This window comes from Salmo salar, chromosome ssa20, assembly GCF_905237065.1.
Source record: "Salmo salar chromosome ssa20, Ssal_v3.1, whole genome shotgun sequence".
In the NCBI taxonomy this organism is placed as follows: Eukaryota; Metazoa; Chordata; class Actinopteri; order Salmoniformes; family Salmonidae; genus Salmo; species Salmo salar.
The window spans coordinates 32,793,569-33,358,330 of NC_059461.1; the positions used below are offsets into that span (position 1 = coordinate 32,793,569).

The 564,762-nt window shown below is 44.4% G+C and overlaps 2 protein-coding genes across 13 annotated transcripts; both read left to right on the forward strand.

Moving 5' to 3' along the window:
* Positions 1 to 36,557: 36,557 nt before the first annotated feature.
* Positions 36,558 to 470,053, forward strand: LOC106580457 (autism susceptibility gene 2 protein). 10 transcript variants are annotated; one of them, XM_045703229.1, is made up of 21 exons: positions 36,558 to 37,951; positions 140,751 to 141,020; positions 221,361 to 221,462; positions 221,809 to 221,832; positions 229,818 to 229,853; positions 325,643 to 325,720; positions 335,065 to 335,094; positions 415,259 to 415,307; positions 444,715 to 445,132; positions 448,342 to 448,601; positions 455,594 to 455,832; positions 459,640 to 459,690; positions 459,905 to 460,000; positions 461,159 to 461,230; positions 461,366 to 461,395; positions 461,548 to 461,619; positions 462,261 to 462,393; positions 464,067 to 464,144; positions 466,147 to 466,230; positions 467,007 to 467,289; positions 467,476 to 470,053. In XM_045703229.1, exons 1-21 carry the CDS (start codon positions 37,658 to 37,660, stop codon positions 468,830 to 468,832), a joined length of 4,056 nt encoding a protein of 1,351 aa, XP_045559185.1. In that variant the 5' UTR covers positions 36,558 to 37,657; the 3' UTR covers positions 468,833 to 470,053. The 10 variants fall into 10 exon arrangements, with proteins under 10 accessions (XP_045559185.1, XP_045559187.1, XP_045559184.1 ...); XM_045703231.1 differs by lacking the exon at positions 325,643 to 325,720 and adding an exon at positions 289,166 to 289,210 and having other exon boundaries at positions 36,559 to 37,951; positions 455,594 to 455,853; XM_045703228.1 differs by having other exon boundaries at positions 36,559 to 37,951; positions 455,594 to 455,853.
* A 70,860-nt stretch (positions 470,054 to 540,913) lies between these two features.
* Positions 540,914 to 562,227, forward strand: LOC106580459 (E3 ubiquitin-protein ligase CHFR). Of its 3 annotated transcripts, none has more exons than XM_014161557.2 (18): positions 540,914 to 541,284; positions 541,776 to 541,908; positions 542,962 to 543,061; positions 544,358 to 544,467; positions 546,576 to 546,635; positions 546,770 to 546,973; positions 547,353 to 547,457; positions 547,550 to 547,739; positions 547,975 to 548,129; positions 548,315 to 548,477; positions 548,609 to 548,820; positions 549,088 to 549,204; positions 549,303 to 549,386; positions 549,792 to 549,862; positions 550,182 to 550,269; positions 550,587 to 550,694; positions 557,382 to 557,454; positions 557,903 to 562,227. In XM_014161557.2, the coding sequence occupies exons 2-18, from the start codon at positions 541,800 to 541,802 to the stop codon at positions 557,943 to 557,945; spliced, it is 1,992 nt and encodes a 663-aa protein (XP_014017032.1). In that variant the 5' UTR covers positions 540,914 to 541,284; positions 541,776 to 541,799; the 3' UTR covers positions 557,946 to 562,227. The 3 variants fall into 3 exon arrangements, with proteins under 3 accessions (XP_014017032.1, XP_014017031.1, XP_045559194.1); XM_014161556.2 differs by having other exon boundaries at positions 540,915 to 541,262; XM_045703238.1 differs by lacking the exons at positions 540,914 to 541,284; positions 544,358 to 544,467.
* The last annotated feature ends 2,535 nt before the right edge of the window (positions 562,228 to 564,762 follow it).

Below are 564,762 nucleotides of genomic sequence, written 5' to 3' on the forward strand. Positions count from 1 at the left end.
GGGTCAAACACATATCAAATATTTGAGATGCACTTTCAGTTAATTTGCCTGGTACAATAGAACCAATGGAATAGTGTAAAAAGAAATACAACTCCAAGCTTAATTAAGCGCACTTCAAATACTTTCAAATATGTGTCGTAATGTATCTGACCCAGCTCTGCTGTACATATTCTGAGAAGTACACCCTAGAAAAGTCCACATCCTGCCCCTAGGGTATAACTCCTAAGGAATAATGTAGTGGAGTGAAACTCCAAAGATAGTCAGACATCCGGGGGCAGTCTATCTAAACACCATTAATCAACATCCTATACAGCTAGCCAGACAACCACAGCCAGGCAGCCACTTAGTCCTTTATATAGGAGGCAGGGAGAACCACTTGAGTGGGATGGGGATGCACCCATTGTTGTGAAAAGGAGTAAAGAGTGACGGCTCACCCCAACAACATCACACAATTCACTGAGAAGAATGGCCTGGGGCCACATGTGATGTCAGAGGCTTGCAAGGAAGAGAGACAGAGACAGAGACAGGGTGCGGGACCCCTTAAAGGAAACCCTGTCAATGAACAGGGGAGAGAGGAGCAGTCAGAGCAGAGCCTAAAGCCAGCAGAGACTGGTGTCATTCACAGCCAGATTAGAGAAACCTGTAGCCAGACCTTTGTGTTTCAACAAGGGTAATTTATTAATCAGTCTGTTTGCACGGTAGGGAGGCACTAGTTGGGATGTCATGAGAGGATGGCAGTTGCTAAGGCCTTCTGATATTTATTGCCATACTAGGAGGTCATGAGGGAATGTGAAACCGCTGGAATGTGAATCATGATACTGTTTTGTTTCCTTTTGATAGTGCCTGATGGGTACGGTAAAGTAGTATAGATCTCACTACATTAGACCTCTATTTATTTCCTTGTTTTACACAGTCCCTTCCTAGAGCTCGTTGACTGTAGGTTTGTGGGTGCTGTTTATTGAACACTTATTGGACAGTCATGGAAGGCCAGCCACAGCCACTGTTTCAAACGAAGCCATCAGATTTGTTATTCTTACAGTGGCTCATCCAGCTGTAGTTTACAACAATGACTGTGCAGCCAGCCGGGCTGAATAATTCTGTGCATACAGTTACAGTACACAAGAGCTAGCTGGGCGAGTTTATCTTTATTGCACCGGAATGCTGACCTCCTCAGATAATTGAATATCTGGGTGAGAGAGTGAGAGATACAAGATTAACAGCCCTCCCAGCTCCTCTCCTCTCTTCTCCCAGCCACTCTGGAACCACTGAGGAGATTCTGTTTCTCTGTGACCCACTTCCCTCTACTCAGCCTGGAGAAAGACACTCTTGTTTCTCCCAGTAAGAGGTGGACGTATGGAAGGGAGATAAGGCAGAGGGATTTTTCAGATGCCCTAGGGGGAACATTGTCTCCCTAAAATTAACAATCTAATGCTGGGTGGCATTTAATTCCACTGTCCATAAAATGCAACTTTAGGCCTAGACACTGTCATTGGGTAATTCCTCAGCTCTGCACTGGGTAAAAAGTGAGTGGTCCTCACCATATCTGTCAACGGTTTCAACCATTTCAAACCATAGTTATCTATATAAACTGAATTTACCAAGCCAACAAGAGTACAAGTTTGTGTGTATGTGTGCATGCGTGTGTGTGCATGGGTGTGTGTGTGCGTGTGAAATATGAAAGAAAGAGCTGCCTCTATCTCACACTCCTCATATCTAATTACAAGTGGTGTCTGGTGGAGTGGAGTGCTGGAGAGAGAAAACAGCTCTCTACTGTCAGACAGCCATGTTCCTTTGTTCCATTCCAGAAGCCATTTACAAAACAGCTCTGCTCTGTCTCACACACACACACACACACACACACACACACACACACACACACACACACACACACACACACACACACACACACACACACACACACACACACACACACACACACACACACACACACACACACACACACACAAACACATATCCACTGTTTAGGCACTTGGCCATTCATACAGTGTGTCGAGAGCTAAATCCAGTCCTCAAAGTACAGGGAGATAGCACCCAAGCACATGCCTGTACCATTAAAATATCTTAAGTTTACCTTTTAAAAGCTGATTTTATGGTTGAAGTGCTTACCCCATTCTCAAAACAACACAATATTCATCATCAAACGTATTATATTCAGCCTTGTTAAATTGAGCTGTTTGATTTTCAATCGATACATTTCCTGCAACTAGGCATTTACTAAATAACTGGGTAAATACTACATGGATATTTGTTCTTCTTCGACTATGCACCGGGAAATAAATCCAACGTATGGTAACGTTTACCCCCATCAGTTAACCTGGTTAAGAAAATGGCGCCGACAGATAGGGCTGCCGTGCTTCTAGCGCGTAGTAAACTTTGCAGTATTTAGTTATTTTATGTGTTATTTCTTACATTATTAATCCAGAATTGTTTTTGTGTTATTACATACAGCAGGGAAAAACGTTTGGATATCAGAGCGCCGGTAACTCACCAGCATTACGACCAGGAATACGACTTTCCCGCATCAGATCCTTTGTTCGTACCCCCCAGGGCAATTGAACTGATTCCAGAGGCTGACCCAAAACACCTCCGGCGGAGGAGAGGTACTCGGAGGGGACTTCTAGTCCAACTCAGGAGGCGCGCACACCACCCACCGCTTCTGAGTATATTACTCACTAATGTTCAGTCTCTGGATAATAAAGATGACGATCTCAGGGGACGAGGATTTCCTTCCAGAGAGACGTCAGGGATTGTAACATACTCTGTTTCACGGAAGCATGGCTGTTACGGATACAGGTATCCTGTGTGTGTGTTTCTTTTCTCTCCTTCTCACCTCACAGGTGACAATCATCATTCCCCAATCAGTCATCAATCAGTCACCAACCAAGACACCTGCTCCTTTCCCCTCAATAAATCACATCCCTTTCCCTTGGTTTAAAAACCCAGCCAGTTGTTTTCTCTTTAGTTCAATCTCTCTCTGTAAGATCAATCTCTTAGTGCTCAATCTCTCTCTCCGTATCGCTCTCAATACAGATCTCTCTTTTGTTTTGCAACTACATGTCACTTTGTCCGTCAGCCTGTGAGTATTGTTGTTTCTTTCCTTGGGTCCAGCTCAGCCCCTTTTCTCACACCCCTTTACCGTGTGTTTAAAAATAAACCTTTAGTGTTTGACGGTAAATTTCAGTTGTCTGTGGTTTTTGTTCTCACTGTTACTTTTTCACTATTATAATTTGCATGATTTATGTTACGGGTCTCGTTGCCATCCCCCCTAGACTGCAGGGCCAAAGAGTATTCGTAACATAAGTGGGCCGGGATCTGTCTTTACTGACACCCATACCGCTCATGCAGATTGTTATAGTGCTTAGTTCAGTGTTGAGCGTCATAGCTGATATAACATTAGTGTTTGCTATTTGTTGGCTCTTGTGTAGTAGTTCAAAATGGCTACTTTTGATTTGAAATCCTTTTTGGATAACCCTTCGTGGGAGGTTTTTGACAAATGTCGTAGAGTTGATTTAATGACCTTGGCTGACCATTATTCATTGTCTATTTCACACAGTTTAGTTAAGGCAGAGGTTAAGCAACTGGTGTTAAATGTTAGTATTACCGCTGCCTGAGCCTACTACCCCTGTAGGGGATGTTACTTCTCCTGTAAGCCCCTCGGTGTCTGAGACCGAGGGCGAGGCTAAAGCTCCAGCCACATTGTCCCGTTTTGATCCACTCTCCCCACTGTCAACCAGTGATGCCAGGAGGGATGTCCGTTCGATACAGTTCCAACTGGAGGCGGAAGAGAGAGCCCAAATTAGGCGAGAAAATCTCCAGTTGGAAATGTGTAAACTTGAGGCAGAAAAAGAAAGAGAACAGCGGCATTTGGAGTTCAAAATGCACAAGATGGAACTGGAGACAGCGAGGCTAGCCTTCGTTCCTGCTAGTGAGGCATCCTCACCAGCTCTAGCTTCCAACATGTTTGACATTAGTAGGCAGATTGCCTTAGTACCTTTGTTTAGAGAGTCAGAGGTTGACTCCTATTTTTGTGTGTTTGAGCGAATAGCCGTAGAATTGAAATGGCCTGAACAGGTGTGGTGCTTATTACTTCAGTGTAAACTAACTGGTAAAGCCCAAGAGGTTTTGTCAGCGCTACCTCTGGAAGACAGTTTGAATTATGAAGTGGTCAAAGCTACTGTTTTTCGCGCCTATGAGCTTGTGCCTGAGGCATACTGACAGAGATTTAGGTCTCATAGAAAGTCTTCTAGTAAGACTTATGTGGAATTTGCTAGAGACAAGGGAAATCTGTTTGATAAATGACATGCTGCTAGTAAGGTAACTGATTTCAGCTCTCTCCGGGAGTTAATCTTGTTGGAAGAGTTTAAAAATTGCGTCCCCGAACGCATTGTAGTTTACTTAAACGAACAGAAAGTATCCTCCTTGTCAGAAGCGTCTGTTGGCAGACGAGTTTATGTTGACGCACAAGAGCGTTTTTTCGGCTCATACTGAGAGTAGAGCCACTGAGTTGCCTACTTTTAGCTCTAGTCAGCCAGTAGTATATCAAGCACGCCAGAAAAATTAGTGTCCCTGTTTTTGTCATGAAGTGGGACATATGATTAATAATTGCTTCCTGCTAAAACGCAAACAAGGGAGCAGGTGTCTTGGTTGGTGACTGATTGATGACTGATTGGGGAATGATGATTGTCACCTGTGAGGTGAGAAGGAGAGAAAAGAAACACACACACAGGATACATACACAGGATACCTGTATCCGTAACACTCCCACCCTTAAAAGAGCAACCCTAGAGGGGATTGCGAACAAAGTTTTTACAATGACTACTCACAAGATCAAACAAAGTCAACCTCACGAAACATACAAAAATCATTTTTACACACACGAGACAAAGCATCTGCGAACACATTATCAGAACCCTTTTTGTGGCGGATCTCCAAATTATAATTCTGCACAATAAGAGCCCAACGCATAAGGCGCTGGTTCTGGTTGTACATCCGGTGGAGAAACACTAAGGGGTTATGGTCAGTATATACAATCACAGGTAGGGCACTAGAACCAATATACACTTCAAAATATTGCAGAGCTAACAACAAAGCTAGAGCTTCTTGCTCGATGGTTGCATATTTGGTCTGACATTTGTTAAGTTTCCATGAAAAATAACACACAGGATGATTCACTCCACTCTTGTCCTGCTGCAGTAGAACAGCACCAGCACCTCTGGCACTAGCATCTACCTCAAGTTTAAACGGTTGAGGTAGATGTCTCGTTGCCATCCCCCCTAGACTGCAGGGCCAAAGGGATTCGTAACAATGGCTCTCTCGGGATATACTGTCTGAGTCCGTACAGCGAGTTGGGTTCTCAGTCCATCACGCAGACAGGAATAAATATCACTCCGCGAAGAAGAAGGGCGGGGGTGTATGTTTCATGATTAACTACTCATGGTGTGATTGTGATAACATACAGGAACTGAAGTCCTTTTGTTCACCCGACTTAGAATACCTCACAATCAAATGTCAACCGTAATACCTCCCAAGATAATTATCTTCGGTTAAAGTCACAGCCATGTATATACCATGACGGCCCTCAAAGAACTTCACTGGACTTTATGCAAACTGGAAACCACATATCCTGAGGCTGCATATATTGTAGCTGGGGATTTTAACAAGCAAATCTGAGAAAAACGTTACTGAAGTTCTATCAACACATTGACTGTAGTACTTGCGCTGCTAAATGTCACGACTTCCGCCGAGGTCCTCAATAAAGGGCTCAACAGCGCCTCTTCAACCTCAGGAGGCTGAAGATAAAACCCTCACAAACTTTTACAGATGCACAATTGAGAGCATCCTGTCGGGCTGTATCATCGCCTGGTACAGCAACTGTACCGCCCGCAGGGCTCTTCAGAGGGTGGTGCGGTCTGCCCAACCGGGGGCAAACTACCTGCCCTCCAGGACACCTACAGCACCCGAAGTCACAGGAAGGCCAAAAAGATCAAAGACAACAATCACCCTAGCCCCTGCCTGTTCACCTCGCTATCATCCAGAAGGCGAGGTCAGTACAGGTGCATCAAAGCTGGGACAGAGAGACTGAAAAACAGTTTCTCTCTCAAGGCCATCAGACTGTTAAATAGCCATCACTAGCACATTAGAGGCTGCTGCCCTATATCGACTTGAAATCATCAATGCCCACTTTAATAATGGAACACTAGTCGCTTTATTAATGTTTACATGTTTTGCATTACTCATCTCATATGTATATACTGTATTCTATAATATTCTACTGTATCTTAGTCTATGCCGCTCTGACATTGCTCACCCAAATATTTAGATATTCTTATTTCCATTCCTTTAGATTTGTGTGTTGTTGTGAAATTGTTAGATACATTTTACATTAGATTTTAGTCATTTGGCAGAAGCTCTTATCCAGAGCAACTTACAGTAGAGTGCATACATTTTATTACATTTTTAAATACTGGTCCCCTGTGGGAATCGAACCCACAACCCTGGCATTGCAAGCACCATGCTCTACCAACTGAGCTAGATAGGGTACTATAATATATTATTTACAATTATGGCCTAGGAACAGTGGGTTTAACTACCTTGTTCAGGGGCAGAACAACAGATTTTTACCTTGTCAGCTCAGGGATTTGATCTAGTAACCTTTTGTTTACAGGACCAACACTCTAACCACTAGGCTACCTGCACTCGCAAGATATTACTTGTTAGATATTACTGCACTGTTGGAGCTAGAAACACAAGCATTTCGCCACACCCGCAATAACATCTGCTTAACATGTGTATGTGACAAATAACCTTTGATTTGGTTTGGGGGAGAATGACTTCTTGTACTCAATAATTCTCTCACTTCAAGGTTCAACGATTACACATTTTCTTTTTGCTGGAGAATTTAACTGTGGAGGGAGAAAGTGTCAACCGCACTCTGGCCCGGGCTATTGAAGTTATAATGGATATCACAGGCTTCATACTTTACTTTTCATAACACCAATTAAATCATGCAAGGCCTGAATAATGGGCGTGCTGAGCTGAGGCAGTGGGAAAAGGCATGTTCAGTATTGATGGAAATCCGACTCAGTTCCCGCCTTGTGCAAAGGGGGGATATGCTTCACTGCGACAAGCTAAACATATGTTCTCATTTTGCAAGGAATAAAAAGAGGTGGGGCTGCTGGAGCTAGCAGGATAGGACTGACCACATATAACGGTTCTAAAGCTTCTGTCTCATATAGTTTGTAGGCAATAGGCCTGGTGAGGGAGGGTAGAATGCACAGTTAGGATGCATCCCAAATGGCACCCTATTTAGTGCATTACTTATGAGCCCAAAGTAGTGCACTGTATAGGGAATAGGGGGCCATTTGGGGTGCAAGCTTAAACTCCTTGTCACATCTGCTCATGCCATGCCCTCTAATGCTCATCCAGTGTCTCCTTGACCTGCCGCCACTCCCCCAGTGCTCTCTCCCTCTCCCTCTTTCTCTGTGTGTGTGTGTGTGGGTGGAGACAGGTGTGCTGGAGTCAGAGCAGATCTCCACCAGCTGCAACCTGTTCCATAATCAAGACCTCTACAAATACTCAGTCCTGCCGCTTCCACACTGCCAGATCGTAATCTCTGCCCAGTCAGTCCATGTTTCTAGCCGTTTGTTCATGTTGTGCCTGTTTTCCCTTGCCTGACGCTGTTTTCCTCTCCACTACAGTTCTGCCTGCTCTGACTCTGGTCCCTGTCTCCCTGACTTCTCGTCAGTCCTGCTACTCTGCCCTGGATTCCCCACTCTATGCTCCCTTCAATTCCCCTCCGGACCTGCTTACCCTGTCCCAACACCTCTCGCTCCAGCCTCAGCCTCCGCACCTGGTTTCCGGCAACCCGCCCGAGCTTCCCCTGGCCCGCACTCAATCTTCCCCCCGTGCTTCAATAAATACCTTGGTTACCTCATCCCAGTCTCCTCGTGTGAGTCTGCTCTTGGGTTCAGCTGTTCCGCTCCGTGTGACACTCCTATAAGTGCAGAGGAGGCGGAGAGGGCCCTGTCTGAGCATGTGTATATTAAGATGTATATTATGGGCATGATTAAAATCGGTTTATTTCTCAGAACATTGTTTTACCGTCATTCATGCAGGGCTACAACTGCTTATGTACACTTTGCAGAAAGCTAGTAAGGTAGGGAGGGCAGCAGAAATGGACTGGCCATTGGGCCGTTCGGGAAAAGGTCAGATGGGCTGGTCCATATGTAGCTCAGTGGGCCTGTCTAAATTGTTGTTTTGTGTGTGTATCAGACCTGGGATAACTACAGATTTTAATATGCTTCGTGAGAAGTAACTTTTTTTTGGGGGGGCGGGGGGGACGACAAATAGCTACTTTGGAGGTCACTATTACAACAAAAAGTTACTACATTTTGAAAATATTTAAATATAGATCTCAGGAAGTGACTCCTTTTCAGAAACTACTGAATTGAATAACTTCCAAGTTAATTGAAATCCTAATTGTATCTCTCTAGGCCATTCATAAATGGGGGTTCTATCTGAGAGAAAATAATCCATATACTAAGACAGTAATAAACCAAACAAAAAAGTCAGATTAAGGTAAGGACCCGGGCAGGGGGACAAAATGGATTTATTCCCTATGAATCTCATCTGAGAGGCTCGGTTTAAAACTCTCCTGGTTAAGTTTGCTCTGTGTTTCAATGCTCAAAGATCTGTTAAAGTGATCCTTACAAGAGTAATATCCACTATAAAACTATCTGGCTTATGACCCGTTTAGTGGCTGAGGCACTTTAGAGCCTTCAGACTGAGATTTTGTGTTCTGTTAGGTTTAGATGTGAAATTCCATCAGTGAAACCTTGCTGGAGCTTACCAGATCTTACTTAGATGTGTAATTTGAGACTCAGTCAAGGAGAAGTCACAAGCATAGTTGTGCTCTGACTGCACTGGCTCTCTACCCTGTCCATCTCTCTCTCTCTCTCTCTCTCTCTCTCTCTCTCTCTCTCTCTCTCTCTCTCTCTCTCTCTCTCTCTCTCTCTCTCTCTCTCTCTCTCTCTCTCTCTCTCTCTCTCCACCCCATCCATCTCTCTCCTCTGGCACAGATAGATTAGAGAAGACAGACCCAGAAGCCACAACACAGCAGGTACACGCTTGCTTGTCAAGGTTCACCTGGCCTGTGCCCAGTCACACTGTGAGACACAAAATGCGGCTGGCTAGCTGTAACTTAAGCAAGCAACTCCATTACTTGCAAGTGTTTTACACTTCTTTAATTGCTCAACTCTGTTTCAACCCGGCCTCTGCCGCCTGGCAGTATTTTAATCAGATATGAGGTTGTTAAAAGCAGGGCTCCCCGCATGGCATGGAGCGGGCTGAACACTGAGAATTCCTTTGATTAATAATCCTGACAAGTCATCCCATTATTATAAATTCAACTGGCACAACTGCAGTATGTGTTGTATTATCTTCCATTTCATAAAAGGCATGAAATGGATGCTGTTGTTTAAGCCCATGCAGCTGATTAGGCAGCACAAACACTTTTCTCCTCCTGCTGTGAGCTATATGTGTAGTTAGTCGCTCCCTCTCTGTTTTTCCACAGTTTCCACATGTCACTGGGTAAACTATTTTCTGCATCTGTGATTGCATGTGAATTCAATCTATGCCTAATTTGAAACCCAAACAGTGATACACACACGAATGAACACACAGATGCATGTGCATACACGCAGACACACGCACGCATACACACACAATCACTCACTCAACTACTCACACACCACAACAACAACAAAACAAGTACACAAGAAAGCACATCCAATGATCCATCAACTCCAGTCGCACACATGTTACATGTGACCAGGGGGTTTTATTATACGGCTGGCAGTGCAAATTCACTGTCGACAACATAACCCGGGAGCAGTGTGCTGGAGTGCTGTTGTGCCAGGTCAATCCACATCATTCCCCAGTAGCAGGGCTGTTTGTGATGAGCCGTGCGGCTCAGTGCTCAGTGTGGTGCTCTGGTGGCTGGGGACCTGTTATTATGGCTGCTTCCTGTGGCCTGGCTGCCTGGCTAACTGTCGCCCTGACGGGTTTCACAGCCACAGAGCGAGAGAGGTCTCTCTTATGATGACAACTGGCTGGTTGGTTCACCTACAGCTGCAGCACCATCATGGATAATCAGGTTTAGGTTAGGGTCTGGGACAGGGACAGGGTGGATAGGATAGCAATTTACAACTGAAGGGAAGACTGTTCTTTATGAATGAGGTTAATATAATAGCCTAACAACAATAATATTAACACATTCATAATACAGTAAAATGTAACAAAAAAATTACAGTTTTACTGATAAACAGTCAATTACTCTCAATCGCATGGCACTTTTGAGTGGTTTTGGGTCTTGCTTGAAAAAATACAGTAATGTACACTGAGTATACAAAACATTAAGGATACCTGCTATATCCATGACATAGACTGACCAGGTGAATGCAGGTAAAAGCTATGATCCCTTATTGATGTCACTTGTTAAATCCATTCCAATCAGTGTAAATGAAGGGGAGGAGACAGGTTAAAGAAGGACTTTAAGCCTTGAGACAACTGAGACATTGTGTATGTGTGTCATTCAGAGGGTAAATGGGTAAGACAAAATATTTAAGTGCCTTTGAACAGGGTTGGGGGGTGCAACCCAATATTAGGATGGTGTTCCAAATGTTTGGTATACTCAGTGTACACTTTTCTACAGTAAAAATGTTAAGCACACAGCATTGTGGGGACCATGCAGATGTCGACATTGCATTTTTATAGCAAGCTGGTGGAACACGTTTTTAAGCAAAATTCACGTTCGGATACGAGCTTGGATAGTGACAGTTTAACAAAATCTCTAGTCAGCTTCCAATTTAAGGGAATTTAGTTTTATGAATTAACCTGATTTCACGTGTACCTTGTGGGATAACGTGTTGTGTATGGTGGATAGCTGGCTAATGTTAGGAGGGCGCGGGCATAACGCCACTGCTAGAGCAAGCTACCAGCACAGACAGAACAAAAAGCACGAACGCAGTGTTGCCAACTAAGCGACTTTGTCGCTAGATTTAGCGAGTTTTCAGACCCCTTCAGCGACTTTTATCTGTAAAAGAGTATAGTGACAAATGTAGCTACTTTTTAAGGCTGCCCCAGTGACTTTTGGTTGATTTAGCGACTTCCTTGTTTGTGTCTGCCCGCTCAGATGTACTGCTCTGTAGTTCAATCCCTGTCGGTGGTTCTGCCGGCTGCTGCGTGTCTGCATGAGTCACTTGAGCCCCTTCCCCTGCCTCTCTCCTCTGCCACTCCACTCTAGCCTCAGTCCTCTCCCCGCTGCTGCAACAGCTGGTGAAGTTAATTTATTCTTTCCAAATCTCTCGGTGACAAACACACTTTTTTCCTTCTATCCATCAGTCCACATGGCTACTGGCTGCGCTTTGCTACCTGTGAAAATCATTTTAAAATGTGCCTCTTTTGTAAGTACCCCAAAAAACGGAGACAGTGGGAGAACCTACTCAATTAAGTAAAAACATTTTTAAATGTTAAAAAACAATGTATTATTAGCTAGCTATCTAGTTGGCTACAGTAGGCCACTTTGCAGGCTAACTCAACTAAGCTGCTAGCTAGCTAACTTTACACACTGTTTAGCTAAGTGTATTAAATGTTAGCTAGCTATCTTGATGTAATCATTGTAAATTAAAAACTCCCTAAATGCTTTTGTAAATAACAGGGTGAAATTGCAGCGCCAGCTGTCATGGGAGAGTGTAGGCTACTGGATAGTGCAGGTCATTTTGTGGGAGGACATTATGAAAAGATTCACAAGTTCCAGTCCCTAGAAGGGAAAACTTTGAGGACAGAGAGATAGTAGCAACATAATAGTGCTGTCTAATTTGAGTATAACGAAGTCTGTTTCTTTGTGATGTTTTCGTCCTCAGATATGGAAACCTGTGAAAGCAAGTTCGCAGATGTAGAGAGAGGTCCCAATGAATGTCTCAAGAGACTAAGCACATGGTCCCTTTCAGACAATTTTTGTGAATAACTTTTTGTGCAGTGTGAACACTCCAATGGAACTTAGACCCCTCGAACTGAGACCATCTCGAGAGGTGGTCTGAGTTCAGTTTGCTTGAATTCCGCAGGCCGGTTCCCTTTTTAAGGACAATGTGAATGCAAAGCTCCCCAGGTTCGCTTATTCCCACACCACACACTAGACTACTGCAACACTGTTTTCCCTGCCATAAACCCTCACATTGATGCCACAAAAGAGAGAAGATGAGGTGTTTTTTATTTAACTAGGCAAGTCAGTTAAGAGCAAATTCTTATTTTCAATGATGGTCTAGGAACAGTGGGTTAACTGCCTTGTTCAGGGGCAGAACAACAGATGTTTACCTTGTCAGCTCAGGGATTCAATCTTGCATTCGGTTGCAAGTCTGACGCTCTAACCACTAGGCTACCTGCCACCAAGATGATCAAGTACACACAGAAATTCCAAAATGTGTGGAGTTTTTAGTTCAGATTATTTGTTTGCAATATGTGATCTATAGGCTAAGAGCTTCATAAGCTGTTTATTGATTGTGGGGTTTTAATAGAGAAGACAATAGAAGAAGACAATATATTTGGTGGGAATCACAACATAGGGTACAAAATCTATTCTAGCTCTTAAAGGGCAGTAGCCTACATTGGGTGTATAATTTATAATTACAGCATTATCATTATTTATTCTGCAGTTATTCTATTGCTATTTATTTCATTATCAATCAAATGTACATATTAATAATATCTTAGTATCTTCTGATTACAATTATTATGTCTCATATTTTAACTAAATGCAATCTATTAGCTTCCGAAATATAAGTAGGTATATCTATTTTTTATTTTTTTATTTTCACCTTTATTTAACCAGGTAGGCTAGTTGAGAACATGTTCTCATTTGCAACTGCGACCTGGCCAAGATAAAGCGTAGCAATTCGACACATACAACAACACAGAGTTACACATGGAATAAACAAAACAGATAGTCAAAAATACAGTAGAACAAAATAAAACAAAAAGTCTATATACAGTGAGTGCAAATGAGGTAAGTTAAGGCAATAAATAGGCCATGGTGGCGAAGTAATTACAATATAGCAATTAAACACTGGAATGGTAGATGTGCAGAAGATGAATGTGCAAGTAGAGATAGTGGGGTGCAAAACGGCAAGATAAATAAATAAATACAGTATGGGGATGAGGTAGGTAGATAGATGGGCTGTTTACAGATGGGCTATGTACAGGTGCAGTGATCTGTGAGCTGCTCTGACAGCTGGTGCTTAAATCTATTGAGGGAGATATGAGTCTCCAGCTTCAGAGATTTTTGCAGTTCGTTCCAGTCATTGGCAGCAGAGAACTGGAAGGAAAGACGACCAAAGGAGGAATTGGCTTTGGGGGTGACCAGTGAGATATACCTGCTGGAGCGCGTGCTGCGGGTGGTGCTGCTATGGTGACCAGTGAACTGAGATAAGGCGGGGCTTTACCTAGCAGAGACTTGTAGATAACCTGTAGCCAGTGGGTTTGGCGACGAGTATGAAGCGAGGGCCAACCAACGAAAGCGTACAGGTCGCAATGGTGGGTAGTGTGTATGAGTCTTTGGTGACAAAACGGATGGCACTGTGATAGACTGCAGCCAGTTTGTTGAGTAGAGTGTTGGAGGCTATTTTATAGATGACATCACCGAAGTCGAGGATTGGTAGGATGGTCAGTTTTAAGAGGGTGTGTTTGGCAGCATGAGTGAAGGCTGCTTTGTTGCGATATAGGAAGCCGATTCTAGATTTTCATTTTGGATTGGAGATGCTTAATGTGAGTCTGGAAGGAGAGTTTGCATTGAAGCTCGTCTGGAGGTTAGTTAACACAGTGTCCAAAAAATGGCCAGAAGTATACAGAATGGTGTCGTCTGCGTAGAGGTGGATCAGAGAATCACCAGCAGCAAGAGCAACATCATTGATGTATACAGAGAAGAGAGTCGGCCAGAGAATTGAACCCTGTGGCACACCCATAGAGACTGCCAGAGGTCCGGACAACAGGCCCTCCGATTTGACACACTGAACTCTGTCAGAGAAGTAGTTGGTAAACCAGGCGAGGCAATCATTTGAGAAACCAAGGCTGTCGAGTCTGCCAATAAGAATGTGGGGATTGACAGAGTCGAAAACCTTGGCCAGGTCGATGAATACAGCTGCACAGTATTTTCTCTTATCGATGGTGGTTATGATATCGTTTAGGACCTTGAGTGTGGCTGAGGTGTACCCGTGACCAGCTCGGAAACCAGATTGCATAGTGGAGAAGGTACGGTGGGATTCGAAATGGTCGGTGATCTGTTTGTTAACTTGGCTTTCGAAGACCTTAGAAAGACAGGGTAGGATAGATATAGGTCTGTAGCAGTTTGGGTCTAGAGTGTCACCCCCTTTGAAGAGGGGGATGACCACGGCAGCTTTCCAATCTTTGGGAATCTCAGACGATATGAAAGAGAGATTGAACAGGCTAGTAATAGGGGTTGCAACAATTTCGGCAGATAATTTTAGAAAGAGAGGGTCCAGATTGTCTACCTCGGCTGATTTGTATGGGTCCAGATTTTGCAGCTCTTTCAGAACATCAGCTATCTGGATTTGGGCGAAGGAGAAATGGTGGGGGCTTTGGAGGGTTGCTGTGGAGGGTGCCGGGCAGTTGACCGGGGTAGGGGTAGCCAGGTGAAAAGCATGGCCAGCCGGAGAGAAATGCTTATTGAAATTCTCAATTATAGTGGATTTATCGGTGGTAACAGTGTTTCCTAGCCTCAGAGCAGTGGGCAGCTGGGAGAAGGTGCTCTTATTCTCCATGGACTTTCCAATGTCCCAGAACTTTTTTGAGTTAGTACTACAGGATGCAAATTTCTGTTTGAAAAAGCTAGCCTGATAAGTTGCATGTCACGGGGGCTATTCGATGCTAATGCAGAACGCCACAGGATCTAGCTATCCGATAACACATTCTGATGGAATGGCTTGTCCTGTACTTTGTGTAAACCCAGAGTGCATGGAGTGAATGTTGGAAAAATATCTTGGTTCCTTTCTAAACAGCAATGTGAATGCATAGAGGACTCGGTCCACAAAATAGGTGAAGTGAATTGTCTAAAGAGTTGAGGCCTCATTAAAAGGCAAGGGCAGTGTGAATAGAAAGATAACTGAGTTCTTTGCTTTTATTTACCCTTGAGTTAACTTTAAAGAGGACTGAGATCGGTTCTTTTAAAGAGGACTATATGTGAAAACACCCTAAGGGTATATCGTATATGCCATGGGTTAAATGTACAGGCTTACCTATGTTAGCAAATGTTGTATGTAAAAATACTGTTAAACATCACACACTGTATAAACCTATTACAATTGAAGTAGGCCAATCCCGCTGGAGGTCTGCTGGGTGTGCAGGTTTCTGTTTCAGCCCAGCAATAACCCACCTGATTCAACATCATAATCAAGTGTGCTATTGCTGGGTTGGAATAGAAGTCTGCTCACCCAGTAGATCAGGGATCAGTGGAGCAAGGTTGGCCACTGCTGGTTTGCAGTTTATTTTGTTCACGTGTAATGGTGCTTTAGTAACAATAGCCTACTTGTTACTCAATTATTTATTGTTGTTTAGACTGAGATGTCTAATCTTTACATACGAGTTAGCTTATTTGAACTTTCTTTGAATTCTTTGAAGTGAAGGGTTTAAACTTGTTTTAATAGTTAAACTATTATTTAAAATTAACTAGTGTCAATGTTAATTAATCACATATCACAATCCTGCAATAAAGAGGGGAAGGGGTTCTGTGTCTGTGTTTCTGTGTTATATTCGTAAATGAACATTTACATTTTGTGTGGATCTCCAATCTGATGTATGTGATTGTCACTCTCTCTCAGTATAACAGTTATGCAAATCCATTTAGCAGCTTATCATATGACATGCATCGCCAATGTAGCCATTTTACCCAGTATGTCCCTACTAAGAAAACTGTTTCTGCACTTTTTGCATTTGTTTCATTAGGCCTTTGTTGATATAGTCTCAAAATGTTTTGCATGTCACCAATCAAGTTTTTTCAAGGTATACAACTTTCAGAATACAGAAATAATTTTGCCAAAATGCATCATACCAGCTGTATTTCTGTATTTTGAAAGTTGTATACAGTTGAAGTCGGAAGTTTACATACACCTTAGCCAAATACATTTCAACTCAGTTTTTCACAATTCCTGACATTTAGTCCAAGTAAAAATTCCCTGTCTTAGGTCAGTTAGGATCACCACTTTATTTTAAGAATGTGAAATGTCAGAATAATAGTAGAGAGAATTATTTATTTCAGCTTGTATTTCTTTCATCACATTCCCAGTGGGTCAGAAGTTTACATACACTCAAGTAGTATTTGGTAGCATTGCCTTGAAATTGTTTAACTTGGGTCAAACGTTTCGGGTAGCCTTCCACAAGCTTCCCACAATAAGTTGGGTGAATTTTGGCCCATTCCTCCTGACAGAGCTGGTATAACTGAGTCAGGTTTGTAGGCCTCCTTGCTCGCACACACTTTTTCAGTTCTGCCCACACATTTTCTATAGGATTGAGGTCAGGGCTTTGTGATGGCCACTCCAATACCTTGGCTTTGATGTCCTTAAGCCATTTTGCCACAACTTTACTTGGGGTCATTGTCCATTTGGAAGACGCATTTGCAAGCAAGCTTTAACTTCCTGACTGATGTCTTGAGATGTTGCTTCAATGTATCCAGATAATTTTCCTCCTCATGGTACCATCTATTTAGTGAAGGGCACCAGTCCCTCCTGCAGCAAAGCACCCCTACAACATGATGCTGCCACCCCCGTCCTTCACGGTTGGGATGGTGTCCTTCGGCTTGCCAGCCTCCCCCTTTTCCCTCCAAACATAACGATGGTCGTTATGGCCAAACAGTTCTATTTTTGTTTCATCAGACCAGAGGACATTTCTCCAAAAAGAATAATCTTTGTCCCCATGTGCAGTTGCAAACAGTAGTCTGGCTTTTTTATGGCAGTAGTCTGGCTGACATTTCGCCTCATAATCGGTCAAACATTGGTCACATGTAGCTTGTTCTTCTCTGTATGCAACAAGACTTCAAATCTTTTGGACAGGAATTGGTTTTTGGCTCTCTGATCAAAGGCCTGAATGATTTGGAAGAGAATGGCATCATTTTGGAGGACGGGTGAGTTCTTAAAGGTGGTTTGTTTGCAACTTCTGGTGATCCTCTCGGTTCCCATAATATTGGAGGCTTTCTGGACAATTTTAGTCGCAGCATTCATTTCTGTTGCTATTCTGAAGTAGAAAGAGCATCATTTCCAACCTCACCACAAATGTATGTCACAAAAAGAACTGTACAGTCCTATAAAAATGATGTTCAGGTTCTAACAACCAGTGGTGCCGATTCTGTGTGTGGTATCAAATGAAATTAGTATTTTAATCAGCTAAGGTTCTTTCATCTTTGTCAGCCTGGATTGCCGCAATGCCACCGTGCCTTAGAAATTATCTTTTTGAAGGTATTGTGTCTTTCGATCTAGCTTTGTTCATTATTCTCTTGGTTCAAGTTAAACATTTGACTTACTCAGAAGTCAGTAGTGAATCGATTCAAAGACCAATTCAAGTATCTAGGAAGTGATGCTCTTGACAAACCTGCAGATGTGTATTCAAGGAGTGGAAAGCTAAGTGGTCACTGCGCAAAATTTGTGCTTTTTGAGGTAACTTCCTCAGTTATTTGAAGACAGGATCAAAGATCCTGAAGATTGTGAAGTATGGCAACTTGTATTATAGCTGAGGGAAATTGTGGAATTTATCTGTGCACCATCGATATCAGCAGACCAGATTGCGTGTATTAAAGTGTTCATCGAGGAGCACATACAGTGCCTTCGGAAAGTATCCAGACCCCTTGACTTTTCCCACATTTTGTTATGTTACAGCCTTATTCTAAAATGGATTCAGTTGTTTTTGTTCCTCGTCAATCTACACACAATAGCCCATAATAACAAAGCAAAAATAAAAAATATATATCTCATTTACATAAGTATTCAGACCCTTTACTCATTACTTTGTTGAAGCACCTTTGGCAGCGATTACCACCTTGAGTCATCTTGGGTTTGATGCTACAAGCTTGGCACACCTGTATTTGGGGAGTTTCTCCCATTCTTCTCTGCAGATCCTCTCAAGCTCTGTTAGGTTGGATGGGGAGCGTTGCTGCACAGCTATTTTCAGGTCTCTCCAGAGATGTTTGATTGGGTTCAAGTCCAGGCTCTAGCTGGGCCACTCAAGGACATTCAGAGACTTGTCCCGAAGCCACTCCTGCGTTGTCTTGGCTGTGTGCTCAGGGTTGTTGTCCTGTTGGAAGGTGAACCTTCGCCCCAGTCTGAGATCCTGGGCACTCTGGAGCAGTTTTTCATCAAGGATCTCACTGTACTTTGCTCAGTTTTTCCCTCGATCCTGACTGGTCTCCCAGTCCCTGCTGCTGAAAAACATCCCCACAGCATGATGCTGCCACCACCATGCTTCACCATAGAGATGATGCCAGGTTTCCTCCAGATGTGACACTTGGCATTCAGGCCAAAGAGTTCAATCTTGGTTTCATCTGACCAGAGAATCTTGTTTATCATGGTCTGAGAGTCCTTTAGGTGCATTTTGGCATACTCCAAGGCTTTCATGTATGTGCCTTTTACTGAGGAGTGGTTTCTGTCTGGCCATTCTACCATAAAGGCCTGATTGGTGGAGTGCTGCAGAGATGATTGTCCTTCTGGAAGGTTCTCCCATCACCACAGAGGAACTCTGGAGCTCTGTCAGAGTGACCATCGGGTTCTTAGTCACCTCCCTGACCAAGGCCCTTCTCCCCCAATTACTCAGTTTGGCCGGCTGGCCAGCTCTAGGAAGAGTATTGGTGCTTCCAAACTGTGTTATTGGAGACCTTCAATGCTGCAGAAATATTTTGGAAACCTTCCCCAGATCTGTGCCTCGACACAATCCTGTCTCAGAGCTTTACGGACAATTCCTTCAACCTCATGGCTTGATTTTTGCTCTGACATCACTGTCAACTGTGGGACCTTATATAGACAGGTGTGAGCCTTTCCAAATCATGTCCAATCAATTGAATTTATCACAGGTGCACTCCAATCAAGTTGTAGAAACATCTCAAGGATGATCAACGGAAACGGGATGCACCTGAGCTCAATTTCGAGTCTCATAGCAAAGGGTCTGAATACTTATGTAAATAAGGTATTTCTGATTTAATTTTTAATAAATTAGCAAACATTTCGAAAAACCTGTTTTCACTTTGACATTATGGGGTATTGTGTTTTTTTTGTAACCATTTTAGAATAAGGCTGTAACGTAACAAAATGTGGTAAAAGTCAAGGGGTCTGAATACTTTCCGAATGCACTGTAGACTCAAGGATTGTGCTTTTCATAGGAAATCCTTCAAAACATCATTATTTTTTCCACTACCCAGATCTTATTACTCAATTTGGTCCACTTATTTGTCTCTGAAGATTGAGATTAGAAAGCAAACATACCTTTTTTTAAGCAATGTGCAAGAAAATTACACAACTTTAAATACCTGTGTAAGACATTAGCTGAGAGACACAAGCTACCTCAGGCATATTTGAGTGCAGGACACTTGCTCTCTCCGCATACACAAGTGGAGAAGGGGACAGAGTTCTCATCAAATTACTATAATGGCAATATCAGGGATTCTGTAGCAAATTTTGATTTTCAACCTGAGATCACAGTGGCTTGCTGCTAATGAAATTACAGTGAAGGGCACCAAGTATAAGAAAGGCATGTGTGTTTTATTTGGAAAGAAGATGAGAGATTACAGGTTGGGAGGCTAAAGTAGATTTTGGCTCATCGAGATTTCTGTTTATTTTGTCTCTAAAAAACACTTTTTGGAGAAGTTGAGCGATTTTGAGGTTTATTGCCAGGGAGCAACAGAAGAGAAATGTTTGCATAAAGCAAGAGGATCTGTTAGACTATTATCCTCTTCCAGATTGCAAAGGTTTTGGCATGTCACTAATAGCCCTTCACCAGTCTTTTGCAGAGAAATTATCTGAGTATGTCAGAGCAATGTCTAATGTAGAGGAGATCAGGGAGGCCATTTTGTCAGCTGTGCTAGGTCTCCCCAAGGAGAATGTAAATCCACTACTCGATAGGCTGTTACTAGTTGGCATGGAGAGTACGTTGGACCTGCACTATGTTAAAGAAGAGGGCCTAGCTGAACATGTCAGGCTTATCCAGTATTGATTGCCTGGAAACCTGAAGGTATATCATTAAAAAGGATAATTATATGAATATTTATTTTAAAAATCTGAATATTTTTGATAAGTACAGAATTACTTAGTACATAATGTGTACAGAATTACTGTAATTGAGAAGACAGGCAGTGGCAGACATTATTCTATTTATAACTCATCTAAGTGCATTGATTGTAAAAGTAAAGTGAAACTCTATTTTCAGATCGACCAAGAACAATAACTCGTAATGAATCTCCACAGAGTCATGCCACCAGTACTACAAATGGTTCTCCACAGAGTCATGCCACCAGTACTACAAATGGATCATCACAGCCTACTTGCTCAATCATTAGACATTAGACAATTCCATCTCCTCCTTTCCGGTCTAGAGAATGTACATGGGCTGACAACTTCACTGTGCCATGGGGTAGTATAGCAAGTGGTATTAGGTCATCCAACGTCAGAGGTCCATCACCTGGGGATCGCAGAGAGATTATTAGGGTGCTGGTCGATGACATGCGCTGCTATGATGTTAACCTTTAAGAAAAAAGTGTGAAAGAATTGCACAAAACAAAGTGAAGCAAGTTTTGCTGATGTGCTACAAGGTGGAGGTGTCATTGGATATGGACACACCTCCGTTCTCTACCAAATCAAGACAAGGGTATATCATGTAAACCAGTACAAACCTACAACACGTTGCCGAAAACCGAGGCATGTGCAGTCTGCATCAGCAGATTCCATCCCATCCAGAGGCCCCGCTGACCAGTACAGATGTGTGAAATGGCAACTTGAGACCTTCCCTCAGGGGAGACACCGCCGAACCTAGAGGTAATGCGGCAGCAAATTAAAGATGTGCACTCTGAGCAGGGCATCACTGGGCAGAACGTGAAATGGTGCAGCAGTGTCTGAGCAAAACATACTACCTCCAACGACTTGAGATAAACAATAAGCTAGCACCCCCCATTGCTGATGTGCCAGACAAATGGCTTTACATTTTCACAATGAACTATTTCTTCACTCATTTCCATCTTCTCACTGACATTCCAATCCTTACCAAGATTAATTTGGAAGGCACAAATATCCTCAACTTCTTAATGGAGAAGACTCTATCACAACCGCTGTATCACAACCGGCCATGATTGGGAGTCCCATAGGGCAGTGCACAATTGGCCCAGCATCGTCTGGGTTTGGCCGGTGTAGGCCGTCATTGTAAATAAGAATTTGTTCTTATCTGACTTGCCTAGTTAAATAAAAGTTACACAAGACAACAAATCCTGAATTGGAGAACGCCTTGTCCATGTTTGGAGAAAAGGAAAACTGCATCCCCTGCATCATACATACTGTTGCTTGTTGCGCACGTCAAGGAGAAGAGAGATGCCATCATCATTCAGGTCGATGTGAGTGTCTTAAGTCTTCAGTTCATTTTTTTACTTGAGATTTTCCAAAATCCAACAGCTGTTCTTTAATACATCAGTAATTTAAGGAATTCCAGCCTGTATAGAGTCTGTATGCAGTTATGATGTGAAGTCTAGCTCCAGGATTTTAACCTTTCAGTTACTGGCCCATTGGATAAGTAAGTTTGTTGGATATTTGCAGTTTGTATATTCTATTCTACAGTATGTATTTCAGCAGAGGCACTGATGGCTACAGGCCGCTGTATGCTGTCAGTGGAAGGAATAGAGGTGAACTTTACATCTGCCTTGGTGGCGCTCTTCTCCAGCTTTTACAACTTCAACCTGCAGTACCCGGAGGAGGCAGCCTGCACCCTTGAGTTCATCCAAAGGGAAAAGCAATGGAAGACAGATGGAAGACAGAGGTGACCACCTGTGCTAATTAGCTATGTAGCGTGCTCCGAACACCTGTGTGTAACAAAAGAAGGCTGCCAGAAACGTGTGGTTACTGAAAAATAGTGTTGGCTGCAAATGTGTTAAAACTGGTGTACAGTAAGTGCATATTTTGCATTTGGGAAATTATTGATGTGCTATTTTTATTTTTTATTTAACCTTTATTTAACTAGGCAAGTCAGTTAAGAACAAATTATTATTTCCAATGCCGGCCTATGAAAGTAAAGGGCTTTATGTTTCTAGAATTGTATCAGAATTGAGAATAGATTCATGTTTAGATGGAGTATTTGGCTGTTTTGGTTGCCAGAGCCTGTCTACCTCTGAAAATAACATGTCCTTGGACGTTTAGGAGAAACGGTAAACTCACCTACACTCTTTAACAGTACATTTTGTGCTACCTCTATCCCAGCTCAGAAACAAAACTTTTGCCAACAAACAAAACTGTCACCTTACTTGTAATATCACGTACTAGCAAAATCGTAGAGAAATATGTGGTACTTTTCAAAGTTGTCAGAGATTCCTCCAGAGAAAGAATGGAGAGAAACCACAACAAACTAGGCACAAGCTCACACACACATTGCTTTGTGTACATTAAACAGAAACTAAAATGGTGTGCAATCAATTGAAAGATAATGTAACGAGGGTCGTATGAAGGGGACAAAGGCGCGGCGTGTAGAGTGCTCATATTTACTTTAATGGTAACACTTAAACAAAAACAACAAAACGACAGCCAACAGTTCCGTCAGGTGATACTCACAAAACAGAAAACAACTACCCACAAAACCCCATTGACAAACCCCAACTTAAATATGATCTCCAATTAGAGACAACACGAACCAGCTGCCTCTAATTGGAGATCATCCAAAACTTAACCTAGAAATAGAAAAACAAGAACAAAACCTAGAAACAAAAAACATAGACTGCCCACCCATATCACACCCTGACCTAACTAACCAGAGAAAAAACAGCTCTCATAGGTCAGAGCGTGACAGATAAAGTATAAGTGTATTTCAAGATCTCTTTATAGAGATCATTTGAAAAAACTATGATGAGTCTTTTACCTCTAAACATGTTTCAAAATTGCACGGCTGAGTCATCCATCAGTCTATGGTTCTCATTCATTCCCAAGACATTCAGAATTAACCCTAAGATTGAATTAACCCACAGAAATCAAATTAGCATAATACATATATCCACGTAAAAATCTGTCAGTTTAAGATAAAGAATCTTTATTCCATTGTCTGCGTTTCAATCCACTGCATCCGCCTATGTCGCACTTCCACATCTGCGGTGAAAGCTGACAGAGCGGTGTTTGTCAGACCATGTGAAAATTGATCTTCTCACAAAATCGTATGTAGCGACGGAACGATTTGGCCCCCATAAGCATCATGGGACCCGTCTGAAGTCGGGACACAGCCGATCTGCCAACTTCTGTCTGTAGCTTCCAAACAGTTTGGGCTAAACATAATATGATGAAGGTGGGACACTCACAGGTGAGACTCTCACAGACACGTACATGTCAGTTGTTTTGCTCTAGGACGCCCACAGGCCTCACAAGACCCCCGGTACCAGTTTAAAAAAAAATTATGAAAGTGTATATGGAAACTGTTCAGTGCCAGAAATAAGGAATTAAATACATCGCTCAGATATAGGTCAGACACTTCATAACAGAGTTCCTTTAGATTTTTTGGGGGGACTATCTGTTGTTCCATGTAGTGAATCTGTTATTCAATGTGTTTGTAGCAGTAAGGCCCAAATCCCCCCCCCCCCCCCTCTTATGGGTTTTAAAGTCCATCAGTTTTTTAAGGAGAGTACACACGTGGATTTATTGCTTGGCATCTTTTCTTCAACTTTGATCCCTCTGATAGGTTGATGCCAACAAAGCCTCTGTAAAAACAATGCAATGCAAAAAAAAATGTATTGTTAGATATTTAGGAAACTTTTAACTTTATATTGTAAGCATATTCTTAGGCACAAGAGGCACAACATTCTACAAATTCAAACTTCTGGCTTCTTTTGGTCCCATTTCGACTTTGACTTAAAATGTGATCTGTGTTTACATTTCACAAGATTTGATTAAAGTTGCAATATGTCACTTTTTGGGCATCATGACAAAGTTCACATAGAAATGTGAGTTATAGATCTGTCAATCTCATTGAACGCAAGTCTAAGAAGCGGTAAATCTGCTTATCTGCGCTATTTCTATGCGTTCCATTTTTCTGTTTCGTTTTTTACATCTTTTACTTTCGGTTTTGTACACCAGTTTCAATCAGCTGAAAATATGGAAAATAGCGGATATGGAAAATAGCGGTTTAGATAGTACAGGATATCCTGCGCCAGCTCTACGCACTCTGTCGCCAGTGCGCATTCACAGCCCAGTTCGTCCTGTGCCAGCGCCCCGCACTTGCCGGGCTAAAGTGAGCGTTCAGCCAGGAAGGGTTGTGCCATCTCTATGCTCCAGACATCCAGTGCGCCTCCACGGTCCAGTATATCCTGCACCGGTTCTACGCACCAGGTCTCCAGTGCGCCTCCACAGCCCAGTACGTCCTGTGTCTCCTCCTCGCACTCTTCCTGAAGTGCGTGTCCTCAGTCCAGTACGTCCTGTGCCTGCTCCTCGCACTAGCCCTGAAGTGCGTGTCAACAGTCTGGTGCCACCTGTCCCGGCTCCACGCACTAGGCCTCCAGTGCGCCTTCCCAGCCCCGTGTGTCCTGTGCCTGCTCTCCACACTCGCCCTGAGGTGCGTGTTACCAGTCTGGTGCCGGCCCCACGCATCAGGCCTCCAGTGCGCCTTCCCGTTCAAGAGCTTCCGGCGACGGTTCCCAGTCCAGAGCTTCCGGCGACAGTTCCCAGTCCAGAGCTTCCAGCGACAGTTTCCAGTCCAGAGCTTCCGGCGACGTTTCACAGTCCGGAACCTCCAACGACGGTCCCCGGTTCGGAGCCTCCGGCGACGGTCCCCGGTCCGGAGCCTGCGGCGGTGGTCTGCGGTCCGGTTCCTCCGGCGACGATCCTCGGTCCGGAGATTTCGGCGACGACCCCCGAAAGAGAGCCGCCTCCAATGTTGGAGGATCTGCAGGATGAGAGGGTTCTTCGCCCTGCACCAGAGCCGCCACCAACACTAGACACCCCACCTAACCCTCCCTTTTGATTTCAGGTTTTGAATGTTTTGAATGTTGAAGAGTTGAATGTTCATCTTGTCATTATTGTACTGCCAAATATTATTACTGTGGCCTGTCTTTGAGTTTAGCTCCGAGAGCTATTTAAATTAAACTTTAACTGTACTTAAGAAGTTACTGGTGCCTCATTTATAGTAATTTACTGGCAATTAAGTTTCAAATAAAGTATTGTAATATTTATGATTTACAGTAAGTTACTGGTGTTCATTTACAGTACTATAATATACAGTACCAGTCAAAAGTTTGCACACAACTAGTCATTCAATTTTTTTTACTATTTTCTACATTGTAGAATAATAGTGAAGACATCAAAACTATGAAATAACACATATGGAATCACCCTTTGCCTTGATGACAGCTTTGCACACTCTTGGAATTCTCTCAACCAACTTAATGAGGTAGTCACCTGGAATGCATTTCAATTAACATGTGTGCCTTGTTAAAAGTTAATTTGTGAATTTCTTTCCTTCTTAATGCGTTTGAGCCAATCGGTTATGTTGTGACAAGGTAGGGATGGTATACAGAAGATAGCCCTATTTGGTAAAATACCATGTCCATATTATGGCAAGAAGAGCTCAAATAAGCAAAGAGAAACGACAGTCCATCATTACTTTAAGACATGAAGGTCAGTCAATCTCAAGATCTTTGAAAGTTTCTTCAAGTGCATTTGCAAAAACCATCAAGCGCTATGATGAAACTCGTTCTCATGAGGACCACCACAGGAATGGAAGACCCTGTGTTCATTTACAGTAATATAATTATCAGGGCACAAGGCGAGACCCAAATGCAGACACAGGAGGTAGATGGTTGAGCTCCGATATTTATTATAACAAAAGGGGTAGGCAAAAGGCAGGTCGGGTACAGGCGGGAGTTCATAAACCAGGTCAGAGTCCAAACAGTACCAGGCGATAGGCAGGGTCGAGGTCAGGACAGGCAGAGTGGTCAGGCAGGCGGGCTCAGTCAGGACAGGCAAGGGTGAAAACCAGGAGGCGAGAAAAGAGAGACTGGGTAAAGCAGGAACTGAGACACAAAAACGCTGGTTGACTTGACAAACAAGGCGAACTGGCACAGAGAGACAGGAAACACAGGGATATATACACCGGGGCTAATAAGCGACACCTGGAGGGGGTGGAAACAAGCACAAGGACAGGTGAAACAGATCAGGGCGTGACAATAATATATATTTACTGTAAGTTACCGGTGCCTCATTTACAGTAATTTAATGGCAAAAAAGATTCACAGTACTTCATTGCCAGTAATTTACTGTAAAATGTACAATAACTTTTTTACAGTCAATAAACCACCCTTAATTGGGTTATAATATGTCACAGATTACTAGCTATTAACTTGGCATTTACAATTTGTAAGTAACGCATACAGCTGAGTAGACCCATTATCATACTGCAGTGAAGTAATCTTACATAATCCTATTCCAGAATCTCTGTTGTTGTGATCAGGCAGTATACAGCTAATTTCCTCACTTCATTTGGTTGTTTTCACATTCATTGCTTTTATACATTGTCCTCTCAGCCTTATGTTCCCTACCTGAGGCTGGAAGCCTAGATATTGAGAGATGAAATTGCTGATGGCAGCACTAATGGGTCTGTGCTGTGCAGCTATAGCCAGCCGGCTATCCAGCCAGCCCACACTTGCACTGAGCTGAGAAGGCCTAATTGGGCTTTTAGATAGGGTTGACTCAGATACTGTACACTCTAGTCCATGGCTGATTCAGTGAGCTGGGCTATAGGCTATAGGAGCCTTTAGCCATCCACACTCAAGGCCTTCTTCATGGGAGATAAACCAATCAATGCAGCCCCCCCATCCACACTGATGGATCTATAATTAACGAGAGCACTGGACTAAATTTAGTGCATAAACTCCACTTGGAGAGGTGGAACGGGGGATCGATGGGAGGTAAAAGGGACCCGGCCAAAGCACCATTGGCCGTTTGGAAACATATGTTGTTGCAGCCAGGGCTAGCCCTAAAGTGCAACTCTGGCTCAGTGTGTGTGAGAGAGAGAGGAAGCGAGAGAGAGAGAGTGAGGTCAAGACAATAAAAGGGGAATTTCTCTGGGTCATTAAATTGTTAGCTTGTAATTAATCTATATGAGATGGGAAGACATTAGCAGTGCAAGGTATGCCTTAATTATACATCACATTTCTTCAACATTACATTTGTTTCCTATTCAGCATCACATTTGTTTCCTGTTCAGCATCACGTTTGTTTCCTATTCAGCATCACATCTATTTCCTATTCAGCATCACATTTATTTCCTATTCAGCATCACATGTGTTACCTATTCAGCATCACATGTGTTTCTTATTCAGCATCCCATTAGTCTCCTATTCAGCATCACATTTCTCTCCTATTCAGCATCACATTTCTCTCTTATTCAGCATCACATTTGTTTCCTGTTCAGCATGGCATTTGTTTCCTGTTCAGCATCACATTAGTCTCCTATTCAGCATCACATTGGTATCCTATTCAGCATCACATTTGTTTCCCATGTATCACGGAATGATGTATCATGATTTGTTATCCCATTGACAGCAACTCTGCTTGTCTGTTTTATTGTTGTGTCCCTAGTGTGATTATTCTACCGCTGCTGCACAGTTCAATAATTTAATAATATACAGTACAGACTCAATAGTACAGACACAATGAATTACTCACACATAATTCCCTTCCCAGACACAGAATGATGAATCTGGCTTCTCCACCACCCCCGAACATGACTCAAAACACAACTCTTAGAATAGACTTCTCTCTTTGTGTCTCTCTTTTTTGCTCTCTCTCCTCTCTCTCTCCTCTCTCTATCTTCTCTCTCTCTGTCTCTCTCTATCTCTTTTTCCATACCTTTATCTCTTTCTCTCTCTAAGCAAAACAAGTGCCTGAGAACACAAATGAATACTCCAAATAACACTTAATGTGACGTCTAGACCCAGGGTAATTTGAGGCCGCCTTGCAAACTGCTTCAATTTGTTGTTTCCTCTTTCAAGAGCATTGAGATTACCACAGACTCACATCATGCATGTTCAAGGCTTTCATCACTGTGAAGTTGTCAAAGTAATCCATTTTTATCCATGAAAGTGTGTTAAAGCACCATGTGAAAAACACATCAATAAATGTAAACACATGTTCTGGCTTGTTTTCATGCCATGGGTCTCTGTTGTTGAACATGAATGTTGACTTGAACACAGTTTGCCATTTGAGAGTAAAAGGCAGCAATACGAGTCTGACTACGACTGCATTAAGAACCATGTCGAAGGGGACAGACAGTACAGAGTGCAGTGACATGATGGCAGAGCTCCCTCAGCCCCAGACGAGCTCATGTGAAGTGTCTGAAAACCAATCTGCCGTCCACCCACGGGGTCTGGCTAATTAGAATTGCAAACGCATCTCTCACCTTTAGCTCAGGCCAAAGGAAACTGCAAAAGCTGAAAGTCAACCTGAGAGAAGGGAACAGGAGGGAGAGGAGGAGGAGAACAAGGAGGGAGAGGAGGGACTCATTACCAGAAGTTTTTTTCTAAAAGACACCACAGTGCTAAGACTGATAGTGAATGAAATATCAAAGCCAAACAGTTTGCAGTAAGGATCTTGGAAGTGACTGGCTGCTCGGCTGTTTGATCCGACAGAGCCTGCTTGTTTTTACTAAAAGCTTTGGAGAAACCTGGGTGTGAGGGAGAGGAGTGAAGTGAGATGGAGAATGCATCCCTCTCTCTTTCCCCCTCTTTCTCTCAGCCTGTCATCTTGGGCAAATTGTAAGAACTCCTTTGGGCACAGCAGGATGAATGAGGTGTGTGTGTGTGTCTGTGTGTGTGTGTGTGTGTGTGTGTGTGTGTGTGTGTGTGTGTGTGTGTGTGTGTGTGTGTGTGTGTGTGTGTGTGTGTGTGTGTGTGTGTGTGTGTGTGTGTGTGTGTGTGTGTGTGTGTGTGTGTGTGTGTAGTTGGACAACATTTTGATCCTCTCTGTGCCTCAGGTATAAAAACAGTTTTTTTGGAAGCGAAAGCTGTTTCTCCTTCATCACTGGCTCTCTCTCGTGTTCAGAGGTTGGCTGCATCTCTAGGGGGGGAAATCAGTGAAAGAAGCCTGGAGCAAACCAAGTCTGCTGACTGAAAGGAGAACAACTGGAACTCTCCCAAGAAGAGAGCGAGAGAGAAAAAAGAGACAAGCAAGTGTCCTTGCTCTGTATTGTGTTGAAACATTGTTTCTGAAGAGTTCCTTACCTTCTATATTCCCATAAAGTCAACACCTGCCATATTTCAGTATCAAAGGGGATGCTGTTGCACCTACTGACCTCAGAGCTAATCATGCTCATGTATCAAGAGATGGAATGTAGAAATGGTGCACCGTCAAACACACACACACACACACACACACACACACACACACACACACACACACACACACACACACACACACACACACACACACACACACACACAACAAATGTTTCTCTGTTTTTCCTATTTGCAGGAACTAGTGTAGTCTAACATGAGCTTGTCTCTATTCCCTCCTTGGGTTTGTAACATGTATACCAAGGCAGATCTAATGATGAAATAGCATCCTCAGACACAAGGATATATAGATATTGAAATGTCAAAAGCTAGAGTGAGTATACAGTATATCAGCAAACACTGAGACGAGTTTTGGTCATTTGAGCGCAGGGATTCTTTTGGAGTGAGTGTGTGAGTGTGTCTGTGTATGTGTGTGTACCGTAAAACTTCAATTAAACGCTAAGTCTCAAATACCCGGCACTACCTTTTAATAGCCGGCTATCGGCACACATTTCAGCAAATAAATGCCTGATTAAAATAAATGCCGGATCTAAATGAATTTGTTTACGAGTAAACTTCAGTGAGTACCGTAAAGATTGTGCAAAATAAGATAAAGGAGAGCAACATCATTGCCATGGATGAGACAGCATTGTGGTCTGACATGGTCGACTCAACTACGGGGGATACAAGGCGCAATGAGATGCAAATCGGTCTGTATCGGGTGAAATCGGGGGTGTATGATAGGCAGCTTAGTTTTAGCAAGCCTGTTATGTGATGAATTCATTCTCCTCCTTCATAGTGATTACTTGTCCCAAGTCATCTCTTTTGACAGGGCCCTTGTCAATATCAATACAGTAGCAATACGGGGGAAAATTGTCTGTCATGATTCCTCTGAAGTCCATTTAGAGATTAGTGAATACAAACCCACAAAATATCCAAGCTAATAAAAGGGGGTTTTGTGTATTGGACTAGCTGACATTTCCAACCACATAATCCTGGCTTGGGTTTCACTGCAGACTGCAGAGTGGATATCATTCTTTGTGTTCAGTGGAAAATGTCATTGACATGTCAGCAGGTTTCCATCGGGAGGAAATAGATTTTTCACAGTGTGCCTACACCCAGCCACCACCTCCAAAATCTGAAAAAACATGAAAATGGTTTGGGGTGAGGGAAAGTTAAACCGGCATTAAAAATGGAAATATAGCCCAACACATTCATTCACTCCCTTGTCTGAAAACCAAGAGGTGTTTTGTAGGGCTATCCAATGTATATTCATAGCTGAATAAGCAGATATGAATATTTTTACTGCATGTAGTGGGTTGTAAATTACAGCAACAACATCAAACTGCACCCTATTACAGTGCTGCCTTAATAAAGTTACATCAATTTAACCCAACATGAAAGAAAAACACACAGCATAGTCATGATTGTAAATCTGTTACAATTGTAATGATGATGTAGTCATAGATATTACATTTCTGTCTTACATACTTCATCAGGAATTCAGTGAATAACTTATGAAAGTAATATCTACTACTGATTTTAGTGAAGTCATTACTAGATATGATCACGTGAATTGAGAGTTCTAAAGAAGCGACTATTTCTATTTTGAAAGAGATGTTTGGATGTCTCTCTTTACTTAATTTAACAGAAATATCTCTGTATAATCTATTACAGTAAACCCTCACATTTTGTCTCAGTTTATGAAATCACTCACAGATGCTGTCCATTCAAAAGACATGCAAAAGGTTGAAATGTATCAGTGTGCATTCTGATGAGTGTAAATGGACCTGAGTGGCAGGTGATGACATACAACGTGACCTATATCACAGGCTGTCAATATCACATTTCTATGGCTCTGTCCCAAATGGCACGCTGTTCCCTATACAGTGCACTGCTTTTGACCAGGGCCAATAGGGTTCTGTTAAAAAGTAGTGCACTATATAGGGGATAGGGTGTCATTTGTGACGCAACCTTTATCATATTTAAACAGCTTAGAGCGACCAAGACAACCGACCACACATACAGTACACTACTGTATCTACACAGCGTGAGGCCCTCAGTCAGTCTGTGCATTGCTAACCACAGAAAGCCACATTGCACATTGTCTCCCTGTGTGGATCAACCGTTTTTCCTATAAAGGTGAGGAAAATGTTTAGTACAGCATGTGCCGTCGTTCATCTATAAGCATGAAAAGCCTCTTGACATGCAAATGGAGACGAGAGGGCTAGGAGTGCATTTTATCTCCATGCTTGTGTTTGCTAATCAAGTGCTTGTGAAAGCCTGCAGGGGGACCATTATAAGGAGGAGGAGAGTATGATGTGGCTGCTCAAAGCCCTCTGTTTGAACACAGACTAATTTTACAGGCTTTTAACTTTCAATCGGCTGCTGCTACTGTTTATTTGAATCCGTTGATTCATTTCCCTACATTCCTATAAGCCAGTATGGTAGAAAAGCTTGCAACTCAAACCTAACTGTGAGTTCAAACTCAAATGTAGTTTTGTGTCAACACAGCCCCAGGGGTAGGAGAACAGATAAAGGATTAGTAATGTTTTAGAAGATAAATCCTTGAGAATTGCTCTGGGGATAAGGAGGGTAATGTACGTCTCAGGTTCACCTGGATTTATTATCATTAGATAGAGCAGAAAAGCAGCCGAAGACTTTCCAACAACTAGGTTAATGTTTCTCGGTTTTACTCACAAATAGGCACTAAAGTGGAAAGGTGGATGTGGTAAAATGGAAGATCTTGATCTCATATGTATGAGCAAACGTTTCATAGATTTAGAATGTTTGTGTAGACAAGGAGGCATTAGTTCCCTCATGGGCTGAAATCGAACAAACAGAACTCTCTCTGGTGCCAGTTGCAAGCCTGACACCAACGCTTCAAGTGTTTACCCTCTGTATTGACTTTTTACTTGTCATAATACTCTGCAGATGTACGTGTGGAAACCACACACATAAACAGAGAGAGAAACACACTTCAATCTCTCTCTCTCTCTCTCTCTCTCCTTCTCTTTTGTTCTCTCTCTCTCTCTCTCTCTCTCTCTCTCTCTCTCTCTCTCTCTCTTCCTCTCCACTCTCTCTCTCTCTCTCTGTCACACTGCACTCATAACAAAACAACAAAGAAAGACAAACCTTTGGGAGGGTGAAATACCATGTGACAGTTTGTGATAACGTGTCAGTCTGCTGAGTGTCATAGTGTAAATATCACCCCTGCTAATGTTCCCTTCGCTTCATGTTGTTTGAGGTGGAGGAATCTGCCACTTGTGAACAATTACAAGGTACATCACCACCACATTACTCATGCGCTACAGTGCCCAAGTCCGACATATCAAAGTAAGAGGAAGGAAAACAGTACACACAGTGAGTGCTGTGGTCCCCCATGCAGCCAGACTCGCTCTGTGTTTGGGGACTTGGGTGAAGGCTACAGTTTATGGGGTTTCTAATCTCAGGTGTTAATTGCAGAGTGACTGGTGGGTATACTGTTCATCTCAGCCACTCAGACTGACACAGTGAGGAACTCTTCCCACTGACACAGTGAGGAAGGAAAAGGAAATAGCGTGTTATGAAAAGAGCAGTTAAGCAGTTACATAAGATCAGCCATATAATGCTGGGGTAATCTCATGACTTTTCATTTGCTGATGTCAAATAAAGATTAACTTTAGATCCAATAACATATTCACCCTTAGTGGTTGATTTATAGTAGGTATATGACATAGATATAATATACTGTTGGGATGTCTGTAGAGCTGTAGTGTTGTAATGCCCAGGAGGTTGGTAGCACCTTAGTTGGGGAGGTTGGGCTCGTGGTAATGGCTGGAGTGGAATAGGTGGAATAGTATCAGATACATTCCATTTGCTCTATTGTGCATTGAATACTCTTCCCAGTGTGTGCTGGCCTTTAATGCAGTCAATGACCAAAAGCGCCCTCTTTGGTCTCATGGCTGGTATGTTATTCATATTTTCCATAATTTCCTAATTAGTAAAGTTTTTTCTTTTTTTACGATGAAAATCTGTTGTTTCTGCATCAAACAGTTTTGCTATTTTTCAGTGATGTATATAAAGTGTAAATGTAATACATTTCAACTCTATATCTGACATGGTACAGGTGTCTTCTTTTTTAAGCCCATAACAATGTGTGTGAGGTGTATACTTTTGTTTCATAGTAGATTTGTTTAAGACTACCAAGGATCACTCTGTGTGACCCTGATTTAGCCCACTGCAGTGAAATGTTAACAGGATCACTCATGTGCACAAATGAGGTCGTCAGTTTATCCCCCACTGAAGTAAATCTATACGGTGTGCTGGAGAAATATTGATCGCTTTAGGTATCTTCTATGAGAAGCTGTGCTGACATCTCTTGATGTGATTTGGAGAGGGAGAGTGTTGTTACTAATAGTGTCGTAGGCAGACCAGACAGTCAAGATCAATAAAACCTATTACACAACTTCCCCAAAATGTTGAGCAATGCATTGGACAAATATCTAAAATGGGGGATTTTTGGACTGAAGTCTACGCTCTATCTAGAAAAACGTGCTATCGAGAATCAAAAAAGGTTATTCGGTTGTCCCCATAGGAGAACCCTTTGAATAACCCTTTTTGGGTTCCATGTAGAACCCTTTGCACAGAGGAACCTTTTTTCTAAGAGTGTACTTCCAGCAGTAAGAAAAACAAAAGAAAGAGTAAAAAACTGTTTATATTTCTTACCAGCTGTACTTTTTTATTATGACATTTATCGTGACATTTATCCACGTCAATCTCTTAACTCTATTTATTTCACTAAAATAGCAGGTCAGATGACTTATTTCACCCTGAATGATGCCTGTAATAAAAACTAAATTGGCATTTCATGGGCTGCCAATAAATTCTGCTCCTTTCTTTCTTTTCATACACACCTCTCCCAGGTCAATCTTTCTGTTTGATTAAACTTTGTTCCTCCATGGTATGAAATATACAAAGGCTCTTAGATTTATAACCAGTTCATTCAGTTATTGACTGCTGCTTTCACTATCAGCCTTGGAGAATAAGGATAATCTATTATTTATTTTATCCAACTTGATTGTCCTTGGACAGGCATGAAACCTTTACAGCAACATACAGATGATGTCTTTGAAGCAAGCTGGGGCAGCAGTAGCAGTATCATTCTAATATTACAGTATTATAGCGTTATTGTAGCATTTTTATTAGAAGATACAAAGGAATACCACAGTATTTCAATACAATGTAACCATAGACAGTATAAAAGAACAGAACAGTGTTTAATCAAAAGAAACAGACATGAATGTGCTCAAATTAGGCTGGAAGAGCACTTGTGATGTGATAGCCTACAGTCACAGAGAAAGACAACATGGAGAGGGAGAATTGAATAAGAGAGAGTTTCTAGCGACTGGGAGAATGGAAGCTCTGGTTGTGTATAGCTAAGAGGTTAATATTTTATATCATGGAATACTGGGCCTACCCCTCTCCAGACAGGGGGTTTCTCTAACTTCTATAGGTTGCAGCCCCTAGGCACTTTCATGTTGAGTATTTTTCCAGCAGAAGACTGAATTACTCTATGATATGTCATACAGTCAACTAAAAACCCCATAGTTATTAAACATGGGCTTGTGTTTTTCTTCCGCAGTCATTCCTCAGAGGCAACTAGGCCACAGATTGGGATGTCTAATTTATGCCACCAGACACTCAATCTTCAAATCGAGCATATATAGTACAGCTGGTTTAAATTACTATGGGGATTTTCAATGGATTAAATAAACAAACAAATTCGATAAACATGTTGCCTCTGTGTAATCACCACAAACAATTCTGACTTTTCCAAGCATTTTACCCCCAATTGAGTGTAACTAAATCCTGACTCCTGATGTGCTTTTTGTGTGGAAATGTACTTTATGCCTCTTATCAAGAGAGCTTAAACAAATGAAAAACATGTCTACCATCTAACATTATAAAATCTTGACAGCACTCTTATGTGCTTCTACAGAAGAATGGTAAATCATTTCAAAGAGAGTTATGTATTCATTTGAATGAGAGCAATGTGAGGCTCAGTCAGTGTATATGTTACCAGGAAATACAGTGGCATTAGGAAAACAGACGTAATCTCACCTCTAATCCAGAGGCTCTGCTCCTCTCCTCCATACCTGTCCCTTCTCTAATCTGTTTACTGAATTATTTCATACAAAGCAGTTCAACAGAGAGAGAATATCACTCCACAACGCCAGAGGATGCACTAGCATGAGTATAATAATGCACTAAGTCTTCAGAGACTTTATTGCCATACTAAATGATTAGGGTTCTCTTTGCTTAACATTTACTACAATTTCCTACTGAATTGGTGATAATTACTATATCCTGTAAATACCCATTTCCTGCACTAATTGTGATATTTCTTTCAGTTTTTGATAGTCCTGCACCAGTAATACTTATCATGACATACTGTTAGCCTTATTCAAGCACTAAACAGGCCTACACATCAATAATACTGTAGGCCTATGTAATAACTTTGCACCAGGGATGGGCTTGAGGTTGAGCCTCATGCTATGTGATTTTATATAGTAGGCTGTCTCTTCTCTTACAATTTGACTGTGTGCACTAAATGGTGGTGGCTGGTAGTAAACCGAGCCTGAAATGCAAAAACCATACTCTTGTGTCCCAGGCAAATATCTGATGAGGTGAAGTGCAGAAAGTCTACTTCACTGAAGCTTATCTATCTGCAACAGAGCGCTTGGTAACAGAGATGTAGACTACAGAACATATGACATGTCATGATTCATCAGTAGTGGTGGAGAATGGACACCACTGGAGACTGCCACACAATTCATTTTGGCAAGTATCCAAATAGATCAAATAGGCTGGAATGATGAAAGAGATGAATATCGCCAAACAAGTCAAATCACGAATCATAGTTGGAAAGGTTTTCTAGACTAAAGTGTTGGGCTGCATTTCTATTCGCTGACAGTAGGACGTCAGAGTGGGGCGACTTCATGGACCGTAGGCTGCGACAGACATACTGTAGGACTACGTGTAGCCAGCCGCATTACACTACAGTAATGCCAATATTGTAGCCTATGCCTCATGACAAAGTTACTGTGCGTGATTTAGAAGTATAAACTAGCTCTCTTCCTTCTGGTAATTTGCAGAGGTGGCGGAAGTGCGTCAGTTATCTCGGCTCTCTGAGGCTTTTACTGCACACTAATTTCAGATGTAGGGAAAAGAGGGGAGAGAAGATTTTAATCACTCTGCCGCTTTAAGGACACTTATCAAAGCTTTGCATTATGTGAAAACGAAAAATACGACGAGACACGAGTAACTGAGCAACCAAGGACGGAATTCAAGAGTGGATCTATAACTTACGTGGGCCTGGAATAGCCGATGGCTTTGGCTTATGGGGTTTGATCATATGCAGTGGATGGTCGTATGTTGAAGTAGCTAAACGGAGGATCATTTTGAAAATATTGCGCATAAGTAGCGAAAGACGTGGAAATCCCTGCCCTCGTAGCTTTTATCGCGCAAAGGTTTACCCTACGGCGGAACTTGTCAGAGGAATATGGTTAACCGTTGAAACTCGCCAATGCAGAGAGGATTATCCACTTATGTATTATCTCATACATAATTGTTAAGCACCTAATACGCATTTTGACGGATGTTATCCATAGTCCTTTTTTGACAGTGGATTATGGATTGGGTGGTGGAAAACAACGGGCAGCGACATTATTTCTCTGCGCTGTCTGTGGTATGCAGCTATTAACATTGTTTTTCCAATGCAACAAAGTTGCAAAGCAAGTGGAATGCATACATTTGAAGTATTTCGCCATTTTACACCTGCTTATGTAAAGAACGCGTCGACCTTATAGTATCGGATCGCTTCAAATACGTGAGGATTTGCGTTCCTTCTTCCTCGCCTGCATGGAATATTTTAACATCTGTTTATTGTATTCGGGAGGAATATTCAAGGTCATTCCGTGAATCTTATTATATATATGTATTATTTATACATGCGTATCTCCTCGTGATAGCACAATAGTATCTTATTTCGCACAGGGAATCCGCTTTACGTTAGGCGCTCTAGAGTGATTTTGTCATTGCAACATTTTTAAAATGGATGGAAAATTGAAGCAGAGCCGGAGATCCCGTTCCAAACGTGAGAGGGTACGGAGACGGGAGGCAGTGGGCAGGGATGCCCGCAGTCCAAACCCTTCATCTTGTTCAGATAGGGAGCAAAGTCCTGGGAGGGATCTCGCCTCCCAGAATGGTAAAAAGGTTCCACACTTGACACCTTCTTCCAGAGCCTCACGTCCCCCTCGTCGAAAGAGACGAGAATCCAGTTCTCAAGAAGAGGATATCATTGATGGATTTGCCATAGCCAGTTTCGTCAGCCTGGACTGTCTGGAGGTAAGGGGATTGGTTTATAATTACACATGTCAAACACGTCAGAATTTGCATAAGAGCATAACTTTTCAGCTTGACTAATGCGGTGCTATTCATGACATGCTCTGACATAACGGTTTGTTTGACAGCATATAAACATGTGCTGTTTTCTCTGCGTGTTGAGGGGAATGAATTGTAGATCTTTGGCTTGTCCTTGAAGTTATGCCTTTTGTTGTTCTATGCAACATGGGTCTGCAGCCCCTTTAGACTTCTTACTCTTTACTACACAATTTCCATAATTGTATGCCTCTATAACCATATGCCCATATGGAGTGTGCATATTCATTGGATGGTCCAACATGTGCAATGTGACTTTGATTATATGTTTGTATTTGCTTTGAAGGTGATTAAACCTCAGGTGAAGTTGAAGTCTACAAATGAGATTGTGAATTTGATACAAGTAACCACTGTCCTTAGACCTCGTTATGATCTATTCTAATTACATGGAACATAGATTTAGCCAGTGGTAACTTGTGGAATAGACACCGACTGGAATGCGGTTTTAACCAATCAGCATTCAGGATTAGACCCACCCGTTGTATAAATGAATATGAAACATCTTTCCAAGTACAGTTGAAGTCTTCAAAGTTGACATTTGTATTGGTAATACCTGTGTACCTACTTACATAGTATCTGCAATAACTTCTTAGCCTGTTAGTGGCTGACTGTGGCTGCAAAGGTCAGGAAGTAAACCCATAGACACCTGCTACTACTCTACTCAGTTGAGTGTAAGCAACACAGTCAGTTGTAATTGCTGCTTGTTTCCCACAGAGACAATACCACCAGCATAGTACAATAGACTGCATTACATAGCTTGACCTATTGGCTTATTACTAGATTTGAGTGCATACATAAGTATGAAATATTGTCCATGATATGTTATTTTTTGTTGTGGACATAAATGTCCAAAGGAGTGCTCACTCACTGGGAGCTTGTCATTGATTTGTCACCTCCCCTCTGTTAACAAGTTTAACCTGTCAGGGTCCTCAGTAATTACATTGCTCTTCCATTAACTTAGGCCTTCCATGCCACTTACTAGAGTTTTGTGTGAGCGAAGATAGTGTTTAAGAGGAGGGGCAGAGGGTGAACTGCATGGAAGTGTGTAGGAAAGGGTGATGGAGAGAGGTGTGTGTGTGTGTGTGTGTGTGTGTGTGTGTGTGTGTGTGTGTGTGTGTGTGTGCATTATATGCTCTGATGTGAAAGGTATGTGTACGCGTGCCTCCGGTGCTCGCTGCTTATGGCAGTCTGACAGGTGCTGACTATGAAAGGCCTCTGGGACGTCTGAGCGAAGTGCTTCTCAGATAGGATCGGATCCCACCAGGAGAGCAGTGGCTGTCTGTAGGGTCACTTCCTTCAGTGACATCTACAAGTGAATGAATGATGTACTCAGCCAGACAGCTAATCAGGGTAGGCCGTCATTGTAAACAATAATTTGTTCTTAACTGACTTGCCTAGTTAAATATATATATATATATATACTGCTCAAAAAAATAAAGGGAACACTTAAACAACACATCCTAGATCTGAATGAAAGAAATAATCTTATTAAATACTTTTTTCTTTAATGTGCTGACAACAAAATCACACAAAAATAATCAATGGAAATCCAATTTATCAACCCATGGAGGTCTGGATTTGGAGTCACACTCAAAATTAAAGTGGAAAACCACACTACAAGCTGATCCAACTTTGATGTATTGTCCTTAAAACAAGTCAAAATGAGGCTCAGTAGTGTGTGTGGCCTCCACGTGCCTGTATGACCTCCATACAACGCCTGGGCATGCTCCTGATGAGGTGGTGGATGGTCTCCTGACCTGGACTAAAGCATCCGCCAACTCCTGGACAGTCTGTAGTGCAACGTGGCGTTGGTGGATGGAGCGAGACATGATGTCCCAGATGTGCTCAATTGGATTCAGGTCTGGGGAACGGGCGGGCCAGTCCATAGCATCAATGCCTTCCTCTTGCAGGAACTGCTGACACACTCCAGCCACATGAGGTCTAGCATTGTCTTGCATTAGGAGGAACCCAGGGCCAACCGCACCAGCATATGGTCTCACAAGGGGTCTGAGGATCTCATCTCGGTACCTAATGGCAGTCAGGCTACCTCTGGTGAGCACATGGAGGGCTGTGCGGCCCCCCAAAGAAATGCCACCCCACACCATGACTGACCCACCGCCATACCGGTCATGCTGGAGGATGTTGCAGGCAGCAGAACGTTCTCCACGGCGTCTCCAGACTCTGTCACGTCTGTCACGTGCTCAGAGTGAACCTGCTTTCATCTGTGAAGAGCACAGGGCGCCAGTGGCGAATTTGCCAATCTTGGTGTTCTCTGGCAAATGCCAAACGTCCTGCACGGTGTTGGGCTGTATGCACAACCCCCACCTGTGGACGTCGGGCCCTCATACCACCCTCATGGAGTCTGTTTCTGACCGTTTGAGCAGACACATGCACATTTGTGGCCTGCTGGAGGTCATTTTGCAGGGCTCTGGCAGTGCTTCTCCTGCTCCTCCTTGCACAAAGGCGGAGGTAGCGGTCCTGCTGCTGGGTTGTTGCCCTCCTACGGCCTCCTCCACGTCTCCTGATGTACTGGCCTGTCTCCTGGTAGCGCCTCCATGCTCTGGACACTACGCTGACAGACACAGCAAACCTTCTTGCCACAGCTCGCATTGATGTGCCATCCTGGATGAGCTGCACTACCTGAGCCACTTGTGTGGGTTGTAGACTTCGTCTCATGCTACCACTAGAGTGAAAGCACCGCCAGCATTCAAAAGTGACCAAAACATCAGCCAGGAAGCATAGGAACTGAGAAGTGGTCTGTGGTCCCCACCTGCAGAACCACTCCTTTATTGGGGGTGTCGTGCTAATTGCCTATAATTTCCACCTGTTGTCTATTCCATTTGCACAACAGCATGTGACATGTATTGTCAATCAGTGTTTGCTTCCTAAGTGGACAGTTTGATTTCACAGAAGTGTGATTGACTTGGAGTTACATTGTGTTGTTTAAGTGTTCCCTTTATTTTTTTGAGCAGTGTATATATATTTAATCTGGCATGATAAAGCTTTCATAAATCAATTCCATTAAAATGGTTGGAAATGGAGTAAAACAAGCCTCTAAACAGTAGTTGTTAGATTTGCATGACAATGGGCTGATGGTAGTTAGTTATACTTTGTATAGAGCTAAGTGTGGGTTGGGCACGCATCTGGAAAGCCTATGTGATAGGGCCAAGCAGGAATGTTAAATGCTAATTTCCTATCAATTATCCAACTGACACGGCACCATTAGCCATTCAATAACACACTGACCTATTGCATCATTCTCTAATAAACACAGTGCCGTTGAAAGAGTGTTCTTAACCTCGTATAATTCACTGATGGTCAGTACAGGCCTCCCTGTTCATGACAGGCCAGTGAGACGGATTAGACTGGGCACTTTCACAGTATATTGAGATCAATCTCACATTTTCTCTGGGTTTATTGAACCTCTATAGCTTGCTGCTCAACAGTACTGTACACCATGTTTATGTGAATGTGAGTGTTTTGCTTTCACGTTAAACATGTTTCAGTAGTGGGTAATATTGCAGCCTTGGATTGAAAGAATAAAGCTGCCTGCTGCTCTTGGAGCTTATGTTGTGTGTAATGTATGCAGCAACCTGCTCTGCTCCCATAGCCTAGTTCATTATGCTAGAAACCAATCCACGACTTGATTATCATTTCTTTATTTGTTTTGAGTCCAGATTTCACCTGGAAAGTCACTAACCTGTGTAAATTAACAGTACAAACAAGACATGCCTACTTTGTCAAACTGGGCTATGCTATAGTGACTAGAAATGTCAGTGAGGAGATGAGGCATGTAGAATAAAAAGCCCTCTCTCAAATGCCTATTAAGACAATTATACAATACTGTTAAAGCCCCTCAAAAGTCCCCCCGTGGGTAATGTACTAACAGAAACAATAAGAAAATATTGCAATTATCCACCTTCCATAATAGAAGTGAGATGTGATATTTCCCTCCTCTCTTTGTGTGACGTTGATGCTAGAGTGGCAAATCCCCCTCGCTAATCCACACAGAGTTGATCCTTATGTTTGTCTGTTTAGGCTTGATTTGACTTTTTTCTCTGTAACCGTCAGCAGTCATTTGTAATGGGGGGGATTTTGACCTGTTTATTGTCACATTAACACAGATTATGTGTTAACATGTGTTATTACACTGTCTTACATTATATCCCTTAAAATAGTATATTATTCTCTCTTGTCATAAACAATCAGCCTACTCTACTCTTACGATTCGAACACACCGATGGCGTCATTGCATTTTGGTACACCAGAATTACATTCATTTCCAATGAAACGCTGCGTTTGCTGTGCAGCATTGTGTTGCAGAGGCAGTTGCAGTGCGTTCGGTGTGGTGCAGATGTTGGATTTATTGAACGTATGTGTCAAACTGTATGTGTAGACGGCTTGACAGAAATGGTAGCAGAAGGTGAATGTTGAACTTTTGTTGCACACATGTCCAGATGATGCTGCATACTATTTTGCGCAATGACGCTGTCGGTGTGTTTGAAGCGTTATAGCAGGTGTAAATGAAGCTGCATCTGTAACAATTCAGCAGTGTGTTGGATGAACAAACCGTACAAGCCGTACATCAACAGTATAGTATTTGGTCTAGAGACTTGGAACTTGTTCAGTGTTGGGATGTTGCTAAAAGCTGTAGTTATAACAACTCAACACTTGTGTTGAACTACAAGCCATAAATTAACATTATAAACTGGGTGGTTCGAGGCATGAATGCTGATTGGCTGACAGCCGTGGTATATCAGACCGTGTACCACAGGTATGACAAAACATTTATTTTTGCTGCTCTAATTATGTTGGTAATAGCAATAAAGTACCTCTGGGGTTTGTGCTATATGGCCAATATAAAATGGCTAAGGGCTGTGTCCAGGCACTCCGCGATACATCGTGCCTAATAACAGCCATTAAATGTGGTATATTGGCCATATACCACACCCCCTCTGCCTTATTGCTGAAGTATACCATTTGGTCTCTGGATCCAGAGGCCTGTTAAACTGTTTTGTATGGTCATCATGTTGCAATACCGCTCAGTGTTTTCGTTACTCTCATAGTGATGGCTGTAGTGCATCATACTGTATGCTGCCAGCCGGTGACAAACAACAACTCCCCTTTTAATTAACAGGCAGGCCCCCGGAGGCGTCGGTGCTCAGAGCCTGACACGTCCCATGAAGAAATGCTTCTTAAGACCCATGGGACCCATCTCTCCCGTGGCGGAGAGAGAGTAAGAGAGATAAACATTTTGGCTGTGCTGTGTGTGTGTGTGTGTGTGTGTGTGTGTGTGTGTGTGTGTGTGTGTGTGTGTGTGTGTGTGTGTGTGTGTGTGTGTGTGTGTGTGTGTGTGTGTGTGTGTACTGTCATGCCCGATAGTGGAGAGATAGCATCCTTTTGGCTGTGCTGCTGAGGCTGTGTGCCCAATATATTGACAAATGATCTAAATATCCTCCCTAGAAAGAGCTTGTTCTCTCCAGAGGGTGTGTGGGGCGGAGGTTACATACAGCCCTTATGGTCCCCCTGCGGAACAGTCTTCATTGTCCGTTATGAGAAGTAATGAATAGCTTGGTTGCTGTGACTGTCACTGTAGTGGATGTGGTGTGTGCTGCTGCTGGCTTTTCCTTTTGTTTCCCTCTTCATTTGGTCGTTGTTTCCCTATGAGAGGTATTGAACAGTCTGGCTAATGTCACTGTCAGTGTTCTAGATGTGTTGTGCTGCTGGGTTGTATCTTCCTCCTTTCTCTCTCGGTCTGCTTTGTGTGGCGTGTGACAGGATGCAATTATCAAGTGATTAAGATGTTGTCTTGAAGCCTGGTGAGAAGGATTAGACTTCTGACTGGTTAAAGTTGCCTGTTCATCCACTGGCTGCTTTGCCTTCTGTTTATGGGATTTCTTGAGTCTGACCAGGCTCTGCTTTGCTCTCTGCTCTTTCACTCATAATCAATGAAACAGTGTTGAATAAGAAAGGTTGTTATTGAAATAATACGTGTCTCCCTGTTTACCACCCCTGCAATTTAGGATCACATATTGTGGCATTTGGCTGCGGAAATGTTTAAATGACTGGCTGGCAATGAGGCCTGAGAAAGATTTACAATACAAATAATGAAACATAAGTAGAAAGAACACTAAGTGCCTCATTAAGTGTGTTTTCCTTTTGGCCTAGTCCACTCATTGACTGAGAGAGCAGTAGAACAGGCAGTGAATGTCTTGCTTGTTCATACTTGTACAGTTACATCAACATCTCTCAAGTGAATCCCTTTAAAAATTTGCTTGTATGCAAAAATTCTTCATTTTCCAGGGACCTGGGCCCATCAAGTTCAACTGGTCTATTGGTTGGCTTTGCTGAGTAGGGCCTTAACGAAATCCCCCCCAAATCATCTCCTAAGCTCACAACACAAGATTTAGTCTAATGCTCGCTTTCAGAATGAAGTAGTAAATACAGAGGCAGTTTGACATTTTATTTACCATTGGCACATTCAGTGCAGTTGTTACGGATGTCGTAGAGAGGGGACCAAAGCGCAGCGTGGTAAGTGTTCATTATCTTTATTTAACAATGAAAACACTAGAACAAAGAAACCAACCGAAAAGCCAAACAGTTCCGTCAGGTAACGAATACAAAACAGAAAAGAACTACCCACAAAACACAGGTGGGAAAAGGATGCCTAAATATGATTCCTAATCAGAGACAACGATAGACAGCTGCCTCTGATTAGGAACCATACTCGGCCCAACAAAGAAATACAAAACATAGAATGCCACCCCACACCCTGACCTTACAAAATAGAGAAATAAGCCGTCTCTCTCAGGTCAGGGCGTTACAGTACCCCCCCCCAAAGGTGCGGGCCGGGACCTATAGGGGAGGGCCCGGGTGGGCATCTATACTTGGCAGCGGCTCTGGTTCAGGGCGTAGCCCCCACACCACCCGCTGATCCCCCTGCTTCTGTGTCGCCAGAGGAACCAGACCGTGGATCATCGCCGGAGGCTCTGAACTGCCGACCGCTGCTGAAGACTCTGGGCTGCAGGCCGCCGCTGAAGACTCTGGGCTGCAGACCGCCGCTGAAGACTCTGGGCTGCAGACCGCCGCTGAAGACTGGGCTGCAGACCGCCGCTGAAGACTCTGGGCTGCAGACAGCCGCTGAAGACTCTGGGCTGCAGACCGCCGCTGAAGACTCTGGGCTGCAGACCGCCGCTGAAGACTCTGGGCTGCAGACCGTCGCTGAAGACTCTGGGCTGCAGACCGTCGCTGAAGACTCCGGGCTGCAGGCCGTCTCAGGAGGTTCCGAGCTGCAGGCCGTCTCAGGAGGTTCCGGGCTGCAGGCCGTCTCAGGAGGCTCCGTACTGGGGAGCGTCGCTGGAGGCTCCGGACTGGGGAGCGTTGCTGGAGGCTCCGGACTGGGGAGTGTCGCTGGAGACTCCGGACTGGGGAGCGTCGCTGGAGGCTCCGGACTGGGGAGCGTCGCTGAAGGTTCCGGACTGGAGAGCGTCGCTGTAGGTCGCTGCAGGCTCCGTGCCATGGATTATCACTGGAGGCTTTGTGCCATGGATAATCACTGGAGGCTCCGGGCCATGGATTATCACTGGAGGCTTCGTGCCATGGATCATTTCTACAGGCTCCGGGCCATGGATCATCACTGGAGGCTTCGTGCCATGGATCATCCCTATAGGCTCCGGGCCATGGATCATCACTGGAGGCTTCGTGCCATGGATCATCCCTACAGGCTTCTTGCCATGGATTATCCCTACAGGCTCCGGGCCATGGATTATCACTGGAGGCTTCGTGCCATGGATCATCCCTACAGGCTCCGGGCCATGGATCATCACTGAAGGCTTCGTGCCATGGATCATCCCTATAGGCTCCGGGCCATGGATCATCACATGAGGCTTCGTGCCATGGATCATCACTGGAGGCTCCGGACCATGGATTATCACTGGAGGCTTCGTGCCATGGATCATCACTACAGGCTCCGGGCCATGGATCATCACTACAGGCTCCGGGCCATGGATTATCACTGGAGGCTCCGGGCCATGGATTATCACTGGAGGCTTCGTGCCATGGATCATCTCTATAGGCTCCGGGCCATGGATCATCCCTACAGGCTTCTTGCCATGGATTATCCCTACAGGCTCCGAGCCATGGATTATCACTGGAGGCTTCGTGCCATGGATTATCACTGGAGGCTTCGTGCCATGGATCATCACTGGATGCTTCGTGCCATGGATTATCACTGGAGGCTTCGGACCATAGATCATCACTGGAGGCTTCCTACGTGGAGCTGGAACCGGTCTCATCGGACTGGGGAGACGCACAGGAGACTGGGTGCGCAGAGCAGGCACAGGGTATAGTGGGCCGTGGAGGCGCACTGGTGGTCTGGAGCTTAGGGCTGGCACAAGACGAACTGGTTTGTGCTGGTGAACGGGGGGTACCGTGTGTAGAGCTGGCGCAGGATAACCTGGGCCGAAGAGACGCACTGGAGACCAGGAACGCTGAGCCGGCACACTTCTTCCTGGCTGACTGCCAACTCTAGCAAGGCAACTGTGAGGAGCTTGCACCGAGCGTACCGGGCTGTGAGTGTGCACTGGCGACACAGTGCGCATCACCACATAACACGGTGCTTGCTCGGTCACTCGCTCCCCACGGTAAGCACGGGGAGTTGGCTCAGGTCTCAACCCCGACTTCGCCAATCTCCCCATGTGCCCCCCCCAATTTGTTTTGTTGCCGCTGCCTCTCGGGCTTCCGTTGTTGCCGTGCTTGTTCCTCATAGTATTGCTGTTTCGCTTTCGCTGCCTCGATCTCCTCTTGCGGACGGCGATACTCCCCAGGCCTTGTCCAGGGTCCTGCCCCATCCAGGATTTCCTCCCAGGTCCAGTCCTCCTGACCACTCTGCTTGGTCCTTTGGTAGTGGGTAGTTCTGTTACGACCGTCGCAATGAGGGGACCAAGGTGCAGCGTGGTAAGTGTTCATCTTGATATTTATTTTTACTCAGAACACTTAAAACAAAATAATAAACAATGGAAATGAAAGCGCACAGTTCTGTCAGGTAAAACACTAAACAGAAAATAACTACCCACAAAACACAGGTGGGAAAAGGATGCCTAAGTATGATTCCTAATCAGAGACAACGATAGACAGCTGCCTCTGATTAGGAACCATACTCGGCCCAACAAAGAAATACAAAACATAGAATGCCCACCCCACACCCTGACCTAACAAAATAGAGAAATAAACCGTCTCTCTCTCAGGTCAGGGCGTGACAGCAGTGCAGTAGAGAGGACCCAATAATAGTCAATGTTTTGCTAATGCATACTGTCACCATGCTACCTAGACCGTCTTGCAGGTCAACCAAACATCCACTATTTCTCACAACATATTAGTATCGGCATGATCATGTGATCACCAACATCTTATGTTAATAGCTAATTATGTATGCCTATATGAGTGAGCGGAGAACGATAAAGGAGTGTTTATTTCGCTAGCATCAACGTCCACTTAGTTTTTGTTTTGCCATGACATCATGAACGACAAAACCTGTTATTTTGATTGGGTGGAAATCAAAGCAGATCGGCCTCTAGTCTTTCTCATGATTTCTGGGTTAGAGCATTTATTCTGAGAGATGCCGTGACTTGCTAAAGCTCCATAGAGGGTCTCAGAGCATGTTTTCTTTATAAATGACTAGCTGTGAAAGCAATTAGTGTAACAGTTGTCAACATGCTCCTTGCTACAAATGTGAGATAGGAACATTAGCTCTGAGGGGAATAGTCTTTCTGGTTGGAGTGATACTAACAATAATCACTGCAGAGCTCTATTCCCAGCCTGAAATAAGATATTGAGACGGCTGCTACTTGCCAGTGCTGCTGCCTCGCTTGGTCTCCCTCCGTGGATCAGCCTCTTTCTGCCTCCCTTGGTCTCCCTCCGTGGATCAGCCTCTTTCCTTCTCCCTTGGTCTCCCTCCGTGGATCAGCCTCTTTCTGCCTCCCTTGGTCTCCCTCTGGATCAGCCTCTTTCTGCCTCCCTTGGGCTCCCTCCGTGGACCAGCCTCTTCTGCCTCCCTTGGTCTCCCTCTGGATCAGCCTCTTTCTGCCTCCCTTGGGCTCCCTCTGTGGATCAGCCTCTTTCTGCAATTCAGAAGTCAATGACAGGCCTCAGCCGCCGATCATATCTCGGAAGGTTTCTTCAGAGCTGTCTGTCTGTCAAATATGAGCTTTCGTGTGAGAAGAAATCCAAATAAGGACTTGGACTGTTGTTGTTTGAGTTTTGGCAGCAGACTAATAAGCAGTAGCTGGCCAAGATCATAGAGTTTAGATAAGAGTTGGTTACGCAACGCTAGGGGATCGCTCTCTCATTTACATTTCTACTTTTACCGCGCGTACATTGTCAGCTGCAGTATTTTCTCATGTGGAAGCAAAGCGCTTGTTCCATTCCTTGAGTAATGGCTATATACACTGAGTATACAAAAAATGTCCATGACATAGACTGACCAGGTGAATCCAGGTGAAAGCTATGATCCTTTATTGATGTCAATTGTTAAATCCACTTCGATCTGTTTAGAGGAAGGGGAGGAGACAGGTTAAAGAAGGATTTAAGGGGGTGCAAATCAATCTTAGGAAGGTGGTCCTAATGTTTGGTATACTCTGTGTATATACAGTTGAAGTCGGAAGTTTACATACACCGTAGCCAAATACATTTAAACTCAGTTTTTCACAATTCCTGACATTTAATCCAATTAAATGTCTTAGGTCAGTTAGGATCACCACTTTATTTTAAGAATGTGAAATGTCAGAGTAATAGTAGAGAGAATGATTTATTTCACCTTGTATTTCTTTCATCACATTCCCAGTGGGTTAGATGTTTACATACACTCAATTAGTATTTGGTAGCATTGCCTTTAAATTGTTTAACTTGGTTCAAATGTTTCGGGTAGCCTTCCACAAGCTTCCCACAATAAGTTGGGTGAATTTTGACCCATTCCTTCTGACAGAGCTGGTGTAACTGAGTCAGGTTTGTCGGCCTCCTTGCTCGCACAAACCTTTTCAGTTCTGCCCACACATTTTCTATAGGATTGAGGTCAGGGCTTTGTGATGGCCACTCCAATACCTTGACTGTGTTGTCCTTAAGCCATTTTGCCACAACTTTGGAAGTATGCTTGGAGTCATTGTCCATTTGGAAGACCCATTTGCGACCAAGCTTTCACTTCCTGACTGATGTCTTGAGATGTTGCTTCAATATATCCACATAATTGTCCATCCTCACGATGCCATCTATTTAGTGAAGTGCACCAGTCCCTCCTGCAGCAAAGCACCCCCACAACATGACACTGCCACCCCCGTGCTTCACGGTTGGGATGGTGTTCTTCGGCTTGCAAGCCTCCCCCTTTTTCCTCCAAACATAACGATGGTCATTATGGCCAAACAGTTGTATTTTTCTTTCATCAAACCAGAGGACATTTCTCCAAAAGGTACGATCTTTGTCCCCATATGCAGTTGCAAACCGTAATCTGGCTTTTTTATGGCGGTTTTGGAGCAGTGGCTTCTTCCTTGTTGAGCGGCCTTTCAGATTATGTCGATATAGGACTCGTTGTACTGTGGATACAGATACTTTTGTACCTGTTTCCTCCAGCATTTTCACAAGGTCATTTGCTGTTGTTCTGGGATTGATTTGCACTTTTCGCACCAAAGTACGTTCATCTCCAGGAGACAGAATGCGTCTCCTTCCTGAGCGGTATGACGGCTGCGTGGTACCATGGTGTTTATACTTGCGTGCTATTGTTTGTACAGATGAACGTCGTCCCTTCAGGCGTTTGGAAATTGCTCCCAAGGATGAACCAGACTTGTGGAGGTCTACAATGTTTTTTCTGAGGTCTTGGCTAATTTCTTTTGATTTTCCCATGATGTCAAGCAAAGAGGCACTGAGTTTGAAGGTAGGCCTTGAAATACGTCCACAGGCACACCTCCAATTGACTCAAATGATGTCAATTAGCCTATCAGAAACTTCTAAAGCCATGACATCATTTTCTGGAATTTTCCAAGCTGTTTAAAGGCACAGTCAACTTAGTGTATGTAAACTTCTGACCCACTGGAATTGTGATACAGTGAATTATAAGTGAAATAATCTGTCTGTAAACAATTGTTGGAAAAATTACTTGTGTCATGCACAAAGTAGATGTCCTAACCGACTTTCCAAAACTATGGTTTGTTAACAAGAAATTTGTGGAGTGGTTGAAAAACGAGTTTTAATGACTCCAACCTAAGTGTTTGTAAACTTCCGACTTCAACTGTAGATATACTATGCATGTAAATCAAGCAGTTCCTGAATTCAATGTTAACTGACTGCGTCTGTAGAAACACTACGGAAGTGTTCTTGATATATTCAATCTTAAACAATATTTTGTGTGAAGATAAATACATATGTGAGATATGTAGTTAGTACATTATGGACTTCTGCAACCAATTTGTCTGGAACAGTGAGAAAGAGATCTAACACATATGACTCATTTTGTCAGAAATACCATGTTATTGGGTATCTCTCGCTCTGTCTGTCTGTCCCTCTCTCTGTCTGTCCCTCTCTCAACTTCTGTATTATGGGGGTTATATACACATCTATGTGTTCGCTCCTTTCAGACAGACCACTTTGTTACGTTTTACAAAACGAGGACACACACACACACACACACACACACACACACACACACACACACACACACACACACACACACACACACACACACACACACACACAGAAAGCCAACAGGAGCACTCTCTTTACACAAGGCGTGGAATGAGACCACAATTACACACACAAACCCTGGCACACACACAAACACAGCGCAATGAAAATCTTCAAGTCAATATGGATGAAAAGACTTGCTGGTGAGAGAGAGGGAGAATACAAATAATATCACAGAACTCTCTCCCACAAACGCTGTTTGCATTTGGTATCGCCTTGATCTTTTTACCCAACTGTTCTCTGTGTGTCGGTGAAAATATCACTGCTGTAGTTGTCACTGCTGTAGAATAAAACAGACAGTGCTGAAGAACAGTTAACACTAGAAAAGCCTGGCCTCGAGGGACTCCCCTTTGAGCCAATGACAGTCTAATAAATACATTTTGTGTATGGTATTGCAAAATAATTATTTTGTTGTGTTTATGAAGGTCTTAGGCAACATTATAATACAAAATAAAATGTATTTCAAAGAACACAATAGCGTTTTCATGTAGCATACAAACGAAAAGTCACTGAAACACCACAATTCAAGTGTTAAAATCCATTTAATAAACACCATCACAAAGATCATTCATTATTCATTTGTTAAGGGCATATCTTGAGAAACATTATGAATTTAAGATGATTTAATTTCAATAGAACAGAATTGCATATTTTGAGTTCAAATATACAGTATTACTGTGCTTTGAGTGTTGCAAATGATGGGCAGTGGGGAAAAAATGACATGTCTAAATTTCTTATAACACAAATTCTGTTTGTGATATTACTATTTAACAACGAGGGGGGACATGACTTTAAAAATGCCAGAGTAATAAAATAAAGTACATTTGTTTTGAGTCAACATGACGCTCTCGGCTCTCCTAGTGTTAAAAGCAACGGGTGGCCGTTCCAACGCCTCTTACCAGAACATGGACCATCGTTTCTGTTTATGGCCTGACAGGTCTTAATGTTGAATTGCCACTGTTCGCCAACACCCAGCTGGTGACCCCTAACACACAGTGGCCACCCGCTGCTTTTAACAGTTCACCAGCACAACGTGTTTGGTTCTTTACAAAAATACATATTGCCTACTGCCTTCCTGTTCTGTCTGTCCGTCCATCTGTCTGTCTGTTGAGGAGGTACGTATTACTAGGCTCCATGAGAGGATGAGAAAGAAAGAGCGAGAGAGAGTGAACAGAGAGAGAGAACAGAGCGAGAGTGAACAGAGAGGGAGAAAGCTAGACTGAAATCCTACTATAACTGTAGTGGCAGCCTGTATTCATCCAGACTCCTGGTTAGTTACCTCCTGCCTGACAGGCAGCAAAGAGAGAGAACCCTCCAGCCTTGCAGGCAGCAGAGAGAGAGGGAACCCTCCATCCTGGCAGGCAACCGAGAGAGAACCCTCCAGCCTGGCAGGCAGCCGAGAGAGAACCCTCCAACCTGGCAGGCAACCGAGAGAGAACCTTCCAGCCTGGCAGGCAGCAGAGAGAGAACCCTCCAGCCTGGCAGGCAGCAGAGAGAGAGAACCCTCCAGCCTGGCAGGAAGCAGAGAGAGAGAACCCTCCAGCCTGGCAGGCAACCGAGAGAGAACCTTCCAGCCTGGCAGGCAGCCGAGAGAGAACCCTCCAGCCTGGCAGGCAACCGAGAGAGAACCCTCCAGCTTGGCAGGCAACCGAGAGAGAACCTTCCAGCCTGGCAGGCAGCAGAGAGAGAACCCTCCAGCCTGGCAGGCAGCAGAGAGAGAGAACCCTCCAGCCTGGCAGGCAGCAGAGAGAGAGAGAACCCTCCAGCCTGGCAGGCAACCGAGAGAGAACCTTCCAGCCTGGCAGGCAACCGAGAGAGAACCCTCCAGCCTGGCAGGCAACCGAGAGAGAAACCTCCAGCCTGGCAGGCAGCAGAGAGAGAACCCTCCAGCCTGGCAGGCAGCAGAGAGAGAGAACCCTCCAGCGTGGCAGGCAGCAGAGAGAAAGAACCCTCCAGCCTGGCAGGCAGCCGAGAGAGAACCCTCCAGCCTGGCAGGCCACAGAGAGAGAACCCTCCAGCCTGGCAGGCAACCGAGAAAGAACCCTCCAGCCTGGCAGGCAACCGAGAGAGAACCCTCCAGCCTGGCAGGCAACCGAGAGAGAACCCTCCAGCCTGGCAGGCAGCAGAGAGAAAGAACCCTCCAGCCTGGCAGGCAACCGAGAGAGAACCCTCCAGCCTGGCAGGCAACCGAGAGAGAACCCTCCAGCCTGGCAGGCAACCGAGAGAGAACCTTCCAGCCTGGCAGGCAGCAGAGACAGAACCCTCCAGCCTGACAGAGAGCAGAGAGAGAGAACCCTCCAGCCTGGCAGGAAGCAGAGCGAGAGAACCCTTCAGCGTGGCAGGAAGCAGAGCGAGAAAACCCTCCAGCCTGGCAGGAAGCAGAGCGAGAGAACCCTTCAGCGTGCCAGGCCGCAGAGACAGAACCCTCCAGCCTGACAGAGAGCAGAGAGAGAGAACCCTCCAGCCTGGCAGGAAGCAGAGCGAGAGAACCCTTCAGCCTGGCAGGAAGCAGAGCGAGAGAACCCTTCAGCCTGGCAGGCAGCAGAGAGAGAGAACCCTCCAGCCTGGCAGGCAGCAGAGAGAGAGAACCCTCCAGCCTGGCAGGAAGCAGAGAGAGAGAACCCTCCAGCCTGGCAGGAAGCAGAGAGAGAGAACCCTCCAGCCTGGCAGGAAGCAGAGAGAGAACCCTCCAGCCTGGCAGGCAGCAGAGAGAGAGAACCCTCCAGCCTGGCAGGCAGCAGAGAGAGAGAACCCTCCAGCCTGGCAGGCAGCAGAGAGAGAACAACCCTGTGTACATCCTCACACAGCACAGTACATAAACACCCCTATTTTCATGATCAGCTCCAGGTGTTGATGAAACATTTCCCCTGCTGGATAATCATATTCCCCCTCCCGCCTGCCAAGAAAGGCACTGAAAGAGAGGGAGGGAGGGAAGGAGAGAGAAAGGGAGTCCCGATCTGCATCTGTCTGAATGACTAGACTCTCTCCCTGGTGTTTCAATTTGCACAATAATACGAGGGGAGGAAAGGGGGCAGGAAACAGGGAGGCTGCAGACACTGACAGGCAGAGCTGGGGAGGGAGGGATGGATGGAGGAGGAAGGGAGGGGTGTGTGTGTGTGGTGGGGTAGGGTAGAGTGTTTCAGCAGGGTGACGCCACAATGGTACACCAAGATGTCATTCGGAGCAGGGGCAGTTTGTGTGTGTGGGATGACAGCTGACAGTGAGTGACAGAACTGTGGCCGTCATCGTGTGTACTCAGAGCCAGATCCTCCAGAGGACTGCAGCATAGTCGTCACAGCAGCACAGCCGTCACAGCAGCACAGCTGTCACAGGCAACGAGTGACACTAAACTGAGAAACAGGCAGGCGGGTGACGGATGAACGGGGCAACCGAGCCCAGCCCTGCTCTGCTGTGACTTCCATGTTGGGAATGCAGTCGCCTGAGCTGATGATTGTCAACAAATTTAGCTGGGTTGCTTCATTGAAAGACATTTATCAGTACAGGTAATTTACTTTACAAACATACAGACATCTGAGATACAGTTGAAATCAGAAGTTTACATACACCTTAGCTAAATACATTTAAACTCAGTTTTTCACAATTCATGACATTTAATCCGAGTAAAAATCCCGTTTTAGGTCAGGTAGGATCACCACTTTATTTTAAGAATGTGAAATGTCAGAATAATAGTAGAGAGAATGATTTATTTCAGCTTGTATTTCTTTCATCACATTCCCAGTGGGTCAGAAGTTTACATACACTCAATTAGTATTTGGTAGCATTGCCTTTAAATTGTTGAACCTGGGTCAAACGTTTCAGGTAGCCTTCCACAAGCTTCCCACAATAAGTTGGGTGAATTTTGGCCCATTCCTCCTGACAGAGCTGGTGTAACTGAGTCAGGTTTAAAGGCCTCCTTGCTCGCACACACTTTTTCAGTTCTGCCCACACATTTTCTATAGGTTTGAGGTCAGGGCTTTGTTATGGTCACTCCAATACCTTGACTTTGTTGTCCTTAAGCCATTTTGCCACAACTTTGGAAGTATGCTTGGGGTCATTGTCCATTTGGATGACCCATTTGCGACCAAGCTTTAACTTCCTGACTGATGTCTTGAGATGTTGCTTCAATATATCCACATAATTTTCCTGCCTCATGATGCCATCTATTTAGTGAAGTGCACCAGTCCCTCCTGCAGCAAAGCACCCCCACAACATGATGCTGCCACCCCCGTGCTTCACGGTTGGGATGGTGTTCTTCGGCTTGCTAGGCTCCCCCTTTTTCCTCCAAACATAATGGTCATTATGGCCAAACAGTTCTATTTTTATTTCATCAGACCAGAGGACATTTCTCTAAAAGTACGATCTTTGTCTCCATGTGTAGCTGCAAACCGTAGTCTAGCTTTTTTATGGCGGTTTTGGAGCAGTGGCTTCTTCCTTGCTGAGCGGCCTTTCAGGTTATGTCGCTATAGGACTCGTTTTACTGTGGATATAGATACTTTTGTACCTGTTTCCTCCAGCATTTTCACAGGGTCCTTTGCTGTTGTTCTGGGATTGATTTGAACTTTTCGCACCAAAGTACGTTCATCTCCAGGAGACTTGTGGAAGTCGACAATTTTTTTTCTGAGGTCTTGGCTGATTTCTTTTGATTTTCCCATGATGTCAAGCAAAGAGGCACTGAGTTTGAAGGTAGGCCTTGTTCAAATTGACTCAAATTATTTAAATTAAGCTATCAGAAGCTTCTAAAGCCATGACATCATTCTCTGGAATTTTCCAAGCTGTTTAAAGGCACAGTCAACTTAGTGTATGTAAACGTCTGACCCACTGAAATTGTGATACAGTGAATTATAAGTGAAATAATCTGTCCGTAAAATAATCTGTCCAAAACTGTAGTTTGTTAACAAGAAAGTTGTGGAATGGTTGAAAAACGAATTTTAATGACTGCAACCTAAGTGTATGTAAACATCCGACTTCAACTGTATGTTCTCTTGGTAGAGTGATTTGTTTACATATACCTACATTTGTAGTAGTCAGCTACAGATCGCTACATTTGCAGTAGTTTTTGTAAGTCATTGCGTGGTACTGCTATCTCCTGTCCTACAGGACACAGTGAATCTGCTGTGTTCTATCCTACAGGCATAGGCCTACCCTACACAGTGAATCTGCTGTGTTCTATCCTACAGGCATAGGCCTACCCTACACAGTGAATCTGCTGTGTTCTATCCTACAGGCATAGGTCTACCCTACACAGTGAATCTGCTGTGTTCTATCCTACAGGCATAGGCCTACCCTACACAGTGAATCTGCTGTGTTCTATCCTACAGGCATAGGTCTACCCTACACAGTGAATCTGCTGTGTTCAATCCTACAGGCATAGGCCTACCCTACACAGTGAATCTGCTGTGTTCTATCCTACAGACACGGCAAAGAATATGCCTGTCTGACTGAATCTGTTTGTTTTTTTATTTGTTTTGTTACTAGATACATGGCAGGAATCCATGGCAGACTAGGAGTAAGTGAGCTAATGTGTATTTGGGGCCCGGAGGCCAAAAACACACGCCATTGTTCAGTGCAGCAGAATGCACAATGGTTTTTCTGTTTAATCACTGCAGCCCTATAAAGCCCTTCCGAGGAGGGAGGGAGGGAGGGAGAGAGAGAGAGAGAGAAAGAGAGAGAGAGAGAGTTGTTTCCCTAACCTGAAGTCATGGGAGAAGGACAGCCCCCATTCTCATTGACTGGGCTGTAGTGGAGCAGGTTGAGAGTTTCACGTTCCTTGGTGTCCACATCACCAACAAACTAATATGGTCCAAGCACACCAAGACAGTCATGAAGAGGGTACGACAAAACCTATTCACCCTCAGGAGACTGAAAAGATTTGGCATGGGTCCTCAGATCCTCAAAAGGTTCTACAGCTGCACCAATCCTGACTGGTTGCATCACTCCCTGGTATGGCAACTGCTCGGCCTCTGACCACAAGGCACTACAGAGCTTAGTGCGAACGGTCCAGTACATCACTGGGGCCATGCTTCCTGCCATCCAGGACCTCTATACCAGGCGGTGTCAGAGGAAGGCCCTAAAAATTGTCATAGACTGTTCGCTGTGCTTCCGCACGGCAAGCGATACCGGAGTGCCAAGTCTAGGTCCAAGAGGCTTCTAAACAGCTTCTACCCCCAAGCCATAAGACTCCTGAACATCTAATCAAATGGCTTCCCAGACTATTTGCATTGCCCCCCCACCCCTCTTTTATGCTGCTGCTACTCTCTGTTATTATCTATGCATAAGTCACTTTAATAACTCTACCTACATGTATATATTACCTCAATTACCTCGAATAACCGGTGCCTCCGCACATTGACTCTGTACCGGTACCCCCTGTATATAGCTTCACTGTTGTTATTTTACTGCTGGTCTTTAATTATTTGTTACTTTTATTTCTTATTTTTCTTTAGGTATTTTTCTTAAAACTGCATTGTTGGTTAAAACCTCTTAGTGATCCCTTAACGCGCCAATCCCGTTTACGGGATAGATTTGACAACATCCGGTGAAATTGCAGAACGCCAAATTCAAACTACAAAAATATCAATATTCAACATTCACGAAAATATAAGTGTAATACATCAAAATAAAGCTTAACTTCTTGTTAATCCAGCCACAGTCACAGATTTCAAAAAGGCTTTACGGCGAAAGCACACCATGCGATTATCTGAGGACAGCGCCCCGCATACAAACACATGAAAATAATTTTTCTTCCAGGCAGGTGCAACACAAAAGTCAGAAATTATAATATAATAAATGCCTTACCTTTGAAGATCTTCTTCTTTTTGCAATCCTAAATGTCTCAGTGACACAATGAATGGTAGTTTTGTTCTATAAATTCCTTCTTTATATCCCCAAAATGTCCATTTATTTGGCATGTTTGATTCAGAAATACACCGGTTCCAACTTGCCCAACATGACTACAAAGTATCTAATAAGTTACCTGTAAACTTGGTCCAAACATTTCAAACAATGTTCCTAATCCAACCTCAGTTATCCTAAAATGTAAATAATCGATAAAATTTAAGATGGGATAATCTGTTTCCAATACCGAAGAAAAATAACACGGAGCGCGCTCCTGTTCACGCGCAACAAAAGACTTGGGACCTTCAGAGTTACACGTACAAAGAACAACACTACTTCTTAATTTCTCAAAAGAAAAACATTGACCAATTTCTAAAGACTGTTGACATCGAGTGGAAGCCATAGGAACGGCAACTATGTTCCTAATCAATAGGGTTTCCCATAGAAAACTATTTGAAAATCCTATGACCAAAATTATTTTCCCCATGGATGGTTTGTCCTCGGGGTTTCGCCTGGCAAATCAGTTCTGTTATACTCACAGACATTATTTTAACAGTTTTAGAAACTTTAGAGTGTTCTCTATCCAGATCTACCAATTATATGCATATCCTAGCTTCTGGGCCTGAGTAACAGGCAGTTTACTTTGTGCACGCTTTTCATCCAGACGCCAAAATACTGCCCCCTAGCCTTAAGAGGTTTTAAGGGCTTGTAAGTAAGCATTTCACGATAAGGTCTACACCTGTTGTATTCAGCGCATGTGACAAATACAATTTGATTTGATTTGAATAAGATGGTTGTGTTCCCATAGTAACCCAAGCTTCTTTATCCTAGTAAAGCTACAGTCCTGGGCTGGGGCTCGGCCTGGGAGCTGAGCTGCTTGCCTGATCGTTTTTAGGAGTTTGGCCTCAGCCTCCATATCGCCACAATTAGATTACATGAATGGGCTGGTAGCCGAAAGCTGGTAGCTGGTAACTGGAAGCTGGAAGTTGGTAGCTGGAAGCTGGTAGCTGGTAGCTGTTAGCCGGTAGCTGTTAGCTGGTAGCTGCTGATCTGTACACCATCTTATCAGTGACAGCAGCACATTCCAGCAGCACATGTGCTGGGGAAGGGAAGGAAGGCTGGGCTGGGCTGCTCTCTCTCTGCTCTGCTCTGCCAAGCCTCAGGTCTCAGCTACCTTCCTCACCATGCAAACCAACCAACCCCCACAGGACAGTAGCAAGCAAAATAGCAATCATACGCTGGTTATCCACACATGAGCTGTGAAGTGAACACATGAACTGTACAGTTACAGGAACACCACTGAATGCTGTTATCATAGGGGCCAGGTAGGAATAGGGTAGTGGAGAGGGAGAGGCAAAATGGAGAAAGAGAGAGACAAAGTAGTGAGAAAAGTGGAAAGAGAGAGAGGCACAATCTCCCCCTCTGGAAGTAAGCTATTCATTTTCAGTGTTTTGAAGGCATGTTATTATTCTCCAGTGAGATGTTTGTTGTTTCTGTTGCATTTCTTTATCTCACAGGAGACATCTTGTTCTCCACTGACTGTTCTCTTACAGATACAGTACTTATCATAAAGCAGAGTTCACAACATCAGATACAGTACTTATCAGAAAGCAGAGTTCACAACATCAGATACAGTAGATGCTACAGTATAGTCTGTTTAAATACACCTCCATTACTTTACAAGAAGAAATACAACAAGGCATGATACAACAAAGACAGTGTTATTACTGTCTATCTAGTTAATATGGAGTACTTTGTAACAGTTTGGCTATGTGTTCGTCCATGACGTGTGTATTGAAAAAGCATTAGAGAGACGATATTCTTTGGAGCCTTCTGTGAATAAAACCAACAGAACCAGTCATGCCACAGCAGCAGTCCCTTTTGTAGCCTGACCCTATCCCTCTCCCTCTCGACCCCCCCCCCGCCTTGTCGTTGCTGTACTGTTGATATATGTGGTGGGTCTAAGAGACAGCCTGTCAAAGTTAATCCGAATGCGTTGTGCAGCTAGAAACAGCCGTCCTGACTGGCTGACTCAACACACACTGTTGAGTCAACACACACTGTTGAGGCTGTTCTGAGGGCAAAAGCGGGTGGGGGGTTCACCTCAATATGAGGAAGATGTCCTTAATGTTTTGTACATGTTCAACATTAATCATGCATTTGACCTGTAATGGACCAAGCAGTAGGCCTTACGTGATTATAATTCAAGTAGGTATTTTAGAGGGGAAGACAGAGAATGGTTCCAAATGACTGGATATGGGCCTCTCTATGTAGCCTCTATCTGCTGATGGCCCTGTCTGGCTGTTGTTGTTACATATGTCACTGACTGTAAATTGCTATGAAGCCTGAACAATAACTAGCTGTGACCCAAGGTGTATGCACTGCCCTCACCCTCTCCTGCTTTGCTGATGGGGCCTTTTCATCAGGTATCTCTCTCCACCTCCCTCCTTTCCAGAGGATGACCTTCCCTCCAACGTCCTGTTCCTATTCGTCAGACTAGCCGTGTAATTGGTATGCAGAGAGACTCTGGAATGAGTCCACTCCGTGCTAGCTTGTGAATTCACCCTTGTAATGCCACGTTTATGGATAACAGAGATAAAACAACGCATGAAGGAAAAAAAGCAAACAAATGCCAAGGCTTGGGCTGCTTGCCTGCCTGACATCGCCTTTGTGAATCACAGATATACAGCCAAGGGCAAGGGAGAAGGGGAGTGAGAAAGGACTAAACAGATTATGCTTTACAATGTCCACCATTTGCATCGTATCTACTCTTGCCACTGCCAGCTGATTAACCTTTTCCCAGCCAAATGCTGCCTGACTGGATATAGAATCACTGGGGTTGTGTCTGAAATGGCACCCTATTCCCTATATTGTGAACTACTTTTGACAAGAGCTCTGGTCAAAAGTAGTGCTCTATATAGGGAATATGGTGCCATTTGGGACGACCCACTGGTTCTCATGGTCAGAACTTCTGGCCAGAGGAGTGTTTAGTCACCAGGGCATTGCTCATCTCATTGAGGCTGGATGTCTGGCTGGAGAGATGGACCTGGGCCTGAGGCTTGGGCTAATAACCTGACTGACTGAGCTCTGTGGGCTTGTGGTTCTGGCTCAGTTGCTGACTGGTTTACTGTATGGTTTACAGTTCCTTACAGCTCTATGCCCTCAGGTTGCTTATTATTGGATCGTCTTCATGACTAGCAGTTTTGTTTTGCTGATGGTGGAGCATCATTTTATATGTTAGCATAAATGGGGCATATTTCTAGTCCACGTTTCTCGTACGTATAATCTGTATTGGCTGAAAGGTCAGTCAAGTATGTGCCTTAATATATTTTGACATGGTAGCATGTTGTTTCAGTATGTTTTAGCGTGTGTTGCAAATGATCTGCCACCACAAACTTCAGAACTATAAGAATGTGTACATTTGTATAATTGCAATCCAGAACTCCCACACAGTCCATATAATACATCAACTGGAGTGAGTTACGGTTCCAAAGCACATAGTGATCCTTGTTCTCCCTAAAGTAACATCACTCAGGTCTCGTACAACATAAATATTTTCATATAAACAGTCTCCTGCTGAAACGATTCCAAGGCTTTCGCCTGAAGCCAACAGCGTAAAGGCGAAAGGCTGGAGGGTGCTCTCTTTTTCTCTTCTCTATCTTTCTCTTTCTGTCTCTCTCTCTCTCTCTCTATTGCTTTCTCTCACATTCTCTCTCTCTATTTCTCTATCCCTTTCTCTCCCTCGCTCTCCCTCCCCCTTTCTCTCTCCCCTTCCTCTCTCGCCCTCTTTCTTTTGCTCTCTCTGTCCCTCTCTCTTCCTTCCTTTTTCTCTCTCTCTCTCTGTCTCTCTCTTTCTTTCTCTCTCTCTCTCTGTCTCTCATTCCCTCGAGTGTCCTTGTCAATGTCAGATGCAGCTGCTGCGTTGTAGTTGAAAAAGAGGCGAGGTCAATAGTTTGTCTGCCTAGCTTATAAATAATGTGACTCAGCGCCTGACAGAATGTGTCTCGATTGTAGCAACGGGGAAGAAATGGCAGGAGTATTTTCTTAACCCTCGGCTCGGCTACTGAGGCACTTGTTTATTCTCACTAACAATTGCTTGTCTGACCTTAGTAACCAGCCAGCGATGTTAGATAGAAAATGTTTTTGTCTCTTTTTAGTGTTTTTACTTTGTCACTACTGGTATTTCATCTATAGTTCTCATGATCAACTATGAATTGTTCTGTTGATTCAATTCAATTTAAGGGGCTTTATTGGCATGGGAATCATATGTTTACATTGTCAATGCAAGTGAAAAAGATCATTAACAGAAGTGAAATAAACAATAAAAAAGAACTATTGTCTAATGCCTTTTAACACATTCCCCCCCCCCCCCCCCCTTAGATGTTATATGTGACTTTTCATTTATTGTGTAACGTATGTGGTGTTCTGAGCAGTTTTGACATTGGTTCTTTCAACTGTAAGTGTGTGTGTTTGTGTGTGTGTGTTTGCGTGTGTGTGCGTTCATGCATTTGCGTGTGCTGCATGTGATGTAACTGTGTGTGCATGCATGAACATGTCTCTGTGAGTGTTTACAGAGGCCACAGGATACATGGTCCGTTGAGAGTTGGCCGTTGCTGCCTGCGGGACACATGGGAGATGTCCTAGGCCCTGTAGGCCTGTAGCTGTGCCTTTGGAAGTGAGCAGCCCATGGGAGTGAAATGGGAATTGGAGGCAGGGCGAAGAGGTGTGTGTTTCCTGTGTGTGTTTGCCCGTGCAGCTCGCTCAGGGTGAGCGCCAGAGTAAAGTGTTGGGTTACACAGCTCAGTGTTCAGCGTAGCGTACGCCACAGCACACCCTCAACGCCACGCTGCTGACATTACCCACTAGGGGATAATCTCTCAGCTGGTGTGCTCTGAGCCTGTGAACCCGTCCGTCCGCCATCCCCTAAACTCTGTCACCAACCCCATGTCTGCTCTCACGTTTAACAATTGGCCTTTTATACAGAGTATCAGTTTTCTAAAGGGAGATTTGTTCTCCTGTAATGCGTGTGGAGACTAGAGTTCTCGTGTTCAGTGTTGAAGGGGATTGAATGGAAAGTGTTGAGCTTTTACCCCCTAGCTAGGTTTTAGCAGTTGGAAATGTCTCTCTAACTCCAAATTGAGTCGTCAGGGTTTCTCCACTTTCCGATCTGTCATTCAATATTAGGCTGGGGAGCATAACGCAACAGCTGTACTGCTAGCCACACCCAGCCATCTGGATTATACAATCCTAACAGTTTGAGAGGAATACCTTATTTTTCTTTGTCTGTGAAAATGTAGAGTTACTGATTGGGTATCCACTTGATTTGATATCTCTCAGTAAATCTTTTGTTTTTAACGGAGACAGTAATTAGTCGATTGGTATTACCAAAATGATAACTTTCCTGAAACATGATCTTCTCTTTATAAACCACCTTCATTACATGACAGTTCTTGTAAAAAGCCATTTGTTACAGATCATCAACATTAGGTCTGACGCACCACAAGACATTTATGCAAAATGTCCGTCACAGGTGACAAATAGATTAGACCAAACGCTTTGATGCTCCCAACATTATGTTTAATAGGCTTAACGTGGCATTCACATCGCACTCACGGTTATACATTGATGCTTCCGCAGTCACCGTCTAGCCTTCGCCTTGATTTCCAGCGAGACTCAAGTCGCTGTACTAACGCTGTCAAGAGGCACTCTCTCTTCTCTCAATATCTTATGCTTATTGGTGTAGCAGGCAGGTGGGAGATCAGACTGATGCTAATATACCATCCTGCTGCTGCTGACAGAACAGAATAGAAAATAACATCAGCTCACAGGTGGTCAAGTCTCAGGGAATCCCAACATGTATGGGAGATAATATCTATACACTGGTGGAGTCTGTCTGCAACACACACACACACACACTCACACACACACACACACACACACACACACACACACACACACACACACACACACACACACATTCTTATTGTTGTAGCATTGTCGAGAAGGAACTTGCAAGTAAGCATTTTGTTGGATGTGTATACAATGTGTATCCCGTACATAAAACTAATAAAAACATGAAACTTGAAACACAAACACACTTCACATTTGGGCCTGAAGACTCAATGATTTCAGACTGTTTTTTGTCTTAATCTAACTCCAGACAGTTTGCATTAACTGTCAGTGTTGTTTAATTCTTCTACAGTATGCTGTTTGCCTTGTACAGTAATAAGTCATACTATACAGTTATATAGCTTTATATAGTATATCATGTACAACTGTGGCTCAGTTGGTAGAGCATGGTGTTTGCAACGCCAGCATGGTGTGTGCAACGCCAGGGTTGTGGGTTTGATTCCCACGGGGGGCCAGTGCATGAAATGTATGAAATGTATGCATTCACTACTGTAGTAAGTTGCTCTGGATAAGAGCGTCTGCTAAATTACTAAAATGTCAAATGTAAATGTAATATGATTGGATTCCAGTCGCCTGAGAGAAAGATCAGCTGAATATGTGATGAAGAGTCTACAGTACAGAGTAGAGTACTAGTTAGCCCTAACACAGTTCTATAGTGCTGAATCTCTACTGCTGTCCTTACTCAATCAGAATGATGAATGGTTTCAACCATGATAGAATTATAACAGGCTCGCTCCGTTTGGTTAATGACTCCCTTCGTGTAGAATTATCCCTTCCACAACGCTGTGCTTGAAGCTTCACACTAGCATCAGCTTTTACCACCGTGTTGCTGCTTTAGCATGTTCCTGTTTACTTAGCTTTCAGCAACAAGGGGAAGAGGCACACCAAAATATTTCCTCGCATTTTAATTAGATGCAAATAATACACACACTCTGATTGGCTTGCTGTGTGTGTGTGTGTGTGTGTGTGTGTGTGTGTGTGTGTGTGTGTGTGTGTGTGTGTGTGTGTGTGTGTGTGTGTGTGTGTGTGTGTGTGTGTGTGTGTGTGTGTGTGTGTGTGTGTGCATTCGTGTGTGCTCATGCAAGCCACATGCATGATGTGTGTTTGTGAGTCTGATCTGTGGACATGGATGAATGGTCTTGGAAAACATTGTTGATTGCCAGTGGGCTCCTTGGAGGCTGGTCCAGCCAGCAGAGTGTTATTAATGGACTGATTTACCTACTGCTTCTGTCTACTACTCCCTCATTCCTGCTCCACGTGTGTGTGTGTGTGTGTGTGTGTGTGTGTGTGTGTGTGTGTGCGTGCGTGCGTGTGTGTGTGTGTGCATGCGTGCTCCCTCCCCATTGTTCCAGTGAACAAAGCAAAGCCTGGCATCCTCCTCCCCTGTAGCCCAGACACACAGCCAACAACGAGAGCAGGTGTCACAGGAAAGTGCCACTTCTGTCACTTTGTGTCACACTCAAGAAAAACAATGGGAGGGAATCGTCCATTGTTGAATTTACATTGTGTCATTCTTTAGAATGGATTGCTCTGCGGGCATACTGATAATAAATGTGATGTTATTAGTCATTACTTAGTATTAAAATGTTGTTTGATTCTTCTACTGTACAAAGACCAATTACATCACTTGATGACGTTAGCCTTTTAGATTGCGGTTGATTGAAAATAAAGGGTTTTATCTCAAGTTTCTAGATGCCTGCCAATGCTCTTAATATCCTTGCCAGAGTGTACCTTTCTCCAGCTGAAGTGTTGCACTTCGGGTGATATTTGTTCTCAGATTAATTTAAGCCTGGCATTGAAGCACACAGATCGTTTGTACTCAGTGTGACATGTACTCTCAGCGGACAGAGAAAAGCACACGTCTTCATTTCTCATTCTGAGCCAACACAGAGCTCAATCAAAGCAGTTAGTAGAAGTCGTGTGTGTGTGTGTGTGTGTGTTTCTTTGCGTGCGTGTGTGCGTACGTGAATCTGTGTGTGTGTGTATTTCTTTGCGTGTGTGTGCTGACTGCATCAATTAATCTAACAGATCTGATGATCTTCCCACCTAAGAGCATAATGGACGAGGCAGTTTAGATTTGAAATAAGTATTAAATTGTCAGCCATTGTTAAATCATCATCTGCTTAATCTTAATGCAGGAACAGAGGTACATAAGAGCTCTGTGAGACCTGGAAGAGATGCCACAGAACTGATTTTCAGAAATTGTGTGGAAGAACGTGACTGGCTCATTCTCGAGTCATATTAGGTCCCTTTGAAATATTACCACTTCTCGGTCCAGGTTTCCCCAATCGCTTGACTAGGTACATTTTGGCGGCAGGTAAACGAAAGGTCACTGGTTCGAATCCCCGAGCCGACTAGGTGGAAAATCTGCCGATGTGTCCTTGATCGAAGCACATAACCCTAATGCTCCTTCCTGTAAGTCGCTCTGGATAAGAGCATCTGCTAAATTATTAAACCGTAAAAAGAATTGAGAATCATGGAGTGGATTTTCATAGCTGATCACTGTTCCATACAGTCAAGACTCACGGGCTTTGATGGTGGGTGTGAATGTGGGAGTGGATGGGTGGCTGTATTCCTGTCTGTCAGGTTATGTCAGAATAGTCATTGTATTTGTTCCCCCAGACATTAACTTGCATATTTTCCATTCCTCTTTAAAAACATGGAAATGCATGTAACTTAAACTCACAGAGATGTGACTTTAATAATGGGGGCATATACTGTACCAGTCAACAGTTTAGAACACGCCTACTCATTCAAGGGGTTTTCTTTATTTTACTATTTTCTACATTGTAGAATAAGAGTGAAGCCATCAAATCTATGAAATAACACATGGAATCATGAGGTACCCACAAATATGTTATATTTGAGATTCTTCAAAGTAGCCATCCTTTGCCTTGATGACAGCTTTGCACACTCTTGGCATTCTCTCAACCAGCTTCATGAGGAATGCTTTTCCAACAGTCTTGAAGGAGTTCCCACACATGCTGAGCACTTGTTGGCTGCTTTCCCTTCACTCTGCTGTCCAACTCATCCCAAACCATCTCAATTGGGTTGAGGTCATGTGATTGTGGAGGCCAGGTCATCTGATGCAGCACTCCATCATTCTCCTTCTTGGTCAAATAGCCCTTACACAGCCTGGAGGTGTGTTGGGTCATTGTCCTGTGGAAAAACAAATGATAGTCCCACTAAACGCAAACCAGATGGGATGGCGTATCGCTGCAGAATGCTGTGGTAACCATGCTGGTTAAGTGTGCCTTGAATTCTAAATAAATCACAGACAGTGTCACCAGCAAAGCAACATCACACCTCCTCGTCCATGTTTCACAGTGGGAACCACACATGCAGAGATAATCCGTTCACCTACTCTGCGTCTCACAAAGACACGGCGGTTGGAACCAAAAATCTCAAATTTGGACTCATCAGACCAAAGGACAGATTTCCACCGGTCTAATGTCCGTTGCTCGTGTTTCTTGGCCCATGCAAGTCTCTTCTTATTATTGGTATCCTTTAGTAGTGGTTTCTTTGCAGCAATTCGACCATGAAGGCCTGATTCACGCAGTCCCCTCTGAACACTTGATGTTGAGATGTGTCTGTTACTTGAACTCTGTGAAGCATTTATTTGGGCTGCAATCTGAGATGCAGTTAACTCTAATGAACTTATCCTCTGCAGCAGAGGTAACTTTGAGTCTTCCTTTCCTGTGGTGGTCCTCATGAGAGCCAGTTTCATAATAGAGCTTGATGGTTTTTGCGACTACACTTGAAGAAACTTTCAAAGTTCATGACATTTTCCAAATTGATTGACCTACATTTCTTAAAGTAATGATGGACTGTCGTTTCTCTTTGCTTGTTTGAGCTGTTCTTCCCATAATATGGACTTGGTCTTTTACCAAATAGGGCTATCTTCTGTATACCACCCCTACCTTGTCACAACATAACTGATTGGCTCAAACGCATTAAGAAGGAAAGAAATATCACAAATTAACTTTTAACAAGGCACACCTGTTCATTAAAATGCATTCCAGGTGACTACCTCATGAAGCTGGTTGAGAGAATACCAAGAGTGTGCAAAGCTGTCATCAAGGCAAAGGGTGGCTACTTTGAAGAATCTCAAATATAAAATATATTTTGATGTTTAATACTTTTTTGGTTACTACTTGATTCCATATGTGTTATTTCATAGTTTTGATGTCTTCACTATTATTCTACAATGTAGAAAATTGTAAAAAAAAATGTAAAAAAAATAAACATTGAATGAGTAGGTGTGTCCAAACTTTTGACTGGTACTGTACGTTTCATTCGAAGTCTCCGTCCCACATGGCACCCTATTCCCGATGGGCCCTGGTCAAAGTAGTACACTAAATAGGGAATAGGTTGCCATTTGGGCTGAACGATGCATGTAATAGACTTGATAACAAGAGTCTGACCTTTGACCTCCAGTGGTTCTATAACCACTTCCTCAAGCCACCCAATTTCTTCTCCAAAGCCAGCATCATGCCGAGGGAGAGGGAGGCAGCAGGTAACATAATGATATACAATAGACTAACTAGATAGCCAATTGAAAACATAGATAAATCTTAGTTAGCTACCTCACCCACCTTAGCCATTTGATCCCTGGTTCACTGAATTATTTTATAAAGACATCAAAAGTATTTGGTTGTAATTTTAATGCTGCAGGGTGGCCAACCATCCTCCAGGACAGCTACTGGGGGTGTAGGCTTTTTCTCCAGTCCCGCTCGAACACACCACATTGTAAAAAAGCAACTGCTCAGCAGGACCTTGATAAGCTGACTCTAGTGTGTTTGAACAGGGTTGGATCAAATGCTTGCACACCCAGTACCTCTCCAGATGGAGGGTTGACGGACCACATGTGTTTTATACAGTAGCCTATCGGTGCAGTATTTTACTTTGTTGGGGGTTAAGTGCTTTGCTAAAGGCCACAACAGCAGGTGATACTGTATAAAACATGGGATCAGAGAGCAGCAGCCTTCCATTGTCAATACCAGTGATAATAATTAATGTTATTTTGTGAAGTAGTTATTTGCATCATACAACCCAATTTTCAGTCACCTTTTTGGCCCATGGTGTTATAGACCATTTTTGGGGGGGACAAGTGACTTGAGCTTTCAGACAAGTAAACAATCTGTCTTAAGTGGCTAAAAAAGTGAATGTCAAGCCTTGTCATGTAATGCACAATGAGCCCTGATCTGTGTGTTTACTGTGGAGGAAGCCCTGATCTGCGTGTGTACTGTGGAGGAAGCCCTGATCTGTGTGTGTACTGTGGAGGGAGCCCTGATCTCTGTGTGTACTGTGGAGGGAGCCCTGATCTGTGTGTGTACTGTGGAGGGAGCCCTGATCTCTGTGTGTACTGTGGAGGAAGCCCTGATCTCTGTGTGTACTGTGGAGGAAGCCCTGATCTGTGTGTGTACTGTGGAGGAAGCCCTGATCTGTGTGTGTACTGTGGAGGGAGCCCTGATCTGTGTGTGTACTGTGGAGGGAGCCCTGATCTCTGTGTGTACTGTGGAGGGAGCCCTGATCTGTGTGTGTACTGTGGAGGGAGCCCTGATCTGTGTGTGTACTGTGGAGGGAGCCCTGATCTGTGTGTGTACTGTGGAGGGAGCCCTGATCTCTGTGTGTGCTGTGGAGGGAGCCCTGATCTGTGTGTGTACTGTGGAGGGAGCCCTGATCTGTGTGTGTACTGTGGAGGGAGCCCTGATCTGTGTGTGTACTGTGGAGGAAGCCCTGATCTCTGTGTGTACTGTGGAGGGAGCCCTGATCTGTGTGTGTACTGTGGAGGGAGCCCTGATCTCTGTGTGTACTGTGGAGGAAGCCCTGATCTCTGTGTGTACTGTGGAGGGAGCCCTGATCTGTGTGTGTACTGTGGAGGAAGCCCTGATCTCTGTGTGTACTGTGGAGGGAGCCCTGATCTGTGTGTTTACTGTGGAGGAAGCCCTGATCTCTGTGTGTGTACTGTAGAGGAAGCCCTGATCTCTGTGTGTACTGTGGAGGGAGCCCTGATCTCTGTGTGTACTGTGGAGGGAGCCCTGATCTCTGTGTGTGTACTGTGGAGGGAGCCCTGATCTCTGTGTGTGTACTGTGGAGGAAGCCCTGATCTCTGTGTGTACTGTGGAGGGAGCCCTGATCTGTGTGTGTACTGTGGAGGGAGCCCTGATCTGCCTTGTGTGCCAAATGGCACCATATTCCCTATTTTGTATGGGCCCTGATCATAATTAGTGCACCAAATAGGGAATAGGGTGCCGTTTGCGATACAACCATCTACTCTGTAGTGAAGAAGGAGCCCTGGCTGCTGCTCGGCTGCCTGCCTGCCTGCCTGCCTGCCTGCCTGCCTGCCTGCCTGCCTGCCTGCCTGCCTGCCTGCCTGCCTGCCTGCCTGCCTGCCTGCCTGCCTGCCTGCCTGCTCTGCCCTGCAGCCCAACATCTGTTGAGAGAGAGCAGGAAGCATTGGAAGGATAATTAAAAGGACTGGCTTTCAACTCATCTACCTCCCACCCGCCTCCTATCCCATGGCTAAGCAACATGCGGCTCCTTCCACAGCTCCAAAGCAGAGCAGCAATTATTTCTGGAATTTAAAGGGGGACTGCAGTATACTAATAACACATCTGAGGAGAAACAAGAGGCGGAGGTCTCTTTTGTTTTGACCATGTTGTTATCTGGTGTCCACTACTGTAGTGAAATAGTAGTGGGTTGGGTTAGTTGTTTGATTCTGGTCTCCTTTATCTCCTGGGGATGGTTATGGCTGGTCCAATACAGACAGGTCAACATAAAAACTTTCTTATGGTTTATGACGCTTGGGGAAAAGCTGTCTAGCTAACTAGCTATCATGAACCCAATCCACACACCAATTGATCCTGCTTGATTAGCCTAGTGGACTCAGTAGTCTATGTGTTGAAAGGTCAATAGAGTGGGAGGTAATGATGTGCTCTCTCTCTCTCTCTCTCTCTCTCTCTCAATTCAAAACATATGTTAACATTGCCAAAGCAAGTGAAGTAGACAATAAACAAAAGTGAAACAATAAAAAATTAACAGTAAACATTACACTAACAGAAGTTCCAAAACAATAAAGACATTTCAAATGCCATATTATGTTTATATACAGTGTTGTAACGAAGTGCAAATAGTTAAAGTACAAAAGGGTATGTCAATGCTTCACACGTCAGCTGGGATACTAACTCAATAACCCCCTCAAATCACATTAGAGACATTGTTAAAGAGCTTGTTTTAAACTGGTGTTTCATTAAGTTAAATGCCATGCACTTTGTCTGAAGGGACTGTGCGTGTGTGTCAGGGTTGCCGTTAGCAAGGAAAAATGACCGGGAGAAAAAAAATCCCATTGCAAAATAATGCTTTTTATTCATTGATGGAAATGCTTGTGACTGTCATGCTTATCGGTCTATAGGAATTTGCATAATATAGTGAAATTAAATTGGTGAGTGTGTATTTTCGTCATCAAGTAGGCTATCTTATTTATCCAACACAACTATCACATGCGAACAGCATACCAAGCCTATTTATAGCGGAATTTCCCCAGAAGATCCTCAGCTGGTTGCTGCCGAACTAAATGTGGTTTTATAAGACCAGCCCATTCATTGCGCGACAACTTTAAATGTAATCAGGTGTTAAACTGTTTTGGTGCACGGTTAAAAAGAGCTAGGGCTACTATTTTTTCTCAACTGGTAGCCTAATTGAAGCACGCCTCCCATTCAACATTCAAGTGCAGGCAAGATGCTATCAGCGCGTCACCACCACTTTACAAAGTGAGCTGGAGGCAGTATGCGTTTTGAAAACAGGCATACTTAATTGTTTGAAACCTGAATGTTTTACTTTATATTATGACGCATGGCTTACATTTCTTGAAAGTAGCCTATAGGCAAATCCGACCATGGAAACGTGGAGGCAATTATTTTTTATAAAGACTTCATAGGCAGCGTGAGTTTCGAGTTTCGTAAAGCTTACAATTTACCCTACCAGTTCTACTGTTCTGCATGAGTGTTAGGATTTTCATATGCGCATTTTCGTGGAACCGTTTCATTTCAATAATAACCTTTTTGTTTATCAATCTTTGTCACGTGGTTAATCATAAAATCTGAATTAAAATGGTACAAATCTAAAAGTTAAAATGAAACTATTGTGAGGAACTCATAGCCTATAGGTCAATGCAACAGTAGGCCTATAACTTCCATTGGCACCTATGTCAAAGTACATTAAGCCGACAAAATAAAAACAGTCGAAAATATGATCAAATCAAGTTCTTTCAATTGCATTAATCTCTACTCAGCCTGTCTGCCTCCCTTTCTATATGAATAGAGCTACTCTATTGATCAATTCCCCATTACATACTGTATGTTTACTACTGGCGACATATGTAATGGGGAATTGATCAAAATAAATCATCAAAGGGCAAACAATTTACACAATGAAACAATGAATGTGCAAGAATTGGTGTGAGACAGCTGAGCCATTCTGGAGAGAGACTCGCCTATATCTTCACCACACACCCCTCCCCTTGTCTCAATATTTTAGATTATACTCAAGATGCATTATCTTCACACATTTTATATGCTTTTCACTGACAGCCGCAACTCAACAATCAGCCACGCTCACTGCCCAAATTGCGGGCTTCCCAAATAGGCATAGGCCTACAAGCTTGTGATTTGAAACAGTACACAACTATTTAAAAATTCTGTATAGACAGGAGTAATTATATAATTGTGGCAAATGCATTTCAATTTACTTCCCTAGCCTATTCGACGCACCGCTTATGAAAGACATCATCATATGCCATTTCTCTCCTGTTCTTTCTTTCGTTGTCCAGAAGCCAAAGACACAATCCTAGTCATATCAGCAACCCATCCTAGTTGTTGCATCTTTAGATTCCCCCTCTTTCTAAGTTTCAAATGGAGATTTTAATCTCTGTCACATATGAACCTGCTCTCATTAGCTGCGCTCTTTAGTTTTCCTGCAAATTGCATTTCGGCAAATGTTTGAAAATGTGTTTTATTGGCTGCTTCATTACAGGTGTTGCGTGGTATGTTAAAATGAATTACCATAATGTAAATGTGATTGTCATTCTGAGCACCGTGGGTGGACACCCAGGTGTATATTGATCCGGTAAATAAAAAATATTCCCGGTCACGCTGTTCAGCTCCACACACCAGAAACCCTGGGTGTAAATGATTAGGGGGATAGAAGGGGTTGAGTTCCTAAGCACTTGTTCTTTCTCATTGAGGGATTGTTAAAAAATGTTCAGGGCTTTATGTTCTCTGCTGCTGCGCCTCGCTAAGAAATAACCAAATGGCCTTCTTTTACAGTATGCTGCAGATTACTTTATCAACATTTTGTATTATATTTTTCCGTCCCTGGAGAACATGAATAGCCTAACACTCATATGTTTTATCTGAATAGAGCAGTGTGGTAGAGGATTATGAAGTAGAGAAAAGCACCATTGCGTTTTGTAAATGACTTGATAACTGTCTGACTCTGGAATCCTTGAAATTCTCTGCTTTTTCGAGTGTGAATTTGTAGGACTTTCTTATCTATCTTGTTCATTCATGAATTAATATATGTGTGTGACAGTCCCAGAGCCCCACAGCCTCCCAGTCCCACAGTCTCCCAGCCCTACAGCCCCACAGCTTCCTATCCTTACAGTCTCCCAGTCCCACAGTCTCCCAGCCCTACAGTCCCACAGCTTCCTATCCTTACAGTCTCCCAGTCCCACAGTCTCCCAGCCCTACAGTCCCACAGTCTCCCAGCCCTACAGTCCCACAGTCCCACAGCTTCCTATCCTTACAGCCTCCCAGTCCCACAGTCTCCCAGCCCTACAGCCCCACAGCTTCCTATCCTTACAGTCTCCCAGTCCCACAGTCTCCCAGCCCTACAGTCCCACAGTCTCTCAGCCCTACAGTCCCACAGCTTCCTATCCTTACAGCCTCCCAGTCCCACAGTCTCCCAGCCCTACAGTCCCACAGCTTCCTATCCCTACAGCCTCCCAGTTCCACAGTCTCCCAGCCCTACAGTCCCACAGTCTCCCAGCCCTACAGTCCCCCAGCTTCCTATCCTTACAGCCTCCCAGTCCCACAGTCCCACAGTCTCCCAGCCCTACAGTCCCACAGCTTCCTATCCTTACAGCCTCCCAGTCCCACAGTCTCCCAGCCCTACAGTCCCACAGCTTCCTATCCTTACAGTCTCCCAGCCCTACAGTCCCACAGTCTCCCAGCCCTACAGTCCCACAGCTTCTTATCCTTACAGCCTCCCAGTCCCACAGTCTTCCAGCCCTACAGTCCCACAGCCTCCCAGCCCTACAGTCCCACAGCCTCCCAGCCCTACAGTCCCACAGCTTCCTATCCTTACAGCCTCCCAGTCCCACAGCCTCCCAGCCCTACAGTCCCATAGCTTCCTATCCTTACAGCCTCCCAGTCCCACAGTCTCCCAGCTCTACAGTCCCACAGCTTCCTATCCTTACAGCCTCCCAGTCCCACAGCCTCCTAGTCCCACAGCCTCCCAGTCCCACAGTCTCCCAGCCCTACAGCCCCACAGCTTCCTATCCTTACGGCCTCCCAGTCCCACAGCCTCCCAGCCCCACAGTCTCTCAGCCCTACAGTCAAACAGTCTCCCAGCCCTACAGTCCCACAGCTTCCTATCCTTACAGCCTCCCAGTCCCACAGTCTCCCAGCCCTACAGTCCCACAGCTTCCTATCCTTACAGCCTCCCAGTCCCACAGCCTCCCAGCCCCACAACCTCCTATCCCTACAGCCTCCCAGTCCCACAGCCTCCCAGTCCCACAGCCTCCCAGCCCCACAGCCTCCTATTCCAACAGCCTCCCAGTCACACAGCCTCCCAGCCCCACAGCCCACAGCTTCCTATCCCCACAGCCTCCCAGCCCTACAGCCTCCAAGCCCCACAACCCCACAGCCTCCCAGCCCCACAGCCTCCCACCACCACAGCCCCACAGCCTCACAGCTTCCTATCCCTACAGCCTCCCAGATTCACAGCCTCCTAGCCCCACAGCCTCCTATCCCCACAGCCTCCCAGTCACACAGCCCTACAGTTCTACAGCCTCCAAGCCCCACAACCCCACAGCCTCCCAGCCCCACAGCCTCCCAGCACCACAGCCCCACAGCCTCACAGCTTCCTATCCCTACAGCCTCCCAGATTCACAGCCTCCTAGCCCCACAGCTTCCTATCCCCACAGCCTCCCAGCCCTACAGCCTCCAAGCCCCACAACCCCACAGCCTCCCAGCCCCACAGCCTCCCAGCACCACAGCCCCACAGCCTCACAGCTTCCTATCCCTACAGCCTCCCAGATTCACAGCCTCCTAGCCCCACAGCCTCCTATCCTCACAGCCTCCTAGCCCCACAGACCCAAAGCCTCCCAGCGTTACAGCCCACAGCCTCCAAGCCCCACAGCCTCCTAGCCCAACAGACCCAAAGCCTCCCAGCGTTACAGCCCACAACCTCCAAGCCCCACAGACCAAAAGCCTCCTAGCGTTACAGCCCACAGCCTCCAAGCCCCACAGACCCAAAGCCTCCCAGCGTTACAGCCCACAGCCTCCAAGCCCCACAGACCCAAAGCCTCCCAGCGTTACAGCCTCCAAGCCCCACAGCCTCCTAGCCCCACAGACCCAAAGCCTCCCAGCGTTACAGCCCACAGCCTCCAAGCCCCACAGCCTCCTAGCCCCACAGACCCAAAGCCTCCCAGCATTACAGCCCACAGCCTCCTAGCCCCACAGACCCAAAGCCTCCCAGCGTTACAGCCCACAGCCTCCAAGCCCCACAGCCTCCTAGCCCCACAGACCCAAAGCCTCCCAGCATTACAGCCCACAGCCTCCTAGCCCCACAGACCCAAAGCCTCCCAGCGTTACAGCCCACAGCCTCCAAGCCCCACAGCCTGGCCCTTTTGTCAGCCACCAGTCACGTGAATAAAGCCCAGAATGGAGCGCCAGCTGGCATTTTCCTGCCAAGTCATGTGCAAGTCACAAAGCAGCAATGCCACTTAAAAGAGAAAGCAATAATACATTTTGCAGAGTTAGACAGAGGGAGGGCTCTGGGGGGGGGTGCACAGTGGCGTTTGTCATTTTAATAGAATACACTGTGCTCCTTTGTTTGAGACAGCATGCCCTCTCCTTAGAAAATGTCAAGTTTTCGCTTCCAATGAAATCAGGGGTTCATCTTTGAACTCTAGGCACATAATAATAATTATCTCCCTCACAGATTTTGGAATGCTGATTAAATTAAACAATTTGTTTTCAGTCCAGTCAGTACTATTTGCTTAATTAATAAGTCATTGCAAAGAAACATTTAATATGAATAATAATTTGGTTGACTCTCCTATTACCACAAGGACAGAGACCCAAACTGATTTTGTCAAGCTGGTATCTGTATTCTCTCCCTTATGGTTGGCAGCCTGGCACAATTGGCTTTTGTTGGCGAACACGAGGATGAAATGGCATCCTACTCCCTTTAAAAGGGCACACATTTTGACTGACCAGAGCCCTATAGGCCCTATAGGCCCTGGTCAAAAGTTGTGCAGTATATAGTGAATAGGGTGCCTTTTAGGATACAGTCCAGACCAGTGGTGCTGGGCTGGCTTCCTAGAGACAGGAGGGGCAGAACACACATGTTGCTTTCACTGTGACAGTGTGACATGGTGCTGTGTGTGGGCACGCTGTATGGGAGCTGAGAGCAACTGAAATATAAGACACTCAGACTGGTGAGTGGTGGTACAGTGGTTAAACTTGAGCACAATGGCTTTCCTTTCCAAACATCCCTCATGTCTGGCTGTCTGTATGTCTGTAAGTCAAGACCATGTGTTATTATGAAGACCAGTTTCCACTAGAAAGCTGTTGATTACTTTTACAGAGCAATAATTCACTGCTACCGCTTCTACCACAGCCTCTAGGTTTAGTCTGCTGCTACCACAGCCTCTAGGTTTAGTCTGCTGCTACCACAGCCTCTAGGTTTAGTTTGCTGCTACCACAGCCTCTAGGTTTAGTCTGCTGCTACCACAGCCTCTAGGTTTAGTCTGCTTCTACCACAGCCTCTAGGTTTAGTCTGCTGCTACCACAGCCTCTAGGTTTAGTCTGCTGCTACCACAGCCTCTAGGTTTAGTCTGCTGCTACCACAGCCTCTAGGTTTAGTCTTCTGCGACCACAGGCTCCAGGCTTTGTCTGCTGCTACCACAGCCTCTAGGTTTAGTCTGCTTCTACCACAGCCTCTAGGTTTAGTCTTCTGCTACCACAGCCTCTAGGTTTAGTCTGCTTCTACCACAGCCTCTAGGTTTAGTCTTCTGCTACCACAGCCTCTAGGTTTAGTCTGCTGCTACCACAGCCTCTAGGTTTAGTCTGCTGCTACCACAGCCTCTAGGTTTATTCTGCTTCTACCACAGCCTCTAGGTTTAGTCTGCTGCTACCACAGCCTCAAGGTTTAGTCTGCTTCTACCACAGCCTCTAGGTTTAGTCTGCTGCTACCACAGCCTCTAGGCTTTGTCTGCTGCTACCACAGCCTCTAGGTTTAGTCTGCTACTACCACAGCTTTCTAGGCTTTGTCTCCTGCTACCACAGCCTCTAGGTTTATTCTGCTGCTACCACAGCTTACTAGGCTTTGTCTTCTGCTACCACAGCCTCTAGGTTTAGACTGCTGCTACCACAGCCTCTAGGCTTTGTCTGCTGCTACCACAGTCTCTAGGTTTAGTCTGCTGCTACCACAGCCTCTAGGCTTTGTCTGCTGCTACCACAGCCTCTAGGCTTTGTCTGCTGCTACCACAGCCTCTAGGTTTAGTCTGCTACTACCACAGCCTCTAGGTTTAGTCTGCTACTACCACAGCCTCTAGGTTTTGTCTCCTGCTACCACAGCCTCTAGGTTTAGTCTTCTGCTACCACAGCCTCTAGGTTTATTCTGCTGCTACCACAGCTTACTAGGCTTTGTCTTCTGCTACCACAGCCTCTAGGTTTAGACTGCTGCTACCACAGCCTCTAGGCTTTGTCTGCTGCTACCACAGTCTCTAGGTTTAGTCTTCTGCTACCACAGCCTCTAGGCTTTGTCTGCTGCTACCACAGCCTCTAGGCTTTGTCTGCTGCTACCACAGCCTCTAGGTTTAGTCTGCTACTACCACAGCCTCTAGGTTTTGTCTGCTGCTACCACAGCATCTAGGTTTAGTCTGCTTCTACCACAGCGTCTAGGTTTAGTCTGCTGCTACCACAGCCTCTAGGCTTTGTCTGCTGCTACCACAGCCTCAAGGTTTAGTCTGCTTCTACCACAGCGTCTAGGTTTAGTCTGCTGCTACCACAGCCTCTAGGCTTTGTCTGCTGCTACCACAGCCTCTAGGTTTAGTCTGCTACTACCACAGCCTCTAGGTTTTGTCTGCTGCTACAACAGCATCTAGGTTTAGTCTGCTTCTACCACAGCCTCTAGGTTTAGTCTGCTACTACCACAGCCTCTAGGTTTATTCTGCTTCTACCACAGCCTCTAGGTTTAGTCTTCAGCGACCACAGCCTCTTGGTTTAGTCTGCTTCTACCACAGGCTCTAGGTTTAGTCTGCTTCTACCACAGCCTCTAGGTTTAGTCTGCTGCTACCACAGCCTCTAGGCTTTGTCTGCTGCTACCACAGCCTCTAGGTTTATTCTAGTGCTACCACAGCTTTCTAGGCTTTGTCTCCTGCTACCACAGCCTCTAGGTTTAGTCTCCTGCTACCACAGCCTCTAGGTTTATTCTGCTGCTACCACAGCTTACTAGGCTTTGTCTGCTGCTACCACAGCCTCTAGGTTTAGTCTGCTGCTACCACAGCCTCTAGGCTTTGTCTGCTGCTACCACAGTCTCTAGGTTTAGTCTGCTGCTACCACAGCCTCTAGGCTTTGTCTGCTGCTACCACAGCCTCTAGGTTTAGTCTGCTGCTACCACAGCCTCTAGGCTTTGTCTGTTGCTACCACAGCCTCTAGGCTTTGTCTGCTGCTACCACAGCCTCTAGGTTTAGTCTGCTACTACCACAGCCTCTAGGTTTTGTCTGCTGCTACCACAGCCTCTAGGTTTAGTCTGCTTCTACCACAGCCTCTAGGTTTAGTCTGCTACTACCACAGCCTCTAGGTTTATTCTGCTTCTACCACAGCCTCTAGGTTTAGTCTTCTGCTACCACAGCCTCTAGGTTTAGTCTGCTTCTACCACAGCCTCTAGGTTTAGTCTGCTTCTACCACAGCCTCTAGGTTTAGTCTGCTGCTACCACAGCCTCTAGGTTTAGTCTGCTTCTACCACAGCCTCTAGGTTTAGTCTGCTGCTACCACAGCCTCTAGGTTTATTCTGCTGCTACCACAGCGTCTAGGTTTATTCTAGTGCTTCCACAGCTTTCTAGGCTTTGTCTCCTGCTACCACAGCCTCTAGGTTTAGTCTTCTTCTACCACAGCCTCTAGGTTTATTCTGCTGCTACCACAGCTTTCTAGGCTTTGTCTGCTGCTACCACAGCCTCTAGGTTTATTCTTCTGCTACCACAGCCTCTAGGCTTTGTCTGCTGCTACCACAGCCTCTAGGTTTAGTCTTCTGCTACCACAGCCTCTAGGTTTAGTCTGCTGCTACCACAGCCTCTAGGCTTTGTCTGTTGCTACCACAGCCTCTAGGCTTTGTCTGCTGCTAACACAGCCTATAGGTTTAGTCTTATGCTACCACAGCCTCTAGGTTTAGTCTGCTGCTACCACAGCCTCTAGGCTTTGTCTTCTGCTACCACAGCCTCTAGGCTTAGTCTGCTTCTACCACAGTCTCTAGGCTTTGTCTTCTGCTACCACAGCCTCTAGGTTTAGTCTGCTGCTACCACAGCCTCTAGGTTTAGTCTTCTGCTACCACAGCCTCTAGGTTTAGTCTGCTGCTACCACAGCCTCTAGGTTTAGTCTTCTGCTACCACAGCCTCTAGGTTGAGTCTGCTACTACCACAGCCTCTAAGTTTAGTCTGCTACTACCACAGCCTCTAGGTTTAGTCTGCTACTACCACAGCCTCTAGGTTTAGTCTTCTGCTACCACATCCTCTAGGTTTAGTCTGCTGCTACCACAGCCTCTAGGTTTAGTCTGCTTCTACCACAGCCTCTAGGTTTAGTCTGCTGCTACCACAGCCTCTAGGTTTAGTCTTCTGCTACCACAGCCTCTAAGTTTAGTCTGCTACTAACACAGCCTCTAGGTTTAGTCTGCTACTACCACAGCCTCTAGGGTTAGTCTTCTGCTACCACATCCTCTAGGTTTAGTCTGCTGCTACCACAGCCTCTAGGCTTTGTCTTCTGCTACCACAGCCTCTAGGTTTAGTCTGCTTCTACCACAGGCTCTAGGTTTAGTCTGCTGCTACCACAGCCTCTAGGTTTAGTCTGCTGCTACCACAGCCTCTAGGTTTAGTCTTCTGCTACCACAGCCTCTAAGTTTAGTCTGCTACTACCACAGGCTCTAGGTTTAGTCTGCTGCTACCACAGCCTCTAGGTTTAGTCTTCTGCTACCACATCCTCTAGGTTTAGTCTGCTGCTACCACAGCCTCTAGGTTTAGTCTGCTTCTACCACAGGCTCTAGGTTTAGTCTGCTGCTACCACAGCCTCTAGGTTTAGTCTGCTGCTACCACAGCCTCTAGGTTTAGTCTGCTGCTACCACAGCCTCTAGGTTTAGTCTGCTGCTACCACAGCCTCTCAGTTTAGTCTACTACTACCACAGCCTCTAGGTTTAGTCTTCTACTACCACAGCCTCTAGGTTTAGTCTGCTTCTACCACAGCCTCTAGGTTTAGTCTGCTGCTACCAAAGCCTCTAGGTTTAGTCTGCTTCTACCACAGCCTCTAGGTTTAGTCTTCTGCTACCACAGCCTCTAGGTTTAGTCTGCTTCTACCACAGCCTCTAGGCTTTGTCTGCTGCTACCACAGCCTCTAGGTTTAGTCTGCTGCCACAGCCTCTAGGTTTAATCTTCTGCTACCACAGCCTCTAGGTTTTGTCTGCTGCTACCACAGCCTCTAGGTTTTGTCTGCTACTACCACAGCCTCTAGGCTTTGTCTGCTGCTACCACATTCTCTAGGTTTAGTCTGCTGCTACCACAACCTCTAGGTTTAGTCTTCTGCTACCACAGCCTCTAGGTTTAGTCTGCTTCTACCACAGCCTCTAGGCTTTATCTTCTGCTACCACAGCCTCTAGGTTTAGTCTGCTGCTACCACAGCCTATAGGTTTAGTCTGCTGCTACCACAGGCTCTAGGTTTAGTCTGCTACTACCACAGTCTCTAGGTTTAGTCTTCTGCGACCACAGCCTCTAGGTTTAGTCTGCTTCTACCACATCCTCTAGGTTTAGTCTGCTTCTACCACAGCCTCTAGGTTTAGTCTGCTGCTACCACAGCCTCTAGGCTTTGTCTGCTGCTACCACAGCCTCTAGGTTTATTCTGCTGCTACCACAGCCTCTAGGTTTATTCTACTGCTACCACAGCTTTCTAGGCTTTGTCTCCTGCTACCACAGCCTCTAGGTTTATTCTCCTGCTACCACAGCTTACTAGGCTTTGTCTGCTTCTACCACAGCCTCTAGGTTTAGTCTGCTGCTACCACAGCCTCTAGGCTTTGTCTGCTGCTACCACAGTGTCTAGGTTTAGTCTGCTGCTACCACAGCCTCTAGGCTTTGTCTGCTGCTACCACAGCCTCTAGGTTTAGTCTGCTGCTACCACAGTCTCGGTTTAGTCTGCTGCTACCACAGGCTCTAGGTTTAGTCTGCTACTACCACAGCCTCTAGGTTTTGTCTGCTGCTACCACAGCATCTAGGTTTAGTCTGCTTCTACCACAGCCTCTAGGTTTAGTCTGCTACTACCACAGCCTCTAGGTTTATTCTGCTTCTACCATAGCCTCTAGGTTTAGTCTTCTGCGACCACATCCTCTAGGTTTAGTCTGCTGCTACCACAGCCTCTAGGTTTAGTCTGCTTCTACCACAGGCTCTAGGCTTAGTCTGCTGCTACCATAGCCTCTAGGTTTAGTCTGCTGCTACCATAGCCTCTAGGTTTAGTCTGCTGCTACCACAGCCTCTAGGTTTAGTCTGCTGCTACCACAGCCTCTAGGTTTAGTCTTCTGCTACCACAGCTTCTAGGTTTAGTCTGTTACTAACACAGCCTCTAGGTTTAGTCTTCTGCTACCACATCCTCTAGGTTTAGTCTGCTGCTACCACAGCCTCTAGGCTTTGTCTTCTGCTACCACAGCCTCTAGGTTTAGTCTGCTTCTACCACAGGCTCTAGGTTTAGTCTGCTGCTACCACAGCCTCTAGGTTTAGTCTGCTGCTACCACAGCCTCTAGGTTTAGTCTTCTGCTACCACAGCCTCTATGTTTAGTCTGCTACTACCACAGCCTCTAGGTTTAGTCTGCTGCTACCACAGCCTCTAGGTTTAGTCTTCTGCTACCACATCCTCTAGGTTTAGTCTGCTTCTACCACAGCCTCTAGGTTTAGTCTGCTTCTACCACAGGCTCTAGGTTTAGTCTGCTGCTACCACAGCCTCTAGGTTTAGTCTGCTTCTACCACAGCCTCTAGGTTTAGTCTGCTGCTACCACAGCCTCTAGGTTTAGTCTGCTGCTACCACAGCCTCTAGGTTTAGTCTGCTGCTACCACAGCCTCTAGGTTTAGTCTGCTTCTACCACAGCCTCTAGGTTTAGTCTTCTGCTACCAAAGCCTCTAGGCTTTGTCTGCTGCTACCACAGCCTCTAGGTTTAGTCTGCTGCCACAGCCTCTAGGTTTAGTCTTCTGCTACCACAGCCTCTAGGTTTTGTCTGCTGCTACCACAGCCTCTAGGTTTAGTCTGCTGCCACAGCCTCTAGGTTTAGTCTGCTACTACAACAGCCTCTAAGTTTAGTCTGCTACTACCACAGCCTCTAGGTTTAGTCTCCTGCTACCACAGCTTCTAGGTTTAGTCTTCTGCTACCACATCCTCTAGGTTTAGTCTGCTGCTACCACAGCCTCTAGGTTTAGTCTGCTTCTACCACAGGCTCTAGGTTTAGTCTGCTGCTACCACAGCCTCTATGTTTAGTCTGCTGCTACCATAGCCTCTAGGTTTAGTCTGCTGCTACCACAGCCTCTAGGTTTAGTCTTCTACTACCACAGCCTCTAGGTTTAGTCTTCTGCTACCACATCCTCTAGGTTTAGTCTGCTGCTACCACAGCCTCTAGGCTTTGTCTTCTGCTACCACAGCCTCTAGGTTTAGTCTGCTTCTACCACAGGCTCTAGGTTTAGTCTGCTGCTACCACAGCCTCTAGGTTTAGTCTGCTGCTACCACAGCCTCTAGGTTTAGTCTGCTGCTACCACAGCCTCTAGGTTTAGTCTGCTGCTACCACAGACTCTCAGTTTAGTCTACTACTACCACAGCCTCTAGGTTTAGTCTTCTACTACCACAGCCTCTAGGTTTAGTCTGCTGCTACCACAGCCTCTAGGTTTAGTCTTCTGCTACCAAAGTCTCTAGGCTTTGTCTGCTGCTACCACAGCCTCTAGGTTTAGTCTGCTGCCACAGCCTCTAGGTTTAGTCTGCTGCTACCACAGCCTCTAGGTTTTGTCTGCTGCTACCACAGCCTCTAGGTTTAGTCTTCTACTACCACAGACTCTAGGCTTTGTCTGCTGCTACCACAGCCTCTAGGTTTAGTCTGCTGCTACCACAGCCTCTAGGTTTAGTCTTCTACTACTACAGCCTCTAGGTTTAGTCTTCTGCTACCACAGCCTCTAGGTTTAGTCTTCTGCTACCACAGCCTCTAGGTTTAGTCTGCTGCTACCACAGCCTCTAGGTTTAGTCTGCTGCTACCACAGCCTCTAGGTTTAGTCTGCTACTACCACAGCCTCTAGGTTTAGTCTTCTGCTACCACAGCCTCTAGGTTTAGTCTGCTGCTACCACATCCTCTAGGTTTAGTCTACTACTACCACAGCCTCTAGGCTTTGTCTGCTGCTACCTCATCCTCTAGGTTTAGTCTGCTGCTACCACAGCTTCTAGGTTTAGGCTTCTACTACCACAGCCTCTAGGTTTAGTCTTCTGCTACCACAGCCTCTAGGTTTAGTCTGCTTCTACCACAGCCTCTAGGCTTTGTCTGCTGCTACCACAGCCTCTAGGTTTAGTCTGCTGCCACAGCCTCTAGGTTTAATCTGCTTCTACCACAGCCTCTAGGTTTTGTCTGCTGCTACCACAGCCTCTAGGCTTTGTCTGCTGCTACCACAGCCTCTAGGTTTAGTCTGCTGCTACCACAGCCTCTAGGTTTAGTCTTCTGGTACCACAGCCTCTAGGTTTAGTCTGCTTCTACCACAGCCTCTAGGCTTTATCTGCTGCTACCACAGCCTCTAGGTTCAGTCTGCTGCTACCACAGCCTATAGGTTTAGTCTGCTGCTACCACAGGCTCTAGGTTTAGTCTGCTGCTACCACAGCCTCTAGGTTTAGTCTCCTGCTACCACAGCCTCTAGGCTTTGTCTGGTGCTACCACAGCCTCTAGGTTTAGTCTGCTGCTACACAGCCTCTAGGTTTAGTCTGCTGCTACCACAGCCTCTAGGCTTTGTCTGCTGCTACCACACCCTCTAGGTTTAGTCTGCTGCTACCACAGCCTCTAGGCTTTGTCTGCTGCTACCACAGCCTCTAGGCTTTGTCTGCTGCTACCACACCCTCTAGGTTTAGTCTGCTGCTACCACAGCCTCTAGGCTTTGTCTGCTGCTACCACAGCGTCTAGGTTTAGTCTGCTGCTACCACAGCCTCTAGGTTTAGTCTGCTGCAACCACAGCCTATAGGCTTTGTTTGCTGCTACCACAGCCTCTAGGTTTAGTCTGCTGCTACCACAGCGTCTAGGTTTAGTCTGCTGCTACCACAGCCTCTAGGTTTAGTCTGCTGCTACCACAGCCTCTAAGTTTAGTCTGCTACTACCACAGCCTCTAGGTTTAGTGTGCTGCTACCACAGCCTCTAGGTTTAGTCTGCTACTACCACAGCCTCTAGGTTTAGTCTGCTGCTACCACAGATTCTAGGTTTAGTCTGCTGCTACCACAGCCTCTAGGTTTAGTCTGTTGCTACCACAGCCTCTAGGCTTTGTCTGCGATATTATCTTTACAAGAACGAATGATGTTGTCCAGGCTACAAGCTCTGTGGTTTGAAACACCTGTTATTCCCAAACGTTATACGTTTGGAGTTAGAGCAATTACTTATTTATAGCAGCAAATATGACATTTACATTGCATTCCATGTCTTAGAAAACATACATATATGTTAAAGGTAGGCAACATTTTACAGCAGGCACATTCTCTTACTAGCCTTAGGCAGGAATCTGTGGATGGGCTCTGTCTGCAGGATATTATAATGTGGCTGTGTAATTGCCTTTGTTAAGTATATGTTAATTATGTTTTAATTGTTCTGCAGTCTCACTCTAGTCTGGGTCCAGAGGAGGAGGCTGTGTGTGAAGCATCCATTGACCCACAACCAATTGGCTCTGTTTAATTACTGTGATTACATATGCGCTGTCTGTGGCTTCTTGACAGGGAACTCCCTAAAGAGTGTGAACAGGATCATTTAGGTCAGTGCCTTGTAAAAGCTCCTCTTACCCAGACCTAGACTCCTGTCCCAGCTCTTTTCACAGATCCACCTCTGCGGCATGAAGCTCACCAAGATTACTATCAAATAACATTTTTATTGGTCACATACACGTGATTAGCAGATGTTATTGGTCACATACACGTGATTAGCAGATGTTATTGGTAACATACACATGGTTAGCAGATGTTATTGGTCACATACACGTGATTAGCAGATGTTATTGGTAACATACACATGTTTAGCAGATGTTGTTGCGGGTTTAGCGAAATGCTTGTGCTGCTAGCTCCAACAGTGCAGTAATATCTAACAAGTAATATCTAACAAATTACACTACATATACCCAATACACAAATCTAAGTAGGAATGAATTAAGACTATATACATATGGACGAGCAATGTCAGTGCGGAACAGACTAAGATACAGTAGAATAGTACAGTGTAGTATATACATATGAGATAAGTAATGCAAGATATGTAAACATTATTAAGTGAATGCGGTACCGTAGAATAGTATAGAAAACAGTATATACTCATGAGATGAGTAATGCCTGGTATATAAACATTAAGTGAATGAGGTATCGTAGAATAGTATAGAAAACAGTATATACACATGAGATCAGTAATCCCTGGTATATAAACATTAAGTGAATGAGGTATCGTAGAATAGTATAGAAAACAGTATATACACATGAGATCAGTAATGCCTGGTATATAAACATTAAGTGAATGAGGTATCGTAGAATAGTATAGAAAACAGTATATACACATGAGATCAGTAATGCCAGGTATATAAACATTAAGTGACTAAGATACCGTAGAATAGTATAGAAAACAGTATATACACATGAGATCAGTAATGCCAGGTATATAAACATTAAGTGAATGAGGTATCGTAGAATAGTATAGAAAACAGTATATACACATGAGATCAGTAATGCCTGGTATATAAACATTAAGTGAATGAGGTATCGTAGAATAGTATAGAAAACAGTATATACACATGAGATCAGTAATGCCAGGTATATAAACATTAAGTGACTAAGATACCGTAGAATAGTATAGAAAACAGTATATACATATGAGATGAGTGAGTGATCTCCACTACCCCAGTATCCCCACTACCACTCCCTCCCTTTATCTCCCATACTTCCCCCTACTCCCTCCCCTATCCTCCCCTCTCCTTCTCTCTCTCCTCCCTCAATAACACTTGCAACGGGTTCAATTAACACATGACTCGACCCCGCCGACCTGTGAAGTCCCCTCGAGATAGCTGAGGATTGTGCTCGCTTGGCTCGGCTCTGAAGATATCCTCTTGGAGCCAGGAGAGGAAGGAGAATGTTCTCTGCAGCAGACAATGGCTCCGTTCCAGAACGTGCCGTATACAATAGACCTCGGTCTAATGTGATGTGCTCCGACGACACCTCTCCAAAAGGAATGTAGCAATTGAAGGAAAAATGGAAGCAGAAATATTGAGAAATAAGTGAGACATGTTTTCCAGTGGTGTACAAGGCGTTTGAAAAATGGATCTGTACCAGGAGAACAGAGCAGGGAATCTCGGGCCCTAATGTTTTTTTCGGGCTCTATCAGACAACGAGCCCAGGTATTTTATTTTCAAAAGCAATTGAGAGAAACCGCCAGGCCCCCTACTACCCCCTCCTTACCTCATCTTCAGTCGTCTTCTACTCTGTCCTAGTATCCTTTTCATTAACCAGACTATTTTGAAAAACGACAGGAGCGCTGTACTCGGCATGTAGGCGGATGTCTTTATATTGAATTACAGCTCAGATCACTTCCATCCTGCCTAAATGTAATTTAGCCTTGCATTGCAGAGTCAGACAGCTGTTTTCCTTTCCTGCAGATAGACACACACACACACACACACACACACACACACACACACACACACACACACACACACACACACACACACACACACACACACACACACACACACACACACACACACACACACACACACAGCGATGCCTGCCTGCCCGTGGCTTTCCCTCAGGACTCTGAAGTCTACATTTCATCATCAAGTCTAAATATTGAGAACAAGAGAGAGAGAGGGAGGGAGGGATAGATAGAGAGAGAGAGAGAGAGGGATAGAGAGAGAGAGATCTTTTTCTGACTGGAGTTGCTGTTTGAGTGAAAAGCATATTTCATGTGGGTTGGGTACTAAACGTGTTAGCCGTTAGCCGTCCCTCATCGCAGCGGTTGGTCGGTTCAGAGGCTCAGCTGGTCACGCTCGCTTGATTCCCATAATCCCCCAGCTATCTGCTGACGCAACCTTTCTCACCAAAGGCAGCTTGACATGCTCTCATTGTTTATACAGGCCTCTATTCATTTTATATACTGGCCCTTTGAGGGGAACAGAGTAGCTTTAACACTCCTGTTGCTCTGAGGTCCATAGTCAAAGGAACCGACAAGTTGTGTTGTCTAACCATTTTCTCTCCATTGAAAGGAGTGTGAGGGTTAAGTACCGTAGGTTACAAGGTGTCATATTGGTACCCAGCTCACAGGTTTCTGTTTGCTGAGATCATGCTGAAGGCCAGGGTCCTGTTGATGCGTTGTATGTAGCCATCTGGATGCTTCCTCTGACATGGGGTTTTATACATGTTGTAAGTTAAAGCATTGATTCTCGTGCAGATTTACTCTATCTCGTGTACTGTACCTAAACAGATACTCTTAAAGAACGTCTCAATTCCCCTGTTAAGTCATCAGTTGTTTGTCTTTCTTCCCCCTCCACTCACTACATTCTCTTAAAGGATAATAAAAACATTGTTTGCACAGGGAGGCTGACCCACCCACCCAGGCCTGCATCAGCTTGAGGGAAATGCATTAAATGCTCCCTCGCAGGCTGTTAAGCACAGGTTGTCACACACTGCCTCTCTCTTTCTCCCTCTCTCTCTCTTTCTCCCTCTCTCTCTCTTTATCTCTCTCTCTTTCCCTTTCTGTCTCTCTCCCAGCCAGTCAAGGTGCTGTACTATCGCTAAGTGAGGGTTTTAAGGAATTGGTGAGCTCTACCTACTGTATCTTCTCTGTGGCTCAGTTGGTAGAGCATGGTGTTTGCAACGCCAGCATGGTGTGTGCCACACCAGGGTTGTGGGTTTGATTCCCACGGGGGGCCAGTACAATTTAAAAAATAAAAATAATAATAAATAAAAAAAATGCATGAAATGTATGCATTCACTACTGTAAGTTGCTCTGGATAAGAGCGTCTGCTAAAAATGAGTAAAATGTAAAAGAAAAAATGTATCAATTTCATGCAAATGTTTGAGTCATTTCTCCTCGGTCGGTAGAGATGGCAGGCATCCTGTCAGCCAGAGAGAAGGGTAGGAAATTGTCCACAGCCCCGTTACGTTCAGTTCTGTCCTCCTCTGAATATATTCAGCCAACTGTGTGTTTGGTTTATGTTACGCTGTCTCAGCTCTGGTACGTCTGTATTTCCACTGGGTTTGTTGTATCAATTTGTATCATCCTGGGTCAAGAGACAATGCCACAAATGCATGCTGTGGTGGGAGATGTGTCAGTCAGACTCCCAGGAGTGTGGGGAGTGCAGTTTGCCATGTGTTTAGATGGAAACTAATCTGTTTGTGCTTCAACATTGTAATCATTTGTGGTGACTGACGTCAGTGTGCTTCTGTGTAGACGTTGTTGCCCAATTTTTTTCTTTCCTTCACAGACCTTTTTGTTCTATTGTGTTGGAAGTACTGTATGTAAGCTTTTTGAAAACCTCCTGCACCTGACATGCACTAAAATAATGGGATATGTGTAGTTTACAGAAATATACCTTCAGATTTTGTATTAGCCACAGTGCCTTTTAAATGGTTGAGAGACAACCTGTACTTATGCATAACTCAATAGAGGTTTCTTATTACACAGTGCATACAGTGGGGGAAAAAAGTATTTGATCCCCTGCTGATTTTGTACGTTTGCCCACTGACAAAGAAATGATCAGTCTATAATTTTAATGGTAGGTTTATTTGAACAGTGAGAGACAGAATAACAACAAAAAAATCCAGAAAAATGCATGTCAAAAATTTTATAAATTGATTTGCATTTTAATGAGGGAAATAAGTACTTGACCCCCTCTCAATCAGAAAGATTTCTGGCTCCCAGGTGTCTTTTATGCAGGTAACGAGCTGAGATTAGGAGCACACTCTTAAAGGGATATTTTTACGTGCAACAGGCTTCAGCCTTCGGCGGTCCCGTTCTGTGAGCTTGTGTGGCCTACCACTTCGTGGCTGAGCCCTTGGTGCTCCTAGATCTTTCCACTTCACAATAAGAGCACTTACAGTTGACCTGGGCAGCTCTAGCAGAACAGATGAACTGTCTGAGTTTGATGAACTGACTTGTTGGAAAGGTGGCATCCTATGACGGTGCCATGTTGAAAGTCACTGAGCTCTTCAGTAAGGCCATTCTACTGCCATTTGTTTTCTATGGAGATTGCTTGGCTTTGTGCTCGATTTTATACACCTGTCAGCAACGGGTGTGGTTAAAATAGCCGTGTCCACATACACTATACTGTATATACAGAAATATCTTAAGTGGTTAACCGGGTCACAGACAATTTCTCTGCTGTCACAAGTGTTTGACTTGAACTGGACATTGAGTCAGAAGATAGAGACAGCACAAAGCACACAGCCAGGGCTGTTGTCAAAGTGAAGAGGAGGAAAGAGGAAAGCTCTTCCCTTTGAGCTCAGCCAGCGATCAGATCAGTCCTCTCTCTGTGTGGCGTCTGTTCTTATCTAAGCCACCCTGTAAGAGAAAAAACAGGATCCCATTTTCCTTTATTGATGTGGTCCAATGATGGGAAGAAAGAGAAAGCGATAGAGAGAGCACAGAGATTGCCATCTGTTAAAGCTGCAAGTCCTGGAAAGCCCTAGACACTGAGAGTGGCGGCGCTTGCCTTTCTAGTTGTGTGGTAGTGGAGGATGTTCGCCACCTCTCATGGGAGCCGAGGGGATTTGCTGTTTGTTTCAGTTAGATATTTTCAGATCGAATTACGGATGCGCTTTTTGATTTTTAATATGTCTGGAAAATCTCAGGCTGGGGGCCAAAAGGGGAGGGCCCTGATAAAGAAAGGTCCTGATAAAAAAGACAGCTGTTTGGTGGAAAGTGTGAAGTAGTATGTCACTTTCAATGTGGTGGGTGGGGAGAGAGCAAGCAAGGGAGGGTGCTAGCTGGGTGATCCATCCCTGGAGGTTTCCTCTTCTTCATTTCACAGCAGCTCAGATATTGTCTTGATTCGGCCTGAGATGTGATAATAAAAGCTTTAACTGCCGTTAACTCAGCGAGTCACATTGAGCACTGTCTAATGATCCCTATCCCCCATCCCAGGCCCTCTCAGAACTGACATGATGGACTGACTGGGCTGCTGTCTGGCAGTGTGAGGCCCCGTCTGTGTCCCAAATGTCACCCAGTTCCCTAGTGTACTACAAAAGTAGTGCACTATGTAGGGAATAGGCTGCCATTTGGGATGCATAGTAGTGTATCCCTCCTTGCTGAGGCCCTATCTGTCACTCAGAGTGATGACTCCTGACCTATTGATCCCCATTGCTCTGTTGTTGTGTCTGCTGGCTGACTGGACAGCTGCATGGCATTGGTCTTTGAAAAGCGCTGAGTACGGGAAATTGTAACAACCCTATAGCAGTTACACATCTAAGTTAGTGGTGTGGAAATGGGAAAATCATTACCCATGTTAGCCTTTAAATCTCCAATGCAGCCATTTTTATCTCAACATCAATTCATTTCTGGGTAACAATTTAGTACCTTACTGTGATTGTTTTCAATTGAAATTGTCCCCAAAAATCTCCATATCACCAAAACAGGCTGAAATTTCAGGTGTTTTTTTTCAAATAGCTCTTACACTAAAAGGGTTTTATCACAATTGTCACAATTTTGCTCTATTATTCCTACCTCATAGTGTGGAAATATATATAAAACACAGGGAAAGCACGTTTTTGACTGCACTGGGCCTTTGCATTATAGTGTGAACATTCTTTGAGACCACTAAATGATTTTCAGTGAATAAATCATCAAACTTCTAGCTTGGTGTCACCATGCATCATTTTACACTGTTGATAATTTTTATCATTTCAGTTATATAATGATTGCTTTCAGAGAGCTATTTAACACACGTTGTAATGTATCCTAGATTCTTGGAATTCAAGGAATTCCCCTGTGATGAGAGCCAAATGAGTACGGTATGAAAGCACCCACAGAAGCACATGTTATAATTAAGTGATAATGCCAGAGAAGGAGGATATATTAGCACGCGTGTTGTTAGTCCAGAGACAAAATCGAGGCTTTGAGGGCATTATCACTTTTATGCAACGGGTTACCAACATATTCAAATAACGATTGACATATTTTCATTAAAATGTTATTTTGATGAATTTATTCATACTATTTCATCCTTCCACAAGATATAGTCCCAACACAAATCTAGGGTTGCTATCCAAGCCGGCTGGTCGTTCGTTCTATCAGTTTGGTTGCCAGAGACGTGACCCAGTCGTTCAGTATTTTTGTTCTGCATCTATGGACGCGAGCCGTTGGTTCTAAATGTTCCATTGCCATACTGGCTGGCAACGTTCTTATCCCTTGCTTGCTAGCTAGCCAACTACAGCTAACTTACAGTCACATCAAAAAGTGCAGCCAGAATAACAGCAAAGTAGGTGCATTTGCATTTTCTAGTAATGTTTATTTGGTACATCCATAACAATGAGCTAATGAGGGGAGATTTCGACTGGCATAGAAAATGTGCTCACTCATCAGGACACTGTTGTTCAGAGGAGCTAGCCAACAACACAGCTAACACAATCACTTCAAACTGAAGCTGGAAAGACTGCAAACTAGCTGAACTTCGTTTTGTTTTACCTTTTTTCAGTTGACATTTATTTATTTTATATATATCCATTAAAATGATGCCAGCTGACTCATGATTTCGACTGGCTGAGAAATGCTGCCTGCCTTTCTGTCACGTCCCGACTACCGGAACTTTCATAACTATGTGACAGCTGAAGATCGAATTTGAATATTGAAACAATGTTGCAAATGTCGGAGAGACAGACAGCAATGTTTAAATAAATCTCTGTTGTTGAAAACTAAATGTTAGTCTAAAAGAAATGTAAGATAATGTCTAGATGGTTTTTATTGTGGAGATCAAGTTTATAAATTGCCTGGCTGGGCTGATGAGACAGTGGATTGCATAGTCAGATGGAACAGAGTAAATAGGCATTTTAACATCATAGATTTAGCCGGTGGTAACTTGTTGAACAAACACCGGCTGGAATGTGCCTTTAAACAATCAGCATTCAGGATTAGACCCACCCGTTGTATAAAGATGTTATACTGTCATCATGACATGATTATCTTATCTCCATCAGTCTCATTTCAGCTGATAAGTGTCAGCTCTGTCATAAAGAGTTCTGTCACTACATGCCTGCAGGCAAAACATTACTGCTCCTAGAACAAAAACATGTATTATATTATAGGCGCTTATATTGGGTGTTAAACAGAGCTGTTATTAAAGCTGAGCGCAGGGTAGAACGACTGCCCCCCTCTCATTGAAGCCACGGGAGTTCAAGGCTAATCGCAGTACTGCAGGCATTGCTCGCAGAAAACAGGATCCCCGTTATAGTGAATGGAGAAATTGAGATATCTGTGGTCAATCTTCATATAATAAAAAAAAAATTCTAAGACATTCTAATACACCAGATGTATGTCCTTGAACCGATCATTTAAAAATCGCACACAGAAGTAATAAGGATGATTTAGTTGATAATGGCACCCTGCAGTACCCCGGTCGGCCTTCAACTTGAGTTACTCAATGAGAGGGGGCAGCACTGAGCTAGCATGCAACGTCACTTCCTGGAGTAGCTCAAACATGTTATATCTCAATAAGATGCCATCTTAACCGACTTTCATTTGGCTTCAATGCACTATTGAACCTTCACATAGGAATGAATGGATCACGTGATAAATGGTGTTACGTGGTCCTTTGTAGCTCAGTTAGTAGAGCATGGTGCCTGTAACACCAGTGTAGTGGGTTTGCTTCTCAGGACCACCAATACATAAAATGTATGCACACATGACTGTAAGTCACTTTGGAAAAGTGTTTGGTAAATGGTATATTTATATTATCAATGGCTTTGTCCATTTATATATACAGTGCCTTCAGAAAATATTCACAGCCCTTGACTTTTTCCACATTTTGTTGTGTTACTTCAAATTGATTACATTGAGATTTTTTGTAACTGGTCTACACACAATACCCCATAATGCCAAAGTGGAATTATTTAATTTTTTTACAAATTATTTAAAAATGAAAAGATAAAATGTATTGAGTCAATAAGTATTCAACCCCTTTGTTATGGCAAGCCTAAATAAGTTCAGGAGTAAAAATGTGTAATATAACAAATTGCATGGACTCACTCTGTGTGCAATAATAGTGTTTAACATGATGTTTAACACGATTTTTTAATGACTACCTCATCTCTGTACCCCACACATACAATTTTCTGTAAGGCCCCTCAGCCGAGCAGTGAATTTCAAACACAGATTGAACCGCAAAGACGAGAGGTTTTTCAGTGCCTCGCAAAGAAGGACACATATTGGTAGATGGGTAAAAATAAAAAAAGTAGACATTGGATATACCTTTGAGCATGGTGAAGTTATTAATTACACATTGGATGGTGTATCAGTACACCCAGTCACTAACTCAGATTCCTAACTCAGTTGCCGGAGAGGAAGGAAACCACTGAGGGATTTCACCATCAGGCCAATGGTGACTTTAAAACAGTTACTGAGTTTAATGGTTGTGATAGGAGAAAACTGAGGATTGCTCAACAACATTGTAGTTACTCCACAGTACCTAAATGACAGAGTGAAAAGAAGGAAGCCTGTATCGATATTCAAAACATTCATCCTGTTTGCAATAAGGCACTAAAGTAAAACTGAAATAATGTGGCAAAGAAATTAACTTCATGTCCTGAATACAAAGAGTTATGTTTTGGGAAAATCCAACACATCACTAACTACCACTCTTCATAATCAAACATGGTGGTGGCTGCATCATGTTATGAGTATGCTTGTCATTGGCAAGGACTAGGGAGCTTTTTTTTTAAATAAAAAGAAACGGAATAGTGCTAAGCACAGATACCGGGAGACAAATTCACATTTCAGCAGGACAGTAACCTAAAACACAAGGCCAAATAAACACTGGAATTGCTTACCAAGACAACATTGAATGTTACTAAGTGGCATAGTTACAATTTTGACTTATAATGGCTTGAAAATCTATGGCAAGACTTGAAAATGACTGTCTAGCAATGATCAACAACCAACTTGACCAGAGCTTGAAGAATTTAAAAAATAATAAATATTGTACAATCCAGGTGTGCAAAGCTCTTAGAGACTTACCCAGAACGACTAACAGCTGTAATTGCTTCCAAAGGGGATTTGAATATGTATTGACTCAGGGGTGGGAATACTTATGTAAATTAAATATTTCTGTATTTCATTTTCAATACATTTGCAAAAATTTCTAAAACATGTTTTCACTTTGTCATTATGGGGTTTTGTTTGTAGATGGGTGAGAATATATATATATTTTTTTATCCATTTTGAATTCAGGCTGTAACACAACAACATGGAATAAGTCAAGGGGTATGAATACTTTCATTGGCTGAGAGACACAGGAGACAGTTTGATTTGGGTTGTCAGAAGTAACTTGTTAAGGCCTCAGTATTGAGTTAGGTGAGCCAAAGCACACACTTACTTGACTTAGCTCTAGTCTGTACACAAAACCAACAGAAGTGTGCTGCTATAGCAATGACTGTATACTGTATATATGAATGGACAAAGCCACCGATCATGTGACTACACATTTTAAAATAATCGGTTCAAGGACATATATCTGGTGTATTAGAAGCAATTATCAGTAACATGATTGTCTTGAAATATTTTTTAACATTTATACGAACATTGACCACGAAGATGGACATTTTTCTATTCACTATAATTGGGGATCCTGTTTTCTGCAAATAATGCCTTTAGTAGCATGGTCAGCTTTCTGTTTTTAGGAACCAAAAATGATGGGGCAACATACAAACTTTTTGAGAAAGTTTGAAAACTAAAATTGTATTGAGTAAATGTATTTATTGGTTTATTTCATTTTGATAAGAGTGAGGAAAATGTAATGAATTAAAGATTATTTAATGTAAAAATCGAAATGTACCAGTTTTAAGGCTTGGGGTGTGGTGGGGCCGCCAGAAAATCAGGCAAAAAGAATTGTCCTCAGAAATTCTGGCTAAATAAATGGGGTTCCTGCTGAAAAAGTTAGAGAATCACTGACCTAGCAGACATCTCACCCCTTTGATATGAATTATATATGATCATAGGGCACAGACTGGTGTCATATCCTAATGGAGATAAAACAGGAAGGGTTTAGTATGTAACTTGGCATGTAGTCAGGAAATGGGCTTCGGTATGACAGGGAGAAATACAAGGTAGTTGGAGAAAAAGTTGTAAAAAAATGCCACCGTCAGCATGAATATCTTAAGATGGTGTTAAATCTACATTATATCTGCAAGTTTATTAGACAGAGAGAGAGAGAGGAAGTGGCTGAGGTCTCTTTGGAAGAGGTGTCAGGCTTGTGAAGTAATTCTCACCTGGGAGACTGTGGAGCCATGGTGGATATACCCTCTCTTCCTAATCCAGGTTTGATGAATAACTGAGCCAGACTCGAGAGTCTGAGGCTTACAGGTAATAACATGCTTATCTATACATATCCTTTTGGGTTGTTTTCAATGTTGCCTATTTGATGTAAATATTCAATGTATGCTTAGTAAGGACAGTTCAGGTGACAGAGTTTTTCTGACCTTCGGATGTGTTTCTTTTGGATGTTATTGTTTATTCACAAAGCGGGGTCCAGGCTTTAGAACTGACAACTTTTGTTTGCCTCAACTGGGAATCATACCCCAACCATGCCCAATCCCAATTGCAGCCCCAGCCCAGTCCCATTCCCAGCCCAAGTTGTCTACCCCCAGCCCAAGTTGTCTACACCCAGCCCCAGTTGTCCAGCCCCAGTTGTCTACCCCCAGCCCCAGTTGTCTACCCCCAGCCCCAGTTGTCTACCCCCAGCCCCAGTTGTCTACCACCAGCCCCAGTTGTCTACCCCCAGCCCCAGTTGTCTACCCCCAGCCCCAGTTGTCTACCCCCAGCCCCAGTTGTCTACCCCCAGCCCCAGTTGTCTACCCCCAGCCCCAGTTGTCTACCCCCAGCCCCAGTTGTCTACCCCCAGCCCCAGTCATATTATATCCATGGGTGACAGAGCCCACAGGAAGCCTCTGTCAGGTGCCTCATGTGGTTGAGTAAGCAGGCCAGGAAATGGTAATAAATCCCTTGTCATTTCCCCTGCTCTGCCTCTGCTTCTGCCTCCACAAACGCCTGGCTTTTAGCATGGAGCCTTCCACAGCCTATCGCCATCAATACACACTAATGATAGGAATTAGCCATGAGCCACTGGACACTGACATTAAGCAGATCAACAGCATGTTTGTTCCCTTTTTAATGGTACATGGGAAATCGGTAGGACATAAATATATATATATATTTTTTTTATTTAACCTTTTTTAACTCGGCAAGTAAGTTAAGAACAAATTCTTATTTACAATGAGGGTCTAGGAACAGTGGGTTAATTGCCTTGTTCAGGGGCAGAACGACAGATTTTTAACTTGTCAGCTCGGGGATTCAATCTAGCAACCTTTCGATTACTGGCCCAGAATGTATTCAGCCTCAGATGGAATTAGTTGTGGCTGGATAAGTTTTTTGCGATATTTTGAGGTTTTAAAGGGATTCGTTTTGACTGTTTGTCTGTGGGCCCTCAAAGAGTAAATTATTAAGAGGATGTTGTCCCAAACAACGGGTAAAAGGAAGTTGAGTCCTATACACACAGTGCATTTAAAGTCCCTAGTGGCCTATAAAATACTTTTCCCATGACCACTTTCTTGTCCTGTCTGCACTAACAGTTTTACAATAACAAAAATTCCAGTTCTATCTAAAGAAGTCGAAAGCAAAGAGGACCACTCCAATTCAAAGTGATCATGTCAAGTGTGAAGTCTCTGATAGACAAGAGTCAATCAGGTTTGACTCTCTCACTGACCTTTGAGGCTGAAGACAACTACTGAGAACACATTACATTCTCTGGTATGTATCTCTATTTGCTTAGTTTGCTGGGAATGTTTTGCAGGTTGTCTGTAAGAACCACTATGATTCCTACCTTAGAACCCCAGGTGATAACCATCCAGATGTAAGCAGCAGTCTAAGCTCTGCTACCTGACCAACCATCCCTAGGCTTTTTTTTTTACCAGCATGTTTGTTCCCTATTTAATGTTACATGGGAAATCGGTAGGACATAAATATAATTTTTAACTAGACAAGTCAGTTAAGAACAAATACTTATTTTCAATGACAGCCTAGGAACAGTGGGTTAACTGCCTTGTTCAAAGGCAGAACAACAGATTTGTACCTTGTCAGCTCATGGATTCAATCTTGCTACCTTTGGGTTACTAGTCCAACGCTCTAACCACTAGGCTACCTCCTGCCCCGGCTTAAACCCTAGCTCTCTCTCTCTTGTCTGTCTGTCAGTCAGTCAGTCTGTCTTTGTGTCAGACACATACTGACTGACAGACACAGATGGACAGACATGTCTGTCTGTCTGTCTGTCTGTCTGTCTGTCTGTCTGTCTGTCTGTCTGTCTGTCTGTCTGTCTGTCTGTCTGTCTGTCTGTCTGTCTGTCTGTCTGTCTGTCTGTCTGTCTGTCTGTCTGTCTGTATTCCCTGGCTCATTGTTTTATAGGAGGACAACCTCTCAGCCTTTGTACTTCAGAGGCTGAGTATAAGGGTCATAGAGTCAACAACATCCCTTGTTAACAAGCTGGATTTGTCCAGAGCAGACCCCTACCCGGCCCCTTTTCAGTCCCCTTTCCTCTGAAAAGTTGCCATTTTGAAGTAACTGCCTCCTTGGCTGTTGGCAGGGAATGACTCTCTCACGTCATACGTATTGCAGGCTTTTTCCAGCCAAGGCCAAATGTTGGTTGTTAGGATATTGCTTTTAGCAGCAGAAGGACTTCCGCCGCGCTCCTCTTTGAAAAGGAGGCACAGGAGAGAAGAGGGCGTAATTACCAGGGTGGAATGTGCCGCACTGCAATTAATGGCAACCTCCTTCTGAAAGACAGTATTGTAGGGGTGGGGATGACTTTCCTCAGCCATTGTTAGCGCCTGATTGAGGTTTCTTTCAGAGTGGGACGCAGCAGGCTGTAGTGAAACATCTGAATGTACCGCTGCACTGAGAGCGCTGGAAGCTGGTTGGATTGAAAAAGAAGATAGATTCATCTAGGGATGTGCAGGTTTTTAAACGTTCATTGTGTTTTTGTAGATGAATAGAAAATAATAAGTTACAGAGATCATTGTAGACACAGGGTTTGAATCAAATATATTCTCATGTGACATCTCTTAGTCATCCCTTAGTCATAGAAAAACATTTGCAATGGCGACTGTATATTTAGCCCTTTACAATGAGTCTTCAAGTCTGACTCAGTGCCTCCATATGTCCCCCACACACATGACCTCACCCCAGAGCTGTATGCAGTGTGTCACAGAGTAGTGAAGAAGGTATGGCCTTGTCAGATCTTTCGCCTGTGGTAACCACAGAATCCCACACAGCCCACGTGAAAGATGGAGCGGGTTAGATAGCCGGTCATACAGAATACGCGTGGGCAACATTGGTGATGACATGACTGACTGCAACACGTGCACATACAGTGTTTGTTTCCCCAGGGTATACCCACAGAATCCCACCCAGAAAAGAGATGGTGGGATAACAGAACATATGTGGGCAACATGACTGACTGATACAGTGAATTCATGTTTAGTTTCCTTCGATATGGTAGATTTTTTGTTGTTGCAGTTGATCTCCGTCCTTTTGCTGCTTTGGTCTGAGGTTCAACTCACTTCCTATTTGTCTGTTTTATGTCATTTTATAAAGACTTAAGGACTCTCAATCTCATTACTTTAACTTTACTGTAAATATATGGTCTTTTATGCCTTTCACTGGGTCATCAGTGGGGATATTACAGAGTAGCCTGATGCTAGACCTAGAAACCCATTTACATTCCCTCGGATGAAATGACGTACTGTACTGTATGTAATCTGTGTGGCGCCCTTGTAGGGTTTAGTTTAATAGCACATGTTCCTGTTTTTGTGAGCGGATGGCCAACATGTGGCTGAACATATGAAAAAACTCCTAGGCAATCCCCTCTCTGGCACACTGCTGTGTGAGTGAGGGGAGAGTTAGTAAGAGGAATGCTTGAACCTTAAACTACCTGTACCCCGTTGTGTAATGGCTTTTCATTACCCAGCATGCTCGGGGAAAGGAGAATAGAAAGCCGTGTTCAGGAAACTCAGCCGAAACAACACGAACATGACAGAAAGCCTCTTGGTAGCATAGTAAAGAACGGTGGCTAATGGTGCTGTTTGTAAGGCAGTTTGTCTGAACCTCCCTGCACCACCACAGTGTTACAGTATGACACACTGTGGCTTAAAGCGTTGACTAGGTGATACACCTGTAAATATGGTTTAAGGTTTTTGTCTTAAGATCTCCAAGGGTGTGTGTGTTTAACTTATTTCCATTCCGTTATTATGGTGAATGGCGTTTTTCCCCCTGTCAAAGCTGCAATGAAATGCTAACCCAAGGCTTTTATGCTCTTGGAAGAGGCAAGGGAAGGTTACATTGTGGTCAATATTTCATATGTGATATGATACAACGTTATATTTTCTGGTGACAATATGGATCAGGTTCTTTTCTCCAGGGCTCGGTCAATATGTAAATATTACAAGATCAACATTGTGCAGCCAGCCAGATATTTCCAATCCATTCATAAAGACTTCAAAGTGCGTTCAAGGTGGAACTGTGAAACGGAATTAAACAGTGGAAAAGTGTAAAGGCACGCACTGTTAGGAAGAGACGCCGGGACTGCTTGCTACACATTGAGAGGTACAAGTACAAACTGACAGAGGTGAGGCTGACTTAAAAGCTGCAGTGGCAAGCAGGCAGGCAGGCGGTGTCTAGTCTACATTCTTACAGCCTAGCTCAGGCAGGCAGCAAGCACTCTGAGCCACTGGCTTCTGGAGACAGGAACATGTCAAACAGCCCTGCTACAGAAAATCAAAGGAAAAATTTGAATGAAGACATAAATATTTAGAGAGCGGGCTCCACTGTGTGTGATATGCTGCTGCCTTGTCATGAGCATGCTGCAGAATCCCTTGGTGTGACGACATACAGTACCAGTCAAAAGTTTAGACACACCTACTCATTCAATGGTTTTTCCTTATTTTACTAATTTCTACATTGTAGAATAATAGTGCAGATGTCAAAACTATGAAATAACACATATGGAATCATGTAGTAACCAAAAAAGTGCTAAACAAATCAAAATATATTTTATATTTGAGATTCTTCAAAGTAGACTCCCTTTGACTTGATGACAGCATTGCACACTCTTTGCATTCTCTCAACCAGCTTCACGAGGAATGCTTTTCCAACAGTCTTAAAGGAGTTTCCACATATGCTGAGCACTTGTTGGCTGCTTTTCCTTCACTCTGCGGTCCAACTCATCCCAAACCATCTCAATTGAGTACAGGTCGGGGGATTGTAGGTCATCTGATGCAGCACTCCATCACTCTCCTTCTTGGTCAAATAGCCCTTACACAGCCTGGAGGTTTGTTTTGGGTCATTGTCCTGTTGATAACAAATGATAGTCCCTTGAAGCGTAAACCAGATGGGATGGTGTATCGCTGCAGAATGCTGTGGTAGCCAAGTGTGCCTTGAATTCTAAATAAATCCCGACAGTGTCGCCAGCAAAGCACCATCACACCTCCTCTTCCATGCTTCACAGTGATCATCCGTTCACCTACTCTGTGTCTCACAAAGACGATTGGAACCAAAATCTCAAATTTGGACTCATCAGACCAAAGGACAGATTTCCACCGGTCTAATGTCCATTGCTCGTGTTTCTTGGCCCAATCAAGTCTCTTCTTCTTATTGGTGTCATTTAGTAGTGGTTTCTTTGCAGCAATTAGACCATGAAGGCCTGATTCACGCAGTCTCCTCTGAACAGTTGATGTTGAGATTAGGGATGCACGATATATCGGTGAACATATCATAATCGGCCGATATTAGCTAAAAATGCCAACATCGATATCGGCCCAATGTCTAGTTTAACGGCGATGTTAAAAACCAATGTCAAAGTTAGCATGCATACACATATAACGTAGGTACATGATGTAATGACGCCACGTAAAATGTTGCGCTACACGTGCAACACAGCATTCCTAACCTAGCCCACACAATGTCTGCTGTGTGGATCGAGTAGCCAACAAGTCGAGCAGTCATTTGAAAGAGTAAAAAAATTTCAGCGAGACAACTCCAGTGTGAAATTCATTAAAGCCAAGATAATGGAATTCATTGCCCTTGACAATCAACCGTTCTCTGTCGTGGGTGATGTTTGCTTTTGCTACCAAGTGCGCTATTTTTCAGATGTTACCCTACTGGAGTTACACAGTAATAGCGTCACTGCTATTAGCTTCACGACATACATACTATGGAACGCCATTTGGGTCTTTGTGTGTCAAAAAAGATACAGTAGCACTGTCAAAGCTGTACCAAAAAGTCTGCAAACAAGCAAACACCGGCCACAAACCATACTGCATTGGTAATAAAGCATAATTTGTTCGATGTCAACTTCTGGGGTACCTAGCTAGTACCAATACAACCAGCCTGAAAACAATGACCAGTAAACAATGACCAAACTGCAGTCATTTTCATTATTCTTAGCAATGATTTAGGAATCCTTGTGAGTAAGTATTAGCTAGGTTGCCACTTGTTGTTCGCCTATTGAAATTGAACTTCAGTTAATGAAAATTAATAGCTAGCCAGCTACTTAACCCTGTTGCCCAAAGCCAACGTTATAAGCAGACAGCTAGCTTCATCTGGCTAGTGAGGCTCGACCGGACCGGGTTATGTGTTTTGAAGGTAGCCACAATAAGGATTAGGCACAATAGTGGAATTTGCGGTTTGCCTTCAAAATAAAAGTATGTCATTGACAGTGATGCAATTGAATACAAATCGTAGAATTATGCAATTTTTTTATTTTGACGGCTAACCGCAAAGTCCACTATTGTGGCTAATCCTTATTGTGGCTAGCTTCACATAGATGGGTCCGACCACCATTAATCAAATGAGAACTTTCTCATAAATTAGGGTTATTTTAGATGATGACACCTAGCTATATAGTTATCTAGCTAACTATAGCTACTGAAACAGACTATGTTGTGTTATTTGACATGTCAAATGGTGTTATTTGACGTGTATATTTTTTGTCACGCAAAGACCCAAACGACATTCCATAGAAATCCGGGTTGAGAATGAAATGACTGAACAAATGAACAACGAAACAGCACAGCAAGTAAGTGAAAGAAATGGGTTTTTATTATGTTTTACTGGTAATGGGGACATGCGTAAATACCAACAAAATAGCTTTTTGGTCAGTGTGGTCAGTGTGTGTGTGTGTGTGTGTGTGTGTGTGTGTGTGTGTGTGTGTGTGTGTGTAACCTTTACTTAACGAGGCAAGTCAGTTAAGAACAAATTCTTATTTATAATGACGGCCCGGACGACGCTGGGCCAATTGTGCGCGTCCCTATGGGACTCCCAATCACGGCCGAATGTGATACAGCCTGGATTCAAACCAGGGACTGTAGTGACACCTCTTGCACTGAGATGCAGTGCCTTAGACTGCTGTGTCCGTGTGTGTGTTAATTATTTAACTGTACTAAAATGCTTAAAAGGCCGCAAACATTATAAATATCGGTTATCTGTATGTTTTTTTTTTTTTGGCAAGGAAAATATCGTATATCGGTATCGGCCAAAAATGTCATATCGGTGCATCACTAGTTGAGATGTGTCTGTTACTTGAAATCTGTGAAGCATTTATTTGGGCTCAATTTGAATTTGAATGTTTTATTTTATTTTATTTCACCTTTATTTAACCAGGTAGGCCAGTTGAGAACACGTTCTCATTTACAACTGCAACCTGGCCAAGATAAAGCAAAGCAGTGTGACAAAAACAACAACACAGAGTTACACATAAACAAACGTACAGTCAATAACACAATAGAACAATCTGTATACAGTGGGTGCAAATGAAGTAAGGAGGTAAGGCAATAAATAGGCCAATAGTGGCGAAGTAATTATAATTTAGCAATTTACACTGGAGTGAAATATGTGCAGATGAGGATGTGCAAGTAGAAATACTGGCATGCAAAGAGCAGAAAAACAAAAACAAATATGGGGATGAGGTAGGTAGTTGGTTGGATGGGCTATTTACAGATGGGCTGTGTACAGCTGCAGCGATCGGTAAGCTGCTCTGACAGCTGACGCTTAAAGACCAGTGAGCTGAGATAAGGCGGAGCTATACCTAGCAAAGACTTATAGATGACCTGGAGCCAGTGGGTTTGGCGACGAATATGTAGCGAGGCCAGCCAACGAGAGCATACAGGTCACAGTGGTGGGCAGTATATGGGGCTTTGGTGACAAAACGGATGGCACTGTGATAGACTGCATCCAATTTGCTGAGTAGAGTGTTGGAGGCTAATTTGTAAATGACATCGCCGAAGTCAAGGATCGGTCGGATAGTCCGTTTTAATGAACTTATCCTCTGCAGCAGAGGTAACTCTGGGTCTTCCTTTCCTGTGGCGGTCCTCATGAGAGCCAGTTTCATCATAACGCTTGATGGTTTTTGCGACTGCACAAATTTTCCAGATTGACTGACCTTCATGTCTTAAAGTAATGATGGGCTGTAGTTTCTCTTTGCTTAAAGTAATGATGGACTGTCGTTTCTCTTTGCTTAAAGTAATGATGGACTGTCGTTTCTCTTATGCCTGACAGTTGTGGCATATCAAGAAGCTGATTAAACAGCATGATCATTACACAGGTGCACCTTGTGCTGGGGATAATAAAAGGCCCCTCTAAATGTGCAGTTTTGTCACACAACACAATGCCACAGATGTCTCAAGTTTTGAGGGAGCATGCAATTTGCATGCTGACTGCGGGAATATCCACCAGAGTTGTTGCCAGGGAATTTTAGGTTAATTTCTCTACCATAAGCCAGTAATGTGAAATCCATACATTAGGGCCTAATGAATTTATTTCAATTGACTGGTTTCTTTATGAACTGTAAACTTGCGTTTATATTTTTGTTCAGTATAGTTTGAGGGGGAGGGACAGGTGGAGAGTTTTGCTCCATTTTATATTACTGTAGCACTAATACTCTTTCCCTTCTACCATGAGAAAAGGTATTTAGTCACAGGAGAACACAACATGATAGATTCATGAAAGTAGATCAGAAAAAGTACCACAGGTTTATTTGATTAGGTCTACACCAGGTTGGCTTGAGAGAGAGATGGCCTGAAGACATTGAAAGACAGAAGTACTTCCTACAGTACATAGCTGCCTCTGCTAGCTAGGCTATAGCCAGTTATTCAATCTTGCAATATGACTGCAGGATGACAGGCGGTGTTTCTATATGGAAATTGGAAGCAAAGCCCCCCAATTAATCACATTAAGCTACTGTCTGAATTGCCAAGACAAGGAGATCTCATGCCAGCTCTGTCTGTCTCTGTTCTGGCACCCCTCTAATTAAATTATATGAAACCCAAATGCAAAGCTTTTTAAATTGTTTCTATTAAAGCTGCTCAATGGTCCTGTGTGACTCTAATGAAGTAGAAGCAATGCTGCTGATTAGAGAGCATTTAGAAATGGAGCTGTGCTTTGTTGATTTCTTTTGTACGACAATAAAGGCTTTATTATCATTGCCTAGCTGCTGAAAGAAGAGAAGGAGAGAATATATATATATTTGTCTCTTTTTATTCAAAGGAAATAAATGCCTGAAGTGTATTTTTTAACTAATGCACTTCCCAGTGCGGACTACTGCGTTTTTATAGCAACAGATGTTTGTAAAATAATTACAATGCTAGGCTCTATTGATGCGTTGTCTGTTATTGAGTGGTGTCATTTGAAAACTTTCTTTGTTTCAGACCTGTCCTATTTTCACCACAGACTGAGTTGTTGTTTGCGGTACCGATCGACCCTATTACATAATGAGTTCTCAAGTGAAATGAATCATCACGCTTGACGTCCGTGGGAATTATTTTGCCATGATATACAGTAGTAACCTATAGAAGAGTGAAAACCCATAATTATTAATGTACTCAGCTCCTCACATGTCACTTTCTAACACATCAGCTAATGTATTGCTCTCTCTCACCTTCATTTGACTAATTTGTGCTTGACCTGTGTCACTGCCCAAGTGAAGTTAGCTTTTGAAACACGTAAGAGCCCTGCCGATGGATAAGAGAAGCATCATAAACTGGATTTAAGTGGATTCACAGTTCCTCATTTGTAGAGCACTGAACGAAAAGAAGAAAAACATGAATCACCAAATTCATTTAATTATCTAGTCAGTGGTAAAACAGATTATGCTTTATGTTGCATGAATATTATAGTCTCATGCTGATGCAATAAGAAACATTTGAGATGTATGATGCTTCTAACAATAATGCTTTGCTGCAGCGTGTCCAGTCTACAAATTGCAGTTCAAAGTTTCAGAAAGTGATTGTGGAGTGCCATTGTATAATTGCTCCTGTGGTGACCATAAACACTGACATTAGGGGCATTACCAGTGGTCACGCTAAATTACTTAGCCACTAAGTTAAGCTGTTTTATCCGGATACCAACATATTTAGCAGTCTAAGAATTGAGAATCCCTCATACAGTTTATCATACATGCACACAATAATACAATTATTGTGAATATTCAGATTAATATAATAGTTTGATTTAAATGTTTACATGCTTTAATCCTGTTTACATGGACACATCTGAAATCAGGTTACTGAAGAGACTTTGATCAATGCAGAAAATCGTAGGGCTGTGACGGTCATGGAATTTGGATGACGTTAATTGGTCAACCAAATGACCACGGTCACAGTAATAACCATTTGAATAGCACCCCCCAAAAACCCCTTCAAATTAGTGGACTCCGCAATTTTTGCCACAACCATTGCTGACAGGTGTATAAAATCGAGCACACAACAGCCTCCCTGTAGCTCAGTTGGTAGAGCATGGTGTTTGCAACGCCAGGGTTGTGGGTTTGATTCCCACGGGGGGCCAGTACGAGGAAAAAAGAAAAAAAGGTATGAAATGAATTGAAATGTATGCATTCACTACTGTAAGTCGCTCTGGATAAGAGCGTCTGCTAAATGACGTAAATGTAATGTAAATGTAACGATGCAATCTCCATAGACAAACATTGGCAGTAGAATGGCCTTACTGAAGAGATCAGTGACTTTCAACGTGGCACTGTCACAGGATGCCACCTTTCCAACAAGTCAGTTATTCAAATTTCTGTCCAGCTAGCGCTGCCCCAGTCAACAGTAAGTGCTGTTATTGGGAAATGGAAACATCTAGGAGCAACAGCGGCTCAACGTTGATTGGCTCTGCCTGGCTCCCCAGTGGTTGGGCCATGTCTGCACCCCTGCCCAGTCATGTCAAATCCATAGATTAGAACCTAATGAATTTATTTCAATTGACTGATTTCCTTCTATGAACTGTAACTCAATAAAATCTTTGAATAAGTTGCATGTTGTGTTTATATTTTTATTCAGTATATATATGGTGGTTGGATCCACACATGGTCTGATCCGAGTGAGGGAAGTAGCAGAAAAGCCAATTTCTAAGATACTTTATTTTCCGGAGCTGAGCGAGGGAGAGAGGAATGGAGCAACTAGCAGCAGGCGGTGGAGGGGCCGTGTGGTGGGTGTGTGTGAGTGAGTGAGTATGGGTGATTGAGTGAGTAAGTGACACGGTGTGCAGAGAGCAGAGGGAGAGACGGACAGCAGCAACCACGCCAACTCACACTAGTTAGATAAACTTCTAGCTTCCATATGTTTTTTTAACATCCCATCTGATTACATAGTGTCACGATCTTGGAAATGAGCGGACCAAGGTGCAGCGTGAGTATAGTTCCACATATTTATTTCAGTGAAACTAACAAAACAAAATAACATACTTACAAAGACCGTGAGGACGTAGTGCCCAAACACACTAACAAATAATCAATATCCCACAAAACACAGGTGGGGAAATAGCTACCTAAATATGATCCCCAATCAGAGGCAACGATAAACAGCTTCCTCTAATTGGGAACCATATTAGCACCAACATAGAAATAGATATACTAGATCACCCCCTAGTCACGCCCTGACCTACTACACCATAGAGAACCAAGGGCTCTCTATGGTCAGGGCGTGACACATAGTACCTGTCTTCTTGACTGCATCAAACCGAGTAGAGAAGCTAGCTTGTTAGCAAGCTAGCTAGGCTAATTGAGGCAACGTGTTTCCACGTCCTTCTAATTACATATAACAAGACAACTACTCCATTCAGTTTATTAAGTAGCAGCCTAACGTTACTTGTTGGTTATTGGTTGTTGTAGCATATCCTTCTCATTTAACTTTTAATTTCATCATTTTATTTCCATCTTCCATTGATTAGATAATCTCCCAACTTGCTCTGCCACACACGGAGGCTCTATGACTGTAGTGCCGGTTTGATGACGCAAGAGCTGCTACGTGGATTATATCATTTTCTCTACTGGGTCTGCACTGGTCCTTACTAGCAAATCAGTTCTAATTACACATACCAGAGACCCATGACAATCATATCAGATCCGTAAAAATCATATCAGATCCGGTTATTTTATTTTAATTTAACGTTTATACGGTAATTGTGCCAGCCCACATGTGCAGATCAAATACACAGCTGGAACGGGACTACTATTAAGGTATTGTCACGGGTGTCGTAAGGATTAGACCAAAACGCAGCGGGAATGTGTATACTCATCTTCTTTTTAATAGGCAGAAAGAAGGAAAACCGAAACAAAACACACGTATACAAAAACAACGACGATAACAGTCTTGTCAGGCACACAGCTAAACAAGAAACAACTACCCACAAAATCCCATAGAAAAACACTCCTCTTAAATAGGACCTTCAATTAGAAGCAACTAGGAGCAGCTGCTTCCAATTGAAGGTCAACCCAACAACCACCACATAGAAATAGACATACTAGAACATAGCCCAACAAACCCCGAAACACTCTAAACAAACACACCCCTGCCACGTCCTGACCAAACTACAATAACAAATAACCCTTATACTGGTCAGGACATGACAGGTATTTACATGTCCTAATAATTTGAAAGATTGCTCAGAAAACCAGATATCTTAATCAGCGTATGTTTACTTCGATTTTGACCTTACACCAATTAAGATAAGCAGAGTAAGCTGTTTACATGACTAATGCCATACTCGGCCTACTGCCATAATCAGTTTAATATCGAAATGTTAGTGTGTATGTAAACATACTAACTGTCATGGTAAGTTGCTGAGCAGAACAGATTGCTCTCTATGCTACGCTATGTAGTCTATCACTTGGATGTATATCTATCTATTTATGCCTTCTGCATAGCAGCAGCTCACAGATTGAAAAAAATGACATTTGAAATATGATTAATGGTTGATGAAGTGGACCATTTAACTTCAAGGATGCGTCCGAAATGGCACCCTATTCCCTTTATAGCCCCATGGGCCATGGTCAAAAGTTGTGCACTATATAGGAAGTATGGTACAATTTCTGCCGCACCCCATGCATGTGACTGGGCCCAGGACTTGGCCCGTACAGTATAGAGTGTGATGGTGGTACTGTAGCTAGTGGACCTAGAGCTGGTGTTATTCTAGGGGCAGCTGCCAGGTTAATGAGCTCAGTAATAGGGCTTCAGGCTGCCACTCACAGCTTATTCATCTGAGACCTCTGTTTGTCCACGCAGCTCAATGGGCACCTTTATAGGCTATCAGGGCTAGCCTAAACACTGACAGACATACGCTGTGCTATGAACACCAGGCAGGCCAGAGCACCAGGGATAGAGAGTTTAGGAGCAGCAGTGACTGAGTATGTTTACATGCACAGTAATAATTCAATATTAAACTGATTATGGCAGTAGGCCGAGTATGCAATAGTCATATAAACAACTTCCTCTGCTTATCTTAATCGGCATGAGGTCAAAATTGAAATAAAGGTCCACCGATTAAAACACCTAGTTTTGAGCAATCTTTTGAATTACTAGGGCATGTAAACACCTTTAACCGAGTTCTAGCTGTGTGTTTGATCTGCACATGCGCCAGAACCAGCAGCGCAATCCGTCCTCTTATGTGCGAGTGAAGTGAATTCAGAAATACTGAAAGTATGCATCTTAGAAATAGTTTTCACATACAAAATGTATATATCTGAACTCAGAATCAAATAGGCTTCCCAAAAATAACATGGTGGCTGTAGTAGAAGGTTTAATTGGATTTGAAGATGTTCTGCATTGATCAGAGTCCCATCAGGAAGCCTGATTTCAGATGTGTCCATGTGAACAGGATTATTAGGGAAATAGTTATTCTCGCAAAGCATGTAAACATTTAAATCAAACTATTATATTAATCTGACTTCATGTAACCGTACTTGGTGTGAATGGCATGCGTGCCCCGTAACCTCATAAAATATACTCTATATGCTACTTACCATATTCTATATGCTGTTTGAACCAGGTAATTATATTATATTATTCAGCCGAAGAGCAGAGGAGCATTTCTGCACTGCTAGTTTAAGCGCTGGTGTTGAGCTCTAACAAAGAGGCTTTTGTCCCAGATAAAGGCTGCGTGGAGACAGCACTCATCAGTGTGTATAATATAAGGGCTCTCTCTGCCTGGTATCTGCTCAAGCACACAGCACCGAACAGTCATGCCCCAGGGCTTCTTATCACTTCACAGCCAATCACAAATACCCATAGCCATTGATAGATAGGCTTCCTTATAGACTAGCTTTCTCTCTCTGTAACCTTTGAACACATATCCCCATGCTACACTGCTATTGTGGAAATGCTCTCCCTTTCTCTCTCTCTCTCTCTCTCTCTCTCCCTTCCTCTCATTGACTGTAAATTATATTTTTCTTGGAGGCAGGAATGGCATTTTTGGAGCAAGGTTTTTTGGCTAAGAATCAGGATACGCAAGTCAGTGTGTGTTGTTTTATTTAACACTAATCCGTAACTGCTTTCTCAACAAATTCTCAAATCTGCCAGTGTTAACGTTTGTCATTATGACAAACACTGTACTTCTCCTACAAAGGGACCTTAGTCCTGCAGACAAGTAGCACATTCATGTGCTGTGATGGCACAAAGACCAGGCTAGAATGAGCTATGCTCTGGGGGACGGGAGCCACAACCTGCTGTGGTTTAAAGCTGAGACTGACTGGCTACAAGGTGTCAAACACTCCTACACTCCAACACACGCTTACAGTGTAGTGCACTAGTAAGGATCCACCTAACTTGAGGAGATACTGGAATAGAGAGAGGGCACATTTGTAACTAAGTAGTATAACATGGTATTTTTCTTATGTAGGCCTAACTAACATGCAACATGTAACACTGAGTGTAAAATCATTTCAATTACAGCCTGACCAGATAAATCCAGGTGAAAGCTATGATCCCTTATTGATGTCACTTGTTAAACCCACTTCAATCAGTGTAGATGAAGGGGAGGAGATGGGTTAAAGCCTTGATACAATTGAGACATGGATTGTGTATGTGTGCCATTCAGTGGGTGAATGGGAAAGACAAAATATTTAAGTGCCTTTGAACGGGATATGGTAGTAGGTGCCAGGCGCACTGGTTTGTGTCAAGAACTGCAACGCTGCTGGGTTTTTCACAGCCAAAAGTTTCCCATGTGTATCAAGAATGGTCTACCACCAAAAGGACATCCAGCCAACTTGACACAACTGTGGGACGCATTGGAGTCAACATGGGCCAGCATCCCTGTGGAACACTTTCAACACCATGCCCTGACAAATTGAGGCTGTTCTGAGGAGGGGAGGTGCAACTCAATATTAGGTGCTCTTAATGTTTTGTACCCTCAGTGTATTTTGTGTAATCAGTGGTTGGGTCCTTAGGGACAGACGTTTCTTCTAAGTCACTTGTCAAATTCATTCCACAGAGGGCCGAGTGTCTGCGGGTTTTCGCTCCTCCCTTGTACTTGATTGATTAATTATGGTCACTACTTAGTAAAGAACATCCCTCATCTGGTTGTCTAGGTCTTAAAATTCAACCTGCAGACACTGGGCCTTCCATGGAATGAATTTGACACCCCTAGCCTAAATGTCAACGATTCAATCCAAACAGGAGTATTGTTGTCATCATAATGTGATTGTAAGAGTCAAATCATATTGATTGGATGACTAACGACAAGGATCCTCCACACACAGTAGCCCCAGACAGTGGTGTGTGTCTAAACTAAACTATTTCTGATTGGTTAGACAAGGTCATGCTGACCTCTGACCTTTCATCACCTCTGACCCCACTGTCTCCGTCCTCATTATGTCTTTAAGCGCAGCAGAAAAACTATAACCTGGCTGGGTGACTTACATGTACTGTACAGTATGTCCCCTCTGGACTGGTGCTTTACTGTAGCCTGGTCTGTCTGTCTGTCTGTCTGTCTGTCTGTCTGTCTGTCTGTCTGTCTGTCTGTCTGTCTGTCTGTCTGTCTGTCTGTCTGTCTGTCTGTCTGTCTGTCTGTCTGTCTGTCTGTCTGTCTGTCTGTCCCCTCTGAACTGGAACTTTACTGCTTTAGGGTTGTGTCACAAAGTGCACTACTTTTGACCATAGCCTAACCAGAGCCTGGTCAAAAATAGTGCAGTATTTAAGGAATATGGTGCCATTTGGTCTCCTCTTAGGTGTGGCTGGGTATCTCTGTCTCAGCTCGGATAGACATGTCTCCCTTCTCTCTGTTAGCATATCATCCTGACTAACACACATAGGGACAGGGGACAAAAGAACGGTATCAGTGGAGAGTGTGCTTAAAGGATAGTGAGAGGACGTGTGTTTGGACTTGTAATAAATGCTACAGTAATGTCGGACATTCACTAATCATAAAATAAGGGAGGAAGGTTAGTGTTTTTTGGGGGAATATAGAGGTTATGGGTTCATTCATTTTTTGGTATAGTTGTATTATTACCATACTCACGATTTAGTGGAAATAGTGATTAAACATGCTAAGACCTGGTCAGAGAGCAATGTTACCATGGTGTTGGTGCATAGGAGAGAATTAAATGATTGCAAAGAAAATGATGCATAGGGGAGCTTTCCACTGGCCATATCTGTGAATTGTGTAATATACCTTGTTCAGAGCTTGCATGTACCACCTGTAACAGGTTTTACATACTGTAAATGAATCTATAGAACTGGAGTGTGGTCCATGTGTGTAGCAGTGTTGTGATGTGAGGGATAAAGCAGCACTGGGCTGCTCTGTGCTGGCCTGGCAGGGATGTTGTGCAGGTGTTTGGATTAGGATGTATGGGAGGAGCAGGTCGTAAGAAGTATGGTGACCCTCCCCACCTCTAACTCGCTTCTAAGGAATGTGATGGGAATGAAATGAGGTGCTATTCCACTGAGCGATATGGATGGGAATGGCATTAGTGCTTTTATATGACTGAGTAATAAGATGTTGAGAGAGAGAGTTGTGTAAAGAAACCCTGCTAATTCGGGTCGCTGGGTGGCCATGACACCCTCACTGGCAGACCCATATACACTACTTGCTGCCATGCCAACCAACCCCATCAAAATATCGTCACCACGACAACTAGAACACTGATCAATGGCCTTTTAATGCCTGCATAGCGTCGCTGAGAAAATATTGAACTAAAATCTTGGCTGTATGTGTAATTAGAGTAACAGTCACGACTGCTGTGAGTTACTGTGTGTGGAGTGTTTTAACGGGCAGGCAGCACAGTGCATCAAACCCCTGGCTGGCTAGCCTGGCCCAATGGGCAGCAGGGTTGTTGATTGAAAGGCTGGGTGGCGTTGTGTGCCGTGCTGTGCCGTGGTGGGAGGGAGGGGTGGAGGGAGGGTTTGGTTAGATGCCATCTCATTCAGCACCCCGGTGGGTCTGACTCTTGGCTGGGTGGGTGGAGAGGGCTGGCGGCCTGGTGCTGGCAGGGCCGGGTTAGGAGCTGGAGCTGGGGCCTATCTGGAGCTGAATACATGCGTTACTCAGATCTGGGCTTGGCTCAGCTCACTGTGATCTGGGACCAGGAGGCAGATGGAGGGAGAAGACTAACTCTCTCCTCTCTGTGGTTTGATTTGGAACATTTGGACGACTGAATCATTAGGGATCCCAACCAGTGGCAGGTTTGATCTATTAGTGTTGCTTTTTAACCCTGTCAGTCCCGAGACCCCAGCAAAAATCTGCTTTTCATTTACAGTATCTGACTTCCATTCATCTACATGTCCGGCCCTTATATTTAGCCTCACAATTAAGTGTTTTACCAACCAGGACTACAAGTAGAACACAAATTGACATAATCATTTAAACTCAGCAAAAAAAGAAATGTCCCTTTTCAAGACCCTGTCTTTCAAAGATAATTCGTAAAAATCCAAATAATTTCACGGATCTTCCTTGTAAAGGGTTTAAACACTGTTTCCCATGCTTGTTCAATGAACCATAAACAATTAATGAACATGCACCTGTGGAACGGTCATTAAGACACTAACAGCTTACAGACGGTAGGCAATTAAGGTCACAGTTATGAAAACATAGGACACTAAAGAGGCCTTTCTACTGACTCTGAAAAACACCAAAAGAAAGATGCCCAGGGTCCCTGCTCATCTGCGTGAACGTGCCTTAGGCATGCTGCAAGGAGGCATGAGGACTGCAGATGTGGCCAGGGCAATAAATTGCAATGTCCGTACTGTGAGACGCCGAAGACACCTCTACAGGGAGACAGGATGAACAGCTGATTGTCCTTGCAGTGGCAGACCACATGTAACAACACCTGCACAGGACTGGTACATCCGAACATCACACCTGCGGGACAGGTACAGGATGGCAACAACAACTGCCCGAGTTACACCAGGAACGCACAATCCCTCCATCAGTGCTCAGACTGTCCGCAATAGGCTGAGAGAGGCTGGACTGAGGGCTTGTAGGCCTGTTGTAAGGCAGGTCCTCATCAGACATCACCAGCAACAATGTCGCCTATGGGCACAAACCCACCATCTCTGGACCAGACAGGACTGGCAAAAAGTGCTCTTCACTGACAAGTCACGGTTTTGTCTCACCAGAGGTGATGGTCGGATTCGCGTTTATCGTCGAAGGAATGAGCGTTACACCGAGACCTGTACTCTGGAGCGGGATCAATTTGGAGGTGGAGGGTCAGTCATGGTCTGGGGTGGTGTGTCACTGCATCATCGGACTGAGCTTGTTGTCATTGCAGGCAAACTCAACGCTGTGCGTTACAGGGAAGACATCCTCCTCCCTCATGTGGTACCCTTCTTGCAGGTTCATCCTGACATGACCCTCCAGTATGACAGTGCCACCAGCCATACTGCTCATTCTGTGTGTGATTTCCTGCAAGACAGGAATGTCAGTGTTCTGCCATGGCCAGCAAAGAGCCCGGATCTCAACCCCATTGAGCACTTCTGGGACCTGTTGGATCGGAGGGTGAGGGCTAGGGCCAATCTGGTGCAGTCCATGAGGAGGAGATGCACTGCAGTAATTAGTGCAGCTGGTGGGCACACCAGATACTGACTGTTACTTTAGATCCCCCCCCCCTTTGTTCAGGGACACGTTATTCCATTTATGTTAGTCACATGTCTGTGGAACTTGTTCAGTTTATGTCTCAGTTGTTGAATCTTGTTATGTTCATACAAATATTTATGTTAAGTTTGCTGAAAATTCATGCAGTTGAGAGGACGTTTCTTTTTTTGCTGAGTTTTATTAACAAATGTCAATTAAAAAAAAATAAGGTCAGCCAAAACAAAAACCTGATAAATGTATTTGAATGCTATAAGTACAGAAATTGTTTGCTCACTTGAAAATGAATATCCAACTAGTCAATGCCAACTGTGTGGAATTTGGAGTTTGTGATAGCAACTATGTGAGCTTATTACAGTATTGCCAGTGTGGCCTGGGATTTCCTATGATCTTCTAATCTTGAAGAACCAAGAACCCCTTACCTTCTAATGACTTTTGTGTAGCTTGTGAGTGTCAAAACGTGTTACATGTGCGTGTAGCTCAAACCATGCGGACTCTACTGACATTTTTGTAATAAAAAGTCTGTAGCTCAAACACTCAATGTTTAAAAGGTGTTAGAAGTCCAAAATGCTCCGGCAGTGAGATTGTGTTTTTGTTGTTTTGTGTCAGTAAGTATCTTGTCACAATGTGGGTGGCTTTGCCTTCGCTGAGTTGTCGGGGTAGTGAGAAACACAAATGAATTATTCTCAGCATTGAAGAGCTCATGGATGTTTGTTTAAACTGATTGCAGCCGACACTGGTCATTCTGTTGGTCTTATGATGTGGCCAGTAGTACCCTATGGTTGTCATCATTACTGTTTAAAAAAACAAACCAAATCCTATTATAGTAACATTTCTGTAGATACAACTGTAATTTCCACTGTGTTGTACTGTGGAAAGAGAGAGAGGTGCCATTGTGGGTGTATTAGCCAGCCAGCCAGTGTGACAGCTGGCTGGAGGCAGCAACAGGGAGATGGATCTGTTTCTGTGACCAGTTGGTCAGCAATATATCCTCTGCCAGGTACCTCACTTTTGGCTGTGACACATCCTCTGTCCACAAGCCTCTTCCCCTCTCTTACCCTACTCCCTCTCCTCCCCCTTTCTCCCCCCTCGCTCTATTCCTCCTCGTCTCTCCATCTCCTGGAGCAGTGTGGTTTATCAGTGGATGAGAAAATAGCCTCATGGCCAGCACAGAGAACCCAGTTGGCTTTATTATGTTATCCCTTCTAAAGGCCGTGGCACAGCGCTCGCTGGCTCCCGCCATTCAGCCTGGGCTCTGCCAGCAGGTGGCCTAAATCCCCCTCCCTGCTCGCGTTACCCAAGTACTGCTCCTCGCCTCCAGCAAAAAGGCTCCCTAATGCCTCACTCTGCTTGAGAGCCTATTCACTACAATTATTTCATCATCCTAGCATGCAGCCGGCCACATTGCGATGGAGAGGGAGAGAGAGGGAGAGAAAGAAGGAGAGACAGGGTCTGTCTCTCTGGGAAGCCTGCTCCTGATTCCCTCTTTATTTGCGCAGTGGGCCCCTCTAATGAATCACTCCTACAAACCCACTTCCCCGGCAAGCATACTTCCTCGACAGGCAGGGCCATGGGGGCTGCGGGGCCAGGCACTGGAGCTGCCTGGTGCCTTAACAGCTGCTTCATCTCTCCTGTTAGTGAGGCTGGGGAGCCTGCGTTATTCAGGAGAGACGCCGTTTAGCGGCACACGCCGCTGCCTGACTGCGTGGCATATAAGCGAGGCGAGCAGGTGGTCTTGTAATACTGCTAAAATAATGTTGCTTGTTCTGAAGTGATTAAATGTTCTGCCTGAATGTATTACATCAACAGTAAATAAACACTTGTTCCTAGCGAAGGGAAAGGAAGAGGGAGGAGGATGAGGAGGGGTGGAGATGGGATGAGATGAGATATATTGTGTTTTAATTTTCCAGGAAGGCTGAATGAATGGCGATTGATTCCAAGGCAACAGGAAATGCCTAAAGAAGAGCGAGGGAATGGACCAGGGGTTAGTTTTGAGCCGGTTCCTAGCCATTAGCCACCCGTTCACAGTTCACCCTCTGGGCTGTGTGCGTTTGAGGTTTTTTCTCCATGGAGCTGTGCTGACATTTGACCGGAGTGGTTCTGTAATCTGCTTTCTCTGGTAGTTGCTTCAGAGCAAGAGCTGTATAAACATGTCCTTCCTCTGCAGGAAGCCAATGGATCACTCCTCATTACAGCTGAGGGAGGGAGGGAGGGAGGGAGGGAGGGAGGGAGGGAGGGAGGGAGGGAGGGAGGGAGGGAGGGAGGGAGGGAGAGTGGAAAGAGAGCAAAGAAGGCAAGGATAGAGAGGGAGGGAGGGAGGGATTGATGACGATGGAATGTAGGGATGAGAGAGGGAAGGAGGGAGGAGAGAGAGAGAGAGAGACAGAGACACTCGTCACTGGCTGTTTGATCCTGAGTGGAACCAGGCCCCGGATAGAGAGAGACACAAGCACAGTATATGGTCCAACCAACAGGTGGAAATACAGTTCCCATTCTGATATGAACAGGGTAGAGGATTTACAGCTGAAGCCTAACTTGAGATCCGTGGGTGTAACTTCATCTCCCATTGACCTCAATACTGTATCTGATCAACAGGAAAGTGTGAGTTACACTGGCATATCTAGTATTTACATTGCATAGTGGCATATTAAGTATGGGTTTTACTGCCATATCAAATTAGTACCCAGCCTGTCAGTCTTAACCTGAACGGGTGAAGAAGAGTATTGAGGAACTTAAGGTCCAGATGAGTAGTTCTGATTGGTTAACATCTAGTGGGTCATGGCCCATCAGATAAGCTGCATTGTTGTGGTTCAGAATAAAGTTACCACCTTTTTCCTGCCTGGCCTTAGCTATAGCACACAGTTCTGTTCAGCAGGGCCAATAGCACCACTAGGACCTGTAAAACACCTCTTCTATGGTCCATTACTCTAAAAGGCTGGTGCCATAAAAGCTCACGACTCATCATTCACCCTGTGTGGTGTTTGCTACACACGTTTTTTATCCTATTTTCTTTTTTCTATGGATTACTTTCTCATAACAATGTGTTTTGAACAATCATTTTATAATAATTATCTTCCCATCACACATTTCTACTGTCTTACCGCATGGCCACAGTAATGAAAACAATTTCTCACTATCTCTTATCATCTAATTCTTTCAGAAAGACACTGTAAAGTTACAGTGAGTTATCACGGTGGAGTACTGTCAGACTCTGAGTGGTCTGTAGAGATTTAAAAAATATATAAAAATGATTTAAGTCAGTTAAGAACAAATTCTTATGGGCCTACCCCAGCCCATACGACGCTGGGCCAATTGTGCGCCACCCTGGACTCCCAATCACGGCCGGTTGTGATACAGCCTGGAATCAAACCAGGGTCTGTAGTGACTGAGATGCAGTGCCTTAGACCCCTGCGCCACTTGGGAGATCACTTTCTCTTCTGCCCGAGAGGCTGACATCTAGCACTCATACAGACAGGCAGGCAGGCAAACATTGACAATACACTGATGCGCATTGATTGATCTCTAAGTATTCTGTATTTATTGTATACATAATTCATTAAGTTGAGTTACCAAACTGTGTTTAAACATAAATAGAGGATGGGCTGCAGCCTGGGCTGACCTATGCTGAGTCTTAGACCTCAGAGGTACTTGTCTTTTTGTATATAATTTCCTCCGCTCTCGCTGTGTTCTTCTAGGTCAGGGTGTTGTATAATATGCCTTCCTGGGGTGGACACAGCACCATGTTGTTTAGTTAGTGCTAGAACCCATGGGGTGATGGTACGGTTGCATAGCAGTCTTCACCTGACTGATTCTCAGGTTTAATTTAAAACTAACAATGATGTTCTGTAGTGTAGGCTGTACCGAGGAGGTTGCCCTCTGCCCAGGCCTGTCTGTGATTAAACAGACACTCTGGAAGTAAACTGAGAACATAGTGGAGTGAAAAGACATCTGTACTATAGAGAGCTGCATGCCTGCCTGCCCTTTAAAAACAAGGTTAACCCAGATATCTGGGTGAAAGCCTGAAGTTATGAGAGATAGAAAGTGGTAGCTTTGTGTGTGTGCGTGCGTGCGTGGGTGTGTGGGAGATCAGCATTGTGGAGGCGGGGTCCAAGGGAGCACACTACTTTCACAGATGAGCGGGGCCTCTGTTGGCGCCACAGATGAGCGGGGCCTCTTTTGGCGCCACAGATGAGCGGGGCCTCTGCCGGCGCCACAGATGAGCGGGGCCTCTGCCGGCGCCACAGATGAGCGGGGCCTCTGCCGGCGCCACAGATGAGCGGGGCCTCTGCCGGCGCCACAGATGAGCGGGGCCTCTGCCGGCACCACAGATGAGCGGGGCCTCTGTTGGCGCCACAGATGAGCGGGGCCTCTGTTGGCGCCACAGATGAGCGGGGCCTCTGCCGGCATCACAGATGAGCGGGGCCTCTGTTGGCGCCACAGATGAGCGGGGCCTCTGTCGGCGTCACAGATGAGCGGGGCCTCTGCCGGCGTCACAGATGAGCGGGGCCTCTGCCGGCGTCACAGATGAGTGGGGCCTCTGCCGGCGTCACAGATGAGCGGGGCCTCTGCCGGCGTCACAGATGAGCGGGGCCTCTGATGGGGTGGGTCCTAGAAGGCGTGTTTCTTTAAGAACCCTTTTCCTCTCCCTTCTCTCCATGTGACGCAGAGCAGGCACCTGCGTGCAGTTACATAAACACACTCGTCCTTCTCGCCAGCCCTGATTTTGGGCAGCTCCATGGTAAGAAATATGACCATTCCTGGTGCAAAAACAATGTCCTATCCCGGAGCTGGAGTAAATGACATTACTAAGCTGCTCCCGAATGTACTACGCCAGGACATGGACATAGATTCTATCATAGTCCATGTGGGATTTAATGACATTATGAAGGGCAGCTCTGAACAGTTGAAATTGGATTTTAAAGAGCTGATTGACTGACTCTCTGCTAGACACTAGCAGACCCATCATATCTGGCCCTGTGCCCTCTCTGAATTGTGGCATTGAACACAGGATTCTTTTCTCTTCACAACTGGCTATGTGATTACTGCAGTTCAATGGGTGTAACTTTTGTTGACAATTTTGATACCTTTTGGAAACAAAACACGTTTTATAAGGAGGATGGGATCCACCCAAATCATTTGGGTTCTTGGATCCTTTCACAGCATTATAAGGCTGCGTTGAGACAATGACTTATCAATGACCCAAGCCCAGCTCAGCTAATCCCTACCATTGTGTCGCTGAGTTGTCATAATGCTTCAGCAAATGTACATTATCCCAGGGGTGTTGGAAGACACAATGTAAGTAAACCTAATGTATGTCCCTTTTAGTGCCCTGAATGCCTCTGCTAATCATGTGCCTATGAACCAGAGTTATACTGTTAGCACTGAGGCGGTGTGCCCTAGGAGGAAGTCCACTGTGTGCAGCTCACCCTGCACTAACATAAATAATATGAGTATATCTACTTCTGCTAAGCTTCCCAGTAAAGCAATGGAAACAAGTTAGCATCCAAGAAGAAAAGTGCTCAAAATAGCCCACGTTGACGTATGTAGCTTAAGAAACAAGGTTCATGAAATGAATAATTCGCTGGTATCTCTGAAACTCACTTAGATAATACCTTTGATGATCCTGTGTTAACAATACAGGGTTATAACATTTACAGAAAATATAGAAATGCAAATGGTGGAGGTGTTGCTGTTTATTTTCAGAACCACATTCCTGTAAAGATTAGAGAGGATCTCATGTTAAATACTGTTGAAGTAATATGGCTACAGGCTCCTCTGCCTCACCTAAAGCCCATTCTGGTGGGAAGCTGCTATAAACCACCAAGTGCTAACAGTCAGTATCTGGATAATATGTGTAAAATCCTTGATAATGTATGTGATATCAATAGGGAGATATCACAAGTATGAAAGACAAGCATTGTAATTTTGAATTCCGTAAAGTGAGTGTAGAAGAGGTGAAAAATGATTGTTGTCTATCAACAATGACAAGCCACCGAGGTCTGACAACTCAGATGGAAAATTACTGAGGATAATAGCGGACGATATTGCCACTCCTATTTGCCATATTTTCAATTTAAGCCCACTAGAAAGTGTGTGCCCCCAGGCTTGGAGGGAAGCAAAAGTCATTCCGCTACCTAAGAATAGTAAAGCCCCCCTTTACTGGCTAAAAATTGTGTTTGACCAGATACAATGCTAATTTAGTAAACAAATTGACAACAAACTTTCAACATGTGTATAGGGAATGAAATTCAACAAGCACAGCACTTACACAAATGACAGATTTTTGGCTGAGAGAAACTGATGATAAAAAGATTTTGGGGGCTGTTTTGTTAGACTTCAGTGTGGCTTTTGACATTACCGATCATAGTCTGCTGATGGAAAAACGTATGTGTTATCGTTTAACACCCCCTGCTATATTGTGGACAAAGAGTTACCTGTCTTATAGAACACAGAGGGTGTTCTTTAATGGAAGCCTCTCCAACATATTCCAGGTAGAATCAGGAATTCCCCAGGGCAGCTGTGTAGGACCCTTACTTTTTTCAATCTTTACTAATGACATGCCACTGGCTTTAAGTATAGCCAGTGTGTCTATGTATGCGGATGACTCAACACTATACATGTCAGCTACTACAGTGACTGAAATGTTTGCAACACTTAACAAAGAGCTGCAATTAGTTTCAGAATGGGTAGCAAGGAATAGGTTAACCCTAAATATTTGAAAAACTGAAAGCATTGTATTTGGGACAAATCATTCACTAACCCCTAAATCTTGAGAGCTTATAAGTAAGCATTTCACTGTAAGGTCTACACCTGTTGTATTCGGCGAGAATGTCTCACCCCATGTTCAAGAATTGCCTTTTTCTCGCTCACTCTAGGTTAAATGAAAATTAAATCTCCAAAATACTGTTACTTTTTAAACAAAGCGATTATTATTATTATTGTAATTCATTTAGAATTATATTAAAGCCCCTTAGATATTCTCACAGATCCCAGCGGAAAATGCCCCTTAGATAGTAATATAGAGTCCTCCAATCCTCTAAATGTAATTAATGACGGAGAATCACGTCATTCAAAAAAATATTTTGCGATATACTGTAGGTCTACCATAGGTGAAATGAGTCTCACTAGTGTTGCGTAATGTGCTGTTAAAAATGGTGTAGATCTTATTTATCAAATCAAATTTTATCGCCGCCTCTCTTCGCGTTCTCAGAAAACTATGCAGTATTTAGTTTTTTTATGTATTATTTCTTACATTGTTACCCCAGGAAATCTTAAGTGTTATTACATACAGCCGGGAGGAACTATTGGATATAAGAGAAACGTCAACTGACCAACATTATTTGGCTAGGGGTTCTGCTAGCGGAACGTTTCGACAACATCCGGTGAAATTGCAGAGCGCGAAATACAAAATGTTTTATTAGAAATATTTAACTTTCATACATTTACAAGTGCAATACACCAAATTAAAGCTTAACTTCTTGTTAATCTAGCCACCGTGTCAAATTTAAAAAAGGCTTTACGGCGAAGCAAACCATGCTATTATCCGAGGACAGCACCCCATCAAACAAACACATGACAATCATAATTCAACCCGCCAGGTGCGACACAAAACTCAGAAATAATGATATAATTCATGCTTTACCTTTGAAGAGCTTCTTCTGTTGGCACTCCAATATGTCCCATAAACATCACAAATGGTCCTTTTGTTCGATTAATTCCGTCGTTATATCTCCAAAATGTCAATTTATTTGGTGCGTTTGATTCAGAAAAACACCGGTTCCAACTCGCCCAACATGACTAGAAAATATCTAATAAGTTACCTGTAAACTTTGTCCAAACATTTCAAACAACTTTCCTAGTCCAACTTTAGATATTTTAAAACGTAAATAATCAATCAAATTTAAGACGGGATAAACTGTGTTCAATAGTGGATAAAATGAAAGTGGAGCGAGCTTCAGGTCACTCGCCCCAAACAAAACAGTCCACTTGTCACGTCCTGGCCAGTATATAAGGTTAATTGTTTTGTAGTTTGGTCAGGGCGTGGCAGGGGGTATTTGTTTTATGTGGTTCGGGGTGGTGTGTTTGTGTAAAGGGTGTTTGATTTAGTATTTCCGGGTTTTGGTTTATGTTTAGTTAATTTTATGGTTAGTCTAGTGTGTGTGTTTCTATGTTTGGTTGATTGGGGTTGGGACTCTCAGTTGAAGGCAGGTGTTGTCTATCTGCCTTTGATTGAGAGTCCCATATATTAGGGTGTGTTTGTATGTGTTATTTGTGGGTGATTGTTCTGTGTGTAAGCCGTATGCTTTACCAGACTGTTTGTAGTTGTTCGTTCGTTTCGTTTTGTTATTTTGTATGTTCATTTTTGTAGTTAATAAAAATCAAGATGAGCATACACGTACCTGCTGCGTATTGGTCCTCCTTCACCGACAACAACCGTGACACCACTTGGCTATACACCCAGAAAGGAAAGGGCTACTTCTTAATTTCTCAAAGGAAAAACATAAACCAATTTCTAAAGACTGTTGACATCTAGTGGAAGCCATATGAACTGCAACCAGATGCCTCAGAAATCTAGATTCACATAGAAAACCGTCACCTCAACAACAAAAAATTTGCTGGATGGTTTGTCCTCGGGGTTTCGCCCTGCCAAATAAGTTCTGTTATACTCACAGACATAATTTGAACAGTTTTAGAAACTTTAGAGTATTTTCCATCCAAATCTACCAATTATATGCATATCCTAGCTTCTGGGCCTGAGTAGCAGGCAGTTTACTTTGAGCACGCTTTTCATCCAGACGTGAAAATACCGCCCCCTAGCCCAAAGAGGTTAACATTATTTAAAGAGCATATTGAAGCAAAAGCCTACAACTATTTTAGCACCGTTTCGCGCTGCTCTGAGGCAAGCATGGACTGGTCTTGATAAATCAATGAGATTTATATTTTCACTTAATCTCCGTTTGGGTATTGTTAGACAATAATTTGAAAATTAGGGTACAGAAATATTATGCTCTTAGTGTAGCCTTTATTTAAGGTTAAGAACAAGTCAGTTAAGAAAAAAATCTTATTTAGAAGGACAGCCTACTCCTTCCTACTGTTGTACAGCGCCATATTTTCCATTCCATCCTAACGGAAACCCTGAGATTTTCATTTTTCGTTTTTCTCTGAATAGAAACACCATAATATTAATCAAATGAATTAAACCAAATTGCTTAAAATCAATCCCATATACTATGTTATTACAAAAAAGTTTTTAAATTCTCTGTTAATGCCAATACGGAAGACTATCAAATGCTTCTTAAAGATGCCCTCTGGTGGTCTAACTAGCAATAACTTGCATTAACAGAAATAATGGCTGATAAATAGATAATGTGCCACAAAATGCTGCAGCAGCACGCAAGGTGTGCCGCAGTATAATGCAATTTTTAAAGGAGGAACCACTGTAATGGGGATCCATAATAAATACAAATACAAAACGCATCACTTCACTGTGCTGGCTGACTCAGACACAGATCTGGGACCTGCGCTTGTTTTGGTTGTTTAATAAAGCTATTTTTGTGCTTGAATACTTTTCTTCAGTGCTCTGAGGTTTTGTTACTTTTCAGGATTTTGTTACTTTATTCTAAAATGATCAACAATAGTTATTAAAAGGTATGCTCTACAACATTCGCAGAGTACGACCCTGCCTCACACAGGAAGCGGCGCAGGTCCTAATCCAGGCACTTGTCATCTCCCGTCTAGATTACTGCAACTCGCTGTTGGCTGGGCTCCCTGCCTGTGCCATTAAACCCCTACAACTCATCCAGAACGCCGCAGCCCGTCTGGTATTCAACCTTCCCAAGTTCTCTCACGTCACCCCGCTCCTCCGCTCTCTCCACTGGCTTCCAGTTGAAGCTCGCATCCGCTACAAGACCATGGTGATTGCCTACGGAGCTGTGAAGGGAACGGCACCTCCATACCTTCAGGCTCTGATCAGGCCCTACACCCAAACAAGGGCACTGCGTTCATCCACCTCTGGCCTGCTGGCCCCCCTACCTCTGAGGAAGCACAGTTCCCGCTCAGCCCAGTCAAAACTGTTCGCTGCTCTGGCACCCCAATGGTGGAACAAGCTCCCTCACGACGCCAGGACAGCGGAGTCAGTCACCACCTTCCGGAGACACCTGAAACCCCACCTCTTTAAGGAATACCTAGGATAGGATAAAGTAATCCTTCTAACCCCCCCCTTAAAAGATTTAGATGCACTATTGTAAAGTTGTTGTTCCACTGGATATCATAAGGTGAATGCACCAATTTGTAAGTCGCTCTGGATAAGAGCGTCTGCTAAATGACTTAAATGTAAATGTAAATGTATGCGTCAATGAACATACATGTACACATGGAATATATACATGTATTTGATGTAATTTATTAAATGGTGATCTGATAACAACTGACATATGAAAACTTGACACCAATAGACTCTATGCTTAAATCTATTTCCTCCACCAACAAAAGCCGCCAGCTGGATATGATTTATAGGTTCTAGAAACTCACAATATGAAGTGGCCACCTGTAATCTGGCCCAGTGTAGCATGCAGCCAGGTTCTCTCCTGATGTACTCTCCTGAGTCTGATCAGAGGGATCGGTTAACAGGCCCAAAACACACCTCCCTTAGGAGTGGGGAGCTACAGTGTGTGTTACTCAGCAGCCAGTCACCAGTCTCTACAGAAAGCCCTGATAGAGTTTGAGGTTATGGCAGGAGGCTATTGTATTGTGTATCACATTCACATCACACAAAGTTTTTGTTCCTGGGCTGGAAACAGTCTGGTGGCTACTGGAGTGGCAAGCTACAGAGAAGAAGGGATGGTAAAATATCTGCTATAGAGGAGAGGCGGAGTATAAGCAGACCTGAGTGCCAGATGAGAGTTGACTTTACAGATTCCATTGCACCAGGCAAGCTCAATCAAGTGCAGCTAAAGTATTTTCAATAAAACTAATTACATTTGAACCCAGGTCTGGTGTGTACCTTCCCTCCCTTGTTCCACAGCACAGTCTCTCTCTCTCTACTCCAGTGTGAGTAAAGCTCATTCCACACTGTCATTCACCTCACAGCAGGACAGAGTGAGTGTCTACCTTGGTACCAGGCAACAAGCAACAGGCAACACGGACAGCGGTATCCAAGCATGTCTCTGTCTGCTCAGTCTCTCCAGAGCAGTAGTGAGAATCCACTCAACTTTTCATTGTCGCTCTGATGGATTTGGGGAGAAACTGACAAAACTGTTGAGCTTTCAATAGAGTGTGAAAAGAATGTTCTTTTTTAACTAACATCCAATCTTTAAGAGGCAGTTTGAGTGTTTCTTCAGAGTTTGTCTCAAGGGGCTAGGCATATGTCTTTCAATAAGAGCCCAATAATATTAAACAGCTTCTCTGATGATATTATGTCTATTTGACAGTGGGGGAGAACTTATACCAGATTGATTTGTTGGTCATCGTACAGTTAACATGATGAATTTAGCCTCTACACCTGGTTATTTGTTATGTTACTGCAAAGTCATTTGAGGAGAGTAGGAGCAGGAAGGAGGTGTTGCAGAGGTGGCAGCCATACAGGAAAGTGGACTTCTCACTTCCTCTCCTCCGCAGAGAAAGAGAGAGAGAAAGAAAGAGAGAGAGAGAGAGACCCAGTGGAATGTGTCACTGACACCACAATGTATTTTTGGGCCAGTGTGTGGGCCTGGGCCGAGGAGGGGAATGCAATTGCAGGAAGCTTCCTGTGACTGTGGGCGGAAAGTTTGCAAGCCATATTGGCTGCCGTGCAGAAACCAGGGAAGCATCATGTCAGCCGCCATCCAGCCAGCCAGCCAATCAGTCAGCCAGCCAGCCAATCAGTCAGCCAGCCAGCCAGCCAGCCAATCAGCCAGCCAGCCAGCCAGCCAATCAGTCAGCCGGCCAGCCAGCCAATCAGTCAGCCAGCCAGCCAATCAGTCAGCCAGCCTGCCAACCAGCCAATCAGCCAGCCAGCCAGCCAATCAGTCAGCCAGCCAGCCAGCCAGTCAGCCAATCAGTCAGCCAGCCAGCCAGTCAGCCAATCAGTCAGCCAGCCAGCCAGTCAGCCAATCAGTCAGCCAGCCAGCCAGCCAATCAGTCAGCCAGCCAGCCAGTCAGCCAATCAGTCAGCCAGCCAGTCAGTCCTATTTCTCTCTGCCGTTCACTTTCACAAGTCCTCTTTCATTCAGTGATGTTACACATGTAGCCCCTGCTAGGCATCACTTGTTTCCTGGGCACTTGTCAGAGCAGATTCATTAAAGAGATTTACAGTGAGGTTTATTGTTGTACTGCATCACCCCATTGTCACCATGTCCCTCATGCTTCACCCCTCTCCCCTCACCCTGGGACCCAGCCAGGCCAGATGGTGTCAGTCCATCTGGGACCCTTTCCAGCACTCACGCCTCTCTAAATAAAGACAGGCAGGCAAAGAGAGAGAGTGAAATGAGAGAGAGTAAGCAGAGGAGAAGAATGGGGAGTGGAGCTGCTAGTTTGCTGGGGTTTACAGATAAAATGACAGGGCCTGGACATGGAGGTGAAAATCCTGAGACCTGCTGCCTGGAGAGTTCCCCTTTGATGGAGGAGGAGAGGGGGGAGAGAGGGAGCGGCTGCTTCAGTCTCCCCGGGAACCCTCTCAGGGGCCTGGCTACTAATGAGAGCCTTGGCTGGCTGGATGGACGGCTGGCTCATTGGCTGGATGGATGGCTTGCCGGATGTTTTAAATGACTTCGAACAAGCTCCCCCCTGTTGGGTAGATGACTGAGAAAGAGAGTTCGGGGGGGGTTAGGGAGGAAATAGACCTCCTACTATGTGTAGTGGTGCTGGGCCAGTGGCTAGCAAAGTAACTGAATGACCTGGAGTAGATTAACACCTCTGAGCGGTTGGCCCTTTCTCAGCTGAGACCTAGACCACGGCTGGCAAACAGACTTTTATACAGACCAGAATGACTGATGAACTTCTGTGGAGTAGGGATTAGTCTAGAGAGGAAGTACATGAAAGGAAAAAGGCACACGATAAGTTAACAAAAGAGAACGGATCTTGTTCATTTAATCCTATTGGTGGGACAATTTATGACATTGATCAATGTAGACGTGTGTGTTTTTCTCTGGTTTGTTATGTTCAAATACGGATTATCTGTTTGGCTCAGAGCAGTCTGTGCTTTTTAGAAAGCGATTTAGCCTGCTGATTCTGCTTGCAGAAGGTGTGCCAGAGTAAATTAAAGGGTATACTACCACTTCTGTTGAGGTGTGTTCGCATGTGTGTGTTCACGTGTGCATGTTCGTATGTGTGTGTCTGTGCGTGTGAATGCATGCCTGTGCATGTTCGTATGTGTGTGTCTGTGCGTGTGAATGCATGCCTGTGCATGTTCGTATGTGTGTGTCTGTGCGTGTGAATGCATGCCTGTGCATGTTCGTATGTGTGTGTCTGTGCGTGTGAATGCATGCCTGTGCATGTTCGTATGTGTGTGTCTGTGCGTGTGAATGCATGCCTGTGCATGTTCGTATGTGTGTGTCTGTGCGTGTGAATGCATGCCTGTGCATGTTCGTATGTGTGTGTCTGTGCGTGTGAATGCATGCCTGTGCATGTTCGTATGTGTGTGTCTGTGCGTGTGAATGCATGCCTGTGCATGTTCGTATGTGCGTGTCTGCGTGTGAATACATGCCTGTGCATGTGCGTGCACACATACATCCATGTGTGTTTGAGCTGACAGCAGCATTAGATCAGGGGGCAGTGCCTCTACACTGCAGATGTTATACTATAAAGGCGGCTAGGCGGTGCTCAGCTAAATCAATGCGATCTAAATCACACTGATTTACCGGTGGCTAATGTGTGCAGAAATAATCCACCATTTAAGCACTAATCCACACCCTGAACGGACGTGAGGAGAGCTAAATATTTTTGAAGCTTTGTTACAAATCTCTCTGTTTTGTGTAGTTTAGCAATCCTCCAACCAGGATTTTTGGAAAACCAGGGAATTTATTGATAGTTTCCTGAATTTTGCAACACTAGTTTTGTGGGAGCAAGGTGGTCGGTTGGACGGGTGGTGGGCGGCGGCAGGTGCTGATAATTTACAACAGGGATGAAGGGGAACACAGTCAGGGTCTCAACTTAATGTTGAGCATTAGAATAGTAGAATACACAAGGTGCAATTTCAAAATTTTACTTAGAACCTCCAAAAGGCTGCATGTGTGGGTATCGATGTCGGTACGCAGACCAGCAAGCCACTGCGGCACCTAATGACGAGTTCAGACTTTTTGTGGCCCCCAATCCATTCAAAGTTGCCCATCCCTGATTTACACCATAAATAGAGACAGAGAGCAGGCGATCTGATGTGATGGCTGTCACGGCTGTTTGAAGGAGCGGACCAAGATGCAGCGTTTTCGTAGTTCCACATCTTTATTTAATAGTGAAACGTGATGCAATACATAAATACTTAAACTAACCAGAAAACAACAAACCGTGACGCAGAGAGGGAAAAAACACACTACTCAAAATTTTATCACCCACAAACAACATGCAGAAACACCCCTACTAAATATGACCTCCAATTAGAGGCGACGAGGACCAGCTGCCTCCAATTGAAGGTCAAGCCAATAAACCCCAACCTAGAAATAGACAAACTAGAACTACAACATAGAAATAGAAAACATAGAACAAACACAAGAACACCCCCTGTCACGCCCTGACCACTCTACCATAGAAAATAACAACTTATATTGGTCAGGACGTGACAATGGCTGCCTGTCTGAGGGGGGACAAGGACCACGCAGGCTGCAGGATGGCATGTTTAATGGAGCTGAGTGGGCTGCTGGGCTGGCGGTCCAGACACTTCTACACCTCTACACCTCGCCCTGCTGACACAGCCAAACACAGATCAAGACCTCTGCTCCAAAATGTTGTTCAAAGGCGTTTGTGAGACTATTTGTGACCGACCAGCTCGATTCGGTTTTATGAATCAAAATTTGAAATGGTGTTTTTTACATTGGATAAAAGTGGAGACTCAGAGTTAGAAAATGATATACACCACAGTTGAGAAACAATGGGAAAGTAATTCTGCTTGGAAAGTTTTAACCACACTTTTGAGAAAATGACCCTTGAATATTTTGGTAAACCTACTGGAAAGCTCTTCTTTGTCTACATCCATTCAGCATCATTCACACCATCTTAAGCCTTAGCCCCACCCATCTCTATGGCCGTTTGTGATACAGCCTGTCTGTAGTGACGCCAGAAGCACTGAGATGCAGCGCCTTAAACTGCTGCACCACTCGAGAGCCCATGCATTAGCCCACCCATCTCTTTGAGGATTCACATGCATTACATCAGTAACCTGATGGTCCAAAATAGCATAACTGGTGTATTTTAACACCATCCTTTTAAAAATGTAGTATATGTCAATCAAACCAGGCAACTAAAAGCAACTTTCTAAACAATGTTTAGGTTCGTTTCTAGCTTGTTAGCTAGCTAGCTAACGTTAAGTTAGCTGGCTAGCCAGTTCAAATAATTACCATATAATATTGTTGACAACGTCTTAACTTTAGCTAATTTGTATTCATAATTACAGGAAAATAAACTCCCAACAAGGTCAATATTTACAAGTTAATGGCAAGATAATTACAGAATATAGCTTACGTTTGTGAGTATGATGAAAATAAAGTAGGGCATTCTACCAGAGTATTTTAGAATTTGTCACTGAGATACTGTCTCGTTGGCCAAATGTTATATCCTATTTTGACTTTGGTGCAGGTCATGTTGTTCTTCAGATGACTGTCTCTGGTAAACACACGCTATATCAAATAAAATCTACAGTGGCTTGCGAAAGTATTCACTCCTTTGTCATTTTTCCTATTTTGTTGCCTTACAACCTGGAATTAAAGTGGATTTTTGGCGGGTTTGTATCATTTGATTTACACAACATGCCTACCACTTTGAAGATGCAAAAATAGTTTATTGTGAAACAAACAAGAAATAAGACAAAAAAAACTGAAAACTTGAGCGTGCATAACTATTCACCCACCTAAGTCAATACTTTGTAGAGCCACCTTTTGCAGCAATTACAGCTGTAAGTCAATTGGGTATGTCTCTATAACAGAAATCAGCATCCTGTAGCTCTAACTCCAAAAGGTTTTGGGACACTGTAAAGTCCATGGAGAACAAGAGCACCTCCTCCCAGCTGCCCACTGCACTGAGGCTAGGCGACACAGTCACCACCGATAAATCCATGATAATCGAAAATTTCAATAAGCATTTCTCTATGGCTGGCCATGCTTTCCTCCTGGCTACCCCAACCCCGGCCAACAGCTCCGTACCCCTCACAGCTACTTGTCCGAGCCTCCCCAGCTTCTCCTTCACCCAAATCCAGATCGCAGATGTTCTGAAAGAGTTGCAAAACCTGGACCCGTACAAATCAGCTGGGCTAGACAATCTGGACCCTCTCTTTCTAAAATTATCCACCGCCATTGTTGCAACCCCTATTACCAGTCTGTTCAACCTCTCTTTCATTTCGTCCGAGATCCCTAAAGATTGGAAAGCTGCCGCGGTCATCCCCCTCTTCTAAGGGGGTGACACTCTAGACCCAAACTGTTACAGACCTATATCCATCCTGCCCTGCCTTTCTAAAGTCTTTGAAAGCCAAGTTAATAAACAGATTACTGACCATTTTGAATCCCACCGTACCTTCTCCGCTGTACAATCTGATTTCCGAGCTGGTCACGGGTGCACTTCAGTAACGCTCAAGGTACTAAACGATATCATAACCGCCATCGATAAGAGACATTACTGTGCAGCTGTATTCATCGACCTGGCCAAGGCTTTCGACTCTGTCAATCACCACATTCTTATTGGCAGACTCAACAACCTTGGTTTCTCAAATGATTGCCTCGCCTGGTTCACCAACTACTTCTCTGATAGAGTTCAGTGTGTCAAATCGGAGGGCCTGTTGTCCAGACCTATGGGGGTGCCACAGTGTTCAATTCTCGGGCCGACTCTCTTCTCTGTATACATCAATGATGTCGCTCTTGCTGCTGGTGATTCTCTGATCCACCTCTACGCAGACGACACCATTCTGTATACTTCTGGCCCTTTGTTGGACACTGTGTTAACTAACCTCCAGATGAGCTTCAATGCCATACAACTCTCCTTCCGTGGCCTCCAACTGCTCTTAAATGCAAGTAAAACTAAATGCATGCTCTTCAACCGATCACTGCCCACACCCGCACGCCTGTCCAGCATCACTACTCTGGACGGTTCTGACTTAGAATATGTGGATAACTACAAATACCTAGGTGTCTGGTTAGACTGTAAACTCTCCTTCCAGACTCACATTAAGCATCTCCAATCCAAAATTAATTCTAGAATCGTCTTCATCTAGAATCGTCTTCCTATTTCACAACAAAGCATCCTTCACTCATGCTGCCAAACATACACTCGTAAAACTGACCATCCTACCGATCCTTGACTTCGCCGATGTCATTTATAAAATAGCCTCCAACATTCTACTCAACAAATTGGATGCAGTCTATCACAGTGCCATCCGTTTTGTCGCCAAAGCTCCATATACAACCCACCACTGCGACCTGTATGCTCTCGTTGGCTGGCCCTCGCTTCACTCTCGTCGCCAAACCCACTGGCTCCAGGTCATCTACAAGTCTCTGCTAGGTAAAGCCCCGCCTTATCTCAGCTCACTGGTCACCATAGCAGCACCCACTGGTAGCATGCGCTCCAGCAGGTATATCTCACTGGTCACCCCCAAAGCCAATTGATTCTTTGGCCGCCTTTCCTTCCAATTCTCTGCTGCCAATGACTGGAACAAACTGCAAAAATCACTGAAGCTGGAGACTCATATCTCCCTCAATAGCTTTAAGCACCAGCTGTCAGAGCAGCTCACAGATCACTGCACCTGTACATAGCCAATCTGTAAACAGCCTATCCAACTACCTCATCCCCATACTAAATTTATTTATTTATCTTGCTCCTTTGCACCCCAGTATCTCTACTTGCACATTCATCTTCTGCACATCTACCATTTCAGTGTTTAATTGCTATATTGTAATTACTTCGCCACCATGGCCTACTTATTGCCTTAACTCCCTTACCTCATTTGCATTTACTGTATATAGACTTTTAGTTTTATTTTTTTCTACTGTATTATTGACTGTATGTTTGTTTATTCCATGTGTAACTCTGTGTTGTTGTATGTGTCGAACTGCTATGCTTTATCTTGGCCAGGTCGCAGTTGCAAATGAGAACTTGTTTTCAACTCGCCTACCTGCTTAAATAAAGGTGAAATAAAAAAATGCATAGTGACAACTGTAAAGTTTGGTGGAGGAGGAATAATGGTCTGGGGCTGTTTTTCATGGGTTCGGTTTAGGCCCATTCGTTCCAGTGAAGGGAAATAATAACGCTACAGCGTACCATGACATTCTAGACGATTCTGTGCTTCTAACTTTGTGACAACAGTTTGGGGAAGGCTTTTTCCTGTTTCAGCATTACAATGCTCCCGTGCACAAAGCGAGGTCCATACAGAAATGGTTTGTCGAGATCAGTGTGGAAGAACTTGACTGGCTTGCACAGAACCCTGACCTAAACCACATTGAACACCTTTGGGATGAATTGGGACGCCAACTGTGAGCCAGGCCTAATCGCCCAACATCAGTACCCAACCTCACTAATGCTCTTGTGGCTGAATGGAAGCAACTCTCCGCAGCAATGTTTCAACATCTAGTGGAAAGCCTTCCCAGAAGTGTGGAGGCTGTTATAGCAGCAAAGGGGGGACCAACTCCATATTAATGCCCATGATTTTGGAATGAGATGTTTGACAAGCAGGTGTCCAAATGCTTTTGGTCATGTAGTGTATTATATAGTAAGCATTAATCAGTTAAATTAGATTGAACTTAAACCCTGTAAGAATCCTGGATCTAGGTATCGGACAGTTTTTTGTATAGAGATCTCAGAAATGCAGATTAAGTACGTAACGTTTCTTATCTCCTCATGTTACGGGAGGAAAACAGTTTTCATGGGCACACAAATCCCAAATGATTTATGCGATTGCAACTGAATGAGTCACCTTACCTTGATACTTAAAACATAAATTGATACTGTAAAACATGGTTCTTCAATAATTATGCATAATACTTGTTGGATGCGCATTTAATGTCCAGCTGTTTTGTTACGCTGTGATATTTTCACACATCATCATCTCATCCAGGAAGGAATTTTATGAATGATTGTCAAGTGACGAACAGCTGTTGTGACAGCGCATGCGATGCAAAACAGTCCAAGTGCTCGAGAAAAGGTGTTTGCGAGGAATGTCAAGAATATTTTACTGTCACCTACGTTACGCTGGTGAAGACACTTTTTGCATGTCTTTTTTTTAGGGGGGGTGGGTGGTCTATAGTTGGCCCTATATGTACAATTATATAAATCTTGCAATTGTATAACATTAAGGTCCTTTGACAATTACAATTAAGTGCTTGAAAAAGTCCCTGAAAGTCCTTGAATTTGACATGCCAATGTCTGTATAAATCCTGCTTAAAGGATGTATAGTCCTAGACCTATGTTGTAATATAGGTGGAGTTATGGGTACATTTTCATATATTTACTTTTATTCCTCTGAGTACGCATGTGGAACTGCATAAAAAACATTTTTGTTGATGCCAATGTCACACATTGGCCCCATTATTTATAGAATAACCCATGTCTGTTTCTGTGTGTGGGTGTGTGACAGGAGTTAGTGTATGTTGGTTTACATTTGTGTGTAGCAGGAGTGTGTGTGGTGTACTTTTGCAGGTGGGGCCCCTGTGGGGGTCTGGGGGCCCCAGTTCCATCAGTGTAGTGAGAAGCTGCTCAGCTGTAGTGGATTGAAGTTACCCAACCGTATGAATGTGGCACAGAGAGGTGGTGCTATCATTGAGTTGTGACAGGAAAACCATTGGGACCATGCAGAAGTAGTCCATAGTTTACTCTCAGTGGGTTATGATAGAATGACTCCCTGCCTACACATGCATACACATGCATACACACACACACACACACACACACACACACACACACACACACACACACACACACACACACACACACACACACACACACACACACACACACACACACACACACACACACACACACACACACACACACACACACACACACACGTACACACACAATTTTGATCAGTGCTGTGATGTTTTTGTAGTCTGTTTATAGACATTGCTATTGAGAGAAATTATGGATTTACTTCAATAAACCGTCAGAGCTTTGATCATGTATTCAAGCTCACAGACTCCCTCCCAAGGGATTAATTAAAACACAATGAACATATTTAACAACAGATGACTGAAACACAAACAGCAGAAACAGGTTACATCATTCTAGAAATCCATTCAGATGCCATTAGAAACAACTGCAGGATAACTGTTGTCTAAGTAGTGTGGTTCTGTAAGTCAGCACACCATGGGTGGCATAGTGTATCTCATTGTTTAAAAATGCCCCTGTAACCTCTGTTGCCTCTAATGTAGAAGAAGTGATCCCCAGCTGAGCTCTTTGTGTCTCCTAAATAATTACTGCGGATGGAGAGAGAAGTGCCAGTGAAATGTGATGATGTGCATTAGACACCACAGGCAGGCGGCCCCCTCTCTTGCTCTCTTGCTACCTATTCATTCTCTCTCTCTCTTTCTCTTTCTCTCTGACTTTCTATCTCCGACTCTCTCTCTTGCTCTTCTACTCTATCTCTATCTCTCTCATTCGCTGTCTCACAGAGGCTGAGGACTCCATTTGAGAACTTCCCTGCTCTCAGTCCGGTGCCTCGTGGTTTATGCATGTCCTGGGAAAAGCACCCCAGGAAACAACCAGACCAGGGGTAGAGGATGCTGACTAGCTGTACTACCCTCCCGATGGGGGCCTGTCTGCAGTGTGCTTCCACAACCCAGAGCATGTCCCTGGTCCATGATCAGACGCATGCCGTTTACCATACTGTAGCTGCCTGCCTGGGACGACTGTGTGGGTTTTATACAGGCCTTTCCCACCCTCCCTTACCCCTCTCCTCCCTTGCTCTCCCTCCTAGTGCAATCTGGAAAGGCAACAAAGCTCGCTCTCCCCACATGCTGTTGCCACGGCAACGCGCCAGGGTCAGGAAAGTCTAGCGGTCTCTCCGGTTACTGTGCCTGTATGTGCAGACTAGCAGAGCCATTTCCCATTCCAATCCATTCCCTCTCCCTGTGTGTGTGTGTGCGTGTGCACCTGCATGTGTATGTTTCCCAGTTTGGAAGCTGGTTGAGTCTTCCAAGCAGAAGTTCATATTTACAGTAGGCAATCATGGAGGTTACAGTGTGAACGTTAGAATGATAATGGGTTGTGTGTTCCTCCTGCCATGAAACATACTCATGCATGCACGGACGCACACACACACACAAATCAGGACCACAAGACAGAATATCAATGAGATTCCACAGTTCTGTGAGTGTAATTCTAATTGATCCCATAGCTCAACCACCAAGTGTGTTTACTAGACATGCCTATATTAATAATAACCCAGGAGGTGGGGTCTCGCATGCAAATTGAATGACTTTGAACTGCCAATCTCCTCTTTCAGATGATGAATATTGATGGGTGGCGTGTGAAGGTTCAGATCACTTAAAGAGGGAAAATACCTGGGGCCGGATTCACAAAACTTTCTTAACTGCCATTTTTTCCTTAACTATAGACTTAAAAAGAAAGTTAAGCAAAGTTGCTATTCCTCAATAAAGTTATTGGAAATGTTCTTACTTTTTTCCCCTATGTTTCTTCCTAAGAAAAAAGTTAAGAAGAAATAGGATTCTTGGGAAAGAATGTTTCTCCTTGGAAATGTACTTAACTTCAGGACAGCTAAACCCTGGTCTTGTGACAAATGGATACTTTTGTAACCATTAACATGTTCTTGCGCCACTGCCATTTGGCTACCGGACATTTAAATATAGCAAGAAAACGAATTAAACACGCATTATCTAGCTAGCTACTAATTATCAATATATTACAATATTCTAGAAGTGTTAAATAGCTCGCATTAGCTCGTAAATTTGCAAAGAAGAACTTGGCTAACTTAGCTAACATTAGCATTGTTTGCTGTGTTGGCTATAATGTCGTTACATGTTAGCTAGTTAATGTAGCTACTAAACTTACTGGTCGCACAGTCCCTCTACCACCATCTCTCCTATCATGGACAACACCTTCTCGTCCAGCTGGTCCACATGAATGGTCTCTCAGGTCCCTTCTTCTTAGCATCCGACTTGATGTCAAACCACATCAAGTCAAACCACTTTGACTTGATGTCAAACCACTGTCCCTTGCCATACCCCCGATGGCAGAGGCAGACTTGGCCACTCTCGCCCATCCACTCTTTTTGGTCTCTGCAGTGACCCCGCAGTTTAGAGTCTCCCCAACAGCAACCTTTTCCTGGCTGCTATTTCCTCCACCATCTTCAAGCTCTTGTTTGCTGTAGTGTTTATTGCACTTTCCTTGGTTATCCATTTTTGTTTTTGATATAGCTAGTCTGATGGCTATAATATGTGAAAAAATAAAGTTTGTTTTTGTGCATAAAGGGTTCACAAGCCAACAATTAAAAACATCTTGAGAAATAAAGCAGATAAATAAATGTAATCAAATGGAAATATCAACACTTTATTATAGTGGGACAAATCGTATCATCCCTGTCACATAGGCTTATTTATTGGTTTCAAGCACATCACTAATGTCAATTCCACATAAGAAGATATTTACGAAGTTCTTAGGAAAACTATGAATTCCTAAGAACATTTTGAAGAATTGCACTTAGGAACTATCTTCTGAACTTCTTATTTTTTCCCTTAAGAAACTTCTTATGTTTTTTTCATAAGTAATGTTTTATGAATCTGGCCCCTGGGTCTAGATTCAAAAACCTTCTTAAGAAGAAATGTTCTTAACTGCCATTTTTTCCTTAACTATACACTCAAGAAGAAAGTTAAGGAAAGTTGCTATTCCTCAAAAATATTATTGTAAATTTAATTTCTTATGTTTCTCCTTAAGCAAAAAGTTAAGAATAAATTAGATTCTTGAAAATAATTCTAAGATAACTAAACTCTTGTCTTAATCTCAGGGCAGTGAGAGAAAAAGCTCATGAAAGCAATTGAACATGTTTAATTCACTCACAAACATCATCTGAAAGTTTCAGTTGTCATGGGCATCGTAAGGATTGGACCAAGGCGCAGCGGGTAAAGTGCTCATCTTCTTAATTTATTTAAAGAAAACACTTAAACAAAATAAACAAATGATGAAAAACAGTTCCATAAGGCTCCCAGGATATATCCCGTGTGGCTCAGTTGGTAGAGCATGGTGTTTGCAACGCCAGGGTTGTGGGTTCGATTCCCATGAGGGACCAGTACGGGGAAAAAATGTATGAAATGTATGCATTCACTACTGTAAGTGGCTCTGGATAAGAGCGTCTGCTAAATGACTAAAATGTAAAATGTAACCACTCACAAAACACAAGTGAAACAAACACAACTAAATATGGCCTCCAATTAGACAATGACAACCACCTGCCTCTAATTGGAGGTCATTGCCAAAAACATAGAAATCGAAAACTAGATATAGAAATAGAGAACATAGAACCTAAACCCCGAAACACACAAAACAAACACCCCTGCCACGCCCTGACCAAACTACAATGACAAATAACCCCTTTTACTGGTCAGGACGTGACATCAGTATTGATTATTTTAAACCCAAGAAAATGTTTTAGCACAGTAATCTCAGTAAGAAATATGCTAACATGATTGCCATTGCTAGCTAGAGAGCTAGCTAAAACAGTTGCCTGGAAGATTTGTAAGAAGATATTTGACAAGTTCGTAAGAAAATCATTCAATCTTAAGATATTGTTGAGGAATTGCACACCAGGGCCCAGATTCACAAAACACTTATTAAGTAAAACAAAGCTTATTAAGTAAAAAAATAAGAAGTTCATAAGATTAACTATCTTATGAACTTCTTTTTTTTCTTAAGCAGGCCCTGGTAGCAATTTTCATGTCCTTTGTTGTCAGTTTGTCTCGCTTTGTCACGGCAAGCATTTCAAATGTGGCTGTCAGGGTAATGAATGTCATGACAAGTAGCCCGGTTTGGCTGTCTCTCTGGCCTCATGAGACATTAATGTGCTGCCTTAGAGGAGGTGAAGAGCACTTTTCAGGGCCTGGATATCAGTATATACGGAAGGCTTTGCTTATGCACCTTTGTAAATGTATCAGTGTTGTTGTGTTAGCGCTAATGTGATAGCCATCTGCTGCGCCCTCAGAGCCAATTATTTTACTATTCAGATGGAGTTGCGCTCTCTCTCACTCCCTCTCTCTCTCTGTCTCCCTCTATCTCTCTCTCCCCCACTTTACTTCTCTCTCTCTCTCTCTCTCTCTCTCTCTCTCTCTCTCCCCTCTCTCGGTCTCCCTCTATCTCTCTCTCCCACACTTTCCTTCTCTCTCTCGCTCTCTCCCTCTCTCTGTCTCCCTCTATCTCTCTCCCCCACCTTGCTTCTCTCTCTCTCTCCTCCCTCTCTCTCTGTCTCCCTCTATCTCTCTCCCCACTTTCCTTCTCTCTCGCTCTCTCTCTGTCTCTCCCTCTCTCTCTGTCTCCCTCTATCTCTCTCCCCCACTTTCCTTCTCTCTCTCTCTCTCCCTCTCTCTCTGTCTCCCTCTATCTCTCTCCCCACTTTCCTTCTCTCTCTCGCTCTCTCCCTCTCTCTCTGTCTTCCTCTATCTCTCTCTCCCCCACTTTCCTTCTCTCTCTCTCTCCCTCTCTCTCTGTCTCCCTCTCTCTCCCCCACTTTCCTTCTCTCTCTCTCTCTCTCTCTCTCCCCCACTTTCCTTCTCTCTCTCCCTCTCTCTCTGTCTCCCTCTATCTCTCTCTCCCCCACTTTCCTTCTCTCTCTCCTACCTCTCTCTGTCTCTCTCTTTTTCACTCACTTCACTACTCATCACGGTAGGGGTGTCTGTAATGTAGCCAGTAGAGCCATGCAGCGGAGAACAGATGTTGCTCTGTGAACTAACAGCCCTGTGCAGGGCCCTGTGTGTGGCTTCAAGCAGTGGTATGTCTCCAACGCCAGTCAAACAGTCTTTCCCCTACCCTCTTCTGTGAATTATTCACTTTACATATCAGCCTTCATCATCGCTTCGAAGACTTTGTTTGTTTACCAATAGCTATGCCATGATGTAACTGTAGCCATAGTTATCAGTTTTCTGGCTGCAACGTTATCCCCTGGTTATTTGCAGGCCGCCCCCGCAGAAGAGGTTGCTAACCTCAAAGCTCTTTCCTGATTAAGTAAAGGTTCAATAAGTAATATGGTTATACATTAGCCAGAGTTTAGTCAAGCAGACAACCAGAATGAGGAAGTAGCCTGGTCATGATGTAACAGTAGCCAGAGCCATATATTTTATATTTTGATCTAAATGTATGGCTCTGACAGTAGCTATCAGACTGTGATTAAGCTAAACAAGGGGACATTTTTACCAGATTGTACAATATGCACCAGACTCTACTATGTTACTGTTGTATTTACTGTATAGTCAAGAACATTTTCCTATCACCATAAGCTTATTAAAGACAAACCCTTAATATGATTAGGGAGTTCTGTAAGTTATTGTGCTTCTGTTGACTGGATTAAACATGTCTTGACAGTCTACGACTGACTGTGTTTTTGTACATAGTCTTTCTGCTTTGAATAATCCAACATGGCTACTGTGCACTTGGCTGTTCCCCAACATCAACCCCCATATCATATTCATCCTGACACTAATATCCTGCTTTTCTCCTCTCTTTTCTTCTCTTTTTCTCTCTCTCTTTTCTCCTATCTATTTATTTTCTCCTCTCTCGCTTTTTTCTCCTCTTCTAGAAGAAGACTGGGGCCCTGAAGTCTCAGGAGGATAAGAAGAAGGAGAAGGAGAGGTGGAGAGAGGAGAAGAAGAAGGAGAGGTGGAGAGAGGAGAAACAGCAGCAGGAGACGGTGGTAAAGAGACAGAAGGAGGAGAATGAGGAGGAGGAGAATGTCATGCCCCTGTCCCTAGACCCCCTGGAGAACGGCTTCATCAACCATGCCCAGAGAGAGCAGGAGAGAATGAATGACAGGCTGCTGAAGAAAACCTACTCCAAGAAGAATAAACAGGTCTATTTTATTTCACCTTTATTTATTCAGGAAGTCCCATTGAGGTCAGAAGACCTCTTTTACAAGGGAGACCTGAGTGCTGTGTGCTGTTGGTCTATTGCAGTTGATTCATCCGTTGAGTTGATCATTTGAATGCATATTCTGAAGGCTTATTATTCTATTGTGGTCCTGTTAGTGTTGTTTCTCTTTCTGTATGTACCGGGGCAGTGCTGTGCAATGATTCACTCTCTGTGTTGGGAAGTTCCTCCCTGCCCAGACTGAATGATGCCAGTACTGATGGCACGAGGGCAGCTTGTACTGCTAGGCCATTTGAGTCAGAGTTTGGCACAGGGAGATATATTCCTACCACATCTATGTATTAGCAGTTTGCTGCTCTCGCTCACAATGCCTCTCCACCATGTGACCTACTTGTGTGAATGTACTGACATGTATGTCTAACTGATAGATATACACACACACACACACACACACACACACACACACACACACACACACACACACACACACACACACTACATTTTCATGTTTTTAAATGTATGTAAATTGTAGTCTTTTGTCTGTTATATGTCAGACCCCAGTAAGACTTGCTGTTGCCATTGGAGTCAGGTTAATGGGGATCCTAATAAATCCCCATCTTCCTCTGTCCATACCTATCTATCTCCCCCCTCCCTCCCTCCCTCCCTACCCCTCCTCCCCCTCTCTTCTTTCTCCTCCAGTTGTGCTATCTGCATCGACCTGCTTTTACTCATCACATATGCGTCTGCTACTGTTTATTATCTATCAATTCTAGTCACTTTACCCCTACCTATGTACAGTTGAAGTCAGAAGTTTACATACACTTAGGTTGGAGTCATTAAAACTAGTTTTTCAACCACTCCACAAATTTCTTGTTAACAAACTATAGTTTTACAAGTCGGTTAGGACATCTACTTTGTGCATGACACAAGTCATTTTTCCAACAATTGTTTACAGTCAGATTATTTCACTTATAATTCACTGTACCACAATTCCAGTGGGTCAGAAGTTTACATACACTAAGTTGACTGTGCCTTTAAACAGCTTGGAAAATTCCAGAAAATGATGTCATGGCTTTAGAAGCTTCTGATAGGCTAATTGACACAATTTGAGTCAATTGGAGGTGTACCTGTGGATGTATTTCAAGGCCTACCTTCAAAGTCAGTGCCTCTATGCTTGACATCATGGGAAAATCAAAAGAAATCAGCCAAGACCTCAGAAAGAAATTGTAGACCTCCACAAGTCTAGTTCATCCTTGGGAGCAATTTCCAAACGCACGTTCATCTGTACAAACAATAGTACGCAAGTATAAACATGCAGCCGTCATACCGCTCAGGAAGGAGACGTGTTCTGTCTCCTAGAGATGAACGTACTTTAGTGCGAAAAGCGCAAATCAATCCCAGAACAACTGCAAAGGACCTTGTGAAGATGCTGGAGGAAACAGGTACAAAAGTATCTATAACCACAGTAAAACGAGTCCTATATCGACATAACCTGAAAGGCCGCTCAGCAAGGAAGAAGCCACTGCTCCAAAACCTCCATAATAAAGCCAGACTATGGTTTGCAACTGCACATGGGGACAAAGATCGTACTTTTTGGAGAAATGTCCTCTGGTATGATGAAACAAAAGTAGAACTGTTTGGTCATAATGACCATCTTTATGTTTGGAGGAAAAGGGGAGAGGCTTGCAAGCTGAAGAACTCCATCTCAACCGTGAAGCACGGGGGTGGCAGCATCATGTTGTAGGGGTGCTTTGCTGCAGGAGGGACTGGTGCACTTCACAAAATAGATGGCATCATGAGGATGGAAAATTATGTGGATATATTGAAGCAACATCTCAAGACATCAGTCAAGAAGTTAAAGCTTGGTCGTAAATGGGTCTTCCAAAGGGACAATGACCCTAAACATACACTGACCTCATCCGATAGAAAATATGTGGGCAGAACTGAAAAAGTGTGTGCGAGCAAGGAAGCCTACAAACCTGACTCAGTTACACCAGCTCTGCCAGGAGGAATGGGCCAAAATTCACCCAACTTATTGTGGAAAGCTTGTGGAAGGCTACCTGAAATATTTGACCCAAGTTAAACAATTTAAAGGCAGTGCTACCAAATACTAGTCGAGTGTATGTAAACTTCTAACCCACTGGGAATGTGATGAAAGAAATAAACGCTGAAATAAATCATTCTCTCTGCTATTATTCTGACATTTCACGTTCTTAAAATAAAGCAATCCTAACTGACCTAAGACAGAGAATTTTTACCCGGATTAAATGTCAGGAAAAACAAAGTTTAAATGTAGTTGGCTAAGATGTATGTAAACTTCCGACTTCAACTGTACATACTGCATCTACCTCAATTACCTCATACCTCTGCACATCCACTCAGTACTGGTACCCCATGTATGTAGTCAAGTTATCGTTATTCATTGTGCATTTATTCTTTGTTTTTATTAATCTCCCCTCAAAGTCACAGATCTCTTCTAGCCATGGTAATCAAAATAATAGGCAACTGGGCGTTTTTACACATGACCCTAAGCATGATGGGATGTTAATTGCTTACTTAACTCAGGAACCACACCTGTGTGGAAGAACTTGCTTTTAATATACTTTGTATCCCCCATTTACTCAAGTGTTTCCTTTATTTTGGCAGTTACAGTGCATTCAGAAAGTGTTCAGACCCCTTGACTTATTACACTGTTACATTACAGCCTTACTCTAAAATGGATCAACTTGTTTTTTGCCCCCCATCAATCTACACACAATACCCCATAATGACAAAGCAAAAACAGGTTTAGACATTTTTGCAAATGTATATATAGAGAGAATAGGGCTTCAGTTTTTATTATTATATTGTTTAACATTTTTGTCTCTGTATTGTTGGGAAGGGCCCGTAAGTAAGCATTTCATTGTTAGTCTACACCTGTTGTTTACGAAGCGTGTGACAAATACAATTTGATTTGGTTTGGTTATCAGGCTCTCCCATTGCAGCACCAAAGCACCTGTGGAATCCAGTGCTTATAAAACAAGGTGCTCCAGATGGGAATGGGGTTTGATTAGAGCCTTTGTGTTTTATCTCCAACTGAATATGTCCTCGGCACCAGTGTAAACTGACGATATTATAGGCCGTGTGGCTGTTTATCGTCCTCGCTTCTCCCCACTGGTAACTTAGTTCTTTCCTCCCTGATAACACGCACACATACGCATACGTAGGCACTCACGCACGGACACGCACACGTGCGTGAACACATGCGTGTGCAGCTGCAAACACGCATACACACACGCACTTCTTTCATACTGTGGTAATTGTAGTGGGGAAGGAAGCCTCAACAAAGCAGCCATCTGGATATAAAAGTGTTTATGTGCGTGTACGTGTGTGTAGTTTCCGTATAGCTGCTTTGATATGAAGGAGAAGTGAGAGGGTCATTATAAAAGCCTTCAAAGACCCTCTGATAATGCTGCTTATTAAAGGAACTTGAATAGAGAGCTTTCTGCTTGATGTTGAAGGGTCAATACAGTCAACAGATTTTTCACAGTAACACCCTGGGGTCAAAAGAGGAAAATTTTTTCAAATGGCACCCTATTCCCTTTATAGTACACAACTTTTGATCAGGGGCCGGATTCACAAGGCTTTCTTAAGAATAAATGTCTTCTTAACTGCCATGTTTTCCTTAACTATAGGCTTAAGAAGAAAGTTAAGCAAATTGCTATTCCTCAAAAAGGTTCTTGGAAATCATCTCTTTCTTATGTTTCTCCTTAAAGTTAAGAAAAATTAGAATCTTCAAAATAAAGTTCTTAGAAATGTTCTTAAATTCCAAGATGGTTAAACCCTCAGGGTTTAGAGAAAAAGCTCATGAAAGAAAAAGCTCATGAAAACAATTGAACATGTTTAATTCACTCACAAACTTCATTGGAAAGTTTCAGTATTTATTTTAAACCCAAGAACATGTTTTAGAACAGCAATCTCAGTTGGAAATTTGCTAACATGATTGCCATTGCTAGCTAGATAGTTAGCTAAATTGGTTGCCTAGCAACAAACACATCTTAATCTTAAGAAGAAACGTAAGAAGATATTTCTGGAGTTCGTAAGAAAATCATTCAATCTTAAGACATTGTTGAGGAATTACACTTATGAAATATCTTATGAACTGGGCCCAGGGCTCTGCAATTTGTCCTTAGAGTATGGCTCTATCATGTCTGTACGTCTGTACTATCATGTCTGTACGTAAGAGATTAACTGGGTTTGATGTCAGTGTTTGGCCCTTGTGAATTTGGAGGAGCTCCGTGTGCCTTTTATTTCCCCCTCACTGAACCAGCCGATATCAGAAAGAGTGCACTTAGCTAAGACTGTTTACTCGACTGCATCAATTACTGTAGGACCTTGTGTCCTTTCTCCTCTCTCCTCCTGTTTTGCCTGACTCGCTCTCACGTCAGTCAGTGAAGAGATGTCCCTCCTGTCCCCACTGTGTTGTTTTGTAGCTGCCTCTCACTAAAGCGAGACAACATCACAGTTGTTTGATAAAATCTTTGACATGACATCGACGTCTTGCTCCCAGACAAATTAAACAACTTCTTTGCTTGCTTTGATGACAATACAGTGCCACTGACACGGCGCGCTACCAAAGCCTGTGGGCTCTCCTTCTCCGTGGCCAACGTGAGTAAAACATTTAAACTTGTTAACCCTCGCAAGGCTGCCGGCCCAGACGGCATCCCGAGCTGCATCCTCAGAGCATGCGCAGACCAGCTGGCTGGTGTGTTTATGGACATATTCAATCAATCCCTATCCCAGTCTGTTGTCCCCACATGCTTTAAGATGGCCACCATTGTTCCTGTTCCCAAGAAAGTTAACGTAACTGAACTAAATAACTATTGCCCCGTTGCACTCACTTCTGTCATCATGAAGTTCTTTGAGAGACTAGTTAAGGAGCATATCATCTCCACCCTACCTGATACCCAAGACCCACTCCAATTTGCTTACCGCCCCAATACATCCACTGACGATGCAATCGCCATCACACTGCCCTATCCCATCTGGACAAGAGGAATACGTATGTGAGAATGCTGTTCATTGACTACAGCGCAGCATTTAATACCATAGTACCCTCCAAACTCGTCATTAAGCTCGAGACCCTGGGTCTCAACCCCGCCCTGTGCAACTGGGTCCTGGACTTTCTGATGGGATGCCCCCAGGTGGTGAAGGTAGGAAACATCTCCACGGCGCTGATCCTCAACACGGGGACCCCACAAGGGTGCGTTCTCAGCCCTCTCCTGTACTCCCTGTTCACCCATGACTGCGTGGCCATGCATGCTTCCAACTGAATCAAGTTTGCAGACGACACTACAATGGTAGGCTTGATTACCAACAACAATGAGACGGTCTACAGGGAGGAGGTGAGGGCCCTCGGAATGTGGTGTCAGGAAAATAACCTCTCACTCAACGTCAACAAAACAAAGGAGATGATCGTCGACTTCAGGAAACAGCAGAGGGAGCAGCCCCCTATCCACATCGACGGGACAGTAGTGGAGAAAGTGGAACGTTTTAAGTTCCTCAGCGTACACATCATTGACAAACTGAAATGGTCCACCCACACAGACAGCGTGGTGAAGAAGGCGCAACAGCGCCTCTTCAACATCAGGAGGCTGAAGAAATTTGGCTTGTCACCTAAAACACACAAACTTTTACAGATGCACAATCGAGAGCATCCTGTCGGGCTGTATCACAGCCTGTTACGGCAACTGCACCGCCCTCAACCGCAAGCCTCTCCTGCCCTCTGTGACATCTACAGCACCCGATGTCACAGGAAGGACAAAAAGATCATCAATGACAACAACCACCCGAGCCACTGCCTGTTCACCCCGCTATCATCCAGAAGGCGAGGTCAGTACAGGTCCATCAAAGCTGGGACTGAGAGACTGAAAACAGCTTCTCTCATGGACATCAGACTGTTAAACAGCCATCACTAACATAGAGAGGCTGCTGCCGACATACAGACTCAAATCTCTGGCTACTTTAATAAATGGACTTAAAGATATCACTAGTCACCTTAACCTCTCTGGGCTAGGCGGGAAGAATTCGTCCCACCTACGTAACAGCCAGTTGAATCCTGTGGTGCGATTTTCAAAACCTTTGAAATGCTATTACTTCAATTTCTCAAACATATGACTATTTTACAGCTATTTAAAGACAAGACTCTCGTTAATCTAACCACACTGTCCGATTTCAAAAAGGCTTTACAACGAAAGCAAAACATTAGATTATGTCAGCAGAGTACCAAGCCAGAAATAATCAGACACCCATTTTTCAAGCTAGCATATAATGTCACAAAAACCCAGAAGACAGCTAAATGCAGCACTAACCTTTGAGGATCTTCATCAGATGACAACCCTAGGACATTATGTTATACAATACATGCATGTTTTGTTCAATCAAGTTCATATTTATATCAAAAACCAGCTTTTTACATTAGCATGTGACGTTCAGAACTAGCATACCCCCCGCAAACTTCCGGCGAATTCACTAACAATTTACTAAATTACTCACGATAAACGTTCACAAAAAGCATAACAATTATTTTAAGAATTATAGATACAGAACTCCTCTATGCACTCGATATGTCCGATTTTAAAATAGCTTTTTGGTGAAAGCACATTTTGCAATATTGTAAGTACATAGCCCAGGCATCACGGGCTAGCTATTTAGACACCCGGCAAGTTTAGCACTCACCAATATCAGGTTTACTATTGTAAAACTTTGATTACCTTTTGTTGTCTTCGTCAGAATGCACTCCCAGGACTGCTACTTCTATAACAAATGTTGGTTTGGTCCAAAATAATCCATCGTTATATCCGAATAGCGGCGTTTTGTTCGTGCGTCCCAGACACTATCTGAAATGGTAAATCAGGGTCGCGCGCATGGCGCAATTCGTGACAAAAAAAATCTAAATATTCCATTACCGTACTTCGAAGCATGTCAACCGCTGTTTAAAATCCATTTTTATGCCATTTTTCTCGTAAAAAAGCGATAATATTCCGACCGGGAATGTCCATTTAGCTAAACAGAGGAAAGTAAACAAAGCTTTCGGTCGACGCGGGCACGAGCCTGAGTCTCACAGTACTGTAACCAGCCACTACCCAAACGCGCTACTTTTTTTCAGCCAGAGCCTGCAAAGCCACGATTCAGCTTTTTACCGCCTTCTGAGACCCTATGGCAGCCGTAGGAAGTGTCACGGGACAGCTAAGATCCTCACTCTTCAATAAACAGAGACAAGAAGAACGACACCTTGTCAGACAGGCCACTTCCTGCATGAAACCTTCTCAGTTTTTTGCCTGCCAAATGAGTTCTGTTATACTCACAGACACCATTCAAACAGTTTTAGAAACTTTAGGGTGTTTTCTATCCATATGTAATACGTATATGTATATTCTAGTTACTGGGTAGGAGTGGTAACCAGATTAAATTGGGTACGTTTTTTATCCGGCGGTGTAAATACTGCCCCCTAGCCCAAACAGGTTAAATAACGGCACTTTAATAATGTTTACATATCCTACATTACTCATCTCATATGTATATACTGCTCTATACCATCTACTGCATCTCGCCAATTCCACACGGCCATCGCTCATTCATATATACATTGTCACGAACCGGCTTGAAGCCCGTAACAAAAAGGGAGACAGACAACGTGGCGATAAAGAATAACAAAATATATTTATTAACTGGAGTAAAGTAAATACAATTAACAATGGTGTGTGTTTAGTCAGTAGTGTAAGTGAGTGGTCACATTTATACATGTGATAATGAGGGGTGTTGAAAGGTGCCAACGCAAACAAACCAAATAGCCACAAAAATGCCACAACCAAAATCTGTCTGTCTGCATGGAGAGAGTCTCCTCAATGAATGGGGAAGAGGTGCATTCATCCTGGGACACACCCGGGCCCAGGTGTGTCCCATTTCACTGACGACCCTCCCGGCTCCGCCCACCGACATCCTATTAAGGAAAACAAGAGCAAAGAGAAAGAATTCGGCAGACAGAGTGGGAGGGTCGTCACAACACATTCTTATTCATCCCTTATGTATGTGTGTATAATGTAGTTGTTGTGAATTTGTTAGATTACTTGTTAGATATTACTGCGATGTCGGAACTAGAAGCACAAGCATTTTGCTAAACTCGCATTAACATCTGCTAACAATGTGTATGTGACCAATAAAATTTGATTTGATGATGAATTGAGACAACTAAGGGTGTTGTGATCTTCAATAACCTCACAACTGGTTATGAAAACACAAGAAAATGCTGACTGTAGTGAAAGAACAGCCCTGCCCACTTCCCAGCCATACACACACAATATCATCCTCTTCTCTCCCAGCCTGCTGCTTGGCCTAGCATCTTATTAGTGTTGTTCTCTGGCCCACTGAGTAGTAAACCCCCCTCTCACTAATGTGATATGGTAATGTCTAAATCAGGCGTTAAAACCGGTTCAGGGAACAGAACTGAAAACTGGAAAATAACAACATTTTTCAAGGAACAGAATCAGAACCGGGAACTAAAATGATTTTAGGTTTCGGGCATTCTTTTTCAGTCCCACAAAAAACACAACAAAGTGCCTATGCAAAGCTCTCCCTCTGTCAATCAGGATCCTCTTGTCTGCCTGCCAGCTGAAAATCTTTGCCAGTGAGTGTGCTGTAGGCTACCTGCCCCTCCCCGCCGAAGAATAGCAGTAGCCTCCTGATGTTACAAGCAGGATTCAGAAGATAAGGATACAGATTTTTTTTGTTGAGAACAATGGATTCATTTCATTGCTAGTTAGGGATACTATAGTTATCACATTTCCCATAGGATTTATTAACTACAAAAAGGTAAGATGTTTTTAATTCTGGTTCACACACAAACATGTTTGCTAACTAGCTAGTTCAAAGACATTTAAAGTTTCTCCATAGAAGCCGCTCCTCCGTAGGTATAATTCTGTGGGGCTAATTTCAGATAATGCATGTCATCACAACATGCCCAGCATTTCAAGCCAAGCCTCCTCCACCCTCTCTCATTCTCTCCCCACCCAATACATTTAATTTGCATCTTGCGCTCTACATTTGTCTTTCCATTACGCATGTAAACAACTCACTGAGACATCGCTTGCCCGCTTCATAGCAAGTTGCTCTATCCGCACTGCATGATTGGTGAAGTAATTTAATGTAAAAAAAGGGGGTTTAAAAAGGAACAGATAGGAACCGGTATAAACCGGTACTTTTTGGGGGTTCGAACCGGTTAAGAACTTTATTTTGCTGGTTGGAACAGTGGAACGGAAAAAAATAATGGTTCTGTTCAGAACCAAACGATTGGGAAATAATTTTGGTTTCAACACCTGTTCTGAACCGACCTTGGCCTATTAGTAACACTATAAACCCTTTGGACGTCAGGACAGACCCAGAGCCACACTATCATTCTATGAACCTCTGTGTGTATCAGGCTGTACCATGTACAGTTGAAGTCGGAAGTTTACATACACCTTAGCCAAATACATTTAAACTCAGTTTTTCACAATTCCTGACATTTAATCCTAGTAAAAAATCCCTTTCTTAGGTCAGTTAGAATCACCACTTTATTTTAAGAATGTGAAATGTCAGAATAATTGTAGAGAGAATGATTTATTTCAGCTTTTATTTCTTTCATCACATTCCCAGTGGGTCAGAAGTTTACATACACTCAATTACTATTTGGTAGCATTGCCTTTAAATTGTTTAACTTGGGTCAAACATTTCAAAGTAGCCTTCCACAAGCTTCCCACAATAAGTTGGGTGAATTTTGGCCCATTCCTCCTGGCAGAGCTGGTGTAACTGAGTCAGGTTTGTAGGCTTCCTTGGTCGCACACGCTTTTTCAGTTCTGCCCACACATTTTCTATAGGATGAGGTCAGGGCTTTGTGATGGCCACTCCAATACCTTGACTTTGTTGTCCTTAGGCCATTTTGCCATAACTTTGGAAGTATGCTTGGGGTCATTGTCCGTTTGGAAGACCCATTTGCGATCAAGCTTTAACTTCTTGACTGATGTCTTGAGATGTTGCTTCAATATATCCACATAATTTTCCAACCTCATGGTGCCATCTATTTTGTGATGTGCACCAGTCCCTCCTGTAGCAAAGCACCACAACTACATGATGCTGCCGCCCCCGTGCCTCACGGTTGGGATGGTGTTCTTCGGCTTGCAAGCCTCTCCCTTTTTCCTCCGAACATAACGATGGTCATTATGGCCAAACAGTTCTATTATTGTTTCATCATACCAGAGGACATTTCTCCAGAAAGTACGATCTTTGTCCCCATGTGCAGTTGCACACCGCAGTCTGGCTTTTTTATGGCAGTTTTGGAGCAGTGGCTTCTTCCTTGCTGAGTGGCCTTTCAGGTTATGTCGATATAGGACTCGTTTTACTGTGGATACAGATAGTTTTGTACCTGTTTCCTCCAGCATCTTCACAAGGTCCTTTGCTGTTGTTCTGGGATTGATTTGCACTTTTCGCACCAAAGTACGTTCATCTCTAGGAGACAGAACACGTCTCCTTCCTGAGCGGCATGACGGCTGCGTGGTCCCATGGTGTTTATACGTGCGTACTATTGTTTGTACAGATGAACGTGGTACCTTCAGGCGTTTGGAAATTGCTCCCAAGGATGAACCAGACTTGTGGAGGTCTATAATTCTTGGCTGATTTCTTTTGATTTTTCCATGATGTCAAGCAAAGAGGCACTGAGTTTGAAGGTAGGCCTTGAAATACATCCACAGGTACACCTCCAATTGACTCAAATGATGTCAATTAGCCTACCAGAAGCTTCTAGAGCCATGACATCATTTTCAAAGCTGTGTAAAGACACAGTCAACTTAATATATGTAAACTTCTAACCCACTGGAATTGTGATACACTGAATTATAAGTAAAATAATCTGTCTGTAAACAATTGTTGGAAAAATGACTTATGTCATGCACAAAGTAGATGTCCTAACCGACTTGCCAAAACTATGGTTTGTTGACAAGAAATTTGTGGAGTGGTTGAAAAACGAGTTTTAATGATTCCAACCTAAGTGTTTGTAAACTTCTGACTTCAACTGTATACCCTGTACACCCCTGTCTGTCTGTCTGTCTGTCTGTCTGTCTGTCTGTCTGTCTGTCTGTCTGTCTGTCTGTCTGTCTGTCTGTCTGTCTGTCTGTCTGTCTGTCTGTCTGTCTGTCTGTCTGTCTGTCTGTCTGTCTGTCTGTTCAGTGGAGCAGAGTTAACGGTTGTGTTCACTGTCACTCTGCTGCTACTGAGTGGGCGGGGTAACTGTTGTGTTCACTGTCACTCTGCTGCTACTGAGTAGGCGGGGTAACTGTTGTGTTCACTGTCACTCTGCTGCTACTGAGTAGGGGGGTAATGAAGGTGGCTGGAGGCTGTAACGCCTGATGGGGGGAAAACTGTACAGGCTGTTATTTTGTCAAGTAATAATGACCAAGGCCCAGGTTGTCTGCTCTGTGTTGAACGTCTTCATCCTCCTCCTCCTCCAGCTCCTCCCCGCTCCGCCTCCTCTTCCTCCCCCTCCTCCTACTCCTACTCAGCAGCAGAGCACACAGTCTTTCTCTAAATGACCCTCATGAGCACCCCACCAGTGTGTCAGCCATCAGTGTTGTGCACTCCTCCACTAGTCTCTGGGTCTGTAATGTTGCCATTTAGAGCGCTTTGTGATTGTGTGTTATGTAATTGGTTGATGGCTGTACATGGTGCTGTGTTAAGAGGGCCTTGGCCCCAGTGATTCAGGTTAACAATGGGACTCAAACAAGGGCATTATTAACAGAGCTGGGAATGAAAGGCTACGTGGAGCTGGAGCTAGGTTATGTTCAGTAGGTACAAAACAGAAGAAACGTTTTTGAAGTTGAGTTTAAAAGGGAGATACTGGTACTACCTGAACTCGTTTTCCATTGCAACACGTTTTGCCCTAATGAACACATTCCAGGTGAGGTGTCAGTACTAAACTCTGCAGGGTAGTCTAGACACACTGAGGAAGAGTGTGGAAACAGTCAGAGAGCGATGAGCAGAGGAGGGCGAGTGCTAATAGAAGTTGACAGACCAATTAGTGGGCTGCTTGTAACACGTACATATGCATGATGCTGGGGATAATTGTCTTTTGCAGCTGCATCAAAGAGAAGAGAAGCGAGAAGAGTGCTTAGCTGGCAGGGGCACTCTGCTCTCACTGCCTCCCTCTCTGTGTTGTCGGATGAGTTGAAGTAGAATAGCAACTGTTAGCTCAGCATAAAGAAACAAGCAATATTTAATACTGACATTATGTTATATTATCTAATATTCTGTATTGATGTAGCTCATACAAGACTGTGCAGATCATTTTAGAAGAGGATGTCATTTAACTATTAAAGTGTATAATGGTCTAAACATAATCTAAAGTAATATGAGGAACAGGCTAGACTTTGTAGACATTTTCTAACTGAAATTTCTATGTAAAATCTTACTTTAGCTACTCTGACTGGTGTGAATCCATTGGCTGAAAGTGTTTCTAGAGTAATCTAAATGATGTTTATTTTCTGCTCTGAGAGGCTTTCCGACCACACTCCGGAGTTTGTCTAAGGACTCCAGCCTTCCCAGCAAGCTCTAGTGTGGCCCGCCGTGTTTACTTTTGGACGGCAGCCTCTTGCCCAAGGTGCCAAGGGATGTCTGGGGAGCAGGGGGAAAATGTACTTTAGTCCCAGCCTCAGCTCTAGCCCTAACCCCTAGTCCTTTGTCCTTAGCCCTAACCCCTATCCCTAACCCCTAGCCCTAACCTCTAGTCCTTAGCCCTAACCCCTAGCCCTAACCCCTAGCCCTAACCCCTAGCCCCATTGGAGTTACATTTCTAAATGATTCTGCGTTTAGTAGTGGGGCTCTGATACCAAACCTACTCCAACTCTTAACACCAGCCCCCAGCCTTATACCCCAACCCCAGTCCCTAGACCCAGGTCTACTGTACTCCGGAACTACTGAACCAATCAGGACTCTCACAGGTACACATCAAACTCTCAGCACTACACGGTTCTCAGCAAAAAAGAGAGCGAGGAAAAAACAGGCCAAATCTAATCACTCACACACCCAGCTCCAACAACCTCTTGCCCGCCACGCTTAGATCAGGTGAATATTGCATGGGGCGGTAAGTCTTGATTAATGCCGGGACATGTTAGGAATTTAGCCAGGGCGTAGCGGGAGCAGTGCAGGGCCCATACACACACACACACACACACACACACACACACACACACACACACACACACACACACACACACACACACACACCATCCCACCACTCCTCTCCTCAAGCAGGATGTTGAAAACCCAGCAGTAGCACTCAGGGACAGTTAAGGCAGGGAACATTGAATTAGCAAGGTTGAAGAGACTTGGCCTTTATGTAATGTCTGATGCAGTAATGGTCTGAGTGACTAGACCAGCCTGAAGAGGCAACAGCCTGCTGTAGAGGGAGACCTGCTCTTAGATCTTACATTTGACTGACGTTGCTTTTATGTTTTGATTGATCTATAGTGGTGGTAGGCAGGCATAATGCTTTTTAGTGGCATGATGGAAGTGATTATATGCAGTCATTTTGGTTTCAGCTATTTTTGTAGCACTGTGATAATAAATGTATACGTACATTGGATGGTATAGTTATTCAATATAAGTATAAATGTGAATAGAATAGAGCTGGGCAATATGGACAAAAATCCATATCACAAATATTGACAAAATTATAACGATAAATAGAACGATACGTTTATAACATTCATGTGCACCTCAGTTACGCTTTTATATTACCCTAAAAACGACTACTGCTACTTTGAATGTTGTAGCTACTGTATCAATTGGCCCGTTAACCATCAGCCATAGTAGCAGACTTATTTCATTTAAAATATTGCATTTCTGTAGTATAGGCAACTTATCGTGATTATTGATATCAATAAAATGTTCTGGTTAAGAGGTTGGTCTGGTTATCACCATCATGTTGTATTTATCGTCCCAGCTCCTGAACAGATCCTCAGTTATTGCCACAGCATTGTTTCAGGTGCAAAATAAGAACGTCAACAGAGAAGCTGCTAAACTAGAGCAAATAAAATCTTTCAAGATATTCTTAGAAAATGTACTCAGTTCAAGAAAAGCGCAGTTCATCTGCATCATTTTCAGTAAACTGTGTATCACTGTATGTCATCTCCATATAGTATATGATTAGACGTTTGTCAGTTCATTAGTATTTGAAGTCTTTAAAGCATCATACTTGTACTGTTTGTGTTTATGCACAGGAAGTTTGTGGTCTCGCATTTGACCACAAGCTGAGCACATACACACAACATCAGACACACACACACACACACACACACACACACACACACACACACACACACACACACACACACACACACACACACACACACACACACACACACACACAACACCATGTTCACTATTCTGGGAAACTGGGTTACAAAGTGTATGTAAATTAGGCCATTTGATTCCATTAAGGATCACGTTTTATAGCCTTTCATGTCGATGAAGAGAACTCTGCACCTTAGTGTTGGGTTTCTGGACACTTCTGTCCTCAGGCAAGTAAAACTGAACCATGCGTGAGAGCACCAACTGTTCTGGACAACTGTGTGGTCACGCAGTCCGTAGCCGATGTGAGTTAGACCTTTAAACAAGTTAACATTCAGATGTATTAACAGGACGTGTACTCAGAGCATGCGCTGACCAGCTGGCAAGTGTCTTCATTGACATTTTCAACCGCTCCCTGACCCAGTCTGTAATACCTACATGTTTCAAGCAGACCACCATAGTCCCTGTGCCCAGGAACGCCAAGGTAACCTGTCTAAATGACTATCGCGTTAACACCATCATCCCAGACACCCTGGACCCACTCCAATTTGCATACCGCCCCACCAGATCCACAGATGACGCAATCTCTATTGCACTCCACACTGCCTTCTCCCACCTGGACAAGAGGAACACCTATAGTGAGGGAAAAAAGTATTTGATCCCCTGCTGATTTTGTACGTTTGCCCACTGACAAGAAATGATCAGTCTATCATTTTAATGGTAGGTTTATTTGAACAGTGAGAGACAGAATAACAACAAAAAAATCCAGAAAAACGCATGTCAAAAATGTTATAAATTGATTTGAATTTTAATGAGGGAAATAAGTATTTGACCCCCTCTCAATCAGAAAGATTTCTGGCTCCCAGGTGTCTTTTATACAGGTAACGAGCTGAGATGAGGAGAACACTTTTAAAGGGACTGCTGGTGTTCGTTGACTACAGCTCAGCGTTCAACACCATGTGCCCTCGAAGCTCATCATTATGCTAAGGACACTGGGATTTGGGACTATTTCAGCTTTTATGTCTTTCGTCACATTCCCAGTGGGTCAGAAGTTTACATACACTCAATTAGTATTTGGTAGCATTGCCTTTAAAATGTTTAACTTGGGTCAAATGTTTCAGGTAGCCTTCCACAAGCTTCCCACAATAAGTTGGGTGAATTTTGGCCCATTCCTCCTGACAGATCTGGTGTAAAGGAGTCAGGTTTGTAGGCCTCTTTTCTCGCACACGCTTTTTCAGTTCCGCCCACAAATGTTCTATAGGATGAGGTCAGGGCTTTGTGATGGCCACTTCAATACCTTGACTTTGTTGTCCTTAAGCCATTTTGCCACAAATTTGTAAATATGCTTGGGGTCATTGTCCATTTAGAAGACCCATTTGCGACCAAGCTTTAACTTCCTGACTGATGTCTTAAGATGTTGCTTCAATATATCCACATAATTTTCCAACCTCATGATGCCATCTATTTTGTGATGTGCACCAGTCCCTCCTGCAGCAAAGCACCCCCACAACATGATGCTGCCAGCCCCGTGCTTCACGGTTGGGATGGGTTCTTCGGCTTGCAACCCTCCCCCTTTTTCCTCCAAACATAACAATGGTCATTATGGCCAAACAGTTCTATTTTTGTTTCATCATACCAGAGGACATTTCTCCAAAAAGTACAATTTTTGTCCCCATGTGCAGTTGCAAACCGTAGTCCTGCTTTTCTATGGCAGTTTTTGGAGCAGTTGCTTCTTCCTTGCTGAGCGGCCTTTCAGGTTATGTCGATATAGGACTTGTTTTACTGTGGACATAGATACTTTTGTACCTGTTTCCTCCAGCATCTTCACAAGGTCCTTTGCTGTTGTTCTGGGATTGATTTGCACTTTTCGCACCAAAGTACGTTCATCTCTAGGAGACAAAACGCGTCTCCTTCCTGAGCGGTATGAAATCTGCGTGGTCCCATGGTGTTTATACTTGCGTACTATTGTTTGTACAGATGAACATGGTACCTTCAGGCGTTTGGAAATTGCTCCCAAGGATGAACCAGACTTGTGGAGGTCTCCAATCTTTTTTCTGAGATCTTGGCTGATTTCTTTTGATTTTCCCATGATGTCAAGCAAAGAGGCACTGAGTTTGAAGGTAGCCTTGAAATACATCCACAGGTACACTTCCAATTGACTCAAATTATGTAAATTAGGCTATCAGAAGCTTCTAAAGCCATGACATCATTTTCTGGAATTTTCCAAGCTGTTTAACCTCTCTGTGGTATTTGGGGCGCTAGCGTCCCACCTGCGGGACACACTCGCCAACAGCCAGTGAAATAGCAGGGCGCCAAATTCAAAACAACAAAAATCTCATAATTCAAATTTCTCAAACATACAACTATTATATCCCATTTTAAAGATACACTTCTCGTTAACCTCTATGGGACCGGCGGGACGAATTCGTCCCACCTACGTAACAGCCACTGCCAGCCTGTGGCGCGATTTTCAAAATCTTCAAAATCCTATTACTTCAATTTCTCAAACATATGACTATTTTACAGCCATTTAAAGATAAGACTCTCGTTAATCTAACCACACTGTCCGATTTCAAAAAGGCTTTACAACGAAAGCAAAACATTAGATTATGTCAGCAGAGTACCAAGCCAGAAATAATCAGACACCCATTTTTCAAGCCAGCATATAATGTCACCAAAACCCAGAAGACAGCTAAATGCAGCACTCACCTTTGATGATCTTCATCAGATGACAACCCTAGGACATTATGTTATACAATACATGCATGTTTTGTTCAATCAAGTTCATATTTATATCAAAAACCAGCTTTTTACATTAGCATGTGACGTTCAGAACTAGCATACCCCCGCAAACTTACGGGGAATTCGCTAACATTTTACTAAATTACTCACGATAAACGTTCACAAAAAGCATAACAATTATTTTAAGAATTATAGATACAGACCTCCTCTATGCACTCGATATGTCCGATTTTAAAATAGCTTTTTGGTGAAAGCACATTTTGCAATATTCTAAGTACATAGCCCAGGCATCACGGGCTCGCTATTTAGACACCCGGCAAGTTTAGCACTCACCATAATCATATTTACTATTATAAAAATGTCATTACCTTTTGTTGTCTTCGTCAGAATGCACACCCAGGACGTCTACTTCAATAACAAATGTTGGTTTGGTCCAAAATAATCCATCGTTATATCCGAATAGCGGCGTTTTGTTCGTGCGTTCCAGACACTATCCGAAATAGTAAAGAAGTGTCGCGCTTGGCGCAATTCCTGACAATAAAATTCAAAGTATTCCATTGCCGTACGTCGAAGCATGTCAACCGCTGTTTAAAATCAATTTTTACGTCATTTTTCTCGTAGAAAAGCGCTAATATTCCGACAGGGAATCTCCTTTTCGGCAAACAGAGGAAAAAAATCCCAAAGGCGGGGGCGGTCGGGGTCACGCGCATAAGCTAGTGTCTCTTGATGGGCCACTTGAGAAAGGCGATAATGTGTTTCAGCCTGGGGCTGGAATGACGACATTCTCTTTTTCCCGGGCTATGAGAGCCTATGGAAGACGTGGGAAGTGTCACGTTAGAGCAGAGATCCTTAGTAAATGATAGAGATGGCAAAGAAGTTCCAGAAATGGTCAGACAGGCCACTTCCTGTAAAGGAATCTCTCAGGTTTTGACCTGCCATTTGAGTTCTGTTATACTCACAGACACCATTCAAACAGTTTTAGAAAATTTAGGGTGTTTTCTATCCATATGTAATAAGTATATGCATATTCTAGTTACTGAGTAGGAGTGGTAACCAGATTAAATCGGGTATGTTTTTTATCCAGCCGTGTCAATGCTGCCCCCTAGCCCTAACAGGTTAATCCAACCACATTGTCCGATTTCAAAAAGGCTTTACGGCGAAAGCATAACATTAGATTATGTTAGGACAGCACCTAGAGAAGAAAAACCACACAGCCATTTTCCAAGCAAGGAGAGGCGTCACAACAACCATAAATACAGCTAAAATGAATCACTAACCTTTGAGGATCTTCATCAGATGGCACTCATAGGACTTCATGTTACACAATACATGTATGTTTTGCTCGATAAAGTTGATATTTATATCCAAAAACCCCATTTTACATTGGCGTGTAATGTTCAGAAATGTTTTGCCTCCCAAAACTACCGGTGAATGAGCACATCAATTTACAGAAATACTCATCATAAACGTTGATAAAATATACAACTGTTATTCAAAGAATTATAGATACACTTCTCCTTAACCTCTTGGGGCTAGGTGGGACGCTAGCGTGCCACCTGTGGTGCACTCCATCAACAGCAGGTGCATTTCAAGAGCGGCAAATTTGAATCCAAATAAATGTCAAAATTCAAATTTTTCAAAAATACAACTATGTTACACCATTTGAAAGATAAACATCTCCTTAATCTAACCACGTTTTACGATTTCAAAAAGGTTTTACGGCGAAAGCATAAATTTAGAGTATGTTAGGACAGTACATTTACAAGAGTTGTGTGTAATGTTTTGTCAAGTCAAAGACAGGGTCACCAAAACCATAAAACCAGCTAAAATGATACACTAACCTTTTACAATCTCCATCAGATGACACTCCTAGGACATTATGTTAGACAATGCATGCATTTTTAGTTCTATCAAGTTCATATTTATATACAAAAACAGCGTTTTACTATGGCATTGATGTTGAGGAAATCGTTTCCCTCCAATAACCGGCAGTCAAGTCAGCGTCAGAAATTAAATAATTAAAATTAGAAAACATTGGTAAAATATTATATTGTCATTTAAAGAATTATAGATTTACATCTTTTGAACGCAATCAACTTGCCAGATTTAAAAATAACCTTACTGGGAAATCACACTTTGCAATAATCTGAGCACTGTGCCCAGAAAAATACGCGTTGCGATACAGACTAGACGTCATGTTGGGGAGATCTAAAATCGAAAATACTATGTAAATAATCCATTACCTTTGATTCTCTTCATCAGATGTCACTTCCAGGTATCACAGGTCCATAACGAATGTAGTTTTGTTCAAAAAAGCTCATCATTTATGTCCAAAAATCTCCGTCTCGTTAGCACATGATGTAAGCCAGCCGGACTTCTCGTCATGAACGAGGGGAAAAAATATATTTCCGTTCGTTCAAACATGTCAAACGTTGTATAGCATAAATCATTAGGGCCTTTTTTAACCAGAACATGAATAATATTCAAGGTGGACGAATGCATAGCCTTTTATAACGTATTGGAACGAGGGTACCCAACATGAAGTAGCGCGCCAGGTGTCTAATGGGACATCACCGTTCCATGGCTCTTGTTCGGTCAGATCTCCCTCCAGAAGACTCAAAACACTTTGTAAAGGCTGGTGACATCTAGTGGAAGCAATAGGAAGTGCCAAAATATTCCTAAACCCCTGTGTTTTTCAATGGGAGAGGTTTAAAGTCAATACAACACATCAGGTATCCACTTCCTGTCAGAAAATGTCTCAGGGTTTTGCCTGCCAAATGAGTTCTGTTATACTCACAGACACCATTCAAACAGTTTTGGAAACTTTAGAGTGTTTTCTATCCATATATAATAAGTATATGCATATTCTAGTTACTGGGTAGGATTAGTAACCAGATTAAATCGGGTACATTTTTTTTATCCAGACGTGCAAATGCTGCCCCCTAGACCCAACAGGTTAATGCAACCACTGTGTCAGATTTCAAAAAAGCTTTACTGCGAAAGCAAACTTTGCAATAATCTGAGTACAGCGCTCAGACATCAAAACAAGCCACACACATACCCTCCATTTTGGAGTCAACAGAAGTCACAAATAACATTATAAATATTCAATTACCTTTGATGATCTTCATCGGAATGCACTCCCAGGAATCCCAGTTCCAGAATAAATGTTTGTTTTGTTCGATAAAGTTCATCTTTATGTCCAAATACCTCCGTTTTGTTCACGCGTTCAGTCGAGTAATCCAAATCCACTGTGCTCGCGCAGTAAGTTCAGACGAAAAGTCGAAAAAGTTATATTAAAGTTCGTAGAAACATGTCAAACGATGTATAGAATCAATCTTTAGGATGTTTTTATCATAAATCTTCCATAATATTCCAACTGGACGATTCCTTTGTCTTCAGAAATGAAAAGGAACACACCTAACTCTCACGGGAGCGTGCGCGATTGAGCTAATGTCATTTTCTCAGTCATCTGACTCCAATGGCTCTTATTCTCTCCCCATTCACAGTAGAAGCATGAAACAACGTTCTAAAGACTGTTGACATCTAGTGGAAGCCTTAGGAAGTGCAATATGACTCCACAGACACTGTATACTGGATAGGCAATCACTTGAAAAACTACAAACCTCAGATTTCCCACTTCCTGGTTGGATTTGTCTCAGGTTTTTGCCTGCCATATGAGTTCTGTTATACTCACAGACATCAGTCAAACAGTTTTAGAAACCTTAGAGTGTTTTCTATCCAAATCTACTAATAATATGCATATCCTCGCTTCTGGGCTTGAGTAGCAGGCAGTTTACTCTGGGCACGCTTTTCATCCGGACGTGAAGATACTGCCCCCTACCCCAAAGAAGTTAAAGGCACAGTCAACTTAGTGTATGTCAACTTCTGACCCACTGGAATGATGATACAGTGAATTAATTATAAGTGAAATAATCTGTCTGCAAACAATTTTTGGAAAAATAACTTGTGTCATGCACGAAGTAGATGTCTTAACCGACTTGCCAAAACTATAATTTGTTAACAAGAAATTTGTGGAGTGGTTGAAAAACGAGTTTTAATGACTCCAACTTAAGTGTATGTAAACTTCTGACTTCATCTTTACATATCTACCTAAATTACCTTGTACCCCTGCACATCAACTACTTCGTACCACTTGTATATAGCCAAGTTATCTTTCTGTATTTATTATTACGTGTTGTTACTTTTCTATTTTTCTTTCTGCATTGTTGGGAAGGGCCCGTAAATAAGTATTTCACTGTTAGTTTACGAAGCATGTGACAAATAAGATTTGATTTGAACTAGAGTAGGCAGGCAGACAGGTAGGCAGGCCAGTTTAGCAGGTAGTCAAATCAAATCAAATTGTATTTGTCACATGTGCCGAATACAGTGAAATGCTTACTTACAAGCCCTTAACCAACACAATGCACTTTTAAGAAAATACAAAAAAAAGAAGATTAAAGTAACAAACAAAAAAATAACAATATCAAGGCTATATATAGGGGGTACGGATACAGAGTCAATGTGCGGGGACACCGGTGTCGAGGTAATTGAGGTAATGCAAGTAGTCAGGGTAGCCATTTAGATGTTCAGGAGTCTTATGGCTTGGGGGTAGAAGCTGTTTAGAAGCCTCTTGAATCTAGACTTGGCACTCCGGGTACCGCTTGCCGTGCGGTAGCAGTGAGAACAGTCTATGACTAGGGTGGCTGGAGTCTTTGACAATTTTTAGGGCCTTCCTCTGACACCATCTGGTATGGAGGTTCTGGATGGCAGGAAGCTTGGCCCAGTGATGTACTTGGCCCGGTGATGTCTTGATCATGTTGAGGGAGAGACAGGCAGTAAGGCAGAGCAGGCTGGCAGACAGCCAGGCATACAGACAGGCAGTCAGGTTGGCTAGGTGAGCAGACGGGCAGGAAAACCGACAGTACGGTAAGCAGACAGGCCAGGTAAGCAGTCGTTTAGACAGAGCAGGCAGGCAGACAGGCACTTGTGTGAGTTACTCTATTACAGCGTATTATTTCTGCCTGGGAGAGAGCTAGGCATTAGTGTTTGTTATAGTGGGAGAAGGGGACTACTGTGTGCCTGCTGAAAGGGGAACCCATTATGACTTTAAGAGCTCTTTTGTCAGAACCCTGTCTGTTGTGACAGGCCCAGAGGCCCACTCTTTTCACTGGGTGTCCTTACCCAAGGAGGAATTTAAGGAGAGTGATTGAACACCACATTATTCATCTGACTTGCAAGGTTTGCAAGAAAATATGTAATGTTATGTTACACAGTAATATTCCATGGTTAACAGATTAAGATTATGTTTTGAGTACTACACAAAAAAAGTGAGGTCACGGGGTTTTTATAATGTTTGTTCCATTTTACACATCTTTGATGGTGTTTTCCTCACGGAATATCTCCCCCAACATATTTGAAAGAATTGTATTTTTTATTTAACTTCTAAAATGTATTTAACTAGGCAAGTCAGTTAAGAACAAATTCTTAATTACAATGATGGCCTACCAAAAGGCATCTTGCGGGGATGGCGGCTGGGATGAAATTATTTTTTATTTTTTTAAATATAGGACAAAACACATCACGACACCACAACACTACATAAAGAGAGACCTAAGACAACATCAAAGCATGGCAGCAACACATGAAAACTCTCCATGGTAGCAACACAGCATGACAACAACATGTTAGCAACACAACATGGCAGCAGCACAACATATTACAAACATTATTGGGCACAGACAACAGCACAAAGGGCAAGAAGGTAGAGACAACAATACATTACGCGAAGCGGCCACAACTGTCAGTGGTAGTGTCCATGATTTAGTCTTTGAATGAAGAGATGGAGATAAAATGGTCCAGTTTGAGTGTTTTTTGAAGAGGTGGTATGGATTATCATCAAGTACTACTTAGAGACTTTGAGAGAGAGATCATGAGCAGATGGGCTCCTGCATTTTTCCACATGTTTTTACAAGCCAAGAAGAAATATAAATTACAATTATATATTTTACTTAATAAGAACTGAATGCTAAGTTATGGCTACCAAGCTTACTAGGATAGAACAGATCCGGTTGCAACAATTAGCACTGAGGTGAGAAGTGTAAAAGCCCTTCAGCCTAACAATGGCAAGAGAGTTTCACAGCCTCCCCCAACCAAATGCAGAGGCCTTTGAAGCCCTCTGGATTCATCTCTATTTTGAACTGATATGCAGCCAGGACACTTCAATTGTAAACAGTATTGTTGTTTTGATCACATCAGAAGATATCCTCCTCGCAATCTCCAAAATACAACAGCCACAGGACAACTTTGAACATTTGCCGAAACTGAAGAGATACAGCTAGCTAACGACCTCCTTTTCCACGTGGAAAAAAACGGTGGACAGAGACTTTCTAGCTACATTAGCCAGCTAGCTAGCTCCTAAGTGGGTGTGACACCTACTCCTATTACCTGCTGCACTGCTGCTTGGATTCCACCTGGCGATCTGTTCACCATCTGCCCAGGCCTGTCTCCCCCGTCTGGTTCCCTCGCCACCAGCACACACACACTGTTGGGGCGAGTGACTCTGAACTTTCAATGTGCTTTATGCAATTTGCATTGTGCTTTGTTGACTATGAACTTGCTTGTTTACCCGACAGTGGGACAGACGATGTTTGTTCCAACACTCGGGACTCTGACTCTCTATTGGTTATACGGACTGTTGGCCTCCCATCCTATTCTAACCACCTCTCGCCGGCTTTGTATTCATGTTACCTGATGAAATTGCTGTACAATATGATCTTGTTGCTATCCGATGCACATTCAAATATCATAAAAAAATCAACACTGCAGAGCTCTCCCTGTCCTCTGCTGTGTCCTGATTGTATTACTGCTGATGATATCTGGACATTTGCATGGACACACTGGCCCATCTACTGTTGCTAGCCCCGATTCTGACTTGACGTGCTCTGATATCTGCTTCACTGATTTCTGCATCTTGTAAAAGCCTGGGTTGTCTGCACGTTAACACTAGAAGCTTAATAACTAAAATTGATCAATTTAAACTTTCAAATAGCTCTTTGTTGACTGTTGCTGGGTGCTATCGTCCACCGTCAGCACCGGCCTGTACCCTAAATGCCCTAAACCCTCTCCTGGCCTCTTACACTAAGTTTGAATTTGTCCTGCTTGGTGACCTAAACTGGGACATGCTTAAACCACCTGACCAAGTCCTAAAGCAATGGAACTCCCTAAATCTTTCTCAGATTATTACCAATCCCACAAGGTATGACTCCAAACACCCATAAAAGGCTACTCTCCTTGATGCTATCCTAACAAATAATCCTGATAGGTATCAGTCTGGTGTTTTCTGTAATGACCTTAGTGATCACTGTTTTACAGCCTTGTGTTCGTAATGGCTGCTCAGTGAAACGACCTGTCGTGATTTGTCATAGACGCTTGCTAAAAAACTTCCTTCATGACCTGGCCTCTGTAAATTGGTATAGAATCAGCTTGTTCCACTCTGTCGAAGACGCTTGGACCTTCTTTTTTTATATTTCCAGTGGTATTGTTAACAAACACGCTCCCGTAAAGAACATTTGAATTAAGAACAGGTTCAGCCCCAGGTTCAACCGTGATCTGGCAGAGTTACTCCACCTCAAAAATTCCATTAGGCGAAAGGCTTGGCACACGCATACTCAGGCTGACTGGCTCTTGTTCAGGCAAATAAGAAATAAGTGCACTCAGGCTATGGGGAAGGCCAAAGTTAGTTACTAAAACCTCACTAGGGTAGGGGGCACTATTTTCACCTCCGGATGAAAAGCATGCCCAAAGTAAAATGCCTGCTACTCAGGCCCAGAAGCAAGGATATGCATATTCTTGGTATCATTTGAAAGGAAACACTCTGAATTTTGTGGAAATGTGAATTGAATGTAGGAGAATATAACACAATAGATCTGGTAGAAGATAATACAAGGACAAAACATACGTTTTCTGTTTTTTATTGTTGTTGCATCATCTTTCAAATGAACAAGAACAGCCAGACATTCAGATAGGATGCTGGGAATAATTTGAATGAAGAACATAAGAGGGCAACAATAGTTGAGCAAAGTTTCAGACAGATAACTTCAAGAATGAGCGAGCTACATGACATTGAGCATGAAGTCACCCAGGTGTCCCACACAAATATACCCAAATATACCCACGTGGCCGAATTTGTACAGTGATACATTTTGAAGCAAATAACAATATACAAAATACATAAATGCTATTCTAACCCCCCCCCACACACACACACACACACTTTCTATTTACAATATTGTGAAGACCCTCAGTCCTCTACAAAAAATTGGGCTGCTGATGCCACGGCCCATAGCAGTCTCTTTCTGCTGTAAAGCAGAGGGTTACTGAACAAGTGGTGCAGGTGATGGGGCATTTCCTGTGACAAAGCGCACAACGACGCCTCCCTACTGTGCCCTTTTTGCCCTGAGGCACATTCATGCCTGCAGAGATGAATTTGGGCAGGTGAACACCACCGGTTGAAGGAGCAGAAGGGACAGAGGTAGAGGGGACAGAAGGTGCTGCAGTGGACTTGCTGTAGCTAGCAAGCTCCTGGATGAGCAGCTCCCTGAAGGCTAGCTGTGAGATAGGGGGCTGTCCACAGCTCTTAGCCATTTCCTTCTGGAGGATGAAGGAATTCACCACAGCAATGTTGATGAAATGATAGAAAAATGTCTTGTACCATTCATTGTTTTGTGGAGAACATTGTAGTATCCTATCTGTGCGTCTGACAGGTCCACACCTCCCATGCCCTTGTTGTAGTCCTTTACAGCAGCTGGAATGGGGACATTTTTTGTGGTCCATGCCCCGGTACCGTCCTTCACACGCCTGACGACGTGATCGCCTGACGACGTGATCGCCACTGAAGGACTTGTGGATAGTTGTGCACATGACCACCACTCTGGTATCCATCTACTTTACAAAGAGCAGGCCATCTTCACGAATCCTTCGCATGGTACCCCGCTCAGCCCGCTTAGGCATGTCGTTCACCTTTGTTTTTGGAAAGCCCACTCTGTTGGTCCGAATGGTTCCACAAGCCCACACATCCCGCTTCCTCAGGTCTGTGAACAGGGTAGGGCTTGTGTAGAAGTTGTCCACAAACAGTTTGTAGCCCTTCCCCAGCAGTTGAAATTCCAATAGCTCCATAACAGAATCATAACTCAGTCCATTACCGGTAGCAAAACAGTTTTTCCCCTCATAAACAAAACAATAGTAAGTGTAGGCACACACAGGATCACCCAAAACAAACAGTTTGTAACCGCATTTTGTGGTTTGTTACGCATGTATTGTTTGAGGCTAATTCTGGCCTTTGAGGCTACCATCCTCTCATCTATGGACAGGTTCTGGGAGGGCTGAAAATAGGTCTTGCAGGCCTCAACGATGTTGGTGTAGAGAGGTTTGATTTTGCAGAGCCTATCAAACCTTGGTGTGCCTCTCTTCTTGTCATTCTCTCCATCAGCTTCTGGGTCACTATTGTGAAGCGCCCGTGAGATAGCCAGAAATCTTTTACAAGACATCACAGTCATGGGGAAAGGCAGTTGATAGAGAGCTGACGTTTTTCAGTAGTCCCTCAGAGTTTTCAACTTCACCAGCCCCATGTAAATGACCAGTGAAAGGTAGCAGAAAAGGTCTGACATGGAAATGGTCTTCCATACCTCTTTCTTTCCTGCCTGCATCTTAGCAACATACTTATTTGTGTTAGACACTAGGGAATCAATAACAGACAAGGTGAAAAACAGTTGAAGAAGTTGAAGGGGGCTGTACTTTGCAGTCATGTCTAGTTGAGGTCCTGGCTGTCTTTTTGGTCGAAATACTGGTGGAATTGGTTCCGCATCATCTTCTAGCACAGAGTGCCAACGACCCTCTGCCCCTCTGTCTGATTCTCTCTTCCCCACCTCCGCTTCTTTGTTAGTGTCTTCCCACCTCTAGAGGGCCGGGCGGGGGTAGGAGTGGAGCCGGAGATAGCAGGGGTCTGGCTGGATGAATCAGCTTCAGAGGGGATGGACACCTAGACATTGGGGGCTCGTAATCAGAGTCACTGCCACTGTGAAAGAAAAAAAAATTCAGTAACAATACTTTCACGTATGAGCCCTGTATCAACACGTAAAATAAACAGATATGTATTACAGTGAGGGAAAAAAGTATTTGATCCCCTTCTGATTTTGTATGTTTACCCACTGACAAAGAAATGATCAGTCTATCATTTTAATGGTAGGTTTATTTCAACAGTGAGAGACAGAATAACAACAAAAGAATCCAGAAAAACGCATGTCAAAAATGTTATAAATGGATTTGCATTTTAATGAGGGAAATAAGTATTTGACCCCTCTGCAAAACATGGCTTAGTACTTGAAGGCAAAAACCTTGTTGGCAATCACAGAGGTCAGACGTTTCTTGTAGTTGGCCACCAGGTTTGCACACATCTCAGGAGGGATTTTGTCCCACTCCTCTTTGCAGATCTTCTCCAAGTCATTAAGGTTTCGAGGCTGACGTTTGGCAACTCGAACCTTCAGCTCCCTCCACAGATTTTCTATGGGATTAAGGTCTGGAGACTGGCAAGGCCACTCCAGGACCTTAATGTGCTTCTTCTTGAGCCACTCCTTTGTTGCCTTGGCCATGTGTTTTGGGTCATTGTCATGTTGGAATACCCATCCACATCCCAGTCCTTAACGGCGTAGTGTGTTACCAATTGTTTTCTTGGTGACTATGGTCCCAGCTGCCTTGAGATCATTGACAAGATCCTCCCGTGTAGTTCTGGGCTGATTCCTCACCGTTCTCATGATCATTGCAACTCCACAAGGTGAGATCTTGCATGGAGCCCCAGGCCGAGGGAGATTGACAGTACTTTTGTGTTTCCTCCATTTCCTCCAATAATCGCACCAACTGTTGTCACCTTCTCACCAAGCTGCTTGGCGATGGTCTTGTAGCCCATTCCAGCCTTGTGTAGGTCTCTAATCTTGTCCCTGACATCCTTGGAGAGCTCTTTGGTCTTGGCCATGGTGGAGAGTTTGGAATCTGATTGGTTGATTGCTTCTGTGGACAGGTGTCTTTTATACAGGTAACAAGCTGAAATTAGGAGCACTCCCTTTAAGAGTGTGCTCCTAATCTCAACTCGTTACCTGTATAAAAGACACCTGGGAGCCAGAAATCTTTCTGATTGAGAGTGGGTCAAATACTTATTTCCCTCATTAAAATGCAAATCAATTTATAACATTTTTGACATGTGTTTTTCTGGATTTTTTTGTTGTTATTCTGTCTCACTGTTTAAATAAACCTACCATTAAAATTATTCACTGATCATTTCTTTGTCAGTGGGCAAACATACAAAATCAGCAGGGGATGAAATACTTTTTTCCCTCACTGTATATAGAGTACAGGGAACATAATCACTATGGTGAAGTGCTGTTCCATTCCATGTTTATATAAAATACATAAAAAATATATATCACACACACACACACACACACACACACACACACACACACACACACACACACACACACACACACACACACACACACACAATGTATAGCCAATGTGTACTTTACACATTTCATTACTGATATTTTTATATATTGCAAATAAAATAAGAAAATCCCCCCAAAAAATCTCAAATGAATAATATTTGATATTATTAATTTCAAACAACGACATTAGCATGAAAATAACTCTTATCAGTCCAAAATAGCATCCTCTCCATGGAGAAACATGTCTTCTGCCTGTGAGTCAAAACTAGCCTCGCTGAAAGATTCATCTTCCTGAAGCAACTCGGTCTCATTTTCTCTATCAATTTCCTCTATAATTTGGGTTAAATCTGTATACCTAGACTTTGTTTTAGGTTTTTCTGATTTATTCGCCATAATTTAAATATACTGCTCAAAAAAATAAAGGGAAATAATCTTATTAAATACTTTTTTCTTTACATAGTTGAATGTGCTGACAACAAAATCACTGGAAATCCAATTTATCAACCCATGGAGGTCTGGATTTGGAGTCACACTCAAAATTATAGTGGAAAACCACACTACAGGCTGATCCATCTTTGATGTAATGTCCTTAAAACAAGTCAAAATGAGGCTCAGTAGTGTGTGTGGCCTCCGCGTGCCTGTATGACCTCCCTACAATGCCTGGGCATGCTCCTGATGAGGTGGCGGATGGTCTCCTGAGGGATCTCCTCCCAGAACTGGACTAAAGCATCCGCCAACTCCTGGACAGTCTGTGGTTCAACGTGGCGTTGGTGGATGGAGCGAGACATGATGTCCCAGATGTGCTCAATTGGATTCAGGTCTGGGGAACGGGCGGGCCAGTCCATAGCATCAATGCCTTCCTCTTACAGGAACTGCTGACACACTCCAGCCACATGAGGTCTAGCATTGTCTTGCATTAGGAGGAACCCAGGGCCAACCGCACCAGCATATGGTCTCACAAGGGGTCTAAGGATCTCATCTCGGTACCTAATGGCAGTCAGGCTACCTCTGGCGAGCACATGGAGGGCTGTGCGGCCCCCCAAAGAAATGCCACTCCACACCATGACTGACCCACCACCAAACCGGTCATGCTGGAGGATGTTGCAGGCAGCAGAACGTTCTCCACGGCGTCTCCAGACTGTCACATGTGCTCAGTGTGAACCTGCTTTAATCTGTGAAGAGCACAGGGCGCCAGTGGTGAATTTGCCAATCTTGGTGTTCTCTGGCAAATGCCAAACGTCCTGCACGACGTTGAGCTGTAAGCACAACCCCCACCTGTGGACGTTGGGCCCTCATACCACCCTCATGGAGTCAGTTTCTGACCGTTTGAGCAGACACATGCACATTTGTGGCCTGCTGGAGGTCATTTTGCAGGGCTCTGGCAGTGCTCCTCCTGCTCCTCCTTGCACAAAGGTGGAGGTAGCGGTCCTGCTGCTGGGTTGTTGCCCTCCTACGGCCTCCTCCACGTCTCCTGATGTACTGGCCTGTCTCCTAGTAGCGCCTCCATGCTCTGGACACTACGCTGACAGACACAGCAAACCTTCTTGCCACAGCTCGCATTGATGTGCCATCCTGGATGAGCTGCACTACCTGAGCCACTTGTGTGGGTTGTAGACTTCGTCTCATGCTACCACTAGAGTGAAAGCACCGCCAGCATTCAAAAGTGACCAAAACATCAGCCAGGAAGCATAGGAACTGAGAAGTGGTCTGTGGTTACCACCTGCAGAACCACTCCTTTATTGGGGGTGTCTTACTAATTGCCTATAATTTCCACCTGTTGTCTATTCCATTTGCACAACAGCATGTGAAATTTATTGTCAATCAGTGTTGCTTCCTAAGTGGACAGTTTGATTTCACAGAAGTGTGATTGACTTGGAGTTACATTGTGTTGTTTAAGTGTTCCCTTTATTTTTTTGAGCAGTGTATATAAAATTGCTGAAAATGCTCTGGACTATGTACTGCTATGCGTAACACTCGTGGCTCCGTCAAGTAGGATTTGCAATGGCGAATGATCCTCTTTTACGCCAGAGTTTACAACAACGACTGGTCTTCTAACGTATAACCATTACATATTGCCGTTTACCTCAGCTCATTGGCTATCTTCCAAGCTAGATTTCATGATGATCAGTGGTCATTGGGCCAAAATACAGTCAATCAACGATAGACCGGTTATTTCTGACTTTCGTGACGTTAATGCTTGGTTGGAAAATGCTTGTAATACTTTTGTGTGCTGAGCGCTGTCCTCAGATAATCGCATGGTATGCTTTCGCCGTAAAGCCTTTTTTAAATCTGACACAGCGGCTGGATTAACAAGAAGTTAAGCTTTTAAAGGATGTAAGATACATGTATTTACAAGAATGTTTAATATTACGAATGGTGTATTTAGAATTTTAGCGCTCTGCAATTTCACCGGATGTTAGCCAGGTGGGATGCTACCGTCCCACCTACCCTAGAGAAGTTAAGGAACAGTTCTCTCTCTGTGGGTCTAACCCCAAGAAGTTCTGTAAAACATTTAAAGACCTGGAGAATAAACCCTCCTCCTCACAGCTGCCCATGTCCCTTAATGTTGATGATGTGGTTGTTACTGACAAGGATCACATGGCTGAGCTCTTTAATCACCACTTCATTAAGTCAGGATTCCTATTTGACTCAGCCATGCCTCCTTGCCCATCCAACATTTCTTCATCTCCCACCCCTTGTAATGCGACTAGCCCTGATGCTCCTCCCTCTTTTCTCCATGCCCCGCTACACAGTTTCTCCCTGCATGCGGTCACTGAGTCTGAGGTGCTAAAGGAGCTCCTTAAACTTGACCCCCCTAAAAACATCTGGGTCAGATGGTTTAGACCCTTTCTTCTTTAAGGTTGCAGCTCCTATCATCGCCAACCCTATCTCTGACCTTTTTAACCTCTTGAGGATACATTCCCGATAACGGGATTGGTTGGACAACAACCAGTGAGATAGCACGGCGCGATATTCAAAACAAAATAATCTCAAAATTAAAATTCAAGTATGATACGGCATTTTAAAGATACTCTACTCGTTAATCCAATCACATTGTCCGATTTCAAAAAGGCTTTACGGTGAAAGCAAAACATTAGATTATTTTAGCATAGCACCTCAGCAAAAAAATAGGCACATTTAATTTACAGAAGAACTCATAAACGTTGAAAAAATGTATAACAATTATTTAAAGAATTAGAGATAATCTACTCCTTTATGCAACCACTTTGTCAGATTTCAAAATAACGTTACGGAAAAAGCACATTGTTCAATATTCTGAGTACAGAACTTAGCCTTCAATGCTAAGCTATACAGTTAGCCTACAACCACGGCGTCGACAAATCTCTAACAATATGTTCGAAATATTTACGTACCTTTGCTGATCTTCGGCGGAATGCACTCGGATGGGCACCCACTTCCACAAGAAATGTTCATTTGTTCTGCAAAGTCCATCATTTATGTCCAAATACGTCCGTTTTGTTGACCCATCCAGAACACTTTACAATGCCATGTGGCGTGGACGCAAATCCATAGACGAAATGTTCGAAGTTCCATTACCGTTTGTAGAAACACGTCAAACGATGTTTACAATCAATCCTTTAGGGTATTTTTTTATGTAAAATTGCGATAATTATCCAACCGGGCAATAGCTATTCATCCCAGAAGAAAAATATAAAAACGATGACGTCACGTGCACGTGCATCATAAGACACCTCTCCTCAGACTGGCCAATGATTGACTGAGCCAAAATGATCTGCCCGGTAACAGCTGACAGTTGAAACCAGTTCCTAAAGATTGTTGACAGCCAATGGAAGAGTTAGGAGGTGTAACGTAAATCCTATGTCACTGTAGTTTTTCAAGGGATTCAAAACAAAAACTACATTTCTAATTTCTCCCACTTCCTAATTCAATTTTTCTCAGGTTTTTTGCCTGTCATATGAGTTCTGTTATACTCACAGACACCATTCAAAAAGTTTTAGAAACTTCAGATTGTTTTCTATTCACATCTACTAATAATATGCATATTCTATTTTCTGGGCCAGAGTAGTAACCTGTTTAAATTGGGTACGTTTTTCATCCGGCCGTGAAAATACTGCCCCTTTGCCCCTAGAGGTTAACCTGTCTCTCTTCTCTGGGGAAGTTCCCATTGCTTGGAAGGCAGCCATGGTGCGTCCTTTATTTAAGGGGAGATCAAGCTGATGCTAACTGTTACAGGCCAATTTCTATTTTGCCCTGTTTATCAAAAGTGTTGGGAAAACTTGTCAATAATCAACTGACTGGCTTTCTTGATGTCTGTAGTATTCTCTCTGGTAGTGTATAAAATCAGAACATCTACTGTCTCAGCCACTGCCTATCACCAAGGGAGTACCCAAAGGCTCGATCCTAGGCCCCACACTCTTCTCAATATACATCGTCAACATAGCTCAGGCAGTAGGAAGCTCTCTCATCTGTTTATATGCAGATGATACAGTCTTATACCCAGCTGGCCCCTCCCCGGATGTTGTGTTAAACGCTCTACAACAAAGCTTTCTTAGTGTCCAATAAGCTTTCTCTGCCCTTAACCTTGTTCCGAACACCTCCAAAACAAAGGTCATCTGGTTTGGTAAGAAGAATGCCCCTCTCCCCACAGGTGTGATTACTACCTCTGAGGGTTTAGAGCTTGAGGTAGTCACCTCATACAAGTACTTGGGAGAATGGCTAGACGGTACTCAGTCCTTCTCAGCACATATCAAAGCTGCATGCTAAGGTTAAATCTAGACTAGGAGACCTCTATCGTAATCGCTCCTCTTTCACCCCAGCTGCCAAACTAACCCTGATTTAGATGACCATCCTACCCATGCTAGATTACTGAGACATCATTTATAGATCGGCAGGTAATGGTGCTCTCGAGCGGCTAGACGTTCTTTACCATTTGGCCGTCAGATTTGCCACCAATGCTCCTTATAGGACACATCACTGCACTGTATACTCCTTTGTAAACTGGTCCTCTGTATACCCGTCGCAAGACCCACTGGTTGATGCTTATTTATAAAACCCTCTTAGGCCTCGCTCCACCCTATACAACACCCGTTCTGCCAGTCGCATTCTGTTAAAGGTCCCCAAAGCGCACACATCCCTGGGTCGCTCCTCTTTTCAGTTCGCTGCAGCTAGCGACTGGAATGAGCTGCAAAAAACACTCAAACTGGACAGTTTATCTCTATCTCTTCATTCAAAGACTCAATCATGGACACTTACGGACAGTTGTGGCTGCTTCGTGTGATGTATTGTAGTCTAAACCTTCTTGCCCTTTGTGCTGTTGTCTGTGCCCAATAATGTTCGTACCTGTCACGGATCCCTCTGGAACTTTCATTACGCACACCTGGCCCCTATTCCCAGTGATTAGTAATTGTATAAGTGTGCCCTTGGTTTACCAGTGTCCTGTCGATTATTGTTACTATGTCTGTTGATGCGTGTGAGTACCTGTGCTGTGTGTTTTGGGCTTTCGTGCCATTGTGGATTGTGCAGATGATTACGGTTCTCGTCCCATGTGATAATCATTGTGCGTGTGTGTCATTTATTCAAGGTATTCCTCACTCTTTTGTTTGGGTTTCAACCCTGTGTTTTGTATAGTTTTGTTTGGTCTTCGTCCCCGTGCCTTTACACGGCACGCCGTAATTTGGGTGTAATAAAAAAAACTATTACGCATTCCTGCGCCTGTCTCCCAACCATTTATGCCCACATGACAGTATGCTAACTAACTAGTGCTAACTAGTATGCTTTTGTGCTGCTACCATTTTGTGCTGCTACCATGTTGTGCTGCTGCCATGTTATGTTGCTACCATGTTGTCATGTTGTGTTGCTGCCACGCTATGTTGTCGTCTTAGGTCTCTCTTTCTGTTGTGTTGTGGTGTCTCTCTTGTCGTGATGTGTGTTTTGTCCTATATTTTATTTACATTTTTTAATCCCGAGTTCCCGCAGGATGCCTTTTGCCTTTTGGTATGCCGTCATTGTAAATAATAATTTGTTCATAACTGACTTGCCTAGTTAAATAAAGGTTAAATGAATAAAAAACCAATAAGAGGAAAGACAACAGACAGGCTTGGTCCTTCATTGGGAGAAAAAACACTGAGGTGCATTGATAAGCTGTTATGTACTTGACATGCTGTTATACTGTAACTGTACATTGATTTCAGATAGTCTTCTTCATACAGTGGTTAGGAACATTATTATGTCTATAATGTATACAATGACATACTGCTTCTTCATAGGATTCCATTAATCATTATTTGGCTTAAAGAGTAATGTGCTTGCTTTTGCATGTGTGGCTGTGTGTCTGACTGTGTGTGTGTGTGTGCGTGCGTGCGTGCGTAAGGGTGGGTGTATGAGTGTCCGTGCGTGCGTGCTTGTCTGTATGCTCTTCAACTGATCGCTGCCCGTACCTGCCGGCCCGTCCAGTATCACTACTCTGGACGGTTCTTACTTAGAATATGTGGACAACTACAAATACCTAGGTGTCTGGTTAGACTGTAAACTCTCCCTCCAGACTCACATTAAACATCTCCAATCCAAAGTTAAATCTAGAATTGGCTTCCTATTTCGCAACAAAGCATCCTTCACTCATGCTGCCAAACATACCCTCGTAAAACTGACCATCCTACCGATCCTCGACTTCGGCGATGTCATTTACAAAATAGCCTCCAATACCCTACTCAATAAACTGGATGCAGTCTATCACAGTGCCATCCGTTTTGTCACCAAAGCCCCATATACTACCCACCACTGCGACCTGTACACTCTCGTTGGCTGGCCCTCGCTTCATACTCCTCGCCAAACCCACTGACTCCAGGTCATCTACAAGACCCTGCTAGGTAAAGTCCCCCCTTATCTCAGCTCACTGGTCACCATAGCAGCACCCACCTGTAGCACGCGCTCCAGCAGGTATATCTCACTGGTCACCCCCAAAGCCAATTCCTCCTTTGGCCGTCTCTCCTTCCAGTTCTCTGCTGCCAATGACTGGAACGAACTACAAAAATCTCTGAAACTGGAAACACTTATCTCCCTCACCAGCTTTAAGCACCAGCTGTCAGAGCAGCTCACAGATTACTGCACCTGTACATAGCCCATCTATAATTAGCCCAAACAACTACCTCTTCCCCTACTGTATTTATTTATTTATTTATTTTGCTCCTTTGCACCCCATTATTTCTATTTCTACTTTGCACTTTCTTCCACTACAAATCTACCATTCCAGTGCTTTACTTGGTATATTGTATTTACTTTGCCACTATGGCCTTTTTTGCCTTTACCTCCCTTATCTCACCTCATTTGCTCACATTGTATGTAGACTTATTTTTCTACTGTATTATTGACTGTATGTTTGTTTTACTCCATGTGTAACTCTGTGTTGTTGTATGTGTCGAACTGCTTTGCTTTATCTTGGCCAGGTCGCAATTGTAAATGAGAACTTGTTCTCAACTTGCCTACCTGGTTAAATAAAGGTAAATAATAAATAAATAAATATGTGTGCATGTTTGTGACTGTTTGTCTATGTGGTTGGGTGGATGTTTGGGTGTGTGAGTGAGTGTCCATGCGTGCCTGTATGTTTGCTTTTGTGCATATGTGTGTGTGTATGTGTGTGTGCCTGCGTGTGTGTTTAAGCCCCATTGTGGTCCAAATTAGACCATTAGGGTCAATACATTCATGGGATTTGTGAGGCCCCTGGCCTGTTTTCATAGCCTGTGTTTGGGGGCCAGCGAAGATGGATATGAACTCAGATGGATTAAATGGGATTAATGGTGTCACTGAAACAGATGTGATTTTATCAACTGAGCTGAGCTGAGCTGCACAGCACGGTTAGTGCCCCTTTTAGCCCCACTGCAGAGGCCTGGTTATACTGTGGTACAACACTGACCCCTGCTGTATATGGGAGGCACTGCAGGTACCAGTTGGGGGAGGGTAAACCAAAGCTGGAGATATTAAAACCCTTTCATGGGGATTTTCAAGATCTAGCCGTCCATTGGGGGTCACTGTTCCCATTTGAAAGACAGAGAAGTAGAAGAAGCTGTGCTTCCATCTTGCAAAGCCACATGCGATGCAAGGCGTCTTGATTTGTTTCATTTGGTAAAGCAGGTGCAGCATGTCCAGTGCCGTGATGCAGGTGTCGTGGTGATGTGTCCTGTGGTGTGTTGTAATGGATACCTAATGTGGCCATGAAATGTTGCCTTGAAACCATTGTCAGAGACAATAAAATGCCAATGTGAAACAGTGGTTCATATGGGGATGCTGTGTATTATAGTACAGTCCAGCGCTGCAGCTCAGATTACCTAGATAACAACACCATGGTGTACTTACTGTACCTTTCTTGTCATCCAAGGTCAAATTATTCCATCTATTGTATGTTGTTCAGCCTTTTTCTATAAACAAGTATAATTAAGGATTAGTGAAAGATGAAATACTATGGGAATAGTATGAAATATGTAATCTAATATGTTTAGTTGGATATGTTTTAGTATTCAAATTCAAGTATATATTCAAAGTATAAGATGACACGTTTCAAAATCAGTCTATCATCATCTGTATTGGCTTGCATTTGAATAGAAAATCATATGCCTGTGAGCTAGTACTCAGGTTCCATGTATTTTACAGTTTAACAACAATCCTCATCATCTCACATTTGTATGTATTATGGATCCTACTGCCAAGGCAGCAGCTACTCTTCCTGGGGTCTGGCAAAATGAAGGCAGCTCTACAATTTTAAAAACATTACAATACATTCGTTACAGAATTCACAACACACTGAGTGTGTGCCCTCTGGCCCAAACTCCACTACCACATATCTTCAACACAAAATCCATGTGTACGTGTGTGTGTATTATGCGTATGTTATCATGTGTGTGAACATGTGTCTGTGCCTATGTTTGTGTTGCATCACAGTCCCCGCTGTTTCCTAAGGTGTATTTCTATCCATAAAAAAAAGGACCTGATGTGGAATAGAGTTCCATGTAGTCAAGGCTCTATGTAGTACTGTGCGCCTCCCATAGTTTGTTCTGGACTTGTGGATTGTGAAGAGCCCTCTGGTGGCATGTCTTGTGGGGTATGCATGGGTGTCTGAGCTGTGTGCTAGTTGTTTAAACAGACAGCTCAGTGCTTTCAACATGTCAATACTTCTCACTAATACAAGAAGTGATGAAGTCAAACTCTCCTCTACTTTGAGCCAGGAGAGATTGAATTGCAAATTATTAATATTAGCTCACTATGTACATCCAAGGGCCAGTCGTGCTGTCCTGTTCTGAGCCAATTGCAATTTAGCTAAGTCCCTCTTTGTGGCACATGACCACACGACTGAACAGTAGTCCAGGTGTGACAAGTGCGACAGAGCCTGTAGGACCTGCCTTGTTGATAGTGTTGTTAAGAAGGCAGAGCAGAGCTTTATTATGGACAGACTTCTCCCCATCTTAGCTACTGTTGCATCAACATGTTTCGACTATGACTGTTTACAATCCAGGGTTACTCCAAGCAGTTTAGTCACCTCAACTTGCTCAGTTTCCACATGATTTATTACAAGATTTAGTTGAGGTTTAGGGTTTAGTGAATGATTTGTCCCAAATACAATGCTTTTAGTTTTTGAAATATTTAGGACTAACCTATTCCTTGCCACCCACTCTGAAACTAACTGCAGCTCTTTGTTAAGTGTTGCAGTCATTTCAGTCGCTGTAGCAGCAGACGTGTACAGTGTTGAGTCATCCGCATACATAGACACATGACACTGGCTTTACTCAAAGCGACATTCACAGGCTGTAATTGTATTTTTATGTGCTGTACATCATGCCATTTACATAATATGCCCCAGGTTTGAAGGCAGTAGTAGGATGACAGCTAACAAAGGGGTGGGCTAACAGAACCAGTGTTCCTTTGAAAGGTGCCTGATCATAGGGTCACACACACAAAGCAACAAACAGTAGTTCCTGTCCTGTTGGTCCCTAGTGCTCAGAGCAACACACAGTAGTTCCTGTCCTGTTGGTCCCTAGTGCTCAGAGCAACACACAGTAGTTCCTGTCTGGTTGGTCCCTAGTGCTCAGAGCAACACAGTAGTTCCTGTCTGGTTGGTCCCTAGAGCTCAGAGCAACACACAGTAGTTCCTGTCCTGTTGGTCTCTAGTGCTCAGAGCAACACACAGTAGTTCCTGTCCTGTTGGTCCCTAGTGCTCAGAGCAACACACAGTAGTCCCTGTCTGGTTGGTCCCTAGTGCTCAGAGCAACACAGTAGTTCCTGTCTGGTTGGTCCCTAGTGCTCAGAGCCACGAGTGTCTATGTAAAATGATGTGGGAAACCCCATTTTCAAACAAAGAGGGTAGGAATAATCGCCTGCAAACAATGGCTGGATTGCCCTGGGGGATAGAGGGGTTGGAGGGGTGTGAGAGGCAGACAAGAGTGGACACGCCCTCCTTCTCCCAGTAGAATTGGCCCCCAGATGGGGCAGGGTTCCTCTCATTGACCCACAGGAGGAGGGCGGGTCCGGGTGGGTCCCCAGGGCACAGGGGGTGGACCCGGCCCTGAAAGGGGGTGCCCCTCTGTTCCTCTGAGGGGTTGAGGGGCTGCTGAGGAGCTGGCCAGTCTGTCCAATATGAGCAGCCAGCCAAACCACCAGGCCAGCAATGCTAAGCTGATTAGCCCTGGACCAGTAGGCACTGTGTGTGTGCGTCTGCGTCTGCGTCTGCCAGGGCTGGCAAACAGTGCCGAGTGGACATAACTGTTAATTTGGCACTAGTTTTGTTTTAACTCCGAAGTGTGGAATATGATATGTTAATTTATGAAAAGTCTCAAAAGCTGCTTACGGTATGATTTTTCGCTGTGTAGGTAAACTGTACTTTTCTTCCACTCAATTTCATGTGAATTGTGTTTCATTTTTGCGAAGTGGGTGTCGTGGAAATTCTCACACGGGGACACTCGAAGTCATTCTTAAATGAATCATCCTTTATTCGTCAGCGCGCTGCAGAGGTTCCAAACAACTCAATGCACCATAGTACACATGTCAATCAGAAGCTCTGCCTGGGCAGTCCCAGCAGTTGTCTTATATAGGGCTATACACAGACAAGTTATATTTGCATGATTTAGCATAATTAATGAATCATTACCGTTTTGTTTCATTCATGTCACAGACTAATATCTCACGAGGTTTCTTCTCTCTAAGCTGAGATCTTGAAACTGAGATATCTTTTGTTCGTTCTCAAAACAAAGTCTGGGCGTACTGCCAAATTGCAGCTACTGATAGTGGGGATTTGTACAGTCAGCCACTTGCATGAACACAGAAATTGGTTTATAGAACAGCACATGAATAGAATACAGAAATTAGTTATAAGAAAAGCACAAACATAAAATGTTCATTACATGGGTTTCAGTGGGCTCTTGTTATGCACTTCCCTATGTCTACCCCTTCTGCATTGGACAGTATTTCTTACACAAAGTTAGGCTGTCCAGCTCGCTTCATTATACTGAGCAGTGAGCAGAAAGTTCATTCTCTCTCTCTCCCTCTCTCAGTTGAATGAATGGCCGGGTAGCTGTAACATAGCTGGTCCTCAGAGTGTAGACTGGTACTCTAACACCAGTAGAGATCCTCATATCACAGCACCACTAATCTCTCTCTATTTAACCACCACTGTCGTCTCCCCCTTGTCTCCCCCTCATCCTCTCTGAGATCTTACCCCTCACCTCACCTTGGCCTCCACAGCGCTCCACAGAGCTCCCCTCTGTCTGCTGCGGAGTCATACCAAACGCATGAAATATTCAGCAGCAATTTCCCCTTTTGAAATAATACCTTGAAATGTTAATGCGCTCCCACTGCTTGTTTTAAGTGGAAAGCATCCCCGGGTGCTGGTGTTTGCACAGTGTTGGTGTGGGCCGCACTTAAACTACTGTCAGAGTGAAAGTAATACAGCGCCGGCTGCTCTGGAGGATTATGGTGAGAGAGCGGAAGAGAGAGACGCCGAGGTCAGGAGGAGAATGCTATTCTTAGAGCCCACCGGCGTACTGTGTGTGCGGAGTCACAAAATGGCTGTTGCTGTAATATAATATCACTGATACAGTAGAAGGAGCCAGATGTCTCACCGGATGTATAAATATGAAGCATGCATTTAGAACTTCTTCCCAGTGGTGGGAAGTGGGAGAAGATGGAGCTAGATGAAACTTGGCTGACATTCAGCTCATTTTTCTCATCTATGAAACATTTGGGGCTCTGTTTTAACAAACCGAACTCAAGGGGAAATCTATGTGCTGGTGGAAGCACTATAGGTCCGGGGTGTGTCAAAAATATTTTTGGATGAGTAAACAAGTTGTAGGCGTGACGAGGGCTTGGCCACTCACTGGCCAATCAAAGCGTTTCATGACTTAATACTGCATGTGCTTGTCTCAAGTTCTCTAGGTTATTGACGGTCTTTGCGTGTCATCAACTCGAATTCGGCCGGGGGCACGGAATATGTTTGGAGTGTTGATAGTCAACATTGTTGTAATTGGCTTCAACGAATGTAGGCCTTTAAGCATCATACTTTTCCTTAAATAAAAAATACTAGGCTCCCATAAATTGTGTTGTATGTGTGAGGTACATTCTCAGTAAGCAATATATAGCCTAGGCCTACTGTTGATATGGTGTTATGAGACTGAAAAATATGAGTATGTTTGGAGGAGCGCGTCTTTGCTAACTTAATCGGACAAGAGGCACTCTTTGGAAATGGGGATAGCAAAAGCTTCATGAGTAGATAATTTATAAACCTTTTAATGGATAGGCTACTTGGCTAATGAATGGCCAGGATAAGAAGGACACCAGATGCATTGCTGTTGAACTAGCTTTCGTTATATAGTAGTAGGGTAAGGGTAGCCTACTAAGGGCTTGTTTTTTAATTAAACGAAACAGAAAACAAGCAATTGTTACTGGAAAATAACTTAAATGTTTCTAAATACGAGGATCACTGGATTATCTTGTCTCTTCACGATGGGTATAGTCTACATGGAGGGGTTTTTACACAAATAATAACAGGAGCTGGCTAAAATACAAGTAGATTAAAAGGGAATGTCCGCTTACTGTTTTGATGATCCCAAACTTGATATTTGAGTAAAGCTTTGGTGATTATTTAAAAGCGGTTTCACGAGCAAAACCCTTCATCGATAGTCTTGGCTTGGTAAATGCATTGGGCAGGACCAAACAAACAGCCTTCATTGAGAGGAAGGGAGGCTATGCTTGGTTTTTAATCAAATGAAACGAAATGGGTGGAGAAAAAAAACTCTTGTTCCATGTGCATATGGGCACTGTGCATCACAACTGGATAGGCTGCGCTTCCATTGTAAAAATTCATACCATAACCAACAGCTAAGACCAGCTTTCGGTTGGTCTTAAATATCCATGACAGCGAATACTGAAATTGGCACTTTGGCGCATGTTTTTAAGGACTTGCTCCCACCTCAGCGCAAGCGATCTCATATAAGGCATGTAAATTACTAATCTTAGCGCTAGGATTAGAAAATAGAAGAGCGCAGGCTTTAAAAGATCGAAATTGCAGACAAGCGTGCGTTTGACAATAGCGCTGGCTTAATGCCAGATGAAAATGTAGCACTCGATCTCAGTACAGTTTTCTTTTCCCAGAACTGTTATGATCAGAGTGCACACATTTTTGTAGACTTGACTCTTTCTAAAAAAAATGTAAATGACATTGTTTAGGAGTGCAAAGGTGAATTCAGTTATTGCACATGCACACTTCACAGAGTAGGTATTCCTTAACGGAAATATGCAAATACATGCTAGAATGCACCAATAGGATCTTACTAATTGTGCTTGGCTCTGCCCACCTCCTTGCTTCTGCCCACTATGCTTAATTTGCTCCCAATTGGAAACAACACCGGTAGTGGATCTTGGGTTATTTACTAGTATCTTTGATAATGTTGTTTCATATTCTATGTCCCCCACATTGACTTTTCATTCGATCCAAAATGGCCACCGTCACCGATTTCTAGTTTCTTAGTTTCCCAGTTTCATCACTGGAGCCTTTTCCGGAACTTATATTTCCTTACCCTTTTATAAGCCATCGGAAGCTTATACAGTGGCAGCCCATAAGGATGTAGTGTATCTGTCATCATCCACCCACAGACTGCTGCTATCATGAGTCTGGTCTCAACACAGCAGGCGCCATTCCATCTGATCCAGCTAGAACCAGTCTGATGTTATCTGACATGAAGCTCTCTTTCAATTCAATTCAATCCAAAGGGCTTTATTGGCACGGAAAACATATGTTTACATTGCAAAAGCAAGTGGAATAGATAATAAACAAAAGTGAAATAAACAATAAAAAATGAACAGTAAACATTCCACAAAAGTTTCAAAGGAATAGAGACATTTCAAATCTCTCTCGCTCTCTCTCTCTCCTGATGTGGATGGATTAGCTTGTGGCTTGCAATGAGTCTGTGTTGGAGAATAGCAGCATTGCAGGGTGAATGAGAAAGGAAGGAAGTTGATTTCACAAGGCTCAGCAGTATTGTTGTTATGAATCTTAAAAGGGTCAGGTGATAAGGTCCGCTACAGCTGAGCAGATTCAGGAGTATAGGAATCAGGTTTGCTATTGGTCAGCTGCATAGTGAAGTCAGAGGCACACACATGCTCACACACACACACACACACACACACACACACACACACACACACACACACACACACACACACACACACACACACACACTCTGATTTTCCACTCACAGTCAAATGCACAGCCCCTTGCACACAAGCACAGTTGAGTGCACAGTTCCACTGTCTGCACAGGCCCCTCGGTCTTGACAGCAAGGCATTAAATATTAATGGCGTTTATGGCGGGTTTGTAACATGGTTATTCCGGTGAGTGGGCTTGCCTTTACAGCATCACTGACCATGGTGCTGTTTTTACAGACAGAGTGGTGGTGGAGATATACCCTGGGGGACTGCAACCTGCCTGGGAGGGCCCGAGCAACACACATATACACACACATGTTCATACACACATGCTCACACACGCTCACACACGCTCACACATGCTCACACACACACACACACACACACACACACACACACACACACACACACACACACACACACACACACACACACACACACACACACACACACACACACACACACACACACACATCAGAGCAAATTGTATTTGTCACATGCAGGTGTAGACTAACAGTGAAATGCTTACTTACGGGTCCTTTTCCAACAATGCCGAGTTAAAGACAAATATAAAAAAAAATAGAAATACACAGAATAATGAATAACAATAAAAAGTAAAAATAACATGGCTATATAGAGGGAGTACCAGTACCGAGTCAATGTGCAGGGGTACGAAGTAATTGAGGTAGCTATGTACAGTTGAAGTCAGAAGTTTACATACACTTAGGTTGGAGTCATTAAAATTCATTTTTCAACCACTCCCCAAATTTCTTGTTAACAAACTATAGTTTTGGCAAGTCAGTTAGGACATCTGCTTTGTGCATGACACAAGTAATTTTTCCCAAAATTGTTTGCAGACAGATTATTTCACTTATAATTAATTCAGTGTATCACAATTCCAGTGAGTCAGAAGTTTACATACACTAAGTTGACTGTGCCTTTAAATAGCTTGGAAAATTCCAGAAAATGATGTCATGGCTTTAGAAGCTTCTGATAAGCTAATTGACATAATTTGTGTCAATTGGAGGTGTACCTGTGGATGTATTTCAAGGCCTACCTTCAAACTCAGTGCCTCTTTGCTTGACATCATGGGAAAATCAAAAGAAATCAGCCAAGACCTCAGAAAAAATGTGTAGACCTCCTTGTAGACCTAGTCTGGTTCATCCTTGGGAGCAATTTCCAAACACCTGAAGGTACCACGTTCATCTGTACAAACAATAGTACACAAGTATAAACACCATGGGACCACGCAGCCATCATACCGCTCAGGAAGGAGACATGTTCCGTTTCCTAGAGATGAACGTACTTTGGTGCAAAAAGTGCAAATCAATCCCAGAACAACAGCAAAGGACCTTGTGAAGATTCTGGAGGAAACAGGTTCGAAAGCATCTATCCACAGTAAAACGAGTTCTATATCAACATAACCTGAAAGGCCGTTCACCGTGGAAGAAGCCACTGCTCCAAAACCGCCATAATAAAGCCAGACTACGGTTTGCAACTGCACATGGGGACAAAGATCGTACTTTTTGGAGAAATGTCCTCTGGTCTGATGAAACAAAAATAGAACTGTTTGGCCATAATGACCATCGTTATGTTTGGAGGAAAAGGGGGGAGTGTTGCAAGCCCTAGAACACCATCCCAACCGTGAAGCATGGGGGTGGCAGCATCATGTTGTGGGGGTGCTTTGCTGCAGGAGGGACTGGTGCACTTCACAAAATAGATGGCATCATGAGGAAAGAAAATTATGTGGCTATATTGAAGCAACATCTCAAAACATCAGTCAGGAAGTTAAAGCTTGGTTGCAAATGGGTCTTCCAAATGGACTTTGACCCCAAGCATACTTCCAAAGTTGTGGCAACATGGCTTAAGGACAACACAGTCAAGGTATTGGAGTGGCCATCACAAAGCCCTGACCTCAATCGTATAGACAATTTGTGGGCAGAACTGAAAAAGCGTGTACGAGCAAGGAGGCCTACAAACCTGACTCAGTTACACCAGCTCTGTCAGGAGGAATGGGCCAAAATTCACCCAACTTATTGTGGGAAGCTTGTGGAAGGTCTACCCGAAACGTTTGACCCAAGTTAAACAAAGGAAATGCTATGCTACCAAATACTAATTGAGTGTATGTAAACTTCTGACCCACTGGGAATGTGATGAAAGAAATAGAAGCTGAAATAAATCATTCTCTCTACTATTATTGTGACATTTTACATTCTTAAATAAAGTGGTGATCCTAACTGACTGAAAATAGGGAATCTTTACTAGGACTAAATGTCAGGAATTTTGAAAAACGGAGTTTAAATGTATTTGGCTAAGGTGTATGTAAACGTCTGATTTCAACTGTTCGTATAGGTAGAGGTAAAGTGACCAGGCAACAGGAGAGATGTGTGTGTGTGGCATCAGTATGCATGTTTGCACATGTTATGCATGTGTGGGCATATGTAGTGTGTGTGTGTGTGTGTTATGTGTGTTGGGATGTCAGTGTAAGTATGTATGTGTGTGTGTGGGGGGGGGGGTAGAGTCAGTGCAAGAGAGTTAGTGCAAAAAAAGGTCAATGTCTTATGTCTTGGGGGTAGAAGCTGTTCAGGGTAGTGTTGGTTCCAGACTTGGTGCACTGGTACCGCTTGCCGTGCAGTAGCAGAGAGAACAGTCTATGGCTTGGGTGCCTGGAGTCTCACGACCCTCTCTTGAGGCTTGCGGTCAGGTGCCTTGCTGTTGCAGCTAGTCAAGATGCTCTCAATGGTGCAGCTGTAAAGCTTTTTGAGGGTCTGAGGGCCCATGTTCACATACAGACACACCCACACACACACATAAACAATACTGCAGTAGATGCATTGCTCAATCTGTGTGTGTTTTAGTTGGTGGAACAGTGTGGAGATTCATAGTAACAGGCATTCAGGTCAAGTGTCTTTGCTCTCATTGTTTGAGCACCAGCAATTTCAGAGGCCTACCATCAATCAGGGCTGAGGCCCAATCATCCTGAGAAGGTATGTTGTGATCTCACATGGTTTAGATTAGTTTGGTCAACACTTGGTGAGAGAAGCTATGTTTTCGTACTTCAAGTGTCAAGGTATGGCCTCTTGAGTGGCGAAGCGGTCTAAGGCTCTGCATCTCAGTACTACAGGCGTCACTACAGATCCGGGTTCGATCTCGGGCTGTGTCACAACTGGCCGAGACCGGGACACCCATGAGGTGGCGCACAATTAGCTCAGCGTCGTCCAGGTTAGGGGAGGGTTTGGCTGGCCGGGATATCCTTGTCCCATCGCACTCTAGCGACTCCTGTGGTGGGCCGGGCACATGCACGCTGACATTGGTGCGGCTGGCTTCTGGGTTAAGCGAGCAGTGTGTCAAGAAGCAGTGCGGCTTGGCAGGGTTGTGTTTTGGTAGTTCCCACGGGGGGCCAGTACAAAAAAAAAAATGCATGAAATGTATGCATTCACTACTGTAAGTCGCTCTGGATAAGAGCATCTGCTAAATGACTAAAATGTAAAAATGTCAAAAATGTAGTTGCAGCAATGGGACAAGGCAATAGGTGTCAAGGTATTGCTACTTTGGTTTATATCGATCACGTCGGTTGATCACAATGTTTTTGTTGTTGCTCTCACTTCGAACGGCTCATGATGATTTTTGGTTTCTGTAAAGTCTTGGATGGCTTATCTGGAAATGAATAGGGTGCTATCATTTTGGGGCTAACAGGAATACTAACTAACTTGTGAAATACTTTGCATCTAAGTATGCCTACTATAACCTCTCAACAACCCAGCTTTTCAAGAAAATGTTTCATTGTCTAGCTTACAGTCCTCGTCTAGCCGTATTTCCTTTAAAACGTTATCATTCACTGTTCTTGCCTTACCCCCTGCTAAAATATCATTCTCCAGCGGCCTCTACTCAACTGTACCACAGAGCTTCATCATTCAGCTCCTGTGTCAGCATAGTCTTTAAACACTGGATGTACGGTAATCCTATGGGCACTTAATAGTCATTACCAGCCAGGAGATGAGGTGACCAATCAGGCTAGGCCCGGTCATGTCCAGGGGAGAGAAGGGAGCGTAGTGACAGCTGAGGTGCTGGTGTGTGTGGGGCCCGGTCCGCTGCAGACGTTTTTCAATTAACACCGACTCTGGAGAGAGAGAGGGGTTGTTCCGAGCAGGGGCTGCTGGGAGGCCAGGCCTCGTTTCTATTCATCAGGGTCAGTCCCTCTGCTCTTCGCAGGCAGCCTGACAGCGGTGACACGTCTGGCCTTTCTGTGGAGGCTTGCAGGGGTTTGCTGACGCTCCCTCTACAAATGGCAGTGACACCGCCTGCACTCCCTGGGCTCTCGCTGAAATTGATTAGCAATAATTGGAGGGAGTCAGAAGCTGAGAAGTGTCACTAAATAAATTTGGCTCCGGTTAATTGCAGATTCCTCTGAATGTGGGGAGAGAAACACTTAGCCGCCGGCTGACAATAGCGGATTAATTGGACCCTTTCAAATAACGTAATTAGGCTGATTGTTGCGAGATAAAGCAAAGGTTTTACAAGTGCCGCTGCTGGCGCGCTGTCAGAGCCAAGAACATCATCCCTCCTCCTCCCCACTCTCCTCCCCCCTGTCCTCCCCCTCCTCTCCCCTCATTCTCTTTGATTTGAGCTGGAACAGATGGACCATGGCCTTTCATAATTGAGGTGTATTCTCTTACACTCAGTTGATCCTCCCTGCCTGGCTGCCACAATGTTTTAACCTCTGTCCTGTAGATGGTAGTGGACCAAGAGATCATCACTCCTACAGGGTCCCCCACGGATAACATCAGGGGCAACATTTCAATCAATCAGCTACTGATCTATAGTTCACTATCTTTTCCTTAAGCAGACAGACAGTGCCTTTGATAACATTGCGTTGCAGGCATACCCGACGGGGAAGCTACTGTGCATGGATGAAGACCGAAGGGATTCTTGTCAGCCTTCCAGAGCATATGAATTCAATTTAAGCCGGGTTCCTTCCTGGTCCAAGTGGAAATGGTTTCAGAGCCCCAGAGCATTAGTCAAGCTTGACCCTTACTGGGGGCCGGGGCCGTGGAGTCCTGCCTCCTCTCCGCTCTGCACCAAGGGCCCCTCGCTATGTGGAGGCTGGTGCTTCAGCAGGCTGGACTCTTCTTGGACGATGCCCAGGTCTCAAACAGAGAGGAGGCCTCCACAGACCAGGCTTCAAAGGAGAAGGCTGTAAGAGAAGAACAATGCACCTGACAGATACATCAGTAGAGGTTAACCACTACCGGCTGGTGCCACTACAAAAAATATAAAATGAAAATATAAAATGAAGAACATCAAAAGGCTGAATCAAATAACATCTCTGAAGTCTTTCACTCAGAGGGATCTAAGTCTGAAAAGGCTGGAGTTGAGGTTCTGCTGAAAGATGTCATAAAATTCTTCTGATTCATTGGCTAATATACAAACCGTATGGTCTCAAAGTATGTACACGACTTCCTCAATGTGAAATTTAACTCGGCAAGATGGTGCTGTTATGGTATTAATTTTCACACCATTTTCCAAAAGAGAGCGAACGTGATTTAGACTTTTCAACAAAATGTTTGACTTGAACCATCGTTAATATAAAATATTGCATCTCTAGAACGATCATGTTGATAACCATTCAAATTAATTAGGCATAAAAATTCCATTGTACTGGACAGTTTGTCTGTTTTGGTTTGATAAGACATGTTGCTGGTCCACTGTGTAGGAATTGTACACTATGTCCTTCTCTATATACACAATGTTGCTCTCCTCTCTGCTGTGCTAAAGTCATGTTAAAGGGGACCAAACTGCCCTTACTTGTAAATAACCCCCCATCATTTATCTCAGTGCTCTCCTCCAGGCCTAGCAGGCCAGGGTAATGCTGTGTTACTCCAGTCATCACCACGTGTTGGAACATCTCAGAATAGTGGAAACATCTGTGACAGAACAATTGTTTCTGATATAGCCCCAGTGTTTCCATGAACACCTGTTTTGTCCCCCCCTTACTTTGACTCTGAAAACAATGTGCATACAGTACAGTTCCTGACCTGAGCGGAGAGAGTAAAAGCCAGAGCAGAGCTTTCTATTCTGACAGCCAGGGAGGCTGGGGGAGAACAGAGCAGAGCAGGGTGAGGAGACCAGTGTTGTGGGTTTGAAGGCCTTGACTCCTGCCTCCTCCTGCCTCCTGCACCGACAGACCGATGGGTTGATGGAGAGACTTGGCCTTCCAGCAGAAATGAGATGGAAGTCTCTGTTCGGAGCAGAGGTACCTCTGGGAGACGTTTTGATGCATGATGGGTGGAATAACATCGACCCCTGCCTTGCCTTGCCGCTGTTAGGCAGTTATGGGTGGAGGAGAGGTACTGCCCTCTGGCTGTGTATTCTGAACCCAGGACCAGGGCTCCTTCCTGGTGTGGTGGACGTGAAACTCCCACTGGCACCATGAGAGAAACATCGGTCTGCATTAATACACACTATACACGCTCTTGTGTGTATAGTGTGTTTTGTGGGGAAGTACACACTGACCTTGGCAGAATAATAAAGAGTACAGCTGGATCCTGTATTTCCTATATGGGCTTGTTTCTGTTGGGATACCACAGGGTAATGCAAATAACAGCATGATAAAAATATAATGCTTGGCCTTAACTAATATGAGTAATATTAAACACACATGCCGTGTTTATTCTGTAGCACCATGCAGAACAATGCATGTTGCATGTAACACGTAAAACGATAGCTGAAAGTGAAACATTGAATGAAAGACCTCTGAGGGCCTACTGACTGATCTGTTTACCTTCGTTGATGCTTCATGAACTTGCTCTATCTGATGAAGTAGAGCACCAGTGAATCAACTGCCTTCTCTAGAGCTCCGTCATTTATTCCAGTGCTCTCCCTCCAGGCCTAGCAGGTTTAGCAGGCCAGGGTAGTGGGGTTGAGGCACGTCCTTCCTCTGCTGTGCTGTGTTACTCCAGTCATCATCAGAGCTAGAAGGCCATTTAATCTCTGGCACTGCTGTTACCTTGGCCGTGGGTCCCACCTGGCCCCGCTGGAGCGCTGACGGCTGGGGGGGGGTCGCACATCAGCCAGGGGTGGCGGGTGAGGGGCTGGGGGTGTGCCGGAGTCACAGCCACAGATTAACTCTAGTATTTATGACCCGACCCGTCTAATGGGAGCGGGAGAGATTGGAAATATTGCTCACTTAGCAGGATTACTGGGTGCCGTAACGCCCCAAAGGCCTGCTTTATGGAGGGTCATAAATGTTCCCAGAGAGAGACTGCTAGCTGGGGATTGATTAGCGCTCAGAGCAAAGTCGATCCGTTACCCACGCCCCACCGGGGCCCGCCATGATGGATGCTTCCGGGAGGCGGGGATTCTGGGGCTGGTGGAGGGGGGTGGACGCACTTTTCTCTTCTCTCAGTGCCGTGCCACTCCCAGACATCCTGTGTGACACAAGATGGAGGACCCCCATCGCTCAGGGGCCACGGGAGGTTGTCAGGAGGAAGCTGAGCTATGGCCCGCTGCCTCCCGACCCCTCGTCTCCGCTCGCCTCCAGCCAGCAGACAGATGGAGGGCCAACCTTGCCACGTGCTGCCATTTAACAAAGTCCCCAAACCACCTGACGTCCCTTGACATCACTCATTTCTAATGGTACAACTCTCCCCTCCCAAACCCCAGGCCCTAGGGCAATCATTCTGTACCAGTCTGGATAAAGCCACAGGAGCCATTTTACCATCATCTACTGTCATCACGATCATTGTCCAGATTTAAAGCATTGTCATATAGTTCCACATTATGGATTAGTTTCATAGTTGAGGGATGGAGGTCTATCTGTATTATCACACGATGATAGTTATGTTTCAGTTGAGTGTTTTTGTCTTTCTTGAGCGGTTTGTTGATAATATTGCTGAGACCAAGGGCCAAATATAATATTTTGGCATACAGAAGGATAACACATTCTCTGTAGCTTGCCGGTTCAATAACCACAGGGAACCAGTATGTGAAAATGTATGCACGCACTACTGTAAGTCTCTGGATAAGAGCGTCTGCTAAATGACTCAAATGTGTGTAAATGTTGGTGATGAGAATTTTGAGCAGATTCAGGAGCAGATTACAGTTAGCTAACGCGTCTGCGTTCTTGCTCCATGCTGCTATATCCAGTACTGACAGTGTCATTTCTTTATGTAAAATGTGTGTCTGAAGTGAACGGTATCATGGCCTGCTGAAGTGTGTGGATCAGATAAAGCTCCCAGTCTGTGATTGCAATCAACTGATACTGCTGTCCTGTCTGCCTCTGCAGCAACGTGGCTGCCTGGCTAGGGCGGGGGCCAGATTGAAACTAAAGTAAGTGGAAGTAGGAGAGTTGTTCAGGGGCCTTGCCCAATACTGTAATGTCATTCACAGGCCTTTTGTCCTCATGTTGTATTGATTTCAACCAACATGGAGTGTTGTGGTGGGGTGCTGTGAGAACTCGAGCCCTCATCCTCGTCCGCCCCCTCCATGCAGTTCTGGAAATGCCTGCTTGGTGTTGGACTGTGGCTGCCGTCATGCAGGGCTTTTAGTAGTGCAGATATTTTCCAGATGCTTGGCTCGGGACACTGAGTGCCTGTGTGTGTGTGTGTGTGTACGTGCGAGCTAGTGTGTGTACGTGCCTGTGCGTATGTAATATCTGCGAGCCACCATCTCCAGTTTTATTGCCCGTCGCAGGGAGAGTGATGAAAGCGCTCCTCAAAATGGCCTACCTGCCGCTCCCAGGATTTATTGGAATTTTTATCTCGGGTTTCAACAAAAGCAAAACTGTTTTCTGTTATTTAGGAGTTCAGCTGCTCCGGGAGGGAGCTCACCTTTCAGTTTGATGCAGCCTTTACTTACATTTGCTATTGGATTACCACCCCAACCACATCAACAGGGGGTTTTGTTTTAGTTACAGAACCGTTGCTGCCTGGGCCAGGTGTCCATCCACTCAGGTTTTGTGAATTCATATCTTATCCTACTGCCTCTCCCTCACTCTTAGGCATGTTTAAATAAGGTAACTATCACCACAGGACAGTGTCTATTGTCCTTGTAATTAGCCAAGTGGAGGAGAGGAGGCTGCAGAGTAGACCTGCAGGCCGCTGTTCTAGTTCCCCTTGTTGAACGAGGAGAGGAGGCAGTCATCAGATAAGACTGATTACAAAGCTTATCAGATACATGGAGATAATGATGGTAGCAATGTAAATGGAAAAGCAGTCTAGGCAGAGATAACAGTTCTCCACTCGTTAATGCACTGCACTGCGGGCGATGGTGCGATAACAATGCACCGCAAACCAGACGGACAGTAGAACAATCCGGCTCAACAGTAAATGAAATCTGAATGTCTTATCTGTAGCACAGATCTAGTCAGCGTCATAATAATATGTCTTTATCAAAGCCTCATGTTTAGACACTGTAAGGCAAACTACTGTGATAGTGTCGTTAAACACGGCAGCCATGAAATGTGTGCTTTATCTTATCTGGCGAGTTGACTTATCAGCGGTGGAAAAAGAAAGGGCATTCCTTTTGGAATGTATAAGAGAGAACGAGATGGTTTTTTTGTTACTTGACCATACATTTTTAAAGGCGATTGAGTACACACACACACACACACACACACACACACACACACACACACACACACACACACACACACACACACACACACACACACACACACACACACACACACACACACACACACACACACACACAGAGGCAGGCTGAGATGTAGGGCTGACTCCATTTGATCAACTGGTTGAATGTTTGGTTGATATGCTGTTGGTCGAAGGAGATTTCTTTAGTCGAGCAGTCGCTTTTTAAAAATGTTATGGCGCACAAAACACCTGTCTGATTCGCGCCTGTCTCAGTGGACTAATCCATTGTGAAGCCACGGGGATGGCACAGTCCATCTCTCTAAGACAGGTATTCCCAAACTGGGGTATGCCGTCGGGGATACGCCAAATAAAAATGTGATTCACATTTCGAACAGTCCATTTATATTTTCCAACGGGGCGATACATTTGGGTGAGGTTTTTTTCTCGCCTGAGTAGCCTCGTTTCACTACCAAAAATAAAATGTAACCATATAGTGTTCAGCAAAATAACAACACAATGTCAAATACAGGTAGCCATAAAATGTAAGGCCCGCGTCCATAGAGACACATTCCAGCTCTACCAGCAGTACTGCTACTACCAGCAGTACTACACCTGCACCTGTCGACGACACAAGTTGTTCTACTTCCACGAGCACATCCAATGCTAGCATCAGTAATTCCACATGTTGTTAGCCCAGCTAGCATGGCCACTGACAGTTGTGAATCTAATGCAGCCGAAGAGCTACTGCCGCCTTACCTGGGAAAGCACTGAACAACAGACCGGGACGTTGGACCATCAAAGAGGCACAAATATGATGAGAACTACATTGATTTGGGGTTCATTTATATTTGGAGTAGTGCCTTTCCTCAGCCACAGTGTGTTATATGTGCAAAAGTACTATCTCACAACTCGATGAAACCTTCACTCTTGCGCAAACATTTAGAAACAAAATATGCCAATTTGAAAAATAAGCCACGGGAGTTTTTTGATCGAGAATAAAGAAGACTTTCGAGTAGTAAGACATGTATAAAAGCAACAGATAGCATTAATAAGAAGGGTCTAGAAGCGTCTTATATGGTGAGCTACCGAGTGGCTAGAACAGGCAAGCCCCATACTATTGTGGAGGACTTCATTCTTCCTGCTGCCGTGGATATGGCTGGGACAATACTGGGGGAAAAGTCCCAAAAAACTATACAGATAATGCCTTCATCAAACAACACTGTTTCACCACGCATCACTGACATGGCAGGAGATGTTTTGAAACAATTACTGCTTCGCACACAAGCCAGTGAATTATGTGTTACAGCTGGATGAGTCAGACGTGGGGGGCCTGACACAGCTCCTGGTATATGTCCATTACGTTTATGGGGGTCAATTAAGGAAGACATCCTCTTCTGCAAACCACTGGAAACCAGGACAACAGGAGAGGATATTTTTAAAGTACTGGACAGCTTTGTGACATCAAATGGACTTGTGATCAAGATGTGTTGGTATCTGTACTGATGGCACAAAAGCCATGAAAGTGAGACATAGTGGAGTGGTAACGCGCGTGGAAGCAGTTGCTCCCGACACCACTTGGGTACACTGCAGCATCCACCGAGAGGCTGTTGCTGCCAAGGGAATGCCTGACATCTTGAAAGAAGTTTTGGACACTACAGTGAAAATGGTTAACTTTGTTAATAGGGATAGCCCCCTTTTTTCCAATTTTCGCCTAAATGACATACCCAAATCTAACTGCCTGTAGCTCAGGCCCTGAAGCAAGGATATGCATATTCTTGGTACCATTTGAAAGGAAACACTTTGAAGTTTGTGGAAATGGGTATTGAATGTAGCAGAATACAACACAATAGATCTGGTAGAAGAAAATACAAACAAAAAAAACTATCCGTTTTTATCTACCACCATCTTTGAAATGCAAGAGAAAGGTCCTAGTTCCAGCCATCACTCTGGGTGTAATTCCGATGGTGTCCACAAGATGGCAGTAGTGTATGTGCAACGTTTCAGACGGATAACTTGAAGTATGAGCGAACTACATGACATTTAGTGTGAAGTCACCCAGGTACATTTGGGCAAATCGTGAAGGAGACATTTGCATTCATATTACATTTTTCTGCAAGAATATCGTCAAATCTGTATACTTTGATTTAGCTTTCCCAGTATTAGTAGCCATATTATAAGTTCAACATTTGCAAAACAACCAGTTTTCATAACTTCATAACTCTGAATATTCTTAGAATTTCTGTCCAAAAGGAAAAGGCATGCTGTCGTACAAGGTTAGTATCACAACCGGCCGTGATTGGGAGTTCCATAGGGCGGCGCACAATTGGCCCAGTGTCGTCCGGGTTAGGGTTTGGCCGGGATAGGCCGTCATTGTAAATAAGAATTTGTTCTTAACTGACTTGCCTAGTTAAAAAATGGTTAAATAAAATAAAAAACATTTACCAACTTTCACAGTGAATGCTTTTGTTCATATGTCTTGTGCATATTAACGGGTTATTTCCGTCACAACTGTCAATTTATTGGAAAAAAAATCTGAATTACAGGGGGCAGTTTGGAAAAAATGAATCCTGTCCGAATCGTCCTCTGGAATGACGAACATTCTGGGGTAATAATTACATTGCCAACATTCTCTAGTAATAGTAGTCCCGTGCGAATAGGGCTAAGCCTAATTGTCTAAGAAAATTGAGGAGAGCGTCAACCCCAACTTAATTAGGTCTATAATCAATAGCCTAACTGTTAAATGTACCTGTCTTTATAAATAATCCATATAAAGTATATCTACAGAAATAAGACAGATCTTGCTTCTGTTGCCTGTTTGAGTGTTTGTTTAATAGCCTACTGGGCACCATGAGCACCAAGTCTCATGCAACAGCAAAATGTCGGATAAAGCAATTTCACAGATTTGGCTGTTTTTAATCTTTGCTATGCTGTAATAAAGGCTTCACCATTTATGTATCGTTTAGGCTAATTATTCAAAGCTCCCTTTGTTATTTAATGCTCCTATACCCTCCTTTTTCTAAGTCAAATGTCTTCCACAGATCTGACTTCCTCTTTCCCTCCTGAGCAACCTGTAATATTCACTTGTTTCCAGTTTCTTTTTCATGTCCTCCGCATCCATTTTGCTGTCAACATTACTGTGTTCGAAGTTAATTTCCAATTTATTGATGTGATAATAAAAGTCTATATAGGTCACATTATATAGACATTATATCGATTGGTCGAAAGAACAGGACGACTTAGTCGGGGACAGGCCTACTAAGATATAACCTAGGTAGTCTGCCACCCACCCACCACACGGCAGACCAGACCAGAACAGGGCAAGCCAGTGGAGGATGTAATCAGAAAGGCTGGATACCAGCTCCTGTCTGTGGGGAGAGCAAGAAGGATCGACCCCGGATCCTGGGGGTACTGGGTCATTAGAGACTTTTATCCTCCCCCCAGGCATCATTACGGGGCACTCTGGTGCTCTCCCCTCCCCCTGGATCTGCAGTCTAGCCTCATCAGTCATCAGTGGGCTCTCTAGAACAACTACACCCCCAGCTAATATAAAAACCCAACCACTGGAGAGAGTGGAGAGGGCACTCCTGACACTGTACTGTACCTCCCAGCTTAGTGCTAGGCTAGTGGGCCTCATACAGCCCTCACTGAGATGTTGACCCGTGCGTCCGGGTGTTCGTATTCCTGTAAAAACACGCTGGAATGGAGCTTTAGCACAACATGCCATGTAGTGTTTGCTTTGAGAGACTTCCAGCTCGCCAAGTCTGGCCTGCTTGCTCCATTTATCACGAGTGTTTGCACAAGGGTGTAATTTGTAACATTCGCTGAGCTGAGGGGGAGAGCGGGGGCAAGGTCTGGGACGGGGATATACTGTAGCGTAGCACTGACTGACTGGGAGTACTCAGTCATGGATTGGAAGGTTATTTTCTAAAGATACATTGCAGTGTGTGCATTTTCAAACTCTACAGTTTAGCCTACTGTTGTATATGTCATGAGACATACAATGGCATTTATGGTTTTGAATACACTCCTGCTAGTCCAGTGTATAATGGGACTCATGCCTTTTGTTTACTGTTCATAACTGACATTCTACACAGATGTGAATATAACTGACATTCTACACAGATGTGAATATAACTGACATTCTACACAGATGTGAATATAACTGACATTCTACACAGATGGGACTATAACTGACATTCTACACAGATGGGACTATAACATCACACTGTAGTGATAATGAATCACCATCCACAGCCACGCAACACAAGTATTCCAGTGAAGAAATGATCAGTGGAAAATAAATCTCGTTTTGTTGTCCCCAAACATGACAAAACACAGGCGTTTATGTCCCCATACGGAGGTCTGAACAGTTCTGTCTGCCGATCGACAGCCTTGATCGCAGCAGGACGTCGTGTTCAAAGTAACTTTGCTCACAAAGATGCGCCAGGCTGACAGGCTCCCTGGCCTTGCTACTGCAGCTGACACACATAAAAGAAGCAGCCAAAGAAAGGAGGTAAAGTAGGGGTAAATCTTTCCATTTCTGGAAGGTCAACCAAACAGCCACTTTTTGCTGTCTTCCAGCTCGGTGTGATGGTTCTAGCAGAAAGAGATACCCTCAATGCCAACAGAATGAATTGTGAAGGAGGTAATGGTGGAGAGACAGAGGGAGTTCTTATGGTACTGTTTGTTCTCTCCTCCTTCTCTCCACTACTGTAGTGTGCACATCCATGGAACAATGTTATTTGGCTCTCTCCTTCTGATGAAATTCAGTAGACCAACATAACGTGTGCTAAACTGGAGTGAATTGCGTGATGCCCCAAAGTGGATTATTGTGAAATGGCAGGGAAAACCAAGGGACACCCTTGATGTCACATTTATATGAAGTCCCTATGTGTTGTACACCATAATTGTTCTGTGTGGAAGACGTTACTGTATAACCATTACATCTAACACAGAAAATCATTTGGCTACAGTGATTGTCAGCAATATTCTACATCTGGAAAAAAATGGAATAACATTTCCAAAACGTGCTTGTTTGTGTGCACGTCCGTCTGTGTGTGTTTCTGTGTCTGTGCACGTCCGTCTGTGTGTGTGTGTGTGTTTCTGTGTCTGTGCACGTCCGTCTGCGTGAGTGTGTGTTTCTGTGTCTGTGCACGTTCGTCTGTGTGTGTGTGTGTGTGTGTGTGTGTGTGTGTGTGTGTGTGTGTGTGTGTGTGTGTGTGTGTGTGTGTGTGTCCTGTAGCAGCAGGAGTGTTGGTTGATGAGTGTCTGGTGTTTACAGAGGCCTAATCCTGGGTAGATTTGATTGTCGACACGGTAGCGAGTGGAGCGCAGCTTGACGGATGTAAATGTCACCTCGAGACGGGGTCCCTGTTCCCCCGCTCTCTCTCTCTCTCTCTCTCTCTCTCTCTCTCTCTCTCTCTCTCTCTCTCTCTCTCTCTCGCTCACCCACCAGCCGCCGCTGCTGCTCTGGAATTGATTGAGGTTCCTGTGTGATCCCTGTTGGTAGAGAGCTGGCTGGCTACTAATCAAATCAAATTTTATTTGTCACATACAAATGGTTAGCAGATGTTAATGCGAGTGTAGCGAAATGCTTGTGCTTCTAGTTCCGACCATGCAGTAATATCTAACAAGTAATCTAACCTAACAATTTCACAACAACTACCTTATACACATAAGTGTAAAGGAATGAATAAGAATATGTACATAAAAATATATGAATGAGCGATGGCTGAACGGCATAGGCAGGATGCAGTAGATGGTATAGAGTACAGTATATACATATGAGATGAGTAATGTAGGGTATGTAAACATATAAAGTGACATTGTTTAAAGTGGCTAGTGATACATTTATTACATACATTTTTTCATTATTAAAGTGGCTAGAGATGAGTCAGTATGTTGGCAGCAGCCACTCAATGTTAGTGATGGCTGTTTAACAGTCTGATGGCCTTGAGATAGAAGCTGTTTTTCAGTCTCTCGGTCCCCGCTTTGATGCACCTGTACTGACCTCGCCTTCTGGATGATAGCGGGGTGAACAGGCAGTGGCTCGGGTGGTTGTTGTCCTTGATGATCTTTTTGGCCTTCCTGTGACATCGGGTGGTGTAGGTGTCCTGGAGGGCAGGCAGTTTGCCATCAATGTTATTGTCCAACGCTATGCGGAACATATCCCAGCCCACGTGATCGAAGCAATCTTGAAGTGTGGAATCCGATTGGTCGGACCAGCGTGACCAACAAGAGGAGAGAGAGACAGAAAGAAGCAGGGATAGGTATTCAGACACGGCATCCCATGCAGGTGGAAGAGTAGCAGGAGAGTGTGGAGAACGACAGCATACTAGCTGCTACTCTGGAATTGATTGAGGTTCCTGTGTGATCCCTGTAGGTAGAGAGCTGGCTGGCTACTAGCTGCTACTCTGCTTCTCTCTACCTGCCCTGTCATTTAAATAAAGAAAGCCCTGTCTCAAATGGCAGCAGACAGACCCCAGGGCGGATCACGACACCGCCAACGCTCACCGCCAACGCTTGTAGCCTCAAACACGTTCTCAAAGGGCACCTGGGAGCTCAACCACAGCATACAGCCAACTGCTGACTAGATGCCCCTTTTATCAATCCCAGACTCACCTGGTTTCAATGGCTCTGTCAGACAGCCTGGTGCTAGGCTATATCTGAGGACAAAGACTTTTCTTTTTATATCAAATAAAGAGGAAGGACAAAGGGTTTGTTGTCACATCGTGTCATAGAAAGGACCCCTGCTGAATGTGACTGTCGTTCTCCTCACTCTCCTGCTACTCTTCCACCTGCATGGGATGCCGTGTCTGAATACCTATCCCTGCTTCTTTCTGTCTCTCTCTCCTCTTGTTCATTCCTAACAGGCTTTGTTTAAATAGGTCCCCTGTTCCTCCACTCCCATGCAGTGTTTAGCTTCCCTGAGACCTCCATTAGCAGTGAACAGTGCCAAGGCCAGGAGGGGCCAGCAGAAGTTGGGAGGAGTCAGGAGGAGTGGGGCTAGTTTGTTAGTGCTGCTGGAAGACGAGATGCCTTTTGCCCCTATGGCCCACACACACACACACACACACACACACACACACACACACACACACACACACACACACACACACACACACACACACAGCCAGGCCCAGTCGACAGCCCCCCCCACCGACATGGAGGATGAAATGTTGAGATTCCACAGACACTCCTTCTGAGCGCTGACATCTTTAGTCACCCAGCCGCTTTCTGTTTCCACTGGAGAGCAGTGGTGTGACTTAGGGTCAAGATCACGGAACAATTACCCCCGACCCCTGGGCCGTTACCATACTCCTCCATCCCGCCACCCCGCCTGGCCTTATGCCCGCCAAGGTCGCCCCCTCACTGCTCCTGGAGAAAATTAGCCCCCAGAATATCCTGCTGTCATTTTCACTGTTCTGTTGATTCCTCCTTCTCCTCCTCCTCCTCCTCCTCCTCCTCCACTTCCTCCTTCTCCCTCTGTATCTCACACACAGCTCTGTGGGTCCTGACCTCCACTGTACATGCTGCATTCAGACTCCCTCTGTGTCCTCTCTCTCTCTGTCTCTCTCTCAATCTCTCTGTCTGTTTGTCCTCTCTCTCTCTCTCTCTCTCTCTCTCTCTCTCTCTCTCTCTCTCTCTCTCTCTCTCTCTCTCTCTCTCTCTCTCTGTCTGTGTTCTCTCTCTCTCTGTCCCTCTGTCTCTCTCTCTCTCTCTCTCTTTGTCTGTGTTCTCTCTCTCTCTGTCCCTCTGTCTCTCTCTCTCCCTCTCTGTCTGTGTGTGTCTCTCTCTCTCCCTCTGTCTCTCTCTCTCTCTGTCTGTGTCCTCTCTCTGTCTCTCTCTCTCTGTGTCTGTGTGTCCTCTCTCTCTCTCTCTCCCTCTGTCTCTCTCTCTCTCCCTCTGTCTCTCTCTCTCTCTCTGTCTGTGTTCTCTCTCTCTCTCTGTCCCTCTGTCTCTCTCTCTCCCTCTCTGTCTGTGTGTGTCTCTCTCTCTCCCTCTGTCTCTCTCTCTCTCTGTCTGTGTCCTCTCTGTCTCTCTCTCCCTCTCTGTCTGTGTGTCCTCTCTCTCTCTCCCTCTGTCTCTCTCTCCCTCTGTCTCTCTCTCTCTCTGTCTGTGTTCTCTCTCTCTCTGTCCCTCTGTCTCTCTCTCTCCCTCTCTGTCTGTGTGTGTCTCTCTCTCTCCCTCTCTGTCTGTGTGTGTCTCTCTCTCTCTCCCTCTGTCTCTCTCTCTCTCTGTCTGTGTCCTCTCTCTGTCTCTCTCTCCCTCTCTGTCTGTGTGTGTCTCTCTCTCTCCCTCTGTCTCTCTCTCTCTCTGTCTGTTACTGCCATCAAGTGGTGCACCTGAGGCACCTCCTCACCCACACAAACACAGTGTGTGTGTGTGTGTGTGTGTGTGTGTGTGTGTGTGTGTGTGTGTGTGTGTGTGTGTGTGTGTGTGTGTGTGTGTGTGTGTGTGTGTGTGTGTGTGTGTGTGTGTGTGTGTGTGTGTGTGTGTGTGTACACCAGTATGTTCAGGTATGTGTAGTTATATATCTCTGCATTACATCTCAGTTCTCATAGTGACATGCTGTCAGTTTGCATTCATGTGTTTGTTTGTCTATTTGTTATTGGGGGGGAATGTATAGTGTAAACATGTCAGGATTCTTCAGGACGCTGCTGGCTCTTGTATGCCGTAAATGTGACACTTAGATAATGTCATCCATGTGACCTGGCAATGGCCTATAGGCCTACCTCTCTTAACTGTCTACTACCACCATAACTAGTCTGGAAAGCTTTACATCTGGGATGGGCAACTGGGCCCCCTTCTGTAGGCCCGTGGATCAACCCCTTCAGTTAGGATAGTAGAATACACAAGGTGCAATTTCGAAATTGTGTTTTTGCATCAGCAGTTTTCCTGTTGTTATGTCAGTCACTGACAGTCACTCAATTAGCCCATGTCAGTTAACATTTTATAGATTGGTAAGTTAGTCAAGCTGCCAGCTATCTAAACTTGTAGTAAGCATGGTCGAATTACTGACCGGGGGTGGACCTCGTTGACCATCATATATCATATTAAAAACTGCCAACATTTATCTCCACCCTATGGCAAAATGTGTAGGATTGCAGGAAATTAGCTGTAAAACTGTTCATTTTTATCTCCGCCCCATGGCAAAATGAGTTAAATTGCATGAAATGAGTTATGAAATTGCAAAATCTTCACTCCACCCCATGGCAAAATGTGTACAATTGCAGCAAACTTGCTTTAAAACTGTAACATTTTCTTTATGCCTCATGGCAAAATGGGTAGATTTGCAGGAAATTAATTGTAAAATACATTTTCTCTACACTATTACAATTTCATTTACGGCCCCCAAAAGTCTAGGGCCAGTTCTGACTGCATGTGTGGGTATGGATGTGGGTATGTAGACCCGCGAACCACTACGACCCCTCATGATGAGTTCAGATTGTTTGTGGCCACCACCCCGCTATCAAAGTTGCCCATCCCTGCTCTAAATATAGTATTATTATTAAATAGACATACTTGAGAGGCCTAAAAAGGTAGCATGCCTGGTTCAGTCCAGTCATTCTTAGCATCAGGATGGTGGCTGCCTGTCTGATTTTGTCCTATACAGTACCTCTATACAACTTCAAGAGGGGGTTGTAATGATATCATTATTAAGTGAAGCCCTATGGGATGCCTAGTTAAATAAAGGTTAATGAAGGTTAAACATGTCTCAGGAATGGTAAGTATCTTGCTCAGTCCAGCCATTGTTATCATCAGCATCAAGTCTACATCTCAGAGAGAGAGAGAGAGAGAGAGAGAGAGAGAGAGAGAGAGAGAGAGGTGTACAGAACAGTAGGAGACAGCTCCATCTAAGGACTCTCCTGCCTGGCCATTAGGATACTCAGTCAAATCCCCAGTGAGCCTATTACCTCCCCATCACCCCTATTAACACAATCGAGCTGATCCTATTGCACGGGCCTAATCATTACTCTATAGTGCATCACATCATGACAAGCCACTCCTGTCAGAAAGTTAATATCTCACACACGCGCGCATACTCACACACACTTGCGCGCTAGCATGCACACAAAGCTGGGCCTTCATATCTGTGTGTGTGTGTGTGTGTGTGTGTGTGTGTGTGTGTGTGTGTGTGTGTGTGTGTGTGTGTGTGTGTGTGTGTGTGTGTGTGTGTGTGTGTGTGTGTGTGATCTTAATGGACCATACATCCTGTGCTGCCCACATGTTTGCATGTCAGGTGTGCAGGCTACATGGTTTTTGCATTAATGCTTTTACATAGCAGTTGGAAGTATTTTCTCATCATTTTTGCAAGGAGATAGAATACACATACAGTGTCATGGTAGAGATGATGTGCTACTTATTTTTTTATTTGAATAAAAAAAAAATGTATTGAATATTTAAACATACAATATACTTGCAGTGAAGCCACTCAACTACATCATATTAGTCATCTAATGGATTCCCATCCAGAGCGACACACAGAAGCAACCAGGGTCAACGCCCTGCTCAAGGGCACATCGACAGATCTCCCACAAGGTCAAAAAACGGGGACCTGAACCAGCGATCCATCAGCCACCGGCCCAAGTTCCCAACCGCCAGGCCACCAGCCCTCCAAGATCACAGTTCCCTAAGAGCTGCCCCTCAACCATCCAAGATCCCCCCCCACAGTTCCCCAAGAGCTGCCCCTCAACCATCCAAGATCCCCCCCCACAGTTCCCCAAGAGCTGCCCCTCAACCATCCAAGATCCCCCCCCCACAGTTCCCCAAGAGCTGCCCCTCAACCATCCAAGATCCCCCCCCACAGTTCCCCAAGAGCTGCCCCTCAACCATCCAAGATCCCCCCACAGTTCCCCAAGAGCTGCCCCTCAACCATCCGAGAGTCCCCCCCACGAGAAAAATAAGATAAAAATAAAATAATTCCATTCCCCACCCCCAAGACCCCCCCCAATAGCCAAGAAAATGAACAAAAGAGAAAAAAGAGAAAGACAAACAGAAAACAGAAAACAACAACGCAACAAAACTAAATACATCAAGGACAACAAAAATCATAACAGCAAAGCCAACTGAATATTGGTTGAGTGCATCTATTACACTATTTACATGTGTGTGTGTGCACCTGTGTGCATTTGAGTGTGTGTGTATATACATTTGTAAAAACACCTGCACTGCATCAGCCTCAGGCAAACCGGCATTAGCTGTAAAAACACTGCCCCTCAGTGTCATTCAAACTTACTTTTTGTGATGTTTAATTTTGACTTTATTTTTTATACTATTATCTTTGACCATCATTCTATCCCCTGGCCAGCAACTCCACTCCCACTTGTCTCCAATTCCACATCCCAACCCTCAGCTTCCTTCAGCCCATCCCACCTATCTCTGCTGGCCACCTCTTTGGATTTCTACACACCACATATCTTTCAACTATGCTGTGATGTTTAACATACGATTTCAATCTATCTAATTGAATAGAATCCACAGATTGCGAGTTGAAGATAAATGCTTTAACTAAGAGTATTAGTATATTAGTAATTGACTGACCTAAATTCCTAGGGTCAATTTTAGATCATTGTTATGCATTTTCAGCCATTCCTGAACCTGAGAGCAGAAACAGGCTACCTGAGGGCAATACCAAAATAAATGGTCTATTGATTCTGGATCCTCACATCAAAATCGGCAGAGCTTCGATGATTGTATGCCCCAAATATTCAACATTTTGTTGGGGGCAAGAATTCTATATAATAATTTTAGCTGAAAAGCTCCAAGTCTTGAATCTTGCGTCGTTTTATATATCAACTCATACACCCTGTACCATCCTGGTCCTCAAATTAAACTGGTTTACTTTCCTATTTATGCAATTTTTATTCCTCCGCCAGTTTTGATCCTTTATATTGGGCAGACAGACCAGTTCCCTACCTCCTCCCACTGCCACCTGCCTCCTCCATTTTTGGGGTAATGCTGTAATCAATTGGTTGTACTCTTGGATTGAGCAGACCTTCCCGTACAATTCTGATAACAGCATGAAAGACATAACTCTACCATTCCAATTTACAGAGATGATGTGCTACTGGTTTGCCAGGCTTTGCTGGGGATAACCAAGGTTTGGGAGGATATGTACTGTACTTATCTTCTTCCGTGGTCAAGTTTACCTCCCAAACTTAGCAATTATGTCAAATATAAACCATGTGTAAATGTTCTGGCTGACATTCCCTGTGTTCGGTACGGTTCATAAATGATTTAGTTTCACTCTGCAGCCTTTGATGTAACGTAAGGTTGGCTCTATGCCTCTTGAAATGAGAGCATTGAGGGTTCACAGTGGTGAGGGGTGTTCTAGGGTCAGAGAAAATATACTGTGTATTTGTTCAGTTCTAGCCATATTGAGTTTTTATCTCTTCTTGTAAAATCCATACGTTGTGTTTTAGAAGCCCCTGGGAGATTTGCACAGGCATTTATATCCTGCAAATCAATATGTGATTGACGATTTCAGATTTATGCACGGCAAAATGATATATTGGTTTGTTGTTACCATTTGAACAGCCGTGGTCTTCCCATTAGGTCCTACGTCTTTCATGTGTCCCTTGCTGAGTTCTGCGTTAACTCACCCCTCCATACACATGCATCCCTAAGCCTAATAAAAAGAAGCAGCTGTCGGAACATGAGTCCACAGGGGATTTGTGCAGCTGTCCGGGAATCCACAAACATCATCACGCAGACACACAAACAATCTCAAATATACACACACACACACACACACACACACACACACACACACACACACACACACACACACACACACACACACACACACACACACACACACACTTTCCTACACACTCATGTGCACAAACTTCTACACACAAATGCACTGGCAGTTTGTGCAGACATGAGATAACGTCCTAGAATGTTTCCAAGGGCAGGAAGACTTGTCAGACATCAGAGGGAGCAGTATTAGCCTAGGCTGATTCATTACATGTGTTGATCTGCCTCCCATTAAACTGACCCAGAGCTCTGTCTGAGTCCCAAATAGCACCATTTTACCTATATAGTGCACAATCCTATATAGGGCCCCTATCAAAAGTAGTGCACTATATAGGGAATATGGTACCATTTGGAAGCAGACTTTGGCTCTGCTGGCTCTGCTGGCTCTGCCTCCCAGCCACAGCCCTCTCTCTTTGTCTCTCACTCTCCCCCTCTCTCTCCCTCTCTCCCTCTCCCCTCTGGTAGCCTGCTCTCTCTCTCCCCTCTGGTAGCCTGCTCTCCCTCTCCCCTCTGGTAGCCTGCTCTCCCTCTCCCCTCTGGTAGACTGCTCTCTCTCTCCCCTCTGGTAGCCTGCTCTCCCTCTCCCCTCTGGTAGACTGCTCTCCCTCTCCCCTCTGGTAGCCTGCTCTCCCTCTCCCCTCTGGTAGCCTGCTCTCTCTCTCCCCTCTGGTAGCCTGCTCTCCCTCTCCCCTCTGGTAGCCTGCTCTCTCTCTCCCCTCTGGTAGCCTGCTCTCCCTCTCCCCTCTGGTAGACTGCTCTCTCTCTCCCCTCTGGTAGCCTGCTCTCCCTCTCCCCTCTGGTAGCCCGGTCTCCCTCTCCCCTCTGGTAGACTGCTCTCCCTCTCCCCTCTGGTAGCCCGCTCTCCCTCTCCCCTCTGGTAGACTGCTCTCCCTCTCCCCTCTGGTAGACTGCTCTCTCTCTCCCCTCTGGTAGACTGCTCTCTCTCTCCCCTCTGGTAGCCTGCTCTCCCTCTCCCCTCTGGTAGACTGCTCTCCCTCTCCCCTCTGGTAGCCTGCTCTCCCTCTCCCCTCTGGTAGACTGCTCTCTCTCTCCCCTCTGGTAGCCTGCTCTCCCTCTCCCCTCTGGTAGACTGCTCTCTCTCTCCCCTCTGGTAGCCTGCTCTCCCTCTCCCCTCTGGTAGCCTGCTCTCCCTCTCCCCTCTGGTAGACTGCTCTCTCTCTCCCCTCTGGTAGCCTGCTCTCTCTCTCCCCTCTGGTAGCCTGCTCTCCCCTCTGAGAGGGAGAGGCTAACTTATAATCGTTTGTGTTATTTTCAGTCAGTCAGCATCAAGGTGCATAAGGCAAGGCCAAGGGACACAGGAATCTCAGTCTTTAGCCGTAGGCTACATTCGGTCGTTTCGACATAAGGTTAAAACTTCCTCAGAACCTGTCTTATCTGGTGATAACAGTGTTTATGCCTCACCTTATTTCTTATCTCAGCTGATTTATGAGGTTATAGAGATTAATAAATGATACATCCTGTTGTTATAAAACCACTTTGGTATTCATGAAAGTCAGAGTAAAGGATATTACATTGTGTAATACAGTTATCAAACTTAATTGATTTATTGCCTTTATTTAACCAGGTAAGTCTTTGAGAACACATTCTCTTTTACAATAACAACTTAAAAAAAATGCATTAGGACAACGAACTCTATCTATCTATCTATCTATCTATCTATCTATCTATCTATCTATCTATCTATCTATCTATCTATCTATCTATCTATCTATCTATCTATCTATCTATCTATCTATCTATCTATCTATCTATCTATCTATCTATCTATCTATCTATCTATCTATCTATCTATCTATCTATCTATCTATCTATCTATCTACACGACATCACCAAAAGTATGTGGCCACCCCTTCAAATTTGTGGATTTGGCTATTTCAGCCCCACCCGTTGCTGACAGGTGTATAAAATTGACACAGATATGCAATCTCCATAGACAAACATTGGCAGTAGAATGGCTTTACTGAAGAGCTCAGTGACTTTCAACATGGCACCGTCATAGGATGCCACCTTTCCAACAAGTCAGTTGGTCAAATTTCTTCCCTGCTAGAGCCGCCCCGGGCAACTGTAAGTGCTGTAATTGTGAAGTGGAAACGTCTAGGAGCAACAATGGCTCAGCCGCAAAGTGGTATGCCACACAAGCTCACAGACCGGGACCACCGAGTGCTGAAGCGGGTAGCGCATAGAAATTGTTTGTCCTCGGGTTGCAACACTCACTACCGAGTTCCAAACTGCCTCTGGAAGCAACATCAGCACAAGAACTGTTCGTTAGGAGCTTCATGAAATGGGTTTCCATGGCCGAGCAGCCGCACACAAGCCTAAGATTACCATGTGCAATGCCAAGCGTCGGCTGGAGTTGTATAAAGCTCGCCGCCATTGGACTCTGAAGAAGTGGAAATGCGTTCTCTGGAGTGATGAATTTGTATTTTTTAGGGGGCCTGATTAACTGTTGCGAAAGCAGCAGCTACTCCTGGCGTCCACACAAATATGAAACATGACATAATACAGAACATTAATAGACAAGCTCAAGGACAGAACTACATCCATTTAAAAAAGGCACACAGCCTACATATCAATACATACACACAAACTATCTAGGTCAAATAAGGGAGCGGCGTTGTGTGTGCTGTGAGCTGTTGCTTCATCTGTTTTTTGAAACCAGGTTTGCTGTTCATCTGAGCAATATGAGATGGAACAGAGTTCCATGCAATAATGGCTCTATATAATACTGTACTCTTTCTTGAATTTGTTCTGGGGACTGTGAAAAGACCCCTGGTGGCATGTCTGGAGGGGTAAGTGTGTGTGTCAGAGCTGTGTGTAAGTTGACTATGCAAACAATTTGGAATTTTCAACACATTAATGTTTCTTATAAAAATAAGTGATGCAGTCAGTCTCTCCTCAACTCTTAGCCAAGAGAGACTGGCATGCATAGTATTTATATCAGCCCTCTGATTACAATGAAGAGCCTGACGTGCCGCTCTGTTCTGGGCCAGTTGCAGCTTAACTAGGTCTTTCCTTGCAGCACTCGACCACATGACTGGACAATTGTGTCAAAAAAGCAGATAATATCTTTATTATGGACAGACCGCTCCCCATCTTTACAACCATTGAATCTATATGTTTTGACCATGACAGTTTACAATCTAAGGAAACGCCAAGTAATTTAGTCTCCTCAACTTGTTCAAACAGCCACACCATTCATTACCAGATTCAGCTGAGGTCTAGAACTTAGGGAATGATTTGTACCAAATACAATGCTCTTAGTTTTAGAGATGTTCAGGGCCAGTTTATTACTGGCCACCCATTCCAAAACAGACTGCAACTCTTTGTGAAGGGTTTCAGTGACTTCATTAGCTGTGGTTGCTAATGCATATATGGTTGAATTATCAGCATACAAGAGTAGCAGGTCTAGAGAGCTGCCCTGCGGTACACCACATTAGAAAAGCTTCCATAAAAAAAAAAACCTCAGAGTTCGATTAGATCGATAGCTCTGAATCCACAATATGGCAGAGGTTAAAAACACATACGTTTTCTCAACAGCAGGTTATGATCAATAATACCAAAGGCTGCACCAAAACAGTACAGCTCCCACAATCTTCTTATTTCAACCAATCATCAGTCATTTGTGTCAGTGCAGTACATGTTGAGTGCCCTTCTCTATAAGCATGATCAAATTCTGATGTTAATTTGTTTACAGAGAAATATCATTGTATTTGATCAAACACCGTTTTTTTCCAACAGTTTGCTAAGAGCTGGCAGCAAGCTGATAGGTCTGCTGTTAGAACCAGTCAAGGCCGCTTTACCACTCTTGGGTAGCGGAAAGACTTTGTCAGATTAAAGATATGACAGATAGGAGTGGCTATAGAGTCAGCCACCATCCTATGTAGCTTTCCATCTAAGTTGTCAGTGCAAGGAGGTTTGTTGTTGTTGACATCTAATTTTGTGATGAATAAGCCATCTGATTCAATGAAAGATGGATTTGAATTTGTCTTTCTGCCCATAATTTCATTTAAAGTACTCCAAAGTTTTTTCCATAATTTATATTGTTTCTTCTTGAGTTTAGTCACATGATTTCTCAATTTGCAGTAAGTCAGCCAGTCAGATTTGCAGCCACTCCTTTTCCCCTCATCTCTTTCAATCATACAGTTTCTCAATTCCTCATCAATCCATGGAGCCTTAACAATGAATCCATGGAGCCTTAACAATGAATCCATGGAGCCTTAACAATGAATCCATGGAGCCTTAACAATGAATCCATGGAGCCTTAACAATGAATCCATGGAGCCTTAACAATGAATCCATGGAGCCTTAACAATGAATCCATGGAGCCTTAACAATGAATCCATGGAGCCTTAACAATGAATCCATGGAGCCTTAACAGATTAATGACCTGAACCAGGTGAAGGCACTGGTATTTCATTTTTTTATTTTATTTAACTAGGCAAGTCAGTTAAGAACAAATTCTTATTTACAATGATGGCCTAACCCAGCCAAACCCTAACCCGGACGATGCAGGGCCAATCACGACCGGTTGTGATACAGCCTGGAATCGAACCAGGGTCTGTAGTGACGCCTCTAGCACTGAGATGCAGTGCCTTAGACTGCTGCGCAACACGGGAGCCTAGTTAGAAGCTTCCTCTTGAGGGGACAGCTTAATGAAAACCTGTCAATATTCAGGTCCCAAAGAAAGTAGACCTCTCTGTTTACATCACATACACTATCAAGCATTTCACACATATTATTTAGATACTGACTGTTAGAGCTTGGTGGTCTATAGCAACACCCCAGAAGAAAAGGCTTTAGATGTGTGAAGTGAACCTGCAACCACAACACTTCAGTAACACTTGACATAAGGTATTCTCTGAGCATTACAGGGCTCTGAATATATACAGCAACACCTCCCCCATAAGCATTTCTGTCTCTTCTATAGATGTTATATCCTTCTATTGCTACTGCTGCATCATCAAAGGAATTATCTAAGTGAGTCTCAGAAATGGCTAATATATGAATGGTATCTGATGTTAGCAAGTTATTGATTTCATGAACCTTATTTCTAAGGCTACATATATTAATATGGGCTATTTTCAGCCCTTTCCTGTGTAATTTATCAGAGCTAGACATAATATGGAAAAGAGCAAACAATATAAAAAAAATATACATTTAGCAGTCCATTAATCAGTTGGTGTGTGTAAGTGTGTGTGTGTGTGCTGCGGGGTTGAAGTTACGAACCCATAGGTTCGGCTCTGTCATCCCTTCCAGGCTTTTGGGAGGGTGGACAATGAGCCTGTCATAGTGGATGTAAGCATGTCCCCATGCGCTCTGGCAGCTTTCATGGCTGGGATCAGTTCTTTCCTTTTCTGGTGCACAGCTTCAGGATAGACCTCGTTGAGGAAGATATACGTTCCTCTTAAGTTCTTGGCTCTTTCCAGAACAGCTACCTTGTCCTTGAACCTCAGGAACTTGATCACTATCAGCCTGGGCCTGTCACCTGGGCTGATGGTGGGTTTTCCAGTTCTGTGGGCGCGCTCCACCTCAATCTGCCTGTGATCCGTCTTCAGTTTCTCTGAGAATATTTCCCCCACTTTGTCCAAAGAGATTTTGCAATTCCGTCCACATCAATGTTGTTCTGCCTTGATTGTCCCTCGAGATAATGTGATTTCTCTGTCATTGTTATCATGGATTCACATACAAAACTGATGTCCTCTCTCAATGACTTACAGATTGCTGGCATCTTGCTGTTCTCCTGTTTAAACTCATCGAGCTGACCTGGGGAGAACTGCAAACTCTTCTTCAGGTCCTGGACCTCACTGGTCATGTCGTCCATTCTTTTATTAGTTGAATCCACCAGTATTTGGACAAAACACTTGAAGCTACTTTCTTGTTGTTGTAACAACTGCTTGTAGAACTATTTTTGTTTGTTTTAAAGATCCTTCACGTGTGATAGAGAGACACCACTGTTCTCAATGGTACTCCCGCCGGCTTTGGTCTTTGTCATGGTAGCAACGTAGGCTACGCTGTTACTCCTCGCAGTTCCAGACAGGGCAGGTCGCAGGGAAGATTGTAAACAACAACAAACAGCAGGGATCTAGACAGCCACAAGCCCAGGACAATCCACAGTCCCAGCCACAATGGCTAACCCTGTCACGGGCTGTGTTCAAGCCCTCAAGAAAACCAAGCTAGCTGCTATGACAAATAGCTCCTTAGACCCAGCCTTGGTTGGCAGGATCACTGGACAGAGAGTTGTAGTCCCAGCAACTGATGCCAACCATGTCACAGGATCCAAACTCAAGAGGTAGCTAACTACTAAGAAACCTTTCAATAAACTTTCAAAACAACAAACCGAGCTCTCCCTCATTCCGCGTTTGGCAGATGCAAGGTGAACGTTACCTGCCGAATGCATAGTGACAACTGTAAAGTTTGGTGGAGGAGGAATAATGTTCTGGTGTTGTTTTTCATTGTTCGAGCTAGGCCCCTAAGTTCAAGTGAAGGGAAATCTTAACACTATAACATACAATGACATTCTAGATGATTCTGTGCTTCCAACTTTGTGGCAACAGTTTGGGGAAGGCTCTTTCCTGTTTCAGCATGACAATGCCCCCGTGCAGAAAGAGAGATCTATACAGAAATGGTTAGTTGAGATCGGTGTGGAAGAACTTGACTGTCCTGCACAGAGGCCTGACCTCAACCCCATCGAACACCTTTGTGATGAACTGGAACGCCGGCTGCAAGCCAGGCCTAATTGCTCAACATCAATGCCTGACCTCACTAATGCTCTTGTGGCTGAATGGAAGCCACAAGAGTAGGTGTCCACATACTTTTGGTTATGTAATGTAGATAGATAGAGACAGTATCTATACAACCAACCCACTCTAATGAGTGTGTCTCGTATGCATTTGGCATCTTTTCTAGTAATGACATTTTCTACTGCGTTATGCATGGCAGTGACTGTATATTTAAAATGTTCTATTTGTAGATCCTCTCTAATAGCCTGCTGTTATCATCTTCTCTATGAAGATATCTAATCATATAGAAAACAAACTACATCAAAGAATACCTGTCTATCTGTCTTTCTAAAACATCAAATCAAAATCGAATCAAAGTTTATTGGTCTCGTGCACACGGTACAGTGCTTGCTTGCTAACTCTCCTCTACAATGCAGTACAATAACAATATCAATCAAGAATCAAATGCCAAATACAGTCCAAAAATAACAAGTAATACAAAATGTAAGAAGAAAAAAAAAGTCAGAAAACATATCTCAACCATTGAAGGTGTCGGGTAATGCTGTCAAACCCCGAGGCCAGCTGTTTATTTACTTATTTCTCTCTTTGAATGTTCCATTTTTTTTAAGTTGAGGGAACTTTGACTTGCAAATAATTAAGCTGAGCTTCAAATAGAAACAACAACACAAAGTGAAGTGAATGATTTGAACGTATCTCATTAGCATCCGTAACCATTTGCAAGACACGCTCCTACTTTCAACACTAATAATGTATGCAGGAATCAAAGCCTGTGTATTTTACAAGGGGGAGAGAGAGAGAGAGAGAGAGAGAGAGAGAGAGAGAGAGAGAGAGAGAGAGAGAGAGAGAGAGAGAGAGGGAAGAGAGAGAAGGATAGATCTGCATAATTTTCCGCTGATGTTGACTCGGGTAATGAAGAGAACACAAATTCTGAGGATTGCTCTTGCTCTCGTTTCTAATATCATTACTACCATTTCAACATCATTGGCCTAATTGTTGTTGTTAGTAGTACTGATAAATGCTTCCCTGGGATAAGGGGTGTGTGTGTGCTCGTGCGCGGGTGCAAGTGCGTGTGTGTGTGCGTCCTTAGGGGCTGTGTGGTTATCAGTGCAGGGCAGACACGGTTTTTTAATGACCCTGGCAGGTGAGCGGGGCAGAGTTGGGAGGGGCAGAGGGGTTGCTGGGGGGTTGGGGGTTGGGTGGGAGGTGTTTGGGGAGAGTTTAAGGCCCCTGGGAGAGGTACTGAGGGATGAGTCCATGTTCAGGTGTGCCTCCCCTCCCTCTGGGCTCTCTCCTCTCCTCTCTCCCCCAGGAGACATATGCTGAGAGTGATTGGAGAGCGCTGCAGGGATGAGATGAGGGGCCAAGGGGAGCCCAGCTCCACTCTACTATTCATCTGGTACAGACAGGGCCAGTGGGACTCCGATCTCTCCTGAGGGGGAACGCTGAATTAGGGCAATGGGCGTTTGTGGTTTTTAAGGTTGACTTGTTTGTTACTGTGTGGTGGAGGAGGAGGAGGTGGGAGAAGGAGGAGGGAGGAGGAGGGAGGAGGCCTCCTACTTAGCTATCTGTGTGTGGTAAATAATCCTCACACAAACACATACTGTATATAATCCTCACACTAACACATACTGTATATAATCCTCACACTAACACATACTGTATATAATCCTCATACTAACACATACTGTATATAATCCTCACACTAACACACACTGTATATAATCCTCATACTAACACACACTGTATATAATCCTCACACTAACACATACTGTATATAATCCTCACACTAACACACACTGTATATAATCCTCACACCAACACACACTGTATATAATCCTCACACTAACACATGCTGTATATAATCCTCACACTAACACACACTGTATATAATCCTCACACCAACACACACTGTATATAATCCTCACACTAACACATGCTGTATATAATCCTCACACTAACACATGCTGTATATAATCTTCACACTAACACATACTGTATATAATCCTCACACTAACACATGCTGTATATAATCCTCACACTAACACATACTGTATATAATCCTCACACTAACACATAATGTATATAATCCTCACACTAACACATACTGTATATAATCCTCACACTAACACATAATGTATATAATCCTCACACTAACACATGCTGTATATAATCCTCACACTAACACATACTGTATATAATCCTCACACTAACACATAATGTATATAATCCTCACACTAACACATACTGTATATAATCCTCACACTAACACATAATGTATATAATCCTCACACTAACACATACTGTATATAATCCTCACACTAACACATAATGTATATAATCCTCACACTAACACATACTGTATATAATCCTCACACTAACACATACTGTATATAATCCTCACACTAACACACACTGTATATAATCCTCACACTAACACATGCTGTATATAATCCTCACGCTAACACACACTGTATATAATCCTCACACTAACACACACTGTATATAATCCTCACGCCAACACACACTGTATATAATCCTCACACTAACACACACTGTATATAATCCTCACACTAACACACACTGTATATAATCCTCACACTAACACACACTGTATATAATCCTCACACTAACACATACTGTATATAATCCTCACACTAACACACACTGTATATAATCCTCACACTAACACACACTGTATATAATCCTCACACTAACACACACTGTATATAATCCTCACACTAACACACACTGTATATAATCCTCATACTAACACACGCTGTATATAATCCTCACACTAACACATGCTGTATATAATCCTCACACTAACACATGCTGTATATAATCCTCACACTAACACACACTGTATATAATCCTCACACTAACACATACTGTATATAATCCTCACACTAACACATACTGTATATAATCCTCACACTAACACACACTGTATATAATCCTCACACTAACACACACTGTATATAATCCTCACACTAACACATTATGTATATAATCCTCACACTAACACATGCTGTATATAATCCTCACACTAACATACACTGTATATAATCCTCACACTAACATACACTGTATATAATCCTCACACTAACACATACTGTATATAATCCTCACACTAACACATACTGTATATAATCCTCACACTAACACACACTGTATATAATCCTCACACTAACACATACAGTATATAATCCTCACACTAACACATACTGTATATAATCCTCACACTAACACATACTGTATATAATCCTCACACTAACACACACTGTATATAATCCTCACACTAACACATACAGTATATAATCCTCACACTAACACATACTGTATATAATCCTCACACTAACACATACAGTATATAATCCTCACACTAACACATACTGTATATAATCCTCACACTAACACATACTGTATATAATCCTCACACTAACACACACTGTATATAATCCTCACACTAACACATACAGTATATAATCCTCACACTAACACACACTGTATATAATCCTCACACTAACACATACAGTATATAATCCTCACACTAACACATACTGTATATAATCCTCACACTAACACATACTGTATATAATCCTCACACTAACACATACTGTATATAATCCTCACACTAACACATACAGTATATAATCCTCACACTAACACATACTGTATATAATCCTCACACTAACACACACTGTATATAATCCTCACACTAACACACACTGGCTGGTGGGTTGTTCTTGTTCATTTGTTTATGTGCTGCAGCTCATTTGTGTATTCTGTCAGTGTTATTTTAATCTGGCGAGTGACTGTGTTCTCTTATCCCGGTGTCACTGCCAAGAATAGAAACGCCATCTTGTTGCAATTTCACAAGCTCATATTTGTTCCAATCGCAAATATGATGTAGTCCTTCCTGACTGACTGCACTGTATCCAGAGAGAGTTATGGGAGCATATGCGTACCCTTTTTATGTGGTCATTTATTACGAGGTGGATGAATAATACATGATTAAGACACGTAATGGATATGCTGGGACCTGTAGTAAGTCCACTACTTTGTCCTTGGGCAATTTTTTGCCTGGGACTTTGAGTGTTGTGGCTGTTACCATTGCAGTAGGAGGGAGGGAGGTGGATGTAATGTTGAAGGAGGAGGGGTGGGGGTGTGTGAGAGGAGGAGGAGGCAGAAGCGACGTGTCGGGGGCTGCTGAGCTGAGGAGGAACAAAGCCAGGAACTCCAGTACCACTCGCTCTCCTTCCTTCCCCTGCCTCCTAGCAGCTGCCACTTCTGAGCCTGAAGAAAATGAAGGCAGATGAATCAATTTGGCCTGTGGCCCTAAAGTGCACTTGTCTGTGCCCCAGCCTGGCAGGGAATAATGAACAGATAGATTGAGCCGGTGCTCTGCGGCACTGAGGTGCCTCTCTCTGCTGCTGCCTGCCTGATGCACAGCATTGTTGGGCTGGGCCACGCCACCTCCCCCTCCCTCCTCTCCCCCCTGTCCCCCAGCAGCAGAGTCTTTCTCCCTCACTGCGTCTCGTTGGGTTAATGGGGGTGAGGGTCCTTTGCGCAGGACACTTTTCAGAACAAATTAGAGGAAGGATCTGTATCCTGGCAAACGCCCTATTCCTCCCCTGCATCTCCTTTTGCCCACCCTGCCGACCGTTGCACTTCCACAGCCCCACAGCATGGCCAGCAGAGAGGAGCTGTGAAGAGAGGAGATGAAGGTAGAGAAACAGCCAGGAGGATGTCCAGGTCTGGATGAGGGTAATAAGGACTGACACCGGGATGAGGCTGAAGCACAACCTCCCAGACTACAGCTGACAGGTGAAGAAAGGGCGGGGAGAGGAGAATGAGGAGAGAGAGGGAGAGGTGCTGAGGGGCTGAAAGCTTTCTAATTGGAGTAGGACGGTGGAGACCCCTATGACGCAGAGGCCCTGAAATGGCTGCCCTGCAAGGTGAGAAGAAAGAGCATGACAACAAAGCATCACCCAGCAGCCACCAGCTCCCTGCCTGCCTCCCTGCCGGCGGGTGGCTGACTGCAGATTGATCGACATGGGGGAGAGGCGGATTAACCTAGCCTACAGTAGCTTAGCCTAGCGTGAATGGACTATGTCAGACTCACTGAAACACTGCTGTTTTTATTAATGTCACAACAAGTGTGGTTTGTTCTTAGTTTTTTTCCCTTTCTTTATAAACCCCTGCAGTTCAGTTCAGTGTAAATGAGCAGGCTCAAATCGGCAGTCAGCAGCTACTCAACTTGGGAGAAATTAAGATGCTAGAGGGCCCTTTGAAGCTAATTAAAGAGCACAGAGCAGAGCCTCCAGAGAGAGTCTGTCCCCAGAACAGACATGTTCAATACCCAGACTAATGGGCCTAATTTCCAGTGCATTATTCATGTACAACACACACGTTACTTGTGTAGTTTTTTATTTCTGCGGAGCGCCTTCAATGGGGAGCAGAGAACCACTCACTGCCGCTTGAACTCAACCTGTTTAACCTTGCCAGTGCTGCGCCTGGCAATTCTCTGCGTTGTCTAAAACAGGGCCCTTTAGAGAGCTATTCCCCCTAGCGTTACCCAGAGTGCGTTTCAAAGACTTCCCATGATCCTTCAGTGCTTCAGGGAGCCATGTTGACCTTGATCTTTGTCACAGGATTGGCCAATCAGATCTCAGATGAGACCTTTAGCTCCGCCCACAAGTCCTCTGTAATGTAGCCTTGCCCTTCAGTGCTAGTGAGAGACAAATTAGACTGTGTCCCAAATGCCACCCTATTCTCTATGTAGTCTTCGACTAAATGATTCTCTATGTAGTGGTGCACTACATAGGGAATAGGCTGCCACTTCAGACATGCCCTTAGTAAAAAAAAGAAAGACATACTGATAGATCTCAACCGTTTAAAGCGTCTCCTTGGACCTGAACTCAACACACCCTTAATCACAGTCTGACATGGCCAACAGGGCCGGCAGTCTCTATCACAGGCGGTGAATGTAAGCCTGAATCAATTCCTCCCGTCCTGCTGAACAATAGGTTAGAGAGCCTCCTAACAGCCAGGCAGGCAGGCAGGCCGCATCGTTAAGCTGGATACCTTATTAGCCCCTCTACTCTGATCAATAATCAATGTGATTGCTGACTGAGGATCCACCACTACAAGACCTGCTGGAGTGGGTGTTAACACTTTGGCTCGGAGATTTGTCAGCGCTGATGCTTGGTAAACAAAGTAATCAGAGTGCCTGAATGTCTCCCTGGCTCTCAGTGAACTGCACTTGACTTGACAAGATGACGTGAACCTAACCTAACCCCTCTCTCTCCCTCCCTCCCTCCCTCCCTCCCTCCCTCCCTCCCTCCCTCCCTCCCTCCCTCCCTCCCTCCCTCCCTCCCTCCCTCCCTCCCTCCCTCCCTCCCTCTCCACCATTGTCTGGAAGTGGGCTGGGTTCTTTGTGCTGCTCTCCCTAACAAAAGTAATAATCATAAAGCCTGCCATCCATTTTGAGATTCAAGGAATGGTTAGTTTGACAGCCAGTGAGAGAGATGCAGAGAGAGAGAGAGATCGAGAAATGGAGAGACAGAAAGAGAAAGAGTGAGAGTTGTATGACGGCAGACACCTGATTACGACCACCTACAGGGTCTCACTCTCCTTTCTTCGTTCCTTCCTGTCTGTCTGTCTGCACCCTGATTGCAGTATGTTAACGTAGCATTCTGCCATTCTGCCGAGCTGTCACTGCTGACCTCAACACCATGCTAGCACCTTTCATCCAATCAGCAGGCCTCATCTGGCCTGACCGGGGCCTCACCAGGCAGGGTAATTAGAAAGGAATTGTGTCTATTTGGCTTGTTGCTGCTAGTCACTGGTCGCTGGGCAAACATACAGAAGGGCAGACAAACAGCCAGGCCAGCCTCTTGCCTCTCTTTCTCTCTCTCAGCCAGGTGGCAATGCCTCCGCCACGCCGCCTCAATACAGGACCTGTCAGATTAGCTGATGACCCTTTTAATTCTACCCTGCCGGGGGCCATAATTGATATTTACAGGGAAAGGTTAATTGTAGCAGTGATCTGTTTAAATGACAGTGGAGATCTGGAGACCGAGGCTAGCCACCGCGTGCTACGACACCAGGGACCAGAGCAGGCTGCTAGTCAAATGGATTACACCCCACAGGCAGCCATCAGCCGTCCCCATTGTCTTCAGAGAGGGGCTTGTAGAGGGCTGATAGGATGAAGTGCTCCAGCGGTGGGGAGGGCTACCTCCTATCTCCTATCTCCTCCTCCGACTGTGGCAGTGTGGCTGCCTCCCATCTGTCCTAGGAATATGGGTTGCTGCCAAGCCAACGCTCCTCACATGGCTTGTTTGTCTAGCCCCTACCAAAACAACACATACTCTCAAGTTGGCAGACCCAAAGAAGCAACTTCATCATTCAGTGGTGTACCACTGGGCATATCCGCTATGTGCAGATTGTAAACAATAAACTGCAGATTGTTCTTGGATACAGGTGTTGCATCAATTTGTAAGTCGCTCTGGATAAGAGTGTCTGCTAAATGACGTAAATGTAAAATCAATGTGAAAGTCATTACTTTCAGGCAGACATTTTGGTTACTGCCAGTGCTGCTTTGCATACATTCAAACTATGAACTGATACTGAGACATGTCGCTACCAGTTTGCCTTTGTGTTATGGATGGGTTCCCATAGTGTGAATGGACCACACGATGCCAAATGTCATTACACATGGAGTTTGGGTCGTGTTGTATCTTGGAGTTGCTGTCGAGTTTTATGTGGTATCAAGTTGGTCTTCTTTGACTCGAGTCTTACTAAAGCTATACTTTGTCTCTATTCTATGACAAATGTTTGGTAACACTTTCTATGGATACCCTCTTCATAATGCATTATAATACACAACATATTATTTTTGTACTGTATAATAACGAATGCTTCTTCCTCTGTTTCTTTCCTCTAGACCAAGGCCCTGCAGGTGCGCCCGGTGAGGCTGGATGAGGATGAGGCCATGCAGGAGATCAACAGACCCAACAGGAGCATGTCTAAAGAGCACCTCAGTGAGGTAAGAGATGTAAATGTAAGAGAGACCCGCCAGTCCTACCCCCCAGACCATTAGACCCCCAGATAGGCTTGGGAGGTATACCGTATATATTGTATACCGGGGTATTTGGAAAAACCCACGGATGGTTTTACCATCAATACCGTCAACAGTATTTATTTGAAGTTTTTCAATACATTTTAATATTTGTAGCTACTTTTTAAGTAAATACCTGCAGTCAACTTGTGCTATACGTTAGGAAATAAAGCAGGTTGTATTCTTCATTTCACCTGTCACATAATTTTACATTATGAAGCTTACTGTAGTTCCCAAGAACAGTTGAGTCATTCAGGTGTTTTTTTGTAAATAGCACAACGGGAGACAGCAGGTGCTGGTGAGTCCATAACGTTCTATGTCTGTCGGCGATCTCTGTTGTGCGGCGTACATGAGGTGATGAAGTTACACTTGTATGCAATTCATTACTAAATGTTTGCCATCAGATATCTTATAATGGCTTTCTGACAGAAGTCAAAGAGCTCTAAATGAGTTGTCTGTACAGCTGCCATTTGGTCCATGTGCTTCTTACTAATATTTTTGTTTTCCTCTGCACCATGTACACATGCTGCTCTTCTTTCAGAAAACCATGATTCACAATTTTGTTAATTTGCACAATTTCTCTCGTTCCCGTTTGCTTGTAGATGTCCACACTCACCGAAAATAAAATTTGGTAGCTACTAGCTATACTTGTATAACTTTATGAGCTGGATTTGCCTGTCTTTGCAATTATTATTATTTTTCACTCGTTAGCATTTAGCTAACAGCTTCTATGTGATTTTGCTTTTAGTTTGTGCCAATTGTGTTAGCATTTTGGTAAAATAGACGCAATGGGCTTTTCTTGCGCTTTTCCTTGTATGTTATGCCGGTAATACTGTAAATCACAGGATAAGAGAAGGACAGTATGACAATATGAAAATCTGGATACCGTCCAAGCCTACCATCAGACCATCAGACTCCCAGACCATCAGACCTTTAGACCATCATATCCCCAGACCATCAGACCTTTAGACCATCAGACCCCCAGACCATCAGACCCAGAGACCCTCAGACCATCAGACCCCCAGACCATCAGACCTTTAGACCATCAGACCTTTAGACCATCAGACCCCCAGACCTTTAGACCATCAGACCCTCAGACCCCCAGACCATCAGACCCTCAGACCCCCAGACCATCAGACCCAGAGACCATCAGACCACCAGACTATCAGACCCCCAGACCATCAGACCTTTAGACCATCAGACCCCCAGACCATCAGACCCCCAGACCATCAGACCTTTAGACCATCAGACCCTCAGACCATCAGACCTTCAGACCATCAGACCCCCAGACCATCAGACCTTTAGACCATCAGACCCTCAGACCCCCACACGATCAGACCCTCAGACCCCCAGACCATCAGACCCAGAGACCATCAGACCACCAGACTATCAGACCCCCAGACCATCAGACCCTCCTGGCTACGTTATTATGTATCCCACAATCCTCCAAATATGCTATGGCCAAAGTAAACTGTTTTGCAATAACCAGAAAAGCAAAACCATTAGCTGAATATATCAACACATGCCACATCATGAGTCAATAAAAAAATACAACATGGCTACCTACCTTGTTACAACATGGTTAATTAGGGCTGTATCTCCTCCAGACCACCTCACAGGAGACCAGACCAGCAGCAGGCTGGTTTAGGGCTGTGGGGCCCTGGGGAGGAGAGAGAGAGGCAGCAGTTCGAGGGTAGGTTGTGGAGCAACTCATACTGGACCAGACTCACACGTCATAAATCCCCATGCAATAGAAAACCGTCCTGATCAACAGCGACAAGCAGAAAACTATTAGCCAAGCCACACAGACACACAGCTATCACACTAGGACTGCATCCCAAATTACACCATATTCCCTATTTAGTGCACTACTTTTGACCAGGGCCTATATGGCCCCATAGGGATTAGGGTGCCATTTGGGACGCAGGCTAAACGCCCTGCGACATTCAAAGCCTGCTATGGTTATGTAGATGTGACCTAAGGCTGTTCCACTAGGTGGTAGCTGACCCTCGCCGACCAGGACAGCAAAGAGTTAAAGGTCTTTCCAATTACTGCCGTGTGTGCGTTCATATGCTAGCACATTTAAAAGACGAGTGGGTGGTATAGAAAACGGAGGCAGCTAGGTTGTCGGTTGGCGCTAGGGATGAGATAATGCAATTTAGATACAGGAAAAGTAATACGAATTTATGCAAAATCCCCAAGCGGGTCATTTTAAATCAATGTAGAATATGCTTCCTAACTAATGCCTGTCAACCAGGCCTCCCAAACCTCAGTAAATTCAATCAGACAGTTCATTTAGCTGGAGGATGTAAGGGTGTGAGGGGGGGTTGCAACTTCTACAGTCAAAGAAGTGATCGAGGAAAAATTATGGCGAGAAAAGATTTTAATGAACTAAATGTGTTGTTCAAGCTATTCAGAATTCCTAAAGAAAATCTAGAGATGTGGAGAGAGAGAAAAAAACACTCCCCCACCCCATTCACATGATATTTTCCCTTTTCCCTTCTTTTCTAAGCCTTATTGCGCTCTCTCTCTCTCTCTCTCTCTCTCTCTCTCTCTCTCTCTCTCTCTCTCTCTCTCTCTCTCTCTCTCTCTCTCTCTCTCTCTCTCTCTCTCATGAATTTGGGCTGTTTTTTAATGAAAAAGTCAGGAGAAAGTGCCGGGTTTGGCAGATAAAAGGGTGCTGGCGGATGACAGTTCTGACAGGCAAATGCGACAGTGAAGGGTGTTGGGGGTACGGGTAGGAGGAGCGGGGGAACTGTTCAAATTGCATGCTGTAATCGTCGACGGTGTTAGATATGGCATGTCTCTCTAATCTCCTGCCAAATAGATAGTGCAAAGACGCTGATCGCTGTAGCAATGCCATCCATCCCTAGCTATCCATCTCTTTAAACCACAGATAGGGTATCTGAGCAGAGCTGGGCCCACTCAGGGCGAGACCTGTCTGGCCACTGCTGGAGAGGAAGGATTTCCTATCACTGTCTTCTTTTTTCAACTACTGCCTCTGCACTATGAGAGAACAAACAGTCATTTTCATTAAATGCATAACTCATATTTGATTCCTACATTAAAGAGGTCCCAGGCTATAAGAGTTCTTAACTAATTATGTTCTGTGCTGTAGCCGTGATTCATTAGCCAAATGGATTTTGTGTTGTTGGACCAGGCCCTGGTTCAGCTGGTCCCCGGCAGAAAGCTGCCGTACAGGCATGGATTAGGGAAATGTGGAGGGAGATTTTCTGTGCTTCTGTGTTCGTGTGCAAGGGGGGGGGTTGGAAGGGAGAGAGAGAGAGTTTAGCGGGGAGAGAGGGTGGCAGTACTGCTGGGGTCTCACCCGCCCAGCCACCCACTCCTGCTGGAGTGGGAGGCCTGCTGCTGGTTGCATGCTGGAAGCTGTCCCCGTTTTCACACACACACACTTCACACTCTGCCGAGCCCCGATTGGCCCATTTCAGTTTCCGCACCTCAAAAACCAATAGTCTGGCCCGTAAGAAAACCAACTGCCAGGCCCCGCCCTGCTTGTCGCCGTGGCTTTGAGGGTCCGGGGGAGGGGGCGTGGAAATGGGGAGAGGATTAGGGGGCGAATTTAGCAACATTTCTGTTCTCCGGGGCTGTTTAGTTAACCCTAAAACGCAGCCAGCGTCCTCCACACCCCCCTGACTCCCCCCTATCCTCCCCCACCTCACTGCTGCCTCTCTGGGGCAGGTTCTTAAATCCTTTTGAAGTCCTAAGCGCTTCAGAAATCCATTGAGAGCCATGTATAATGGCTTTTAAGAGAGAGTGTTTAGCTGAATCCCAGCCCCATGGCTTATGAACCGCTGCCTGCTTTAATGGATTCTTCCCTCTTCTCTTCACCAAGACTAAATCCAATGGATTGTCCCTCATTATCATTTAAATAAGCCTCTCTTTCTACTCCAAACGCTCCAACTTGAATGAACCCTGCATAGTAAGGCTAATTCCAAATGGCCTTGGCCTCCTGTTACTGAGTCACACACACATTATGCACGCACGCACATTCACTCACACACACACTACACATACGTTGTTCGCTTTTGCCCCTTTGTGTTCACATATATGGCTGGCCCTGCCCCTCTGCCTTCCACCTCTACCCCTCCTTCTCCCTCTCTCTATCTCAGGCGGTGGGGACAGGAGGGGTGAATGGAGAGGGAATAGTCTTTTGATTCCCGCAGAGCTGACTTTCCGGTTCACAGTAGGACACCTCCCTAATTGTCACAGTGGGGTTGAGACTGTGATTCAGAAGGCACAGAGGCACTGATGAGGGCTAAAGCGCAGAGAAAGGTGTGGGAGGGAGGGATGGAGAGATGGAGGGATTGGAGGTACTATGGACAAAATTGGTCTAGCAGAAAAGTCCCCTCCTGAGACTGCAAATTGCCAATCGAAATGGAGGAATAAAGGGGGGAAAGTGGAAGGAGAGGAAGGAGAGGGAGATTTGGAGATTGGTATTCTGACTGTGACCTGAGTGAGTGACGGAGAGAGAGATAAAAAGAGAGAGAGATGGACTCTCCCTGTCAGAGGCCTCGTCTATCAACAGAAGCGAGCACACTATGTCAGCATACACATGACAGGGTTATTATATAGTATCAGTGTATTTGACATTATATATAAGTGAATCAGACAACCAATGACAACCATTATTGGGTTTGTCCTATGGAGCGATTTCAGTGCCAACAGAAATTGTATTTGAATTCCATAATTTAGAATTTATATTAGGATATTGAATTTGAATTTAAGATTTATTCATTTGTAATGCACACATTGAATCATTGAATTCATAAATTGAAATTGTATTTCATGTTTTGAAACTGAATTGAATGAATATTAAATTCAGTTTAAAAATTTAATTTTATGGAATATTCATATTCAATATTTATATATTCAGTTTCAATGTGGTTGATAGTGCATTAATTTACTGTGTATCAAGTTTCCAAACTATCATTTCACGTTTATCAAAGTTTCATATATTAAACTTCTCAGATGCATTCAGATTGAGTTTTCAAATTCAGTTCTTTAAATTCAGATTCAAAACCAGAGACAACATCGTGGTACTTTGCCAATCAGGAAAGGTAGAGGAACACTGCTCTCTGTGGTAAACTTTGGGCGTTTTCTGAAGCCAATGTGGCATGTTTCGTTTCATTTCATTTAAACTATTTTGATCCCAATGCTGAAAGATTAGACTCTGGGTAACTTGTCTGAGACCTGAAACGTTGCCTTGTCTGGCGTACAGGAGACCTGGGTTTGAACCCCGTCAGTCAAACTAACACGTCTTCAGGTCTCAGGCAAGGCTGCTCCTCACATGCATGGATCACCAAACTACCCCTGTTGCACTCTCATTAAATGGGGTGCACAGATCCTGCTGCTTCTGTTTGCCACAGAAAGTGTTGTTGTTGTGCAGTAGGCCTGTTTTGAACCCAGTCAGTTATATTGGTGCCATGATCTCTGAGTATGCGGTCAAAGGGGGTTGAAATGTAACTGAGGAGGTTCGATGAACCACGCTCTTTTGATGAGTAACTTTACTGGAGACTTGAAGACTTGTTAGCTTCCTGAACTCATCCCTATGGGCTTTAGCTGTGGGCTAACACTGTCCTGCGAACCCAGTCAGTCACAAGAGCACGATTAAATAGGGAGTGGAAAGGCTATCCTTAGAAGGGCTTTGACGGGGCTATTAAACTATATTCTTATAGGGGAAAATTGCGTTTTTTGTGACACTACGTTCTAACATGTCCTGCGCGGCCTGTGAGGCGAACAGAAGGCACGTCCATGTTCCAGAGAGTCTAGGCTTTCAGGAATGGGGTCATAATAGCTTATAGCCAAAAAACAGTTCAAATGCTAGAGACAAATTCATAGGAAGACAATACATTAAACCATTCACATTGGCTTCAGAAACTGCAAGAAGCTTATTTTTACCACAGAGAGTGTTTCATTCTATCTGTTCTTCTCTACATTTCCTGGCTCGATAAAGTACCAGGATGTTGTCTCTGGTTTAGAATCTACATTTAGAGAACTGAATATGAATGCATCTGAGAAGTTGAATATATGAAACTGTGATAAACTTTAAATTATAGTTGGTAAACTTGATACACAGAAAATGTATGCAATATCTACTATTTTGAAACAGAATATATCATTATTTAATTTTAATATTCAATTAAATTGATATTGAATTTGAAAACTGAATGCAATATTCATAAAATTCAGTTTCAAATCATGAAATACAAGTTACCTTTATGAATTCAATGATTTAAAAAAGTGCAGAAATTAAAAAAAAATTCAATTCAAATTCAATAAATTCAATGTAATGTAATACAAATACAATTTGTGTTGTCACTGAAATCGCTCAATATTGTCCATACATGCATACAAAACTCAACTTTGACCCTGAACTACACCCCATTACTTACAGTGGGGGGAAAAAGTATTTGATCCCCTGCTGATTTTGTACGTTTGTCCACTGACAAAGAAATGATCAGTCTATAATTTTAATGGTAGGTTTATTTGAACAGTGAGAGACAGAGTAACAACAAAAAAATCCAGAAAAACGCATATCAAAAATTTTATAAAATGATTTGCATTTTCATGAGGGAAATAAGTATTTGACCCCTCTGCAAAACATGACTTAGTACTTGGTGGCAAAACCCTTGTTAGCAATCACAGAGGTCAGACGTTTCTTGTAGTTGGCCACCAGGTTTGCGCACATCTCAGGAGGGATTTTGTCCCACTCCTCTTTGCAGATCTTCTCCAAGTCATTAAGGTTTCGAGGCTGACGTTTGGCAACTCGAACCTTCAGCTCCCTCCACAGATTTTCTATGGGATTAAGGTCTGGAGACTGGCTAGGCCACTCCAGGACCTTAATGTGCTTCTTCTTGAGCCTTTGTTGCCTTGGCCGTGTGTTTTGAGTCATTGTCATGCTGGAATACCCATCCACGACCCATTTTCAATGCCCTGGCTGAGGGAAGGAGGTTCTCACCGAAGATTTGACAGTACATGGCCCCGTCCATCGCCCCTTTGATGCGGTGAAGTTGTCCTGTCCCCTTAGCAGGAAAACACCCCCAAAGCATAATGTTTCCACCTCCATGTTTGACGGTGGAGATGGTGTTCTTGGGGTCATAGGCAGCATTCCTCCCCCTCCTCCAAACACGGCGAGTTGAGTTGATGCCAAAGAGCTCCATTTTGGTCTCATCTGACCACAACACTTTCACCAGTTGTCCTCTGAGTCATTCAGATGTTCATTACCAAACTTCAGACAGGCATGTATATGTATTCTTGAGCAGGGGGACCTTGCGGGCTTTGCAGGATTTCAGTCCTTCACGGCGAAGTGTGTTACCAATTGTTTTCTTGGTGACTATGGTCCCAGCTGCCTTGAGATCATTGACAAGATCCTCCCATGAAGTTCTGGGCTGATTCCTCACCGTTCTCATGATCATTGCAACTCCACGAGGTGAGATCTTGCATGGAGCCCCAGGCCGAGGGATATTGACAGTTCTTTTGTGTTTCTTCCATTTGCGAATAATCGCACCAAATGTTGTCACCTTCTCACCAAGCTGCTTGGCGATGGTCTTGTAGCCCATTCCAGCCTTGTGTAGGTCTACAATCTTGTCCCTGGCATCCTTGGAGAGCTCTTTGGTCTTGGCCTTGGTGGAGAGTTTGGAATCTGATTGATTGATTGCTTCTGTGGGACAGGTGTCTTTTTTACAGGTAACAAGCTGTGGTTAGGAGCACTCCCTTTAAGAGTGTGCTCCTAATCTCAGCTCGTTACCTGTATAAAAGACACTTGGGAGCCAGAAATCTTTCTGATTGAGAGGGGGTCAAATACTTATTTCCCTCATTAAAATGCAAATCAATTTATAACATTTTTGAAATGCGTTTTTCTGGATATTTTTGTTGTTATTCTGTCTCTCACTGTTCAAATAAACCTACCTTTAAAATTATAGACTGATAATTTCTTTGTCAGTGGGCAAACATACAAAATCAGCAGGGGATCATATACTTTTTTACCCCCACTGTATACTGTAAATGTTATCCCACTCCACTAAATCATTTTTACACAGATCAATGAAAGATGGGTTGTTAAGGGTGATGCAATGGAATGGTATATTTATGTAGTGGTATACTGTATTCATGTTTCATCTGAGCTGTTGTTCACTCCAAAAACATGGGAGACAGAAGGTTAACATGAATATTGATTTTAAACTATAGCGGCTTCATCATTTCTGTGTCAGCGGCTGGCTCAAGGCCCCTAAAGGTCAACCCTGTTCTCCTCTCTCTCTACAGAGCTCCACTCACTCGCTGTCAGGCCGGGGCTACTCGGTAAGTGACATTTTCATGCTTCATGACTTTTACGGCAGAATTACAATCTCCAACGACCCTCTTTATGGCTCCGCCGCTCGATACTTTTATTATGTTAAGTAGAGTAATGGAGAAATCATGAAATTAGGGACATTAATCTTGAATGACCGGTTAAATTGTAGGAAGGAAGGGATGACACTGAGCCCCAAATCGCACCCTATTCCCTACGTAGTGCATTACTTTTGACCAGGGCCCCATAGAGTGTCTTGCTCTACCTTGGGTAAATGTGCCTGTTTTATTGACATTCATCCTGTCAGGCCAGGCAGGCAGGCAGCCATTCAGTGGTTTAGCAGTTTAAGTGTTAGAGGAGGTGTCTTCCTCCAACTGCCTGCCATCTAGTCATTTGATTCAGTTGTCAGACATTATGCTTAAAAGCCTTTTTTTAAAAGTGAGTGCCTGCATTGATACGCAAAAGTAATTTTCCCACTATACATATAATATAATATACTACCTTATCCTTTTAGAAAACCCATAGCATAGCTGTTATTATGTATGCCTATCTTATGAATCTCTTTCACATTCAGCTCTATACTTTCGTTACCGTTGAATTGAAGAAGTCGAATGTGTTCTTGTGCAAAGTGAAAATGTTTATAAAAAATCTTGTCAGCCCATTCCTTTTATAATGTGCACTGGTTCACTTAGTGTCACTAGGAAACTATTTCTCCCATTTAAAAGCATATTTTGCAGACTACACACCAGTATGTGTGTTTTTCAAACCTAATGAACCTTTTCACTTATCATTATTTGCAGAAAGCTGATGAGTATTGTTTCCAGGTCAAACCCTTTTGAGTTCCATGTATAACTCTTTCCACAGAGGGTTGTACATGGAACCCAAAAGAGTTCAACCTTGAACCAAAAGGGGTTCTACGTGGAACCAAAAATGATTATCCTATGGGGACAACCAAATAACCCTTTTGGAACCCGGTTTTCTAAGCGTGTACATGAAAGGGCTAATTTATAGAGAGACTTTTATCTCCCGTTACAACACTAGACCTGCCTGTGAGTGTCATGGCAATTGTTATTGTAGCTTTAGTGTTATCAAACAAATAAACAACATCTATAAATGGTTTGTCACTGCTAATCAGGGGAGAGTATCTGCTGAGGTAGCATTTAAAGAGCCAAACAAAGCTTAAGTTAAAAGACATTGATCTGTGTGGGTCCTTATGGTGCTACTGCTGCGTGGAAATGGAACATGTCCCATTCCTATTCCCTCATGGCTGCATACTCTCACAGAGATGAAAACAAACAAGACCTCCCGGAAGCTGCTGCAGCCCTTTCGCTTGAGCTGTCAGTTTGAGTCTGGTGGAGGGAAGGAAGGAAGGAGAAGGCCCCCTTTCTTTATCTGTTCTTTACGGATAGCGAGGCAGGGGGAGGGTGAGAGAAGAGAGAGAGTAAGATCAACAAAGATCGAGAGAGAGGGAAGTAGAAAAAGGAGGGAGGGAGGGAAGCAAGAAAAAAGCAAGAAAGTGCACAGGGGCAGGAAGTCTCACATTGTCCTATCTGGTGGTGGTGCCCTCTGGGCTGCTTGTGGGCAGAATGATTCAGAGGGTCAGCTCTCTCAGAGTGCGCTCAACTCTGGCTTCTGGGGCCGCACAGGGGCCCTTATCAGCAGGTGCACTGGGCTCTGAAATGGGGCCTCGGAACCCCCAGGGGCCTGTCTGAGAGAGGGAGAAATGTACGCAGCCAACGGGAGGTGTTGTGGCTGGAGGAAGGAGATGGGTAGCAGGTAGGTGGGGGGTGGTTTTATCTGTCACAGGGCACTAAGAGGTCAAAATCCCAATCTCTCTTGACAGTTTGTTTTCCACTTCTATAGGAGATAACGCCTCCGCTGTTTCCCCTGACATATGTCTCTGACGTTGCATGCCTGCCAGGCTGCTTTATCAGAGAGGTTCATTTGAGACGTAAAAGAAGACGTTCAGATGTAGACACATACGGAATTGGAGCTGTAGGAGGACTGAAGCCGTAGGTTTAGGTGTAAAAAATGATATATTGTTGGAACATCATATTTATAGGTACATGTTAGCATGTATTAACGTACAATATGGCTAGTTCTCCATTAGCATACATGAGCTGTACACATCCGACTCCTTACACTAATCTGTATTAAACTGGACCGCTGATAACAGGTAATATACAGCATAACCACTGAGCACCACTATCAGTCTGAGGTAAAAGTAGATGTGGAATAGTTTCAGGTCCTGTTTCCCTCTCCTGTTACCCTGTTTCCCTGTTTCCCTCTCCTGTTTCCCTCTCCTCTCTTCTGTGTTCCTCTGGCTTTATTATAGTGTCACACGTTTGGGAGACAATATCTGGCCCATTTCCTCAGCTGTTCACTACCTGCTTGTTTTTACAGGGGAGAGGAGAAGGAGATGGCCCCTGTCCCTAAGTCTTTCTGGTGATTTATCTTTCTCTCTGGGGCCCTCGATAAAAACCTCCAGTCCTCCTCTGTGCCTCGCTCGGCGAGATAGGCTTTAAGAGACGGAGAGAAATGTTAAAATATCACCATGTGGCTATCTGCCCCTCCAATATCCTCTGCAGGCTTGAAATAGAACAGAGGAAGACAGTTTATGAAAATAAAGAACAGCTCCTTTTCACCCAGACGAAGCGATTGAGCCGAAGCCACTGATCCACTGAAGGCCCAACTCTTGTTTTCCCCCCTTCACAATGCAGTCTTGAAAACCCGACCCTTGGCAACACAGTGACTAGGGCAGGGTTTCCCAAGCTCGGTGCTCGGGATCCCAAGGGATGCACGTTTTGGTTTTTGTCCTAGCACTACACAGCTGATTCAAATAATCAACTAATCATCAAGCTTTTATCAGCCCAACGTGTAGTGCTAGGGCAAAAACCAAAACGTGAACCCCTTGGGGTCCCGAGGACCGAGTTTGGGAAACGCTGGACTAGGGCCAGACCCTTTCAATGATGGACTCTTTATGTCACTGCCTACGTCGATAACAAAACAAACATCCAGGGACTGACATTCCAACAAACCACGAGGCAGACATGCCAGAACGTTGCGATTCAAAACCAAAGTTTGCATGCAAAACCTTTGTAGTGCTTTTAGTGGGCGGCAGGTAGCCTAGTGGTTAGAGCATTGCGCCAGTAACCGAAAGGTTACTAGATCGAATCCCCGAGCTGACAAGGTCAAAATCTGTTGTTCTACCACTGAACAAGGCAGTTAACCCACTGTTCCTAGGCTGTCATTCTAAATAAGAATTTGTTCTTAACTGACTTGCCTAGTTAAATAAAGAAATTTAGTTGATGCAAACTAGCCACCTGTGAAATGCACTCATTAAAAATAACCTCTGATCTCCATCTTGCTAGCAACTAGTTTGTATTTTATTCAAGTGGATAAATTAGAGACGTAGGCGTTGACGTAGGTCCTCTGTGCCAATAGAGTCCATCATTGAAACCTGACCCTAGTCACTGTGTTGCCTAGGGTCCGGCTTTCCAGACTATTCACAATGATTGTAGATAGACCTTGTACTGAGATGCAGTTGGAATGCTGATACTGTACATTTTTGGGAGGGTTTATCAGTATGTTGTTGGCGGTTACAACCTTAGCCGGGATGTCTGGGTTCAGCTGGAGTGTTTATAGCTCACAGACACACCTGTTGGGTATTACCCTGCTCTGGATTATTTCATCCTATTTTATGCTAGATGAGTCTACACTCAAACATAACATTCGCAAAGTCATCTGTGCGTTTCTAAAACAACCTAATTTAATTGATTTGGCATTCATGACCTCCGCTTTGTTCCAAATAAATGTCCTTGTCTGACAAGCAAGATTTAAAGACTAAAGATCTTTATCAAATACATAATAAGCTCTATTAAAAAGCTTCACGGTTTATTTAACTAAACAACACGATTCATCCGATTAAATGTTAAATAAACCGATTGTTATAAAAACCAAAGAAGGAAATTGAGGGGAAATTATACAACATATTTAATGTGATTTTACTATAAAAATCTATATGTTTCTCAGTGAATGTAACGTCACATATTACCCACCAATACATCCTATGAGCTGTGGAAGGCCCTATCTTTCCCCCTACATTAAAACTCTCTCGCTCGCTCTCTCTCTATTGCTCTCTCTCGTTTCTCTCTGTCTCTTTCTCTCTGTATCTCTGTCTTTCACTCTCTCTCTATCTTTGTCCACAGTATATTTGTCTCCCCTGTCGCACCTTGAAACTCCCCCATCCCAGACCCCCTCTGTTCGGCCATAGTTTCCATCGTCTTGCAGGTGTCTAGCTACATACCAGCGGCCCCTGCACATTGTGAAAATTAGTCAAATAAACCAATGGCCCAGCAGGATAGGGTTGGAGCCCTGACATTGTCCGCCCCTCTAGTGGGGTGTTGTCTGTCAGGGGCGCTCCAGAAGGGCTGTCCGGGTTGAAAACCCTATTTGATTATGCCTGTGTGCGGGCCTGCTTCAGAGCAGGGGCCTGCTGCTCCCCTCTCGCGGGGGAGCCCGGCTGTTGCCACTAGCAACAGATAAAAATGGCTGTTAACCACAGCAGGGCCCACAACACATCAATCATGTGCTCCAGATAAAAGCTTTAGGCTTCTGGGTGCCCGGCACGCTGAATGGCGGTGGACACAAAATCCCCTTTCCAATGACTGCACAGCCCCTATGGTGGAGGGGTGGAGATGCCATTTAAAATCCGCCAACACAAAAGGTACTCTGGGAGAGGTCATTTGAATAAAAAGGCGACATGGTGAATTAGTGCAGGCCTGGCCTCAGAAACAGCCGGCATAGTTCGCTTGTTCTAAATGAACTCTTAATTGCTTTTGCCCACTTGGCTTTGCGCCTAAGGCTTTGTGCAAGAGTTGGGGAGTTCGGCATCACTGCATACCCGCATATGGCTTTTCGAATGGAATTGATATTAGTGATTGAAAAACAACGTAGAATGACCTAGAGGGCTGTGAAGTGATTTTGGCCCTGTGGCATTTTTCTCTAGAGGTGACTTTAATGGTTCATTTCAGCCCTTTCTCAATCCAAACCACTGTTATAGTAAAACTAATATTAGACAATGTACAAGGCTCTATGTAGATCTAATAGATTATTAAATGAATCTCAGAGTTACGATCAACCATGTTTATGTCACACTGAAACACACAGACCCCAGGGGTATAGGGTAAATATGTATTTGTTTTTCTTGGTTGATGCCCCCCACCAACTTGGCCCAATTTAAGAGAAAGGTCTGTCCATAATGTTCAGTAACTAAGTGACGATGCTTTCAGGATTTGTATACCGCTGGCATTCCCCATTAACTTACACTTTCCTAATATTGAGTTGCACCTCCCCTTTTGCCCTCAGAACAGCTTCAATTCGTCGGGGCATGGTGTCGAAGGTGTCGAAAGTGTTCCACAGGGATGCTGGCCAATGTTGACTCCAATGCGTCCCACAGTTGTGTCAAGATGGCTGGATGTCCTTTTGGTGGTGGACCATTCTTGATACACACAGGAAACTGTTGAGCCTGAAATATCCAACAGAGGTTACAGTTTTTTACACAAACAGTGCGCCTGGCACCTACTACCATACTGTCACGTCCTGGCCAGTATAAAGGTTAATTAGTATTGTAGTTTGGTCAGGACGTGGCAGAGGGTATTTGTTTTATGTGGTTCAGGGTGGTGTGTTTTGTAAAAAGGGTGTTTGATTTAGTAATTCCGGGTTTTGGTTTATGTTTAGGTATATCTATGTGGAGTCTAGTGAGTGTATGTCTATGTTTGATTAATTGGGGTTGGGACTCTCAGTTGAAGGCAGGTGTTGTCTATCTGCCTTTGATTGAGAGTCCCATATAGTAGGGTGTGTTTGTGTTTGCTTTTGTGGGTGATCATTCTGAGTTTAGCCTTGTGCCTTACCAGACTGTCAGTGAATCGTTCGTTTTCTTGTTTGTTGTTTTGTATTCATTTTGAGGTGAATAAATGTTCAAAATGAACAATCACATACCTGCTGCGTATTGGTCTACCTTTTCCGACGATGATTTCGTTATATCGTCAGAAGACGAAGAAATCCCTGACACATACCCTGTTTAAAGACACTTAAGTATTTTGTCTTGCCCATTTACCCTCTGAATGGCACACATACACAATCCATGTCTCAAGGCTTAAAAATCTGTCTTTAACCTGTCTCCTCCCCTTCATCTACACTGATTGAAGTGGATTTAACAAGTTACATCAGTAAGAGATCATCGCTTTCACCTGAATTCACCTTGTCAGTCTATGTCATGGAAATGGAAAGTGTTCCTAATATTTTGTACACAGTGTATATGGGCGCTCTAGACAAATGAAGTGATAATTCTACTCATATATTACATACACCACAATCAAGGCCCAATTACATGCTACTTTCATTTCTAAAATCTCTGAATGCAGACTTGAATGCTTTAATAAGCTGTGTAATGAAGGATCTGGGTGTTTGGCCATTCTCCTAGATTTACTATGGCTTTTATAGCCCATTATAACATACCATTTGCATCAGCAAATTACAATGCTCGATATCATTATCCAACCCTAAACCTGATCATAAATTAAACCTCCCATTTCAAACATCCATCTGTCTGGGGAGTGATTTCTGGCTGCATTCTCACCGGGGAGGGAAATGAAGGACAGAGAGGGGAGAGAGTGAGAGAAAGAGGGGGAGAGGGCAGAGAGGGAGAGAAATGTGAGAGAGAGAGCGGAGAGAGTAGCCTCCTGTGGGTTGTGAATAACTTCACTTCGTCAGTCAGAGGCATTCATTCATGTAATCAGCCCTGGCTCTTTCTCTCTGCCTCCTCTCCTCCCAGCTCAAAGCTCAGAGGCCACATTAAAAGCAAATCAGTGGCCATCTTGGTGGAGAGGCCGTGATGCTAACTCTTCTAACCAGGATCACTAACCTTCCTGCTGTCATCTGGCACAGAAGCAGATTAGTATGTGCAGATCAATATGATTAGAGGGCTTGGCCTTACTATGTCACCAAAGAGGGGTGTATTTGTATTCAAAATGGCACCGGCTCTATCATTCTTTCTTCCTCTCCTTTTCCCTTTCATTTCCCTTCCCCTCGCTCTTTCTCGCTCTCCCTTTCTCTCTCTTTCTCTTTTTCTGTCTCTCTGTATACGGTAAATATAACATATGCCATTTAGTAGACACTTATCCAAAGCGACTTGGATAAAAGTAATGTGTGCATACTGTAAATGTTTCACTCATGGGTGGTCTTTCGAATCGAACCAACAATCCTGGCATTACAAGAACCTCGCTCCATCCAACTTGATTATACACTGAAGGGAACATAATAAATCATGGTAATTCTTTACACCGCTGCAGGTAATTAATTCAGCGTGACTAGTTTAATATTAGTCAAAGGTAGAGACACACAGACACATGTCCTTTCCCTCCAGGTATCCACCGGAAACCATTTTAGATTTGGTAAAAAAAATACATCTTTGTGATTTTGAGGCCCTCTTTCAAGAGACAGCGCATCTTGTCTTGACTTTTTCTATGCTCCATTCCCACATGTGAAAACATCTTACTGCACTGCTGTGCCTAGCTATTGAAATCCTCTCTCCGCCTAGTCTGTTTCCCGAGCGCCCTAACGATTGTTTCAGGAAACAAGCAGGAAACATACCTGTGATGGCCAAATCTTACTGAGAGAGGAAGAACAAAAGGCGCTATGCAACAGATAGCTGCAGGCTTGTGTCAGAATTGTCAAAGACTCCAGCCACCCAAGTCATAGACTGTTCTCTCTGCTACCGCACGACAAGCGGTACCGATGCACCAAGTCAGGACCCTGAACAGCTTCTACCCCCAATTCATAAGTCTGCTAAATAGTTAGTTAAATAGTTAACCAATAGCTATCAAGACTATCTGCATTGACCCTTTTTGCACCCTTTTTACTATTTTTCTATTTTCTTTCTCTCTGCATTGTTGGGAAGGGCCCATAAGTAAGCATTTCACTTTTAGTCTACACCTGTTGTTTATGAAGCATGTGATGAATAACATTTGATTTGATTTGGAGCAGAGCTGAGAGCAGAGTAAACCTCCTCTACTGTGAGACTAAAGACCCGTGGGCCTCGCCGAACCCCGAGAGCTCCCACCACCGAGAGCTCCCACCACCGCGTAAACAAAGCCTGAAATGAAGGGGAGCCTGGGGCTGACACATTAACACCACTGCTAAAATGTTTATTTTATGGCCCTGGTGGATTCCAGCATTGGGACTTCAGGGGCGGAAAAATGAACAGCACTTGCCTTCGCCTGCCTGCCTGCCTTTTTGCAGTCTCTCATTTGAATCTAGCGTTTTTCTCATCTCTTTTTGTCCGTCGCCTCGCTCTCTGCGACTCTCACACCTCCTACAACACTTCCTTAGCTCATTTTAAAGGTACTAAAACCCTGGCTCATAGCCTTTTAAGGGTGTTAGGTGATACTTTATTCATTTTTCATTTGAAGGCCTAACATCTGAATGTCTTTAGCTGTAATGCAGGCTGTAACTTTTGTTGCCATGCCACGGTTCAGTGGTTCGCAGCAAGGCCTTAGTTTTACATTTTTTACATAGTTAAGGTTACAAAGTAACCACACAAGATGATAATACTACAGTACATTCCATAGGATTATCTTTGGCTTTCCCCCCTCCAGAAACTCCACCAGAGCCAATCATATCCCCTCCACGTTCGCGAAACCATACAAAAAGTTATTAAGTAGGTCATGTTCTGCCGATCGTCTTCTAATCATTCAACGAAACCACAATTTTTTCCCCCATCTGAGCCCCTGAGCCTTGCTTCTGGGACTCCCAGCGCCAACACACTCACTAATTTGGTTTTCTGTCATGTTTTTTTTCTTCTCCTTTGCCTTACCCCATATCTGACAGTCGACATGCGACACAAGCCCTCCTCCCACACCTCCTCCCTCCCTCTCTCCAGGTTCTGTCTGGTGGAGCAGCAGGCAAGGTGGCAGATTACAGGAGGAGCGGTATAATTATACTTCCAGCTGATTTTGCTCTGTTTATGAGGGAAAGAACTGTTAATGACAGTGTTGTATATTACGTCCCCCTGAGGCCACATACTGAGTAGAGCATAGTCTGGGTGTCACGCCCTGGCCATAGAGAGGTTTTTTATTCTCTATTTTGGGTAAGCCAGGGTGTGACTAGGGTGGGCATTATATGTTCCTTTTTCTATGTTCTTTATTTTCTATGTTTTGGCCGAGTATGGTTCTCAATCAGGGACAGCTGTCTATCGTTGTCTCTGATTGGGAACCATACTTAGGTAGCCCTTTTCCCTCCTTGTGTTGTGGGAAGTTGACTTTGTTTATGGCACATAGCCTTTAGCTTCACGGTTTGTTGGGTAGTGTTTATTGTTTTGTTCGGCGTCTTTTCTAATAAAAAGAATATGTACGCTCACCACACTGCACCTTGGTCCTCTCCTTTCAACCGTCGTGACACTGGGGAGGAGCTGCAGGAGCCTGGTTCCGTTTCTTCATCAGCTTCACCTACTACTGGCTGCTTTCTTTGTGTTTTTTCTCTCTTTCTCTGTCTCTCTCTCTCTCTCTCTCGCTCTTCTTTCTGAGAAAGTAAAAAAAACATTAGCACAGAGATAGAGCTTGTGGTTTTTGATGCGATGTCACCTCGTTTCACTGTGGTTTGGCCTGGGGCTAACAGATGCGCAGAGCAGGTACAACCCAGATTTCCTGTAATGTGTGTGTGAGGCGTGTGGGCGCTCGCTGGCGCTGCACGAGGCAAACAACAGCGGGCCTTGAACGTTCAAAGTCCACCCTGGTGGTGTGCAGAACGCCCATGCTGGCTAGCTCATGATAAGGGGGCCTTGACTAGCCCCTGGCTCCTCCACCACCCCCCTCCCCACAACAGCTTACTAGCACCATGCGGTGAGAGGACTTGACCAGCCAAGCCCTGACATCCCCTCCCTCAGGCCAGGGCCTGCATAGTGTTTCCCATCTACGTGCTCTCACACACGCGGGCCAGATCTGATCTCCAAAATTGCAGATGAGTTTGTCTTAAGATAAAGGCGCTTAATCATAATTGCTGATCCGGGTTTTCATGTGGCATTCAACCAGTGATGTAGTCGCACTGGCAGATGTCTGATCTCACAGTGTAGAGAGGCTGGATGGCTTACTTTCAGCAGCCTCACTCTTTCTGGGTCATTATTGATGTTATTTGACTATATGTAAATCCCCAGTTAGTCAGCATAAAGCTAATGTCTGTGTATCTGGGTACACCAGACTAATGTCTGTGTCTCTGGGTACACCAGAATAATGTCTGTGTATCTGGGTACACCAGACTAATGTCTGTGTATCTGGGTACACCAGACTAATGTCTGTGTATCTGGGTACACCAGACTAATGTCTGTGTATCTGGGTACACCAGACTAATGTCTGTGTCTCTGGGTACACCAGACTAATGTCTGTGTATCTGGGTACACCAGACTAATGTCTGTGTATCTGGGTACACCAGACTAATGTCTGTGTATCTGGGTACACCAGACTAATGTCTGTGTATCTGGGTACACCAGACTAATGTCTGTGTATCTGGGTACACCAGACTAATGTCTGTGTATCTGGGTACACCAGACTAATGTCTGTGTATCTGGGTACACCAGACTAATGTCTGTGTCTCTGGGTACACCAGACTAATGTCTGTGTATCTGGGTACACCAGACTAATGTCTGTGTATCTGGGTACACCAGACAGATAGGGAAGAGTAAACACGATTTGTCTTTGTCTCCTCAAAGGCCCCATGCACCTGTTGATATGAAAGTCACCTGTTTCACTATCTCTCATCTGACATAGACACTATGTGACCAAGATGTGTCTTTGCTTTGTCTTTGAAGCCTGGATGAAACAGAAATAGTACACACTGGTTCTGATATATAATCACATATTTTCCGATAATGTGAGAAATTGTGTTTTGCTTAGATCTTCAATTAAATATTTGTTGGCATTTAGCCAATTATTCATCAGTCTACCACGACCCTCCATGTAGTTCTCTATCCAGTCAAAGGATCCCAAACATAATCCCATTCCCTACATCACACAGAGCAGTCATCTGTACCTGCCTCACTACTAGGCAGGCCTCTCCCAGTGGGAGAGTGTATCACGTTCTTCCCAGACCTCCTCCATGGGCCCCCAACCAACCAGAATCATATTAAAGATTCATGTCCACAGGGACAGTGACCGCAAAGGCGATTCCTTCCTGTTGTTCACTCTCACCACCACAGTATGGACACCCAGGGATTTCATTAGCTTTCAGAAATCTGCATTTTCAAAATGCAGAAAATAGAAACATTTGCATTTTAAACCATTTCACCTGCGTTTTATATTGAAAGTCAACCGTGTTTTATTGCTTGAATTTAGATAAGGGGAATTAAGATAGTGCAACACATTCAACAGACTTTTTTTTATCAGATGACAACAGACAGAAGTGCAACGCTATTTGGCTAGCTGCCTCGTATTTTTTGTGATAACGATGCAGGGCCATAATATTTCTAATGTTTTTCATAGAAAGAATGTAGCCAGTTACCTTCCTAATGATTTGCTTGAAGTTAATCCTGCATTTTAACTTTCTACTGGAGAAAAACTACACCTGAGGAAATTACCGGAGAAAATTAGCCTACACATCAGTCAAAGCACTGTCTGATGATCCAATGACGAGAGCAGATATATTTAATCTGAGTGGAGAAGTGCAACTGAAGCACGAAATTACTTTTTTTACATTCATGATTTGGAGCGAACCCTGACTAAAGCCGAGCAGAATTTACAATAAGAAACAAATTTAGATCTGCGTTTATAAAAACGCAGGAAGAATATTTTTCTGTGTTTTATCTTTGCTTTTCTGCGTGAAAATAGCAGAATCCTGCGTTAACGTGACCCCTGACCCCCTCCTGTTCTCCACTGACACCGCTCCGTCCACCACAGAGTGGACCCCCTCCTGTTCTCCACTGACACCGCTCTGTCCACCACAGTGTGGACCCCCTCCTGTTCTCCACTGACACCGCTCGTACCACAGTGTGGACCCTCCTGTTCAACCGCTCCGTCCACCACAGTGTGGACCCCCTCCTGTTCTCCACTGACACCGCTCCGCCCGCCACAGTGTGGACCCCCTGCTGTTCTCCACTGACACCGCTCCGCCCGCCACAGTGTGGACCCCCTCCTGTTCTCCACTGACACCGCTCCGCCCACCACAGAGTGGACCCCCTGCTGTTCTCCACTGACACCGCTCCGTCCACCACAGTGTGGACCCCCTCCTGTTCTCCACTGACACCGCTCCGTCCACCACAGTGTGGACCCCCTCCTGTTCTCCACTGACACCGCTCCGCCCGCCACAGTGTGGACCCCCTGCTGTTCTCCACTGACACCGCTCCGCCCGCCACAGTGTGGACCCCCTCCTGTTCTCCACTGACACCGCTCCGTCCACCACAGTGTGGACCCCCTCCTGTTCTCCACTGACACCGCTCCGCCCACCACAGTGTGGACCCCCTGCTGTTCTCCACTGACACCGCTCCGCCCGCCACAGTGTGGACCCCCTCCTGTTCTCCACTGACACCGCTCCGCCCACCACAGAGTGGAACAGGTCTGGACATGTGGGAGATTAAGCGGGCCCTGCTGTCTCAGTGGGCTCCCTGTCTCCATGTCTCCCCGTTCCCAGACTAGAGAAGGCAAATCTGGTACCTAGCCTCCTGCTCTCCCTCCCACCATCCCTCCTTCCCTCCCTCCGCAGAGCGTCAAGCCATGGCAGCGGGTCGTCCTGGCCAGGCCCGGCTTCATCACGTCTGCCAGATGGGCCGAGAATTAGATCCCTACTCCCATGATGGAGGGGTGGAGGGAAGTGGTGGAGGGAGGGAGGTAGGGAGAAAGGGAGGGGGGTGGTGGAGGGAAGTAGGGAGGGAGGTAGTGGTGGAGGGAGGTAGGGAGGGAGAAAGGGAGGGACATGGTGGAGGGAGGTGGTGGAGGAAGGGGATAAAACAGTAATGATTTTTGTTTTCATTTACATTGCAAGTTATTACATTTTAATGTAACACCTCTTGGGACCCGGGAGCATTAAATGGCTGTTCTTGAATAATCGACACTAACTGCAAGCAAATGCTGGGGAGAAAAGAAATTAGCGAGCGCAGCAATTTGGCACAGTGATTATAGTCTCCTCTGAGGCAGTTCCTGATGATTTAAGAATGCTAACATTTAAGCAAGTCAGATCTCATTACTCCTCAAGGTTAAATCGAGCTGCGTCGGAGGGAAGGGGAGGCATCCGTCGCTAGATTGGAAATTAGGTCTCTATTTTCTTTTTTTCATGCTTCGTGTTCCTATCTCTTGCTTTGACAGTGGCTTGTTTGAAAATGGCGTGTGCTCAGGGCAGGAATCAGCGAGACCCCGGTGACACTTTGGAGCCAGGTTTTAATTGGATCAGTGATATTCTGTTTCTGAGCTGTAATGTCTCCTCTGTGCCAAATAACATCACTTAGCTATGCGCAATAAAAGAGGGCTTTTAAACTGCAGTTCATTTTGGAGTAGACCTGTATTTTGTAGATGCAGACTTTCCAAATAGATAGAGACAATTGAAAAGAACAAGAAAAAATACTGAAGGACAATTGTCTTGTGTATTCAGACATTTCATTTTATGTTGTATTTTTCCATTCTTTCACATGGGTAATAGGAAAAGAAAACAATTTTCGAAGCAATTTCAGTTCCATCGTCTTTTGTCCAGCATGTACCTTATTCAACCATTCATTCACTTTTTTCCCCACACAACAACCTTGATCCAATTAGCTGACAGGGACAATAGCTTGCTCTTCCTTCCGTAAGCCAAACAAACGTGAAAGGTTATAACAATACGGAAGCCTTTTTTCCATTACCGGCCGTCAGATCCTTTTAAACGTGTTTACCCGTTGTTTATTTGTCACCCTGTTTTTTTCCATCCAAGGGGGCTCAGCTGGGAAAGTGAAAGGCGATGAGGATAATGATGCGATCGGGGAGCAGAGCAGAGCAGAGAGGATGCAGATGCACTTTACTATAACGCGTTAGAGCTGTGATAAATTCTCTCCGGCACGGCACAACCAGAGGGAGAGAGAGAAGTTGCTACTGAGACAGATGGGTTTGACTTTTATCTCTACAGCTTCTGAAGGGAGGAGGAGAAATCTAAACATTTGTTGTCACTGCTACGATGAGATTTATTTAAAGTAAGGCATGAGCAGGAGCTGAAAAGCTACTTTGGGGAATAGGCTGCATCCCTCCTCCCAGCTGTTGTTGTTTCTATGCAAAAAGGAAAACATTGCAAGTCAAATGTAATCATCATAACATTCGCTTATGCATCGTTCCGAATATAATATTAGGTTCACTGTCGCCTGGAATTCCTTATTTTGCCTGTAATTTGCATATTGCAATGCTACTAAGAACACTGTTGTTAATAAGAACCAATCACTAACTCTGTCCTTGCATTTTTAGAACATCTAAGAACATGTTGTTGTTTCAAAGTGAATACATTATCTACACTTCATTATCAATTTTTGGAAGCAGACGCCACAGTTCTTATTTTTCTTCTTGTAGTCAGATATACATATGTAGCCTAGCTTCTGTGTACGCCTCGTGAGGCTTTCTTGTCACCAATGGGATTTGTGTTATCAGGAACGTAGCTGGCTACGACCATAGCGGGGTTATCCCCAGGAAGGAGCAAAAAGCCTTTAAATTGTAACCAGGAATTTCCACATGAAACATTCATGCTTAAGTATGATTAAGATAGATTAAAGAGGGTTTGTTTGCTTCTTAAAGGCCCCGTGACAGTTTGGAAATGGATTGAGTAGAGCTTTCACAGCCGTGGTATTCCTAATCCCACTCCAAGATTTCTCACCCACCTTTCCTGGAAATTATTTACATAAAGTTTTCACATGGGCTTTGAGTCAAGAACAAGCACCTCAAGGTTCCTACCTACCAGTTAATTCAGCAAACTATAAACCAACAGATTCATTCTTGTAGACTGTTTTTTAAGCTGTTGATGGAATGTGGAGAGAAGAATCAACAACATACACCATATACAGTTGAAGTCAGAAGTTTACATACACCGTAGCCAAATACATTTAAACTCAGTTTTTCACAATTACTGACATTTAATCTTAGTAAAAATTCCCTGTTTTAGGTCAGTTAGGATCACCACTTTATTTTAAGAATGTGAAATGTCAGAATAATAGTAGAGAGAATTATTTATTTCAGCTTTTATTTCTTTCATCACATTCCCAGTGGGTCAGAAGTTTACATGCACTCAATTAGTATTTGGTAGCATTGCCTTTAAATTGTTTAGCTTGGGTCAAACGTTTCGGGTAGCCTTCCACAAGCTTCCCACAATAAGTTGGGTGAATTTTGGCCCATTCCTCCTGACAGAGCTGGTGTAACTGAGTCAGGTGTGTAGGCCTCCTTGCTCACACACGCTTTTTAAGTTCTGCCCACACATTTTCTATAGGATTGAGGTCAGGGCTTTGTGATGGCCTCTCCAATACTTTGAATTTGTTGTCTTTAAGCCATTTTGCCGCAACTTTGTAAGTATGCTTGGGGCATTGTCCATTTGGAAGACCCATTTGTAACCAAGCTTTAACTTCCTGACTGATATCTTGAGATGTTGCTTCAATATATCTACATCATTTTCCTTCCTCATGATGCCATCTATTTTGTGAAGTGCACCAGTCCCTCCTGCAGCAAAGCACCCCCACAACATGATGCCGCCACCCCTGTGCTTCACGGTTGGGATGGTGTTCTTCGGCTTGCAAGCGTCCCCGTTTTTCCTTCAAACATAACGATGGTCATTATGGCCGAACAGTTCTAATTTTGATTCATCAGACCAGAGGACATTTCTCCAAAAAATACGATCTTTGTCCCCATGTGCAGTTGCAAACCGTAGTCTGGGTTTTTTATGGCGGTTTTGGAGCAGTGGCTTCTTCCTTGCTGAGCGGCCTTTCAGGTTATGTCGATATAGGACTCGGTTTACTGTGGATATAGATTTTTTTGTACCCGTTTCCTCCAGCATCTTCACAAGGTCCTTTGCTGTTGTTCTGGGATTGATTTGCACTTTTCGCACAAAAGTACGTTCATCTCTAGGAAACAGAATGCGTCCCCTTCCTGAGCGGTATGACGGCTGCGTGATCCCATGGTGTTTATACTTGCGTACTATTTTTTGTACAGATGAACATGGCACCTTCAGGCATTTGGAAATTGCTCCCAAGGATGAACCAGACTTGTGGAGGTCTACCATTTTTTCTGATGTCTTGTTTGATTTCTTTAGATTTTCCCATGATGTCAAGCAAAGAGGCACTGAGTTTGAAGGTATGCCTTGAAATACATCCACAGATACACCTCCAATTGACTCAAATGATGTCAATTAGCCTTTCAGAAGCTTCTAAAGCCATGACATACTTTTCTGGAATTTTCCAAGCTGTTTAAAGGCACAGTCAACTTAGTGCATGTAAACTTCTGACCCACTGGAATTGTGATACAGTGAATTATAAGTGAAATAACTGTCTGTAAACAATTGTTAGAAAAATTACTTGTGTCATGCACATAGTAGATGTCCTAACCGACTTGCCAAAACTATAGTTTGTTAACAAGAAATTTGTGGAGTGGTTGAAAAACAAATTTTAATGACTCCAACCTAAGTGTGTGTAAACTTCTGACTTCAACTGTATATACAAAAGTATGTGGACACCCCTTCAAATGAGTGGATTTGGCTATTTCAGCCACACCTGTTGCTGACAGGTGTACAAAATCAAGCACACAGCCATGTAATCTTCATAGACAAACATTGGCAGTAGTATGGCCTTACTGAAGAGCTCAGGGACTTTCAAGGTGGCACCGTTATAGTTTTTTCCCTGCTAGAGCTGCACTGGTCAAATTCTAGTCCTGTTATTGTGAAGTGGAAATATCTAGGAGCAGCAACGGCCCAAGCCTACGATCACAATGAGCAATGACAAGCGTCGGGTGGAGTGGTGTAAAGCTCATCACTGTTGGACTCTGGAGCAGTGGAAACGCGTTCTCTTGAGTGAGGAATCACGCTTCAATATTTGCCAGTTCGATGGATGAATCTGGGTTTGGCTGATGCCAGGAGAACGCTACCTGCCCAAATGCATAGTGCCAACTGTGAAGTTTGGTGGAGGAGGATTAATTGTCTGGAGCTGTTTTTCATGGTTCAGGCTAGGCCCCTTAGTTCCAGTGAAGGGAAATATTAAGGCTACAGCATACAATGACATCCTAGATCAGTGGTTCCCAAACTTGTTATAGTCCCGTACCCCTTCAAACATTCAACCTCCAGCTGCCTACCCCCTCTAGCACCAGGGTCAGCGCACTTTCAAATGTTGTTATTTTCCATCATTGTAAGCCTGTCACACACACTATACAATACATTTATTCAACAAAAAGAATGAGTGTGAGTTTTTGTCACAACCCGGCTCGTGGGAAGTGACAAAGAGCTCTTATAGGACCAGGGCACAAATAATAATATAATAATAATCAATAATTTTGCTCTTTATTTAGAAATCTTACATATAAAACCTTATTTGTTCATCAAAAATTGTGAATAACTCACCACAGGTTAATGAAAAGGGTGTGTTGGAAGGATGCAGATAACTCTGCAATGTTGGGTTGTATTGGAGAGAGTCTCAGTCTTAAATCATTTTTCACACACAGTATGTGCCTGTATTTCGTTTTCATGCTAGTGAGGGCCGAGAATCCACTCTCACAGAGGAACATGGTTGCAAACGGCATCAGTGTCTTAACAGCGCGATTTGCCAAAGCAAGAAACTATCCAGAAATCTGTCAGGGGCTTCTGATTAAATGTAATTTTCACAGAACTGCTTGTTGCAATTTCGTTGAGGCTCTCTTGTTCAGATATCGGTATGTGGACTAGAGGCAGGGCATGAAAGGGATAACGAATCCAGTTGTTTGTGTCGTCAATTTTAGGAAAATACCTGCGTAATTGCACACCCAACTCACTCAGGTGCTTCGCTATATCACATTTCCCATTGTCCGTAAGCTTGAGTTCATTTGCACACAAAAAAAATCATACCTTGATGGAAAGACCTGTGTGTTGTCCTTGTTAATGCAGACAGAGAAGAGCTCCAACTTCTTAATCATAGCCTCAATTTTGTCCCGTACATTGAATATAGTTGCGGAGAGTCTCTGTAATCCTAGATTCAGATCATTCAAGCGAGAAAAAACATCACCCAGATAGGCCAGTCGTGTGAGAAACTCGTCATCATGCAAGCAGTCAGACAAGTGAAAATTATGGTCAGTAAAGAAAGCTTTAAGCACGTCTCTCAATTAGTAAAAACGTGTCAATTCTTTGCCCCTTGATAACCAGCAACACACTAAGTTGTAAAAGTGTTACATGGTTGCTGCACATATCATTGCATAATGCAGAAAATAACGAGAGTTCAGGGGCCTTGCTTTAACAAAGTTAACCATTTTCACTGTAGTGTCCAAAACGTCTTTCAAGCTGTCAGGCATTCCCTTGGCAGCAAGAGCCTCTCGGTGGATGCTGCAGTGTACCCAAGTGGTGTCGGGAGCAACTGCTTGCACGCGCGTTACCACTCCACTATGTCTCCCTGTCATGGCTTTTGCGCCATCAGTACAGATACCAACACATCTTGACCACCAAAGTCCATTTGATGTCACAAAGCTGTCCAGTACTTTAAAAATATCCTCTCATGTTGTCCTGGTTGCCAGTGGTTTGCAGAAGAGGATGTCTTCCTTAATTGACCCCCCCATAAACATAACGTACATATACCAGGAGCTGTGCCAGGCCCCCCACGTCTGTTGCAGTAATTGTTTCAAAACATCTCCTGCCATGTCACTGATGCATCGTGAAACAGTGTTGTTTGATGAAGGCATTATCTGTATATTTTTTTGGGCCTTTTCCCCCAGTATTGGCCCAGCCATATCCACGGCAGCAGGAAGAATTAAGTCCTCCACAATAGTATGGGGCTTGCCTGTCCTAGCCACTCGGTAGCTCACCATATAAGACGCTTCTAGACCCTTCTTATTAATGGTATCTGTTGCTTTTATACATGTCTTACTACTCGAAAGTCTTCTTCATTCTCGCTCAAAAAACTCCTGTGGCTTATTTTTCAAATTGTCATGTTTCGTTTCTAAATGTCTGCGCATGTGTAAAGGTTTCCCGCGAGAGAGTAATGGTTAATGTGATTGGATGTTAATTATTTGACTAGGCTACCAGTATTTGACATTGTGTTGTTATTTCTCTGAACACTAGATGGTTTCATTTTATTTTTTGTAGTGAAACGAGGCTACTGAGGCGAGAAACAAACTCACCCAAATGTTTAGCCCCGTTGGAAAATATACATGTACTGTTTGAAAATGTGATTCACATTTTTATTTGGCATATCACGGACGGAATCGCGCATACCCCTGTCCTGTCCTCAACTCTGTGGCAACAGTTTGGGGAAGGCCCTTTCCTGTTTCAGAATGACAGTGCCCCCATGCACAAAGCAAGGTCCATACAGAAATAGTTTGTCGAGATCAGTGTGGAAGAACTTGACTGGTCTGCACAGACACCTGACCTAAACCCCATCGAACACTTTTGCGAGCCAGGCCTAATCAGCCAACATCAGGGCCCGACCTCACTAATGCTCTTGTGGCTGTATAGAAGCAAGTCCCCGCAGCAATGTTCCAACATCTAGGGGAAAGCCCTCCCAGAAGAGTGGAGGCTATTATATCAGCAAAGGGGGGACCAACTCCATATTAATGCCCATGATTTTGGAATGAGATGTTGGACGAGCAGGTGTCCATATACTTTTGGTCATGTAGTGTATGTCAGTCAAACTGAAGCTGGTGTGTGAGGAGAAAGGCCCAAACCTGTTGAGATGAAATGATATGTTGCACATGCTACAGTATACACCTTGGCTTGAGAAAGCCCATATAAAGCAATCGCGTACACATTTCAGATTCCAGGGTCCTCAGATGGAACAGCAATCCATTCCTTCAGCCAGTGATTCAGATTCAGATTCATTTAGATTTGTTTGCCACACAAACAATGGATATGAATCCATTTATGAATCAATTTTATTATCATGTATATGAGATGGTTCCTTCCTATCTGGTAGGTAGATTCTGTGATCCAGAGATAGATCCATACTTAACAATAAAAGATGGGTTTAGACAGGGGTACTTATTTGACAATAATTGAACTGCCACCTTGATGGATGGCAATAGCGATGGCGCCAGGCCTTAACGCCCCAACCTGCCGCCCTGGCGTGTTGTGTTTCTGATCCGATCCCACCTATTTACTGTTATCTGGCCTGGCTGGCTCAAGCCTCCGAGTCAACCTGTCAGCCGAGTGGCAGTTCGAAAACAAATATCAAATTGAATTAAAATTGGTCGCTCACCCAAAACAGAGGCCCGCATGCCTTAAAGATCACACATCTGTTCCTCTAAATCATTGTTGCAAAGTTAATCCCTCTCCTCTTCGGCGGACGGGTCGGGTGAATTTTTCATGCCAGCGGGGCCACCGCACGCTTCATCATGTTAAAGTGCCCATGACATTACTGAAGGAGCAGCCGTCCCTGTGCAGCCAGCTATGCTAATGCTTCTGGAAGGAGAAGGAGGAGAGGAGCCTGGCTGGGCTAGAACTGGGCTGCCTAGCTGGATGGTATTATATGGGAAGGAGAGAGAAGTAAGGGAAGGTCAGCAGCAGCGGGCCTGGCTGCAAGCATTTGATTGGTATAGGGGCTTAGGAGACTGCAACTGCACTCAGTGGTTCAAATCAAATTGTATTTGTCACATGCTTGGTTAACAACAGGTGTAGACTACCAGTGAAATGCTGACTTACAGGCCCTTCCCAACAACGCAGAGAGAAAGAAAATAGAGAAGTAATAGAAAGGTAAAACACGTAATAATAAATGAAACCTTTTTTTAACCAGGACACATAGTTCCCATGTGGCAGCCATGGTGTTGTGGAACATCATGTTGCTAAGGCAAACCAAGATTATATTGAGACAAAGACGATGCTACGTGATTGTTAGGTGTTACAATGATTCCTACTTGGAATAGAAACAAGAGCATTATGTTGGTTAGGATGCCCCCCAAAAAACGACTCCCTAAAATGTCTTAAATTAGTTTGGGCAGTGGAGATAAATGATGCCTAAAAACATGGCCACCATTTTTTGTAGCATTTGAATAGCTAATTCTAAACAACAATACTGAAACAACACAACTGCTGAATCTTGCCTCGTTTAAAAACAAAACGTGTGAATGAGATAATAGTGAGGTAGATTAAGAGAGAAAATAAATGAGGTGTAGGTGGTCTTCACACCTCGTCCTCCATGCTACACTCCGTGCTACACACAGGCCAGGCCAAGCCAGACAGAGATGTCAATTGAAACTGAGACACCAACCTCAGAGGCCGGATGAGCGCAGATTCTGTTCTCATTTCTCGCCTTTTCACACAGCGTGTTTTTTTCTCCATCTAATCAGGTGAGATTTTATCAGGCTCTTCTCAGTCAGTAACCGCTATCATTTGTGAAATTTCAGAAGGTAGAGTGTGTGGGAACCAGAGTATCAGTTGAGCTCATCTTGTGGAGAACCTTATAGATGCTGAGGCGGTTTCTGAAAAGGCGAGAAACTTTACAAAGCACAGCTCTGAGGCTGTTCAATGCAAACTGACAGTGGAAATAGTTTCCACTCCCCATCCCCCTCTTCCACTCCCCCTCCCTCCCTCCTTCTGTCTCTGTGGTTGTTTGCTTTGTATTTCAGCTTCACAAGATTGGACTTGCTGATTACAAGATCGATTTACAACTTTGAAAATAACAGTTGGGAGAGGCTGTGTCTGTTTTGCATGTGCCTGTACAGCCAATGAAAAAGATGCAAGATGTGATAGTCTAGCCTTAGAAATCCCTATCAATCAGAGCATTCTGAGTCATGAATACAAAACACCTGAAGGACAAAACTGAGGATGAGAGATGGCCTCTCCCTGCAACACAGCCATTATGTAGCAGTAACACTGCCATCCAGCACAACCTCCATTCTTCTCCGGATAAATCAATGCTGTACATGCAATATCAAGATCAAAGTTAATCCTTTGTGTTTACAATTGTGCTCACTTATCGAATTTCAGGGGGTACAATGCTGTGAGCCATTAAAGTTCACAGTATATCCCCTGTGTCATTCCATTACCCAATCCCCACAGAGCTGAGAAAGAGATATATTTTGGTTTCATTTTGGTTCCCTGGTCGGAGCCGGTGGCTGACTTTTACCTCGGCCAAACAAATCATGTAGGATAAATTGCAGAGGTCCTGTTAACTGCGGGAAACTCACTATCCACTGGTGACCTTGGGTGACCTTGGGGACAGGCTCTGAAACAGCTCTCTAGGATTAAGGGGCTTGGGGAGTGAGGTTTTGTGGCGTTAGAAGTCAACATGGTATCTGAAGTACTTTGCCTGCTTTTTGGTGAGAATATAGAACCTAGTTTGAGAGAGACATAACATGTGCTAGTAAGAGTTGGTATGTGATTATGACAGAGAAAAAAGAAAGAGAGATAAGGAAAGAGAGTGAGAGATGATGGACAACTGTGTATATAGCCAAGTTATAGTTACTCATTGGCCTCCCGAGTGGCGCAGTGGTCTAAGGCACTACATCTCAGTGCAAAAGGTGTCACTACGGTCCCTGGTTTGAATCCAGGCTGTATCACATCTGGCCGTGATTGGGAGTCCCATGGGGCAGCGCACAATTGGTCCAGTGTCATCCGGGTTTGGCCAGTGTAGGCACTGTAAATAAGAATTTGTTCTTAACTAACCTAGTTAAAAGTAGTGCACTTTATAGGGAATATGGTGCCATTTGGGACACACACTTAGATGAGCCAGGCCCCACGTAGGCATGAATCTGGTCTGAAATAGCCCAGGAGTTCACTCCCTCTGGGACTGGCTGTGTTACAACAGAGAGATGCTATCACCCACAGCCAAAGTGCTACAGCCATTCTTGTTGTGAAGAAAAATGGGTTGACTTGATGACATCATCTTGCTTGTTTATTGTAGACCTTCCCGTGTTCTCTTACTTTGTCTGCATAGCTATCTCTTTTTTTTAAGTATCTGATGATCTGAGATTGCATGGGCTGTATGATGTTAGCTTGGTGACGCAATATTGTAGGCTACATATTCAAGCAGTAGGTCATATACTAATAAATAGTTTATACTTTATTTGTAAACTAATATAACATGCGTTTTACACATATTATATGCTTCATATTTATTCACATACATGTGTCTTTAGCAATCTTGGTAATTTAACAACCATTTCAGTTGGTTTCCTTCCTTATTTTCTGAAATGATACGTCATTATGATCGTACTCCCCCTCTCTCTCTCCCTTCTCTGGCTGGGAATGCTTGTCAGCAGAGCTGCCATAGGCCTTCATTGCTGTGACTGCTAAAGTCACAATCCATTACAGTGAGGGCCAATGCTTTTCACAGCTGACACAAAATATTGTTTTTACTGATAAATCCCTGAAAAAAAATCCACATTAATGAGTGGATAAATAAACATGAAGCTAGCTTTGCGACAAGGGTGGTTGGGGGTGTTTGGCTCTGGGGAGAAGAGGAGGGTCTCCTGGGTGTTTAGACTGCTTAGCTATCACCCAGCAGGGCAGCCTAGCCCACCTCTCTCTCAAAGCCCCAGCAGCTATCTGGATCTCAGTGGTACCGTGGAGGCAAAGCAGAATAGCTTTCATTTAACATTTACTCAGCTCTGCCTTGAAAGCAAGCCTTTAGGGTAATGTTAGGTCTTTTCATAAGTTACGAAGATGTAATTTGACAAATTAGCTCCGCAGACACTCCGGTTGTGTTTTTAATGGCTGCCATGGTTGATAATTAGCAGTGCTGTGTGCTAAAACCGCTACGCTGTTGCACCCGGGGCGGTATGTGCATCCAAAACCTGACAACAATCAACCACTGGGCTAATGGGGGATTATGTATCCCACGGGCTCGCTTCTTTTACCTGGGAGTGATGTTTCTATTCACACTATATTAGTGTGCTTGTCTGTCTGTGTCTTTGCTCATGTTCAGTATAGGAAACCTGAGATTCCTGACGAGCAACAAAAGTATTAAAATCAAATGAAGCTCTGTTTTCTCTCTCTCTCTCTCTCTCTCTCTCTCTCTCTCTCTCTCTCTCTCTCTCTCTAATTTTTTTTCTCTCAGAAGCACAGACTTTCATTTGAGAGAAAAACCAATCACATTTAAGGCTCTGTTCATCAGCCCTGTGGTCTACATGTCCTGGCCTCTTGTCGTGAGTTTCACCTTCAGACCTGAGGAGCCATTTGCACATAGAGAGCTTGTCTTATACTTTTAATGAGTTGCTCACTGTTATTCTCCGACAAGCTCTGTTTTTATTAGCACAGAATAAATTCCTCTCTCTGGTTTCGAGACAGTCTCTTAAATTGGATGGAAGTCATTGAATGCCTGCTGGGAAAGAGAGGCCTGTGAAATGTGGGATTAATTTATAAAAATGTTTCTATATCTATTTATTTGTTTGGATTAAATGTGACAAGGTACTCAGACGTGACTGCAGTTGCACGGTGCTCAGTGTATTTCGATGTTCATCCCCTCTCTGTTTAATGTGCAACATTGATTTTCTACCTTCGGTTCTACCTTTGTTTTTCAATAACACATTAGATATGTATTTATGTGTCTTTGTTGCACATATAATTTATAAAGTCTGTCATCGGAGACAAAGTTATACTTACTACTAAGACAATAGCTATGCAAATGTTTTTGTATTTACCAGTCTATTAACTGGCTTAACTCACAGATGGAGATAATAATAGTGCATTATGGGTAGTGGCGGCAGTAGCGGCAACCTATAATGGTCTCGGTGGGAGCCACATAATCCATTCCCTAATTGTTGGGGGAAGTCGGCACAATGCTGTCACCACGACCGGCTGATTTGGAAAGCAGAGGATTGGGACAAAGTCCTGCCTGAGAGAGTATAGCAGCACATCAACCTTTATGGTGCAGGGAGATAAGGCTGAGCTGACTTTGGATTGGCTGGGCAGGGGCTGACTGGTGATTGGCTTGGCAGGATGTTAATAATAGGAATAGTTCATATTAGTAAAAGCTCCATCTTTAACAGTCTATATGGCCATTGCCTGTTCACAGCCATTGTTCGAGGGCTTAGTCTGAGATGAAAAATACTTTTAATTTCGAGTGTCAGAAATGTTAGCAATTGATGGGGAACATCCATTCTCTGTGATGCCTTTAGACTCCTTCTAATGGAATCTATAAAGTTCCTGCCAAACTGCGCCGGGCCTGCCTGTGGCACTTGTAGGATCATTTGATTTCAGCTAATAACTAGTGTTGACTCTGAAAAAGCCACACATGAGATCTGTATGCTCTCCTTTCTTGGCTTTATGACTTCTCTCTCTCTCTCTCTCTCTCTCTCTCTCTCTCTCTCTCTCTCTCTCTCTCAGGCCTGTTTAGGCTGCATGGAAGACCTGTATTTTCATCATCAACGTTTTCTCTCTCCCCGAAGAACCTAAAACCTTTCCCATATGTGCACACTTGCAGCCAGACACACATTCACATTACGCACATCCCTCAGCTCTAATCAAGCAGAATATTGAATCTTTACAATGACTTATTTTACTATTCAGATGGAGCTGCTCTCGCTCTCTCCCTCTCTTGCTCCCCTCTCTCTCTCTCTCCCTCTCTCTCTCTCTCTCTCTCTCTCTCTCTCTCTCTCTGTCTCTCCTCTCTCTCTTTCTCTCTCTCTCAATTCATTTCAATTTAAGGGCTGTATTGACATGGGAAACAAGTGTTTACATTGCCAAAGCAAGTGAAATGGATCATAAACAAAAGTGAAATAAACAATAAAAAATGAACACTAAACATTACACTTCATTTCACACTCTGTCTCTCTCTTTCCTTCTCTCTCTTTCTATCGCTCTGTCTCTCTTGCTCTCTCTCTCTCTCTCTCTGTCTCTCTCTCTGTCTCTTTCTCTCTCTCTCTCTCTCTTGGTCTCTCTTTCTCTCACTCTGTCTGTAAATTAAAACACATCCCTGTTGACACATTGGAGCTTGTAGCTTTTTTTATTAGCGAGAGAAGGGAAGTGGTAATGAACTGTGAACACGCTGCTTCCTTCAATTTGGAGCAGAGGTATCACCCATTTTCATGCTCTCTTTGCCAAACACCATATTATTATTCTATCCAGACACAGCTTGAAATTAACTTTGGCATTCCTTTTCTTTTGTTAATATGCAATGTCGGAATGACTGTTTGCTCAATTTACTCTACTTTCACATCAGTGATATTGATACACTAAATTGGGTTTATGAAGCAGGATGGAACTCATTTCCCTTGGTCCAAATGTATTCATTTTTGTAGTTATATTGTTTCCCAAGTTAGTCCAACCATGTGGATATTCTGTCATTCATATATTTGTTGGTTACAACCCATTGTAACATAGACTATGTTTTTACATCAAATCTATTCATCCTTTCAATTCATCCATGTTGCTCTGACTTAGTTGTTCTTGCAATCTCTGTTTTGCCACGTGCTTAATTGCACTAAATCATCTCTCACTGAAGGGATATCATTGTTATGCAGAGTGATACCTGATCATTTGCAGTCTACCTTTGTGAAAATGATAAATCGCATCTTTGATATCTCGCCTCGGAATCTGCAATAACTCCCTATTTCACAAGGGTATGAAATCTGTGAATGTGTATCAATCTTTTGTCATATTTAATACCGGGGCCTTATCTGGAGGAACGACAAGCTCAAATGAGCCAGTGCAGCAATTACCACAGTGCCAATAAACAAGGGAAGAGAGACCATTTCTGCCTGATGAGAAACCCTGCTGTTCTCTTCACCATCCTCCCCCCTCCCTCCCTCCCTCCCTCCCTCCCTCCCTCCACTCCTCTCCTCCCCCTTCTCCATCCCCATCCTCATCCTTCGCTCCACTCCTCCCCTCCCTCCCCCATTCTCTGGTACACCTATAATTAGGGACTACAGAGTAAAGTGCACAGGCATTGTGGGGATGTGCTTCACATAAGGAATGATCACAGTGTTTAGAGGATGCCTAACTAGACCAGACTACAGACTAAGGTGTTCCAAACTGTTTGTGGTACACACACACCCCTACAGAGACACACACACACACACCCCTACAGAGACACACACACATACCCCCCTACAGAGACACACACACACATACCCCCTACAGAGACACACACACACACATACCCCCTACAGAGACACACACACACATATTCCCTACAGTGAGACACACACACATACCCCCCTACAGAGACACACACACATACACACACACACGCATACCCCCCTACAGAGACACACACACGCATACCCCCCTACAGAGACACACACACACATACCCCCCTACAGAGACACACACACACATACCCCCCTACAGAGACACACACACATACACACATACACACAAACACACACACACACACCCCTACAGAGACACACACACATACCCCCTACAGAGACACACACACACACACACACACCTTACACAGAGACACACACACACACATACCCCCCTACAGAGACACACACACACACAGCAGATAGAGGACTGTAGCGAGGCCGAGGGGGTGCTGCCTTCACACCAGGCAGAGTGATGTGGAGGTGTCACCCCCCACCCTGGTTGCCAGTGGCGGCTGTCCCGATGACAGGCTGGGGATGACAGCCAAGCCTCAGCTCATGCCAACGGGCTGGTTGGGGTTGGGTTCCCTCACCCTCCTCTCTTTTCTCCCTCTCCTCGCTCTCTTCCTCAGCTCTTTGTTATGACTGCTTTTGACAACACACAGCGGGAGGGAGGGCTCGGTTTGCTTGTGTTTATTCCAAGTGGATGCTGTGTATGTAAAATTACTACCGTTGCTGTTGAAGCCGTTGTGTGTGTGTGTGTGTGTGTGTGTGTGTGTGTGTGTGTGTGTGTGCGTGTGCGTGTGCGTGTGCGTGTGTGTGTGTGTGTGTGTGTGTGTGTGTGTGTGTGTGTGTGTGACAGTGAAAGGGTTAACCCAATATACAGTGTGTCTGTCTGAGTTCCAGAACAAGGCAGCGGCAGGCAGCTGGAATGTGGGAGATGTACATGGTAATTGAAACACAGTGGTGGAGCCAACCGTCAGAGGCAATCTCTCTTTTTTATTCACACCTTACTGGTACACTAGGCAACACATGTATTAACATCCGTGGCACCATGTCCCTGGTAAGGGTTGGTATTTATCCTCCTCAGCCATCATCTCTGACAATGCTGTAGTCATATGAACATGTGGTAATTGGTATTTCTGGCCTACAGTTCAGCATTGCATAGACCTGATGCATACAGAGGGTTAGTGAAACAAAACTGATGACACCTGTCATTTCAGTTGCTATACCTTGTATTAATGTTCCTCTCCTCTGGAATAATATCTGGTTCACATCACAGTGTTTAAAATACCTGCTGTATTTCCAAGTGGCCCAGCCCTAGTTTTAAACTCCTGTATGAGTTCTGATATAATTTTCTGCTCTTTTCGGGGTGTTTGTGATTGAACTAGGCTTTTCTTTCTTATTTGGGGTGTTTCATTTCATCTGAGAAGAGCAGTCTCTCTCTTCTGAGGTTTGAGGTCAATTCAATTTAACAGCATAGCAGCTTAATTGGAGATTTTTGGGGAATAAATAGCGTTTGTGAACATATCGCACTCCACTAAAATTACACCACTAAGTAAACTCCACTAAAATGACTCCACTAAGTGAACTCCACTAAATAAATTCCACTAAATTAATTATTCTAAATTTATTATTCTAAATTAAGAGTCATAATTCAAAGCAATCCAGTGTTGTATTTTAGGTGATTTTAGCTTTTTATTTTTTTCCTTAAGATCTATTGTTCTATTGTACACATCAAGTCTTAGCTGCTCAACCACTACAATCCACTATTTACTGTGTGTTTACATTGGACACACCTCCCTCTTTTTCTTCCCCCTGTTTTAGTTAATCTAGTGTTTCCCCCCTCCTCATCGCATGATGAAACGACAGGCCTTTGTGTGTGTGATGAGCCATAAATAACAGAATTACCTTTCATTTCCATTTCTATGTCTAACATATGGCTTTAAACACTTGTCAAAACCCATTTAATTACTGATGTTTTCAGCCAATTGTGTACCTTTGTGAATTCCCCAGAGTGCTCTATAGATAGGATCATAGTTGTGTTTTAACATAACAGCAGACTGCAGACTCCACCATACTGCTGGGTGGAGATGAGTAAGCTAGTGTATACTATAGCAGAACTCATCATATGTGTCAGCTCTTATACTGGATGACCAGATGGTCTGCTTTTCTATTCTGACAAGATGTGCCAAGACGGAACAATTACATTCTGTATACTGCATTTCTACATTGTGCATATTTATGGAGTGTTTTTTTGTATCTGTGACGTGCGTGCGTACGTGCGTACACCAGAGGAGGCTGGTGGGAGGAGCTGTAGGAGGACAGGCTCATTGTAATGGCTGGAATGGAATTCATTAGATGAGATATTTCTTTGTCTGATTGTCACAGATATTTGCTTTTAAGGACAAGAAAATGCACTGTGATCTGGTGAGAGACATGGCATAGGCCAGACATAACATCAAACATACACCATGAAAAAAACTAAACCAGAATGACAGGTTAAGGACTCTTACCCCTCCCACATTACGTAGCTGTCGCTCCTATACTCAATGTTACATATCCCCTTAATGTCCAAGCTCCCTGAGGGTTACATAGTGTTATTGCACAACCCTTTAGTTTCAATGTCCATTATTCAATGGAACGGTATCAAACACATCAAACATATAGAAACCACATGTTTGACTCTGTTCCATTCATTCTATTCCAGCCGTTACAATGAGCCTGTCCTCCTATAGCTCTTCCCACCAGCCTCCTCTGGTGTACAGCATGTCCATCAGTCTGTGGTTATGTGTTATGTCATTAGCTCGGTCTGTTGTGTTGTGTCTGTGTGTTCAGGTTCAGGCAGTTCACAGAGCTGCATGTCACTGTGCCCTCCCGCTGACTCTCTGTGACCCCATCCGTACATTCAGACACACACGCTCACGTGTCCCCGCCTCTCCCCCCCAGCTCCACCGCAGATGGAAATCATTATTTCATTCTTAACTCCAAAGGAAATCATTTCATATCACAAAAGCAAATTACCAGGCATCCAAATATTTAGAGAATGAGACCAGCCTTTCTGGGTCTTGCTTCCTGTTTGGAAACTCTAATTTGGGTTTAAATAAAGCTTTAAACATTTTTAAATAAATGGCCAGGGCACGGCTTGGTGCGGAGTGGAGGAGACGACCCCTGTTGACCTCTATGACCTGGCGCCGAGACGGCAGGAGGGTGATTGTGGGAAGTGGGAAGTGTGCACTTGGATTTCAGAGAGGGGCTCTTGCTCTCTCCTCAGGATACAGTGTGTCAAACAAGGACCTAAAACCCTCACAGAAGAGAAAGTGGCTCCTTTCTGGCACTTTTCACTCTGGCACTATGAACTGGCCAAGCTGAGATCTTTTTCCTGTTCGTTTTGGCACTATACAGCCCTAAGGCCTCAAAGACTGTCTGAGTGGCTGAGAGGGGAGACTAGAGGACATGACTGGGGAATAGAATGAAGGGGGTTGGGTTGTGTGTGTTTCAGGTCTCCGTTTCAGGCAGTTGGAATCGGTCAGTTCCTAACTGCCACTGAAGGCCATAAGCTCCTGCCCTGTGGAGATGTGCCCACTGGCCAATTCATCACTATTTTCACTTAAACTGTAAGAAGAAAACATTTCATTTTTTCACACCTGATTGTTCCTCTTCCTTCCTTCCATCTCACACCTTTTGACCTAACCAATATTTTATTATCCCGGAGAGAAAGGGTTTCCTTGACTCCTTGAGCAGATGAAAAATGGCCTTGAGCTGTTTTCCTCTAGCTATCTCATGTACACATCTGTGCCGAGCATTGTCAGCGTTGTCCCTCCCTCTCTCTCTCCGTCTCTCTTTCCCCCTGCACTGCATCAAAACAGCTGGGCGGCTGTATGTGGTACATTCATAATTGTGCATGCGGGGTAATTAAGAGCCTTGTCCTAAATGATAGCTTTGCTTGGCTTCTCAGATGTTCACTAACAAGGCGGCCTACAAAGGTGTTAGTGTAGTGCATTCATCACTGTCATCTGGGGCTAATTACTGCTCCATAAATCACAACAGTGACCTGGGCCAGCCTTTTACACTGGGAGGAACATAGTGGCACAGTTAAGGTGGTACGGGCCAAATACCAACACTACAAATGGATCATATTATCAGGATCTGACTATCCTCAATGAGAGAGAAGAGTATCTAACGGTTTGTGTGCTGTACATGTACTGTAGCCAATTTGCTGTTTTATCAACATGTTGAATTGGCAGTATTCGGCTGTATTCGGCTGTATTCAGCCTCTGGGGGAAATTGGGCATGTTTACAAAGTAAAGTCTTCCTATATTTATATTCTCTGATAATCCTAGTCACAGTAATATTGTGAAGCTGAGTGTGCTGCCTGTGCTGGCTAATGTTGTAGGCCTACAGTAGACAAAGCTTAGAGTGTCCTTCCTGGACTTTTACAACAATATGGAGGTTAAGTTAGCAGTTTCTGAGATTTATGCTGCCTTTCAAGCATCCTTCATTTCCACCTATTACTGCGATCAAGCCATTCCAATGGAGCCATGAAACCCCAGCCAGTCTAAAACCTCACAGCTTGCTTTTCATTCATTAAATGACACTGAAAGCTCAGGGAGCCCCGTATCTTCAGCTTGCATGGATAGAAGACGAGCCACCTTCAATACAGTGCAGCGTCCTGGCAGCTCAGTCTGGGTTCAGTGGCACCCAGGGGAGAGAGCCGGGACCAGGCATCCATCTTAACAAGGTCACACCGTTTGATTTTTAATGGTCAGTGCTCAGCCTGTCGTCTTCCCTTTGAAATATTAGTGCTCATTAATAATGTAGAGGCAGTTACCCCCCTTCCTCTTCCCTCCATTCCTCCACCTGCGGCGAAATGGCCTCATTGGCTGTTGGCGGTCATCCTCTGCACCGGCGTGGGTAGAGTCTGATCCAGGAGTAGGCCTTCTCTCTCTCTCTCTCTCTCTCTCTCTCTCTCTCTCTCTCTCTCTCTCTCTCTCTCAGCAGCTGGCCAAATGCCTGTTTTACTGGGCAGCTTTACGGCGTTCATTAGGCGCACTTAACAGCCGCTGTAATTCTGGGAGACGGGGTGGGGAAGTGAGACGATTAGTGGTTGGCTTGGACTTGTGTGCCAGGCAGCTGCAGTTGACCTTTTATTTCAGACATGAAAGATGTCTCTTTCGCGCATGTAGAGATTTCAGATTTTCACTTGGGTTCACTGCATAGGCTTTATTAGATGTATTAAATCTCTCTCCTCCTCTCTCTCTCTCTCTCTCTCTCTCTCTCTCTCTCTTTCCCCTGGGCTTGTTTCATTTCAGCATGTCTGCCTGTTACTCACTCAGCAGAGGAAAAGTCTAATCAGGAAAAGTTGGGAGATAAGAGATAAGCAGACATCTTATTGAGGAAGGAGTTATGAATTTAATCCAAAAAGGACCTCTGATCATTTGCATATACATTCCCAAAGCTCTGACCAATTGTATTTGGAAGGTCATTAGGCTACCTGTTCCCCTCTGAAGATCAATCCATTTTTGTTGTGTTTTTGGTTGTTGTTGAGATGTTTTTTTTCATCAAGTGAGATTAAAAGTACATCTGAGTTGTGAGGCAGCGAGGGAAGCAGGGTCAAGGCCAAGACAACTTCTACCCCTACACAGAAATGTTCAATTAGAATCAGGCTTAACTGCGGAAGAATTTCACTTTTGTGTTTTCTTGTTTTCGCCTCACACTCAGTTAGCAGGATAAACATAACCAATGGAGGCTACAATGGCTGCGAGCAATTTTCAGGCAAAATTGTTTCATCAATTGTTAGGGATGACATATCAATCCCTGAGTAATGATATTCATTTTTTGTAAATGGGCATCCACCATAGTGTTTAGAGAAGCAATGACCCATATGCTTAATAACACTATTCTGATCAGTCTAGAGATGGTGTTTTGACAAGCAGCTTGTGTGCGTTTGTGCTAGTGTTTATGCATTGTTTGATGACTGATTGTGTGCTAGAAACTCTCCAGATGACATATCATCCTATACAACACTGAAGACATTCTACACACTCCCTTGGTCAGAGAGCACACCCCAGGGTAACGGCCCCTGTCACTACAAATCAGCCTCATAAACTTTGGGCAAAGTGACCCCATAAAGTGAGCTTGACCTCCAGGTTTGAGAAGGCAGAATGGGCCACGGACCATTAAGTTCACACACACACTGTCAGGATTAGATTCCCATGCTCACGCTGCTATGTGGAGTCGCTCGCTGGGCCTGGCCTGGCACCCCTAAAAGTCATCAAATCCCCATTCGGAGCACTGCACTGCTGTGATGCACTTAAACCTTCAACACAGCTTTTATTGACGTTCCTTCAAGGCTCCTGGAAATGGTCCTCCAACTCCAACCTTTCCTCCTAGATCTCCACTTATGAAATAGATACACCTACTGTACTGTCTGTGGGTGTGAAACGTGGAGCTGTCTAGCAGTGGATATAGTGTGCCAGTCCAAGAATCTGTGTGCAGTTCCCTTGTTAATAGCAGCACATAGCATACCAGAGGGTTTTACAGGGACACATCCCATGCTGTTTTTATTATGCTAAAATCAATCTCTGTTCACTTTATAAATGGTAAGAGGACATTAAAATGAAGGTTCTATTTGCCAGACACATCAATGAAAGATAAAACCCCCTGCCGGTCCAGTGTAAAAATATGTCTGTATTCCCGTAAGTCAGTTTTAATATTGATGTGTTTTCACTGTCGAGAACTACCTCAAATCACAGCAAGAGAGTAGTGTTATTGCAGTAGTACTGGAGAAAGACTAGGTACAAAGTGAGGTGTTGTTAATGGTCATTATGTCTTAATTGTTCTAGTAAAGATCTTTCTCTTCAATTTCTGGCAGAAATGACAAACAACCACATTTCTGGGTACTGCAGTGCATACTCCCTGAATTGTGAAAACCTTTCCTTTTGTAGTGCTTAAAAGAAAAAAATGCTAGTTATTTTCCTGTCGGAGATATTGGCGGTGCTTTTACACGAGGCCCAGAAGGGGTTAACCTCCTTGTGCTGGGTCTGTGCTCTGGAGGTTCTTAAAGAGCCCCACTTAAGGTATCTTTTGTGGTTCCAGATGTTTTGTGTAGCTATTTATTTAGCTTGTAAACAGGCCGACAAAAGCCCTCGGCATAATGTTGGTGAGGGTAACCGCAATGACATTGTTGGGGGTCCTTTACAAAAGATGGCTGCATGCTTAATGTGATTTAGTGCTGGGGGAAGCCTTTATCGCCTCCGAGAGGGGAGGTCTCCAGATTGAAATGCAAATCCTTCCATTTTAGAATTCATTAGGGGCAACACAGCCAATGCAACAATAAAAACGCTGATGGGAGGGAGGGAGGGAAGGAAGGAAGGAAGGAGGGAGGGATGGGTTTTGGGGCTTTTCTTTTTAAAGGGTAACGGGTAAAAATGAGGCAGGCACTGGCAGACCGCTTCTGATCTGACTCGGTTCCTCTTCACCCCTCCTTTCCTCCCTCCCTCCCTCTCTCCCTCCTTCCCTCCCTCCCTCCCTCCCTCCTTCCCTCCCTCCGTTTTCTTTTTTATTGGAAAGGCGATGTGAAGATGGTTGTTGTCAGGCCGGTTTGTGAGAGTAATGAACAGGTGGTTTCTACCCTATGCCTCTAATGATGCAGGCTGTGAGAACATCTGCTGTAGTAAAATCACATGATACACCACCTCTCTGTGTATATGGCAGGCAGGCACTACCTGCTACCAATACATATTTATTTACTAACTATATAATCTGTTATCACATTACAAACTGTACGGCTGCTATTGTGTTCATTACTCAAAAACAAGAGGTTAAACTTGTCAGCCAATACCCAAGCTAACTTTGTGCAGAGGGGATTAAAAAAAGTGCAGCTTGATGCACAAGGTTGCCACTGTTGTCAAGCTGTGAATGCTTTTAAAAAGCTTTTCATACTTCCAGAATCTTTTTCTATGTAATTTTTTTCTCATTCACTCTTCCATTCTCACACTTGTACAAAGTGAACACGCGCACACACACACACACACACACACACACACACACACACACACACACACACACACACACACACACACACACACACACACACACACACACACACACACACACACACACACGTCTTTCACTGACTTATGGCAAACCTGATCTGTATCTCCCACACACACACTTCCCTGGAGAATTGATTAAAATCAGAGAGACACAGACCTTGAACATTGCTGCTTTTGTCTGAGCAAACAAAGGCTGTCGGTAATTGGATTCACATTGAGTGAAGTATTTAAAACAGTCTGGTAACTAGAGCAAGCTGTGGGCCCGCCGTGCTCCTGCCAGCGTCTTGTTGTTCCAAAGCGTTCCCGACCGAGCCTACCTTTATGGGTCTAGCCCTGCCTGCTCCAGCAGAGCACAGCCATGTTAAGGGGCTCCTATTTAACCTTCTCCAACATTACTATGAGAAATCTGTCATTCGAGACAAGTTTCTAACTCTTTAACCTCTCCATTTTTCCTGGTCTCTCCTTGTGGAACGTTTAAATTCTCCATTTACTTCCACTCGTTTGTCAGCTGATCACTGTTTAGTTGAATCATTCTTTGTAAGGATCTACAAAAAAAAAAAATATATATATATATATATATATATATATATATATATATATGTCTAAAAGCAATGTCGAGATGAAAAGACCTGAGGGGAAGAAAATGTTTATGTGACCTACATGAACATAAACCAAGCTGCTCAAACAGTCCCAGTTACAGAAAATTAAACCCGTGAAGGACTTGATTAGAAGCAATCAGACAAGAAATCAATAAAACATGGCCGGGACAAAGTGCGTCTAATTGTTTGCATACCTGTGGCTAAAACCTAGAGAGAGTGGGGGGGGACTGTCTGCCATTTTGTGTCTGCAGTGGAAGTGAAAAAGATAGAGATCGGCTCCAGATTGCGGGAGTCGCAGAACCTGGGCCCAGGGGACACCGTCTAGTGATCCCATTGCTACGGGAGTCACAGGCACTCCATTACACAGAGCCTGAACTCAGGTTATCCAGTCTCCGCAGACACGGCCGCCCTGATTGCCTCTCCGGTTTAACTTCCACCCTGTCCTGTTGACATTGGCCCACTGGCTAGGGAGGGGAGGAAACTCTACCTAACGGAGCCCATGCTGTGCCCAAAATGACACCCTATTCCCTATATCGCATAGGCTCTAGTCAAAATAAGTGCACTATGTAGGGAATAGGGGTTCTTGTCAAAGGTAGTGCACTATATTTCAATGTACTTGTGCATGTGACATGAATACTTGAAACTATATAGGGAAAATGCTTCCATTTCAGACGCACCCCCACTGTCCCACCCTAGCCTTCTAGACCCCTGTAGATTTGTTTAAAGTGAGCCCCTAGAGAGACAGACAGATTTCAACTAAAGAGTAAACCTCAGAAAGAGCCTTCTATGGTTTAAGTGTATTTGCACAGTCTTCCAGCACCACAATAAAGATTGTGAAGGTTTACTAACTGCATAGATGTTGAGTAACGTTTTACTTATATGAGTGGTCTTATCGAGGTTAGCCAACACAATGTTCTTCGTCTGTTGACATTTTCTTGTCAGAGTATGTGTTCCAGAAATATTTACCTTTCAAAAGGGTCTTTCAAGGGTAAATTGAGTTTACCCTGCCACAGAAAGTCAAGTTGTGTTACACCTCAGGTCTGCGTTTACTATTGCACCCAACCTTTTTTGCTTACTGTACCACCAACTGAATTTTACTCTGCCCGGGCTACCCCTGAAGTACCCCCTCGTGCATTTTACCAGAAGGCCTATGGGCACATGAGTCTTCTCAAGTCCCCCTGTGGATAGGCCAAGTACCCCCAGGGTCCTAGTACCCCTGGTAGAGAACCACTGCTCTAGTCTACACAATGAACAGAAGGGGAGGGGGGTTTTCTTTTTAGATCGTGTCTTGTGTTTTGTTTGCTCTTTTTTTGTCTGAAAGGTAATTAGTTTGATATTTAGTGGCAGGGTGATACTGAGCCGACCTTCGCTCCAATATTTCTTAGCCACTTTTTCCTCTGTTGTAATTAGAGGGCTGCAGGGGACTGGAGTGGAGGCCATGTCCTGTGGAGACCTAGCGAGGAGATGACGAACGCTTCTGAGACGCGGCTCCTCGCCCGTAGGCCCCGACAGCCCTTTTCACTTTCCATCAGCAATTATTGCTCCTCTCTGATGTGTGGGCTGACCGTTTGACAAGTCAATTAATTGTTAATGGTTTCTCCATCTGCTTTTCTTCACCACCATCCTGCGATTCATGGCTTTGAGTCCAAATTCAATTTTGAGATCCATCCTTATTTCCTCCCTAGGCTACGAGGGATGGCAGCCAGTCCTGGCCTGATAGCGCAAGGCATATGTGAGGTCTAGCACAGGCATTGAATAGATGGAACTAATGGCCCTAAAAAGGTTTTACTTCTTTCAACATTGTTTTCATGAATGAATTAACTATATCATTTGGATAATTGCAGAATATGCCAAAAGAGAGTTTATTGTTGGCTTAGAAATGTGACCCAGTCCTGGTTGTAAAGCTAATAGTAAGCTAGCTAGTGCCTTCGCAATAACATAACCCATATTTTTCACTACCTGTCTACACTATCCACACGCTATATGAGATAGAACACATCACGATTCATATTTATATTGCTAATTAGTCTATGTGCATTATTCATTTCACAAAAATATCCCTCCAAGAGGATCTAATTAAGGGAGGAAATTAGTCAAAGCTAATAACGGTCATAGTTGAAAAAGCATTTTTAAACATCACCCAAATGTCTTCTTCTCTCATTTGCCAGTTCGATGCAGTTCATAACTGCTTGGTGAACAAACACATTCGTTAGAATTCATATTATCTCCGAATCGAGTTGACTCTAGAAATAGTGTGTGTGATTAATTATTAGCTTGAATACAATTAGCATTCATTAGCTAAATGTGCTATATGAAATAATTAAATGCCTAATGAAATGCTTTGTTGAATTTAATTAGGGGAGGTTAGATTTCCACTAAATGTATAATTCAGTGTGACTTTTCCCATCATATGTACAGTTCTGTATAGATAGTGTATGTTCCAATGTCCATACAAGCAAACCACTTAAAGTGAAGCATGCATTCTAAGTAGTATGCCACTGTGGATAGTCTTTGTTGAGGTGTGGTTAATACATAGACTGTCCCATCGTAGTGTCTATTAAATCAAATCAAAGTTTATTGGTCACGTACACAGATTATTACAGCGTTATTAGTGTTATTACAGTGTTATTACAGTGTTATTACAGTGATGGCACCTTATTTCCTATTTATTGTATTTAGTCAAAATTAGTGCACTAACAAGGAAGGGGGTCCCATTTGGGATTCACCCTATGACTGTGTTCAGTCAAAAGTAGTGCACTATATAGGGATTAGGGTGTTATTTGGGACATACTCTATGACTGTGTTTAGTCTGTCTCCTCCACAGCAGCACACAGTGTGTTTAATTGGCTTCTCAATCTGGTAGCAGAGCCATTACCAAATCCAACACAGACCATTAGGCTGCATGAGCTTAATTGCCCATTAATTGGATAATTAGTCCTTCCTTTAGTTTTTTTTCTCATTCCCTCTTTCTGTCTCTCTTTTCCTTTTTTCTGACATATTCGTGCATTTGCTATATCCTTCATTCTTCTTTCACTCCTTTTTCACAATTCTCTCTATTTATCTATCTTTTTATTTCTGCTTTACTCTTGCTTAGAGGATATAGCCATCCCATGACTGTAACCTGCAGCTGAGAGTGAGTGCTCTGCCCTGCTCTGTGTGGGTGGAACAGTGGTATAGTAGTACAAGGCCGAGTGGTTTGATGTAGCCTCAAGTCTGCCCTCTCCTAACATGCTGTCATGTTGACCCACAGAACACACTGTGTGTTGCTGGAGCAGCACAGGAATCAGGGATACTCTGTGTCATGCATGCATAGTTAAATAGCCTACAAATCTCAAGTGCATTAGGTGCCATTTTATGAGAAAAAAAGTATTCTTTATTTTTATCCTCTTTGATTCTGCATTCCATTATTCTCTCGGAGAGTATGCATCTCAGGATATTCAGATTGCTACCATTAGACTCAGGCAGCCGTCATCTGATGGAGTTATCAAAGTAAATGTTTGGCACATTTTGATAGCTATTTGAGATCTCTCCTCTAACGAAGCAGCCATATCATCCCTGCCTAGGAAAAAAGAAGAGATGTTAGAAGCAAAATAATGGAAATGAAATACAGTGCATTCAGAAAGTATTCATAACCCTTGAATTATTCCACAATTTGATGTGTTACAGCCTGAATTCAAAATGAATTAAATAGATTTTCTCACTCATCTGCACATAATACCCCATAGTGAAAACATGTTTTTTTTTAATACATACATTTCTAATTTACATAAGTATTCACACCCCTGAGTTTTACTTTAGTGCCTTATTGCAAACAGGATGCATGTTTTGGAATATTTTTATTCTGTACAGGCTTCCTTCTTTTCACTCTGTCATTTAGGTTAGTATTGTGGAATAACTACAATGTTGTTGATCCATCTTCAGTTTTCTCCAATCACAGCCATTAAACTCTGTAACTGTTTTAAAGTCACCATTGTCTTCATGGTGAAATCCCTGAGCGGTTTCCTTCTTCTCCGGCAAATGAGTTTGAAAGGACGCCTCGGTCTTTGTAGTGACTGGGTGTATTGATACACCATCCAACGTGTAATTAACCCCCTAGAATCAATCTAAATTACACAACAAAAAAATCACCATCAAAATCCATCAGTTTAAGCTAGAGATATCTGTTTTTTTGCATTGGATGCGTATCAATCCAGCACATCCACAGCATCCACCAAACAGGATGCACTTCCGCATCTGTGGTGAAAGATGGCAGAGCTAGAGTGGTGTTTGTTAGACCATGAGACATCCCGAAAATCGGTATTCTCACAAAAACGTCTTTAGCATCATATTATGACCACTCTATGGTAAGAGGAAACGCTCACGAATATGAAAGAGGTCCTAAAATTCTAAATTAAATAGCTAAATAATCCATAGTATGACCATCTTAAAACAATTGTATACTGTATATCAGCTTAGCGCCACACGAGGTAGTCATTCAGAAATCATGTTAAACACTATTATTGCACACAGAGTGAGTCCATGCAACTTATTATGTGACTTGTTAAGCAAATATTTACTCCTGAACTTTTTTAGGCTAGACAGAACAAAAGGGTTGAATACTTTTTTACTCAAGACATTTCAGCTTTAGATTTTTTATTAATTTGTAAAAATGTATAGAAACAGAATTCCACTTTGACATTATGGGGTATTGTGTTTAGGCCAGTGACACCCAATCTCAATTTAAACAATTTTATATTCAGGCTATAGCACAACAATATGAAAAAAGTCAAGGGATGTGAATACTTTCTGAAGGCACTTTACCTCTAAAATATCTCAATTCATTCCTCAGATGTCATGGAGTATAACTAGAGATATCCACCATGTAGTCAACACATCCAGTGGACTTCCTGGTCTCGGATTGTTGGGTTAAATGGAGGAGAGGTGAAGAAGGAGTGTTCACCATAACATGACTGCTAACACTTGACAATTAAATCAGTATCCTAACTTTTACAAGCTATGAATTCACTGAGCAGCAATTTCAGGGAAGAAGGTTTTTATAAGCGCAGATGGTACTGTAGACACATGGAACCCAGAGAGAAATGCAGAGATGATCAGTCAAACAATACAAAATATAAGGAGGAAATTGTTATTTACAAAGTGACTGTTGGATGTGGAGGTTAAAGATGAATCAACTTGATTATTCAGTTATTTTGGGCCCTGTTTCCAACCTTAGTGTGTTGCAGTATATTAAGGTAGCGTTGTGCTGCTGGCTGGGCTTATCCTATACTAACCTGAAGCAGTGTTAGTTTCTCCCTGTAAGTCCTTCCTGTCTGTCTGCTGAGCCGTTTAATGATTACATGGGTGAATCCTCAAGGCTTCAGTTCCAGGAAAACCAGTCTGTCTGTTTGCCTGTAAAAAAATAAATCAACTATTTGCATCTGTTCTTTCTCTTTTTCTCTAGCTAGTGTTAATAGTGACTATAAAGGGTGATCATTCCAAAGTGTTAAACTACTCAATATAAATGTGGATCTGTTTTTGTTTTGTTTATTTGCTATTCATTGCGTCCAATTACCATTCTAAAGGGGGAGTGTTTCTCGCTGGGTGCCTAGGGAATATGAGATTAAAAGGCAACGAGGAAAACATCTGTGTCTCCACTTTGTGATCTGCATTACATTTCTTTACCTCTGGCATTCAAATAGACAGAGGAGCACCTATAATGTTGTTTTTTTTAAACAGCGCTGGGCTGCATAGGGCTAGCAGCAAACGGAGGGAGGGTTACCATAGAAACACATACCTCCCTCACATAGGTTTATGTGCTGTATCCTATCACAAGCTATTAGGAATTATCATAAATCTCCCCGCAGTGAGACGGTGGTTAAGGTGCGCCTGGGCGTAGAATGACAATGTGTTGATCTCAATATATCTTGGCAAGAGAGACAGAGGCATCCATGCCGTTCAAATCAAGAGAAAATGGCACCGGTATTAGCATGAGGTGAAATAAAATGGGGGGATGAAAACGCCTTTAGTGTGTCTCATTTCTTGAGCGGTTGGCAAGGATAGATATTTAAACATTAACAAGGAATGGGCTTTAATGCCGCAATGCCCATATTGTAGCATTTTTGAAGCAAATCATTTGGTTCTGCTTTGTGATTATGAATATACATAAATCAAAACATTGCTATGAATATTGGCCCATAACTAGGTCTATACGAAACTAGGGCTGTCAAATAATTAATTTAGTTAATGACATTAGTTACATTTTTCAGTTTGCTGAAATTTGGCCCAATTGAAAGATTTTTCCATTTAAGAAGCAATGCATTGAGTTACAGGCATACTTTGATTGTACAGGACTGAAACACAAAATTATCAGAATATATTAATAAATTACACAAAAGTCACTAACATAGCTATTAATGTTTGCAATGTTTCAGTAGGCCTACTCCTTCTTATCAATGTTTCAGTAGGTCTACTCCTTCTTATCAATGTTTCAGTAGGCCTACTCCTTCTTATCAATGTTTCAGTAGGTCTACTCCTTCTTATCAATGTTTCAGTAGGACTACTCCTTCTTATCAATGTTTCAGTAGGACTACTCCTTCTTATCAATGTTTCAGTAGGACTACTCCTTCTTATCAATGTTTCAGTAGGTCTACTCCTTCTTATCAATGTTTCAGTAGGCCTACTCCTTATCAATGTTTCAGTAGGTCTACTCCTTCTTGTCAATGTTTCAGTAGGCCTACTCCTTCTTATCAATGTTTCAGTAGGCCTACTCTTTCTTATCAATGTTTCAGTAGGCCTACTCTTTCTTATCAATGTTTCAGTAGGCCTACTCCTTCTTATCAATGTTTCAGTAGGCCTACTCCTTCTTATCAATGTTCTTGAAGTTTACACTTGTGCACAGCACAGACACGCTCTCTTTTACACACACACACACACACACACACACACACACACACACACACACACACACACACACACACACACACACACACACACACACACACACACACACACACACACAGCTTTAAGTACTATTACAGCTTCAGGCATTCTACATTTTTATTTTATTTTTACATTTATTTAACTAGGCAAGTCAGTTAAGAACAAATTCTTATTTACAATTACGACCTACCGGGGAACAGTGGGTTAACTGCCTTGTTCAGGGGCAGAACGACAGATTTTTACCATGTCAGCTCAATGATTCGATTTTGCAACCTTTGGGTTACTAGTCCAACGCTCTAACCACTAGGATGTGTGTGTGTGACTACAGGAAAAAAGAACTGTAGTGTGACTACAGGAAAAAAGAACTGGCACCATGGATGCAAAGAACAAAGAGCTTTTAAACTTGTCCAACAATGTTATGAAAACACTGTAACCATCTGTACTGTTCAGATACTTTTACACATATAGGCCTCCACACTCTCCCTCCCACACCTCGTCTCTCTCACTATTGGCTATGATATTGATTACTGCATTGTTGGGAAAGAGCAAGCAAGAAAGGCATTTCACTGTACTAAAAACTTAAACATGAAACACACATCCTCTCTCTCACACACACAATAAAACACACCCCACTCTTGCATATGCAGCCTACCTTTGAAGCATCTCTTTGAAGAGCCTATTCCTCTTCAGTTCTTCCTGCCATCCAAATTTGTGCATAGCCTAGTCAGTGGTCAAGTTATCAGGTTGCTAAGCAATGTTGTTTGTTATCAAATCATGAAATAGCAGCCCGCGTGTACTGTAGTTTAAAACGGTCCGTGACATGTGCACTTATCCGTGGCAGGTCGAAAAACATAGCTCTGGTAATATTGGGCATAACTTTGACATGATTTTAGCTAGAGGCACACACTCATTAGCTATGTAAAGGCGACAGCATTGACTGCAGCTGTGTTCCGTGTTGTGTTCTGCGCTTAAAAGGTTCGGTGCGGGAGCACGTGCGCTTAAAAGGTTCCACGCGGTGAAGAAATGGAGACGAGATTCACGCCGTCAACATTTTTTACACCGATAAACATGTCACGCGTTAACTTTCACAGCCCTTTACGAAACGATTTGATTGATTTCCATCTCATAATTGTGTTCCCTTCATTGGCGGCATGGTGTAACCATAAAAAGCTGCCATGGTGAATATGAAATTGAGTTAGAGAGAGCACAGCGGTAGGCACAATTTCCACAAATGACAAATTTCTCTCGCTCTCAAACACTAGACCTTTCACTGGTTCTCTCGTCAGACGATCACGGCGAGAGAGGAGAGCATTATCAGATCTGTTTGAACAGCCTCAATCAACATGACTCTGGTGGGCGTTACAGATATCCAGTGACCTTTTCCGCACGGCTCCTCCGATATTAACGCAATCTCCCTGCCTTATTACCATGGGAACATTTCATACAGTATTCGTTTTTTTCCATTCCAATCGCTCTATCGCTCTCCATGCTCCTGAGCAGATAACTCGGTCTCCCGTGGGGCCTGGCCTCCATAATCACGTCAGATCACGGCCCTCTTATTTGAGCAGAATTGTTTAATTGGTATGTGTTCTACATAACTGTTTGAGTATTAGACTCACAAATGAAGGTGAGAACCTCTGTGCTTGTAATCGACTGAAAGAAATGGATTTGTGCTCAGCGGCTCTTCTGGGAGAGGACTTTATGGTTCTCTGAAGAAATGAAGGTTTATAATTGTGTTTTTTTCTCTTCCTTTCCATCCTTCCTTTTCTTCCTTCTCTATTCCTCTCTCTCTCTCTCTCTCTCTTCTCTCCCTCTCTCTCTCTCGCATTCCCTCTCCGTTCATACCTTTATTGATATTCAAACAGATGCAAGGCCATGGCAGCTTAAAGGTGATGTGTCTGGGTACTTTGACAAAGCACACGTAGCAGTGCACCCGGTATACTAACTAAGTGAATGTTGTTAGGGTTGTGTTGCCAGGCAGGTTCAAAAAGAGCTAAGGCCTCGTAAATATCCATTTTGTTCCCAGTGAAATGTAATCATACCTCAGGAAGGAAATCTGTCAAAAGAAACCTGATTTGTCTATGTGCGATCACGCAGAAGGTGTGAGGCATGTGCCCCCGTTGTGTTAGCCAAACACTAGCGCTCAAGCACAAACTTGTCTTAGGCCGTGTGTGGTTCTTAAATACTGTCGATAGCAGGGATTTCTGTGTGATTAACGTTATGCCTGTCATTGTTGAGTGGCTGAGTGACTAAAGTGTTTGGTAGAATAAATAGTGTATAGGTGTGTTTTAAGAGACGTCAATGTCAGGCACACACAACACTAACTAAGTTCTACTGCATCAGTTATCACTCTGCTCCTAGCTCTATGGTTAGAGCACTGAACAGAAGAGGAAAACAACCTCGCGCTCAACGTCAACAAAACAAAGAAGATGATTGTGGACTTAAAGAAACAGCAGAGGGAGCACCCCCCTATCCACATCAAAGGGACAGCAGTTGAGAAGGTGGAAGGTTTTAAGTTCATCGGCGTACACATCACAAATAAACTGAAATGGTCCACTCACACAGACAGTGTGGTGAAGAAGGCTCAACAGCACCCCTTCAACCTCAGGAGGCTGAAGAAATTTGGCTTGTCACCGAAAACCCTGACACACTTTTACAGATGCACAATCGAGAGCATCCTGTCGGGCTGTATCACAGCCTGGTACGGCAACTGCACTGCCCTCAACCGCAAAGCTCTCCAGAGGGTGGTGCGGTCTGCACAACGCATCACTGGGGGCAAACTACCTGCCCTCCATGACACCTACAGCACCCGATGTCACAGTCATTTGTACATGTAGGTAGGGGTAAAGTGACTATGCATAGATACTAAGCAGCGAGTTGCAGCAGTGTGGTAGCAGAGAGAACAGTCTATGACTTTGGGACTTCCTCTCACACCGCCTAGTATATACAGTACCAGTCAAAAGTTTGGACTCATACTCATTCAAGGGTTTTTCTTTATTTTTACATTGTAGAATAATAGTGAAGGCATCAAACTTTGAAATAACACATATGGAATCATGTAGTAACAAAAAAAGTGTTAAACAAATCAAATATATTTAATATTTGAGATTCTTCAAAGTAGCCACCCTTTGCCTTGATGACAGCTTTGCACACTCTTGGCATTCTCTCAACCAGCTTCATGAGGAATGCTTTTCCAACAGTCTTGAAGGAGTTCCCACATATGCTGAGCACTTGTTGGCTCCTTTTCCTTCACTCTGCGGTCAAACTCATCACAAACCATCTCATTTGGGTAAAGGTCAGGTGATTGTGGAGGCCAGGTCATCTGATGCAGCACTCCATCACTCTCCTCCTTGGTCAAATAGCCTTTACACAGCCTGGAGGTGTTGATTTTGGTCATTGTCCTGTTGAAAAAAAATGATAGTCCAACTAGGCACAAACCAGATGGGATGGCGTATTGCTGCAGAATGCTGTGATAGCCATGCTGGTTAAGTGTGCCATGAATTCTAAATAAATCAGTGACAAAGCACCCCCACACCACCACACCTCCTCTTCCATGCTTCACTGTGCGATTTACAGGTGAGGAGATAATCCGTTCACCTACTCTGCTTCTCACATAGACACAGCGCTTAGAACCAAAAATCTCAAATTTGGACTCATCAGACCAAAGGACAGATTTCCACAGGTCTAATGTCCATTGCTCGTGTTTCTTGGCCCATGCAAGTCTCTTCTTATTATTGGTGTCCTTTTGTAGTGGTTTCTTTGCAGCAATTCAACCATGAAGGCCTGATTCACAGTCTCCTCTGAACAGTTAATGTTGAGATGTGTCTGTTACTTGAACTCTTTGAAGCATTTATTTGGACTGCAATCTGAGGTGCAGTTAACTCTAATGAACTTTTATCCTCTGCAGCAGAGGTAACTCTGGGTCTTCCTTTCCTGTGGCGGTCCTCATGTGAGCCAGTTTCATCATAGCGCTTGATGGTTTTTGCGACTGCATTTGAAGAAACCTTCAAAGTTCTTGAAGTAATGATGGACTGTTGTTTCTCTTTGCTTATTTGAGCTGTTATTGCAATAATATGGACTTGGTCTTTTACCAAATAGGGCTATCTTCTGTATACCACCCCTACCTTGTCACAACACAACTGATTGGCTCAAACGCATTAAGAAGGAAAGAAATTCCACAAATTAGCTTTTAACAAGGCACACCTGTTAATTGAAATACGTTCCAGGTGACTACCTCATGAAGCTGGTTGAGAGAATACTTTGAAGAATCTCAAATATAAGCTATATTTTGATTTGTTTAACACTTTTTTGCTTACTACATGATTCCATATGTGTTATTTAATATAGTTTTGATGTCTTCACTATTATTATACTATGTAGGAAATAGTAAAAATAGTAAACTGTCCAAACTTTGACTGGTACTCTAAGTCCTGGATGGCAGGAAGCTTGGCCCCAGTGATGTATTGGGCTGTACGCACTACCCTCTGTAGCGCCTTACGGTCGGATGCCGAGCAGTTGCCATACTAGGCGGTGATGCAACCGGTCAGGATGCTCTCGATGGTGCAGCTGTAGAACCTTTTGAGGATCTGGGGACCCATGCCAAATCTTTTCGGTCTCCTGAGGGAGAAAAGCTGTTGTCGTGCCCTCTTCACGACTGTCTTGGTGTGATTGGACCATGATAGTTTGTTGGTGATGTGGACACCAAGGAACTTGAAACTCTCGACCCGCTCCACTACAGCCCCGTCGATGTTAATTGGGGCCTGTTTGGCCCTCCTTTTCCTGTAGTCCACGATCATCTCCTTTGTCTTGCTCACATTGAGGGAGAGGTTGTTGAAATGATATTTGGTTTTACTTACAGATGGGGCGATGACACACCGCACTGCCAGGTCTCTGACCTCTCTATAGGCTGTCTCATCATTGTCGGTGATCAGTGATCACTGCTGTGTCGTCAGCAAACTTAATGATGGTGTTGGAGTCATGCTTGGCCACGCAGTCATGGGTGAACAGGGAGTACAGGAGGGGACTAAGCATGCACCCCGGTGTTGAGGATCAGTGTGGCAGATGTGCTGTTGCCTACCCTTACCACCTGGGGGTGGCCCGTCAGGAAGTCCAGGATCCAGTTACAGAGGGAGGTGTTTAGTCCCAGGGTCCTTAGCTTAGTGATGAGCTTTGAGGGCACTATGGTGTTGAACGCTGAGCTGTAGTCAGTGATCAGCATTCTAACATAGGTGTTCCTTTTGTCCAAGTGGGAAAGGGCAGTGTGGAGTGCGATTGAGATTGCATCATCTCTGGATCTGTTGGGGCGGTATGGGAATTGGTGTGGGTTTAAGGTTTCCAGGATGATGGTGTTGATATGAGCTATGACAAGCCTTTCAAAGAACTTCATGGCTACCGACGTGAGTGCTACTGGGCGGTAGTCATTTAGGCAGGTTACCTTAGTGTTCTTGGGCACAGGGACTATGGTGGTCTGCTTGAAACAGGTGGGTATTACAGACTCGATCAGGGCGAGGTTGAAAATGTCAGTGAAGACACTTGCCAGTTGGTCTGTGCATGCTCTGAGTACACTCCCTGGTAATCCGTCTGGCCTTGTGAATGTTGACCTATAGCATCCGCGTTATCTGACCATTTACGTATTAAGCGAGTCACTGGTACTTCCTGCTTTAGTTTTTGTTTGTAATATTAGATCGAATATAGGAATAATACACCCATATGCATGTTTATTGATACAGTATCACATCAACAGTCACATACAACAGAGAATGAACATATCTACTGCATCACTCCCCTCTATATACGGAACATTCACACCTGACATTTTTTAAATAGTTGAGGGCCCTGCGGCAGATTTGTGCTGTATGCATGTCACCAACCCCCTCCCCCCCAACCAAACCCTCCCACCCACCGTCAACCCAACCTCTCTCACTTAAGTGACCATACATTCTTCATGCTTGCTAGTAAAGTCAGATGTGGTGCAAGCTGGACTGGCTGTATGCAGAATCTAATTTCACGCTCACGCTAATACCACCCAACAAGGAGGTGTGTGAACAAGCAGGTGGTGTTTACAAATGAGGACGCCCGAACTGTGATCGTTCAGCCCTGTGAGCCCTCATGCCTGTGAGCCTAGCCGCCTAGTCGTCGGCTGCTGAGTTGATTATGGGATGCCATCAGATAGGGGGGCAAAGGCTCCATTCTAAGTGGGTGGAGTGCGACAGTGATTGCTGTCTGTCACAATGAATTGTTCTCCCTACTAAGGTGTTTGTTGTTTACAGAATAGCAAAGGATGCAGATTCCACGTTGAAAGAGAGAGAGAGAGTGGAGTTGTCACAATCAGATTGCGGGTTTGTTTACTTGTAGGCACCACTGCTTGCCGCTGCATGTGTGAGGTTGTGCTTTTTCTCTGTCAGAGGTGTTATTACACATTTGCGCAAGGTGATACTTGTTTGTGTTAAAAAATGTTTAGCTGCAGCAATGAATACATAATGAATACAAAATACCTAAATGTGGAATCTGGCCTTTTTATACCAGTTTAGAACTAAATGATTCATAGAAACTTTCTTAAAGTTTCTGTCTAGAAGGCTAGCATCGCGGAGTCACCTCTTCACTGCTGAAGTTGAGACTGGTGTTTTGCGGGTACGATTTAATGAAGCTGCCAGTTGAGGACATGTGAGGCGTCTGTTTCTCAAACTAGACACTAATGTACTTGTCCTCTTGCTCAGTTGTGCACCGGGGCCTCCCACTCCTCTTTCTATTCTGGTTAGAACCAGTTTGCGCTGTTCTGTGAAGGGAGTAGTACTACACACCATTGTACGAGATCTTCAGTTTCTTGGCAATTTCTCACATGGAATAGCCTTCATTTCTCAGAACAAGAATAGACTGACGAGTTTCAGAAGAAAGTTCTTTGCGCCTGTAATCAAACATAATTGCAAAAGGGTTTTCTAATGATCAATTAGCCTTTTAAAATTATAAACTTGGATTAGCTAACACAATGTGCCATTAGAACACAGGAGTGATGGTTGCTGATAATGGGCCTCTGTACGCCTATGTAGATATTCCATTAAAAATCAGCCGTTTCCAGCTACAATAGTCATTTACAACATTAACAATGTCTACACTGTATTTCTTATCAAGTCAATGTTATTTTAATGGACCAAAAAATTTGCTTTTTTATTTTTTAAGCAAGGACATTTCTAAGTGACCCCAAACTTTTGAACGGTGGTGTATCTTTTCACACTATGAGGTAGGAATAATGATGTGACATTTTTGAAAATTGCTCTTTTAGTGTAAGAGCTGTTCGATAAGACCGCCTGAAATTTTAGCCTGTTTTGGCCTGCCTGGTGACATCACCAGGTGGTAAGTTAAGTAATAGATCAGTAAGAAAGAGAGTTTCAAACAGCTAGTTTTCAGTTTTCCCCTCCCCACTCAGACCAATCCCAGACAGTCCTAGCAAAATTCTTGCTTGAGAAATTGCTCTTTGCTAAGAAGCTATTTTTGTTTATTTTTTCCCATTTTAATTAGAAAAAATCACAGTAAGGTACTTCAATGTTACCCAGAAATGATTTGATATTGAGATAAAATGGCTGCATTTGATCTTTAACTTTGGTGCACTTTTATTTAAACTTAGATTTTTGTGCTCCTCTTGAGACAGATTTTTCTCAGTTCTTTGAAATAGCTCTTCATCGCTGAAGGACAACAGGGCATTATATTCCACAAAGTTCTACCACATTTACCTGAAATAAATGACAGCAAACAGCTCAGCTGATCTTCTTGGAAGGGAGAACAGTGATAATAACCCACGCTATGGTATATAGAGGTACGAACACATAATGACAAACTTGACTGCAAGAAACTGCGCTGATAGGAGTGAGCTGAACTGTGGTGAGGATGGTCAATCTTGTTAAAAGGCCTGCTTGATGAATCAAATCCAATCAAATTGTATTTGTCACATGCGCCGAATACAACACCTTACAGTGAAATGCTTACTTACAAGCCCTTAACCAACAATGCAGTTTTCAGAAAAACAAGTGTTAAAGTATTTACTAAAATAAACTGAAGTACAAAATATATAAAGAAAGAAAAAAACAAAAACAAAAAACAAAAAGAAAAAATAATTAAAAAGCAGCAATAAAATAACAGTAACGAGGCTATGTACAGGTGGTACCGGTACAGAGTCAATGTGTGGGGGCACAGGTTAGTCGAAGTAATATGTACATGTAGGTAGAGGTAAAGTGCAAATACTCAGGGTAGCCATAACATGGCGCCTCCTAGAAATGTATTTATTGTAAGCATGGTACGCATTTTCTGTTCTATTATCCATTTGGACAGAACAGAATGTTTTATGACATTGTTGATAACAAGTCAAATGTACCATAGCTTGATACGCAGAGTGAAGAGAGTACTAGAACAGGATCCAGTGTAGGCTACCATTAGATGGAACATCAAAGTGGACGTTTTTGCTCTCTCCATAGATACAGTGCTCCTTGTGTTAAAGTCAATTGTTAGGAGGAAAGAGGTGGTCAAAGGCCTGAAATGACCACTCAAAGACAGGAGCCCTCTCTCTCAGAGAGAAGATAACAGCTCTCATTCTTCTCTTCCTGTATGTAGCTTAGTACTGATGGATATGGGCCTGTCTCTGACTGGCGGATCACTACTATTATAGTGCTCTTACTAAACCCCTCCGCCCAACCCCCACTCAACCCTGGTCTGTGAGTTAATGGTGCGTCCTGGGTATTAGTATTCTGTGGCCGGGTGGATCGTTGCTGGATCTGGGTGAGGATTAGCCTGCCTCTTAACATTTTAGCTAATCTGGTTAACACCTGTTTTTATTGACATCTGAACAGAACAGCATCTCATCTCCCATACCCCCCCCCCGTCCGTCCGTCCGTCCGTCCGTCCGTCCGTCTATCTCTCTCTCTGTCTCTCTCAACCTCTCTGGTTTCAAAATATATTCTCCTTAATCTCCTCTCTCTTCTACCAGTAGACTTTTAACCTTTATTTAACTAGACTGCAGCCCATGGTAAAGAACAAGCTACAATAGCAAAGCATCGCTATTCTAGGTTAAATGCTATGCTATCATCTATAGATTCACCCAGAAGATAGTGCTTTTGTTATCATGATAGGTTGACAAAACACACATGTGTGTCTAAAATCAAATCATATTACACCCTACTTAGTTTTCTCAGTTACTCAGTTTGACCGTCTAACTTTAACCAGTGGACTAGATGATCCATAGGAACATTAGAATTGTTTCCCATATTGAAACACAGACTTGAGGTATAGCTAAACGACAGTAAGACGCCCACATTTTGTGCACATCCTTGCCTCACACAGTTTAAATACTCTGTAATTTGGTAGAGAATGAGAGTTGAAAACAGACTGCTTAAATTATTCAGCATGTCTATTAGACCTAATATTATCACTAGTATAGCCCTATATGCCCCATGCAGCCACTGTAACTGATGTAATTGTCTATAAAAACAGTGTAGTGTACAGTATACTGTTGATAAAGCCTCAGGGAGGGAGTGTAGTAGCCTAGCCTACCTATTGGTAGTGTAGTAGCTGGATTAACACAGCAGAAGTCCGAGCAGTCACGCATCACCACAGTTTAAAAGGGTCTGTCTGGGCCAATGGTGGAACTTTGAAGTATGTCTCTGGGATTTCTATAAATCATGAGGTATGGATCATCTTAAGCATTCGTCCCTGGCATTAGTGCTCAGCTCATATCAATGGTTCCATCTAGCCCAGATTCCAGAGCATAGGCTCATAACATGACCATATTAACCCTGGGATTTTACCAAGCCCTGTATCCTGTTGCTAAAATGGGCAGGAATGGACTTTAATTCACATGCTTTGCTTTGCCCCCCACCCACAGAGTATTTTCCTTCAACATGACCCTGGATTTGTATATGTTCTGTTCATATCTATGAGTTCTATAAGCTCGTTGTTTTGTCTACTATATGGCTGCCATAACAACAGCTTAATGGTCGTGGGGACATGCATGTAGGAGGTGATGGTGGAGTTTTTAGAGACATTTGTTGCCACTGATGTGTCAGAGCATCTTAACTGTTTGAGGGAAATGTAAAAGTAGAAAACTATGACAGTATAGCAAACTATATGTATTCAGTTGCATCTATACACATTATAGATTGAATTATTCTCAGTCTCACCAGTTTTGTTGTTGTTGTCCAGACAGAGCAGAGCTGAGTAAGCCTAATTCCTTGCATCTAAAGCATTAGAATGAGTTCTGAAAGAGGAGAAATTAATGTCTGCCTTCATTAGGACAAAGGGAGGAGGGCCAGGCGCTGGAAGACGCTGCTCGCTGACAGGCCCAGTAGCAATTCATTGTCACTGATTTTAAGTGTCATAGATTTCCACAGCTCCTCGTTAAAGACCGCACGCGGCAACACACTTCTCTCTGACGCAGTAACTCGTTATCTCCTCGCCACCGTAAAACGCTGTAGTTAGCATTCAACAACTGTAACCGATCTGTCGTTCCTCCTCTCTACCCGCTAATTGCCAGGCTATTGTGCAGTAGGCTTTTAAGTGGGTCTTTTTTTCGGTACTGGTACATGTGGATACACATTTGCTGTTTGTGTGTATCTCTCTGAATTTGTTTGGGTTGGCTTAGGTTGAAGATGTGGTTCACCTCAGTTTAGAATATCATGCACACTCTAGTGTTGACATGTTATTTATTCTATGTATGGGAATGAATTATAAATGGTAATTTAGCAGTGTCTAAAGCGACTTTAATATACAGTATATGGCCAATGTGGAAATCAAACCCGGAACCCTGCTATTCATATCACCGTGCTTTATCTAGCCCACTTTACAACTGTAAAGGTTTCTTCAGGGCTCTGCCACAGTGACAGACTGTCAGAAGTGGTGGTTATGACAGGTACTGAGACATTTCCACAGCTCTCCACTGTCTTTCATATCCACAGTCTCCACTGTCTTTCATTTCCACAGTCTCTCCACCGTCTTTCATATCCACAGTCTCTCCACCGTCTTTCATATCCACAGTCTCTCCACCATCTTTCATATCCACAGTCTCTCCACCGTCTTTCATATCCACAGTCTCTCCACCATCTTTCATATCCACAGTCTCTCCACCGTCTTTCATATCCACAGTCTCTCCACCATCTTTTATTTCCACAGTCTCTCCACCGTCTTTCATATCCACAGTCTCTCCACCGTCTTTCATATCCACAGTCTCTCCACCATCTTTTATTTCCACAGTCTCTCCACTGTCTTTCATATCCACAGTCTCCACTGTCTTTCATTTCCACAGTCTCTCCACTGTCTTTCATATCCACAGGCTCTCCACTGTCTTTCATATCCACAGTCTCTCCACCATCTTTTATTTCCACAGTCTCTCCACCGTCTTTCATATCCACAGTCTCTCCACCATCTTTTATTTCCACAGTCTCTCCACCGTCTTTCATATCCACAGTCTCTCCACTGTCTTTCATATCCACAGTCTCTCCACCATCTTTTATTTCCACAGTCTCTCCACCGTCTTTCATATCCACATCTCTCCACCATCTTTTATTTCTACAGTCTCTCCACAGTCTTTCATTTCCACAGTCTCTCCACCGTCTTTTATTTCCACAGCTCTCCGTCTTTCATATCCACAGTCTCTCCACCGTCTTTCATATCCACAGTCTCTCCACCGTCTTTCATTTCCATAGTCTCTCCACCATCTTTCATATCCACAGTCTCTCCACCATCTTTCATATCCACAGTCTCTCCACCGTCTTTCATATCCACAGTCCCTCCACCATCTTTTATTTCCACAGTCTCTCCACCATCCTTCATTTCCACAGTCTCTCAACTGTCTTTCATTTCCACAGTCTCTCCATTGTCTTTCATTTCCACAACTCTCCGTCTTTCATTTCCACAGTCTCTCCACCGTCTTTCATTTCCACAGCACTCCATCTTTCATATTCACAGTCTCTCCACCGTCTTTCATTTCCACAGTCTCTCCACCGTCTTTCATTTCCACAGTCTCATCACCGTCTTTCATTTCCACAGTCTCTCCACCGTCTTTCATTTCCACAGTCTCTCCACCGTCTTTCATTTCCACAACTCTCCGTCTTTCATTTCCACAGTCTCTCCACCGTCTTTCATTTCCACAGCTCTCCGTCTTTCATATCCACAGTCTCTCCACCGTCTTTCATATCCACAGTCTCTCCACCGTCTTTCATTTCCACAGTCTTTCCGTCTTTCATTTCCACAGTCTCTCCACCGTCTTTCATTTCCACAGTCTCTCCACCGTCTTTCATTTCCACAGTCTCTCCGTCTTTCATTTCCACAGCTCTCCGTCTTTCATATCCACAGTCTCATCACCGTCTTTCATTTCCACAGTCTCGCAACCATCTTTCATTTCCACAGTCTCTCCACCATCTTTCATTTCCACAGCTCTCCACCGTCTTTCATTTCCACAGCTCTCCACCGTCTGTCATAGCAGAGCTCATCAACTGAGACATATACTTTGCTTTCGGTGGGCTCATCCTGGATGGCACACAGTATATTTTCAACGTAATGGTGAAGGGTGTATTGGAGGCCCATTCGCCGGGCTTACAATTACTATAATTACAAATTTCAGGTTGACCTATGCCTGTGATGGTGAATACATGGAGGGTACAATTATTAAAGGAGTCCTCCTACATGCTCCTCTTCCTGTCAGCCACGCATGATTTCTCTTGAGATGCTTGGTGGCGGTGCTTCCCATTCTACCACATTCAATACAACCTGTAATTGGAGATGTATAGCCACTGGTAGACACATACTACTGATTCACAGTAGTATACAGTATATGATTTAAACACACTTTAGGTTTGTAAATTTAGCGTTTCCTACATGTACAGTGTAGTGCCACTTCCTTTTTAAACTTAAAGCTAGAATCCTTAATAGCCACATCCATTTTGAACGTATAAATGAATGATATATACTCATTGATTCTTGAAGAATATAACTTTTAAATGCCTCATCAGAACCCAAAATAAACGCTTTACTCCAATGTTTGTAAACAAAGTAAATGTAAACAAACACTGTATAGCCTCAAAACATGGTTAAAACTATGATTTTTATATCATGGATGGTTAGTCCTTGCGTTCTTAGCTCCCTCTATGAATTTGAGAGTGGTTAGATTTATCCAGGGCCATCCCTCAGCTTTTAGCAAAACAGAGGGGTGGCCGCTTTGTTATTGTTTCAATTAAGGATTTCAGCTTTACGTTGTAAATGCTGTGTAGCTCCACCCCTGTCCTGACCCCTGTACTCGAGCACCGGCCAATCACAACAAACCTTTTGAATAATTTGTCAGAGTCAACTGATGCTCTGGCTCCAACAGGGCTGTCATCTCTTCCTGGAACCTCCCACAGGCCGGAGCCAAAGCCATTGAACTGGGTTCATTTCTGCTCAATTTAATCTATTCTGTTGATGCAGCGGACCTTGTTATTTTAAGGTGACCAGAGGGAAGTAAAAGGATACGGCCTGCCTCTGAAGCTGAGTGTAGTCAGTAGGGGTAACGGTCATCAAATTAGCAGTGGGACACAGGGCCAAGTCTGAGCCTAGCTTCCTCTGTGGTCTGGTCCATCACAAAGGTGTTATTCACCAGGTGTCTCATCCTTATCTGTCTGTCTGCTGCTGCAGCAGCATCCCCACTTCTCATCTAGGGATTAAGGCCCTAATGTGGTTTAGGTTTCACTAAACTAAAGGAGGCCAGAGAGGACAAACAAAACTAAATGGCTAACTTGTCTTTCGTTTCTTATCTTGGTTTCGCTAGCAGCAGGTCAGAGGCAGGATGGCTGAATGATTGAAGGGTTCTGGCTTGGTGGTGGTAAACTGAAGTGTAGGTTGCTCTGCAAGGCTAACTCTGTCTGTCATCAGGGCAGGTCTCTGCTCAGGCGAGGCAGCCCATGCTACTAATAGGTCGGTCTGTGGCTTCGCTCACTCTCACTAATTTTCACATTAGCAACTCATATCTCTCTTTGTGTGTTTTTCACAAATGGCACATATGTTGTTCTCCAGTAGCACTATGGCTCACCATAAGTGAAACGGCCTGCTGTTACATTCAGGGATTTAACATTTTACTCTGCACTTTCTTTCTTCCCCACATTTTGCTACAGTTAACACCATTTTCTGCAGAAAACCTCAACCACACAAAGGCTGTAACAACTAGGCAGCAGGCCTACGCAAATGAGCTAACAGCTAGGCAGCAGGCCTACGCAAATGAGCTAACAGCTAGGCAGCAGGCCTACGCTAAAGAGCTTACAGCTAGGCAGTAGGCCTACGCTAAAGAGCTAACAGCTAGGCAGCAGGCCTACGCTAAACGGCTAACAACTAGGCAGTAGGCCTACGCTAAAGAGCTAACAGCTAGGCAGCAGGCCTATGCTAAAGAGCTAACAGCTAGGCAGCAGGCCTATGCTAAAGAGCTAACAGCTAGGCAGTAGGCCTACGCTAAAGAGCTTACAGCTAGGCAGTAGGCCTACGCTAAAGAGCTAACAGCTAGGCAGCAGGCCTATGCTAAAGAGCTAACAGCTAGGCAGTAGGCCTACGCTAAAGAGCTTACAGCTAGGCAGTAGGCCTACGCTAAAGAGCTTACAGCTAGGCAGCAGGCCTACATTAAATAGCCTGCTTGCTTGCCTGTCTCTATACTAGGGTATTTAACACGTCTTTTAGGTCTGCAACACTTTTTGTTTTTTTAAACAGAGGAAACACTAAAACAAGGATTTGGTCAAATACTTAGGACAGATTTTGTCATGTACGACATCCTAGAGTCACCGGATACATTTCGCACTGAATGGCAAACTTGTTAAACCACTGTCTGTCTCGTATTAAAATGCCACATGCTTCTTTTTATTAAAAGCCCACCTGGCTTTCATTCATGGCATCTAGGTATGTTAGAGTTGTGTGCTGTTTTGGCTGTTGTTATTATAGTCTAAATACAGTATCACTGTCAGCTGACGCATTGAGGACACAACAAAGGCCTTCTTTCAGCATAATGACTAAATTGTGTGCTTAAGTCATTTTCACGCTTATCTCGCGCCTAATGTCGCCTGCAACATCAACAAGCCCTATCTGCTTCCTCCAAACTTTCTCAATTGGATATACTGTGGCTCCCCGGCAAATCTGCCAAAAAATGGCTGTGATGGATTTTACAGATAGGGAGAAGATGTTGGCATGAGAGCAAAGAGGACTTTATAAGAAATGTGAACAAAGGATAATTGATTCTCTTCAGAAGTGTAAAGGGGAGAAAAGAGAGAGGGAGAGAGGGGGGTGGCAAGGAAACTATCCTCATATGGCTTTTTATGAGACCTTTAAAGACAGATTTGATTTTAATTTGGGTAATGTGAGGAAACAGTCATCCATTGAACCGGGGTGTCTTATGACTGGCTCAACGCTTATCGCTCTTTAGCCTTGTGTTTCCTCGGTCTGCAGTTTGGCTTCACGGATAAGGCAAAGTGCAGAGACAGAGAGGTATTTTTAAAAGCTCCTGCACTTACTGCTTAGTTCATGAACTTCACTTCTTTCATTTTTCCTCTCCTTTCTTAGCTAGTTTGCTCCAAGCACAACCATATTAGTATCTCCCAGACAGGAGCAAGAAAGCCTGCAGCTTCTGTTTACAGGTTATTCAATCACTTTAAGTACTGGTGGCAGACTGATTTTCTTGGAAACACATTGGCTACAATCCCCCCTGACTCTTAACATACATGTTATTTATCATATGAAATTGTGGAACTGTCTGGCTGGCCAGTTTTACTAGGTTTTCCTAAGAGGCGGAATGTGGGGCAGGGGGATTGGGTTAGGGGGGTAGGGGTAAATGGGAGCTTGAGGTAGAGTAATATAAAGCTAGGAAGCCTTAATGTACGCCAGGAAATATCTTTGAGTGCTGAAAGTTTGACTCTGATGAACTGAAGGGGTTTACGTATATAACGCCTCACTAGGTGATGTATGATCTTTACAAGTGCAGAAAAAAAAAAATATATATATTTGTGTCTCACTCTCTTTCCTTTGGGCTCGATATTAAATATAACAGACAACAAAGCACACATGGAAAAATATGCCCAATGTCTGAGAAAACGGTTTATGTTCAGATTGAGTTATTTGCACTGTCTAGCCTTGCTTATAGTTTGCAAACCTAGCATAGCCTAACACACCTTTTATCCAAAGTGGCTTAGAACACTGAGTGCATATAGTTGAGGATATAAGACCCCGCGGGCATTTAACCCATGACCCTGCCATTACTAGTGCCACACACTTACTAACTCAGTCACACAGGACCACCGTCATGTAGTGTAAGTGGAGGAGGACATTAAGATTGAACATACCGTCACATTCCTGCTTCTCAGTGTCTCTGTGTTTTTGTGACCTCAAACCTGGCAACATCCTCTTGCAACAGCTGCGCCCTCCTCTGCTAGCTCTGCAAGGCCAGGAGAAAAAGAGCTGACGTACGTACGCCAGGCGGGATGGCTGTGCACCAGATCTTAATATAGCAGCAGGCCAAGCCAGGCTAGGCAAGCACGGTGGCGGTAGACAGACAGACCCACACCGATTAATGACTGTTGTCTCTTCTTTGCAGTTCACTTCTTTAAAAAGAGGCGAGCCCTCGTTTGGGAGACATAAGGTGAGGTCACATAAGCTAAGGGTCACATGCATGCATGTGCACACACACACACACTCCTACCATTTTCACCCTTGTTTGCACTTCTCTATATGTGCAGACTGCAGACAGAGGCAAAGATGTTATGGCCAGTATTTGGGTCATTGTATAGCTTTGTATGATTCTATAATATATGTAATATGTATACACACAGGTTGATTGATTGCATGTATTAGATAGTTTAAGAATATACATACATAGGCATAGCACTCATAGGAAGATTCCCTCTCACATACTCAAGCCACAACATATCAGAATATGTTTGTTTGTTTAGATTATATCAGCCTTTGTGCCTCTAGGCAGTATGATTATGCTTGACAGTTGGAATGCATTAAGTCACTAAAAGGTTATGAGAGATATTCTTTGTCCAAGTATTGAGTAATGTATGTGCAAGTATTGGGAGGTATTGAGTGTCAGCTTTGTTTTAAATACATCTCCGGGCTTTGAGCTCATTTAGCTAGTGCTCAGCCCTCTCTCTCTCTCTCTCTCTCTCTCTCTCTCTCTCTCTCTCTCTCTCTCTCTCTCCCAGTGTGACTGGTTTGTGATCATGTCCCCCTTCGCTCCACTTGGCTCTGTAATGAGGAGCGTTCATCAGCCATGTTTGAACTGTAGACAGGATTAACTTGGCTAAAGACTTAATGCACACCTCGCTTCCTTGCTCCCCTGTGCACCCAGTCACAGCTCTGCCTGTGTTTTCCTTAACCAGGCCATAGAATCGACAGGGAGCTCCGCTCTGCTCTCTCGCTCTCTCTCTCTGGTCTCCAGGGCCTCCTCCTCCGTAGCCCTCATTTCCACAGAATTAATTGAGTTCTCATTTTCTGGGAAAGCTATCAGGAAGGCAAAGAGAGAGAGAGGAAGAGACATAAAGAGAGAGAGAGACAGAAAGAGAGAGAGAGAAAGACATAAAAAGAGAGATAGAGACAGGGAAAGAAAGACAGCAGAGAGGGGGCCTCAGAGAGCCTGCTCTCCCAGTCTTCCAGGGCTGGTAGGCAGCCACTCGGCACCTCCGGGATGTGGAGGCCCCACTTCACCAAGCCGCACCACACGGCGCTGTGGTGGCTTTATATCTTTATCTTTTCCACAGGGACCCTGCTGCCAGCCCACGGAGGGTTCAGGGAGGCCCTGTGGGCCCGTGCTCAGGGTCAGCGAGACATGCTGGGTCCCCCCAGAGCAGAGAGAGAGAGCACACTGGGTCCCCCAGAGCACAGCACGCCTGCTACTGTCTCACTTTAGCTCTTTGTGTCTACTTTAGTACTAGTGCATACAGGGACAGGGATACAGCTCTCATACTGCGGGCACAGCATGTTGTGCTGCTACTGTGAGCTAATGCTAGTTAACCGCTAACCTTTCCACCCCAGTCTCAGTGTTGGTGTGCCTACTAGAACAACATAGAGACAGGATGTGACATCACTGCACAGGAGTAGCATGTGTTTCAGAGACGAGAGAGAGAGATAGGATGATAAGTATGTACGCACTGACCCTAGCTTTATAACACACATTACAGAGATGAAAGAAAGAGATTACGTGTATGAAGCTAGAGTTACAGAGAGAGAGAGAGAGAGAGAGAGAGAGAGAGACGATGACGTGTATGAAGAGTTACAGAGAGAGAGAGAGAGACGATGCCGTCTATGAAGAGTTACAGAGAGAGAGAGAGATAGGATGACATATATGTATGCACTGACCTGACCCTACCTTCATCTGAACCCTTTCAATTATAGACCATTACAACTTCACTCACTATAATATTGATGTGCGGGCGGGCCACAGACGTCTTCGATTGCACCGCTGTAAGTTGAGACAAACACTTAAGAAGTTATTACAGTGGATTCCTCTTCCCCAATGTCGCTGCTTTAGCTTTAGTACTCAATAATTCAGAACCTAGCTAGCGTTAATGAGTTCCCCATAGGCTGGTCCCTTAGGAGCCTCCCCACTGTCATGTAGTTATATATCATGTCGCCTTTCAAATCAATTACATTTTGATCTGATAGACATGTAATTCAGCCTGATTGAATTTTGTGCACGGCGATAGCCAAACTGTTTTTGTGGAAATAGAAATGGCGCCAGTCAAAACGAGAATCTCCGTAAAATGATAATGGTATTTCTTCCTGATGTAGGCTGCCTGCTCACAAGTAAAAAAAAACCCACACAAGACGTAATTATGATAATAATTACAATATGGGGCTGTAGTGGAACGGGTTGAGCACTTCAAGTTCCTTAGTGTCCACATCAATAAGGAATTAGAACTGGTCCGCACCACATCTACATAGTTGTGAAGAGGGTACGATAGCGCCTTTTCCCTCTCAGGCAGCTGAAAAGATTTGGCATGGGCCCTCAGATCCTCAAAAAGTTTTACAGCTGCACCATTGATGGCATCTTCACTGGCTCCATTACCGCTTGGTACAACAACTGCAAGGTACCCTACCACAAAGCGCTACAGGCAGTCATCACTGGGGCCGAGCTCACTGCCATCCAGGACCTATATACCAGGCGGTGTCAGAAGAAGGCCCCAAAAAATTGTCAAATACTCCAGCCACCCAAGCCATAGACTGTTCTCACTGCTACCGCACGGCAAGCGATACTAGTGCACCAACAGGACCCTGAACAGCTTCTACCCACAAGCCATAAGACTGCTAAACAAGACCGCTAAATAGCTAATCAAATGGCTTCCCGGACTACCTGCAATGACCCTTTTTTACACTCTTGCACTGACTCTACCCACACACTCACCCTCAATGACTGCATTCACGGTAAACGCTGCGTATGTCAAGTGCGTCTGTCACGTCCTGACCATAGTAAGTTGTTATTTTCTATGGTAGAGTAGGTCAGGGCGTGACAGGGGGTGTTTGTCCGTTTTTGTATTTCTATGTTTAGTTCCTAGTTTTGTATTACTAGGTTAGTTTTTGTTTGGCATGACCTCCAATTAGAGGCAGCCAGTTGTCGTTGTGTCTAATTGGAGGCCATATTTAAGTTGATGTTTGTCTCACTGGTGTTTTGTGGGTGATTATTTTGTGAGTAGTGTATGCCTGCTCTGCGTCACGGCTTTCTTGTTTTGTATTTCAAGTTTATGGTTTATTGCATTAGTTTCATGACTGAATAAAAGATGTGGAACTACGATCAAGCTGCGTATTGGTCCGATCCTTCCGAAAGCTGTGACAGCGTCACTAGTTGAACGGTACATCACGTGTTGAACAGTACTTCCGGTACATCACGTGTTGAACGCGGAATGAGGGAGAGCTCGGTTTGATGTTTTGAAATTCTCTGAAAAAGTGTTCTATTGAAGAAGTTTGGTTACTAAATACCTTTTGAATTAGGATCCCGTGACGCATCCTCAGTTGCTGGGACCGAAATATCTATCCAGGGATCCTGCCAACCAAAGGTTTGAAGAGCTGCTTGGCGTAGCAGCTAGCCTAGCTAACCAGCTATCAAGCTAGCAATGTTTCCCTTGTTGCTGGGACAGTGGATTGTCCCAGGCTTGTGGCTGTCTAAATCCCAGCTGTTTGTTGCTGTTGAAATCTGCCCTGTGACCTGCCCTTTCTGAAACTGTGTGGAGTACCAGCGTTAGCCTACGTTGCTACCATGGCATCCGAAGCTAAAGATGGGAGTCATGGAAAGAACAGTGTTTCTCTATCACAGGTGAAGGGTTTTAAACGAAGAAAAAGGGTTCTACATGCAGTTGTTACAACAACAGGAAAATAGCTTCAAGAGCTCTGTCCAAACACTGATGGACTCAACTAACAAAATAATGAAATATCTGACCAGAGAGATCCAGGACCTTAAGAACAGTTTGCAGTTCTCCCAGGCAGAGGTGGATGGCATAAAAGAGACTTGCAGTAAGATGACAACAAACTGTAGGTCATCTTGAGATGACTTCAGAACTCTCTGGGAATCATTATTAACAATGACTGGGTAAGTTTTCAAAATATATAACTTTTAAAACACAGAAATAGAGCCAGTATGATGCATTTTGTATCATATGATGCAAAAAGCAGCATCATAAAACGTGATTGCTTACATGCAAAAGATTTTGGGACTATGTCAACAATGGACTAATGAAACAAATACCAAAATATAGTTTCTGGGTGGAGTTTTCCTTATTATAACTTGGCAGTTATCACCTTAGTTAATCTCCATAGTTCATTGAAGTTAATGGGTCATTCATAATAATACCTTTCAATATTGCCAATCAGTTCAATGACTATTTCACTAGTAAAGTGGAAAACTCAGAAGTGAAATAACAACAGTGAACCATCATAAATCATAATAATGAAAAGAAGGATTGCTCTTTTGAATTTGGTCAAGTTATTGTGGGAGAGATTGAAAAACTATTGTTATCCATCAATAATGATTAGCCACCAGGTATAGACAACCTTGATGGGAAACAATTGAGAATGGTAGCAGATTGTATTTCCATACTGTATTGCTATATCTTTAACCAAAGCCTAAAGGAGTGTGTGTGTCTACAGGCGTGGAAGGAAGCTAAAGTAATTCCACTGCCTAAAAATAGTAAAGAACCCTTTGCGGGACACTAACCGGGAAGCTTATAAGAAATCACGCTATGCCCTCCAACGAACCATCAAACAGGCAAAGCGTCAATACAGGACTAAGATTGAATCGTACTACACCAGCTCTGATGCTCGTCGGATGTGGCAGGGCTTGCAAACCATTACAGACTACAAAGGGAAGCACAGCCGAGAGCTGCCCAGTGACACGAGCCTACAAAACGAGCTAAAATACTTCTATGCTCACTTCGAGGCAAATAACACTGAAACATGCATGAGAGCACCAGCTGTTCCAGAAGATTGTGTGATCACGCTCTCCGCAGCTGATGTGAGTAAGACCTTTAAACAGGTCAACATTCACAAGGCCGCAGGGCCAGACGGATTACCAGGGCGTGTACTGCGAGCATGCTCTGACCAACTGGCAAGTGTCTTCACTGACATTTTCAACCTCTCCCTGTCCGAGTCTGTAATACTAACACATTTTAAGCAGACCACCATAGTCCCTGTGCCCAGGAACACGAAGGTAACCTGCCTAAATGACTACCGACCCGTAGCACTCACGTCTGTAGCCATGAAGTGCTTTGAAAGGCTTGTCATGGCTCACATCAACACCATTATCCCAGAAACCCTAGACCCACTCCAATTTGCATTCTGCCCTAAAAGATCCACAGATTATGCAATCTCTATTGAATTCCACACTGCCCTTTCCCACCTAGACAAAAGGAACACCTATGTTAGAATGCTATTCATTGCGTTCAACACCATAGTGCCCTCAAAGCTCATCACTAAGTTAAGGACCCTGGGACTAAACACCTCCCTCTGCAACTGGATCCTGGACTTCCTGACGGGCAGCCCCCAGGTGGTAAGGGTAGGTAACAACACATCCGCCACGCTGATCCTCAAGATAGGGGCCCCTCAGGCGTGCGTGCTCAGTCCCCTCCTGTACTCCCTGTTCACTCATGACTGCACGGCCAGGCATGACTCCAACATCATCATTAAGTTTGCCAATGACACGTCAGTGTTAGCCCTGATCACCGACAACGACGAAACAGCCTATAGGGAGGAGGTCAGAGACCTGGCCGTGTGGTGCCAGGACAACAACCTCTTCCTCAACGTGATCAAGACAAAGGAGATGATTGTGGACTACAGGTCCACAGACGGGGCTGTAGTGGAGCAGGTTGAGAGCTTCAAGTTCCTTGGTGTCCACATCACCAACAAACTAACATGGATTGAGCACACCAAGACAGTTGTGAAGAGGGCACGACAAAACCTATTCCCCCTCAGGAGACTGAAAAGATTTGGCATGGGTCCTCAGATCCTTAAAAGGTTCTACAGCTGCACCATCGAGAGCATCCTGACTGGTTGCATCACTACCTGGTATGGCAACTGCTCTGCCTCCGACCGCAAGGCACTACGGAGGGTAGTGTGTACGGCCCAGTACATCACTGGGGCCAAGCTTCCTGCCATCTAGGACCTCTACACCAGGCGGTGTCAGAGGAAGGCCCTAAAAATGGTCAAAGACTCCAGCCACCCTAGTTATAGAGTGTTCTCTCTGCTACCGCACGGCAAGCGGTACCGGAGTGCCAAGTCTAGGTCCAAGAGGCTTCTAAACAGCTTCTACCCACAAGTTCTACCCACAAGCCATACCCCCCTGTATATAGTCTCACTATTGTTATTTTACTGCTGCTCTTTAATTACCAGTTACTTTTATTTCTTATTCTTACTCATATTTTTTTTTGAACTGCAATGTTGGTTAGGGGGCTCATAAGTAAGCATTTCACTGTATTCGGCGCATGTGACTAATAAAATTTGATTTGATTTGAACAGCAACCCAATCCGTTTCTTGCCTATCCTTAGTGAATTGGTGGAGAGAATTGTGTTTGACACAATAGAATGCGATTTTTCAGAGAACAAGTTAACTACTGACCCTCAGCATGCATAAAGAGAATGGCACTCAACTTGTACTGCACTGTCTCAAATGATTGATGATTGGTTAAAATAAATGTATAATAACATGATAGTTGGAGCTGTATTGTTAGATTTGATATTATTGATCATAAATTGTCATTGAAGCAACTCACTTGCTATGGCTTTACATCACATCACATGGTTGGAGGTTATTAATCCAATAAAACCCAGAGAGTTTTTCTATTGGATAGAATGACTGCGCATGCGGATGATTCCACACGTCAGCACCAAAAGCCAGTGAGCTTACTGACATTCTAAATAAGGAGTTACTGTCAGTATCAGAATGGATGATTAATAATAGACTGGTCTTAAATACAGCTAAAACTAAAAGCATTGTATTTGGTTCAAAACATTCTCGAAGACCTAAATCTCAACTGGAGTTGTGTATAAAGGGAGTGACCATTAAGCAAGGTGAGGAACCTAAACTCCTAGGTATAACATTGGATGGTCAATTATCATGGGCAAGTCATATAGACAAAGTTGTTGTGAATATGGGTATGTCTGCTATATGTCTGTTATAAATAGAAGTTCTGTGTTTTTGACATAAAAATCAACTACTAGTTGTTCAGGCTCTGGTCTTGTCCCATCTTGATTACTGTCTGGTAATATGGTCAAGTGCAGCAAAGAAAGACCTAGCAAAGCTGCAGCTGGCTCAAAACAGAGCAGCACGCCTTGCCCTTTACTGCACATACAGAACTAACATCAACAACATGCATGCCAGTCTTTCCTGGTTGAGGGTTGATGAGAGTTTAGTTTGTGAGAAATATTAGTGACGAAAATGTTTTCTTCATAATCAAATATCATTCAGCTCAGACACCCATACATAACCCACAAGACATGCTACCAGGGGTCTCTTCACAGTCCCCAAGGCCAAAACAAATTCACGCCAGCGGACAGTATTATACAGAGCTATGATCTCCCTTCCATCTCCAATTACTCAAGCAAACAGAAAAATGACCTTAAAAAATGATAAAACAACATCTCATGGAACGGCGGGGAGTGTGAGGGGAAACACAAACACACACAGATACACTAACACACACATTATTCTTTGGTTGTGTTGTTTGTTTTATTTTGTAGTTGTATTGTTTGTATGTCGTTGTATTTTAAATTTGTCTGACTGTCCTTGTCTATCAGTTTATCAGTGTTTTGTGTTTTTTGTGGACCACAGGAAGAGTAACTTCTGCTTCTGCAAAAGCTAATGGGAAACCAAATAAACTCAACACACACACACACACACACACACACACACACACACACACACACACACACACACACTTTTCACACTGCTACAGTCTATCTATCCTGTTGCCTAGTCACTTTACTCCTACCTATATGTACATAGCTACCTCAGTTACCTCGTACCCCTACACATCGACTTGGTACCGGTACTCCCTGTATATAGCCATGTTATTTTTAGTCGCTATTGTTATTCATTATTCATTGTGTATATATTCCTTGAAACTATTTTATAAAAAAATATTGTATTTTTATCTTTATCTCCGCATTGTTGAAAAAGGACCCGTAAGTAAGTATTTCACTCTTAGTTTACACCTGTTGTTTACAAAGCACTTTACTTGATTTTAATAACAATCTGTGCTTTCTCGGGTTTGTTACACAAAATCTGCCTGAAGACTAAAATAATATTTGCTTTTATTGAGGCATAACAGCTGATCTGATTGTTTGCATCATGTGTAATTTAGTTGATTTAATCCGAACCTCAGTGTTTTATTTCTTTCTGACTTCCTGTGTCTAGAGAGGGGATACATGAAAGTATACATAGCAGAGTTGCTGTGTTGTACTCAGCTGACAGGTAGATTCAGAGGGTAGAATACAGCCAAGGCCTTAGCCTTATTCCTTTGTTATTTTTCACTGAAACATTTTTATTGTCAACTAATATAGCATTACCAGTGACACTATAGCAACACAAAGGGCCTCTGCTCTGCAGTCATGGCTTTGTGCTTAAGGAGGAAAAATAACAATTTCTCCCCCACCTCCCACCTGCAGTATCCAGCATCCAGCCCACCTTTTAGTTTAGTTGAGAAATGGCTGTTGTTTTGGTATTGCTGAGAAGAAGCAATGGAGTTACCAGCAGCTGTACAGGCAGGGTTTGTGTAGATGGATGCAGGGATGGATGGAGGGGTGAAGGGTTGGATAGATAGATGGAAGCTGGGGTTTGGCACATCAGTCTTAAAATAGTAATGAAATGTGGCTGTTGTCAGCTCCTCTAAGGATAACAGACGTAGCAAAGCATCCCGGCTCATCCGTAAGCAGGCAAGAGATTGTGCGTGTCAAAGGTGGATTTCTCCCCCAAAATAAAACATTGAGAAGGATCACCAATCCCTCTAGCAAACCGTGTTTCCTCTATCATCCTCCCCCCTTTTTCCACATCAACGTATTTCTCTCCTTTAAATCCCCACAGATATCTGTTTTTTATTCCCCCATATTCTTATCCCCCCTTCCCTCCCTCTCTTTTCCCCTCCCTCCCTCCCTCCCTCCCTCCCTCCCTCCCTCCCTCCCTCCCTCCCTCCCTCCCTCCCTCCCTCCCTCCCTCCCTCCCTCCCTCCCTCCCTCCCTCCCTCCCTCCCTCTCTGTCTTGCTCAGTCTTTTGTTACTGTTTTTCATATTTGCTACAGTATGGGGAGCCAGGGTGCAGTGCTACAGTACAATCTTCCCTTTCATTGCGTGCATGGTTCTGGAAATTGATGTTTTACTGCCTTCATTAAGATGTGCAGCAGTCATATGCAGCAGCGCGGTGTTTCCCCCCTGAAGTTTAGCTCCATGACACTCGCCATTAGAACACATTATGGCCCTAGATTTCATAGCACAGTGGAACACTGTATAATTTGATTAGTGTTATTAATCAAGTGGAATAGCTATGTGTGTGTCCCCCCCCACCACCCCCCCCCCCGCCTTTGCTCGATCTCCGTTACGCCCCCAGACCCTCCTGACTCCCTCCCTTGCATCTCCTCCCCATCTTCTCTCCTCCCACTGTAACACGTGGCTTGTATGCCTGTCTGCCTATTTGTTAAAGGCCTGTGCGCTCTCTCCCTTTCACAGCCTGTTTTTTCATCCCCTGCCCAACACATAAATCAATTGAAATGAAAGTTCCATAATTGTGCTTGCTGGGAGGTAAAACTGCTCTAAGAATGTTTTAAAGGGAATTTTTACTAGCTGTTCAGTGTAGTTGGAAGACGAGGCGGGGAGAAAAGGAGAGGAAGGTGAGGCCAGTAGAATATATGGGCCTGGATTCTTCATTACTGAAGTTATTCTCCTGCAAATGATAGTGCAGACCCCAGAGGGGGGAGAGCATCCCCACCGCAGAGCTGCCTGGAAGTTTTAACCTGGTTAATCTCTCATGGAGAGACCAACTCACGGCACTAATATCATGTGTTAGGGATGGAGGGATAAGGAGGGGGATGGAGGGATGGAGGGTAGGCGTTTGTTCTCTAGAACATGGACTTAAATCATAACAGTGGCTGGGGGTTGTTTTATTTTTTCTGCACAGTAATGGATTGCTGGGGTTTAAAATATGCCTCAAACGCAAGAGTTAATTTCATTTAAAGACTATTTCGTTTTTTTCCCTTAGACAATATGCTTAAGGGATGAACAATTTTTAGAGTTGAAATTTAATTTAGAAATATTACGCTGGAAATGTAAATTATTTATTTTAGTGTAATCTATTTTTTTGTTCTACTTGAGGCTCGAGGTGGCATAGTGGCATGCAGTTCGAAAATGACATAGATAGCACTGCAGCACTTTACAAAATAATGACATAAAAGAGGAGGAGAAGGAGGAGAGAAGACTTGTCAGCTCTTATAGAGGCAAATTCTCTCGCTCTCTTTCTCTCTATCTCTCTCTGTCTTCCTCTCTCTCTATCTCTCTCTGTCTTCCTCTCTATCTCTCTCTGTCTTCCTCTCTCCCTCTCTCTATCTCTCTCTGTCTTCCTCTCACTCTATCTCTCTCTCGCTATGTCTGCCTTGCCTGGGGAAAGCAGGCATCACATCAGCCATGCAGCCTTCCTGTGCGTCACTGGAAACAAGCCTCCAGTCTTAATCAAACCTGTCTTCCACCCTGCCGCCATCTTGTTTCTAGCAGCTGCATACAGTATGTGTGCTATAATGGCGCATTAAACATCACTGAGGACTCCTGCCATGTTTTTGTTATGGATACGCCCCCATCCCCGTCTCTCCACACCCCCTGTCTGTGCTCGTATGGACTCTGTTGTCATCCTCCTTCACTTTTGGCCATTGTCTTCTTTGGTTTATAAAGAAGTGTCATTCTACCCCCTCCACCTCCTCTTCTCACTCTCCAGTCTAAGATGGCTGCCTGTCCTCTCTGGTACAGCAGGCAGTCCTCTTCAAGGTTAAGGTTAGCGTTGAAGATGCCAGGTCTCATCCGCATCGTGCCCGGCGTCCAGCCCACTAGGCTGAGGGAGAAAGGGAGAAAAGACACAGCCTGCTACTGCTTGGAGTGGGTCTCATTCCAGGGGCACTAACAACTACATGTAATTAGTCACTTCTCACTAGGCCAGATCTGAGACTCAGTTAGAGCCTGGGTAGAGGCGAAGGGGAGAAGCAAGGGCCAACCGACCCAGCGGCTGCAGCCATTACATTACAGCAGACAGAGGGGATTAGCTCTGCAATGGCCCTGAGTAGAGCTCAACTAAGCCCTTCAGCTAGGCTCCTCAGCTAGGCTCTTCAGCTAGACTCTTCAGTTTGGCTCTCTATGGAGAATACACAGCAGCCTGAACTATGCTAAAGCTAGGCCAGAGAGATACAATGCTACAGTATGTTCTATTATATCTGTGAGTCTGCAGAATACATCAGACTGAACTGTGAGCAGCAGTGTGGCGTAGTACTCTGATGTTACTGATGCAAAGTCAGAGGTATTGTCTATGTAGGGTTGATATCCCCCCTGCTGTGGAGAATGTGAGGTTTTGGGATCACAAATGGTGTACTAGAATGGAGCTGGTATGAATGGCATTTTTCTAAAGTTTAGAAACAAAACAAAGAAAGGAATGTTAGTATCTTACTTCCCCACTGTCTGGTTCTGCAGTCCAACACAAATCTATATGTGTTGACTGGTGTGTTTGTGAGTCTCACGTTTTGGGCTTTGAAGATATCTTTGATGAGCCAGAACAAAAAAAAACACCATGACAAAGTTGAGAAAAGAGAGAGACACAGAGAGAAAGAGGTAGAGAGAGAAAAGGTTGTCCTGGGCGTTGTGCATTGACGCAGCGTGACCAATTGAGGTTGTGGGGATGAATGAGGGTATTCACAGTGCCTAATGAAAGAGCTCCCGCTGGGCCTTGAATTAGGGTGGGCCCATCTGGCCCACACAGCTAAGCACAAACCAAACCAGTGACCTCGAAAATTACCCAGGAAGCACTTTGTGACGGTCTCCCCAGCAACAGGCCGGGTTCACATGGTAACCAGGCGCTTTGCTCAATCAATCCTCTGGCAGCCTCTTCAACAGAACAGAGAGAAATTTGGTTGGTCGGAAGGTTGGAGGGCCCCGTGTGAAATCAACTTAGAGAGGACAGAGAGGACACCCAGAAGGAACTGACAAGGCTTATTTCATGTGAAGTGAAACCTCTGAGCTAAACTCTCACCCAATTCAAGAGGTGTGTGATGTTGTTGCCCTCTCAAACTTCTTCACCTTTAAAATACAAAGAGCTTCTTGTTGTTAGTTGTTTGTTTACCCTAAGACTATGTAATACAGTACAGTATGTGTTCAGATGAAGTAGATGTACTGTAACTGAAAGACATCAACATCACAGATATTAGGGGTAACAGAGTATTTATAGTTGCATCGCAGAGCTGGACATTTGACTTATAGACCAATGAAGGGGTCCAGGATTATTGTCATCCTTGATAAAGATGAGGAAAAAGACTGCAGAAATAATATAAATACTGAGCTATATTGTATGCAAAAAAATATATTATAATAATGTTATGCTTATACAATTGCTCAGAGGAAGAAATGTTTTCTATATCAAGTAATACAAAACATTGCCCTCTTTAATTCAAACCACAGGATTTCAACGGGGTTCAAGTCCAGAGACTGAGATGGCCATTGCAAAATGTTGATTTTGTGGTCAATTAACCATTTTTTTGTGGATGTTGATGTGTGGTTGGGGTTATTGTCTTGATGAAAGATCCACTTCTTTCAATGGCCACACCCAACGTACAGTTGAAGTCGGAAGTTTACATACGCTTAGGTTGGAGTCATTAAAATTTGTTTTCAACCACTCCACAAATTTCTTGTCAGCAGACTATAGTTTTGGAAAGTCAGTTACGACATCTACTTTGTGCATGACACAGTAATTTTTCCAACAATTGTTTACAGACAGATTATTTCACTTATAATTCACTGTATCACAATTCCAGTGGGTCAGAAGTTTACATACACTAAGTTGACTGTGCCTTTAAACAGCTTGGAAAATTCCAGAAAATTATGTCATGGTTTTAGAAGCTTCTGATAGGCTACCTGACATCATTTGAGTCAATTGGAGGTGTACCTGTGGATGTATTTCAAGGCCTACCTTCAAACTCAGTGCCTCTTTGCTTGACATCATGGGAAAATCAAAGGAAATCAGCCAAGACCTCAGAAAAAAAATTGTAGACCTCCACAAGTCTGGTTCATCCTTAGGAGCAATTTCCAAATGCCTGAAGGTACCACGTTCATCTGTACAAACAATAGTATGCAAGTATAAACACCATGGGACCACGCAGCCGTCATACCGCTCAGGAAGGAGACACGTTCGGTCTCCTAGAGATGAACATACTTTGGTGCGAAAAGTACAAATCAATCCCAGAACAACAGCAAAGGACCTTGTGAAAATGCTGGAGGAAACAAGTACAAAAGTATCTATATCCACAGTAAAATGAGTCCTATATCGACATAAGCTGAACGGCCGCTCAGCATGGAAGAAGCCACTGCTCCAAAACCGCCATAAAAAAGACAGACTATGGTTTGCAACTGCACATGGGGACAAAGATCGTACTTTTTGGAGAAATGTCCTCTGGTCTTATGAAACAAAAATAGAACTGTTTGGCCGTAATGTCCATCGTTATGTTTGGAGGAAAAAGGGGGATGCTTGCAAGCTGAAGAACACTATCCCAACCGTGAAGCACGGGGGTGGCAGCATCCTGTTGTGGTGGTGATTTGCTGCAGGAGGGACTGGTGCACTTCACAAAATAGATGGCTTCGTGAGGAAGGAAAATGATGTGGATATATTGAAGCAACATCTCAAGACATCAGTCAGGAAGTTAAAGTTTGGTCACAAAATGGTCTTCCAAATGGACAATGACCCCAAGCATGCTTGCAAAGTTGTGGCAAAATGGCCTAAGGACAACAAAGTCAAGGTTTTCGGAGTGGCCATCACAAAGCCCTGACCTCAATCCTATAGAAAATGTGTGGGCAGAACTGAAAAAGCATGTGCGAGCAAGGAGGCCTTACAAACCTTACTCAGTTACACCAGCTCTGTTAGGAGGAATGGGCCAAAATTCACCCAACTTATTGTGGGGAGCTTGTGAAAGGCTACCCGAAATGTTTGACCCAAGTTAAACAATTTCAAGGCAATGCTACCAAATACTAATTGAATATATGTCAACTTCTGACCCACTGGGAATGTGAGGAAAAAAATTAAAGTTGAAATAAATAATTTTCTCTACTATTATTCTGACATTTCACATTCTTAAAATAAAGTGGTGATCCTAACTGACCTAAGACAGGGAATGTTTACTAGTATTAAATGTCAGGAATTGTGAAAAACTGAGTTGAAATGTATTTGGCTAAGGTGTATGTAAACTTCTGACTTCAACTGTATGTTGCGTGCGTGGCCAAAGAGCTTTATTTTCATGTAATTTGACCAAAGCACACCCTGAGGTTTGATAAACGGCATTGGCACTTGGATTGGAACTGGTACAATGGCCATATGACACGAAAATGGAGGTCATTGGCCACGCACACCAACGATGTGAAAATTCCTCATCTCTTCTGTCAAATATGGTGGTGGATATTTGATGTTGTCGGGCTATTTTGCTTCAACTTGTCCTGGGGCCCTTGTTAAGGTAAACGGCATTATGAACTTTACCAAGTACCAGGACATTTTAGGCAAAAACCTGGTAGGTTCAGCCAGGAGGCTGAAACTTGGCCACACATGGATCTTCCACCAAGGCAATAACCCAAGCGCACATCAAATTTCACAAATAAATTCTTACTTGATCCCAAAATCTGCATTTTATAATGGCCATCTCAGTCTCCGGACTTGATCCCCATTGAAAACCTGTGATTTGAATTTAATTGGGCAATACATAAGCACGGACTAACGATATCAAGGATCTGGAAAGATTCTGTATGGATGAATGGTCTAAGATCCCTCCCAATGTGTTCTCCAATCTCATAAAACATTTAGAGATTTTTGTATTACTTGTTAAACAAAATCTATTTCTCTTAGCAATTGTATTAGTATAAAATAATATAATTGGAAGAAAAAAAATGGTATACAATATAGCTCAGTATTTCTATTATTTATCTTATATTGTCTTTTTTGCTCGTCTTTATCAAGGATCCAATCATTCCGGACCTCACTGGATATTACAGACAGGGGTTAATTTACCCATGTGATTCAGTTGAATCCCTATCAGCTCTATGGGCATGGGGAACGTATTGTGTGACTTACCAGGATTCGCACCCAGGTGTCCTGTGCGCCACAAGACTGTGTTAGCATGCAGAGCCAAAGTCTGGGAAATATACAGCAATAGATCATAGAAGTTAGTCAGTGTATCTCTATTCCGTGACTAAACTTTTGACAGCATGAGATGACAATCCACCCTCTGCACTGTGTCTCTCCTAATGCCACATGGTAATGAGATTGTGCTGCTGGAAATATCACTACAAAGCATCTGAGTCTGACTGCACCTTCAGACAGGCCTGCCTGCTTGCCTTCATTGCCTGGCTTCACTGCCTTGTCTGCCTGCCTGCCTGAAATGAAAAGAGGTGCTGAAAGAAAAACAATCAGAATCAGAGACGAAGGAATCTGAAGAATCAGAACGAGGAAGCTCCCCCCTAAACCCCCCTCCCGATCTCTATGCAGACACCGTCGCTGTACACGCCGCTCTACACAACGGAACTCTTTTATCCTGAGCGTGATTAGCCATCCGAAACGTTTTAAAGCCCCTTTGACTGTGTTCTTCCTCAAACTAGAGAGTTCCGTTCTGTTCAAGGGGGCTCTTGATTCGGGAGGAGCTTTCCTCCCCAGGCTGCCAGTGATCTCTCCTCTAATTGTGTCGTTCTCTCGTTCTTTTGTTCTCTGACGAAGCTTGCCGTGTGTGTTGGCGTGGGAGCCCTTTAAGTGCCGCTCTGCCGTACCAACGGCGCCACCGCCTCTTTCTGCTGCTATCTTGTTCTCCTCCCCGTCAGATCAAGACACCAAAGGCACTCGGTTTAGAAACCACCCGGTTCTTTACAACATGTATGCGTCTGTCTGTGTGAGAATGGCTTTGTACAGTACATACACTTAAACTACAAATTAGCCTTCTAATGAGGCCTAATGCTGACCTACAGGAGGTAGAAGAGATGGATAAAGGACCCCTCCATCCGCTATTATACATTCATATTATCTCATTTTCTCTTTCTGGTTCAATTGAAGTGTCTTCAACTTTTTTGCTGTTTCTTTCCTCTGCTGTAGGACGATCTGACACGTTGTCAATTGTGCAACCTTTGTAGTACATTAAAGCGGGATGGGAGCAAAGCCCCATGTTTCAGGACATTTCTATGTGGATCCACGCCGCTTTCACAGGCTTAAAAGCCCAAGTCCTCTGATGGGGAAAAAACAGGTTGTTAGGAAGCAGGGGAAGGCAGGGGGCCGAAAAGCTTCACACAGCTACACAGACTCTCACACACACACACACACACACACACACACACACACACACACACACACACACACACACACACACACACACACACACACACACACACACACACACACACACACACAGCAACAGAGGTAGAGAGAGGTAGGGGAGATGAAATGAAGAGGAGTGAAAACACAGCTCATAAAATCAGTATTATAACAACATTAATTGATGCTGCTGAGTGCCATATGTGACGCCATATGGAGCAGGCACCCCAGAGGCTTGCTGTAATAGACAGCCTGCGGTGGTGCACACAACTTGGCACGTTTACAAACAAGGGACATCCCATTAATATCAGCCTCCGCTCAGACGAAGCAAGGGGGAGAGAGAAAGATGGGGAGAGAGAGACAGAGGGGGAGAGAGACTGGAGACAAAGGGGGAGAGAGATGGGGGGGGGTACAGTAGCTCTTTGTTTTAAAAGGTAGCTTTTTATGCTACTTTTTTGGTTTGTTTGTTTTTGGCTTTCATTATTTCGGTACTCCATACTGTAAACGGTGATGTTGGACAAAACCATCCAGACCTGGGAACTTCCACCTCCCCCTTCCTCGTTAACAAGCTACTAATTGTTGTGTTACAGCCTGAATTTAAAACTGGTTAAATTTAGATTTTTGTCACTGGTCTACACACAATACCCCATAATGTCAAAGTGGAATTATGTTTTTAGCAATTTTTACAAATTAGCTGAAATTTCTTGAGTCAATAAGTATTCAACGCCTTTGTTATGGCAAGCCTAAATAAGTTCCGGAGTAAAAATGTGCTTACCAAGTCAAATAAGTTGCATGGACTCAGTATGTGTGCAATAATACTGTTTAACATGATTTTTGAATGACTACCTCATTTCTGTACCCAACACATGCAATTATCTATAAGGTCCCTCAGTCGACCAGTGAATTTCAAACACAGATTCAACCACAAAGACAAGGGAGGTTTTCCAAGGCCTCGCAAAGTAGGGTACCTATTGGTAGATGGGTAAAATAAAAAAATAAACACACAATGAATATCCAATACAACACATTACTGAGTACCACTCTCCATATTTTCAAGCATAGTGGTGGCTGCATCATGTTATGGTTATGCTTGTAATCGTTAAGGACTGGGGAGTTTTTCAGGATAAAAATGAAATGGAATGGACCTAAGCACAGGTTCAGTCAGTTTTGACTCAAATCTACTTGAAAATCAATACTGAACAAAAATATAAACGCAACATGTGAAGTATTGCTCCCATGTTTCATGAGCTGAAATAAAAGATCCCAGAAATGTTTAATGTGCTCAAAAGCGTATTTCTCAAAAATGTTGTTCACAAATTTGTTTATATCCCTGTTAGTGAGTGTTTCTCCTTTGCCAAGATAATCCATCCACCTGACAGGTGTGGCATATCAAGAAGCTGATTAAACAGCATGATCATTACACAAGTGCACCTTGTGCTCGGGACAATAAAAGGCCACTCTAAAATGTGCAGTTTTGTCACTCAACACAATGCTACAGATGTCTCAAGTTTTGAGGGAGTGTGCAATTGGCATGCTGACTGCAGGAATGTCCACCAGAGCTGTTGCCAGATAATTTAATGTTAATTTCTCTACCTTAAGCTGCCTCCAACGTTGTTTTAGAGAATTTAGCCGTACGTCCATGGACAAATGGACAAATGTTGCGCAATCCAGGTGTGGAAAGCACTTAGAGACTTACCTAGAAAGACTCACAGCTGAAATCATGGCCATGCTTCTACAAAGTATTGACTCAGGGGTGTGAATGCTTATGTAAATAGGATCATTCTTTATTTAATTTTAAATAAATTAGCAAACATTCTAAAAACATGTTTTCACTTTGTCATTATGGGGTATTGTGTGTAGATGGGTGAGAAAAAACATATATTTAATTCATTTTGAATTCAGGCTGTAACAAATGTGAAATAAGTCAAGGGGTATGAATACTTTCTGAAGGCACTGTACACACACATCACAACATGCTATACATTTTGCCCTCCTGTATTATACTTATTCTAAAATGCTTATTCTATTCTACTGAGCCATTTAATTTATGTGCGTATTCTTATCTTTCATTATTTCTTATTGTTGTAGAATTTTAGAGAAGGAACCTGCAAGTAAGCATTTGGTTGGACGGTGTATATCATGTGTATCCTGTACGTACGACTAATAGAACTTGAAACACACACAGACATGGACCTCAACAGGTGCTGTGATTCATGGTGTCCTGATGAAAGGTGTTTCAATGAACTCCATTTAACCTCTCCTCCCCCTAATAACAGACAGAGAGAACAGATGTGATTTACTGCTCTGCTACATCCGCACTATAATAGTAGTACTCTAACTTACCGTCTGCTGAATAGGACCCAACCCTACCCTATCCTACCCTACCATCTACAGTATAGTACCCAACCCTACCCTATCCTACCCTACCGTCTGCAGTATAGTACTCCACCCTACCATCTGCAGTATGGTGCCCAACCCTACCCTATCCTACCCTACCGTCTGCAGTATAGTACTCCACCCTACCATCTGCAGTATGGTGCCCAACCCTACCCTATCCTACCCTACCATCTGCAGTATAGGACCCAACCCTACCCTATTCTACCCTACCAACTGCAGTATAGCACTCTACCCTACCATCTGCAGTATGGTGCCCAACCCTACCCTACCATCTGCAGTATTTACCCTACCCTACCGTCTGCAGTATAGTACCCACTCCTACCCTATCATACCCTACCATCTGCAGTATAGTACTCTACCCTACCATCTGCAGAATGGTGCCCAACCCTACCCTACCCTACCATCTGCAGTATTTTACCCTTCCCTACCATCTGCAGTATAGTACCCAACACTACCCTATCCTACCCTACCGTCTGCAGTATAGGACCCAACCCTACCCTATCCTACCCTGCCGTCTGCAGTATAGTACTCTACCCTACCATCTGCAGTATGGTGCCCAACCCTACCCTACCCTACCATCTGCAGTATTAAACTCTACCCTACCGTCTGCAGTATAGTACCCAATCCTACCCTATCCCACCCTACCTTCTGCAGTATAGTACTCTACCCTACCATCTGCAGAATGGTGCCCTACCCTACCCTACCATCTGCAGTATTATACCCTACCCTACCGTCTGCAGTATAGTACCCAACCCTACCCTATCCTACCCTACCACTGCAGTATAGGACCCAACCCTACCCTATCCTACCCTACCGTCTGCAGTATAGTACTCTACCCTACCAGCTGCAGTATGGTGCCCAACCCACCCTACCCCACCATCTGCAGTATTAAACCCTACCCTACCGTCTGCAGTATAGTACCCAACCCCACCTTACCCTACCCTACCATCTGCAGTATTACACCCTACCCTACCGTCTGCAGTATAGGACCCAACCCTACCCTATCCTACCCTACCTTCTGCAGTATAGTACTCTACCCTACCATCTGCAGTATGGTGCCCAACCCTACCCTATCCTACCCTACCTTCTGCAGTATAGGACCCAACCCTACCCTATCCTACCCTACCGTCTGCAGTATAGTACTCTACCCTACCATCTGCAGTATGGTGCCCAACCCTACCCTACCATCTGCAGTATTATACCCTACCGTCTGCAGTATAGTACCCAACCCTACCCTATCCTACCCTACCGTCTGCAGTATAGTACTCTACCCTACAATCTGCAGTATGGTACCCAACCCTATCCTACCCTATTGTCTGCAGTATAGCACCCAACCCTACCCTACCATCTGCAGTATAGTACCCAACCCTACCCTACCGTCTGCAGTATAGTACCCAACCCTACCCTACCATCTGCAGTATAGTACCTAACCCTACCCTACCATCTACAGTACAGTAACCAACACTACCCTACCATCTGCAGTATAGTATCCAACCCTACCATCTGCAGTATATTACCCAACCATACCATCTGCAGTATAGTACCCAACTCTATCCTACCATACCATCTGCAGTATAGTACCCATCCCTATCCTACCCTACTGTCTGTAGTATAGTACCCAACTCTATCTTACCATACCATCTGCAGTATAGTACCCATCACTAGTCTACCCTCCGGTCTGCAGTATAGTACCCAACTCTACTGTACAATCTGCAGTATAGTACCCAACTCTACCCTACACTATGTAATATACTACCCTACCCTACTGTCTGCAGTATAGTACCCAGCCCTACCCTACCATCCGCAGTATAGTACCCAACCCTACTCTACCATCTGCAGTATAGTACCCAACCCTACCGTACCATCTGCAATATAGAACCCTACCCTATCATCTGCAGTATAGTACCCAACCCTACCATCTGCAGTATAGTACCCAACTCTACCGTACCCTACCATCTGCAGTATAGTACCCAACTCTACCGTACCCTACCATCTGCAGTATGGTACCCAACTCTTCCGTACCCTACCATCTGCAGTATAGTACCCAACTCTACCGTACCCTACCATCTGCAGTATGGTACCCAACTCTATCGTACCCTACCATCTGCAGTATAGAACCAGACCCTACCGTGCCCTACCATCTGCAGTATAGTACCCTACCCTACCACCTGCAGTATAATACCCTACCCTATCATCTGCAGTATAGTACCCTACACTACTGTCTGCAGTATAGTACCCAACCCTACCCTACCTTCTGCAGTATAGTACCCAACCCTGCTATACCATCTGCAATATAGTACCCTAACCTATCACCTGCAGTATTGTACCTAACCCAACCCTACCATCTGCAGTATAGTATCCAACTCTACCGTACCCTACCATCTGCGGTATGGTACCCAACTCTACTGTACCCTACCATCTGCAGTATAGTACCCTACCCTACCGTACCCTACCCTACCATCTGCAGTATAGTACCCTACCCTACCACCTGCAGTATAGTACCCAACCCAACCCTACCCTACTCTACCGTCTTTAGTATAGTACCCAACTCTACCATCTGCAGTATACTACCCTTCCCTACCGTCTGCAGTATAGTACCCTATCCTACCATCTGCAGTATAGTATTCTACCCTACCATCTGCAGTATAGTACCCAACCCTACCCTATTCTACCGTCAGTAGTATAGTAACCAACCCTACCCTATTCTACCGTCAGTAGTATAGTACCCAACCCTATCCTGCCATCTGCAATATAGTACCCAACCCTACCATACCATCTGTAGTATAGTACCCAGCTGTACCTTGCCGTCTGCAGTATAGTACCCAACCCTACCGTCTTATATATAGGTCCCTACCCTATCCTGCCATATCTTCCTGCTGATTTTAGCTGCTTTGTCTCAGAGTTGTCTTTACGTCTGGCAGAAGAGAGAAGCTCCTGACGGTGATGGGCACTGTGACTGTCTCTGCAGTGACGGCTGAGCTCCATGAGGGGTGGGCTGAGCCCACCTTCCCTGGTTCAGTATTATCAGCGGCAGACAGCGTCATGTCTCTCTCCTCTCTCTGAGGACAGGGAAGGCTGGTTGGCTGGCTGGGGGAGGAGTCAGTGGGAACTGAGTTGTCAGCCATTATTTTGGGTCTTATAGAATATGAGGAGAAACAAGAGTAGAGCACAGCTGTTTCTTCACTGTCTGGCTGTGAGGGGGAGCCATGAGAGAGAGGGGGAGGAAGAGATTGAAGGAGGGGGGAAAGAGAGAGAGGGAGGGGAGAGATAAAAAGACAGGAGAGAGAGAGAGAGAGAGAGAGAGAGCTCTCGACTTTGATGTGTGATGATTTCGCTGCAGCTCTGGGTCAAACGCTGCCAGTGTTTTGTGTTTGTCTTTGTTTCGTCTTCCCAGTGCTCCTCTAAATTATTCACAGCCTGAGGATGTGCTCCTCCTCTCCCCTCCTCCTTCCTCGCTCTCGCTCATATCCCTCTCTCTTCTCTCTCTCTTTTTTTCTCTCTCTCGCTCTGTCTCTCTTCCCTGCTCCATCTCTCATGATAGCTTGTTTTGGAGAGATTAACAGAAGTTTCCTTCTTTCTCTCAGGTTAATTCACTTCCACCCACCCACCCCATCCCCCTTTCCAACCCTTCATTACTGACTACATACAGTATCTCCCCCCTCTCTCTCTCAGTTGACATACCTAAGGTAGACATTGCTTTTTAAGTAGGATAGAACCAGCTGTTAACATCTCTTTATTTTCTCTGTCTCTCTCTCCATCAGTAGTGTTATTCATTCTCTCCATAGCTGTCAGTAGTGTCGGTAAAACAAGTGTCTGCCCTTTCATTTTCTAAACAGTAGTCTCTGTGATGAGGATTTCAGCCCAGGGTGAGGAAAGTTAGTTTGCCTGGGCACTGGGCAGCTCAGTAAAGCTATGGTTCTGCACCTAGAGTTCTGTCTTCCATCCTTCCTCCTCTAATGATTTCCAATGACTTTGTTCTTGTATATCCAAGTTCAGAGAGAACCCAAGAGCAAGCCAAATCCTCTGGAAGTCGATGTCACTGATTAAAGACCTGTTGGCCAGCTTTTACCTCTAGGACAGACATACAGACAGTAACATGTGGCAGGGGAGGAATTGGGCCTTAGGCTGCGTCCCAAATGGCTCCCTATTCCCTATATAGTGCACTACTTTTTACCAGAGCCCTATGATCAAAAGTAGTGCACTATATAAGGAATAGGGTTTCATTTGGGATGGAGACTTAGTGTGGGAGATGCTACTCTCATCTCAGGCCAGGAGCTCACATAGTAGTATTTCTATTAGATTTGGGATTGGGATTAACCCTCTTGTTTTGCTGTAGATTAATGCTGTGTTAACTGGTTGTAGAACAAGATACAGTAGAAAACCCTGCACATGTATTACAGCCAGACCGGCAGGGGGGCGGAGAGGAGCTATACTGTCCTGGCCAACTGAGGAGAGAGAGAGTTGAATCCAGTCCCAACCAGTGCCACAGGACACTCATTTGTAATTCTTTAGCCTGCCTATGACAGTTTTTGATCATTGCAGAGGGGAAAAGAGGGTGGGAGGCAAGAGGGAATGGAAGGAGGAAAAGGAGGGATGAGAACGGCCCCCTCTGGCAATTGCTGTCACCCAGCATGAATGCCCCTATGGCCGAATGACAAGTCTAGCGTGAAACGCTTGGCTGGCCCCCGAAATTAGCAGTAGAGCCCCCCGGTGGCACATGCTTCTCATGACCAGCGCACAGTGGGCTGCTGCAAGACTCTTTTCATTAAGTCTGTGCCCTCACAGCCGCTGACTCCCCCTCACTCCCTCCCTCTGTCTCTCTCCCTCTCTCCCTCCCTAGCCCTTTGCATAGACTAGACGTCAATAAACGGCATCTGTAGTGCTCATCACAATGCTGACCGAGAGAACAAGAACTACAGGGAAGGGGAAGCCTTATCTCTCTCCCCCTTTCTCTCTTTCTGTGAGGGAGGGGTCAAGAGAGAAAGAGGGAGCGAGCGAGCGAGAGGGAGGGAAGGACAGAGAAGGAGAGAGAAACTGTACAGAGCAATGCCCAGAGGCTCAATCTGTTCCTCACTGAGCTACATCAGTGTGAGAGACGTTGGCGCAGGCCTCAGGGAAGCCTCCACTCGCTCCATCAAACTGTCAGGCAGCCAGTGGAGCCCGTGCCACGCCGCGCAGAGCAGGGAGACTCTCAGCTGCCCTCAGGGCCAGTTCAAGTCAACATCCCATTTCCTTCCTTCCTCTGCTAATTTCTCCTAAACCCGACTTAAATTTCCAATGCTGTCTGCCGCTGTTGCTCTGCTGTGCGGTGGGGGGGGAGGAGCCGTATCAAAACAGAGGAGGGTGGGGTGGGGGGGGGGGGGCAGGAGCCGTATCAAAACAGAGGAGGGTGGGGTGGGAGGGCAGGAGCTGTATCAAAACAGAGGAGGGTGGGGTGGGAGGGCAGGAGCTGTATCAAAACAGAGGAGGGTGGGGTGGGGGGGGCAGGAGCCGTATCAAAACAGAGGAGGGTGGGGTGGGGGGGGCAGGAGCTGTATCAAAACAGAGGAGGGTGGGGTGGGGGGGCAGAAGCTGTATCAAAACAGAGGAGGGTGGGGTGGGGGGGGCAGGAGCTGTATCAAAACAGAGGAGGGTGGGGTGGGGGGCCAGGAGCCGTATCAAAACAGAGGAGGGTGGGGTGGGGGGGGCAGGAGCTGTATCAAAACAGAGGAGGGTGGGGTGGGGGGGGGCAGGAGCCGTATCAAAACAGAGGAGGGTGGGGTGGGGGGGGGCAGGAGCCGTATCAAAACAGAGGAGGGTGGGGTGGGAGGGCAGGAGCTGTATCAAAACAGAGGAGGGTGGGGTGGGAGGGCAGGAGCTGTATCAAAACAGAGGAGGGTGGGGTGGGGGGGGCAGGAGCCGTATCAAAACAGAGGAGGGTGGGGTGGGGGGGGCAGGAGCTGTATCAAAACAGAGGAGGGTGGGGTGGGGGGGCAGAAGCTGTATCAAAACAGAGGAGGGTGGGGTGGGGGGGCAGGAGCTGTATCAAAACAGAGGAGGGTGGGGTGGGGGGGGCAGAAGCTGTATCAAAACAGAGGAGGGTGGGGTGGGGTGGGGTGGGGGGCCAGGAGCGGTATCAAAACAGAGGAGGGTGGGTTGGGGGGGAAGAAGCTGTATCAAAACAGAGGAGGGTGGGGTGGGGGGGCAGGAGCCGTATCAAAACAGAGGAGGGTGGGGTGGGGGCCAGGAGATTTATAAAACAGAGGAGGGTGGGGTGGGGGGGGGCAGAAGCTGTATCAAAACAGAGGAGGGTGGGGTGGGGTGGGGTGGGGGGCCAGGAGCGGTATCAAAACAGAGGAGGGTGGGTTGGGGGGAAGAAGCTGTATCAAAACAGAGGAGGGTGGGGTGGGGGGGGCAGGAGTCGTATCAAAACAGAGGAGGGTGGGGTGGGGGGGCAGGAGCGGTAGCAAAACAGAGGAAGGTGGGGTGGGGGGGGGGGGGGGGCAGGAGCTGTATCAAAACAGAGGAGGGTGGGGTGGTGGGGGCAGGAGCTGTATCAAAACAGAGGAGGGTGGGGTGGGGGCCAGGAGCAGTATCAAAACAGAGGAGGGTGGGGTGGGGGCCAGGAGCGGTATCAAAACAGAGGAGGGTGGGGTGGGGGCCAGGAGCTGTATCAAAACAGAGGAGGGTGGGGTGGTGGGGGCAGGAGCTGTATCAAAACAGAGGAGGGTGGGGTGGGGGGGGGCAGGAGTCGTATCAAAACAGAGGAGGGTGGGGTGGGGTGGGGGGGGCAGGAGCGGTATCAAAACAGAGGAAGGTGGGGTGGGGGGGGCAGGAGCTGTATCAAAACAGAGGAGGGTGGGGTGGGGGCCAGGAGCAGTATCAAAACAGAGGAGGGTGGGGTGGGGGCCAGGAGCGGTATCAAAACAGAGGAGGGTGGGGTGGGGGCCAGGAGCTGTATCAAAACAGAGGAGGGTGGGGTGGTGGGGGGCAGGAGCTGTATCAAAACAGAGGAGGGTGGGGTGGGGGGCAGAAGCTGTGGGGGCCAGGAGATTTATAAAACAGAGGAGGGTGGGGTGGGGGGGGCAGGAGCTGTATCAAAACAGAGGAGGGTGGGGTGGGGGGGGCAGGAGTCGTATCAAAACAGAGGAGGGTGGGGTGGGGTGGGGGATTAGGAGCTGTATCAAAACAGAGGAGGGTGGGGTGGGGGGGGGGGCAGGAGCAGTATCAAAACAGAGGAGGGTGGGGTGGGGGCCAGGAGCGGTATCAAAACAGAGGAGGGTGGGGTGGGGGCCAGGAGCTGTATCAAAACAGAGGAGGGTGGGGTGGGGGGGGGCAGGAGCTGTATCAAAACAGAGGAGGGTGGGGTGGGGGGGCAGAAGCTGTATCAAAACAGAGGGGGGTGGGGTGGGGAGGCAGAAGCTGTATCAAAACAGAGGGGGGGTGGGGTGGGGAGGCAGAAGCTGTATCAAAACAGAGGAGGGTGGGGTGGGGGGGGCAGAAGCTGTATCAAAACAGAGGAGGGTGGGGGGGGCAGGAGCTGTATCAAAACAGAGGAGCGTGGGGGGACAGGAGCTGTATCAAAACAGAGGAGGGTGGGGTGGGGGGGGCAGGAGCTGTATCAAAACAGAGGAGGGTGGGGTGGGGGGGGCAGGAGCTGTATCAAAACAGAGGAGGGTGGGGTGGGGGGGGCAGGAGCTGTATCAAAACAGAGGAGGGTGGGATGGGTGGGCAGGAGCTGTATCAAAACAGAGGAGGGTGGGGTGGGGGGGGCAGAAGCTGTATCAAAACAGAGGAGGGTGGGGTGGGGGGCAGGAGCTGTATCAAAACAGAGGAGGGTGGGGTGGGGGGGGCAGGAGCTGTATCAAAACAGAGGAGGGTGGGGTGGGGGGCAGAAGCTGTATCAAAACAGAGTAGGGTGGGGTGGGGGGGCAGGAGTGGTATTAAAACAGAGGAGGGTGGGGTGGGGGGCCAGGAGCGGTATCAAAACAGAGGAGGGTGGGGTGGGGGGGCAGGAGCCGTATCAAAACAGAGGAGGGTGGGGGGGGGGGCAGGAGCCGTATCAAAACAGAGGAGGGTGGGGTGGGAGGGCAGGAGCTGTATCAAAACAGAGGAGGGTGGGGTGGTGGGGGCAGGAGCTGTATCAAAACAGAGGAGGGTGGGGTGGGGGCCAGGAGCAGTATCAAAACAGAGGAGGGTGGGGTGGGAGGGCAGGAGCTGTATCAAAACAGAGGAGGGTGGGGTGGTGGGGGCAGGAGCTGTATCAAAACAGAGGAGGGTGGGGTGGGGGCCAGGAGCAGTATCAAAACAGAGGAGGGTGGGGTGGGGGCCAGGAGCGGTATCAAAACAGAGGAGGGTGGGGTGGGGGCCAGGAGCTGTATCAAAACAGAGGAGGGTGGGGTGGTGGGGGCAGGAGCTGTATCAAAACAGAGGAGGGTGGGGTGGGGGGGGGCAGGAGTCGTATCAAAACAGAGGAGGGTGGGGTGGGGTGGGGGGGGCAGGAGCGGTATCAAAACAGAGGAAGGTGGGGTGGGGGGGGGGCAGGAGCTGTATCAAAACAGAGGAGGGTGGGGGGGGCAGGAGCAGTATCAAAACAGAGGAGGGTGGGGTGGGGGGGGGGGCAGGAGCTGTATCAAAACAGAGGAGGGTGGGGGGGGGGCAGGAGCAGTATCAAAACAGAGGAGGGGGTGGGGGGCCAGGAGCGGTATCAAAACAGAGGAGGGTGGGGGGGGGCCAGGAGCTGTATCAAAACAGAGGAGGGTGGGGTGGGGGGGCAGGAGCTGTATCAAAACAGAGGAGGGTGGGGTGGGGGGGGGCAGGAGCGGTATCAAAACAGAGGAGGGTGGGGTGGGGGGGCAGGAGCTGTATCAAAACAGAGGAGGGTGGGGTGGGGGGGCAGGAGCTGTATCAAAACAGAGGAGGGTGGGGTGGGGGGGGCAGGAGCTGTATCAAAACAGAGGAGGGTGGGGTGGGGGGGGGCAGGAGCTGTATCAAAACAGAGGAGGGTGGGATGGGTGGGCAGGAGCTGTATCAAAACAGAGGAGGGTGGGGTGGGGGGGCAGAAGCTGTATCAAAACAGAGGAGGGTGGGGTGGGGGGGCAGGAGCTGTATCAAAACAGAGGAGGGTGGGGTGGGGGGGCAGGAGCTGTATCAAAACAGAGGAGGGTGGGGTGGGGGGGCAGAAGCTGTGGGGGCCAGGAGATTTATAAAACAGAGGAGGGTGGGGTGGGGGGCAGGAGCTGTATCAAAACAGAGGAAGGTGGGGTGGGGGGGGCAGGAGTCGTATCAAAACAGAGGAGGGTGGGGTGGGGTGGGGGGGCAGGAGCTGTATCAAAACAGAGGAGGGTGGGGTGGGGGGGGGCAGGAGCAGTATCAAAACAGAGGAGGGTGGGGTGGGGGCCAGGAGCGGTATCAAAACAGAGGAGGGTGGGGTGGGGGCCAGGAGCTGTATCAAAACAGAGGATGGTGGGGTGGGGGGGGGCAGGAGCTGTATCAAAACAGAGGAGGGTGGGGTGGGGGGGCAGAAGCTGTATCAAAACAGAGGGGGTGGGGTGGGGAGGCAGAAGCTGTATCAAAACAGAGGGGGGTGGGGTGGGGAGGCAGAAGCTGTATCAAAACAGAGGAGGGTGGGGTGGGGGGGCAGAAGCTGTATCAAAACAGTGGAGGGTGGGGGGGGCAGGAGCTGTATCAAAACAGAGGAGGGTGGGGGGGGCAGGAGCTGTATCAAAACAGAGGAGGGTGGGGTGGGGGCCAGGAGCGGTATCAAAACAGAGGAGGGTGGGGTGGGGGGGGCAGGAGCCGTATCAAAACAGAGGAGGGTGGGGGGGGGGGGCAGGAGCCGTATCAAAACAGAGGAGGGTGGGGTGGGAGGGCAGGAGCTGTATCAAAACAGAGGAGGGTGGGGTGGTGGGGGCAGGAGCTGTATCAAAACAGAGGAGGGTGGGGTGGGGGCCAGGAGCAGTATCAAAACAGAGGAGGGTGGGGTGGGAGGGCAGGAGCTGTATCAAAACAGAGGAGGGTGGGGTGGTGGGGGCAGGAGCTGTATCAAAACAGAGGAGGGTGGGGTGGGGGCCAGGAGCAGTATCAAAACAGAGGAGGGTGGGGTGGGGGCCAGGAGCGGTATCAAAACAGAGGAGGGTGGGGTGGGGGCCAGGAGCTGTATCAAAACAGAGGAGGGTGGGGTGGTGGGGGCAGGAGCTGTATCAAAACAGAGGAGGGTGGGGTGGGGGGGCAGGAGTCGTATCAAAACAGAGGAGGGTGGGGTGGGGTGGGGGGGCAGGAGCGGTATCAAAACAGAGGAAGGTGGGGGGGGGGGGGCAGGAGCTGTATCAAAACAGAGGAGGGTGGGGGGGGGCAGGAGCAGTATCAAAACAGAGGAGGGTGGGGTGGGGGCCAGGAGCGGTATCAAAACAGAGGAGGGTGGGGTGGGGGGGCCAGGAGCTGTATCAAAACAGAGGAGGGTGGGGTGGGGGGGCAGGAGCTGTATCAAAACAGAGGAGGGTGGGGTGGGGGGGGCAGAAGCTGTATCAAAACAGAGGAGGGTGGGGTGGGGGGCAGAAGCTGTATCAAAACAGAGGAGGGTGGGGTGGGGGGGCAGGAGCTGTATCAAAACAGAGGAGGATGGGGTGGGGGGGGCAGAAGCTGTATCAAAACAGAGGAGGGTGGGGTGGGGGGCAGGAGCTGTATCAAAACAGAGGAGGGTGGGGTGGGGGGGGCAGGAGCTGTATCAAAACAGAGGAGGGTGGGGTGGGGGGGCAGAAGCTGTGGGGGGCCAGGAGATTTATAAAACAGAGGAGGGTGGGGTGGGGGGGGCAGGAGCTGTATCAAAACAGAGGAAGGTGGGGTGGGGGGGGCAGGAGTCGTATCAAAACAGAGGAGGGTGGGGTGGGGTGGGGGGGGCAGGAGCTGTATCAAAACAGAGGAGGGTGGGGTGGGGGGGGGGGCAGGAGCAGTATCAAAACAGAGGAGGGTGGGGTGGGGGCCAGGAGCGGTATCAAAACAGAGGAGGGTGGGGTGGGGGCCAGGAGCTGTATCAAAACAGAGGATGGTGGGGTGGGGGGGGGCAGGAGCTGTATCAAAACAGAGGAGGGTGGGGTGGGGGGGGCAGAAGCTGTATCAAAACAGAGGGGGTGGGGTGGGGAGGCAGAAGCTGTATCAAAACAGAGGGGGGTGGGGTGGGGAGGCAGAAGCTGTATCAAAACAGAGGAGGGTGGGGTGGGGGGGCAGAAGCTGTATCAAAACAGAGGAGGGTGGGGGGGGCAGGAGCTGTATCAAAACAGAGGAGGGTGGGGGGGGCAGGAGCTGTATCAAAACAGAGGAGGGTGGGGTGGGGGGGGCAGGAGCTGTATCAAAACAGAGGAGGGTGGGGTGGGGGGGCAGGAGCTGTATCAAAACAGAGGAGGGTGGGGTGGGGGGGGGCAGGAGCTGTATCAAAACAGAGGAGGGTGGGGTGGGGGGGGGCAGAAGCGGTATCAAAACAGAGGAGGGTGGGGTGGGGGGGGCAGAAGCTGTATCAAAACAGAGGAGGGTGGGGTGGGGGGGCAGGAGCTGTATCAAAACAGAGGAGGATGGGGTGGGGGGGGCAGGAGCTGTATCAAAACAGAGGAGGGTGGGGTGGGGGGGCAGGAGCTGTATCAAAACAGAGGAGGGTGGGATGGGTGGGCAGGAGCTGTATCAAAACAGAGGAGGGTGGGGTGGGGGGGCAGAAGCTGTATCAAAACAGAGGAGGGTGGGGTGGGGGGGCAGGAGCTGTATCAAAACAGAGGAGGGTGGGGTGGGGGGGCAGGAGCTGTATCAAAACAGAGGAGGGTGGGGTGGGGGGCAGAAGCTGTATCAAAACAGAGGAGGGTGGGGTGGGGGGGCAGGAGTGGTATTAAAACAGAGGAGGCTGGGGTGGGGGCCAGGAGCGGTATCAAAACAGAGGAGGGTGGGGTGGGGGGGGCAGGAGCTGTATCAAAACAGAGGAGGGTGGGGTGGGGGGGCAGAAGCTGTATCAAAACAGAGGAGGGTGGGGTGGGGGGCAGGAGTGGTATTAAAACAGAGGAGGGTGGGGTGGGGGGCCAGGAGCGGTATCAAAACAGAGGAGGGTGGGGTGGGGGGGGCAGGAGCTGTATCAAAACAGAGGAGGGTGGGGTGGGGGGCCAGGAGATTTATAAAACAGAGGAGGGTGGGGTGGGGGGGGCAGGAGCTGTATCAAAACAGAGGAGGGTGGGGTGGGGGGGGCAGGAGTCGTATCAAAACAGAGGAGGGTGGGGTGGGGAGGCAGGAGCGGTATCAAAACAGAGGAAGGTGGGGGGGGGGGCAGGAGCTGTATCAAAACAGAGGAGGGTGGGGTGGGGGCCAGGAGCGGTATCAAAACAGAGGAGGGTGGGGTGGGGGGCCAGGAGCTGTATCAAAACAGAGGAGGGTGGGGTGGGGGGGCAGGAGCTGTATCAAAACAGAGGAGGGTGGGGTGGGGGGGCAGAAGCTGTATCAAAACAGAGGGGGGGTGGGGTGGGGGGGGCAGAAGCTGTATCAAAACAGAGGAGGATGGGGTGGGGGGGGGCAGAAGCTGTATCAAAACAGAGGAGGGTGGGGGGGGCAGGAGCTGTATCAAAACAGAGGTGGGTGGGGGGGCAGGAGCTGTATCAAAACAGAGGAGGGTGGGGTGGGGGGGCAGGAGCTGTATCAAAACAGAGGAGGGTGGGGTGGGGGGGCAGGAGCTGTATCAAAACAGGAGGGTGGGGTGGGGGGGGGCAGAAAGCGGTATCAAAACAGAGGAGGGTGGGGTGGGGGGGGCAGAAGCTGTATCAAAACAGAGGAGGGTGGGGTGGGGGGGCAGGAGCTGTATCAAAACAGAGGAGGGTGGGATGGGTGGGCAGGAGCTGTATCAAAACAGAGGAGGGTGGGGTGGGGGGGCAGAAGCTGTATCAAAACAGAGGGGGTGGGGTGGGGAGGCAGAAGCTGTATCAAAACAGAGGGGGGGTGGGGAGGCAGAAGCTGTATCAAAACAGAGGAGGGTGGGGTGGGGGGCAGAAGCTGTATCAAAACAGAGGGGGGTGGGGTGGGGAGGCAGAAGCTGTATCAAAACAGAGGGGGGTGGGGAGGCAGAAGCTGTATCAAAACAGAGGAGGGTGGGGTGGGGGGCAGGAGCTGTATCAAAACAGAGGAGGGTGGGATGGGTGGGCAGGAGCTGTATCAAAACAGAGGAGGGTGGGGTGGGGGGGGCAGGAGCTGTATCAAAACAGAGGAGGGTGGGGTGGGGGGCAGGAGCTGTATCAAAACAGAGGAGGGTGGGGTGGGGGGCAGGAGCCGTATCAAAACAGAGGAGGGTGGGGTGGGGGGGGGGGCAGGAGCTGTATCAAAACAGAGGAGGGTGGGGTGGGGGGGCAGGAGCTGTATCAAAACAGAGGAGGGTGGGGTGGGGGGGCAGGAGCGGAATCAAAACAGAGGAGGGTGGGGTGGGGGGCGGGAGCGGTATCAAATCAGAGGAGGGTGGGGGGGGGCAGGAGCTGTATCAAAACAGAGGAGGGTGGGATGGGGGGCAGGAGCTGTATCAAAACAGAGGAGGGTGGGGTGGGGGGCAGGAGCGGTATCAAAACAGAGGAGGGTGGGGGGGGGCAGGAGCTGTATCAAAACAGAGGAGGTTGGGGGGGGAGCAGGAGCTGTATCAAAACAGAGGAGGGTGTGGTGGGGGGGCAGAAGCTGTATCAAAACAGAGGAGGGTGGGGTGGGGGGGGCAGGAGCTGTATCAAAACAGAGGAGGGTGGGATGGGTGGGCAGGAGCTGTATCAAAACAGAGGAGGGTGGGGTGGGGGGGCAGAAGCTGTATCAAAACAGAGGGGGGTGGGGTGGGGAGGCAGAAGCTGTATCAAAACAGAGGGGGGTGGGGAGGCAGAAGCTGTATCAAAACAGAGGAGGGTGGGGTGGGGGGCAGAAGCTGTATCAAAACAGAGGGGGGGTGGGGTGGGGAGGCAGAAGCTGTATCAAAACAGAGGGGGGTGGGGAGGCAGAAGCTGTATCAAAACAGAGGAGGGTGGGGTGGGGGGCAGGAGCTGTATCAAAACAGAGGAGGGTGGGATGGGTGGGCAGGAGCTGTATCAAAACAGAGGAGGGTGGGGTGGGGGGGGCAGGAGCTGTATCAAAACAGAGGAGGGTGGGGTGGGGGGCAGGAGCTGTATCAAAACAGAGGAGGGTGGGGTGGGGGGCAGGAGCCGTATCAAAACAGAGGAGGGTGGGGTGGGGGGGGGGGGGCAGGAGCTGTATCAAAACAGAGGAGGGTGGGGTGGGGGGCGGGAGCGGTATCAAATCAGAGGAGGGTGGGGGGGGGCAGGAGCTGTATCAAAACAGAGGAGGGTGGGGTGGGGGGCAGGAGCGGAATCAAAACAGAGGAGGGTGGGGTGGGGGGCGGGAGCGGTATCAAATCAGAGGAGGGTGGGGGGGGGGCAGGAGCTGTATCAAAACAGAGGAGGGTGGGATGGGGGGCAGGAGCTGTATCAAAACAGAGGAGGGTGGGGTGGGGGGGCAGGAGCGGTATCAAAACAGAGGAGGGTGGGGGGGGGGCAGGAGCTGTATCAAAACAGAGGAGGTTGGGGGGGAGCAGGAGCTGTATCAAAACAGAGGAGGGTGTGGTGGGGGGGCAGAAGCTGTATCAAAACAGAGGAGGGTGGGGTGGGGGGGGGCAGGAGCTGTATCAAAACAGAGGAGGGTGGGATGGGTGGGCAGGAGCTGTATCAAAACAGAGGAGGGTGGGGTGGGGGGGGCAGAAGCTGTATCAAAACAGAGGGGGGGTGGGGTGGGGAGGCAGAAGCTGTATCAAAACAGAGGGGGGTGGGGAGGCAGAAGCTGTATCAAAACAGAGGAGGGTGGGGTGGGGGGCAGAAGCTGTATCAAAACAGAGGGGGGTGGGGTGGGGAGGCAGAAGCTGTATCAAAACAGAGGGGGGTGGGGAGGCAGAAGCTGTATCAAAACAGAGGAGGGTGGGGTGGGGGGCAGGAGCTGTATCAAAACAGAGGAGGGTGGGATGGGTGGGCAGGAGCTGTATCAAAACAGAGGAGGGTGGGGTGGGGGGGGCAGGAGCTGTATCAAAACAGAGGAGGGTGGGGTGGGGGGCAAGAGCTGTATCAAAACAGAGGAGGGTGGGGTGGGGGGGCAGGAGCCGTATCAAAACAGAGGAGGGTGGGGTGGGGGGGGGGCAGGAGCTGTATCAAAACAGAGGAGGGTGGGGTGGGGGGCGGGAGCGGTATCAAATCAGAGGAGGGTGGGGGGGGCAGGAGCTGTATCAAAACAGAGGAGGGTGGGGTGGGGGGCGGGAGCGGTATCAAAACAGAGGAGGGTGGGGTGGGGGGCAGGAGCTGTATCAAAACAGAGGAGGGTGGGGTGGGGGGGCAGGAGCGGTATCAAAACAGAGGAGGGTGGGGGGGGGCAGGAGCTGTATCAAAACAGAGGAGGTTGGGGGGGAGCAGGAGCTGTATCAAAACAGAGGAGGGTGTGGTGGGGGGGCAGAAGCTGTATCAAAACAGAGGAGGGTGGGGTGGGGGGGCAGGAGCTGTATCAAAACAGAGGAGGGTGGGATGGGTGGGCAGGAGCTGTATCAAAACAGAGGAGGGTGGGGTGGGGGGCAGAAGCTGTATCAAAACAGAGGGGGGTGGGGTGGGGAGGCAGAAGCTGTATCAAAACAGAGGGGGTGGGGAGGCAGAAGCTGTATCAAAACAGAGGAGGGTGGGGTGGGGGGCAGAAGCTGTATCAAAACAGAGGGGGGTGGGGTGGGGAGGCAGAAGCTGTATCAAAACAGAGGGGGGTGGGGAGGCAGAAGCTGTATCAAAACAGAGGAGGGTGAGAAAGGGGAGAAAACAGGAAGCCAAGGGGGCCATATGAAAGATGAGTTGCTAAAATGATGCCGTAAATCAGTATTTTTCTCTTTCTCTATCTCGCCTCGCTCTCTCTCTGTATTATTCCAATTCTCTCTTCCGCCTCCATTTTCTCCCTCTCTCCCTCTCTCCTAGGGCTGTAGCGTATGCATAATACCGCTGTGTATTCCCAGTACCTTTGCTGCTGGCTTTTTGGCCGCTTGTTTTTTCCTCATGAATAAATGCTCCCCCATCTCTCTCCTATCAGTCCCATTAGATTCTGCTCCCCTCCTCTCCCTGCCAGAGCCAGACTATTGTGAGAGCCCGCCAACACCCCCTCAGCCCCCCTCCCCTAGCGAGTACTGAAAGCAAAGGCTGAGGGATTTCTAGTTGGAAGGCACAGGGCAGTCCTTTAATTTAGAGGGGGACTCTCTGGATTCGACCGCTGGGCTAGCGGTCCCTGATGGAGGCTGTTTACACGTGGTCTGGGTTTTATAAAGCCGTGCTTGGCTTAGCTTTGCCTGGCAGGATCGGGGTCGGGCCTACAGAAGTAGGATCTTAATTTCAGCAGCAAATTCAAATAATCCTGCAGCAACAAGAAATGTGAATTATTATACTGAAAAAAAATACAAAAAACATCATGTAAAGTTGCGTGGATTATATACAGTGCATTTGGAAAGTATTCAGTCCCCTTGACTTTTTACACATTTTGTTACTTTATAGCCTTATTCTAAAAGTTATTAAATACGATTTTTGCCTCATAAATACCTTATAATGACAAAGCAATAACAGGTTTTTAGAAATGTTTGCAAATGTATAAAAAAAAAAAAAACAGACATACCTTATTTACATAAGTAAGAGACTCAAAATTGAGCTCAGGGGCATCCTGTTTCCATTGATCATCCTTGAGATGTTTCTACCACTTGATTGGAGTCCACCTGTGGTAAATGTAATTGATTGGACATGATTTGGAGAGGCACACACCTGTCTATAGGAGGTCCCACAGTTGACAGTGCATGTCAGAGCAAAAACCAAGCCATGAGGTTGAATGAATTCTGGGGAAGGGTACCAAAAAATGTTTGCAGCATTGAAGGTCCCCAAGAACATAGGGGCCTCCATCATTCTTAAATGGAAGAAGTCTGAACTCTTTGACCTGAATGCCAAGCATCTGAACTCTTTGGCCTGAATACCAAGCATCACGTCTGGTGAAGCATGGTGGTGGCAGCATCATTCTGTGGGGATGTTTTTCAGCGGCAGTGACTGGGAGACTAGTCAGGATCGAGGGAAAGATGAACGGAGCAAAGTACAGAGAGATCCTTGATGAAAACCTGCGCCAGAGTGTTAAGGACCTCAAACTGGGGTGAAGGTTCACCTTCCAACAGGACAATGACCCTAAGTACACACCCAAGACTACGCAGGAGTGGCTTTGGGACAAGTCTCTGAATGTCCTTGAGTGGCCCAGCCAGAGCCTGGGTATTGTGTATAGATTGAGTAACAAAATGTGGAAAAAGTCAAGGGGTCTGAATACTTCTCGAATGCACTGTATTTGGATTATAAATGTGGATTATAATTAATGGACATTTTGTAGGGGTTAATACATTTTCCATGAGGGAAAATCAAGTCTGAAATTTAATAGTGGAAATTAAGAACTTCAGAAGCCTTTTTAAACCTCAAATACACTACAAGTTTTAAATGTACTGCATTGCAGGAATGTTCTCCTGCAACACAGTGATCAAATTAAGATCCTTCATCTTTATATTGTTCTCTGGATGATTTACATGGCTCCGTGCTCCAGCTCACTATAGTATGTCAGCTCCTCAGGTCCTCCCAAGGAACCACAGTGTCTGTCTATGTTACGGCTGTCGTAGAGAGGGGACCAAAGTGCAGCGTGGTAAGTGTTCATTATCTTTATTTAACAATGAAAACACTAGAACAAAGAAACCAACCGAAAAGCCAAACAGTTCCGTCAGGTAACGAATACAAAACAGAAAAGAACTACCCACAAAACACAGGCGGGGAAAGGCTGCCTAAGTATGATTCCTATTCAGAGACAGCAATAGACAGCTGCCTCTGATTAGGTACCATACTCGGCCCAACAAAGAAATACAAAACATAGAATGCCCACCCCACACCCTGACTAAATAGAGAAATAAACCGTCTCTCTCAGGTCAGGGCGTGACAGTCTAATGTAAAGAAAAGAGCCCTATCTCTCTCCTATACGCTCTACTCTCTCTCTCAGCTCAGCTCTCTGCTTGTACAGCCATATCAGAGGTCCCCAGCTCAAATATAGTTTTACATCAGAGCCGGGGCCTCTTCTTTTCGTGGTCGATATCATTTCCGCCCGCAGAGCTTTTCTCTCCGAGCCTCCATCTTCAGCTGGATCAATACCTCCCTATTCCCCAGCCCTTGGTCTGACCCCTGGTAATCACCTGACTTCCCATGCAGCCCCCAGGCAAGGTCAAGGGTCAAATGGCTGTATAGATCTGAGCCTTTGATCAAATCAGAGTGCCCGGTGGTGCACTCACATGCAGGTGCCAGGAAGGGTCAAGAGGAACTACTTTATATATCTTTTTTTTCTCTTCTCAAAGGTTGAGAAGGTTGAACGGTGGTGACAATGTTAGTCGAGTTGTGTAAAGGGTAGAAGCCCAGTGTTAGAGACCATGAACCCTGTGGTGCCGGTAGACTATTTACAGTGGGAAAACATAACCACTGGCCTCTCTCTTCCTTTCTATTGAAAAATCGAAATGTTTTGTTTGCTCCAGCTTTGGTTTACAGCAACTCAAGGCATTGTGCGCTCTTCCGTAGTGCGCCCAGAAGAGAGGTTTATTTGTTGCATTTTCCCCTTGTTTGTTATGCAATCAGAATAATCTCAGCGTCCTTTCGACCCCCCAGCCTCTATGATGACTCATCATCATGTTGAGACTGAGAGGGGCATGCAAGAAGCATCACCTCCATGAATTATAGATGTCTGAATCCTGTAGGAAGAAGTGCTTAACATGCTCTGTGTTGCTCTGTGATGCCATGGAGAGATCCAGGGCTCTGGAGACCTCCTGGGCTGCTGCTAACAACATGGCTGGTGGTTGGTGTCCTGGGGCACTAGGAGCGGTGGCAGAGGCAGGGTACCCCAGCAGGGACAATATCTGCATCCTAAATGGCACCCAATTCCCTTTATAGTGCAATACTTTTGACCAGGGTCAAAAGTAATGCACTATTAAGGGAATATAGTGACATTTGGGACGCACATAATATCACACACCTCATCTCTGGAGGCACAGGAGGGAAATTGAGGTGGAGGAAATTGTGGCTGTTTCATGCGTAAAGCTACCATTGGATCCCAAAGTATCTGGATGAGCCATTAGGCCAACACAGAGTGCCTCTGAGATCTCAAACAGTATGGAGTCTGTGCTTTTCACCACGCCCTCCAATAATAAACCAAGATGGCTATTTAAGACACTGTCTGAGGAGAATTTAGACCATTCTCTCAGACAACATGAAATTACTCAACAGTCTCACCTTTTTTGTCTTTTCAACAGTGAATATGAGGTCTTATCATAATCTGTGGGTGGTTAAGTACTTCTGAGACTATTTTTGTTTGGCTGAGGCACAAATATTGATAGTTTCTGTATAACCTCACAGTTACATTTTTGGAGAGAAAGCTGACAGTGAAATTTATGCACTACAAGCCTCCGTTCTTGTTTTGCATCCTTGTGGATATCTCACAGCCAGGGTGGCCCGAATCAGTATTCAGGCAGACAGCCCCCAGCAGACATTGATGCTGTGCCAGTATTTATGTCGCCGGGCAAGTTTCTCCCTCTCGTTCCAAGGCAAATTCATTGCAAGTCTCTTCAGAATGTGACAGGTGGAACTGTGTGATTAATTTGGGCAGTCGTTTTTAATGTGCTCCGGGATGCGCAACTCTTATTGTCTTCCCCCCACACACGTCTATTACGAAATCTGCCAGAAAAATGTCAGGAAGAATCATCCGGTTGGTTCCACCCTTGTCTCCTGTCTCGTCCTCAGCCCTGCTGCTTCATTCCAGGTCTGAGATATGAGGTTGTCATGGGGCTAGCCTAGCACTGAGAACCAGTCTGGACTGCTGTTTCTCTGTCTGAATAAATCTCCCGCTCCCAACGTGTTGAAAGCTGCGTGAATGTCAAAACCATGCGTTTGAGGTGTGGAGCAGAGGAGAGGGATGGGGAGGCTGGGGGTGAGGAAGGGGTAGGGGGGCAGAGAGACTGAACCATCCCGTGAAGCTAGTCCCTGGTTACATGCGGTTGCCAGGTGCAGATGTTGCTGCTCACTCTGCCTGCCTCCGAACCGGTAGCCAGGTATTCTCTCTATTCCCTCCTTTTTTTGTTGGGTGGGGGTTGTTTTTGAATATCCATGAGAGGACAAACCCACTGGGGCCTTGCTCCTGTCAGGGAACTTTGTGAGCAACATATCTCTCGGCTTTTAACAATGTCCCCTCTGACTGGTCCAGCCTGCCGTCATGCTGTTGGTGTGTTTGTGGTTTTGCATTTTCACCATTTGGCTAATGTGTTCCCTCTTCTCACTTGGCCCTAGCTGGCTACTACAGTACAGAGGATGTTCTCTCAGTTCAACAGTGAGGGAATGGGCGAGTGCTGCTCTACCCAGCCACTTTACAACCATATTGTACAGGATGGCATTGGCCCAATTTGGGCTGTCCCTGACAAAACAAAACATTGGTCGGCCTAGAGTCGTCTGTTCTTTAAAATCTGTATTTTTCCATATATAGACACACCCTATTTTTGAATAAAATCAACAATATGTAGGCTACAGTACTTTGCCTGATGCTTTAAGTACTGCAATGAAAAAGTATGACACACAAATTACTAAGGAGGGAGACAGAGATCAATATAGCCTAACCAGAAAAAAACCCTGTTCCCAACCCGAACCACCTCCTCCCGCTGGCCTTCGCAGATTCTGACATTATGCTCCAGAAGTTGCCGGGTAATAGGCCACACCAGCGGTCGGCAACCTTTTCCATTTGGAGTGCCAAGTTATTCTACCATTTCTACTGATCTGCGCACCAGTTACGATTTACATATGCACATTTTCATGGAACAGTTTTATTTCATTTATAATAAATTCTTCATATCTCAAAATCAATGTCATGTGATTAATCAACATTCTATCTAAATGAAAATGATACAAATCTAAAAGTAACTTCTATTGCCAATATGTAAAAATAGCCTACACATCTAACAAATAACAACATTGCAGCCCGCAGGTAGAAAATATCCTGATAAAAATAAATATCCTATCAATCACATTGGCTATACATACAGTAGTACTATACATACAGTAGTACTATACATACAGTAGCCTGTCTGCAAGGAACTTGAAACATTGTATCAACTATTAACTTGAGTTTCCTGGGCCAGTGAGTTCCGGACGGACGGACAGACAGACAGACACAGCTGCAGGGTATTTGCGAAAGGCATAAGAAGTAATCAGGAAGGCCTTTTTCATGACATTTCCACAGGATCAGAGCATGACATTTTTTCCGATTTCATGCTGAGTGGTTATCAAAAGGGAGAGAGCTGGAAAGATTTTTCAAATAGGCTACATTGAGGAACTATTGTCATTCTCCATGGATGTAAAAACAGACTTAGTTTACTTGCTTTGAGAAGCTCCACAGTGAGTTAAGACATTCAGAAATAGTATCAGATCCCCAAATGGGCACATTTTTTTATCCTACATTTGCGCGTAGGCCAGGTAGTCAAGGCCTAGTTCTATGCGTAATCAGGTGCGTGTCCTTACTCAAGATTGACAGGAGCGCTCCAAACAAAAGACAATGAATAAATTGACAACTCGTGAATGGAATTAAATAAACCAACGCTTTTTGTGTAGCGTAGATTTTTGTGTCGACTCCTACAATGACAATGGTAAGACTGTTATAATAATATACTGCTCAAAAAAATAAAGGGACCACTTAAACAACACATCCTAGATCTGAATGAAAGAAATAATCTTATTAAATACTTTTTTCTTTACATAGTTGAATGTGCTGACAACAAAATCACACAAAAATAATCAATGGAAATCCAATTTATCAACCCATGGAGGTCTGGATTTGGAGTCACACTCAAAATTAAAGTGGAAAACCACACTACAGGCAGATCCAACTTTGATGTAATGTCCTTAAAACAAGTCAAAATGAGGCTCAGAAGTGTGTGTGGCCTCCACGTGCCTGTATGAACTCCCTACAACGCCTGGGCATGCTCCTGATGAGGTGGCGGATGGTCTCCTGAGGGATCTCCTCCCAGACCTGGACTAAAGCATCCGCCAACTCCCGGACAGTCTGTGGTGCAACGTGGCGTTGGTGGATGGAGCGAGATATGATGTCCCAGATGTGCTCAATTGGATTCAGGTCTGGGGAATGGGTGGGCCAGTCCATAGCATCAATGCCTTCCTCTTGCAGGAACTGCTGACACACTCCAGCCACATGAGGTCTAGCATTGTCTTGCATTAGGAGGAACCCAGGGCCAACCGCACCAGCATATGGTCTCACAAGGGGTCTGAGGATCTCATCTCGGTACCTAATGGCAGTCAGGCTACCTCTGGCGAGCACATGGAGGGCTGTGCGTCCCCCCAAAGAAATGCCACCCCACACCATGACTGACCCACCGCCAAACCGGTCATGCTGGAGGATGTTGCAGGCAGCAGAACGTTCTCCACGGCGTCTCCAGACTCTGTCACGTCTGTCACGTGCTCAGTGTGAACCTGCTTTCATCTGTGAAGAGCACAGGGCACCAGTGGCGAATTTGCCAATCTTGGTGTTCTCTGGCAAATGCCAAACGTCCTGCACGGTGTTGGGCTGTAAGCACAACCCCCACCTGTGGACGTCGGGCCCTCATACCACCCTCATGGAGTCTGTTTCTGACCGTTTGAGCAGACACATGCACATTTGTGGCCTGCTGGAGGTCATTTTGCAGGGCTCTGGCAGTGCTTCTCCTGCTCCTCCTTGCACAAAGGCGGAGGTAGCGGTCCTACTGCTGGGTTGTTGCCCTCCTACGGCCTCCTCCACATCTCCTGATGTACTGGCCTGTCTCCTGGTAGCGCCTCCATGCTCTGGACACTACGCTGACAGACACAGCAAACCTTCTTGCCACAGCTCGCATTGATGTGCCATCCTGGATGAGCTGCACTACCTGAGCCACTTGTGTGGGTTGTAGACTCCGTCTCATGCTACCACTAGAGTGAAAGCACCGCCAGCATTCAAAAGTGACCAAAACATCAGCCAGGAAGCATAGGAACTGAGAAGTGGTCTGTGGTCCCCACCTGCAGAACCACTCCTTTATTGGGGGTGTCTTGCTAATTGCCTATAATTTCCACCTGTTGTCTATTCCATTTGCACAACAGCATGTGACATTTATTGTCAATCAGTGTTGCTTCCTAAGTGGACAGTTTGATTTCACAGAAGTGTGATTGACTTGGAGTTACATTGTGTTGTTTAAGTGTTCTCTTTACTTTTTTGAGCAGTGTATATTGAATGCATTAACAGAAATGACCGTAACCAAACAAACATTGTAGATGACAAATGATGATAATTAATAGTAAAGGTACTACTGGTGTTGCTTGTGTGCCATCCCCGCAGCCTTCACAATGGATTAGCCCACTCAGACAGGCGGGAATCAGACAGGTGTCTCTTGTCCCACAGTTGTGTCAAGTTGGCTGGAAATCCTTTGGGTGGTGGACCATTCTTGATACACACTGGAAACTGTTGAGCGTGAAAAACCCAGCAGTGTTGCAGTTCTTGACACAAACCGGTGCCCCTGGCACCTACTACCACACCCCGTTTAAAGACACTTCACCCTCTGAATGGCACACATACACAAACCATGTGTCTCAAGGCTTAACAATCCTTCTTCAACCCGTCTCCTCCCCTTCATCTACACTGATTGAAGTGGATTTAACAAGTTACATCAATAAGGGATCACAGCTTTTGCCTGGATTCACCTGGTCAGTCTATGTTATGGAAAAGGCAGGTGTTATTAATGTTTTGTACACTCAGTGTAGACTCAGCAAAGGCCTATAATGCTATGTAGTAATAGCCTGGAGCCATGCTAGCCAAACACCTCCCTGACAGACCCCCTCCATCTCCTCTATGTTTTTAGTGTTTGTTCTCACTTTTCACTTGCCTCTGAGAACACCTTTCCAGAAAAATCACATGATTTCACATGAACTCTCACATGCGAAATCATGTGAAAACAATTGTTTTTGGGACAGTTCACATGTTTTCATGTGCATTTTCATGTTACCACATGTTGCTTTAAACATTGTCACATGTTATCACATTAACTTCACATTAGATCACGTGTTTTTGGAACCATTCACGTGTTCACATGTGAAATGCATGTGTTTTTATCCATAAGGGCAACTCCATCCTTTACACTCTGCTGCAGGAGATGTTTCTTAACGGGTTGGCTGTGGGGGGGATGAGAGCTCTGCTTTGCTATTTTGCTATTATTTTCCTCCTTATCCTTCTCCTACTATCTAGCCCTCTGTGGCCTCCTCATCCTCTACTCGCATTCTCATCCTCAGTGATAATCTCCATTGCCCATGCATGTTTTTAGCTCGGCCCCAACAATAACAGTGGGAACTAGCATTACTGTGTGAGGCGCCCGGCTGTTGAGGTGCACACTAAGAACACATTTCACATCCTGTTGTCAACAGGAAAATCAAGCACGGAGAAAGGCTGGTGTTTTTTTTTTTTTAAAGGACTGAGTGGTAAGAGAAAGACAAATGTTGCTTCATTACAGGTTGTGTTGAGCCAGTAACAGGCTCATCTAGGTAGAAATATGTGACAATCAATTTGCTGAGAACCCCCGGCGCTAAATGGGAAAGTGATTGACAGGGGGCCTAAGCCACTTGCAGTTCTGTAATGCCCTGTACCTTTAATGAATGTATTTTCACAAGTAAAGCCCTGGAATTATGGTTTGTAAACATTCCCCGGAGAATTAAGGGACAGGCAGCAAACAGGATGTTTTTTTTCTCTAATACTGAACTCACTCTCACACACATGCACGCGTACATACATAGACACGTGCACACACACATACACACATAATTGATTGTACACAATGGAACATTTGCGTAGGCTTTGTGTTGTAAAAAGACATTCTAATGTCAAGGCCTTTTAATGATCCTATCTTTCCCTCTCTTTCTGTTTCTCTCAGAATCGCTCTTTCTGTTTCTCTCTCTGAATCTCTCTTTCTCTCTCTTAATCTCTCTTTCTGTTTGTTTCTTTCTCTCTGTTTCCGTTTCTCTCTCTGAATCGCTCTTTCTGTTTCTCTTTCTCTCACTCTCTCTCTTTCACTCACTGCCTCTGAATAGCATCAATGACTTTGATTAGTTCTAGAAAGGAAATCGATGCATTAATAATTATGTTCCCTCTTTTTTATCGACCTGACCTCCAGTTTAAATGTCTCAGCTCCCCTTCTCCTGTAAGAATGGTTCAATATGGGAGTTTAGGGCTTCACCATGGTCTTAAGATGTTATATAGACAGATATAACAACCACACACACACACACACACAGTCACTCATGTCATGTTGAGCCACAGAATCTCTTGACTTACCTCTGTCCCCAGTCAGGAGAAGTCTTCTGAATGAGATGATTTAAGGCCAGGAGTGTAGCTCTCTGGAGAGATCTTGGCCTCTGGGCGGTAGCATACCTGGGTTCAAATACTATTTGAAATGATGTCAAAAAATTAAGCTGGGCTTGATTGAGTTTGCCACGGGCAATAGAACCAGTAGAGCCGTCACAAAAGTGCAAACGCACGAATCTAGCCCTCCAGGCAGGCTAAAGCAAACGCTAACCGTTTTTGATAGATTTTGAATAGTATTTGAATCCAGGTCTGGACTGTAGTGCTGATTGCTCCGCGTTACTTAATTCTACATTTAGACCCACCATGCTACAACACAATGGACCGCTGTGTCTCCTTTGACCCAACGTCTCCCTTTGTGCCGGAGCTCTGAAAAGCAGTTAAACCAAATAAAGAGGGGCACTTAAATATGTTGCCACAGAAACTTAATTGACAGATTGAAGCCAGGCAGGCAGTGTTTTTCAGGGGGCCTTCTCTTCTCTATGGCTCTTTGCGTGAATAGCTTTTTTTCTTTTCTATCTGGCTCCCCCACTGTGAGGTCCAGGACGTCTCACCAACCGGTCCACTCCTATTTCCACAACTTCACTTCCCATTGTAGTGTGAGAGGGGCGGCCTGGAGGAACATTTATTCACTTTAAACACCTAATGAACGTGAGAAACGGAAGTAGAGAATAAATGAGAGAAGAGCTTGTGTGCCTTGTAAAGGAATGCTAGTCATGCAGGACACAGGTGGCTATAGAGGTTGTGGCATTCTACAGAATTATGATCTTAGTTTGATCACTTTTGGTGATGAGAATTTTCCTGCACATTAGGAAATGCAGATGAGCTTCATAATTTACATAAATTCACTGAAAACCCGTACTAACACATGGTTATATTAACAATATTGCACTTTTCATGTAGCCTAATTTTGGCCAGCTAATAGCTTAACCACCGATCAAACAACATTATGGACTAAACGTTCAAATCCTGTTGCTGCAGGATTATTTTGCTGTAACAATACTGATCTAATTAAGATCCATACCTGTAGGCTACATCAGTATATTCTATATACAGTATACTACATATATACTACATCTGTATAAGCCATATGCAGTATACTATACCATAATTGCACATTTGCATTTTAAAACTTGTAATCCTTTTCACAACTAGACTTGAAATGCATTAATGTTAACATACCAATGAAAAATGTTGTTTATAGGACATTATGATCTAATGATGTGTGGAAAGCGCAAATGATACATTCACATCCTAATCAAAATAATAATGGACAAGTTTCTGTTGAATGAACAACCTTCACTCTACAACACAGCTCATTATTCTTCTGTTTGTTTTTCAACCTTTTGTAAACCATTGTATTTGCACAGAAAACTCCAGAGTAGCGTTATTGTATTGTGTACTGCTTTTAAACCTTGAAAACTCTCTCAAACGCCACACTTTCGCTCCCTTCATCTTCCCTTGTTTGTGTTGAAAGCTGTCACTGAACAAGAAGTCACATAAAAATAACATATGCACTGATTATGAGTTTGTTGGTGGTGGTAGTTGGGGAAAGGGGGATAAAATGAATAATTCCTTATGTTTCCCTTTCTCTTCCCTTGTAGTGTGACAGCGAGAGTGACGTTGATGACAAGGTAAGACTTTTTTCTGTTTATTTTCCCCACCACATGAAGTGTACGTGAGGAGTTGTGAATAACAAATGTTGGGTTCCTGACTGAAGAAGAAGAAACAGCCTTCGGTTAAAGAGAGGAGAAGAATAACAGACTACTAGATGAGGATGAGTAAGAAAGAAACTGACAAGGAACACAGCTCAGTAAGGTATATATTTGCACTGTTAGTTTTTCACAATGCAAATGATAACACTGCTTTTACAGGTGTAAGAGAATGTTGCGTCTTCAACTCCTTAAACCTGTTAATGACTCCCTCAGCCTGTACACAACATATATCACATTCACATACAGTACAACAATGTGATGCAGAGAAGAACCTGCTTTTAGAATATAGATCATACATCGCATACAGTGCATTCGGAAAGTATTCAGACCCCTTGACTTTGTTCACATTTTGTTTTACGTTACAGCCATATTCTAGAATGGATTAGATATTTTTTTCTCATCAATCTACACACAATACCCCATAATAACACAGCAAAAACATTGTTTTGAACATTTTTGCAAAAATACGGAAATATCACATTTCAAGTATTCAGTCTTTACTCAGTACTTTGTTGAAGCACCTTTGGCAGTGATTACAGCCAAGAGTCCTCTAGGGTATGACGTTACAAGCTTGGCACACCTGTATTTGGGGAGTTTCTCCCATTCTTCTCTGCAGATCCTCTCAAGCTCTGTCAGGTTGGATGGGAAGCATCGCTGCACAGATATTTTCAGGTCTCTCCAGAGATTTTCAATCGGGTTCAAGTCCTGGCTCTGGCTGGACCACAAGAACATTCAGAGACTTGTCCCGAAGCCACTCCTGTGTTGTCTTAGCTGTGTGCTTAGGGTCATTGTACCTGTTGGAAGGTGAACCTTCGACTCAGTCTGAGATCCTGAGCGCTCTGGAGCAGGTTTTCATCAAGGATCTCTCTGTACTTTGCTCCGTTCATCTTTCCCTCGATCCTGAGTAATCTCCCAGTCCTGCCTCTGAAAAACATCCCCACAGCATGATGCTGCCACCACCATGCTTCCCCAGTAGGGATGGTGCCAGGTTTCCTCCAGACCTGACGCTTAGCATTCAGGCCAAAGAGTTCAATCTTGGTTTCATCAGACCAGAGAATCTTGTTTTTCATGGTCTGAAAGTCCTTTAGGTGTCTTTTGGTAAACTCCAAGCGGGCTGTCATGAGCCTTTTACTGAGGAGTGGCTTCCGTCTGGCCACTCTACCATAAAGGCCTGATTGGGGGAGTACTGCAGAGATGGTTGTCCTTCTGGAAGGTTCTCCCATCTCCACAGAGGAACTCTGGAGCTCTGTCAGAGTGACCATCGGGTTCTTGGTCACCTCCCTGACCAAGGCCCTTCTCTAAGGGGGATGCTCAGTTTGGCCTGTAGGCCAGCTCTAGGAAGAGTCTTGGTGGTTCTAAACTTCTTCCATTTAAGAATGATGGAGGCCACTGTGTTCTTGGGGACCTTCAATGCTGCAGGAATGTTTTAGTACACTTCCCCAGATCTGTGTCTCGACACAATCCTGTCTCGGAATTCCACGGGAAATTCCTTCGACCTCATGGCTTAGTTTTTGCCCTGACATGCACTGTTAACTGTGGGACCTTATATAGACAGGTATGTGCCTTTCCAAATCATGTCCAATCAATTGAATTTACCACAGGTGGACTCCAGTCAAGTTGTAGAAACATCTCAAGGATAATCAATGGAAACAGGATGCACCTGAGCTCAATTTCGAGTCTAAGGTCCTGAGCAAAGAGTCTGAATACTTATGTAAATAAGGTATTCCTGTTTTTACATTTAATACATGTGCAAAAAAAATAAAAAGAACTTTTCAATTTGTGATTATGGGGTATCGTGTGTAGATTGATGAGGATTTGTATTTATTTAATCTATTTTGGAATAATGCTGTGAAAATTCAAGGGGTCTGAATACTTTCCCAATGCACTGTATATCACACTTTTATGTAGGTTTGAACATCATATTCAAATTAATTTCATGCATGAAAATACACTACTGCTGTCCCTAATATCCTAGTGATAGCATTGCAACTTGTATCACAGTCTTTATGTTGTTAAATGGCAGATTTCTAAGTTGCCATCAGTTATAAATCATCTGTCAGTCTGTTTGACAGCTGTTGGTGAGTGTCTATAGAGTATTTGTAGTAATACCAATTTCACAACTGAACACTTGTTTATCTAAGTCTTATGGGGTGGCTGGCTCCTTCATCTATGGCTGCTACCAGCATCAGCACCACCAGCCAATCCACCATGAACCACCAATGGGAGCCTCACACATCTTAATTCCCCCGCAGTTTAGCAATTACCCCCTGGTAAATGAATGAGATAGCATGTCTAATCTCCTGTAAGCTTAGCTCCCAGTTCTGTGGAAATGTCTGCGGCTCTGCTCACCCTATAAATAATACATTGATAGCAGAAGCATCATTTGCATTAACTGTAGCTTTGGCAAGTAAATAGGCTTTTATCTCTTCATTGAAACAAAAAGTGAGTGAGTGAGTGAGTGAGTGAGTGAGTGAGTGAGTGAGTGAGTGAGTGAGTGAGTGAGTGAGTGAGTGAGTGAGTGAGTGAGTGAGTGAGTGAGTGAGTGAGTGAGTCAGGGAAGAGAAGGGGAGCCTCTCTCTCGCCCGTCAGTTTGACATGACAGGAAGGGGGGTTTTCAGGACCTGTCAGTTTCCATACAGCTCCCTGGCATCACTATGGGGGAGGAGGGAGAGAAGGGGGAAGGGGAGGAACTACCCAACAGACAGAATATCCCAACTCCGTATCCTCAGGTAAACCCGCCCACCATCCCTCCCTGCTGTTCTATGTCCATAGCCCACCTCCTACCCCTGCACCTGCCACATGGAACGTTCATTGCTAATTTGCTGCATGGGAAATAGGAATGTCATATGGTTTATGCCGGTGGATTGCATTAACTACGTATGTGTTGTTCACAACATGTGGGTGTGTTTCTCTCTCTCTCAGTTCAATTCAAGGAGCTTTATTGACATGGGAAACATATGTTAACATTGCCAAAGCAAGTCTCTCTCTCTCTCTCTCTCTCTCTCTCTCTCTCTCTCTCAAGGCTAATCCATCAGAATCGTTTTTTTGGTATTTAGTGAAAGCATAGGGAATGGGGTGTGGTTGGTTCATATAAGTGCAGCAGTCTTGGGTTTGACTGGTGGTGGTTAACTTTTACCAGGCCGTCTGTCCATGGGGCTTGTGAAAAATGTGCCACCGTCCATAGAAAACAGACAGAGCTGACGCCCATCACGATGAGGCCGTTGTGAATTCCTAAAGTACTACTCTCTGAAAGGGCACCATGTCTTTCATGTTCATTACATGAGCTAAAAAAGAAAGTCTGTGTTTGGGTAAGGCTCCTCAGCCGTAGTAAACTGACCACTTATAGATCAAGGAAATGGAGAGGACTATTACCTTCATCAGGAAGACAGAGTGGCTAAATCATCCAGAGAAAATTGCATGATGGGAGTCAGAGAGATGTGGAAAAGAATTTGACAAGCAATCAGTCGAGTAAAATCACCAGTGTAAAATTGGTTTTCATGAGGGGAAAACAAACACTGTCATTTGTAATTGGCCAAACTTAGAATACCTGTGCTGTTTAATTTGCCTCATGTTAACTGTAACAGGTGCTGCCAACTCCTCTGGCTCCTCTGGCTCGCAGCAAAACAATGGCTGTTTTCTTTCACTTCAGACCAGCAGCCACCTGAATGCCCGCATTGTCAGGATTGAACAGATTACATCAATTAGAATATTGCTTGCAGGTGTGTCCGTTGTGTGCAATCAGTTACACTTACTGTATTTGAATACAACTGTCTGGTAGCCAGGATGATGTATGTTACCACAGGCCAGCCTGGCTAGATATGGACACTTCGTAAAAGCATCATATTCCAACACACAGCAGATAAGACTGCAGATGTATTCCAAATGTATTCAGTGTGTGTTTTCTTGAGATTGCTAGATCATCTCTACTTGAGTCCTATGTTGTCAGTAGGGATGTTTATGTAGATTCACCTGCCTGGCTTTGCCTGCCCCAGAAATACATGCAATCCCAGTCCCACTCAGATTGTTTTCCTATGGCTAGTATTTCCTCCACGGAGCCTAGCTGCCATTTAAAGACGTGTGATTTTCCTCCATTATCTGAACATGATGTTTGACAATGAGAAGTATTCAAAGTCAGAAATAGTAGCCTTGAACCTGAATAACCCCAAGAACACCACAACAGAGGGGCCTGTGTGTAAACAAACCCTGCTGTACTGTCACAGGCTTCTTAGAGGAAATGAGTGGCCCATTACATTATATCATGGTCAAATGAGTCTCTGTGACTCTAATGATTAAACATTATTTATGAAAGCCAAGCAGTTCATACAAAGCATGTTACCCATTAGCCTGTTTCACACTAAAATCTGTTCCTCAATGTCACTGATGTTTTCTATAAAGGCAATGATTCAGTGACTAAACTGAAACAGAAGGGCCAATTCTACCGAATTTATGATGTTGAGGGTTTTTAAAAATGAACTTTAAAATTCAGCATATGTTGCCATCTTAAGTTATTGCATATCCAACACCACAGGACAGCTTTTCCAACTAAAATAAGACTACATTATGAAATTCCTGTTCTAGTAACCCATTTTATAACACCATACATGTTTCATATACATTTAAATTCCATGTATCTATTTGGACATTGTGTGGTATGATTCAATCAAACTGGTATTAGCATTGTTTATACCGTATCTTTAACAGACTATTACTTGAGCACTAGCATATCTTGTTGTGAAAACTGGAAGGACCTGTGAGGGGTGAATGGTTACCTTCCCACACCCCTTTTTCTACCTTCCCTGCTCCACCCACAGTTTGTCAAAGAGCCAAAATGTACAACTTTTGACGTGTGCGTTTAAGCTACTTGAAGTGAAGATGGTCATTTTCTTTCATTCAAGAGGAAGATAAAAATAGGGAATTTGTCCTCCTCTCCATTTTCAAGAACTGCCCTAAGTGTCATCCTATCGCTATTCTGCTGAGCTCGCCTGTCTGCGCTGCTGCTCCTCCAATTTCCTTTGTGTTCTTTAGCTTCTGCAAATACAACCATGGCTTTCTGTCTCTCCTCTCCATGTCTGGAATGCTAGCATTAGCCTCTAATTTGCTACTTCTCTTTACCAGTCTTAGCTAACACAGTGGCTGGCTTGCCCTGTCATGGCAGCTATGGTCTCATGCTCGTTCGCCCAGTGTGGACACACAGATCATCTAATTCCATTTGGTTCTATTTGGCAGGCAGGCAGGCATTCATTCAGCAGTAACTGTATCTGTCTCCCTCTCCCTCCCTCCTCCCTCCCAGGGGACCATTAGCATATCTCTGCTACAGCTCTTTAATGGTTTCAATACTTGCTTGACAGGACAGCAAAGCTCTGACTTGATTGACACATTAATTCCTCCCTCCCTTATCTCCCGGCATGGGGAATGAATGGTGTATCACAAAGACGGAGCGTTTCTGAGAGCTTATCAGTAATGATTCGTCAGGTAGTATCCTCTTAGGTGATGTATCTGACGAGCGTGTCTGCTAAAGGTAACGTGCACCTACATACGGAGCGCCGTGTCCATGGAAATATAGAACACAGTGTTACATCACCCACAGTTCACCCCCTTCCTCTCTCTTACTCTCTCTATTCCTCTCTCTTGCTCTCTCTCTCTCTCTTTCAGTTTTATTATCTCTTTTCCCTCTCTCAGGGAATTTTGTCATATTAGTGTCAATTCTCTCTCTCTCTCTCTCTCTCTCTCTCTCTCTCTCTCTCTCTCTCTCTCTCCTATCCTGACTCTGTGTTGCTTTCTCCCCTCTCCTTCTCCCCTCTCTTTCTCTCGTGTAACAGGAAAGAAAAAAGAGTATAAAATGTATCTGCCTCTGGCCCATTCCTCATCCATGCCCCCTTCCATCCCACGATCCCTGTGAGGCCCAGGTTCTCTCCCAGACTCCTCATATTCAATAACAAACAGCCAACCCACCAGGGTGCTGACAGCCCTAATAGTTTTTTTACGGGGGCAAAATGAACTGACTTAATGTTTCAACACAAGTGATCATCCGTCCTCATCTCCTTAATGAAATTAGATTAAGTGCACCTGGGAAAGAGCTGAGGAAGCAGAATGCCTTGCCACCTTTAATTTAAAACCAATTTGCCAGCAATATTCCCTCCAGCTCGGGATTCTTCTGAGCAGATTCAAAATGGAGGACGAATGAGATCAGACCAGAGCTGACTGGTTTAATTCCAGTCCCCACAGGCAGCTCCAAATTAGAACTGACACCAGCAACATAGGCTTTAATTTGGAGATGTCATTTTTCGTCTCTCCTCTCTGCCTTTGTCTCTTCCTCTGTGATGAGCCATGTCTGCCGCTGGAAAAGGCTGTGTTTTCATCAGCTGGCGTCATGATGTTACTCCTGTAGCAATTACACTGGTCTGGAAACACTCTTCTGTTTCATTTATATTGGGCTGTTTGCAATGTTCTCTCTTCTCTAGTTTCTCCAGATTAAGCCTGTGTGTTTTTTCTGGTTGTCAAGAAATACATCTGTTGTACATTTAGTGCATCAACTATGTGGTGATTTTAGAGCACAGTTCATTCTTCTTTCTGACTGAATTTGAATATAAGTCGGTCTCCTAAGTGGCTCATTTAGAGATGAATTGTATCGTTTTAAGAGTAAGTGCTCTGCATAATACTGAAGTGTACCTGCTTAGACCTTTCCAGGACGATTTGGCTAATTGTCTGACATTTTCTGTATGAACACTTTCAGACAGGATATAATTTCAGACAGGATATAATTTGACGAGTAGGGGTGGGGTGTAGATGGCGCGCAAATTGAGTATATACAACCCTGTGGTATCTTGAGAAGGTGGGTGATGACAGAGGGTTGCTTCAGACCTCTGCAGGGCCAGGTGTACCGACACAGCCAACTGACATCAGCAAAGCCTTCATTAGCAATACGTATCAAAGTAAAAGCAGTGACAGTAACATAGCAATGACATCACTAACCATGCTATGGCACCCATTCCATTGGCTGAATAAGCTACACTGGATTCCTTTCTAAAGGTTACTTTGACATGAACATAATTCATGTAAACAGAAAACTGTGATTGATAAAACAACTCCACTTTCTCCACTTTTCCAACCACAGAGTAGGCCCTACTTCTAACCTTATCAGAACAGCGTGTCCATGCTCTGGTGCAGTAGAGACAGCTTACGATCATAGTCATTGGGGAAATTGTTCTTGCCTGGACGAACTTCAAGTTTTGCTGCGTACTTGATCTCATGTTCACCACCCTCACCTGCTCCACTTTTGGATGGGGTTCTTCAAATACCAATTTCCTATCTCAGAACCAATGCCCTGTACTCTAATAGAATTGTAAGTGGAATTGTCGATAAAAATACATCCTCTCTGTTCCATCTCCTAGTGATACAGCTGGTTCACCTCTAAAACCAAACAGCATAGCTGTGCAGGTTTTATTTAATAAAAAAATATATATTCTCATTTTGTAATGTGTTGACGGAGATGTGTTTGAAACGCAGGTAACCTCACACATACTGCAAAACTGACTTCCATTATCCAGTCCAAGCAGCCATCAAGGCAGCCCATCCATTGTTTTCTTAAAGGCCTGTGTTTGAATAACAAGCCAAGTACTATAAAACATTTTCCACATCAGTAATAAAATACACATTTTGTCCATATTGGTAGCAGATGTTCTTGGGAGAGAAAAAAAAATGTTTTGTGTGTTAGATTTGAGTGTTTCTGGTCCTGCTTATACATAGGAAATGTACGCTTTTCCTACAGACTTCTAGTAGTTGGTATTCAGACTTACCTTATATAGGTGCGCAATGGGCTTTGCAGGTTTGGTTCCCTTGCGCTCGTTCAATACATTTGAATTAAACCGCTGAAAACCCTCCCACTTGCTGGCCAACAGATTTTCTTTACGCACTAAATATATTGGTGAATAAAGAATTGTGGTTTGATTCATCCTAAAAGTTGTCATAATCAATTGTTTAAAGGTGAGAAAGGTGTACAATAGGGGTTGACCAGTAGTCTTATAAATCTACCCCAATAATCCTCAGTAATCATGGAAGTGTGTTGACAGGCTCCAGGTCTAAACTGTTAAGTATGGTCTGTGTTCCATAACGATGCAAATAGGTTACATGTTCCAAATTATTGTATAACTTGTAATACCTTAGCCTAATATTCTATTGCTAGCGATCTTCAGGAACAACCACACTAATGTGACAGAGGAAAGAAAGGTAAACTAATAATGGAATGGAATGATGCAAAATGAAAGGAAACGAACACCAAATTCAATGACAGTACAAAACGTATGTGGGTATAACTGACGGTGGCTACCAATAATGGCTAATATTTAACATGATACAAATTGTAAAAAATAGAGTGAAAAGTCTAGAAATCACAAATCAACTTGGTAGGTTTGGTGCTATACTGTCATTTGTGCATGGCTACAGAAGCCTATAGCTTGGGTCTCCAAAGTTATAAGGCCAACATTTCATAAAATTCACTGTGGAAAAGGTGATATGTTGATATGCTTCAATTTGCTGCCATATGATGACTAGTTTCACATTTGTCTCCAGAGATCATAAGGCAAAATAGATCTAAAACAATTTTCACTTATCTTTACAATCCCCTTATTCAAACGGCTTACTCATTTACCTAGCTCTTATCAATAGCTCTTATCAAGTTGTAAATTACAGTGCATGGAGAATGGTGTTATTTTTTGTATATTTTTTTCTTCCCCTTTTTCTCCCCAATTGGTAGTTACAGTCTTGTCCCATTGCTGCAACTCCCCTACGGAATCAGGAGAGGTGAAGGTCGAGAGCCATGTGTCCTCCGAAACATGACCTTGCCAAGCTGCACTGCTTCCTGACACACTGCTCACTTAACCCAGAAGCCAGCCACACCAAAGTGCCGGAGGAAACATTGTCCATCTGGCAACCGAAGTCAGCTTGCCCACCACAAGGAGTTGCTGGAGCGCAAAGGGACAAGAAAATCCCGGCCGGCCAAACCCTCCCCTAACCCGGACGATTGTGCGCCACCTCATGGGTCTCCCAGTCATGGCGGGCTGTGACACAGCCTGGGATCGAATCCAGGTCTGTAGTGATGCCTCTAGCACTGCGATGCAGTGCCTTAGACCGCTGCACTACTCAGGAGGCCGATAATGGTGTTATTTCTATAGGTTAAAAGAAAGTCGATGTTATTCCACTTGGAAACGACAGATTGCTCGACGTTGTTCATTGTTTCATCGCGCGTAAAGGTCGTGGAATTCTGAGGGAATTAAGTCAAGGTCAGAATACGGCATATCTGTAGACACACCTCCGCCACACCTTCATTTCTTTGCATAAAAAGGGAATTACGTTCCATTTACGCATGCCTAACTTGGGTCGGAATTCCACCCTAAGTGCCTTTTTATTCAATAAACAGCAGTGGACACTAATTACTTTCACATTTCTTTTGGCTAGAACATTGAAGGCAGACCTTGTGTTGTAAGGAGCTCAGAGCTCTTTGACTGAGCTATGTCCCAGACGTTGGCTTGTCCAGAGAAACTTCCCTATTGCAACAGGACTTATTTTTCCTTTCCTGCAAATGGCATACAAATCAAATTAAATTGAATTTTATTGGTCACATACACATGGTTAGCAGATGTTATTGAGAATGTAGCGAAATTCTTGTGCTTCTAGTTCCGACAGTGCAGCAATATCTAACAAGTAATATCTAACAATTCCACAACAAATACCTAATACACACAAATCTAAGTTAGGAATGGAATAAGAATCCAGCTGTATGCAATAACACTTAAGATTTTCTGGGCTAACAATGTAAGAAATAATATATAAAAAAACGAAATACTGCAAAGTTTCCTAAGGACTAGAAGCGAGGCAGCCCTATCTGTCGGCGCCATTTTATTCACATACACAATATTCTATATTATACACAAATATAGAATTTTCCATGGTTATTAGTAATCTGTGCCATCGTGGATAATGTTTCCCTGAAGAAATTGTCCTTTTTGTCCTGGAACACATCAATGAATGGAAACCAGCCCAACCCGACCCGTGGTGCTCACAAAGGAGTGTTGGGAGAGCATGAAATCCCTTAACAGACAAAGAAACCAGTCAGCCAAGCAGCAGATTAAGCCTCATGTTTTTTGCTTACGTTTGATAGGGAAAATAATGTTTTAGTTCTATATTTTGTCTCTGTTTACTCACTGGTTTCTCTAATGACACTTGGTTTCCCTAACTTCTGTTAGACTCTGTGACCCTGTGAGGAGGATCGGACTCACCAGACTCCCCAAATGAGAATGATGACAATCAACCAGGAGGCGAGGAGAGGAGAGCAGGCTGTCCAGTGGTGGTCTCTATCTCTCTCTTTCTGTCTCTCTCTCGCTCCACCAACCACTTGAACGTCTCTGACTGAATCTAAATACCCAGATGCCTGTGGAGGGTGGTGAATGCCAAAACCTCAAGCCTGCTCTCCCCCCAAGTCACTTTGGCTTTCTATGGGAACTTTCCGTGGGTGTATGTGTGTGTGTGATCTGGGGAGCTGGCGGGCAGAGAGGGAGTAGAGTAGAGACCCTGGAGAGCAGCGCCAAGATCAGGACCAAAACACACAGGGCCAGCTGCCTTCAATTAAGGCAGATACCCAGTAACTGAGTACCTTTTGCGCAAAACCAGCTGCCTTTGATCTGCAGCAGACAGGGGGAAAAGGTGCAGGGCTTAAAAGATTACAAGAAAAAATCATTATTGTATCAAAGAGGCCTACATAAAACTTTATAGGGGATTTAGAGGCGCAGAGGGAAGCAGTTACTAACGATGCCTGCCACTCATGTTCATTTGCCAGCTCTTTCCCTTTTTCAAGGGGCCTCCTTTAATGATGTGGTTCACCTGGCCTCTCCGCTAACTTTTAGGCGAGAACGTTTCTCTCCCCCATCCATCCCTCCATGCTACTGTACTTTTATCACTCCTCCAGTAAGTAGTAACCCACAATGGATTCATTGGTGTAATCTAACCTGATTTGCATGTCCGTCTCTGGTTCTGACAAACAACAGAGCGCTAGGCTAGCTAACCCTTCTACAGCAGATGACTGGCCTAGCTGGCATTAAAACAGCTACCCTGCTGGCACCACAGACACAGCCTATACAGGCCTCCATTATAATTCATTTGACTTCATTAGCACTAAACCTGCTCCGGCCCGGGGACCCGTGGTGTTGCCGGAGGGGATGGTTGAGTGGCGGCCCGGCTAGCCGAGACAGCGAGGGAGGCGCTGAGAAGATCTAACACATGGCTCTGCCAGCCTGAATATGCCCCATGCTCTGACGGGCGGCGGGACGGGTGCCAAACAAGGGGTGACGTGCGTCACTGGCTTTAGGGGCACTCAATCAACACCTGGTCATAATATTAACGCCATGCGCTCCTGCCACATCACCAGGTTACACACACACACACACACACACACACACACACACACACACACACACACACACACACACACACACACACACACACACACACACACACACACACACACACAGGGTTGCTAGGCTGCTTACAAGTCATGCGTGTGCACATGATGAATGTCTCAGCGTGGTGTGATCCAGAAGAAATGCACCACTGGGTTGACTTGACCAGTTCCCATAACCCCTCTCTCAGCGGGGTCAGCAGTTAACATGTTATTATGTTACCGTTAATGTAAAGCTCATCAGACAGTGAGTCATTTTATTTAGGGGTTGGAACCAAACTGATTTTCCAATCATTCCGTTCCGAACAGAACCTCTACTTTTTTCGTTCTGTTCCAGTGTTCCCGACCAGTATAATAAAGTTCTGAACCGGTTTGAACCCCCAAAAAACAAACTGTTCATATAGTTCCTTTTCGTACATTTTTATATACCTGTATAATCAACATAGTTTTACATTTACCCAAATAATTAGCACAGATAGAGCAGCCTGCTATGGAACAGGTAAGCTAGTTGTTTACATGTTTAATTGGTCAGATAAATGCAGGCGCGAGATGCGACTGCAATTTCACGGGTGGGTAGAGAGCGAGATAAAGGGCTGGACAAGGAGGGGGCATGGCTTGAAGCACTCACCATCATTATATGCTGTGAATTAAAATGTGTTTAGGCTATTACTAGCATCATAACTTTTCTGAATTATGGAATTATATACTCGATGTTAAGAATATTTTTGGAACAAAAAAGATTGGTATTAACTGGTTCTCAAGATTTTAAAATAACGGTTCTGTTCCGGAACACTAGAGATTTTTTGTTGTTCTGGTTTTCGGTTCTGTTCCCTGAACCGGTTCCAACCCCTGATTTTATGACTGTACGTTAGTGAATCAGCTTTCCCAACTAAGACTAAGGGGTTGGAGATAAAATTACAAAATATGATTTATATAAACAAGAATATGGTAGCTGTATGTTGATGAAAAAAAAGCTGCCAAACGACATATCAGAGATGTTGGAATTAGATGTTAATGGATCACGTCACCCTGTTGAGAAGCCTGTTGTATTGGTATTCCCTGGTTGATTTGTATAGGAAAGCTCTTATGCTCCGTTCATATTCAACCAACCTTACAGGATTGTTTTGCCTCTCCGCTCCATTGGAGATCTGAAGCAGAAATTTGATCAATAATTGAAATCAAAGGCTGGATTGAAATCCGCCAGACAGGTGAGCAGGGGCGTCATTATTTGATAACTCCATTTTGCTTCAGAGAGCACCTCTCATAGATAAGATGAAGAAAATAAAAAAAGGCATGCAGACAGTCAGACTCAGGGTAGCATACAAATGAAACTCAGCAGTAGCGTTTTAGACGTTTTGGAACGACAGTGTTATGAATACTCATTGTGCATGGAGGGAGAAAATATGGTTGTTCTGAGGCCATTTGCTCAAGCCAGAGAATGACACATAAATTACTACTGTTGAGCTGAAAATGGGTGTGGGGCCAGAGCCATGGTCTTAGAGAGAGAGCAGCCACAGATCACAAAGCTTTTAAGACAAGAGACTCACCCACCCACGGAAAAGAACACTATTACTGTGGAGAGGGTAGGGTGAGGGGAGGGGGAGGGAAGTGCAGGCTTCAGAGTTTACCCGGCCTCTGGTGGGAGTGTGCATGCTGATAAATAAATAACTGTGAAAATAAATAAATCATTGAGGCAGTAACCCCAGATAGGACTCTGGTAGCCTGAGGGTGGTAAGTTTTCTGTCTGCTGTCAACGAGAGAGCACTTTGATCAGAGGAGTGTCTGAAGATTCGTTCCACATCTGTACAGAGAAAACGAGCTGTAAACTGCCAAGAAGCATTTTAATGACAGTTGGATTATAAAATGAAAGAGTGCTCCAGATGGCAGGCAGTGCAGCGGCTGTGGTTGGGCTTTTAACTGCTTTTTTATTGATAAAATATGGGGTGAAAAATTGCGTGGGGCTTATTAGGCATCCCACTGTGAAGTTACTCAGCTAGCCAAGCTGTTCTACGTGGCCTCCCTCCAAAACATGCCTCCATACATTTTTAGCAGTACCTTTAAATCTGTAAGATCCCTGCTTGTTAAGTTCACCCCAGCTTCCCCAACCCCCCTTGCTTTTTTGAAACGTCTGGATGAAAGCCGCAGGAGTAGCTTTACAAAGATGGAGGGTGGAGCAAAGGGGAGGGGGGCAGGAGTTTGGGGGATTCCTTCCTTCCCACTTTCCTTTCCATGCTCATTACTATGAGCAGAGAACCAGTGTATAGCCCCTTAACGACTTTCATTTCTGCGTGATTTCATTAGGCTTTTCGGTCTTCCTGACGCAGAATGAGCCCAGCTGATTATTAATCAGATATGCGATGCTGTGTATACACATGCTATCAGGGTCTGGGACAGAAATAGTAGTCCGGTCTTGTCTGGGCATAGAGGGAGGAGCGGTGACCGGCCACAGAGAGCCAAGATGGAGGAGCAGTAACTGGCCACAGAGAACCAAGGCCACAGAGATCCAAGATGGAGGAGCAGTGACTGACTTTCCACTGAGATTCAAAATGGGGGAGCAGTGACTGGCTACAGAGTTGAGCTGGGCATGGAGGAGCAGTGACTGGCCACAGCACGGGGCTTTAATGGAGAACAAGATGGAGGAACAGTTGGGTCCCTGGCTGTGTGAATAGAACATATAGTTAATGGCCAGATTGTATGAAGGAACAGCAATCTGTATGCATGGGGAATAATAGGAGAGTTCCTATTGTTATCAACGGGAAGGGAAAAGGGATACCTAATCAGTTGCGCAACTAAATGCATTCAACGGAAATGTGTTTTCTGCATTTAACCCAACCTCTCTGAATCACAGACGTGCAGGAGGCTGTCTTAATCGACGTCATCGGTGCCCGGGGAACAGTTGTTGGGGGCAGAACGGCAGTTTTTCCACCTTGCCGGGTATTCGAACCAGTGACGTTTCAATTACTAGCCCAACACTCTTAACCGCTAGGCTATCGACAAGGCGAAGACGTGTAGAATGGCCTTGGCCATGTCTGTGGTGGTTATGATAAGATATGAAGCATATGTCTAATGCAGAGGTTGGAGAGAGATAATGACAGGTCAAGACAGGATATAAATGTATTTACTTACATACTTTGAACATACAGTATTACCTTTGGCATCAGATGTCCGGAATAGGTCACTGTTATGGAATGTGTTCCATCACCCGATTTCATTCTATACTGGCCTAAAAATACAAATCTTATCTGAAGCTGAAATGAAATTTGTTGTTATTTAGTACACCAATTGGTTGAGATATTGAGACATGATAGATCTAGATTTTAAAGGCGTAGGATTTCCATATTCACCTGACCATTTATAGGCTAGTAAAACTATCCCTCAATGGTGTCCTCTGCATCTCTCCATAAAATGCCATGCCTGCCATACACTGTGGACTCAATTCATTGTGTTCCTTTCAGTATGGATGCATGTTGTTAGCCATGCTCTCACAGCTCATTTAAAATCAATGTTAGCTGATAGGGCAGTTAAAACGCAACCCTAACGGCCGTGAAAGTGGGCGCCTGTGAGTTCCTGTCCTTTAGATAGCAGGCAGCCCAATTTGTATTCCGTACCTACCACTCCCCCCTCCTCACCCCTTCTTCCCGCTCCGCCCCCCTGCGCCATCCCCGGCATCAAAGGCAATTACTGTCGACATCACGTCAAATTACAACTGTTGGTTTACTTGTTTGTCTTGTTATATGACTTGAAACTGCCATCTCCCATCTAGGAAGGTCCCCTCCCATTTGCTCTCCTCCCTCTCCCCACTCGTATGGGCCTGCTGCACAGCAACCAACTCCCACACACACGCGCGCACACTCTCCGCCAGCTCGGAGAAGAAACGGGACGGCCACCGACAGCCTAATGGACTAATTTGTAATTGCGAGTGAGAAAAAACGAGTTGTTGGTTGCATTATAATTTGACAGAGACTGGCAGCTCAGAGCCAGACCAAGATGCCTGAACCACCAATGCCTCCTCCTCCTCCTCCTTTTTCTACCCATTCATCATCCCACTACACCTTCCACTCCTCTCATCCGCTTCAAACGCTTCCTTTCTTTTTCTCCTTGGAGGATAGAAGAAAGGAGGGTGGATAGAGGGATGGGAGAGAAGAGATGAGAGAGACGTGTTCGGCACATTCTGCTGTAGCTCAAAGTTCCCAGGCAGACAGATCTGTCATATTTTACCTCCCTCCTACCTCTACATGGAGTCCACAGGGGCCGCTCCGTATCTCTCCCTCTCTCTCTCTCTCTGTCTACGCTGTTTGAAGTGCAGGACAGATGGGGGCTCCTGGGACTGTTAAAAATGAATAAGTTGCATTGCAGCCCTCCCCATAAGTTATTTATCAGGGGCCCTTATAGTGGTAGGAAAATACTTGTGAGTGCTCCCTTAATGTAGCATCTTATGACTTTTAGAAGCTGTTCCAGGAAGTGCAGTTGTAAAAAGAGGGGAACATTAGCAGCAGGGTCTCCCAGGAGGAGAGCAGGGGAAGAGGAGCACAAACAGGCCCTCTCTCCTGTCTGTCTGTCTGTACCCACAATGCATCTTACCACAGGGGGCAGAGACTAGGGTTGTGTCTGAAATGGCATCCTATTCCCTATATAGTGCGCTACTTTTGACCAGGGCCTGCACTATATACTGTAGGGAATAGGGTGTCATTTCGGACACTTCCTGGAAGAGCAGCACATGCCTGATGCCAAGACTAGAGCGCCCCCCCTCGATTTTATACACCTGTCAGCAACGGGTGTGGCTGAAGTAACCAAATCCATTCATTGTGTGCATATATAGTGTAGCTTAGCTGGTGCTGGGTATACAGGGTAGTGCGTACAGGACAGTCTGTGACATCATGATCAGGACAGTCTGTGACATCGTGATCAGGACAGTCTGTGACATCGTGATCAGGACAGTCTGTGACATCATGATCAGGACAGTCTGTGACATCATGATCAGGACAGTCTGTGACATGATCAGGACAAGGAGTGCATGGGGAGAAGAGTCACAGTGATCTCAAAACAATGGGCACAAAACATGAAATAAATAAAGTACTACTCAATACGACCACCAAAGATCTAACCTTGATGGGTGGACATTCCAGTCTCAAAACACAGAAATGTTTACCATGATGGCAGCTGCAATTTGCTCTGATGTAGAGAAATCGAGAACCACTATTAAAACCATTCAAAACATTCAAACAAGATATAAAATCCACAAAGTAAATGTGCTCTGGACTGTATTGTACGGGGATATGAAATCCAATCTTCTGCTTAGCCACATTCTCATGGATGACTCATCCGGATCATAATAGGGTAGAGAGCTCTGACCGCGCCTGACCTTTGACCACCCTCAGAATGGTGTCCGAGCATTGAGGTCGCAGCTCCAGTAATGGGCAGAGCCGCGCCCCTCTCATCTCCACTCCGCTGGCACGGCAATCCCTCTTAACACGGGGGAGTAATGGCTACTGAACTGGTCAGAACATTAATAAAGGGCAGCAAATGACATGGCAGGTTTTTTTGTGTTAATTGCTCTCCCTAGGACTGGCTCGCTGTGCTGTGTGTCACCTGAGCATCTGTCACTGGATATAATCTACACGGCCCAGCCACATACAGTTGAAGTCGGAAGTTTACATACACTTAGGTTGGAGTCATTAAAAATCGTTTTTGAACCACTCCACAAATTTCTTGTTAACAAACTAGAGTTTTGGCAAGTGGGTTAGGACATCTACTTTGTGCATGACACAAGTTATTTTTCCAACAATTGTTTACAGACAGTTACTTCACTTATAATTCACTGTACCACAATTCCAAAAACTAAGTTACACTAACAACAAATGACTATATCTCAATCAGGTAAATATAAATCATAAAGGTACCTAATATTTCATCATATACATTCATATTTAATATATTTACACAAATATACATGGAGCTCGGTATGTTCAGTCTTTTATACAAATATGTCCAAATCGGCTCCAACAGACATCATTTGAGTCAATTGGAGGTGTACCTGTGGATGTATTTCAAGGCCTACCTTCAAACTCAGTGCCTCTTTGCTTGACATCATGGGAAAATCAAAAGAAATCAACCAAGACCTCAGAAAAAAAACTGTAGTCCTCCACAAGTCTGGTTCATCCTTGGGAGCAACTTCCAAACGCCTGAAGGTACCACGTTCATCTGTACAAACAATAGTACGCAAGTATAAACACGCAGTCGTCATACCGCTCAGGAAGGAGACGTGTTCTGTCTCCTAGAGATGAACGTACTTTGGTGCGAAAAATGCAAATCAATCCCAGAACAACAGCAAAGGACCTTGTGAAGATGATGGAGCAAACAGGTACAAAAGTATCTATATCCACTGTAAAACAAGTCCTATATTGATAACCTGAAAGGCCACTCAGCAAGGAAGAAGCCACTGCTCCAAAACTGCCATAGAAAAGCCAGACTATGGTTTGCAATTGCACATGGGGACAAAGATTGTACTTTTTGGAGAAATGTTCTCTGGTCTGATGAAACAAAAACAGAACTGTTTGGCCATAATGACCATTGTTATGTTTGGAGGATAAAGGGGGATGCTTGCAAGCCGAAGAACACCATCCCAACCGTGAAGCATGGGGGTGGCAGCATCATGTTGTGGGGGTGCTTTGCTGCAGGAGGGACTGGTGCACTTCACAAAATAGATGGCATCATGAAGCATTATGTAGATATATTGAAGCAAAATCTGAAGACATCAGTCAGGAAGTTAAAGCTTGGTCGCAAATGGGTCTTCCAAATGAACAATGACCCCAAGCATACTTCCAAAGTTGTGGCAAAATGGCTTAAGGACAACAAAGTCAAGGTATTGGAGTGGCCATCACAAAGCCCTGACCTCAATCGCATAGAAAATTTGTGGGCAGAACTGAAACAGCGTGTGCAAGCAAGGAGGCTTACAAACCTGACTCAGTTACACCAGCTCTGTCAGGAGGAATGGGCCAGAATTCACCCAACTTATTGTGGGAAGCTTGTAGAAGGCTACCCAAAACATTTGACCCAACTGACCCTGTGGCTCAGTTGGTAGAGCATGGTGTTTGCAATGTCAGCATGGTGTGTGCAACGCCAGGGTTGTGGGTTCGATTCCCACAGGGGGCCAGTACAAGAAAAGAAAAAAAAGAAAATTCATGAGATGAAATGTATGCATGCACTACTGTAAGTTGCTCTGGATAAGAGTGTCTGCTAAATGACGTAAATGTAAATGTTAAACAATTTAAAGGCAATGCTACCAAATACTAATTGAGTGTATGTAAACTTCTGACCCACTGGTAATGTGATGAAAGGAATAAAAGCTGAAATAAGTCATTCTCTCTACTATTCTTCTGACATTTCACATTCTTAAAATAAAGTGGTGATCCTAACTGACCTAAAACAGGGATTTTTTACTAGGATTACATGTCAGGAATTGTGAAAAACTGAGTTGAAATGTATTTGGCTAAGGTGTATTTAAACTTCCGACTTCAACTGTACATGACAAGTCCTGGTGGTAGGTAGACCTGCCCTTGTGCCTGCTTCATTTCACTGTGGTAGAATAGAGAGGGCCACCACTGATTATATCATAGGAGGGGCATTGTATGGAGGCTCTTTCTTTGTTTTAAGCTCCTTGTAGAGACTACCACTGCTATACTACTAGAATAGAACTGCTATTTCTATGTAATGTACATGAATGTCACCCCTTGTTGAGGCAGATAAAAATGTGTAGAAAGTTGTACATCACAATTTCCATCACAATTTGCGTTCCACATCGGTTCTCAATATTAGGTTAATAGCTTATGACTGGCGTAATTTTTACTTAATCCCTTTAAATCATGTCCCTTTACAGACCCAACGTCACCCCCCACCACCACCACCACAGAGTCCTACCACAGATGCTGCAGGGTTAGTGGTTGGATCATATGCTGGAGGCCAATAAAGCCGACTAATGGAGTCTCTCCTTATACCCAGACAGTGGTGACCTTGTGGCGTGGCCCTGCATGATGAAAATCATAAACGCTCCTCTTGACTCCCTCTCGGGGGGTACTGTTGTTGGTCCAGGGGGGTTTGGGTATTGTAGGATTTTTAATGTGGTTTGCCGCGTGAAGAATACTAGGTTGTTATGTAGAAGAACCGAGCAGAGCGGAGCATCATGCTGTGTTTTAACATTGTTGTTGGTCCTTTTTTGACCACCGCCTCCTGATTCACTCTGTACCCTATAATGACATGGTGATTGTGGATTTGTAGCAAATGGACTGAGGCCTCTACAGAACATTTACAACCATAACCCCTGAAGTCAGTTCAGACAGTGTGTCCATGTGGGTTGAATTCCCTCTATGGACACAAGGAGTAATAACATTCTGGTGTTTCTATTTTGAGAAGGGCTGAATTACATATGTTCATAGGTTTAATATGGTGCACATATCTAGAATACTCTAGAGTCTCAGCCTTCCCTCTGGCATTGCACTGGCTGGGATTACATATTTCAACTGTACTATCATGCAAATGGTTTTGATTACAAATGCAGCCACCACCAGTACTGAGTTGAAAAGTATGGACCATTCTCTATTACCACTTTCAGTCTGACGAGCATTATTATTTAGATTTACCCCCATCCCCTTTAAGAGTAGCCTATTAATTCATTACAGTTCAACCCCCTGTAGATTCCATGTCCGAAAGCAGTTTACCGGAAGAGAAAGGCACTAATGGGTAAGTAACGGATATTGTCATTCAACCTTAGTCATTATATTGGATCACAGAGTACTGCATGGTTTCTCTGTAATGGAATCAACATGCTAGATTACATGGATTCTGATCTATATTGTATTGGATGATTGTACTCCACTGCATTAGCTAGGCTGAGCCACCAAGAGATATCCTCTTTTACAGTGGGTGCATTTATAAAATATGGTTTCTTTAGGTACTTCTGTAGATTTAGTACCAATGCTGAAAGCATTTTCTTTTTAATAATAGCTACAAGGTCATGGCATGTATGTATACCCATGCTCTGTGTGTGTGTGTGTGTTGGGGTGTGGGTAAAGCTGTGGTTCCTCCATACAATCTCCAGAGAGTTGATGGCTAGAGAGGGGTGGTGGTGGTGGTGGCTAGTAGCTGGAGCAGTTTGAGTGATGTGTTTGGGGTAGAAGGTGGAGGAGTGTGGGGGTTGGTTAGATGGGACTGTGGGGAGAGGGGGGCCAGTTTAACAAGCTCTAGATTGTTAGTGACAGGCAGATACTTCAACACTTCAAGTAGAAGGTTTGATTTAATCACAGACCTGTCATTTGCTATTTGTCTGCCTCCCTCCAGCAGGGCTGCGGCTGATCAACTACCTGCTCCCTGGAGGCCCCCTTTTCCCCCTGTAATGTCTAAATCCACCATACAAATTACAGCCCTGCTCCCTTCCCCTCTGCTCTGGCTCCACTACCAAGAGATGGGGGGGGGTGGATGGGGAGACGATGGGGGGAGGGGGAGTGAAAAGGGGGCATCTAGGAGGACACAGGATGAATAAGGGGAAAAGGAGTAGGCTGAGAGAGAGTTGGAATCGTCTGAGGGCCACTAAAGATCATTAATAGTACTGTCGGAGAGGTTGCCAGTTGCTTCTCATAAATAAGGAATGAATCCCCTCCTTCACTTCATTAATAATGCCTGCTGTAGCTATTTTGTTGCATTGTACCTTAAAGGGAAGAAAGAGGTGGAGCGAAGGCAGAAGGCAGGGACGGAGGGAGGGAGGAGGAGAAAGAGGTAGGAGGACTCGATCCCTGCGCTCACCAGTAATCTGATAAGACAGGCCTCCAAATTAGCAATGAACGTCTGATACCACAGTGCAGAGTCAATTACTCTGTAGGACCAGAGGAGATGGTGGGAGGAGGTGGAGTTAGAGGGGGAGGTGGATTGGTGAGGAAAGAAAGAGGGGAAGGAAGGTGAGGCACAATGAGCTAGACTTATTCAGAAACCATAGATCGACACTCTCAGTCCCAATCAGGACCGTCTGGTAAGACAGTGATTTGTGTCTTGCCAGACGGACATTCGTTTTTTTATTCAGCTCATGTGGAGGAGATGTACATTTGGTCCAGGCTGAGGCCAGTACTCCACTATGCATGTAGCTACCTCACTGTCTCTCCTTGCCTGGGACTTTGATTGAGAGGTAGAAGAAGAAGGTAGAGAGAGGAGAGAGAAGAGGCTGAGGGTACAGGGGGTCACCCTCTAGGTAAAGTATTGCCTTTTAATTAGGTGAAAGGATATGATTATTTTCTAAAGGCCAGGGTGTGCTGTTGGGCTGATAGCAGTCAATGCTCTTCATTAACCTGTCCTCCTACACTTTATTGTGAACACGGCTCCTGACGAGAGCCCTTAGATAAAAGGATCAGCCAGCCCGCAAATGACAGGGGCCTCTGGGTTTCTCGTCTATCCCTCCTTGCTTTTCTCCTTTCCTCTCCCTCTCCTTCCTTTATCCCTCCCTTCTCTTGGTCACAGACATCTTAAGCCCTTGCTCCACTTGGTTAAAGCTGAGCCTGCTCTGAGGTGGGCTCACAGAGATGGGGAGAAGCATCCATTGCACTGCCTGGCACTCCATTTTGGTTTTCTATTAACCCCCCCTTCCTCTCTCTAAATTATTTATTTATTTCTCTCTCTTCTTCCTCTCTCTCCCTCTTCTTCCCTACATCCCTCCCTCATCCCCCTCTCTCTATGCAAAGAGCTACACTCAGCACTCCTGGGTGTTTTACACATCAAGCCCAGTCGTGGGAGTTGAGGGGGGTCGGAGGGGGCTAGTGAGAGGAGGGGGAGGAGGGCTCCTCCACAGGAGGGCTCTTCAGAAAGTCCATGATGTATGATTTTATTCATCCCTCCTTCCTGTTCCTGATTAGGGGAGCCTTTAAGCCGTGATCGATCGACGATCAGCCCCCAAACTGGCCTAAATCAAACCCAGATATCTGCTGGCTGAGAGGGAAACACAGAGATTTAGGAGCTCAGGAGCACTGAGACGCCACAGTGAGGGGTTGATTCAGTTTGCTGCGAGCTGCACAGGAAGAAGGAGGAGAATATATACTAGGAAAAGGGGTTTGAGGACGGAGTAGTATTGCTTAAAATCCCCCACTGATGTCTTGCTGTCCTCTACCCCCTTAGCCAGTCATAAGTAGAGACCACCTAGTGCTGACTGAGCTGTGGGGGTCCCAGAGGGACCCGTAGAAAGACGGGTGGACAAGCAGACAGACAGACAAGCAGACAGACAGGCAGACAGGCAGATCTCACCTCCACCAGTTACCTCTCTCCTGTCTTGCTGCTGCCCCAACGATCAACGGAAGATGAGTTATGATCCATGACAACCTTGGTCATGCTCACAAAATACAGGAAGGAAAGGAGGCTGGGACAACCGTGTTGAAATGTCTCCGATCGTACCAATATAATAAACCAGACACACACAAGTTCCCCTCTTCATCTCCGCCTCCTCCTCTCTCTCAGCCCCCATCCTCTCTCCCCCACCCCCTCTCTCCTCCTAGGCCCAATCCACTGGAGATGTGGCCTAGTCTCTAAAAGATGGACATGCTGCAAACAATTTATGATGTCTCTCTGAGGAAGTCAGATCTGTGCTGCATACTTTGGGGAGGTTTTTTCCTTTGCTGTGCTGCCAAAGGAACATTGTGATATGTTATCTCTGGATAGTGGAATGGCAGACAGACATGTGTGAACCCAGCCCATATTAGTTTTCCCGGTCTTGACCTGCAATCGACTGTAGCAGTCTGAGCAGAAACAGATGTTTCTCCTTAAGTAGCAGAGATGAGGCTCATTACAAGTGTATTTCTGAGACTCAAATCAGTTCAGTCTCCTGCTGGGCTTTCCTCCAGGATGCAGAGAGAGCAAGAGAGACACACACACAGGCATGCGTGCACACACACACTCACACACTCATAGACACACACACACTTGCATGCGAGCATACAGACACACACACACTTACACGTTGGGCCTCAGACGGATCGCCACACCTGTCTCACCAGTGAGTTATTGAATAAACTAAAAGTAAACTCCAATAAAATAGTATTGTACTTCACTGAACACAGACTGTGTTCACTGATTCAGACAATACATTTTTGTGCATGGTCCCGAATGACAAGATGGCGCCGACAGACATGGAAACTCTGCTTCTAGCTCCTACGCAACTTTTCAGTATTTTGTTTACAAGCATTTCGCTACACCCACAATAACATCTGCTAAACATGTGTATGTGACCAATACAATTTTATTTTGGATGTGTAAGGTGGAGTATGAATATTACACAACAATGCAATATTATATTGGACAGAACATACAAATGTGAATTACAGCAGGTTTGTGATTTAGGTACTGTATGTAATGGACAAGTTTGTTTTTTAATTGTCGTACACCAAATGTTATTGCTTCTGGTAGCCAATGTAAATGTCCACTGAAGGTCATGGTAACAGAATATAATTTGTATTTGTATTTTTCCAACATTAAGGAATCCATCTTTTTGAGTGATACATAATTCCTGTTCTTATGATCGTGATCATTACACACCTTGTCATCAGCGTGATCCTCTGACAGATTCATACACTAATCTGAATTGTAAATGTGCAGAGTAGACCTCACAACAACCTACGCCGATATGCCCTGGAAAAATAAAATAAAAAAAGAACCATTGCTTTTCCCGGTGGAGTGATGGCATCACTGTTCAAAGCAGCGAGCGGCTTGTGACAAGTAAACCAAAATCATCATTGATGTTATTTGTTTTCAAATGTTATTGGCTTGACAGGCGACATCTTGTTCGGTGCTGATCCCACGAGGCCCGTGCTCAACACTCCCCGCCCGGCTCCATCACCGCGCCGACAGCCGATCCCGCCGCACGCTGACACCAAAGCAGCGGAACTCGCTGGAGACATGCTCTGGAATTTGTCACACAATACCACGTCTCTCGCTCGAACCTCACAAACACAACTGCACTCCGCTCCTTGTTTACATACCTCCAGATCTGTCAGGGTGGATGTCTCGTATGTCAACATCATCCTTACTCAGATACACCGTTAAAACCAGTGTTTGCCCAAAAACGTTAGTTAAAGATTGGATTTTTTCAGTGCGTAAATGTCAATATATCTGTGGAAAACAAGCCCCAAATGCCACCGTTGTGTCGTCTTTCTTCCTGTCTCAGTCAGGTTCTCCTGTGCTGGAATTCATGATTGTATATTAATCTGTGTAACAAAGGCAACTCGCACAATGGTTTCGTAACATGGAAACCAACTCTGATACACGGGGTAAAAATATTTTTGTAGTAACATTGATTAGCATGTCGAAACAAAACTCCAAGCACCTCGACTCTTATCTATAACGTCTTTCCACTACATAATTGTGATGTATAGACTCATGCTCAGACATAGAATACATGCTGTCATCCAACCACCACCCCTTGTCAGCACTACCCATGTCTACCCATGTCAACCACCACCCCTTGTCAGCACTACCCATGTCTACCCATGTCAACCACCACCCCTTGTCAGCACTACCCATGTCTACTCATCTCAGCTCTGCTAGTATTGATCTGAGTGTGTGGCAGCAGCAGAGCCCATCTGTATTTCTGTGTGTGTGTGTGTGTGTGTGTGTGTGTGTGTGTGTGTGTGTGTGTGTGTGTGTGTGTGTGTGTGTGTGTGTGTGTGTGTGTGTGTGTGTGTGTGTGTGTGTGTGTGTGTGTGTGTGTGTGTGTGTGTGTGTGTGTGTGTTTGTCCTCGGCCCCATTATCAGGCAGTGCATGATTGAGCTCAGAGGAGAGGCAGTGTGGATGAAGGAGCGAGCGTAGCGGCAGGTAAACCAGCCGTGAGCCAAACACCAGGCCCCAAATCCCCCGGCGCAGGCCTGCTGAAGGAGTCCATTTGTCAAACCCCATCTCCACCGCTGCTGTTCTGCACGCCAGCCCGCCAGGGAATTCATTACTGGCCGGCCCCTGCAGGGAGACCCTGTACCTCCCTTGTACACTCGCTCATTGGCCGCCCAAGGTGCTCCAGTCAGCAGTGGCCAGCCCCTAGCCTGCACTCACCGGATTGGCTCATTAATAAAACAGCCTGCACCCGACCCCAGATATGCTCCAGCGCTCTGGACATCACTTTCTCCAGCTAATGGGCCGACCGGGAGAGGTCTTTGTCTGTGCTTAGGTCCCAGCCATCCCTCAACATATCAGACAAGACAATGCAGTGAGAAGATGGAGAGTTTCACAGTGTAAGCCCAGATCATGTTGTCTCAGTCCTGGCTGATGTATTCACCATGGGCCCGACCCCTATGTTTATTTCATTTGGACAACTGCTTGACCTCCATCAATCCCCCTTAGCCCCCCTTGTCAGACCCTCCTCAGTTTTGTCCTCCAAATAATTATGGAATGGCTTGCATGTGTCACCATGAAGCTGTCTACGTCCTGATGGTCTTAGGTTGTACAAGCCAGGCTTGTCTTCTCCCTGGACTGGCTCTGGTTTAGCTCTGGGAGTGTAGTGTGAACTTGGACACACTTTCTCTCTCTTGCTCTCTATCTCACTCTCTCTCTCTCTCTCTCTCTCTCTCTCTCTCTCTCTCTTGCTTCCTCTTTTCAGCTCTGATGGAGAGGACAGGGGCCTGATTTCCAGTTGGGCTCCTGAGGGAGAAACTGAGTTTTGTTTGTGTTCATGAAAGACGTAAATCTAACGAGAGAGGTGGAGATTGAGCTCAGAGGATTATGGATCCCACTGGACTCTTCATACACTAAATAAATCTAAAGTGAAAATACATATGGAGCTGTAAACTGTTCAGATAATGGTCTGGTTGTTCGCCATACAGCGAGGAGAGGAGGAGATTTACAGGCAACATGTCTGACTGTCTGTTGGATACCCCTCACCTACCTCAGCTCAGCAGGAAGCTCACGAGCTTGACGTGGGAGAATAAGAGAAGGCTAGAGAAAGAGGAAGAGAGAGACTATGATTTTAAGACTAGCTGGTCTCATTACTTACAGGAAAAATCCACCCAAAACCACTCATTCCTTTCATTTACAGTGATAAATAACAGTAATATGTGAGACCAGTATTTTTTTGTGAACAAATTTTGCATTTTGGCGTTATAATAAGGTTGGTAGCAACATGGGAAATCGTTGTGGAAATCTGTTGCAGCTCAAGTCAACACCAAAATCCACAATGCAATGCTCTCTCTATGTGCTGGTTAGCTAGCTAGCAAACGTAGCTACACACAATAATACAGAAGACAATATCAGCATGTAAAGTAGCTAGTTAGCTGTAAAATCGCCTAAACAACCTGCACTATCAATTTAGGAGTCAACAATCTCACCATGTTCAACCTGCAAATCGATAAGCCTCGCAGAGTGGAATCTAGCATTCGCAGCAAATCAATTTTTATTAGACCTTACTGTTAAATGCTTACTTACAAGCCCTTAACCAACAATGCAGTTCAAGAAATAGAGTTAAGAAAATATTTACAAAATTAAATTAAATAAAAAAGCAACACAAAAAATTACATAACAATAACGAGGCTATATACAGGTGGTACCGGTACCAAGTCAATGTGCAGGGGTACAGGTTAGTCGAGGTAATTTGTAAAGTGACTATGCATAGATAATAAACAGCGAGTAGCAGCAGTGTAAATAGGGGGGGGTCAATGTAAATAGTCCGGATGGCTATTTGATTAATTGTTCAGCAGTCTTATGGCTTGGGGGTAGAAGCTGTTAAGGAGCCTTTTGGTCCTAGACTTGGCGCTCTGGTACCGCTTGCCGTGTGAAAGCAGAGAGAACAGTCTATGACTTGGGTGACTGGAGTCTTTGACAATTTTTGGGGCCTTCCTCTGACAATGCCTAGTTTAAACAGTTGAAGTCGGAAGTTTACATACACCTTAGCCAACTACATTTAAACTCAGTTTTTCACAATTCCTGACATTTAATCCTAGTAACAATTTCCTGTCTTAGGTCAGTTAGGATCACCACTTTATTTTAAGAATGTGAAATGTCAGAATAATAGTAGAGAGAATGATTTCTTTCAGCTTGTATTCCTTTCATCACATTCCCAGTGGGTCAGAAGTTTACATACACCCAATTCGTATTTGTTAGCATTGCCTTTAAATTGTTTAACTTGGGTCAAACGTTTTGGGTAGCCTTCCACAACCTTCCCATAATAAGTTGGGTGAATTTTGGCCCATTCCTCCTGACAGAGCTGGTGTAACTGAGTCAGGTTTGTAGGCCTCCTTCCTCGCACACGCTTTTTCAGTTCTGCCCACACATGTTCTATAGGATGAGGTCAGGTCTTTGTAATGGCCACTCCAATACCTTGACTTTAAGGTTATGTTGATATAGGACTCGTTTTACTGTGGATATAGATACTTTTGTACCTGTTTCCTCCAGCATCTTCACAAGGTCCTTTGCTGTTGTTCTGGGATTGATTTGTACTTTTCGCACCAAAGTACGTTCATCTCTAGGAGACAGAACGCGTCTCCTTCCTGAGCGGTATGACGGCTGCGTGGTCCCATGGTGTTTATACTTGCGTACTATTGTTTGTACAGATGAACGTGGTACCTTCAGGCATTTGGAAATTGCTCCCAAGGATGAACCAGACTTGGGAGCACAGGTACACCTCCAATTGACTCAAATGATGTCAGTTAGCCTATCAGAAGCTTCTAAAGCCATGACATAATTTTCTGGAATTTTCCAAGCTGTTTAAAGGCACTTAGCGTATGTAAACTTCTGACCCACTGGAATTGTGATAAGTGAATTATAAGTAAAATAATCTGTCTGTAAACAATTGTTGGAAAATTACTTGTCATTCACAAAGTAGATGTCCTAACCGACTTGCCAAAACTATCGTTTGTTGACAAGAAATCTGTGGAGTGGTTGAAAAACACATTTTAATGACTCCAACCTAAGTGTATGTTAACTTCTGACTTCAACTGTAGGTCCTGGATGGCAGGAAGCTTGGCCCCAGTGATGTACTGGGCCATATGCACTAACCTCTGTAGGGCCTTACGGTCAGATGCCGAGCAGTTACCATACCATATTGTAAAGTGGTTGTTCCACTGGATATCATAAGGTGAATGCACCAATTTGTAAGTCGCTCTGGATAAGAGCGTCTGCTAAATGACTTAAATGTAAATGTAAATGTAAATACCAGGCGGTGATGCAACCGGTCAGGTTGCTCTTGATGGTGCAGCTGTAGAACTTTTTGAGTATTTGGGGACCCATGCCAAATCTTTTCAGTCTCCTAAGGTGGAAAATGTGTTGTCGTGCCCTCTTTACAACTGTCCTGGTGTGTTTGGACCATAATAGTTTGTTGGTGATGTGGACAATAACAAACTTGAAACTCTTCACCCGCTCCACTTCAGCCCTGTCGATGTTAATGGGGTTGTCTGTTCGGCCCTCCTTTTCCTGTATTCCACTATCTGCACCTTTGTCTTGCTCAGCAGATATCCTTTTGAGGAGAGGGGAAACGTTGCCCATGCTACGGCATTGGGCCGCGTGGTGCATTCTGGGCGATTCTGGGACAAGGAGTGAATGGGAATCTATCGAGCGCTAGCTCAAAAACCCAACATGAGAAAGAATTTCGTCAGCAAGAAGTACAACATTACAAATCTTTTCCCGAGATGTGAGATAATTAACTTGCTATCTGTAGTATCATATAGCTTTGGAATTGTGACATTATGTACTTTCGAGGAAAATAGGCACATTTCTCGACATATGCACTGACTTTGAGAAGGGATTGCGTGACGATTAGCTTAGCAACCACGTGACATAGCATGACAACGTGAACGCGATTGGTCGACAGTCTGCTGGGTGGGGCGTTATATACGTTCCTTCATTCATTGGATTCCTACCTTTCTATAATATCTCTGGCAACGGCACCGTGCAATGCAACCTGGACTAAAGAGGCAGACAAATAGGAAAAATGTACTACACCCTCCATTTAATTACACATTTCTTGAGGTAAGAATATTGCAAAAATATGATCAATGGCTCATTCGAGAGAAGACATACTCCCGAGTTATGACATAGGTCAGTATTGAAATCTGACATGTATGATAGACGTTTTCAAGATGTAAAAGTCTTATTCCTATTAACTTCCAGTGTAGTGAGAGAGACTTTATCACCGTGCTACGTCATACCGGGCCGGATCTCTGTCTGCTTGAACGCCAATAACTCAGATACACATGGAAACATGAAATTACCCAGGAAATCGATAGACCATCACTCAGAGATTCACAAAAACAACATAACATTGAAAATGGGTGAACTTTTCCTTTAAGGAGGCCCGGGTGGGTGAAATTGTGTTCCTATTGCGAATGAACTGTGGACTACCTACTGGTGCTCCTTCCTTCACACAGACAGCAGTGGTGTCCTTGCGTTGCCTGTAGGTCATCTTATTCATGTACTTAAACAGAACCTCCAGGAGTTCCAAAATAAAACCTCCAGGGGGCCTGGACCTGGGGCTGTTTAGAGAACCATTTGGGGACATCTGTTTGTTACTAGAGATTTCCACTTCCTGTGCGGCAGGGAGTCCGCCGTGCCGTGGAGTCCCGAGGTATGGGCCAAATTGGTACCATAATATTGCCAGACACAACTTGTAGCCACAGTGAGGTGTCTCTCCAATTTATTAGCTTAAGGAAACAAGCCTGAGATTTATGAATATCCCCAGGTGACTTAAAAATAGCCCTAGTCACTTCCATATGTGACCCGGGGGCCCCAAGGGTTGACAGGGCCCTTCCAGGCAGATTAGACTCCTAGCCCAATTTATGGGGCCAGCGCTGTCAGGCCAGCGGCCGTAGCCTTTTGAGCTCAACTGGTAAAAATCACAGATATTGGAGCTGCTGAGAGGAGCCGGGTGAGGCCAGGGAGAGCCTCCCAACACCGGGTTTACTGTTACCCCAGTTCCTTGAAAAGGAAATAACTTAGCTGCCAAATAAAGGTTTAAGACATGAAATAAAACCCCTCTGTTGCTTTTTAAAATATTCTAGCCTAATGCTTGTGTGTCTTCATGATAGCCACAGCGAAGCAGTGAGATGAGCGGCTCGGAGCTACCCTTTTTCTACTTTCTATGAGTGAGCAGGATTGGGTGGCTTCATGTTTTGTTCTGCCACATTATTTTCCCTTCTCTCTCACTCAGGGCCTGATTATTGCTGAAATGCAGTCAGCTGGAGGAGAGGAAGCCTGGGTTTAATAGAGTTCTTGATTAGGTGGTAAATATCTTAATGTCTATATTGCAAACATTTTACCTCCATTGACATACAGTACATGCTTTCCTATTCCACTCGCTACTCTGCTACGTATAAGGAACCAGGTACTTAGTCACTCCATATAAGGAAAAGGCATATTGTGTTTTTTTACCTAGGCTACAATAAGTACACTCTGTAGCGTTCGGTTAAAGAGATTAGATGTATCAGAATATGTTTGCCAACCAAAGCACCGCCCTGATAGATGTCCCATGACATTCTGAAGGTTATGTCTAATGAACTTAGCCTTCTCAGCAATCCCAGGAATCTCCAAAAGCCCTTCTGGTTTAAGGCGTGGAGGTGTAGACAACAGGCTTTGATACAGTGAATGAATACTATAGAAAGTGTTTTCAATCTGACTCGAAGCTTATCCCCTGCAGTCTGTAGCAATCGTTCGACTCAGTACCAAGCTTCCGAAATGAATAGAACGCACAGAGTTTGTCTGAATCGTTTGTCCCTGTAAGTGTAGTCACAGCAGTTAGACTTCTTTAGTCTTGTTCTTTCACATATGACCGGAGCCATTTTGTCTTCCCCTCATGGTCAGATGTACGCCCGCTGTTGTTTTTCCCTTTCAGCGTATATCATTCATCTCTAATGTATCACAGCATGCATGCACTTAGTTGGAGCATTTCTCTGTTATTGAATTTAAATAACCTGTAAAGTGTTTTGCGGGATAGACAGCGAGCGCTGCATCAATGTGTAGACTTCCCATTCCGCGCTGCTCAAGAGAAAAGACAAGCTTAAAGAAATGACATTCAGCTCCAATTCTAAATGGGAAAACTTAACGGAACACACTACTTTGATATTTGAGAAAGAAAAAAAGTTGCTTGTTATGTCCGTCCTTGTTCCAAATACTCTTTGGTCTGATGTTTAAATGAAAAACAAGCTAAAGGAGAAGTCTTGATGGATACATCTGGAGGGATCTAACCTAACCCACAATGGGAACAAAGAAACAAAAGCTTCCAATATTAAGTTGATATCAGAGCGTAGGCCCCCAGCCTTGGTCTCCTGGGCTCTGTCCTTGTGATTAGTGAAAAAGCCCCCTTGCCTTCTCGCCACTCTTCAATCAACCCCCGTTGGGGCCTGGCGTGGGGAGGGCCAGAGCAGCCCCCTGGAGAGGGGGGGTGGGGGACTGGTCCCATAGTGGACGTCCCTGGAGAGAACGGGGTTAGAAGTCCCCACAGGCTTGTGGCCAGATGAAGCAGGGAGCTGTGATGAAAAGAGGCTTTGCTTGCATCATGGCTGAGCTCCCCAGCTAAGGTGCCTAATCCATATTAGCTGCACAAAGGCCCCACGGATTAGCAGACGTCTTCATCAAACTGATTTAAAACTCAACTTCTGGCTAAAATAGACCAGAGAGAAAAGAAAAAAACAGAACTGTGGAGGAGACGAGGAGGGGTATGTGTATGAGACAGAAAGCTTGCCAGACTCTAATGTGGTCCTGAGGTTATGATATTCAGGGTGAAAACCTTAACCCCTCAGACTGTGGAAGACATTATTGTGGAAGTCAGGGGTCTTATTGCTGAAAATATGGGATTTCCTGCTACTGACGCACACAATGATGCATCTCACTGGTATTAACATCTTAACTCCTTCACTTCATTACTCTCCATTCTGTTTGAGGTTTACTAGAGTCGATGTAGCTACGTAGGCTATGTTTCACTGTGGTAGTCTGACTATTTCACAGGACTGTGTAGACATGCTAGGGTTGCCTATAGGTGTACTAATGTGGAGTGCCTCACCTCCTATTTTGGCATGACCTCAGTTGGACTGTATATCATCATGGTGGCCAGTGATTAAATGCTGTTTATGTTTATTTTCATTTTTTATTTTTAGGGGGGTTCACAGCTTTAATCTTGCAGATAGATTGTGGGTTCTGTCAATGTAATTGTCGGCATCATTTCCAATCCCCCATATACAGCGCTGTGAAAAAGTTTTTTCCCCCTTTCTGATTTTCTCATTTTTTGCATATTTTTGATTCTGAATGTTATCAGATCTTCAACCAAAACCTAATATTAGATAAAGGGAACCTGAGTTTATAAATAACAACACAAATGTATACTTATTTTATTTATTTAATTAACAAATTTATGCAACACCCAAATGTGTCTTTTACAAATGTGTGTAAAAGTAATTACCACCTTACACTCAATAACAGAAAAAATTTATGAAATGTATGCACTCACTACTGTAAGTCGCTCTGGATAAGAGTGTCTGCTAAATGACTAAAATGTAAATGAAAACTGGTTGTGCCACCTTTAGCTGCAGTGACTGCAACCAAATGCTTCCTGTAGTTGTTGATCAGTCTCTCACATTGCTGTGGAGGAATTTTGGCCCACTCTTACATGCAGAACTGCTTTAACTCAGCGACATTTGTGGGTTTTCAAGCATGAACTGCTTGTTTCAAGTCCTTCCACAACATCTCAATTGGTATTAGGTCTGGACTTTGACTAGGCCATAACAAAACTTCAAATTTGTTAACCGTTTTCATGTAGACTAGATTGTGTGTTTTGGATCATTGTCTTGCTGCATGACCCAGCTGCACTTCAGCTTACAGATGGATGGCCTGACATTCTCCTGTAGAATTCTCTGACACAGAGCAGAATTCATGGTTCCTTCAATTAAGGCAAGTCGTCCAGGTCCTGAGACAGCAAAGCATCCCCAACCCATCACACTACCACCACCATGCTTGACCGTTGGTATGAGGTTCTTACAGTGGAATGCAGTGTTTGGTTTTCGTCAGACATACAGAAATTGGACACATCTCGTCCAAAACGTTTACTCAAGTTTGACAAAAAGCACCTCGAAGCACCTGGATGATCATCAAGACTCTTTGAAGAATATTCTATGGACAGATGAGTCAAAAGTGTAACTTTTTGGATGACATGGGTTCCATCATACCTGCCAAACACCAAATCATAAGTCATTGTTGTGTCATTTGTTCACTCAGGTTCCCTTTATGTAATATTAGGTGTTTGTTGAAGATCTGATAACATTCAGTATAAAAAATTGCTGTTTTTAAGTGACTCAAATGTCATGGTGCTGGTTTTCTCCACCACTTTTTATGTCATTCACTGATATTACTGCTGCAGCCACATAATGTGATGGGACAAAAGGGACAATTCTTCAACCAAAAGACGTCAAACCCGACGTTGAGCATAGTACAGCTTGGTTTCTGTGAGGAGTTGAGCAGAGTGGATAAATAGAGTGCTTCACATGGCTGGCATGGCCATCTGTCGTGACTGATTGAATCTGGTCAAGTTAATGTGCATGATCTCCAAGACACTCAACGCTTGTGAGACGAACCGCAGGTCTCAACCTCGGCCATGTGAAGTTTTATAGATTAGTTTCATTTTTCCTAAGGTGTTTTTCCTCTAATCGGATGGAAGTATCCACAGCTCACCTGAATCTAATTAGGAGCCCCCGTGGTTTGTTTACCTAGGGTTTGTTTACCTAGGGTTTGTTTACCTAGGGTTTGCTCAGTTAGATTGGAGTTCCGAGTTAACTCCAAGGTTCGGCGGCGGATCACAGAGGAGAGCAGTGTAAACATCTGGCTGGCCTTTTTTCCTTAATTGAATTAGAAATCTGCCTCTTTTCCTTAATTTGATTTGAAATCTGCTGTCGTGAATTGTATTTAATGATTGTAATGTGATATTCCTAACTCAATTCATCTCATTTACTTGCTGTTGATTTGTTTTTCACAGGGGGGATTCTTTCTGTGCCTGTTTTCTTTTCTTTTTGTCTTGGAGCCTGGTTTCCTGTCGTAACATGTTGTAGAAATTGAATAATTGAACTCCTTCTAGTGTTTTCTGTCGGCTGGATCAGGAAGACTGTTACTGAAACAATGTGATGATCAGACAGAGCAATATGACGTGATAATAGGGACTAATACAGCGTGTTCAGAAAGTATTCAGACCCTTTCCCTTTTTCCACATTTTGTTATATTACAGGCTTATTTTGAAAATGTATTAAATTAAATGTTTTCCTCATCAATCTACACACAATACCCCATAATGACAAAGCAAAAACAGGTTTTTAGAATTTTTTGCAAATGTATATAAAAAAAAATGTAAATACCGTATTTACATTAGTATTCAGACCCTTTTCTATGAGACTTGAAATTGAGCTCAATTGCATCTTGTTTCTATTGATCATCCTTGAGATGTGTCTACCACTTGAGTGGCGTCCAACTGTGGTACATTTAATTGATTGGACATGATTTGGAAAGGCACGCACCTGTCTATATAAGGTCCCACAGTTGACAGTGCATGTCAGAGCAAAAACCAAGCCATGAGGTCAGAGGAATTGTCCGAAGAGCTCCGAGACAGGATTGTGTCGAGGCACAGATCTGGGGTAGGCTACAAAAAATGTCTGCAGCATTGAAGGTCCCCAAGAACACAGTGGCCTTCATCATTCTTAAATGGAAGAAGTTTGGATCCACTAAGATTCTTCCTAGAGCTGGCCTACAGACCAAACTGAGCAATCGGGGGAGAAGGGCCTTGGTCAGGGAGGTGTCCAAGAACCCGATGGTCACTCTGACAGAGCCCCAGAGTTCCTCTGTGGAGATGAGAGAACCTTCCAGAAGGACAACCATCTCTGTAGCATTCCACCAATCAGGCCTTTATGGTAGAGTGGCCAGATGGAAGCCACTCCTCAGTAAAAGGCACATGACAGCCCACTTTGCCAAAAGGCACCTAAAGGACCTGACAATAGCTGTGCAGCGACGCTCCCCATCCAGCCTGACAGAGCTTGAGAGTATCTACAGAGAAGAATGGGAGAAACTCCCCAAATACAGGTGTGCCAAGCTTGTAGCGTCATACCCAATAAGACTCCAGGCTGAATATTTATGTAAATGGTTATTATTATTATTATTATTATTATTATTATTATTATTATTGACACGTATACTCCCTCTCCAGCCTCTAGGTCATCAGGCTGCTGATTATCCTGCACACTTGTCACCATCGTCTCGCGCACCTGCGCCTCACGACACTCACCTGGACACCTTTCCTCAGGTGTTATTGACTCTGTTTTCATGTCGGTGCGTTCTTTTTGTGTTCATTGTTTCTTTTATTTATTAAAACACTCACTCCCTGAACTTGCTTCCCGACTCTCAGAGCAATCGTTAAAATGATTTATTTTTTAATACATTTGTAAAAACCTCTTAATGTGTTTTTGCTTTGTCTTTATAGGGTATTGTGTGTAGATTGATGAGGAAAAAAAACAATTAAATCATTTTCAGAATAAGGCTGTAACGTCACAAAATGTGGAAAAAGTCAAGGGTTCTGAATAATTTCCGAATGCACTGTACATATACTGTATTACTTGCCATTGTTTATCACGGTGTGCCAACAGATTATTTATGCGATAGGCCTATATAGCACCCATATAAAAACACCATAACAACTACTGTATATTCAGTGAGGGAAAAAAGTATTTGATCCCCTGCTGATTTTGGACGTTTGCCCACTGACAAAGAAATGATCAGTCTATAATTTTAATGGTAGGTTTATTTGAACAGTGAGAGACAGAATAACAACAAAATAATCCAGAAAAACGCATGTCAAAAATGTTATAAATTGATTTGCAGTTTAATGAGGGAAATAAGTATTTGACCCCCTCTCAATCAGAAAGATTTCTGGCTCCCAGGTGTCTTTTATACAGGTAACGAGCTGAGATTAGGAGCACACTATTAAAGGGAGTGCTCCTAATCTCCGCTTGTTACCTGTATAAAAGACACCTGTCCACAGAAGCAATCAATCAATCAGATTCCAAACTCTCCACCATGGCCAAGACCAAAGAGCTCTCCAAGGATGTCAGGGACAAGATTGTAGACCTACACAAGGCTGGAATGGGCTACAAGACCATCGCCAAGCAGCTTGGTGAGAAGGTGACAACAGTTGGTGCGATTATTCGCAAATGGAAGAAACACAAAAGAACTGTCAATCTCCCTCGTCCTGGGGCTCCATGCAAGATCTCACCTCGTGGAGTTGCAATGATCATGAGAACGGTGAGGAATCAGCCCAGAACTACACGGGAGGATCTTGTCAATGATCTCAAGGCAGCTGGGACCATAGTCACCAAGAAAACAATTGGTAACACACTACGCCGTGAAGGACTGAAATTCTGCAGCGCCCGCAAGGTCCCCCTGCTCAAGAAAGCATATATACTTGCCCGTCTGAAGTTTGTCAATGAACATCTGAATGATTCAGAGGACAACTGGGTGAAAGTGTTGTGGTCAGATGAGACCAAAATGGAGCTCTTTGGCATCAACTCAACTCGCCGTGTTTGGAGGAGGAGGAATGCTACCTATGACCCCAAGAACACCATCCCCACCATCAAACATGGAGGTGGAAACATTATGCTTTGGGGATTTTTCTGCTAAGGGGACAGGACAACTTCACCGCATCAAAGGGACGATGGACGGGGCCATGTACCGTCAAATCTTGGGTGAGAAACTCATCCCTCAGCCAGGGCATTGAAAATGGGTCGTGGATGGATATTCCAGCATGACAATGACCCAAAACACACGGCCAAGGCAACAAAGGACTGGCTCAAGAAGAAGCACATTAAGGTCCTGGAGTGGCCTAGCCAGTCTCCAGACCTTAATCCCATAGAAAATCTGTGGAGGGAGCTGAAGGTTTGAGTTGCCAAACGTCAGCCTTGAAACCTTAATGACTTGGAGAAGATCTGCAAAGAGGAGTTGGACAAAATCCCTCCTGAGATGTGTGCAAACCTGGTGGCCAACAACAAGAAACGTCTGACCTCTGTGATTGCCAACAAGGGTTTTGCTACCAAGTACTAAGTCATGTTTTGCAGAGGGGTCAAATATTTATTTCCCTCATTAAAATGCAAATCAATTTATAACGTTTTTTGACATGTGTTTTTCTGGATTTTTTTGTTGTTATTCTGTCTCTCACTGTTCAAATAAACCTACCATTAAAATTATAGACTGATCATTTCTTTGTCAGTGGGCAAACGTCCAAAATCAGCAGGGGATCAAATACTTTTTTCCCTCACTGTACCATCTGACATAAACAATTGTGAGCACTTTAATCCTAAAGCTTTAATCCATCAGATCAACTGACATGGAGGGTTGTTATGTTATGAAGACACTCTATTGCAGACTGTCTGAAAGTGGCCAAGGTCAAGCCATCCACAGGCCACTAGTTCTACTCATAGTGAGTAGAGGAGGTTGAGGCTGTCCCATAAGGTGCCATTTGGGGGACACAGTATGCTTTCAAACACTAATAACCCCACCACCATCTTAGCCTCAGAGGGTCAGAGGGAGGGAAGGAGGCAGGCAGACAGACAGACAGACATTTTGTTTGTCTGTGTTTAGACTGGCTCTGAGGGAAACCTGGTGCCTGAGTGAGTATGGAGTTAATTAAGCTGTAGTTTTTGAGCTGTAATTGATTGAATCCTAGTCATAATATAAATTGCAGGGCCCCGGCAGCTGCGTCTCTTTGAATTAAAACCAGTGACATCCTCGCTGAGTGGAAGACTATGTTAATAAGGGCCTTCAATGCAATCACATTGTTGTTTTGGTCGTTTTTTAAGCCAGGGTGCTTGTTTTTTTTTCTCCAACACTTTTCTCTCAAGGGGTCTTATTATACGCTTCTGTAACACTAGAGAAGTCAGTGTGCTTCGCAGTGGGGAGCCAAGAACCCCTCCTCTTGGCTCCTTTAAATCTGTCAAAGCATCTGCTGCATCCACCCTGGTAAATCCTTTGAGTGTTGGGCTAAAGGGCGGCCTTGTATCATTCATGAGTGCTGGTGGATTTCCATATCTGACACCGGGCTGCTGCCTGCCTGGCTTACTGCTGCCTGCCTGGCTTACTGCTGCCTGCCTGGTTTACTGCTGCCTGCCTGGCTTACTGCTGCCTGCCTGGCTTACTGCTGCCTGCCTGGCTTACTGCTGCCTGCCTGGCTTACTGCTGCCTGCCTGGTTTACTGCTGCCTGCCTGGCTTACTGCTGCCTGCCTGGCTTACTGCTGCCTGCCTGGCTTACTGCTGCCTGCCTGGCTTACTGCTGCCTGCCTGGCTTACTGCTGCCTGCCTGGCTTACTGCTGCCTGCCTGGCTTACTGCTGCCTGCCTGGCTTACTGCTGCCTGCCTGGCTTACTGCTGCCTGCCTGGCTTACTGCTGGAAGCTGCTGGTAGCACTTGTGTCCATATTCAGCCCTCCACCGTGAAGTGCTGCAACATATGGCGACCGAGGTGACACGTGCGCTGCGCACAAGCCGCATTCTCTTCCATCTACAGTCTGTCCCTTTCTTCCTCTCCCCACTCCACACACACCGAATCCAACATTTGCATGACATTCACACTAACACAGACATTCAAATCCAAATTGAAACTGAGGTTGAACTCAAATGTGTGCAGATGTGCAGGGAAGAAATATCAATGCACACACACACACACACACACACACGCTGGCTCATGCTTTGTGTACACACACACCCTGTATCCATTATCTCCCTCTGTCTCCATCAGTGGCCTTCTCCTTTTCTCCTGCCCTCTACCCCAGCCTCTATTCCCAGGCTGACCCTATCCTAGTGCCACTGATACTGGCCGGTAATGATGAGAAATGGAGTTATAATGCCAGTTGTTAAACCTCCGGCCGCAAAACAAATGTGCGTCTGGGACCCTGCATTTGTCTCTGAATGGATTAGGCCTTTCCTTTATATTTAATCTCACTCCAGCCTCTGCCACCCGGCTACTCTGTGTTGCTCACCATAACAAATACGCTGTCATTTTCCTCTCCCAGGCCTTTAACTGTTGAGATTCCTGCACAGTAGTAATGTTCTTTCTATTGCTCCTTATGTCTTTGTTGCAGATGTCTGTGGACATCTGTTGTCCTCGAATGTACAGTAAGACAATTTGATTTGAAGAGTAACATACTTATCCTGGAAAGAGTGTTGTCTACTGTATCTATCAGACTTGGCTGCTAGTTTTTAGACTTCCATTTAGACGGATGTCTGGCCGCTGCATAAATTGACATAGTTCCCAGCACCTGGAAGCCATCCATCCCTCACCTCCCACTATTCTATCACATTCTCAACCCTTTCATTTCCCCTGTGTTTCAGATAGACCTCCTCTATCTATGCAACAGCTTCCTCCAACTGTCTTTCCATTGCTGTCTGTTTGTCTGTCTGTCTGCCATGTGCTAAGTGCCCAGTGTCTTTAGTGTGAAGCCACAGAACAGCCAATGTATTTTTTCTTCATTATTAACATTTTATGCAAATACAACTCATTTGTGGATGAGAGTACAGATTTAAAGGATCGGTCCCCAGAGTTTACTTTAGGCGTACATAGTACAGAGGTTTTTTTTAATAGTGACAACCTCTCAGTGTCTGTTGAGGCGGTAATGCCTGTTCCTCCCCAGTGCCAAAGATTATATGCTTATTATTTTCTGAGAGAAAAAAGGTCATAGAATGTTAATAAACTGGCGCCACTCTGTATTAAATTATCAAGGTGCATGAAAAATTCATTTCAAAACTTCTTTCACACTTTACGAGCCAGTGCGCAATTCACTTGTATCTTGTTAATTAAAGGAAAGGAAATTTTTATTACAAGGGAGACAATAAGACAACTTGTTAAAAATATACAGTACCAGTCAGAAGTTTGGACACACCTACTCATTCAAGGGTTTTTCTTTATTTTTACTATTTTCTACATTGTAGAATAGTAGTGAAGACATCAAAACTATGAAATAACACATATGGAATGATGTAGTAACCAAAAAGGTGTAAAACAAATATTTTAGATTCTTCAAAATATCCACCCTTTGCCTTGATGACAGCTTTGCACACTGTTGACATTCTCTCAACCATCTTCATGAGGTAGTGACCTGGAATGCATTTCAATTAACAGGTGTGCCTTGTTAATTTGTGGAATTTCTTTCCTTAATGCGTTTGAGCCAATCAGTTGTGTTGTGACAAGGTAGGGGGGTATACAGAAGATAGCCCTATTTGGTAAGTCCATATTATTGCAATAACAGCTCAAATAAACAAAGAGGAACAACAGTCCATCATTACTTTAAGATATGAAGGTCAGTCAATCCGGAAAATTCCAAGAACTCTGAAAGGTTCTTCAAGTGCAATCTCAAATACCATCTAGCGCTATGATGAAACTGGTTCTCATGAGGACCGCCACAGGACAGGAAGACCCAGAGTTACCTCTGCTGCAGAGGATAAGTTCATTTGAGTTAAATGCACCTCAGATTGCAGCCCAAATAAATGCTTCACAGAGTTACAGACTCATCTCAACATCAACTGTTTTGAGGAGTGTGTGAATCAGGCCTTCATGGTCGAATTGCTGCACAGAAACCACTACTAAAGGACACCAATAAGAAGAAGAGACTTGCTTGGGCCAAGAAACACAAGCAATGGACATTAGACCGGTGGAAATCTGTCCTTTGGTCTGATGAGTCCAAATTTGAGATTTTTGGTTCCAACCGCCCAGTCTTTGTGAGACGCAGAATAGGTGAACGGATGATCTCTGCATGTGTGGTTCCCACCATGAAGCATGGAGGAGGAGGTGTGATGGTGTGGGGGTGCTTTGCTGGTGACACTGTCTGTGATTTATTTAGAATTCAAGGCACACTTAACCAGCATGGCTACCACAGCATTCTGCAGGGATACGCCATCCCATCTGGTTTGTGCTTAGTGGGACTATCATTTGTTTTTTAACAGGACAATGACCCAAAACACACCTCCAGGCTGTGTAAGGGCTATTTGACCAAGAAGAAGAGTGATGGAGTGCTGCATCAGATGACCTGGCCTCCACAATCACCCGACCTCAACCCAATTGAGATGGTTTGGGATGAGTTGGACAGCAGAGTGAAGGAAAAGCAGCCAAAACTCCTTCAAGACTGTTGGAAAAGCATTGCTCATGAAGCTGGTTGCAAGAATGGCAAGAGTGTGCAAAGCTGTCATCAAGGCAAAGGGTGGCTACTTTGAAGAACCTAAAATCGAAAATATATTTTGATTTGTTTAACACCTTTCTGGTTACTACATGATTCCATGTGTGATATTTCATAGTTTTGATGTCTTCACTATTATTCTACAATGTAGAAAAAATAAAAAATAAAGAAAACCCCTTGAATGAGTAGGTGTGTCCAAACTTTTGACTGGTACTGTTTATTTTTTAGATCCCACGCAGTCAGTGGCTTAGCTGGGAAATATCCCCTATAATTTTTGTCGTTATCAATAGATGTCCCATATTTTGGTGAATATGGGGATATTTGGTCCCAACTCTCAAGCATTGCTGTCCTCTTCCCATAATGCCAAGCAGTGTTGTAGCTTATCAGGCCCCCTGCAAAGAGTTGCTGGATTAGCAGCTAATGTCACATCGCCTACATTTTCATTTCTTTGTTTTTACTTCAGAGGAGACAAATTGGTGATAAGACCACACAAGGGGTGAAAACATGAGTTTTTTTTAGACAGGAACAGATGTAGGCCTATAAAGTGTATTTTTCTTTGTGTCCATTTTCCAAACAGCTCTTATAGGAGAACAGCACAGGCTCCATAAAGCACAGGCTCCATAGACAATGTGTATCGGATAGAGGATCTGTACATTTTCTCAGGCTGCTGCCGTGTAGATGATAAAGAATGTCAAGGTGACGTGTGCATGGTGTTTGAGGGAGAATAAAGACGGCAATGTCCTTGCTGATTCTATCAGGAGCAGCCAATCTTTACCTTGTGCAAAGGCAGGCAGGAAAGAGAGTGGGGGTGGGAAGGAGAGAAGGGAGGAGGATAGGGGAAGGAGAGCAAATGAGAGGTTGACATTCCTCCTATAAACCAACGTGAGTCCAACGTGAATGCTTATCAGGTACTGACTGCTTTTCCACCCCTATCGATCGGCAGTGTTGGGCAATGCAAATTGCAGTGGCTAGCCCAGGGTATTCTATCATCAATGGAGAGTCATTATCTTCGGCAACAACCAATATTGGATTGTTAAGCCTGGGGATAAGGTGCCTAGCAAAGCCTTCAAACAGTCACCTCTGGGATTGAAGCCTGATGGATGAATAGATCTACTGGGACTGGTTGCTAGAGGGGTTCCTAAGGCAAACTAGTGCAGTTACCAGCTCACATCTCATCTCCCCTTGCCCTGGTCTATCATCAGCGCTGCAGCCTGAAAGAATCCCCTCAGAAATAATTCATTTTTAATGTGCCTGATGGAGAGAGGGCTGCTTTGTGTTCTACAACAGCTCCATCAATCAGGAATCAGGATGGCTTTTCATGTTGAATAGGACCCTCCAGAAATATTTTTAACATGAGGCCTGTGATGAGGAGATCTATAGGGAAAGTTAAAATGCCTTATGAGTTTAGCCTGACAAGACCCATTGATAGATGCAATAGACACAACAACTGCCTTCTAGCCATTTTCATGATAAATGAAAAATCCATTCATGTCTGTCTACTGACTTCATTTCTGCATACTATTATACAAAGAACTTCTTGTCTTGATATCTTGGTCAGCGGCGGCGGGCACGTCTCATTTCTTGAGCTTCCTCTGTCAGCTACTAGAATAGCCTTGACAGTAAGTGTAGTCTCCACAAAGTCATTCAGATTGTCTGACATCCACAGGCCTCCATTCACGATAGCAGTACTTGTATTTTGAAGTATGCAGGTGCTCTAAATGGATGACCTAAAAAAAACGTTGTCTCTATTGAAAGATGGAGGCCCATTGAATAAGGTGCTCGTTCCCACATTGGAGGTCTAAGCTACTCATGCACAGTCATGAATAAATCACAGATTTCCGAAGGCACTTGTGAGTAGAAATTACAGTGTTTCAGGATGTTCACGCACACAGAAATAGAAAAGGGAATAAAACATTAACATCGGCTGCCATTCCATTCCGTTTTGCTTTGGACAGCCTAAGTTGTACCTCTCCACCATCATCAGTGATGGCACGGATTTTGTGCCATGTTTAGATGCGGATAAATATTGATGTTGTTCGTTGCCTAGTGAAAATACTGCTCAGAATATTCTGCTTGTGCACTTTGTTGTAGAAACACATTGCACTAGCCTAATTGTTTTTCTGTTGCCAATACTTGAGAATTGGGTACACAAAATGCATTCATTTTTAAAATAAGACATTATTTTGCTCACATAATAATTTCTGAAACATAATACTAGTAACATGTCCGATAAGCTATGAGTGGTGCAAGCTGTTAATAACAGGAAGTAGTGTACATGTGTTCTGTGGAACATGACACCAATGGCGCCATCTAGAATGTAATTAGCTGGAATACATCATTGACCGCATTGTTTGCTGTCAGGGATATGGAATCAACCTGTCTCTGCACTGTCTTGGGTTCTCTTTTACATAACAGGTTGCAATGCCACTGGCTGCAAAATACACACCTATTTTGGGACTTGAGGGAGCCAGGGAGAACATGACATGAAGGCCAGCATGGGGAGTTTGATATGCCAGATGGTATGCCTATTTCCACAGGGTTAGATATGTGGACGGGGCTCCATATCCATTCAGTCATTGCTGGCTTACCTGAGATTAACTGTTCTTCTGTTCAAGGCTGGTGGCATTAGCAGGCCACAACTCAATGGACCTCCGGCCTAAAGCTGGCAGGTTACTGCTGAATGACAGAAAATAGGCCTACAGTACACTGGCCCTCAGCCTTGTAGTACTCAACCTGTCCTCATATGCCCAATGTTGTCATATCTTAGGCCTGCAGCTACCCGCAGACAATCATATTACATTTGATTGAAAACATTTACAACTGGTGAATCATTATTTCTGAATGGCTTATTACAGCGTTATTACAATGTAGAAGTTGGTGTTTCTGTTTTGTTTTTATCAGAACGCAGGGTTGCATAGCTACTGGATCTAATGATGAATCATAATGCTTGTGGTGGCTTGTTTCATTATAATGCTTGTGGTGGCTTGTTTCATTATAATGCTTGTGGTGGCTTGTTTCATCATAATGCTTGTGGTGGCTTGTTTCATCATAATGCTTGTGGTGGCTTGTTTCATTATAATGCTTGTGGTGGCTTGTTTCATCATAATGCTTGTGGTGGCTTGTTTCATCATAATGCTTGTGGTGGCTTGTTTCATTATAATGCTTGTGGTGGCTTGTTTCATTATAATGCTTGTGGTGGCTTGTTTCATTATAATGCTTGTGGTGGCTTGTTTCATCATAATGCTTGTGGTGGCTTATTTCATCATAATGCTTGTGGTGGCTTATTTCATCATAATGCTTGTGGTGGCTTATTTCATCATAATGCTTGTGGTGGCTTATTTCATCATAATGCTTGCTTTTGTGTTACATATACTTCTCCAGGATAGTTCCCCAAGTCTAGTGTCTTATGCATATTTCCATTTAGCTTTTAAAGTCTTTCAAACTGCCCCAATACATCCCAAAATAAAAAAATTATAGGAATTGACCAAGTTACCAAAAGTCCATCAAGTGATGAAAATGTTTCCCCTTTCTCACTATGCCCTACTTCCATAATGGCAGTCAATCCGTCCCTCTGCCATTATTACATCCTCAGAGACCAGCAGCCATAAATTGTGTGTGCGTGTGTGTGTGTGTGTGTGTGTGTGTGTGTGTGTGTGTGTGTGTGTGTGTGTGTGTGTGTGTGTGTGTGTGTGTGTGTGTGTGTGTGTGTGTGTGTGTGTGTGTGTGTGTGCGTGTATGTGTGTTCAAATGGGAAGTCTGTTGGGTTGGGGACAACCTGTAATTACAGTCAGCTGGGAAATATTTACAAGTCTTACTTTCCAGACACAAACCCGCTGAGCACTCTCATTGACATTGCATGCAAGGTTGCATCGAATATACACAAAATACATGCCAGTTTGCGGGAAACATAATAGTGTATTATTTTAGCCCATCAGCCCTTATTCTTTCTGGGGTATTTGTGGGGTATAACATGCCATGGCATAGAGTAAACACTAATATTAAACTTTAGCCAGATTCACTGAGACTGAGTGGGGTTGTCAGATTTTTATTCTTGGTGCTTTGGTAGCATAAGCTTTTTTGATCAGACTTCAATCATGTGAGTTAAACAGGTCATAACGGTGAACAAGAGGGCTAACTTCTACAGGAAATCTAGGAAATATCCTCCTCTTTAGCCTCAAAGATTTTATTCTCCCCCCAAAAGAAAAACATTTTAACAGCATCTTCAGCTTTGAAAAGGAGGCAGATGGACAGCTCTGCTCTTTGTCAGAATGCCAATCTGTATTCCCCAGACCACTGTTAAAGTGGGAGCTAGAGAAAATCATTGCAGACTTGGGAGGTCAAAATGGATGAACTCCCAGATTTTTTTGATGGATTGGAGAAGTACTGTATGTCTAAAACCCAAGAAAGGAGGCCAGAATGTTCTCCCCACTGTGCTGGAACAGAATGTAGATTTTTTTAGTGTAACAAAATAACAGCCCATTACAACACCATAATTGGGGTGTTAAGTGTTATTATACTGTCTTTCACTGAAATATACAGTATTAGACAATATTATTTGGTTACATTGATGGGCATTTATGTTACATAATTGTTGGATGTATGCACATATCAGAATTGGTCATTGGCAGGGCTATTTTGTGTTTTCTGTGTTCATGCATTGTGCTTTTGGCTTGGAATGTCCTTGAAAGGGGGGAGGTTGTATTAAAATGCTCTGTAAAACATTGAGCATAATAATAGGCCTACGCATAGACCCTGTGCTATTGGCAAAGCCCGACTTGGCAATTCGTTTTCAAGTGACAAGAAGACGGGACTGTCGACATGTTCAATTGAGAACGACGCCGCAGTGAATCAAATTAAAGATCTAGCCCTCGTGCATTGATTGCTTTGGTCTCTTCCTGTCCTATTTTTTTAACACACCCAGCGGAGCGAGAGCAGCTTGAAGCACAGCCTGCCAACGTTACACATTACGAAGCCCAGTCTCTCTCGTATGTGCCTGGAGAGCGTCGTGTCCGAGGCGCAGAGCGCGCTGCGTTTTCGGGACTTCTCGGCTATTCTAAAAGCGTCAATAAATTGTGGATACATTCTATTGAAATGCCTAACTCACTTGAAAGGTTTTTCACAACCTGGGATATGCACTTGATGTTATTTCCAGAGTGAAACCGTCTTATTCGTGGAATCTATTGTTAATGATCTGTCATCGGAGCTTTCATATGACTTGGATTCATATAAACGGTATTCTGGTTTGACACAAAGATCCACTGTTTTTCCTTTTTTGGGAACAAGGAACCTGTTTTTAGGACTATTCTTGGAGCACGAATAGTTTCTGCGTGTGATTGAACTTCGAAGAAAAGGAGAAATAACTGAATATTGAAAATATTACTTATGGGTTGACAGCTTTCGCCGCTGCAGACGGAAAAAACGCTCACTAACCTAAAGATTTATTGTTTGAGCAGGTTGTTTCCTCTGTATTGTCTGCCCCGCTGTATTCTTCACGACCGTCTGCTCTTGGACGAATTTATTTTGCGTATTCCCGAACTGGATTTATTTGAATAAGGCTCGGTTGAAGGGTTTTGTGAACCGATATTGAATTTCTTCTCCCAATGGTTCTTTGCACGGAGGAAATCGCAACTCATTTGTTTCGGTAAGGTTATGAAATTTGATCATTGCCTTTTTGCCAATCCTTTTCGTTCGCCTCATTTCAATGTTTACCCTTTGTAACTAAAATAAAATATGAATATTTACATTATGACAGGGGGTTATATTCATTCGAATTACGAATTGGCTATTTGTCCGTTTTTAATGATGTATATTTTTCGCGCATTATTCTCTGAATATCGGCTATGCACAATGTGTTCTATTGTGTTCTATTATGAATGTATATGTAATTACTTGCACATTTTGACTGAAATAGGCTAGCCTTTATGTCAACTTTATTTATGTAATATATTTTTTGTCTATTTCTAAGCCTCCACGTTACAGCCAGTAGCGTAGTCTATAATAAATTCAACGCACGTCATTTGACACAATTTTAAGGTTGCCCTATGTCTGACACCAAGTACCACAGGAGGGGCTGTTTAATTAGTTTTTGTTCCCAAAGCAATCTGGACGTTCAAGGTTATATCAAAACGTCTTTCGATATGACCCAAAGACTCAAAGAGGCTGCTATGCGCGCTTACCGGTCCTCTATTCCAGGGCGGGCTTTTGGCTTGTTTGTTAGGATTATTTCCGTGTTCATGTATTTAAAATATGTAATTAAGGTGTACAAGCTACACTGTTGTTGTGTCTGTCTAAGTACATGTTTGGGACAATACAAACCTGTACTTTATGTTCTCTTGGAATCTCTGTCATCCGGTTTAAAAGTGTACCTGCAAAAATGTTGTGTAGGATAGCAATAGCTTCATGTCTTATGGATATCCTATTGGCTATTGTGTGCAAAGCATTATTATAGTAATAACAATCTAATAACGTAGCTCTTGGAAAAATACTTTTAGACAGCCTACATCTACATTGTCCCTCTATTGTTTAAAAAGCAATCAGTTTACATGTGCATAGGCCTACATTTATTTCATACTGGACCTTTTTTTTTTACGGTCATAATATACAAACCTGTAGGTTGTAACAATGTTACTTCTATATACTGATGTCATGGCAAACTTTGAAAATTGTCCATATTCTGAACATCAGAGATAATACTGCTGCTATAGCTTAATTGGAAAATAAGTATGAAAATAGTGGGTCTCAAGAGTTCAACAGGGTCACTGGTCTACACATTGAGTGGGCGATTTGGTCACCTATTCTTGGCTAAGTGTAAAGGTCTTTGTGTGGTGGTTTCTATGAGAAGTGGATAGATAACCTCACACTTTGCAACAACAATATCACAGCCTCGAGTCTCATTTTAGTGCCTGTTCACAACGTGGTTATAGTGTTTCCATTTTACGTTGTAGTAAATGTGTATCCAAGCTAGTGAATACAGAAACTATTACTTGACTAAAAACTCCTCCTCTACTGCTACACAGTACCCACCGCCTCTACCACTTCCTCTACCACCTCCCTTATGTATCTTTCTCCATTTCCTTCAACCAAATCTTTAATCTACTGCAGATGAAGCTCTGGAATTAGCTTGCAAAAAGCTCTCCTTATTCATATCTTCAAAAGCCCATTTATCTCCAGCGGAAAGCTGATAAGAAAGAGGCCTGCTTGGCAAGCCTGATAAGAGGGTGAAAAATCCTCCAGCTATTTGTGATGTTACGAGTTCAGGCTGATCACAGCTAGCTCGGGAAGACATGACAAACCTTGCATTATGAGACTAATGCCTCATGCCTCCTCAAACAAGGGGAGGAGAGGAGGGAGAAACATTAAATGGAGATTTATGTTGGATTTAATGCAAGGATTCAAAAGCGGTAGTGAAACATGAAACATCGGAGAGACGGGGAAACGTTAAGGAAATAACCTTATTCAAATGCCATGCGGTGGTCTTCGTCCTGACAATAGGGCCTGTAAAGTTGTAATGCTATTAACCACTATCATAAAAGAGGTGATTGAGCAGTTAAGCTGTTTTAAATGGAATCGCCTGCCTGGCCTGCTACAGTACATTGCAATGGTCTCTGAAATGTAAAATAATATATTTAAAAAAAACATGTCAGTGAATCATTTGTTGACGCATTTTAGGTTAAATCTGTGAAAAGCGCTTTGGTTTGAAGGGGTAATAAACTGCACTAAATCCCCAACTGGAACCTGTCTGGAATGTTGAGCTTATCCAAATTGGCTTATTCTGATGCCTGACATGCCTGCATGCCCACTGTGAGAACGGGGTTGTGAAATATGGCACTAGGGTAGGTGGGTTACATAGTAGAGTGAAAAGAGTGAAAAACACAACACTTTCACTTCACATTCATTCTGCAGCCTAGCTGTGGTACTGCTCATTCAAGGCCAGCCCTCAGGCAGTACTGTAGAGGGAGTGTTTCTCATCTCCATCCAGCTCTCCATTATGTTTTTCTTGTCTTTTTTTTAGTACAGTGAGAGAGAGTGTGATCTCTTCTTTTGCTCTTTAGAATGGCAGAATAGCAGCAGTCTATTCACTGCAGTGAAGGATGGATTTACATTCCCTTCCAGTGCTGAATGTGTGCTTTCTTTCCTGCATATCCTCTGACACAGCACCAGCGTCCATATATCACATTACATCTATTGTACCAATTTATTGGCTGGGCACTTGTTTTAAGCCTATTAAGCTGGGTGGATTTTATTGGTTGTTAAATACCTCACCTTTGTCCAATTCGCTGGGTAGAGGGAGGCTCGCTTCACAGTATATAGTATATGAATTCCCCTCGTATTCAGACTGTGACTGCATATTATTATTCTTAGATTTATTTTTTCTAGAGGATTATTCTCAGAACACGTCATTACTCTATAACAAATGACTTGTAGCATGTGATCGTATTCGTACTTAGAGAGGAGAACACTCCCTCCTCTGTACACTACTTATATGTAGGTCCTCTGTGTGAGAGAGATGGAGAATTTACAGGCGTCCCCATGGTACTTAGAGCATCTTAATCCTGGCAAGAGAATGACCATAAAGCTCTCTGCACCAAAAGCAGTGGGAGACCTGCGAAAGAGGAACAGAGGAAACCAGCAGCAGAGAGAGAGAGAGAGAGAGATGGGGTTGGCAAGTGGCACTTTAATGTGCACTGCAGAGATGTCTCTGTTTTTAACATAAATGTTATAAATAACATGAATGGGTCGCACAAGGCCACTGGCTATAAAGAGACAGGGTGTTGGCAAAACAAAATGCATTTTTTCCGTCTTTTTATTGCTGCAGTCTGTGGACAGTGGGTCCCTGCAGAGCCTGTGTGATTTTAACTGCTCTGTACAGGGGGGATTTATGCCTCTGCCCAAATGGAAGTGACCAGTGACCTTTCCCGTGGCGTTGGCCAGCTCTGACACTGTCACACAATAGATTGCTGCCTCCACAATTTCTGCATCTCAAATGGCACCCTATTCCCTATATAGTGCATGGCTTTTGACCAGAGCCCTATGGACCCTGGTCAAACGTAATGCACTATATAGGGAAAAGGATTCCATTTGAGACTCAGCTAATGTGTCAACGGCACAGCTTCTTCTCCGTCATCTCCTCCTATCAGATGTTATTTCCTAAATGTTGGGGCATCTGCTCGCGCTGCGCTGAGTCCCAAGGGCCACTCACGTCCTCTCTTTTCCCCCCTCTACCCTCAGTTCTAAATGTCAACTGTGCGCAGGGCCATCCAAGGCCTTTAAAATACCTCCAGGTATTGCTGCAGTCATAGGTCAGCCAGTCACTCAGCGGGTAATGTGTGTTTCATGCTCACAGCTCACAGTGGACGGACGAGGGCCACTCACCACGGGTCGCTACACAACACCCCCACCCAATGCTGGAGAGGCCAAGGGAGGAAAGGAGGGAGATGGGGGAGGGTAGAGAGATGGGGTGGGTCAGAGTTCTAGTGCCCCCAGCACTGATCTCCCATGATGGTGATGTTGTTGTTCTCTCTTGAGCCATGGAATAAAGGACCCCCACTTCACATCAAACAGTCTCCCAACACCATCATAAATATTTCAGAGACCTCTCCCTTTATCCTCCCGGCCCTTCTCCAATTAGCCACTGACGAAGGAGGCTAGCGAGGGCCATGATCTAAAAGGAGAGAAAATAGGGAAAAACCAGAGGCCTTTGATTTTGGTACTAGTGAGCATATATCTCCCCACTCTCCAGCGTCCTCTCCTTATTGTGAGCCCTTCTCAAGGAGAGGTGGAGACACTTGAGTGAATCCCCCTCTTTTCAAGCTACCGACAAGGGTCAACCTGTAATTCTGGCAGCTGCTTCACTCAGCCCTCCTCCCTTCCTCCTCCCGCCCGCCCGCCCCATCCCATCCCCAAAGCAGCTCTTTCCAGTGAGCAGGCTGTGTCTTTTGTTACCTTTATGAGGTGTAGTTAAATGTGTTCTGTGCGGCGCTGCGTGGCACCCTGTCTGAGCACCAACCCCAGGCGTGCCATTAGCCAGATATGGCTCAACTGCAGCCGTAATGATGGAGAGCGAGAACACGGCAGAGTAGAGGAGAGGAACCCAGGAGTCTTACATCATGCCATTCGAGGTGTCGTGTGGACCTAATTGCCCCATCGTTTTGTGCGCCCTGCAAGCCCCCTATGACACCCAGCTCATGTGTTCAGTACAGAACCTCCCTGTGCTATGTCAGGTTAGTGTAGCAGACATGAGTCGGTCATGGTCTCGTGATGAGGTAACCCTGCCTGACAACTTCAGAACTAGTGTCTGCCCTCTGCCCAACAGGACATTTCCTATTGGTCTCACGGTCTAAGACGTTGGTTGCTCCTGTGGGAGACCCGGGTTCTTATCCCGCGAGTTACAGTAGCTAGAGTGTTCATGTTTCATCCCATGGCGGGTGGTAGGTGGGAGAGGCTGATAGACGGTGAGTTGTTGTGGGAAGGGTGAAAACGGCTTACACCTTTACTTTGAAGGGACGCATGTAAAAGGCTAAATATGTTAAATACTTAGTGATGGTATACAGTCCATTAACATCATAAATCGTATATGGGAAAGTAATGTAGTCTATGAATTACATATGAAATAGTTATATTTTATCTTCTGCATTGAATAAACGATATCTGACTATACCTGCAGGTACTCATAGAGGCTACTGAGTTGAGATTGAGGTTGAGATTGTGGTTGAGTTGAGCTTGTGGTTGGTTTAGGGTTGACATGGTGGTTGGGTTAGGGTTGAGATTGTAGTTGGGTTCGGGTTGAGATTGTAGTTGGGTTAGGGTTGACATGGTGGTTGGGTTAAGGTTGACATGGTGGTTGGGTTAGGGTTGACATGGTGGTTGGGTTAGGGTTGACATGGTGGTTGGGTTAGGGTTGACACGGTGGTTGGGTTAGGGTTGACACGGTGGTTGGGTTAGGGTTGACACGGTGGTTGGGTTAGGGTTGACATGGTGGTTGGGTTAGGGTTGACACGGTGGTTGGGTTAGGGTTGACACGGTGGTTGGGTTAGGGTTGACATGGTGGTTGGGTTAGGGTTGACATGGTAGTTGGGTTAGGGTTGACACGGTGGTTGGGTTAGGGTTCACATGGTGGTTGGGTTAGGGTTGACATGGTGGTTGGGTTAGGGTTGGCATGGTGGTTGGGTTAGGGTTGACATGGTGGTTGGGTTAGGGTTGACATGGCGGTTGGGTTAGGGTTGACATGGCGGTTAGGTTAGGATTGACATGGCGGTTGGGTTAGGGTTGACATGGTGGTTGGGTTAGGGTGGACATGGTGGTTGGGTTAGGGTTGAGATTGTAGTTGGGTTGAGATTGTAGTTCAGATGGTGGTTGGGTTAGGGTTGACATGGTGGTTGGGTTAGGGTTGACATGGTGGTTGGGTTAGGGTTGACATGGTGGTTGGGTTAGGGTTGACACGGTGGTTGGGTTAGGGTTGACATGGTGGTTGGGTTAGGGTTGACATGGTGGTTGGGTTAGGGTTGACATGGTGGTTGGGTTAGAGTTGAGATTGTAGTTGGGTTAGGGTTGACATGGTGGTTGGGTTAGGGTTGACATGGCGGTTGGGTTAGGGTTGAGATTGTGGTTGGGTTAGGGTTGACATGGTGGTTGGGTTAGGGTTGACATGGTGGTTGGGTTAGGGTTGACATGGCGGTTGGGTTAGGGTTGACATGGTGGTTGAGTTAGGGTGGACATGGTGGTTGGGTTAGGGTTGAGATTGTAGTTGGGTTGAGATTGTAGTTCAGATTGTGGTTGGGTTAGGGTTGAGATGGTGGTTGGGTTAGGGTTGAGATTGTGGTTGGGTTAGGGTTGACATGGTGGTTGGGTTAGGGTTGACATGGTGGTTGGGTTAGGGTTGACATGGTGGTTGGGTTAGGGTTGAGATTGTGGTTGGGTTAGGGTTGACATGGTGGTTGGGTTAGGTTTGGCATGGTAGTTGGGTTAGGGTTGACATGGTGGTTGGGTTAGGGTTGACACGGTGGTTGGGTTAGGGTTGACATGGTGGTTGGGTTAGGGTTGACATGGTGGTTGGGTTAGGGTTGACATGGTGGTTGGGTTAGGGTTGACATGGTGGTTGGGTTAGGGTTGACATGGTGGTTGGGGTTGACATGGTGGTTGGGTTAGGGTTGACATGGTGGTTGGGTTAGGGTTGAGATTGTGGTTGGGTTAGGATTGAGATTGTGGTTGGGTTAGGGTTGACATGGTGGTTGGGTTAGGGTTGACATGGTGGTTGGGTTAGGGTTGACATGGTGGTTGGGTTAGGGTTGACATGGTGGTTGGGTTAGGGTTGACATGGTGGTTGGGTTAGGGTTGACACGGTGGTTGGGTTAGGGTTGACATGGTGGTTGGGTTAGGGTTGACATGGTGGTTGGGTTAGGGTTGACATGGTGGTTGGGTTAGGGTTGACATGGCGGTTGGGTTAGGGTTGACACGGTGGTTGGGTTAGGGTTGACATGGCGGTTGGGTTAGGGTTGACACGGTGGTTGGGTTAGGGTTGGCACGGTGGTTGGGTTAGGGTTGACATGGTGGTTGGGTTAGGGTTGACATGGTGGTTGGGTTAGGGTTGACATGGTGGTTGGGTTAGGGTTGAGATTGTGGTTGGGTTAGGGTTGACATGGTGGTTGGGTTAGGTTTGGCATGGTAGTTGGGTTAGGGTTGACATGGTGGTTGGGTTAGGGTTGACATGGTGGTTGGGTTAGGGTTGACATGGTGGTTGGGTTAGGGTTGACATGGTGGTTGGGTTAGGGTTGACATGGTGGTTGGGTTAGGGTTGACATGGTGGTTGGGTTAGGGTTGACATGGTGGTTGGGGTTGACATGGTGGTTGGGTTAGGGTTGACATGGTGGTTGGGTTAGGGTTGAGATTGTGGTTGGGTGGATTGAGATTGTGGTTGGGTTAGGGTTGACATGGTGGTTGGGTTAGGGTTGACATGGTGGTTGGGTTAGGGTTGACATGGTGGTTGGGTTAGGGTTGACATGGTGGTTGGGTTAGGGTTGGCATGGTGGTTGGGTTAGGGTTGACACGGTGGTTGGGTTAGGGTTGACATGGTGGTTGGGTTAGGGTTGACATGGTGGTTGGGTTAGGGTTGACACGGTGGTTGGGTTAGGGTTGGCATGGTGGTTGGGTTAGGGTTGACATGGTGGTTGGGTTAGGGTTGACATGGTGGTTGGGTTAGGGTTGACATGGTGGTTGGGTTAGGGTTGGCATGGTGGTTGGGTTAGGGTTGAGAAAAGGTGTATTTATATCACTGACAAGTGAGACGAGAGGTATCCATGATATTGAAAAGTACCTGTCTCCCGCTGAGGAGTTGGAGGTTCTTAGGGATCAGACTGACAAATGGTGACTGATCGCCTCAGATTCACCCAGTGCTTCCTATTAAGCATCGCTGAGGATCTTAGCTACTATCATTAAGCTATCTCTCTCTCGCGCGCACTTTCTCTCTCTCTCATATATCCTTTTATGACCCTTTCTACTTGCAGTGTATTAAATCCTATGTTAATCTCACCATGTGTTTCTCCCCTTAGTAAGCAGATTTGACTGAGAGTTGGGAGCTGGTTTAATTAGATGTGAGAAAGAGATTGTGTTTTCCTCTGGATGCAGATGTGTAGGGTGGTCTGTCTGTGAGCCAAGCTGAGCAGGCTGGGGAGCGTTGTTCTGTGCTGTGCTGGGGGGCTCTGTGTAACGCCATGTTGAAATGAGCCTACATACAAAACATACGGCGCCCTCGTTGGGAAGCAGGCCCCTTCGTTAGCGAGGAGCTGACGAGCTGCTGCTCACATTAGGGTAATTAACGCCGCCACAGATTGTGGAACAGCTGTGCAATTTACCACTGTGGCAACACCAACGGTCGAGGGACAGGCTCTGCAAACAGAGGAAGGTTAGAGAGCGGCTTCAGAGACCATACTGCCTCACGCCTAGACGAGGGCCCCACAAAGGGGCTAAGACCAATGATTAATATCTATAATAGATGACTGACAGTGGGCACTGTTTTGAAGCCACCGCGCCTCCATCTTTACACTCCCCTACCGTTGTAAAAATTATTTTGGAAGCTATAGAAATGCATTTATTAATGTCTACATTTGGATTTTGCCAAGTTTATTCTATTACAGACACCTTAATGCATACTTTTAAATAATATGTGAGCTAAACATAAAAAATGAAAATGAAAAAATATATTACAATATTTATATATACATTTATATATACATTTATATATATATATACATTCTAATGTTACTGTCCCCACTACAACGACAAAAAATATTTAAATGCATGTAATTTTGTCCTTGAAACATTTAATTGAAATACTGTAGAATTCCGTTCTTTCCTATGGAGGATTGCTTCTTCTGAGGAGTGCCAATATGACCAACGGTGGCTTTAAAGCCTCTCATTGGCCAATACATAGTATCAGCAATCCAGGGTTTATATACATCTTTGGCTCAGACCCAGCCAAACCATAAAGAGACCCTCTATTCAGCAGGGTAGCCAGGGAAACTTTCAAATCATATTATTTATAGAATATTATAAAACGTGGAAAGAGTGAAGGCTACATTATTTTTGGTAGCGCTAGCAAATAGAACTACCAGATGTGAACAGACTATTTTAATTTGAAACAGAACAGGCTTTCGTCAACATAATTATAGTCAGACAAACGCTAGCTTTCAGAATTTACAGTACAACTGGAGTCTACACATACAGTACGTTAAGGTCACAACGGTGCCTGTGTTTATGTTAGAGAGTTGGAAATCCAGACATAGTGCCTAGCCGTAGCCTATCCTTGGGTAATCTAGTGGACATGCTGATTTTGGTGGCAGGCAGTCTCTCCCAGTCAGTCTTGTTCTAGAATAGTTGCGGAGCACGGATGGCGGGGACACATGCATGTTAAAAAGCCTCCAGACTTTCTCTCCATGGAGTTTTAGTCTCTTTTCATCTTGCTGTTCTTGGCTTACCCCCACAGAACAAATTACATGTGAGAAGTAATGAAAGTGTCCCGCTCTCATTTTTGTTAGTTTTATATTATATTTAATGGTTACCATTCCGTCCTCTACTTGTATTCCTGTTGCTTTTGATCCATGCTGATCCTTCACAGTTAAGACATAGGGAGTGGTGAACGTGTGGTGAAATAAAATGTCCTACGCATGAAGTATAAATTCTAGTGGTGTTTCTTTGTGGGTCCCCAATCTAATTATGACAGAAAGAAAACACACACAAATATCCTGTGATATTTAACGTGTTTCTCTCGTGTTTGTGATATTCAGTGATGCCCCTTGTAAAAACATGTATAAATGTGCCATGCTGGTAACACTTCCTTATTCATTTTAGCTCCTTGATAAGCACACAACACTGCACTTTAGTGTATATTTCTTTAATATACTCTATATTACACAATGTACTTTTATGTAAACTGAACAAAGACCATTTTTGGGGAGCAAGACCCCACACTGCTGCCCTGTGTTTGTTAGCTGTGTCGGGCGGCGGGTGGAATTAAGGGCGTGTTGTAGAGCTGGGATGATAAACCGGAAATCATCAACACCGACCATACTGATCACTTATCGAAGGCATTTTGCTGATATCGTTCATAAGGATAAGCAGCCTATACTAGAGAAATGTCAAGTTTGAAATTAAATAGGTTTGCTAATATGGGTGATTGTTAATGGGACAATTGATGACTCCAACAATCAAACGAGTAGTAGTTCAAAGGATAATAAATAAACAGTGGTGCACATTAATGTTATACACTTATCAATCTATTTCTCGTTATCTCGTCAATTCAGGCAATGTATCGCGATACAGATTTTTGTCCATATCGCCCAGCTCTAGCGTGGTATGTTGTGTGGGGAGGAAATAGGAGAAGGGCAGCAGGCTACTGGAAGAGCACAGAGCTGAGCTAAGGGTGGCCCTGTAGGGTTGACTCCTGTTGCCTGCCCTGCGTGCTCTCTCTCGCTCTCAGTTATCAAATGTCACTGACAGTGACACATCCGTGGCTGTCAGCAGGCCCTCTCGCTTCGAGAGAGAGAGAGAGACGGAGAGAAAGACAGAGAGAGGGAGAGAGCGAGCTCAGGGAACTTGTTACATTTCTGCAAAGCATGCCGACTTTGACAAGAGACATTTCCTGCCTATCTCCTCTCCTCTCAACCCCTCCGCTCCCGCCATTCTCCTCCCCTCCTCGACTCAGTGACTGAGCAGGGCACAAAGAGAGAGACTGCCGTGCAAAAATAATAATGTGTAAAATGTCTATCTACAGTAATGTTAGGGAAAGGCAGGCGGGCGGCAGCTGCAGTGTGTGCTGGGAGGCCAGAGTGTGTCATTTATTTATCAGCTGAGAGGAGAGAAGAAGAGAGAGGAGGGGGGGAGAACAGTCCCAGGCCTCCTGCTGCCAGAGGGGGCCATGCGGCTCATGAAGGATAGGAAATATAATTGGGCCTTTCTCACTCCTGGCTACAGGGCCGACTCAGACGCCAGCTCTGCTTCTCTACTCTCCTCTTTTCTCCCCCTCTCTTCTCCTCTCACCCATGGTGCTCGTCGGTCACGGCTGAGGAGAGGAGGCGTCCATGGCCTTTCAGCTTCCGCACAGGGACTTTCCCAAACAAGACATGTCACTTGTGCTTACTGTGGCATTCCTTTGATCAGATGAGATTGTCCCTCGATCCTTTCCCTCCTCCCCCTCTCCCCACTCTGTACTCTGAGTATTCCTCTCCACTCTACTCTGAGTATGCCTCTCCACTCTACTCTGAGTATTCCTCTCCACTCTACTCTGAGTATTCCTCTCCACTCTACTCTGAGTATGCCTCTCCACTCTACTCTGAGTATTCCTCTCCACTCTACTCTGAGTATTCCTCTCCACTCTACTCTGAGTATGCCTCTCCACTCTACTCTGAGTATGCCTCTCCACTCTACTCTGAGTAGGCCTCTCCACTCTACTCTGAGTATGCCTCTCCACTCTGTACTCTGAGTATGCCTCTCCACTCTGTAATCGGAGTATGCCTCTCCTCTCTGTACTCGGAGTATGCCTCTCCACTATGTACTCTGAGTATGCCTCTCCACTCTGTACTCGGAGTATGCCTCTCCACTCTGTACTCTTGAGTATGCCTCTCCACTCTGTACTCTGAGTATGCCTCTCCACCCTACTCGGAGTATGCCTCTCCACTCTACTCTGTGTGCCTCTCCACTCTGTACTCTGAGTATGCCTCTCTCAGTGGTTTGTCCTAGGCCCGGCCGGCTAGAGGACTGACTGACTGACTGAGGCTCGGCGTGTGTGTGCGTGCGTGCGGGTGAGGCCCATGACATTGCTGTGGGGGACATGCCAACTGTTAGCAGTGGGGGGTTGACAGAACAAGTGCAGGCTTAGCTGTCAGAGACACAGGTCGAAAGTCTCTCCCATTGGGACCTGGGGGCCTCAACACCAAATACAGTAGGCCCACAGCCCCCCGCTACTCTCTACATTCCTAATCTACCACTGCTATGTATCCACCATGGAGTCTCTAATGAAGTACGAACCTTGGAGATACCAGGAGAAAAATCTGTGAAAAACAGCCAGCTGGGATGGTGGATGTACTGACGGGTGATGCAGATTGGTGTTGGGATGGTGGTTGTACTGACGGGTGATGCAGATTGGTGTTGGGATGGTGGATGTACTGACGGGTAGTGCAGATTGGTGTTGGGATGGTGGTTGTACTGACGGGTGATGCAGATTGGTGTCGGGATGGTGGATGTACTGATGGGTGATGCAGATTGGTGTTGGGATGGTGGTTGTACTGACGGGTGATGCAGATTGGTGTTGGGATGGTGGATGTACTGACGGGTGATGCAGATTGGTGTTGGGATGGTGGTTGTACTGACGGGTAGTGCAGATTGGTGTTGGGATGGTGGATGTACTGACGGGTGATGCAGATTGGTGTTGGGATGGTGGATGTACTGACGGGTGATGCAGATTGGTGTTGGGATGGTGGTTGTCCCGACGGGTAGTGCAGATTGGTGTTGGGATGGTGGATGTACTGACGGATGATGCAGATTGGTGTTGGGATGGTGGATGTACTGACGGGTGATGCAGATTGGTGTTGGGATGGTGGATGTACTGACGGGTGGTGCAGATTGGTGTTGGGATGGTGGATGTACTGACGGGTAGTGCAGATTGTTGTTGGGATGGTGGTTGTACTGACGGGTGATGCAGATTGGTGTTGGGATGGTGGATGTACTGACGGGTAGTGCAGATTGGTGTTGGGATGGTGGATGTACTGACGGATGATGCAGATTGGTGTTGGGATGGTGGATGTACTGACGGGTGATGCAGATTGGTGTTGGGATGGTGGATGTACTGACGGGTGATGCAGATTGGTGTTGGGATGGTGGATGTACTGACGGGTGATGCAGATTGGTGTTGGGATGGTGGATGTACTGACGGGTGGTGCAGATTGTTGTTGGGATGGTGGTTGTACTGACGGGTGATGCAGATTGGTGTTGGGATGGTGGATGTACTGACGGGTGGTGCAGATTGGTGTTGGGATGGTGGATGTACTGACGGGTAGTGCAGATTGGTGTTGGGATGGTGGATGTACTGACGGGTGATGCAGATTGGTGTTGGGATGGTGGATGTACTGACGGGTAGTGCAGATTGGTGTTGGGATGGTGGATGTACTGACGGGTGATGCAGATTGGTGTTGGGATGGTGGATGTACTGACAGGTGAGAGGACCGGGTCATGACCTATAGGGGGGTAGCTGGCAGGTTCACCAGGACAGCTGGGCGTCCCCGCAGAGAGCACCTGAGAGGACCGGGTCATGACCTATAGGGGGGTAGCAGGCAGGTTCACCAGGACAGCTGGGCGTCCCCGCAGAGAGCACCTGAGAGGACCGGGTCACGACCTATAGGGGGGTAGCAGGCAGGTTCACCAGGACAGCTGGGTGTCCCCGCAGAGAGCACCTGAGAGGACCGGGTCTCATCCCTCCCTCCCTCCATCCATCCCTCTCTGCCTCCATCCCTCCCCCCATCCCTCACCTCCTCCAACAATAGCTCTGACTGGCCCAGAACAATCCCAGCTAGGCCAGGCTTTAAGGAGGCTTGTTACAGGAGAATAACAACCAGAGGAGTATGAGGAAGAGAGCAAGTCTCTGTCTGTCTGTCTGTCTGTCTGTCTGTCTGTCTGTCTCTGTCTGTCTGTCTGTCTGTCTCTGTCTGTCTGTCTGTCTGTCTGTCTGTCTGTCTGTCTGTCTGTCTGTCTGTCTGTCTCTCTCTCTCTCTCTCTCTCTCTCTCTGTCTCTCCCCCTGTCTTTCTCTCTCTCTTGCTCTCTCTCTCTCTCTCTCTCTCTCTCTCCTACCCCTCCACCATCCCTCCCTGCTGTGCCCAGCTTCACAGCTTTTAACACTTGATTAAATCCCCCTCTCTCTGCTAAAGCTTTTAAGCAGTGTGAGCAGAGGGCGAGAGAGAGCGAGAGAGAGAGAGGGCTGTATGGTGGGGTTAAAGAGTAGAGGAGATAAGTTGGAGGGGGATGAAGCTGTTCTTGGCTCTTGTGTTTGGGGTGGCACACAGGGTTTATTTTCCCCCGGGCTCTGTGCAGGGATATGGGATCCTGGATGATGTTCTTAGGCTCCATCATCTGGATTATCCACCTTTTATCACCAGGGCCTGTTTACAATGGATATCCCTCCGCTGTTGACGGAGATGCCTCTTTACGATGACAAACGTGATAATATCCAAACACTGCTCTGTATAAACGGCTCTACAATCCGCTTTATTCCCACTCAATGCTGAATGCCATATGTTTGTATGAAAGCCCTGGAGCATGGGTTTGGTAATCCAAGGATTCTCACAAAATATGGTAACATCTTGTTTGGGGAGTTTGAATATTAATAAGCGCTGTTGCCTTGACACTGTCTGTCTGTCTGTCTGTCTGTCTGTCTGTCTGTCTGTCTGTCTGTCTGTCTGTCTGTCTGTCTGTCTGTCTGTCTGTCTGTCTGTCTGTCTGTCTGTCTGTCTGTCAACGGATCACAGAACACAGACGAGCGTCACCTGAGCAACACTGAAAAGCATCTAGCACTCATACAGAGACGGTGAAGTGACCTCAGCACTGCAGACAAAGGTTGTCATAGAATTAGCTGAAGGGTCTTTTAAAAACCAGAGGCGATTTGTAAATGGCACAACTAATTAAAGGACAGAGTTATCAGCTGTTGTGTTAATAGTAGACACAGCTTGCCTGAGAAGACTTCCTTTAGAGAAAGAAAACATTTAAGAGGTAGTTTATCGCATAATAGGCAGGTTTGGTTTATTCACAGGAAATGGCTTTGTTGGAGTGGTGCTGCAGTGGAGTAATTAGCTGGCTAACCTCTCCTCTTCCCATACTGTACGTCAGTTAGGGTCAATAGGCTGCATAATGTACACATGTCAATAGCCTCTACAGTACTTCAATGGAGATAAAATCAAGTGACACCCAAGGGGCCCTATACACTACAGTCCTGTGTAGGTGACCTAACTCTCTGTCTTTCTATCTCTGTCCATCCAAGAGGAAACAAAGCTTTTAACGAGTGCTAAGATATTCATTGCAGCCATCATGAGCAGCCTGGGAAAATGGGATTACTGCTCGGGGGGAAGGTCTCTGCGCTTGTTGTTTCTTTTCCACATGAATAATTCAGAGAGTCGCATGTAAGACAAAGTTGCTTTAACTTGCTTCATTATATTTTAATCCGGAGTGGAGTGAACATTGCTCAGCATTACTTGGAACGACAGACAACCTTTAATGGCTCTTCGTTCTGCAGAGGTCGGACTACCTTCTCTACCCATGATGCAAAGTAAAGTGAAACCAATGGCATCGCAAGCATTGCATCCTCCTCCCCCGGTGAATCTGTCTAGAGATTTGTGTTTAGATGGGCGATGGTTGCCAGATCCAAATTCCTCTACGTGTGCTCCTTCCTAGTCAGAGATAAGTGTATCTAGAGTTACCAGCACAGACGTCCACCAAAGCTTGTGTAAGACTACAGTTGATTAACTAAGCTAGTTTCCCTATCTTTGCGGTGTAGCAAAGAATGCTTATGGTAAATGGTATGAGAGTTGTTTTTTTCTCACTGTAGCCATAGAAATAAATCTACTAGAAGTTATATGTCTATGTGGTAGCATGCTGCTCCCTTTACTCATGGGTCGTAAATCTATAGTTGGAATCTATAACTAACTGATTATTGATTGTACATGCTGCTATATCAGCAGACAGTGGATGTAATTATATGTGTCTGTTTGTTGTAAAGTGCATCATTGATTCTCATTTAGCACGTGACAATGAGTGCTGTGTAACTGAAACCCCATTGAGACCCCGGTGTTTTGTCACAAGGTCAGGTGTGTGTGGTACTGAGGGTGGGCATGCCAGCCAGGGACCAGGGTGAGGTTACACAGTAAGTGTGCAAGTCGGAATCATAAGCTCTCTCACAAGGTCTCTGCAGTTGTTGCGTTGGCGAGAAACGGCTCGACTAGAAACATCCCTAGACTCCCTGGTCTGTTGATAGAAGCACACGGTTCGCCACGGTTAGCTCAGTACCAAAGAGCAAAGCTCCAGCTATTCACAGTGACGTGCCTCCTTGGGTATTTATACATTTCAAACCCTTGTAAGTCACACATCTGGAGCGAGCCAATGACAGAGGAGCAATAGCACAATGCAGTGCCTTGTGGGAGAGGAATGGGATGTGTGTGACTTAGCCAGCCTGGCCAACAACGCTCTGACTACATACCAAATGGCACCGTATTCCCTGTATAGTGCACTACTTTTGACCAATAGCCCTATGAGCCCTGGTCAAAAGTAGTGCACTAAAAGTAGTGCACTAAGGGCTCTAGTCAATAGTAGTGCACTATACAGAGAATAGGGTGTCATTTGGGAGCCAACCCTTGCCTAATATCTACCCTAGCATTCCCCTCATAAACCATGTCTCTGACATGCCTGGGCTCTGGTTGTGTCATGTCACACTGTCACCAGTAGAATAAAGGCATCAATTAAAATCTATGCCATGCCCTAAATAAAGGATGCATGTCTCTAACGCCACAGGTGCCATTTGTTATTGAATTACCCCCCAGGAGTTAGGACCCTGACCCCCCCCCCACCCTCTTGTCACAAACTGACATCCATCAACCAATGAGTACCTGACTGACCACAAACCCAGAAACACACCGCCTGCCAGGTCTCTTCCTCCTCCGCCAACGCTGTAGACGTGTTACCGTGTTTGACGATGGTGGTAGTGAAGCAACATAAAGCTGTGCTGACCCCTGCTTCCCTCTCTCCCTCCATCCTTCCTCTGTCTATTTCTAAGGACAGCTGAGTGGATGGGAGAAGTATTTCTAAAGGGCTGCCTAGGCGTTGGGTGTCCTACCTGGTCTGGGCGTTGGGTGTCCTACCTGGCCTGGGCGTTGGGTGTCCTGCCTGGCCTGGGCATTGGGTGTCCTGCCTGGCCTGGGCGTTGGGTGTCCTGCCTGGCCTGGGCGTTGGGTGTCCTGCCTGGCCTGGGCGTTGGGTGTCCTGCCTGGCCTGGGCGTTGGGTGTCCTCCCTGGCCTGGGCGTTGGGTGTCCTGCCTGGCCTGGGCGTTGGGTGTCCTGCCTGGCCTGGGCGTTGGGTGTCCTGCCTGGCCTGGGCGTTGGGTGTCCTGCCTGGCCTGGGCGTTGGGTGTCCTGCCTGGCCTGGGCGTTGGGTGTCCTGCCTGGCCTGGGCGTTGGGTGTCCTGCCTGGCCTGGGAGTTGGGTGTCCTGCCTGGCCTGGGCGTTGGGTGTCTTGCCTGGCCTGGGCGTTGGGTGTCCTGCTTGGCCTGGGCGTTGGGTGTCCTGCCTGGCCTGGGCGTTGGGTGTCCTACCTGGCCTGGGCACGAGGCCTCCCAGAGAGGTTTGGGTTTCAGATCATTTACGTCAGATGCCAGTAACCCGAGGCCCGTGCCCTCTTTAAAAGTAAATTCCACTTAACGTGCCGCGTCCTTTTCCAACATGAATAGGGGCTTAGGTCTGAGCCTCCTTTATATAGTGCATACCATGTCTCTTTGTGCATGGGGGTGGGAGGTGGGGGTAAGGGGGTGGCCAGGGTGGACGTGTTGGCCAGGGATGCCAGTTCCTGCCCTCCAGTTTTCCACTCCCCTCCTCCACTTTGCCTCCCTCTCTCCACCAGCCAGCAGACAAGTGACTGTATTGATCCTGTGAGAGCCTGGCCTACTTTCACGGCGGTGGCTGACATATAAGCAGGATCCTGGGCTGAATTCTTAATCCCTGACTGAATTCCGCTGCTTTGGCAGTTGGGAGATGCTGTTATTGTTACTCCCCCAGAAACACCAGCCCCGTGTGAGAGAGTGTGGTGCCATGCTGACAGGGTGTGTCAAATGTGTCTCATGGATGAAGTCTGTCTATCAGCGCAGCCGATGTCCTCCTTATAGCGCGAGTGCACTGTGTGGGCTCCACTTAGCCTGGGCTGCATCATGTTACCTCCCCACTCATGCTACACACAAGTTAACACACTTCAATAATGTGACATGGCATGTAGAAACTGTTCATTGCTGTTCGCAAAACAACGTCCATACAGGCTAGAACACTTTACAATTCAAGAAGATACCGGTAGCGTCCAGCTTTGTAGGCTAACTTTCCTTGCTAGCTTACAGCTGAAGCCAACATCAACAGATTGTTGTCATCTGTAGCCCCATGAAATCAGCCAAAACAAGCTCAATAACTCAATGCATACATAAACTTCTATTGAATATGTATTCACCTGTATTGTGAATAGACATAGTCTGCATCTTGATTTATCCAGTTTATCAATAGTTTGCCATTCAAATAAGTGATTACCATTATGTTTTTATGTAGTTAGATTGGTAAAAACAAAGTCAAATTGATTGTATGATTCTATAATTGATTCATTAATCCATACATGGCTGTCTCTGAAAAATGTTGACGTATTTATTTTTTAATGTAATGATATTAAACTCAAAAGATGCAATTGAACAGAGAAGAAGTTGAGTTTATCTGTTTGGATCAGGTGCCATTCTGTGACTTTGGCAAAAAAAGAAGCTGTGGTATTGTTTTGGAATAATTTTGGTATTGGGTAGTATCGAGTATCACAATACTAAATCTGGTATCGGTATCGAAGTAAAAATTCTGTTATCATGACAACACTACTACTGTTACAGTAGTGAGATACCACTGCACTACTGTAGTGTCCTGAAACCACTGCACTACTGTAGAGTCCTGATACCACTGCACTACTGTAGAGTCCTGAAACCACTGCACTACTGTAGAGTCCTGAAACCACTGCACTACTGTAGTCTTGAAACCACTGCACTACTGCAGAGTCCTGATACCACTGCACTACTGTAGAGTCCTGATACCACTGCACTACTGTAGTGTCCTGATACCACTGCACTACTGTAGTGTCCTGAAACCACTGCACTACTGCAGAGTCCTGATACCACTGCACTACTGTAGAGTCCTGAAACCACTGCACTACTGTAGAGTCCTGAAACCACTGCACTACTGTAGAGTCCTGAAACCACTGCACTACTGTAGAGTCCTGAAACCACTGCACTACTGTAGAGTCCTGATACCACTGCACTACTGTAGTGTCCTGATACCACTGCACTACTGTAGTGTCCTGATACCACTGCACTACTGTAGTGTCCTGAAACCACTGCACTACTGTAACACTGCACTACTGTAGTGTCCTGATACCACTGCACTACTGTAGTGTCCTGAAACCACTGCACTACTGTAGTGTCCTGATACCACTGCACTACTGTAGTGTCCTGATACCACTGCACTACTGTAGTGTCCTGATACCACTGCACTACTGTAACACTGCACTACTGTAGTGTCCTGATACCACTGCACTACTGTAGAGTCCTGAAACCACTGCACTACTGTAGAGTCCTGATACCACTGCACTACTGTAGAGTCCTGATACCACTGCACTACTGTAGAGTCCTGATACCACTGCACTACTGTAGAGTCCTGAAACCACTGCACTACTGTAACACTGCACTACTGTAGAGTCCTGAAACCACTGCACTACTGTAGAGTCCTGAAACCACTGCACTACTGTAGAGTCCTGAAACCACTGCACTACTGTAGAGTCCTGATACCACTGCACTACTGTAGAGTCCTGAAACCACTGCACTACTGTAGTGTCCTGATACCACTGCACTACTGTAGAGTCCTGATACCACTGCACTACTGTAGAGTCCTGAAACCACTGCACTACGGTAGTTTCCTAATGCGTTAAGTCCAAGACTCTGCTAAAGTCTCCTACCTACCGACCGCATCACGACGTGCCACAAATCACAGTAAAATATATCCACTTATGTATTATTGCTTTATTAATGTATGTACTGATAGTCCTTTCATGTTTCTGGTTGTAGGATAAGTATTTTAATAGATTGTATCAGTCAGTCTAGGATGTGTGTACCAGTAAATGTACACAATGGGTGCTGAGTCTAAAGTGAGGCTGAGGCTAGGTGTGTGGAGCCCAGGGGCCCATCTCATTCCATCCTACCCCATTAAAGCCTTCCTCCGTGCTTGGTGGAGCATACCACAGGCGACCACACTGCCTTTTCTTCTCCTAGTGAGATGGCCTTCCTGGGTTGGTGAAAATACACTGTGTGGGTTGGAGGGGAAAAGAGGAGGAGGGTCACAATGCCTTGTTATCAATGCATTATTTAAATGCATTTTTTAAACAAACATGTCGTTTCCCTTTTTGGTGATTTCAAAGCTTAAGCTGCTACAGTCAGTGTGGCCTTAGGACAAGGAATAGGAGGAATGTAACTTAGTTTATAGCCTGAGGTAGGCTCACTAGATGACTGACCTAGACATTGTTCTGGTTGGAAGGGAAACAAGGTGAACAGAGTTCTATTGAGCGGCGCTGTAAGCCCCTCTCCTCTAACAAGCTGCAGTAAGAGGAGAGGTGGTTTGTCTACCAACCACACTGCCTCCAGCTCTCATCTCTGCACCTCAGGGCGATCATACTTTCATCCCAAATAGCACCCTATTGTCTATGTAGTGCACTACATTTGGCCAGATCCTTCTGGGCACTAAAGTAGTTTGGTAAATTGGTAATAGGGAGCCATTTGGGACACAGGTTATGTCACAGAGGGCTGTAATGTGTGTCTCTGTTAGGATGGTAGTTGGAGATGGAGCTCCACTGCAGCGGTGGGGGATTATTATTACATATCCTGAGGTACCTTTAACCTTTCTGTATGAACAATGCATCCTTTAGTGTGATGATTCTCAGAGAAACAATGGTGGTCTAAAATACAGATGAAGAAGGCTGTTGTCATATACCTGAGACTGAATTATTGTCAGGACTGGGTAAAGGTAACAAAAAAAGGTTGTGGTCATAGGAGATTAGGAAGACTGTCCTATAATACACACAGAGGAGGAAGAGGAGGGATTGGTCAAAGCTGTCAACCAACCAATCAGAGATCATGGAGCCTTGACCATAATGGCCGTCTCCCTGGACTCTCTATCTCTGGTCTCAGCTGCCAGTCAGTCAGTCAGTCAGTAGAGAGAGAAGCGCAGGCAGGAGGCAGGAAGGCAGGCAGGCAGGCAGGCAGGCAGGCAGCCCTCTGATCCCTATTTTCCCTGGGAGTAATGAAGAACAGCCCTGATCCCACTGAGAGATTACCTAGTCCTTATCCCACACACACATTCTGACATTAAGGAGCAGGAGAGGATGAGGAGGGCCATGGAGGGCTGTGGCCCAGCAAGCCATTCTGAACTGAGCTGGAGTGAGCCAGGCTAGATCTCCCTCCTTATTGGGAGCCAGGCTATGGTTCTACCGTCTCCTACCAGACTATATTTCCCTACCGTCTCCTACCAGACTATATCTCCCTATCATCTCCTACCAGACTATATCTCCCTACCGTCTCCTACCAGACTATATCTCCCTACCGTCTCCTACCAGACTATATCTTTCTACCGTCTCCTACCAGACTATATCTCCCTATCATCTCCTACCAGACTATATCTCCCTACCGTCTCCTACCAGACTATATCTCCCTACCGTCTCCTACCAGGCTATATCTCCCTCCTCCATGCCCTTCTACCAGGCTATACCTTCCTCCTCCATGCCCTATCACCAGGCTATATCTCCCTACCATCTCCTACCAGGCTATATCTCTCTCCTATCAGGCTATATCTCCCTCCTTCATACCCTCCTACCAGGCTATATCTCTCTCCTACCAGGCTATATCTCCCTCCTCCATACCCTCCTACCAGGCTATATCTCCCTCACCATACCTCCTACCAGGCTATATCTCTCTCCTATCAGGCTATATCTCCCTCCTCCATACCCTCCTACCAGGCTATATCTCTCTCCTACCAGGCTATATCTCCCTCCTCCATACCCTCCTACCAGGCTATATCTTCCTCCTCCATACCTTCCTACCAGGCTATATCTCCCTCCTCCATACCCTCCTACCAGGCTATATCTTCCTCCTCCATACCCTCCTACCAGGCTATATCTCCCTCCTCCATACCCTCCTACCAGGCTATATCTTCCTCCTCCATACCTTCCTACCAGGCTATATCTCCCTCCTCCATACCCTCCTACCAGGCTATATCTTCCTCCTCCATACCCTCCTACCAGGCTATATCTCCCTCCTCCATACCCTCCTACCAGGCTATATCTTCCTCCTCCATACCTTCCTACCAGGCTATATCTTCCTCCTCCATACCTTCCTACCAGGCTATATCTCCCTCCTCCATACCTTCCTACCAGGCTATATCTCCCTCCTCCATACCCTTCTACCAGGCTATATCTCCTGCCTCCATGCCCTCCCACCAGGCTATGTAGACCTTCACCCAGCCCGTAGTAACAGCCAGGCTACACCAGGACTCCTTTATCACAGTACGATAACTGTGCCCCACTGACCGTTATCTAACCTTGCATGGTAGACAACACTATCTCTGTGTGACCCCTCTCTGTGTTATACGAGACATGGCCAGGGAGGAGTTAGCCTAGCTAGCCACATATTATCCACATTTTTTATCTGCAGGTTTTAGGTTCAGATTCAGCATGGGGCTAATTGAGTTAAATGGATAGTGATAGCTTAGATGATTTTGTCTGTCTTTCCTTTATTAGGCCAATTTAGCATGTGGCTTGGTGCATTATGCTGTTTAATGAATGCCGTTCTCAGCGGTTTATCTCTGTTGAAATGTGAAACAGGAATATCAATGCACAGGTTCACTTAACTGGCATTGATAGCTCATCCCAGTTCCCTAATTCACCTGGAAATGTATCCGGTAATCTGATTTAGGCACCTTTGACTCTGTCATTTCCTGCCTTTTCAAATCAACATTTTTCTTCCTTCTTTCTTTCTTTTTTCTTTTTCCTTCAGTCCTTCTTTTCTCTTCTTCCCTGGGTTGAGGTTTTCATTTGTCACCCCCCTCTTGCTCCCTCTCTCCCCCTCCAGGTAGTAGAATGGGTCTGGGGCGAGCGTCCTGTGAAATATGTCATGTCCGTTTTCCTCATTTCTCCTTATCTGGTTACTGCGGCCCTAGTGGCGCCCCAGGGAGCTGCTGCCTCTGTGATTTGTGACCTTGCCTGTCTCTTGCTGCATGGGGCTTTAATGCAATGCGTGCCTCTGCCCTTCTCCTGCTGATGAAACGGGCCCCTGCACTCCCCTGATAGACTGCTAATTTGTATACTAAACCGACGGGAGGACATGATAAGGGCTAGCAACTGCTCCTCAAGAGCGGGGAGGATAGGGGTGGGGTGGGGTGGGGTGGTGGGGGTGGAAAAGGGAGAAGGGATAGTGGTAACTGAGACGCAGGGTCATATTTTACACAAAGCTCAAGCCCCTCTTTCTCTCTCTGCATTTACTTACCCGCTGCTGTTGCTAGGGAATGCAAGGCCAGGGACTCGTCCCCCCCACACACACACACACATATATACACACACACACACACACACACACACACACACACACACACACACACACACACACACACACACACACACACATACACATACACACACACAGCATGGCTGGCTGTGAAAATGGCACTGGGGGCTAAATACAAAGAGCTGTGCTGTGTGTGTGTGTGTGTGTGTGTGTGTGTGTGTGTGTGTGTGTGTGTGTGTGTGTGTGTGTGTGTGTGTGTGTGTGTGTGTGTGTGTGTGTGTGTGTGAAGGGGGGTAGGGGGGTTTGTGCCTGCGCGGGGGGATGACTCCATTTTGCACGGTCACTCGGTGGAATGCATTAATATGTTAATAATGCTCTAAGTGAGGGAGGCTATATCTAATGCTTTCTGGTTTGTCTCAGTCTTCTCAACACCTCTGGGTGTGTATGTGGGGAGGTGTCCCACACCTGTTCTGACTGGTGGGCTGCCCTACCTCCAGCCTCCAGCCCCCTCCATCCCTGCTAACCCTGCCTATCTGCCTCAGTGTGGGGGAAATGCTCTGCATCTTATGATAAACGACCTCTCGGGAGGTCATTAAGTTTGTGGATCATAGGAGGAGTAAAAAAAGGAGAAACGAGCGCAGAGCGAGGAGGGAGATCATTAATCTGCTGTGCCATTCAGGCAGCCAGGCCTGTTATGCATGGCTGAACACAGCAACAGGCACAGTAGTCTCAGATCCACCCTCACGTTGGCTGCTGTATCACAAGACCCACCGCCTGACGTCTCGGTTTCTCCTGCTACTAGACAGTCAGGGGCCCTATGTATCAAACGTCTCAGAATACCAGTGCTGATCTAGGATCAGGTCCCCCCTGTACATGTAATATTAATCAATATAATATAAAAGGTCAAAATGATCTTAAATCAGCACTCCTACTCAGAGACACTTGAATTCAGGCCCAGATAGGCAAAAACAACAAGCAAGCAAGCAAGAAGAGAAAGAGGATTGGGGTTAGAGGGTGAGGTGTACTTCAAGGCCTGAGTGGGTGCGGAGGAAAATATTTATCAAAGCAGTGGCTACCCTGACATGATTGTTACGTAAATGGCAGCTTTGGACCCGGTCCCAGCTCTTAATGTCAGAAGAGCTGTAAGGAGGATGAATGAGGGTGGGTGGAGGAGGATGGAGGGGTGTGGGCTGCTGACAGTGGAGGAGAGGAGGAGGAAAGGAGCTGTCAGAGCAGGGTGACAGTGATGAAACACTGACCGGACCGCAAATTAACACAGTGTGTGGTGGTGAGAGGGGAGGTGGGAGGTGGCGGGTGGGCAGGGACAGAGTGGGGCTGCTGCCAGGGTAATTGAGAGCTTGGTTGTCTGTGCCAGCCAGCTTGCCCCTTCTGAGTCACCCCCCACTGGGGTCTCTCTCTCTTTCCCTCTGCTCTCTCTCCCTCTCTGGCTGCCCTGTGAAGTGCAGTGTTGCATCATGTCATGGCCGCCCAGTGCAGTGCCCTCCCTGGTGATAGTCTAGACAGAACAGCCCTGTAGTAACATACCCTCCCCTCCCCGCCTCTCCTTCCCTCTCCTCTCCTCTCCCATCCCCATGGATGGATGGTGGTAGGTCTTGTACCATGGGAGGCATGCAGGGGGATGTTGGAGGACATATGGCTGAATGGTTCATGCATCAAACATAACCCATGTACACCACTACAGGGAATATAATGCATCATGATTGGCTTTGTCTAGGAGGTAGAGCAGAGGCAATAAGGCATGATCACTATCGACCCATGGATGAAATTCAGTAGGTTTGTTCCCCTGCCTTTCTCAGCTAAATCCACTGCATGCCGTTGGATGGAGTATTATTGGCCATAGCTGGTCAATGGTGGTCAATGGGTCTTTGTTTTGTTACATGCTTCCCAAAGGGATTAGTTGGATAGTCATTGTGGATAAGAGCATCTGCTAAATTACTAAAATACAAACGGGCGGATGTGAATGTTTGTGGGTTTGGAATCACAACAGAATAACACAGCTCCAGCATTGCTTGTTTTTAATCTTCTGCAGTTTAACAGTCAAACGATTTTGCAGTTCTATTCTGTACAAAATGTACCCAGAGATTATTTTGACAGGGACTGGGAATAGGGTTTCCGCTTGGGTTTTTTATTTGCTATTTTGTTATGGTTTTGTCTTGTTCCTCCCTGACCACCACACACACATTATACTCCCCCCTCCTCCTCCTCCTCTTTCTCCACCATTTGGAAATATCTAGCTCAGTGTTCAGGAATGAAATTTCTAGCTCAGTGTTCAGGAATGAAATATCTAGCTCAGTGTTCAGGAATGAAATATCTAGCTCAGTGTTCAGGAATGAAATATCTAGCTCAGTCCAGGAATGAAATATGTAGCTCAGTGTTCAGGAATGAAATATCTAGCTCAGTGTTCAGGAATGAAATATCTAGCTCAGTGTTCAGGAATGAAATATCTAGCTCAGTGTTCAGGAATGAAATATCTAGCTCAGTGTTCAGGAATGAAATATCTAGCTCAGTGTTCAGGTTTTAAATATCTAGCTCAGTGTTCAGGAATGAAATATCTAGCTCAGTCCAGGAATGAAATATCTAGCTCAGTTTTCAGGAATGAAATATCTAGCTCAGTGTTCAGGAATGAAATATCTAGCTCAGTGTTCAGGAATTCAATATCTAGCTCAGTCCAGGAATTAAATATCTAGCTCAGTCCAGGAATTAAATATCTAGCTGAGTCCAGGAATTAAATATGTAGCTCATTGTTCAGGAATGAAATATCTAGCTCAGTCCGGGAATGAAATATCTAGCTCAGTGTTCAGGAATGAAATATCTAGCTCAGTGTTCAGGAATGAAATATCTAGCTCAGTCCAGGAATGAAATATCTAGCTCAGTGTTCAGGAATGAAATATCTAGCTCAGTGTTCAGGAATGAAATATCTATCTCAGTGTCCAGGAATTAAATATCTAGCTCAGTCCAGGAATGAAATATCTAGCTCAGTGTTCAGGAATTAAATATCTAGCTCAGTCCAGGAATGAAATATCCAGCTGAGTCCAGGAATGAAATATCTAGCTCATTGTTCAGGAATGAAATATCTAGCTCAGTCCAGGAATGAAATATCTAGTTCAGTGTTCAGGAATGAAATATCTAGCTCAGTGTTCAGGAATGAAATATCTAGCTCAGTGTTCAGGAATGAAATATCTAGCTCAGTCCAGGAATGACATATCTAGCTCAGTGTTCAGGAATGAAATATCTAGCTCAGTGTTCAGGAATGAAATATCTAGCTCAGTGTTCAGGAATGAAATATCTAGCTCAGTGTTCAGGAATGAAATATCTAGCTCAGTGTTCAGGAATGACATATCTAGCTCAGTGTTCAGGAATTAAATATCTAGCTCAGTCCAGGAATGAAATATCTAGCTCAGTCCAGGAATGAAATATCTAGCTGAGTCCAGGAATGAAATATCTAGCTCATTGTTCAGGAAGGAAATATCTAGCTCAGTCCAGGAATGAAATATCTATCTCAGTTTTCAGGAATGAAATATCTAGCTGAGTCCAGGAATGAAATATCTAGCTCAGTGTTCAGGAATGAAATATCTAGCTCAGGGTTCAGGTTTTAAATATCTAGCTCAGTGTTCAGGAATGAAATATCTAGCTCAGTGTTCAGGAATGAAATATCTAGCTCAGTGTTCAGGAATGAAATATCTAGCTCAGTCCAGGAATGACATATCTAGCTCAGTGTTCAGGAATGAAATATCTAGCTCAGTGTTCAGGAATGAAATATCTAGCTCAGTGTTCAGGAATGAAATATCTAGCTGAGTCCAGGAATGAAATATCTAGCTCAGTCCAGGAATGAAATATCTAGCTCAGTGTTCAGGAATGCAAAGCATGTAGTAAGAGCTTTAGATCAAAGGTACGGCTGCGCCCGGACAGATCGTTTGATATTAAGCACTGGGATATTGGTCTCTCAGCAGTATTCACTAAATGAGGTTAATTGATTGTGGGTAATTGCTGACCTTCCTGTCATTTTGAAATCACATCCTTAACTGATCAATGCCTTTCATAAATTCATGGATGAAGGTCATTCTGTTGATAACCTCGCTACCCAGCCTGCTGCAGAGCTAACCTCGCTAACCAGCCTGCTGCAGAGCTAACCACACTACCCAGCCAGCTGCAGAGCTAACCTCACTAGCCAGCCTGCTGCAGAGATAACCTTGGTACCCAGCGTGCTGCAGAACTAAAGCTAATTTGGCTTCATTGTGCAGAATTTTGTGGAATTTGATGTGGACATTTCAAATGGCTAACGATTTGTCATATTTCTAAGCAGTGACAGCAAACATTAATGCCCCACTACACTAAATGTCTCACTAAATGTTGGGTAGTGGTTCTCTCTCCCCATCTCCCTTCCTCCCTCCCTCCCTCCCTTCCTCCCTCCCTCCCTCCCTCCCTTCCTCCCTCTCTCTCTCTCTCTCTCTCTCCCTCCCTTCCTCCCTCTCTATTTGTGCTGTATTATCATGAGGTTTATGCAGCCAATAAGTCAGACGTGTTCTGGGAAGTTGAGGGACTTTTTAAAACAAACAGTGGTCTAATTTGTAATTTGGCATTGCCTAAATTCCGGAATGATGGTGCTGCGTGTGGCTCTTTGGGGAGTTAGCACTCCGTTGGTGGGATTTCACACCCCTACCCCCTCCACTGCATACCCGCCTCGTTCCCTCTCTCTCTCCCCGCGCCGGGCCTGGCGAGGATACAGGAGGATTTCACAGCTGTTGTCTCCCTCCGTCTCTCTTTCTATCTTTTTTTCTCTCCAGCAGGCAGGCTGCGTGTTTTCTCACGGAGCCCGTGTGGCTCAGAGGAAGCTGAATCATAAAGCATGGCTAATGAATAAAATAAGGAAGGAAAGATGAGGCCTGCTAAAGGCTATCCTGAGAGAAGGCCAGGCCCTGAAGCATCAGGCTCAAATAGCAGACGGCCGCAAAGGTCAGGCTTCCTGCTGCCCAGTCCAAGGGCTTTTGTCTCCCAGCAATGTGGCTTGAATTTCCTTCGTTTTGAAATGGTTAGATTTCCTTGTTTCCTTTGGAAAACCTGGCCTTTGGTTGGTGCCCCCTGTCCTCTCCTCTCATTCTTCTCTTTCATTCCCTGTGTGTTTTTTAATGATGGCCATGGGTTCTCAACAAAGTGAGTGTGAAGAATTTGTTTATACATGACCTCTGCACACCACAACCGCAGGCGCAGAGACTGCCAACAGTACAGCCCTCTCGAAAAATGTAAACTTGACCAAGCTAACCCAGAAGTTCTGAAGTATAAACACATTTTATATGCCAAATGCATGCCCTGTTTTCACGTGCCTTTTTAAGAACTGCCTTTGTAAGTTGGCCTTGTAATTGTGAATTATATGACTGACTCATGTGGAGTTGGTGGATACAAAACAGAGCATTAAACCTAAACATTGGTTGTTGAAACGGCTACGTTTGTTGGAATATAAAAACAACTAGGCAGCTACATAATTGGCCCTTACTGAACACATGCAAACAGAGGTCTTAATATACTATAAGTTTGTTGTTTGTTTTCTTCATCTTTGTTCAAAACGGTTGTTATAGTTGTTTAGAGTATGACCTAACCATTTAGTTTTCATGACATTGTGTGCCACTCCCAGCACCCAGACCCGACCCAGCGCCCGTGTTCACTTGACAAGCTTAATTTCTCCTGTGCCATATTTTCACACAGGCCCTCCAGGGCAGCCAGTGATTCAGGCAGGCGGGCGGTGATGCTTGGTACTGGAGCGTTTAATGTGGAGTGCTAGCTAACAAAGAGCATAGTGTTTTAGCTGCCTGGTTCTGGGAGAATGGAGGAGAGCAATGCAGAACACTCAGTCTTTCTCTCCTTTCCACTCCTCTCCACAAACAGGGTGGAATGGAACACCACAACACTGCTACTGAAGCTAAGCATTCACTTCTGTCTCTTCCTTCCACTGAAAGTGCACCGTACCCATACAGTACCATACAGTACCCATGCAGTACCATACAGTACCCATGCAGTACCATACAATACCATACTGTACCCATACAGTACCATACAGTACCCATGCAGTACCATACAATACCATACTGTACCCATACAGTACCCATGCAGTACCCATGCAGTACCATACAGTACCATACAGTACCATACCGTACCCATACAGTACCATACAGTACCATACCGTACCCATACAGTACCATACAGTACCCATGCAGTACCATACAATACCATACTGTACCCATACAGTACCCATGCAGTACCCATGCAGTACCATACAGTACCCATGCAGTACCATACAGTACCCATGCAGTACCATACAATATCATACTGTACCCATACAGTACCCATGCAGTACCATACAGTACCATACCGTACCCATACAGTACCCATGCAGTACCATACAGTACCATACAGTACCCATGCAGTACCCATGCAGTACCATACAGTACCCATACCGTACCCATACAGTACCCATGCAGTACCATACAGTACCATACCGTACCCATACAGTACCCATGCAGTACCATACAGTACCATACCGTACCCATACAGTACCATACCGTACCCATACAGTACCATACAGTACCCATACAGTACCATACAGTACCCATACAGTACCATACCGTACCCATACAGTACCATACAGTACCATACAGTACCCATGCAGTACCCATACAGTACCATACCGTACCCATACAGTACCATACAGTACCCATACAGTAGCATACAGTACCATACAGTACCATACAGTACCCATACAGTAGCATACAGTACCATACAGTAACATACAGTAACATACTGTACCATACATTGAGTGGAAGTTAAAGCGTTAGAGTTATTAGAGCACTTTGTAGGCTGGAGGAGCACTGTTATAGTTGATATTAGAGGAGAGGGTGTCTCTAGTCTAGTGTTCAGTAAAGGCAGTAGCAGTATCTAGATTAGGAGGTCTTAGAAGAAGGTCTCTCTGTGTCTCTCTGATTCACTAGAATTGTTTTACATATACTGAACAAAAATATAAATGCAAAATGCAACAATTTCAACAATTATATTATAAGGAAATCAGCCAATAAAAAAAAGGCCCTAATCTATGGATTTCACATGAATGGGTGGGGGCCCACCCACTGGGGAGCCAGGCCCAGACAGTCAGATGGAGTTTTTCCCCACAAAAGAGCTTTATTACAGACAGAAATACTCCTCAGTTTCATCAGCTGTCCGGGTGGTTGGTCTCAGACGATCCTGCAGGTGAAGAAGCCAGATGTGGAGGTCCTGGGCTGGGTTGTGAGGCCGGTTGGATGTACTGCCAAATTCTCTAACACGACGTTGGAGGCAACTTATGGTAGAGAAATTAACAATACATTTTTTGGCAACAGCTCTGGCAACAGCATGTCAATTGCACGCTCCCTCAAAATTTGAGACATCTGTGGCATTTTGTTGTGACAAACTGCACATTTTAGAGTTGCTTTTTATTGTCCCCAGAACAAGGTGCACCTATGTAATGAGCATGCTGTTCAATCAGCTTCTTGATATGCCACCTATCAGGTGGATGGATTATCTTGGCAAAGGAGAAATGCTCACTAACAGGGATGTAAACAAATTTGTGCACAACATTTGAGAGAAATAAGCTTTTTGTGCATATGGACAATTTCGGGGATCTTTTATTTCAGCTCATGAAACATGGGACCAACAATTTACATGTTGCATTTATATTTTTGTTCAGTGTATGTTCCCTTTGTGCAGCGTAAACTACAATGATGGCAGTTAAGGACACTGGGACTCAATGGCTTTAGCATATGGTCAGTGTTAACTGTCCCAGCAGGGAGGAAGAGGCGAGGAGGGGAAATGGTGATTCACACCAAGTGTGTATAGACTTACATAGGATGAGGAAGATGTTCAGTGTTAATGCTACAATATGTAACTTTTTGGCGACCCGGCCAAATACACATAGAAATGTGAGTTAGATCTTTCATTCTCGTTGAACACATGTCTAAGTAGCAGTAGATCTGTTCTATGTGCTCTTTTTCTATGCTTCCCGTTCTTAAGTTTTGTTTTTGCATCTTTTACTTTTGGTTTTGTACACCAGCTTCAAACAGCTGAAAATACAATATTTTTGGTTATGGAAAATATATTTCACAGCAGTTTAGATGGTACAATGATTCTCTACACAAAGACTGCTTGTTTTGTCACATAAAATGAAATTAGGCAAACTATTAGAATTTTGGCAGCCAAGAAATGGCAGAGCGATTTCTGCATAGTTCATCTTTATTATGTCACCATCTCGCACATTAGCAGGTTGTTTCTGGTCGATTTACGACTCCAGAGCTGTGTTTAAAAGTTTTGTGTCTCGCCGGCCGGTGCAATGTGTATTTTTGTTCAAATAAAAAGGTGTTTTCTGTTTCTGTAGAGGTTTACCAGAATCTCCACATACAACTGACCAGGGAGGAAAAAGCTACCCGTGTTTAGTCTACAAGTCTCTTGCTGTCACTTCATGGTCAGATGCCTTTTTCCGTTTTGTCTCTGGCCCTTACTCACAGTGTGAAATTTGCCCTTCTCTCAGGAGGGACTCGACCTTAAACAACCTTTCTCAACTGAACAATTATAATGATGGAAATGATAATAGTCATTCATCCAGAGTTGGATAAAACAAATATTAAAAATTTTCTCATAAAATCATGTTTTAAAGACGTAATGATTCTATATGAAAATTGAAATAAAATATATTTTATGAATTATAGTTATAGAGAAAGAAATGGATTTATAATTTACGCTTTACATTGAGCAACATTAACTTGGTGTGGCTGTCATTGTGTCGTGTTGTGTGTATGGTCTTTGTACATGGTCTCCTGCTCAGATTCTGCAGAGGCTGAGCCACCATACGGTACTACCCCCTTCGCTTTCTCCTCTCCGTGCCTCTCTTTCTTCTCTCCTTTCCTCTCTTTCTCCTCTCCTCCCCTCTTTCTCTGCTCCTCTCTTTCCCCTCTCCTCTCTCTCACCTCTCTCTTTCTCCTTGTTCCCCTGTCTTTTCTTTCTCCTTTCTTTTCTCCTCTCCTCTCCTCTTCTTTCCTTTGCTGTCCTCTCCTCTCTGACAACCTCCTGTGCTGTGAGTGTGAGTGGGCTGGCTGGCTTTCAGGTGGCACAACAGTGCCCCCTAATGTTACCTTGTCTCTGTCTGGACAGAGAGCTCAGCTCTGCTCAGAGAGAGGGATGTGGTGAGAATAAGGAAGTCAGTCAGGTGCAGAGAACGGGCTGCTTCTCAACAAGGCAGATTGAACACAAGTCAAGAAGTCACTGTGTTGGATATGCATGAGTGATGTAGGGTACAGTAGCTGTATTTGGCCTGAGACTTGTGTTCATATACATAGGTTACAGTAGATCATTGGAAATATGTCTGTTAGCCATCTAGGTGGATCCAATTCAATATAATGAGTGTGTCTGTAAACATTACAATTTTTACTGATGTTTTTGAAGGATCCAATCCCTTCCTATATTGTGTCATGAGTGCAATGCAGTTTGTCACGTTCTCTAGGTGTCCCATGTATGGAAACTACCAGACTGTTAACGTTTCTCCTTCCTCTTGTCTTCCAGGTATCTGAAGTAGGATCCGAGAAACTCTTCTCCCCCACTACACCCGAAGGTAAGATGTTGGTTACTATATTCACACTACATTTGGATGGGCAAAACAAACCATTCTCTCCTGTGTAGTCCACCATAATCCTTGTAGATGACATGTCAATGAATACCAAGACAGTTTATTACATACCAATTATGTCTTCTGATTCTGAATTGAATGAGGACAAACCAGAACAGCTATATTTGCATATTTTCTTGCCTGGATGTGGAACTGTATTGGGACACCCAACCAAAGGTCTACGTATCTCCCCTTCCCACACCAATATTCATGCTCATTAGAGTGGATTTACAGGCTCCTTGCCACATGCTTCCAATCCACAAATGGGAACGTTCCCCCAGGCTATACAAGACTTCTGACAGCAGGCTTGGCAGTAATGGCCGACAGGACAGAGGAGGGGGGAGGGCACTGAGCTTCTCAGTCAAGATAAACACAGGCCCTCTGGGAGGGAGTGGGCGGGGGAGGAGGGGAGGCGGGGGGAGTGCTGCACCTCTTCTCAGGCTGAATGGGGAGACATGTGGAGGGAAGGTGGGGGGTGAAGAACGGGATGGTAGGAGGCCCGAGGAGGTCAGGGCAGTCCCCTGGCTGATGAAGGATAGCAGCATGTAGCTCATGTCATGTCCCCCCAGGGCAGGAACCAGACCCATTAACAGATGCAGCATGACAGCTATTTCTGTAAAATGGGGCAATTTTCTGGAGGAGAGAGAGAAGCCAGCTTGCCTTGGATAGAGTAGGACCCAGCCTGTGTTTTGCCTGAACACAAACAGTACAGAAAGACTCAGAAGGACCACTCCAGACATTACAGTGATGAGCTCATAATTTTTATAACAATCAGGATACATTCCGTGTCTAGGCCTATTTATTTACCCTAGAGTGTCTCCACTGTTGTCAATGAAGATAGTTGTTGTAGGCCTAGGTTTTGTTTCTCACACACACACACACGCACACACACACATATGTATATATATATATATCAAATAAAATCAAATCAAATTTATTTTTATATAGCCCTTCGTACATCAGCTGATATTCTCAAAGTGCTGTACAGAAACCCAGCCTAAAACCCCAAACAGCAAGCAAAGCATGTGAAAGAAGCACGGTGGCTAGGAAAAACTCCCTAGGAAAAACTCCCTAGAAAGGCCAAAAACCTAGGAAGAAACCTAGAGAGGAACCAGGCTATGGGGGTGGCCAGTCCTCTTCTGGCTGTGCAGGGTGGATATTATAACAGAACATGGTCAAGATGTTAAAATGTTAAAATGTTCATAAATGACCAGCATGGTCAAATAATAATAATCATAGTAGTTGTCGAGGGTGCAACAAGCACGTCCGGTGAACAGGTCAGGGTTCCATAGCCGCAGGCAGAACAGTTGAAACTGGAGCAGCAGCACGGCCAGGTGGACTGGGGACAGCAAGGAGTCATCCTACCAGGTAGTCCTGAGGCATGGTCCTAGGGCTCAGGTCCTCCGAGAGAAAGACAGAAAGAGAGAAAGAGAGAATTAGAGAGAGCATATTTAAATACACACAGGACACCGGATAAGACAAGAGAAATACTCCAGATGTAACAGACTGACCCTAGCCCCCGACACATAAACTACTGCAGCATAAATACTGGAGGCTGAGACAGGAGGGATCAAAAGACACTGTGGCCCCATCCGATGATACCCCGGACAGGGCCAAACAGGCAGGATATAACCCCACCCACTTTGCCAAAGCACAGCCCCCACACCACTAGAGGGATGTCTCCAACCACCAACTTACCGTCCTAAGACAAGGCCGAGTATAGCCCACAACGATCTCCGCCATGGCACAACCCAAGGGGGGGGGGCAACCCAGACAGGAAGACCACGTCAGTGACTCAACCCACTCAAGTGACGCACCCCTCCCATGGACGGCATGGAAGAACACCAGTAGGCCAGTGACAAGGCCCCTGTAAAAGGGTTAGAGGCAGAGAATCCCAGTGGAAAGAGGGGAACCGGCAAGGCAGAGACAGCAAGGGCGGTTCGTTGCTCCAGCCTTTCCGTTCACCTTCACACTCCTGGGCCAGACTATACTTAATCATAGGACCTACTGAAGAGATAAGTCTTCAGTAAAGACTTAAAGGTTGAGACTGAGTCTGCGTCTCTCACATTGGTAGGCAGACCATTCCATAAAAATGGAGCTCTATAGGAGAAAGCCCTACCTCCAGCCGTTTGCTTAGAAATTCTAGGGACAATTAGGAGGCCTGCGTCTTGTGACCGTAGCGTACGTGTAGGTATGTACGGCAGGACCAAATCGGAAAGATAGGTAGGAGCAAGCCCATGTAATGCTTTGTAGGTTAGCAGTAAAACCTTGAAATCAGCCCTTGCCTTAACAGGAAGCCAGTGTAGGGAGGCTAGCACTGGAGTAATATGATCAAATTTTTTGGTTCTAGTCAGGATTCTAGCAGCCGTATTTAGCACTAACTGAAGTTTATTTAGTGCTTTATCCGGGTAGCCGGAAAGTAGAGCATTGCAGTAGTCCAGCCTAGAAGTAACAAAAGCATGGATTAATTTTTCTGCGTCATTTTTGGACAGAATATTTCTGATTTTTGCAATGTTACGTAGATGGAAAAAAGCTGTCCTTGAAACAGTCTTGATATGTTCTTCAAAAGAGAGATCAGGGTCCAGAGTAACGCCGAGGTCCTTCACAGTTTTCTTTGAGACAACTGTACAACCATCCAGATTAATTGTCAGATTCAACAGAAGATCTCTTTGTTTCTTGGGACCTAGAACAAGCATCTCTGTTTTGTCCGAGTTTAAAAGTAGAAAGTTTGCAGCCATCCACTTCTTTATGTCTGAAACACAGGCTTCTAGCGAGGGCAATTTTGGGGCTTCACCATGTTTCATTGAAATGTACAGCTGTGTGTCGTCCGCATAGCAGTGAAATTTAACATTATGTTTTCGAATGACATCCCCAAGAGGTAAAATATATAGTGAAAACAATAGTGGTCCTAAAACGGAACCTTGAGGAACACCGAAATGTACAATTGATTTGTCAGAGGACAAACCATTCACAGAGACAAACTGATATCTTTCCGACAGATAAGATCTAAACCAGGCCAGAACTTGTCCATGTAGACCAATTTGGGTTTCCAATCTCTCCAAAAGAATGTGGTGATCGATGGTATCAAAAGCGGCACTAAGATCTAGGAGCATGAGGACAGATGCAGAGCCTCGGTCTGACGTCATTAAAAGGTCATTTACCACCTTCACAAGTGCAGTCTCAGTGCTATGATGGGGTCTAAAATCAGACTGAAGCGTTTCGTATACATTGTTTGTCTCCAGGAAGGCAGTGAGTTGCTGTGCAACAGCTTTTTCTAAAATTTTTGAGAGGAATGGAAGATTCGATATAGGCCGATAGTTTTTTATAATTTCTGGATCAAGATTCGGCTTTTTCAAGAGAGGCTTTATTACTGCCACTTTTAGTGAGCTTGGTACACATCCGGTGGATAGAGAGCCGTTTATTATGTTCAACATAGGAGGGCCAAGCACAGGAAACAGCTCTTTCAGTAGTTTAGTTGGAATAGGGTCCAGTATGCAGCTTGAGGGTTTGGAGGCCATGATTATTTTCATCATTGCGTCAAGAGATATAGTACTAAAACACTTTAGTATCTCCCTTGATCCTAGGTCCTGGCAGAGTTGTGTAGACTCAGGACAATGGAGCTTTGGAGGAATACCCAGATTTAAAGAGGAGTCTGTAATTTGCTTTCTAATGATCATGATCTTTTCCTCAAAGAAGTTCATAAATTTATTACTGCTGAAGTGAAAGCCATCCTCCATTTGCGAAGGCTGCTTTTTAGTTAGCTTTGCGACAGTATCAAAAAGAAATTTCGGATTGTTCTTATTTTCCTCAATTAAGTTGGAAAAATAGGATGATCGAGCAGCAGTGAGGGCTCTTCGATACTGCACGGTACTGTCTTTCCAAGCTAGTCGGAAGACTTCCAGTTTGGTGTGGCGCCATTTCCGTTCCAATTTTCTGGAAGCTTGCTTCAGAGCTCGTGTATTTTCTGTATACCAGGGAGCTAGTTTCTTATGACAGATGTTTTTAGTTTTTAGGGGTGCAACTGCATCTAGGGTATTGCGCAAGGTTAAATTGAGTTCCTCGGTTAGGTGGTTAACTGATTTTTGTCCTCTGACGTCCTTGGGTAGGCAGAGGCAGTCTGGAAGGGCATCAAGGAATCTTTGGGTTGTCTGAGAATTTATAGCACGACTTTTAATGCTCCTTGGTTGGGGTCTGAGCAGATTATTTGTTGCAATTGCAAACGTAATAAAATGGTGGTCCGATAGTCCAGGATTATGAGGAAAAACATTTAGATCCACAACATTTATTCCATGGGACAAAACTAGGTCCAGAGTATGACTGTGGCAGTGAGTAGGTCCAGAGACATGTTGGACAAAACCCACTGAGTCGATGATGGCTCCGAAAGCCTTTTGGAGTGGGTCTGTGGACTTTTCCATGTGAATGTTAGTCACCAAAAATTTGAATATTATCTGCTATGACTACAAGATCCGATAAGAATTCAGGGAACTCAGTGAGGAACACTGCATATGGCCCAGGAGGCCTGTAAACAGTAGCTATAAAAAGTGAGTGAGTAGGCTGCATAGATTTCATGACTAGAAGCTCAAAAGACGAAAACGTCATTGTTATTTTTTTTGTAAATTGAAATTTGCTATCGTAAATGTTAGCAACACCTCCGCCTTTGCCGGATGCACGGGGGGTATGGTCACTAGTGTAACCAGGGGGTGAGGCCTCATTTAACACAGTAAATTCATCAGGCTTAAGCCATGTTTCAGTCAGGCCAATCACATCAAGATTATTATCAGTGATTAGTTCATTGACTATAACTGCCTTGGAAGTGAGGGATCTAACATTAAGTAACCCAATTTTGAGATGTGAGGTATCACAATCTCTTTCAATAATGGCAGGAATGGAGGAGGTCTTTATACTAGTGAGATTGCTAAAGCGAACACCGCCATTTTTAATTTTGCCCAACCTAGATCGAGGCACAGACACGGTCTCAATGGGGAAAGCTGAGCTGACTACGCTGACTGTGCTAGTGGCAGACTCCACTAAGCTTGCAGGCTGGCTAACAGCCTGCTGCCTGGCCTGCACCCTATTTCATTGTGGAGCTAGAGGAGTTAGAGCCCTGTCTATGTTCGTAGATAAGATGAGAGCACCCCTCCAGCTAGGATGGAGTCCGTCACTCCTCAACAGGCCAGGCTTGGTCCTGTTTGTGGGTGAGTCCCAGAAAGAGGGCCAATTATCTACAAATTCTATCTTTTGGGAGGGGCAGAAAACAGTTTTCATACATAAATGTGTGCGTGTGTGTGTGTGTGTGTGTGTGTGTGTGTGTGTGTGTGTGTGTGTGTGTGTGTGTGTGTGTGTGTGTGTGTGTGTGTGTGTGTGTGTGTGTGTGTGTGTGTATATATATGTGTGTATATGTATGTATATACAGTGAGGGAAAAAAGTATTTGATTCCCTGCTGATTTTGTGTTTGCCCACTGCTCAAAAAAATAAAGGGAACACTTAAACAACACAATGTAACTCCAAGTCAATCACACTTCTGTGAAATCGAACTGTCCACTTAGGAAGCGACACTGATTGACAATACATTTCACATGCTGTTGTGCAAATGGAATAGACAACAGGTGGAAATTATAGGCAATTAGCAAGACACCCCCAATAAAGGAGTGGTTCTGCAGGTGGTAACCACAGACCACTTCTCAGTTCCTATGCTTCCTGGCTGATGTTTTGGTCACTTTTGAATGCTGGCGGTGCTTTCACTCTAGTGGTAGCATGAGACGGAGTCTACAACCCACACAAGTGGCTCAGGTAGTGCAGCTCATCCAGGATGGCACATCAATGCGAGCTGTGGCAAGAAGGTTTGCTGTGTCTGTCAACGTAGTGTCCAGAGCATGGAGGCGCTACCAGGAGACAGGCCAGTATATCAGGAGACGTGGAGGAGGCCGTAGGAGGGCAACAACCCAGCAGCAGGACCGCTACCTCCGCCTTTGTGCAAGGAGGAGCACTGCCAGAGCCCTGCAAAATGACCTCCAGCAGGCCACAAATGTGCATGTGTCTGCTCAAACGGTCAGAAACAGACTCCATGAGGGTGGTATGAGGGCCCGACGTCCACAGGTGGGGGTTGTGCTTACAGCCCAACACCGTGCAGGACATTTGGCATTTGCCAGAGAACACCAAGATGGCGCCCTGTGCTCTTCACAGATGAAAGCAGGTTCACACTGAGCACATGTGACAGACGTGACAGTCTGGAGACACCGTGGAGAACGTTCTGCTGCCTGCAACATCCTCCAGCATGACCGGTTTGGCGGTGGGTCAGTCATGGTGTGGGGTGGCATTTCTTTGGGGGGCCGCACAGCCCTCCATGTGCTCGCCAGAGGTAGCCTGACTGCCATTAGGTAGTGAGATGAGATCCTCAGACCCCTTGTGAGACCATATGCTGGTGCAGATGGCCCTGGGTTCCTCCTAATGCAAGACAATGCTAGACCTCATGTGGCTGGAGTGTGTCAGCAGTTCCTGCAAGAGGAAGGCATTGATGCTATGGACTGGCCCGCCCGTTCCCCAGACCTGAATCCAATTGAGCACATCTGGGACATCATGTCTCGCTCCATCCACCAACGCCACGTTGCACCACAGACTGTCCGGGAGTTGGCGGATGCTTTAGTCCAGGTCTGGGAGGAGATCCCTCAGGAGACCATCCGCCACCTCATCAGGAGCATGCCCAGGCGTTGTAGGGAGGTCATACAGGCACGTGGAGGCCACACACACTACTGAGCCTCATTTTGACTTGTTTTAAGGACATTACATCAAAGTTGGATCAGCCTGTAGTGTGTTTAATTTTGAGTATGACTCCAAATCCAGACCTCCATGGGTTGATAAATTGGATTTCCATTGAATATTTTTGTGTGATTTTGTTGTCAGCACATTCAACTATGTAAAGATAAAAGTATTTAATAAGATTATTTCATTCATTCAGATCTAGGATGTGTTATTTTAGTGTTCCCTTTATTTTTTTGAGCATATATATATATATATATATATATATATATATATATATATATATATATATATAAAAATATATATATATATATATATATATATATATATATATATATATATATATATACACACACACACACACACGTTGACTCTCTCCCCCATCCAATCGGGAGAGGGCCTAGCTGTGTCAATGGGCAAGCGAGTCTTGGTGAAATCCTGCTAATGTGAGTCCCATCCCATGTCCCATGCACATCAGGCTGGCCCAGAGATTAGGACTGGACAATTACAGCCAGATCCGGGCAATCCCATCAGAGCTTGTTTGTCACAGCTGGGATCAACACCACTGTGCGTGAGTGAGTGAGTGAGTGAGTGAGTGAGTGAGTGAGTGAGTGAGTGAGTGAGTGAGTGAGTGAGTGAGTGAGTGAGTGAGTGAGTGAGTGAGTGAGTGAGTGAGTGAGTGAGTGAGTGAGTGAGTGAGAGTCAGACACCTGCAGCAAGAAGGGCACCGGATTAGGATGAAATGGAAAAGCCAGGGGGATGGTTTTGTCTGGATCATCTGATTAAGTGATGAGTGAGAAGTTATTATCATGCTAGTTGCTACCATTACACGTTGTTTTTCTGTACTGTAACATATCCTAGTTTTAGGTCTTCTGTGTGTATGGTTCATACATGCGTGTGTAAGTGTGTGTATGGGTTAGCCAGGCCTGTGTGTAGAATGCAGAGCAGCCTGTTGTCCTCTAGTTCACCACACAGAATATCTATGTGACCCATTACCAGTCTATTACCAGTCTATCTCTAGACCAATCTACACCCTCTCTCCACTCAGGCTCTGATCATTGGGACTGCACAGCTATTGGCTCCCAGAGATTGGGTGCACTTACACACAGACATAGAGACACACACAACACACACACACACACACACACACACACACACACACACACACACACACACACAGTTGGTATAGCACTGAAAGTACTAATGAGCATGTTTACTTCTTCCCTTGTATTAGTCATTAGAGGAGAGGTAGCATCACCAAATAGATGGAATGGTTTAGGACTATTAGAAGACTGGACAGTCCAACATAGTAATCAAATCAAATGTAATTTGCCAGATGCGCCGACTACAACAGGTGTAGACTTTACCCTGAAATGCTTACTTACAAGCAGGAGTTAAAAAATAAGAACAATTTGCAAAAGGGAAAAAGGAAATAGTAACACAATAAAATAAAAATAACGAGGATTTATACAAAGAGTACCGATACTGAGTCAATGTGCAGGGGTACGAGGTAGTTAAGGTAATTTAGGTAATATGTACATGTAGGTAGGGGTCAAAGTGACTAGGCAGTCAGGATCGACGATAAACAGAGAAGCAGCAGCGTATGTGAAAGTGTGTCTGTGTGGCGTCAGTGTGTGTGTGTGTGGGGGGGGGTAGAGTCCAGTAAGTGTGCATAGAGCCAGTGCAAAAGTGGGTCAATGCAAATAGTCCGGGTAGCCATTTCATTAGCTGTTCAGCGCTCTTATGGTTTGGGGGTAGAAGCTGTTCAGACTTGGCGCTCCGGTACTGCTTGCCGTGCGGTATCAGAGAGAACAGTCTATGACTTGTGTGGCTGGTCTTTGAAAAATTTGAGGACCTTCCTCTGACAGTGATGTACTGGGTCGTACGCACTACCCTCAGTAGCGCCCTATGGTTGGAGGCCAAGCAGTTGCCATACTAAGCGGCGATGCAGTTAGTCAAGATGCTCTTAATGGTGCAGCTGTATAACTTTTTGAGGATTTGAGGGCTCGTGTCAAATCTTTTCAGCCTCCTGAAGAAGAATATGTGTTGTTGTGCCCTCTTCACGTTGGTGTGTTTGGACCATGATAGACCCTTAGTGATGTGGAGACAGAGGAACTCAACCCGCTCCACTACAGCCCCGCCGATGTGAATGGGGGCAAGCTCATCCCTCCATTTCCTGTAGTCCACAATCAGCTCATTTGTATGGCTGTCTCATCATTGTTGGTTGTCAGGCCTACCACCGTTGTATTCGATCCCGGGAGTTGTCCTTAGCTTAATGATGAGTTTGCAGGGCACTATGGTGTTGAGCGCTGAGCTGTAGTCAATGAACAGCATTCTCACATAGGTGTTCCTTTTGTCCAGATGGGAAAGGGCAGTGTGGAGTGCAATAGAGATTACATCATCTGTGGATCTGTTGGGAGTGGGTCCAGGGTGTCTGGGAAGAAGGTGTTGATGTGAGCCATGACCAGCTTTTCAAAGCACTTCATGGCTACAGATGTGAGTGCTATGGGGCGATAGTAATTTAGACAGTTTACCTTAGCGTTTTTGGGACAATGGTGGTCTGCATGAAACATGTAGGTATTACAGACTGGGTCAGGGAGAGTTTGAAAATGTCAGTGAAGACACTTGCCAGCTGGTCAGTGCATGCTCTGAGTACGTGTCCTGGTAATCCTTCTGGCTATACGGCCTTGTGAATGTTAACCTCTTTAAAGGTCTTACATTGGCTACGGAGAGCGTGATCACACAGTCGTCCAGAACAGCTGGTGCTCTCATGCATGGTTCGGCATTGCTTGCCTGGAAGCAAGCATAGAAGGTATTTTTCTCGTCTGGTAGGCTTGCATCACTGGGCAGCGCTCGGCTGGGTTTCCCTTTGTGATCTGTAATAGTTTGCAAGTCCTGCCTCATCCGACGAGCGTCAGAGCCGGTGTAGTTGGATTTGATCTTAGTCCTGTATTGGCACTTTGCATGTTTGATGGTGCGTCGGAGGGTGTAGTAGGACTTCTTATAAGCTTCCGGATTAGTGTCCTGCTCCTTGAAAGCGGCACCTTTAGCTCAGTGCAAATGTTGCCTGTAATCCATGACTTCTACTTGGGATATGTACGTACGGTCACTGCAGAACCTCAAGACTTCCTTAATATAAGAGTTTGCGCACCAGCTGTTGTTAAGAAATAGACACGCATACCACCTTCCTTGAGTTTACCTGACTCTGCCGTTCTATCCTGCCAATGTATAGAAAAATCTGCTCGATTTATATTTTCCATGTCCTTGTTCAGCCACGACTCTGAGAAACATAGGATATTACAGTTTTTCAGATCACGTTGATAGGATAGTCTCGAATGGAGCTCAACAAGTTAATTCTCCAGTGATTGCACGTTCGCCAATAGAACGTAGGGTACAGGCGGTTTATCCACCTGCCGACATAGTCTCGTCAGGTATCACACACACCAGCCTCTAAAACACTGCCTCTGCCTTTTTCAAGTCTCTGGGATTTGGGCCTTGTCCGAGATGAGCAGTATGTCCTTCACCGCCGACTCATTGCAGTAGAAATCCTCATCCAAATCCCCAGAAGATATTTTCGGTCATAGAAAACGATTGCAGAAACATTATGTACAAAAAAAGTTAAGCTCATTGAAGGCAGTCAACCACAATATTGCAAATGTGATGTGGTCTTGAGTAACATTCAGAAATGTGTTTTTTACTCAGAATTTGCAAGAGCATTTCTTATTTTCTGTATTACTACCTTCACAGCCTCTATGCAGTAGTAAACAGTATTCTTCAACTACATTTACATAATTTAGCATAGGCTCTTATCCAGAGCAATTATGGCTATGTGCCTTGCTCAAGGGCACAGCAGCAGATTTTTCAGCTTATTGGCTCAGGGATTTGAACCAGCGACCTTTCGGTCACTGGCCCAACGCTCTTAACCGCTAGGCTACCTATTCTTTGGAGTCCTTTGTGCATGGCTGCAGTACTTCCAATGATTATGTAAGAACTGGTTCCGGTAGCTACTAGCTAGCTCTAGTATGGTACAGGACCACAGGTTGGTGGCACCTTAATTGGGGCGGATGGCTCCTGGTAATGGCTGGAGCTGAATGAGTGGAATGGTATCAAATACATCAAACATATAGTTTCCATGTGTTAGATTCCATTCGCTTCGTTCCAGCCATTATTATGAGCCGTCCTCCGATCAGCAGCCTCCACTGTATACAGGACGGATGTTACCTAACTATCAGAGTTGTTTCTCTTTAGCTTCATTGTGAACTTCCTGAGAATTATTGATTTCCTGGAGGTTGGTATGTTCAAGGAGAAACTGTGTGAAGTCTTAAAGTCTTCTGCGGAGCTTTGGGACGTTGTATTTTTTGAAAGAGATCTGGTTGCAGTTCAGAGTTGACTTTTTTCAGTTCTTGGAAGGCGAATAAAAAGCTAAATGTAGCAGCTGAGCACGTATGGGTCCTGCCACCAAGAGAGGATAAACATACTTTCTGGGTTCTTATGAAACTCAAGCAGAGCTCCTTTTGCAAAGGAGTGACTTACCACCTACCTACCAGAGACTGGAAACACGAGACCCTAGTGAGAGGAAATGTCTGAGAGGATAGCACTCTCTCTCTCTCTCTCTCTCTCACTCTCACGTTCTCTCTCACTCTCTCACTTTCTCTCACTCGCTCTCTCTGTGCCTGGGAGTCCATTTTGGCTCTGTTGTGTCTCCCGGGGTTTTCCGGTGAGTGGCTCGACGAACCTATTTTGGTCCTTGAGGCAAACCTGGGACATCTTGGGATAGGTGGGCGAGAAAGACTGGTGAAAACCCATTTCTGAAGTGGATTTGTGCCCTTGTAATCCTGATTAATTTTGACCTGTTGTGCTCATTTTAAACAACACATTACAGTAAGCGTGAACACAGCGAGCTCCAGGCGAAACCAGAAGCTTAACGGCTTTGGGAGGCTTATGAACAGCAGATGGCATTTTAAGCTGGACTTAATAAATTGTTTCCATTAAACTTACCGGCCCACACATACTGGATTAGGCGAGCGGAACAAAGGAAGGAGGAGTGTGAGCAGAAGGAAAAAACACAATTGCCACCACCACCACCACACACGATTGACTCACCATTTAACTTTCACTGTGGCCACTGTTAAAGGTGGGACATGTTTTAGCCTACTACTGCTAGAGTCACAGAGGTGGACGCCACTGTAATTGGATGTAGGGATGAACTCATCAAGGATGTCAGAGAGTATTTTGCTTAATTGATGCGAGGGTAAACAAATAAACAAATGGATAAACCCTTTAGCTTCCCCTGTGGAGGATTTACCCTGGTTTATCCTTACCTGTTAATATATAAACACCATATAACACAAACAATGTGGAATTCAGAATAGCTCTCAGTATTTTTTTGTATTTTTCATATCCTGAATTCTCAGTACCATTGTTGAGAATCCATTCCTTGCAGGGCTGAAGGATGAATACACCCCCCCCCTTCCTCCTAAGAGCTCATGGTAGCTCTCTAAGCTCTCATTATGTGCTACACGGCCGAGGGTCCCCGCATCGAATCGCTAATCAAGCGGCCTGTCTGCACTGCAGCTCTGCCTCCCTCAATAGGTGCCGAGTGCCCTTTGTTCCTGAAGGCTGCTGTTTGCTGCATGTCAATAGCAGGGCTATGGCTTCAGCTCTGCTGGCTGGGTATACTCCACACACACAGCCTTCAGGATTATAGAATGGAGTCAGTTATAACTCCTGCATACACAAAGGAAAATAGAGAGAGTGGAGAGGAGAAGAGGTGGTGTGGGTCAGGAGCAGGGGGAACCAGCAGATGAGAGTGTGTTTGTAATGAACCAGGCGGCTCTCCACTGGCCAGGTCATTGTGATGTATAGCTAACTTCAGCGCTGTGGCGGCACAGTGTGGGTTTTCACCATTAAATAATGAATAGAGGTTGACCCTTTGACCAGCTAATCAGCTTTGCAGGATGTTGAGTCTGAGAGGAGGAGTGGAGCGGGTGAGGAGGGAGAGAGAGTGACGAACTGGGTTGGGCAGAGCTGGGCTAGGGGGGCAGTGCTGAGCTAGCTGAAGGGGCTCAGCTTGGCTTGGCTGGGGGCTGACAGGACGTGTAGTAGCGAGAACACAGGGAGGGCTGCAGGGGCTTTCTGTAGCATACCCAGGCAGATTAGAGGGCTGTATAAAAAGCAACCGTCACTGGGGAGGAATCTAAGCCTGGTAAACCTCACTGCGGTACCTACTCAGATTGGTTTGACGAAGCGCAGCTCACTGGAAATGCTTTCTTTATCAGGGCCTGATGGCCTGTATTGACAGAGCACTTATGTCTGGGCGTTTGGCACACAGGCCACAGACAGACAGACAGGCAGGCAGGCAGACAGACAGACAGACAGACAGACAGACAGACAGACAGACAGACAGACAGACAGACAGACAGACAGACAGACAGACAGACAGACAGACAGACAGACAGACAGACAGACAGACAGACAGACAGACAGACAGTAATGTATGTGTGCTGTGTCATGGGGAGCTGGGTCACTCCAGAAGAACCATCCTGCTGCTGGATGTTCCGCCCATAGAATAGAATTATTATATTTCTATGGTTCCACCATTAATGTTATCCCCACACTACCACCTCTGTGGCTATTGTCAAGCCTGCGCTAAAGCTCATTGTTTTCCTGATTCAATTTACATTTTAAACAGGAGTAAATCCTTTCAGAATACCCAAGCCCTTAATATGTTTCTCCCTCCCTGTGCTGTCTGTCGTGTTCTCAACGCCAGCCGGGGGAAAACAGTGGGAAAAACAAACAGTGGGAAAACCAAATCGTGTTTGAGTTTGTTTCTTTATTAATCCTCTCAGTTATTATTGTTCATGATCATAGGAGAGCTTATGAGCTGCGTGATGTTTTTGGAGAAAGCGTGTGTTATTGATGCTCCTTTTATTGATAGTACTAATGGTGTTTGTGCAGTCGTCCCTGTCAGAGAGATGAAAATAAATAGAGGGAGCGCTGCGGAGATAAGACGCGTGTTTAATTATTAATTGAGCCATTACTGAGAGAGATTGCCTTTTTTTGATTTAAGGCAGGAAGCTGGCTTCAGGGAGAGAAAAAGCTATTACAGAATTCCCAGCCTGCAATGCAGCTGTCCATCGCTCTGCCAATGCACTAGTGGAAAAACACACCCTGTTAAATGGCCTTATTCCATAAATTCTTCTTCTTCAATATTTATAGCATTTAAAATTACAATGACATTGTCATGTTCTATTTATAGAGGCAGGGAGGTGGGCGTGCCGACGGGACTAAGCCACAGCACCTTCCTGGTTGCTCCTCTGCTCTGGAGATCAACTGGAGGGATTTGTTAGGTTTATATTACAGTTCAGGAAATGATGTCAGACCACAACATACTACATTTGTCCTGTGTTTTTTTTTTCTTCTAAATATGCTCTCTTTTTTTCACAGTCAATTTTCTAAGACAGAAACGCAAATTGATTCAGTCAATTCAGTCTTCTAGAAGGACAATTAGTTCCCTTGTATTGTCAATGCTGATATGTCACACAATCCCTGAGTGGTTTGCTGGTTGCCCCTTTCATAGGGACTATTAGTTCATTAGACAACTGCTTGCTCTGTGCAAGACCTCGCTCTTCATGAAATATTAACTTAGCTCCAATGTAGAGTTGCAGTGTGTTGAGTGGGGACTTGGCTTCTGAACATTGGCCCAGACCAGATATTTTAGCAATTTCACCTGGAGCATGTTCAGTAGGCATGAAACGGATAAAAATGGTCCGAAACAGAGTGAAACCAGGAGGCTCTATCTTAACTTGTCCAATACGAAATGCTTGTTTTTGTTTGCCCTTGCAAAAAGTTTATTAATACAATACAACTCTCGACAAGAGGTACATTTTAAAATGTTTTGTTACCTTGTGCCCTAACGATCACAACCCAGTTATAGTAGCATCCAATGCAGTCATGCCAGTGCAGTGCCAGTCTTCCTGTCCTTAAAGGGCACCGCCAGGCTTTCAGGAAACCCAACACCTGTCCATCATCCTTATCACTGGCTGTCGTCCATGTCAGTGCCAGTGGGTGGTGCAGGGCTGTTGTGACAGAGAGTGGGATTGTAGTTGAAGGCTTTGTGATTAGGCCTCTCTCTGTGCAGCTGTCTCAGTGGTTCATTGACTGAGTATGGATCCAGCTATAGTGCTGCTGGAGAGACGGCACTAAACAGCTAAGGGAACAATAAGGGAGCAAACATCTAATGGAGCAATTACTAAGAAGTCCCTTGTGACCGTCACAGCTCTTTTCTGGGAGGTGGTTTATGAGGGCTGTGTCTGGTCATGCTGCTGCATAGCATATTGTTCAATATTATTTTATTCATTTATCATCTCAGCTGTGCTTCCTATTTCAAAACAGAGTGATAGGATAGTGAATATTAGGTTTACTACATTGAATCCTCATACTTTTTATCTAGTCTCTGAAGCATAAAAACTGTTTAGTGCCTAACCACCGAGCAGCCTGAGCAGCAGAGGCAGACAGTGCCTCCTCCTCCTCCTCCTCCTCCTCCTCCACTCAGAAAGAACAGAAGAGGTTGAGTTGTTTCAGTGGCCATCTGAGGATCGCTTGGCTCTATCAGCCATTCCCCCGGCCAGCCGAAGACACCGTCCGGGGGTCAGGGTTAAATGATAAACTGCAGCACGGGTCCTCCCATCTTTATTTTCCGAGTGTGTGATTGTCATCACCTTTACACCTCCCATGTGTAAACTTCTGCCATCAGCAGCGCTGCGCAACAAATCAGCAAAACAGATGCAGACTTGCTGCGGCTGTGACCTCGTGGTGACACTTCCTTACACCTCGGCTGGCATTTCTATTTGTGGACCCATCACTTCAGACCACGCTCGGATGAGCCCGCCGCACACCACGGTACTGAAGCAATAAGGCACGTTCGATGAGGAAACGCGAAGCAGGCCATTTAGTAAATGATCTGCTCATGTTTGCAAGACAAGAGGGTGAGATATTGTTTAATATAATGTTTGTTAGCTAACGTTTTCTCAGCGGCAGCTGGCCACACACTTTGAGTAGAGAGCGGATGGTAAGTGGCTGGCTAATATTGGGGATGAACTCTTTTGTCCTCCCTCAGCAGCTGAGAGTATAGACAGGACATAGAGATAGTAGAAACAACCCAGCCCAATCCTACTTAGCTATGGTCTTCCACTGCCCCGGGCCTCTAGCCTCTTTAGAAAGCGCAGTCCTCTCTACACACATAGAAAAAGGGTTCCAAAAGGGTTCTTCGGCTGTCCCCATAGGAGAACCCTTTTTGGTTCAAGGTAGAAACCTCGGTATAAAGGGTTCTACATGGAACTGAAAATAGTTCTACCTGGAACCAAAATGGTTCTACCTGGAACCAAAAAGGGTTCATCATAGGATTCTCCTTTGAGGACAGCAAAATAACCCTTTTAGGTTCTAGAAAGCATCTTTATTTCTAAGAGTGTAACTATCTCACTGTGGCATGGCTAGGCTGTGAGATCAGAGGGTTCCTGATGATGGAAAAGCTCGTTTGGAGATAATCTGCTCCCCCCTGCAGCCATCTTGTGAGGCATAAGACCACTCCGTCACATAGACGGAACACTCTCATCTCCATGGAAATGAGCCACCAACCTACCAACAGCACGGCAGATTCCATTTTTTCTGTGACCGTTTCAGTAGGGGGCTGATCTGCACCACTCATCTGAACCCAGTATAATAATCTCCTTCTCCAAGAGAAAGACAATCAGCTGCAGCATAGGCAGAGGTATTTGCGTTGTTTTGGTTGGGAATTACATGATGGTTGTCTTATCTCTAAAGCTAGTCAGCCTTGAATGTAATGTAATGTGTGTGTGTGTGTGTGTGTGTGTGTGTGTGTGTGTGTGTGTGTGTGTGTGTGTGTGTGTGTGTGTGTGTGTGTGTGTGTGTGTGTGTGTGTGTGTGTGTGTGTGTGTGTGTGTGTGTGTGCGTGTGTGCGTGTGTCAACCCTTTCTTCCTAACTCCAGTTGCTGTGTGAGTGTTTTCGGCTGCTGTGTTTTGTTTGAAGAAGATCCCAGCTGTGTGCTTTTAGCCTGTCTGCATTGTTCATTCAGAGCCAATGTTGTTTGCAGATGAGGCTGTAACGTTCATGAACATAGTCAGATAGTAGGTGATTGTGGCCAAACAGGATAATGCTTGGATAATGTACAATCACTGGCAGAGGACAGTCGGCAGCCGAGATGGATATTACTAACATGCTTGTAATGGATTTGACGTTTTGGGAAGCAGTTCACACATGCTTAGAAAGAGTAGAAATCCATAGCCAAGAACAGGATGGACATAAAAGGGTTTAAATTCCATGACAGGGAGGAAAACATCCATACTCCATACGCTGAGGGAGGGGGCATGCCAGAAGGATGCTGTGTGAGATGAGAGTCCACGCTAGGGAAGCATGAGTCCAAGCAAACAGAAATATCAGCTGTGGCATATGAAGTATTTTCATAGGAGTCAGGTGGTCCACTTCTGGTGTTTGTACAGTACACCAGCTCTCCATCACGTGGCAGCATAAAGTTAGTGTATGTGTTGCTGTCAGTGCTCACTTTAAGACAGAGCCTCTCTGTCTGCTACCACACAGCAGGCTGAGACTACAGACTACAGCTTTCTCTGCTCCAAAGAGCACCACACATGTAGGGTTAGTAGTGATAGACCCCAGCAATTAGCCCTGAACTCAACACATGACCAAATGAGTAATGAGATATGCACCACTGAGAAGGAGAGCTGTGCTCAAATCAAACCCCATATTTTACCCCCGCATGGCCTTGCCAGCGTTATTAATCGCTCTCCATGTTTTGTTAAGAGAGACAAGCGGTAATTCGTTCAGACACGGGGTCTGCTGTTTGGCTGTTGGTTTTGGCTACCGCTGGTATTCCCCATGCTGCGGCTCTGGGCCCGGTCGGCTCTGACTGGCCCACTAATGGCTGCTCACTCTAATGCCCTATTCAGACACCCAGAGAAGCGACTAGAGAGCCTGTTATTCTAGTGCTGCTGTGGAGAGGAGCAAGCAGCAGGACTGAGAGACCAGTGCTGTTTGCTTTGGGTAGAAATGGAGGAGAGTAGATACAGTTCTACATCACCTAGGGAGCACTGAGCATCAGGTATCACTACATAGGTCAACTATTTTACACAGACACACATGCCTTACAAATAGATGTAATGGTCTTGAGATAGTTGGATGCTTTTTGTTTTCTTCACAAAGGACTTCATCCAGATGTGCGGTATGGCCAGCATAAGGTTTGGAGTGGGTGTGTTGACTGAGTGATAGACTAAGTGGATGCAGTGTTGTGCTGGAGAGCCCAGGAGGCCCTACAGGAGGCCCTACAGGAGGCCCTACAGGAGGCCCTACAGGAGGCCCTACAGGAGGCCCTACAGGAGGCCCCACAGGAGGCCCTACAGGAGGCCCTACAGGAGGCCCTACAGGAGGCCCTACAGGAGGCCCCACAGGAGGCCCTACAGGAGGCCCTACAGGAGGCCTTGTAGACCAGCTGTAGTAAAGTGCTGTGTGTTAACTGTATTATCAGCACAAGCCCACTGTAGCGTCAGGCTAATCTTGGATCAGGTGCGGCAGAAACGGCGGTAGAGGGGTCAGGGTCTTCAGAGAGGATGAGCCGTCTGTGCCTCAACCCTTTTAAAGCTGTTAAAATACACTTGAGACACTTTTAGCACAAGCATTTACACACAATCAACTCAGTAGAGAGAGAGAGAGAGAGAGAGAGAGATACCTCAGTCTGGTTTTTGTCTTTCCCATCCAGAGGTTTAAGACAGCATGCAGATGCTACAGGTACTGTGAAATCATCATCAGATTATAGTAAAGTATTTGATTTGTTCCATTTCAGCTTGCCGTGTGTAACAGTGAGCCAGAAGCTCCTCCAGTTGTTTAGACCGGTTTCATCTCCTGAATCAGAGTCCAATTTCTCCCTTGGCTCCAAATCCCCCAGCCGTCACACCTTCTCCTTCTCTGTGCTCAAAACAAATCAATTATTCTCTACACGTAGAGCAGTAAAGTGAAATGCTACAGCTCATATCAGTTTTGAAACTGACTAACATGGCTACTCTGGTGCTGCCGAGTGTTGGCCCAGTTCCTCAGGCCCTGTCAGCACAAAGTGTGTGTGTGTGTGTGTGTTTGTGTGTGTGTATGTCAGTGATGAGAGCAGACAGAGCTGTGTGTCTTGCAGCAGGGAGGCAGCCCACAATAGCCCCACAGCTCATGGGCTTGTCTCCATTAGTTTTCTTGACATGACTTCCTGCCCTCTGCTCCCTCTCTCCTCTCCTCTGCCTTATTAACTTCCCCTCTCTCTCCGTCCCTTCTTCCCTCCTTCCTTTCCTCTCTCCCTCTGAATGCGTGTTTATAGCTCTCTCTCTCCCTCTTGCTCTCCATGGCAGCACTCTAATCAAGAATGATGGATTGGGTGCTAGGAGGCACTGGGAGTGTTTGCTAACCTGATACACCAGCGTATTCTCACCCCTTTTGTTGTCTGTGTGGAGGACATGAGGGATCCCAAACAGCGGAGGAGGCTTTGTGTGTCTTTCTAGTTAAGCTCTGCATGAGAACTAGTCTAAACATCTGCACCTTAGTCTTATAACTATGTCATCAGCTTTGACAAGAGATGTATAGCAAAAGGGGCTATCTTTCTGTCTTTCTTCCCCTCTCTCTGTGTGCCATTTAGAAACGTCCCCTCCTTCACTGTCTTCAGCTCTGAATAATGAAGTGGAGCTATTTTCTATTTTCTGCTGAGATTTACTCATTTTGAATGTATGGCAATTAGAGGAGGAAAATGGCATTTCTCTCTCTCTCTCTCTCTCTCTCTCTCGCTCTCGCTCGCTCACTCGCTCGCTCTTGCTCTCTCGCTCTCGCTCACTCATCTTCAACAGCTGTCCCGTCTCCATCTGCAGCACTAGCCTAATGGTTAAGCACCCCAGGAGCAGCTTAGCACTGGTTACACTCTGAACATAATCCTCCTATAGGCGTGGTGTTGATTGCATCAGTGTGTCTGTCTACTGGACAGCTTGTGTCCTTGCATTTGAAACCTAACCTCGGGCACTTTCAATATCACGGGGTTGATATCTATAGAGAAACAGCCCTCCAACCCCCCCTACTCTGGTCTGGTAGATAGTGTTGTTGCTAGCTGTACTGTTCCTCTTGTAGAGGATGAACAACAGTGGGTGTATTTATCATGGAAACTCATATTTAACAGTCTGCTAGTGGTTTTATCTGAATCAATAAAAGTGCATTCTTCTTATTCTGTTTGGTCCATTACAAACTGTATGTATTTCATTTCCTTTGATTACCAATTAATCCATGAATCATTCATTTTGTCTCAGGTATTGTATGTGTCCTGTGCACAAGCCCATCCAATAGGCATATGTCAATCTTCTGCATTTAGGAGCTAGGCCTATCTGTTTCTGAGAGCATATATTTACTCTGAAAAACTGTGATGTATAGGCTAGTCTTTGTGATTCTTGGATGAGTGCGATGTGAGACATCTGTGTGGAATTTCAATTGGAAGCAGGAATGCATTGGTGAAGGATAGACCATTGACAAGCTCTAATGAGTACATACTGTAGGTATTCAGGCAGCAATCTAAAGCCTTTGATCATTGGAGACTGTAGAGACTCGAAGGCTGGGCATGCAATAACACCAAGGTAAAACATGGAAACATTATAGAAACATGCAACAGTTGATGGATGATCTCATTCTGACAACATTGTTCTTGATACAAACATGTTTTTTTTGTAGAATGTAAGCTTAGCTTCACTAAGAAGCTTGCTGTACTAGTATTTTACTGGATAACAATCCATATCCCGCTCTTTATAAAAGCACAATTTTTAATAATTTGGATTAATTTGGTGGGAATCTACATCAATATCTTGACTAAAACCCACGGTCCAATTCAAAGCGAATTGACACAGTTATCTTGAAAGCACTTGACGAAACATAATCTAGCAGAAAATATTTATCCTACCCCTTCATGGTTCTGAACGGCTATGGCTGCAAATGACAAAACATTGAATGATGGTATGACAAATGGTGAAGAGCTGTCAACCTCCACAATTGTTGCTTTGCTTTTGGGGTCGAGAGGGTAGAACAGTGAGGCTATATATTGAAATAGAGATCAGAGTGGAGAAGAAAAGTATGCAGGCTCTTTCAGCTCCCTGTCATGCCACTTGGGATCTGTTGAAGGATTTTCATTGAGCCATTTCCTTCCATTGAGAAGTAATCAGTCACTGAAAGAGAATACTATATCCACTTAGTGACATGTGGGCTCGTTGCAGGTTCATTCTTGAACTGGTGTGGTAGAGTACCTTTATTTACATTTTCAAATCCCCAGAAAAAAAGCATATCCTAAAAACACATCTCTGCTGAGACTTGAAGGTCTTGTTTTCCTGTCCTGTTTTTCCCTCCTTTCTGTGTGGTTTGTAAACCAGCTGGTGGTCTTAGTAAAGCATGCTGTCCTGCAGGGCAACAAAGCAGTATTGTTGAGATTGCTAAGGCATTATGCAAGCCTAAGTAAAGCTTCCACACAGCTAAAGAATTACAGCCCACACTGAGCTTTGTGGTGCCCTGTAGAGACTCTGAAAAGGTCTTGAATGTATCGGAGAGGAAAGGCGGGGAGGCTTGGCTGGTTCATTGGTTGGTTGGTTGGTTGGTTGGTTGGTTGTCTCTCTACACTGCTCCATGATGGGGAACAGGAGTCCAGAGCCTTTATTAGAAGTGGCAGGCGTTGTCTCCAGTCATCTAGGTAATTGCAGTGCTGCGTCCTCTCCCGTAATCAGTCGAGACAGCTGCCGCCGCTGCGTTCGAGTCCAGTGGGCGAGCATGTCGTGCTAATTAATGGATTGATAAGGCCAGTGCGCTCAGCTCCACGCTGCACCGCACATCACAACTTCCTGAGATTTCCTTGAAGTTCATAGATGTTTCTCCCGCTGTCTGTCTGTCCACACAGTCCCCAGGGCAACTGCCATGGTCAGGGGTCAACAGCGGTGAAAGGGGTCAGATTCCAGACTGCAGGGTGGCCTGTGTGTGTCAGAAGAGCCATTAGACTTGAGCTTTATGTTGAAAGGCTGAAAGATGTCATCCGCCCTATTTTCCTAAGGAAGTCTCAGCAGCACTGACCTCATACGACCCAAGGGGTTTTCATATGAGGCTGGGAGTGATGGGTTATAGGGAGCGGGAGCGGGTAAAGGGGTCTTGTCCTTCTGGAAGTCATTGTGACCAGAGTTTAATTCAAGTTTAGAGTGGAACAAGGGTCTAGTTTGGCACCACTGAAGCAGAAATACATGGCTTGGGCCAGATTTTGTCCAGTCAGCACATACAGGCATTCATACTTTTATTAATAAACCTTTATTTTGACAGGGAAATCCTACTGAGAATAGGGTCCCTTTATCAGATGAATTCTGCATAAATACATCAAACATATATTCAACATACAATATACAAAATTACAAAATATATATTTTTTAAAAACAGACACATTTATTAACATAGTGGTCTCTGATCATTTCTCTGAACTGACCAAGGGGGACCAGAACACCTCATTTCAGAGCTCTGTGAGTTTTTTCAAAAGGTGCTAATTTGCATCACCGCCTTCGACAGCAATCATGTGCCACAGGAGAAGATGGCATATGCCTGGTGCCACATATGTCCATGTGGATTTGAATCCAAGCCCAGCATACAGAAACAGAGACACTGATTCATACCAGACAGGGCTTCCAGCCCAGCCCAGCTCTTCCAAATTAACATTAGGTGCCCACAGTGGATGTGCAGGCTTTGACAGTAAACGTGTTACAGCTTCACACCCATCCCATTCTGTTGCCATCCGAGTCCTTTTGTCAGATGCAATGGACAGAACTAATTGAAACACGCCAGCTGTCCCCACTTTCTAGATATCTTGGCAGCCTCTCCCTGTTCATTTCCCATTAACATCTCTGAGTGATTTCACAAAGCATTGCCTTGGCCTCCCACTAAATGCCATTCCAAACGCTCCCAGGCAGATGAAATAGTGTGAGGATGAGGAAACTGACCATCGCAAATTTCGCTGTGATTTGATTATTAACGTGACGATTTGCTGCTACTCAGCTAGCCGGCCTCCCATTCCTTCATTATCCTCCAAAATCATTTAGATCAAACCACTCCGCCTCTTTCTGTTTTTCTTCTTGTATCACAGAATGGCTCGCAGGCAGGCAGGCAGGCAGGCAGGCAGGCAGGCAGGCAGGCAGGCAGGCAGGCAGGAGGTGTTGATTTCCAAGACTGCGTGGGTTTCCAGTCTCCTGCCAGTACCTGTTTTAGTCATTTTCCACAGCCACTCAGTCGTGAGCTAGAGGTAGCTAGGCCTTGGCATGCACAGACAGACGCTAGAGAGGTCAAAGAAGAAAAAGACCAACGTTGTGAATTCCACTACTGAGAAACAGGAAAGTTTCCTGTTAGAACAGTGCCAAGCTGGAAGGGAGATCAAGGTGGAGTGTGTTTTCTACAGAACCGTCTGCCTACTCCAACTTCTTCAGGAGACTCCTCGCTTTATTTATTTATTTATTTATTTATGATATATCCATTTTTTTGTGGACGTCCCTGACTGTTTATGTTCTGGTAAAGTGATGATGTGATATGAGCGAACCGCAGAGTTTGCCTTGTAAATGAGAACGCCCGGTGGGCGAGGTGACTGCGATGACTGGGGTGGCTTGGATCTCTTATCTCTTTTCACAGCACCTGGCTTCAATGGCCTCTGGTCATGATGGAGAGAATTTACATACCCCTATGTTCTAACTTTAAAACTTTATTTGCATACAGGTTTATTTCCCCCCCCCCCCTCTCTCTAGGTTGTACTGCTTATATTGGCGGTGGTGGCTGTGGGGGCCAGGTTATTCATACACCTCTCTGATTTGCATGAGTGATGGTTTGGTTGGTGACTGAATTAGGACATGATTTAGATATCTAATCCAGAGGGATGTCGGGCTCGTTTGCAGGTGGCCTTCCCAGGTGTGCCTGAAATAAATGGCAAAGCGTTGACAAAGGGTTATTTTCTATTATTTGCAAGTCATCCTTCATTTGGGTATCTACTAAAGTAAACCAATATGTTTGGATGCAAAAATAGTAATTATATGCGCACACAGTAGAACTGCTTTGGCTCACTATGGTCTGTTGTTGTTTCATTGAAATCCTCTTGTATTTTGTTCATTGATAATTGATTATGGACAATCTCTTATTCACAACCTATTCTCCCCAAGAGGAGAGGGGTTTATGTGAAGTAAGTCATGCACGATCAGTCAATAGGAAATACCATTATACTCTTGGTAAAGTATTCATTTTTAAGGCAATATCAGTAGAAATAGTACAAATAGGGAGGTTCAAGACCCTTGTAAGACATCACAGTAAAATGGAGGAATGTATTGCAAAAGGAAATAGCAAAATTGTATTATACTGGGAAAGATTGGTTAGTCTGTGGACATTGGAAGGTTGGAGTTAACATCAGAATGAATGGTGGATTGGCTGCTATGTGTGAAAATTCAGCACTTGAGGAAATTTGGAATATACTGTATGTATAATTATTTAACTTCATGTACCGTACATGTGGGTGAAACATTTTGTCCGTTAGTCTGCTGTAATCAGGGGAGGGCTGGTAGGGTAAAAATAAATAAAAGTAATGCACAACCTGCATTTACATGTAAAACATCCAAGACTCATCAACTATCAGTCAATCTCCTCAGACTGACATAATGATCTCTCTCTGTGAGGAGACATGGTGTCATGATGGACCACCTAATCCTTTATTGATGGCTCTGGTTGCTGGCAGAACTGACCATCTGCCCGCTACGTCTCTCTGGATGCGTTCCAAATAGCACCCTTTTCTCTATATAGTTCAGTACTTTTGACCAGGGCCCATAGGGATATGGTCAAAAGTAGTGCACTGTAAAGGGAATAGGGTGCAATTTGGAACGAACCCTGTCAGTGTAGAGGGAGGGATGGAGGGGAGAGGAGTGGTGGCCAGGTGTTCCAGGGGGACAGAGAGGGTCAGATGTGAAGGGTGTCAGAGACAGGACAGCTGTGGAACGACCCCAGGGGTCACAGAGGTCAACCTCGTCCCCGATGGACACATCAGTCACAGAGGGGGTGTCCTGAAGCCTGTCGTCCATCTGGTGTCCCTTTCTCCCTCCCTCCATCTATCCCTCTTTCCCTCTCTTCATCCATCCATTTGTCTCTCCATCCATCCATTCATCCACCCCCTCCCTCCATCCCTCATTCCATTCCTCCCTCCATCCCCTCCTCCCTTCTCTCAGTGCCACACCAAATCCCCAGAGTACGCAGGCCACAGGAACAACTATAGAAAGATCAATAGTGGCCTGAAATGTCATCTGGTGAACAGTGATGCCAACACTCCCCAAGGGAGTGTCACTGTCAAATTGTGCACTAACCGATGAATTTTCCCTGACCTCCCGTGCACTGAATACGGGAGTATCACTGTCTCCTCGAGCCCTAACCAGGCCTAGGACATACACAGTGGGGCTGTCCTCAAGCACGGCTTTCTCTCCATCTGTTCCATGTGTTTTCATGTTTTTGTACCCAATGACTATCTCAGATGTTTATTGGTGCAGTTTGGCTTGCCTGCTGAATGAAGTTGTGGGATTTTTCAGGAAGATAACATTTTGTCCTGAGAGGTGAAGGAGAAGTGTAAACCTGACGGTAGTGATTGACTATGGAAATACAGTTGACAGTCATCAGATTCAGTTGCGAGGAGAGCTGTTAGTTGCTTTGGCCGGTGACAGTATTAACAGTGAAATATTGCTTTGGGCGGTAGGTAAGTATTACCAATTGAAATGTTCTTGTAACAGCATTAATCCCTGTGATGAAACATGTCAGTGAAGAATTCCTGTCACTTGGATACCACCAGGCCCTCGCTTTACCATCAGACAAGAATACAATCTAAACTTGTTATGGGATTGGTACATTCTCAACAATAACAAACATGTTGTTCTGTTGATGGATCACTTCTCATGTCTCTCTATGTTTGCTGTAGGCATATGCTCAACACAGTATGAACCAGATAGTAGCTGAGAGCCATATATGATAGCATACCATGTTACCATCAGCCCCTAGGCATACCAGACAGTAATAGGGATTGTAATGTGACCATAACACATTCACAATCAGATCCTTCCCCTTCATTAGAATGAGAAGACAGAACCTGGCTGTGTGTGTGTGTGTGTGCATGTGTGTGTGCGCGTGTGAAGTGTACGGCCCCTCCCTTGGCCTGGTCTAGTCTGGCGAACTGTTTTAATGAGGAGATAGAGTCTCTCAGGCTGACACATCAGGTCCCCCCTGCCTCCATTACACCCCATTATAATCATCATTAAGATAACCCACCACCGCTCATTGTGTCCTCAGTATTACAGCCTCAGCCGTCCTATTGGCTTCCTTCCTCCACAATGTGTCTAGGAAAGAGAGGGGTTTCCACGGCAACGTCAGCGAAGGGCGACATTTCGACAGATAATTATTTGCCTCTCTCTCATTTTCTCTCTCTCGCTCTCTCTCGGCCCACCCAGACAAGGAATCCTTATTTAAGACCCTTTTTATAATAAAGCCGTATTATTATACCCAGACCTGAATTCATTTGGAAAGTCGTGACACCTTTGCCTCCCCCGCTGCTCCTGTAAAGGCGAAGGGGGAACGTGTTTAAAATCTCCATACAGCGTTTTATTACCCTTTTATGGGCGTTAGAATCCTTGGAAGATTAAGCGGGTTCTATTAAGCCCTGGATATTCCATTAGGAGTCTGCCTGCTCTGAGGAGCTGAGCTGAGAGGAGCTGAGGAGCTGAGCTCTCACTAGCTGCTAAAGGCAGTAGGCTAGCTCTCATTTGCCACTAGCTGCTAAAGGCAGTAGGCTAGCTCTCCTTTGTCACTAGCTGCTAAAGGCAGTAGGCTAGCTCTCCTTTGTCACTAGCTGCTAAAGGCAGTAGGCTAGCTCTCCCTTGTCACTAGCTGCTAAAGGCAGTAGGCTAGCTCTCCTTTGTCACTAGCTGCTAAAGGCAGTAGGCTAGCTCTCATTTGTCACTAGCTGCTAAAGGCAGTAGGCTAGCTCTCCTTTGTCACTAGCTGCTAAAGGCAGTAGGCTAGCTCTCATTTGTCACTAGCTGCTAAAGACAGTAGGCTAGCTCTCATTTGTCACTAGCTGCTAAAGGCAGTAGGCTAGCTCTCATTTGTCACTAGCTGCTAAAGGCAGTAGGCTAGCTCTCATTTGTCACTAGCTGCTAAAGGCAGTAGGCTAGCTCTCATTTGTCACTGGCTGCGGTGCTCTGAGACTCCCATGGAGCTGTTTAATTGAGGCTCTAGTAAGCCTTCTTGAATCTCTGCTGCATTAGAGGCAGAAGTTAGAGATGCTTAAAGGGCCATTCTGTCCCAGTCTGTCTTTCTTTCTCTCCCTCTATCTCAATCTGTCTCTCCATTTTCTCCTTCCTCTTTAATATTTGTTCTCTTTACTTGCAGGTGATATTTCTGTATTCAGAGGGATTCCACTTCCCTGCTGATTTGCTCATTTGAAACCTATATTTTAGGTTTAATGCTGCTACCACTGTCTTGGATAGGCATATTCCATTCACCCTGCATTTTGTTATGAAGAGAGCTGACTGTGGTCAGGAAAACACAGTGAAATATGCCTTTATCACTAGCACTAGCACTTGTTCTGTCAGCCACCATTTTCTCGAGCAGGGCTTTTTGTCAATAGATTCCAATTAAAGCCTCCTTGAGATTTATGTTTTCTGTGGCATTATTTATTTAGTAGAAACATTGTAGCCCATTAAAATGTTATGCTCTTGGTACTGAATATGGCAATTCATTGGAGTTCTCCTTGTTATAAAAGCTCCTCGTCTTCCCAGGGACCCAGATGAAGTAGCTGGCTGGGTTCAATGTGTTTGGCTGTAGCCTACAGCTTTAGAAATCCCTTGAAAGATCTGTGGGGTGAAGACGCAACAAGGCCATGATAAGGGGCCGTGATCTCTTTTCACAGCACAATTGAAACATAATTATTTCATGCCAGATTGTGTGCTCAGCAAAGCCCTGAATAGTAGTGGCATTTAACTTTAATTAGGTGTGATTTATTCATACTGACTGGATCGCTCGCAGAAATTGGATCATCTGATTATAGTCAAGCATGAAAATGACCTGATTAAACACTTCATAAAACCTAGGGAGGGAAAGAAAAAGGGATCCTTGGGTAGGAGACGTGTAGAGGCAGTACGGTGAGGGAGAGAGGGGAGAGGACAGGGGAGGTAGGCAGATACACTATATATACAAAAGTATGTGGACACCCCTTCAAATTAGTGGGTTTGGCTATTTCAGCTACACCCGTTGCTAACAGGTGTTTAAAATCAAGCACACAGCCATGCAATCTCCATTGACAAACATTGGCAGTAGAATGGCCTTACTGACGAGCTCAGGGACCTTTCCAACAAGTCAGTTCGTCCAATTTCTGCCCTACTAGAGCTGCCCCGGTCAACTGTAAGTGCTGTTATTGTGATGTGGAAATGTCTAGGAGCAACAACAGCTCAGCAGCAAAGAGGTAGGCCACACAAACTCCCAGAACGGGACCGCCGAGTGCTGAAGCATGAAGCTCGTAAAAATCATCTATCCTCGGTCATCTGTTCTCACTTCCGAGTTCCAAACTGTCAGCACAAAAACTGTTTGTCTGGAGCTTAAAGCAGCCGTACACAAGCCTAAGATCACCATGCCACGCTTCGGCTGGAGTGGTGTAAAGCTCGCCGCCATTGGACTCTGGAGCAGTGGAAACGCGTTCTCTGGAGTGAGGAATCACGCTTCCCCATCTGGCAGTCCGACGGATGAATCTGGGTTTGGCGGATGTCAGGAGAACACTACCTGCCCCAATGTATAGTGCCAACTGTAAAGTTTGGTGGAGGAGGAATAATGGTCTGGGGCTGTTTTTCATGGTTCTGGTTAGTCCCCTTAGTTCCAGTGAAGGGAAATCTTAACGCTACAGCATACAATGACATTCTAGACGATTCTGTGCTCCTAACTTTGTGGCAACAGTTTAGGGAAGGCATTTTCCTGTTTCAGCATGGCAATGCCCCCATGCACAAAGTGAGGTCCATACAGATATGGTTTGTTGAGATCGGTGTGGAAGAACTTGACTGGCCTGCACAGAGGCCTGACCTCAACCCTTCAAACACCTTTGGGATTAATTGGAACGCCGACTGTGAGCCAGGCTCAGTGTCCGACCTCTATAATGTTCTTGTGACTGAATGGAAGCAAGTCCCCGCAGCAATGTTCCAACACCTAGTGGAAAGCCTTCCCAGAAGAGTGGAGGCTGTTATAGCAGCAAAGGGCGAACCAACTCCATATTAATGCCCATGATTTTGAAATGCAATGTTTCGACGAGCAGGTGTCCACATACTTTTGGTTATGTAGTGTATTAGCTTTTATTTTTCTTCTGGCCCAACATACCACACATGGTTCTCAATAACAGTTAGACAGACACTTCTCCCAGCTTTTTCATTACACCAGGCAATGGTATATCTACATCCTCCCTTAACGTTCGTTGTCTCTTTGTCTCTGCAGGTGTGACGACGAATGAGAATCCAGAGTCCAAGACTGTCAGCTCGGCCAAAGTATCAGGGCTCCAGCGTAGCCAGGAGCAGAGTAACGAGGTGTCCTTCACCCCGCGTGTTTCCAGCCCCACCCCGGCCTCCCCGCCTACGGGCTCCCCTGCCCCCTCTGCCACCGCGGCAGCCCCCCCTCAGCCCCTGCCAAGGGTGCGGCTCTCTTCCCCGCCCCCCCTCCTCATCAAGAGAGAGTCAGACCGGGCTCTGCCCATCCCCACCCCTCCCCTGCTGAGGGCCCAGCCCCACCCTCTCCAGGAGCACCGGGTCCCTGTCTCGCTCCCTCTCCCCCAGCACCAACACCACGCCAGGCCTCTCATCAGCCACCAACATCACCAGCATCACCCACTGCAGTACAACAGCCTGCACGACATCAGGTACAGAAGGACCACATCTTATCCGTATGCTCTGGGTCTGTTTAGTTATGCCTAGCTCTCTTACATGATCTGGGTCTGTTTAGTTATGCCTAGCTCTCTTACATGATCTGGGTCTGTTTAGTTTTGCCTAGCTCTCTTACATGATCTGGGTCTGTTTACTTATGCCTAGCTCTCTCACATGATCTGGGTCTGTTTGGTTATGCCCAGACCTCCTTTCCTTGATCTGGGTCTGTTTAGTTATGCCTAGCAATCTTATACTTTATACCTTGCTGATATGATATGATACAATACCTCATTGACTTACGTCAGATAGCGTGTTGATTCTACCTGCACTGATCTGTCATGTATCTAGCAAAGGGTAAGCGGATAGCTCGAAAGTAGTTTGGCTGCAATGTGCTATCTAATGTTCGAAAATATGACCTAGGTGACATCGTCTAATGACCCAATTTCATCCTCAAAACAGGATGAATTAATCAAAGCTAAAACAATAGTCGTTATCTTGTATACTCAAAATTGAATTTCAGATCAGCACATCACATATACAGATACATTCTCAGAATTCATAGACACAGCGTCCAGTCATGTAATAAACCCACTCAAATTCACTGAATCCAGAATCTACAGTTGAAGTCAGAAGTTTACATACACTTAGGTGGTTGGAGTCATTAAAACTCTTTTTTCAACCACTCCACAAATTTATTGTTAATTCTTAGGGCTAACTTCCGGTGAAAATGGAGGGAGCGCAATTCAAATAAATAATCTGAAATAATATGGATTTTAAACATTTATGTACATATAAGTGTTTTATATCGGCTGACATCTTAAATTCTTGTTAATCTAACTGCACTGTCCGATTTACAGTAGCTATTAAAGAGAAAACATGCCATGCGATTGTTTGAGGACAGCGCCCCACATCAAAATATTTTTCCACCAGCACAGGTTTCATACATTCACAAATAACGATTAAATATTCACTTACTTTTTGAAAATCTTCCTCTGATTTGTCATCCAAAGGGTCCAAGCTATAACATGTAGTGTCATTTTGTTAGATAAAATCCTTCTTTATATCCCAAAATGTCCGTTTAGTTGGCGCCATCGATTTGAGTAATCCACTCGTTCAACATGCAGAGAAAGGAATCCGAAAATCTACCCCTAAACTTTGTTTCAACAAGTCAAAATACATTTCTATTTACTCCTCAGATACCCTAAAATGTAATCAAACTATAATATTTCTTATGGAAAGAAGTATGTTCAATAGGAAACCGATTTTAGCAGGTGCGTAATGTCTTCATATCGCACACAAACACGAATTTCCAAGAAACAAGCCTGAAACCTTGAACATAGACTGCTGACACCCTGTGGAAGCCATAGGAATTGCATCCAGGGAGCTAATTTTCAATATGACCTTTCTCTTGAATTTCTAAGAGGATGATCTCTCAAAAACAATTCTGGTTGGTTTTTCTTTGGATTTTCTCCTACCATATCTGTTGTGTTATATTCTCCTACATTATTTTAACATTTCTACAAACTTCAACGTGTTTTCTTTCCAATGGTACCAATTATATGCATATCTTGGCTTCAGGGCCTGAGCTACAGGCAGTTTACTTTGGGCACGTCATTAAGACAGGAAGTGGAGAAAAAAGGGGCCTAGCCCTAAGAGGACATCTACTTTGTGCATGACACAAGTAATTTTTCAACAATTGTTTACAGACAGATTATTTGACCTATAATTCACTGTATCACAATTCCAGTGGGTCAAAAGTTGACATACACTAAGTTGACTTTGCCTTTAAACAGCTTGGAAAATTGCAGAAAATGATGTCATGGCTTTAGAAGCTTTGATAGGCTAATTGACATAATTTGAGTCAATTGGAGGTGTACATGTGGATGTATTTCAAGGCCTACCTTCAAACTCAGTGCCTCTGCTTGACATCATGGGAAAATCAAAAGAAATCAGCCAAGACCTCAAAAAACGAATTGTAGACCTCCACAAGTCTGGTTCATCCTTTGGAGCAATTTCCAAACGCCTGAAGGTTCCACGTTCATCTGTACAAACAATAGTACGCAAGTATAAACACCATGGGACCACGCAGCCGTCATGCCGCTCAGGAAAGAGACGCGTTCTGTCTCCTAGCGATGAATGTACTTTGGTGAGAAAAGTGCAAATCAATCGTAGAACAGCAGCAAAGGACCTTGTGAAGATGCTGGAGGAAACAGGTACAAAAGTATCTATATCCACAGTAAAACAAGTCCTATATCGATATAACCTGAAAGGCCGCTCAGCAAGGAAGAAGCCACTGCTCCAAAACCGCCATAAAAAAGCCAGACTACCGTTTGCAACTGCACGTGGGGACAAAGATCATACTTTTTGGAGAAATGTCCACTAGTCTGATGAAACAAAAATAGAACTGTTTGGCCATAATGACCATTGTTATGTTTGGAGGAAAAAGGGGGAGGCTTGCAAGCTGAAGAACACCATCCCAACTCGTGAAGCATGGGGGTGGCAGCATCATGTTGTGGGGGTGCTTTGCTGCAGGAGGGACTGGTGCACTTCACAAAATAGATGGCATCATGAGGCAGGAAAATGATGTGGCTATATTGAAGCAACATCTCATGACATCAGTCAGGAAGTTAAAGCTTGGTTGTGAATGGGTCTTCCAAATGGTGAATGACCCCAAGCATACTTCCAAAGTTGTGGCAAAATGGCTTAAGGACAACAAAGTCAAGGTATTGGAGTGGCCATCACAAAGCCCTGACCTCAATCCTATAGAAAATGTGTGGGCAGAACTGAAAAAGCGTGTGCGAGCAAGGAGGCCTACAAACCTGACTCAGTTACACCAGCTCTGTCATGAGGAATGGGCCAGAATTCACCCAACTTATTGTGGGAAGCTTGTGGAAGGCTACCCAAAACGTTTGACCCAAGTTAAACAATTTAAAGGCAATGCTACCAAATACTAAATGAGTGTATGTAAACTTCTGACCCACTGGGAATGTGATGAAAGAAATAAAAGCTGAAAAAAATCATTACTATTATTCTGACATTTCACATTCTTAAAATAAACTGACCTAAGACAGGTGGTTTTAGTATGATTAAATGTCAGGAATTGTGAAAAACTGAGTTTAAATGTATTTTGCTAAAGTGTATGTAAACTTCCGACTTCAACTGTATATAACTCATTGGTCTTTCTTTCTTTCTGTCTTCTCTACAGTCACAGCGGCAGCAGCGCAGGCCTCCCCAAACACCACCACCTGCCCCCCTCCCCACACCACCTGAGCAGCCTCCCCTCCTCCACCCCGGCCCTGCCCCTGTCCATAGCCAACCTCTCTACCTCGCACTATTCCTCCCTGCGAAGCCCGGCCCATCGCCATCCGGCCATGTTCGCAACCCCCGCCACACTGCCGCCACTTCCGACCTTACCCACTAACAGTCTTGTGGTCCCTGGGCACCCTGCTGGCACACCCTACCCAGGTAAGATTGCCCTCCTGACATCTCTGGTAGCAAGGCTAGTCCGTCTGCCTGTCTTGGCAGAGAGAGTGTAGAAACTGGACATGTTCAGCTATGTGTTCTTACACTTTGCTCTATAGTTATTTGTGACCTGTTCTCTTGATAAATTAATAATAAATCAAATCACATTTTATTTGTCACATACACAGTTTACAGCAGGTATAAAAGGTGAAGCAAAATTCTTATGTGCTTGCTCCCTCAACAAAGCAGAACATTAATCAATATAATAACTGTAACAGTAAAAAAGAACAAGTAGTAGAGGTAATAATAGGTCATGGTAATGATCTAATAGGACATTTGAGAACAAAGGGCTATTCTGTAACATTAAGTAGCAATTCAGCCAAAGTAACAATCTAATGTGATTTTAAAGTCAATTGTTGCAGAAATGTAAACCCAACTGTACAGTAAAAGCATCCAAGTACAGAGGGGGAAAAAGTAAATGATGTGATATTAAGTAGATGTTAGCATGCCAGGTTACATTGACCTGAAACCAGTGTTGGGGAAGCTACTTTGAAAATATAGTTTACCAAGCAACCAATTACTTCTCAATGGAAGATGTTGAGCTACACTAAAGCTACCCTTAAGAAAAATATAGTTTACATAACTAAAGTGATGTTGAAATATTTGTTCTCTACATCCAAACTACTTCGTGAAAAATTATCATATATTAATCTGAAATGTCATAGACTACAAATTGCAAGAACAGATCACTCTGGAGTCAGATGTTAACAGAATGTGTAACTTAGCCTATTAAACACAAAAACTATGTTTCAAGTGAGAATTAGGCAGGTCTGATGCTGAAAAAGAAAGGAAATTCTTGCCTACTTCACCCATCTATATTTTATTTTGGCAAAAAAAGTAGTGTGTAGTTCCAGTAGTTAACTACACCACTACTGTACATGGTAAAAAGTAATTAACTAGTGAAAACACTACCAAGATTGGAATTTAGTTCAACTACCACCAAGCTATAGCAAAATGTAATTCAATTACTAAACTCAGCAAAAAAAAGAAACGTCCTCTCACTGTGAACTGTGTTTATTTTCAGCAAACTTAACATGTGTAAATATTTGTATGAACATAACAAGATTCAACAACTGAGACATAAACTGAACAAGTTCCACAGACATGTGACTAACAAAAATGGAATAATGTGCTCCTGAACAAAGGGGGAGTCAAAATCAAAAGTAACAGTCAGTATCTGGTGTGGCCACCAGCTGCATTAAGTACTGCAGTGCATCGCCTCCTCATGGACTGCACCAGATTTGCCAGTTCTTGCTGTGAGATGTTACCCCACTCTTCCACCAAGGCACCTGCAAGTTCCCGGATATTTCTGGGGGGAATGGCCCTAGCCCTCACCCTCGATCCAACAGGTCCCAGACGTGCTCAATGTGATTGAGGTCCGGGCTCTTCGCTGGCCATGGCAGAACACTAACATTTCTGCCTTGCAGGAAATCATACACAGAACGAGCAGTATGGCTGGTGGCATTGTCATGCTAGAGAGTCATGTCAGGATGAGCCTGCAGGAAGAGTACCACATGAGGTAGGAGGATGTCTTCCCTGTAACGCACAGCATTGAGATTGCCTGCAATGTCAACAAGCTCAGTCCGATGATGCTGTGACACACCACTCCAGAACATGATGGACCCTCCACCTCCAAATCGATCCCGCTCCAGAGTACAGTCCTCGGTGTAGCGATCATTCCTTCAACGATAAACGCGAATCCGACCATCACTCCTGGTGAGACAAAACCGCGACTCATCAGTGAAGACCACTTTTTGCCAGTCCTGTCTGGTCCAGCGACGGTGGGTTTGTGCCCATAGGCAATGTTGTTGCCGGTGATGTCTGGTGAGGACCTGCCTTACAACAGGCCTACAAGCCCTCAGTCCAGCCTCTCTCAGCCTATTGCGGACAGTCTGAGCACTGATGGAGGGATTGTGCGTTCCTGGTGTAACTCGGACAGTTGTTGTTGCCATCCTGTGCTTGTTGCGCAGGTGGATGTTCGGATGTACCGATCCTGTGCAGGTGTTGTTACAGGTGGTCTGCCACTGCGAGGACGATCAGCTGTCCGTCCTCTCTCCCTGTAGCGCTGTCTTAGGCGTCTCACAGTACAGACATTGCAATTTATTGCCCTGGCCACATCTGCAGTCCTCATGCCTCCTTGCAGCATGCTTAAGGCACGTTCACGCAGATGTGCAGGGACCCTGGGCATCTTTCTTTTGTTGTTTTTCAGAGTCAGTAGAAAGGCCTGTTTAGTGTCCTCTAAGTTTTCATAACTGTGACCTCAATTGCCTACCTCAATTGCCTGTAAGCTGTTAGTGTCTTAACGACCGTTCCACAGGTGCATGTTCATTAATTGTTTATGGTTCATTGAACAAGCATGGGAAACAGTGTTTAAACCCTTTGCAATGAAGATCTGTGAAGTTATTTTGATTTTTACAAATTATCTTTGAAAGACAGGGTCCTGAATAAGGGACGTTTCTTTTTTTGCTGAGTTTAGTTGAACTACATTGTTCATTACTCTCCAACACTACCTGTAACCATTCAATTATCATTTTATGATCTGGTAAGTGAAGTAATTTATTACAATTGCACATGCAGTAAAGGAGGGAGTAATGGATATATTTAAGGCTCTAATGTATTATCCCATTATAAATGATAAAGTTATTTACTCCAAGTACAACATGTTACTCCAAGTACAACTTTTTATCAATGGTAGCGATTTCTCATTTGTGTCCTGGTTTTATTTGGGAAAAAACATGGATCTCCTCTGTTAGTTCTTCCATGCAAGATGGCGCCGACAGAGATGGTCGCCTTTTATGAATTATTTCTTATTTGTTAACCCTGAAAATCTCAAGTGTTATTAAATACAGCCAGGAAGAACTATTGAATATAAATTCGATGTCAACTTATCATCATTACGGCCACGAATACGTCTTTCCCGAAGCGAATCCTTTCTTCAGACCTCCACCCTGGACATGTGATCTTATCCCAGAGGCCAACCCAAAACAACGCGGTCGCCGCAGGAAAGGCATACGGAGCAGCCTACTGGTCAGACTCAGAAGGCGAGCACACCATCCACCGCTTCCGGGCATATTACTCGCCAATATCCAATCTCTAGATAACAAGGTGGAGTTAGGGCATCAGGGCATATTACTCGTCAATATCCAATCTCTAGATAACAAGGTGAAGTTAGGGCATCAGTTGCCTTCCAGAGAGACATCAGAGATTGTAACATTCTCTGTTTCACGGAAACATGGCTCACTCGGGATATGTTGTCAGAGTCGGTACAGCCACCAGGTTTCTTCACGCATCGCGCCGACAGAAACAAACATCTCTCTGGTAAGAAGAAGGGGGTGTATGCCTTATGATTAATGACTCATGGTGTAATCACAGAAACATACAGGAACTCAAGTCCTTTTGTTCACCCGACCTAGAATTCCTTACAATCAAATGCCGACCGCATTATCTTCCAGGAGAATTATTTTCGATTATAGTCACAGCCGTGTATTCCCCCCCAAGCAGACACATCGACGGCCCTGAAAGAACTTCACTGGACTCTATGTAAACTGGAAACCATACATCCTGAGGCTGCATTTATGGTAGCTGGGGATTTTAACAAAGCTAACCTAAGAACCATACTTCCTAAATTCTATCAGCATACCGAATGCGCGACAATAGATGGTAGCTTTCTGGATCATTGCTACTCGAACGTCGTGATGCATACAAAGCCCTGCCTTTGGCAAATCTGACCATGACTCCATTTTGCTGCTCCCAGCCTATAGACAGAAACTAAAACAGGAAACGCCCGTGCTCAGGTCAATACAATGCTGGTCTGGCCAATCGGATTCCACGCTTCAAGATTGCTTTGATCACATGGACTGGGATATGTTCTGGATAGCCTCAGAGAATAACATTGACGTATACGCTGACTTGATGAGCGAGTTTATTAGCAAGTGCATCGGCGATGTTGTTTCCTCTGTGACCATTAAAACCTTCCCTAACCAGAAACCACGGATTGATGGCAGCATTCACGCGAAACTGAAAGCACGAACCACCGCATTTAATCATGGCAAGGCGATTGGAAACACGACCGAATACAAACAGTGCAGCTTTTCTCTCTGCAAGGCAATCAAACAAGCAAAGTGTCAGTATAGAGACAAAGTAGAGTCACAATTAAATGGCTCAAACACGAGACGTATGTGGCAGTGTCTACAGTCAATCACGGATTACAAAAAGAAAACCAGCCCCGTCGTGGACACCGACATCTGTCTCCCAGACAAATTAAACAACTTCTTTGCTTGCTTTGAGGACAATACAGTGCCACTGACACAGCCCACTACCAAAGCCTGTGGGCTCTCCTTCTCCGTGGCCAACGTGGGTAAAACATTTAAACGTGTTAACCCTCGCAAGGCTGCCGGCCCAGACGGCATTCCTAGCCACGTCCTCAGAGCATGCGCAGACCAGTTTGCTGGTGTGTATACGGACATATTCAACCAATCCCTATCACAGTCTGTTGTCCCCACATGCTTCAAGATGGCCACCATTGTTCCTGTTCCCAAGAAAGCTAAGGTAACTGAACTAAATGACTATCGCCCCATTGCACTCACTTCTGTCATCATGAAGTGCTTTGACAGACTAGTCAAGGACCATATCACCTCCACCCTACCTGATACCCTTGACCCACTCCAATTTGCTTACTGCCCTAATAGGTCCACTGACGATGCAATTGCCATCACACTGCCCATTCCATCTGGACAAGAGGAATACGTATGTACAGCTCAGCATTTAACACCATAGTACCCTCCAAACTCGTCATTAAGCATGAGACCCTGGATCTCGACCCCACCCTGTGTAACTGGGTCCTGGACTTTCTGACGGGCCGCCCCCAGGTGGTGAAGGTAAGAAACAACATCTCCACCCGGCTGATCCTCAACACTGGGGCCCCACAAGGGTGCATTCTCAGCCCTCTCCTGTACTCCCTGTTCACCCATGACTGTGGGGCCATGCACGCTTCCAACTCAATCATCAAGTTTGCAGATGACACTACAGTGGTAGGCCTGATTACCAACAACACCGAGACAGCCTACAGGGAGGAGGTGAGGGCCCTCTGAGTGTGGTGTCAGGAAAATAACCTCATACTCAATGTCAACAAAACAAAGGAGATGATCGTGGACTTCAGGAAACAGCAGAGGGAGCACCCCCCCATCCACATCGCCGGGACAGTAGTGGAGAAGGTGTAAAGTTTTAAATTCCTCAGCGTACACGTCACAGACAAACTGAAATGGTCCACCCACACAGACTGTTCAACCTCAGGAGGCTGAAGAAATTTGGCTTGTCATCTAAAACACTCACAAACTTTTACAGATGCACAATCGAGAGCATCCTGTCGGGCTGTATCATCGCCTGGTACGGCAATTGCACCGCCCTCAACCGCAAGGCTCTCCAGAGGGTAGTGAGGTCTGCACAACGCATCACCTGGGGCAAACTACCTGCCCTCCAGGACACCTACAGCACCCGATGTCACAGGAAGGCCAAAAAGTTCACCAAGGACAACAACCACCTGAGCCACTGCCTGTTCACCCCGCTATCATCCAGAAGGCGAGGTCAGTACAGGTGCATCAAAGCTGGGACCGAGAGACTGAAACAGCTTCTATCTCAAGGCCATCAGACTGTTAAACAGCCATCACTAACATAGAGAGGCTGCTGCCATCATACAGACTCAAATCTCTGGCCACTTAAATAAACGGACTTAATAAAGGTATCACTAGTCACTTTTAATAACGCCACTTTAATAATGTTTACATCCTACATTACTCATCTCATGTATATACTGTATTCTACTCCATCTACTGCATCTGTCTATGCCATCGCTCATCCATATATTTATATATACATATTCTTATTCATCCCTTTACATTTGTGTGCATTTGTGTGTAAGGTAGTTGTTGTGACTTTGTTTGAATACTTGTTAGATTTTACTGCATAGTCAGAACTAGAAGCACAAGCATTTCGCTACACTCGCATTAACATCTGCTAACCGTGTGTATGTGACCAATAAAATGTGATTTGATTTGAGTAATCTGGGCTGAAGAATAGCTTTAAGTGAAATGCCAGAGGATATTTTCTTGTCCGTAACACTGCATGCTGTCAGCTAACTGTTCTTTTATGGCAAGTCAGAGGAAGGTCATGTTAGATAAGACGTAAGATGTTCATATTGAAGCTGACTTTTAGTTCTACTATTATGTTAATCTTGTAATATTTTCATATTTTTGTAATATGTAAAATGTAGCAGAATTGTATCTTCATATGATTTTGTATCTGTATAAGAGAAATGATTGTTGTCAATTATTCTTTATTGATACTCTTTTAGTGTGTATTGTACTATAATACACAGTGCTTGACTTGGACTGAACTGAAATAGGTGCCGGTACTCAATTTGGGTGCCGGTACTGTTTATACTTAGGTGCAGGAACTCCATAATACTTTTTAAGTAATATTCTATAAGAGGAACAGGAGCTCAAGCAGTAGAACATTTGAGATGCCGGTACTCAGCTCCGGTGAGCTTCTGCCCAAGTTAAGCACTGGTAATAGACATTTAAGGTAATAGTAGTAGCTAGGATATGTAGCATTAGTGGAGGGAGTCTGCTGTGTTTTCTGCTGAGGTGACTCTTGGTTCTCTCTTGTCTTTAGATACCAGCCTGTTGATATCATTCAACCAACCAATCATGTATTGCCAGCCTCATTCGGGGATTCTGATTGGCACATTGTCACAGGCAACTCTCTTACCACCCCCAATGAGTCCTCACGTAGAAAACCCTCACAGCATGAGCTGGAGAAACAGAGAATGCCAGGTGACTATTCTTTCTTCTCTTCTACCCTGTTGTTAAGACTGACTGGCGTCCGTGCCTTTCTTGTGTCTCCCTTTTTCCCCCTTTTCTCGCTCTCCTTTCTTGCAGAGCATGACCTCCTGCGGCAGGAGCTGAACAACCGCTTCCTGGTTCAGAGTTCAGAGGGGCGGAGCCGGGGGCCGTCCTCCACGGGGTCCCCGCTGGCCCCTGTGTCACTCCTGAGGGGAGAGTTTCACCAACACCAGCACATGCATCAGCACCAACACACCCACCAGCACACCTTCACGCCCTTCCCGCCCAGTCTGCCCCAGGCCACCATCATTCCTCCGCCCACCGCACCCCCCATGGTGCGTACCCCAGCCAGAAATGTGAGGATAAGTAAAGCTCCCATATAGTACTTCAACCCCCCTCCTCTTCCTCGTCCTAGTCACCCCAATCGCCAAACGCTCACCCTCCTCCCAACCGATAGGGCCAGAGCCTGCCCTCCTTCCCCACCCAAACATTTGCTATCCATTCCCCCCTCTGCTGGTTGGGTCTCTTGGTCTTTTGCATATTGTCACAGGGACACTGTAACAGTGCGTTTTTACAGAGAGTTGAGGAACAGGAGGCAGGGGCACCTCTAACCCGTCATCTCCCCGCCACAGTACATATGTTTGTAGTGGTTCATCCTCAATGCTGAAACCAGACATAACACAGGCGCCTGCTGCATATAATACTACAGTATATAATAATAGACATTATGCTTTGGGACCAGGGCTTTACATGTGCATTAGCCTATATAGAGGGCTGAGCTTCAAAAAACATTACAATGCACAAAGGCTCACTATATGCCCCTTTCCTTTACAACACAAGGGAAGCCTGCCCAAACCAACGTACGTCAGTACAGTTGATTCAATGTATTCATCATTCTCTCGATGAACATGCCATTTTTTTGCCCTGGAACAAAGGAGACCGATTGAAGGGAGTGTTTTTATTGTTTTCATATGGATGTGTTTGAAATGTTTTTGAATGTTCTGATTTCTCTGCCATGCACCAGAAACAAAAGGGCCTTCCAACAGATGTGTGGTGTGACTGCCATGCACTGGGGGCTAATGCTCCGTAATGACAAATTCAAAGCCTGTGGTTACACTCAATGACTTCATTCCAGATGAAAGGGAGTGACGTCATTCGGACTGTTTTGATCATGTATAATAGCTTCAGTGCCTTTTTAACCGCCATCGAGTCAGCCATCGAGTCAGCCATCGAGTCAGCCATCGAGTCAGCCAGGGGCAAAACATTGGCAGCTCTAAATCGTAAAAATGTTCACTGGAAAAGTTAGGAGTATTCATCCATCATTTGGAAAGCAATAGCAATCTGAGAAAACCATTCAGACACGACTCCCATTTATGCCCTTTCAGCATTAGTGTAATAGATATAATCTATCATGTCATGACCCCTAATTAAGAGGCTAGGGTCCATTTAGAGCATGGGGCTTTGCTGCTTTGCTTTGTGGAATCTAACATGATCCCTGTATGTTAGAAACGCCAGGAAAAGGGCTTAGCTTATGTACATACAGTGTACAGCTATCTGATAAGCAGTCAGGGAGACTGTTTAGTTTAGATTTTGAATCTCTCAGTCAAAAAGCATGTGTGCTGCTGTTATCTTCTGTCTGCAGCTGATCCCTTCATTCCTCTATATGGCAGCCAGGCATTCTTTATATGCACTCTGTTTGAAGATGAAAAGAGACAGAGTTATTTCCTCATCTTGCTAATTCTGTATGGCTTTGTGCACTCACATCTGTATGTTGTGGCTGATGCGTTGTTGTTACAATGGGATTTAAGACTGTTAATGTATTCTGTTTTATTGAGACTGTGTTTTTACTTAACCCGTGTAGTTTTTTTCTCTCCTCTCCTCCCTCCAGCAACATTGCTGTTTCACTTTCATTTTACTGCTTGTTTAGAGAGACAGGAGTAATGTTGTGGTTGTTTTTTAGTGTTTGTCATGATGTGTGCAGTTGGATCGGTCCAGCTGTGCTCACTGTGAGCACTCCATGTCATTTCAACTATGTAACGGCCCTTGGCTAATAGCTGTAATGAATGAAATTCTGAATCCTCTGTATTGGTTTATTGTTCTACGCCATCAAGCAGCTGGCCCTGCCAAATGGAAACACTGAGTGTTTATTTTCCCCTCTGTCTTCTTAGGGAAAAAGAATATCATTAATTGTTTAAAGATGAAATACCGAGCCTTAATTATCCAAAGCTGTTTACAATAAACCTCTGACAGGCCCTGTAAATTATAAAGCATGAGTTTTATAGACAGCCATAAAGCCACTAGCGAGTATTACTCCCCCAGTGTAAAACATAAAACAGGCCCGTGCATAAGAAGGAAACGAGAGGGTACAGAGGGAGAAGGTGAGCGGACTGGTTTAATGAGCTCGGAAGCTGCCTCAGCGTTTCCACTCAATAGGGTGTCTGTGTTTGATTTGGAACAATTATCGCCCACAAACACAAATCTGCCGCTGTGACCGTTCTCTGTGGCGGATGTTGAATGGCCCCGCTTCGCTGGGAGGCTCAGGCCCAGTCAGAGGAGCTATGCCTAGTGTTGAGCGAGAAAACCGCCTCCTTTCCCGCCCATGTCGCAGGAGGGAGACACACACACACACACACACACACACACACACACACACACACACACACACATAGAATTAACTGATTCATGTGCGTCTCATTTTTCCTTTTTTATGAAAACCCAAACCAGCGGCGGTTTGTAAAAACACTCACAAAAGTACCTGCAAATGGTTTGTCTATTTATAGAATAGGAATAAGTTACTGTCAATTGAAATGAGCAGGTTTCAAAATAGAGGAGCAGTCTTGGCTTACATGCAGTCACACAAAGTCCCCATTCATACATGGGAATTCTCTCTCTCTCACTAACTGACATATGTCAACTAGATTCCCATGGCTTGGCCTCATGACCAGATACTGTATATGAGGCTATAGTCTTTCTGTTGAAATCCTAATGTTATTATTCTATAAGTATGCTTCGGAAAATGTTTCATTATATTAAACCATTTGAGTCTTTCAAAGTTATTTCAGTCTCATGCTGTACATGTTTAAAATGAGCTCTCTTGAAAATGTAGTCGAACCAATTTAATTTCACCTATCAAAGACTGACTGTTCGTATACCCACAGTTATATGATGTTACACATAGAAAATTGTAATGTCTCTGAGATTTCGTTCTCCATCTGAGTCGTCACACACACTAAAATGGCAACCCCCCTATAGTATGTATCTGTCTCTTTGTGCTCCGTTTCCATAACAGAGATCATTGTAAAACCCTACATCTGTCACAGCCAATTAGTTTCACGTCTCCAAATTTTCCACCTAATAAGAAACATAACTCAATCTTCTCGTTTCACACTGGGGCCTTTAAGTAAGGTAAAGAGAGCTCCCCCTGCCCAAGCATAGGACTGTCTCTAGGCCTAACTCAATGGCTGTTTTTCTGTACTGGAGACAAGCATAGTACTGTCTCTAGGCCTAACTCAATGGCTGTTTTTCTGTACTGGAGACAAGCATAGTACTGTCTCTAGGCCTAACTCAATGGCTGTTTTTCTGTACTGGAGACAAGCATAGTACTGTCTCTAGGCCTAACTCAATGGCTGTTTTTCTGTACTGGAGACAAGCATAGTACTGTCTCTAGGCCTAACTCAATGGCTGTTTTTCTGTACTGGAGACAAGCATAGTACTGTCTCTAGGCCTAACTCAATGGCTGTTTTTCTGTACTGGAGACAAATTGGAAAATCCCTAATATTGGCAGTCCATTTGATTAGTCATATCGTTGATGATTTAACTTAATCTCAATCTGCAGTCTGGCTGGCCAGCCGCACGCTAAAGAAAAACAAAACATGACCCCAGAATGCTCAGTGTTTCCTTTAAGCCAGCTGCTGTCAGACTTCCTGGGCTTTTGATCTAACTGATGTTGTACTGAACTTCCTCTCTCCTGTTTTGTTCTGTCACTGAATAGGTGTAATGGGATTTTCTTGTATTCCTTGGATGGTCTTTAGTTCATAGATGCAGAGTTCCTGTTATTGTTATTGGTCAGTTTGGCATCACTGACGTATTACTCTGCTTTCCCATTCTTTTTCCAATTCTTTTTTCCCAATCTTTTTTTCCAGTTTGACAAATACGCTCCAAAACTGGACAATCCATTCATTAGACATTCAAATGTAAGTAAACTATTTATTTCCTTTCAACTTCCATCACCACGCTTTTAGCATGTTTTCTGTCAAATATTTACTGTGGTTAGATATTTGAAATTTGGAGAAAGAAAATATCAATTTATTCTTCTACACGTGTTTAAGTATGTGTGAGTGTTGTCTCTATGCGTCTTGTTGTAATCTGTTTTAAGAAGTGGTTGTGTGTCTCCTCTCCTCCATGCAGTTCTTCCCCTCCTACCCCCCCACAATGCCAGGCATGCCCCCGCTGCTCCCACACTCAGGACCCTTCAGCTCACTGCAAGGAGCCTTCCAGCCCAAGGTTAGCCCCACAGACCTGCACACACACACACACACACACACACACGTATGCATTGCGCACACGCACACAAACACACATGCACACAGTACACATGCGGGCATGCACATACACTCACTCACTCATTCACTCACACAATACAAAAACACCACATACACACATGCATTTTTTTCACAAACACACCCGCACTGGCACCTCAGCATTCTGCTCATCATCTCACCCAAGAATGAGGCTAGAATTAGGGGACCTGAATACCACCAAAGCCTTCCTTTACAGTCTGTATACAGGGCAGCAGGCAGCTGCGTTTCAAGTGAACCAGCCTGACAAATCTGCTCCTGCTTCTTTTTTCCCCTATAATAGACTATGCAAACAAGGCCTGTCTTTAAGCTGGCGGGCCTGAGCCGCCAGCCACTGTGCCACGCCGCACAGTGCAGGGGGAGATAAGCAGCCGTGTGTGTATATGTGTGTGTGTGTGTGTGTGTGTGTGTGTGTGTGTGTGTGTGTGTGTGTGTGTGTGTGTGTGTGTGTGTGTGTGTGTGTGTGTGTGTGTGTGTGTATATGTGTGTGTGTGTATATGTGCGTTTGTGTGCGTGGTTGTGTGCGACGATCGGGACCTGGCAGGCGCCCAATAGGCTCTGACCCTGTTGTAAGCCACCAATCAAAGCTGGCCTAAATCCCCTGGTTTTATTCCCTACAGGCTCTATAATGGAGGTCTTTTGTTTCCTGCCTCCAGATGGTTATAGAGTACAGTACAGTTAGCCCCCTCCATCCCTCCATTCACCACCTACAGCCAAACGCTGGGCACCACTGAGAATTAGGAGAGGGGTTGGAAGATGGAGGGTCAAGGGATCACCTGGGATCACCTAGTACTCTGGGATGGATTCATATCTAGGCATTCTGGTTCTTCTAGACCTCAAAGACAGAGATCTATAATTTGCCATCTTGTTGATTCTGTACTGGAGACCTCCTAGGAGTGCACGTCACATACAGTTGCTTGCTTTGCAGGGTCTCTTGGTGTGAGTCAATGCAGAAGAGGCAGTGTTTTGGAGTGTGTCTATTGTTGGTGTTGTCATTCTGTGCAAAGTCCCTTTTTCCACCATCTTCATTTGTAACACTCTGCCTCTGTCTTTCTCTCTCTTCTTTATCTATCCTCTCTTTTAGTCCTCTAACCCCATAGACGTAGCATCCCGTTCGGGGGCAGTACCTCACACACTCCTACAGAAGGACCCACGGGTACGTAGCCTACTGTCACTGTCCCTCGAAAACACCAAGCCCATGCTTGATGCTTTACAATGGAGATGAAGGAAGTATAGATGATTGTGGCTGTGGGTTCATTATGGTTCATGTTTTCTTCTTCCAACAACACAGGTATCGGATCCTTTCAGGACAGCAGTTAGAGTAAGCCATGATTTCATTTGTCTTCCATGCACTGTCAAATTTACTGCAGTACCAAGTACCAACATGTCATAAAGTTGAGTAAATTCTACAGTATCATCGTGTCATAGCATTAAGGTGTTGGGTTGAACCTAGAGTAATTTGCTAACTTCCAGAAACCTGGCAAGTGGTGTGCTGTGCACGTCCAGATCGCCTGGCAGATTTACCACCATCAGCAGAAGATGAAGGTGAGCGAGCTCTGTGTGTGGTGTGTGTGTGGTTTGTGTGTGTGTGTGTGTGTGTGTGTGTGTGTGTGTGTGTGTGTGTGTGTGTGTGTGTGTGTGTGTGTGTGTGTGTTAGGCAGAAGGAGGCCAAGGGAGGGGAAGGAGGGATGTGCCTAATCCTCTGCCAAATGTTTTATTTTCCCAAGGATTCCTCTCTTTCTATGCCTACTTAGGTAGCGGCCATTTTGGTTGTAATTTGGAAGACTCTTCTTGTCTCTGTCATGGTGTCACTGTCATAGGCACCCCGTCCTCATGGGGTTTAGTGGGCCTAATCAGCTTACCCTGATGTTGTTATGACACAGTGGGTATGTGTTGGGCATGTAGAGGCATTATGTACTGTATGTTGTCCCTCCTCTCTGATCTCACACACTGATTATATCACTGATTATAGCAGATTACAATTCCCTCCTTGAACTATGAAATGACTGGCGTCAATTATTGTTAATTATTACATTTGCAAACACTGACAGTGCCACTCTGTTTTCTTTTCTTTCTCATCCTCTACCTTTTCTTTCCCTTTTATCTTCATCTCCCTCGTGTTCTCGCTCTCTCTCTCTCTTTCTCTTTCTCTCTCGCTGCCCCTTCTCACCCCTTCTCTCTAACAGCAGATGCAGGTGGACCCTCACAAACTGGACATGAATGGGAAGCTGGACCTGTTCAGTCGTCCCCCTGCCCCAGGGGTGTTTCCTGGGTTTCCCTACACCCACGACCTGGCACGACCCATGTTCTCCTCTACAGGTCAGTACAGAGCTCATGGTCCTCTACCCAGCACAGGGCTCATGGTCCTCTACCCAGCACAGGGCTCATGGTCCTCTACCCAGCACAGGGCTCATGGTCCTCTACCCAGCACAGGGCTCATGGTCCTCTACCCAGCACAGGGCTCATGGTCCTCTACCCAGCACAGGGCTCATGGTCCTCTACCCAGCACAGGGCTCATGGTCCTCTACCCAGCACAGAGGGACATGTCACAGGGTCTTTAGGGATATTATAGTTTCAGATTTGAACGCTTCATTTTCGTCTCCCATTGACATCTATGAATGAGAGACGAAAGTCCGACTCTCAAGTCAGAATACCACCCCTACTGCCAACAACCCCACAATTCTGGTGATGTGGACGCCATACCAAATCTACCAAAGCCCATAGTACCTTTCAGAGCTTCAGGTTGAATTCTGAGTAGGCCTACTGTTGTCCAAAAAGAGTGTAACTCTATGCATATAGACAGATGTTTACTTCCTGGTTACCTGTCACATTTCTTCACACCGGTAATGACGCACGTTGTATTAGTGTTCAGCTGTGTTCTATTCTTCTTTACCTGCCCTAGTTGAAGTGCTGTTGTTGTAAATGTTGTCCTAGACATGTGATGTGGCAATGAATATGGATGCTTCTCTATGGGTGCATCCTAAATGGCAACCTATTCCCGACATAGTGTACTATGTAGGGAATAGGGTGCCATTTGGAACACACATATTTGTGATAATTGACTAGTAGAACCTGCCTTGAAGGCAACATGGAGGCGGATGCCCTTTCGCTTGTAATTATGCAATATTGTGTCCTGAATTGGCTTGTAATTGGCTCGTTCATGAACCATTCATGAAATATGGGTGAAGAACGTTTTGTAACAGAGGTCAACGTCTGTTCATAAAAAAGCCCCCCCCATCCTAAATGCATATAACCGTACGAGCGCACACACACATCCACACACACGTGAGACTATTGAATATTATGCTAATTGCTATCAAGCCTTTCTCAGCCAACCACTGTTAACCCTATGAAACATCAGATATCCTTCACTGTATTTTTGGTAGTTTGTCCTTTTTGGATGCCTAGTTAGAGGTTATGACAGATGACTACTGACGCCACTATCTGAGTGGAGACTCTGAGATGACATGGTCGGTCCACTCTCTCTGGAAGCAAACTGCTCGATTTCGTCCTTCCGTTATATCGGCATCGAACTCATCACCTTCTCTAGGAGAGGGGGAGACCTCGACAGTTTATTGTTTAAACGAGAGGCTGTCTGGAGCTACGTTGAGACCGAAGGGATCTTTGCTCCCTTTGGTCTCAACGTAGACTTCTTGTGATTATTGTGATTTTTCTATTCATTGTAAATGTTTGTAGGTTTATGTAGCCAAATTGAATCTATGATCGTATGCTATCCATTTATGTTTTTTATATGTTCTATTTATATCAGTAAATTAACAAATGATATCAAGCCACACCCAGCCATGATTACAGACACCTGTGTGTGTTCTTTGACACTACATAAACTAGTGACCTGCAGTGTTTGTCATTATACCCTGATGAAGACAGCTTGTCTGTCTAAACGTTGGTTATTAGGTTATTAAATGCATCTGAGCTCCTAGAGTGTACGACTCTCCTTTTCTTTTTCAACTGTCCTCTCTCTCCTCCTGTAGGTTCTGGCCATCCGGCCGCCTCCCCGTACGGCCCCTCCCCCCACCACAGCGGCTTCCTGCCTCCCAGCCACTTGGCAGGTAAGTGGAAATAGCACCACATTTTACATCCCAATTTTTCCTTTTTCACTTTCTCTCTCTTTGTTGCACTCATATTGAGAATACTACTACAGTCACATTTGTTGTGTGGAAAATAAGGTTATAATAGGAAAATAGAGGTTCTGGCTAGTGAAGTCCTCCTGCTCCATCTCTAACACTGAGTTTAAGTTTAGTGCTGTGTAGAGAGACCTCATGAAATCTATCGCTGTGATTCATAAAAGATACCCTGGAGTTACCCTCCTGCCTGTACTGATGTGGAAGGAAGGCCATTCTGGGCTTGTTAAGGTAGTTTTTCTCATTTCCTGACTTTATTTTTCCAGCCCCTTTGTTGAAGGGAAGGTTTTTTACTGCACAACATTTCATATTGCCTTGGATTTAGGCAGATGGCCTCAGCAAATATGCCATTTTACCTTGAGGCTTCTTTTTATGGCCTCTTCCAGTTCTGCTCGTCTCTTTCACAGACAGAGTAATGGAGGTTTTTGTATTATTCTGTATTTCCCATCAAATATGTTGTTAGGCTTCAGTGCAGCAAGGTGATTTCACGGGATAAGCTCTTGAGTCAATCCAATTTGAGTTTATAAACACTTGGTGCACAGGGGAGAAACGTTGAGGAATTATGACACTCCTCAAAGATTTTGGGTGAAATTCCTGCCCAAAGAACTAATTCAAGTGTGTCTTTCTAGCTGTTGTTTGCTGATATATTGACAAACTGTTCTATTGCATTCACCACATAGTGGAAGTCTTTCAGAACTAGATTAAAGGATCATTCACCACATAGTGGAAGTCTTTCAGAACTAGATTAAAGGATCATTCACCACATAGTGGAAGTCTTTCAGAACTAGATTAAAGGATCATTCACCACATAGTGGAAGTCTTTCAGAACTAGATTAAAGGATGATTCACCACATAGTGGAAGTCTTTCAGAACTAGATTAAAGGATCATTCACCACATAGTGGAAGTCTTTCAGAACTAGATTAAAGGATCATTCACCACATAGTGGAAGTCTTTCAGAACTAGATTAAAGGATCATTCACCACATAGTGGAAGTCTTTCAGAACTAGATTAAAGGATCATTCACCACATAGTGGAAGTCTTTCAGAACTAGATTAAAGGATCATTCACCACATAGTGGAAGTCTTTCAGAACTAGATTAAAGGATCATTCACCACATAGTGGAAGTCTTTCAGAACTAGATTAAAGGATCATTCACCACATAGTGGAAGTCTTTCAGAACTGGATTAAAGGATCATTCATCATTGATATAACCTCTGAGTAAGAAGCCATATTGGAAAATGCCAATCTTGAAATCTGGATAATGTTGTGTCCTCATTCAGGTAGGTATGCATACCTTTCCATTTTGAGTTCTATGTAAACTGTGACCAGGTTTAACTAAGACATTTGTAGTAGAAAAGGCGCTACGTAGAATGATAAAGGATTCTTCATCTGGAACCATTTTTGGATCCAGGTAGAACATTTTCCTTCAAAGAAGAACCCTCAAAGAAACCTTTAACCTGGAAACATACAGCCGAAGATCCCTATGGTTCTAGGTAGCACATGTTTTCTCAGAGTGTGCAGGTTCAAATGGAAGTGTGAAACACTGAAGCATCTCTAAAGCCTACTCAACAAACATTCTCCATTAAAGCAGCTGTGTGCCTGACTGTTGGAGACCTCCAAATCCCCTGTCCGATTGTAGTCCAGCTCCAACCTAGACCCCATCATACTCAGTCTCCCATCAGGCAGTGCTTCCCTAGAATCAGGGTTAGAGATTAAAGGCTCCGCTCCATTACGGACAGTGTGGGAGTAAATCCAGTGTGGCCAGAGCAGGCAGCAAGCCTCGCTAGCTAGCTACATACAGTAGGATTAGAGGAAGCAGGATAGCAGCGCTAGAAAACCCACAGCTCCGCTTGTAAGAGAAAAGCAGAGTGGAATGAGTGGTTGGGCTCCTCCAGCCAGCTCAGCTAATCCCTGTTTGGCATTTTGCAGATCCTTTCAGTCGCTCCAGTACCTTTGGCGGCCTCGGCAACCTTTCAACCAGTGCCTTCGGAGGATTAGGCAACCCCTCGCTTGGTAAGCGCCAGCCCCCCGCCCCTCCCCCTGTGGGCCAGGGAGGAACGAAATCAAGGCACTTAGTTCTGCATCAAATGCCAAAATAAAACTAACACGGAGGAACAAAAAGGCAGGCAGCACAGCTCTCTCTCTGTCTCTCCGTCCACCCCCCTCCCCAGTAGCTTGGCTCTAATCTGACAGCAACACTGCCAACGCACACAGCACTCACAGGCTTTCTGTTAGGTTGCTATTCATGTATTAATTATTCTAAAAGCCCCCTCATCACCACTGTGGCGGGTTTTCTCTCTCTCTCTCTCTCTCTCTCTCTCTCTCTCTCTCTCTCTCTCTTATTCTCCTCTGCCAAATCAGTTGCCCTGTAGCAAAATGGATTTCAGTGAAATAGACACCCTGTGGAATGCTAAGGTCTCCCCGGCTTTTCACTACCCTCACCCCAGAGGGTCATTGAGTCCCCCCCATCCGCCCCCTTTCCAGTGAAAAGGCCCTGAGAGAGAGGAGTGAATGGGGAAGCAGAGCAGAGTAGGGTCTGTGTTTCAAGCAGCTAGAAGTGCAGAGGGGGAAGCCATTAACCTGGCCAGTCTTTGTAAAGCAGAGCTGCTTGCAGCAAGAGACCGCTTAGAACTCTCAAGACAAAGACAAAGCTGCTATTGTGTTGATTTTCTTTTTCTTTCTTTCTTTCTTTCCTCTTGTCTTCAGTCTCTCCATCTTATGTTGTGTGTCCAGGAGGGAGTTTAGTTTGGTTCGCTTACACTCTTTTCTCCCTGTCGCCTCTCCTTAAGGCTCCAACAGTGTCTTTGGCCATAAAGAGGGCCCAGGGGGCCTGCCAGGCTTTGGCAGCCCTCACCATGACACCTGGAACAGGCTCCACCGGACCCCACCCTCCTTCCCCACCCCTCCGCAGTGGCCCAAGTCTGCAGACACGGAGCGCAGCAACTCAGCAAACAGCCACGAGCGTGAACGAGAACGAGAGAGGGAACGGGAACGGGAGAGGGAGAGGGAGAGAGAGAGAGAACGGGAGAAAAGGGATTCATCCATCAGCAAAGAGGATAAGGATAAAGACAGGTATGTAGTTTGTATGAATACAACTCTGAATTATTTGTATTAGTTGTAAGTAACTCAAGTGTTTGTTATTTGAATGCTAATTTTCATGCACACGTATTTCCAACTAAAGTAAAAAAATATATATAAAAAAAACTCCATTCTAACCTTCTGATAAATACATATTTTTATTTTGTTTGTGCCCCTCAGAGATTTGATTGACCGTAACCGTCACTCCAACCGTTCGTCCCCTGCATCGGCCCCAACCAGCTACCAGATCAGCAGCCTGATCCGCTCTAACAGCCAGAACTCCAGCGACTCGGGTCGCCACCACAGCAGCAGCGTGGACCGGGTACGGGAGGCAGAGAAGGAGCTCCCGGAGCGCCACCGAGAGGTGGCCATAGTGGGGGAGGTCAAGGTGAAGGAGAGCGGCTCCCCTGGAGGAGGGAAGGAGGTGACAGACAGAGACAGACGCTCCACAGAAGACTCCATCAAACCAGCCCACCGCACGCCCTCCCCCTACTCCAAGGCTGTCCTATCTGAGACAGGCATGAAAATGGCTGGTGGCCCCCCACCCACGCTACTCAAGGACGGGGACAGGGACAGGAAGGAGGTTCGTCCTTCCTCCGGTGGGGACCTGCTGCTGCACAAGGTGAAGAACGACATGAAGATCAAGGAGGAGCGCAAGGAGGACCAGGATGTGGTGGTGGTGAGCTCCGAGCCTGCCCCTCAGCCTGCTCCTCCTCCTCAGCCTCTACCCCTTCTACCCCCCCAGCCTGGTCACCATCACCACCACCACCACCACCCTCCTCTGTCCCAGCAGCCCCCGCCCCCCTCTCCACGCTGCAGTGAAATGCCCACCCACGGCTCCCTGCACGGGGTGCACATGGCCCACTCCTTGCCCCTCTCCATGAGCGCCATGCACCAGATGGGCAGTCTCAACGTGCTAGACCGGGCTCGCATGGCTCCATTTATGGGGGTGAGCCCCCTGGCTGCTGCTGCTGGGAGGGACCGGATGCCCCACCAAGCCTTCCCCTGGGACCCACTGAGGGAGGCCTACCGCAACATGGACCTGCAGCGCAGGATGGACTTCCATCTGAGGGCGGAGCAGGCCCAGCGCTTCCCCAGCATATACGAGCAGGAGCGGGCCTACCGGGAGAGAGAGGCCCACGACTACTCCCACCACGAGCACCTGCTGGAGGTACGGCGGGAGCACGAGAGGATGAGGCAACAGGCAGAGGAGAGGGAGCGCCAGCACCTGAGGGAGGAGCTGGACCGAGCACGGCTCCACCAGCTGCACCAGTCCCCCATGGAGGGACACCTGCCACACATGCCCCCCTTCATGCCCCACCTGGGCGGCATGCCCTACCCCAGACTCAGCCCCTCCACTGGACACAATGGCCTGCTGAACCGGACGCCCCCCACCGCTGCACTTAGCGCCCCCCCTCCACTAGTGGCAGCGGGGAGCGCCAGACCAGCCTCCCCCAGAAGGACTACCCCCCTCACCACCCAGGACCCCCGAGATTACTCCCCCTCCCGCAACCCCAAAGAAGTGGAGGCACGGTAGCTTTACATACAGACAAAGGACATGGATGCTTAAAAACACTCACTCCCCAATTTGGAACCTTCTAGAGAGAACAAAATGCACTGCTTTACAATGGAGAAAGGCATTAGTAAACAAGGAAACAGTATGATTGTACAAAGGAAAGATTTGTAAGGTTGAAGAAGCACATGCCATGATTTTATTTGACATGGACAGGCTGATGAGAATGTTGGTTAGAAGAACTTGAATCAAAAAGTATGTGTATGTTTGTTTCCGACATAAAATTTGATATTAATATATTAATCTAAAAGCTTTTTCGATTTTGAGCGAAAAGTGAGATTCTGATTAAAATGAGTTTGTACATTTCCTATCCTCGTTCCATGTATAGACATCATTTTTATGAATTTGTATTTTGTGCGTTAGTCTCTTCTTTTCAATATCCCAGTCCATTGTGAGACATATCAAAGATGATGCTCCACAGTACAGACTGGACTTTTTATCCTTACAACAGTAATATAACCTCATCGTACCTGGAAATACTCATTAGTGATAATGTACGAAATTACATTAAAGATTTTTTGCGTTTTATTTGCTTTGCCTTTGAGATATGCAGACAAATATATATTACGAGGTCTTTGTTCGGTCTCTGTAAAGAAAATTCATGTAAATATCTTGTTGATATTCCTTGCAGCAAAATTACAATGTAAATTTATTAGGCTTTTTAAATGTTTCTAGAAAAACAAATTAAATCAAAACTGAACCACTTGCCGGTTGGAAACCATGGTAACAGACGATCCTGTCCAATGGGAGGGAAGGAGGGCGGGCATCAGAAGGGGGCTGGAATGATCATCTGCAATCTATGCAAAGAGGCGCTGAGCACCCCGATGGAGAGCCACCTGGAATGGAATGGACACTGTTGGATAATGTTGATTCAGTGAGAGGAACTTGGAATAACTCAACATGTTTTTCTTTCCAATGATGGCCATGGAATTATAAACCTACAGACTTCCCTGTTACAGAGAAAATGTACCAGAAGCTTACATGCAGTCCCAGTAAAATGAATTGACAGCAAAGGAAGACACTTTTGATTGGGCGGCAATAGGACTTTCTCTGTCGACCGTTGTGGTGTTGTGCAGTTGTTGTTTTTTAGACTTGTATACAAAACAAGTAGAGTTTTAGGCGTGCAAAAAAAATGAAAACGAACATTCATGATTTAAAATTGTACGGAATAAAGTTTGGACCTAATATCTGCAGTTTGTTTATTTTTATTCACCTGTATGATCATTCTCTGAGACCAGGGTTACTGACTGTAACCCCCTCCTAATTGTAGAATGGTGATATAACAATAATTCACAAATCACTAAAGGAAACAATTTTTCATAGATTTGCCAATACTGCCAGTGTCTTAGCTGGCTCATTTCATTTAGCACATTGCTAACAAATCATAAAAGAAATAGAATGGAGCCAAGAAGGGTTCTGTTCTAATTTTGTTGACTGTAATCTCACATGGATCAGCTGCAGATCTCTCACGGCTCTCCTGGGGGATCGATGGGATTGGGAAGAGAGGCAATAGAGGGTGGGACTAATAGGACATTGATTTTGTAAGAAAGCAGGTTTTAAGTGTTTGTGTTGCAGGTAACAGCTATTGACTGACGGACGAGCGGAGTATTGACCTGCGGTCTGGACTCATTAAGAGGAGCAATGCCTGGGAGAGAGGCAGTGGGTGTTAGAGGAGAGCCTCGCCACCCCCCCACATCCTCCTCTCCCCTGCCCTCTCTCTCTCCCCCATCCTCTCCCCACGCTCATCTGTTTCGCTAATGAGCCTGGAAGATCCACCGCAGCGGTCCAAGAGGGGTGCACATAGACATCCACTCCCGCTATCAATGAGGGTCTCTCTCCTCTGTCTGTCTATCTCTCTGTCTCTCTCTCTCTCTGTCTGTCTCTGCCTCACCTCCGAGCCCTGATAATCCCCCTCCTCCACCCTAACCCCCCTCCATCTCTCTCTCGCCGACCACGAGTCACACCAATCCTGTCCCTGGGTATCAGAGCGTAATGACAGCCCAGATCAAACCACAGTGAGGTCATTAAGTGATGTTATTGAAAATCAATACTGCTTTTCTGTCTCAGACTCACTGGACGGCAGACGCTTGAAAAGGTCTCCTTGAAAAGATGGTGTATTGGGAAGACTTAAATCACTATCGCTTTCAATTTAGGCCGACTGTAATTGAGCCACATATTCCAAGATGGCCCGACAGGGAGCATCTGTTTGCTGCGTGCTTCACTTTACTGCCATGTGCTTTTAATCCTAATCAGACAGTCAACAGCATGAACTTAACCCCCCTCCCTACCTGTTAGGCTACAGCACATTGATTTTACGAGGGAGAGGGGAGGGGGCTTTTATTTACTGACTTTTGTGGAAAAATAACTTACATTTTTCTATCCCTCCCTCATTCCCTTCATCCCTTATCCAGCTTTGTTCAATGCATTGTATGGTTGAACATTAAGAGGTTCTGTGGGAGATGAATGCTCCATCAATTTTACTCATTGTCTAGCAAGGTCAATTTATTTCAACACACAGTCCATCAGCAGATGGGAATCAATTGACACATTGCTTAACAGCGTAACTAACGCAGCAAAGTGGATTATTACAAGGTCTGCCATTTTACAGCAGACAAAGCCTTTTTCTTCTTGAGCAATTCAGCATTTCCCACCTTAGAAACAATATCAGTATTATGCAGATATATACCAGAATGTGTTTCTGGTGTTTCAGCCTATAAGCGACATTCCAAGGCTCTGTATAAAAAAAATAAAACATGTTTTCCTACACAATTAATAGGATAGAATGGTATAAAGAATGGTATGTATGAGGCAGGACATTGTGTTTTGTTCTGATAATCCCCTGTGTTTATCAGGGAGAAACCTCAATGCTGAAGGTTGGGATTGTATTTTCATGGTGTTCTAATACCTCCAAAAAGCTCCTGGCACAGAATTCACCCCAAAGGCATCGTACAGAGGGGCAGGCCCGGGGGCTTTCTTCCGTCACAATGGCAGCTAATAACACTGTGCCAAACTAATAAGATGGGCAGCGAATGAATGGACCGGTCCAAGCTGCTTTTCCCCCCTGATAAAACATGTATGAAACCATTTTGAGCAGCTATGCAGCACTCCACAGCCAGGGCTAATACATTAGTTCCCAATTGGAGGGTGTTTTGAGATTGGTCATGAGACTTGGAGGCCCCATGATCGTGTTTGAATTGCTGGGGGCCTGTCACGTTCGTTGGAATGATCGGACCAAGGCGCAGCGTGAGTAGCGTTCCACATCTTTTATTAGAAAGTGAAACTAAGCAAAATACAAAAACAATAAAGAATAACCGAAACGTGACGACAATGAAACTACACATAAACACACAATATCCCATAACCCACAGGTGGAATTTTTTTTACTTAAGTTTGATCCCCAATTAGAGACAACGTTTACCAGCTGCCTCTAATTGAGAATCATACCAATCACCCAAACATTGAAAAACTAAACTAGAACCCCACATAGAAAATATAAACTAGATTAACCCCCAGTCACGCCCTGACCTACTCTATCATAGAAAATAAGAGCTTTCAATGGTCAGGACGTGACAGTACCCCCCCAACCCCCCCCCCAAAGGTGCGGACGCCAACCGCAAAACCTGAAACAAAAAGGGAGGGTTAGGGGGGGTGTCTAGTGTCGGTGGCGGCTCTGGTGCAGGACGAAGAACCCTCTCATCCTGTGGATCCGCCAGCATTGGAGGCGGCTCTGGTGTGGGACGAAGAACCCGCTCATCCTGTGGATCCAGCCATGGACCTAGGCTGAACACTGTGCCTGGACTGGGCACTAACGCAGAAGAAAACTCTGGCCTTGGAGCTGGAGGTCCCGAACCGTTGACCATCTCAGGAGGTTCCGAACCGTGGGCCGCCTCAGGAGGTTCCGGACCGTGGACCGTCTCAGGAGATTCCGGACTGTGGAACGGCTTGGGAGGTTCCGGGCCGTGGACTGTCTCGGGAGGTTCCGGGCCGTGGACCATCTCAGGAGGTTCCGGACTGTGGACTGTCGTTGGAGGTTCCAGACTGGGGACCATCGCCGGAAGCTCTGGACTGGGGACTGTAGCCTGAAGCTCTGGAACGGGAAGGCGCGCTGGAGGCCTGATGCGTGGGGCCGGCACAGGTGGTGCCGGACTGGTAACACGCACCTCAGGGCGAGTGCGGGGAGCAGGCACAGGACGTACCTGACTGAGGACACGCACTTCAGGAAGAGTGCGAGGAGGAGGCACAGGATGTACTGGACTGGGAATGCGCACTGGTGACACGCACTTCAGGGTGAGTGCGGGGAGCAGGCACAGGACGCACTGGGCTGTGGAGGCGCACTGGAGACCTGGTGCGTAAAACCGGCACAGGTGGCGCCAGACTGGAGACACGCACCTCAGGGCGAGTGCAGGGAGCAGGCACAGGACATACCTGACAGGGGACACGCACTTCAGGGAGAGTGTGAGGAGCAGACACAGGACGTACCGGATTGGGGACACGCACTTCAGCGAGAGTGCGAAGATTAGGCACAGGACACACCAGACTGGGGACACGCACTTCAGGGAGAGTGCGAGGAGGAGACACATGACGTACCGGACTGGAGAGGCGCCCTTGAGGCCAGAAACGTGGAACCGGCACAGGTTGCACCAGACTGCTAACCGGATCCTCTAGTCGGATGTTGAGCAGAACACACTTGCACAACATCTCTCTCATCTCACTCTCTCCCAACTTCACCATTGCCTCCCTGACAGTCTCTGGCTCCTTCCTCTGCTCAGTCGCCAACTCCATGTGCCCCCCCCCAAAAAAAACTTGGGGTTGTCCTTGGGCTTTCTGTAGCCGCGAACCCTGTCGTCGTCGCTGTCCTCCATTATCTCCTTCCCATGTCATAAAGTCCTCCACTCCCTTCTCTCCCGTGCCCAGGATCCCTGCTCCTCCTGGTCACGCTGCTTGGTCCTGGTTTGATGGGATATTCTGTCACGTTCGTTGGAATGATCGGACCAAGGCGCAGCGTGAGTAGCGTTCCACATCTTTTATTAGAAAGTGAAACTAAGCAAAATACAAAAACGATAAAGAATAACCGAAACGTGACGACAATGAAACTACACATAAACACACAATATCCCATAACCCACAGGTGGAAAAAATGCTACTTAAGTATGACCCCCAATTAGAGACAACGATTACTAGCTGCCTCTAATTGGGAATCATGCCAATCACCCAAACATAGAAAAACTAAACTAGAACCCCACATAGAAAATATAAACTAGATGAACCACCAGTCACGCCCTGACCTACTCTATCATAGAAAATAAGAGCTTTCAATGGTCAGGACGTGACGGGGCCAGAGGGCTTCCGGACTCCGCTGGGCTTGGTGATTTGGTCGGGTTTTGCTTCGGCTGTGAGTTCAGACCCAGCTCTCCAAGAGGGAACAGTCAACACCTCAGACTTTGTTCATCGGTAGACTATACAGTATCTGCGTCAGATATGGCACCCTATTCCCTACATAGCAAAAGTAGTGCACTAGAGAATAGGGTTCCATTTACCTTTATATCTGAACCAGGAAGAGGGAACATAGATGGTCAGTTGGCTTTACAGTGGATTGTTAACACTAGTCACATGGTGTCTGTGTGTATTGTACATCGTTCCATTTCATCTTTGTATAGACCTCAACGCCAACAGATAGCCCAGAGTATACAGGACACTGCAGTTGAGGAGTCATTGGAGTTGGAGTCCAGGCCCCAGTGACACAGTGCTGTCTAATGTCTTTGCACCTCTGGCCCAATGGCAAATATGCCTGCCATCTCACACTGCTGTAGGGCTGTGCAGAGACCGGCCCAGGCAGAGAGAGAGACAGAATATATATTACCACATTTCAAACAGTCATGTCTCGGAGAGTGAGTTGTGGACAGAGACAGGAAAGAGGAGGAGGGAGGAGGGAGGAGGGAGAGGGGACCGCAGACAGATCGAGCCACCAGGCAGCCAAAATATTGTTTTCATTTTCATAATTTTTTGGGGATTTTCTTCCATGGTTTAGTGGAACCTCACTCTCCCACACTGGCAGTATTACATACACAAGCCGTAAAAACGAATAACATTTACGTATGCAGCTGGCTGCATCTGGTTGGGTGGAGGTGGTTCTCTCTGGTTGAGGGCCCACAGGCTGGCATGGCGCCGCCATCCTCCTGGTTCTTTGTTTGGGCAGGAGAGGACCAGGGGAGGGGGTGGCATGGGATCCTCTAAATACTTATGAATGAAATTAGATTTCTTAAAATAAATGATGGTAAAAAATTCAAGACAGATCCAACCCCATACATGGCTCATGGCTGGCCACATAAAAAGTGCCGCAGTGTTTGAAGGGGGTAGAGAGAGAGAGCTACTGCCAGCTAGTGACAACATGGCTTGTCATGAGAAAAGTTTATTTCAATGTGAATCTTGTATTTCTCTAGAGCTCTGGAGTTTTTCCAAGCAGTGGAATAAGAATTATGATTTACTCTCTCTATCTGTATCCCCCCATGTGTGATGTGTGATATTCATAAGCATTTATTCCAGGGATCATCAACTACATTCAGCCTCGTGCCAAGCGGATGATCGGGGGGCTGTAACATAATTACAAAGCATTTGAAGACTGCAAATTGACAGCAAGAAGCCCAAACAGATGTAATATTTGACCAAAAAATTAATTTCAAACCTTGCTTGTGTCGAAAGCTTTCCACAGGGATGCTGGCCCATGTTGACTCCAATGCTTCATACAGTTGTGTCAAATTGTCTGGATTTCTTTTGGGTGGTGGAACATTCTTTGGTACACGCTGGAAACTGTTGAGCGTGAAAAACCCAGCAACGTTGTAGTTCTTGACACGAACCAGTGTGCCTGGCACCTACTACCATAACCCGTTCAAAGGCACTTAAATCTTTTGTCTTGCCCATTCACCCTCTGAATGGCACACGTCTCAATTGTCTGAAGGCTTAAAATCCTTCTTTAACCTGTCTCTTCCCCTTCATCTACACTGATTGAAGTGGATTTAACAAGTGACATCAATAAGGGATCATAGCACTTGGATTCACCTGGTCAGTCTATGTCATGGAAAGAGCAGGTGTCCTTAATGTTTTGTACACTCAGTGTATGACAGATATTTGGCATGCACCTCATGTTTTGGCACCCATATAGGTACTGCAATGTTGTAGCTAGAAACACAAGCATTTCGCTGCACCAGCAATAACATCTGCTAAACATGTGTATGTGACCAATACCATTTTATTTGATTTGATTCCTTTCTAATAAGGAGTGATTGTCAACAGTGGAGTTCTATTCTCTCAATCTTTCCCAATCAGTTGTGAAGAGGACACGACAACACCTATTCCGCCTCAGAAGGCTGAAAAGATTTGGCATGGGACCCTTAGATCCAAAAAGTTATACAGCTGTATCATTGAAAGCATCCTGACTGGTTGCATCAAGGAATGTAAAGCCATAAAACGCATGTGTTATGGCTTTACACCCCCAGCTATAATGTGGATAAAGAATTACTTGTCTAACAGAACACAGAGGGTGTTCTTTAATGGAAGCCTCTCAAACATAATCCAGGTAGAATCAGGAATTCCCCAGGGTAGCTGTTTAGGCCCCTTGCTTTTTAAAATCTTTAACAATGACATGCCTTTGGGTAAAGCCAGTGTGTCTATGTATGCGGATGACTCAACACTATACATGTCAGCTGCTACAGCAACTGAAATGACTGTACCACTTAACAAAGAGCTGCAGTTTGTTTTGGAATGGGTAGCAAGGAATAGGTTAGTCCTAAATATTTCCAAAACTAAAAGCATTGTATTTGGGACAAATCATTCACTAAACCCTAAACCTCAACTACATCGCTAAATGAATAATGTATAAATTTAGCAAGTTGAGGTGACTAAACTGCTTGGAATAACCCTGGATTTTAAACTGTCATGGTCCAAACATATTGACGCAACAGTAGCTAAGATGGGGAGAAGTCTGTCCATAATAAAGCGTTGCTCTGCCTTCTTAACAACACTATCAACAAGGCAGGTCCTACAGGCCCTAGTTTTATCGCACCTAGACTACTGTTCAGAGGTGTGGTCAGGTGCCACACAAAGAGGGACTTTGCAGCTGGCTCAGAACAGGGCAGCACAGCTGGCCCTTAAAAGTACACAGAGAGCTAACATTAATGACATGCATGTCAATCTCTCATGGCTCAAAGTGGAAGAGAGATTGACTTCATCACTACTTGTTTTTGTAAGATGTGTTGACAAGATGAATGTACCAAACTGTCTGTTTAAAATACTTGCACACAGCTCGGACACCCATGCATACCTCAAAAGACATGCCACCAGAGGTTTCTTCACACTCCCCAAGTCCAGAACAGATTGTGGGAGGTACACAGTACTACATAGAGCCATGACTACATGTAACTCTATTCCACATCAGGTAAATGATGCAAGCAGTAGAATCAGATTTAAAAAACAGCTAAAAATACACTTTATGGAAAAAAAGGGACTGTGAAGAGACACACATAAAGGTACAGACACAAGCATACGCAGACATTGTGATATTGTTGTATGGTGGTATTAAGCATTTTGTATAGTAGATATGTAGTGGTGTAATAATGTTATATGATGTACTGTTTTATCTTTTGTTTTGTATGTAATGTAAGTGCTTTAAAACCTGTTATGGCTAGGCGTGGCGCTAGCGACCCACCTCGACAACATCCGGTGAAATTGCAGAGCGCGAAATTCAAATTACAGAAATAGTCATATTTAACATTCATGAAAATACAAGTGTCATACATCAGAAAAAAGCTTAACTTCTTGTTAATCCAGCCACTGTGTCAGATTTCAAAAAGGCTTTACGGTCGAAAGCACACCATGCGATTATCTGAGGACAGTGCCCCGCACACAAAAGCATTAAAAACATTTTTCAACCAGGCAGGTGCGCCACGAAAGTCAGAAATAGCGATAAAATAAATGCCTTACATTTGAAGATCTTCTTCTGTTGGCACTCCAAAAGGTCCCAGCTACATCACAAATGGTCCTTTTGTTCAATAAAGTCCTTCTTTATATCCCCCAAAACTCAGTTTAGTTGGCGCGCTTCATTCAATAATCCACCGGTTTCCCTCCTTCAAAATGCATACAAAATGAATCCCAAACGTTACCAATAAACTTCTCCAAACAAGTCAAACAATGTTTATAATCAAACCTCAGGTACCCTCATAAGTAAAAACATGATACAATTTAAGACAGAGATTCGTTATTGTCTTTACCGGAGATAAAGAACGAAGTACGCGCTCTCTTACATGCGCATGAAAACACTACAGCCAAAATGGGAGCCATTTAGAAAAACAACAAATTCTAGCTAATTTTTCCAAAAACAAGCCTGAAACTCTTTCTAAAGACTGTTGACATCTAGTGGAAGCCCTAGGAACTGCAATCTGGGAGGTTTTCCCTTCATATTAAACATGACAGCCATTGGAAACAGTGGTAGACTGAAAAAAAAAACATTCTGGATGGTTAGTCCTCGGGTTTTCGCCTGCCATATCAGTTCTGTTATACTCACAGACATTATTTTAACAGTTGTAGAAACCTTTGCGTGTTTTCTATCCACATCTACCAATTATATGCATATCCTAGCATCTGGGCCTGAGTAACAGGCAGTTTACTTTGGGAACGCTTTTCATCCAGGCGTCAAAATACTGCCCCCTAGCCCAAAGAGGTTAATATGTTTGAACCCCAGGAAGAAGGCAGCAGCTAATGGGGATCCCTAATAAATACAAATATAAATACCTAAAGGTGGGTAGTGCGTACGGCCCAGTACATCGCTGGGGCCGAGCTTCCTGCCATCCAGGACCTCTATACCAGGCGTTGTCAAAGGAAGGCCCTAAAAATGTTCAAAGACTCCAGCCATCATAGACTGTTTTCTCTGCAACCGCACAGCAAGCGGTACTGGAGCGCCAAGTCTGGAACCAAAAGGCTCCTTAACAGCAGCTATCCCCAAGCCAGCTGCTATCTGGACAATTTACATTGACCCCCTTATTTTATTCTTATCTATTATAATTTTAAGATGTACACTCACTGGACTCTAACCACACACTCACACATACTATACTGACACTCCAACACACACACACACACACACACACACACACACACACACACACACACACACACACACACACACACACACACACACACACACACACACACACACACACACACACACACACACACACACACAGAGTTGAAGTCGGAAGTTTATATACACTTAGGTTGGAGTCATTAAAACTCTTTTTTTAACCACTCCACACATTTCTTGTTAACAAACTATAGTTTTGGCAAGTCGGTTAGGACATCTAATTTGTGCATGACACAAGTACAGACAGATTATTTCACTTATAATTCACAGTTTCAGTGGGTCAGAAGTTTACATACACTAAGTTGACTGTGCCTTTAAACAGCTTGGAAAATTCCAGAAAATTATGTCATGGCTTTAGAAGCTTCGGAAAGGCTAATTGACATCATTTGAGTCAATTGGAGGTGTACCTGTGGATGTATTTCAAGGCCTACCTTCAAACTCAGTGCCTTTTTGCTTGACATCATGGGAAAATCAAAATAAATCAGCCAAGACCTCAGAAAACAAATTGTAGACCTCCACAAGTCTGGTTCATCCTTTGGAGCAATTTCCAAACGCCTGAAGGTACCACGTGGGGGTGCTTTGCTGCAGGAGGGACTGGTGCACTTCACAAAATAGATGACTTCATGAGGCAGGAAAATTATGTGGATATATTGAAGCAACATCTCAAGACATCAGTCAGGAAGTTAAAGCTTGGTTGCGAATGGGTTTTCAAAATGGACAATGACCCCAAGCATACTTCCAAAGTTGTGGCAAAATGGCTTAAGGACAACAAAGTCAAGGTATTGAAGTGGCCATCACAAAGCCCTGACCTCAATCCTATAGAACATTTGTGGGCAGAACTGAAAAAGTGTGTGCAAGCAAGGTCTACAAACCTGACTCAGTTACACCAGCTCTGTCAGGCGGAATGGGCCAAAATGCACCCAACTTATTGTGGGAAGCTTGTGGAAGGCTACCCAAAACATTTGACCCAAGTTAAACAATTTAAAGGCAATGCTACCAAATACTAATTGAGTGTATGTAAACTTATGACCCACTGGGAATGTGATGAAAGAAATAAAAGCTGAATAAAATCATTATCTCTACTATTATTCTGACATTTCACATTCTTGAAATAAAGTGGTGATCCTAACTGACCTAAAACAGGGAATTTTTACTTGGATTAAATGTCAGGAATTGTGAAAAACTGAGTTTAAATGTACTTGGCTAAGGTGTATGTAAACTTCTGACTTCAACTGTAGATTCACATTCTTTTACACTCTTCACATACACTGCTGCTACTCTATTTATTGTCTATGCATAGTAACTTAGCCCCTACCTACATGTAAATATTACCTCAATTACCTCAACTAACCCGTTCCCCTGCACATTGACTCGGTACTGGTACCCCTCAATAGAAATATCAAACACACAAACTGAGTGTGGGGATAGTGGAAGAACATCACAGGGTCATATTTAAAAACCAGACAACATATTATTTTATTGTGTTACTATTTTTCCTTTAGTTTATTTAGCACATTTTTCTTACCAACTTTGGCTCATAAGTAAGCATTTCACGGTAAGGTCTACCTACACCTGTTGTATTCGGCGCATGTGACAAATAAAATGTTATCTGATTTGAAATTCCATACAGAATATAACACACTATGTCCACTTTTCTTGAGATTAAAAAAATTATAATCATGTTTTATACATTTCTGGAGATTGTGCTGTGGTTGCCTGAGAGGGCGATGACAAGCTATGGCATGTTACAGACACAAGGGAAGGGAATGGTATCAGTTGAACATCTCTCTGGGGGTCGAGTGTGGAGGATATCATTCCTCTCTGGTCTCAGCTTTGTATGGTTAGAGGTCGGACCGTTCCCATACAACCTCAGTTTTAATTTCAGTCAGCAAGCTACATGGAAGATGCCAGCATCGTGATATGGCGGCAATGTGCATGCAGAGAGCATTAATTATCTTTTGTCCCTCATGTACAATGTGGTATTTAAACTCCTCTTGCAGCCAGGCAACACAAGCATCATAGGCCTACTGTATAAACAGTCTCTATATAAATACAGTCCCCTGCGTGTGAGTTATTATAGGTTTGACATTTTTTGTTTTTAATACTGTATGTTTATTGTGTACTTTGATAAATAATGTAATTACAATATTGCTTTAGGATATACATGGATATATCACGAATGGCTTTATCATTATGTTATGACTATGTTATATAACACAGTGTAAGATAAGATGTTTATTTATCCATACTTATATTAAATCAGATGCACTATTATCGTAGTCCAATGCATTTTCATTATTGTTGTTTTGTTGTTCAATATTCAGTCCTTCATTATATTGATTGTATTGGTGAAACAGATTGACACACAGTTGACCTGACCGTTCCAACTGTCTAATATCCTAGATCTATCCTGGTATTAGCAGTGTTTGCTTTGTACAATCTGCTCTCTGTGTACAATTCTTTCTGTGTACAATCTGCTCTCGATGTACAATCTGTGAGCACAGGGCAACAAAGAGATCCAGGGCAGATACTTTATGTATCCGGCTTCAGCAGGAAGATGGGGCATTTCACCCATAGCCCAGCCTGGCTTCTGTAGAGGGCTTTCTGTCTCTGTCTGGCAGGAGCACACTTTGAAAGCGCTTATCTGGTATATGTGCAGGAGTTCCATGCACAAGATAACAATCCCTATCTTATCTCTCTCTGTTCGGTAATGTTACAGCTTAAGGGCTGCTCTTCTACTTGCAATGAGGCTTGCCAAGCGGATTGTTTGCTGAGTAGTCAACACAGGCCTTTGTAGACTTGGAACCTGTTCAAAATGCTTGCCTTGTCCTGCAGACCTTCTTATGTGCACACTTAGCAACATTCAATGGGCCACTTCGCTTGCTTCCTGTTTGCTTGTGTCGTAATGACTGAAACACAACCCTCTGGCTGGTGGGCATGATTCTAGAAACAACACAAAGTGGTATCTTACTGCAACAAAAATAAACATGTTGTATCAGAGCAGAGATGCAAAGCGAACAAAACAAATGGCCTGCATGAGATTAAAAGTGAATTTATGCTTACTCCGAAAATGTGATCTGTAGGCTCCTTACAGAGGGTGTGGCACAATTGCGGAGCCTCTGGAGGCCAAATCAAGCTCTGTGCCGTGCGCCTCACAAATGTCTTAACAATGTGGGGGCGGGGTGTTGTGTATAAACACAAACTCATATACCTTGACAACTTACTTCACAACAGCTGTGCTCCGCGAAGCGCAAAAAGTATGTTTGCTCTGACTTCTGTGGAGGCCGCATCGCAGTAAATGCTGTACGGCCACTGCAGATGTTGGATTGACCATGCAGAGTCTTTTAAACAGAGACTATCAATGTGCTCAATGTCACAATGCTTTTTATCTTCACACTAAAACCAGCCAACAAGTGCTCAGCATATGTGGGAACTCCTTCAAGACTGTTGGAAAAGCATTCCGGGTGAAGCTGGTTGAGAGAATGCCAAGAGTGTGCAAAGCTGTCATCAAGGCAAAGGGTGGCTACTTTGAATAATCTTAAATATAAAATATATTTTATTTGTTTAACACTTTTTTGATTAGTACATGATTCCATATATGTTATTTTATAGTTTTGATGTCTTCACTATTATTTTACAATGTAGAAAATAGTAAAAATAAAGAATAACCCTTGAATGAGTAGATGTTCTAAAACTTTTCCAACTTCAGTGGTAGTGATATATATATTTATTATTATATTTTAATTTTTTGTGTTGTTGTTTTTCTGTAATACTACTAGCCACCTAGCAATTTTATGAAGTTGGCTTTAGCTAGCCCAGATAGGTTTCCAGTCTCCCAACCTTATAACTAGCTATCAAGAAGCCATTTCAGGCTATCAATCAAGTCAGAGTAGCTAGCTTGTCTAATTATCTTAGCTGGTATGCTTGCTGGCAAGGTTGGTAGACTATAGAAAAGAAAGCAATTACTAAATGTACTGAATAAGACTCACATTCGTTTCAATATTTTACCCAGATTTTAGCAGACACAGAGAAGCATATTTTGTTTATTTTTATTATTATTTTATTTTGTATTTTTTGCCCCTGTTTTCTCCCCAATTTAGATCTTGTCTCATCGCTGCAACTCCCCAACAGGCTCGGGAGGCAAAGGTTGAGTCATGCGTCCTCTGAAACATGACCCGTCTAACAGCGCTTCTTAACACCCGCCCGCTTAACCTGGAAGCCAGTGCCTTGGCCCTGGCAGTGCCCTGGAAGCTGCGCCACTCGGGAGGCCCATATTTTGTTTCTTAAAAAAAAAAATAATAATAATCAGGAGGATACAGAAAGCTTAAGAGGTATGCTTAGATATGCAAAAAAAAATACATTGAATTAAGCATAATGATTATGGAGATTGCAGGAAAAAGCTGTTTCAGGTGTTTGAAAAATGCAAAAATTCTTCAACTTCCGCCATCCTTACACCCCCCTGCCATCCTCACATACTTTGTGCCACCTCAGATTTTTGTGCTTGTCACGTCCTGACCAGTAAAGGGGTTATTTGTTATTATAGTTTGGTCAGGACGTGGCAGGGGTATTTGTTTAGAGTGTTTCGGGGTTTGTTGGGCTATGTGTTTATGTAGAGGGGTGTTTGTTTAGAGTGTTCCGGGGTTTTTGGTTATGTTCTATGTTAGTATATTTCTATGTTCTGGTCTAGTCTTTCTAGTTCTATGTTTAGGTCATTGGTTTGACCTTCAATTGGAGGCAGCTGTTCTTCATTGTCTCTGATTGATGGTCCTATATAGAGGGGTGGTTTTTGTAATGGGTTTTCTGGGAAGTTGTTGTTGCATAGCTGCGTGTGTAGCCTGCAATACTGTTCGTTCGATCGTTTTCTTGTTTCGTTAAGTGTTCTAAATAAAGTTAAGATGAGCACTCAACCCGCTGTGCCTTGGTCCATTACGTACGACGACCGTTACAGTGCGGCAAAACACCCCTTGTTTTATCTGATAATTATTAAACTAGGAATATATTAATCCTAAACTGCTTAATGTGTGGTCCATGGCCTTCGACTCCAGCCTGCGCAGCCAAGTTCATAATTATTGCTGTGTGACACAAAGGGGCCCAGGCAAAGCTCCATTGACTTCAGCCATCTGGCTATCTCACACCACCCTTGGCTACACAGTGCCTCACTCAGCGATTGATTGGGGTGTTGAAGGCCAGCTATTTAACACATCAGAACAACAAGTACTGCTATCAAGCAGGCCCTCTCCAGGCCTTGTTTCTGTGCCGCCCAAGAATGTCTCTTATCTCTCCCTCTGCTTGTTGGTTTAAGCCAGGCAGCATATGCCTGCACATTCTCTCTCCCTAGAATGTTGCATTGTGGGACTAGAGCATGGGAGAGAATAGCCCTGACAGATAGGTCACATGTAGCCTTAGTTCGGTAGGCTATAGCCTACAAGAATCCTGAGATTGATGTTGTGGAGAAAATAGTGCATTGATACACTTATTGCATTACAGGGGTTTTGAGGTGAATTTGATCCATTCATTCTAATACAATTTCTACACTACACATGCAGCATAGGTAATGCAATGCCTTTTTTCAGCATGATCTAAGCTACAATAGGCATGACAGATCAAAATAATACCTCCCATTTCACATTAATAAACCACAAATCTGATTAGATTATGATTAGTACCTTAATTCTTGGCTCATTATTTTATGTCTAGAAAAACAGACTCCAATTTGCACTCACTGAATAGAAAGACTAACCTGCTCATTCCCTTTCCCTAATATTTCTTTGTTGTGGCAGAATGGTTTTAAATGAAAAGTATAAGTGCGGTGTAATTACAATTCTGAGGGCATTATGAAATCCAATATCACAATGAATGTCATTTTATTTGCTTGTAATCTTTCTCACCCAGACTAATAGGCATTTTCAAAGGGGCACGCCTGGGGCTTTAAATGGAGCAGAATCGTCTCTAAATGTAATGGCTGAGACTGTGCTCTCTGCTCTCTCTGTTCTTTTGTCTTTGATTTGCAGGCAGAGGGCTTGACAGTCAGGGAGGCACAGGAGATTTGTCAGCCTGTGATCTCCCAGGCTCGTTGACAAATTAGTGACTGGCAGAACCAGTGGAGATGGAGGTGGAGGTACTATGGCTCTTCTTCTGTTGAATCCTGATGAGAGTCTTGGGAGACATTCATTGATGATGAACTCAGAACAGAACAAAACAACATGTTAAAGCAGTTCCTCCAATAGATATACTGAACAAAGATATAAATGCAACATGTAAAGTGTTGGTCCCATGTTTCATGAGCTGAAATAAAAGATCCCAGAAATGTTTCTTACACAGCGTATTGCTCTCAAATGTTGTACACAAATTTGTTTACATCCCTGTTAGTGAACATTTCTCCTTTGCCAAGATAATCCATCCACCTGACAGGTGTGGCATATCAAGAAGCTGATTAAACAGCATGAAACTCAGTCTGATTGGCTGGGCCGGCTCCCCAGTGTGTGGGCCTGGCTTCCAAGTGGGTGGACCTATGCCCTACCTGGCCCACCTATGGCTGCGCCCCTGCCCAGGCATGTGAAATCCATAGATTCGAGCCTAATGAATTCATTTCAATTGACAAATTTCCTTATATGAACTGTAACTCAGTACAATTTTTGAAATGAATGCATGTTGCATTTATATTTTTGTTCAGCATGTGTTATACTGTACATATGATGACAATGCATCCAGGTATCACATTATGGCCTTTTTGTATTCTACAAATGATCTAATTGTTTAACGTCGAGTTTATCATAACACAATGGAATAAAAATGGTACAATTCATATGAAATTGTTCCTGCACGAGTTACAAAATTACATTGTTTTTCACTGAAAATGTCCTCTGATAAAATACAGTAGTCTTTGTCTGCAATTACAGAGAACCCATGCTGTCTTGTTTTAGATACAGTCAGGTCTAAAATGATTGGCACCCTTGATAAAGATGAGCAAAAAAGACCGTATGAACTAAATAATACAAATACTGAGCTATATTGTATGCTCCCAAAAAATGTATGCTAATACAATTGTTCAGAGAAAGAGGCATCGGAAAATGGAAGTATATGCAGAAAAGTACCTCATACCTACTGCAAAATATGGTGGTGGATCTTTGACGTTATTTTGCTTCCACTGATCCTGGGGCCCTTCTTAGGATCAACGGCATGAGGAACTTTACCAAGTTCCAGGACATTTTTGCAAAAACCTGGTTGCCTTGGCGGGAATTGGATCTTCTAGCAAGACAATAACCCCAAGAACACATCACATTCCACAAAGAAATGCTTAATTGACCACAAAATCAACACTTTGCAATGGCCATGTCAGTCTCCCGACTTGAACCCCATTGAAAACCTGTGGTTTGAATTGAAGAGGGCAGGCCATAAGTGCAGACGAAGGAATGGTCTAAGATCCCTCCCAATGTGTTTTCCAATCTCATAAAACATTTTAGAAAAAGGCTCAGTCTTGTCATTGTCGCAAGGGGAAGTTTCTGGAGTACCGAAAACAGGGGTGCCAATCATTTTGACCCCTATCTTTTATCTTTTTAAATGTATCACTTGTTCAACAAAATACATTTTTTGTGAGCAATTTTATTAGTATAAAATAATATAATTTTCACATTTTACCGAGCATTCAATATAGCTCAGTATTTGTATTTTTGATTTTAAACAGTATTTTTTGCTCATCTTTATGGGTGCCAATAATTTTGGGGCTCACTGTATATTCACATATCACTGGTGGAACAATCAAGATGAAATCACCATCTAGTCAATCTTTATTAGTGGAATCTACTGCTCCACCAAGCACACAATTGCTTGGCATTGATCATGTGGATCATTTGAGACAGACACTGTAATGCTAGAAGCCATGTTAATGCCCTTGACATTAAAATACTTTAACAGAAAATTAGAAGCAGATCAATACCTTTTAATGCCATTTGAATTAATGTTTTTTTTTAATCCTTACTGTGCACTACCAGCAATAGGAAATGGGTGCTTGCATTGAATTTGGACATTTCTTTTTTAATCAGACATCTGAAATCACTGCATATACACCACTCTAAAGTCTCCTCCTACTCAGTTCAGCTTTATCTGTAGAATCAGTGTTATAATGATTCATGCATAGAACAACCACTACCCCTTGTGGCAGTGTTGGCCCAGCGCACAGTATGTGATGGTTGGCACCTCCAGCTGCCTCTGTCTCCTACTGATAAGTTAACCTTGTGATAACATGCTAATGCCTGATTAATGTTGCACTAATTAGACACAGCTTTTCACAGTTAGTTAAGAGGACATCCTCCAGCAATTAGCCAGAGTCAGCGAGATAATTTCAGAGGGCAGAAAATAATCGTTTTTCCTGGGCTTGAGTCGGCTCCTCTGGTTCCCATTTGGCAACATTAAGCGTCTATTTCCCATTTATTCATTTAATTAGTTGTTTGATGTTTTATACAGCTGTCATGAGTCATCTTTGATCCAATTAGGAGATATTGATTGGAATTGTAGGTGTTTCAGGTGTTTTGTAGCTAATTCATAATCACATCTCTGGTGTCTGACAACTTGCCAAAAATTCACAATTGTGTGAAGTGATTTCTTGATTTTCAAAGGACAATTCATTTTTTGATGGTGGTGGTATGCTTTATTCTGCAAGAATTGTGTGCGTGCATGCGTGCGTGTTTGTGTGCCTGCATGTGTGTGCATGCATGTGTGTAATATTAGAGATACAGTACGTGTTGCACATGTGTTTGCGTGTGTGTGTGTCTCGCATGTGTGTATGCAGAGCCATTTCTAACACCTCACGGGCAAAAAAAAAAGTCACCTCCCTCTTGGCAGCGTAGAGAAAATGTTGCACTTTTAAAACAAATTTCCTGCAATTCTACACATTTTGGCATGGGGTTGAGAGACAAATGTGCTATTTTAAAGCTAATGTAATGCAGTTCTACACGTTTTGCCGTGACATGCCATGTTCATATGTTATCTGAGTGAGTGACTAACAAACTCAATGGGGGCCCCTTATAGGTCAGAGCCCCTGGGCATATGCTTTGCCAGGAATTTGGCTATGATTACTACAAGGTTTAGATAGCTCGCTAGACAACCTTATCTAGCAATCTAAAAAAAAAAATTGTGAGCATCAGTGACTGACATAACAAGAGGAAAACTGCTGAAGCACTACCAAATTTCAAAATTGCACGTTGTGTATTCTACTATCCTAACTAACTAGCTTAGTTGAGCCCCCCCCCCCCCCACTCTCATACAGGAGACCACATGGGACTCAAACATGACTAGCCTACAACTAACTTTAACTAAATAAGACTTCAAGACTCACAGATCTACTGAAGAGCTGGATAATATTGTCAACACTGACAACACTTCAATGACTAGCTGTATACTAAACAACAAGACTAAAGTCACTGTCTGCAACTTTCAGAGGCTGTTAGAGAGAAGTGACAGCGATTCCATTCTTTCCAAGACGAGGATCTCCCCTGTCCTGTGTGCCATGACATTTACACGGATCCGGTTATTCTATCATGTGGCCACAGCTTCTGTAATGTCTGAAGCAAGGATATGCATGTTCTTGATACCATTTGAAAGGAAACACTTTGAAGTTTGTGGAAATGTGAAATTAATGTAGGAGAATATAACACATTAGATCTGGTAAAAGATAACACATAGAAAAAACATGCATTTTCTTTTGTTCCAGCATCTTTGAAATGCAAGAGAAAGGTCACAATGTATTATTGCATGTTTTCATGCATGTTAACATTATAAGCCTCCTCCCTAAGTTTGTTTTACTCACTGCTTTAGCACACTCTGCCAACCTGGATGTCTTAGCCGTGTCTGAATCCTGGCTCAGGAAGACCACCAAAAACCCTGAAATTTCCATCCCTAACTATAACATTTTCCGCCAAGATAGACCTGCCAAAGGGGGCGGAGTTGCAATCTACTGCAGAGCTAGCCTGCAGAGTTCTGTCTTACTATCCAGGTCTGTACCCAAACAATTCGAGCTTCTACTTTTAAAAATCCACCTTTCCAGAAACAAGTCTCTCACCGTTGCCGCTTGCTATAGACCACCCTCTGCCTCCAGCTGTGCCCTGGACACCATATGTGAATTGATTGCCCCCCATCTATCTTCAGAGCTCGTGCTGCTAGGTGACCTAAACTGGGAAATGCTTAACACCCCGGCCCTCCTACGATCTATGCTTGATGCCCTCAATCTCATACAAATTATCAATGAACCTGCCAGGTACAACCCCAAATCTGTAAACACGGGCACCCTCATAGATATCATCCTAACCAACCTGCCCTCCAAATACACCTCTCCTGTTTTCAACCAAGATATCAGTGATCACTGCCTCATTGCCTGCATCCGTAATGGGTCTGCGGTCAAACGACCACCCCTCATCACTGTCAAACGCTCCCTAAAACACTTCAGCGAGCAGGCCTTTCTAATCGACTTGGCTGGGGTATCCTGGAATGATATTGACCTCATTCCGTCAGTAGAGGATGCCTGGTTATTCTTTAAAAGTGCCTTTCTCACCATCGTAAATAAGCATGCTCCATTCAAAAAATGTAGAACCAGGAACAGATAAAGCCCTCCAGATGAGCTTCAATGCCATACAACTCTCCTTCCGTTGCCTCCAACTTAAATGCAAGTTGAAGTGGTCCCGTGTGGCTCAGTTGGTAGAGCATGGTGTTTGCAACGCCAGGGTTGTGAGTTCAATTCCCATGGGGGACCAGTATGGGGGGGAAAAAATATGAAAAGTATGCATTCACTACTGTAAGTTGCTCTGGATATGAGTGTCTGCTAATTGACTAAAAATGTTTTTTTTTTAAGTAAAACTAGATGTATGCTCTTCAACCAATCGCTGCCTGCACCTGCCTGCTCGTCAAGCATCACTACTCTGGATGATTCTGACTTAGAATATGTGGACAAATACCTAGGTGTCTGGTTAGACTGTAAACTCCCCTTCCAGACTCACATTAAGCATCTCCAAAATTAAATCTAGAATCGGCTTCCTATTTCGCAACAAAGCCTCATTCACCCATGCTGTGCCAAACATACCCTCGTAACACTGACCATCCTACCGATCCTCAACTTTGGCGATGTTATTTACAAGCCTCCAACACTCTACTCAATAAATTGGATGCAGTCTGTCACAGTGCCATCCATTTTGTCACCAAAGCCCCATATACTACCCACCATTGCGACCTCTACACTCTCGTTGGCTGGCCCTCGGTTCATACTCGTCGCCAAACCCACTGACTCCAGGTCATCTACAAGTCTCTGCTAGGTAAAGCCCCGCCTTATCTCAGCTCACTGCTCACCATAGCAGCACCCACCCGTAGCACACGCTCCTGCAGTTATATCTCACTAGTCACCCCCAAAGCCAATTCCTCCTTTGGCCGCCTTTCCTTCCAGTTCTTTGCTGCCAATGACTGGAACGAACTACAAAAATCACTGAAGCTGGAGACTCATATCTCCCTCACTAGCTTTAAACACCAGCTGTCAGAGCAGCTCACAGATCACTGCACCTCTACATAGCCCATCTGTAATATAGCCCATCCAACTACCTCATCACCATACTGTATTTATTTATTTATCTTGCTCCTTTGCACCCCAGTATCTTTACTTGCACATTCATCTTCTGCACATCAATCACTCCAGTGTTTAATTGGTATATTGTAATTACTTCGCCACCATGGCCTATTTATTGCCTTACCTCCCTTACCTCATTTGCACACACTGTATATAGATTATTTCTACTGTATTATTGACTGTATGTTTGTTTATTCCATGTGTAACTCTGTGTTGTTGTATGTGTCGAACTGCTTTGCTTTATTCTTGGCCAGGTCGCAGTTGTAAATGAGAACTTGTTCTCAACTAGCCTACCTGGTTAAATAAAGGTGAAATAAAAATAAATAAAATAAAAATTGCATGTTAGGCGCAATTTCGATTTTGGCCGCTAGATTGCAGCACTGTATGTGTAATGTTTTAGACTGATAAAATTAACCATTGCATTTCTGTTCAAAATGTTGTATGAAGTCTGCCCAAATGTGCCTAACTGGTTCATTGATAGATTTTCAAGTTCATAACTGTGCACTCTCCAAAAACAATAGCATGGTATTCTTTCACTGTAATAGCTACTGTAAATTGGACAGTGCAGTTAGATTAACAATAATTTAAGCTTTCTGCCCCTATCAGATATGTCTATGTCCTGGGAAATGTTCTTCTTACTTACAACCTCATGCTAATCACATTAGCCTAAGTTAACTCAACCGTCCTGCGGGGGGGGACATCGATCCTGTAGAGGTTTTAATGAAGTTAAACTAACCTGTGATCAAACAGCTGAACATATTAAGGTAAGAACATGTTATTACAATGCAATAGACGTGTATTGAAATTACACAGAGAGTGTCTGGCTTAGTGAGAATGATGATAAGAAAAAATTACATGAGAATGTTTTATCTCCAGTGCCAGACCCAGCACACATCAAGGCAGATTAATGATGAGTTTAAGAAGCTTCACCAGTTTCTATGAGAGGAAGAGGAGGCCAAGATAGCTGCAGAGGGAGGAAGAGGAGCAGAAGAGTCAGATGATGAAGAAGAAGATTGATGAAATGAACAGAGCGATATCTCTTTTAGACACAATTAAAGCCATAGAGGAGGAGCTGAGAGCTTAAGACATCTCATTCCTTCAGGTAAAGAGCAATATCTCTGTAATATGCAGACAATATAGAGTCTGGGAGAAGATTGTGACACTCAGTGAGTATAATTGAACTGTCAGCCTAAGTTCCCACTTACCTGTTTGTTCAGACAAACAGTAAGAGAACATGTATGAGCTTCTCTAAATTAACTTGAAATGCACAAACATATATTCTTATTTTGTACTTAGTCAATATGTTCTTATACTACAATAAATAGATGCACAACAAGTATAGCGTTCAAAGACAATAAACATGTATACATGATGTTTCTAATTACAAGTTCCCTCTCTCCTGGTCAGTCCTGATATCATGACCAGTTCTAATCTCTAGGTCCCTCTGTTCAACTCCTGTGATTCTGGTCCCCAAGACTGCCAACCCACGTTTCATCCTGTCTGAGGATCTGACCAGTGTGAGAATCAGTGAAGAGCTACAGCAGCTTCCTGACAACCCAGAAAGGTTGGATACCTGGCGATGGGTCCTGGGCTCTGAGGGCCTTAAGTCAGGGACACACACCTGGGACGTTGAGTTTGGGGACAATACAAGATGGTTCATGGGTGTCATACCAGAGTCTGCCTAAAGGAAGGGAGGGATGAGGATTCAAAGGTGGAATGTATATTATTATGAAGGTCAATACGAAGCAAGCTCCCCATCAGGGAGAGTTTTTCCCATCACAGTGAGACAGAAACCCCAGAGGATCAGAGTGCAGCTGGACTGGGACAGAGGTAAGCTGTCATTCTCTGACCCTGATAACAACACACACCTACACACATTACCCTTACCTGGAATAGTATCAAATACTTAAAACACATGGTCTCCATGTGTCTGATGCCATTCCATTTGCGCCATTCTAGTCATTATTATGATCCGTCCTCCCCTCAGCAGGCTCCAATGTTATACACAGTTAATTAAGTAACTGCCAAAATAATGGAAACACTTGAGTAAATTAGGGATTCAAAGTATATTGAAAGCAGGTGCTTCCACACAGGTGTGGTTCCTCAGTTAATTAAGTAATTAACATCTCATCATGCTTAGGGTCATGTATAAAAATGCCCAGTCGCCCATTATTTTGGCCCCTCATATGCCCCCACATAAATGGCTATGCCCCCATAGGATGACAATGCCCCCATCCACAGGGCACAAGTAGTCACTGAACGGTTTGATGAGCATGAAAGAGATGTAAACCATATGCCACGGCCATCTCAGTCACCAGATCTCAACCCAATTCAACACTTCTGCGATTCTGGAGCGGTGCCTGAGAAAGTGTTTTCTACCAACATCAACAAAACACCAAATGATGGAATTTCTCGAGGAAGCTTGGTGTCACATCCCTCCAGTAGAGTTCCAGACACTTGTAGAATGTATGTCAAGGTGCATTGAAGATGTTCTGGCTCGTGGTGGCCCAATGGCCTATTAGTACAATTTATATTGGTTGTTTCCTTTATTTTTGCAGTTACCTGTACATAGACAGCTTAGCTGACATCATCATGAAAACGATGTGCACATTTCAATGGGGCAGAAGTCTGTGTGTTGTTGTGATTCTGGATGGCCAGATTGTATATGACTCGTTTCAGCAATTTTTTATCTTGTTCTTGATACCATGTCTTGTTTTGAGGTGTTTTGACTGATGTCTATGCTAATTTGGCAAAATTTATTGAGCTCGCTAACCAACAACTGCAATGATGTATTTGAGAGAAACATTCGAGATGAAATATAGTTTACATATTGTCAACAATCCAAGCCAACCCCATCTGATTTGCCCCGTGGTTGCGCACACATCGGTTTTGTTGCTAAACAACCAACCTGTCTTATGAGAGAGAAAGAGAGAGACATTATATCTCATTGCTGTCATTCATCTTCGTTAAATATGTTTGTACTACATTCAAAAAAGTATAATTGTCTTCACAGAAATGAAATCAATGTAAGGCACATAGTTGCTCTGCTGCCAATTAATGTAGTTTTTCCTTATTTTGGTAATAAACAGTGATGAACTTAATTAGTATGTGTTGGGGGATAAAAAACTTGACACACACAAATTGAGTTCATCACTGTGTATGACATGCACACACGCTCCTGAGCCCCACCCCTGAGTAATCTGTTCTGCAGTGAGCAGGAAGTTCAGAAGGGTCAAGTCCCTCACTGTAACATACAGATCTCTCAGGTAGGACAGCAGGTGTTCATTTACCTGTATCTGTCAGATATGGGACACTGTACACAGATCTGTTTCTAGCATTTTGCCAGGAGTGTGCAAAGCTGTCATCAAGGCAAAAGGTGGCGTCTTTGAAGAATCCCAAATATAAAATGTATTTTGATTTGTTTAACATTTTTTGGGTTACTACATGACTCCATATGTGTTATTTCATAGTTTTGATGTCTTCACCATTATTATACAATGTAGAAAATAGTAAAAATAAAGAAAAACCCTTGAATGAGTAGGCATGTCCAAACCTTTGACTGGTACTGTATTTAATACTGTTACATTTTGAAAATGATGATAATGCCCTTATAGTGTAAGAACTGTTTGAAAAGACAGCCTGAAATTTCAGCCTGTTTAGGTAGGATAGAGTTTTGGCCTTCCATAGTGACATCACCATGTGGCAAATTAGTTAATAGATCAATAAGAAAGAGCGTTCCAAACCTCTCTGCTAATAACAGCAAATGTTCAGTTTTCCCCTCCCCACTCAGACCACTCCCAGACAGTCCATGCTAAATTGTTGTTTGAGAAATTGCTCTTTGCTACTCACAGTAAGGTACTTAATTGTTACCCAGAAATTACTTGATATTGAGAAAAACGGCTGCATTGGACCTTTAAAGTTAATGTCCTGCAATTCTACACATTTTGCCAAGGGTCATATAGAAAATGTTGCTGTTTTAAAGCACGTTTTCTGCAATTCTACAAATGTCTCCGTGGGGCACAGAAAAAAATTTACAGTTTTAATATTCATTTAATGCAATTCTACTCATTTTTCCATGGGGCGGAGAAAAAACGTTTCAGTTTTAAATCGAATTTCCTGTAGTTCTACACATTTTGCCACGGGATGGAGAGAAAATGTTGCAGTTTTAAAGCTAATTGCCTGCAATTCTACACATTTTGCTATGACCAACGCAATGTTTATATGATATCTGAGTGAGAGTGACAAACAAAATCAATGAGGGCCTCCTGGAGGTCAGGGCCCCTGTGCATGTGCCTTGCGGTCAGTAATTCGGCCATGATTACTTCAAGGTTTAGAGAGCTAGCTTGACTAACTTACCAATCTATAAAATGTTAACTGACATGGGCTAATTGAGTGACTGTCAGTGACTGACATAACAACAGGAAAACTGCTGACGCACTACCAATTTTCGAATTCGCATATTGTGTATTCTACTATCCTAACTAATAAAATAAATTAAAAATACAAATAAATGTTTGCGGCTGTGGGGCCCTAAGCGGCCGTTCATGTCTAAAAACCCCACTGTGTGTATGTCTCATGTGCATGTGTTTGTGTGACTGCTGCGTGCCTTGCTGTCTTCTCTAGACAGACAGCTAACAATGAGAAATGAATGCATTAGTGAAGAGAGGCCCCTGCCCGCATCAGCCTCCACTCTGCTCATTAATAATGCACTGCCTGTCTGCTGGGGAAGAGAAGAGGGGGAATTGCAGAGATTAGCCCTGCATTAAGCACTCATTTGCTATTTCTATTACACAGATGCTCTGGTGTTTCTTAAACAGGAAAGATTAGTACACTTGTAATTGAAGTTTATAAAAATCCTATATCAAAGTTTTTAGTGGTCCCTTCTGGACCAAGTGCTCCCAGAGCTCTCTGACAGCATGGTTTCTGTTCTGTTCACACTAAGTCAGAGTGAGTCACACACTCACACACACACACACACACCCACACGAACACACCCAATCAGAGCATGAGAGAGATCCTGTGATGTTGTAGTGAAAGGCTTAAACCAAGATCAATGATTACAGAGTCCATTCAGTACAGCTCCAAACAGCTTCATAATTTTCATTATAAATGCAGTTCCTTCATAATGGTAGATAACCATATAATAACCGTACGTGACGATAGGACTAAATGTAATGTGTATATTCATATAGGAACTAATACAAAGGTATCTATACAGCCTATGAAAGGAACACATTCTACTGTGAAGGAAGGTTCCCATTATTTCCGAAATATCTTTCACAAGCATTAATTCCTGGTGTTGATTGAAAAAAAATCACATCAGCGATATCAGGTTTGAAAGGGAAGACTCCAAATATGAAATAAATAGACGCAATTTCAGTCACCTGTCATCTGAGAAGACCATTCTGTCTGAAAATGAATGTCAAAGCCAACATATATCCTCTCCTCCATCATTAGAATAATTATTCAAGCTACTTTAAGGGGAACTTTAGGTCCTCATCCATAAATCACAGTTTAGACAGATACATTTGACACGGAGGCCAGGGCTGCCTGCTGCTATTTCACCAAATCCCCAACACACACACACACTCACAAAGAACCCCTGTGGTGGAAAATTACAAACTAGGCTCTGTCTATTCTGTATTAACCTTAGAAAACTGTCTCTTCTGTGTTTCTCTACTGATAGTCATAAGATTGTGGGAAACCACAATATGTGAAACATCCTGTTACTCAGTATCTACAGAATCCCAATTGTGTGGACACATGCTGAGGAGAACAGAGAATAGCATGATTAGCAGTATCATGATCTAATCATTCAGACTATACCCGGTGTCAGCAGATAGTGCGAAGAAATTATAATCACTAGTTTCGTAACTATGTATCACCCATTGTTTCCACATATCTGCTAACTGTGCAATAGATTTTTATAAAAGCTGAGACCCAACTTTGTTCGTTAGGCCCTTAAATCTGCACAATTGAGTAATTGCTAATCATATAATAAAGTTGTTGGTTGAAGAATCTACAGTCTCTCTTCCTTTTGGTTCGAATTTCCATGACAATTTGGCAGCGAGGATGGGATGGCTAACTCCGCCTGCTGACCAGGGTTAACCGTGCAGGGGGGCTAAAGTAGACGTGGCTCAGGGAGCCCACTCTCTGATTAAGTGGAGCAGAAAGGGACCCACCTCTGACCCGGCAGGAATTGTCAGTGGACGGATACACCATCCCGAACAGATAGAGTTCAGGGTGAGACTGATTTTATTAAACACAACTCTCAATTGAGGGAAGGCTCTGGGAACCTTCAGAACTCCTGTTCTGGGAACAGGTTGTGCACAATCAGTTCTGGGAACTGAGGCTCTGTTTTGAACATAGTAATCTCCAATTTGGGGAAAGTTCTGGGAACTTTTAGAAAATCCTGTTCTAGGAATAGGTCATGCATATTAGAGATACCAGGACAGGGTCCTGAGGTAGAAGTAAGAAAATATTCCTGCAGGTTAAAACCTCTTAGGGCTAGGGGGCAGTATTTTCACGGCCGGATGAAAAACGTACCCAATTTAAACAGGTCACTACTCTGTCCCAGAAACTAGAATATGCATATTGTTAGTAGATTTTGATAGGAAACACTCTGAAGTTTCTAAAACTGTTTGAATGGTGTCTGTGAGTATAACAGAACTCATATGGCAGGCAAAAACCTGAGAAAAAGTCAAGCAGGAAGTGGAAAATCTGAGGTTGTAGTTTTTTCAAGTGATTGCCTTGACTGTATACAGTGACTTAGGGTTCATTTTGCACTCCCTAAAGCTTCCACTAGATGTCAGCAGTCTTTGGAACGGTGTTTGAAGATTCTATGGTGAATTTGAAGGGAATACCAGCTGTGGTAAACTGGTGTCCCATTATAAGGCATGGACTCAAGTCACGCGCAAGGACTTGGGAGCGAGCTGAGTTCATATTCACTCCTAAAGAGAACAGATAGGTCCAGTTGGAATTTTATTCAAGGTATATGATAAAAACAGCCTAAAGATTGATTCTATACATCGTTTGACATGTTTCTACAAACTGTAGTATAACTTTTTTGACTTTTCATCTGGACTAAGTAAGCACGCGCGTCGTGGATTTGGATAGTGAACCTAACGCGAACAAAATGGATTATTTGGAAATAAATATGAACTTTATCGAACATTTATTATGGAGCTGGGATTCCTGGGAGTGCCTTCTGATGAAGATAATCAAAGGTAAGTGAATATTTATATTCTAATTTCTTAGTTTTATTGACTCCAAGATGGCGGGTTTCTGTTTGCCAGTTGTTAGTGTCATCTGGGCTGTACTCAGATTATTGCAAATTGTGCTTTCTCTGTGAACCTTTTTTGAAATCTGACAAAGCGGTAGCATTTAGGAGAAGTGTATCTATAATTCTGTGCATAACACTTCTATATTGATCAATGTTTACGATGAGAATTTACGTACTATGTGTGCTCATTGTGCTCATTCACCGTCAGGTTTGGAGGGAAAACATTTCTCAACATTACGCGCCAATGTAAAATGCTGTTTTTGGATATAAATATGAACTTTATCAAGCAAAACATACATGTATTGTGTAACATAATGTCCTAGGAGTGTCATCTGATGAAGATCGTCAAAGGTTAGTGCTTCATTTAGCTGTGTTTTGGGTTTTTGTGATGCATCGAGTTGCTTGGAAAATGGCTGTGTGGTGTTTCTTGTGAAGTTTATGTCCTAACATAATCAAATTTTATGCTTTCGCCGTAAAGCCTTTTTGAAATCGGACAATGTGGTTAGATTAACGAGAAGTTTATCTTTAAAATGGTGTAAAATAGTTGATTGTTTGAGAAAATGGAATTATGAGATTTTAGCTGTTTTAAATTTGGCGCTCTGATTTTCCACTGGCTGTGGTCAAAATCAATCCCGTTAACGGGATGAGAACAGGAAAGGGTCACCAACAGGTTAATAATTGATCAGTGGATGTGAGAAACAATTGGTTATGATTGGGAATCCCGTCACGTATTTACAAACTATATAACAATTTGTGTAGGGAATATTACCATGTGGGCATGGAGACGCTGTGAGTCGAGAAGCAGGTGCAGGTGAAACGTTTAATAAAATAACAAACTTGAAACGAGACAACATAACAATGGCGATAATGCATGAACACAGGAACAATACCGGCTGAGGAAGGAACCGAAGGGAGTGACAGATAGAGGGGAGGTAATCAGGAAGGTAATGGAGTCCAGGTGAGTATCATAATGATCTGCAGGTGCGCGTAATGATGGATGCCAGTTGTACGTAATGATGGATCGCAGGACCGGTGGTTAGTATACCGGCGACGTTGAACGCCGGAGGGGAAGAGCGGGAGTAGACGTGACAGTACTCCCCCCTCTGACGCATGGCTCCCGCCGCAGGAAGACACCATCCAAAGGGACGACCCCGAGGAGCGGGCTGGTCCGGGCGGTGAAGGTGGAAATCATGGATGACGTTGGGATCCAGAATATCCTTCACCGGAACCCAACACTGCTCCTCTGGGCCATACCCCTCCCAGTCCACCAGGTACTGGAGCCAACCCCCACAATGTCGGGAGTCCAGTAGGGATCTGACAGCATACGCCGTACTCCCCTCAATGTCCAGGGGGGTGGAGGGGTGTCGTGGGGGACAGCATCAGCTAGGGGACCAGGAACCACCGGCCTGAGAAGGGAGACATGAAAAGAAGGTGAGATACGATAGTGACTGGGAAGCTGTAACCTATATGTCACCTCGTTGACCCTCTGGAGAACCTTGAACAGCCCCAGAAACTGGGGGCTCACTTTCTTGCAGGGCAGGTGGAGTGGGAGGTTCCTGGTAGGAAGCCAGATTCGATCCCCAGGGTGTAACACATGGGTCGCACTGCGGTGGCGGTCTGCCTTCTCCTTTTGACGCTGGGCGGTGCACTGGAGTCTCACGTGAGCATCGCTCCACACTTCTTCTGCACACCGGAAACACTCATCAACCACAGGAGTGTCGGTCTGGCCCAGACTCCACAGGGCCAGGGCAGGCTGAAAACCTAGAACACACTGGAAGGGGTCAACCCAGTGGAGGAGTGAAGTAGCGAGTTCTGGGCAAACTCTGCCCATGGAAGGAATCGCGGCCACTCTCCCTGCTGGTCCTGACGGTGACTCCTCAGGAACCTCCCCAGCTCCTGATTCATCCTCTCCACCTGCCAGTTGGACTGAGACCGGTACCCAGAAGTGAGGCTGACCATGACCCCGAGCTTCTCCATAAAGGCCTTCCATACCCGTGATGTGAATTGGGGGCTACGATCAGAGACGATGACCTCCGGAAGGCCATAATGCCTGAAGAACTGCTGGAAGAGTGCCTCAACAACTTGGAGAGCAGTGGGGAGACCAGAAAGAGGGATTAAATGCCAGGACTTTGAAAATCTATCCACAACCACCAAAATGGTGGTGAAACCGTCAGAGGAGGGGGGATCAGTTACAAAGTCAATGGATAGATGTGACCAGGGGTGCTGAGGCACGGGAAGAAGCTTCCCTGCTGGAGTGTTCAGGGGAGATTTTGGTTTGGGCACATACAGAACAGGAGTTGACGTAGCGAGTGACATCCTGCGCTAAGGTGGGCCACCAGTATTTCACAGAGATGGATTGGGTAGTGCAAGAAATACCTGGATGTCCAGCGACAACAGCTGTGTGTGCCCAGGTCAGTAACCAGTCCCTTATCCCTGTGGGAATGTAAATGCACTCGGGAGGACAGTGAGTGGGTGTGGGCTCCCTCTCCAGAGCCTGGTGGATGTCCACATCTATGTCCCAGACCACAGGAGCTACGATTCAGGAGGATGTAGGACCTTCTCCCCCGAATCGGAAAGATGGGACAGGGCATCGGCCTTGGTGTTCTTTAAATATGGGCAATAGGTCAGCGTGAAGTCAAACCTTCATGCAAACCAAGGAAAATGGCCCACCTCGCTTGGCATGGATTCAGCCTCCTCGCTGTCCGTATGTACTCCAGGTTCCGATGGTAGATGAGAATGAAAAATGACCCCTTGCGCCCTTCAGCAGGTGTCTACACTCCTCTAATGCCAACTTCACCATCAGCAGCTCACGATCCCCGATGTCGTCATTCCTCCCTGAAGGGGACAGTTTCTTAGAGTAAAAAGCACAGGGGTACAATTTCTGTAGATTGCCCTGTCGTTGAGACAGAACTGCCCCCACGCCTACCTCTGAAGCATCCACCTCCACCACAAAGGATATCGTGGGATCTGGATGTTTGAGCAATGGGGCAGAGGTGAAAAGTCCCTTAATAAGGAGACAGAAGGCCTTGTCAGATGCTGGGCTCCACACCAACCTACCGGCCCTCCCTTAAGGACAGAGGTGAGAGGAGTGGCGACAGAGCTGAAGTTCCTGATGAAGCAGCGGTAGAAGTTGACAAACTCCAAAAACCATTGTAATCCCTTTATGGTGGTTGGGACTGGACATGACCTGATTACATCTACCTTCTTGTCATCCATCCTCACACACTGCGGGCTGATTTGTAGCCTAATTGGCACTACTCAGCCTTGACGAACAGGTGGTTAGCCAGGACGTGTTCCCGGACTGCTCGAACGTGAGTGATGTGATCCTCCAGGATAGCCGTGTAGATCAGGATGTCATCGATATACACGACCACCTGGCGTCCGAGCATGTTCCTGAACACCTCGTTAACCTCTTAACGCATGTTAAGGATAGGGGGCGCTACAGCGAATTTTGAAAAGAATACATGCCCATTTTAAACAGCCTCCTACTCAAACTCAGAAGCTAGGATATGCATATAATTAGTAGATTTGGATAGAAAACACTCTAAAGTTTCTAAAACTGTTTGAATGGTGTCTGTGAGTATATCAGAACTCATATGGCAGTCAAAACCCCGAGACAGATCCTAACAGGAAGTGGAAATCTGATTTGTGGACTCACCTTCAGCACTTTGCCTATAAAACACACCGTGAGTTAGGATTCATTGAGCACTTCCTAAGGCTTCCACTAGATGTCACCAGTCTTTACAAAGTGGTTTGAGTCTTCTATGGTACAAACTGACCCAAAGAGAGGCTTTGGAATTTGGTCACAGGGGGAGGGCCATTACCATTATGACGCGGGCGCCCCTGGCTACCCTCCCCTTTCGAAACGTTTAGTAAGACAATGCAATCGTCCCCCTTGAATATTATTGAAGCTCTGGTTGAAAAAGGCCCTAAAGATTTATGTTATACAACGTTTGACATGTTTGAACAAACTTAAATATATTTTCTTTGCACATTCGTGACGACAAGTCCCGCGCACTACGGTACATTTTGAGTAGCCTTCAGAACGCGCTAACAAGAAGAAGCTATTGGGACATAAATTATTAACTTTTTCAAACAAAACTACATTTGTTGTGGACCTGGGATTCCTGGAAGTGCCTTCTGATGAAGATAATCAAAGGTAAGGGAATATTTACAATAGCATACAAGAGTATATTTGATATTAGATTGTTCCAAGATGGCGCTAACCTGTATCGCCTAGCCTATTTTTCTGAGCATAGCATCCCCTTTTATTGCAAAGTGTGATTTCCCAGTAAAGTTATTTTTAAATCTGGCAATGCGGGTGCATTCACGAGATGTTAATCTATAATTCTTTGAATGACAATATTTCATTTTAAAAATGTTTTCGAATAGTAATTTAGTAAATTGTAGCGCTGTTTCACCGGATGCATTTGAGGGAAAATAGTTAGTCAACGTCACGCGCCGATGTAAAATGCTGTTTTTATATATATATATGAACTTTATCGAACAAAAGAATGCATGTATTGTGTAACATGATGTCCTAGGAGTGTCATCTGATGAAGATTGTCAAAGGTTAGTGCTTCATTTAGCTGTTTTTTGGTTATTTGTGATGCATGTGTTTGGTCGGAAAATGGCGGTGTGGCTATTTTGACGATATACTCTCCCAACATAATGTAATGTTTTGCTTTTGCTGTAAAGCCTTTTTGAAATCGGACAATGTGGTTCGATTCAGGAGAGGTGTATCTATAAAACGGTGTAAAATAGTCCTATGTTTGAGAAAAAAAATATATTACATTTGGTTATGGTTAGGTTATGAATATGGCGCTCTGATTTTTCGCTGGATGTTGATCCCGCATGCGGGACGAGCGCTTTAACGAAATGGCATCACCAAGTACTTGTAGTGACCAGACATCGTGCTAAATGCCATCTTCCACTCATCCCACTCCCGGATGCGGATGAGATTGTAAGCACTCAGTAGGTCCAGTTTGGTAAAGAACCGGGCCCAGCAGAGCTATTCGATGGCCGACAGCACCAATGGGAGAGGGTACCGATACTTTGTGGTGATTTCATTGAGGGGAAGTGGATGTGCAGATGAAACCTTGTTGGAGCGCCTCTTGGATGTAATCTTCCATGGCCTGGGTCTCAGCCACCGACAGAGGGTAGATGTGTCTGCACGGAGGCGCTGAACCTGCAAGCAAGTTGATGGCACAGTCCCAGGAGCAATGAGGAGGAAGACAGGTGATGTGAGTCTTGGAGAATACCTCCCGCAGGTCCTGGTATACCTCCGGGATGTTGGGCTGAAGGGCAACCATAGGACTCTCAACCGGCGTGGAACCACAGGGGACAGGGAAGTAGGTCCTCTGGCATTCGGGTGACCCGTCTTTAATTCTCATCCTCAACTATGAGATGGTAGGGTTATGACATTGAAGCCAAGGTCGGCCAAGGATGATCCTGAGGACTGGTGCACTGGCAATGAAGAAGGGGGTGTTTTCCTGATGAATGGACTTCACGGTGAGGGTGAGTGGTTGAGTGATGTGGGTGATGGTTCAGGATCCTAAAGGCTGACTATCAAAGGCTTGAACCAGAAAAGGAGAGGGTATGAGATGATGTTAAGAGAGGAGGCAAGGGTATGGTCAATAAAGTTCCCTGCAGCACTGGAATCCACTAAAGCTGTATAAACTACATGAGGGACAGTCAGCTAGTGTGATGGACACCAAAAATAACCTAGCAAACAGTGATGAAGATGGAATACTCACTCCTTCCCTCTGCTCTTGTGGATCCCGGATTCGGACATGCCGGAAACCTCTGGAGCTTGTTCCCTCCTTATCCACAGTACAGACAGAGTCCCAGCTGTATCCGTCTGCGGCGCTCTGCCGCAGGGGGGCGTGTGACCTCTACCGCCATGGGTTCAGGCTCTGATCCCGAGTGTTCACTGAGGGAGGGAGAGAAGCGATGAGAGTACCGGTGCTCCCGAAATACGTTATCCAGACGGATACGGATGGCCATCGCAATGAGAGCATCCAAGGTGAGGTTGTTGTCTCGACAGGCCAGTTTCATCTGGACCTCTTCACGCAAATTTCTTCTGAATAGCTTATGAAGCGCCGACTCATTCCATCCACTGGATGCTGCTACTGTCTGGAAGGTGAGCGCGTACTCGGCAGCCATCTGGTCCCCCTGCCATAATTGCAGTAGACGCTCACCTCCCTCTCTGCCCTCCGGGGGATGATCAAAAATACATTTAAACAGAGCCATGAACCCCTTGTTTCCAAGCGCGTGGAAGAGAGCGCGTTCTTTGGTATTTTTCTCCGGTAAAGACAATAACGATTCTCCGTCTTAAATTTGATCGTTTATTTACATATTAGGGTACCTAAGGTTTGATTATAAATGTTGCTTGACTTGTTTGGAAAAGTTTATTAGTAATGTTTGGGATTCATTTTGTATGCATTTTGATGGAGGGAAACTGGGTGGATTATTGACTGAAGCGCGCCAGCTAAACTGAGTTTTTATGGATATAAAGAAGGACATTATCGAACAAAAGAACCATTTGTGATGTATCTGGGACCTTTTGGAGTACCAACAGAAGATCATCAAAGGTAAGGCATTTATTATATCGCTATTTCTGACTTTTGTGTCGCACCTACCTGATTGAAAAATGTTTTTCATGCTTTTGTGTGTGGGGTGCTGTCCTCAGATAACCACATGGTGTGCTTTTGCCGTAAAGCCTTTTTGAAATCTGACACAGTGGCTGGATTAACAAGAAGTTAAGCTTTATTTTGATGCATTACACTTGTGATTTTATGAAAGTTAACCTCTATGGGCTATGTGGGACGCAAGCGTCCCACCCCTGGTACACCCAATCAACAACAGGTGAAATATCAAGACCGCCAAATTTGAAAACAATTAAGTGTCATAATTCAAATTTCTCAAACATACAACTATCTTACACCCGTTGAAAGATAAACATCTCCTTAATCTAACCACGTTGTCCGATTTCAAAAAGGCTTTACGGCAAAAGCATAAAGTTAGATTATGTTAGGAGAGTACATTGACAATAGCTGTGTGTAATGTTTTGTCAATTCAAAGACAGGCGTCACCAAAAGCAGAAAACCAGCTAAAATGATGCACTAACCTTTGACAATCTCCATCAGATGACACTCCTAGGACATTATGTTAGACAATGCATGCATTTTTTGTTCTATCAAGTTCATATTTATATCCAAAAACAGCGTTTTACTATGGCGTTGATGTTGAGGAAATCGTTTCCCTCCAATAACCGCCAGTCAAGTAGCACAACAAATTAAATAATTACTATTCGAAAACATTGGTAAAATATTATATTGTCATTCAAAGAATTATAGATTTACATCTCTTGAACGCAACCGGATTGCCAGATTTAAAAATAACCTTACTGGGAAATCACACTTTGCAATAATCTGAGCACTGCGCCCAGAAAAATACGCTTTGCGATACAGACTAACGGCCATGTTGGATAGATCTAAAATCGAAAATACTATGTAAATAATCCATTACCTTTGATTCTCTTCATCAGATGTCAGTTCCAGGAATCCCAGGTCCATAACAAATGTAGTTTTGTTCGAAAAAGCTCATAATTTATGTCCAAAAAGCTCCGTGTTGTTAGCACATGATCTATGCCAGCCGGACTTCTCGTCATGAACGAGGGGGAAAAAAATATTTACGTTCGTTCAAACATGTCAAACGTTGTATAGCATAAATCATTAGTGCCTTTTTTAACCAGAACATGAATAATATTCAAGGCGGACGTTTGCATTCTCTTTTAAAACGTTTTGGAACGAGAGTACCCAACATGAACTCGCGCGCAAGAGTCTAATCGGCCATCACCGTTCCAAGGCTCTTGTTCGTTCAGTTCTCACAGTATAAGACTCAAAACACTTTCTAAAGACTGGTGACATCTAGTGGAAGCCATAGGAAGTGCTCAACAATTAATAAGCCCCTGTGTGTTTCAATGGCATAGGCTTAAAGGTAATTCAACACATCAGGTATCCACTTCCTGTCAGAATTTGTCTCAGGGTTTTGACTGCCATATGAGTTCTGTTATACTTACAGACACCATTCAAACAGTTTTAGAAAATTCGGAGTGTTTTCTATCCAAACCAGAACAATAATATGCATATTCTAGCTTCTGAGTTGGTGTAGGAGGCAGTTAAAAATGGGCACATATTTTTTTCAAAATTCTCAATACTGCCCCCTAGCCCCAATTAAATATTTATAATTCTGTAGTTTGAATTTCGCGCTCTGCAATTACACCGGATGTTGGCCAGGTGGCATGCTCCTGTCCCACCTGCCCATAAGAAGTTAATAAAACAACAAACATGAAACGAGACAACATAACAGTGGTGATAATGCATGAACATAGGAACATGTAACAATAGTTGTCATGGAGAGAAGACCAAGGCGCAGCAGGTATGTGAATACTCATATTTAATTTCCAAAAAAAGGAGTAAAGCATCCACTTAACAAAACAATAAAGGTGACAACAGCTACAGTTCTGCAGGCTATTAAACGCAGTGCAAAAACAACCACCCACAACCCCAAAGAAAAACACACACACCTATATAGGACTTCCAATCAAAGGCAACTCAACACACCTGCCTTCAATTGGAAGTCCCAATCAACAACACCATCATTCACATACAAAAACTGCCACGTCCTGACCCCAAAACTAATACAATAGCTCCATCTGCTGGTCAGGACGTGACAGAACAATACCGGCTGAAGAAGGAACCCAAGGGAGTGACAGATAGAAGGGAGGTAATCAGGAAGGTAATGGAGTCCAGGTGAGTATCATAATGATCTGCAGGTGCGCGTAATGATCGATGCCAGGTGTGCGTAATGATGGATCGCAGGGCCGGTGGTTAGTATACTGGTGACGTCGAACGCCGGAGGGGAAGAGCGGGAGTAGACGTGACGGTGCTACATTACATTAACTTGTTAGAAAATATTTTGATGGGGAAGAAATAACTCCATTTGAATTAGAAGAAAGGAAGACGCTCCTAACCAAATACTGTTTGTTTTGTGTGTTTGTTTTTGTTTCCTGAATGTGTGTGCATTGATGAGAGATTTATTTGATGAACGGACGATGGACCCTAATTTTGGGAATATGTATTGTCAACAACATTGGTATTTGAAGCGTGACACTGGTATAAGACATTAGGTCTCCCATATTCTCCAGTAGCAAATTGGCAGACGCTTCTGTATTGGTTCTAATACAAGGTTTTAGGTGTCATGACCAATTAAAAGGCACAAATACAAGGACTACTCTCCGGGGAAGTTGGTATCACTTTTTTGGAAAATGTTTATAATTGACATACAGTAACAGTCAAAAGTTTGGACATACCTACTCATTCCAGGTGTTTTCTTTATCCTCTGGACGGGCTCCGTCCCGTATGCGGGATGGACATCCAGCGAAAAATCCTATCGCCGTTTCCATAACAAAATTTAATATATTTCTTTTTTTTCAAATATAGGACTATTTTATATCGTTTTATAGATACACCTCTCCTGAATCGAACCACGTTGTCCGATTTCAAAAAGGCTTTACAGCAAAAGCAAAACATTAGATTATGTTAGAGCAGTATATCGTAAAAGTCGCCACATAGCCATTTTCTGACCAACCACATGCATCACAAATAACCAAAAAACAGCTAAATGCAGCACTAACCTTTGACAATCTTCATCAGATGACACTCCTAGGACATCATGTTACACAATACATGCATTCTTTTGTTCGATAAAGTTCATATTTATATATAAAAACAGCATTTTACATCGGCGCGTAACGTTGACTAACTATTTTCCCTCAAATGCATCCGGTGAAACAGCGCTACAATTTACTAAATTACTATTCGAAAACATTTTTTAAATGTAATATTGTCATTCTAAGATTTATAGATTAGCATCTCTTGAAAGCACCTGCAATGCCAGATTTAAAAATAACTTCACTGGGTAATCACACTTTGCGATAAAAGGGGGTGCGCGATACTCAGAAAAATAGGCTAGCAATACAGGTCAGCGCCATCTTGGAACAATCGCATATCAAATCTAGTCTTGTATACTATTGTCAATAATCCCTTACCTTTGATTATCTTCATCAGAAGGCACTTCCAGGAATCCCAGGTCCACAACAAATGTATTTTCGTTCGAAAAAGTTAATCCTTTATGTCTTCTTGTTAGCGCGTTCTGAAGGCTGCACCAAAAGTATCGTCGTGCGCGGGACTCCTCTCTTACCAAAATTGATTTTTTATTTATTTAAGTTCGTTCAAACATGTCAAACATTGTATAACATAAATCTTTAGGGCCTTTTTCAACCAGAGCTCCAATAACATTCAAGGGGGACGATTGCATTGTCTTTCAAAACGTTTCGAAAGGGGAGGGTAGCCAGGGGCACCGGCGTCATAATGGTGATGGCCCTCCCCATGTGACTCTCATTCTGTCAGTTTTCACAGTAGAAGGCTCAAACCACTTTGTAAAGACTGGGGACATCTAGTGGAAGCAATAGGAAGTGCTCAATGAACCATAGCTCACGGTGTGATTTATAGGCAAAGTGATGAAGTTGAGTCTGCAATTCAGAATTCCACATCCTGTTACGATCTGTCTCGGGGTTTTGACTGCCATATGAGTTCTGTTATACTCACAGACACCATTCAAACAGTTTTAGAAACTTTAGGGTGTTTTCTATCCACAAGTATTAATTATATGCATATCCTAGTTTCTGAGTTTGAGTAGGAGGCCGTTTAAAATGGGCACGAATTTTTTTCAAAAATCGCTGTAGCACCCCCTATCCTAGGCGACCGTCAAGAAGTTATTTTTACTATTTTCTACATTGTAGAATAGTGAATATAATAGTGAATAATAGTGAATAATAGTGAAGACATCAAAACTATGAAATAGTTTTGGAATCAAATGTTTTGGAATAGTTTTGGAATCATATGGAATCATGTAGTAACCAAAAAGTGTTACAAAATCATGTAGTAACCAAAAAGTGTTACAAAAAACAATATATATTTTAGAATTCTTCAAAGTAGCCACCCTTTGCCTTGATGACAGCTTGGCACACTCTTGGCATTCTCTCAACCAGCTTCACCTGGAATGCTTTTCCAACAGTCTTGAAGGAGTTCCCACATATGGCCCAAGCAAGTCTCTTCTTATTATTGCTGTCCTTTAGTAGTAGTTTCTTTGTAGCAATTTGACCATGAAGGCCTGGTTCACGCAGTCTCCTCTGAACAGTTGATGTTGTCATGTCCTGACCATAGTAAGTTGTTATTTTCTATGGTAGAGTAGGTCAGGGCGTGACAGGGGGTGTTTGTCTGTTTTTGTATTTCTATGTTCAGTTTCTAGTTTTGTATTTCTATGTTGGTGTTGTTTGGGTTTATCTCCAATTGGAGGCAGCTGATCCTCGTTACCTCTAATTGGAGGTCATATTTATGTTGATGTTTGTCCCACCTGTGTTTGTGGGTGATTATATTTTGAGTACTGTGCTTTCTCTCTGCGTCATGGTTTGTTGTTTTTTGTTAGTTCAAGTATTTATGTATTGCATTACGTTTCACGAATAAATAAAGATGTGGAACTACAAACACACTGCATTTTGGTCCGATCCTTCAGACAGCCGTGACAGATGTTGAGATGTGTCTGTTAAGATTGGACAATGATTTTTGGTACACATCATCTTTAAGGTGTCTAGTATTGATATATGCATTTGCAATTACTCAATATTGTTCAGTGTGGTCATAGAATGAGTAAACATGTTGACGGTAACAATAGTGACCGGCGGGATAACACAGTGCATCTAGGTTTACATATACTTATACACATACATAGTTCTTGTTCTACCTAGCTTTCTACTCTGTTCTTTCTTTTAGTTTCACTTTGAGTCAAGTTCTGGATATGTTGGATCTAGGTGACTGCTCAGACAAGGCGTGCAACATTGCAGTTATCCCTGAGAGATTGTGATAGCGATGGGTCAGATATGGACTATGAGGGGGACACAGGCCATTTGCCAGCCAGGCTGTTGAATGTATATGCTGAACCTATGCAAACTGATCATGACAGGAACAACGTTATCAGTGATGATGACCTACTCCTCACCTCCCTACACTTTCCTCCCTGAGACTGTGTTAGGTCATGGACCCAGTGTCGTTCTTGGTGTTGCAGAGCAATCTCAGGTGCTTCAAGGTTGCAAGTTCCTTCATGACAACCTCTGCACTTCGCTTGCACTCCTCGATGAAATGACAAAAAGAGGATATGGGAGCTCTGGAATGATGAGGCAAAATCGTCTGTTTGATGTCCCATTCAAGCCACAGGACTTCATGAAGTTACCCCGGGGAACCTCTGAGGTTCTGACCCAAGGAGACAAGTTGGTTGACCGTTAGAAAGACAATAATATTGTCACAGTGGCAACAAACATGGAGGAGAAATATACTGTCAAGAGATGGAACAAGGAGCGACGTGCCTTTTGACAAAGTCCCACAACCAAAATGCATCAACTGATACAATGAGCATATGGTGGTGTTGAACTTCACAACCTACAGGTTTCAAGATACCATATCTCCATCAGGTGTAAGAAGTGGTGGTGGCCCATCTTTGCATGGTCTCTCAACAATGCACTCATAAACAGCCATTTATTTTACAGAGATGTTATGGGAGGGACCATCAACCTGCTCACCTTCTCATGGATATTGGCACAGTCTCTTATGCAAAAGTTTGGCACAAAACCACTGAGCCACAGAAGGAGATCTCTATTGGCTGCTACTGTTGAAGATCAGGCAATATACGACAAATCTTCTTACTGGCCAATCAACACGATGCACCGGTTCCATAGATGTCGTCATTGTGACAAACGCACTGCCTATCCATGTGAGAAATGCAAAGCGCCACTGCATATTGAGTGCTTCAAGATATACCACGGACAGTAGAAAAGGAGATAAGAGCGAATGAAAAAGGGCTGAAAAAGTCAGTAAAGGAAAATTTGAAAAGTCACTAAAGGGTGAGGAGAAGCAGTACAACGGACTCTAGCAAGAAAAGAAAAGTTGACGAAAAAGGGAAAAAGACAATCAAAATGACTGAAATGTTTTTGGAAAAGGTCAATTGATTCAAGACATACTGTATGACAGTAGGTCTGACTGATCGTAGTTCAAAATAGTGCACTTGGTTCTGAAGCCTACCTCTATAATATGTATGTATGTATGTGTAACAGTGTAGGTTCCGTCCCTCTCTTCGCCCCAACCCGGGCTCGAACCAGGGACCCTTGCACACATCAGCAACTGACACCCCAAGAAGCATCGTTACCCATCGCACCACAAAAGCCTCGGCCCTTGCAATGCAAGGGGAAACCCTACTTCAAGTGTCAGAGCGAGTGACGTCACTGATTGAAACGCTATTAGCGCACACCACCGCTAACTAACTAGCCATTTCACATCGGTTACACTCACCCACCCTTTTGACCTCCTTTTCCGCAGCAACCAATGATCCGGGTCAACAGCATCAATGTAACAGTGTAGGTTCCGTCCCTCTCTTCGCCCCAACCCGGGCTCGAACCAGGGACCCTTGCACACATCAACAACTGACACCCCAAGAAGCATCGTTACCCATCGCGCCACAAAAGCCGCAGCCCTTGCAACGCAAGGGGAAACCCTACTTCAAGTCTCAGAGCGAGTGACGTCACTGATTGAAACGCTATTAGCGCGCACCACGCTAACTAACTAGCCATTTCACATCGGTTACATATGTATGTATGTATGTGTGTATGTGTGAGTGTGTGTGTGTGTGTGTGTGTGTGTATATATATGTATGTGTATAATATATACTGCTCAAAAAAATAAAGGGAACACTTAAACAACACATCCTAGATCTGAATGAAAGAAATCATCTTATTAAATACTTTTTTCTTTACATAGTTGAATTTGCTGACAACAAAATCAGACAAAAATAATCAATGGAAATCCAATTTATCAACCCATGGAGGTCTGGATTTGGAGTCACACTCAAAATTAAAGTGGAAAACCACACTGCAGGCTGATACAACTTTGATGTAATGTCCTTAAAACAAGTCAAAATGAGGCTCAGTAGTGTGTGTGGCCTCCACGTGCCTGTATGACCTCCCTACAATGCCTGGGCATGCTCCTGATGAGGTGGCGGATGGTCTCCTGAGGGATCTCCTCCCAGATCTGGACTAAAGCATCCGCCAACTCCTGGACAGTCTGTGGTGCAACGTGGCGTTGGTGGATGGAGCGAGACATAATGTCCCAGATGTGCTCAATTGGATTCAGGTCTGGGGAACGGGCGGGCCAGTCCATAGCATCAATGCCTTCCTCTTGCAGGAACTGCTGACACACTCCAGCCACATGAGGTCTAGCATTGTCTTGCATTAGGAGGAACCCAGGGCCAACCACACCAGCATATGGTCTCACAAGGGGTCTGAGGATCTCATCTCGGTACCTAATGGCAGTCAGGCTACCTCTGGCAAGCACATGGAGGGCTGTGCGGCCCCCCAAAGAAATGCCACCCCACACCATGACTGACCCACCGCCAAACCGGTCATGCTGGAGGATGTTGCAGGCAGCAGAACGTTCTCCACGGCGTCTCCAGACTCTGTCACGTCTGTCACGTGCTCAGTGTGAACCTGCTTTCATCTGTGAAGAGCACAGGGCGCCAGTAGCGAATTTGCCAATCTTGGTGTTCTCTGGCAAATGCCAAACGTCCTGCACGGTGTTGGGTTGTAAGCACAACCCCCACCTGTGGACGTCGGGCCCTCATACCACCCTCATGGAGTCTGTTTCTGACCGTTTGAGCAGACACATGCACATTTGTGGCCTGCTGGAGGTCATTTTGCAGGGCTCTGGCAGTGCTTCTCCTGCTCCTCCTTGCACAAAGACGGAGGTAGCGGTCCTGCTGCTGGATTGTTGCCCTCCTACGACCTCCTCCACGTCTCCTGATGTACTGGCCTGTCTCCTGGTAGCGCCTCCATGCTCTGGACACTACTCTGACAGACACAGCAAACCTTCTTGCCACAGCTCGCATTGATGTGCCATCCTGGATGAGCTGCACTACCTGAGCCACGTGTGTGGGTTGTAGACTCCGTCTCATGCTGCCACTAGAGTGAAAGCACCGCCAGCATTCAAAAGTGACCAAAACATCAGACAGGAAACATAGGAACTGAGAAGTGGTCTGTGGTCCCCACCTGCAGAATATTAATGTTTCAATACATGTTGCACTAAAGTAACAATGTTACACTGTATGTTACAATAAAGTAACAATGTTGAAATACGTTGATGGTTGTTGTGTTTTTGTTTTTGCTCTCAGTATTCATATCGGTGTTGTAAAAGGGTTTTTAATATGTAAAATAGTCAAACTAGAATGTGATGGGCATTCTAGTAGCAATGCTGGTGACTGCCAGTAACAGAGTTTTAAATGTGTTAATAACTGGGCTGGGATATATAAGAATTTTCATGACTGCATAGGAGAAATATGTTAATTCAGTATACATCACATTATCCCACCGGCCACAATTGTGACCGACCATAAAACACACTTTTTCACCTACCTTTCCATGAAAATTATTTTTTTTTTTATGAATGATTATTTCAAAGGCTTACTAATGACAAAATATTTGGATATTTTCATGTCTGGGAAAAATTCAAGATTAAATGGGTTAAGTATAATATGAAGAAGTGTATTGCTGTTGTTTTGGTTGTTCTTGTTTTTGTCTTTGTTTCGATATAAATCTCACCATATTGGGTCTGCTTTATGGTTGGGATTTGTCCCTGAGGGTTAGCACTGTAACTCCCTGACCCTGTAACTCTGCCATGAGGTCGCCAGTATGATAAGGGAGTATAAGCAAATTTGAAAAATTGTTTCAACAAGTGTGTTGTTATGCTCTTTAACATTTGTCTGAGAAATGTTGGTATTATGAAAATTGGGAATGTAATAATTTGTCATACGGTGAATAGCTGGTCTGAATTTCCTGAATCAGAAATGTCTTATCCCTTGTGTTGTCTTAAGGGTCAAAAATGACCCGCCACTATGTTTAACAGCAGAGAAATCCCCCTCAATTATATTTTTTCAACTTGAAATTTGATGACTTTCCTAGAATGACCTCAACATTAGAAAAAGTGAAACATCGCAATAATAATTACACCTAGAGAATTGCGTGCGCGAGCGTATTCAATTATTGCACCCACACTGCTCGCGCGCGCCAATGAGCGTCTGCGTTGCTAAGGGCTAAAATAGAAGTCAGTTCTATTTGTGACTCTGATCGCACTGCAAGTCCTGCCTCTCCCATCTCCTCATTGGTTTACAGAAGCAGATACCCACGTGCCATCTCCTCATTGGTTATACCGACGTGGGTGACTGAAAGACGAACGGAGGTCGGTGGTGGTAATACACCTTTTATGAAAGTTAGTTGCCAATCACCGGTTAAGTCCAAAGAAGAAAAAGCCTGGAAGGAGGAGAGATGACTAGAAACGATTCGGTTGACCGTTTTATGTGTGGATTAGTTGTCGGAGTAGAGGACCTTGGGCATTTCAGGTAAAATATCACCTCAACATTTATATCCCAGGACAAATTAGCTAGCAACAGCAAGCTAGCAAAATAGGACAAATTAGCTAGCAACTGTAAACTAGCTAGCTAAATTACCATAAATGTTTAATGCTTTTCGACCTGTCCCCAAATCAATATAATTGATTCAGAGTTTGTTTTGATATTTTAACCTGCGTGTCTTGATTGCGTTTTGTGTGGGGGGACAAAATCAATTTGCGCACGATGGTGCATGCGCTCGGCCGGTTTGGGTACGGTGTCAGACAAAACGGAAACTTTCTTGTGCATGTGCAGCATCTCCCCTCCACGACCGCACACATGACTCAAGTTCACAGACAAAAGAAACAAAATTTCAGACAAAATAAACAACATTTCAGACAAAATAAAAATTTCTTGAAAGCATTGTTTACTAATGGGGAATGCAGTCAGAGGATATAAAGGTGCTGCAAATGACATTCCCCCAGTTCTCTCTTTGCTGAAGCCATGAGTGCACGTTTCAGTGCCCGACAGGTCATAGATCTGATTTTTTCAGATGTCCAGGAGGAACAAGAGAACAATTATTTAGAAGAGGAGGAGGTATCTGAAGATGAAGATGGGGAAGAATACAACCCAGAGCACGATGCATCATCTTCAGATGAAGAAGAAATCCCCCAAGCTGAAAGAGAGATATTTTTGTCAAAGAACAGCAACCTAACATGGTCCTTGTCACCATATGACAACCAGGGCAGGATGGCAGCACAAAATGTCATAAGGATGACCCCAGGGCTCACAAGACATGCAGATGCCCACGCCCAGGACATCGCCTCATTCTACATGTTCATCACACCAGCCATCGAAAAAATCATCCTGGAGATGACAAATTTGGAGGGTTTCTGTAAATATGGAGACAACTGGAAAAGGATGGATGACATTGACCTGCATGCCTACATAGGGCTGCTAGTATTAGCGGGTGTGTATAGGTCCCGAGGCGAGGCTACATGTAGTCTCTGGGATGTAGAGAGGAAGGCCGATTTTCGGTGCCACGATGCCACTGAAAGTCTTTCACACTTTCTCAAGAATGTTACGATTTGATAACCGTGAGTCAAGACCTGCAAGACGTGTGAGAGACAAATTGGCGGCCATAAGAGAGGTCTGGGAGAAGTGGGTGGAGCATCTGCCATACCGCTACAACCCTGGGCCTGAAGTAACAGTGGATGAGCAACTGGTTCCATTCAGGTTCATTTTTATTTTCATATCTGTAATGTAAGTGATTTTCACTGTTCATTTTATTATGTATTGACACTGATACTAATTACTGATAGTAATCTCTTTTGTCAAATGGTCACTGTCCTTTCCGGCAGTATATGTCTAGCAAGCCAGCAAAGTATGGAATCAAGATATGGGTGGCCTGTGACACACAGTCCAGCTACGCTTGGAAGATACAAGTCTACACAGGGAAGCCGACCAGTGGAGGCCCGAAACAGAACCAGAGGATGCGGGTTGTGCTTGATGTGACAGATGAACTGAGGGGGCACAATGTTGCGTGACAATTCCTTCACCTCATATTTGTATTTTATTTGTATTTGGATCCCCATTAGCTGCTGCCAAAGCAGCAGCTACTCTTCTTGGGATCCAGCAAAATTAAGGCAGTTTATAAAATTTTAAAAACATTACAATACATTTACAGATTTCACAACACACTGTGTGCCCTCAGGCTCCTACTCCTACTCCACCACTACCACATACTGTATCTACAGTACTAAATCCATGTGTATGTATAGTGCGTATGAAATCGTGTGTGTGTGTGTGTGTGTGTGTGTGTGTGTGTGTGTGTGTGTGTGTGTGTGTGTGTGTGTGTGTGTACATGTGTCTGTGCCAATGGTTGTGTTGCTTCACAGTCCCCGCTGTACCATAAGGTGTTTTTTTTTATCTGTTTTTGAAATCTAATTTTACTGCTTGCATGAGTTACTTTCTGTAGTTACTTCCATGTAGTCATGGCTCTATGTAGTACTGTGTGCCTCCCATAGTCTGTTCTGGACTTGGGGACTGTGAAGAGACCTCTTGTGGCATGTCTTGTGGGGTATGCATGGGTGTCCGAGCTGTGTGCCAGTAGTTTAGACAGACAGCTCTGTGCATTCAACATGTCAATACCTCTCATAAATATAAGTAGTGATGAAGTCAATCTCTCCTCCACTTTCAGCCAGGAGAGATTGACATGCATATTATTAATATTAGCTCTCTGTGTACATCCAAGGGTGAGCCGTGTTGCCCTGTTCTGAGCCAAGTCCTTTTTTGTGGCACCTGACCACACGACTGAACAGTAGTCAAGGTGCAACAAAATTAGGGCCTGTAGGACCTGCCTTGTTGATAGTGTTGTTAAGAAGGCAGAGCAGAGCTTTATTATAGACTTCTCCCCATCTTAGCGACTAACGGCATCATAATGTTTTGACCATGACAGTTTACAATCTAGGGTTACTCCAAGCAGTTTAGTCATCTATACTTGCTCAATTTCCATATTATTTATTACAAGATTTAGTTGAGGTTTAGGGTTTAGTGAGTGTTTTGTTCCAAATACAATGCTTTTAGTTTTAGAAATATTTAGGGCTAACCTATTCCTTGCCACCCACTCTGAAACTAACTGCAGCTCTTTGTTGAGTGTTGCAGTCGTTTCAGTCGCTGTAGCAGCTGACGTGTATAGTGTTGAGTCATCCGCATACATAGACACTCTGGCTTTACTCAAAGTTAGTGGCATGTCAATAGTAAATATTGAAAAAAGCAAGGGGCCTAAACAGCTACCCTGGGAAATTCCTGACTCTAACTGGATTGTATTTGAGAGGCTTCCATTAAAGAACACCCTCTGTGTTTTGTTAGACAAGTAACTCTTTATCCACATTATAGCAGGGGGTGTAAAGCCATAACACATACGTTTTTCCAGCAGCAGATTGTGATCGATAATGTCAAAAGCTGCACTGAAGTCTAACAAAACAGCCCCCACGATCATTTTATCATCAATTTCTCTCAGCCAATCATCAGTCATTTGTGTAAGTGCTGTGCTTGTTGAGTGTCCTTCCCTATAAGAATGCTGAAATTCAGTTGTCAATTTGTTTACTGTGAAATATCTTTGTATCTGGTCAAACAACTTTTTCCAGAAGTTTACTAAGGGTTGGTAACAGGCTGATTGGTCGGCTATTTGAGCCAGTAAAGGGGGCTTTACTATTCTTGGGTAGCGGAATGACTTTAGCTTCCCTCCAGGCCTGAGGGCACATGCTCTCTAGTAGGCTTAAATTGAAGATGTGGCAAATAGGAGTGGTAATATCGTCTGCTTATCAGGAATCAAAGTAAGACCCAGATGTAGACTGTCAAAGTAACACTGTTTATTGTAGCAGCAGGGGCAGGCAAAGACAGGTCGAAGCAGGCAGGGGTCAAAAATCCAGGGTAAGGCAAAGGTACAGGACGGCAGGTGGACTCAGGGTCAGGGACAGGCAGGATTCAGTAATCCAGAGGTGGAGCAAAGGTACAGGATGGCAGGCAGGCTCAGGGTCACACAGAAAGGTCAGGCGGGCGGGTACAGGGTCAGGACAGGAAAATATCAAAACCAGCAGGACTAGCAAAGAGAGGCTGTGAAACGATAGGAGCTGAGAGGAAAACTGCTGGTAAGCTTGAACGAACTAGACAAACTGGCAACAAACAGACAGAGAACACAGGTATAAATACATAGGGGATTATTGGGAAGATGGGCGACACCTGGAGGGGGGTGGAGACAAGCACAAGGACAGGTGAAACAGATCAGGACGTGACTGCTATTATCCTCAGTAATTTTCCATCCAGATTGTCAGACCCCAGTGGCTTGTCATTGTTGATAGACAACAATATTTTTTTCACCTCTTCCACACTGACTTCACGGAATTCAAAAGTACAGTTCTTGTCTTTCATAATTTGGTCCGATACACTTGGATGTGTAGTGTCAACGTTTGTTGCTGGCATGTCATCCCTAAGTTTGCTTATCTCGCAATATCAGTGGGCTTTGTGATGAATGAGCCCTCTGATTCAATGAATGAAGGAGCTGAGTTGGCTTTTTTCCACAAAATGTAATTTACGGTGCCAAAAAGCTTTTTACTATCATTCTTTATATAATGTATATTTGTTTCATAGTGTAGTTTATTTTTCTTTTTATTTAGTTTAGTCACATGATTTCTTAATTTGCAATATGTTTGCCAATCAGTTGGGCTGCTAGACTTAATTGCCCTACCTTTTGCCTCATCCCTGTCAAGAATACAATTTTTCAATTCCTCATCAATCCAAGGAGATTCAACAGTTTTTATAGTCATTTTCTTAATGGGTGCGTGCTTATTAGTAACTGGAATAAATAGTTTCATAAATGCGTCGAGCGCGGCGTCTGGTTGCTCCTCATTACACACCACAGACCAGCAAATATTCTTTACATCATCAACATATGAATCACTACAAACCTCTTATACACTATATTAGGCCCAGCCTTTAGAACTTTGGTTTTCCTAGATATGGCTATTATATTGTTATCACTACATTCTATGGATTTGGATACTGCTTTAAAGACAAGACTCTCGTTAATCTAACCACATTGTCTGATTTCAAAAAGGCTTTACAGCGAAAGCAAAACATTAGATTATGTCAGGAGAGTACCCTGCCAAAAATAATCACACAGCCATTTTCAAAGCAAGCATATATGTCACAAAAACCAAAACCACAGCTAAATGCAGCACTAACCTTTGATGATCTTCATCAGATGACACTCCTAGGACATTATGTTTGTAACGCCCTGGCCATAGAGAGGGGTTTTTTGTTCTTTATTTTGGTTAGGCCAGGGTGTTACATTGGGTGGGCGTTCTATGTTCCTTTTTCTATGTTTTGGTATTTCTTTGTTTTGGGCCATGTGTGTGGCTCCCAATCAGGCACAGCTGAAGCTCGTTGCTGCTGATTGGGAGTCACACATAAGGAGCATGTTTTTCCTTTGGGTTTTGTGGGTAATTGTTTCTGTTTGAGTATTTCCCTAACAGGACTGTTTGCTGTCGTTTTTGTTCATTTTGTAGTGTTCTCTTGTTTATTTGAATTAAAATTCTAATGATGAACACATCCTCTGCTGCACCTTGGTTCCCTCTTCCAGACAGCCGTTACAATGTTATACAATACATGTATGTTTTGTTCAATCAAGTTCATATTTATATCAAAAACCAGCTTTTCACATTAGCTGATGTTCAGAACTAGCATACCCACCGCAAACTTCCGGTGAATTTACTAAATTACTCACGATTAACGTTCACAGAATACATAATTATTTTAAGAATTATAGATACAGAACTCCTTTATGCAATCGCGGTGTCAGATTTTAAAATAGCTTTTCGGCAAAAGCACATTTTGCAATATTCTGAGTAGATAGCCCGGCCATCACGGCTAGCTAATTTGACACCCACCAAGTTTGGCCCTCACCAAACTCAGATTTACTATTAGAAAAATTGGATTACCTTTGCTGTTCTTCATCAGAATGCACTCCCAGGACTTCTACTTCAACAACAAATGTTGTTTTGGTTCCAAATAATCCATAGTTATATTGAAATAGCGCCGTTTTGTTCGTGCGTTTAGGTCACAATCCGAAGGGCAAGCGCATTTTGTGACAAAAAAAAATCAAAATATTCCATTACCGTACTTCGAAGCATGTCAAACGATGTTTAAAATAAATTTTTATGTGATTTTTCTCGTAAAATAGCGCTAATATTCCAAGCAGGAGACGTATTCATTCAAAGACTGAAAGAAAAACATGGAGTCGTCTCGTGGATGCGCATCTCCAGTGTCATTGTTCCCTGCCTGTCCACTCACAAAAACTCCTGCTGTTTTTCGCCCAGAGACTGCAGAGACGTCATTCCACTTTCTGGCGCCTTCTGAGAGCCAATGGAAGCCTTAGAAAATGTCACGTTACAGCACAGATGCTGTATTTTTGATAGAGATGCCACAGAAGGAGAACAAATTGTCAGACAGAGCACTTCCTGTATGGAATCTTCTCAGGTTTGGCCTGCCATATGAGTTCTGTTATACTCACAGACACCATTCAAATGGTTTTAGAAACTTTAGAGTGTTTTCTATCCAAATCTACTAATTATATGCATATTCTCGTTTCTGGGCAAGAGTAGTAACCAGTTTAAATTGGGTACGTTTTTTTATCCGGCTGTGCAAATACTGCCCCCTAGCCCCAACAGGTTAAAATGGTGTAAAATAGTAATATGTTTGAGAAATTGAAGTTATAGCATTTATGAGGTATTTGTATTTCGCGCCACGCGATTCCACTGGCTGTTGACTAGGTAATTCCTGTGTTGTTTGTAACTACCCTGGTTGGTTGACTGACAACCGTGGGCTATACTCGGCCTTGTCTCAGGATGGTGCTGCACCTTAGTGCTGCTTTTGATACCATCGATCACCACATTTTTTTGGAGAGATTGGAAACCCAAATTGGTTTACATGGACAAGTTCTGGCCTGGTTTAGATCTTATCTGTCGGAAAGATATCAGTTTGTCTCTGTGAATGGTTTGTCCTCTGACAAATCAACTGTAAATTTCGGTGTTCCTCAAGGTTCCGTTTTAGGACCACTATTGTTTTCACTATATATTTTACCTCTTGGTGATGTCATTCGAAAACATAATGTTAACTTTCACTGCTATGCGGATGACACACAGCTGTACATTTCAATGAAACATGGTGAAGCCCCAAAATTGCCCTCGCTAGAAGCCTGTGTTTCAGACATAAGGAAGTGGATGGCTGCAAACTTTCTACTTTTAAACTCGAACAAAACAGAGATGCTTGTTCTAGGTCCCAAGAAACAAAGAGATCTTCTGTTGAATCTGACAATTAATCTTGATGGTTGTACAGTCGTCTCAAATAAAACTGTGAAGGACCTCGGCGTTACTCTGGACCCTGATCTCTCTTTTGACGAACATATCAAGACTGTTTCAAGGACAGCTTTTTTCCATCTACGTAACATTGCAAAAATCAGAAACTTTCTGTCCAAAAATGATGCAGAAAAATTAATCCATGCTTTTGTTACTTCTAGGTTAGACTACTGCAATGCTCTACTTTCCGGCTACCCGGATAAAGCACAAAATAAACTTCAGTTAGTGCTAAATACAGCTGCTAGAATCCTGACTAGGACCAAAAAAATTGATCATATTACTCCAGTGTTAGCTTCCCTACACTGGCTTCCTGTTAAGGCAAGGGCTGATTTCAAGGTTTTACTGCTAACCTACAAAGCATTACATGGGCTTGCTCCTACCTATCTTTCCGATTTGGTCCTGCCGTACATACCTACACGTACACTACGGCCACAAGATGCAGGCCTCCTAATTGTCCCTAGAATTTCTAAGCAAACAGCTGGAGGCAGGGCTTTCTCCTATAGAGCTCCATTTTTATGGAATGGTCTACCTACCCATGTGAGAGACGCAGACTCGGTCTCAACCTTTAAGTCTTTACTGAAGACTCATCTCTTCAGTAGGTCCTATGAATGAGTGTAGTCTGGCCCAGGAGTGTGAAGGTGAACGGAAAGACTCTGGAGCAACGAACCGCCCTTGCTGTCTCTGCCTGGCCGGTTCCCCTCTCTCCACTGGGATTCTCTGCCTCTAACCCTATTACAGGGGCTGAGTCACTGGCTTACTGGTGCTCTTCCATGCCGTCCCTAGGAGGGGTGCGTCACTTGAGTGGGTTGAGTCACTGACGTGGTCTTCCTGTCTGGGTTGGCGCCCCCCCCCTTGGGTTGTGCTGCGACGGAGATCTTTGTGGGCTATACTCGGCCTTGTCTCAGGATGGTAAGTTGGTGGTTGAAGATATCCCTCTAGTGGTGTGGGGGCTGTGCTTTGGCAAAGTGGGTGGGGTTATATCCTGCCTGTTTGGCCCTGTCTGGGGGTATCATCGGATGGGGCTTGTGGTGGATGAATCAGAATTAGTTGGGTAACATAGATAATTAAGATGTTTTATTAGTATAATATGCTTATGTGAGATTCTTGTCATTAGAAAGTGTCCTTTGGACTCTGGTGTCTTTCAGTTGCACGTTTCCCTTAGCTGGGGCTCAGTCACTTGGGGCCCAGAGAGGGGAGAGGTCAGATTTGTTTTTTACATGTCTCTGTTGCTATGCAGAATATCAGCAAGAGAGGAGGACAGAATGAAATATTGTCTTCATATGTGAGTGTCTTTACCTATTCTTAAACCATGTGAAGGGATGGCATGATTAATGGGGAACCAATTATTTGTCTCCACAATGTCTGTGTGCACGTCACTCCCCTCAGTGAGCTTGTCCAGGAGTGGCGTCAAGAGGGGGTTTGCTTGAGATGGGAGTATCTAGAGTTGACAATTGATATATGCCATTGGATGAAATGGTGTTTTTGTTCGATGAAGTACCAGGGACGAGTTTAGAACCTCGTCATAGGGACTAAACTGAACGATAATTTATAGCGAATGCTATCTGGCTGTGGATACTCCTCTCTAAAGTAAACAGTCTTTCTTTGTGAACCGTTCCTAACTATCTGTGGTTTGTCATGTCAAAAGGGGGTGGATCTTGCTATAAAGATCTCAGTAGCCATTGTGTTAACACTCTTAACCTGTTGAGGACAGACGTTCCGCTAGCGGAACCCCTAGCCAACAGCCAATGGCATCGCACGGCACGAAATACAAAACCAACTAAAATGCCACATTCAATTTTCTCAAACAATCAACTATTTTACACCATTTTAAAGATAGGACTCTCGTTAATCTAACAACATTGTCCGATTTCAAAAAGGCTTTACAGCGAAAGCAAAACATTAGATTATGTTAGGAGAGTACATAGACACAAATAATCACACAGCCATTTTCCAAGCAAGCATATATGTCACATAAACCCAAACCACAGCTAAATGCAGCACTAACCTTTGATGATCTTCATCAGATGACACTCCTAGGACATTATGTTATACAATACATGCATGTTTTGTTCAATCAAGTTCATATTTATATAAAAAACCAGCTTTTTACATTAGCATGTGATGTTCAGAACTAGCATACCCACCGCAAACTTCCGGTGAATTTACTAAATTATTCATGATAAACGTTCACAAATTATATAACAATTATTTTAAGAATTATAGATACAGAACTCCTTTATGCAATCGCGGTGTCAGATTTTAAAATAGCTTTTTGGTGAAAGCACATTTTGCAATATTCTGAGTACATAGCTCGGCCATCACGGCTAGCTATTTTGACATCCGCCAACTTCGGGGTCACCTAAACTCAGAATTACTATTAGAAAAATGTGATTACCTTTGCTGTTCTTCGTCAGAATGCACTCCCAGGACTTCTACTTCAACAACAAATGTTATTTTGGTTCCAAATAATCCATAGTTATATCCAAATACCTCCATTTTGTTCGTGCGTTCAGGTCACTATCCGAAGGGTAACGCGCGAGCGCATTTCGTGACAAAAAAATTCAAAATATTCCATTACCGTACTTAGAAGCATGTCAAACGCTGTTTAAAATCAATTTTTATACTATTTTTCTCGTAAAATAGCGATAATATTCCAACCGGGCAACGTTGTATTCATTCAAAGAGAGAAAGAAAAAAATGGCGAGTTCTCGTGACCGCGCATCTCCAGTCTCACTGTCCCCAGGCTGACCACTTATAAACTCTGCCCCTCTACTTTGCCCAGAGACAGCAGACACCCCATTCCACTTTCTGGCAGCTTTAGAGAGCCAATGGAAGCCTTAGAAAGTGTCACGTTACAGCACAGATGCTGTAATGTCGATAGAGATGCAACAGAAGGACAACAAATTGTCAGACAGGGCACTTCCTGCATGGAATCGTCTCAGGTTTTGGCCTGCCATATGAGTTGTGTTATAGTCACAGACACCATTCAAACAGTTTTAGAAACTTTAGAGTGTTTTCTATCCAAATCTACTAATTATATGCATATTCTAGTTTCTGGGCAGGAGTAGTAAGCAGATTAAATCGGGTATGTTTTTTATCCGGCCGTGAAAATACTGCCCCCTATCCCAAAGAAGTTAACGGGTCATTAGAAATGGTGAATCGTTGAAAGTCAAAGATGCTTTTGCAAAAGTATCTTAATTATTAACCTGTTGGGGCTAGGGGGCAGTATTTGCACGTCCGGATAAAAAACGTCCCACCTAGCCCATAGAGGTTAAAGATGTAGTTAACCTCTTACATCTAGACGGAACACCTGCTCCAATATCCAATGATAGGCGTGGCGTGAATTACAAATTCCTCAAAAATACAAAAACTTCAATTTTTCAAACATATGACTATTTTACATGCTGGTCATTTATGAACATTTGAACATCTTGGCCATGCTCTGTTATAATCTCCACCCGGCACAGCCAGAAGAGGACTGGCCACCCCTCATAGCCTGGTTCCTCTCTAGGTTTCTTCCTAGGTTTTGGCCTTTCTAGAGAGTTTTTCCTAGCCACCTTGCTTCTACACCTGCATTGCTTGCTGTTTGGGGTTTTAGGCTGGGTTTCTGTACAGCATTTTGAGATATCAGCTGATGTAAGAAGGGCTATATAAATACATTTGATTTGATTTGATGGTAAGTTGGTGGTTGGATATATCCCTCTGGTTGTGTGGGGGCTGTGCTTTGGCAAAGTGGGTGGGGTTATATCCTGCCTGTTTGGCCCTGTCTGGGGGTATCGTCGGACGGGACAACAGTGTCTCCCGACCCCTCCTGTCTCAGCCTCCAGTATTTATGCTGCAATAGTTCGTGTCGGGGGGCTAGGGTTAGTCTGTTATATCTGGAGTATTTCACCTGTCTTATCCGGTGTCCTGTGTGAATTTAAGTATGCTCTCTCTAATTCTCTCTTTTTCTCTATTTTCTATCTTTCTTTCTCTCTCGGAGGATCTGAGCCCTAGGACCATGCCTCAGGACTACCTGGCCTGATGACTCCTTGCTGTCCCCAGTCCACCCCTTCGTACTGCTGCTCCAGTTTCAACTGTTCTGCCTGCGGCTATGGAACCCTGACCTGTTCACCGGACGTGCTACCTGTCACAGACCCGCTGTTTTCAACTCTCTAGAGACAGCAGGAGTGGTAGAGATACTCTGAATGATCAGCTATGAAAAGCCTACTGACATTTACTCCTGAGGTGCTGACCTGTTGCACCCTCTCCCCCTCTGTGATTATTATTATTTGACCTACATATTTGACCCACATGGCCACATCTTGGCCATGTTCTGTTATAATCTCCACCCGGCACAGCCAGAAGAGGACTGGCCACCCTCATAGCCTGGTTCCTCTCTAGGTTTCTTCCTAGGTTCTTGCCTTTCTAGGGAGTTTTTCCTAGCCACCGTGCTTCTACACCTGCATTGCTTGCTGTTTGGGGTTTTAGTTTGGGTTTCTGTACAGCACTTTGTGATATCAGCTGATGTAAGAAGGGCTTTATAATACATTTGATTTGATTTAATCCAGGTTGCAGGCACTGGTTACAGTTTGAAGTTTTTTCCTGAGTGGGCAGCTTGATGATAGCCAGTCAATATTTCAATCACCCAGAAAATATACTTCTCTGTTGATATCACATATATTATCAAGCATCTCACACATATTATCCAGATACTGACTGTTAGCACTTGGTGGTCTATAGCAGCATTCCACAAGAATGGGCTTTAGGTGAGGCAGATGAACCTGTAGCCATATTACTTCAACAGTATTTAACATTAGATCATCTCTAAGCTTTACAGGAATGTGGTTCTGAATATAGACCGCAACACCACCTCCATTGGCATTTCTGTCTTTTCGGTAGATGTTATAACCATGTATTGCTACCACTGTATCATCAAAGGTATTATCTATGTGAGTTTCAGAGATAGTCAGAATATGAATGTCATCTGTTACAAGCAAGTTATTGACTACATGGACCTTGTTTCTTAGGCTACATATGTTAATATGGGCTATTTTCAGCACTTTTCTGGGTTGCTTGATTGTTTTTAATGCTTTACTGGGAAGCTTATCAAAGTAGACTTACTCATGTTATTTACGTTGGAGCTGATAGTGCAGGGTGAGCTGCATAAAGTGGTCTTCCAACTATTGCACACCGCCTCAGTGCTAACAGTGTAACTCTGGTTTATAGGCTCATGATTACTGCTTACAATAGCTGTAGGATAAACAGATGTATTCGGTGCAATTAGGGGTAAATAAATTAAATGACTTACATTGTGTTTGCCAATGCCCATAAGATGAAGTACATTTAAGGCAGCTGGTCTTGGATCATTTACCAGGCATTGTTTCAACGCAGCCTTGAAATGCGTGGACAGAGTCCAGGAAACAAGATTATTTGGATGGACTCCATCAGCAGCTCCTGAACTCAGTCAGCAGCTCCTGAAGAGGAAGATCACCATGGTTGGCACAGTTAGAAAGAACAAGCCTGAGCTCACCCCTGCACTCCTCGCAACAAAGGGGAGAGAGTCCTTCTCATGAAAGTTTGCCTTCACCCCCACCACCACTCTAGTTTCTTACCTCCCAAAGAGGAACAAGAATGTGGTCCTCCTGAGCACACTGAAAAAAAGGGCTGAGATCAGTGTTCATGAGGACAGGAAGCCAGCCATCATCCTGGACTACAACCACAACAAAGGCGGTGTGGACAACCTGGACAAGGTGATTGGAACTTACAGCTGCAGGAGGATGGCTGCCCGCTGGCCCCTGGTCATCTTCCATAACATCATTGATGTGTCCTCATACAATGCCTTCATGAAATGGAACAAGATCAACCCTACCTGGATGCCTGATAAGCGGAACAAGAGGAGTGTGTTCCTGGAGAAGCTAGGAAAGGCGCTTGTAACCCCACACATTCAAAGAAGGGAGTGCCTACCCCGCACAGCAACTTCTGCAGCACTTGTGAAAGCTGTTCAGGGGGCTGAATCTTGTCGTGATCCACCTGAGGCTGCAGCTGGGGCAGGCAAGAGAAAGAGATGCCAATTCTGCCCCAAAAGAAGGACTGTAAAACAAATACTATGTGCTGCACATGTGAAAAGACACTTGCATACTGTCCTATGTGTGCTAATTAGAGTTGATTGATTTATGTTCTTCATGTTTTTGTTTTGTATCTATTATCTTATTTTATTCTTATTTATTGTTGTTGTTTATACACCTTGTGGGTGGGGGCAAAGGTACAGGATGGCAGGCAGACTCAGGGTCAGGCAGAAGTTGGTAATCCAGAGTAGTGGGGAAAAGGTACAGGACGGCAGGCAGGCTCAGGGTCAGGTCAGGCAGAGGTTGGTAATCCAGAGTAGTGGGGAAAAGGTACAAGACGGCAGGCAGGCTCAGGGTCAGGTCAGGCAGAGGTTGGTAATCCAGAGTAGTGGGGAAAAGGTACAGGACGGCAGGCAGGCTCAGGGTCAGGTCAGGCAGAGGTTGGTAATCCAGAGTAGTGGGGAAAAGGTACAGGACGGCAGGCAGGCTCAGGGTCAGGTCAGGCAGAGGGGTCAAAGCCAGGAAAAACTAGAAAACAGGAACTAAGAAAAGACAGGAGCAAGGGGGGGAAATGCTGGTAGGTTCTGCAAACAAAAATGAACTTGCACCAGACAAACAGAGAACACAGGTATAAATACACAGGGGATAACGGGGAAGATGGGTGACACCTGGATGGAGGTGGAGACAAGCACAAAGACAGGTGAAACAGATCAGATAGTCACAGTGTTTGTGATGAATGGCAGGCTGTTTCTTCATGCAAAATAAAGCTGCTTTATTTTAGGGGTTTAGTGAAGGCGGGTCATTTTTTTAGTATACAGAATGTTAAGACTACACAAGGGTAAAACTGTTGTTTTGGTCTGTCCTCTCTTGAGTTATAGCTAAGGTGACCACATATGGTATCTAGATGCATGGAAGGGATACTTTGGAGAACAGTGTGAACCTCACCCCCTCTAACCGGTTGAAGTAATGGCGAAAATGGCGTTCAATATGGCCCTGTCTTTAACCACTTCTACTGTGAGACCTGAGCCAGAGCCAGCAACCACAGCATCCAGTCGAAGCTACAACTGTCTTTTCTCTCAGGAGTGTGACATGAGCTCACGTGGAGTGAGCATGGAGAGAGATCCCGTCCAAACTTATCTCATGCTGCTAGTGTACTGGTAGGAAAATAGACAAGACATAATGGACTGTGAAGGACAGTGGCGGCTCAGATAAGAGACATTATCAAGGGCAATCCACTTTGAACATGTGCCATTGGTAAGACGAACTGAAAAACTATCTGAAGCAGAACATGAAGAAACACCAGAAGAAGAGTGCCAGGAAAGAGGGGGTGGTCAACTGTGCCCGTAAATTGATTTAGGTTTGCCATAAACTGTTTATTTGAGGTATCAGGTTGATTGTGGAGGTCTGCACACTGGGATATGTATGGTCATTTAGGTAAAATAATGCATTGAGATACCGATCTGTCATTAACATGCCACTTGCGACAGTGTAATCTTGTAATTTTGTTCTACCATGTTATCAGAATTCTAATGTTACAGCGCATCAATACATATGGCTATCTGGATGATACAGTACAATTGACTTGAGCATGTTTTTTAATAACTATATAAGTGGACTAGCAGTAGTGACTAACGGGTTATGGGTAAGATGGAATGATTTATGTGCAAATGTATTTGTAAACGGACGTTAAATACATACGGGGCATGTGTTTGAGACAGAATGTTTGCATACAGGTGTTAATTGCAGATTCTAGCAGAGATAGTGTTGTCATTTCAGACACTATTGTCAACTTTCAGTGAGGGGATTGTCAAAGATGGTACAACGCTTGAAAGAATAGCCACAGATCCCTGTATACAGGAGGCCACCTCACCGGAAGGGAAGTTCGCTGTTGTAGTAGCATCACATCTCCTGTAGAGTGTGCCAAATAATAGGTGATCATTGCTGTACATTCATCCCCCGGGGTGAGGGTAACTTTACTTTTGCAGTGGAACATCTGAAAGAGCTCAGCGGTGATCTCACAAATGAGCACCAACCGGAGAACGATTGGAATCCGTTTGGATGGGTCCAGTCATTGTTTGATACTTGGGGGGATACAATATTTCATTGGTTGATTTATTTATCTGATTTATTTCCTACGCCTGATTACATGTCTGATGAAGACGATGATAATCCAGAACATCGAGGTAAAAACATTGATTTAATGATGCAGCATGGCCATAGGCCATGCCCACGATGCGGGTTCTGTAGATGGTGCTCCCAAGATAGAGTTAGGGGCCACTACCATGGTGACCCTTGGCGTTGTGGACAGTGTCAACGAAGCGATTGCCTTGTGTGTGGTGATGAAGCATGTACATATGTTTAATTCATATGTTCCTTTCCCCTTCTGAGAATGAATTGCACTATATGAAGGTTTGAATCTCAATGAAAAGGGAGGTCATTTACGATTGTAATATACTAAGCCTAAGAAAGTCTTCAGTTTACCCGTTTTCCGAACCATCAAACAAGCAAAGCATCAATTCAGGATTAAGATTGAATCCTACTACAGCGGCTCTGACGCTCGTCGGATGTGGCAGGGCTTGAAAACTAATATGGACTACAAAGAGAAACCCAAAGCGAGTTGCCCAGTGACGAGAGCCTACCAGACGAGATAAATGCCTTTCATGCTCGCTTCGATGCAAGCAACATTCAAGCATTCACGAGAGCACCAGCTGTTCTGGACGACTGTGTGATAATGCTCTCGGTAGCCGATGTGAGCAAGACCTTTAAACATGTCAACATTCACAAAGTCGCGGGGCCAGACTGATTACCAGGACGTGTACTCAAAGCATGCGCAGACCAACTGGCAAGTGACTTCACTGACATTTTCAACCTCTCCCTGACCGAGTCTGTAATACCTACATGTTTCAAGCAGACCACCATAGTCCCAGCGCCAAAGGAAGCGAAGGTAACCTGCCTAAATGATTACCACCCCGTAGCACTCACGTCGGTACCCATGAAGTGCTTTGAAAGGCTGGTCAAGGCTCACATCCATTTTTTTACATTTACGTCATTTAGCAGACGCTCTTATCCAGAGCGACTTACAAATTGGTGGATTCACCTTATGATATCCAGTGGAACAACCACTTACAATAGTACATCTATATCTTTTTTTGGGGGGGGGGTAAGAAGGATTACTTTATCCTATCCCAGGTATTCCTTAAAGAGGTGGGGTTTCAGGTGTCTACGGAATGTGGTGATTGACTCCGCTGTCCTGGCGTCGTGAGGGAGCTTGTTCCACCATTGGGGTGCCAGAGCAGCGAACAGTTTTGACTGGGCTGAGCGGGAACTGTGTTTCCGCAGAGGTAGGGGGGCCAGCAGGCCAGAGGTGGATGAACGCAGTGCCCTTGTTTGGGTGTAGGGCCTGATCAGAGCCTGAAGGTACGGAGGTGCCGTTCCCCTCACAGCTCTGTAGGCAAGCACCATGGTCTTGTAGCAGATGCGAGCTTCAACTGGAAGCCAGTGGAGTGTGCGGAGGAGCGGGGTGACGTGAGAGAACTTGGGAAGGTTGAACACCAGACGGGCTGCGGCGTTCTGGATGAGTTGTAGGGGTTTAATGGCACAGGCAGGGAGCCCCGCCAACAGGGAGTTGCAGTAATCCAGACGGGAGATGACAAGTGCCTGGATTAGGACCTGCGCCGCTTCCTGTGTAAGGCAGGGTCGTACTCTGCGAATGTTGTATAGCATGAACCTACAGGATCGGGTCACCGCCTTGATGTTAGCGGAGAACGACAGGGTGTTGTCCAGGGTCATGCCGAGGCTCTTAGCACTCTGGGAGGAGGACACAATGGAGTTGTCCACCGTGATGGCGACATCATGGAAAGGGCAGTCCTTCCCCGGGAGGAAGAGCAGCTCCGTCTTGCCAAGGTTCAGCTTGAGGTGGTGATCCGTCATCCACACTGATATGTCTGCCAGACATGCAGAGATGCGATTCGCCACCTGGTTATCAGAAGGGGGAAAGGAGAAGATTAATTGTGTGTCGTCTGCGTAGCAGTGATAGGAGAGACCATGTGAGGATATGACAGAGCCAAGTGACTTGGTGTATAGCGAGAATAGGAGAGGGCCTAGAACTGAGCCCTGGCGGACACCAGTGGTGAGAGCACATGATGCGGAGACGGATTCTCGCCACGCCACCTGGTAGGAGCGGCCTGTCAGGTAGGACGCAATCCAAGAGTGAGCTGCGCCGGAGATATCCAACTCAGAGAGGGTGGGGAGGAGGATCTGATGGTTCACAGTATCAAAGGCAGCAGATTGGTCTAGAAGGATGAGAGCAGAGGAGAGAGAGTTAGCTTTAGCAGTGCGGAGAGCCTCCGTGACACAGAGAAGAGCAGTCTCAGTTGAATGACCAGCCTTGAAACCTGACTGATTTGGATCAAGAAGGTCATACTGAGAGAGATAGCAGGAGAGCTGGCCAAGGACGGCACATTCAAGAGTTTTGGAGAGAAAAGAAAGAAGGATACTGGTCTGTAGTTGTTGACATCGGAGGGATTGAGTGTAGGTTTTTTGAGAAGGGGTGCAACTCTCGCTCTCTTGAAGATGGAAGGGACGTAGGCAGCGGTCAAGGATGAGTTGATGAGCGAGGTGAGGTAAGGAGAAGGTCTCCGGAAATTGTCTGGAGAAGAGAGGAGGGGATAGGGTCAAGCGGGCAGGTTGTTGGGCGGCCGGCCGTCACAAGGCGCAAGATTTCATCTGGAGAGAGAGGGGAGAAAGAGGTCAAAGCATAGGGTAGGGCAATGTGAGCAGGACCAGCGGTGTCGTTTGACTTAACAAACGAGGATCGGATGTCGTCGACCTTCTTTTCAAAATGGTTGACGAAGTCATCCGCAGAGAGGGAGGGGGGAGAAGGATTCAGGAGGGAGGAGAAGGTGGCAAAGAGCTTCCTAGGGTTAGAGGCAGATGCTTGGAAGTTAGAGTGGTAGAAAGTGGCTTTAGCAGCAGAAACAGAGGAGGAAAATGTAGAGAGGAGGGAGTGAAAAGATGCCAGGTCTGCAGGGAGGCTAGTTTTCCTCCATTTCCGCTCGGCTGCCCGGAGCCCTGTTCTGTGAGCTCGCAATGAGTAGTCAAGCCACGGAGCAGGAGGGGAGGACCGAGCGGGAGGATAGGGGACATAGAGAGTCAAAGGATGCAGAAAGGGAGAAGAGGAGGGTTGAGGAGGCAGAATCAGAAGATTGGTTGGAGAAGGATTGAGCAGAGGGAAGAGACGATAGGATGGAAGAGGAGAGAGTAGCAGGAGAGAGAGAGCGAAGGTTGCGACGGCGCAATACCATCGGAGTAATGGCAGAGTGAGTGGTGTTGGAGGAGAGCGAGAGGGAAAAGGATACATGGTAGTGATCGGAGACTTGGAGGGGAGTTGCAGTGAGATTAGTAGAAGAACAGCATCTAGTGAAGATGAGGTCAAGCATATTACCTGCCTTGTGAGTAGGGGGGGACGGTGAGAGGGTGAGGTCAAAAGAGGAGAGGAGTAGAAAGAAGGAGGCAGAGAGAAATGAGTCAAAGGTAGATGTAGGGAGGTTAAAGTCACCCAGAACTGTGAGTGGTGAGCCATCCTCAGGGAAGGAACTTATCAAGGCGTCAAGCTCATTGATGAACTCTCCAAGGGAACCTGGAGGGCGATAAATGGTAAGGATGTTAAGCTTGAATGGGCTAGTGATTGTGACAGCATGGAATTCAAAGGAGGAGATAGACAGATGGGTCAGGGGAGAAAGAGGGAATGTCCACTTGGGAGAGATGAGGATTCCAGTGCCACCACCCCGCTGACCAGATGCTCTCGGGGTGTGCGAGAACACGTGGTCAGACGAGGAGAGAGCAGTAGGAGTAGCAGTGTTTTCTGTGGTAATCCATGTTTCCGTCAGCGCCAAGAAGTCGAGGGACTGGAGGGTAGCATAGGCTGAGAGGAACTCTGCCTTGTTGGCCGCAGACCGGCAGTTCCAGAGGCTGCCGGAGACCTGGAACTCCACGTGGGTCGTGCGCGCTGGGGCCATGCGATGTGAAGCGTTTGTATGGCCTGTGCAGAGAGGAGAGAACAGGGATAGACCGACACATAGTTGATAGGCTACGCTAATGCAAGGGAGATTGGCATGAAAATTAACTAAACAACTGGGGAAGCGAGAGAGCAGGGCCTCCCTCACTATTAATTCACTGAAATGCTAAAATATAACTTTTCTAGCTACCACTAGAAATTAAAATTGATGTAAACTACAGTGGTTCAATGTTTCAGGAATAGGCTCAAACTTAGTTTATTCCGCTAGATAACTTGGTACAGTATTCTTCCGTGAAAACCCACCTAGTGCGCCGTGTCCTATGACGCCGTACCTAACTAGCTAACTAGCATGCGAGCATCCTATAACACACGGTTAGCACCAATACTTGGTAACAACAAGCTACCAATGGATCATTCGTGTCCGTGTCTAGTTTATAACGCAGAAGTAATTAAACGTTGGCTAGCTAACACAAAGTCAGTCCTGCTAGCTACACAAGTGGACTACACATCTCGAATGTTCAGAAAGTTAAGCTTACGTAGCAAAAATCTTATTGACAAAAAATTATACAGCTAGCTGGTGGGGTTAGCTAGCTAGCAGTGGGCGCGTTGTTGACTATGTTAGAGAATGTAGCTGGCTAGCTAACCTTGATAGTTACTCTGTACTATGCCTTTATCTTGATACAAAGACAACTATGTAGCTAGCTAACATTACACTAGTCAAATCGTTCCATTGTAATGTATATAGTTTCTACAGTACTGCTAATTGGTAAAGTTGGCTAGCTAGCTGTGGTGTTATGGTATTGACGCCGTTTCGGGAAAACGGCGCGAACGAACGAATACAGCTGGCTAACTAACCTTGTTAGTTCCTCAGAGCTACACCTTTATCCTTGATACAAAGACAGCAGAGACAACTATGTAGCTAGCTAACAATACACGAATCATCCACACCATTATCCCAGAAATCCTAGACTCACTCCAATTTGCTTACTGCCCCAACAGATAGGCCTGATCACTGACAAAGATGAGACAGCCTATAGGGAGGAGGTCAGAGACCTGGCAGTGTGTTGCCAGGACATCAGTACAAAGGAGATGATTGTGGACTACAGGAAAAGGAGGGCCGAACAGGCCCCCATTAACATCGACGTGGCTGTAGTGGAGCGGGTTGAGAGTTTCAAGTTCCTTGGTGTCCACATCACCAATGAACTATCATGGTCCAAACACACCAAGACAGTCGTGAAGAAGGCACGACAACACCTTTTCCCCCTCAGGAGACTGAAAAGATTTGTAATGGATCCCCAAATCCTCAAAAAGTTCTACAGCTGCACCATCGAGAGCATCCTGACCAGTTGCATCACAGCCTGACCATAAGGCGCTACAGAGGGTAGTGCATACGGCCCAGTACATAACTGGGGTCAAGCTTCCTGCCATCCAGGACCTACTGTATATACTAGGCTGTGTCAGAGGAAAGCCCAAAAAATTGTCAGAGACTCCAGTCACCCAAGTCACAGACTGTTTGCTCTGCTACCACACGGCAAGCGGTACCGGATGGCCAAGTCTATGACCAAAAGGCTCCGTAACAGCTTCTACCCCTAAGCCATAAGACTGCTGAATAATTAATCAAATGGCCATTGGATTATTTACATTGACCCCCCCTCCATTTGTTTTGTACACTGCTGCTACTCGTTGTTTATTATCTATGTATAGTCATATCACCCCTACCTACAAATTGTACAAATGACCTCGACTAACCTGTATCCCCGCACACAGACTCGTTAACGGTACCCCCTGTATATAGCCTCGTTGTTGTTATTTTATTGTGTTACTTTTTATTATTTTTTACTTTAGTTTATTTGGTAAATATTTTCTTAAATCTTACTTGAACTGCACTGTTGGTTAAGGGCTTGTAAGTAAGCATTTCATGTAAGATCTAAACTTGTATTCGCCGCATGTGACAAATAAAGTTTGATTTGAACTGTGCAACTTTTTTAAAGAAAAGCTGAGACCCAACTTTGTTCGTTAGGCCCTTAACTCTGCAGCATTGAGTGATTGTGTAACGGCTGTCTTCTGTAAAAATGGACCAAGGCGCAGCAGGTATGTGAATACTCATCTTTAATTAAAATAAAGGAGTAGAGCATCCACTTAACAATTCAAACAATATATAAGACAGGAACAGTTTTGCAGGCACACAACACGCAGTGCAAAAACAACTACCCACAAAACCAAGTGACAAACATACTCCTACATATATGACTCCCAATCAGGAACAACGATCCCCAGCTGTTCCTGATCAGGAGTCACAAGACCAACACAGAACAATCACACACACAAGACTGCCACGTCCTGACCCCAAAACTACAACAACAGCTCCATCTGCTGGTCAGGACGTGACAGTACCCCCCCCTCAAGGTGCAGACCCCGGAATGCACCTAACAACGAAAAAACACCAACAAACAAAATCCCCAACAAAACCCATAAACAATAACCCCTAAACAATAAGGGAGGGAAGGGAGGGTGGCTGCCGTCAACGACGGCACTGTGCTACACCCTCCCTCCCCAACCCACCTATCCTGGAGGTGGCTCCGGTGCAGGACGTGGACCCTGCTCCACCCTCGGCGTCGCCCACTTCGGTGGAGCCGATAGCTGCGCCAGGCAGACGGACCCCTCGAGCCGGGCCGGAGGACAGGAGGGCCCCTCGGGCCGGGCCGGGGGGCAGGAGGGCCCCTCGGGCCGGGCCGGGGGGCAGGAGGGCCCCTCGGGCCGGGGGGCAGGAGGGCCCCTCGGGCCGGGCCGGGGGGCAGGAGGGCCCCTCGGGCCGGGCCGGGGAGCAGGAGGGCCCCTCGGGCCGGGCCGGGGAGCAGGAGGGCCCCTCGGGCCGGGCCGGAGAGCAGGAGGGCCCCTCGGGCCGGGCCGGAGAGCATGCGGGCCCCTCGGGCTGGGCCGGAGAGCCATGCGGGCCACTCGGGCTGGGCCGGAAGGCATGCGGGCCACTCGGGCTGGGCCGGAAGGCATGCGGGCCACTCGGGCTGGGCCGGAAGGCATGCGGGCCACTCGGGCTGGGCCGGAAGGCATGCGGGCCACTCGGGCTGGGCCGGAAGGCATGCGGGCCACTCGGGCTGGGCCGGAAGGCATGCGGGCCACTCGGGCTGGGCCGGAAGGCATGCGGGCCACTCGGGCTGGGCCGGAAGGCATGCGGGCCACTCGGGCTGGGCCGGAAGGCATGCGGGCCACTCGGGCTGGGCCGGAAGGCATGCGGGCCACTCGGGCTGGGCCGGAGGGCAGGAGGACCACTCGGGCTGGACCGGAGGGCAGGAGGACCACTCGGGCTGGACCGGAGGGCAGGAGGACCACTCGGGCTGGACCGGAGGGCAGGAGGACCACTCGGGCTGATCCTGACAGGCCGGGCACCCTGGCAGATCAGGGCAGGCGGGCACCTCTGGCAGAACCGGGCAGTCCGGCCACTCCGGCAGAACAGGGCAGTCCGGCCACTCCGGCAGAACAGGGCAGTCCGGCCACTCCGGCAGTTCAGCGCAGTCCGGCCACTCCGGCGACTGTTGACTGGCGGGCAGCTCCGACGACTGTTGACTGGCGGGCAGCTCCGGCGACTGTTGACTGGCGGGCAGCTCCGACGACTGTTGACTGGCGGGCAGCTCCGACGACTGTTGACTGGCGGGCAGCTCCGACGACTGTTGACTGGCGGGCAGCTCCGACGACTGTTGACTGGCGGGCAGCTCCGACGACTGTTGACTGGCGGGCAGCTCCGACGACTGTTGACTGGCGGGCAGCTCCGACGACTGTTGACTGGCGGGCAGCTCCGACGACTGTTGACTGGCGGGCAGCTCCGACGACTGTTGACTGGCGGGCAGCTCTGACGACTGTTGACTGGCGGGCAACTCTGGTGACTGTTGACTGGCGGGCAGCTCTGGTGACGACTGTTGACTGGCGGGCAGCTCTGATGACGACTGTTGACTGGCGGGCAGCTCTGATGACGACTGTTGACTCCTGATGCGTGGGGCAGGTATTGGACGTACCAGCCTGGAGACACGCACCTCCATGCTAGTGTGTCTAGCGGGAAACACCGGACCGAAAGGGCGCACTGGCGGTCTTGAGTGCAGGGTTGGCATCACCCCTTCCGGCTCGATGCTCCCCTTGCCCTGGCACCTGCGGGGCGCTGGTACTGGGCGAAGTGGGCTGTGCGTCCGTATAGGCGAGATGGTGCGCACCTCAGCGTAACATGACGCCCTCCACCTCGTACGCACCTCCCTGTAGTCACGGGTAGCTGGCTTACGGCTCTTCCCTGGCCTGGCCAAACTACCCGTGTGCCCCCCCCAAAAAAAATCTTGGGGCTGCCTCTCGGGTTCCCTTAGCTCCCTTAACTTGTCCGCCCAGAATTTTCTTTCGTCCTGCCAGGTCCATTCTTCCATTTTCTTCTCCTGTGGCTTCCTCCTCTTCTGCTGCTTGGTCCTTTGGTGGGTAGTTCTGTAACGGCTGTCTTCTGTAAAAATGGACCAAGGCGCAGCAGGTATGTGAATACTCATCTTTAATTAAAATAAAGGAGTAGAGCATCCACTTAACAATTCAAACAATATATAAGACAGGAACAGTTTTGCAGGCACACAACACGCAGTGCAAAAACAACTACCCACAAAACCAAGTGACAAACATACTCCTACATATATGACTCCCAATCAGGAACAACGATCCCCAGCTGTTCCTGATCAGGAGTCACAAGACCAACACAGAACAATCACACACACAAGACTGCCACGTCCTGACCCCAAAACTACAACAACAGCTCCATCTGCTGGTCAGGACGTGACAGATTGTTAACTGCTCCATTTTTGCAAATCTTAGAATAAAGTTGTTGGTTAAAGAATCTACAGTCTCTCTTTCTTTTGGTTAGAATTTCTCAGCTGGTATTTGTCACCCATCCAAAGTGATAACACCCAAATCTAGCAGCAGATAGACAGGAGAGCCAGGGGAGGAGAGCAGCACAGACAGGCAATGAGATTAAAGAGGCTGTCACTCTGCTATCAGACACAGACAGAGAAGAGACATCCATTGACCCAGCCGGGGACCCTCAGGGACCCTCCATCCATCTTAGGGCCGTCGCGGCGAGGTGAGCTAACTGCTGCTGCCTCAGCTTGGCCCGCTAACTCACGTCACTGCTGTCTGCAGGCCGACCGACCGGCAGGTTCTCCTGGTGATAGGCTTGACATAGTGTTATGTGAATTTTGCTATCAATGTTCATAAACTTAAATTAATCTACTCAGTCTGCAACCCAGAGTTTGTAAGATTCTGGTTGAATGAAACAGACGAGAGTCCCAGCTTACAGTAGTCAAAATGTTTATTCACGAGAGTACTCTGAAGTTCATTATACAAAGACATCCATTTTATAGTTCACTTCCTACCTACGCACATACATCCACACAAACAGTAGATATCCCACGCACATACATACACACGAACAGTAGGTGAGTTGTGTGCTTCTCCAGAGTTCTCACCACTGTGTATCACTACCCAGCGCTGTCAGTTCCATTCCCCCTAGATTAGAGAAACCTTGAAAATGACTCCCTTTCCAATCATAAGTTTCTCAGAGTTCTAGCCTGGTCGGGTAATTGTTCTCGGTATTTTCTTAGACACACACATACACACACATTTATCTCCCTCCCAGTCCAACCTAGTTGGACTTATGTTGAATACTTTAATTATTCCTTATACATGCTACATAAACTATAATCCCTAATGGTTACGTTTCAGGGTAGAATTATTTATTCATTATCTTTAAACATATAAATTATTTTATCACATAGGCTGTTAGTCCACCACCTGATCCCAGTAAAGAGAGGATCTGTCTCGGTTGTGGTTGGAATGCACTGAAGATGCAGTTGGTGTGTGGAATGATTTGGGATATGTAATCAAATAAATGGACAATCTATGATATTAAGGTGTGGTAAAACATAGTATTACTATTCATAATTGCCTGATAAAGTGCCATACATAGAATAATTTTTTGCATTGTTACTTTGATTGTACCTTCCTTCTGGATCAAAGGTAGAGCCAGGTGGAGCCGAGCTCCAGTAATGTAAAATAGGGTAAAAGCTGGACCTAGGGTTAGAGATACGCAGTGGTGTAGTGGAGGGTAACCACAGTTTGCGCACCTTTTATATTTTGCGTGAGGGTTTAGCCAACTATTGCGGAAAAATGCATTGAAAGTATAGGGAGCGTTACTTTATTCACTGCGAACAGCAATAATCGTTTACCCACCTATTTTAAACTTTTGGGCACGACTGTATGTACACGCAGACCGTGTAAGCACGAGCTGACAATAATTGGCTATTTATGACTGCAGTCAGACACATAGTCTTTCTATAAACTAGGGTAAAAGTGAGAATTTCCTACATTGGACAACTTGTTACAGCTGCTCGTAAGTCATTGATAATAAATCAGCAAAAACAAAATCACAAGAAATACCACTATATCACTGGAGATAAGGTTAGGGTTCTGGTTGTGGTTGAGGTTGAAGGTTAGGATTTAATCGGGATGTGGACATGAAGCTAGGGCTAGGGTTAGGGTTGTGATTGAAGGTAGCGGTGGGATTGAAACAGGATGTGGACAAGGAGCTAAGGTTAGGGTTGGCATATGAATGGCCTTTGCCTGGTGGGGTCGGTGGAGGGCTGGAGAACCAATTAGGAGAGCCAGAAAGGCCACCAACAGAAGGAGGAATTTCAAGAAAGAATATTATTGATTTGCCTTGTCTCATTTGTCTCTATATTTAGTATTTTGTCTTTAATCTGTTTTAATTCTTATATTAAGCACTTCACTTTTTACAGCACTTAATCCCTTTGATCCCTTGGTGTGATTTTTCATTATTTACTTAATTATTTACTTATTTAATTGTTTCTTATTTAATTAATTGATGCATTTGCATGCATTAATATTATTTATTCTACCTGTTTACCCGTAGCACTTCATCAGCCCATGTCTTCCTCATATTGAACTGTCAAAGCTGACCCTCATATTGAACCATTAAAGCTGTCCCCCATATTAAACCATCAAAGCTGACCCCTCTGACTGTTGATCTCTCTGGCAAACAACCGCCCCATGGTCCCACAGCCTCTCCAGACCAGAATGATTTGACCTAAGACAGACAATGCAGGAAGCTGCAATAGGCCCATGCAACCTAGGGTTTGATACCATCACAAACTAAATCCCTCCTAAACATGACCTTAACTTCATGTTCACATTCCGGTTCAACCCTAACCCTAGCCTTAACCCTAACTTCATGTCTACATCTTAGTTTAACCTTAGCCTCAACCACAACAAACCTAACCCTAACCTTAGCTTCATGTCCACATCCCGGTTCAACTCTAACCCTAGCCCTAACTTCATGTCCACATCACGGTTCAACCCTAAATGTAACCATAACCTTAATTTGGCCCCTCCCCCAAATAGGCTTCCGTCATCTCCAAATTCCCAATGAAAGCCTCGTTGTATATCCAGGGTTTTGACATTGATTAGCTTTACTGGGAGAAATGTGGTGAATCTAAATAGCTAAACAATAAGAACATGCATATAAGGTGCATATAAGAACACAACAAAAATCTAATCTAATTAGATAACAAGCAGGAGTTTGTTTTCTCTTCTTCGCGTGTAGTGGTGGTTCAGAGGCAGGCGGACGCCTTGAATACCTCATTTTCTCAGGCTACATTCCCCGCCCCTCCTCCAGCTGATAGCTGTAAATACCTTTGGTTGTCAGGAAGTGAACTAGTGTGTGTGCCAACTGGAAAATTAAGGGGCAAAATATCTTCAAGCAAAAATAACCGAACGAAATAATCGTGCCTTTGAGGGTATAGTAATTATATTTTCAAGGTAGCTAACTAGTTAGCTACATCGTATTTCTTTCTTGCTCCTGAATTTAATAGCTAGCTGTTTGCAACAAGCTAACGTTAGCTCGCCAGCTAACGTTAGTAGCAAGCTTAAGCCAGGTTTATTTTGAAAATGAAGTTGCTTGTTGTCGCATGTCCACCATCGAGTTGTTTGATTGACTAACTTCTAACATGAACGTACTCAAAATGCCTTGCTAATCAAATATTTTACATTAGCTAGCAAGTTAGCCAGACGTTTCTTGTTCCAGACAGGGGGGGGGTTGCTTGATTGTTTATCTTTCCCAACTAAACTAACGTTAGCTACAGTTTGTTAGGCTAAGGAAACGGTAGTTGGCTAGCTAGAAAGTGCCCCATATTTCTCAACTAAAATAATATTAACTAGCTAGGTTAAGTTATTGAATGACGTATTTGCTGCCACTGATCTAAGTAGAGTGTTTTTAAAGCAGAGATTGCATCATGATTTGATCAATATAGAAAACGAACGTATCAGCTTTGGACATGGAGAAGAAGCATGGAAGGAGTCAACCATGGGGGAAGTTAGTAAAAGTGGACACTCGATCTGAAGTATTGCTTGTCAACAGGGAATGCACTGTCGGGCGAAGAAAAGGTAAAATTACTATCCCACACAGTGACACTAACACAATCACTTCACCATATTGTTACCTGAGTTGCTCAACATATCGTGGAGTTGAGAAACTCAGCCACCATATTGTAGGCTAATTTATAAAAGAGAGAAAGTAATGCGGTAGGACCCTAGCTAACGATTATATATAAATTTTCAATATTTTGTGAACTACCAAAACGCCCTGTTATCGATTTTAATGATTATTGCTTGCACAATCATAATAATGTGTAAAAACTTAAGAAGTAACACTGTTCATTAGTGTGTTTTTATTTTTATAGTTGAACACTTTTAATTAAATGTATGTTGCTTGTTTTGAGGAACTTGTTTATAAATGTTTTGATGTTTATAGACAGAAAATACCATATCCTAGACATGAGTCGGGCAGTGTCTGGGCTCTTTAATAAAACCAGTTAATTCAAGGCACAATACCCCCAGTCTTTAGTTCACCAAACTTAGACACCCTCTCTGATGATAACAAAGCCGTCTATTGAGAACATGTGTGCAGAATATTAAGTAGGCTAGTTTTTTGTATGGATTTTGACCAAGGAAAGGTTATATCTCCTAGGTTTCTGTCTGTGTCTTTCTGCTCTATTATATTGAGTTCCAGGAGTCTGCTTTCCGATACAAAGATACTGAGGCTAATGAGCTAGTCTGTTATGCAGCACCCACAATATGGTATAAAAGAAGAGAGGAATGCATAAACAATAAATCGGCATAGTCATACAATCTCAATGTGGTATTTTCCAAGCTCACTCGTGACGATATCATCAGCCATGTGGCCATTGCCTAAATACTTGTTTTCCTGCTATTTTAAAATAGGTAATGAGTAGGCCCAAATTGTCTTTGTTTACAGTAACATGACATTAACAAAATGCTTTTTACACACAATATAGCACAAAAGCTCCACAACACTAGCCTACTGTATGACAAAATCTAGTTTATTCAAGTTATGTTGAAAATAGTCATCTTTGACTATGTTGTAAAAAAAAAAATTGGTGCATTTTATTAACCGTAACCAACTTTTTCTTTCACCAGGCTGTGATCTTTCCTTTCCTGCTAACAAACTGGTCTCAGGGGATCACTGTAAGATAGTGCAAGATAAGAGCTCAGGGTTGGTGTGGCTGGAGGACACAAGGTATGAAGGGAGTCTTTTTTTTAATTTTTTTCTAAGTACTTTATAGGCTCAATGTAGGTCCATTGTCAAGGATAAACTCAATTATGTATGTTTAATGATATGATAATATGGTAATGTTGAGCATTTTGATTAGTTAATTAGGCTAAATAGATTTTAACCTGCGTTTATGTTTTATTGTTATAGGAAAATGTATTATGCAGATTGTATTTGTTTGTAATCCTGTTTATAGTGACTGATCAGTGTATTTCATGGTGGATTGAACAGATATCTGCCTGCCCAGCACTGCACATCACAGTGTAGTCTAATTTTCAGTGTAAGCAACCAGCTGGCAAATTACACTAACCATCAGTTAAAGAGGTTGTGTTTTACCATGCGCTAATAAGTCAGCAAGATGAAAGGCATTTTCTCTACACGCATTTCTCTAGTGTGCACACACTGCATTAAGGCGTCCGCATGCATAGGTTCGGTTTGCTCCTAGCAGAACTTGGCTAGGCGACATGAACGTCTGTACTTCCTTAAAATACATTCTGTTGAAAAAAAGCGGCAATATTACTGTTTGTCCCTCTTGAAACACCATAGCAACAAATACACTTCCTCAAAATAGTATGATTTAATCTAAGATAACTCAAGAAATCTGTAATTAATTTTGACATTTTTGCCGAAGAGGTCTTAGTCATGCAATTTTACATCTAACTAAGATGTTTGGTGCAGTATTTCTCAAGTGAAACTGAGAACTAGTCTGTCGTTGAATGACAACAAACACTTTATTGAAGAATCCCTACTGTTGACCAGTCACAGAAGGGGGTAGACTTTGGATACCGAACTTCGAAAAGCCTTAAGAAAAAAATGTGTGTGCTCGAACAGCCGGGGGGAAAAAACCTTGCCAAATGCATCCGAAAATCCAAAACGAAGAAAACTTCACAAAATGTGGTCATAATATATGCACCATTTTTTGGGGCTGGGAAGCATACGGTAAGCTTTAGGCTTTACATCATTGAGCAAAGTGGCAGCTCTAACTGTTTTGCTCCTGAATATTGTGGATGCCTTTCCAATAGAAAGATGGAATGCGACAGTGTAGTATCTCAATAGTGTAGGTTAAGATTCCATCCCTATATATCCCATGAAGATAAGCTACTATTTAATAGTTACTATAGTAATAACTGCAGCAAAGTTTTTCTAGCCAGCCAAAACTGAGACACAGTCCTCTCTTGTCTTCGATATCTTCCAAGGTTGCTGATTGAATACATTGAATACAATGACAGACCAGTGTTTTTGTTTTGTTTTTCACACCTCTAGCACCAATGGTACAGTGATTAACATGTCTAAGCTGGTGAAGAAGCAGATTCATATGCTGCAGCATGGAGATGTCATCTACTTTGTATACAGGAAAAACGAACCAGAGCAAAGTACGTTTTTTTTCCTATTTTGACTGGAGTGTTTAGCTCTCATTTTTGTAGCGGTTCATACATTTTTAGTTAGGGCAAATTAAGTCTGATATTTTTAAGTGGTAATTACAAACTTTTAAAGCCTTTTTAAACCGTGCAGGAATTTTCTTGTAACAGCAGGTGATCAAATTAAGATCCATCTGTAAGTGTATAAAGAACTATTTTGGGAGTATTGTAGAAAGAACATAACGTGTTCCTTATTTTCTTCAGAAGGTGTGTATAAATTAGTAGTGCATAGGGTTACAAAGTGAGGGTATGTAAATGGTAACTTTCTAAGTTTACCAGTAAACTACTGGAATTTTGAGAACTTTCTTGAATTTATGTAACATGAAATAAGATGATTATGATATAACAAATAGAATGACACAGCTATAAAGAATTATCCTAAATATAACCCATCAACTTGGTGAATACCGTTTGTGTTTAGTATGAGGGTTTCAGCATGAGATCCTTTATTTTAGAATTTTTTTACACACTTATTTATTTTACTATGTCTTTGTTGTAAATGTTTTTGCACCAAACTAGTTGTGCGAAAAAAATCAATAGTTGGAAGACTTGCAGAGTTAATTGAAAATGATGCCATTGTTGTTTTTAGATGCTTTTTTCCCCCATTTAATTAGGCTATTTACTCTTGAAACGTATGGTCTATCCACTAGAAAGTCATGGACAATATGGACACAGTATGGACACATGAATATTTTATATAAAATGTATATTTATTTAAAGTTATAGAAGTGCAAATGTCCAAAGTTACAATAGATTACCGTAGACCAGGGCACCAGGTAGCCTAGTGGTTAAAGCGTTGGGCCAGTAACCGAAAGGTCGCTAGTTGAAATCCCCGAGCCGACAAGGTGAAAAATATGACGATGTGCCCTTGGGCAAGGTATTTAACCCGAATTGCTCCAGGGTTGCCGTTTATAAGGGCTGACCTTGGCCGTGATCCCACTCTCTCAAGGGTGTCTCAGTGGGAGTTTGGATATGCAAAAAAAATAATTATGAATGACTGAAAATTCCAGTAACTTTGATAAATTACCAGTAGTTTTGCAACCGTAGTATACTGCATAGTGCACACCATTGTTAAGCATTGTCAAGGAAAGCATCTCACTGTACCATGTGCATGTGACCAATAAATGTTGATTTGATTTAGTGCATACAGGTCTTTTAGTCCACTTGTTTTCCTGTGTACCTTCCAGTGCTGCCAACTTGGTTATAAATGCAAACTGTACACAGTGAACTTGCATAATGTGTGTAAACTGAGTTGGACCAGTTGGCCAAGAATGACTTCTCAAAATAAGAGTAATATTCCCTTTTTGGGGATATTTAACGAATTGTACACAAACTTTTGTGTCCCTGCATCTCACCAAACAGCACAGCATCACCAACAGGTACCTAAATGCATACATAAATCACAAGCAATAACTACAGCAGACAACACATGTGGATACCGTTCATAATTCAGTTAGGGTTGAGCAGTTATTTATACTGGTGGATACTGGTGGATTTCCAGGCTCTGGCGGTTTTGTAAAGATGGCCTCTGTATCAGTGGCCTGATGGTATGAGCTGGTACTACTCCTGGTTGAGTGGGTGTGTCAGATTGGTGGCAATTTTCGCTCCTGCCCACCACTCTCTCCAAGAACAGCACTTCCATTTTCTTCAGATTATCTCCACTGATTCTGCTTGACATCTTTACTACAATTTTTTTTTATTTGCTATGATGGATATCTGCTTGTACCAGGCTTGGAAACAGAAAGTGAGAACACTGAACAATTGATGTGTAGAATATGGTTGATATTCTTTTACTTACCTGATATTTATTTAATCTTCACGAAATACAGTCATTGTTGTCCCTTTTTGTATGTCTGTGTGTTTGCAGTCCAGGAGAGTTTTCAGTCAATTATAGTTCCAAGATATTTGTATTGCTCAACTGATTCTATTTGTTCTGAGTCAATGTGGATGGGCCTGGTGTCGTCTTCTTATAGTTCTTAACTTTGTCATTTCCTTGTTTTTTTTCAGGAGTCAGTAAAAAAAAATTCAATTGAGTGAAGTATAACAATCTCTTGCTTCTACAGACATTGCCTACATGTATCAGTCCATAAAACCAGAGAGGACATTCTCACAAGACACAATTGGTAAGTATAAAATAACCAAATCAATGTGATATTTGATTGCTACCTCTTGACTTTGCATATTTTTTATGAAAAACATTTATAGGGTGATTTTAATTATCTTGTTTGTTGCTTTTCACCCTTTCTCACCATGTCAGGTGGTGCCACCAGATGCTCAGTAATGCAGCAGAAAGCCCAGACCTGCCCTGTTACAGCTGCAGTATGTGTGTCTGTGGAGCCATTCCTTGTTGGACCTCCACGGGAGCAGCAGGCCTTGGATGAACCCCAGCCCTCCACCTCCTCCCATCACCTCCACACAGCCTGTTCCTCTGCAGCCTCCCTCCTGCACTCCTCTGCCTTAGGTAGGCTTTCCATCTGGCCCGTGCTTCCTCTTTATGGTGCTCATTGAGGGGAAGCAGGGACTGGGAAGTAAATCTGTGTTTCACCCTCCTCCTCAAATTCTTCGACCGGAATAGCATGGTCTCCCCTTGATTGTGCCAGCTTTGTTCACTCTCCCTTACTTCTTTCAAAGGACAGCTCTTGCCGAATGATATTATGCCAGACTTTTATGATCACAACTACTTGTAAATCTTCCCATATTCAAGAACAGGCACAGGTAACTGAATTTGCCCCAATCATATGGCCTTTTGATCATTCTCTGTTGTGCATCCTTTCTCCCTTCTCCTGCTGCTGCTGAAGGCAAGGCTGGACAGCACAACACTAACCTCTTCTGCTCAACAGACACACGACAGACTGAAGCCCAGAACCGAGTCACAATGTTGTATAAGGAGGAGGAGGAGAAGGACATGGAGCCAGAGAGAAAAAGGAGGAAAACTGACAGTGCTGGTCAGTGCATTCAGTGTCATTACATTGTGGAATATTGACACTTGGTTGGTGACACTTGATTGTAACAGTGTTGTCCCCCTTTCCCTTCCTAGACAAGGACTATGATTTTGGACTGCCTCATACTTCCAGTATTGCGGTGTTCGGCCCCAGCCCAGCTAAGGTTTCTCTTATCAGGGATCTGTTGGGAAAAGCTGCTGTGACTGTGGAAGAAGGCAAGACTGACAAGATGGAGGAGTCCCTCACCTGTATCATCTGTCAGGACCTACTTCATGACTGTGTCAGGTACAGCAAGACTCTACCTACTACTACATTAGAAAATAGGCCCACTCCTCTATTTCATTGCTTGTGGCTCCTCGCAGCAGATGAACATAGCAATGCTTCAATAAATATAATATATCAAGAGTCGTATTAACACAACATTTTATAATTCCTAGTAATTCTAATTTTGTTCTATAAGACAGAAAGGTGCCTCTACTGCGTGTTAATGGTATCAGCTCCCTGTGTGTCCCCCATGCAGCCTGCAGCCCTGTATGCACACCTTCTGTGCTGCATGTTACTCTGGCTGGATGGAGCGCTCGTCTCTCTGCCCCACCTGCCGTTGCCCTGTAGAGAGGATCCGCAAGAACCACATCCTCAACAACCTGGTGGAGGCCTACCTTATCCAACACCCAGGTTTGTATTCAATCTGCCCGACTCTACCCTTGTACCCCCATTAACACTATTGTGGATAGCGACCAGCTCTTCCCCCTGTTAAACTCTGTATTTGTGTCTACGTCTGTCTCCTATTTTGTTCTGTGTGGATGGACCCAAATAAAGCATGGAAATGTTGACCCTGTGTTGACCCTTTGTGTCCACAGAGAAGTGTCGCAGTGAGGAGGACCTGAAGAGCATGGACAGCCGGAACAAGATAACTCGGGACATGCTGCAGCCAAAGATTGAGCGTTCCTTCTCTGATGAAGAGGGCAGCTCCGATTATCTCTTTGAGCTCTCCGACAACGACAGTGACACCTCCGATATCGGGTCAGACAGAAGAGTAGCTGTGTGTGTGACTGTGACCATGTCTGTGACCCTGTGTGTATGGTTGACCAAGAGTGTGTGGTTTGTTTTTCTCCCTCTAAAACATTCTTCTTCCTGTTGTTGTGTTTCCACAGCCAGCCCGTTGTGATTTGCAGACAGTGTCCAGGCTACAGGAAGGAGGTCAGCCAGGTACTGTGGGCCACAGGGCCAGCCCCAACAGCTCTTCTAGGACCAGTCCTACCGGCCCCTCTAGGACCAGCCCCACCAACTCCTGAGGACAGGCCAGGGAAACCCCCTGGGGCTGGGGAATCAACATTATCAACATGCTCTGATGTCCCCACTACAGGTACTGAACTATGTGTCCATCTGTTGCTCATGGTAACGGCTTACATATTAGAAATAAAAGCATTAAATAAATGTAAGTGTTTTATGTTGTGTTGGTTGATTAGGGAGTTATGACAACACAATGTAGTGCACTTACAGCTCAAATTAAATATCAGTATGTTGCACTCGCCTGGACACAGAAATATGTGACAATGCTTGTAGCGTAATTGTTGGATCTGTAGGACCTTGACCCAGAGGACATGTCTCTCTGTGTCCTGTCCTCCTGCAGCTCCTCAGGATTACACATGTCCTCCTCTGGGCAGCCATGTCATCTGCACCTGCTGCCTGCAGCCCATGCCAGACCGCCGCGCCGAGCTCATTGGCCAGCAACTCTCCACTCAGCAATGTGAGTGGCCCGCAGGCCTGTCAATCAATGTTAATGGACCAATGGCAAGAGTGCTTTGGCTGAAGGTGCTGATGGGTGTGGTTCTTTGTGTTGGCTAGGTGTGGCGTGCCTGCGGCCCTTCTGTCACATGTACTGGGGCTGCCAGAGGATCGGCTGTCAGGGCTGCCTCGCACGTTTCAGTGGTGCGTCTCTGCTCTACTACTCCTAGATTTACTTTCAAAGTGTGTCACTAATACTTTCAACAGTAAATAAACATTCAAGGTTGAACGAAAAGGTAAGGTTAGGAGAATTGGTATCAGGTTGTAGTACTTGATCGCATATAAGGTTTGTGCATATTTTGTTTAATTGACCTTAGTAAATAAACAGGTAGAAACTTTGCTCTGGGCTGATTGATGCTTAGTTAAACCAGAGCTTCTGAGGGATTTCCGAGGTAACACTATCATTGTGGTTAGTTTATTGAAAATAGTGGTGGAAATTTACCAAAATATTGCCTGTATTGTCCCTATGTCTTACACATAATTTGTTATCACATTGCAGTATCATGTTTACCAGTATGAGAAATATAATATCCATGTCTTTGTCCACAGAACTCAACCTTACAGACAAATGCCTGGACGGTGTTCTGAACAGCAATAACTATGAATCAGAGATCCTCCAGGTACTTCCTTTCTACTCTTCGGCTCTAACCATTGATCGGTCTGAACACCCAGAAACAGCATCTGCATTCTTTGGGCCGGTTTCCCAGACACAGATTAAGCTTAGTCCTGGATATAAAAGCTATTTCAATGAAGATTCTCCATTGACCATGCTTTTTAGTCCATGAATAGTCTTAATCTGTGTCTGGGAATTGGGAAACTGGTGCCTGGTTACATAACCCAGGTTAAGTGAATCTATTTCCTTTGCATTTGTTTATAACTTCTCTACTACAGCGATCACTAACGTCTAATATATAACCTGTCATCCTTCCGCCTTTATAGAGTTACTTGTCAGCCAGAGGGATGTCGTGGAGGGACATGCTACAGGAGGGTCTTCAGGGCCTGCAACAGGGAACCTTCTATCTGTCTGGTCAGTCTGACACTATCCTCGTCACCTCACATAAAACTTGAGATTGGAAGCATTCCAGGTTGTCTTTTTTGCATTTGCATTGCACATCTCCAAAAATTCCTACATCATATAAATGTGCTTCCTGAGACACCATTTCCAGGTCTTTTATTTCCATATCTCGTGACTGCAAAAACGATGAGCTGCAATTCCACCTTTAAGCTTCCCATCTTGAACATGGTTCTCAATCTTATTGACAGTGCAGAGCATCCTTCCAACTCACTTTGGGACACACTAGTAACTCTATCTCTCCCTCTCTCTCTCCATGTTTTGTATCTCAGATTATCGCATCAACAGTAACGCCATACTCTGTTTCTGCTGTGGCCTGCGAGCCTTCGGGGAGCTGGCCTACAAATACAGACAGAACATCCCTGCCTCGGCGCTTCCTGGTGAGCGAGAGCAGCCTCTAACTCAGCGGTTCCCAAGCTAGGGGTCGCAACGCCATGTGGGGTCACCTGATATGCAAATGGGATTGCCTGTTATTAAAATGGGGTCATGGGAGAATTTCCAAAATACGGAGGATTTTTAAATGTATACACTACGGGTCAAAAGTTTTACAACACCTACTCATTCAAGGGTTTTTATTTTTACTATTTTCTACATTATAGAATAATAGTGAACACATGAAAACTATGAAATAACACACATGGAATCGTGTAGTAACCAAAAAAGTGTTAAACAAATCAAAATTATATTTGAGATTCTTCAAACAGTCACCCTTTGCCTGATGACAGATTTGCACACTCTTGGCATTCTCTCAACCAGCTTCATGAGGTAGTTACCTGGAATCCATTTCAATTAACAGGTGTGCCTTGTTAAGTTAATTTGTGGAATTTCTTTCCTTCTTAATGCATTTAGGCTAATCAGGTGTGTTGTGACAAGGTATGGGTGGTATACAGAAGATGGCCCTATTTGGTAAAAGACCAAGTCCATATTATGGCACGAACAGCTCAAATAAGCAAAGAGAAATGACAGTCCATCATTGCTTTAAGACATGAAGGTCAGTCAATATGGAGAATTTCAAGAACTATTCTTCAAGTGCAGTCGCAAACACCATCAAGCGCTATGATGAAACTGGCTGTCATGAGGACCGCCACAGGAAAGGAAGACCCAGAATTACCTCTGCTGCGGAGGATAAGTTCATTAGAGGTACCAGCCTCAAAAATTGCAGCCCAAATAAATGCTTCACAGAGTTCAAGTAACAAACACATCTCAACATCAACTGTTCATAAGAGACTGTGTGAATCAGGCCTTCATGGTCGAATTTCTGCAAAGAAACCACTGCTAAAGGACACCAATAAGAAGAAGGAACTTGGGCCTCCCGAGCCGCGCAGTGGTCAAAGGCACTGCATTGCAGTGCTAACAGTGCCACTAGAGATTCTGGGTTCGAGTCCAGTCTCTGTCGCAGCTGGCCGCGACACAATTGGCCCAGCGTCGTCCGGGTTAGAGGATGGTTTGCCCGGCAGGGATGTCCTTGTCCCATCGCGCACTAGTGACTCCTGTGGCGGGCCGGGTGCAGTGCACGCTGACATGGTCGCCAGGAGTACGGTGTTTCCTCCAACAACATTGGTGCGGCTGGATTTCGGGTTAAGTGGGCATTGTCAAGAAGCAGTGCGGCTCGGTTAGGTTGTGTTTCGGGGGATGCACTGCTCCCGACCTTCGCCTCTCCCGAGTCCGTATGGGAGTTGCAGCGATGAGACAAGACTGTAACTACCAATTGGATACCACGAAATTGGGGAGGAAAAATAATAAAAAAGAGGAGACTTGCATGGACCAAGAAACACAAGCAATGGACATTAGACCGGTGGAAATGTGTCCTGGAGTCCAAATTGGAGATTTCTGTTTCCAACTGCCGTGTCTTTGTGAGACCCGGTATGGGTGAACGGATTATGTCTGCATGTGTATTTCCCAACGTAAGGCATGGAGGAGGAGGTGTTATGGTGTGGTGTTGCTCTGCTGGTGACTCTGTCTGTGATTTGATTTAGAATTCAAGGCACACTTAACCAGTCTACCACAGCATTTTGCAGTGATACGCCATCCCATCTGGTTTGGGCTTAGTGGGACTATCATATTTTTTTTTTAACAGGACAATGACCGAACACACCTCTGGGCTGTGTAAGGGCTATTTAACCAAGGAGAGGGATGGAGTGCTGCATCAGATGACCTGGCCTCCACAATCCCCCGACCTCAACCAAATTGAGATGGGTTTGGAAGAGTCGGACCGCAGAGTGAAGGAAAAGCAGCCAACAAGTGCTTAGCATATGTGGGAACTCCTTCAAGACTGTTGGAAAAGTATTCCAGGTGAAGCTGGTTGAGAGAATGCGAAGTGTGTGCAAAGTTGTCATCAAGGCAAAGGGTGGCTATTTGAAAAATCTCGAATATAAAATATATTTTGGTTACTACATGATTCCATATGTATTATTTCATAGTTTTGATGTCTTCACTATTCTACAATGTAGAAAATAGTAAAAATAAAGAAAAACCCTTGAATGAGTAGGTGTTCTAAAACCTGTGTGTGTGTGTGTGTGTGTGTGTGTGTATATACAGTGCGTTCAAAAAGTACTCAAGACACCTTGTCTTTTTCCACATTTTGTTACAGGCTTATTCTAAAATGGTTTAAATCAATGATTTTCCTCAATCTACACACACTACCCCATATTGACAAAGTGAAAATGGGTTTTTAGAAATTGTTGCTAATTCATAAAAAACAGATACCTTACTTACATAAGTATTCAGACCCTTTGCTATGAGACTTGAAATTGAGCTCAGGTGCATCCTGTTTCAATTGATCATCCTTGATGTTTCTACAACTTGATTGGAGTCCACCTGTGTTAAACGTAATTGATTGGACATGATTTGGAAAGGCGCACACACCTGTCTATATAAGGTCCCACAGTTGACAGTGTGTGTCAGAGCAAAAACCAAGCCATGAGGTTGAAGGAATTGCCCGTAGAGTCCCGAGAAAGGATTGTGTCGAGGCAAATATCTGGGTAAGGGTACCAAAACATTTCTGCAGTATTGAAGGTCCCCAAGAACACAGTGGCCTCCATCATTCTTAAATAGTAGAAGTTTGGAACCACCAAGACTCTTCCTAGAGCTGGCTGCCCGTCCAAACTGAGCAATCAGGGGAGAAGGGCCATGGTCCGGGAGGTGACCAAGACCACGATGGTCACTGACAGAGCTCCTGAGCTTCTCTGTGGAGATGGGAGAACGTTCCAGAAGGACAACCATCTCTGCAGCACTCCACCAATCAGACCTTTATGGTAGAGTGGCCAGACGGAAGCCACTCCTCAGTAAAAGCCAAAGGCACCTAAAGGACTCTCAGACCATGAGAAACAAGATTCTCTGGTCTGATGAAACCAAGATTTGGCCTGAATGCCAAGCGTCACATCTGGAGGAAACCTGGCACCATCCCTACGGTGAAGCATGGTGGTGGCAGCATCATGCTGTGGGGATGTTTTTCAGTGGCAGTGACTGGGAGACTAGTCAGGATCGAGGGAAAGATGAACGGAGCAATGGACAGAGAGATCCTTGATGAAAACCTGCTCCAGAGACCTCAGACTCTCTTCCAACAGGACAATGACCCTAAGCACACAGCCAAAACAACGCAGGGGTGGCTTCGGAACAAGTCTCTAAATGTCCTTGATGGGCCCAACCAGAGCCCGGACTTCAACCCGATCAAACATCTCTGGAGAGACTTGAAAATAGCTGTACAGCGACACTCCTCATCCAACCTGACAGAGCTTGAGAGGATCTGCAGAGATCAATTGGATAAACTCTCCAAATACAGGTGTGTGCCAAGCTTGTAGCATCATACCCAAGAAGACTCGAGGCTGTAATCGCTGCCAAAGGTGCTTCAACAAAGGACAGAATTCTTGTGATATTTCAGTTTTGTATTTTTAATACATTTGCAAAAATTTCTAAACCTGTTTTTTGCTTTGTCATTATTGGGTATTGTCTGTAGGTTAATGAGGGGGAAAAAACAATTTTAATACATTTTAGAATAAGGCTGTAAGATAACAATGTGGAAAGTCAATTGATCTGAATACTTTTCAAATGCACTGAATTAATTAGACAATATTATATCTCAATCATTGTAATGTGGTTTAACCTTTTAAAAATAAAAAGGAAAATTATTAAAATCTAAAAGATTTAAATTAAACCAGAGCTCCTTTAGATCATGGGAAAAGGCTGCACGGTGAATGGCTAAACCCGCTATGCTAATAAACCACACACTATTGCAGAGACTTTGATATTACCGGCCGCAATTGATATGGTGAAAAGGGGGGGGGGGCAGCAGAGGCACAAACTCACATCAATACCTTTTTGATAGATAACTGTTAAACTAAGAATGTATGCTATTGCTAGCAATCAAGAGGAAACTGAACGACTCAAACTCCCCAGCTTATGATCTCCAAATGGACGTTATGTGTGAGGGCCGAGATGCCCATGCATTGACTTTTGCTTTACATGTCAGGGATAATATTCACGAGAACAGATTGTTCTGTCTCACGATTCCCAAGCATGAAACGGAACATGGGATGTTCAGTGTGCTTCAAGTCTATAAAGACGGAAAACAATCGAAGGATGGGCTTTTGCACCCTCCATCTATGGCGGGACGGCAGGCAGGCCTCTGCACTCTAGTTATGAGTATGTCTCCCTCTGCCTTATGGACGCATTGTATGATACACCGAGAGCAACTGTCGGTAAAAGAGCTGAGCACAGATCTCGGGGATATACTGCAGCAGGTAACTTTGATTGTAAACCACATCAAGCCACACACTGCGCGCACGCCTGTTTGCGAAACAATGTGGAGATCTGGGATCAGATCATCTCCACATTCTACACATGTGTGAAAAATGTTTTATTGGAGAGTCTTTCTAAAGCGAAACATGCCCCCTTCCATCGGCTGTGCATGTTTCTAACAGAAAATGGCATCAGTGACCACGTTTACATGCACACCAATATCCCATTATTATTCAGGATAATGAAGTATTCTGATTTTGAGTTGACACATAAACACCGAAAAAGCTTGTATCCCGGTTATGAAAAACCCGGGTAAAATACCTGGCATATGCTGATTTAAGAAAGGGATGCTGTAGCATTTTATCCCGTTTACTGTTGTTTCTGCGCAGGCTCAGTTTCGCATGTCATGGGTGTTGTGGGATGTTTTCATCTGATTTTCAAACGAATCCCTTCAAAAAGTAGGCTACCTGCGCAGTTCGATCCACCATAATAATTTAGTCTATAATTTATTCACTATAATTTACTACTAAGTTTCTGCTTATTGCCGACATTTTGGTAGTCCATTGTTATTGTTTCCAACATTTTGGTAGGCCATTATTATGGTTTCCAACATTTGGTAGGCCATTTGTTTGTCAACTAGTTAGATACATGCAGCTTCTCTTCTGTCAACGTATTGCACCAGAAGACTAAATAAAGTAGTGCTCACCAGAATGTCTTGCATCGATAGAATGAATGCATTAGTAACCTGGTTAACATAGGTAAAGTTGTCTGTTTCGTTTAAGAACCGGGTAGAATACGCAATAACTTCAAAACAGTGGAAAAATGGTCTAATGTCATCCGTTTGACCGGTTATAAGGAAATGAAAAGCTGAGAACACGATTTAAACACTTTTCAGATAAGACTTCAATTCGTCTTGGGTGAATATTTTATGTGGTTGAAATACTGTCTGCTTGCATAAGTGTCAAAGATGGCACATTTGCATTTTCTCGAGAGATGCTGAAACAAGTAAATATTTCTCCACTCCTGTTCCCAAGACCAAGCTAACATTTGTTGAATAATTTCACCGCAAGAAATACACAATTCTCCAGGAGTTAATATTATATTACGCTACATGTGAGTGGTTATAGGCCCTAAAGTCAGAGTCCATATTTCAGTTACTATTCCATTTAACCCATATATTTAAATTAGGAATATTTTGTTTATTCATGGTCACAGGGATACTCATGAGCGGGTTATTAAAGGTGCATGTAAACAACTTATCCAGAATAAGACCTTAAGTGGGATATGAGCTAATATCCAGAATACTGTTAGTAAACGTGGTCACGAAGTGTTCCACACGAGTGATTACTGCTCACCACCAACTCTTGGAAGAGCACTTAGGGACCTACTTCCCAATCCGTTTGACTGTCATTCTGGCTCAGTTGACATGCCGGTAAGTGAACTCGAACAGCTGATCGAGCTGTCTTGACCAAATGCATTCACGGGTCACTACGGAGGAGTTTTGGTTCCTGACCCAAAGGAAATAACATGCCATCTCCCTCTGAGCAGTGATGTTGCCTTCAAAACAACTGGTAACTTGTAAATCTCAGACTTCCGTGCGTTCAAGACAACTGGGAACTCGTAAAAAATATATTTTTGAACGGTTATCCAACTCGGAATTCCAACTCGAACTATGGCCTCTTTCTAGAATTCCGACTTTCCGATCTGAAGATCACTGACGTCATGATTTGACCTCATAGTTCCCAGTCGTCTTGAAATCAACCATAAAACTCATGGTACCCTTCGCCAGATTATATCTGTGTGAAACTGGATTCAGTGCTCTCGTCTGCATTAAAACCAAATATCGATCCAGGTTGGATGTGACAGCAGAGATGAGATGCGTCGACCACGCCCCTTGACTTTGAGAACCTCAGACGCGACATGCTTCAAGCACACCCATCTCATTAGTGGTGGTGAGATAAGACACATTATGTCTGACTAATTTGCAATTGACTGTCATAGCTCCACATTAAAAGTATGTGATGGTGAGTTAAGACAATCAGAAATACTGTTAGAATGTTTTTCTATTTTCTGCCATAGGCCCAAATAAAGTAAACCATTGGCTGTTAATTAGGAAACAGTTTTTTTTCACATGGTTGAGGTCGTGAGAAAATACGTTTGGGAACCCCTGCTCTAAATGCTGGATACTGGGAGATGACAATTCCCATTCAGAAAACTTGAATGTCCTCAGAGGCAATTCATTTGGAAGCAATCACAATATATCAATACAGTGAACTAGCATGTGTTAAATATGAGTTAAGCTTTTATTTGTTTGATATTCATTCCCACAGCTGTTGTGACGTCTCGGCCAGACTGTTATTGGGGACGCAACTGCCGTACTCAAGTCAAGGCACACCACGCCACGTAAGTTACAAGATGTGGCCTTTATTCCATTTTCTGAATAGGTCTCCATAGTCTGGGTTTTTAAGATTTTGTATGGATAGATATCACAGGCCGGTGACACCTTAATTGGGGAGGACGGGCTCATAGTAATGGCTGGAACAGAATAAATGGAATGGTATCAAACATGTGGTTTCCATGTGTTTGATGCCATTCCATTCTCTCCATTCCAGCCATTATTATGAGCCGTCCTCCCCTCTGTAGCCTCCTGTGGGAGATATGCGTTCTATTGCGTGGCTGTACATGCATTCTACCAACAGAGGGCGTTATTGTATAAGCTTGGCCAATCACAGCTGGTGTTAGAGGAAAGGTACAATCACTCCTTCACACTTCACAGCTCCTCACACAGCAGCTCTGCTTCTGATACAAGATGGGACATGTTTTGTATTGTTTCCCTTTTACTTTGTTGCAGGAAATTCAACCACATATGTGAGCAGACCCGTTTCAAGAGCTGAAGAGCCTCGTAGGTGACCTGCTATGCAAGGCTCTCCTGCGAACACTGGAGTGTACACAGACTTCCAAGGATCTCCTGTCTTACTCTCATATGTACAGTGATCATTTTACTCCCTTATTAAGCAGCGCCTTGCTGTGAGGAAAGGTATCTCTTAGGTAATATTACTTGTAGTTCTCTCACAGGCTTTATAGACTTATGTATTTGATGATATGCTGAAATTGCAATCACACTCTTTTGGCTAGGTCATGATTAGCCAGCCTAGTGTTCTAGGTATAGTAGGGGTGAGTGGGATAGTGCTGTGCACTCCACACAGTACGAGCGGATTCCCCTATATGATGATGACAGACTTATATCTTATGTGGAATATGATCATCATCACCCTTCATTCCAGTATCATGTCCTTTTGGGCGAGGGATATATTAAAGAAATCTGCTGAAGACCATTGGCAATCAAAATGGACTTTGGCCATACGTGCTGTTACACAGTGCCATCTTTTGACAGTTTAAGGCTCATATTGATATTAGTAAGATGTTGATACTTTTCCTATTTCCGTGTGCCTGAGTAATTAACTGAGTAGTTAACTGTTTTCCTTTCTCTTAACTTGTGGTCTAGTACTTTAGATATCTTGGAGAATTATGTGTTTGAATTAGAATCTACAGCTTCCTACTCAACCGCTTACTGTGGTGTTCTAAACATCTAAGTAGTATTCATATGTTGATAATAGAAACTTCCCCCAAACAAACTAGGTTGAAGCACAGCTATGTTATCAAAAGACTTATCCATATACAGACTTTGAGGTTTCTTGTGGTTCATATTTATGGATGACAGATTCAGTGGCACCATTTTGAATTCAGACTGTTGCTGCTTCTGCATATTAATAAGACTGCTAACTGAAAAGACAAGTGCAATGGAAAGGGAGTTGTACTTAGTTTTGGGAAAAGGGGGATTTCTGCTAGTTTGATGTGGATTTCCCAACAAGGGCAAAAAGCCCTGTCAAAGCTGAGAATAACATGGTTCAACTAGAATCAATGGGAAAGTTAGTTGTATAGGATTTCAGTTCTTCCGGCAGGGATAAGGGTTATATGTGGAAATGTAGTTTTATCTGAGGCTGGGAAAGGCAGGGGTATTCAGTTATATGCTTTGCTCAGGGTAATCAACATAAAGCTGATTTTAAAATGGTGCATTAGAGAAGCTTTCTCAGACCTAGACTAGTACTAACAGCCAATGCAGTTTTTTTGTTAGAATGCACACTGGTTTGCTAGAGTTTAGGGGGTGACATTGTTCCTCATTGTTACATTATATTAAGTTAGTGGTGTTGGCTAAATATATTAAGCAAGCAACTTGATCATACGGGTTCTATCATACTTATTAGTATGATAGAACCAGGTAGCCTAGTGGTTAGAGCATTGGGCCTGTAACCGAAAGGTTGCTGGATCGAATCCCCGAGTTGACAAGGTAAAAATCTGTTGTTCTGCCCCTGAACAAGGCAGTTAACCCACTGTTCCTAGGGTGTCATTGTAAATAAGAATTTGTTCTTAATTGACTTGCCTATTTAAATAAAGGTTACATAAAACATTTTTAAAAACGTAAGGATTGAGGACATTAAGGACATGTTTTTCAATATATAGAAAGCGTTACCTTGGAGAATGTTGGATAGATCTTATAATAGTTTTGTTTGTCAGAGGGGTATTTAACTCTATTGTGCTATGTTTGTATTGTTTTGGAGACACAAATGAACAAATACCATGGTTTGGTCAAACCTCATCAGTTAAACCCTTAATTGGTGCAATTTCCCATAATAACTGAGGAAATAACACATTGCTATTTGGTCAGGCATTTTTATCTGGCAGTGAAAGCACCCTTACCAAGTTGGAATTGAAGAAAACAACATTTTGTCATTTCTAACAATGGAGACTGAAAGTGGGCTCTATTGCTCTTAGAAAAGAGACTAGAGGTGTAAAAGTCTCACGCTGCAAGACATGTTGCTGTAGAAGAACTGCTGGGGTGATCTAAAATCTCCAGGATTATAGTATGAGACAATTAGGTTGCATTCACACATGCAGCCCAATTCTGATCATTTTTTCACTCATTGGTCTTTTTGAATAATCAGATTATCCCTTTTTGCCAATAATTGGGCAAAATATCTGAATTGGACTGCCTGTGTAAATGCAGCTTAGTTGCGAGAAATCCTGCCTGTCTAATTCAGTACTCACAGAGATACAGGTGTCACTTTTATAGATCAACCCGAGACAACTGGCTGTGTCTTACTTCCGCGTTTTGTCTTAGTAGAAGGCTACTATCAACAACCAGATGTCCATAATGTTGTGTAGAACCATAAACAGTAGACACTTGTCTCTTACTGTTTTGAGACATCGGTCACATTCTCTGTAAATTACTGACAAATCATTATGGAAGTCAAATCGGCCCAATGTCTGCAGACCTTTAGTCTAGATAGAATGGCCTGATATACTAATGTTCTTCATGAGGCCTTATATATTGAAAAGTAGGAAAAAGATAACTAAGTTGTTAGTAGTGAAGTAGATGGTGAATTGTGACATTAAATTGACAATGATTTAAGAGGAAAAAGTAGTTTGCTCAAACTTAGTGTTTACAAGCAAGTCTAGCTTTGAGGTTATTTACTTTTATAATTCAGCTCGCACACATTGAAAGTATGAATCACTAATTTGAAGACTTAACCAAGATTACAATTAGGTTGGGATTCAAACAAACACAGATTAATGACCTGTTCACAGCGATAGACTTTTGAAGGCAACTTCCCAAACGTTCATGGAGATCACGTTATCTGTAAAGGCCACGGATGTCGGCTCAAGCAGGAATTACCTTTAAAAGTCCATCGGACCACACTGGTACTTTATCTGCGTTTTGTTTGAATCCTGGCACCAAGCTGAACTGTAATAAGCACTGCAGAAATGGTGCAGGCTACAACTCTGTCCTGTAACTTCAATGGATATTGAAACATCCATTGAGAAATATCCTTGTGCAATCAATGTGTGTGGAACTCAGGTTTGGAGCTGAAACTCTACCTATGTAACAATATACCCTCATTGGGACTGTTTAGTGGCAATATTCACACTCTCAGACCGACTCTTCTGGGCTGGTATAAAGGGGGGCAAATATGGGCACGCTTTCTGCCAGAGCTCATGTCTTTTATTTGTGATCTTACGGGCTGGATTCAATCCGTATCGTGGTAGATCAGCGTAAAGATCACTTCCGATTGAGCTGACATATGCAGTGTTTACAGTGAATGCCGTCTCCGCGACCGTGAGAACATTGCCTTTAATTGTCAATCGCGCTATAAAGCGGATCTTCAGTGCAACGGATTGAATAGAGCCCTAAATCGCGGTTTCCCTGTTGTGGGTTCATACTGTGGAATTCCTGAGAGGCTCAGGCAATAGCTCAGCACAACACCCCCCAGCCAGCTGATCCCTCCCTACAGCAGCGCTGAACCTTAATTATAACAGGAGGATCTGGGCACCCTAAGCCAACAACAGTGCAAGCCACCGATCAGGAATGGGTGTTAGGAGGCTTTGGAGGGTGCTTTGCATTCTTAGAGGGAAACGCTGTATTCTAGGGAAAATATTTCCTCACTTTGTGAGAAAGTCTGGACCAAGATGCTCTGTACTAACAGTATGACCAGACAGTATAAAGGCCTGGTCGGGGCAAGTTGAATTCTACCTCATCAAAGCTCCCGAGACGTTCTGAACAATCTGGTCTGTACTTTTATTTTTTGTGGATTCTAATAAGTGGGGGACTGACTGGACGGCAGTTAGAGAAGCGCTGTTACGTTTTAATGCAGGGGAACACAACTGGTCCTCTGGGTTGAAAGCGGCTGCTGTTTTGTTTTATTTTTTCTTGCCTTTGTCAATCGGCGACCAATTTAAAGCTGGGAGTTCAACCAGGTGTATGCACTGCACTCTGATCAATTAGTTAATCAACTTAATAAAGTGGTATTGATGTATCAATATATAGCCAGGTATAAATGAAAACCAATGGGACTGTGATTCTTAAGGACTGGAGTTGTGCTTCCTAGTTGAATGCCTTTGTGAGCTTTTTGTGCCCCCTGTATTAGCAATGCTAAAATACGTCTTATGTATATGGCTCTAACATGTCTGTTTTAGTGCACTAATAAAGTATTGCTAAATGTGTTCCCTCATTGTGTTTAAGATGCACGACTTGCTACTGACCACTTTCAATGGACATCAAATTATCAAAAACTGAAGCAGCAATTTATGTAAACCTTTATTAAAAGTTCTTTGCACAAATTCCCACCAAGCCTATTTATTTTCTGTTGCAATTGCTATGTTTTTCTATAGCTAGTCATATATGCTTACTTCTATTGAAAGGTTAGTTACTGCATTTGTCATTTCGTTTTACAATGATTAATTCCCTTTTAGAATTCAATATCAGCCTTAGGAATACATTTGGATACATTGTTGTAGCATTGACGTTAATATACTGCATGTGAGCTACATCAGTTTAACACTGGAGGGCACAGAGTAGTAGTGTTGGCATGAACCATCTCCATGGACCTCTGTGGAACTACTATCATCCACTGCTCCAAGGTCAAAGTTGTTGGACCAAAGGTGGAAGTACACACAAGCATGAGGGCGCTATTGCGTTGGAAGTGCTTATGTTTAAGATTTTTATAATTTTATAAAAAGAATCAAATGGATTAAATTCCCAATCAAATCATTTCTGGGTAACAATTAAGTAACTTCCTGTAATAGATTCCATTGAAATGGGCAAAATAAAATAGCTTTTTAGCAAAGAATTTATTCTCAAGCAAGAATTTAGCTAGGACTGTATGGGAGTAGTTTGCATGGGGAGGGGAAAACTGAAAACTAGCTGTTATTGGCAGAGAGGTTTGGAACTCTGTTATTGGTCTTTTAACCAATTTACCACATGGGGATGTCACAATGGAAAGCTGAAACTCCATGCAAACCTGCTGATTAGAAAGTCCTGTGTAGATTGTATTTTCATCAAGCAACTATTACCTCCCGAGTGGCACAGCGGTCTAAGGCACTGCATCTCAGTGCTAGAGGCATCATTACAGACCCTGGTTCGATTCCAGGCTGTGTCACAAATGGCCGTGATTGGGAGTCCCATAGGGCGGCGCACAATGGGCCCAGTGTCGTTAGGGTTTGGCTGGGGTAGGCCATCATTGTAAATATGATTTTTTTGTTCTTAACTGACTTGCCTAGTTAAATAAAATAAAAATTAGGAATAACTGTAAAAGTGTGATTTTTATTTTTAATCAGTGTAAGTTTCATCAGCTGTTGTACAATATGATTCAAAACACAAGAAAAACAATTGACTGCGCTGGGCCTTTAACTGGTAGAAAAGTGCTCAGAGGAGTTGGGAAATGAACTGGTCTTGGAAAATAAAAACAATGTTTCCATCCATATTCAATATTATCTAACGTTGTTTAATTATTATACAGAAGCTGAAAATGCCTTTGTGTGGTAAACAGCAAATATTGATGATGTTTTAAAGGCCCATTGCAGGCAACATTCAGTTTTTCCTGTGTTTTGTATCATATTATACAACAGCTGATAAAACTGAGGCCTGGATTCAATCTGTGTGGATTTCAGCGTTGGCCGACATCCGCATAGCAGATGTTTTGGCGGTGTTGGATGTGTAACTGCGGTATTAGCTGACATTTAGTGAGCAGCTGCTCTATGTGTCACAAACCACTCCCTTCCTTAGTATCCCTACGGCATTAGAAAGTGTCAGCTCTATCCATGGTGGAAATAATGACTCTCAAATGTCAAACCATTGATGTAAGGCTAATGCATGGTTTCATGTTCATTTGGATGGGGGGATTTATGCCCAGTAGCCTAATTCGAGTGTTTGAATTTGTAACGTGGCTGCATGACTTTCTAACGTGGCTGCATGAACTTCTAACGTGGCTTCATGAACTTCTAACGTGGCTGCATGGGATTTGTCGGATTATAGTCGGGTGTGGTTCCGTTGCATCCAATGTCTGAAAAAGGTAACGCAAAGAGTCGCTTGATTTGACAGCTCGCAGTTCCACCTCAGATTCCGCCAAAATAATGCAATACGGATGTCAATCTGATTGAATCTAGCACGAACACTGTAAAAGCGTAAACATTTTTATCAGCATTATTTCCTGATAGTTGCTGGTTGAAAATACAATTTATACAGGACCTTCTAAATCAGCAGGTTTGCATGGGTGGTATTTTGGCTTGCCTGGTGACATCACCAGGCGGTATAAGTAAATAGACCAATAACAAAGAGTTCCAAAACGCTTTGCCAATAACAGCTCATTTTCATTCGACAAAATGAGTGTCTTTTGCATCCCTTTGATATTTTAAGTAGAAATTGTGCACAAATATTGAATAGAATGTTAAAAGCCTGTTTATATTCAGTGAAGTGCCCTTTAATGGAGAATTCAATAAATCAGATTTTTTTATACTAATAAAGACTTGCTAAAGTCCCTCCGTGCGCCCTCTGTTAGCCCTCTGTGACTTTCAGGGAGATTTTAACCCACTTAACCTCAAAGTGTTCTCCATCATTGTAAAGCCCAAGTTATTTTGTTGCTTTGACAAAGTAATTTCTGAAGATTATAATTTATTTCATGGGATTTGTGATTAATCTTAAGAAAAAATAAATAAACCTGTCCCTCATTTTAAGGTCAACCCTGTTAGGTGAACGGACATCTCGTTTTAATATACAGTTGAAGTCGGAAGTTTACATACACTTAGGTTGGAGTCATTAAAACTCGTTTTTCAACCACTCCACAAACTATAGTTTTGACAAGTTGGTTAGGAGTTGGT

Bases quoted from the DNA above. Each gene is read 5' to 3' on its own strand.
- LOC106580457 (XM_045703228.1), top strand. From the start codon at position 37,658: ATGGATGGAAAATTGAAGCAGAGCCGGAGATCCCGTTCCAAACGTGAG. The intron at 459,691-459,904 runs GTAAGTAAACTA...TCCTCCATGCAG, and splicing joins CATTCATTAGACATTCAAAT to TTCTTCCCCTCCTACCCCCC. The intron at 462,394-464,066 runs GTCAGTACAGAG...CTCCTCCTGTAG, and splicing joins ACCCATGTTCTCCTCTACAG to GTTCTGGCCATCCGGCCGCC.
- LOC106580459 (XM_014161557.2), top strand. From the start codon at position 541,800: ATGGAGAAGAAGCATGGAAGGAGTCAACCATGGGGGAAGTTAGTAAAA. The intron at 541,909-542,961 runs GTAAAATTACTA...TTCTTTCACCAG, and splicing joins CACTGTCGGGCGAAGAAAAG to GCTGTGATCTTTCCTTTCCT. The intron at 547,740-547,974 runs GTACAGCAAGAC...TCCCCCATGCAG, and splicing joins CTACTTCATGACTGTGTCAG to CCTGCAGCCCTGTATGCACA.